This window comes from Pelmatolapia mariae, linkage group LG23 (assembly GCF_036321145.2).
Source record: "Pelmatolapia mariae isolate MD_Pm_ZW linkage group LG23, Pm_UMD_F_2, whole genome shotgun sequence".
Taxonomy (NCBI): domain Eukaryota; kingdom Metazoa; phylum Chordata; class Actinopteri; order Cichliformes; family Cichlidae; genus Pelmatolapia; species Pelmatolapia mariae.
This window is the reverse complement of record NC_086246.1, coordinates 10,058,220-10,634,935: the sequence shown is the minus strand read 5'-3', so window position 1 is coordinate 10,634,935 and position 576,716 is coordinate 10,058,220. Positions and strand designations below refer to the sequence as shown.

Genomic DNA, 576,716 nt, shown 5'->3' with positions numbered 1-576,716 from the left:
AGGTTTTCTGCCCCATCTCATCAGGAGGAGATAAAACGGGAGCCAAGGCCGCTACTTAGGCGCCGCGTGAGAGAAAGAATGTGAATGTTTAGGCTTTTACGATGGTTTATGCTCAAAAGTGTTGAATTGTATGGAATAAAGTAATTGTCGATCGAGCATTTATACATCGAGTATTGTCCTTCCTTTAGCCCAAAGACCGAAAGAATTGGGAGAACTTAACAACTCAAGTTTCTTCAAATCTTGAAAACAAGCATAAAATTCTCCAAAATTTAGAGACAGAGTGGAGATCTAGGTAAACATAATTTAGTGAACCACATAAGGATGGAGGTTTGGAATCTATAATATGGTGAAATAATACTAAATATAATGCTGACCATGTTGATTATGTTTATACTAGTGTGCAGTAATTGGCTAATCTGACCAGGGAATGCAGTAAACAGGATTGTCGAAACAGTCGGCGTTAAAGTCACCTTTGACAGTCCAGACTGGGATGGAGGTGGACATCCTGAAGGGGGTAAAAGGTTGGTGTGACCAAGGTGCGGTTTGGCTTGTTGTATGTTTATTTCAAAATGATACAGCTCTGGATAGCCCAGTTATCAGGGCATGGACGGATGACAGACATTATTAAATGAGGAGAAGAAATTTTCTGGGATTGAGGATCCTCTGGGTAAGTGGTTGACTTAAACATGCATAAAATAAAAGCTATCATTTTGTTAGGGAATGTTAATTGATTGATAATTGGCCACATTTACAGCTGTATTGACTTGTTATAGACACAGTCTACTTCATGTTCAAGAACTGTAATTAACAGATTGAAAATAGTGACACTAAGAGAAGAATATGCAGTGCCACACTATCAGATGCCAGGGACGGTTGGACTAGGTGATGAACAAGGTGAGCTGGATTAATGGCTGAATCAAGACATAGATTTCCCTGCTGTGGTCAGTGAGGGAAAACCAGGGGGGAATAAAATTTAAAAAAGGCATTTTTATATGTGAAGTTCATGTTAATACAGGTTTTGTTTCTAGGCAATCCTGCGGATGCAGGCTCTGGGCGGAGCCCGGAGTTTAACAGATTTGACATAATAACTAAATTGATTTCATTCCCTAACACAGGATGACAAGGCTGGAGCAACGGCACTGGAGAGGAGAATTTCTGATACTTTCTGAGATATGATGTCACTAACCTTTTCTTTTAATTTTCTAGCTCGGATGGATTGACACATGGGAGTGTGTCAAAAAGGGGGGAAGTTGAGTTTTAACATCAAACAATGGTTTTATGAACATTTTTATGTCTTTACTTGTGTGTTTAATAATTTAGGTATGGTAAAACTTAAGCTTATAATGACATTAAAGTTCCTAGACTTTTTCTAAGAGAACCAGTGAGTAGCATAAATCCTGATTTCCATGTTTAAGCGTTAATGATTGAAATAAACTGAATAGCGTTTAGAAGATAAAATGCCTGTGTTCACAAGAAGCTGAGTACCACACTGGAGAGGAAACCGTGGGACGGTAGGCTGAATGAAACACATGATTTTTGTGAAAAGGGGGGCAAATGTTGGAAGTAAAAATGGTTCATTTGTTTTTGATGTCTTTATTAAAATGAGTGGTTTTAATAATTTTTGTACACACATTGCAAATGTGCTCATAATGAGTTGGTGCTCGGTCTTTTGAAGGTCATAAGCTTCGTTCGGCGTGATGTCCGGACTGATAAAGTGTAGGAAATGACTTTGAGTGCAGAGGGCTAAATGCAAACACGCTTACACACACATAAATTATGATAAGAATTAGTCACTGATCAGGAAGTCCTGAACATAATGTGCTAAACCGATTTTGAATCACTAGAGGAACAGTGGACAATAACATTAGATTATGAAGGTTAGGCAGGGAGGTGTTTTGGTTTTCTGTCTCTTACAGAGAAAGGAGCAGACACCAGACGACGTAATGGAAATACGAAGGTCGTTCGCAGCAGAGACAGACACAGAGGCTGCCAAGACAGCAACTGGGGTCAAGGGTCATGGCGTTTGGGCTCTGACTAGTCACCTTGAGAGGATGGATCCCATCAACACAGCAATACCCATGAAGGGGTTGGCGAAAATCCAGGGTCACCAGACCAACGAGGAAATGTTGGGACCACAGCGACCACAGGGGTAGCGAGACTGAAGGGAAGTGAGAATGCAGGAACCAACCAGAAGAGGGGGACCCAGAAAAGAAGTACAGACCTCTTGAGATTGACGAGTGTAAGGGGGATCTCACCGGGGTAAGGGGGTGAGGACGCCTCTTCGAGCACCTGAGGTTGTTGACTCATTCCTGAGCCAGAGGACGGCTTGAGAGGGTCAGAGCGAGGGCAGTGGACCTGGGAACGGTGGTTCCGGGGCCCATGATGCCATTAATGGACATGGAAATGGCTGTGTAGGTCGAGGAGTGACACAACACTAAGTGTGGTGACCTCTGGAGGTTATCCAGAGGTCATGAGAGGGAATGAGAAGAGATATTTTACTGTTATTTTATCACTGCGTCAGAATCATATAATAAGCATTGCATTGAAGCTTTTATTGAAGCTATTGACATTACATTAAAGTTTGTATTACAGTGATTGTTATAACCTCATGTTAATCTTCTATTCACAGGTGTTGGTATAATCATATAATCTTTCACTGCAGGTGTAACCATGATCATCTTTATACATATTGCAGTTTGGTGCTTATTATAGAGTTGTGCTCAAGTTAGTAAGGGTTAAAAGCTACAGTCAGCGGGATGTCTGGCTGATCTATTGAGTGAAGTGACGTAGAGCATAGAAGGCCGCACACGCTTATGAAACACTTATGTCATGTTATTCTTTATGATCTTTTATTCAGTTATATCTTTTGTTAAACTTTAAGGAGTGTGCATTTGCAATAATTAATCATTATTTCATTTAATCATCATCATTAATCGTTATTTCAGTAAAGTATTTCTTCCGGCTGTCGGCCTTATGTTACAACTTGTATTACAGGTATTGTCATAATCCCATATTAATATTTTCAATTACAGGTGCAGTGATAATCATTTTTATATACATGCATTGTATTTTTGTGCTTGCTAAAAGAGGAGGCTCGGTCAACTAGTGGAGGGTCGGAAGCTTTGTCCGGCGCGACGTCCGGACAATCTATTGTGTTAAGGACTTTGAGCTATGGAAAGAACACGCTTACAAAACACATATACCATGTTATTTATTATTATCATTTATTCATTTATATTCTTTTTATTAAGCTTTTGAATAGGCATTTGATTAGAACATTTATTCAACATATTATATATATGGTTTCAGTTAGGTTATTGCACACATGAAGAGTTGGCCTCTGTCCTTACAGACAGAGTGGATGCTGAGGTCGAGAAACACACGCACACACAAACAGTAGTTAGACTCATGTTTAGGTAAGAGTTCAAATATTCAAATAACAATCTGCAAAGCCTTGTAGCTGTATGATTATGTTTGCAGGAGAGACAGTTTGTTCTAGGGGATAAGCAGAGTTAGAAGATTACCGGGAAGGATCTGGCCTCGGGGAGAAGAAGATGTCCTTTTAAATGTGTCAGAAGTTGTCAACAGAACATGTGTGTTTTTGAAACTCATGTATGTACTGTATCTTCTTGACGCATGAGGGGGCGTCATTAAATAAATGCCCTGATATTATAAAACCATTTTATTGTGCAGTTTTGGGGAGAGATCGTATGCTGTCTGCGTACAGTGTGCATCTCCCACACGTGTGTTCATTAAAATCATCGTTTGACAACCCGGCCGGACCAGTGTTGTTATTTTGGTTTTCCTCTTGTATCCATCTCCAATACTTTTGAACACGTAACACACTATAGATGAACTTACCTCAAAATATATAAAGCATATAAGCAATTACAGCAATATGATGCAACAAACACAGCAGTACTACTAATCCAAAATACTCAAAGCTTCATAGAACTGAAAAAAACATGGACATTTATTTTTGGGTCCATTCTGCTGCTGATACATACTTTAGGTTTCTGAATATTAAACTTGTTACTGCCTTTCATTTGTTTAAGTTGAAGGTCCTGTGTACTTTCTCCCACACTGAAAACACTTTAATGATAAAATTATTTTAACATTACCTAATAAGACTGATTCAGGACAGACAAATGCGCACTACAAATCGTGCGGTCGCTGGATTGGGACACAGCCATTGACTGTAGAAAACATGGACGACGTGACAGCACCCCAAAAATGAAGCCAAAATGTCTGTATCGCCCCCTGGTGTCTGGCTGCAGTATAGGTCATAAACCCCACCTCCTCCATGTTAGCGGATGGGAATGGGGTCAGACTAAAATAAATTAATTCTCCTCAGATACATTTTTTCAAGGGATGCATTCTGCCAATTTAAGTAGTTCTTATCACATTGATTTGGGTTCAAGGGTTCACTTTTCTCATAAATCTATTATAATTATTAACTAGTTGCTTAAAAATTGGGGTGAAACATCATGATGACAGCTTTGATAGACAGCTGCAGTTACGGAGAAACTTGCGCATCTTGCGTAGAGCAGGCGTATTCGGGAGAGAAGCCAAGAGAAGAAGCTAACATCAAACTATCGACTGGGTTTGAAATTATCAAGATGAGTTGTTCAGCAGTAAACTGTACTAACCGACCTAAGGGCTCTGATGGATCGTTGCAGTTTTTTCGGTAAGTCTAAATTGTGTTTCATAAGCTAATACATGATTTGGTTCGCTAGTTAGCACAGGTATTGCATTGAATATGTATACAAAGCAGTGTTAGCTAGCAGTTCTTTATTTACTTTAAATAAATAGCATTAAAAAAACTGCTAATAAATTTGGTTTTAGTCAAGAAATTGTTTGAACCGTGTTAATAAGTTGTGGTCATCTACCCACCACTGTCACACCACAGCCATTTTGCTGCATTGGCTAGCATGAACTGTAATATATTTGCTTCATGTTTTAAAAAAATGACAACTAGAGCATTCCTGCCAACATTTCATAGTAAATACAGTTTGCTAATCATCTTTAGATAATTTTCAGATGACACTGTTCTGGCATTTACTTACTACCTGCAATATCACTTCATCTAATTATCTTGCCCTGTTTTGTTAATGCAAAAGAGTAAATAAAAAGCTTCTAAATATGAACGCATGGCTTGCCCACATAATAAACAATGCATGTAGTTAGATATTCTTATCTATTTACGACATTACTAGCACTCAGTAATTCAGGTTATTATTGTTGAAATACTTGGGTGGTGTGTGTGTGTACCTTTTTTTTTCCTTTTTCAAAATGTGTGTGCGGCAGTTCGACTACAATAGACCGTTATTAGTCAGTGCCAGAAATACTGTTAGGTTAGAATTATTATTTTATTAATGTACAGTGGGAGATACCGGTTTTTACGACACGACTGGCTACTACCTGGGGCTGCAGCCCCGTTCTCTCTGTTGTTAATTGGCTGTGCGAACCGGTGTCTCAGATTAACTGGTGATTGTGAAATACATGGATAGACTTCGTTTCAGGAGACACTGCCAACAAAAGGGAAATAAACGCGGTGAATAATTTGTCTTTAAAAATTACTTTTTTGGCTGGTTTGTTTGCATAACTAAAAACAAAGTCTGCTGCTGCTACGTTTTTGAGAAAAGAGAGCCATCCATCCATCCATTTTCTTCCGCTTATCCGGGGCCAGGTCGTGGGGGCAGCAGCCTAAGCAGAGAAGCCCAGACCTCCCACTCCCCAGCCCCTCCTCCAGCTTATCCGGGGGAACACCAAGGCGTTCCCAGGCCAGCCGAGAGATATAATCTCTCCAGCGTGTCCTGGGTCTGCCCCGGGGCCTCCTCCCGGTGGGACATGCCCGGAAAACCTCACCCAGGAGGCGCCCAGGGGACATCCTTGTCAGATGCCCAAACCACCTCAACTGGCTCCTTTCGATGTGGAGGAGCAGCGGCTCTACTCTGAGCCCCTCCCGAATGGTCGAACTTCTCACCCTATCTCTAAGGGAGAGGCCAGCCACCCTTCGGAGAAGCCCATTTCCGCCGCTTGTATTCGTGATCTCGTTCTTTCGGTCACTACCCACAGCTCGTGACCATAGGTGAGGGTGGGGGCGTAGATTGACCGGTAAATTGAGAGCTTCGCTTTTACACTCAGCTCTCTCTTCACCACAACAGACCGGTACAGCGTCCGCATCACTGCAGCAGCTGCACCAATCCGTCTGTCGATCTTCCGCTCCCTTCTCCCATCACTCGTGACCAAGGCCTCGAGATACTTGGGGCAGGGTCTTGTCCCTGACCCGGAGTGGGCACTCCACCCTTTTCCGGCTGAGGACCATAGCCTCAGATTTGGAGGCGCTAATTCTCATTCCCACTGCTTCACACTCGGCTGCGAACCGTTCCAAGGCGAGCTGGAGGCTATCACCTGATGAAGCCAACAGGACCACATCATCTGCAAAAAGCAGAGATGAGATCCTGAGACCATCGAAGTGAAAGCCTTCCGCCACTTGGCTACACCTAGAAATTCTGTCCATAAAAATTATGAACAGAATCGGTGACAAAGGGCAGCCCTGGCAAAGCCCATCACCCACCAGGAACAAGTCCGACTTATTGCCGGTTATGCGGACCAAGTTCTTGCAATGGTCGTATAAGGACTGAATGGCCCGTAGCAATGGGCCAGACAGCACATACTCCCGGAGCACCCCCCACAGGACCCGCCGAGAGACACGGTTGAATACCTTCTCCAAGTCCACAAAAGACATGTAGACTGGTTGGGGAAACTCCCATGCGCCCTCGAGTATCCTCGAGAGGATAAAGAGCTGATCCAGTGTTCCACGACCAGGACGAAAACCGCATTGTTCCTCCTGTATCCGAGGTTCGACTAACGGACGGACTCTCCTCTCCAGCACCCTGGCATAGACTTTCCTAGGGAGGCTGAGGAGTGTGATTGTGATTGTAGTTGGAACACACTCTCCGGTCCCCTTTCTTAAAGATGGGGACCACCACCCCGGTCTGCCAATCCAGGGGTACTGCCCCTGATCTCCACGCAACATTGCAGAGACGTGTCAACCAAGACAGCCCTACAACATCCAGAGCCTTCAGGAACTCGGGGCGGACCTCGCCCAGCCCAGGGGCTCTGCCACCAAAGAGTTGTTTTACTGCCTCAGTGACCTCACCCCCAGAGATTGGTGGGTCATCCCCTTCGTCCCCAGACTCTGCTTCCGCCACGGAAGACGTGCCAGTGGGATTGAGGAGATCCTTGAAGTATTCCTTCCACCGCCTGACAATTTTCTCAGTCAAAGTCAGCAGCGCTCCACCCGCACTATACGCAGTGCAGGTAGAACACCGCTTTCCCCTCCTGAGTCGCCTGACGGTTTGCCAGAATCTCTTCGAGGCAGTCCGAAAGTCTTTTTCCATGGCCTCTCCGAACTCCTCCCACACCCGAGTTTTTACTTCCGCCACTGCTTCATGCTGTTGAAGCTCTGGTGTGAGTTGAGGTGTGAGTTGAAGATCTCTCGGACCGGGGCCTCTGCTAGACGTTCCCAGCACACCCTCACTGTTCGTTTGGGCGCGCCAGGTCTGTCCAGTGTCCTCCCTTGCCACCTGATCCAACTCACCACCAGGTGGTGATCAGTTGACAGCTCAGCCCCTCTCTTTACCCGAGTGTCCAGAACATATGGTGATACGATTACAAAATCAATCATCGACCTGCAGCCTAGAGCGTCCTGGTGGCACATGCACTTATGGACACTCTTATGTTCGAACAAGGTGTTCGTTATGGCCAAACTGTGATTTGCACAGAAGTCCAATAACAAAACGCCGCTCGGGTTCAGATCAGGGAGGCCGTTCCTCCTAATCACGCCCCTCCAGGTCTCGCTGTCGTTACCCATGTGAGCATTGAAATCTCCCAGTAGGACAACAGAGTGTCCAGGTGGAGCACCTTCCAGCACCCCACCCAGGGACTCTAAGAAGGCTGGGTACTCTGAACTGCCACGCATAAGCGCAGATGACAGTCAGGACCCGTTCCCCGACCCTAAGGCGTAGGGAACAAACCCTCTCATCCACTGGGAAGAACCCCAACGTACCGGCAGCAAGCCGAGGGGATATTAGAATACCCACCCCAGCCCGCCGCCTCTCATCGGGGGCAACTCCAGACTGAGACAGAGTCCAGCCCCTCTCCAGGAGACTGGTTCCAGAGCCCAAGCCATGCGTAGAGGTGAGCCCAACTATATCTAGCTGGTACCTCTCAACCTCACGCACTAACTCAGGCTCCTTCCCCACCAGAGAGGTGACATTCCATGTCCCAATTGCCACTCTTGGTAGCCGGGGATCAGTCCGCCAGGGCCTCCGTTCCTGGCCGCCGCCTGGCACAGGAGCCGGGCAGCAGCCAGGTTATATGAAATAACCTATAACTGAAATGACAAAGTGCATAAAAGGCACTGAGTACAATGTACAACTAAAAGAAAAGTGCATCTTGCATTATTTTGACGCATTTGTGAAAGTGCTTAATCAAATAGACAATAACATAAAGATATAACACTCTATTTCACCACAGTTCAAGGACTCTGACTGGTTTTAGCTTTTTTTTTAGACAATACAGAGTTCACATTATTGCAGTAGTTACCACGTGTAAAATTAGCATAGCATCCTGCTAACTTATCATTTTTAGTAACTCGCCGTTTGTTTCCAAGAAATAAACACATGCTCCACCGCGTTCGGTTGAGAGCAAAACACATAGAAGGCCCTGAAAAGTAACTTTAAGTTAGAGATTGTTGAAAGTACATTTTAACACTTATTTTATATTGGAAAACTGGCTGTGTAGCTTGTTAGCTGCTCTCCGTGTGTGCTCTGCCTTGTGTAGCTTACCACAGCAGCGAGTGCTTATGCTGGATTCACGGGACTATGAAAAATCACGGTGTGTTTACGGGGTTTCAGAAATACGGATATAAAGCGGAAAAAAATATACTGGTAACCATGTCTATAGGGGTTACACTAGTATCTGTTCAAATTATGACTGTGGGTGAAGACTTGCTGGAAACAGGGAGGAGTAGAATGCAATGTTCAGGTTACCTGGCAACATGATGTATGTAACAGTCTATAGAACCCAATGACTGTAGAAAACATGGACGACGCGACAGCTCCCATAAAATGAAGCCAAAACGTCTCTATCGCCCCCTGGTGTCTTGCTGCAGCATAGGTCATAAACCCCGCCTCCTCCACGTTAGCGGATGGGACTGGGGTCAGACTAAAATAACTTAATTCTCCTCAGATAATTTTTTTTCCAAAGACTCTTTCTTTTGTTATCAAGAGTTCTCATCACGCTGATTTATGTCCTAGGGGTCTCCTTTCTCATAAGTTTGATTGTAATGCCTACCGCGGCGATGTTAAATTGGGGTGTAACGTCATCATAAGAGCTTTGACTGACAGCTGCAGTCATGGAGAAACTTGCGTATCTCTGTTCGGGAATAGCAGATAGAGCGTAGGCTCTGAGAGGAGCGACTGACTGTTTTAACCTGACAGCCTGAGGTGTTCTTCAGTAAACTGGACTACCCGTCAGAAGGACCCGAGGCCCCGCTGCACTTTTTCGGTAAGTTAAACATGTTTGTAAGCTAATCCGTAACTACCGTCCTTAGCTTGGTCCTGAGACCTAGCTAGCTAAGATGAGCACTGGACTGTCGGGGAAACTTGTTTTGTAAAGTTCGTTTAGCTAATCCGTGCAGGTGAATGAATTTACCCTGACTAAAGAAATCAAGAGAAACGTCCGGGCAGCTCAGTCACTAATTACCGTTACTGTACTTTTATTACAAGTATTATACTGTAAAAGCAACAGGCTGCACTCTGCTTCAGCTCCTGTGCTGAGCTGATTATTAAATATGTGCAAACAACAGCATATTTTCAGTCTCTTGCCACATCTTTAAAGACAGTAACACCATTTTTTTTAAGCTTGTACTTCAGTAACTCCTCATTAATCAGTAACTGTGGATTAAACTGTAGAACTGAAAAAAATGTAAGAGGAGAACTTCAGATCCTGAGTGTGTGAGGACAGAGAAGGATCAGCTTTATTTCAGATTTAAGAGATAAACTTTATATTTCAGTTTGTGATGATTCTGGAGCTGCCCTCAGATTCAGACCTCAGCACCACCCAGTGACAGCAGACAGATCATCCACCATGTTCACATGTTAACTGCAAAATTAAGTGATGAAAACAGTACAAAGGTTAAAGGTCATAAGGATTAATCACCCCAGTAACTGTGTCACTATATATCAGCATTAACAGGACCTCAGTTTGGTGTTTCACAAAGCTGCTGATCTCAGACCTGCACAGCTTCCGTTTTAAACACTTGATGTACTCAGCTGCATGAAGAGCACAGCTGATTTTCTCTGACACAATTAAATAAAACCTGATGAAGGTCAAAGGTCGTCACTTGTATGTTGAACTACAAACTTGTGATCTGGAATTCCTTTACAGTTTTTGCAGATAGTGTGTTATTTACCATAAAGTGATTCAGAGTTATTCATACCAGAGTAACCAGAGAGGATAATATATTTTTAAATATATAACTTTCTACAGGACTAAATATAATATCTTTATGTAAAAGCTCGGAGCCTCTGGGGAGTATCCGAGTATTTATAACATTACACAAACCAAAGGTCTCCATCACAGTGTTCATGAAATGCTGGGTTTATTCCATCTTCTGAGCTGGGCCTACGGTGGAGCTCTGAAGATTTCCCTGTGAGGGAGCTGCTGGTGAAGATCATGAGTCCTGCTTGATCAATGTGATGAGCTTCAGTCTTCCTGGTGTTTCTTAAATGAAGCCTCTCTCAGTGGGTCAACAGAACATCTGGCACAGGACAGCTGTGATGAAAGAAAGTGAAGAAGTTTCTCCAAACCTCTGGACCCAGGAAACCCAGCTTAGTCCTCATGGTCTCCCTCACTAGTTTCTCCCCAGAGTGAATGTAGCTGTTGATACAATATGGACTCTATTATTAAATGAAAAGAACAAATTAGACTACACTACTGAAACCTTCTGCTGCTGTTTTTAAAGTTTCCATGTTTCCTGACTGTAGACGGCTCTGAAGATTTAAACAGTTTTAGATCCATTACACTCACAGTCTTAAATGTTAAAATCTCCAAGGACAGTATTACATTTCTGATATTAATAGTAACTCTGGACCTCTGTGGAGTGTGCAGCTGATCTCATCGCTGTCTAAAAATGGATAACAAAACCTAAGCAGTGCTGAATCATTCAATAATACAGACTATTAGAGTAACAGGTGTGTAGCATCGCTAACTAGCTAGCAACAAGCCCCCAACACATTGCGTATGCTAGCGGCTAATCTAGCAAACGAATTAACAACAGAGTGATTTTAGAACTATAAGATGATAAGCTGTGTGTCTTTTTTTATAACAGTGACGTGGTTGTATTTACCTTAATAAAACGAGTCGTCAGTCGCGGTAAACCCATCAGCAAATAAACTGGAGCAGCCGGGCTACGTAAAAAGTGTAGGGTGGCGTGTTTGCTGTCACGTCCAGCGGGTGTGTGGGCGGGAGCGTGACACAGTCGCTCCACCTCAAGTCACTACTGCGCAGACTCTGGCTCCAAAAATGCAAGATGGCAGCCTCCACAAGCGGGATATTTTGGCTTCATTTTTGCACAATGGGAGGAGGCGCTGTCGCGTCGTCCATGTTTTCTACAGTCATTGATAGAACCTGACAGATAATGACAGTCTTTATGCACCATTCACTTTACCTTTGAACTTCATTGTGTAAAGACCTACTCTTCACAGCCAACTTTACTTCTAAACAAAGTTTGACAACCTTTTACAAATGAACCATCACTGAACATCGTTGGTGAGTACTTACCAGTGTTGGGGAGTAACGGAATACATGTACCGCCGTCACGTATTTAAAATATAAAATATGAGTAACTGTATTCCGTTACAGTTACTGTTTTAAAAGGTGGTATTCAGAATACAGTTACTTTGTTGAAATGAATGGATTACATGGTGGTATTTTCCTGTTTCATAAGGCTATGAACTCTATATTTTTGGTGTCCACACCGGTGGAAACCCAAACAAAACACGCATTAAGAGGCTCTCATGTCTGTGTCTCAATCTCGCGGCCCATGTCACCTCTACTTGCGGCGTGAAGAAATATTTTAAAAAATTATTCACAAAAATGATTTAATATGAAGGCAAGAGGCAGAGTGTTACAGGCATAGCCCTAAAGAATGTAGCTTCATGGGCAGTGTAGTCCGTGCTACAGGGAGAATGGACTGCCATAACCGTTATGTGTCTATGAGCGCCAGGGAGGGAGAAAAAGAGTCGAAAAGTAAGAGATGTCACCGACCAGAAACGGGAGATGGAAGCATGTAAATATATAATATATATATGTACAAAGTTGACCCAGACAACAAAGTAAAGTTAGTTTTTGGCTATGAGCCCGACACGGAACCTGACGTATTAGCCAGAGGTCTCTTTACGGTTTTGTGCCTTTACAGTTCGGAGCCGCGGACCTGTTTTATATTCGCGCGGAATAGTTTTCTATATGAGATCGCTGCAAAAAGTGCAGCCTTACCTAATGTCCACCCTACTGTTACTCATTTTATATTAATAATTAAAAATCTAGTTAGTATTGGTATGGCGAATAACTTTCAGTAAAAGTAATAAATCACACAGCAATAGTACATTCATGTAGTTGTAAAAAGCATGATAATATATTAAGTAATCCAAAGTATTCAGAATACGTTACTCTCATTGAGTAACGTAACGGAATACGTTACAAAATACATTTTGGGGCATGTAATCTGTAATCTGTAGTGGAATACATTTTAAAAGTAACCTTCCCAACACTGGTACTTGCATAGATAGTTTTAAGGTCATTTTGGTTGATACAGTGGAACATCTAAAAAATACACTTGACTCTTTCAACCACACAAATTGTGTGGAAGTTGGGAGCAGTGAACTAAGCAATTCACAGCAGGTAAAAACACAAGAATTTAATTAAAGTCTAAACAAAAAGTGCAGTAGTACTATCAGAAAAAGTACACTTTAAAATCTGATTGTGTAATATAACAAATTAAGAACTATTGGTAATATATACATGCAGACAGTTAATGATAGCTAAAATAGTTGATAGTTTTTTGTATATGTAGTTTTGTATTTTTCACTTGGTTTAAATTAGTTTACCAATACAATACCTTTAAAGGTATTTGAATTTTCAATAAAATCAATATAATATTTACATTTTATACTGATTTTAACTGGTAAGTCACACCTTGTTCCCACATAATAGTTGTCCCGGGTTTAGTTGTGTATTATATAAGGTGTCAGTCTTTGTCTAACAGAATCAAAACCTCCTATGTATGTGTGCCACAGGATCCCAGACAGAATCAGTGTGTCATTCTTCTGGCCGAGTTCAAGTTCAGATAAAAACGCTGCGTAAGCCTGTTGTCGTGAAAATGCACTTTGGGGAAGAATTACAACATTTTGTGGAAAGCATTGAGTCGGAAGGGTTGCCGTCCAATCTGGAGGATGCGTTTCACGAAATTTTGGGGCAAACACCCAATCTTCCACCTCCTCCTCCTGTTCCTGCTGGACCAACTATTTTTCTGCTGCCACCTTCCTTGTATTTTACCTTTGTATAACTGTGGTGTGAAGCTTTGCTGATCAGTAAACTTAATCACTGCCTGTAATCATAATTCCAAAAATAAGTGAGGAGAGCCAAGTGAAGCTATGTATAAATGTAGTTTTATGCACATGTTCTCCTCCCACTGATCACTTTACTTTGTGTTGTTCATGCAATCTTCTTTGAATCTGGTGAAGATTAAATTACCAAAGTTTGAATTTGTCCACAGGTACATGTTTCTGTGGCGCTCATCATTATTAGCCTCTGAAGTGCTGGACTAAGTGTCAGTATCGAGGATTTTTAACCTTCTCCCTCCCTCCACAGAAGCTACTGTATCAGTGGCCTGTAAATGTGGTCCCCAAAGCACCACCAGGCACTGTTCTTGCTCCTCCACCCACCAGGTCCACTCCAAGGTAAGTTTGCTGTGCTGCTTTTTCTCACCGTCCTGCAGGTTTCTCACAGTGTTGACATGTGCTCTTACTCTGTGTTTTATCCCTGTAGAAAACGAACACGTCAATCCCATCAGGATGATGGACGCCCTTATATTAAGAAGCCACCAAATGCCTTCATGGTCTATCTGGAAGAGCAGAGGCCAAAGGTGGTGGCTGAATTGAACATCAGTGGGAGTGCAGCTGTGAATGCAGTTGTGGGAGCAAGAGTAAGTGTGTAACTAACTCTACATACATTTATGGATCTGTTCATGTTTTGTGCTCGTGTTTATGCATGTGTACCAGCTGTCCTATAGTAATGTGTAGTAACAGTGTAGCTGTGCATTTATATATGCTGACGGTGTGTTCCTGTGGTCTTCTGTCCACAGTGGAAGTCGCTCTCAAAAGATGAGCAGGCGAAATATTTTGATCGGGCGGAGACAGAAAGATGGCGTCACACAAAAGAGCATCCACAGTGGTTCACTAAAGACAACTACGTATGTCCAAAGTGCCAACATTCATACATGTGCCTGTGACTGCACTGAATGATAAAACATTCACATCAGAGAGTTTGTATCAGCTCGTGAAAATTCTAATGTGTTTGTTTTTAGGGCAAAAAGAGGAAGAGAATAAGAAATCGTAGCTGTACCACCAGTGAGAGACTATTTCTGGGAATCACAGCGTTTCCTTCATGTGAAAGACAAACATTTGTTTCAAAAAAGAAGACTCATTGTGTTTTGTTTGTGTTGCAGTGTCTGCATCTGACCAGGAACAACAGGTCAAGAAGCCTTACATCACGCCAGCTCAGCAGCCACAGACACAGCCAGGTGTTACTAGCCTGCCTCACCAGCAGGCAGCGTGTCTGCAGCTGCCAAATCAGGTCCTCTCCTCCTCACATGTGGATGTTCCTACAGACCTCTGCGCTGGTCTTAAACTAAGCAACACCAGCCCTGCTTTTCCTGCGGATTCCACCCCGTCGACATCATTTGCCTCCCAAGCAAGACTGTTTCAACCCCAAACAGAGCCCATCCTTTTCACCGACACTGACATGTGGTCAGTGCTTGACCACCTTCCCATCATGGCACAGGGTGATCTGATCTCACCTCAATCAGACGCCTCCACTGGTCCTCAGCTAAACCAGAAAAGCGCTGCACCCACTCAGACAACGGCTGAAACTAAAACTGAGCAAAACTACACTAAAACATAGAAACACTGAAAATGAAATCCAAACTTGAAACCTGAACATGGAAACATGGAAAGCCTGAAACACAAAGGGAGAAGAGCTAACAACCTGACAAGGCACAACATAAACACACGAGGGCGATTAGGGAAAGCACAGACACATGAAAGCTCAGCTGGAACAAACAGACATAACAAGAGGGGGAAAGTGAATTCAACACACTGAACACACGACGAGAAACTGTCAAAATAAAACAGGAAGCACACTGAGATGCAGACTAAGACACACAGCTTGACACTAGGCATGGGGTCACCTAACCTCATTTGTCACGTTATTCCATCATCCCTTCAAGCAGCTCTGGATATTATGGATGCAGATCTCCACGACAAAGCTTCGTTGTTGTTGCCAGACGTCAGGACAGCACCATTTGCTACCTTCACCTACCTGTCCTTCCCATCACTCACCACTCAAGGAACTGACCTCGTCATCCATCTCCCTCACAGGCCTTTATGCATAACTGATTCCTCAAGATCAAAACAATAAAACAACAAGATTCATAAGGAGTGTTTGTCAAGTTACTTGAAAATAGTAATTAGTTACTAATTACTGCTCCAAGAAAGTAATCCTGTTACTTTACTGATTAGTTATTTTCAAATGTAATTGGTTACTTTATTACTTAGTTACTTTTTAAAAACATGATACACAGCCTCAATACGTTATAAAGCAATAGACCTTTCAGCCCAATTCTATTTTTTCTGCATAATCCACAATGAAAAAGTCTCTTTTTAAAACTGGTTTTATTAATCTTTTAACTTTATGCACATTGCATCAACCAAAAATTAAATTCCATGCAACATTCTCTGATTGGAAGATGTTTGTTTAACATTTAAGCCCATTTTCTGCATATTCCAGCATATAAAATAAACTGTTTTGCATTTCACGCTTTCAAATAGATGCAAGTTGTCACGATCCTGGGTCCTTTTGACCCAGCGTTTTGTGTTTTCTACTAGTGTCATTTTGGGTCTGTTCTTCCTCCGGTTTAGTGTTGTTCTGTTCTGCCGTCTACTCCTGTGTTAAGTCCGCGTTTGCTAGTCTGTGTCTTTGTGTGTATGTGTTTCCTGTTTTATTGTGACGGTCTGTGTCTTATCTCAGTGTGTTCAGTTTACTCGTCCCCTGTCTCGTCAGGTCTGATTACTCCCAGCTGTGCCCTCCTTTTGTGTCTCATTCCCTCGTTATCCTTCGGTGTATTTAAACCTCGTGTCTGCCTCTGTTAGTTGCTGTTTCGTCTGTGTTGTTTCCCCTAGATGTCCCTGCGTCTCTCCATGTGTGTTTCCTCGGACCTCCCTGCATCTTCGTTTCTGGTTTGCCTTGTTAGTTTTCCCAGTTTAGGTTACCTGTTAGTGTCACTCGCCATTTCTGTTTATTTGCCTTACTGTAAATAAATTCTTACCTGCACTTGAGCTGCTGCTGCCCGGTCCTAATTTACTTCCACACGGCTTGCACCCGCAAACCGTGACAGCACGAAACAGCCAACATGGACCCAGCAGCTTGCGACCCTTCGGAGGAGCTGAGGGATGACATCATTTTCTCCGTTGAGAACCTTCTCAGCCTGTGGTTGGAACATCCCCCGGAGGAGCTTCGTCGCGCCGTGGAAACATGCCTACAGCGGCTCTTCTCTGGTCTTCCGTGGCTGTTTTGCTCGCTCTCTCCGGCCATTCAGGCCTTCCTTCAGCGCACACCTCACCTGCTCTCTGCCACTCCTGCCTCGCCGCCCGACTCGCCGAATGTGATCTTGCCTGGCCCGTCGGAGCCGTCGGCGGGGAGGAAATGTCGATCGCGCCACCGGCGCGCCACCCCACTGCCGGACATCCGGACTTTTAATTCGCCGGTTGCGGTGAGTGGGGACTCCTTTCCGTTTTCGGACTGTTTGACTGTTCATTCTGGGGCTGTCTTCTGTGTGGCAGATAATGTTGGGGACAGTTCGTTGCCTGCCCAACAGCAACTCTCTGCTCAGTTAGCTGCCTCGCAGCCACTCTCTGCTCAGTTAGCTGCCTCGCAGCCACTCTCTGCTCAGGTTTCTGGTGTCACTCCACCGCTGCCTTCAGAATCCAGGCCCTGCAGGAGGGGCAAGCAGCGGCGTAAGAAGGATTATGTGGTGGAAGACACTGGGCTCACTCCACTGCAATCCTTTGCTTTGTATTTGGGACTTCCAAGTTCGGAGCTACACAAGCTTCCCGCCTCCTCGCCCCAGTCTCGTTCCACCACACCTCCCCAGCCCCCATTTGCTCACTTAGCTGCCCAGCCTCCAGTGCCTCGCTTAGCTGCCCAGCCTCCAGTGCCTCGCTTAGCTGCCCAGCCTCCAGTGCCTCGCTTAGCTGCCCAGCCTCCAGTGCCTCGCTTAGCTGCCCAGCCTCCAGTGCCTCGCTTAGCTGCCCAGCCTCCAGTGCCTCGCTTAGCTGCCCAGCCTCCAGTGCCTCGCTTAGCTGCCCAGCCTCCAGTGCCTCGCTTAGCTGCCCAGCCTCCAGTGCCTCGCTTAGCTGCCCAGCCTCCAGTAGCTCACTTAGCTGCCCAGCCTCCAGTAGCTCGCTTAGCTGCCCAGCCTCCAGTAGCTCACTTAGTTGCTCAGTCTCCAGTGCTCCCAGTTTCACCTGTAGTTCAGGCCCCTGTGCCGCCTGTAGTTCAGGCCCCTGTGCCGCCTGTAGTTCAGGCCCCTGTGCCGCCTGTAGTTCAGGCCCCTGTGCCCCCCGCAGCTCCAGTGTCCCCCGCAGCTCCAGTGTCCCCCGCAGCTCCAGTGTCCCCCGCAGCTCCAGTGTCCCCCGCAGCTCCAGTGTCCCCCGCAGCTCCGTCGCTCATTCCGTCACTAGTCTCACACACTCACTTCATGCAGGGAGAAGGTCTAAGTTCCTCCCAGGGAGATTCCTGCGCTTTAGCTGCTTCAAGCAAAGTAATGCACTCCAGGGCCTCCCCAGAAGCTAGGTTTCACCCCCCAGCTGTTTCTGGACCCCTGAAGATTAAGCAGCTCTCAGAGAACTCCTCCGTGTCAGTGTTGCCTGGGCAAAACCAGTGCTCGGTGCATTGCCAGTCACCTCTGTGTCAGCTAGTGGCCTCCATGACCGCTGGCTCAGTCATGGCTTCCGCTGGAGGGTCCGAGGGACCGCTCCGGCCTTCGTTTCCTGTCGTCGCTGGAGGGTCCGAGGGACCGCTCCGGCCTTCGTTTTCTGTCGTCGCTGGAGGGTCCAAGGGACCGCTCCGGCCTTTGCTTCCTGTCGTCGCTGGAGGGTCCGAGGGACCGCTCCGGCCTTCGTTTCCTGTCGTCGCTGGAGGGTCCAAGGGACCGCTCCGGCCTTTGCTTCCTGTCGTCGCTGGAGGGTCCAAGGGATCCGTCCGGCCTTTGCTTCCTGTCGTCGCTGGAGGGTCCAAGGGACCGCTCCGGCCTTTGCTTCCTGTCGTCGCTGGAGGGTCCAAGGGATCCGTCCGGCCTTTGCCTCCTGTCGTCGCTGGAGGGTCCAAGGGATCCGTCCAGCCTGCAGCGCCTCCGTCTCCGGCTTCCATGCCGCCACCAGCTGCAGCGCCTCCGTCTCCGGCTTCCACGCCGCCGCCAGCTGCAGCGCCTCCGTCTCCGGCTTCCACGCCGCCGCCAGCTGCAGCGCCTCCGTCTCCGGCTTCCATGCCGCCGCCTGCAGCGCTTCCGTCTCTGGCTTCCATGCCAGCTGCCGCCTCTTCATTCACGCCAGCTGCAGCCTCACCATCTACGCCGCCAGCTGCAGTGCCTTCGTCTCCGGCTTCCACGCCGTCACCTGCGGCCTCTTCGTCTCCGGCTTCCACGCCGTCACCTGCGGCCTCTTCGTCTCCGGCTTCCACGCCGTCACCTGCGGCCTCTTCGTCTCCGGCTTCCACGCCGTCACCTGCGGCCTCTTCGTCTCCGGCTTCCTCGCCGTCACCTGCGGCCTCTTCGTCTCCGGCTTCCTCGCCGTCACCTGCGGCCTCTTCGTCTCCGGCTTCCTCGCCGTCACCTGCGGCCTCTTCGTCTCCGGCTTCCTCGCCGTCACCTGCGGCCTCTTCGTCTCCGGCTTCCTCGCCGTCACCTGCGGCCTCTTCGTCTCCGGCTTCCTCGCCGTCACCTGCGGCCTCCGAGTCGTCACCTGCGGCCTCATCAGCTTCGCCTGGTCCAGCCTCCGAGTCTTCAGCGTCGCCTGGTCCTACCCCGTCGGGGTCCGCAGCTGACCGGCCACCTTCCAGGCCACTGGCCAGGCGACATCGCCGTCGTGGGCGGCCCCCGGACCGCCTCCGCCTGGGTCGCCGCCGCTGCCGTCCTCACGGCCGACCCCCTGAACTGTGCCCACGTCGGCGCCGCTGCCGTCCTCACGGCCGGCCCCCTGAACTGTCCGGGCTCCTGGGTTGTCGGCCCCCGGGCCGGCCCCCTGAACTGTGCCCACGTCGGCGCCGCTGCCGTCCTCACGGCCGGCCCCCTGAACTGTCCGGGCTCCTGTGCGGTCGGCCCCCTGGCCGGCCCCCTGAACTTTTCTGTTTTGGACTCTGTTTCCTTGGGCTCCAGTGTGTTTCTTTTGTTGTTTTTTGGTGCTGGCTCGTGTTTTGCTTTTGGGTTTTTGTCCCTTTTTTTGACCGCTCCGGCCTTCGTTTCCTGTCGTCGCTGGAGGGTCCGAGGGACCGCTCCGGCCTTCGTTTTCTGTCGTCGCTGGAGGGTCCAAGGGACCGCTCCGGCCTTTGCTTCCTGTCGTCGCTGGAGGGTCCGAGGGACCGCTCCGGCCTTCGTTTCCTGTCGTCGCTGGAGGGTCCAAGGGACCGGCCACCTTCCAGGCCACTGGCCAGGCGACATCGCCGTCGTGGGCGGCCCCCGGACCGCCTCCGCCTGGGTCGCCGCCGCTGCCGTCCTCACGGCCGACCCCCTGAACTGTGCCCACGTCGGCGCCGCTGCCGTCCTCACGGCCGGCCCCCTGAACTGTCCGGGCTCCTGGGTTGTCGGCCCCCGGGCCGGCCCCCTGAACTGTGCCCACGTCGGCGCCGCTGCCGTCCTCACGGCCGGCCCCCTGAACTGTCCGGGCTCCTGTGCGGTCGGCCCCCGGGCCGGCCCCGGGCCGGCCCCCTGACCTGGGTCCACATCGCCACCGTGGCCTTCCGCACGGTCGGCCCCCGGAACTGTTTGGACTCCTGTGCGGTCGGCCCCCTGGCCGGCCCCCTGAACTTTTCTGTTTTGGACTCTGTTTCCTTGGGCTCCAGTGTGTTTCTTTTGTTGTTTTTTGGTGCTGGCTCGTGTTTTGCTTTTGGGTTTTTGTCCCTCTTGTGCTCCTGTTTTGGTTTTGCCTCGAGCCCTCCGTCCTGGACCCCCACCGCCCGCCCTGGTCGGGTTGTTTGTTGTTTTGTTTTTTTTTTTCTCTCTGGCTGTTTTGTTTCCTTGTTGGGCTGTCTGGGGCCAGCCTTTGACGGGGGGGTACTGTCACGATCCTGGGTCCTTTTGACCCAGCGTTTTGTGTTTTCTACTAGTGTCATTTTGGGTCTGTTCTTCCTCCGGTTTAGTGTTGTTCTGTTCTGCCGTCTACTCCTGTGTTAAGTCCGCGTTTGCTAGTCTGTGTCTTTGTGTGTATGTGTTTCCTGTTTTATTGTGACGGTCTGTGTCTTATCTCAGTGTGTTCAGTTTACTCGTCCCCTGTCTCGTCAGGTCTGATTACTCCCAGCTGTGCCCTCCTTTTGTGTCTCATTCCCTCGTTATCCTTCGGTGTATTTAAACCTCGTGTCTGCCTCTGTTAGTTGCTGTTTCGTCTGTGTTGTTTCCCCTAGATGTCCCTGCGTCTCTCCATGTGTGTTTCCTCGGACCTCCCTGCATCTTCGTTTCTGGTTTGCCTTGTTAGTTTTCCCAGTTTAGGTTACCTGTTAGTGTCACTCGCCATTTCTGTTTATTTGCCTTACTGTAAATAAATTCTTACCTGCACTTGAGCTGCTGCTGCCCGGTCCTAATTTACTTCCACACGGCTTGCACCCGCAAACCGTGACAGCACGAAACAGCCAACATGGACCCAGCAGCTTGCGACCCTTCGGAGGAGCTGAGGGATGACATCATTTTCTCCGTTGAGAACCTTCTCAGCCTGTGGTTGGAACATCCCCCGGAGGAGCTTCGTCGCGCCGTGGAAACACGCCTACAGCGGCTCTTCTCTGGTCTTCCGTGGCTGTTTTGCTCGCTCTCTCCGGCCATTCAGGCCTTCCTTCAGCGCACACCTCACCTGCTCTCTGCCACTCCTGCCTCGCCGCCCGACTCGCCGAATGTGATCTTGCCTGGCCCGTCGGAGCCGTCGGCGGGGAGGAAATGTCGATCGCGCCACCGGCGCGCCACCCCACTGCCGGACATCCGGACTTTTAATTCGCCGGTTGCGGTGAGTGGGGACTCCTTTCCGTTTTCGGACTGTTTGACTGTTCATTCTGGGGCTGTCTTCTGTGTGGCAGATAATGTTGGGGACAGTTCGTTGCCTGCCCAACAGCAACTCTCTGCTCAGTTAGCTGCCTCGCAGCCACTCTCTGCTCAGTTAGCTGCCTCGCAGCCACTCTCTGCTCAGTTAGCTGCCTCGCAGCCACTCTCTGCTCAGGTTTCTGGTGTCACTCCACCGCTGCCTTCAGAATCCAGGCCCTGCAGGAGGGGCAAGCAGCGGCGTAAGAAGGATTATGTGGTGGAAGACACTGGGCTCACTCCACTGCAATCCTTTGCTTTGTATTTGGGACTTCCAAGTTCGGAGCTACACAAGCTTCCCGCCTCCTCGCCCCAGTCTCGTTCCACCACACCTCCCCAGCCCCCATTTGCTCACTTAGCTGCCCAGCCTCCAGTGCCTCGCTTAGCTGCCCAGCCTCCAGTGCCTCGCTTAGCTGCCCAGCCTCCAGTGCCTCGCTTAGCTGCCCAGCCTCCAGTGCCTCGCTTAGCTGCCCAGCCTCCAGTGCCTCGCTTAGCTGCCCAGCCTCCAGTGCCTCGCTTAGCTGCCCAGCCTCCAGTGCCTCGCTTAGCTGCCCAGCCTCCAGTGCCTCGCTTAGCTGCCCAGCCTCCAGTGCCTCGCTTAGCTGCCCAGCCTCCAGTAGCTCGCTTAGCTGCCCAGCCTCCAGTAGCTCGCTTAGCTGCCCAGCCTCCAGTAGCTCGCTTAGCTGCCCAGCCTCCAGTAGCTCGCTTAGCTGCCCAGCCTCCAGTAGCTCGCTTAGCTGCCCAGCCTCCAGTAGCTCGCTTAGCTGCCCAGCCTCCAGTAGCTCGCTTAGCTGCCCAGCCTCCAGTAGCTCGCTTAGCTGCCCAGCCTCCAGTAGCTCGCTTAGCTGCCCAGCCTCCAGTAGCTCGCTTAGCTGCCCAGCCTCCAGTAGCTCGCTTAGCTGCCCAGCCTCCAGTAGCTCGCTTAGTTGCCCAGCCTCCAGTAGCTCGCTTAGTTGCTCAGTCTCCAGTGCTCCCAGTTTCACCTGTAGTTCAGGCCCCTGTGCCGCCTGTAGTTCAGGCCCCTGTGCCCCCCGCAGTTCAGGCCCCTGTGCCCCCCGCAGCTCAGGCCCCTGTGCCCCCCGCAGCTCAGGCCCCTGTGCCCCCCGCAGCTCCAGTGTCCCCCGCAGCTCCAGTGTCCCCCGCAGCTCCAGTGTCCCCCGCAGCTCCAGTGTCCCCCGCAGCTCCAGTGTCCCCCGCAGCTCCGTCGCTCATTCCGTCACTAGTCTCACACACTCACTTCATGCAGGGAGAAGGTCTAAGTTCCTCCCAGGGAGATTCCTGCGCTTTAGCTGCTTCAAGCAAAGTAATGCACTCCAGGGCCTCCCCAGAAGCTAGGTTTCACCCCCCAGCTGTTTCTGGACCCCTGAAGATTAAGCAGCTCTCAGAGAACTCCTCCGTGTCAGTGTTGCCTGGGCAAAACCAGTGCTCGGTGCATTGCCAGTCACCTCTGTGTCAGCTAGTGGCCTCCATGACCGCTGGCTCAGTCATGGCTTCCGCTGGAGGGTCCGAGGGACCGCTCCGGCCTTCGTTTCCTGTCGTCGCTGGAGGGTCCGAGGGACTGCTCCGGCCTTCGTTTTCTGTCGTCGCTGGAGGGTCCAAGGGACCGCTCCGGCCTTTGCTTCCTGTCGTCGCTGGAGGGTCCGAGGGACCGCTCCGGCCTTCGTTTCCTGTCGTCGCTGGAGGGTCCAAGGGACCGCTCCGGCCTTTGCTTCCTGTCGTCGCTGGAGGGTCCAAGGGATCCGTCCGGCCTTTGCTTCCTGTCGTCGCTGGAGGGTCCAAGGGACCGCTCCGGCCTTTGCTTCCTGTCGTCGCTGGAGGGTCCAAGGGATCCGTCCGGCCTTTGCCTCCTGTCGTCGCTGGAGGGTCCAAGGGATCCGTCCAGCCTGCAGCGCCTCCGTCTCCGGCTTCCACGCCGCCGCCAGCTGCAGCGCCTCCGTCTCCGGCTTCCACGCCGCCGCCAGCTGCAGCGCCTCCGTCTCCGGCTTCCACGCCGCCGCCAGCTGCAGCGCCTCCGTCTCCGGCTTCCACGCCGTCACCTGCGGCCTCTTCGTCTCCGGCTTCCTCGCCGTCACCTGCGGCCTCTTCGTCTCCGGCTTCCTCGCCGTCACCTGCGGCCTCTTCGTCTCCGGCTTCCTCGCCGTCACCTGCGGCCTCTTCGTCTCCGGCTTCCTCGCCGTCACCTGCGGCCTCATCAGCCTCGCCTGGTCCAGCCTCCGAGTCGTCACCTGCGGCCTCATCAGCTTCGCCTGGTCCAGCCTCCGAGTCTTCAGCGTCGCCTGGTCCTACCCCGTCGGGGTCCGCAGCTGACCGGCCACCTTCCAGGCCACTGGCCAGGCGACATCGCCGTCGTGGGCGGCCCCCGGACCGCCTCCGCCTGGGTCGCCGCCGCTGCCGTCCTCACGGCCGACCCCCTGAACTGTGCCCACGTCGGCGCCGCTGCCGTCCTCACGGCCGGCCCCCTGAACTGTCCGGGCTCCTGGGTTGTTGGCCCCCGGGCCGGCCCCCTGAACTGTGCCCACGTCGGCGCCGCTGCCGTCCTCACGGCCGGCCCCCTGAACTGTCCGGGCTCCTGGGTTGTCGGCCCCCGGGCCGGCCCCCTGACCTGGGTCCACATCGCCACCGTGGCCTTCCGCACGGTCGGCCCCCGGAACTGTTTGGACTCCTGTGCGGTCGGCCCCCTGGCCGGCCCCCTGAACTTTTCTGTTTTGGACTCTGTTTCCTTGGGCTCCAGTGTGTTTCTTTTGTTGTTTTTTGGTGCTGGCTCGTGTTTTGCTTTTGGGTTTTTGTCCCTCTTGTGCTCCTGTTTTGGTTTTGCCTCGAGCCCTCCGTCCTGGACCCCCACCGCCCGCCCTGGTCGGGTTGTTTGTTGTTTTGTTTTTTTTTTTCTCTCTGGCTGTTTTGTTTCCTTGTTGGGCTGTCTGGGGCCAGCCTTTGACGGGGGGGTACTGTCACGATCCTGGGTCCTTTTGACCCAGCGTTTTGTGTTTTCTACTAGTGTCATTTTGGGTCTGTTCTTCCTCCGGTTTAGTGTTGTTCTGTTCTGCCGTCTACTCCTGTGTTAAGTCCGCGTTTGCTAGTCTGTGTCTTTGTGTGTATGTGTTTCCTGTTTTATTGTGACGGTCTGTGTCTTATCTCAGTGTGTTCAGTTTACTCGTCCCCTGTCTCGTCAGGTCTGATTACTCCCAGCTGTGCCCTCCTTTTGTGTCTCATTCCCTCGTTATCCTTCGGTGTATTTAAACCTCGTGTCTGCCTCTGTTAGTTGCTGTTTCGTCTGTGTTGTTTCCCCTAGATGTCCCTGCGTCTCTCCATGTGTGTTTCCTCGGACCTCCCTGCATCTTCGTTTCTGGTTTGCCTTGTTAGTTTTCCCAGTTTAGGTTACCTGTTAGTGTCACTCGCCATTTCTGTTTATTTGCCTTACTGTAAATAAATTCTTACCTGCACTTGAGCTGCTGCTGCCCGGTCCTAATTTACTTCCACACGGCTTGCACCCGCAAACCGTGACACAAGTAAAACACAGCAAAAAATAAATAAAATCAAAGATTCAACGGCACCAAGTCCTTTCGCTCTTAAATCTATTTTAACGTGTTTAGCCGAAGTGTGGCTGTCGGAGGTTTGCCCGGTGCCACAGCGGTCATGTCAGTGGGAGGGGATCCGGGGGTTTCTCTGTGAATTTCACATTACCGTGGCAGCGTGCTAGGTGCTTGCTCAGATTTGAAGTTTAATTTTTCGCTGTAGAAAGAAGTTTTCATTCCACCCAGAGTTTACAGCGGATGCTAATGTTTTTGTCACTTTTTAGGGAATTAAACTCAAAGTAATGTCAGTACTTCCAGGCATTAAACACTGCATGGTTGTACTCTCTCCTGCACTCCATATTATCCACTGTTGAGATCGCCTTCTTGCCAAGAGTCTCTCCTTGTGTTGTTATTAACTCCTGTGCTTAATGGTAAGGTTTCAACTAGTTTATTTCACTTGCCTCCCATGCTTGAATTGCTTTTGGATTCTGGTTCATGCACTAGCCTCCAGGCTCCAGTGGCAGGTGGAGAAACAGACATGGGAACAAGACTGACTGAGGACAAAAGGTTGAAACAAAAAAGGAGGGTAACATGGGAATCTAATCAGCAGTCAGCTCCTCAGTGTCAACAGAAAAGTGAGCAGCACCTGATGGTTTAAATATGCGAGAAGCAGTAGAAGGGACCACGGGTAGCAACATGGCAGTTTGCACATGAAGAACATTTGCACAGAAGACTTTAATTATTTATTGAATATTTGTCTATTTTAGGTAGTCTTTTGGTTCCAGGTCCTGCACAGCTGCTCCTCATTAAGAAGTGTGGTGGTTTCTGTGAAGAGCAAAGGTTGTTACTGAGAGCAAATAAGGTTAACCATTGAGGAGAGCAAGAATTTAATTAAAGTATGAACAAAAAGTGCAGTAGTACTATCAGAAAAAGTACACTTTGAAATCTGATTGCGTAACATAACAAATTAAGAACTATTGGTGATATATTCATGCAGACAGTTAATGATAGCTAAACTATTTTAGCTATCATTAACATCATCAACATCATTATCATCGGATTCTAACCACCAAATATCTATCTATATTCTGTTCATCAGTAAATCATGTTCATTCTTTGTAATGATCTGTCCATATTGAACTGAGATTTGTGCTTGTCTTGGTACTTGAGCTAATTGTTTTAATCAAAATTTGTAAATAGAGGCGATAACAAGCACAACATGGCGTCACATAAAGTCATCACCTGTTGTCAAAGGTGCAAAGTATTGAAGTACAAATACTTCATTACTGTACTTAAGTAGAATTTTCAGGTATCTGTACTTGAGTAGTTATTTGTCTGACAACTTTTTACTTTTACTTCCTACGTTTTTAAAAGAATATCTGTATCTTTTACTCCTTACATTTTCAAAATGGCTCATTTCTATTGGTTTAAGGCATTTGAGGGGAGTTATTGTTTCACGTCACTGCAGGCCCTCAAACCAATTTAAGGCTACGGTGACACAAGAAAGGCAATCCTATTTGCATATTAATCACCAGTGGATGTAGCATAATATCAGATCAAAAAGGCACAATAGACTATGTGCACCTTAGCATATGCTACTTCTGGAGGGGAAACTCCTGTAGGGCGCTTCGTTTCATGCTTAATTTAAGCTTAATGCACCTTATAATCCGGTGCGCGGTATGGTAAAAAAAAAAAAATACGGTAACTTCTACCTTCCTTTAGCATGTCCAGCAGTCCAACTTATTGTGCGATGGTTAGCATCTTCCTCTGCCTTTTAGGTGCTACCGCAGGTGCCTTTGACGGTGCAAAACGTTTCGTCGACATTGTTGTGTTTGTTGGGGAGAAAACTTACAAACATACAGTACAGCACTTCAGAGTCACACTGCTAGCTATCGAAGATTTATTTAAAATTTGACAAGCTGAACGCATTCTGTACAGGAGCAGTGTTGCCAACTCCTCAGTAAGGAAAATCGCTATTGGCTGTCCTAAAAGTCGCTAGAAGTCGCTAAATGACGTCATCGCCTAATTTGCATAATTGGTCATGCTCGTAAACTACGCTGTAGGAGAGAGAAGTAGCACCATGGACGAGACATAAAGTGAGTAAAAAACATCCTAAATGCATTTAGGCATTTATATTTACAACTACAAGTTACATTTCTTTTAGCAATTATTGTTTTAATATCATAATTCCCACCCTCCTCCTTTATCCGGGCTTGGGACCGGCAAAAGTGACCCAAAATAGGCACTCTGGCGGAGTTACTTTTTTTTTTTTTTTTGCCTTTTTTTTTTTGCCTTTTTTTTTTCCTTTTTAACCACACAAGAATAAGGGTAAAAGAAGAACATTTTTAACCATAATGTTGTTAACAAACTACATTAGCAATCTAAATGGACCAAAAACAGACAGTAGAAATAAACAGTGGCAATGCGAAAAAATGCTGGGGACTAGTCTGGTCCTAGTTTAGGCTGATTGGGTTTGTTTGTTTGTTTTTCCAGACATCCAGGCTGTGCTGGCTCACAGAAAGAGTGGGTCATCCTCATTTTTGTCAAGATTCTCTACTGCAGGTTCAGCAACTGTAGCACTTGACTTAAATGAGTACGCAGCTGATGTGCCAAAAAGCTGCAAAACATTGTCAGGCAGCTGGTGCTCATAGCAAGCCTCACCAGACAGCTTCAGTCCATATCGGATGTACAGGATGGAGTTAAGGCTCTGCAAGGACATCCGATTTCTAAGTTTGCTTTTTACCACACTCATCTGGCTGAATACTCTCTCAACTTCAGCATTCGAGTGTGGCAAGGACAACACAGACACAGCAGCCATTGCAAGTTCTTGAAATGGGTTGATATCAGCTGCATCCCTGTACTTCCAAATCTCACTCCAGAAGTCCATTGTGTTTTTTGTCTCATTCCATTTACTAAGATGGATGGTACGCCATTGATGGACAATCTTATCTATCGCTTCAGGGGAGAAGCCAAGGAGTTTAGCAATTTTTTCTATTTCTCCAGGGCTCTTGTTGTGCTTTAGAGTTTCCTCCACATCGAAAACTGACATGTACTGCAATGCTTCAATATTGTCCAGCAGTCTCACCCTCAACTCATTAGTAAGGGATATGGTAAAGGCTACACACTGCTTTCTGACATTTTTTTCATCCTCAGGCGCAAGGTGCAACTCAGCTGCTTTCGACTCAAAAAGGTTACCAAGGTATGGTTTGGAACTGATGTATCCCTCTATTGGCTCTTTGAGTACATCAACATTTGCCAGTGGATTCAGCACCCTGCTGCTCACAGACTTGATCAGGCTAACCAAGCTGTAAAGTAGTTTAAGAGGATCTACCTGTTCTCCTTCAAAAGCCTTGATGGCGGTCTGTACCTCTCCCAGCACTGACTTCAGAAAAGTCATGTACAAGATATTTTGAGGGTCAGTGTACATGGAGTATAAAACTTCAGCCATGTAGCAGTGTTCACTGGACTTGGTGACTGCAAAATGCAGCCTAAGCTCATCCCACTGGTCCAAAATGCGTGAAACCACAGGTTCAATGGAGAGCCAACGTGTGGCACACACCTTGGTTATCTGTAAAGGTTTCTCCCCACAGTTGATAGTCTCATAAATGGCCTTGTAGGCTTCCCTACGCTTTGGAGACACTGAAAACCAGTTATAAGTCTCTCGTACCAAGTACTCCACACTACGGGGTATGGTGTCATTGGAAGCATGACTTACAGCAAGCTGCAGACAGTGGCATACACAGCGAATAAGAACAAGATCTTTGAGGCCATACTCCTCCTTCAGCACTTTATGGACCCCATTGTTAATCCCTGTCATCACAGATGCATTGTCGGTTCCTATCCCCAAGAGATTGTCTTTTTTAAGACAACACTTCTCAAGGAAACCCACAACAACACGAGCTATAGATCTGGCATCTCCTCCCTCCAACTCAACAAGCCCTAGAAAAGTGGACACAATTGTCTGCTTGGTGTCACTAAAGTAGCTTATGACAACCCCCAGATACTTAGAAACAGTTATATCTGTGGACTCATCGAGGAGGAGGTTGAAACGCTGATCACCCACATCTGCAACCAACTTTTTCAGAAAGTATGGTGCCAGAACACCATTAATCATTTCTGTGCACTTTGTCCTGTGTTAGCATGTGTTTTTTCACATCACTCAGTTTGGCATAGAAATCCGCCTTGCAATACAGGCAGTATGCACATGTACATCTCCAATAAACTGCTTCAACCAGCCCTTAAATTCAGGGTTTGATTCCCACTCTTTCCTGTATTTTTGAGTGTACAGTTTAGACTGCGACATGATGAGCTAGCTAGCTAGATGTTTAGCTTATGTCACAGAGAGGCACACACACGATGGAGGAAATGAGCAAGTGACTATATTGGAATGATGTTTTAGTGTACTGATTTATTTTAGACAAAGAAAAGTGAACATTTACTGCTGCTCTCGCTTCGCTCATGCGCGATTCATTTGCAGTTTGTACGCGTAAGGGTGAACAACATCTGCTCTGACCGCTGCTGGGGGCAACTGCTGCGTGAGGACTATCCACCGCCTGTGAGCGCTTTGACTTGGGCGATGTGCCCACGGAAGCACCGGCTGCTTGTTGACAGTAAGAGCGATACGTGGTTTCATGTCAAAAAGTCGTCATAAGTCTCCAATAACACCAGCAAAAGTCGCCAGATTTGTCGCTAGTCGCTTTTTAGAAAAAAAGTCGCTAAGGGGGTCTGAAAACTCGCTAAATATAGCGACAAAATCGCTAAGTTGGCAACACTGTACAGGAGACACAGAGAGACTGATTGAGAATGTTCCACAGCTGATCAGGACGCAGAATAATGCGCTGCAAAAAAAAAAAAAAAAAAAAGCACGCAAAATTGCACCAAAAAAAATCTGCGAAACAGTGAGGCTGCGAAAAGTGAACCGCGATATAGCGAGGGACCACTGTATATAAGGTATAAGGAGACTCTTCGGCATTAAAGCTGCTTCCTAAGTTTGTCTTGTCTCACGACTCCTGTATTTGGGTCCACACTTTGCCTGCCACACAGCCATTCTTGAAATAGACTCCTATCCAAACAACATGTTTTTCAGGGAAGACTTTAGTGGTAAACATGCCTGTGTTGCCACTTTTATTTGAGACATGTTGCTTCCATCAAATTCAGTATGGCCTTCTTACTCTTCTTTTTTTCAAATGCTACATTTTCTTAGTTTAAACACCTGTTTTCTGTGCTGTACTGTGTTTGCAAATCATTGAATCCTGTTTTTATTTAGATTTTTACACAGCAGACCAGCTTTTTGGATTTGGGTTGTAATATTGTGATGTTTGGTAGAATCTGTACTTTTTATTGTTTCTACCTGCTGTATTATGGGAGAGAGCAGAGATGCTGAATAAAAAAAACTCTAGCTATATGGAATTTTAAAGTGTATTATCAAAACTTATTCTTTAATAAACTGAACCTCTAACATCTTTCAGTCCATTTCGATTACTGTAGGAGTCACACTATTTACCGCATCGTCTCGCCAGCAGAGGTCAGTAGAGAACTGATCTGTGCTTACGCAGGTGCTTTGACTCTATTGTGGAGCAGCTGTGGAGGTTCCTCCCTCCTTCCCTCTTTGTCAGAGTAAATGTTGCCCACTGCTGCTGTGATGGAGAGCAGCTAGAGGAGGCGACACAGTCTGAGCATTAATAAGGAAGAACAACTCAGCAGGTCGGACCCGCACACACGCACGTCCTTGCACATGCAGGTTGCACTGCTTGTGTTCAAGGAAAAAATGCCAGTCATTCTTTCTATGTTTCTTTTAGACATAAGATTAAAGAATGCTTCATATTCAGGTTGGTGCTGGCAGTGGCACAGTTTACTTAAAGAGTGAAACAAAGTATGAAGTTGTAATGAGTGTGCTGTCAAGAAGCAATCTTCACAGACACATCGCAGCATGTTGAACTCTCCATCTGAGTCCCACTGTTGGAATAGGCTGCCTGTGTGCTGTGTGCCATTTCCCCAGTCAGTCCCCGGACAGCTTCAGTCGAGTCCTGATAAATAGAGATTTTAATTCCTCCGGACAGGGCCTGTGACTGTCAGGATAGCCTGAGGCGAGCAGGAGAGAGTCTCCTTGCAGGCTTTGCCCGGGTAAAGACAGGCAGTAAAGACAGCAAGCTCTCACCAGTGGCATCACAATGAGGTGTCGGAGTTCAGCTGTAGGACAAGATGCTGATGCTTGCTCGTGGACCCAAATCCCAGCTAATCTCACTTTTCTGTTTCCCCCCTCACCATTTCAGATGCTCCCACACTCACTGTAGCCTCCAGGCCAGAGTTACAATGCTTACTTGAAAATAAAATCCACACTTTTTGATGAGAGTTTATCAGAGTGTGTGTGAGAGAGAGACACACATGCAGGGGCAGAGAAGTTGTGGTGTTGCATTAGTCATGCAGTAAAAAAGGAGCAGGGGTGTGTGGAGGAAGAGGAGCAGACCTCTTGAGATGAGTAAGCACAGCCCTACACTCAATTTACTGCTTGATTTATGAGTTCATTTCCTGCATGAAGTTCTCTGTGGGGGTGAGGTGGTATATCTTTCCTACTATAGGTAGCAGTGGCTCCACTTCCAATTCCCCCATGAGACTCACTCTCACCACTGCAGGCCTTAGTGGGACTATAAATAATGGTTCCTGTAACAAGTGCACATTGAACACAGAAAGGAGAGGATGCCCAAACATCTTTATTCATGAAGGAGATTCTTATCTTCTGCTGCAGAGGACCAGATGGATTTAGACCACTCTGCATACCGAAACACTGCATGCACTTATGCTTACTGTATCTCTGCTCTCAGATAAGCATCTTGATATTCAGAATAATTGGACGATAAAAGGGCACCTTCTGTGTGTTTTTCTGTCTGTATTCAGGTGTGATTGTATGGAATTCATAAATCAGAAAGACAGAGAAACTGTCTAAATACTTAGACTTTTATTCTTGAACAGGAAAGTACTCAAAGGACGAGGTTAGCAAAGAAAAAGCTGAATAGTCAAGGAGAGGAAGAATGTAGACAGGAGTGCTGGGAGGCTAAGCATACGGCAAAGAGAGAGGTGGGAAATGCAAAAGAAAGGGAGTGAGCCATATGAGAGGCTGGACACTAAGGAAGGAGAAAACGATCGACTGGCTGGGCAGAGAGATTGAGCTGGAATGGATGTGCAACAGGTTAAGGTGATTAAGAATAGTGATGGAAATGTACTAACAAGTGAAGAGAGTGTGTTGAGAAGATGGAAGGAGTATTATGAGGAGCTGATGAATGTAGAAAATGAGGAAGAGGAGAATGGATTGAGGACAGTTATTGAAGCGGGAAGTGCAAAGGATTAGTAAGAATGATGTGAGGGCAGCTATGATAAGGATGACATACTTGTAGAAGTATGGAAATGTCTAGAAGAGATGGTGGTGGACTTTTTTTTTTTTTTTTTTTACGTAATCTTTGCGAGTAAGAGGATGCCTGAAGAATCGGGAAGTGTACTGGCTCTGATTTCCAAGAACAAGAGTGATGTGCCAGTGAGCTCAACTACAGAGGGATCAAATTGATGAACTATACCATGAAAAAACCCAACATAACAAAATGAGTGAAAAGTGGAGAAAGACAATATCTATTAACATGTTTAGGCTTACTTTGAAAGACAGAGCTTTGTGTTCTACCTCTGTTTGCAACAGTAAATAGACAGTTCTTATATAGCGCTTTTCTTCTCTACCTTAGCACTTCAAAGTGCTTCATACAAAATGTCATTCATCCATTCATACAACCACTTTTTTCTGTGTTTAAGTGCTTTCTATCTAACATTCATGCTCTAGTAAACCAGCAGCCTTCTGATTAGTGGATGACCTGCTCTACCTCCTGAGCTACAGCCTCCCACTGAGCAAATGAATGAAATTACCCTGTTTTTTAAAAATACATAAAAGACCTCACAGTACAATAGCTTTAAAACATGTAAACAAACAAACAAAACAACAATGGACCATTTTTTATTTAATTTTGACTCAAATACTCACAGCAATAATGAATAAAAACTTGAATGTTAACATTCATATTTATGTAACTGTAGTTTTGGAGGACTGATGAGGTTATGGCAGGGCGAGACATCTGTCAGCTGTCTGTTCATCCACAATTCACAAGAATCGCTCCTCATGTCACGTCTGCTGTGGAGTGGAAAGAATGTGGACCCAAATACAGACAACGGAGATGGAGTGAGGAGATTAATAAAAAGCCAGCCTTTATTTGGGGCTGTAGAAAACTACAAACAAAAGCAGAAAGTGACAAAGACTAAATTAACAAAACCTAAACTGGAAAGCAAGAAACCGGGAACATGGGAGGCAACAAGGGAAGACAATCCAGCAACAGACAAAGAAAGACAGAGGACTAACTACACAAAGGATAACGAGGGGATGGGAAACAGGAGGGAAACACAGCTAAAATTAATCAGACACAATGAGACAGGGAGGAAGCAAAAGTAAACACACTGAACACTAGGCGAGTGACTATCAAAATAAAACAGGAAACATGAGACATTCACAAAGACACAGACTTGACACTGTGACATGGAGACATGACCGACTAGGGAACCAGAGACAAGACTAACGTGGAGCACAGGAAAGGCACAGTGACAGAAAACGAAAGACTAGGAACGATAAATACAATACAAGCAGAAAATAATAAAGAGAACCCAAACTATGAAAAACAACAAATCAAATAATATATCTTGAACCAGAATTACAGATACTGGTTCACAGACCAGTACTGTGACACCTCATCCTGGGGTATTGGTCAGATTTGAGTGAAATTTACACACAATGATCAGTGTTGGGAAGGTTACTTTTAAAATGTATTCCACTACAGATTACAGAATATATGCCCCAAAATGTATTTTGTAACGTATTCCGTTAGTAACGTATTCTGAATACTTTGGATTACCTATTATATTATCATGCTTTTTACAACTACATGAATGTACTATTGCTGTGTGAATTATTACTTTTACTGAAGGTTACTCGCCATACCAATAGCAACTAGATTTTTAAATCTTAATATAAATGAGTAACAGTAGGGTGGACATTAGGTAAGGCTGCAGTTTTTGCAGCGATCTCGTATAGAAAACTGATTCACACATATATAAAACAGGTCAGTGGCTCCGAACCGTAGTAAAGGGACCTCTGGCTAATACGTCGGGTTCGTGTCGGGCTCGTAGCCGAAAACTAGTGGAAAGTGGAAACCAAAAATAGAGAGGGCATAGTCGAACATATGAAACAGGAAAATACCGCCGTGTAATCCCTTCATTTCAGCAAAGTAACTGTATTCTGAATACCACCTTTTTAAATGGTAACTGTAACAGAATACAGTTACTCATATTTTGTATTTTAAATACGTAACGGCGGTACATGTATTCCGTTACTCCCCAACACTGACAATGATCACCAAATGGATGTTCACCCAAATTACCAAGGTCAAGACCTCATGTGGCTCTTGAGTCACAGGTTTCTGCACTAAACAAAGCAAAAGGTGTGTTAAAAGGGTTATCCATGAGATGCCAGGAAGTGTCATATTGTTTGTTTACATACGTGCTACATACACAAAGAACATACCTAAAGTTTGAGTATTATGCTCATATTGTGACAGTCTTAGTTTTTTGACCCAGCATTTTTGTGTTTTTGGTATCATTCTTGCTGTTGACCCTGCCTCCTGTTTACTTACTTCGTTTGGTATTTTGATAGACATGTGTCCTTGTGTTTTGAGTTTACTTCCCCATGTCTCAGTCTCAGATTTAGTTTAGCTGCGTGTAGTTTCCAAGGTGTTTCCGCTCTGCCCTCATCACCTTGTGTGTATTTATACCCTCGTTTTGTTTCAGGTCTTTGTTGCATCATACTGTTGTTTCTGAGCTCCTGGAATTATCCCTAGAGTTTCCTATGTTTATTCATGGACAAAATTCATGCTATTTTGCTTTTGGGTTTCAGTTACATCTTCAATAAAAGGTCTGTTCTTATTCAGTCCCTGTCTGCTTATGAGTCTCCATTTGAGGTCTTCACTGATCATTAAACCTGACAATTACATTCAAAAATAAAAAGTACAGACAGGACAGCAGAGCCAGGGAGTGACATGTGCTAAGGGTCTAAAACAGATACTCACTCTTTATTAACGTGAGGTCACATTAACGTGCTTTAGCTCAGCGGTCCCCAACCTTTTTTGCGCCACGGACCAGTTTATGCCCGACAATATTTTCACGGACCGGCCTTTAAGGTGTCGCGGATAAATACAACAAAATAAAACTAGTACCGGTACCGAAAAAAAGAAGATTTATTCATAACACACGTGAAAAGACCCAGGAAAACCGAGTTAACGATAAAAACGATAACAAAATAACGCTGAAAACCGATAAAAACCCTGAAAACCATACATTTCACACCTGAGCCTCAACTCTCGCGGCCCGGTACCAAACGACTCGCGGACCGGTACCGGTCCGAGGCCCGGGGGTTGGGGACCGCTGCTTTAGCTAATACACAGTAGCTGAAGCTATCCCAGCCGTCATAGGCTGTCATATCAGACAGATCACACACAGGCAGTTGCAGAGATTTTGAGCCGGAAAGGTGTCCAAATTGTGACACCAAATTTCAACCACGGATTCCAGCCTGGTGGCAGAAACAAAGAAAAATTTATAGGAAACCCAGAAGCTAAAGCAAAAATATTATCTAATGTGACTGAGAAAACAAATAATACACAAGTTTATATTTTCATTGAATAAAGCAGAAATTAGGAGAAATAAAAACCTGACCTGAGTTGATAAAAGTACTTGTCAAACATTAATACTCACGTGCATTTTAGTCAATCAAACTGCAGCAGATGAGTCTACAGGAGGCAGGGATAGTATACGGTAAATGGACTGGTTTTTATATAGCCTTTTCTACTCCTGAGCACTCAAAGCGCAATACTATTTGCTTCATTCAGCCATTCATAGAAGCACTTGTTTTCTATGCTTGCCCAATATCCAAGCATATTTGGCATGCAGGCTGGAGCAACCAGGGATCAAACCAACCTTCCAATTAGTAGCTTACCTATGCTACCTCCTGAGCTACAGTCACAGTCTAAGAAAAACTGAATTTACCCCTGAAAAATAGGAATTTCTCTATAGCCCAAAAGCTAAAACTAATGTACAGTATTGCTTCTGTGAGCGCTGGATTATTGGCTTATTGTCTGGCCTTTTGATTTTACCCTGTGTCTCACTTCACTTAAAGATCTTTATTTGTTCAAGTAACTATCGTCCCCATAGGAAGTAAATTCCTAAATAAAGCACTTTTCAAGTGAAATACCACAAACTAAGATGTTTGAGGTTCTTTATTAATTCAGCAGACCATTTCTGGTTTGTAAAGATACAAACACGGGTCTCAGCAACAGCCAAGTGCAATAAGAATACTGGTTTTTAGTGGAGAATAGACTCAGTAGTGCCACACTACGTAATGATTACATTTAAATGATCATAATGACGATAGGTTTGGTAACATATAACTGACAAACATGTGGTCTCTAGTGAAACATATGCATGTGACCAGGTGATCCAGGAGGCAATGCATACCAGAGGAGACCTTGTTTGAATGAAATCTGCAGAACAATCAATGGAAAAACACTGTTAGTTCTTTTTTGGCCTGCGCTATAGAGCAGCACGGTCCTGCCAATACTGAATGCAATGCCATTCATTTTCATGAAAAGGTGCAGAGGAGCTTTTTTCCTTTTCAGACAATGTAAAACAAGCAACTGGCTATGCATAGCCTAAGGGCTGGAACCATGGGCAGAGCTAGCTTGCAGTTGATTTCAAAACTTTGGCGTTGAGTCACAGGTTCTGCTTTCCCTTCCATATGTGTCCAACCCTAACCTCAACTCCACCCTTAACCAGACCTGTATTATGATGCATAGTTAGTTTACATTAAACATTACAGATTTAAAACAAGTTTACAGTTTAAACTGCCTAATCGATTAAATGTGACTCTACAGGATAGATGCATTTTGCAGCTTAAACATTGTCTTGTGTTTTATACTCACAGCTGTGGGTGCATGAAAGTACCAGCCTGCTCCCTTATACAGTGCAAGCTAGACAAATGGATGTGTCAGCTAAGCTCAGAGAGAGAGATCTTGCCACTGCCCAGGCAACTTGAAGCTGAGTGGCAATCTAGCCTGCAACTGCCCACCAGTTTTCATCTCAGACACTTTGTTGTCTATTTTCAACGAGGCAGCCGCAGGGGTCACCAGTGGTGAATCAGCCTTGTAGGAAGGGGAGATGAAAGAGTGCCACGGTGGGGAGGAGAGAGAGAGAAGCATCCCACCGTTTCCTTTTATTGTCCCCTATGAATGTTGCTGGGGTCATAAAAGACCCCAGCACTAAAGAATTATATATAGCAGACAAATGACGAGGTTTGCACTGCTTTTTTTTCTTATCCTCCCACTGAGCGAGGAGGCCTGGACTCTATAGGGCAAATCAGCCACAGCAGCAGGGAATCTTTGGAAGGGAGCACAGGTAATGGAGATCGAATATATATGGAGAGTGTAATGTATGATGAATGTGCTCATGATTGTACAACAAAACTCAGAATTTATTGTAACACAGTATACACTGCTTGAGCCTGCAGCATTACCAAGCTGGGCACATTTCCTTTTCATCATTGCAAGAATACATATTTATAAATATTTAGTTTTAGACTTTTCCCCCACATGGCTGCAATCTTGAAAGCTTATGGTGAGGTTGACTGAAATGACAGATTCCTTCAGTGTGTCTCGTAATTAACTGCTCTGAACACACACCACTGCTTCTTCTTCCCCTTGCAAGTAGAAGGTTTGAGTGGCTCTGTGTTCCAGGGCTTCCGTTGTCACATACTCATCAGCCACAGTATTGAAGGACCAGCTTTAGCACCTACTCCCCACCAGATTGTTGTCTCCCTCATTGTGCTAATCAGGCTTTATGAGTTTTGCTCTTTGTAACTGTTGGTTGCTTCTTCTGTCTTCCCTTAGTGAAATGCATTGCTTAAGAGATGGTTAAAGAAGAAAATGTGCTTTTTTTGCTTAGTAATTTGTATAAACTGGCTTTTTAAAAGTGAATGTCTCTGCTAATTAATTCATGTTTTGAGGAAACAAATGCTAGTTTCTTGACACCTAGCACCACGAGCTTAAAGCCAGGAAAGAACTAGTCTGGCTCTGTCCAAAAAGAAAACAAATTTAAACACAGGCACCTTTTAAAGTTTATATCAATTGAATTCTGTTCAGTGCTGTTTAGACAGGTGCTTTACAGTATTGGTCAAATGCTAATCCCAGGTTTGCTTCAATTCTCTGTGGCATAGATTCAGCAGCATGCTGGAAGCATACCTTTTGACATGATAGCATCATGCAGGTGCTTCAGATTTTGAGGCAATTTGAGTGCATGTTCAAGAAACCAGTCTGAGATAATCTGAGCTTTGTAATATTTTGTTAGGGAGCTGGACAATGGTACACTGTGGTCATAAAGGGATGGACATGATCAGCAATGGTACTCAGGTAGCTGTTTTTACTCTGTTTGTTGGGTAATCTAGAATAAACCTTACACTTTTAGCATCAGTGGATTCAGAAAGAACCAGACCCATTCTATAGTCTTGTCTTGTTATATCTAAAACTGTTTAAATCAATATTTCTCCCTATCTGTTTAAAAGGTTGCCTTTTTTTATCACTGGATTAGGGGTGCAACTAAAAAACAGCTATAAAATAAACAGAAATATACTTGTTTTTTTTTAATCAAATTTTAGCAGTTTAATCAAAAACTGAATTATCATATTAGCAAGACATTTAAACTGAGCTAGGCTACGTATTTGAGCCCTTATATTTTTCATTTCCATTAGCCTATTGTGTTTAAATGCAGTATGTAAATGAACTAACTGGACCTGACTCAACTTTACTCTGACCAGAAGTAACCCTGTAGCATGCCACCATCATGCTTCATCATTATTATTTCATTATTGCACAGGCAACGAGTGGTGGACGCTTTCCTCCAGAAGTCATTCAGAGGACTGAGGCAACCTGGGTTTAGCCAGACCACAGAATCTTGTTTCTCACAATTTTATAGGTCATTTTTCAAAAACTCCAAGTGGACAATTATGTCTTTTGTGCATGCCTCGTATATCTGTCTCTGTCTAGTCGCTCTGCTGTGGAGCTCAGGTAGAGCTACATCTTGTTATTTCAAACTTCTTCCATTTAAGAATTATGGAGGTAGCAGTAATCTTCAACTGAGCTAATATTTTTATTTATTTTTTATGGCCTTCCCTTGATTTTTTGCTCTGATTTGTATTGCCACCTGTGAAACTTTAAACAGGTAGGACCGTCTGAAAAGAGGTCAACTAGTGATTTATTCAAAGATCACATTTTTCTCCATGTGATGTTTCAGTTTTTTGTTTTTAATACACTTTAATACACTTTATTATACAGAAATGTATATGAGGATAAGGATGCAATATACAAATGTGGAAAATTAGAGTTCTCTGCATACTTGCTGAATACACGCTTCAAAAAGAACAGCTGTGCGAGTCTTTTTGAGGACAACACACTTTTGATTGCTGATTTTCAAGGTGTGTTTTTCCACCTTGTCCTCAGGTTTGCCATTGTGAGTCACGAATGATGAGAAAAGCAGCAAAATGAAAGCTGCTCCTAACAAGAAGGTAAATGGGAGACATTGTGTTTCTGTCTCAAAGTTGCTCAGGTGCAGCTTCAGACAGCTAAAATAACATCGTGTTATAACATTAGCAGTTAAAGAGTCATCGCTTCCTCAACATTGTCCTCTTGATATCTTCCCTGGGGACTCTAATTATATCTTCCTCTTAGTATGAAGTTACAGAGCGATTAGTAAACAGCTTGTGCTCATGCTGTTTTTAGATAAATCTGTACGATGGCGAGGACTGCTTTAATTTGAGTTACACTGACTAGAATTTTAATCCCGCTCTTCCGAGCAGCCACGACTTGTGCTATATGAAAGAAATCTAGCACTCAAATTTAGTTAGGACCAAAAGTGGAAGACTCAGTCGTCCTTTGGGTAGCCCTATTAGAGACTAAATGTTACTTCTGACAGTTTGAACAAATGAGGGAGAGAGCAGGAAAGAGGAAAGCAGATAACTGTCGCTCCCTTTGAGCTATGGCAGCCATCCAGTATGGGCCTTCTTTGTATTCAGAGAGCACCTCGCTTTCGTGTCAGTGCGGGACAAGAGAAGCACTTAACGTGACATTTAGAGATGCTCAGAGATTCTCTCTGGAGACCAGAGGGAGGGAGAAAAGAACCAATGATGTTATCGCAGACATGTGTTTTAAATGCCAGGAGGGCTGCTTTGCCAAAGAGCTTTGGCCACAAAGATAAGAGAATAACCCGGCCTCTGGTCTTGCACCTCTTGCACCCATTCTAGGGCTCACGTTAAGCTTTGTCTGAAATGGTTTCATCTCTTTTCTATCAAATATGCTCTTGTAAAGCTTACAGAACAATCTTCTTAGATTGTACATTAGGGCTGTGGTTATCCTTAGAAGAAATCCTTGCATGCATGGTGCATTTTAAACAGTCGGCCACAGGATAGGACACACTTAGCTTTATGCGTGGGCGACTCGTGCTTTCTGGGATTCTGGATCTTAACCAGATGGCTGTAATACACATCTTAACTGTGGATCATAGCCATTTTTAAAGACTCATGAATAATGTTGAAAATCTCCCTTCCATTAATACTGCACTAAATATCTTATTGATGCGGGTTTATCCTGAAGGGACAACAAGACAGCATGAATATTTAACAGGTAAGGAAAGGTCAGTCTTTGGCATGGCATACTAAGATTGAACTAATCAATCATCGTTTGTGTGAAATCAAATTCATTTAAAGCACAACTGCTGCATGCTGTGGAGATTTGTCTTCCCTGTGATGGTATCAGAAAAGTTTAACAAATATGCGTAATTCCATGAAACAACCGTTTGAATGTTTTGAAATTCAAATGCGCAGTCCTCATCTATCTTACAAATATATCTTTCCTGGTGCAGTCTATGTAAGCATTTGTACTTGTGCACAAAACGCCTCGGTGTTTGATGCAAGGTCTGGCAACTGTGCCCTACCCTCCAATAAATCAGGCTCGGAGTTAGATGTATGAAGATAGAGCTGCATAGTGATGAAGCTGCTGCACAGGAGCAGCGTTTAGGAAACAAGGTTAGCCATTCATCATGGAAACATCACACACATACATCCTGAGAACTTTTCCACAGGCTCATTTTCCCCCATTCGTGTCTGATATGGCAAATCCTTCTTGTTAGTTTTATGCTTCACCACAGCTTCACAATATTTAACAATTTTCTTAGAAATGGTGACTAATGTTACAATCAAGCAGTGGTATAACACCAGCTTTGTCTTGGAAATCTATTCTTCTTTTATTAATCTCATCACCTCCCGTCATATTGAACCAAGTGGTTCAATCTGCCAAATGCTCTCTTGCATGCAGTTTTTTCTCCTCACTGTGCCACATGGTTCTATTCAGTGTGTGTTTACTCATGGAGAAATCATCCATTTGTACATTACTTGCCATCTCAGGGCTCCTTGAAAATTTAAGGCTTTGATGTTTGGTTGTCTAATGCAGTTACCTAAGCAGCTTGCCATAACCGGCCTCCCGGAGATTTTCCCTGCACGCCTCTCTCCTATTTTGTGTCTGGATTGTGACAATAAAGTATCCGTTTGAAGTCCCTTCTTGCTGCATCTCGGGGAAGGTGTTTTCTGTAGATAATGACTTATTCCAATTCACACCTCAACCAAAGAGTGCAGCACACATCTTTTCCTTTTTTCTTTTTTATGTTCATTCTTGGTAAAGGATTGAGAACCTGCAAATGTTGTGACAAGAATTCAATGACACACTGGTAGGAGCACACAGAGTAGATTTGGCCAAACATTAATTATCCCTTCCTAATGGTTAATATAACAAAGAACAGGTACTGGCATGGATGCAATATGGAAAAAGAAGCATAAACATGCCTGAAGTTCTGGACAGTTTCCAGTGGATGTGTGCCTGGAATGTGTGATGAGTGAATTCATGCACCCTGCAGTCTTGAACAATGATCCTGTAAATTGGCTGTAAAGTAGTGAGCTGTTGACTGCCACAGTTTTCGGGCTCATGGCCCAGACAGTCACTGACTCAGCTCAAAGGCACAGTTAACTTGGCACAGACACACAGACCAGCTAGATAGACTGTTAACTTCCATAATCAGCCTGAACCTCATCAGAATGAATTTAAATCTTACAGACTAATATTTTTATGCTAATATGATCTTTTGTTGGAATACAAATTCTCCCTTTGAAGGAATAAAATGCCTAATTAATCTCAACTAAAATAAAACTTATAAAGAAAACGGTGCCATGATTTTTTATTAGTCAGTTAATAAAAAACAAAGTAATAAATTATAAGGTAATTGATATTCTTGTACTAAAGTATGAATATTTTTATGAATATAAGTAACATGTTTTTTCCCATTTACTATAAAATGTGAGAAAACAGTGTTTACATTGGCAAGTTACAGAATTTCAAAGAAATCTAAACAAACTCATCTCTTTTTTTAAAAATCCCTCTTCTTCTTCTTCTTTTTTTTTTTTTTGCTTAAGATCAGAAAAAATACCACTCGTGTGTGTGTGTGTGTGTGTGTGTGTGTGTGTGTGTGTGTGTGTGTGTGATGACCAGTTAGTTTGTGAGTGGGTTTTGCTGTCACCATCTTAGCTTTTTGAAAGGGAGTGCAGACTGCAGTCTGAGTGAGTCTGACTGAGGGACACTGAATGCTCGTACTATTAACTATATTGCCAAAGGTATTCGCTCATCTGCCTACCCACATATATGAACTTGAGTGAGATTCCAATCTTAATCCATAGGCCCACTTGCTGTATCTATAACAGCTTCAACTTTTCTGGGAAGGCTTTCCATGAGGTTTAGCAGTGTGTTTATAGGAATTTTTGACCACTCTTCCTGAAGCGCACTTCTGAAGTCAGACACTGAAGTTGGATGAGAAGGCCTGGCTCTTCTGCTCTAATTCATCTCTAAGGTATTCTGTCAGGTAGACATCACTGCTCTGTGTAGGCCATTCAAGTTCTTCCACTCCAAATTCGTCACCCATGTCTTTATGGACCTTGCTTTGTACACTGGTGCGCAGTCATGTTGGAACAGGAAGGGGCCATCCCCAAACTGTTCCCACAAAGTTGGGAGCATAAAATTGTCCAAATTGTCTTTGTATGCTGAAGTATTATGAGTCCTTTTTACTGGAATTAAGGGGCTGAGCTCAACTTCTGAAAAACATTCCCACACCATAGTCCCCCCTTCAACAAACTTTACATTCTGCACAGTGCAGGCATACAAATACCGTCCTCCTGGTGATTACCAAGCCCAGACTCATCCATTGGATTATCAGATGGACTGTGAGTCCAGTGGCAGTGTGCGTTACACTACTGCATCCAACACTTTGCATTGTGCTTGGTGACTTAAAACAGCTGCTTGGTCATGGAAACCCTTTCCATGAAGCTCTCTAAACACTCCTCTTGAGGTGATCTGAAGGCCACATGATGTTTGTAGGTATGTGATTTGTTCTGCAGAAAATTGGTGACCTCTGTGAACTATATGCAGCTTAGCATTGACCCCTCCTCTGTGATTTTACATTGGGTACTATCTGTGGCTGAATTGCTATTGTTCCCAATTACTTCCACTTAGTTATAGTATCACTGACAGTTACTGTGGATTAATTGGAAATTAAGGACATTTCACAACTGGACCGCTGTACCACACTGGATTTCACTGAGCTACTGAGAGTGACCCATTCTTTTATGAATGTTTGTAGAAGCTTTCTGCATGCTTACATGCTGGGGTTTTTACACCTGTGGCCATGGGAGTGATTGAAACACCCGATTTTATTTATGGGTTAGTAAATACTTTTGGCAGTATACTTTTCAAGTTACCTTTACAGCATACCCTGCTCCTGGGCACTAATTTTAATGTTTTTATTTAAACCCCTTGTACTCCCACACGTGGGAAATTTCTTAGTCCTCTGCATTTAACACATTCACTCAGTGAAGCAGTGGGCAGCTACCAATCCAGCACCCAGGGAGCAGTGTGTAGAGATGGTACCTTGCTCAAGGGTGCCCCAACGTATCTGTTCAGTGGATTCAAACGGCTAATGACAACCATCATTTCGAAAATAAACATTATATTGTTTTATATTGTATTCAGTTACTCTTGAAACTAGTGAATTGGGCCAAAGGTGCACATTAGAAACCTCATTAAAAGATGGACGTATCTACTGTGATGTCATTAATTGGTTTCCGAAGCCCTGTGTAGGACCCTCAAGATGAAGAGGCAATGCCATTGCCGTCTTCAGTTCAATTCAACCATCCATCCATTCTCTTTTGCTTATCCTTCCACTTATCAATTCAATTCAATTTTATTTATAGACCTCCCTCTTCCTAGCCACCTCTTCCAGCTTGTCCGGGGGAACACCAGTGTGCTCCCAAGCCAGCCAAAAGATATAGTCTCTCCAGCGTGACCTGGGTCTGCCCTGGGGTCTCCTCTCAGTGGGACATGCCTGGAAAGCCCACCCAGGAGGCATCCTTGTCAGATGCGCAAACAACTTCAACTGCCTCTTTTCGATGCGGAGGAGCAGCAGCTCTACTCAGAGCCCCTCCCAGATGGCATAAACCCTCACTCTTTCACTATGGGAGATGCCAGCCACCCTTTGAGAAAAAAGTCTTTTCTGCCACTTGTATCTGCGAACGATTTGGAACATGATATATTAAATTTAAAAATATATCTTATATACAGTCAGGTCCATAAATATTGGGACATCGACACAATTCTAACATTTTTGGCTCTATACACCACCACAATGGATTCCAAATGAAACGAACAAGACATGCTTTAACTGCAGACTGTCAGCTTTTATTTGAGGGTATTTACATCCAAATCAGGTGAACGGTGTAGGAATTACAACAGTTTGCAAATGTGCCTCCCACTTCTTGAGGGACCAAAAGTAATGGGACAGAATAAGAACCATAAATCAAACATTCATTTTTTAATACTTGGTTGCAAATCCTTTACAGTCAATCACAGCCTGAAGTCTGGAACACATAGACATCACCAGACGCCGGGTTTCATCCCTGGTGATGCTCTGCAAGGCCTCTACTGCAACAGTCTTCAGTTCCTGCTTGTTCTTGGGGCATTTTCCCTTCAGTTTTGTCTTCAGCAAGTGAAATACATGCTCAATCGGATTCAGGTCAGGTGATTGACTTGGCCATTGCAAAACAGTCCACTTCTTTCCCTTCAAAAACTCTTTGGTTGCTTTTGCAGTATGCTTTGGGTCGTTGTCCACCTGCACTGTGAAGCGCCGTCCAATGAGTTTTGAAGCATTTGTCTGAATATGAGCAGAAAATATTGCCCGAAACACTTCAGAATTCATTGTGCTGCTTTTGTCAGCAGTCACATCATCAATAAATACAAGAGAACCAGTTCCACTGGCAGCCATACATGCCCACGCCATGACACTTCCACCACAATGCTTCACTGATGAGGTGGTATGCTTAGGATCATGAGCAGTTCCTTTCCTTCTCCATACTCTTCTCTTCCCATCACTCTGGTACAAGTTGATGTTGGTCTCATCTGTCCATAGGATGTTGTTCCAGAACTGCGACGGCTTTTTCAGATGTCGTTTGGCAAACTCTAATCTGGCCTGCCTGTTTTTGGGGCTCACCAAAGGTTTACATCTTGTGGTGAACCCTCTGTATTCACACTGGTGGAGTCTTCTCTTGATTGTTGACTCTGACACACATACACCTGCCTCCTAGAGAGTGTTCTTGATCTGGCCAACTGTTGTGAAGGGTGTTTTCTTCACCAGGGAAAGGATTCTTTGGTCATCCACCACAGTTGTGTTCCGTGGTCTTCCTAGTTTTTTGGTGTTGCTGAGCTCACCAGTGCGTTCCTTCTTTTTGGGAATGTTCTAAACAGTTGTTTTGGCCACGCCTGATGTTTTTGCAATCTCTCTGATGGGTTTGTTTTGTTTTTTTCAGCCTAATGATGGCTTGCTTCACTGGTAGTGACAGCTCTTTGGATCTCATCCTGGCAGTTGACAGCAACAGGTTCAAAAAGCAAACAGCACACTTGAAATGAACTCTGGACCTTTTATTTGTTCATTGTAATTGGGGTAATGAGGGAATAACACACACCTGGCCATGGAACAGCTGAGAAGCCAATTGTCCCATTACTTTTGGTCCCTTAAGAAGTGGGAGGCACATATACAAACTGTCATAATTCCTATACTGTTCACCTGATTTGGATGTAAATACCCTCAAATAAAAGCTGACAGTCTGCAGTTAAAGCATGTCTTGTTTGTTTCATTTGGAATCCATTGTGGTGGTGTATAGAGCCAAAAATGTTAGAATTGTGTCGATGTCCCAATATTTATGGACCTGACTGTATATCTCTGAAATTACAGTTTTTCAGATTTACAGCATAAAATGTCCACATATTTAAAAAGATGAAAGCCATAAACTACAGTCAAAACATTGTGGCTGCAGAACAATAACTGGTGAATTTCAAAGCAAGAAAAAGTGGCTCTGAAGTCCCTGCGTCAACAAATATGTGCACACACACATGCCAGAGCACGCTGACCTAATTAAACTTTTTGATCAAATATTACATGACCACTCCATGAGACATGAGCTTTCTTAGAGATGTAGGGTACATACTGACAAAGGCAGGAAGACGAAAACAACAAAACAACTGTCTATCAAATGTTCCATATAATTTCTTTTATTTTGCCTTGATCAAAACTACACTTCACAAACATCAATAATCAAAATATACTTCAGGGTTCCACTTTGAAGACTGTCCTGCTCAGCATGAGAAACGTCTTTGAAAGTTTGAAAGTGTTTCTCAAGAACAACAGAATATTTACTCCTATTCCTTATTCAATATTTACCTGAAAGAAAAAAAACAAGGGGTTGTGGGGGGGGGTGACTAATGATGTATCAAAATTACATGACTCAACCTGCAGCTGGTGCTACGTATACTGACAGGTGAGCTAGCATAGGACTTGATGGTACAATCCTTGAATAACCAGCACCGATTCCTGCCTGGTGTCTTGAACAGGAGAGGGGTAAACTGCTTCTTTGGGGTTATCAGGTGACTAACCTCTGTCCTTAGTGTTGATTTTATGCCTGCGACACCTCCTGGGGGCTCAGTAGCACCACCTGTTGTCCCCCTCTGCTATCTGGTTGTTAAGTGATGACGTATGAACCCTCCTTCCAGATCCAAACTACTCTACGTTTATTAAGGCTGTTGTGTTTTTAACATGTTTTAATGCTTTGTATCTTGCTCTATTTAATCTGACAAGCCCCCCAAAAAATCAGTGATCACTGTCTGTCTATCTAGGTTTTTATTACCACTATTCATCAGCAGCACGTTTTAAAGCTCAACTTTTAAAACGTTACAATGTAACTACAGCCCAGCCCATGCAGCAGTATATTAATGACTAACCTCGTATTGTGGATGGATTATCTCAGTTGTTCTCCTGACTGAAGTTTGGTCCATTTACAGCATCCTGCCATGGAATTGCATTTGTCCTTAACCATTAGGAACCCTCACGTTAACTTTTATTCAGTAGAAAAAAGCTTCCTCCAGCTTCACTGTGCTGTGTTTATGTTATGCTAACCATAGCTGTGTAGCTATTCATTACATAGCACAACATCATATACCAGCTAGCCCAACTTCAGTAATCCTACAAACGTCACTTGTGTTTAGTTTTCTGTCTTTATTTTTTTCTGAAGTGACAGCAGAGATGTACTTTTTAATTTTTCAGTAATCCCTCAGTCAGAACATGGTATATCAACTTTAGGTGAAACAGGCGAGCTAACTTCCTGCTAACTTCTAACTCAGTTAAACTTCATAAATCATAATTCATGGATGCCTGGATGTTAAACTTAATTGTAGAACAGCCACACTGATCACTTTATTAAAGATGAAATAATTTAGACAATTTGTAACTCTCAGTGATGCCCCAGTGTTTGTTTGACTTTGGGACCTGAAGCAGAGTTTGAACCCCGAAATGGCTAATGGCATCAGGCATATATATACACCTAGGACCTTCTCTTCTCTATGTATGTTTTGAAGTGTAGGAAGTCATGGATAGCTCTGATTATAAAGCTGATACTTTCTTTCATTTCCCAGAGATCCGTCCAGGTGAACCGTGTTCCAGGTTTTCCCATTTGGTCTGCTGGGCCTCCTTGGATTGTGAGAATCTCTTTGTGTGTCTTTCTCGTCCCGTCTTGGCAAGAAAACCTGTCAATTATCAGCTTTCCTCTGTGGATCGACTTGTCAACTAGTCTTTGTGCCAACCAAAGTCCTTAGTTAGTCAATCAAAGTCCTGCCCTTCCTTGCTGAATCTGCCCAACTATATCTCCATGCCAGAGAGAAGATTTTGCTTGCTGCATGGCCTGTGATGGAGTCAATTTCCTTCCTGTGGTCAATGTGGGAGCAGCAGCTCATATTGCTGCATCTTGAGACTCAGTTATTGGTCATGTCTAACTTAAATTTGGTGCACTTTTCAGTGAGGCTGGAGATAGGCAGTTCTAAAGCACCCTGTTCATGCAAGCTGATACTGCTGATGCGACACAGGAGTCCATCCCACGCATGTAGGAACTGACTGTCCGCTCCAGTTTCCTGATCTTCTGAATTGGAATCTGATAGATCAATAGAGGTCACAATAAACCCTGGCCTGTGACTTAAAGGTTTTCATTATACCACCATCCTAAGCTCTTGATCAGCTGCTCTGATACCCACAGACCTTTCATATACATATATAAAAAGAACATTTACCCCAATTCTTTAGAAAAAAAATCATTTTAACATCTTGTTGTTCCATTCTTCTAAATCTGACTATTTTAAAATTTACTACAGTGCAGTACTCTCTGTCCTTTGGAGTGTCTGCATTAAAGCCTTCTTTTGAATCAGCAGGTATTGAGTGAATATGAGTAACAAATCTCTTTGAATTAGTCTCCCTGTGGAGCATGAAGGTGTTTGAAATTTTATGTACTTTCCTTTAAAATGTGTCAGGGCCAATAAGTGACTGCCAACAAAAGATACACTGATTTTTTTCCCCAGGTTTCACGAGAACACCACTCTCTATCAGGCTTTAATAGACCTTACCAAACAAAGTCATTTTTAGGAAAACGCCACAAACTTAAAATATTTTTACAATGTAGCTTGCCATTGCCAGTGTGTGAATGTGTGTGTGTGAATGGGTGAATGACTGAATGTAGTGTAAAGCGCTTTGGGGTCCTTAGGGACTGAGTAAAGCGCTATACAAATACAGGCCATTTACCATTTACCATTTGAAATCTATGAATATATATACCACGGCTATTATGTGAAGCTTTCATTATAAGATTACTGAAGATCCTAAACCATTTTTATGTTGCTCTGATATAAAGGTTAATGATAAAGTTAAGGGGACCTGAGCTGCATGTTTGCACTTGTGAAAAGGTGGTAGACATTTTAGTACAGGCTGTAAGCCACATTTAGATCTGTAAAAACCTGTGTTTCATCAATCAAAGCCAAAAATAGGCCAATTTCATACTCTTTTGCTGAAACCACTCAACTGTGGACTGGAACAAAAGTACTTCCAGAATCTGTTTTCTATTTGTAGATACAAAAAAGTGTGATTCCCATGTTTTTTTTTCTGTTACCAAATGACATCAGACCAGGTCTAGCTCAGACCCTTCGAAATTCTTCAAAATGTTCTCAGTAGGTCTCAGTAGGTACAATGGAACATGCGATGAAGATAGAAACTAAGTAAGATTCATGCTAAATAATTCATACTATAAATACTTTAAAACAAATTACTGTTCCAGTATTGCTCAGATATAAATGAATGACCAATAGCTGTGCATCCTTACAGGATGCTATAATCTTTATTTAATTTTGTTTTAAAATGCAACATTTTTGCAATGTTCACAGCATTCAAACTTCTGGCATTGAAGACCCATTAAACAGTTCCTACATGTTCTTCCCTGATTCTTCATGCAACTACCTCATGACTTCCATAGATCGATCCTGACTACCAGATCATGATTCAGTATCAATAACAAATTACAGGAAGCAGTTGTGTATGCCATATAACTGTAGAAGTAGTATTCAGGAAAGGTCAGCTGACCTTATTTCCATAATAGTTTGAATGTACATCAAAGAGGACGCATATGACATGTGATGAATGTGCAGAAAGTTCTGGAAAATGAAAAAATAAATCTTGAAGTGTTAGCTTACAAACATAAAGAAATTTGCACTATATATATAAACTAATGCAGTAGATTAAAAAATTGGGACTTAAAAATTCATCAGAATGCAGGAAATTAAATTCAGTATTCATGATTCTTTATCATCATTGTTCAGTCACATAATAAAATTCTGCATGGTAATTCTTAGCTTAACAAGACAGCATGTAGGACACAGACTGATGCACAATAATTATAAAACAACAGGGAAATAGTATATATGATGGTCAAACAATTAAATAAATAAAATTACATTAAATGCATGAAATTTCCTAGAGTAGCTTTTTTAGACCCCCACATAATGTGCATCTTTTTTCCTTATAAGTGTACCAAGGGTGGACTTTCAAAGGTTAAATTGGCTATTTTAACAATACAACTACTGTGATTTTTTTCAACATACATTTACGCTTCTCTGAAGATGGTTTAGTATGCTGAAATTGGATTTGTGAAGGACTTAAAATAAAATGTTTAAAATGCTTTTGGTCTGCTGTATTTTTTAGGTCCTAGCCCTACAACTTCAGCAGCCACAGACGCATTGTAAAAGAGACAGAGAGAGAGAAATGACAGTGAACAAATTCTCAATCTCTGAAATCTGTGGAAATATTCTACAACACTAAGCTGGTTAGAAAATATGCTCTTTAAAACCCTTATTCTAAACCCTTTCAGTCAGATTTGATTAGCGATTCTATACGTGCAGTCCTTGTGTCCAGTTTAATTTAGATAATGCTTCAAAATAAGTGCCTATCTAAATAAAAGGGAAATATTTTTATTTACAATACTCACTCACTCACACTTTCATACAATGCTTTCCAAGATCTTGTGCACAGACTTGATTAATACGATTAAGATGGCTATGTTTCCTGTTTTAACTGCCAGTTGGCATTTTGAGGGACAACAATCATTTCTAATATTTCAGAAATCTCCCGTAGATTTTGCTATATCTCCTAGGACCTGGCGTCCACATATGTGGACATCACATTTTGGGTTATTTAGACCAAAATACTCAATTTTGCTCTACAAGTGCCTGATATCCACTTATGAGGACATTATACTGCTACTGTTCCATCTAAACTTTAAACGAGTGTCCTCATATGTGGCTCTCAGTTTTCTTAGAAACAAAAATCAGGTAAAAAAAAAAAAATCTCATAATTCTTTGTTTTTACATTCATCGGGTCCCAATATGCTCAAATATCAAAGAGAAATTAAAAATGCATGCCGTGGAAGAGTTCGGGTCTTAGGAGGTTAAGGAAACCCCATCTCTGACTTTCTGTCTTTCTGAGCACCCCACCCCTCTAGTTTTACTTACTTAATTCCCTTTTGTTTTGCTACGTCCCCCTTGACTACAACTGGTAATGAAATATTTATGGAACCTCGGTAAGTTCCTCACATTCTGCCTCTATTTCTCTTCATGATATGGGCTGCTGTTTTCTTTGCCACTTCTGTTTTCCCAAACTGTCAAATTCACCTTATTTAAAATTTCAGCAGTGCCTGACCAGTGATCTATGACCTATGTTTTTTTTTAAATGGTGATTTCTAATTAAGACTTAGGACCAGACTTACTTAGACTTCAGGAGGTACAGCTCGTAGATGAAAGGTCTGCGGGTCAACGCCCGTCTCCTCCAACGTGTCCTTGGGCAACGTTAGTGCAACTTGTATAAATAGAGCTTTTAACCTAGAAACACACAATATAGCATTTTACAGTAATGCCTGTTTATTCTATTTTTAAAATGATTTCTCCTTATTAAAATCATATGTGTTTGTGGTGGGGTGTGGTCTGCGGTGCCGTGCAGGGAGGGCCCACGCACCTGCGCGGCATCCGCCCGCCGACCTACATAAGGGGAACTGGGCTGTTGTGTGTTAGTTTTTTGTTGTGTGATGTGCAGCTGACAGCCGAGAGCTGCAGCCAGAATAAATAAAATGGCTCTAACACCGAATCTGTGGTTCCACCGTGTCTCAGTCACGCCACAGTGTTATTATGTTGACCTTGTTGCGAAAGTCTACTAGTGTTACCAGTGCAGTTTTAATAAGACTAGTATTTTGAATCTGTCCCTTAGCCCATGCTCCCTTTGCACTGTGATCTGAAGTAAGAAATGCAAATTGGGTTTCTGTGCAGGACAACAAAAAAGTACATTTTTTGGGCTGGAAATTCAAAGGGAAAAAAATTGACTCTGTATTTCTCAAGGTATCAAATTGGCACAAATGCTTGGAGCAGAAACCTGGAAAGAACAGAAACAAAGATTTAAAAATGTAAGAAACTGCACATGTAAAAATCAAAAAGTCACAAACATGGTGCTTCTTTGGAATGAAATTGCATGAAACTGTCTAAATTAATCAGTGTAGCAAGAAAAGATGACCTTAATGTTGGGGTATATTAAAGCTTGACGAATGAAATTACAGCAATTTTCCCTATGACATTCATTCAGTGACTTGAATCAACTGCTACGGGAAGTGACATGCAGGCACTGTTTGAGGAGATGATAAGCATCCATCAGTGCTGATAGTAAGGACAGGAAGGCTGATTAGACCGTGGAAGGCGACATCACCATCAACTGTCCCAAATGCTTCAATCACATGCTAGAAAATGCAGATTGTATCACAGGCCTCCTCTCCTATGTCCTCGTCGTGCTATGGGTAGTAAACCAATCTGGGCTCTTCTCTGTCAGGCTGCCAAGGGGCACAGCATGGGCCAACAGCTACCTTTTCATGCAACACCAAGTAGAGAGAGTGTCCCTTTTGATTAAGCGCCTTGTGGTGGGAGCCTGGCACAGGTTGGCGTGGTGCTGTCGCTGCACCGCAGGTCTGCAGGCCTGCTGGTGGAATCCTGCGGTGGAGAGTTGACACATCTTCGGTCGCCTAACCACATGCAGCCAAGGCAAACGGCCAGCTATAAATTTACTGAAACCAAAGATGCTGTTTGGCATCAAGTAGCATGAACAATTAAAATGTTTAATTTTACAAATGAAGATAGTAAACTCTTGGCAACAGTGCAGAACGAAGATGTTACTGACAGCCAAGATGCTGTGGTTCAATATGCTCAGTTATCAGATGAAAGTCAAAAAGGGATTGCAGCTTCCCTGTAAACCACTTAATGCATTTCAGATAGGAAAGAGCAAAGAAGCATGAAGGGCAACTTACAGAATCTGTTTGTTCAGGGATGTCAATATCTTAATTTGTCCATTAGTTTGGCTTATGTTCAGATGACTGAAAAACTAATAATATGCCTCAGCTGCTGCTCACTGCTTCTTTCAAAGCACTTTACCATCATATTGTTTAATTACTAAGAGTTGATTTGGAAAAGGTGCCATTTGACAAGGTTGTTTGGTACTTTTAAACTTTTAAAGCTACAATACCTCCCATTATAGCTATAATCAGCTAATTTATAACACCTTACTGTTTATAGGGCATATAGAAAACTAAGTTTTCTTAGTTTCAGTATCTTCTTGATATCCAAAACATTCTGTTTCAAAAATTCTAACAAAAACAAATCTAAGAAACACTATCTAACACAATATGTGTACTAGATGGCATTTTCTTGGCCTACTGTGAGGAGCCTTGGAGCCTTTAACTCACGCATTAAACAGATGTCTAGACTGCTGAATATAGTCAAAATTAGGACTTAATATCCACAATGCAGTGAGAACATTGACAGAGATTAGAAAGAGAGATTGGATTTCTTCCATATTAGCTTTTTTTCTTTGGTTCCCAGTGAATGATCAAGCCCCATCATATCTTAAAGACCTCACAGTACCACTTTTCTCTCAGAGTGCAGAGAGGGGGCAGGGCCTTTCACTTTCAGGCTCCACTACTGTGAAACCTATCCCTGTTTGAGTTCAGAAATGGACAAACTCTGCCCCTCCCTGAGCCTGGTTATGTTACAGGTCTATTCCAGTTAAAAGAGAGTTTGTCCTCTGTTGCTAAGTGCTTGCTCATAGGGGACTGTCTATGTTCTCTCTCTGTTATTGTAGGGTTTTTTCCTTAAAACGTATAATGCTATGTAGTGGCCTAGCAATTTCTTGCTAAACTGCTTATAAATGACTTAATGAGCAGAATGAAAAGCCCAAAGTTACTGAACTGCTTGACTGAAAACTTTTAAATTGAGATGAGTTTTGGATGTTTTTTTGTTTTTGTTTTTGTTTTTGTCATAAAACCTGTTTAGTGCCAGGGTTTTTTAAAAGGACAAACATTTTCAGTTGGTTTGAAATATGTTGTTACTTTTTTTCTGTGTTCTTAGCATCTGTAACAACTCATGGGGGATAAGTCAGTAGACCACAGGCTTGTAATCAGCAGCTGCTTAGTGAGCAGCATCCTAACCTATGTTCTTTACAGCTAAATTGTATTTTTGGTTGTGATAAGAGATTTTTTATTTTTAAAAAACAACAACAACAACAACAACAAACATGCAATTAGTTTGATTAGTGTGATGGTGAAGGAATTAGTTATTTCACGTAGTAAGATGTCTTTTCTTTCTTTTAACTTCTAATTTTTACCATGATTCATACTGCTTGGTGAAATGATCATGTCTTGGATTAAAATAGATAAGCCACATTAGAAATTTCTCTATATATTTTGTATTACCATGAGGGGGCGCCACCTTGTATATGAATGGCTGCCTGAAAAGGAGCAACAGCAGGAAAATAAGAAAATAAATGACAAGTATATTCTGATCGCTGAGGCATTTGTGACATGTCAGAAACAAATATAATCTGGAATAAAATAAATTCAGCCTGACATGCTATTGAAAACGGACCGGTTGTATAGGAATGTATTTTTACAGAACAGATCTGGGTACCCAGTACAGGTAACAGTTGGCTAATTAGGTGAAGATGGAATGGCAGCTGCCAGCCTGACAGAACCACCATCAGTATGTTTTTCCAGGTGACATGCTTGATGCTTTTCCCCCTATAACCACAACCTGTAGATTAAAAAAAAGGTGATATGAATAGATTTGTCATATTTTAGTTACACTGGCCCCAGAAAGCCACATGTACACCACCTCATATTTTTAAACTAAGAAGAATATTAACCATGACTAGTTGTCTATCTTCCACCTTATTGCTTAGTCCAGTGGAATTAATCTCCAGTTTTATTAGCTGTATGTTGTCATAGTGAGCTCAGTAGAACAAGTTTGTTTTATCACTGCTTAATCATTATTTTTTTCTCTGTAATCAATACAGAAAACCTCGTATAAACTAGCAGTCATCCCTCATAAGACTGCTGTAAAAGTGCAACCAACAATTATTTATGTTTTCCAAAATCTGGTAATTATTCTCCATTACAGTACTGCATAAATAATTTGAGTCACCCATATTTTATTTATATTATGAAATGGGAAATAGGTGCAACAACTGAAAAATGTTCAAACATAAAGTTAACATTTCATATGACCAACTTTATTCTTCAACACAACCTGAACTGGATGCTATCTTGTCATTTCTGTAAGTAAAGCTTATTAAGGGTCATTCCAAAGCACTCGGGCTGTTGGCTGGCTTTCATCCCATTCTCTGTCAAGATGATCCCACAGTTCTTGAATAACACTTTGGTCCAGTCTCTGGGGAGGCCAGTCCACGCTGGCTAGTGTTCCATTGTGTGTATGCTTTTACTGAGCTGGCAGCGTGTATGGAATTATCACTTCATCATCATGATCACTTTTCACATGGTTATTGGATCAAAATCTAATGCTACCTTTTAGGGGTGCAACGATACACAAAATTCACGGTTCGGTTCGATACTTTGGTGTCACGGTTCGATATTTTTTCGATACAAAAAAATGTTCATTCCTTTTTAATTTGTCATTTATTAAAATTATAAATATATATTTTAACTCAAAAGTACAGTTTTTAAATGTAATGTTGCTGAAACAACAAAATAATTAAAAAAAAATAAATCTATCTGATGGAGAAATCCCTCATCTTTGGAAAAGAGAGTTTATTACAGAGAAATGGCTCTTTCCAAAATAAAAGCTATACTATACGCTTCTTCTGGGGTATATTCTCAGCAGCATATTAAACATATCAGGTCCCCATAAGGAGAATCATGTGCTAACGGCTGTCTAAATGACTCGGGTAAAGTTTGTAGCATGCGTGCTTGTTGTTTTTGTCTGCTTCCACTTGTCTTTGCACTAGGATGATGTCGGCGTAAATGTGCAGTCATATTCATTGTGTTCTCACTAGTGCTGTCAGCGTTAATCTCGTTAAAATGACATTAACGCCATAATGCCGCAAATCTCCGTTAACGAGTTACCGCGGATCGCCCTGTGTGTGGGGCTGGACGGCATCAACACATTAACGAGCTAACTGTGCTAACGCACTAGTTCCCACCAATGTATTGAGCATTGCGGCACATCTGACATACTGTTTTACTTTTTTCCATGACGCTCTTACCATCAGGGTCATGCTTCACATGAAAACCAAAATAGTTCCAAACGCCAGATCTGAATGAGAGTGGGGGAGGTTCAATTTCGGGTAGCGTTGAGGCAGTTGCCATGTTGCAACGAGCTTAACTTCTGTCTCACTAGCTTGCGCTGCGCTCAGTGGATCTGCGCTTGACAGTGCAGCCTAGGCGGAGTAGTCGAACGCAGATCCACTGAGCTCTCAACACAGACAGCATCGTCAGAAGAAAAGTTGATAAAATAAATTAAACATTTTCTATCGTTCGATACACATGCGTACCGAACCGAAAGCACTGTATCGAACGGTTCAATACCGATACGAGTATCGTTGCACCCCTACTACTTTTTTGTGTTCATGACTCCATCAGTTTTGACACAGGCTGATATGTAGATCCAAACCACGACAGAGCCTTCACAGTGTTGTACAGCTGTCTGCAGACACTGTTGTCCTTCTCTCCTGAACATCAATATGTATGAATTATCATACATATCGATGATGAACCAAAAGTTTCAAATTTGTTTCCATAACTTTATAATACCTGTTGCAACTGATTTTCAGTCCGTTACTTGCATAATGTGACATACTTTTCATCCTAGTTCTCTTTGATAAGAACCATTTCTACTAAATAAATGGGAGCAATTTATGTGTTTTTTTTTTAACAGGATGCTTGTGACAAGATGTTCGAAGAAGGAATTTAAAACTGTGCCTTTCCTTAGTTGTCTGTTATGGACAGTGGTTCATCCCTTGATTCCTCTGAAATGGTCAGCTAGAAGGCTGGAAATGAGTCAAAAAGCAGCCAGTGTCCAAGAATGAAAAGAAAAACTTCCAGCTTGAACAACAAAGAAAAAACTGTTCCTGAACCACAAAAGAGGAGATTATCATAATGTCACGTATTTTGACATTCTGTTAATCGTCAGAATTTCCGATTGAATTCTCTGTCAGCTCTTTTCAGTTCAGTTGTGCTAAATGGTTCATAGATGTCTGCATGGGGGATATGATGAATCTGACATGTATGGGGCCAGTGGGAACCAAACAACAGGTGCATGCCCCAAAGCCCAACAGATTGTTAGTGCACTGCAATTGAGTTTAGCGACTTTGATTTTATATTTGCACCCAGTGTGATAGTAAATAGTTTTATGCATATGCATTTGTTAACATGAGTCATCCTTATAATTCTCCTGACTTTCTTATTCTCATTTTTTCCCATTCTATAGCCCTGAGAACTTGCAGCAAGAGGCAACTATGCCCTTGTGGTACAAGGCTGTTGAGTTTGGAAACATTTTTCATACTCTACACAATGAATCAGCAGCTGAACACACCTCTTTAAAACCCCACAGTGCTTTTTTTCCCTTTACATTTTCTCAATTTTTCTTGTGCAGCAGTTTTACATTCCATTTGCTTTCCTTAATAGCATCTCAAGCTGCTCATTTACTACAAATGCCCCAAAAACTCTCAGCTCACCAGAGGTCCCGCTGCAAGAGTATTCTCATATATTATTCTCAGTATTCAAATCAATACTAATTCTAATAAACATAAAACGCTCACACGCATGCGGGCCCAACAACCAGGCCACGCTGAAAATGAAAAAGACGAAGACAGATAAACAGAAATCCCAATCCAATCATAATTTCCAGGAAGCTTTAGTTCCATTACTGGGAGCTCCGTACTTTGCTGCAATCAGCTGAATCAGCACTTCCCAAGGGTTATTTCTCATAAGGCTTGTGTAGTGAGCGTCAGGGACCTCGTAAATATCCCACATGCACAGGCAGAACAACACAAGTCTTGCCTCACTGCACAAAATATTAATGGAGGCCCGTTCTAATCAGGACTTTTTAATCCATTGGTAGAAAATGTTTCTTTCTACAAAATGAATCCTGCTGCATCATGTGTGAAAGAGGCCTCACTATTAAAGAGCAGGCTGACACACAACGTTACCATCACTGAGACAGAAGCAAACCTTAGGTCCAGCAGTTCACTCCTGCGTGACCTTTAGAAAATGAGATATTTCTTGTTCTGACACTTTCCATAACAGATTCCTTTCATGCCCCCTACCTTCTCCTAGGGTGAGGGATGTTGACTCTTCTCAGAGACAAAGACAGGGGAACCGGAGACTTAGCGCCCATACAGATTAAGTCAGTGCCAGAGCAAGAGGGCAGAGGGCACTCAGTGCTGAAAGAGGATTGAATAGAATATATACCAAAGTAAGCCCTGGTTAAATCCTTTGATGGATTTCATCTTGGGGAAAAATAACAAAGGCTTCTGATCAGTGCAGGCTTAAAGGAAATCCATTACGGAGGACTTGACTTCGTTAGAGCATGTAGTGTGCATATAGCGCTGTGCAACTGTAAAACTTTTATTGGAATCATGTGTTCAGCTCAGTTGATATCCAGGGAGACCTGTGTCAGACCGTGTGTTTCCCCTCAGACACGTTGCCAATTATTGACTGCTGGAATCTGTCCATGGTGCTGAAATGACTGGCCTAAAGACTTCATTCTTTCCTGTTGCCTGCATGGAGCTCAGTTCATATTTTCAAAGTCACACTGCACACTGCAAAATAAAGGCCTACCTGTAACACGTGTCTTTATTGATGCTCAACAGAGCAAATCTCAAGCCTTTCATGAACATAATAGAATTATTAAAAATACTAAAAAACAAACCATGTGGAATAAACATACAGTTACTATTTAATTTTGTCACCGTGTAATCTGGACGGGCATTTGTCCTTTATAACAAATGGGAAAAATACAATTATTATCCTGCGTGCTTACATCATTTCCGCTTCAAGTCTCAATATAATTCCATTTTTAATTTAATTCTTGTGACTTTCCGCCAGCAGTTGTTTCCAGGGCACTCAAATAGCGCATGTGTGTGTGTCTGTGTGTGTTCGTGTGTGTGTGTGATTAGAGATGCGGTTGCGTCACCGACACGGCAGCCGGGACAGATGACTGGCGCAGATGTTGAAACAAGGCAGCGACAATAAAACAGGAAATTGTACTATTTGTACTTCAAAATAAAAGCATGAACTCCATGTGATTTCACTCATTGGCACACTCTGTGTGATTTAAGTACATCAGTACCTATAACAGGCAAGGAGAACTGGGTTATTGAAGAATAGGGATGGATGATTTGGGCTGATCAACAGCTTATAACAGGCCCAAGGTCTAAAATGCGTTAGCTAGTCTGTCTGGACTGAGTAATGAGTAATTTGTAGTTTGAGTGTAGTTTTGATGGACTGTTGCTGGGACAGTGTGAATAACCCTCAAACCAAAATGATACAGTGAAAAGTTTTATTTATTTATTGATTTAGAAAAGCAATATTCAGAGTTCAAACAAGCTGAAAGAAACACCAACAACATTATACAAGAAAGCATTAATAAAGAATGTGCAAAATATATTGCCTTGATATTTCTTTTATTTTTTAACTGAATATAGTCAAGCAATGTAGTCTAATTGGACCTTACCTCAATTGTTTCATGTTAGTTTAATATGGTAAAGCAATGTATTTTGAAAGTCGTGAGCGGAAGTTTCCCTCTTAATTGTCTGGCTCTTGCTCCTGGCTCTACTCTTGGCTAAGATACCGATCAGCAGTTGGCAGGACAGCCAAGCCCGAACGCTCCGCGAGCGGGGATGCGTGGTTCCGCTCTGCTTGGGAGCTGTTACTGCACGAGAGTTATGCCAGCACTTTGACACATTTAAGCTGAAATATGTTTGAACCTCTGAGGAAGCAGCTGGACTCAAAGTGACAGCCTTAAGTTTGAGAAGTGGAGCTGTCCTGGTGCAGGACGAGGCCGGTCAAAGCTTCCCTGTAGGAAGAGTTCTCACCTGCCGTCGGGACTTAGACTCCGGGCGATCACCCTGAGCTCAAAGTGCAGGATGAGACGGGGGGAGGAAAAGGACCCACTCGGACGTCACGCTACCGTTTGTGCCGACGGCGTGATTTAGGAGTTTTCCACCATGGAGGAGAAGTTCAATAGACTCATCTTCATCCCCATTGCGGCGGTGCTCTTCCTCATGATCGGCTATCAGTATGTGTGCCCGGCGGACAGCAACACCTGCTACTTCAGAAGTGACGAGAAGGGGCTCTTCCAGCGCTACTCTGCGGAGCTGGAGCTGGTTTACACGGAGCCGGAGGCGGACGAGGATCTCCCCTCCAAAATCACATCCAGATTCAACTTCACGGAACGGGACCTGGACCGGCGCGTCGACTTCAACATCCGCGGGGACGATGTGATGGTGTTCCTGCACATACAGAAGACCGGCGGGACCACGTTTGGGCGGCACCTGGTCAAAAACATCCAGCTGGAGCAGCCCTGCGACTGCTTGGCCGGCCAGAGGAAATGCACCTGTCACCGGCCCGGGAAAGCCGAATCGTGGCTCTTCTCGCGATTCTCCACGGGCTGGAGCTGCGGGTTGCATGCAGACTGGACCGAGCTCACGAGCTGCGTGCCTGTAGTGATGAACAAGAGGGACAAGAAGAACACCCCAAAGAGCAAAAGGTGAGGGCTGACCTGCTGGACAGGTGTGATCTCGTGTTTGTGAACGTGATTTGATTAACTTATTATTTCATCAGTGGATCCGTTTGCTCAGCTGATATGGTCACGGTTATGGTTATTTCATTCATTCATTCATGTTTTAACTGCTTCTTAAACAGACAAATTCACTCAACCAGCTACCTCTTACTTGTATGTCAACCCACTGTATGTGCTACACATAAGTGAGTGAGGCACACTATCACTCTTGAATCACTTGTTCATTGTGTTAATAAGCCAAACAATGAAATAGAAATAAAGTCTGCTTATTAATCTATTCAAGTTAGCCATAGTCTCTCCGACATATGTATGCAACAGGGCACTGATTGAGTGATTGATTTCTAATTTATTCAACCTCAGTTATTCAGATTGATTCACTCATTTATTCACTTTAAGCATTTGGCTCTCTTATCAGCTTAAGAATGAATAAATCAATGAAATAAATGAATTAATTTGAAAATGAAACTTAAAGACATCTCTAACCTCTCTTTCACACTCACTCACTCAATCAGTCAGTAAAGGAGGACAAAAGAATGAGTGCATGCATTATAAAGCCAATCAGTCAACTGTACTCTAATACAGTCATTCATTAAGTAGGTAAACAAAAGGGCAAATGGATAAGTGACTAATCAGGCTAAACTAATGAGTGAGTGACTGAACAAGCAAGTGTTAATAAGGTGGGCCTTTCACAGTTTGTTCATGTTTTAAGCAATTTATTGTCAAAACCTGACGATCCTTTATGTATTCACCTTGCATATTTTTCCTACACATTTTTTGACACTCTGCTAAATACCAAACTGAGTGAACGTGTGAGCTACAGTCTTGAAATCTGTGCAACCTTCTCAAATGGAAATACATCATATTTAACCCTCTACCTAAATAATCAAGACAATGGGTTTCCTTGGAAATGGTATGGCAGCCAGTTAGGTGCACCTCCCCAATAAAACAAATTCTGGCTTTTGAACTGAGTGCAGTGACTGCACGTAGACAATCGTCCTTTAGTTCCGGGGGTATTCATGAGATTTAAAAAGAATTTCAAATTCTGATTAGTCCACTAGACAGTTTTCCACTTTGCCTCAGTTCATCTTGAATTAGTTTTAGCCCAGGGAATTTTGCACGAGTCAGGGGTGAATTACATTGAGAGAAAATGCTTTTCAGATGTGTTCCAGAGCCCATGCAGTGATTTCCATTAGAGAAAGATTTCTGTTTGTAATACTCTCTTACAATGTCCACAGTTATTTTCAAATCACTGTATTCTTTTGTGTGTTTTTAAATGTGTTTGTAATTTTATAGTTAATAGGCTAAGATATGCATTGGGACAAATAATTATTAGATTCCTTGTTGAATTTGTAAGTTTGCTCATTTACAAAGAAATAAACTCTCTTCATGTTTATGGAGAGAGGCAGAATATCAGCCACAAATGCAGAAAAAAAAACACATAAAATTGCTATCATTGCATATCATTCAATAAAATAAGGGTTTGATCCCAAAGCAAAACATGACTTAGCACTTGGTGAAGAAATCCTTGTTGCCAAGGACAGCGGTAAGATGTGTCTTGTAGTTGGTCACCAGGTTAGCAGACATTTCAGGAAGGATTTTGGACAACTTTAAAAAGACTTTTAGTTTTTTGGCTGCTGTTTGGCAGCTTGAAGCTTCAGCTCAGCTGAAGGAGGAAGGTTCTTGTCAAAGATTTTACTTGGCCATGTCCACTGGTCCATCAATCTGGTGAAGTCATTCTGCACCCTTAGCAGAAAAACAATTCAATTCAAATTTTTATTTATACAGGGCCATATTACATCAACAGTTGCTTCAAGGTGCTTTATATTGTAAAGTAGACCCTACAATTATACATACAAAGAAAAACCCAACAATCACATGACCCCCTATGAGTAAGTACTCTGGCGATAGTGGGAAGGAAAAACTCCCTTTTAACAGGAAGTGACAGTATATGGTATCACAATGAGATAGATGGTAAGGTGATATGTTAAATCACCAATCATCAATATGTTAAATCTAATCCAAACATGGCAGATCAATTTGATGCCAGAGAGCTCCATTTTCTCTGGTGGGGAGGTTGGAATGGAAGAAATTGATTCTGTGGCAGGTGTGCTTAATACACACAACAAGCTGCGATCAGGAGTATTGATTAACTGATTGACTGTTTCTTTTTGTTTTTGAACATGTAATGATCTGTAATTGATTGATACTAATGTAATGTGGCCTTGAGAGTCTTTAAAGGCGCCTATAAAAAAAATGTATTATTATTATTATTATTTTTATTTTTTTGCAAGTTGCAAACTTAGAAATTCAGAAGGGGATCAAATAATTATTTTCTCCCACTGTAGATCTGCTTTGCTTATCTTGAAGTGCCAAATCAACATTGTAGGTCATGACACCAATTCTCCTTATTGGCATGTAATGCAGGGTATAGGGCTGATAAAGCTGCAGTGTCAACATGAGCACCGCATTGCATGTCCACTCCAGCACACTTGTAAACAGCTGAGCAGACAAGCCGCTTCCTCATCCGGAGGTTTGTTTCAATTTGCTGTAATTACAGGAGCAGCACAGCTAAGCTTAAGGTAGTAAATCACTTAAGAAGGGCACGGTCCTCTGAGGTGTTCCGGCTGCGTGTTGAAGCCAATTTGCTCTGCAATTGGTTGAGAGAGCAAATCTCCATATGTTACTGTGAGTGTTAAAGGGGCTAGACGAGGACGAGGAGTGCCTTCAAGAATCCTCCAAATCCATTAACTGCTCTCAGTGGCAGCCATCAGACTTAATTTAAGGCTTTGAAATAGTTTTGAGGAGTCACCTCAGAGCCAAATCAGCACTATGAGTGAATCAACAACACTTCAGTCAACACTTGTCAACTCAATATAATAGCTAGAGAAAAATCAGCACTCATTAGCGTTGACATTCAGCTGGCTGGCGAGGTGACTTCATGTTTAAAGATGGAAACAAATCTGGTTTATGCAGCCCTTTCTATTTAAAATAGTCATTTTATATTGTGTTGTGAGTAAAAGAAAACAGGAAGTGGTAGATGGGAGATCATGCTTCCACTCATGGAGATAATGACTGTAAAATTAACACTTGTGGGTGTCAATTATTCTGTGGCTCATATGCACCAGACAATCGCTGATATAGGACACCAAAGTACCTCGGGGGACGAGCTCACTGGTAATGTGACATTGATCCATGCAGAGAACCACTCATTCTGCCATTCCACAGCAAGGTCAGAGGTCACTGCTGCTCCTGAGTGGCTTTTAGAAATCTGGCATCTTAATAAGGATCGAATCAGCGTCTGCTGTCTAATGGCATTCAGTGTGCTGCTGCAATTTGCTGTGTGTATGTTCTAGAAGAAGGTATCAAATCGGAGCCAAATGCACCATGAGTCACAACTCAGCTTATACCCGTGAATTTGTTGGAAGAGTTGTGAGTCATAACTCACTTAACAGCCACAAATCTGTCACCCGAAGTTTTCATTTCCCGCAGCATAATGCTTGCTTGATTTTCTGTCCGCCACCTTTAGGAAGAAATATTGGGGAACCATTACGCAGCGCAGAGCGCCGTGGAAGGAAAGGAACAATTAAGGGAAGGCTTTCTGTCGTTTTAGATTAAAGCTGCTGAATCGCAGAGTCATCTGTATTGCCACCAGGTTTCATGCAGCTTTATCAGAACTGAAAGGCTCTTGTCTTGTCACTTCAGGCGATGCAGACCATTCATGATGGACTGTGACGCACACAGCGAAGGCAGCAGGAGAAATAGAACTGAGTCCATGTGTGTGTTTGCGTTTTTATAGAGACGTGTTACGACTCATCTTAATACGATATTTAATGCTACTCTGATCCGTTCTGTAAGATCATCCTGCCTCGCTAGATTTATTTGTATTTCAGCCTTGATCCCTGTGTTCTAAAGAGAGGTTAAACAGTGTTAGAGCTGTTTTCCCAAATATCTGTAATCCTCGCTGCTTTATACTATACCGAAGTTAGGGCATAATCATAAGTAGCAAAGCACTCAAAACGTTTTCCCTAGTCTGACTGCAAAAGAAAATCCAACTTAGTCAAAGCATGTTGATATTAAAGTCACAGATAGCGACGAGAGTGCAGACAGTCAGTGATCAAACATCCTGGGAATAGATGAAGTCCACTTTTATCTCAAGGCTACATTAAGCAGGATGTGATGTAGTTTGCAGACAGAGACAGACAAAAACACATAACATGTGGTAAAAAGTTTATATTTTATCATTTTCTGCAACTTTATATGTTTCAGAGACCTTTATTAGCTTGATTTTTTTTCATCAAGGTTAAGCCTGTGCTTTTGTACCTTTTTGGCTTGTGCACCTGCCGTGTATAGTTGGAGGGTCCGTGCATAAGTATCATTTATCTGGAGCTGATCTCATCACGTCCCAGATGAGCGGGCATATCCTGCTTCCATTGTTTAACTCCTGCTATTGCAAATGTAGATTAACCCACATCAGCTTGTTCTTCAATACCGATGCCGCTTGAGTGGTCATAACTCTTTTCTTGAGTTGTTGTCACATTAAGTGAAGACATGCAATTCAAAGTCGTAAGGCATCAGCTTGCTCTGTTATCAAAGTTTGTCAATGAAAGCTTTAAAAGGATGTTAGAAAAAGGCTTAAAAGGAAAAAGGAAGGGCCAATGTAGAAAATCCAGGAACTGCCATTCTTCTAACAGCCGCTTCAGGCTAGTCAGTCCCCACAGACTCGCAAATAAGGTTTTGTATCTAGTTTGTTGCCTCTTTCCTGTTTTGTGCCTTTAAATTTCATTGAATTAAATTTTCCAGCATTTAATGGCTTTAATTAAATTTAGACTTAAGCAAAGTCCTTGTAGAAGCAAGTCTTGCAACTTGGCAGCCATATGGAAATAGCTCTGGTTAAGCTTATAAGACTTGATGTTTACATCCCTAAGAATAATCAGCACCCGTGTCTTGTGTTGTAAAGGTGGGAGGGGTAAAAAATTCACCAGGGTCATCAGAAGGGCACTGTCCTTCATGAGTTTCTCGTTAATAAGCCTACGAAACTTCAAGAGAGCATTACATTAATACTTGGCATCCTGGGCGCGCCCTCCTCTGATTTTACCCCTCACGTTGGATATCTTGTGGCCTAGTTAAGAATTTTTTCCTCTTCTTCCAAAGGTACTGCTGCTTCTTCACTCAGCAGGGTGTAACAGTGACTTGATGGTACAGTAAGTTGAAAAGCCCATCTTTGAACCCCCATGTTCTCCAGGAGTCTGGTTGTTGACGCGGCCACACACAAATCTGCTGCATCCCACCTCTATAGGGAGCACTTGAGTACACCAGCTGCGTTGTTCTGCCTCTGCTGCTGTGTCTGTATATTTTAGCCTTTTGCATTTATGTGCTGCCCGCTGCAGTCTCCTTTAGCTCTGTGTGCAGGGACCTCTACAAGATTCACCACAAGATCTGTGAGTAGTTGTAGCGATCTCTGGTGGAAAAGAGTTTCTGCTCCGGATCTGCTCCTTTGTCTTTCAGTGTCCAGGAGGGCAGCTTCCACTCTTGCAGATTGTTTTGATATAACACTTCTTGGTCTTACAAACAGGGTGAACTTTATAGGACTAGGCTTAGGTGAGGGCATTGTGGGTACTTGTCCTTCCTTCCAGGATGACCATCAGTTGACTTAGGACCTCATTTTGCCTCCAGCTGTATCACCCTTGACAACGGCAATTATATTTCCATGGCATATTTCATTATATATAAACTCAATGTGCTTAACACATAAGATACAAACTAAAGAACCTGTGTAGGTTTACAATGGCCTAAGACTGTGAGAATGGCAAAAATAAAACATGAAGAGAAAATACAGCTGTTAGGTGTAAGTCTGTGCGGGGAAAAAAGGTTTTGAGTCTGTTTTTGAATGTGTGCACAGATGCAATTGATCTCAGGTCAACAGGAAGCTTGTTCCAAAGTACAGGAAGACAGTAACTGAAAACACCTTCATCATGCTTGGATCTGATTCGAGGAAGATTTAAAAGATCTCCACCTGATGACTTGAGAGACACCGTGGTTTTTTAGCCAATTAATGTAGTGAACACCAGGTGGATCTTCTTCAGTTTGCTGGTTTAGGTTCTTGGATATGGAGAGAATAAGATAAGGCATGGATAAGCTAACTTGGATAAGGCAGCTTGGATGATGAAGCTCATTTGACTTCCATCTCTCTCTATGTGAACCAATGGTGTTTCACATTTTCCCATTTCGTCCATTGGGCATTATTCTGGTTAAAAATGTTTTTCTTAAAAATCACACAGAAAGCAGTTTCCTTATAGACTGCCATTATAAATAAGACATCAGTGAAGCTGCTGAGAGGGCTCCTCCAGTTGCTACCAAGGTCGATTGTCTTTTTCAGTCCATCAACATTTCATAGACTGAAGGTTTGCATAATCTTTCCACCGCCTGTGAATTATTTCTATGATTTTGTCCCAGTGTAAACACAAGGGTGGCTCCAGCAGGTGAGTTCCTTTAATAATCATTGTTTTTAATCATTTTGATTATAGAGCTGCTTTTGACTATGGTGGGAAAACTTTCATATTAATAAAAAAGAAAATGGAATGTGGCAACTGTATGAATGTGGCCCCTAAGGTAAAAACCAATGCATTTGATAACTTAACTACAGTTTTATTTTATCAGGTCATGTCATGCAAAGCGACTGGTTACTAGGCAAGAATGTATATGTCCACTGAAGCTTCCCAGCTTTCTCTAGCTGACTGCATAATGAAACATATTTTGGTCTCAGGGGATTTTGAAATGAGGTGAAGTGTGTCTAAAAATTCTTTGCTGTACCCTGAATGTGGAGAATATTTCAGGGCATGTTCACAATCTACACCTTGGCTGTGTTGAAATCGGTCTCTTTTCATGGTCACACAATTCAGTGATGAAATATCTTCTCTACCTGGATTCTTCTTATTAATGTACCTCGGGAATATTTTGCACATTTGCTGTGTGTTGTTGGTCCTGCTGGTATGTTCTGGATACAGAAGCACCATCTGTCTGCTTTTGAGCAGCACTTCATAGTCACCTTGAAGTCACCTCTCTCCTACACACACTGCCAGTGTGGAAACTAATAACACAAGCAAATACATAAACTACAGCAGGGTATTACAGAAACTTGACCATACCTGCACTGTAATAGGTGGAAATGTTTCATATCTGTAATTATCATTTTATTCTCTTTATGCTGCTTCATTGTAGGTTGTTGACATATTGAAAGATTTTTCAGTGAGTGAGTAAAAAAATCAACTAAAATTAGAGACTGATCACTAATCAACTCCTCATTTTTAGGTGAGTTGGCATAAATCACAGGTTCAGTGTTCAGCTATAGGGATGCATCATGCAAACAGTTTTTCTTGCTTGTAAGACCAGCAGCAAGCTGGTGACAGTGAATTTGATAACACACAACACAGCACAAACACTCCTTTCACAAAAGTAGAATATAATGAGAACTATGATTGCCATTTCCCGTTTTTCTTTTCCCCCATCCACCCCTGACTTAATCTAAGCAGCATACCCAGCTATCCTTATGTCTCGCAATTTCCCTCTTAACACGTAAAACTTACATGGCCACTTCAAGTAGTTTTTGATAGGCACACCACTGCCAAAGCCTCCTTCAGGGCTGTGCTCACAGCACGGGGCTATAGCATTCAGATCGCAGCGGGGTATGAAATTGCTGTAAGGCCACATGTCAGCCCTGCTTGAATTGCCGGGCAGTCTTGCTCGTCCTCGACTCCTGGCCTCACACTGAGCAGTCAGAGAGTGTAACCTTACTACTGACCTCATTATTTCAGATTTAAACAAAGAATGGCCAGAACACAGATGAGCCAGGGTTTTAATTAGGATTCTATACACATATAATGTGGTCTTAGCTATTAATCTGGCAATGGCACCCTATTACTGATGGCCATAATGGCTTTAAAGGCTTTAAAATATGGAAAGACAAGAAACAGGAAGTTGACATGGTTTAGTAACCAAGAAGGAAAAAAAGTAAGAAAGATTTGATCAAAATACTGAAATACTTTATTATTTATGGAAATAATAGTCTATTGGGAGAAAAACGTCTCTTGACATTAATCTTCCCTCACAGTGGCAATGAGTCAGAGAGCCTTATGTGGAGATTTCAGAGAGGGGTGTGTATTATTGAGGTTTTCTTTCATTCTGAAGGGGGAGACCTTAAATGTCTGTGGGCATAATGCTGTCTTTTTACTGTCAACCTTGCCTTTGACTGTAATTCAGTGTCTATGCTTTCGCATGAGGTCAATTCAGGCTGCTGACAACAACACAGCTGTTAAAAATCGGTGTGACAAATGCAAAAATAAAAGAAAATGAGAACTCCAGGAGCCAGAAATCATAAAAACACTCCAAGTGGGTGTGGGATGCCTTTAAATGACAATTTGTAACTTTTTAAAGACAACAACGTTAATTACACCAGATGAATTTAAATAAAGTTCATAGTCAGTAAAATCTACTTCTGCGTTTAATTTCATACATACAATTTACATCTTCTGGTATGACAGTAGCTTATAGTGGCTAGTATTTATGAGAAATATTCCTGTATATGTTATCTGCTTAACTTATTAACTTAAGGTTATTAATCTGAAGCCAAAAAAAGCTAGCACTGGCTGGTGTGACAATGCTAGTTTGTGTTACTGTTATAGTACAATTTAAAACAATGGGGGAGATAACTGTTAGGAATGCAAAGTTGGCAGGCAGCATACCCGACAAGCGACTGAAGAGACAAACAATGAAAGTAAAGGATACTGTTGATTTAGTGTTTTTTAAACATTAGTGGGTAGTCTAGGCAAGCCAACCCTGGAAAGTTCAGGCATGACAATTCTATGATTTAATTTTAGACAATAAACGTCTATGGCGTTATTTTTGTGCCACTATTCTGTCAGTTCAGCCTTATATATTATGTTTAACCCAAGTGACCACCCGGTCAGCTAGTGGGTAACAGGCATCTCCGAAAAAGTTAGAGCACTTTTGCAAATATGTGATGTCTTGATAAATCGAGCAGATATTTGAAGTTTACACAGCACCATTCTCGCATGAAAATATCTTAAAAGTTTATTTTGTGACCCAGAAAGAGTAATATTTCAAACTCCGCCACTCTGTGTTCCTCCGCCACTGCCTCGTTTGAGTTTTGGATGAAATGGAAGCAAGCGCAAATGCAAAAATTGAGCGAGAGGGGCTGCTATTGTGTGTGTGTGTGGATAATAGCAAACACTGAAATACATTTTTTGCACGCAGCAATGAATTTTGTTCACTCAAATTTAGCTTTTCTTCGCTCAAAATAAATTTCTCCTCAAAATGCAACACTTGCACCTGCAAATTTTTTTTTACGTGCGCTCAAATCTTTTTTTACGTGTGCTCAGAATAGTGGCACAAAAATAACGCCATAGACGTCTGATGTATGTTTCTGATATTCGTGTAAAGTTTGATGCCCCTAAGACTATTATGTCTACTATCTTTTTTGTTGTCTTTTTTTTGTAATTCTGTGTGACTAATTTTAAAAAATTAAGAGATTTTAAGTTAGGCACTTACGAGATAAGTGGCATTATTTCATACGAAACTATAATCTGCCTAAATGTTACACTGTATCCTTGAAAGAACAGAAAGATACCAGTCTGAAATGTAGAGTGTAGATTTTTGCACACCTCTGTATAGGAGACATTTCACAACTTCTAATTCGTCACTTGCTGTGGGTGGAAAAGTAGATGTACAGTACCTGACACCAGAGTTTTATTTTTAGGAAAGGGTAAACGTACAGGCCGTTTGGGAGATCCTATGCTGCAGCCTGATATTGTGATGTAGGCTGACAAGGGATAAAATCTCCACAGGTTTAGCAGTGAGGGTTTTTTTTTCCTTTGCAAATTCTTTCTATCCTTATACAGCTCTGACTAGCCTGTGGTGGCGGCAGACGAGGTATATGACACCAAGTGTTTGATGATGAGGTGTAGACGCTTGATGCGCTCAATCCGAGGTATGTGTTAGCGTATGTCTTTTCACACTCATGACACAACATATCCTCACCAGATTCTTAGTGACGTCTGTCTGCATTCAAAATATCACATTTTGAATGACTTGTCAGAGGGTGATTTATGCCCTAGCCTGTTATGCCAGTATCATTGTAAAGGTGACCTCAATCACATGCTTTATGATTCAGGTCACATTTACAATATATATTTTTTTATTTTATTTTCTTTTTTCTTTTTACCAAACTGTTGACCTGTTGATATTTACTCTGATTACTTATTATGCTTTATTATTTATACTTTATTTATGATTTATGTATAATTTATTGTTTTAAGTCTTTAACAGATCACTGATGCATTTGACATCTGATGAAAATCATGTATAACTGCCTTGAAAAACTGCAACCTTATGGCCCCAGTATACGTGTAACATTGGTTGCTTTGCTTGAGGAAAGTTACTACAGCTATGTAGCATTTACACCAGTGCTTAGGGTGTGGGTAACTGCAGCAGTATTCTCCTGAATGACAGGTGTCACTTCTCAGACAGCATCTTATCTCAGAGAAGTAATTCTTGCTTCTCCATTTTCAACTGGAAAAAAAATTTGACAAGTGCCAATCTTCCCTCCCTGAGCCTGGTTCTGCCAGAGCTTTCTTCCTGTAAAAAGGGAGTTTTTCCTTCCCACTGTCACCAACTGCTTGTTTAGTAGCCTGGTTGTTGATTAATATCTAACCATAATAAGAGAGACACAGAGAGTTACACAAACAAGTATCTTTTGTATAGAAATTTCTTTTATGTGTAAATGTCTGGTTTAAATCCTTCTCCTAAAAAGTGCTGTAAAGAAATAGTGTTATAGTAGAAGGAAAAAAAGTAAAATTGTCCAAATTCTGAAAAAAATCAAAGCTTTCACTGCACTCTTTAAGGCAGTGAGCAGTGTCCTGTATTTTAGTGAGAAATAAGAGATATTTCAGAGGATCTTGGTAATCTTCATACTCCTTCGGGGGATTAGGGGCAGTCGAAGACAGACTTTATTGTGGGGGAGGGGGGTGGGGATGGGTGGGGACTGGCTGTGTTTTGGTGTGTGCTTAGATTTTGTTCAAACAAGGGAAAAAAAATCAAAAGCAGGAAGTTTTTGTTAAAAAGGATTAAAATCGGTTAGATCTTTTGGTATAAGACAGACGAGCCAACATGAAACTGCTAAATTGTTTAGGGACTACACTTCATATTTAGTCCTTTTTACTTCATTTAAGTATCCTTTTCAAGTGCAGTCTTCCTTTTATCCCTACTCATGGACCGAGAGAACTAGCTGACACCTGACAAAGCTGCAAAGATTAAGATGTCAAAGTAAGGTTGAGGCTAAGACACTATAATGACTAAATCTGCACATGCCAGGTAAGTGTGCTGATGTCCCTGGTGCTATTCTTGACATGGTTGTGTCTAAAAAAGGAAAAAGAAAAGAACCCTATGGAGAATTACATCTGAAAGGCAGACATTTTTAATTTTTTATTTGTTGCAAATATAAATTTATATTGAACTGTTGATTACTCAATTCAAATATAAGTGGCCTCCAGCTCTTCAGGTAGTCTATCACCCAGTTTTTAGCAAAACCACACCTTCATACCCGGCTTGCCTGGACACCTCGTCTTTCTCCATCCCCTTGTCTCCACACCACCATCCCTGAGGCTTTTTTTATTGCTGAAAATAGCTTTTGATATCTCTGACCAATGAAGATCACAGTGCAGCACCGGTCTCCTTGCCCATCTCTTCTCTCCTCAAGCTCTCCCTCTAAATCTATGTTCTGTATCAGTTATCAAGCAGTGGTACCTGCAGATACTCTCCACAACTGGGTAATGTTTTGGAGGGGAGAGTGCACTTCTGAGACACCATTTAGTGCTCAAAGAGAAAGTTCTGTGTGTGCTGTGCTTGGTGGACGGTGAACCCGCTGTGCTGCAGATGGGGACAGGGATCATTTTGCTTGTAATTGGGACACAAAGATTAAATTAGTACAGAAGAGTGAAAATGGATCCCGCTTGACCTCTTGGTCCAGAGCCTGATGAGATGAGATTTCTGTGGTCTCAGTTCATCTGAGCAGCTTCACTCAATCATCTTGATAACGTGCCCTTTACCTCTGCCCTCTGACATTCCTCTTCTAGTTGTCTAATTGCCAGCCTCACTTACTTGTTCCTGGATTTGCAGATATCCGCTGTCTGTAGTGGGGTTTTTCAAACTCTTCTAACTTTTTCCTTCTGCTCTTCTGTAGCCTTCCATTCACCAAGAGCCAATTTGAGAAAGAATGACAGCTAAATGCAGCATTAGCTGCTGTAGACATTTATATACAGGCTTATTCTGGCCTCATAAAAAAAATCTAAGGATTTTTTTCCATGGGTGGGACTGGGGAATTTATTTATACAGTTTAACACTCAGATTATCTTCTTCATTGGGGTTGTTTAGGTTTGTTTTGACAAGATTTTCATTATTTGATGAATTAATGAAAGAAAAATATTTTCCACAACCTCTATTTGATGTTATTCTGACTGAACTACAAATACAAATTTACATTAATTTATTTGTATTAATAAATCCTAAACTTGGATAGACAGCTGGGTGATCTTCTATGTAGCTGGATTGTGCTATCATAGCAATCTGTGATAGGTAGTAACTGATACCATACGTCAGGGACAGGGTGGTGGATGGAAATAATGCGCACCGATTCATACTCCTGCTATGTCATCCAAATAGAAAAAGTAAATGCACAAAGAGGAGTTTATTTCCAACTTGTAGCATGAAAAGAAAGGAAGTAGATAATGCAATAATGAACTTACTTACTGAAATTACTTACTGACTAGTAACCACAAGTTACTATAAACACTAATAACTAGTTGTTTCTTCTCTATTTACTCAAATCATAATATTGTTGGCAAATCAGTCAATTTTAGCATTTAAAAATGACTTCTGGAAAGATCAAACTGAAATGTGGAAGACAGCAGGAGCGTATGACTAAGGATGGCGGTGGCTGAGGCCATGTTAGATCCCTTGGGGGCAAAGAAACACCTTTAAAATTGATCTGCTCCAACTGCGTAAGTTATCAACCCCCGGGCTTCAGGAGCGAAATTGTCCTGCCCTGTGCTTGTTTTAAGAGTCACTTCTTCTCCCATCTTGGCTGATAGAAATACCTCAGAAAGCGATACTTCATTCACAGCGTGTATTGGAACAGTACGAAGTTGAGCCGTAGCAAATACGAGGGTCTCAAATACAACATAACCCATTTTCAGGTTTTAAAAGAGAAAATAAACAAGATTGCTGTCGATCCACACAGCTTCTCTATGGGCTGGTTTTTCTGTGGCATAAAAAGCTTCCATCAAGGCTTTTATCATGAGTCTGATGGCGTCCTTGATGGTAGTGAGTGAATTAACAAGGCACATATCGATCTTTTGCTGTGAGTTTCCTCTGTAGCTTTTTGATGATGATTTAGAGAGTAAGAGAGAGACAATCAGGAAGAGAGATGGAGAGAGGGCGATCAATAGTGTTTGCAGGTTTGCTGTGTGGGGAAAGGTGACAGGCAGCGACGAGGACATTGACAAGGTGTCAGATTGATCGCCAGCAAAATACGACAAGCCGATTTAATTTTGCCTTCAGGACCAACATGCATGATCTCACACCCACTGTTGTGTGTTGGCAATGACTGAGCTATTATTTGACCGTAGCTTCAGGTAGCTTTGTTCAAACTTCTCTGAGGTTTGAATGAGCATCAGGCTTTGGCTCGATTGATCGAGAACCTGAAAACACTGAAAATGTTCAGGCCTGAAAGATTTGACACATGTGGAATTAACCAGGACTGAAGGCAGACGATATCTGATATAAATGGATGATAAAGAAGAGATCATGCTGGATAGAACTAACATGCAAAAGCAATGAGCATCACAGGAAAAGGTTGGAAAGCTAGAGTTTCTCAGCTCTGTATTGCAGATTATAGAATGTCAATTACTTGGAAAAAATAATCATTGGCAAGACTATGTCAAGTTTAACTAATGTTAATGTTAAGTAATTGGTGCACCTAATACTAAATGTTAGGGGGTATCTACAAACATAGAGCCTGTAATCTCAGGTATCAATCAAATAGCCACTAGGACAGTCATTGCATTTATAAAGAAGCTTTATTAAACACCATAAAAAAGGGTTTATAGTTCAATTCAATACAGTTTTATTTATACAGCGCCAAATCACAACAACAGTCACCTCAAGGTGCTTTATATTGTAAGGTAGACCCACAATAATACATGCAGAGAAAAACCCAACAATCATACGACCCCCTATGAGCAAGCACTTTGGCAAAAGTGGGGAGGAGGAAGCAATAGTATATGGTATCACAATGGTAAAATGACCAAATTAATACTATCCTTAAATGACTGTGTGAATTGCCAGTCTTGGTAGCCAGGGATCAGCCCACCAGGAGCTCACAATGCACCCGACCCCTATGGTGCCTCCTGCAGGTGGGGGGCCCATGTCCCTTTTTCGGGCTGTGCCTGGCCGGGCCCCATGGACGCTCGCAACAGACGCTCGCCCTTGGGCACCCTCCCCGTGCCTGGCTCCAGGGCAGGACCCCAGTAACCCTATCCCTGGCAGGATGAACTGTTCCCTTGATGGTCTTCTGATAGGGGTCTTCTGAATCGCTCTCTGTCTGGTCCCTCACCTACGACCAATTTGCCATGGGAGACCCTACCAGGGGGCAAAAGCCCCCAGACAACACAGCCCCTGGGATTCCTGGGAGACACAAACCCCTCAGGTAGTGATTCGCGGAGGGGCTACTCCTTAATTCATTTCACATTTTCTTTTATGTGAAAAGAAAATGATCCCTTCACTCTGCAGGCCTCCGAATCTCTGCCGTTGTTTTAACCCTTTTCAGCTAATTATGTTGGTCCTCTGTCCTGTTCGCTCTCTGCCCTGTCACAACTAGTGGACAGAAAACGTTAGCTCATGAATGCAGGGAAACATTTATTCTAACAAATGAGTTAATATTCCCAAGTAGCCAAAACAAATTTACTTTACTTCAGCTTTCAACAAATCCTCTTTAACAAGACCTTCCGTTTTAGAGTGAAATGTTTCTACTGAAAGCACTTTAGCCACTTCAGATTCAAAAGAACACTTCCTATGGTTGAGGTCATGGTTATTTTCTGCTTTCATAAACGCCATAAAATGCTCGATCAAAGTGAGAGTTTCTGTTTGCTGCATGAGAAGACTCCAACTACACACCCAGTGAGGAATCATTCTTGACCTTCTTCGCGTGACCCCCGCCTCTGTCCCTGACACGAGTAAGCAGAGAGCTTTGACATTTACTGCTCTTTGTCAATAGGTCATGATGAAAGCACAGACACACAAAGGCTGCTTTGCATGGACATTTATTGATCTGGCTGTCTTGTGGTTAGCTGTACAGATAGATGATAGGCGCAGGAGGAGGAAAAGGCTGAGCTGTTTTCCAGGAAGTACAACAAAGGCTGTTTTTGTGAGGCGCTCTTGTGTGCCCATCCATCTACTGCTGTCTGTTCAACTCGGTAAAGATGGCAGAGTAATTCACTTAGCTTGCACTGTGCATGGCTATTATCTCTGGATGGTGTGTCTGTCTGCGGGTGTTCTGCTGTGATATCATTACACCACTCACTTAAGTATATATCACAACTGATTGATATTGCTGTCTGGCAATAATTGCTAAATTGCTGACCTTTTATGGCTGTTTGGCTGTGCAGTCTTTACTCTGTAGCACAAATGCTCTCTCAATTAATCACATTTTATTCAGTTTAGCATTGAAGTTTAAGCTATTACAGCTGTACAGATGCTCTTTTTACATCCGGTATACATTAGATCCAACAGTCCAGCGTTCTGCTAGTACCACGTCCTGGGACTCATGTGGATGTTACATTGGCAAGAGATTCAGACGTCAGATTATTCCAATCAAAAGAATTCACTACCACCTTTCTGGCGAGATAAACTACAAGATGTCTCCATCTTGTAGTCGGAGCCTGGTTCTGCCGGAGGTTTCTTCCTGTTTAAAGGGAGTTTTTCCTTCCCACTGTCACCAAAGTGCTTGCTCATAAGGGGTCATATGATTGTTGGGTTTTTCTCTGTATGTATTACTGTAGGGTCTACCTTACAATATAAAGCACCTTGAGGCAACTGTTGTTGTCATTTGGCGCTGTATAAATAAAATTGAATTGAATTGAATCCAGAGGCCCTTTGTCCATACCTCGACGATTCAAAACTGTTTTCACAGCATTCGAGGAACCTAAACGATATTTGGCATCTGGTTTTAATGTTGTGTTGCATCACCCAAAGAAGTATTTAATGCTACAGTCAAACACTTCTGCTTTTCTTTCACTAGCAAAATGAGATGATATCCATCTCCTTTTTATTAATTCCTTTCATAACATCACTGCAGTCAGCTCTCCTTTCATGATAGGTGTCCTTTTTTGATTTTCATTTTGTCCTTTGTAAAAATGTAATCAAAAGTATTTTTCTTGAAGGACAATGACTAAAAATTAAAAAAAATATGAAAGAGAAATTTACAAAAGCTCAGTAAAACAGGAATGAAATGTATAATGTCTTGAAAAACGTGAAACAAAGGCAAAATTAAGCAGAGAAGCTTAGCGCGTGAGGGCTTGAACAGTATAGAAAGCACAGAAGATATTAAGGGCTGTGTAAAATAACAACATAAATAAAAGAAATTTGAGCTGCTAATGATAGAACAGCCACATAAATGATTACACTTTGCTACCCTTCCTAGATGGCAGCAAAAATCCGAGTTCGTTAGGATAATTTTTACCATTGCAGTATACACTCAGTACTGCAATGGTTTCGTGTCTGTACACTAGTTTCATGTCTGCACGGGGCTCTCTCCACGTACTCTAGCTTCCCCCCAGAGTCCAAAGACGCAACTCTTTTATTTATTAAAAGAGTTTATTATTAATTTTTTATTATTAAGAGTTTATTAATTCTAATTAATTGGCCTTAGGTATGAATCGTCTCTTCCTCTGTGTTAGCCATCTGTGATTTTTAGATCTCAGAAGTTGTCGGCTGTCACTCAGGGCAATTTTCAGTGTTTTGTTTTATAAAGAGGCTTCACAATAACTGTGAAGCATTTCAAGCCTGACTGATAAAAACTGTAACTCAAATTAAAGCACCATGTGAAATGTGTGTGTTCCGGCACTGCTTTTATTAGCACCAGCATACTAAACCCACCTTCAGCTAATCACGCAGTCGCACACATGCACACTCATATACTACACTATAGAAAGAAACACACAAACCATAAGGGATTATTACACCTGCAGGGTAACAGTTGGTTCAAGAAAGGCACATCAACAAGTCATAAGACCAGTAGATGAGGAAATTTCCTTTTGCGTTATGTGCTGAAACCATTCCTGCAAATAGGTTTAAAAGAGAATTTTCCAGTGCAGCATTGCTGGTAAGTGTCCTTGGAGCTGAGTTGTGTATTTGACTGAAACCTCCCAGAAAGTAAAATTCAGCTGTGCGGAATGAAAGAAAGAAAATGTTCCGCTTTTTATTTTATTTAGGCCTTATGTCAGGCTTCTGCATGACATGGTAAGGTCATGGTGATCTGTGCACACAAGACGAACGTTTTCAATTTCTCCTTTATCTATGCTGTTTTCGTTTAGAAGAAGGAATAAAAAACTTTTTGAAAATGGCTGAATTTCTCCTGCCGATGACTCCCTCAGTCACCTTGTTGTTATGCTGGTCATCACTGAAATCAATAGATAAGAGCAGAAAGCTGTGTTTGTTCGCTGAAAGGCTTCCGTGCAGCTAGGTTACAGCAATTTTTGAAACGCTGTTAGAGGCAGATCAGAGACAGGAAAGGTGCTGGAGATGAAAAAACTCATTACTAGAGGCAGGAAGGAGCAAATTGGTGTGACAAAAACAAAAATAATTCCACATTTGCAGGATATTAAATGCTATGCGTGCTTGGTTTGTGTTTCTTTCAATGTCATTATTCTCTAACACCCTCAGACATACTCAGTGATGTTTTTCATTTAAACCCTAATCAGACTTTCAGTGCACTCCATATACTTCCAACGCTGTGGTATCTTTTTTCCGCTCATATTTCTTTTTAACTGTGGCAGGATATGAGAAATTTGATGTATAGTTTCATCCTCCTTCGCTGTGCTGAAAATGTGACTCGCTGACACGTTTCTTCAACCTTAGTATCTTTCTCTGAGTACTGCCTGTACTCAATACCACGTGCTGTTGTAACTCAGTTGAAGTTTGAGGTTTTAAAAGAGAATGATAAAAAAATATATCTATGTAGTGGTTGAAAAAAACATCATAAACTGTGAGCGGATCAGCTGAAATATGAATTTTTGCCTTGTCAATATGCAAATATTGAGTTATAGGCAGCAGGTGGTTAGTTTAGCATGGCATTAAAACAACAAACAAAAAGCCTGATTTGTGGTATTAGGGGAGGTCACGTTTATGACTTCTTTAGCTTGTAAACCTTCTTTATTATTTTTCAGCTATGCTAATGTAAATATTGGCTTACTTTTACTCTTCTTTTTTTGTGCCAGTTAGGCTACGCCCACACATACACGGTCATTTTTGCCTGTAGTTTGCGTGAAAGACACCAACTCGTTTGCTAACACTCGATGCCGACTGGAAATGGAGACCTTTGAGACCTTCAAAGTAAAAGCTGGACCTTTTTAAACATGTTTGCTCCACGTTCACTTAGTGAACTTTATGTATATACAGAAATGAGTGTGGGTTCAGATTTTTTATCTACCTCTTGGAAAAAAGGAGCCTGGTTCTGAATGCTGTTGGGTACCTCCTCCTGTCATATGTCCAATATTGTTGGGTCTTCACCTTGGAATTCATTTTTAAGCTAGTGCGATGTGCATGCCAAGCACCTCGTCTAACGTGTCTCTTAATCTGTCCCTGCAGGAATTTCTACTACATCACTATGTTACGTGACCCTGTGTCACGCTACCTCAGTGAGTGGAAGCACGTGCAGCGTGGGGCTACCTGGAAAACTGCCCTCCACATGTGTGACGGCCGCCCTCCCACTCAGGACGAGCTTCCTGCCTGTTACAGCGGTGAAGACTGGACAGGGGTGCCCCTTCCTGACTTCATGAACTGCCCTTCGAACCTTGCTAACAACCGGCAGGTCCGCATGCTGGCAGACCTGAGCCTGGTGGGATGCTACAACATGTCGTCCATGAGCGAGCTGGAGAGAGGCCGCGTGCTGCTCGCAAGCGCCAAGTCCAACCTACGCAACATGGCCTTCTTTGGCCTGACGGAGTTTCAGCGCAAGACGCAGTATCTGTTTGAACGGACGTTTGGCCTGCGTTTCATCCGGCCCTTCACGCAGATCAACAGCACGCGAGCTGCTAGCGTGGGAATCAGCGAGAAGGTGCGTTGGCGCATCGAAGGGCTCAACGCCCTCGACATGGAGCTTTACGAGTATGCCAAGGAGCTGTTCCTGCGGCGCTACCAGTATAACCGCCAGAGGCAGCACCAGGAGGAGCGGCTCAGGAGACGGCAGGAGAGGCAGCAGAGACAGCGGCTGCACAGGACCTATTTGGCTGAACTCTGGAGACTGGGAATAGGAGGAGGAGGAGCAGAGGAGGTGGAAGAGGAGGAGCTGGAGGTGAAGGTGCTAGAGGAGGTAGCCACCACAGAGGACTATGGCAGCCAGGTCGTGCGGTGGTGAGGAGAACACGGGAACTGCAAACACTTCATCGGTGACTGACGGCTGGTTGATTCATTGTGCTTTACTCCCCTCCCTCTGTCTCCCTCCGTCTCGCCTCTGCTGTGAATCTGCCAAAACCTCCTGCCCTCCCAGCCTCATAGCGCTTTGTCAGACTGCCGAATGGTGTCTTAATATTTATGATGGATGTATTTCTCATGGCGACATTTTGTATTTACATTTTTTTCTTATGGCTATTTTTGGCACTGCAGTTGTGAAATTGATTTATTTATTTATTAGCAAGTGCTCTGAGTGTTCTCAAAGCAGCAAAAATGTTTCTTAAACCATCGTTAGAAGAACTAAGTGAAAAACAAGTATTCATTAAGGAGGCCCATTTTAGTAAATTTCAAACTGGTGACTGCCTTGTGGTGAAGGATCCTCAGTGTCATGTGTGTGATCTTGCGCTGTGTTGAACAGTGAAATCTTGTAGTTAATCTGTGGTGTTTGGCTTCATAGGAATATCAAAGCACAAACCTGGCAATAGTCTGCAGTGTGTTTTCTTCTTTCCGACTGATTAAGCTGCAATATAAGAGAAACAGTCGAAGCAATTTCTCGCAGGAAATGTGTTCAATAAAAATATGCAGCAGCCAGTGATGTTAATTTGTACCTGATGGACTCTCTGTTATGCATGTGTACATGCAAGTGTTCTTGCCTTGCTCCTTTTTTTCACAGCATGTTCTCACCATAAAAATCTGAAATCTTCCCTCAGTGTGCCGACTTCTTCCACCACCATGCACGCACAGATACAGTGACGCACGCTGATGAAGCTTTTTCTCAAGGAGAGGAGGAGAGCTGTAGGCCTGACAGACAGGCTGTCAGAGCCAATTTCAGAACTCTTACATCACAGAGACAGAACATTGGTATTTCCACCATTAGGCCATTGATTATGGGGCTCTTTGCTTCCAGATTGATCATTTAAAGTTCAATTGACCATGACTCCGGCACAGCACAAAGTAACAAAAACCCAGCAGCTTGCTGAACACATTTTCCTCCCTAATTTGGCAAACATGTTGCTCTGCTGAAGTTCCATTTACACTGCAGTAGCCCACATAGCAAAATTGGTATGGCCCAGATCTGGGCCACACAATTTGCTTACACATGGCCACATACCGCAAAGAATGACGGCCCTTTGGTGGCCCAGATCTGGCTTTGCCAGATCTGGCTTTGCCAGATGTGGCCCACACATAGGCCAGCACAAGGCCATTTGCAGACACACTGGTGGTCCTGTGCTGGCCCATGTGTGGATTACCTCTGGCAAACCAGATCTGGGCCACCAAAGGGCCGTCATTCTTTGTGGTATGTGGGCCATGTGTAAGTTGTGTGCAGCCACGGGTCAGTTGCAGACACACTGCTGGCCCTGTGCTGGCCCAGAACAGTTTCAGCTCTGGCCCCAGATGTCAGCCTAATGTGTACCGTAATCAAGCCATGTAATAACAACATGTGCCAGAACATAATAGTGCAAAAGTAACATGACGAAACTCTGTTCAGACAGTGAATGGACTGATTCTTAGATAATGCTTTACTACTCTCCTGTATTACTCAAAGTGCTCCACATTCACCCAATCACACACTTTCTCTAAACTGAGTGCTTCCTAACTACATTTACACTCTTGACACGCAGACTGGAGGAGCCAGGGGTCTAACCACTAACCCTCCGATCAGTCGGTGATCTGCTCTACCTCCTGAGCTACAGCCACCCACTGGCAAAGATGAGTAAACCGTTACTAGGTTTTGGATAAAGTGTACACTCACAAACCTGTCAAACCTGCATTTGAAACGTTGGCTACCATAGCAGTACAGTATTGCAACATGGCATTTGGGTTTTCTAACTAAAATAGGAAAATAGGAACATAAATAGTGCCATCATTGCCAGACCTGGCCCACATCTGGTTGACTTACACCCCGCCATGACATCAGTCAGTCAGAGGTGCCAGCTTGATGCCGGTTCCAGGGAAGACCTGTTTTCTATGAGCCTGGGCCACATAACCCAAACCACAATCAAGCCAGACATGGCATGCCATGACAGACAGTGCCATCTATGCCAGGCCTGGTCCATATCTGGATGACATACGTCTTATCGTGCCAGAAGTCAGCCAGCAGTGCCGGCTTGATCGTAGATCCGGGCCAGACCTGTCTGCTATGTGGGATACTGCTCCATGCAGGTGTTTTGTCTATGAGAAGGCAAATGAGGATGAGGAGAAGATCAGTCAGGAGGCAGAAAAGGAAATGCCATAGACAAAAATAGCCTCTTTATTCCCAGCTGTAGCCTCAATTCTACTTGCACAGCTTGTATGAGAGCAAAACAAAACAAAAAACATGTTAGTGATGCAGGATTTTTTTCCCCCGTACAAAACCAGAGGACTGATGGCTTCCTTAACATTTACAACAAATAATATCACGAATTTTAGGCTTTCTTTGTAAATGTAATCTCAGATATAAATCAGGAAAGGGAACAACAGCAGAACAACACGCTGTATCCAGGAAGAAGCAGCAATAGACAAATGATGTAAAAGCTTCTGTGGAGGATGTCTTTGGGTTGACTGTATGAGTTTGTTCCAGGACTTCTGGGTGATTGTTTGTGTTCTCTCACAAATTTTGTGCTTTGGTTTGACTTAGTAATATCGGCCTCTTTGAAGGTCCCAAGTCCTTGGCTCTTGCTCTTAGAGAATCTAGGCTTGAGAAATGAGAAAATTGCACAGCCTGTCTTGTTAGCTCATGGGAAAGGTGAACGCATCTGCACAGAGAACTCTGCTAAGTGCTCACATATCCCAGAGTCTTTCACAGATCATGACTGGAGGAGGTGTTGTAGGGCTACATAATCGTTTTATAGCACTGTTGGGGAAATGCAACAAAGCAGGATGACTAATGCAGTGTTTTTAGGGCCAGCAATTAAAACATTTCTGACCATTTCCAATGTGATGCAAAGAGAAACCTCAAAGAAAAAAGTGCTAGAGGTAGATGGTGGAGGTGACTTAAAACAAGTGACAATTTGCTGATTCTAAATTATATTTGATGACTCCTGTTAGAAAACGTTCACACATTGAATACGTGTATTTATTTTGGTTATTGTTTTTATTTAAATGTTGCTTATCTTGTCAAAAAGCATTATTGCTCACACTATTCATACTGAGACCTTCAACAGCCACATCAAGCACTGTACATGAAATTTATATTTCCTGTTACTTTCACCAGATTTGGATATAAAGATTGCTGTCTTTTAATGTGCTTTAAATAACAAAGTAGCATGTTGTGAATCACAGGTTTAACAAAATGGTAATCCATCCAACTTTAAATAGGTTCGTTCCTTTAGCAAATTTAGTCAAATGAGCCAAAGCCTTTGGTGCTTATGGGGAAAAAATCAGATTCAGCATTCCAGTATAAGTGTAACTCAATAAAATAAAATATGCTTAATGCAATATGATACGTTTGACAGCATAATATTTTAATATTATTTAACCAGACAATGCCAGGCTAAAATGACTCAGCTAGCTACAACTCCTTTTTGAATTTTAGCGTGTTGTTATAGTAGATGTTTTAAAATGTATAAAATAGCTGTAACAGCAATAATGCCTGTAAAAGGTGCACATATCTATCTATCATGTTGCCCATCAATTTTTGATATACTCTGAAACTTTAAGGTGAGATCTAGCAGTTCTCTATATTCAGGCACCACTGTGGCATCTCGTTGGGGAGAGCAAGGCAGGCAGTGCTTGCCTTATGAAATCTAAAAATAGACACTAATGGAAAACAATGTGAGCAAGTCTCCTAGTATCTCAATGTTCTGTCCTAGAAGCTGCCCTCATAGTATCTTGTGGCTTTATTTTTCAACCTGATTGCTCATAGGGGGTTGTCTTGTTAGCTGAAAGAATCTGAATAAAATTAGCGTGTCAGAGGCTCAGGCATTCTGTTAGGAAATTTGAATCACAAACAAAAGAGTTTAGAAATACAAACTCTCTTCCAAGGTCCATAGCTACACAGTAAATATTTTTGGGGCTTCAAACAAAGGAATCCATTGTAAGTCAGGTAAATATGCTCAGGGGACTTCCAGTCAGAGAAAGAAAAACTGTAGACAAAGGTCTTAACTATTGAGTCATTAATACATTGAGTCCTTATTATTTTCACTTCTGGGTTGCTGCACACTTTCCCAAGACGAACCTACGGTAAAGACGACACAATGAGTGCATATTGTTACAGCATGCCTACAGTACGAGTCACAGAGCTACTGAAGAAAGAAAGTTAGGTGTTGTCAGTCATGTAGCAGACTTGTCCCTGCTTGCCTCGCTGATGACGGCCAGGTGGACCAGTGACCTTCTTTTGGTCAGGCAGCGTTCCCAGTGGAAAGCGTTGAGAAAGGCCCTCCTAAATGTATCACCTGAAAGAGTGTAGAGCACCAGGTTGAAAAAAGTGTTAAATCCAGCCAGAGGCCTGGAGATGATATACGCTGCATGCACGATGTTCTCTGCCGGACAAGTCGTGTTATGATATCTTGATTCTATCCGCAACACACGCAGGACGTGATATGGCATAAAACATACAACAAACACCACCAGGATCAGTACAGTCACACGCCGTGCTCGCATCCGACAGAGACTTGTTGTGTGTGGTCCGTTTGCCAGCTGTTTTACTATCCCAGTGTAACACATAAACACCACTACAAGGGGAAGTAGAAATCCAAACGCAGTAAGTAGCCAGCCGTACAACCGCACAGTAGCGACGGGTTCGGTACTTGCAAAGTCTATGCACTTCTGGTTATCATTCACTGATATCATGCTCAACATGGGTGTTATTTCAGCGGCAGAGATGATCCAAACAGCTGAGCAGGCAATTATACCCCAGCGCTTCTGCTGTACCTGTGCTGCACTCAGTGGTTTAATCACCACGACATAACGAAAAACTGCCAGACATGTTAGAAAGAGGATGCTCCCATAAAGGTTCAAATGAAACCCAACGCGCACGACACGGCACATGAATTCACAGAGAGGCCACTTATCCCATCTGCTGTAGTAGTCGATCAGGAACGGCAGGCTGAGGACGTAGAGGAGATCGGTCACCGCCAGGTTGACCAAGATGATGCTGCTGCTCTTCCAGGGACGCAGCTTTGTCAAGTAAATGCTGATAGATGTTACATTTCCAACCAAGCCCACAATAAAGATGAGACTATAAGCCACAGGCAGGTAGTAGCGTTTCATCAGTTCATCCAAATCGGTACAGTTGGAATTGTTGGAATGGTTGATGGCCATAGTTCAGTCCTATTGAGAATGAGAAATGATTTTAATAACCACACTGAAAACTAAAAAAATCCCCCCCGAAATAGCATGTCCCCTGCATTTATGAAAATGTAACTGAAGTCATTTAAAAGGAATTGGGGAGACACAATGTAGCAAAATTAGCAGTCCTATAAATTAATTCATTTTTAATTATTCAAAATTATTAATATTACAAGAAGGGCTGGTTAGAGTTTTCAAACAGACTTCCTACATGGCAAATATTCACATTTAATGTTAGTGATGTTTTTGGTATAGCTGCTATTTCTGATCACTAAAATTTGGAAATCACACCATGAGAAACATGGGAATGAACACAACATGAATAGTGCAGGCCTTTAACATAAAAACAAACAGAAATATTAATATATTAAATATAATTGGCACAGATGTGCTGAACAAATGCCTTTTCTTTAACAACACCTCTATTCTTGTGTACTGTATTCATGACATATATGTTTTCTGAGCAATACAACAGGCAACACGCAAATCATTTCATTTCCCCCCAGCTGTCAGATCACAGCAAGCAGCAATTACTGCTCGTGGAAGGAAGGCGAGAGCAGGACAAGCAAAGAAACAAACAATCAAGGAAACTTGGTGGGAAAGAAGCAAGCAAAATCATTCTTTGTCAACAGTCTGATTTCTGAAAGCCTCTCAGTATATGACAGTGCCTATGGCATCCTGTAATACTGTCAGTACGATCTGTTCTCATCATGGATGTCAGGGGATGTGTGAGGTGTCACTTACACATCATAAACACTTGGTTTTCATGAGGCAGGAACTTGCACTCATTAAAATGATTACATTTGAAAAAACTACAAACTGTAAATGATTATTTCAGTGTTACATCTCAGCATAAAGGTAACATTCGATTATATAAAAGGTTTTTACTCACTTCTACTGCCAGTATCCTCACCAGTATGCACTTCAGTCCTTTAGCATCTCGTCTCTATTTTCACTTCCATCCCACAGTCACACCCTCTTTTATTCTTTCCTTTCACTGTTACACACCACAAGTGGGAAAGTCCAGAATACTTTTTACTTGAAGTCCTGTGTTGTGTGCTTCAGCTTCAGCTATGTGAAGTGCATACTTCCTGGTATCACGCTTAAGCTGATAAAGCTCAAGGGTCAATTTGTCTATGTAGCTTAGGTTTCAGGTGGTGAGGTGAGGGAGAGGAATGTCGGGGATCTAGCAACACAGGAAACAGTCCAGTGTTCGTTTACAAGAATGAACTCAAGACTTTCTAATGAGGTCTTTATTATTTCTTGAAACGAGCATGTGAATACCTCAGCATGGCACTACCGAGCTAAATTTAGCACACGGTTTCTGATTAAAGGAACAAGAAGGTTTAGAAGCAGGAAATGAACACTTAATTATTATAGTGTGTTACCATTTTACTTTAACTTTCTACAAATTCGACCGTAAGTTTCAATCAAAAGTGTCACACTAAAACTTATATGTTGTGAACTGTGCTTCAGTTGTGCACATCTGTAATCAACAAACTGCTGCTCACATAGTAAAATGCAGCATTTTCTAGAAGTCAAATATCAGTAACTAGTAATATAATTAGTTCTGTCCAGCAAATGTAATGTCCAGCAAAAAACTAATATTATATTTTACAGTGGTTCTGAGACTATTTTACTTTTCTAACATGTGTTTTTATTTTTTTGACTACTTGGCTTCTTGTGTTCCTTCTTCCTGATGTTGCTACCACTACTTACCTGAGGATAAAAACAGGAGAAAGGAGCAGCAAAGTGTGAATAAGGACAATTTCCAAAAGCGCAACGGCTGAGTTTTCTGCACTTCTATCCTGAGGCAATTAAAGCATTTTGTTCCGAGTCATCTCAAAGAGCTCACAAGTGCTGCTAGAAATAGACAAGATTTTAAATCAAGTGCATTTGACCTATGCAGCTCCTTTGCTGCCTCACGACAGGACCTGGACACGTTCCATCTGTTCATCCATCCATTTTTTTCCACTTATGAAATTCATGGACTCTACTTCACTAGAAAATCCTGAAGGAGAATGTCTGGCCTTCAATTCATACCCAGAAGCTCAATCACACTTGTGTTATGCAGTAGTAAGACAACCTCTGAATGGCTCAAAAAAGGAACTACATTTAAGGGTTCAGAGTGGCCTAGTCAAATTCAGGGCTCAAATCCATTTAAGGTACTTTGGCATGATTTTAAATAGGCTTATAATGCATGAAAACCCTCCAATGTGGTTGAATTAAAACAATTGTGCATAAAGGAATGGGCCTAAATTCCTCTACAGCAACGTGAAAGACTCATTGGCAGTCATTACAAATACTTGGGTCCAGTTTTCGTTGTTAAAGGTAGTACCAAACCAGCAATTACTTTTTCACATAAGATTAGGTAGGTCTGGCTACCTGTTTTCTCTAATAAAATGTCTATTTAAAAACTGCATTTTGCATTTACTCAGGTTGTCTTTGTGTGTGTGATCTCAAACATGTAAGTCTGAAAAACAAGCAAAAATTTAAAAAAGGAGAGAAATCAGGAAGTGGGATGGGGGTACTTTTTCATAGCGTTGTAGTTCAGTACTTATAAATAGGTTGCTTGTCTTTGTTAATTATTCACTTCAAGCATTAATGATTGCAGCCGCCTTAACACATCTTCCCACCTCATGTAGTCATCAGCTACAGACCACACTGAAACCTTGTGCAATTTCCTCTTTCTTTTGTGTCAGTCTTTATAATGTAAACATAAAAACATGCAGTGTGAATATATTTCACTCATTGTCGGGGTAAGCTGCAAAAACACGCCTACAATTTTCACATTATGTTTGACTGCTGCTATCGCTAGAGCGTGCAGTGTTGACCGCAGTCATGCTTAATATTTGTCCTGTGTTTAAAGGTTATTACGCTGAGTGTCAAGTCTCCACCTGACATTACCTCAAAGCATAACGCATCTGCATCTACAAATATACGTCTTTTTTCCCTTGGCTGCTCTGGACATGCTGATGTTCTCTGTAATGTCCCTCACGCACGCACTTAAAAGCAGTAAAAGAAGCTGAGGTTTACAAATGTTTATTTTACAAAAGGGAAGCTAGAAAAGTGAATAGAAATTACTCTAAATTGTGACTTCTATTCACTGTCGGGATGGCGCAGTCCAGAAGCAAGTGTTTTATTGTAGAGATAAAAATCATCTTAGTTCAGAAAAAAATGAATGTCAAAGATCAACTCGACGCACAGAAATCTGAGTAGAGAGGATTAGGTGGCCAGGGGGTAGCTCGCCTGAGGAGGAGAGGGTGACAGAAGGTGTTGATGGTGGGGATGTGTAAGAAAGAAGAAACTGCTTCTGTCTACAGTTTAGGCATCTTTGCAGCATTGAGGCGCATAGAAACACAGGAGGATCCAGCAGCATAGCGCATCTCCCTCAGCATGCCGCTCCACTGCTTCTTGTCTTCCTCATACCTAACAAGAGCGAGAATTGAGTCATTTTTCCCAAACGAGCAAAGTAGCAATATAAAAAATAAAAGCCTGTAAATCTGGGTCCCTTAACTTAATAAGACTTACTGCCAGACATCAGTGACCTCTGTGGGAGTCACCTCCTTGTTCTCCATCTGAACCATAGCAAAGCCACCCACAGCGTAAAGCGAGCCACCATTGCTCACTAGGTTGACAGAGCTTCTCTCCTGAGGAAACTCTGTGAAGGGCTCCCACCTGAGGAGACACAACATTAGGAGAAGGTAGGAAATAAGTCTAAGCTATCCCTGTTGTTGTAGTTTGTACTGCAGTCATTTTTTCCAGTTTCAGTATTTCTCTTTTCTTTTGGCAGATAACTGAAATGTAGTTTATCAAAGCCAAATGAATGCAACATTTTTTTTTTTTTAAACGGAAAAATTCTGTTGGTTATAAACAAGTAAATTAACCAGTCCTGTAACTTAAATGTATTTATATTTTGCACTTAATTGCAGAAATGTTAATGTCAGAGTTTAAACTAGCTAGCTTAAATACTGTTAATCTGAGCCAATAGGCTCCAGTTAGCTATAGCAACTACAGCGCCAAAGCAAATCTAAATCAACCTGATAGAGGTTGCTGCTGCAAATAAATAAATCACACTAAGATAAATCTATAAATGTTTTATTAGTATTGATGCTCCTTTTAATCCTATCCAGATACTGCACTAGCTAGGGCAGATAAATCGCACTGAGAAGCCAGCTAGCTAAAATTATTAGAGAAAGGTTTGACTCAATGAGCATGAAGAACCAGTGAGCTCTGTGATCGTTCTAGCCATCTTGGGGGATATGGGATGATTTTAAATGTGACGTGTAATAAAACATCCTGTTCTACCACATCCCAAAGGTGCTCTACTGGCAGGGCTGGACTGGTCATCTGGCATTTTGGGCCAATGGATTGAAAGGCCGCTGCTGTGCAAGCACTGAGGGGGGGCCATTGGTTCATTTTTATTACTGACACTGTATTGCCCAATTAAATCTCTTAAATGCGATCAGCCCCTCCCCTCTCCTCCCTTCTCTATTCACTGGTGCAGCTTGTGGAAGAAGTTCAGTGTAGAAGAAGTGAGTAAAAGGTGGAGCTGAAAAGCTGAGAGAAAATAACAAAAAGAAACTTAAAAATAGATGCAGCAAATTGGGTCAAATTAACAACATATTTGCTGTTGGCGCTGCTGCACCGTGAACAGCAACTAGTAACCAGGCGTCACAGTTACAGGAGGCTGCTGCTGCACCAGCTGTGTAGAAGTGAGTAAGAGATGGAGGAAGATGAAACTCACATGATAAGAAGATAGATGGAGGGACATAATTAGGAAGGGAGCAAATGGCTATTTCATCATGAGCCACTGCTTATATCTAAAATGTAGCAACTAAGAAATAAATGGTAAATGGTAAATGGCCTGTATTTGTATAGCGCTTTCTAGTCCCTAAGGACCCCAAAGCGCTTGACACAACCTGTCATCCACCCAGTCACACACACATTCATACACTGGTGATGGCAAGCTACATTGTAGCCACAGCCACCCTGGGGCGCACTGACAAATAACCCAAAAACAACTGTACCTGATGAGAACCTGTTTCAATATCTATAATCAAACAAAAACATAAAAAAATGCATAATATGTGTATGCCTGACAGATATACATATTCTTAAAAAAATAATAATAATAAGGAAATGATGGTTGGCCACCTGGACCAAAAATGCCAGGGCTGATTTTTTTGTCCCAGTCCAGCCCTGTCCACTGGAGTAAGATCTTGTGACTGGTGACTTGAGCAGTCTGTTTATCTCTGACCTCTAACATGAACAAGAGGGCTGCTGCTTACCGGATACTTTTTCAGAACATTCCCGGGAAACCCTAGAGATGATAGTGTGGAAAAACTTCAGTAGAAAATTTCAGTCGTTTCTAAAATCCTTAGACCATGACTTGCTCCATTAAATGACCCTTCTTACCCATTCCGATGCTCAGTTTGAACTTGAGCAGACTGCCTTGACCAGGCCTACATGATGCACTGAGTTGCTGCCATGCGATTGGCTCATTAGATATATGCATTAACAAACTGCTGAATAGGTGTACCTAATAAAGTGACCAGTGAGTGTTCTCATTTAAAAGGAAAGTTGCAAACATATTCATACTTGTTCGTTGCAAAGTCATAGGCTTCACACGAGGCAGTGAGGCCTTCCTCGTTGACTCCACCAACCACTATGATCTTGCCATTGTGGACAACTGCTCCAAACATGGCTCTGGGTGTCTTCATGGCTGCCTGCTCCCTCCACTCTGACTGTTTGTGGTTATACACAAACATCTTGTTGAGGGCTTTGCTGTGAAGATGAAAGAATGTGAAAGAATACAGCTGTGGGACTTTCAGCATCAAAAGCTGTCAAACCTTTTTGTTCATTTTTGGTGTTGACTTGGTGATGTCACCTACACAAATAGATGCAATTAATGGGTGCTTTAAGCATCTTTTTTGTACAAATACACAGCTCCAAAATGATGATAATTTAAATCAATTGCTTTTAAATAAGGAAAGATACATGTTTGTTTACCCACAAAGAAATTTAGTCTTAAAGCCAATGTTTAAATGATTGATCATAAAAATGTAACCTCATGTCTTCATTAATTTATTTATTTTTTTAACTAATTGGACTAATGGACTCACAGTGTGTTTCAACATGAAGTCTTCATTAAAAAAAATCCATGATTTCTTTATTTGAAAGGGCACAGCCTGTAAACACCAATCAACAGGAACACATTTGAAGAAAGAAAAGCTTCACATGGATAAAGAGCAGAACAGGAAGTAAATGGATTAAAAAGAAACTCAAGAAGGAAAAAAGAAGAAATTCTACAAGAAAAGAAAAGAGAAATGACACAAAAAGCAGCTAGTAAACGTAATCTATATAACAAACGAAGGTGTTCTGAGAAGGAGCGCTTAAAGACATAGGGACAAAATTTGTAAAGGTTCACAAACCTTTACTAATTGCAGTCAATGTTAGGTTGACATTCATTGTTACTTAATCAAAAGACTGAAAGTCTGAACAATGATTCCATTTTCCTCCTAATTAAACATTTGCTGTGTCAGTTTTGGAAACAGTTAAATGTTGTTAAATGGGCAAACGGAGCAGCTAGACCAAAAAGTATCCTTATGCGGTTACAAAACTAACCGATCTTTTTTTAAAGATCTGAATTTAAAGTTTAAAGTTGTAACTTAAAACTGTAACTTTAGTTACAACAAGCTGTTGTGTGTAGAGAAAAGTGCTGGAGTGAATGGGCTAATGTAGTATGCTGTAGAAAAGTGCCATTTACCCTTACCTCTTGCTCTTATTTTCCTCTTGATTGAGACATTCTGGTGATACCCTTCACACTCCCCCCCCTTCAGTCCTAGCTAAATTAAGCCAGGTCGAGCACACCTGTTTACATTTGATAATCAGTAGCCTGTTTTACTGACAGCTGAAATCAAGAGCTGACTGCATGTCTTATTACAGTTTTAAAGCCTAAGGTTCATTTTGTTGTAAAAAGTGTGTCCCTTCCCAACTCTGGCTTCTATCTCAGGCATAGAGAGAGAGGAAAAATAACATATGCTGGCTGTAACAAGAGATGCACAGGGCTGGTATTTTCCATGATTGCAGCATATATTAGATTACACACTCACATTTGTTCAACTATCTCTGTGGGGACACCCATCTCACATTCTTCACCCAGCATTTCAATGGCTCCCCTCTGGGCGATGCCTCCACTGCATTTCCTGCAGGACTGAGAGGAGGAGAGCCACCTTTGTCCCCAAAGCCACTCTGCTTTTTAACTCCAGCCGATAAGACCATTTCCCACACCCATAAACATAAACTACACTTTTCTGATACTACCAACACTTTATTCACTTTTAGTCACTTACAGTTATTTATTCACCTTTCAGTCACTTTAATTTTAAAACCGTGTAATTTTAAAACTGTATATACTGTATATTCTGTGTATTTATTATTTCACTCTTATTGCTTGTTCTTATTGTCATTATCATTATCCAGCTACAGGGGAGGGGTGGTGCCAGGGAGGTTGGAGCGACAGGTGGATGTCATTGTGCTGACAAGGATTTCCCTTTTTCAGTGATGTTGGAGACCAGAGGGGGAGGGGTGTGCAGCTGACTGGAAGTTGGCTGCCATGTGTGCCGAGCCGGGAAAAGTATTACTGTGTGCTTGATAAAAAGCTCAAACCAAATGGAAACACAGTGTGTTGGGTCGGAAAGTTTCCAGTCTAAAGTATAAGAACAAGAAACATACAAACATACAAAAGGTCCTTTACTCACTTGTCATCCATCTTTCCTCCAATGCTATAGACCAGCCCTTTGTGGGAGACAACTGCATGGCCGTGGATCTTGAGGGGAAGCTTTTTGGTCTCACTCCACCTCATCTTCCTGAAGAATGTGACAAATGTAAGCAACTGAGCTGATTAAGTGTTATTCTCTTCCCTTGAATTCATTGCTTCTAATTTGTTTGGGATTTTATTTTTTTTTAAAAAGTTATATGTATGAGTAATGTCAATAACTTAAATGGCCCACAAATGAATGCAAGAAATAAAAAATACTATTCAATTGCTAAAAAAAAAAAAGAAATCAAAACAGCCAGAGCTGATCAACAACTTCAGATTTACCATAATTAATTAATTAAATTCAACACCAGAAAATCCTTAGTTAAAACAAAGAAATGCAATTAAATCTCCTTGGTTAATTATCACCTAAAAATGATCAAATGTGAGATGTTTAATGAGAAATGGGGGAAGTAGGGATCAAAACAAAGAAATACCACTGACTCAGTATCATAGCACATCACGCTATCCAATGATTCATTGGACTGGAGGTCTTTTCCAGCCACAGCAAACAGCAGGTTCTCGCTCTCTCCGATGTTAAAGAGACATCTTGGTGAAGGCATTGGGGGCAGCGCGATCCAGTCTGAGCTGAACGGATCCAACTATGGAGGAGGAAAAAAAACAAAACTATAACTCACAAGAGTGGAGAAAGCATACTTTTAGCACCCATTAGCTCTTTGTCTTTTTCACCTCATGAATCTGCTTGTTATGCTCCATGATATCCGCATATTGATTATGCTGTAAGATAGAGCAGTTCAAGGCCTCTATCACATTCTTAATTGTGTATATTGCTTAGACCTGATGGATAACTTGGGGAATGTAATTCATCTTTTATTGGAAAGAGAATTCAGATAGAACTATGTTGCAGCCTTTTTTGTTATCACATGCTAAAAAAATAACTTTCGCTTATATTTTCCCTCTAGTTTATTTATAGTTTGAATAAGGAATTAAAATAAAATCCCACAAGATGGTTTAGGTTAACTGATACTACTGTTTCTTTTATCCACTGAACTTGAAAACTAGTGCTAGACCAGCTATCATTTAAATTTTAAAAGTTTCACAACCACCATAACATCTAAAGCTAACTATGTAACACAATATAACCCAGTGATACTGAATCAGATTTATACTGTATTTCTGTACTGTTGATATAAACATTTAGTTTAAAAAAACAGACTTTTTCCCTGCCTCTAAGCTTCTTGCTTCTTGCAAAAAATGAGACTGTTTGCTGTTTTCAAAGTGTCTTAGTTTCAGGATGAGGAACACATTTTACTTCAAATAGGGAATATCCTCAGTTTCTGGTTCATGTCACACTTTTTCAAGTTTCTCTACCTCTTAGTAATTAGCTAGCTTTGGTGCAATACCCTCTTTTTGAGTGATTTCACCCAGCAGCAGCCAGCGACCTCCTGCAACGACTCATGACCAATCAGGAAATATACATTTTTCCTTTCCAAATAGGAGATCGCCTACTAGAGAGAAACGATAATGTCAAATGAAAAGAAAACCTCCTCACCAAATATGCATAACATTGCAGAGGAACATCCTTGTTTTCCTCGTCGACAAAGAGTCCTCCAATGATGTATAGCTGGTTCTTCTTTGTCACCAGGCTAACGTGGTTACGTGGCACCTGCTCGGACATGGCTGCCAGGAAGCACTCGTTCTCACTGACGTCATATCCCACTGCTGCCGTGTCATTGATCATCAGGATGAAGTCACGAGCATACATGCCGTGTCTGCGATTATCATTCAGGAATCCAGGGAATGGACTGTCCTCCTCTTCACCTCCTTCCTTGCTGGCCCCCTCCTCTCCCTCATTCTTCTTGGGCTTCTCTGGCAGTTTGCCCTTGAAAGCATCCCTGATGACCTGAATCATCTTCTGAAGCTCTGGGTCAGCTTTGATAATCTCTTCAGTCTCTACTCTCTCTTTGAAGTATTTCTCAGGCAGGAGGCGGAACCGGATACAGTTGAAAGCATCCTTCAGGACCTTGAGGCGTTTCTCCCTGTCATGGCGGACCCAGGCCATGACGGCTTCGAAAACCAGTTCCTCTCTCTCAACATTCAACGAGTCTCCACCAATAATGGCAAACAGTTCATGGGCTGCGAGTTTTAGGAATTCCTCTTCCTTATAAAGGAGTTCAAAGCGGTCAGCAATGTAGTTGCGTGCTGCGATGGCGAGCCTGGGACAGCTGAGCACCAGGCCCATCCTAAAGATGGCCAAGCAGTTACCCAAGGACAGCTTCTTCTGAAGGTAGTTGACACACACTGTGAAGACAGAAGGGATCTGAAACCTGTTTGCCACAGCAATTATATCCTGAACGTTGTCATCGGTGAGATCAATTTCAGCTGAGTAGAGGTACTGAATAATCATGTCCAGGATGGAAGGGTTAACATCCTCAAGGACCACCTCTTTGGTGTTCTCCACCTCCTTCCCATCTTCAGTAAAGAATATTTCCCTGAAGTAAGGGCTGCAGGCAGCCATGATCAGCCGATGGCAGGGAAAGCTACGATCGCCTACCTTCAGGTGACAGTCCACAAACTTGTTCTCATTCAAAAGCTCTTTCAGGCCGTCCTGGAGCAGGGTGCTCTGAAACAGGCGCAGCTCCTCCTTGATGGCGTTGGGGTCCATGGTGTCAGGAGGTAAACAGTAGGAGAACAAAGGAGTTGGTGGAGAGAGAAAAGAGACAGTGGCCACAGGTCCTCTTGGCAGTCAGTGCTGGCTGGAAAAGGCAGAGCAAAGAAAAGGTTCCCTGTGTGAAGACCCTGCAATTTAATCCTGTCCCACTCTAAATATAGTTCCCTCTGCCCCCCTGAATGGTTCAGTTTCTATGGAATTTAACTGGGCCAAATCACAGTGCACCACAGGCCAGCGTTGAGCAGCTGCTGCCATAGACTGAAAGAAGCAACTGGCTGCTCTGTCTGGGGATATGCCACCATGATTCAGCTCCCAGAGTGTCACAGGGTAGGTAACAGTGGAGACAATGTGGTCACATCCTACAAATAGCTTTCCTTAAGCTGGAGTCTTAGGAGATATTTACAGCAATCGCTGTCATATTCAAAATAAGTGCACCCTCTTGAAGTTGGACATATTGTTCACTGGCTTATTGAGTTTTTTTGCATTTACATTTTCAGATAATTATAGCCACTGATGTGCTTTTGTACTGAAACATACTCCAATTTCCATTGCTTCGCATTATGTTATTGATATTAGATTTTGCAGATAATATAAAGTCAGTTTTAAATTGTGGCACATCTGAACCTAGGACCAAAAGATTCCCCCAACGTTATGATACCATCCTTCTTAAGTTCTTGTTTTATCATAGTAAAAAAGTAGCCTAAATCATCAACCTATGATAATAAAAGAAAAGCCAAAAAAATAATTCATCATCAAAGCTGAACTCAGGAACCAACAAATAATCAGTGGTTTTTTTAGGCTTATGAAATGAGATAGTGAAGAGTGCAAACAAATACAAAATACTCACACAAGAACTTTCAGGTGGTCTTCGTTCCAAATGAACACCACCTGTGTGTAACTGTGAGTAGTTTTTTCTGTTTGATGTATTTTAACATCATAGTATTGCATCAAGTCTTGGTAGCCAGGGATCGGACCGCCAGGGCCTCCACTCCTGGCCACCGCTCACAATGCACCCGACCCCTACGGTGCCTCCTGCGGGTGGTGGGCCTGCAGGAAGATGGGCCCATGTCCAGGGGTGCACATAAGTGGTCTGCAGGTGCGCTGTCAAAATAAAAGACGCGCACCAGATAAGAAGTTGCAACGCACATTTGCGTACATTAAATTTTCTGGAGGAGGACAGACATTTGTTTAGAACACTTAAAGATGTTGAAGAAGCAAGCTCTTTTAAGCAATTACTTTGGTGTTCCTCCACCTCCAAAGAAATGTCAGAAGTGCTTCTTTTGCGGTTCAGACTCCTTCTGACATTGCAACTTCTTATCTGGTGCGCGTTTTTTATTTTGACAGCGCATGAGCACCTGCGGACCACTTATTACCACCCCTGCACATGTCCCTTTTTCGGGCTATGCCTGGCAAGCAGCACAAATGGGCTTCCTCTGAAGAGTGGCTGGGAAGTTCAGCTATCTGGGAGGGGCTCAGAGTAGACTCACTACTCCTCCACATCAAAAGGAGCCAGTTGAGGTGGTTCGGGCATCTGACGAGGATGCCTCCTGGACACCTCCTGGGTGAGGTGTCATGTCCCACCGGGAAGAGGCCCCGGGGCAGAACCAGGACATGCTGGAGAGATTATATGCCTCTTGGTGTTCCCCCAGACAACCTGGAGGAGGTAGCTGGGGAGAGGGAGGTCTGGGCTTCTCTGCTTAGGCTGCTGCCCGCGCGACCCGGCCCTGGATAAGCGGAAGAAGATGGATGGATGGAGATAGCATCAACAATTCACTTTAACTGACAATATTAACATTTATATTTATGCTAATATCTGAGCTCGAAGTCAAACAGAAAAATATTGACGAGAAATGAAAAGAAATGAAATTCAAAATCAATTTATGGAAATCAAATGCTAATGGATTACAGCAGACTGATACTCCACCACAAATGGGCCATTTGTAAAGTGTGTTTGTGCACTTTACAGAAAACACAAAAAATTCAGGATAATAATAAGCTAATGTGGCAAGTTCTTGTAAATTACTCACATGAGCAGGAATCTATTGATATGAGTGAAGTTTGCATGATGACAGCAAAAATTGTCTCTAGAAGAACTTCTTTCCACCAATCAGCATTATTCAGCACTTTCCTTGATGGCTGTTGGTTTGTGTCAGCATGTGTGTGTGGCACTCCGCTACTGAACCTTTTAAAACACTCTTCCATTCACCAAGATGATTTTAAAATGAAAACATTTATTTGATTTCCTTGGTCTTGAATGAATGGATGGTCACACCGCAGAAGTTACTACAAGATGTTAAAATGCCAATTAAAAAAGGTAATTACTGCTGCGTCTGAATCAATATGAGTCTTATTCCTGTTGCCTGATAAAGTGAGGAGTGTGTAGAGTTAGGTAACATTTCTCCCGTGGGCAGCGCTAAAGATAGATCACACTATGCCACTTGTCGAGGAGTGTCTAATGTAATTTAAGGAGAAGGATAGAGCTGACTCTGCCACTTCCCTAAAGCCACAGGAGGTTAATTATGCAAACTTACACCATATTGAAATCACATTTAAGTAGCCATTTGTCCAGGGTATTAAGGGACTGTATAAGAATTACTGTTGGGGAAAGTGGATCAAAATTAAATTATATTTTACTCTGACTGTCCCCTTATTCTCGTTGGGTGCTTACTTGTTTTATAAAAGATGGAGTTGTTTCGGTCGGTCACCCACCACCCAGTCTTTGTAACCTGGCACACAAAGCATGCCCAGGTTGAAGACATGAGTGTACTGGCATTTCAATATATAACAGATTACAGAGAGGAGAATGTTGCAACAGCTTGGAAAGATGACAAACCCTTAGCAATCACTTAGAAGAAGTTTAAACAGGAAGCTATTTATATTCTGTACCAGTGCCAATGCAGAGGTTTTTTCCCTAAGATCACGTATCGTCAGAAGAACATTGCCCAGATTCTGGTGTTTTTCAACACAAATATAAATGGTTACAGGGCTGCGGTAATAATAGAGCCAGCAGTGATCACGAACAAAGTTTTACCCTTTTCAAAGTAGGCATCCCAACTGTGGAGATGATTTGACTGTGAAACCAAGGGACATCACCCACTCGTGGTACATTACCTGATTTACTCTCCTTTCTGACCAATGCTGACCACTATTTACAAAAATAATTCATGTTGTGTTTAATGTGACTTAATATAATTGATGGAGCTCATGAAGTCATCATGAAAATAGTCACAGAGCGTTCCATCTTTTATATTCAGTCTATGAAAGCCTATGTTAATGTTCATATCTGAACCATTAACCATCAAGAACCATGAACTGCTACGCTAAAAGCAATTTGGTTTTATTATGAGCCTTGATGAACCGTTGAATCGACACACTGATAACATGAAACATGTTCCAAACTTTAAACATCCTCAGTCAAAATGTTTCTCCTAATAATATTAATAAATACTACAAATGCCGATGTTAGGACACTTTTTATATGATCGATTTTGGGATTTTTAGGAAGGCTTAAATAAAATATAGACATTGGAAAAGAATAAAAGTCAGCTTTATTTTAGAAAAAATACCCCCATACTCCAAATCATGTTCATACAGTAACGTTGGTGCATTTTACACATATTACTTTAGAACTGATTTATCAAAAATGTTTGATATTAAATGATGACCATGTAGCACTTAGTACAGTATGTATGAATGCAGTCAGTATAGCCTAGCAACAAAGACGGGGTGTTCAACAGTAGGTTTTCTGCTCATACAGCAGACGTCAGTTCTGACATTAACACTTGTTACCCAGTAGAGGGCAGTGTGTGTGAGTACACATGTATGCATGTATTTCCATTATTGTTACAGTTTGTGAAGTGAAACAGTGTAAACATTTTTCATTCAGTAAATCTAAGAAAAAACACATTCAAATGCTCAAAAAGATTCCATAAAGTTAGGAATCATATATATATATGAAAAGAAAAAAAACTATATTTGATTGATACAAGGGATGAGAAGCTTCATCTCTACTGTGTGTTTTTAGTTTTTTGTGAATATGCACTAATAGACCTCAGAGTGATTGAGTAAGGAAATTAAATCTATATGGCAAGTCATGAAGCACTGGAGTTATATTATTAGTTATAGTCCATCTTTTCAACACGTTTGCAGCACTCAGGCTTTGTATGAAAAAAATGATCTGTGGGTATGTCAAGTCCTCTGGAACTCCTAACACGCTACGAACCAGCCCTCATCTGTATTCCTGAGAGAAGACGGATGATCTCCTGCCCTATCTATCCATGCTACGTTCCTTTTTTTCACTGTAATTACAAGAGATCCTGGAGGAGGAGGCAAAAATGTGGAGATGATACAGAACATCAGTGTACATGTATATGCCTGAGAATTATGCTAAAACTTCACATAACCCTGTGAAAAATGGCTGGTCATAGCTGCCCCTCCTTGAAATGCAGGCAGATGTGTGACAGATGCCCTCACTCAGCCACCTGGAAAAAAAATATATGAGGAAGTCAATACTCCCAAACATTTGGATCGAAGCAGAGTGTCAAAGCCTCAATATTTCAGTCATGAAAAAGGCAAATAAAGCAGCAAGGTGTGAAAGACATAAAAGACAAAAATATGGCTGACATCAATCATGAGAGCATACCGGTTGATCTGACTTCCACACATGTCCTCTTGCACTCCTCCTCTGTGTCAAATCGATTTTTGTTGCCATTGCAGCCTCCGTACCAGAACTGGGCGCACGCGTTTGCTTGCTTGTCATAGTACCAGCGGATGCTGTAGTCCCTGCACGTGCCTTGGTCCAGAACCAAGCCACAGCGGGGGTCCAAGGGGACAGTCTCTGCAGGAGAAGATGTCATATGAATGAGAGAACTCGTTTCCACCTAATCTAACCTCAGAGTGGCCCTTTCTGCTCTGTTTCTTCACCATGCTGTCAGAAAATAGCAGATTCCACAAAATCAGCCACACTGCATCAAAAATAATTGGCTTCCCTGTTCTTCACCTTGCTGCGCACACAGCAGAAAGGCCACATCAACGAAAGCTGCTCCCTTTCTGCTGCCTGTACTCAAAGCACACTGGACTGGAACTCCAATGGAGCTTCATCTACTCCATCAGGTGTCATCACACCACATTTGCAGCCATCTCAAAACTGAGATGGCTGACTATTCGCTTAATGCCCCAGTGTCACTATCCCTTATCAGCACTATACTATACTGCTATCAGCACTATACAGACAAAAATATAACAGGGTGCAAAACACAGAAAACATTTAAACATGAACGGATTATTATTTGGCTGACACCTAGTGTCATATACTCAGTGTTGGGAAGGTTACTTTTAAAATGTATTCCATTACAGAATACTGAATACATGCCCCAAAATGTATTCTGTAACGTATTCCGTTACGTTACTCAATGAGAGTAACGTATTCTGAATACTTTGGATTACTTAATATATTATCATGTTGTTTACAACTACGTGAATGTACTATTGCTGTGATTTATTACTGTTACTGAAGGTCCGCGGCTCCGAACCGTAGTAAAGGGACATCTGGCTAATACGGTGGGTTCCGTGTCGGGCTGGTAGCCGAAAAATAGCTTTACTTTGTTGTCTGGGTCAACTTTGCTTGCCAGAGACAAAGAGAGGCGTTGAAAGGCTGCTCCAACGGAACTTATTTTTTCCGGAGGAAAACACGAACACAGTGTACAGTTGAGTCTTAATAGCTTACTTACAACTGGGCTCGTCAGGCACTCTTCTTGGCTGCAGTGGTTATTATTATATTTACATGCTTCCAGCTCCCGTTTTTGCTCCGTGACAGCTCGGACTTTCCTTTCTCTCCCTCCCTCGCTCACAGACACATAACGTGTATGGCAGTCCATTCTCGCTGCAGCACGGACTACACTGCCCATGAGGCTACATTCTTTAGGGCCATGCCTGTAGCATTCTGCCTTTTAGCTTAGCACAACAACAACAAAAAAGCGCTCTCTCACCCAGGAAACATGCAGCGAGAGAGCGCGTCACCCTGTAACCATGGCAACCGTAACGCTGCCGCCTGGAACAACAGAGCGTAGCTGTCAAACAAACCCAAACAGTCCTGACCTGCGAGAATATGAATCAGGAAAGTACCGCCGTGTAATCCATTTATTTCAACAAAGTAACTGTATTCTGAATACCACCTTTTTAAACGGTAACTGTAACGGAATACAGTTACTCATATTTTGTATTCTAAATACGTAACGGCGGTACATGTATTCCGTTACTCCCCAACACTGCATATACTGAAATGTACCACCTCCACACTGAAGGCAGAGGTTTGGATTTCAGTAATTATCTGATATCGTAACTAATTTTCTGTGCCATTATTCACTTCAGTTGTTGACATTAACATCTGTTTGCAGGTTGTTACAAAAAATATTCATGTCACAAAAAAATACTGTGGCCATGAGGTGGCGTATCATTTTAGGTCCATTGGCCTAGTTTAAGTAACTCTGAAAGCTGCCATTAGTCCAAAGTTATTAAAAGATAAAGAATTTCCCTATTATGTAATAAATAAAGTATTATCCTCCTCTCGTGTCCTTAATTAAGGATATTGTACATTTAGGAAAAAAATAGTTTAGTTATAGCGTGACATATCATTTTAACATGTCAACTAGCTAATTTATTGCTAACCTTTAGCTCTATTTAACCTTGTAAATATACTGCATTGATTGTAACACCTTGGGCCACAGTCACACTGAGAGTCGCACTTTATTGGACTTTTCCAGAAGAGTTGAAACAGCTGCAAAGGTTTGGCCAATGTCTTTTATCCTGTCTTCCTTCTCTCACCCCAATCGGTCGTGGCAGCTGGCCGCCCCTCCCTGAGCCTGGTTCTACTGGAGGTTTCTTCCTGTTAAAAGGGAGTTTTTCCTTCCCACTGTCGCCAAATCACTTGCTCATAGGGGAGCACATGATTGTTGGGTTTTTCTCTGCATGTATTATTGTAGGGTCTACCTTGAGGCGACTGTTGTTGTGATTTGGCGTTGTATAAATAAAACTGAATTGAATGTCATATTAAACCCTATTGTTTATGGATGGGATATCAATCGAGTTCATATGTATGTGAGGGCAGATACACATAGTATGTGTATTGTCTTTTAAATATTGAGGTCCTAACTGAATTTTTGCTCATGGTATGTCTTTGCAGTGAGGGAATTTATTTATTTTGGATCTCTGTAATAAAAATAATTTTGCTCATAAGAAAGGCAGAAAAGTAGAGCAGAGTATTGGACTTCATATACCTTTGGGAAGAACTGGCCTTGGTACAGGTACATACTGTACAGAAACACCGGAGGATGTTGTACTTATGCTTGTGGATGAAGATGATGATGACGATGAAGAGTGTTCCCTGGATGGAGAGAGATGTTTGTCTGAGGTGCTGTGGGTAAATGTGTCCCCACGCTGCACCCCTCCTTCCTGTTGAGGAAAAAACCAGAAACCAGTTGTTAGAATAATAAATGTGTGTAATGCACATATAAAGATGTATTCTTGTTTTCATACATGTACTCTGTTGGATCCTTTAATCTCATGCTGGGTGGTCTCTATCGTTCCTCCATGGCTGTGTGTGCTGGTACCAGTGTTGATACCAGTCTGGCGTCCATTCTCTATTTCCGGTTGGGTCACAGGCCTGTACCCATAGCCACCAGTAGCATACTTTCCATTGATTAAATTTTTGTTCCCATTATAACCATTGTTTCCATAGCCGTTGTAGCCATTAGTTATTCTGTTATATATTAGGGCTCCATTCTCATCTTCACAGAACTGGCTGACCAGCTTGGATTCGAGGGCTGTGACACAAAGACACAGAAGTTAGGAACTAGGAAAAAGTATTTACCTAATTACTGTTTTGTCACTATTCGCTCCCCAGACATAGCCTAAAAGATATTTTTAGGAATTATTTTCTGTTAAATTTCTCAAAAACTATCAGATGGCTTTGCATTAATTTGGTACACAAACAAACATACAGGTCATATGCAGAGGTGGAATACTAATATACTTCATTTAGTGCCAGTAACAGATAAAACTTGAAAAATAAACATTCCTATCACCCATGCCTTTATAAAGCCTTCTGCTGATTAGCAGATTCCGGTTTGTGAACACACTACATTCATTATAATAATGCCTACTTTTGCTCCAGTAACGTGCTACAATAGTAAAGCTACAGTGAAACCGAACTGGCTAAGTGTGCAAAAGTACAGTAGCTGGCTGGTTTAGGTTAAGCTCTTCAGAAGTGTTATTGAAGATACATTTTGCTGAAAGTGTGACAGTTGTAGCAATGAGATACATTGTTTCTGCATAATCCATTATTTCTTCAAATTGTCACTCACATCAATACAGAATGCTAAATTATGGATTGCCATAGACAGTAGGGCTAACCACAAACTAACCAACTAACAGTGGAAGATCAGAACACTAATGAGATTTGAAACCACTATGAAGTTATTCTGCCTAGATTAAATAATAATGAGTATATGTGACTTGCATATCTGTAGTTAGACTTGGTGCATTGTTAAAAAAAAAGTAAATGTAACTATAGGGCACATAAACGTGAGCCAAATAGGTGTCTAAAATAGCTTGTATAAGATATAAGTTAACATATGATTTTTTAATAATATAACACAAAATTGTAGATTTCAAGGCGCACAAGCACTTCACTCTTAAAATATAAATGGATCCATATAAAAATGGAAAAATCTATTTTAAAAAAATTGGTTCACTAGAGGCGGGAATCACCAGGCAACTCACAATACGACATCCCTAAGGTGATCCTGGGGACATTTTGTGCCATTACGGGTTTTTTTTTCATGCTATTTTGGCTGTGCTGAATGAATACAGCTAATTTGCCAGAGGATATTATTTTATTTTAATTTTAGAATTCTTGTCTCAGTTCCTTAAAGTAGCTTAAAATGGCTAAACTACACAAAAACGCCACATTTAAAATCACTGAAAATACAATTTTGGATCCCACATTTATCTTGACATCAACTCATTCATTCCTTTATGTTAAGATTTTATTTTTTGGACTACGCGCCTTCAATTTTTGATTTTTATATTTATCCACCAGGTGGCGCTTCTTTTTACCAAACAAGGCATTTCACACTTTCTGTTTTCTGCAAGGGTGCTTTGGTACTGAAATTATTCAATGAGTAACCTTTCAGCTTGACAGACATCTCAGGAGCAAGAAGCAAAACAAAATTGGACTTTATTTTGGTTCTCACTCAAGTAGTTTATGCAGCTGCACTGCAGCCATGGTTAGATGTATTGCAGTAATGCAGGAGCATGCAGTGTTGGGAAGGTTACTTTTAAAATGTATTCCATTATAGATTACAGAATACATGCCCCAAAATGTATTCTGTAACGTATTCTGTTATGTTACTCAATGAGAGTAACGTATTCTGAATACTTTGGATTACTTAATATATTATCATGCTTTTTACAACTACGTGAATGTACTATTGCTGTGTGATTTATTACTATTACTGAAGGTCTGCGGCTCCGAACCGTAGTAAAGGGACCTCTGACTAATACGGCGGGTTCCGTGTCGGGCTCGTAGCCGAAAAATAGCTTTACTTTGTTGTGTGGGCAGGGGCAGATCTAGAAGGGTGGCATGGGGTGGCAAGTGCCACCCTAAAATGATCCCTTGCCACCCCAAGTGCCACCCCAGTTTTGCATATGACAGTGTTGTTTATTAAAATAAGATAACATTAACAGTTTGAGCGTAGTTACAGTCAACAGTGAATATAAATGCTAAAACTGAATATATTGCATAGTGTTCCCCCCCCCTCCACCATTAACAAATGGTTCAGCCCATAGCAGGACGGCTTTTTTCTTGTTTTCAGTAGCAAGCGATGCTTATGATTGTGCCAGAGCACATTTTGAACAACACCATGGGAATTTCAGATTACACTCTGGAAATGGAAGGAAGGTGAGTGTTATTAACCCTCTGTGGTCCACGGACACGCTGCACCTCCAAATCACATGACTATTTTAAGCTGACATAGCAACAAGCTGCAGCCACGCTGAGTCTCTATTTGAGCTCACACTGAAAGTTCAGACTTTAAAGTTTTTAAATTTTAATTACAGGCCAGTAAATCCAGAGGTATGATAATATATATAAGTCACGCTTTTTTCTAAATACTGTCATCACGTGTGTGTGTGCGTGTGTGTGTTTTAAGCATTTTCTAAAGAAAAGTAAAGAAAGGGAAAAAAAGCCACCTCTTTCCTATCGGTGGATAAATGTACCAGGTCGACCAATTAAAAAAAAAAGTCAACATGTGGGATTTGGTTGCTTAGGAAGAGGGAAAAGTTTGGGGAGTGACGGTAACGGCAGCGAGACAGAGCGAGCGAGTGAGAGAGAGAGAGAGTTTTTAGATGTGGGAGATTTGTGACGTTTAGTGTGGAGTGTATACTTAGTGTATTGTGTTGTCTATTGTAGCTGTTCTGTTGTGTAGTCGTTTTGTTTTGTGTTTCAGTGAGGGCACTAATGAATGTCACTAAGGCACATTTGCAACGTAAACACTGTCACTAAGTAGAAAACCAGCGGAGTGATACACCTCCTGTTGTCAGGCCTGCAGGTTTATCCCTGTGCTGTTCTGTCTTTTGGTGGACAAACTTCTTTTTTACAGGCACACATCATTTGTGGGGGATCTTATTGCGAAACCTGATTGTTCTCTCATTGTAGTTTTAGTAATATTTTTAAATGGTTGTACAAAATGAAAAAACGGCAGGTGTATTGCCTGCATTTTTAGATAAATAGTTGTATATGTTTACAAAATGTACAATTTATATTTGCATTTCAAGTTATAAAAATTTACTCAACATGTCTGTGGTTTTTTTTACAGTAAAAAATACTGCTAGGATTTTAAGTTCTTTGTGTGATTTCAGATCAGTAGTAGTACTATTAATAGTAATAGTAGTACTAATGCAGTATGTCAGTGAAAAAAAACAACTAAATTCAGTTTGAAAAGAATGATACCAAACAAGGCAAGGGGAAAAAAATAAAATGAAACAATCTGAGGGTGAAATACAAGCGTAAACTCAAAAGGAGTCAAAAATGGCCAGTTGTATTTCAGACCTGAGTGGGTTAATCCAACAAATCATGAAAAATTAGGTTTAAATTTTTGTTCATGACAGTGCAGATTTCTGACATTTTGTGTAATTTAACATGTAACAATGTGATTGTTTTCTAACAAAAAACAGTGTGAAACTTAAGTTAGGCTTGTGTTTGTAAATGAACCACCCCATGTTGTGTAGCTTTCTGGATTTTATACTTATTGGGCTACTTATTTATTTATTATACAGGCTATACAGTACATAACATCAAAACCCACATGTTTTATGTAACTAAAGTGTGTAATTATGTGGGCTACAGACAATAATTAAGTTATAGACTATATTTATGTGAAAAACGTGTATACTTACTGCATTTGAATCATTTTAACCATATGTAACCACCTGCATATGTGTTTGGGGGGAAAAAAGGCTTTGATTTTGCCACCCCATTTGATTTCTTTGCCACCCTCATGCCACCCTAAGAAAATTTCTGTAGATCCGCCCCTGTGTGTGGGTCAACTTTGCTTGCGAGAGACAGAGAGAGGCGTTGAAAGGCTGCTCCAACGGAACTTATTGTTTTCGGAGGAAAACACGAACACAGTGTACAGTCGAGTCTTAATAGCTTACTTACAACTGGGCTCGTCAGGCACTCTTCTTGGCTGCAGTGGTTATTATTATATTTACATGCTTCCAGCTCCCGTTTCTGCTCGATGACAGCTCGGACTTTTCCAATCTCCTTTTTCTCCCTCCTCTTGCTCACTGACACATAACGGGTATGGCAGTCCATTCTCCCTGCAACACGGACTACACTGCCCATGAGGCTACATTCTTTAGAGCTATGCCTGTAGCATTCTGCCTATTAGCTTAGCACAACAACAACAACAACAACAAAAAGGCGCTCTCTCACCCAGGAAACACACAGTCGCAGAGAGAGAGAGCGTCGCCCTGTAACCATGGCAACTGTAACGCTGCCGTCTGGAACAACAGAACATAGCTGTCAAACAAACCCAAACAGTCCTGACCCGCCACAATATGAAGCAGGAAAGTACCGCCGTGTAATACATTTATTTCAACAAAGTAACTGTATTCTAAATACCACCTTTTTAAACGGTAACTGTAACGGAATACAGTTACTCGTATTTTGTATTTTAAATACGTAACGGCGGTACATGTATTCCGTTACTCCCCAACACTGGGAGCATGGCAAGACTTTACAGCAACAGGAGGCTCTGGAGTGTGAAGATGGCGCTTCATACTCCTCTAAGGACTGAGACTGACATAGAGGAGGCGTCAGAGTTTGAAACAGCCCACCTGGAGTCCAACTCTGACTGATCTGAAAGTGAGCATGGAGAGGAGATGGCTGAAGCAGTGACAGGATGAGCTTCTCCATCTCAATTATTTGGTCTCCCACAAAGCCTGCAATACTCTGCCACGTCCCAGCAGCCAGAGGTTTGATCCCAGGACCTAAACACCATGCCACCAGCTATGCACTACTGCTGATGAATGAAATCCTGCAGCAAATAGTGGTCATGACAAACCTGCATGGGAAACACTCAGTGGCTTATGTGGACACAGAGGACCTGCAGGTTTATGTAGAGATGCTCATTTTGGACAGTGTTCACAAAAAAATCAATCAATTCATATTTGAAGGGTGCTGCTGCAAACCCCTCTGATCAGCAAGTGTAAGGGCAGTGTGACTTTTGCACGGACAGAAAGAGAACAGCTGGCTGCACCACGTGGGACGCTGACATGCAAACACCACATTCTGTCCATTTGCAGCCTCTGCTCCACCTCAGCTGGAGTCCCTCTTCTTTAAAGGGTTAAAATCCCTATAATTAACTATAATTATATTTATATTTCAGGTTGAAGTAGTTTTAAAGACTGTGTCATTTAAAGTGGAAAAAAGATTACTATGTCATATTTTTACAGCCATTTGTGGGAAGGTGTCATTGTTATCCTTAGGGCAAAAAGAGTCAGGGGTCAGGTAGATCAGGGTGTCCAACTTCAGGCCTCAAGGGCTCACCCTGGGTCAAAACACTGATTAGTTCATTACCAGGCCTCTGGAGAACTTCAAGACATGTTGATGAGGTAATTTAAATTACATTTATTTAAATCAGCTGTGTTGGATCAAGGGCACATCTAAAACCTGCATGCCTCCGGCCCTTGAGGCCTGGAGTAGGACAACTAAGGGATATTATCACAATACTTCAGTCGATTCTTCACATTTTGTGAAGAATGCTGCTGAAGAATGCTTTATTACAGTTAGCTGTAATAAATCACCAAAAATCACATTTATGTTGCTTATTACAAATACATCATTCCTGTTCTATAGGAATATAATCAGAATACAATCAGCAAGCAGCTCAACTCATTAACAAAGACTCATATTAAGTGTAAGTAAAGAAAATGCATCTTACCTGGCAGGGTGTTGAAGTCATCAATGAGGAACATGTGTTCCGTGTCTGGATCAGATGCGATTAGATTAAGTTCTTTCAGGAATTCGGCCTGCGTTGGGTCTGAGGTGTTAACGATCCCCAGGGCAAACATCTCAATATTGGCAGCGTGTGCTTCTCGCACAGCTATATCCAGCTTCACTGGTTCTCGCTTGTCGGTTTGCCCATCAGTAATCACGATGGCCACTTTGCTTACTCCCAAACGTGAACTATGGAAGACCTCCTGCGTAGCCTTGCGGATAGCTGTACCAGTGTAGGTGCCCTCTCCCATATATGGGATGTTTCTGATTGCATTCTTGACATCCTGTTTGGTGACGTAGCGGGCCAAGTTGAATACAGTTCTCACCTCCAGGCTGTACAGGACCAGGCCAATCCTGGTGGCATTTCGGCCCACTGTTACCCGGTCCACTAATGCATTCACAAAGTCCTTGATGATTTCAAAGTTCTCAGGCCCCACACTCTCTGAGCTGTCAATGACAAACACCAGCTCCATAGGCCTCTCCTTACACTTGATCCCACATCCTAGAATCACATCACATCAACATATGAGATCATGGCGGAAATGTCACATTGATGAGTTCCAGTCTGTGGAACTGGATCCAGCACTTTACAGATCAGATGACACAGTGGCTTTCATTGAGAAACTAAATCTACTACAATATTTATGCTATCAAAAGATATTTTACCACAGATCTCTTTGATCAATCGAATGACGTCTTCTCTCTGCAATGAATACACAATATAAGCATATGGATAATCACAAAAAGTAAAATGATACAGATATGAACACATGACACTCACAGTGAGGCCAGCTTCACCTTTGGCACCGACTCGGCCCTAGGATCAAAAATATTAAAAAACGTTTATTCACAAAGTGTCAGTGTTTCTGCAAATCTTCCAGTTTCATGTGGCAGACAAATGTCAGTAGCGATAACAAGCAGCATGGGAGCAGGTTCAGGGGTTGGAGCCCTCTTCCCAGCCATCACAAAACAGAACACAACAAACTGAGACATGAAGGAATCATTAGCGTCACTCACAGGTTGCCCTGGGGTTCCAGGGTCTCCTACATCTCCTTTGAACCCCTTCAGCCCCCTCTCCCCTGTCAAACCTCGATCACCCTGTTGCACACCACATTGCAAAACATCAGCACTCAAAGAATTATAAATGCTCACAACCCCACATTCAGTCCCGGGCAACACAGTGACTAACTTTAGCTCCAGGAAAGCCTTCTCCAGGTATTCCTCTTGGTCCTACCACACCCTGGGCCCCCTGTTCACCCTGAATCAAACACACAAGGCAGTTGTGTTACAGCTTGTGATAGATACTTACAGATTTAGGTAGTACACAGAGCCCTGGATGTCTTGATATTTTATAGATATGTGAATGTCTATAAAGGACAATAAATCACAGCCTACCTTTGGCCCTTGAACTCCTTGCCCTTGAGGACCTGTTGGCCCAGGTGGACCAGGTCTCCCAGGGTTACCCTGCAAGTCAAAACATGTTGCTTGTATAACTACAGCTCAAAGTCAGTTACAAAATAGCTACAATGTGACAAAAAAGTAGATTTGTAATTTATGAAAGAAATATTTGTTGCAGCCATACAAATGGCACAGTTACTGGGGTCAAGGCAGCAGACCTGCTGACCTGCTGTTCACATAATTATACAGGCTCCACCTGTGGGGAGGTGTAGGGAGGGAGACACCTGTCAGGTGGAATGCTATTAAAAAAGCCAGGAACAATACTCTATTACTTAAGCCTTTTGCTGTAGTCATGACTGAATGTCAACTAGTCATGACTACAGCAAATTCAAGTCACGTGCAGCTACCAGTTATCATCAAACTCCAAAGTGAATTCAGTAATGTGTTTTCTCTTGTCTGTGTGTTCAGTATTAAAGCTTCAAAGTTGGCAAAATATCCTCAGTTTTTCTTGAATGGCTTAAAAAAAAGAAAATAAGTAAAATAAGATTACTGATTTTGATTAGAAAACAGCCACAACTCAACCTTGCACATGCATGTGTGACATCTGTGCACTCCTCTACTTTGAATGCTTTGTTGTCTGTATGCTGCTATGACAACTCGATTTCTGGGCTGCAGTGCATCTGTGAAAACAGCTTAATCCAAGAAATTATCTGATGTCATGACCCACTAAAAATTTTGACTGTAATACGTTTCCTGTGTGGGTTGACTTCATAATGTGAGAAAAGGCAATAGCAGCTATATATATCACATGTGCAATTAATAACTCAACCCAACAAAAAATTAACTTTATCTATAAGAGTATGAAACACACTTTGTATTCTTGTAATAAAGAGCAGCAGCTTCAAGGTTACCAGTGTTGTTGTGAATGTTTCACACCACCATTTTCTCAGCACGGATAAGAGCTGACAAGTGTCAGTGTGCTCTGCTTTCCCATTTTTTCCTATTATTTGCATCTTCAATTAAAACCTGCCTACTGCTGCATGACTATGACAGAGCTCGGACCTGCACAGACACTGGCCTGAAGCCTGTGGGGAATCTGGATATGATATGTGAGGACGTGCGGGGTGCCGGGTGTTGTTTTAGTAAGCCCTGTTAGGCCAAGTGTTTCTCATCAGACACATATGTCTGTGGAGATTCACACCCTGCACCCATGTGTCACAGTGCTGTTGGAAAAATCACGATAAATGCCACCAAAAAATGAACAGGCAGCCCAGTTGTGGGCATGTTTGCACAGAAGATAATGCACTGTGTTTTTTTTTTTCAATCTGTTATTCTTCAGAGAATGTGACTCAGTCACAACCATCTGGCAGTACTTAGGAGAAATTTGAAAAAGGCTCCTCTCAAGTAAACACCTTAGAGTGTTGTCCTCGACTCATGTTCCCATAAACCAAATAAAAAACCAAATAAAAATGAATAATATAATAATATTTCTGATTACAAAACAGGTAAAAGGGAGTTGCTTAAAACAGAAGAGGTTAAAGATTTGAAAAATGTAAAGGTTTTAAATTTACCAGAGGTCCTGGGAGGCCTTCACCTGGAGGTCCTGGTAAGCCAGGCAACCCTCGAAATCCAATATCGCCCTGCAAAGATGGATGCACAGCAAAGATAGATGAACACTGACAGCATAGCAATTTACAATCTGTCAAACAAACTCGTGCACTGACTAAAATCTTGTTTCCCTTAATTAGATTCCCTAAACAAATGACCAAATCTTTCAATAGTGAGATAATCTCACTTATCTTCAGTGCGGATTCAAACACAACTTGGAAATTCATCTTACCAGGACTTGACAATGGCTTTGGCTCAATATTTAAATTCTGACCTCACAGAAAGAACCATCTGTGTCATATAAGGTTTACATCCTACAAGATTTTTGAAACATGGGACATTTTTGATTGAATTTTGCATTCAAACCAATAATGAATTCCATAATGTTTATAAACAGTGACTAACTATCATCACAATACTGTATGACAGATCCAGGAGCTTTGCAGACCGCATGTCTACATGTTATAATTGTATACTGAACCTGCGGGAAGCGTCACAAACAGCAACAACTGTTAATGTGGGCTTCTCTTATTCATGTTTGTGCTGTTGCTGGTCCTTTAGCATAGTTCCTATGTTTTTCCTTCCCAGTGTTGCCAAGTGTGTGCTGATAGGGTATTGTCTTAATGTTGGGGTTTTTCTGCAATACTGTTTCGTCATTACTTTACAATTTTAAGCACATCAACTGTTGTTGTAATTTGGTGCTATATAAATAAAATTGATTTGAAAATGGAACTGAATTGATTTCATATAGCTTTAGTGTGTAGACATATTTTTCAAATGACTATGTAGACCTGCAAATGACCAACACATCACTATACTGGGACCTTTGTACAAACCACAAAGTCTGCTGGAAAGTGTGGAAACCCACTGTAACCTTACTATAATTCTCAACTTTTTTTAAACAAAGACCCAACCTTACACTGACATTTGAAAGAAATGCACGCTAGAAAGTTCCATCTTATGGATCCACATTCTCACCTTCGGTCCAGGAACGCCCACTCCCTCAGGCCCAGGTTCCCCTGGAAGTCCCGGCAGCCCAGGAGGACCCTGAAAAAGCAAAAAGCTAACTTAAGTATGGATTTCCAGAAAGAAGAGTAAGTTAATATTGTACTCTGAAACAAGCAGAGTATAATACTTGAAATTGAATAAGAAATTGTCTGGCTTTTATAAAATAATGCAATAAAACAGGATTTAATGTGTAAAAATTGGAACAGTTAGCACCACAGGGGGATTTTGTTACCTTTGGACAGCACCAGGTTAGCTGCTTCTCATTGTTCCCGGACTTTATGCTAAGCTAAGCTAAGCATCTGGTTTACAGACCAAACAGTTGGTATCAATCTTCATATCCAACCCTCAATGAGAAAGTAAGATATAGTAAGTGATTTTTTCTTATTTTTTTAAGGCACCACCTTTATTCTTACTGCCCTTAATGCAAATCATGTTCATTTCATCTCCCTCTGGTTTAAGTTAAAGGAAACATACTCAGGATATGTGTAAGGGCCACCTACTGTAAAGTTGGGTAATAAATGTCTCACTGATTGATAGAGGGTTGGAACTGAGCGGCAGTATAAGAAAGGCAAATGCTAGATGGATGGAGGACTAGATATAGTATGCAGATGAAAGGTATGGCTGTACAGATTTATGAGGAGACATATGTCATTGTCTAAATCAGCTCCTCACCATGGGGCCAGGATAGCCGTCTCCTTTGGGACCAAATGGGCCTGGAGGGCCTCGATCTCCTCGGTCACCCTACAGGAGGCAGATACATAGGAATCAATAATTCATTCATACAAAGGATACAAAGAGATTTATAGACTTGCAAAACATTTTGTGCACATAAATGGACACATATGCCCTCTGCTCCTTTGCTTGGTCCCTTATATTAAGCATTGAGCAAAACATAAAAACAGAATGTAGCATTTTATTAGCTGAGATTTTCAGCAAATGTTAGCGTATGGAAAGCATGACAGGATGTACAGTTGTGCTTCCCATCCTAATTTTTGACATATTCTCTGTTCTTTCTAGATGGACTGTAAATGGCCTTGATGATGAAAGCACAAACATGTGTTTCCTGATCTGCCTCTCGTTACTTGTTTGATTATCAATTCTTTCCAGATTTGGACGCGCTCAGCATCCATGTATGTGTTTGTTCAAAAATCTGACTCATGCTTGTTTCTACAGGCAGGCACCCAATAGAAATGCAATACATATTTATATGTGTATTTTTTTTTTCAACCAGAGAAGAATAATATCAGTTTTACCTTAGGACCAGGAAGTCCATAGCCAGTCTCCCCAACTGGACCAGGAGGGCCATTTGGACCAGGATCACCCTACAACACATTTTTAGTAACAAAGCTGCCCTTAGTACAGAAGGTTGTACATAGATGTGCAACGTGGATGTTGTACATCTAATATAAAAAGGTTAACTTTAATAGACACTATATATACAATATAAAATGTAGAACATTTTAGGACTGTGCTGTTGCTACTTAGAAGCAAATTAAAGACTTCTACCACTGATAATACACAGCAGAGATCCTACAATAATGTAGTATGTATGTAGTAGAATAACAATAACGGCAACAACAAGTTTACGTGCATCAGGAGAATCAATGTTTCTTTCTACAAAGAGTCTTGGAACAACCTAAAATAACTACCACATATTTTGTGAAAATGTGAAGAAAACATGACGAATCTCCGCAGTCTTACACTGATGGCTCAGTAAAACTGAATCTGTTACCTTGGGTCCAGTGATGAAGCGTCCTGGAGGACCAGGCAAACCCAGCCTGCCTTGCGCTCCTGGTTCTCCCTGACAAAGTTTATTGTATGCAAACTGGTTAAGACCAAAAACGTACAGAGGATATTTTCTCATTATCTCTTTCCAGGTAAATGTTAATGATGGCCTAATGATTGCTCACCTTTGGTCCTGAGGGTCCAGCAATGCCTGGCGGCCCAGTCAAGCCTCTGATTCCTCTTTGGCCTTGGTCACCCTTGAAGGTCACATCAGGAATATACTCACTGGTCTGACTTACTTACTGACTTGCAGGAAAATGAAATATGGAATATTACTTTTTTACCTTTTCACCTTGGATACCAATTCCAGGAGCGCCATCTGGCCCCCTTAGGCCAATAGCTCCGGGCTCGCCCTAAAGACACACATGCATCCAAGTATTTGGCCCCCTTCCTGTTTTTTTTTTTTTTTTTTAATGTTTTGCCTATTTGTCATACTTACATGTTTTACATCATCAAACAAAATGTAATAATAGATATTGCTAACCTGGTTGTAACACCCTTGTTAGTAAGAACTGCAATTCAGCAACTGGCAGTTGCTGAATTGCAGTTCTTCAGAGTCTTTCATATCAATGCAGAAGAATCTTGGCTCACTCTTTGCACAAACTTTTTAATTGGAGACATTTCAAAAACACAAAACCTTCATTTGGTTGTTTTTGAGTGATTCAGAGTAAGCCAAGTGGGCTTGAGCTTCAGGACATGAACTGATGGCTGGACATTCTCTTCAGGATTTTCTCACAGATAGCAGAATTCATGGTTTCATCAAATAAGGCAAGTTGTCCAGGTCCTAAAACAGCAAAGCCCCAGACAATCATACTACCATTGTTCATAATGGAGCTCAATGTCTAAAGCCTTAGAAATGGATATATAATCCTTCCCAAACTGACAGATGTCAACTATCTTTAGAAAATTTCTATATATCATGGGATGCTGCATTGGTTCTTGAGACCTTTTAGCCTACTTCACTTGATCAGACAGGTTTTACTTAAGTGATTTTTTGATACAAAAGAAAATTTAATTACCATGTACAGTGAGATAGATTTGGATAGCTTTTTCCCTTAATAAATAAAATGATCATTTAAAAACTGCATTTTGCGTTTGCTCAGGTTAAAACATCTTCAAACTACCTTCTGTCCAGGGGCTCCATCCTCCCCTGGAAGCCCAGGCAAACCTGGCATTCCTGATGATCCTGGTTCACCCTGAGGACAGATTGGTGGCTCTGTATGAGGAATGTTTAATACTTTAAATAATGTATACTGATAACTGCTGCTGATGTGGGTTTTTACCAAATGGTTTCAACTCACCTTAGCTCCAGGGTCTCCAGCCCCTCTCTCCCCTGGAGCACCAATTTCACCTGGAAACCCTTGGTCTCCCTGTGTTAGGCAATAACATCTTCACATCTTTTCGTAATTACTAAAACCAGTATTGTTAATATTTGCTAAGCGGACTATTACCAGAGAGCCACGCATTTTTTAAGAAAATATACTTGCTGGCATTATTTTGTACAGGCCTGGTCACACCAGCGTTTATGCTGAGACACCAGGAAGACTTGCAATGAAAGTTTACATAACAGCTTAAAATACAGGACGGACTGAGTACCTGGTCAGTTTAGCATTCAATTTACTTTTATTTAACATCCTCACCCAGTTGTACACTTGATAATCTGTGTGGATATATCGCTCCAGTTGCAGGTTAACCTTTAATTTCTGTCTTCAGTGCGGAGAGCAGAACACGTACGATGGAGATAAATGTGACTAAAAGCATCAGCCTTGCTTGCTTGGCTATCAAATCATTAATCAGCTTGCAGATCCTGCAGTTTAAGTCATCACTTAACTATGTGACGTTTCAGGGTCATATGATCCAGCTCCAACTATAAGCTCTGTGGCCTCCACATAGAAATCCTGACCCCTTGTTATTACCACTAAGATTTTGAGCATATGTACAAACCTTGGGCCCAGGCATGCCTTCTCCTGGTGGACCTCTGCTTCCCGGTGGCCCCCTTGGACCCTCTATGCCCTGCAGGTATGAATAAATGCAGTAATTAAAAGAAGCCTGAATGGAATCTGTAAACAGGGAGTGTTTTCGCTGAAGGCAGAGTAATTAGAATTTTTTCTGGGACATCAGAAGGAGGCGAACTTTTCTTCTAACACAAAATTTAAATGATTTCATTGGTTCAGTGCAATATATGTTTCTGGTTTAAACACATATTAAAATAAAAAACAGTTTAGCATGAAAAGTTTTTCTTCTTCCAGTAGGCTGGTTTATTATTTTCTATAATCAGGTGATTAATGGAGACTTTTTCAGTCCTATTTTGAAGCCTTTTCTTTAAATAAATTCAGCTGTACAGAAAGCCCTGTGTGAGAGCACACCTGTCTCCCTCTCTTCCACAAGCGAGTGAATGGTGAACTAGAACCAGACCTGTTCTGATAGCAATTAGCTGATGTTTTGATGACAATGAAAAGCTCTTTGGCTAAGCTGTCAGCAGCCAACAGTTTCCACTAGTCTCCACTAGCTGCTGTTATTGTGTCAGAGCATGAATTTTTTATGCACTTCTGCATCATGTTGGTTAAATTATGATTGTTTATCAAAAGCTTGTATTAATAAAGCAACACCTGATCTCATGTAATCATAATTTCTGTCATTTGTTATCAAAGAATAGGGAAAAAGTAGCTCAAAGCAGATGCTTCTTTACTGTTTACTAAAATATCTTAAGTGGCAGCAATAACTTTTTATTTATTAGTAGGTCTGCAAAAAATAATACTGATGCTAGCAGCTTGAAGGTGTTTTATTTTGGCACGGGCATGATTTAAGCTAAATGCTAATGTCAGACTGCTAACCTGTTCTCAACGAACGTGCTAATATGAAGATCTTGGCAGAATTATTGTTTACTGTGGTCAGTATTGGGGAGTTACAGAATACATGTACAGGCGTTACGTATTTAAAATACAAAATATGAGTAACTGTATTCTGTTACAGTTACCGCTTAAATAGGTGATAATTAGAATACAGTTACTTTGGTGGAATAAATGGATTACACAGCAGTCTTTTCCTGTTTCATATGTTAGGTTATCCCCTCTCTAATTTTGGTAATTCTGCGCATTGCCGGTGTTCTGACAAAACACCCTACCTATCAAGAAGTCCTACTTGTTGTTACTGACAGTTTATTACAGTTGATACTTGTTTTCCTTAAGCTGTTGTCAATTTGTTAACTTTTTAAGCTAACATGCGTTTTGTTTTTTGTGCAAAAATACTCCAATTTGGAGTCTCAATTGAAGTCATATTTCAAGTCTTGATTTAGTACTTCTAAACTTCTGTAAACTGGCATACAGTGTAAACCTTGTCAATTAATTTTAGTCCTCCTGCAGTTAGTGGACACCACGCTCCTGTTGAAGAAAGTAATATTGCACTACATACTTGTTAATTGAGTGATAACGTTGTTTAATTTCTAAGAACCTTGACATTGGTCATTTTATTTACTGTATAAATCCAAGCAGGAAGCACGTTTTGATAAGTGTGATTTGGCCATCAAAACGTCCTACCTATAGATATGTACGATGGAGGCATAAACCACGTAAGGTAGTATATTCTGATAAGGTAGCACGGATTGATTGACATGACTATAAATTTACGCTACGGTAAGATGTTTTGACAAAGTAGGACGTTTTGTCAGAACACCGGAAACCCAGACAAACACGCGATAAGAGGCTGTACTGTAAGCGTCCTGTTAATGTTGGTAGCATCAGTTACACATTGGACCCGGAGCCAGCACAACAGAGCGAGTAGTGCACAGGCAGGAATGCATTTCTTACTTGGAAATTCCAGCGTAGTTCAGCATGTTTGCATGTTAGCACTAAAAAAGGACTTCGCTTGGATCGAGAATCATTGAGAAACTACAAACTTCTGTCGTATTGCATATGGTATCTTACTTAAACAATACATTTGCCTCATTATGTTATTGATAATTGTCAGTTCATCACTATTACCTTACATTAACAAGTCAAAACATGGATGGTGACAGTAACAATTAAAAAAAGACTATAAAAAAATCAATATAAGCCCACTGTGATTATAAAAACATGAAAAAATTAATGTATTAGAGCCACTGTGGGAATCATATTATGAGTCCAACACTTGCCTTCTCACCCTGTATGCCTAGTCCTGGGAGACCGACAAGCCCTGGAAGACCCGGTGGCCCAAAATCCCCCTACAAGTTCAGATAACAACATGTAAATGTTAATAGGTTGACAGTGCCTCACACTGAAATGTGATTTATTATGGAAAACACCCATCTGTATACAATTCTATAGCTGCATTTTAATGAATTAATAATATAGGCCACACATGATGACATCTGCTCCTTTTGCCTCACTTCCTTTTATCTGTCACATGCTATAATCACATCACAAATATATGATGGTAATGCAGAGAACCCTGCAGGCGGTGTTTGTCATTACTGCATGAAAACGTTGTGATTACCTCCAATGAACTTCACTACAAAGTCCACGGTAAAACTGTCAGCAACATCGGTGTCGAGAACACCCGTGTAAATCACAATGAAAAAGTTTTTTGGGGGGAAATGATTTTTCATGTAGCAGAAAGAATTACATAGCTAAAAATCAACTCAGCCTTTCTTTGTCTGTAAGTCTGTGAGCTAAAATGCTGCCAGATGGCTGTGAAGCTCTACAAACACATCCTGAAAGACAAACCTTTACCTTTATGTCTATGTCTGACTGTACCTGACTGCAGGCTAACTTTTCCACATTCATCAGCACAAGCCGTGAAACTGCGCTCCTCCTACACTATCCATGCTTTGACCTTGATTCATCATCTGTGGACTGTGACCTCCTACATAACACTGCACTGAATGCATTCATCCGTGGCTCTGCCAACTTATGGCCTTCTTCACAACAGGACTCCGGCTTTCTCTTCATGGCTGTGTGAAGGCTTTTCAGCAGGCGCCTTAGTTAAGGCCTCTTTAAACTCCACCTTGTCTCCTTTGATTCCAGCACCCGGCTGTCCTCTGGGCCCCCGTGGCCCCTCCAAGCCTCGTTCTCCCTGCCAAGACAGACAAAGAAGTTACTGCAAATTGACTCTTGAAATATTAGTAAGATGTATGAAAATAATGCCAAAATAGGAGCAGAAAAATAAGTATAAAAGTTAGAATAATATGATATTAGTCAAAATACAGATGTTATTTTCCAAAAGAACTCACACGGTGTAAAACATTACACGACTTTGAAGCCAAACAGGAGTTTTAGTTTAACCAATGTATCATCTTTCAGCTGCTTCCTCATTCCTCGAGGTTTCACCACAGCAGATGGATCCACATATTTGATTTGGCACAGTTTTTGTACCAGATGCCCTTCCTGACACAACATACAGGCCTGGGCCCTGCACTAAGAATACACTGGTTTATAACCCCTCCCACTCACCCACCCAAGGCTGGATTTATGTCTCCTCCCAGTGTCAGACTGGGGATCTCTTATATGTAAAGCAAATGTGTTAACCACTACAGCATGTCTTGCTTTTCATTCACAATGAATTATTTCAACTTTTTAATCAGACTTTAAAGAGAATGATGGCTTTGTAACTGAAAAGCTGCCATTGGAGTAATGTGCATTACGAGCTGTTTCTCAGTTAGCTTCATGGCTTCTTGTGATGTCTGGTTTAGCAAAAACAAAATGCTTATTGTTATTATAAATTTTCAGTTTGATTTATGTCAGTTACTGATAGAAGAGTGTAACTTGCTCATCAGAAGTGGCCTGAAAGATCCAAACTTGCACACAGTTTGTTTCTTCTACGGAAAGCAGAAGTAGCCGTACTATATACTATATAGGAATATTGTGGTATTTCATGTATTTCAAAACGTGCCTAGAGGAGATATAAGTATTACACAAAGAGAAAAAGCAGGAGGAGAAATTCACTGAGGGATTAGAAAGATAATACAGGATGACAGTCAGTAAAATGAAAAAAAAATGCTGCATAATGTCCTGCACTTTATAGACTGCAGAAAAATCCGATTTCCCTTAAGGAAATATTTCTGCGTCTTCCAAGGACATCCAAGGACAACAGAAACAATGTCGCATAGAGGAGTACACTGGTTAACATGCCGCTCTTGCATGTTGGCCTCAAGAGGTAAAGATTTACTGTCGTAACTCTATGATCCCTCACAAGCTGAGGTGCTAATGATGTGGAAAAAGCTGCAGAGCTCCTGTGAATCTGGAGACTGTCGAGGCTTGTCATGTGAAGAATGCTGCTTTGGAACAAGAACGCCATTAAAAAAAGTGGGGAAAAAGCACCCTCGAGGCCAATCTTGAGCAGTGGGGGATCCACATTCTCCTGTGTGTGTGTGTGTGTGGGGGGGGGGGGGGGGGGGGGGCTGGCTGATGCCATCACCAAGGCAAGTCGCCAAGTGATAAATCAAATAATAGTCTGAAGCAGTCTAAAGTTGAAAAATTCACCTGAGTTCCACTTCCTGTGATACAAAACTGCTCTGTTAGTCTTATAACAAAGCCACAAAGTTTTTACAGTAACTACGTTTAATTTAGCTGTGTGCATTTATCAAAACAACAGAGCTGTGTGACAAATGCACAGATCTGACACCTGTAATTTGAAAGAAACCACAAACATTTACAAAGGAACACTTCCAACAGTAATAATACATTTTTGCAATTACACTGATGTTGAGCTATGTTGTTTTTAATTGCTTGGGGAATCAATACAACGTTTGGGGGAGATAATTAAAATGATCTAAGGGCTGAGTCTGATAAATATTTTAATATTTTTCAACATTAAAAAGAATAAAACAACTGCTGGATGTTTCAAATTGTCTTAAATTTTCCACTTTCATTTCAAAAATGTCTCTGTCTGCATGAAAACACAAAAAAACACGTCACTCAAAATCATGCCAAAAGAACAGGCATAAATCTAAACATACAGAAATGCTGGCCAATCAGAAGCCCATAAACAAAAACACACTGTGCAATCTGAAAAAGGACGGGAAAACTAAGAATAACAACAGGAAACATTAAAGCATCACAAAAACATGCTGTGTATGTCTTCTGCACAGTATAAGGAGTACATTTCTCACACTCAAATACTGAATGAAATATTTTTTGGGCCCAAAAATGTCAAAGATATCTCTCATGTGGAAATTGCTTTGGAAAACGAAAACAACATGAGAGAAAGTATATATCCACACTTAAAAGACACTGAGTGTGCATATATGAATGTGTGTGCCTGATGGCCTTGAGAAAACACAGACATAGGAAAAGACTCTTTATTTCCTCTCTCAGTGAGTCACTGACATGATGCCCTGGCTTTTTTCTTGAACCATCTCTGAAACTTCTGCTTTATGTAGAGATGTTCTCATGTCCTGTGCTGGATACGATCAACGGACTAGATCACAGCACGAGGTAATGAGAGCCATACCACACTGTTAATTTATGGAACTTTTGTGTTGAGTTATCATGTCTTGTAATCCTACACATCACAATTTCCTGTCATTACATTCTGGAATCTGGAGCCCAGATGGATCTTTGTGTAGGTCAGTTTGTAGATATGAAAGGTATGAATGCCTTAAACAGGGTCAAAGGGGTTAAAAGAGTTTCCCTGGCTGTTTTTTTTACACGAAAAAGGTCAGACTTAAAAAGCATGAACGCTAACTCACCTTTGGTCCAGGCAGACCTTCTCCTATCAGCCCTCTCTCTCCTTGGACTCCCTGTGGTCCTTGAGGTCCCTGAGTAAAACAAAGGAAACTGAAAAGGTGTCTCACATGCAAACTAGGTTGTCTCTGAAGATAAAATGTAATGTCCCTGCTTGGATGTCAACATTTCCTTCTGTTGCTTCTTTACTTGTCTCTTGTCTAAGGTGTGGTGACAAACCGGATCTAACCCCCGCCAAATGTTTCCATCTGGCCAAGGTATTAGCAATAGATCCTTAAACAGTGAGGGGGGGTCACAGAGGGGAAGGTTTGTCTTCAGGGACTTTTGCCAGAAAGCTTTTTTAAAAGTCAGGTGTAGTAGTTTATAGAGCAGCAAGGTTCACATATATTTTAGGTTTTATTGGATGGCTGAGAGACAAGAAACAGGAGACTGAGGTTGGTGTTCCATGTGTTTCCAAATGTCAAAATTCTGATTTTTATTGTTATTCTTTCATATTTTCATTTTTTAAATTACTTTTATTGGGTTTCAGTTGTACTTTGGTTAGATTTAGACAGTACATTAATTTGGTTACATTTATCCAAAAATTATTATGTTGGTCAAAATAGACTTTTTAGAAAATACCAAACAAGTTATAAACAAAAAGATTTCATAATCCATTTTAAGACAGTCCAAACACAGGATGACAATGACCAAATATTTCTCGGCATGAGCCATCATTTACCTGCAACAGAAGTTTAAAACTTGAATTAGATATTATGTAGCTAGCCCTCCTGAGTATTTGTTACATTTAATAAAAACTGTTGATGGTAAAAAAAAAAAAAAAAAAAAAAAAAAAAAAAAAATATATATATATATATATATATATATATATATATATATATATATATATATATATATATATATATATATATATATACACATATATATATATATATATATATATATATATATATATATATATATATATTGAAAGCCCTGAAATATAAGACTTTTAAAACCAACTCACAATGTTAGCCTTAGTTATCTATAGAGAGAAATTCTCCAAGCAGTTGTTGTTGTTTTAGGTATCATAAAAACACAAAGCTAGGGCCGCAAAATTAATAAAATTTGAATCTCAATCACGATTTTGGATTCCCGTAATTAAATTAACATGACAGATTGATATTACCAGATCAAGTATTCCTCAAATCAGCGCCTGACCACATGCCCGCATTCTGTATGGCTGAAGACATTTGTCCACAAACACAGTGAGTAACAAAATCTATAAGAAAATGGTCAACGTATTGCACAAAAGATACATTATTCCCTCAGCAATTATTGTTCTTATTATTATTGTCCAAAAACAGCGCTCTTCCAGTTTAGCAAGCTAGTTGCCATAGTTACTCAGGTTGTTTCACCATTCACTATTTCAGCTGCTTGGGAGAAGGTACCAAGAATGAAAAATGCTATCTTCTCGCATTTTATTTATTTATTTATTTATCCAGACGTTTAAGTACCCCCTAGACATAATTACTCCATACCCATTACATTGTACATTTGGCATTTTGACATTACATTGCCATCATCTACAATGCTAATGTGAAGTGTGAGTTGCTAGTTTATCTCACCGGTGGTCCAGGCTCACCAATTCCTGGAGGACCTGGAGGCCCTGGTTGCCCCTGGAAACCAATATCACCCTGCAAGAAAGTGAGAGGAGTGCTCACACAGGGTGAGAGTCAGGTGGATTATTATGCCTTTGTAACTTAATTTTCCAAAAGAATAGGGTAGCAGACTTTACCTTGGGTCCCGGAAGGCCAATCCCTTGTTCCCCTTGGATTCCAGGTGGCCCAGGAAGTCCCCTTTCCCCCTATAAAAAGACAAGCAGGGACAGACTTGTGGATACAAAGGCACATAAACAGTTGCACGTACAGCTGTATTAATCGAAATCTTGAGTAAACATCAGCAAGGCTCCCCAGGTTCTTAAACAACAAAAACTAGCAACAAAAAATCCAAAATGACTGACTTTCTTTCCCACACCCACATAAACATACATGATCTGCTTCCTCTCCTTCTCAGCTGTTTTTAAAGGGGATTTAGTACTACGGGGTTCCTTCATTCCTTTAGCTTTATTGTTAAAGAATGCAATTATTCACGCAGAGGTCATAAATCACAGCTTTGCTGTGCAACAGGAGGGCGAGCAAGAGGCGTGAAGAGGGTGTAGAAATGTTAGCAGGCGCATACCAGTAGATTTTTTTTCTTCTGTTGCCCTTTCAAGCAAGTTGGGACAATGTTTAATGCCAGACATTAGTCTGCCATTCAGGTGATATAGGATGACAGCCAGACTATCAACATGAACATTCTTCCAAAATAATTAAGGAGGGAACACTTGGTGGGGGAGTGTGTGCTTATGGCAGAATTGGCAGGTATAACACGGGACTGGGGGCTTAAAAAGTGGAAACAGACAAATAAGCTGACAAGGTAATAACAGATGAGCTACTTCAGAGGGCTTTCCAATGTTCCAGCAGGGACGGATCATAACTCACAATAAAAGCGTTCAAATGTATAGTCATTGAATCAGTGTTATCAGTTAGTAGAGCTACTTGACATTTGTGATATTATTTATGCCGGCGCTGGATGAAGTTAATCAAATTGCATTTTAAATGTCAATGTTGTGCGTGTGATATTTAGCATCCGACAATCAGAGCAGATACTTTATTTATGTCACATTCTTCCATATGCAGCAAAGCGTTTCATGTTTCACCAGTACTACTCCACAGGTACTGGAATTATTGGAGGCTCCTTTTGATACAGCTATGTAAGACTTAACCCAAAGCAGACTTCAGAGGACTTCTTGTGTCCAACTAAAAAAAAAAAAAAGTGTATCCTTTAGATATACATCTGGTTTTAAGATTTTGGGTCACCTTTGATGAATGATTTTGGGCTGGAGAAGGGGAAAGGCCAGTCTCTGGCACAGAGAGAATTCCATCACATATAAAGGAATGTCTGATTTATGTCTCCTTTAGTTCACTTTTGTACTCTCGGAACAAGTTCTAAAGACATGTAGTGCAGCCTTGTTGAAAATCAAATGAGCTTATAGCCCTTCCACAGGGGCCACAGTGGAAGGTGGAGTGAAAAGGCTGCCACAATCAGATGCACCTATCTTAAATGTAAAAAATGCTTTATTCTCTACACAACAATCAAACAAAAGTAGGGACTGGCTTGATTGCTCAAAAATAAAGTTCCTCTAAAGCCACTTAAGGTGGCTCTGAAAGTGAGTCAGTCCTGATAGACTCACCAGTTAAAATGTCCAACGTTACAACATTAAAAACCTTATTTAGAGTCCATCCATCCATTTGCTTCTGCTTCTGCTTTTCAGGGTCCCTGGAGCCTATCCCAGGTGTCATAGGGCGAGAGGCAGGGTACACCCCGGACAGGTCGCCAGTCTGTCGCAGGAGTACCCACACAAACACAGGGAGAACATGCAAACTCCACACAGAAAGACTGATAGTGGAGTTGAACTCAGTGCTCTCATCAGTGTTTTCATTGGGCCATCTAACTATTTTATTTAATTTCCTTTTCTTAAGTACTTTCCCCAATTTTTTAACTTAATTTTTAATATCCCTGTGCCACGTTTTTCAAACATTTGTTTTCTGCTCTTACTTATAAACTGTTTTTCTTTTAGTCAATTTTCTGTCTTCACATTAATTTTTGCCTTCTGGCTAAACCTGTCAGTTAGTGGTTAACTTATTGCACACCTGGAAGAGTAAGAAAATCAACACATTTTTGTGTGTAACAAGAAAATAATTTTTTTTTAAAAAAGCAATAAATAAAACACATTAACCCTTTATTTCACATGAATTGTGTGACTTTAAATCCAGCCACCTTAAAATGACTTAAATCTACTGTCCTATCCATTTGGAGATGTATTAACCAAAGTGGGGTTGCATCAACGCTAACCAGATACTTACTCTGAATAGCCAATCACCTGAAAAACAAGTTAATACATTGAATGTAGGCTGGACTATCAGAAAATCCTAACAATTCATTGAAAAGCCCTCAGTTGATCCTAAATGCTGCAGTAAGAGTACTTACAGGGAGAGCCTATTTCTCCCATATTGGTTTCCCTTCATTGGCTCCCTGTTAAGTCTAGCATCTCTCTTCTGTGGGCCAAATCCCCATGAGACAGCCCGTTTACCTTTAAGATAAGGCTTAAAAATTTCCTTTATAATCAAGCTTAGTTAGGGCTGGATAAGGTGAGGTAAATGGTAAATGGACTAATTCTTACATAGCGCTTTTCTACTCTGTCTGAGAACTCAAAGCACTTTATACAACTTACCCACCCATTCAAACTTCTTCATTTAAGTAGTCTCATCTACACTTTTTAAAAAAGCTTATAGTTAGGGATCACACTGAATCCTCCTTTAGTTACGGTGCAATAGTCCTAGACTGCTGGAGGCTTTTTCTGATGCATTGATTGTTTCTCCTTTACTCACCTCTTTTAACCCTCTATATGTTCATACACCACTTTGTATTTAATCATTAGTTATTATTAAAGTCTGGCTCTCTTCAACAATATGTCTTTTGTCCTGTCCCCTTCTCCCCACTTCCAGCTGGACACAGCAGATGGCTCCCTTTCCCTGAGCCTGGCTGTGCTGGAGGTTTCTTCCTGTTAAAGGGGAGTTCTTCCTTCCCACTTTTGCCAAATGATTGCTCATAGGGGTAGTTTTCTCAGTATTATTGTAGGGTCTTTACCTTACAATATAAAGCACTTTGCATAACTGTTGTTGAGATTAAATTAAATTAAATTAAATTAAATTAAATTAAATTAAATTAAATTAAATTAAATTAAATTAAATTAAATTGTTTAAAACTGATGATGTTGGCAAAAAATTGCAAATAATATTGCAAACAGGTAGTGGGTAAAAAAGATGAAAAGAAAGTAAAAGCAAACAAATCTCTGTCCATTATGTGATACACTACACTACATACTATCAGTATTTTAGATGGAAGTTTCAAACATGTCAACCACTGCAATTGGCTTCATTGAGACAGAGGAGTACTTACTTTTTTGCCCATCACACCTTCAGGTCCAGTATCACCAGGTGGGCCGGATAAGCCCTAAAAGTTAAATGAGTGTGTGAGTGACACACTTATATATAAGTAAGTAGTAGACTGAAGTAGTACATTAAGTTAATGTAAATTAATTATAGATAACATAGACCGACATCTTTGAAATAAAAATACCGTCCTGATGTCCTACTGACCTGAACAACAACATGCTAAGGCTGTATGGATAGGCTACACCTGTTGATGTGTACCTGCCACTAACAGTCACTATTAAAAAAATATTATACAATTTAATGATACAAATTTGTCCTCTTTTTTTTTAATCATTCTTAAGTGCATTGTGGGATGTTTTGACAGTTGATTTGGTACCAAGAGAAATAAAAAATTAAATTTACCTGAAGTCCACGATTTCCTCTTGGTCCGACTGGTCCTTCAGGACCCTGTAATAAATGACATTTGTTAAGCTTCATATTCACAAGCAATGCTTTAGCAACTCTGTAATATTTGAACATATATAAGATTTGTTTCACAACATTCAAATTGCAACATACTCTGTCTCCCTTAATTCCAGGTGTGCCACACTCCCCCCTCTCTCCCTGTGATAGAATAAAAAGTGTTAGGTGAGTTCTTTAGTATAGCATCATTATGCATAATTTAGGACTTTTATCCCATGGTTTTTCTATGACACGTTTATGACACAGAGTGCAATTCCCAAGGATCACTTTATTATTGTACAATGGGAAATATGTAAACAGAAGATTGACATCAAACATAGCTGAACAAAGTTGTAAAACTGAAACAAAACTGAACTGCATCACATTTCCAGTATTACTGTATTATATCATGTACGGAGGATATAATTCTATAGTTTCCCACAAGCATGGGGAAGTTTGCATAACCATGAAGACAGAGAGAGACATAAAGAGAGACTACAATTATACATTACCTTCTCCCCTTTGTATCCTGGTTTTCCCTGTGTGCACAAAACATCACGTCAGGAGGAGAAAGACAAAGAGAAAAGCACTGCCATACAGTTAACAGAAAAATACTTCATTCTTCTCATTCTACAACAATGATTTATGGAAGAGCGATGTTAAGGCTTTCACACTGATCTCCAAAAGTTGATTCTGTTCATCTGGACGTAGCGTTTTGAGGAGAAACGTTTCGTCACTCATCCAAGTGACTTCTTCAGTCTCAGCTGACTGCAGGTTTCCCCAATCTTATAAAGAGCTTTTGGAGATTTTCCAAACAATTTTGGAAAAGATTTTCCAAACAGCTTTTGGAGATTCTCCAAACAACTTTTGGAGATTTACTTACCTGGATGATTGAGCATGCATCAAGACGCTTTCACACTTAATTTATCAGTCTTGACTTAGCCTTGACCTTACCAACTTGATTTAAGCTCACCTCTGCTCCAATTCGACCTGGAAGTCCACCGAGCCCACTCTCACCCTGTGAAAAAGAGAATTTTAGTTTAAAAAGGAAAGGCAGCCCACGTTGTTTGCATGCGCTTTAACTGTGTAAAATAAATACAAGTCTGCACCTTTTGTCCTTTTGGGCCAGGGCTTCCATCCTCTCCAGGACGACCCTTCTTGCCCTGCAGAGAAAAACATTGTAGCAAGGTTAAAGATACATAATCATCCACAGAGTAACATTTCTGTTTGTTAATACTTTCTATAAAATAAATATATTAAATCTTATTTAATTAACTTTATTCCCAGTAAAGATAGTGAATAACTATATTTTACTGTAACTACCTAGCAATACACCTTTAAGTCTGGCCCATGCCATCTCTTGCAGGAGACCCTTCAGCATGTTAAATAGCTGTCAGTGGAAGTGAAGGCCAATAAAATAGCCTTCCTTCTTCCTATTGCTGTTCTGCAATGCACAGTATAACAGCTCTTTTTGTTTAACAGAAACATGTTTCCAGTTCATCACAGCCGCTGAGTCTGGGAGCAGATGAGACAAAAGAGACGTGGTCTGCATGCGAGTGTAAGTCCATAGCCGAACAACCGTCTGGTTGTTTTTGCTGTTTTTGTGTTGTGAACTGTGCATGTTCTTACATTGTAAGTATACGCCTTCTTGCGTGTGTCTGTCTTCATACAGTGTTTCCGTCAGTGTGTGCAGATAGACACAGCTTTGGTTTTGGAGCATTAGGTTTGAGAGGGTAATTACGCTGTTCTCATCCTGTGAAAATACATCAAAGCAAAACTGCAGTGTCTAATTGTAGCTGACCTTCTCGCCGCAATAAAAGATATCCTCTTGTCACGACATGGCTTTGGCAGGCAAAGGAAGTCTTTCATTGTAACATTGTATCTGCTGAGATGTGTCCTCACACAATCCGAAGTTCATGGGTTGCTTTAACAGACGTGATTCTACAGATTTCTCATGTACATTTAGATCATTTCTGAAAAAATCGCTAGAGGAATGTACTCTAACTGCTTCAGGGTTGTTTAAAACCATAAGATTTACTAAACTCCCTCCAAAAATGTGCAAGTAGTCTTTTGGCATAGACACTGAGTTGTTATCTGTGCTGTGCTTGTTATCAAACAAGCCAGTTTTGGGGTCACTGTCTTTTCAGCACAGTAGAAAAGTATGGATTATGACTGTAAAATAAATGATAACAATTGAAAATTGATAAATGAGGTGATTTTTTATAACATTATTTAGGAGCAATCATTACAGTTTAGCTCCTTTTTATTAAATATAATTTCATAACTTTATACTACAGAAATTCTTACATAGTGGCGTTTCTTAAATGTCATTCTAATTTATTATTTTTTGATCTGGAAAAGCAGAAAATACAATTTTCTAATGACTAAAGCTAAAAATGTAACTGAAGAAAGGCTGTTTAGCAGTGTACTCGAGCTGTTTAACTTCTTCTAAATTGTATTTCTCTGAGGAAGATATTTAGAATTCAAATGCTGCAGTTATTTGCTTCTGTTAAACAGAGCTCTATAGTGAGTGACAACCCCAACCCTGGTATGTTTGGAGGCTTTCGGTGAGTGAGGCTCAAAACTTAGAACACTGTACCAACTGTCTAGTAGCCTCTAGCCTCTGGGGCTTTTCTGTTGCCAGTGATACTGGTACATTACAAAAAGTAAATAATGAAGAGGACCAACTCCAAATTCTTTAACTTCATCTAAAATCATCAGGTAAACAGTTGAAACGTGGACATATTTGGGTGTTCCAACATGATAATGATACCAAACCCACATCAAAACTGGTTTTTGAATAGATAACACAAGCAAGATAAAGCAAACTATTAACTTTTTGGAGTGGGCATCCCAAAGCTCTGACCTCAACCTTATTGAAACTATGATTAAAAACAGGGTCTCTATCAGGAAACCAACCAATTTAAATGAACTATGAAAACAAGTTTGGTCAAATATCCATCAGAATGATACAGGAAGCATCTGGTTCAGATTTGACTTACTAAAGGACGTCCAGCCAAATATCTATATATATGAGCCAGTATATGTAATTTTGATAGCTCAGTCAATTTTTTAACTCTACTGGCAACAACTTTAAAATTAAACATGCTAACTGAAGCTTGTAAAGTCTGAAAAGTAGCTCTTGGGCCTTTTTTTTAGTAATTTCTTTGAGCACTGCAATATTTGATTTTTGGGTGAAGTTTGGGAATTTGTGAATATTTTCTGCTCTCAATAATCTTGCTCACTGTACAATGATGGACAACAAGTTATTTGAAAATGGCCATATAACTCTTTCCAGATTGATTGCTTTTTTAAGGTTACTGATGATGAGTCTCCTGCTTTGTGTTAACAAATATCTGAATGCTACAGACTAGTGAACATTCAAGATCCTTGTTTTTATAGAGGTCACACCTCTCACACCTGGTTTTGAGCAACTCTGTAAAATTAAATTCAATATTTATCTTTTATTTATATGTAAAATGCATTTCTTTTCCTTGTGTTGTTACATAAGAAAAAAAGCAATGTTACCCAATTTTATTTATCTAATTACATATTACATACTTTATTTTGTAATTATTGAATATTGGACACTTTTCTGCTCCATAGACGTTGGCATACTCACAGCAGGTCCACTGGGTCCCCTCTCACCCTTCTCACATGCACATTTGCTCTGCAGGGGGCACTTCAGAAAGCAAGAGAAGAAGAGTGAGATGGACCATACAGGGGCATATATAACAAAATATGTCTGGAAACACATGAGGCTCAAGACTTACCCCTTCATCAGCCACAGCTGTCTGTGATGGAAGAAACAGAACAATATCAAGATGTTGTAACCTTTTTTTTTTCTTTTTTTTTTACATATATACAATTCAACAGAGTAACTCAAAATTGAAGCTAAGACAATATTCTCAGTATTCTGGCTTCAAAGGACACGTCTAAAGACACGTCTGTTATTAGAGGACCTGAGTGTTGCTGTTCAATGAGAACTAAAGATAAAAGACAAGTTCTCAGCTGGGACAGGACTACATGATTATGACATACAGATGCTGACTGTACAAGGCAATGAGATGAAAGTCGTGAGTGTAGATGCTGCTGGGCTGTTGCATGCCATGAGAATTCAGTCTGTCAGATCCAGTGTTCTGGGAACCTCGGCGCAGGTTTTCCATAAAGATTTTCCTTTGTCATATTTGGATGTGTACCACCTGTGTCAACAGTAAAGCTTAAGTTTGAAGCCTGAGTGGCATTTGAGGGGCTTGTTGAATGATGAAGCATGCTTGCATGGGTTTGCTGTGTTGCTGTACTTACTGCACCCAATTTTCCCACAAAGAGTTATAATGTGAAGCACATGTTGCTGCCAGTAGCCTGAAAGCATGTCTGGAGAATGTTTCAGAGCAACACATGCTGCAATTGTCTTGGCAGAAATACTTACAAAAGTTAACCCACCTAACTTAAGTCAACATAAAATGTTTCTTAGTTTCATCACGTTTCTCTACAGAGTTTTATTGCTAATGACAGCAGATCTATTACCATGGCAGCCGGTAGCAGGTGTACATAGGGGATGCAATAAGGCAAGAAATCAAAGCAGTGGGTGGTAACAATGGCAGCAGCAGTGGAAGTGCTTATTCAGTGCCTTGAGATACTAAAGACATTTGATTTGGAAAGCATCTGTCTGCACAATGGCTTTTTGAAGATTTTATCTGTCATAATTCTTTTCCCCTCTGGAAACAGGCAAATATCAAACATACATGCAATTTCACAAGCAGTGTAAGAGCCGTAGATATATGGTTTCTAGCCAGTTCAGAATGATAACGTGTAAGTCTGAACATGCATGAGCGTAGGCTTTTCTTCCAAGGTACTTAAATGAAAATGTATTTAGAAAACTATAATTGGGCAATTTATATTTTTGTGCCATGAAAAATTAATTGCACCCTGCATGATTTCTTAGCGTTAGTGCGTATTTGTCAAACCCCCAAACAAGCAAAAAATGAAATGTTGCATCAGGTTATCAAACACATTTTAGTATGAGAAAAAGCAACATGAATAAATACAAAATGTGGTTCTTTAATGATTATTTAAGGGGGGAGGGATCCAAAGCTTAGTTCATTTTCACTAGGCATGCCCAGGCTTGATTAATGCCATACTCGATAAATCCTGAAATCACTTAAAAAGAACCTGTTTGACAAAATGAACTATGCTAAATGATCTCAGAAACTAACACATCATGACTCTTTCTTTAAAAAAAAAAAAAAAAAAACTGTTGAAAAACAATGTCAGGAACAGAGTCTGGAAAAACCACTTCTAAGGTTTTGGACTCTACTGACCCACATGAAGAGCCATTATCCACAAATGGAGAAAAGTAGAAACAGTGATCCAAAAGTGCCTCAATAACTAATACAACAGGTCACAAAAGAACCCAGAACAACATCTAAATGTCTGTGAAGATTCTCAGTCATCCAGGTCATCGAAGTCTAAGGAGGGTCATGGACCCCCTATTGATCCTCTACCTAATCACACGAGCCAAGGTGTGAAAATGGTGCGGGTCACAATCCAAGCCAAGGTTTCAGGTGAACCCACTGACCCACACCCGTTTTCACACCTTGGCTCGTGTGATTAGGTAGAGGATCAGTAGTGCGTGCAGGATGATCTGATATCGTCGTGTTGGTGTTGTTCCCAGATCATCATGAAAATGTTGTTCCAGGTTCAACATTGCAAGTGACCAATCACATTGTTGTGACGTTATTCTTTTGCGTGCCAAGCTATTCGTGCATTTATGAAATTCCAATGTTGCAAGGACAATATCAATTCTGCTTACCGTTTATTAAAGGGTTAGGGTCAGGGTCCGTTGATCGGCGGACAGAGGCGGTTTCTCGCAGCTTAAGTACAGTTTTTTGTTTTACAGCGGTTTTTCCCGAAGTCGCAAAAGTATGACGTCACAACATTCTGATTGGTCACTTGCAATGTTGATCCTGGAACAACATTTAGTATGATGATCTGGGAACAACACCAACACGACGATATCAGATCGTGCAGGGGGTGCATGACCCTCTTGGGGGACACTCCCATAGGGCTTAAAATCTGGGACTCTCCACCAATTGCTCTACGAACTCAAGAAGCTGAGAGGTGAAACGTCTTCAAGAAACTTAAACAAGTCCAGACGCTTTTCTTTCCAAACTCCTTAAACAACAACATCTAAAGAAATGCAAGCTTCACTTTCCTCAGTTAAGGTCAGGGTTCAACAGGAAGAAAGAGCCTGGACAAAAATGGCATCCGTGGGAAAAGTCCAAGCCAGAAAAACACATAAAGGCTTGTCTCATAGGAAGGCTTGGGTAGCATTACAGCTTAATAACTTAAATCATCATTTTGTGTTTACTCTGGTTATCTTTTTTAATATTAAAATTTGTTTGATTATCTGAAACATGTAAGTGTGACAAATGCCAAAGACTAAAAAATCAAGATTGCAGTGTACCATAAAAAGCTAATAAGCCAGTCTGGAATCTACTTTGTTTGCTATAGTGTAGCATACAATCCAAAACAAGCAAAAACTAAATGTTGTTTTTACTCACAATTTCTTTAATAACTTTTTCCACAACGTTTCTGTCCTGCAGGTTGTGAAGGTAGCGGGAAGCTGGAGAGTTAGCAATTAGCTGCAGCTGTGCTTTATTAGCCAGCTCGTTGGCTTCAGGCGTGATTCCTATGGCAAAGAAACGGACACCCTGGTTCTTGGCATCAGCCACAGCTGAAAATATGTCTGGGTTCCTTGGGTGAGAGATGCCATCAAAGAGCAGAATGGCCACCTTTACGCTGCTGGTATCTGACTCTTCTGAGTAGATGCGGGTCAAGTTAGTGATGGCATAGGTGGTGTAGGTGCCGTGGCCAATGTACACAATTGGAGAAATTCGGGCCTTAAAGTCTTCTGTGCCTCGCCACTGTTTGAAAGTCTGCTCTATGATGACGTGACTGCTGTACTGAAGGAGGGCTGCACGGGAACTCATCCCCCGTCCAGTCTGCAGCCGCAGGCCCTGCAGCCGGTCCATCAAGTCTAAGGCAAAGCGCTTTTCCTGGGCATGGTTGTCCTTGGCGCTCTCTGAGCTATCGATAAGAAAAGCTATCTCCAAACTGCAGTCCTCATCAACAAGCGCTGCAAAGAGAGGAGTTAGGCTTTATGAAACATGCAAAAGCAAAAATGTCAGCTGCCTTAAACTGAAATCTCTCAGCTTTTAAATATTAATGAAGCTATTAGTGAAGAGGCAGGAGAAGACAAGACAAGAGAGCAGAGACGACACGTAGCAAAGGGCCTCAGGTCAGAATCGAATCGCATTATATTATATTATGTTTAACATATTACATTATGTTATATTAAACTCATGGGCTAGTTTATTGATAAAGCCTAACAGTCACTGGTTAAACGGACCAAATCAAGTGCAATCTAACAACAGTTGAGCATTAAATTATAAAATACATCTACACTTAGAGTAATTGTTAAAACTGACAAAAAGGTGATAACACTGTTTTTCACAGTAGGTAATGGTGGTGTCCTGGATAGTAGGATATGCTATAAAGCATGGATATCATGTGACTGACAGGTTAATGACCATGAGCATCTCTCAGTTTCTCAGTCAGATTCTCCCCTCAATCCTCACAATTGCATTTTCAAACAGCATGACAGTGATGGCCAAAATTCTGAGTTGAATGAGACTCCGAACCAATAAGTGACATCAACTAATGTTTAACATTTAAAATGCAGAGCGTAAAGGACCAAGTAAGTATTTAGCAAACAAAGCACATGTTGCATTTCACTGTTAGAGGACAGCTGTTAAGCTTCACAGCAAACCTCTGGATACAATGAATTTTCCTATATTTGTTGGCTGGAAATTTTCATTTTAATGATTTCATACCCAGCCAAATGCAAAGACCCCACTGATCACAGTCAAACAAATTTCATTACTAGGGGTGACATTTTTATCAGACTGTCCTCTAGAGGGGGGAAAGGTGATTTATTGACTGTTATAGGCTGATCGCTTTTCCAGAAAAGTGTGATGACTTTGTGAATGTGACATGTCATTTTAAAAAGAAAATAAAAGTAACTCAACTTGCTGCGCCAACCTTGGTGGAAGGAGGTCACAGATCTAATACAGGCTGAGGATAAATCACATTAATCTTCACGGGAATATGTCACAGAGAGAATGTGCCTGGGGAAACAGGACTCTGAGCGAATAAAACATTTGGGTAACAGAGCACTGAATGGTCACGAGGGAGATGGATGATTCTGAGAAGCCTCAGAGATACGATCAGTCCAAGTGGATTGCATCCTGCAGCGATGTCCTTGTTGAATATCATGTTCTACTTTTTACACCTGTAGCTGTACTGTTTCCTTACCTGAACAAATTCCACACCACTTCCTCCAAATTAGAGTATTAGTGGAAAAGAAAAAAAGTAGACTCTGGTTTTCTTAGAAATGCTTGAAACAAAAAACTTACATTTGCCATTTTGAGGTATGAAGTTTGAAGAATATACTTTGTTCTTCTTCTTGGGGGTTACCGCTGGTTCTTCATAGCCTTCTTCATAGTCCTGTGCCAACAGACCCTGAAGTCCCCACAGCAGCAGGAGCCAGTGCATGGAGGGGACCATGACTTCTCTAACAGGGGTATAGGGAAAACGATTAAAAAAGAGATGCATTTGAATACTGCGCACAAAACCCTGTACACACTCACAGAACAAGCTTTAACAAGCATAAATGTTTAAGACTCAGCCATCAAGCATGCATACCTTGCAGTGTTGCTGACTCCTTAAGAACTTGTGCCCTGTACTCCGTAGCTCTCCTGGCAGTGAAATTCAGGAAAAAGTTTAAAATAGGACAAATAACAATTTCTTCAGTCAGAGTAAGTTTGATTCCATGTCCTGTGCGTCATGTTTATTGGCCTGTTGCAGAAGTTGTTGCAGAGTCTCCAGATGCAGCAGGCAGCATATAGTCACACCAGAAGCTGGAGCAGCAGTGAAAAGCCCCAAACCTTTATTCTGGCTCTCATGGGACTCCCATAAATTCAAGCCATCCCCAAGCTTGCATTAAATGAAGAGAAGTCCGGCCCTTTTTCTGATGATCGCTCCCTTTGGGTGAGAGTGTGGGTGGGGTAGAGAGGCAGTTACAGACATTCTAGAAAGACATGACTGAGCAACCAGTAACCTTTCCCTCTAAGCTCATTTTCTTGTAATTGCTGGTTGGGTTCCAAGTGAGTATTTATCCATGTTTTCAGTGTGTTTTGTGACAGTAGGGCAATTTAAGACATAAACATAATGATATTATAATATGTCTGGTGAGAAAATGGGCAATCTATCTAGTTTTTCAATATACAAGATGCCTCATTCATCCAAGCACTTTTTATACACCGAAGTGCTTTTTTGTGTTACATCCTTGCCCAAGGATACTTTGTCATCCAGATTCGAGTACCCAGAGCTCAAACCACCACCCTTCTGATTGGTAGTTGACCTGCTCTACCTCCTGAGCTGTAGCCTCTCCACTGGCGTTACTCTGTTATCTAACTGTCAATATGACTGGACCATTGAAGGTAAAGCCCTTTTTTCAGGTTAGCTATTTCAGATAACTATTTTTGCCTCTTGGAGCCACTGTGAACACATTATATTTTATAGCTGGATGACAGAAGCTCATCTAAAAATGTCCCATTGACCCCCCTGCTGTATATGTTATTAGCCTTCCATCTAAGCCAGTAGTACTTATTTAGGCTACACTTTGAGCATTTTAATATTTATTCATATTTGTGTTTACCTGATAATTGTAAGTCCAGCATTAACTTCCTTTTAGCTCAGATTTTGGACCCCACCATTAACAGAGGTAATCATTTAGCTCATTGTTTTTCCTGTCTGAATATACCGGTAATGTATATTGGATTTTTAGAATTTATTTGTGGCTAAAAGGAATAGTAAGAGTAAAAGAAAATAAAGCTGGAAGTCTCCGTTAAGCCAAGGGAACAATCACTCCATGGTCATTTTCTATAGGTTAACCAGTGCAAGCAGCCCCGTTCAAATGACCAAAGTCATTTGATGCAGTGTTATTGCAATCAATATAGCTGTTTTTAAATTAGTGTGTTCTCATGGGCTCAAATTCACAATAATCCAAAAAACTGGAAAAGTTCAGGAAGGGAATTTTCTCTCTTAAGGTAACACACCGTGCAAAAGAAGTTACCAGAATCCACCTATGAAAACACCCAGAGCAGTTATCTGTTTTTCCTTTGACTTGATTTCCTGACATTTACAATACTCCGAACTAAGTAAACTAATAAGAATATTTACAGACCAATTTAGTCTCTACAGGTAAATACTAGTGTAATATATTTCTGAGAGTACATCTGGATGGAATTGCAATATTCATTCATTTATATTGTTCAGAAACAGTAGGTCTAATTTGGACCCACATGAATCCTTTTCAGTTCCAAAGAAAAGTTTCATAGCTCCTCAAATATATTATAATATCTGTGCAGTACTGGATCAGAGGAGTTTTATATTCCCAGGCTTTAACCATATAACTTGAACCAGACTCCCATAACTCAGAAACTGGAATAACACTTGGTGTTGTTATTGCCTCCTTTGTTACTGAATTTAGGTAAAGGTAAGCGGTCACAAAAAAATGCTCTCTTTGCTTAAATCTTATTCGGCTCCCTTTCTTTCAAGTTTCAAGTGCTGATTAAGCAAAGCAAGAAACTCTTGAAGTTACTTTTGTCGTTTCTGCTTCTGCTTTGGATATTTCACATGAATCAAGGGAACGTCTGTTGCACAGACTCTTTTTTTGTTCCATAACACACACCATATGGTAAAACTAGGATGCAGCATAGCACTGAATTTCAATATGATACATCTAATAAAAATGAAGGGCCAAAAAATTTAGAAAATCTTCTGAAAAACTATACAAACAGCTGCAAATCCACAAAACTCTAAAGACACTTTTTTGAGCTCTGTTTTCTCACTTTTTTGTATTATTAAAAACAGGTTGCATTTTCCATCTGTGAACTTTTATTTGTTGATGGTTTTCTAAACGCAACACTCACCATGCCTCTAAATTTCACAACAATTAACTGACATTCATCGAGAGCATGATAATAAATTAATAAAGATGATCCTATCTGAAAATGTACTGTGATGCTCTGAGCAAATGCAGACACCACTAAAGGGCACCAATAAAGAGCAGGGCATGGTATTTTTATGCAGTGACACAGAATTGAATTTTAATGAGCAAATAGCTTCATTGGAAGAAGTGTATGGCAGATCTTTCTTTTATGACACTATGGAAGAAACCACTTAGCTCTTTGATATTCCATAACCCCTCCAGGCATCTTTCCGGTGACTTTAGTTTAATCACTGCTTTTACAAGATAATGCATGATCTTTAAACAGATAGTTACAGCACCACAGACGCATGACATGCGAAGCTCTTGATTGTCGCATCAATGCATATCACGTATTTTTAAGATTGTTTGGAGCAACAAAACACGCATATGTGTCTCAACAAGCCCTCGCATCAGTGTGGTGTAAAGGAGAGCTGAGGGCTATACCACAGTGGAGTCAATAGCTCAGGCCTTTGGTTGCCATGTAAAAGGTTTTCACAGAAGTCTTTGCAGTTCTACATCGACCTAAATATGCCTTTACAGGAAATGAGAGATAAAGCAGCAGCCAGGTCCTGGTAATCAAATGAAACTGATTAACTGATCATCAGTAAGTGTGAGCACTTCCATAAAAGCAGAAGTCTGGATGCTAACATAATCGCACAGTCTTTCCAGGAGTGAATGTTTCAGCAAATTCACCACAAGGTCAGACCATGCAATGTTTGCAGAAACTGCAAAAATCCAAAACCTAGATCTCAGACTCTGCAGGCCTCAGCTAGCATGTTAAATGTTCAAGACATTTGAAAACGACTGACGAAATATGGCTTGTTCAGGAATGGTGCCAGGAGAAAGCTTCCTATTCCTAAAAAGAATGGCAGCATGGCTTAGATTTGAAGTTGCAAGATTTGTTCCAGAATTCATGTGATTTGTTCATAAGACTTATTGAACAATTTCCTTTGGGCACGCAAGACAAAAATGGAGACATCAATCAATGATTAGTTTTCATTTACTAAAAACCAGTAGATCTGCACCAACACCTCATATCAGTTGTCAAGCATCACAGTGGAAGGGTGATGAGTATCACTTGCTTTTCCTCGCTTTGCATCATCAACATAAGCCAATAAGGGAGTGTAATTATTTTTATGCAATTTTTTAATGTTTTAATTGTAGTTTAAATGTATTTGGTTTTATTTCATTCAATTTTTAATTCAATTGTATTTATACAGCTCCAAATCACAACAACAGTCGCCTCAAGGCGCTTCATATTGTAAGGTAGACGCTACAATATTACATACAGAGAAAAACCCAACAATCATATGACCCCCTATGAGCAAGCACTTTGGCGAAGGTGAAAAGGAAAAACTCCCTTTTAACAGGAAGAAACCTCCGTCAGAACCAGACGCGGCCATCTGCCGCGACCGGTTGGGGAGAGAGTCTAGTACTTGGGTTTATAAAGCCAAGTATTGGATTAATTAAATTATATTGTGACAATAAGACGAATCAGATGAAAAGTCAAGAGGTCACATGTTATCAAACAAACAAACAACCTTTATTTGTCACATACACAATTATACAGAGTACAACATGTAGTGAAATTCTTGTGTCCGAGCTACGGACAGGCTGCAGACATAGCCACACCATTCCAGGGCTTGGTTTTTTGCATGGGGGGTCTAGCCAGGACCCTTACTGGATACCGGGCGGGAATCAAACTTGTGACTCCCGCTCCGGTCTTACCACTACACTAGTGTAGTAGTGCCAGTTATATCAGTTATATCTGCAGGGGAAAATCATACCGTACTGCAATCTATGAAACATTTCTAAACATTTACATTTTTTCCTAAATAAACCTAAAACAATGCTTGCATTACCATGGAAACCTGTTGATGATAATAGAATTTGGATGTTTAGCACGTCTAATATTCATCAAGTTCATTGTTAGCATGCAAACTACCTACAGGCTAACACATTTAGCTCAAAAAGGCTCCAAAAACAGGACTTCATAAACTAGGTGGACAAGACATTGCTAAGTTTTTCTTTTAAATACATTGTGGATTCAATAGCAGTGCTAAATGGGCCAGAAAAAAGAAAAACAATGTAGTCTATGCAAGCACGACTTCCACTGTGGGCATTCTAACTGCTCCCATCATCTCATGATCAAAAATAGGAAATACTACAGTTTGCCCATAGATAATGCCCATAGAAGGTCAAAGGTTACTTTTTGTGGATTCAAACAGAGAGTAGATTCTACAGATAACTCCGTAATGATTAACATTAGACTTTTTAAATAGCACATTAAGCTTATGTGCTTGAATGGTAACCACATCGACCTCTGCTGCATTTGACTGTTTGAATAAACATGTTGATTCTTGTATCACACTCTTGTGAACTCATACAGCAGATCACTGTGGCTACAGTAACAGAAACTCAAAGTCTGTCTAACACTAAGTAAAGGCTGCTAACTGACGTCAGTATTATTCCACCAACTACATTGGAGCTTTTTCAGCAGAAATGTTAAAATAGTTTTTTTCAACGAGCTGCTACCTGTAACAATCCAGCAACACAAACCACAAAGCCTAGCAACTAATCTCAGTCATCAGTCATCAGACATTACTTTGGGGCATGCAAAGGATGCTTAACTCATGTGCTGTTTTTGCAGGCAAATTCAGACTAGTAGAGCTCTATCTGAGCCTGCTGGTTGTCAGATAGTCATCTACAGGCATGGAGCGGGATGCCAATTTTTCACTTACAGCAATAACCCAAATTATAGGTGTTTAAAAAAAAGATTTAAAAAAACTAATAGAATACCACGAGTGCATCAGCAAACACTAAACTTGATTATTTCATGCTGACTGGACTCACCTGCAATTATGCTCTGTATAGAACCATTCTAATCTTAAGTATGCTTTGTAATCAGATATGATGTCTGATTTTGACTTTTGGCAAAAGATTAGCACACAGACATTCCTGCTTGTTAATGTGGAAGTGTTAACTATGTGCTGCTGAAAAGGCAAAGTGTAATAAAACAAAGACAACAGACTTTTCTATACATATTCATGCACTAAAAACCCCAAACAACTGTGCATACACTAGCAAAGAACATGAGTCACACATTCTATATCTTTTGGTACGGCAGCTCCCTCTACTGTAAATCTAGTGGAATTACAATTCACAATTTCCCAGTTTCATCCTGCAGACTAACTCAAAATATTTCTCTTGAAATCTCTCTCTCTGTGCATGTGTATCGCTCTCTCTCTCTTTTGATTGATTAAGAAACTGATAGACCTGTCCAGACGCCTTGAGCCATCTGTTATGTCTTTATATTTTGTTAGCAAAATGGGAATTAAATGTAGCAATTCATTGAAACATGGGCGAACAAACAGTCTGAATTGTATAAGGCACAAACAGATATTGTACAATTCGAACACAGATGAAACGCTACCTTTGTTTCATCATTTAATCAAACTGAATCAAATTAAACACAATTCAATTATATTTATACAGTGCCAAATTACAGATAGACAGAAATAAATATGTGTATAAACAGATAATGAGTGGAAAAAGGTGCCTCATGGGAAGCCCCCAGTATCCTAGGCCTATTGTAGAAGGATTCAAGGTCATCCGATCCAGCCCTCACTATAAGCTTTGCTAAAAAGGAAAGTTTTAAGCCTAATCTTAAAAGGGTGAGAGGGTGTTTTTCTCCCAAATCCAAGTTGGGAGCTAGTTCCACAGAAGAGGGGCTCCGCTTCCCAATCTACTTTATACTCTAACAACAAGTAATCCTGCAGTCTGAGGGTTAAACACTATAATGGACTGATACAGTAATATGAGGTCTTTAAGATACGATGGGCGCTGATTATTTAAGATCCTGTATTCATAGAGAAGGAATTTAAATGAGATTCTGTATGTAACAGGGGGGCAATGTTGGAGAAATATAATCTCTCTTACTAGACTCTGTCAGTAATCTCACTGCACCATTCTGGATAAACTTTTCAGAGAGTTTTTTGGAGAGCCTAATAATAATGCACTACAACAGTCTGCCCTAGAATTAATAGATGCATGAACTAGTTTTTCAGCATCACTCTGAGTCAGGATGTTAGTGATTTTAGAGATACTGTGCAAATGCAAGTCCTACATTTTTTTAATATAAAAATTGAGAGACGCTTCCTGGTCAAAAACAAGATTCCAAGATTCCTCAAAGTGTTACTGGAGGACAATGTAATGCCATCCATAGTAAGTATCTTGTTAAACATCATATTTCTAGCATTTATAGGGGACATTACAGATTCAATTATTGTACTCGGCCCCATCAGATGTTGCTTTTTATAATTCCATCAGTTGAGAAGATTTTCAAAACCACTGTCTAAAATATGGCCGCAAAACAGGGCCGAGCCTCAGATGGCTGTAGACACTCACTGTATACAGTCATCTGTGCGTTTTTCTACCCAGGTATGCTTTTACGGCATTGGCAGTGTATATCATGGTCATGCTAAATGGCTTTGTGACATCCACTGATCATTTCAGAAACAGCGGATAGATTAAATGAAAGGTCAGATGCATTTTTCAGGATGCAAGTCAAGTCTTTGATGTTTATTTTCCTGTTTCTTAAGGACATGACTTTCAGCAACAACTGCTGCTACTTCACTGATGAACAGTTTACTCACACCATCAAAATGGAAAACAAATGATCAATAATGAATGTAAAAAAGGAGTATTATAGTAAAATATTGAAGAATATAAAGGGAATATGGGATATTTTAAATTGCATTGTTAAAAGCAGTTCTGGACAACAAAATTGTCCTCAATATTTTATTGATAATGGCAATAAATGTGCAAAATTTAAAAAAGTGGTTTGACAGGAACAAACTAAATCTAAGTAAAACTAAAATCACAATTCAGTTATTGTTGAATTAATCCTAACCCTATTACTTCAGCACAGTACTCTCCAATTTATGCTGTGAATCTTTAACATTAGCAAGGTAATTTCGATTTACATGTACAATAAAAATAAAGGGCTATTCTGTTCTGTAAAGTCTACTGGCTGTTGCTATAATGTAAGCACGGTAGAAGTGTCCTGAGGCAAACTGTGGCTATTTCTCATTTTAATGAGGGCACTGTCAGTGACCTATAATAAAAATAGGTTACGTGGATAACACTAGTTAGTTAGAGTTTCACTAGGGTTTTTATTTAATTTGGCTACCCCACTGAGATGTCCAAACTATCTACATTAACTAAAGCACAGAATTAGAACTGGGATTATAACCTTTCGTTTGGGCGGTCATTTGGTTCAAATAAGCCAGCTCTATCGAGGGCACAATGTCAACTGCATGCGCTTAACTACTACGCATGCTCGTTGTGGCGTGTTTTACGTTGTGCGCAGGCGCAGTTCGTCTAAGCGGTCATACATTATAAAGCCTGAAGTTCCTCCGTCTCTTTCCACCTTCAGCCATTTTGACAATGTTAGGAGCTGTGGGACGCTGCTGCACCGGGGCTTTGCAGGCTCTGAAGCCTGGAGTCCAGCCCTTGAAGGCTCTTGTTGGATCTCCAGCTGTCCTTTCACGTGAGTCCTGCATGCTCGCTGTTTCTGGAAAGAAGACTGTTTAAAGAACAGACGCATTTACGTGGCTGTCAGAAGAGGGCAGGGACCATGCTAAACTTAGCTGGTGCTAGCAACACGCTGGCTTGCCTGCCGGTGGCTTAGCAGGCCTTAATATTAAAATGTACATTTTAAATCAGCCGGAGTGTTTCCAAAACATTAAATGGGTACACATGTGTGCAAACAGATCTTTACATGGTTGCTTCGCATTGTGAAATGAGAAGACTGTATTATTCATGTGTTATTAGAAATGACCTCTGTAATGACATGAGGCGGTCGAAGACTGCTGTTAGCATTAGTAGTTGCAGATTAGCAGGGTTAGACAGTCGGTAACACAGTTCACTTTTGTGATACGTGTGGAGGTAATGCAATACGAAAATAACAAAACTATAAAGGGAAAAACAAAGTTATGTCACTGAGTTTGTGGCCAAGTATGCAGCATTAGCAATGCTAGCTCGGAATCGCTATCCATTCATCTGTCACTGTTGGCGCTGACGCTATTTAGTGGGAGAACTCGCTTATTTGCACTTGATAAAATAAACTGAAATTTTACTGAATTCTGCTTAGTACTGCTGTTTCACTTTCCAGCAGCGTTTAAAAACTTATTCGCAGATTAGCCGAAGCCACTTGACATTGAGATGTACCGGCCGGACACACACAAGTACACAAGCCCTTTCCGTTGCTTCTTCCATAAAGCATAACAAGGTCACAGCTGCAGCACATCTGTATGACACTCTGTGGTTCATGTTCCAGGTAGAGACTATGTCGCACCTGCTGCCGCTGCCAGCACCGCCAACGGACGCATTGTGGCTGTCATTGGTGCCGTTGTCGATGTCCAGTTCGATGAGGGTCTCCCTCCCATTCTCAACGCCCTGGAGGTGGCAGGCCGTGAATCCAGGCTAGTCCTGGAGGTGGCACAGCATCTCGGTGAGCCAGCTGGATTATACTCTTCACCTACCTACCTACAATACCACTAGCAAGTCTTTCTTAGGTTAAACAGGCACATTAAAATCACATTCTGTTGTTAGGGGAGAACACAGTGCGTACCATTGCTATGGATGGTACCGAGGGTCTGGTCCGTGGACAGAAGGTTCTGGACACCGGTGCCCCCATCAGAATTCCAGTTGGTCCCGAGACCCTGGGCAGGATTATGAATGTCATCGGGGAGCCTATTGATGAGAGGGGTCCCATCTCCACCAAACAGTAAGTACACTTTGAAAATATCCTGCAGTTTTTTGTATGAGGTTTAAACATGCACAGTCTGAAGCAATAATAAAACCTGTTATGATAGGACATATAGATGCTGTGCTTTAAATGTTAACTGGTGTGTTCAGTGATTAAATTAATCTACTTTTTTTCCCTTCTTCCCAGGACTGCACCTATCCATGCAGAGGCTCCTGAATTCACTGACATGAGTGTGGAACAGGAGATTCTGGTTACTGGCATTAAGGTTGTGGACCTGCTGGCTCCCTATGCCAAGGGAGGAAAGATCGGTATGAGCCCAAACATGCACGTTTTCTCAGCCTTGACTTTGATGCGTGATAAACTAACTTGGTTTTCTCGTCTTGACAGGTCTGTTCGGTGGTGCCGGTGTAGGCAAGACTGTGTTGATCATGGAGCTGATCAACAATGTGGCCAAGGCCCATGGTGGTTACTCTGTGTTTGCTGGTGTGGGAGAGCGTACCCGTGAGGGAAATGACTTGTACCATGAAATGATTGAGTCTGGTGTGATCAACCTGAAGGATACCACCTCCAAGGTGAGGACTGTGGAAAGCAACTTCAAAAAGATGCATTTTTATTACAGCACATTCCAAAATGTCTGATTTAACCAAACTCTTGTCCATGCTAGGTGGCGCTGGTGTACGGACAGATGAACGAGCCCCCCGGTGCCCGTGCCAGAGTTGCTCTGACTGGATTGACTGTGGCTGAATATTTCCGTGACCAGGAGGGTCAGGATGTGCTGCTCTTCATTGACAACATCTTCCGCTTCACACAGGCTGGCTCTGAGGTCTGTGCAGCTTGATTTAAACCAAAGCTTTCCTTAAAAATAAAGATTTACAACTGCTCTAGCTACACCACACATCCAATGTAAAGATTCTCATTTCAAAAGCTATTTTGTTTTCCCCCTGTTCCTCCTTCAAATACACTGATTCTGTCAAACTGCATCTTGATGACTTCACCTTCTTTCTCAGGTGTCTGCTCTGCTGGGTCGTATTCCCTCTGCTGTGGGTTACCAGCCCACTCTGGCCACTGACATGGGTACCATGCAGGAGAGAATCACCACCACCAAGAAGGGTTCAATCACATCTGTGCAGGTGAGGTTTGAGGAGTGCTGAGTCTGCATTTTATAAATCAAAAATCTATTTACTTTGACATAAGCTGGAAACTATCTTACTGACCGTAAGGAATAAATCCTGGTTTTACATGTTGCTTGGCAACCTAAAGGGTAACCTAGGACTTCCAAAAATGTTAACAAGTCCTGTGTTTCCAGGCCATTTATGTGCCTGCTGACGATTTGACTGACCCTGCCCCCGCCACCACCTTCGCTCACTTGGATGCCACCACCGTGTTGTCCCGTGCCATCGCTGAGCTGGGCATCTACCCTGCTGTCGACCCCCTGGACTCAACTTCCCGTATCATGGACCCTAACATTGTTGGAGCTGAGCACTACGATGTTGCTCGTGGCGTGCAGAAAATCCTTCAGGTTTGCAGCTTTATTGGTACCATCAGAATTAACATGACAACTGTAAGTGCTTCAAACAAACTAGGCTACTTTCTTCCTCTGTAGGACTACAAATCACTACAGGATATCATTGCCATCCTGGGTATGGATGAATTGTCTGAGGAGGATAAACTCACTGTGGCTCGTGCCCGTAAGATCCAGCGTTTCCTGTCTCAGCCATTCCAAGTGGCCGAGGTCTTCACTGGCCACTTGGGCAAGCTGGTGCCCCTCAAGGAAACCATCAAGGGCTTCAAGAGCATCCTTGGTGGTAAGTTTGAGTTGTCCATTTTTTTTTTATGGCTTGTGGTCCTCAACTTCTTCAGCTCTGTTTATAATTTAATTGCCTTTTTTGTTCTCATTTCATTTCAGGTGAGTATGATGCTCTGCCCGAGCAAGCCTTCTACATGGTCGGTCCAATTGAGGAGGTGGTTCAGAAAGCTGAGAAACTGGCTGAGGAGCACTCATAAACATCCAGACAACCTAAGTGAAGGGAAGAGAGAAGAGTAGAAGCAGAGAGGCCCTGTGGTTAGGAGCACTTGGTTTGTAAAACATGTCAAAATACAAATGTACCTGTCTTGTCATCCTGAAAGTTCTATTTAATGTTTCCAGTGAAAGATGGAATAAAACAGTCTTTACATAAAACTCATCGTTAACTGCATATTTTCTCAATGGTTATACTTGTAGTGGAAAATCTTGTTGCTGGTAAAGGAGTTAAAGTAATGGCTGTCCTTGTCTACTTTGACCAGAAGATGGCATTCTGGAGCTGCTATGTTAAGCTATCAACTGTGCTGCAGCTTGTCACATGCTGAAATAAAACAGTTGAACAATTCTGTCATTCTGCAGTTGTTTACTTGGTCAAAGTAGTCAAGACGATCTGAAATTGTACATTTATATGTACAAATTAAATCAACATGCACCAATTTACATGCTTTTCAAAAGCATGTACAGCAGAGTTTTATTGAACCTCAAAAAAAACAAATTAGGTTTTAGCCACAATAACCTATTTAACGCTTGAATCGGGGATAAAAAAATAAAAAGTTAAAATTGTACGACTGTCTTTCTAAAGACAGTTGACTGTCATGGAGACATATCAGTGTTGACAGATGCAGCCAGTTTGACAAAGACTAAAACTAAATATTGAAACCTGATGTTTCAGAAATAATTTCATTTTAACGTTGTTTATTTCAGTGTTTCAAGCTTTTCACAGAAGTGTTAAACAAATGACCACTCTAGATCTCAAACTGCTGTCAGAAGCCAGGAGATGTTAATCACAACTTTGATATATATATATATATATCTCTATATATATATATATCTCTATATATATATATATATATATCTCTATATATATATATATATATATATATCTCTATATATATATATATATCTCTATATATATATCTCTATATATAGAGATATAGAGATATATAGATATATATATCTCATCTCTGAGAGAGACAGCAGGGACTATATGAATATAAGAATAAACAAAAGTGTGAAGGTACTACCTAAATACAGAGTTTTGGCTCTAAATCTGGTTTTATTAGAAAGCACTAATGGGATTACTGCCTACAGGAGCAATGACAGAATATAAAGGCTTATTAATGTCTTAAGGTTTCATATAGGAAAGATTGTTAGTGCCACTGGAGACAAAAAAATACTATGAATTTAAACCGTTTGACTCCTCGTCTAGATAGGAGTCATGAAGCAAAATGAACAGAATGAACCTTACAACCTCGTGGCCACCAGGTCAGTGACTCCCTCCAAGGTAAGATTAGCACTGCATCCTAAAAAAAACAAGATTTTACCTTTTCTATGTCTTTTGGACATACAGTTCTATTTTTATCTGTGCAACTAACTCTACCAATAACTATAAACATTTTGCTTTTTAACTAAAATCCTGCAGGTGACATTGCAGTCTTGTTTTGGTGCTGCAAAACAAGGGATTTCTACTATTTGAAGTATAGCAACAACACGCTCCTGCTCGCTGTGTACTTTGAAACCAAGTGTGAACTGGACTCTTTTTTTTTTTTTTTTTTTTTTTTATTGGTCTTTCTTAACCTTTCCCACATGCCTATCAATAATGTCATGGACACTAGTCTGAACAGATGAAAAGACCTATCTATCTGTAGATAAGATGGCCTTGAAAATGCCTTTGTGAAAAAGGTACAAAGGTTCCTTTCTGAGAAAGTAATGTGATAAGTAATGAGAACAGATTGAAAGACAAGGCCTTTCTGAAATCAGTTAAATTTACTGATGCATGAGATGTACATACAGAGAGAATGCCTTTATTACATACAAAGTTATTCTATCTGCTTGGCGATGGGAATGGCTTCCAGATTCAGGATGTAATCACTGACGCAGGTTGGCATGTAGGATAGTGGCAGCCAGAAGAACTTGGCGTCCCAGCCCGGGGAGTAGCGAGTGCGAGGCTGGACAGCAGCCACGGCATGTTCCATGCAGCTGACCACTTTCATCAAGTCTGCATCACTCATTTTGGCAACTTTGTCAGTTAAGGTTGTTAATGCTAAAAGAGGCAAATAAATGAAATAAGAACAAATAATCAGTTGGGGACAAAAATAAATGGAAGAAGTGGTGAGCCACACATACCTTTCTGTAGGTATGCCGTTCCATAATCATCTCGGACTTCCTGTGGAAGTTTATCCCAGATCATTTTAATGTTTTTGCTCAGGATAGCACTGTTGGTCACATTTGTCTTGAAGAAGCCTGGCTCAATGCAGAGGACTTTCACACCAAAAGGTGCCATATTTAACCTAAGAAGGACACTTCATTAACCCGGGAAATCTTTGTATTATCATACCAATATTTTATGAGTTCTCCTTACCTGAGGCTGTCGTTGAATGCTTCAACACCGTACTTTGAGACAGTATATGGGCCCCCAACAGGACTGATCCTTCCAAACACACTGGCAACGTTCACCACCCTTCCCCTTGCCTTTTTTATGAGCGGTAGGACGCTTAGGGTCACACCAATCACCCCATTCAGGTTCACATCCAGCATGGGTTTGTAGTCATTGAGGGTCAGCCAGTCACATGGGGCACTGGGAATGGAGATGCCGGCATTGTTCACTACAGCCCACAGGCCTAAAATAATGAAAAAGAGCACATACAGTCTACTGAAATTCATCTGTTCTTGACCAGTAATGTTTTATGTGCACTAGCAACAGTAGTTGATCGATATTCAAATTGGAAAAATAACTCAAAGCGAAATTATTCTGCTCAAGTCCAGGTCCATATTTTTATCCCTGAACTCTACTAGAGTCGGGTTGCATGACAGAGTTTAGAGTAAACCCTGCTTATCTCATACTGGTTCTTATCTGTGTGTCTGTAAAAGCAAACTCAGTCTCCTCCTCCTATAAGTACATCATTACTTTAAAGACTGAAGGTCAGTCAGTACAGAAAATTGCTAAAACTTTGAATGTGTCCCCAAGTGCAGTCGCAAAAACCATCAAACGCTACGATGAAACTGGCTCACATGAGGACCGCCCCAGGAAAGGAAGACCAAGTGTCACCTCTGCTGCTGAGGAAAAATTCATCCGAGTCACCAGCCTCAGAAATCACAAGTTAACAGCACCTCAGATTAGAGCCCAAATAAATGCCACACAGAGTTCCAGTAGCAGACACATCTCTACATCAACTGTTCAGAGGAGACTGCGAATCAGGCCTTTATGGTCAAATAGCTGCTAAGAAACCACGACTAAGAAAAAGCAACAAGCAGAAGAGATTTGTTTTGGCCAAGAAACCCAAGGAGTGGACATTAGACCAGTGGAAATCTGTGCTTTGGTCTGATGAGTCTAAATTTGAGATCTTTGGCTCCTTTGGTCTTTGTGCAAGAAAAGGTCTCTACATGCATAGTTCTCACTGTGAAGCATGGAGGAGGAGGTGTGATGGTGTGGGGGTGCTTTACTGTTGACACTGTTGGAGATTTATTCAAAATTGAAAGCACACTGAATCAGCATGGCTAGCACAGCATCCTGTGGGATGAGATGGACTGCAGAGTGAAGAAAAAAAGGGCCAATGAGTGCTCAGCATCTCTGGGAAATCCTTCAAGCTTGTTGGAAAACCATTTCAGGTGACGACCTCATGAAGCTCATTAAGAGAATGCCAAGAGTGTGCAAAGGAGTAATCAAATCTAAGGGTGGATATTTTGAAGAATCAAACAACTAAAACATGTTTTGAGTTATTTCACACTTTTGTCTTTACTACATAATTCCACGTGTTCATTCAGAGTTTTGATGCCTTCAGTGAGAATCTACAATGTAAATAGTCATGAAACTGGAGAAAAAACATTAAATGAAATCTTGTATCTGAGCAGCAGGATTTTAAATTCGTTCTGAATTTAACAGGGAGCCAATGAAGAGACGCCAATATAGGAGGAATATGCTCTCTCTTTCTAGTCCCTGTCAGTACTCTTGCTGCAGCATTTTGGATTAGCTGAAGGCTTTTCAGGGAGTTTTTAGGACATCCTGATAATAATGAATTACAGTAGTCCATCCTAGAAGTAATAAATGCACGAACTAGTTTTTCAGCATCACTCCGAGACAGGATATTTCTAATTTTAGAGATGTTGCACAAATGGAAGAAAGCAGTCTTACATATTTGTTTAATATGTGCATTGAAGAACATATCCTGGTCAAAAATGACTCCAAGGTTCCTCACAGTGTTACTGGAGGATGTCATCCAGGTCTTTATGGCTTTAAGATATTCCTGCAGTTTAACTAATTGGTGTGCTTATCTTGCTTCATGATAGATACTGCAGCACAATACCTTTAATACATACAGCATGTTTTACAGTTTTTTTAATTGGTTTGGCGCAGTTTTCACAAGCAATTGGTACATTTTCAAAACTCTTCGTACTTATATCACAACAGATCATCAAAAGTGCACCTTTTTCAAACATTTCAGCATATTTCCAATTGTGTTAGTACAATACACATAATGACAAAATATCCTTTTCACTACACAAAATAAGTGTTTCATCTAAATAAATGTTTCGTTCACAGTTACTGCCTTTCATAATGTTATCACTATAAAATTTTTGATTTGCATCTCTTGTCATTCAGTTTAATACATTTGTCTGTCATTCAATTCAACTGATCTTAATGTTTAATCAATGAATCATTCATTATGACCATGGACTTTCAACTTGACTGATTGTTGTCTGATCATTTGTAAGTTACACATTGCTGCAAGAGCTTTCAATCTAGAAATACTAATTGCTAATTGTTTCCCCCTGATGATCACAATTAGTTACCATATAAGTAGAACTGTGTTTGAGATTTTGCACTGTTCAAATATGGAGCAGGATAGACTCGTAGGGAGAGGAAACCTTCATTGAAGAGGTGGTGGTGCTCCTCGACAGAGAGGTGGGCACAGACAAAGAGAAAGAGGTGGTGGTGCTCCTCGACAGAGAGGTGGTCTTCAGAGAAATGTAGGCAGAAGACAACGCACCATCATCTCTAATGAAGTCCGGGCCATCATTGTTGACCATGTGGTTAACAGAGGCTTTACCATGGCTGAGGCTGCCAGGCTGGTACAGCCTAATTTACAAAGGTCAACTGTCAGCTCTGTCATCAGAACTTTTCGCCAAGAAAACCGGTATGTCTGCTATAGCAACTTCACGTCTAAAAAATAGTACCCTATTGTATAGGTGAACAACATGTAATTGTCAGTTTACAGTAATGTGATTTGTAATACTTCAATATTGACAGTATATGATTGTCCTCAGAATTAACAGGAGACAACCTGGTGGTGGTCGCCCACGTGTTTTGACTGACCAGCAGGAGTTGGCTGTGGTGGAAATGGTCAGGGCAAGGAATGACATACGGCTGTCTGAAATCAAACAGGCTATTGAGAACAGCAATGACACCTTTGCCAATGTGCCATCAATTAGCCTTCCAACGATTGCCTGGCTTTTGAAGAAGCACCAGGTTTCCATGAAACAAATTTACTTGGTTCCTTTTGAGAGGAACAATGTCCGGGTGAAACAACTGCGTTCAGAATATATTCAGGTACAACACTAAACTGGCATGCAATTACTGTAACAGTACTGACAACTATTAGTTGTAAAAAAAACTAACTAAATTATCATTTTAGAGGGTGATGGAGCTGGACGCTGCTGTGAATCATCACAAGTGTATTTTCGTTGATGAGGCCGGTTTCAATCTGGCAAAAACTAGACGCAGAGGACGTAACCTTATTGGACAAAGGGCTACCATCCAAGTCCCTGGACAACGTGGGGGAAACATCTCAATGTGTGCAGCTATATCTGAAGATGGTGTGGTAGGCTGTAGACCAGTTCTAGGGTCATACAACACTGAACACCTGATAGTTTTTTTTTTTTTTTAAATGAACTGGAGCAGGCCTGTCAGGGAGAAGACATCGTCTGTGTTGTTGTGTGGGACAATGTCAGCTTCCACCATGCACAGCTGGTTCAGGAATGGTTTCAAACACGTCCTCGCTTCATGACCCTCTATCTTCCACCATATTCCCCTTTCCTCAACCCAATTGAGGAATTCTTCTCTACATGGAGGTGGAAGGTGTATGATCGCCATCCCCATGAGCATGTCTCCCTTCTTCAAGCCATGTGTGAAGCTTGTGGTGATATAACTGCTGAGCAATGTCAAGCCTGGATTCGTCATGCCAGGAGATTTTTCCCACGGTGCCTGAACAACGAAGACATCCACTGTGATGTTGATGAAAATTTATGGCCCAATGTTAATGACTGGCTTGATTAATTGTGTAAAAGTTACACTCATTCATCACCAAGGACAATTTGAATCGCTTACCTTGTATTATTTGCTCCTGAATGAAATGATTGGTAAAAGTACTAAGTTGAAAAAAGAGCTTACTGTTTTGTTTGGGTGATTAAAGCAAATGTTCTCAAAATATATCACAATGATCATGTGTTCTGATACAATGATTACGTGGAATGTACATATGTGCAAATGCAATGAAATCATGACATCAGATTTGAAAGAATGACTAGTGGTGTTACAAATGTGATCAAATGTGAGTTTTGTACTGAGAGATTTGTAAATGCACACTTTAGTTATGAAAATAGTGCCAAACCAATTTAAAAAAAACTGTAATCACTGTAATATTATGGTCAACAGGTCTAACGGGACAAGCACAGAGATGAATCTGCTGTCAGAGGCCAAGAGAAGACCGTTTGTAACCCTCCCTAAAGATGTTTCTGTGCTGTAACGATCTCTGAATCTTCACTGAGACCCTTCAAATGAGGCCTAGATTAACAGATTTAGGGCTAACAGTTCATCCCTTGACATTTCAAGACTAAAATAACTGCTTATCTTTACCAATAACTAATCTTGCAACTCTTCAGAGGTCTGCACAATATTGTCACATAATAAAATTAGGAATTAAATAAAAACATTTCTAACTGGGATGTTGGATCTTGGAACAAGCTTTTTAACTAGTTGTTTAGTCCTATGTACCCGCATAATACACCATTTGCGCTTCCTGTCATATGGAGTGTTACTAGCAGAGTTTCAGTGATGCTCAGTGGAGTCCTTTATTTACATTTGGGTCACACACAAATACCTGCTGGCATCTCCTCCTTCATAGCCTGGTTGTACTTGGTATAGTCTGTTTCTGCCTCGAGTGCTGAAACATATTTGTTGCTTCCACCTTCAAGCAAGAACAGGTTTTTACATATTTTGCAAAGTACTTTATTGGAGGTTGTTGAAGCAGCTCTCTTTTAGGTATTCAAATTGTTGCTGACACATATGCCTGGGCTTGCGTCATGGGTGCACATACTAAGGAAAGTTAACATGTGGCATTGCTATTAGAGTGATATCAGGCTATTACATTTTTATATCACTTAAAAATGTATAGGTATTATTGCAGAAGACATGATATGGCACAGTCCTACCGGGAAATATACAGTTCGTGAGACCTCTGTGATTTTCAACCATTTATTTATTTTTTGCCAGTTGGCATAAAGAAAAAGAACATCCTATAGACTCACTTGGTCTTAATGGTGCTATTGAAAGTTAGAGGTCACAAACATAAACAGCACTCAAACTCTGTGGGGAAACAGCTATTTAAATGAAGTGCAGGTATTTCCACCAAATAAAACTTACCACGTGCCCCAACCATATCCTTGATCATCGCCGCAACTTTGTCAATGCTTTCCTGAGAACTAACATCCAGATGAGTTGTGATCAGGTTGCTGGAGCAGGACTTCTTTAGATCCTCTTCTCCTTTCTCAGTGAAACAAGAGGCAATCACTCGAAAGCCCTGCTTGTCAAGATGCCGGGCCAGAAGATTCCCAAAGCCACTGTCGCAGCCTGTGATGTACACATACTTGCTGTTTTTGTCAGAGACCCTGGGGAGCTCTCTGATCCAGCGGTACAGGTAGTAGAGAACCACCAGGCCCAGAAGGTACAGGTACATGACTGGAAGGACAAAGGAACGTATGTTTACTCGTTACTGGCTGTTTTAAAAAAGTGAACAGAGTAAGCCACGTGACAACACTGTTGTGTAAGGCCAACTTTAAGGTACCTCTGCATGTTTGATTTGGCTTTCTTTTTTCTTAATAACAGAAGCCAGTGTTCTTTTCGTGACAGTCCCAAGCCCAAGTCTCATGGCCATAGTTAACAGCGAATGCATCCATGTGCTGAGCAACAGGATTCACTATTAAGCAGTGGCCTGCTGGAGGTCATTTTGTATCTGAGCAAACGATCAGAAACAGACTCGATGAGGGTGGCCTGAGGGTCCGACGTCCTCTGGCAGACTCTAACAAACTCAAATTAGTGTTTAATTTGAGCTGGGTGTTCTTCCTGTGTATGTGTTGGTGTTCTTAAGGTCAGTCATTGCAAACAAGGCCTGTGCAGGTGTACACCCTGTATGAACTCATTTCACCTCATACAGTTCAAATTGGGAGAAAAGCTAAAATAAATGTGCTAATTATAACTGACATCTAAATGAACTTTTGCTATTAACAGAGGGCAAAAAAAGACTACTGTAAAGTTAGGCTTGGTTGTACTTAATAACATGATATTAATAATCATGATTAAACGTATTCAACTTATTAAAGCTTATTACTTTGAGTTGAACCAAAGTAGGTGACATGGATTCAAAATGGTTTATGCTACAAGTCTGTGTCCCCTCATTAAATTAAGCTAAACTAAACTTATTTAAAGAATTCCCAGTGTTCCAGGCTAACTGGTTTTCATGTTGAGTGATAAGTTTTGTTTACGTATTTCACTGTCTTGTTCCAGATGTTGCATCTGCAGGTTCATCATTTTAATTATTAATCATATGTTTGTAAATGCTGTTTATTTCAGCATACAACTATTCAATTCAGTTCAATTCAATTTTTTAGTATAGCTCCAACAAGAGCTGCCCCAAGGTGCTTTACATTGTACAGTAAAGGCAAATACTTGTTGGCAGTGGGAAGAAAAAACTCTCTTTTAACAGGAAAAAAACCTCCAACAAAACCAGACTCTGGGAGCGGCGGCTATCTGCAGCCACAGTTACCAGTTTACAGAAGTGCATGTCTGTGACAATACATCATAAAACATTACGTGGTTAAAAAATAAATGCATTTCATTGATTAAACTCGTAATTGTACGGTGTAGCGTATAATTGTAGTGTCTTTATCTTACAATATAAAGCGCCTAGAGGCAACTGTTGTGTTCCCAGTTCCCAGGGAGCCTCCCTCACTTAATGTACTATGGAGCCAATCAAATCAGTGCCTTCCTCTCCTCTACATAGCAAGCGTAAGGCTCAGCCTTTTCCTGTTAGTTTGCATTTGTGGGAGCTGATTTCTTTAACCGCTCTTTACAGAGACTTTTTTGCCCTCTACCTGCTCAGTTTGAAGGAAGAGTCCACGACAAGTCTGTCTGATTTTTTTTCAGTGACTATCTGTAGAAAATGACAGAGACTGCACTTGCAGTTGTAAGACTGTAGCTATTTTGGCCAACATTGTTCACTATTTTAAATTAAAAAAACAAACAAACAAACAAACTCAGTGACGATGTTAGGTCGTCTAAAGTTAATTAAACTTGCAGCTAAACGCACTTCATTTAAAGTCCGCCTCTAAATGTTCACAGATGTGACCAATTTACGACTACAAACTTACGGAGTTTGTTTGTTGACTGGTTGAAATAGTTGACGTGGAATCCAGCTAACCTGGAAGATGGGACTTGGACGCTTCTTTGCTCAATGTGACAGCAGAACAAAGCTGGGGTCATATGGAACCGAGTTCAAAGTACATTAACTCGAAGTTTCTTAACCCTTTTGAAACAAATATTAAAGCGTCCACCAAACGTCCTGAAATGTAACACTATTCATCTACTCAGCTACTGACTTATGCCAGTAATGTGCTGTCAGTTCACGGGATTTCTTACCTGATCCGAAGAAGATTTCACAGAGTGTTCGTGACAAGGTACGTATCCCCAACAGAGTTTGTTACCCCTGCATCGGGAGCGCGCACTGCACAGGGAGAGCCGATCCAGTTGACCCCGCCTATTAGTTTAGTCTCTTCTGTTCTCACGTGGTATCTGACGGGATTATTTCAACAAACCAACGACGGTTTCCATAATAAGAGGATAATAACACTGGATAACGCTCAATATACCACGTTGTCAACAAGTAAACGGTCCTGTGTACGTTTCCAGATGTCCTATAAAAACACTATTTGCTGTGATTGTTGCACATCGCCAAAAGTTATGTCTGCTGGAAACAAATATGCACCTTTCTGAGTACATCGCTGAAATCAGTTGTCTATTTTACAATTATTAAACACATTTCTGTAGCTGAAGGACAAGAATAAGGGATACTGTTTGTGCATAATTTGGACAGAGGAACAAATCTGTTCCTCCCAAGTCTGCGGAAGCTGTGGGCGGACCTTGTGGAAGACTGGAGCAGAAAGACTTAAAAAGACAAAGATCAAGAGCAGTCACTAATCATAATCTTAAAGATATGCAGATTAAATACTAGATGAGGTGGATACAGGTTCTGGCAGCGTGGAATGAAATAAGAAACCTGTGTTTAGTGAAGATAATATAACATAAACAAGTTGCGTGTCTAGTGTGGATGCTTAAAGCTGTAAATATCCAATAAAAACGGAGTTAAGCCCCGAATGATTCCTCTCCCTGCAGTATTTAGGTTTAAAGTAATCTTCTGACTTGAGTCCCATCTTGAATCTGATAGAGAATCTGTGCAGGGAGTTGGGCATTATGGTGATGACAAGAAGGCTGAATGACTCAGTGCTCTTCCCCAAAGAAAAATTTCAAAATACAAGTAGGAACATTCAAAAAACTGGTCAGCAGTTTCAAAATAGGTCTGAACGCTTGAACACCAGTAAAACCTTTCCATTGATTATTGTGAAAAGTATAAATAATTTTCTGCATTCAATTTTTAATACAATGTAAATAACAGATTTTTTTTCACTCATTTTTATATTGCTCTATTATATTTTGAGAGATACCTGCCCTAATTCCTACCTACTTCTTGTTTGAATGAAAATCACTTTAAATCTAGAGCTGCCAGAGTTATGAATCATTTTCAGCTTAACCTTATTCAGTGTTTGTTTTATTACACTTGGGATGTGCTTTTTATTATTCACTCATGTTTTCTATCGAGCTACAGAAAGTTTATTTTACAAGAATAAAATAGACTATTGCTTTCAGTGATGTTCTCAGAAAGGTGTATTTTGTTTCCAGCAGGCAAAGTTTAGACATAAGTTTCTATGAATCGAGTCTATAGAGACGTGATTATCGCTCCTTGCCCAGTGCGCGCTCCCGACGCAGGGGAAACACATTCTGTCGGGGATACCTAACGTGGCACGACACCTGTGCTCGAGCGGCTGTACAGCGTCGAAGCCAACAAAATATGAGAAGTACTTCCCGCTTTAGAAGTTCTGCTAAGGCCAACAGGCGCCACTCATCGGTAAGCTAAAAAATAGCTAAACCTCCGGGTAAAGATGATGATGCCGGGGAGGACTGGTGTGTGAAAAGTGTTTTTCAAGTAGCCAAAAATCTCCTCAATTATCTTTGTTCCAGATTTGTGATTTTTGTAAGCAATATAAGTTGTAAAAAATATTCATATAAATTCATATAAATAAATTATATCATATTTTGGTATTTAAACCCCAAACATGCCAGGCAACGAGACTGTCCATGTAAAAGAAGACTACGAAAACTAAGTGATAATGATAATAAAATAAAAATTAAAGTATACCGACACTGTGAGGAATACTGAAGTCATTTTTGACCAGAGTATCACCTTCAGTGTGTGTATTAAACAAGTGTGTAGGACTGCTTTTCTGCATTTGCACAATCTCTCTAAAATGTGTCAGAGCAATGCTGAAAAATTAGTTCATGCATTTAATACTTCTGGGTTGAAAATACTTGATATCAGTTACAACCAAAATAAAACAGGATACAAAACCCAATAAAATACTTATGAACAGGCTAAATATTAAATAAAACATTAGATCATGAGGGATGGTCCCATAGTAATAGTGATCAAAGAATGTAAATGCAAAATACAGAATGTTATGAGCAAAACTGGAATTCACAACAGAATACTGGAAAAGAATACAAAACACAAAATGAGGAATAAAACATAAAAGGTTAACACTCACCAGCCACTTTGTTAGGTACATATATTGAACTACTCATTAATACAAGTATCTCAAAAGCTAGTCACATGGCAAGTAGACATGCTGAAGTTCTGACTACCAGAACAGGGAAGAACGGCAATTTAAGTGACTTTGAACGTAGCGTGGTTGTTGGTGCCAGACTGACTGGTTTGAGTATTCCAGAAACTGCTGATCCTCTCTGATTTTCCTCAACAGTTTACAGAGAATGATACATAAAAGGGAAAATGATCTGTGAGAGTCAGTTCTCTTGTAGAAAATGCCTCGTTGCCAGAGGTCAGAGAAGCCTGGCCAGTAACTAACATAATCACTTGTTACAACCAAGATATGCAGAAGAGCATCTGTGAATGCACACTGAAACAAATGGGTGCAGCAGCAGAAGACCACACCAGGTGAAAGGACAGGAAATTAAGGACAGATTCTACCTGCTGAGCAGTCCTGTGCCTTTTGTCATGTTCTTTGTTTCATGATGTATACAACCAGTGAAAGGTCTGGGCTGCAGGCAGACCCGTTTCAGTACCTGAACTTATCTACAAAGCCATGCTGTTCTAATAGATGCAGTATTTAGTTTAGCATTGTCATGCTGAAATATCCAAGGCCTTCCCTTAAAAACATCTGTCTAGATGAGAGACTATGTTGCTTTAAAACCAGCATTGATGATGCCTTTCCAGAAGGCAATTCCATAGGCATCAATGCAACTTCCATACAATCAGAGATGCAGGCTTTTGATTTGAGCACTGAACAAACTGGAAAACTGGAAACAAACCTCTAGAGTCCAGAGAGTGTCGTAAATAGATGAATTGAAATTTGACAAGCGACAGAATAGCAAAGATGGCAGTAATTCTGGGTTGTATTAACACACGGCTTGTAGCGGTCTTTTGCATTTGATGCTTTGTTGAGCTGTATGTCCAGATTTTGCTCTTTTGCACCATCTGGTGGTGATCTGATAATAATGCCATAAATGACTATTTAGCCCCTCCTGGATGTCAGCTCACGAGGTTTGTGTACTTTAAATGTTTTATTTTCTGTGATTGATGACTTCTTGATTGATTGACATCAAGTACAAGAGTGCATTTTGATGTGATGTTTTCGTCCATGAGCAGTTCTCACGGGTTGTCAAGACCAGAATTGACCCTGTTTTATAACTCTACAGCGTGCCTACGTCAACCCTTGAGGGTGCTACACGGCTTCTTCTTCTTTATATGGTAGAGTTTTAACCTGTGTTTGTGGATGGCACACTGCACTGGGAGTGTTTCTGTGCCCATACAGAGATTTGCATGATAGAATTATGCCTGTGTTTTTATGCAGTGCCACACGAGGGCCCCAAGATCACAAGTATCCTACGTTGTTTTTCACCCTCTTCTCTTGCACACAGATTCTCAGTGTCTTTTGATGAAGATGTTATTCAAAGACTTTGCAATGTTACATTGATGAACATCTGTAATTGTTCCTAAATTTGTAGAATTTTGTAGATGAAACTCTGCACATGTTTCCTTTTGCAAAACTCCTCATATCTGAGATGCTGTTTTTAATGCCCAGTCATGTTACTGGCATGTTACCAATAAATCTAATTCTTTGCTAAATGTTCCTCCAGCTGTTTCATTTTAGTACTGCTTACTTTACCTGCCATTTGTTCCCCTAGTCCCAAGTCTTTTGAGAAGTGTTGCTGCCATCAAATTCAAAACAAGCAATGAAAGCTACCTTTCATGAAGTAGTCTGTTTCAACATTTAATGTTTTTTTTTTTGTGCAATTTTTTTCCATTTTAAACATCTAAACTTCTTCGGAATTAGGGTTGTAGATCTTAAAGACTTGTATACAACTTTTCTTTTTTGACCACTAAAAAATGCAGGTCTGCACTGGTTTAATTTTTCCTGCATCTCTTCTGAAAACTCCATGTTTTTGCCTCAAAATTATATTCGCCTGACAAGGGTCAGGGTCATACATTTTTACCACAAGGTGGCAGAAGTGCTGTTTAATGATTCATTTCCTGTTCTGCAGAGGCTGCTTTCAGATACTCCTAGAAGATTTCCACTTTTAAAGTTTTAAACTCACGGATATGTAAATGCTATACGACAGATTTTATAACAGAATATAATAAAAAAGGACTACTTGCTAGGTACACTAAGCTGTTAATGCAGATTTCCCAGCTCTAAATAAATCTCACCAAGTCAAGCAACTTAAAGTTTCTGGGGATTTTGTTAATCATTGCAGCATTTCTGAGCCTACAGAAAGAACCACAGTTCCCTTTAGGTTGACTTTACACATCATTTATGTGCACGAAGATAATACATTTTCCATGACACATGTCAAAAACACATCAAACAAGAGCTATTAAATGTACCCATTCTTTAAATTATTTATTTAGTGATATTTCACTTGGTACATTTGCCATTTTTGTGGTATTGCCAGCCTGAATGAAGTAATTGCCATGCAGTGGAGTTTTTAAAACACTGTGCTTGAAATGAGTATCGCTATGTTACCATGACCTCTTAATCTGAAATGCTTCTCCCAGACATGCACATTATTTTGTTGTTTGTGGTTTCCTGAATGCACTTGAAAGCTGCGGTGAATGACCTACAGTTCACAACCATCAAACCCTCAAATGTGCAACCATGCATATCCAATCACAAGTCATTATTATATAAATAATATAAATCACTAAAGTTGTCCATCATCCATAACTGAAGAGGGAAATTTATACACAAAAAAGAAGAATTTTGTGTGTTCCACATAGTTAAAATATGAGTTAGAGGACTTCAACAGCATCTATAAACATGTCTTAAATTTACTATCTACACTTGCACAGCAATGCCTTGACTGTTCATTAGTTTTTGATTAGAAGTTGGACTTTTTGCAACTACCAGACTCAGCAACCTGTGTTTATCCCTGTATTCAATTTAATCTCAGAGAAAAGTACTGATAGTAAGGTCCTCATAAATAAGAATGTAAGTAAATATAAATATAAGTTGGAACAACTTCATTTTTTAATAAGTGTGACACCGCGTGTCTGGCCCGGCACACACATGGTCAGTGTTGCAGGGCAAGTGAACATTTTATTTTCCTTTTCAGTGAACAAACTTGCAGCCTTTTCAGCCGTTGCGACTCTGGCTCAGGTCTCTCGTCTTCTGTGGTCCCAGCTGGCTACTAAAACAGGGAAACCATGATTGGATGATTGAGCCCAGCTGCCCTGCCAGCATCCCTGGCACTGCCCCCAAACCCACTGCAGCACCCCTCCTCTGCAGCTGAACAGCAGACCACACCCTGCCACATTAAGTTTAAAGGCATTCATTTTCTTCTTCTTCTTCCTTCTCACTTTAGCGCTTGCTAACTCAGAAAATTTGCCTCTAGCTCTCCTTATCCCTAGCATCTTTCTCTGTCTCACAGATCTTCTGCATATCTTTCTTCATTACATTCATGAACCTGCTCTGTGGTCTTCCTCTTTTCCTTCTGCCCAGCAACTCCATCTTTAACATCAGTTGTCCAGTATATCCAATATTTGTCTTCCATACATGTCAAAACCATTTCAGCCTGACCTCTTTAACTTTGTCTCCAAACCACTCAACCTCAGCTACTTGTATACTTGTTTTGAACTCTTAGCCATTCAGGTGATTCCCAGGGGAAATTTGAACATCTTCAATTCTGCCACCTCAATGCTTCCTAGCTACATTTTCCCCTGACACCACTTTCGGTCTCCTTTTTTGGGGCTGCATCTACTACAATAACATGTACTCCACCTGTGTGCATATGTTCACCACAGCCTTGTCCATATGCATATCTGTAGAAGACTGCATAAGGAAAGCAATCTTCTTGTGAAATTGTCTTCTTAGGGCACATTGGTGCACTTGGGATGCCTGTCTCTGGCATCCCCCATTATATTGAACTTATACTGGCTTTTAGTTTGGAGATGGTACTAAGGTTCATGCCACATAAAGAGAGCCACAGATTTATAGAAACAAAAAATTAAATGCAGTGTGGTGTATAAACACATAGTGAGTGAAAAATGTGACTGAAAAAGAAACAATGCATCATGGGAATGCCCCAGCAGATTAGAGTTATTGCAATGTATCTAAGGAATTATTTAAGGCCGCCTGATTCAGCCCTAACTATGCTTTATCAAAAAGCATATAATTACTCCAACAGGCTAACAGGATTTGGTGGAAGCACTGTGATGGTGTGGGATGGCTTCTCCCTCCATTGAAAAACAAAGCTGCAACCAGTGGCCAAATCTCCACAGTCTGGGACCAAACTCTGTCCCCTAACAATTTTTGCCCCCGGAGAGTGGGTTTATCAGAGAGATTTATCAGACTACCTCCAGAATTTGGGAGGAAGAGGCTTGCCTCCAGTCCTGTCCTTAACCACATTGAACACGTGTGAGATCACCTTGGGTTGCTGTTTGTGCCAGAGTGACCAACACAGCCACACTGGCAGACTTGTAACAAATGCTGGTTGAGGAATGGGATGCCATTCCACAGCAGTGTGTGACAAAGCTGGTGACCAGTATGAGTGGGGAGGTGCAAGGCAGATTTATTTATATAGCACATTTTCATGCACAAGACAACTCAAGGTGCTTTACATAAACATTAAAAGGCATTACATTAAAAACAAAGAACATTAAACAACAGATAGCGAGAAACCAGCAACAGAACACACAGTGAGTTATATACGACACAAACAGAGGTCAATGGCAAATACACCGTCATCGTAACCATTATTATTTCCACCACAACCACCACCACAACCATCATCAGCACTGCCATCATCATCATCGCCACCACTGTCAGTGTACATATGCATGAAAATATATTCAAAAGAGGAAAAAAAACTCTACATATTATTTAAAAGTGATAACACATAAAAAAGTTTCAAGACCTAATTTAAAGGACTTTTGTGCAGATTTTGATCAGAGTTCAGGTTTTCTGGTAGTTTGATATTATTTGACCAAATTAGTAGAGTTTAGTTCTGGACCAGAACCATTCAGCACCTGGCAGCAGTGTGACAAATACACTGGCAGCAACCTTTTAAAATGAGATGTTTGGGGCACAGGAAGTCAGTGTAGAGATCTGTGAACTGAAGTAATGCGTTCCCTTTTATTGGTCTTTGTAAGGACACATGCAGCTGTGTTCTGAATTAGTTGCAGTTGTCTTAATGATTTTTAGAGAGACCTGCAAAAACTCCATTATAGTAGTCAAGCCTACTGAAAACAAATGCATGAACAAAATTCTCTAAATCATGTTGAGCCATCAGTCCCCTTATTCTAGATATATTCTTTAGGTGATAAAAAGGGTGATTTGTTTATTGCTTTGATATGACTTTTAAAATTTAGCTTAGATTCCAAAATAACACCAAGATTTCAGGCTTGATCTGTTAATTTCAGCATTCTAGCAAGTGAAGGTGGGCATTGTACTTTGGACCCTCATCTGTTTTTATCCATCCATCCATCCATCCATCCTACTCTAAGCCCCTCCCGCATGGCCTAAGCCCTCACCCTATCTCTAACGGAGAGGACAGCCACCCTTCGGAGAAAGCTCATTTCTGCTGCTTGCATCCAAAATCTTGTTCTTTCGGTCACTACCCAAAGCTTGTGACCATAAGTGTGAGTAGGGACGCAGATCGACCAGTAAATTGAGAGCTTCGCTTTTACACTCAGCTCTCTCTTCACCATGACGGATTGGTAAAGCGTCCACATCACTGCAGCCGCAGCACCAATCCAACAGATGGATTGGTGCTGCGGCTGCAGTGATGTGGCACTCCCTTCTCCCCTCATTCGCGAACAAGTACCCGAGAGAGGGGAGAAGGTGGCCGAGATGCTTAAACTACTCCACTTGGGGCAGGAACTCGTCCCTGACCCGGAGTGGGCACGCCACCCTTTTCCAGCTGAGGACCGTGGGATCAGAATTGGAAATGCTGTATTTCATTTCCGCCGCTTCACACTTGGCTGTGAACTGCTCCAGTGCGAAGCTGGAGGCGGTCACCTGATGAAGCCAACAGAACCACATCATCTGCAAAAAGCAGAGATGAGATTCTGAGACCACCCAAATGGAAGCCTTTAGCCAGTTGGCTATGCCTAGAAATTCTGTCCATAAAAATTATGAACAGAATAGGTGACAAAGGGCAGCCCTGGCAGTGTCCAACACCCACTGGAAACAAGTCCGAATTATTGCCAGCTATGCGGACCAAGCTCTTGCAATGATTTTATAAGGATTGAATGGCCTGTAGCAATAGGCCAGACACCACATACTCCTGAAGCACCTCCCACAGGACACCCAGAAGGACAAGGTTGAATGCCTTCTCCAAGTCCACAAAACATATGTAGACTGGTTGGGAAAACTCCCATTGCCCCTCGAGTATCCTCGAGAGGGTAAAGAGCTGGTTCAGTGTTCCACGACCAGAATTTTCCAGTCTGTCTTAACATCCACTCTGTCTAATAGGATGTTTTTGTCAACTGAGATCTAGCAGAACTAAAACAGTACAGTCTGTTTAAATTGATTAAATTAAAAAATTTGATAAGGGCAGTTTCAAATCCAATTTAGACATTTTGTCTGAATTGATTTTAGGGGGAAGCAAGCACTATCCAGGTCCTGGCCTTAATGTGTAGAAGCTAACCACTTTTCAAATTCCAGCAATTTTTACTTAAAAAACAATGGAAATTCATTATAGACTTTAACAGAAGAAAAAAACATTCAGGGGCAACTGTGACAAGGGGGTTTGTCAGCCGATCAGCAGTAGCAAATAAGACATGCATTATTGCTGTTTAGTAATAATGTTAGAGAAAAAAAGCTGTCTTGCATTTTTTTAATTCCAAGTTATAAAACCTCTCTTCAAAATTTGATAGCGGATATCAAGATTTGTTTCTCCATGGAGAAACTCACTTGAGTCTTTACTGTTGTTGGATGAATGCACTCCAAAACATCTGTAATTTTGAAACTGAACTCATCTACAAGCTTGTTAACTGTTCCAGAAAGTGGACAAAGTCCACAAAGTGGAGGCAAAGAGGAGATAGTGTGAGAGAATAATTCCCTTGTCATTTCATTAATATGTCACTTACTGATTACCTAAATTTTTGTGTCTTTGTGCACTGGAGCATTTACATGAAAAAACACACAGTTATGGTCAGAGAGAGCCACATCACTTACTGTGATCTTAGAAATATTAAAACCCCTGGTTTTAATATTACATCCAGTGTCCCTGTGTGTTGGCACTGTAACATGTTGGATCAACTTATAATTAACCAGAATATTACACATGGGAAATGTCAACATGGATGTTATAATCACCAGTGATTACCAGATAATCAGATTAAGTGCAAATTATGGACAATAACTCAGCAAATTCATCAAAGAATATAGCATTGTATTTAGGTGGCTTATAAAATTTAGAAAAAGAGAATATAGTAACCCTGATTGCAACATATTGAAAGGAAGTATATTCTCCGTAGGACATATGTTTACACTGGATGGAATTATTGACTAGATTGGTCAATGGGCCCTCCTTTCTTTCCCTCTCTCTCGTGAACAAAACTGAAGTCAGGAGTGACTGATTCAATAAGAATGATTGTAATTGTATCTTTATCTAGCCAAGTCTCCAATAAAAACACAAAGTTAAGTTAATGTATGATAATAAAATCATTAATTAACAATGATTTACCTGCCAACTAAATTAAGAGTGTTGCAAGTGTTATGTACCTTCTTAGGTCTTTTCCTGTTACTAATCAGCATGGGATCTGAATAAGCTACAGGCACCCTGGGCCCAGGTGAAGTAGGATTTAGAGGCTTCCTTGGAAGTGAGGGAGGGACAGGACATTTTAGACATGAGGGAATGGCAGTAGGGCAGGGAGTTGGTTTATTACGTGCAGTGACCAATCATTCAAAACTTTCAAAATTTTGATAAGGGCAGTTTCAGTGCTGTGGCATGAACCTGTGTTTCACACAAGTCTTTAAAAGCTCTGAGCAGAAAAATCTCCACAGACATGCACATCTATGCATAGTGTTAACTTTGTATTGGACCATATGATATTATTTATAATTAAGATTTCCCTCAAAACTACCTTTGATATTTTTTTTAGAAATAGGTAATGAAATACGTAAGTTAACCCAGCTAAACGATCTGACAAATCACAACAGTACAGCACCTAAATCACAGCAGCGATCACTCTGGAGAAACATGGCTTGGCAGGATCAATACCAGGTATCTATACAGCAACAAAATTAAATGTTCTTTGTATTGGGGACGTTAGAAAAGATACAAAATACCAAGTCATACTAAACAAACAAACTGCTACTAAACAAAAAAGCTGTCACTAGCACGATTATTATTATAATGAACTCATTTTTGTTATTACTGGTCGACCACTGCCACTGTGTGTAACATGTGGAGGATGTACAGCAAGAAGTATCCAGCTTTCTAAATGCTGTGCATGCTGTTTACTGTCCCACAAAATAAAAAGATGGCCAGGTCATAACTACAGTGAACACAGAGGTAGCATGGAGCTTAGATTAGCTGGAAACTCAAGTCCTTGATTTAATTTAATGTTATTTTATTTTCGGGGCTTGTAAAGAGGATCTACAACATTTGGATAACTGTTGCACTGAATCTTCGGTCTGTGTACATTCCCATAGCTACTGACTGCAGAAACTATGTCATCCTGTCAGCATGCATGTTTATAGCGAGGCAATTTGCTGGTAATGTAACTGCTGATGCACTTCTGACAGAGCAGCCACACAGATAATAATACTAACAGACAGTTTTTAGAAGAAGAATAAAAGTAATGATGATGGCCAGTGGTACCTCTCAGCCTTCTAGTAGACACAGCTATGACATCAGTTCCTAGGTGACGTCTTTCTCAAATGATTGCATTTAGAAGATTTCCAGAAAAATTGACCTCTGACCCCTGACTTTGAGGTTGAGGTCACAAACTCAATATTTTTAATAGATGGTATCAATTTGAAATCCTATATCCTATGTAATTGTTTAGACTTACACCACTTACAGCAGATACTGATGCAAGTTTATAATGGTCTGTTAATTTAAGTTTAAAAATGTGCAAACAATCTTAACTCACCTTGTGTTTGATTATCACATCATCATTTGATATCGGTTAACGTTAGCTAACTGGAGCCTACATTTTCCTTTCATGTTGCTCTGTAACCAGCCCAAAGGATTTACACTTTTTCATACTGGTATTTTAGCTTTTCAAAGTATAGAACTCAAGACTGCAGTAAAGTTTTCAAAGCAACAGTGCAGCCGATTTTTCCTGCAGAACTCCTTTCCAATGGGCATAACTTCCGGGGAAAACATGACCACTTTCTTTGATTTAAGCATAATTTATTGTAAGAGACTGAAAGCCCTTAAACAATATATGAAAATTGCAAGACTAAACTATGTTTAGATGAGAAATTTAAATTAGTCATGTTGGATATGCAAGTTTCTTATATTCAAATACAACAACTGCCCCATAGCATTTTCTTGTGTTGTCTGGGTCCATTAAAGCAACATATAAAGAAATGAGGGGTGGCTCACATTAATATGTATTTATATGTATTGCATTTATTAAAATGCTAAAATTGGCCTACCATAATTTTCTACTTATTACAGTATGATTATAATTGGTAGAGGATTATGATAGTTTATGGAGATAGAACCAGAACCTACTACAGCTGTACACAGTTTAAAAAGCTATGGATTCTAATATTCAGCTTGACATTAGACTAGGATAAATGGTGGTTGGCCTTTACAAGTAAAAGGTTTGCTTTTGCAAGGTCATTGGCCGTTCCAGCAGCGAAAAACCGAGAGGTCACTTACCTTCTAACAAAACAATCCAACCCCCTGTTCCAACAAAGGCCTAATCTGTTCAATAACAGCATGCGAAGTGCTGCCAAGGTATTCAGTGTTTCAGCTTCTTCGCAAGTGGCAAGCTGTGACAACCACCGGGGATTAAACAGCTTCATGTTAGGATACTGGACTGCCAATTTAATCTGACTTGAATTTATGATACACCTCAATCAAGGATAAATAGGATAACAGATTTGTAAGATATTCTCTGTGCAAAAACAAAAAAAAAAAGTACTCTAGTACTAGTGGGATTTCAATTTTGTTTTCCTTTTCTTTGTCTAGATGACTCAACATGCCAACGGGATCTGTGAAACTGCAAAGCATAAAACAACTAGGACAGGAAAACCACAGCTATGAGGTTTCAGATGAAGGTAATGTGCTATTTTTTAATGTAGAGGACTTATTTAGAAAAATGAGTTATAATCAACAATGAAAATTATGTTAAACTTCATTTTATAAAAATTAGTTTCAATGACAGATATAAATAATGTATCTGTTGTCTTACAGAACCAACTGGCTCATATATGTAAGTTTAATGTTTTATTTATTGATCATGAGAAATTTTTAAATATCTGAATTTTCTAAGTAAAACGTCTTAATCATTATCAGTCTTATTACTTTTTTCTGGATCAACTAATAATTTAATGCATTTTAAAAAGACTGTATCAGTACAGTTTCTGTTCTTTTTGCTCAACACATCACTGTCTTTAGATTCAACTCAATCACTTGAAAGTTTGGTATATCGCAACCTTGTTAATACAAGTTTGAAGGGATAGAAAAGTACTCTGTTTTACATAATAATCTAATCATCTGATTTTTCTTTAAATGACACTTCTTATGAAGTCTTGATCTTCCTGAATATTTAATAGATCATTTAATTTCAAATTTACTTATGTTAAGCTTAAATATTCAATTCAATTCAATTTTATTTATACAGCACCAAATCACAACAACAGTCGCCTATAGGCGCTTTATATTGTACAGTAGATCGTACAATAAATATAGCGAGAGTTGATAAGCAATCATCAATTGATGACCCATTAAGTATAAAGATATGACTTGTTCATTTCTTGATGAATACATTAGACTCATGAATTCGTCATAAGCCCTGCATGAATGTGTTTCTCAAGTATCTGTTTGTCTAATTACTCACTGTCCTGTTTTCCAGAACAATTACACATTCCAAGAAGGGTGAAAAGTAAGTAGCAAACAGCAGGCTCTGAATGCTTTGTCACGCTTGAGTAAATAATCAACTCATTGGACTTTTATTTTAAATAGAGCTCAGAAAAATGAAGAGCAACCAGCCATTAGAGTCGGCTTCTTTGAGCTGGTAAAAATGCCTTACACTGTTTGCAACTTGCCCTCCTTTATCAATTTGGATCCACCTAATCCAGTGTGTGCTTTGTGTTGATGCACCTGCCCAGTTCCGCTTTGCCACGTGCAAAGACATACTGATGATGGTGGTGGGTTGCTTGTGCGCATTGCTGCATGGCTCAGCCCAGCCTCTCATGCTGCTGGTGTTCGGCCTGCTCACTGACACCTTCATCGAGTACGACATTGAGCTACAAGAACTGAGTGACGACCGCAAGGAGTGCGTGAACAACACCATTCAGTGGAAAAAGAACTACACTGCAGCGTACAACTTGTCAGCGCCCATAAACCAGTCAGATATCGGCCTTCTCAATTCAACTCTCGAGATGTTCGTACCGCTGGAGAACAGAACATGTGGGTAAGTGGGTTGTGAGAAATACAATATTTCATTTGTCAAAACGAAATATAGTTCAAGCTGTGACTTCTGCATTGTTATCTCTATGTGTTTTGTAGTCTTCATGTGTGACTTTTGAATAATATGTGTGACTTAACTTACAGGCTTCTTGACATTGAATATGAAATGATGATGTTTGCCTTCTATTACGTTGGGATTGGAGCAGCTGTGTTCTTGCTAGGATACCTTCAGGTTAGTCACTGAATATTTTAATATAAACAAACTCGTGTTATAAGTCATCCTTTACTCATTAAAAAAAAAACACCCATCAACTGCACTCTGACTCAGATCAGCTCATCCATCATCAGCTCAGCCCTGACCCCCCCCCCCCCAAACAATTTTTCTTTTAATGAAATTGATATTTTTAATGCTAAATTATGATCCCTGTATTTTACTATTTTACAAAAAGCTGAAAAAACAGTAAAACACTTTTTTTAATAGATGCCACAGTAGTTATGTATTTGTATTGTTCTTTTAATTTCCAGTTATTTATTTATTTTTTACCACAACACACAGGTAATGATTGATTGTAATTTGCACAGTGTTGGGAAGTTTACTTTTAAAATGTATTCCACTACAGATTACAGAATACATGCCCCAAAATGTATTTTGTAGCGTATTCCGTTACGTTACTCAGTGAGAGTAACGTATTCTGAATACTTTGGATTACTTAATATATTATCATGCTTTTTACAACTACATGAATGTACTATTGCTGTGCGATTTATTACTGTTACTGAAGGTCACTCGCCATAGCAATACCAGCTAGATTTTTAAATCTTAATATAAAATGAGTAACAGTAAGGTGGACATTAGGTGCACTTTTTGCAGCGATCTCGTATAGAAAACTATTCCGCGCTTATATAAAACAGGTCCGCGGCTCTGAACCGCAGTAAAGGGACGTCTGGCTAATAAGTTTTGGTCCGTGTCGGGCTCGTAGCCGAAAAATAGCTTTACTTTGTTGTCTGGTTCAACTTTGCTAGCGAGAGACAGAGAGAGGCGTTGAAAGGCTGCTGCAACGGAACTTATTGTTTCGGAGGAAAACACGAACACAGTGTGCAGTCGAGTCTTAATAGCTTACTTACAACTGGGCTCGTCAGGCACTGTTCTTGGCTGCAGTGGTTATTATTATATTTACATGCTTCCAGCTCCCGTTTCTGCTCGGTGACAGCTCGTACTTTCCGACTTTTTCTCTCTCCCTCGCTCACAGACACATAACGGGTATGGCAGTCCATTCTCCCTGCAACAAAGACCACACTGCCCATGAGGCTATATTCTTTAGAGCTATGCCTGTAACACTCTGCCTATTGCCTTCATATTAAATTATTTTTGTGAATAATTTTTTAAATATTTCTTCACGCCATTATGCGGGCTGCAAGTAGAGCTGACATAGGCCGCGAGATTGAGACACAGACATTTGAGCCTCTTAATGCGTGTTTTGTTTGGGTTTCCACCAGCATGAAAACGAAAAATAAAGAGGGCATAACCTTATGAAACAGGAAAATACCGCCGTGTAATCCATTCATTTCAACAAAGTAACTGTATTCTAAATACCACCTTTTTAAACGGTAACTGTAACAGAATACAGTTACTTATATTTTGTATTTTAAATACGTAACGGCGGTACATGTATTCCGTTACTCCCCAACACTGAATTTGCAACACAGATTGTGATAATTCTAACCATTTAGAATGGTCCCAAAGAAGTGAAGATGTAAGTTGAAAGCGAACAATGCAATCTTCCAAAGCAGGGGTGGGGAAATCCAGGCCTCCAGGGCCGGTGTCCTGCAGGTTTTAGATCTCACTCTGGGTCAACACACTTGAATCAAATGATTAGTTCATTACCAGGAGAACTTCAAGACATGTTGAGGAGGTAATTTAGCCATTGAAATTAGCTGTGTTGGATCAAGGACACATCCAAAACCTGCAGGACAAGGACCCTTGAGGCCTGGAGTTGGACACCCCTGCCCCAGAGTCACAATCAGGAAAACCTGATGAGCCTAGGTCTAATCTATTAACGTGGCTTTCCACTGTCTCTCCTTGCTCTGTGCTGCTGTTTCTTTATGCTTATGCTTGTACATGTACAATGACAGTAAGAGGCTATTCTATTAGTGCTATTTTATGTCCATCAGTTCACCACAAGTAACAACCTGGACCTGTGGCATTTTCTGTTTTAGAAGTGTAGGTGTTAGTGGAGGGATGTCTAACCTAACTGCCAAAAGGACATTTGGAACAATACTAGGGAAATGTGCATTCCTGGAAGAAAAGTAAATAAAAGATGGCATGACCTAAAGAGAAGTTGTATTGGGAGGCTACATAGCACTGAAATTTGAGCAACAGTCTATGGTTTCTAGGTTATTTATCATGATCAGGCTAACCTGAATCTGAAGATCGCTGTAAGTGATGATAGAACCTAAAAACCCGGGGAAATTGAGAGTTTACTAAAAGCCTCATTCTACCTTTTGAAAAGCTGCACAGGATAAAAAGTGAAGGATTTCAAATAGGTCTGGTGCAGGCCTTGAGCAGCTTCTTCTAGTAAAAGATCCCAGGTCATCTTTGATTTCCTCCAGCAATTAAGAAATAAGATGGCTTGAAAATCATTAGTCACTGTTCTACTAATGCCTGTTTTATTTCCTTACTTTATTTTTTTTTATAAATGTCACTGCTGATAGGGTAACACTTCTGACACACCAAACAAATGAGAGCAAATGTAAATATTCCAGTCCTTTTTAAATCCCAAATATGCCCTTGGTTTCTGCTCAGGAAATATCACATGACTCTGTTGGTTAGTAAAAAAATAAAAAGAAATTTTGCGCAACATTGCAAAATAACCATCTGGATTATTTTCTCAGCAATGCTCCTCCTGAGCATCAGAAGACTATGTGGAATGTGCATATCTTTTCATATGCTTAGTGTTAACCTACCTCTTAAGCGATGAGTGCCCTTTCATGTGTTAAGTGCCCTTTTAGCTGTTTCACAGGTGTAATTTGTCTTTTTATAAATCAAAAACGAGGTCAGGAGGAAGAGTGCAGGTCCTGATGACACCCTGCTGCCCTGCTTGCTTTTATATTTGCTAATTAACAAAAGTGAAAATAACCTCTCTTTAACAACTGACAGATCTCCCTGTGGGTGACTGCTGCTGCCAAGCAGATTCGGCTCATCAGGAAATTGTACTTCAGCAAAGTGATGAGGATGGAGATCGGCTGGTTCGACTGCACCTCTGTCGGGGAGCTCAACACTCGCATGTCAGAGTGAGTAGAACGTGATGATATGGACTACTATGGTTTATCTGTATTACAATTGTTATATCTCTATTCTAGTGACATAAACAAGATCAATGATGCCATTGCGGATCAAGTTTCCATATTTGTGCAGCGTTTCACCACCTTTGTGTGTGGTTTTTGCGTTGGCTTTGTGAAAGGATGGAAGTTAACACTTGTCATCATCGCAGCAAGTCCGCTGATTGGTGTCGGAGCGGGTCTTATGGCTCTGGTGAGACTTGTTTGATATTAAGATTCCAGCTTGATTTTATGACAAAACAGCTTTTTGACTATTCTTGTTGGGGTTGATTAACTTTACCTCAGGGGGTAAATTGTCAAATTCATTTCTTCTGTCTTGTTGAACAAACCTCTCTTGACTTGTCAAGACTTGATTTAACTTTACATTTCAGCTTCACTTCTCCTCTCCATTAACTTGGCATCACTTTGTTGTAACTAGTTTGTGGCTAAGCTAACCGGGATGGAGCTGCAGGCCTATGCTAAAGCTGGGTCTGTAGCTGATGAGGTCCTGTCCTCTATCAGAACTGTGGCTGCTTTTGGAGGAGAGAAAAAGGAAGTGCAAAGGTGAGGTATACAAGAAAGGTACAGCATGTTTGTTATTTTCTTTGTACTTCTAAGGGTAGCTCAAGTGAACTCTTCTTTTCTTCTAAAGGTACGACAGGAACCTGGTCTCGGCTCAGCGCTGGGGCATTAGAAAGGGTTTGATTGTGGGTTTTTTCACTGGCTTTATGTGGCTGGTTATCTTCCTTTGTTATGGTTTGGCCTTCTGGTATGGCTCCTCACTGGTTGTGGACACTAAAGAATACACACCAGGAACACTGCTGCAGGTATCACATATATTATGCCAAAATATGAATTGCAGCCTATAATAACGGGTTAATCCTGCTTATCTAAATTTTTAACCTTTTGACTTTTCTGCCCTATTTATTTTGCTTTACACGTGTTTATTAGTGCAAGATAAAACAACAAAGTGGCACTTTAAAATAACCTTTCATCACTCTTGACAAAATCCAGATTTGTTACACTGAAGAGTACTAATATACTGACTTTTATATGTTATTTCAGGTGTTCTTTGGGGTTCTGATAGCAGCCATGAATTTGGGGCAAGCCTCTCCGTGTCTGGAGGCATTTGCGTCAGGTCGTGGAGCTGCTACTATAATCTTTGAGACTATAGACAGAGTGAGAAGACTTGACTTGATATCTTTTAAGCCTTTCCACAGAAAACCATTGACCTTTTTTTTAACATTGCACCTTTTAAAATGATACCAGGAGCCAGAGATTGACTGCTTATCTGAAGCTGGATATAAGCTCGACAGGGTCAAAGGGGACATTGAATTTCACAATGTCACCTTCCACTACCCATCCAGACCTGAAGTAAAGGTACTTACAGACATCTACACACATATGCATAGTTGAGATGGTTCTGGTTTCAGGATCTTGTCACAAAGTGTCCTGTCTTTGCTAAGATCCTGGACCAGCTCAATGTTGTGGTGAAGTCGGGGGAGACCACAGCCTTTGTGGGGTCAAGCGGAGCTGGGAAGAGCACCGCCATTCAACTCATCCAGCGTTTTTATGACCCTAAAGAGGGGATGGTAGGTGTGAAGCTCCAAACGGTCACGTTCATCATTCATCAGACTCTTTCATCAGAGTGTGATGATTACCTGGATACACACCTCCATCCTTTGAAGCTTTATTCTAGCTATTTTTAAAATAACCATCCCCTAAGGCTGATGGAAGTACACGATAATCCGTTTCATTATTCAGCAAATGGATCCTAACAGCCTCATTTTTCACTTTTACTGGAATTACAGGCCCATACACCCCACACTGTCTTATTTCTTTAAGCTTCTTGAGTAGAAAATAGCCTGTTATTGCCCGATGAAGGGCATCCATAAGACTAACAACCCTATGATTTGAAACTAGGATTGTTGCAAAGAAAGAAAGAAACAAGGAAATGCATTATAGCAGCAAAGTGCTTTAATAGCATCATCCATCAATTTTAGCACAAGCACCTGCTCTCTGTGGCCTCCATCTCAGGTGACCCTGGATGGTCATGACATCAGAGGGCTGAACATCCAGTGGCTGCGTTCTCTGATCGGTATAGTGGAGCAGGAGCCTGTGCTGTTTGCCACGACCATTGCAGAGAACATACGCTACGGTCGCCCTGGTGTCTCTGACAAGGACATCATCACTGCTGCAAAGGAGGCCAACGCGTACAACTTCATCATGGACCTGCCACAGGTGCAGATGAGCAATAGGCTTTTAAGATTTATAGGTGATCACAACGTTTAAGCACTGGCTGACAACTTTTTTCATTCCTTGATAGAAATTTGACACCTTGGTCGGGGAGGGTGGAGGCCAGATGAGCGGAGGGCAGAAACAGAGGATTGCTATAGCACGAGCGCTGGTCAGGAACCCTCGTATCCTGCTGCTGGACATGGCCACCTCAGCTCTTGATAACGAGAGTGAAGCTGTAGTTCAAGAAGCTTTGGATAAAGTATGTCTGGCTCATCTATGACTAAATTAGATATTTAATATCGAAAGGTTCAAAATTTGTAAGACTTCTTAAAAAAATGGCTGCCACCGTCACTACAAGGGCCAAATACTGACAAAACTAAAATTTTCAGCCTCTGTTTTGGGAATGAAGAAGAAATGATCAAATATAAGTAAGTATTTAAGTATTTTAAACTTCCTCACAGGTACGATTGGGCCGCACAACTATCTCTATTGCTCATCGTCTGTCCACCATAAAGAACGCTGATGTGATTGTGGGCTTTGAGCACGGCCGGGCTGTAGAGAGGGGAAAACACAATGAACTTCTGGAGAGGAAGGGTGTCTACTTCACTCTTGTCACCCTGCAGAGCCAAGGAGACAAGGCTCTGAATGAAAAGGCTCGGCAAAGTAGGTCCAGCCCTTTGGGAATGACGAAATCCACTCTGCTTCAATCTAAATGTTTTGAAAGACTTATGCATGTAGAAATTACAAGAATCTAGTGAATGTGACCATCTCCTTTTATTGGATTTCTTATTTCTTAGTGGCCGACCATGAAGACGAGCCCGAGAGACTAAAGCTATCTAGAGCAGGCAGTTACCGTGACAGTTTGAGGTATTACACAAACTCATTCCCAATCACTCCTTCTCTTCATCACATTTGCTCATTTTCTTGGTTGAGTTTTTATCCATTTTCTTGGGCCTGACTGTGCATCTAAATAGGATTATTATAGTAGTCATTTTGTAGCTGAAATTGACTTTTGTCAGTGCAAAAACTGGCACCTTAATTTTCTTAATTACCCTTTTGCATTTAATCTGACATTTGGAACATTTAGCTGACACTATCATCCAGAGCCACTATACAACAGCTACGACAGTAGAGGAGGCTAGAGGTACTCTGTCACCCCAATACAAGCATCCAGTAATCAGTGCCACAATAGCAGCACCACTCACAAACTCGAGTACCTACAATATTCAGTAACCTACAATGTGCATTACTCTTTTTTTTTCTGTAATTAACTAATTAATTCTTTGCAGAGCCTCCATCCGCCAGCGGTCCAGGTCCCAGTTGTCAAACCTGATCCCAGAAGCCTCAGTTCCAACTGGAGACATTTCTATATCTCAACCAGATAACTACAAGGTGTGCATGTGTGGGTGTGAGTGGGTTTGTGTTTCTTTTATGTATGAAGAGTTTGCCAACAAACAGCCAACAAAAGTTACAAACCAGTGGAGTATAAAACTACTTGTTTGTATTTGTAGTTTTTTCAATCCATGCTTAAACATTATATTATTATAGTGCTCCTGCGTAATATAACTTTATATATTTATGCTCAGAATGCATTCCTAGAAGAGGACGATGAACTTGTGGAACCTGCTTCAGCTGCCAGGATCCTAAAGTACAACGCACCTGAGTGGCCATATATGCTTTTTGGATCCATTGGGGCTGCAGTAAATGGAGGGGTCAACCCCGTCTACTCTCTGCTGTTCAGTCAAATCCTGGCGGTGAGGTTCAAGTCTCATGTTTTGAATCTGAATCTGAAAGCTTGTAGAATGTAGGCATTAAGTTTTGGACCAAACCAGATGTACAAATCAAACGAGGGGCAAAAGCAGCAGTCAACATATAGTCGCACCAGAAGCTGAAAATGCAGTGTTCCCTTCATATTGTTCTGCATACAGTTTAGGTCAGGAAAGCATTTATGTCAACCTCATATAATTCACTCAATAATATTGTGAATTTCTAGCACTGACATTTTCCACAGGAAGAACAGAACAGAAGTGGCAAAATGGTTGCACAATCACCAAGCTAGCAGTTAGATGTAATTCAGTTAAATCTATTATTGCCAAACTGTGTCCTTCATCTCTTATGGTTTGGAGGTGCACTAGTGCTGCTGGAAAGGAATCACCATTGCTGAAAGATATATAGAGCAATGTATGCTCCCATGCACGAAATAATATGACCTGCAACTAAGTGCATAAACTTCAGTGCATTAAAAAAAAATACAATGTAATTATATTTACCTACAAATAATTAACATTAGGTACAATAGAATAAACAACATTTTTTTTTAATTTTAATTGTTAAATAACAATTTTTAAAAATTGTTATTTAATATTCATTATGTTGATGTGAATGATGGATTTTTAATTATTCAGTTGCCCTTTTTTTAATCCTATAATATACTTAAAATTCCTTCCTATATAATGTGTTTCTCTTTTCCTGTAAAATACCCAGAAGTCCCCAGGAAACCACTGTTTATTCCAGGCAGGGCTAGACTGGCATACCGGGCATTTGCCCGGTGGGCTGCTCGTGATTTTTCGTTTTTATGGGCCGATGGGGTTTTATTTCTTTTCTTTTTTTTAACGGTATAAATGAATGGTGGTGGATTGGCCAGTTGGTCATGATCGACTCTGGGCTGGACCAATTACAGCCGAGGAGGTCGGACTTTAAAATTGAGGTGAAAAGGAACGCGATTTGTCCCGTACTACTTCAGCTAGAAAGTTGCTAATTCAATCATGAAACTGATCAATGATCAGCTGATTGGCTTTTCTCTCTGCGCCAGAAAGAGGAAACCGACGGAGGTCGCGCTAAACAACAGCAGCTGTTGTTAGAATTTATTTAATATTAATTTCTAGTATCAGCTGATGTTTGCTGGAGCCACAGCTGTAAAAACTGCTGATCATGATATCGGTTTGGTTATCTGGTGAGAGGGAAACATGAAGATGAAACCAGGAGATGTCCTTACTGAATCATCAGAGCTGAACAGGTGATGAAGAAACAGGTTTACCTTTTAGGTGACATGAATGAGTTGAAAGGAAGCTATGAACTGTTTCTGAGAGACAAATAACACCAGGATCCTTTTCTAAGTAGCTGACAGCTGGTAACTGGTGCAGGGGCGGGTCTAGCAAAGTTTTGCCAGGGGGCCAGGTAGGGCATTAACAGGGAAAGGGGGGCACAAAGAAATACTTTTCTTTCTTATTCTCATTTAAAATGTCTAGCTTTTAATAAATAATTATCTGAATCTTACAACCAAAGTTTTCATCTGATGTAAAATGTATAGAAATCCATTATTGTATTCAGTAAATATTAAGTCTAGTATATACCCTAGTAAGTTATAGTATTCTTTCCTTTGTTAAAGTGCCATCTTTGCAGTCTGCAATTCTGTTGAAGAAAGATGTTGAATCTATTTAATTACTGGAGAAAAATGATAGATTTCTGTGCATTTTTTTTATACGTGCATTAAATTAAAATCGGTTTTGTCAATTAATCGTCTTGAGGCAGAGGGTGGGTGAGTGGTTCCCTATTTTTTTTCTTTTCTTTTTTTGCTGGAAGTTGGCAACCCTATTAGTTAGGTATATGTAATTATAAATTAGGTTGTTTTATATTTTTGCTAAGTACTGTTTAGAATACCAGAATAGGGAGGATGGTGTAGGTTTAAGTTTATTGTAAAGGCTTTATGGCTTTTCCCACAATACCATGGTGGGCTGGTCACTAGTCAAAATGCCCGGGCTGATTTTTTTGTCCCAGTCCAGCCCTGATTCCCGGTCACAAGGATAATACCGTCCTATTTTTACTCTAGTGTAAATGACAGCTGGACATGTGTGAGTTAGTGTGTTAAGCACTCTTAGATTTGTGTGTCTCTTATCTTTTTTATGACACTGACATATGCACATGAAATCTGGCTATAAAGTCATGTAAAACTGTACATGAGACTCAAGCTCTTACTTCAAATTAGAAGACTTTGACAAACGACTGGTTTAAATTGATAGTTTGACAGTGAACTGTGATATTCATTTTGCAAAATAACTATCTTGTGTTATGAATATGTGACAAAGCAAACAGCTTGAAAGTTAGTTGAAAATCTTTGATCGTTTTCACTTGGATGCCACAGATGATCATCTTGAATTACACGCAGTAGGCAGCCCGATCAATAGAATGGTCACATTTCATTCTAATTAGCAGCAGTGACCAATACATTATCTGTGTAAAGGATATGTTAGCTGGCTAGTATAATGGAATGGCTTTTATATAGCATTTTCCTAGTCTTACTAATCACTCAAACCCCAATATTCAAACAGCCCTTTATTCTATGACTCTGAGTTTAATCACATGACAGCTTTAAAAACTCTAGCCCTGTCACTTTGGTTTGCCGTTAGTTTGCTGACTTATTAAAATGAATTTTAATACCCACTAAATATTTTCCAGTGTAAATGTTTCGTGCTATCCCACCCTTGAGGTCCTGTAAAACCATCATCAGATTTTTTTAAGTACAGTGACACTGTGTGCTGAAATCAAATCAAATCAAATAAGTCTATGAAATTCTTCATTTATTTAAAAGCACTTTTTAAATGCCTGTATGTGTTTTAGACTTTCTCAGTACAAGATCCTGTGGCTCAGAGGAAGGAGATCAACAGCATCTGCCTGTTCTTTGTTGTGGTTGGCATTGTCTCTTTCTTCACCCAGTTGCTGCAGGTAGAGTAGTTTGCTTGCAATACTGATTTCTTTAGTGCTTCTTTGCAGCCTTAACACCTGCTGGTGGTCAAGGTTGAAGGAAGGTCATAAGAGACCTGTTTATTTTGGTAAATAAATGCCTTCTGCTGAAGGAAAACATTTCCTTACATCCTGCAAAGCAAAGGCGGTTCTTTATACTCAGTTTAGGAGTGGGAAACCTTTTTTTTTGAGGTTACTCATTCAGTAGATCACATTCGGTATGAAATCACTGTGGAAGTGTTTTGGATTTAATATTTTGGGTGTGCGTGTGTCTCCAGGGTTACGCCTTCTCTAAGTCTGGAGAACTGCTGACCCGCAGGTTACGTCGGCTTGGCTTCCAAGCCATGCTGGGCCAAGAGGTTGGATGGTTTGATGATCACAGGAACAGTCCAGGAGCTCTGACCACACGTCTGGCCACTGATGCCTCACAAGTGCAAGGAGTGAGTTATAGCTTTAATTTAAAAAAACAAAAAAACAAATAAAGTACATGTTCATGTATATTGGGCTATAAAGTTATGCTTATAATTAAATCAGCTACCTGGATGCTGAAACTAAAGACAGTATAAAAGATGGATATGCTGTGATGTCACACATTGTTTCTGATAAGATTATTTATAGTTTTAGCTTTAGTTTAGCCTAAAATGGGCTATCAGCTCTTCATTCCTTGATATCACTGGTATCACTGGAACTCTTGCTTAAGCTGCTGAGCTTTCTGTTTCTTTTTACACGTTTCAATAAATTCTAAAAAGTCATATTCAGCTTACAATGTAATTTCTATCGTTTATGTAGTTTATGTCTTTTCTTTTTAAATCACAATTTTAGCCTAAATTGCACGTTTCTTAATTCTAGCAAGTTTGAGAATAAACAACTGAAAATAATTTTGTAATAGTTTGTTTGTTGTTTATAGAATCTTATATGTATTAAAATTTTGTTCAGTCCATGTGGACAATCACCAGAAGTCTGAGTCAAGTGACACCATTGCTCTCTTCCTCCAAGGCTACGGGCTCACAGATCGGCATGATCGTCAACTCTCTGGCAAACATTGGCGTTGCACTTATCATTTCCTTCTACTTCAGCTGGAAGCTCACACTGCTGATCCTTTGCTTCCTGCCGTTCATTGCTCTGTCAAGTGGCTTCCAGGCTTCAATGCTCACAGGTTTCGCCAAACAGGACAAGGAAGCCATGGAAGCTGCTGGACAGGTCAGATATGATACATATTTTACTTGCATTTCATATCAGTTTACGTCATCCTCCAGTCTGAAAATGGTACAAGTGCATTATTCAGATATAGAATGACAAGTAAAATGCATCATTACAGTCCCTAACTACAGTTTTAGGCTGCAGGTTTCATCCCTGCAAAAACCTGCAGCTGAACATTTATCGGGGTCCAGGGTTCAATTTAATAATTTTTTTGTTCCTGTAATTTGGGGAGTGAAGTTTTCAGTTAATACTATCAGGCTCCAATGGTGTAGGGGCCAGCCATGTTCAAAATGCAGTCAGGATGCTAAAGGGAACTACTGATAAAATTTTAGGAGAATACAGTGGGCTGAAAAGTTCACAGTAAAAAGTGGACTACAAACTTTCTTTATGCTATGTGAATTATCCTAATGCAGTAAGCCCAACCCATTTAAGTAAAGTGGATTCGATGTAAATTTAATGATACCTTAGGGCGGAAACTAGATAACTGTAGCTGCAAAAAACAGGACATAGATAAGAAAGAGCAGCTACGTTATCTACATCCTTTTCTCCTTTGCACATTAAAGCACACAAGAACTAGGCTTGCTTTAGACTTTACTCTAGTCCTTTATGCGCAGATTTCTGGTGAAGCTCTGAACAACATTCGCACCATCGCTGGCTTGGGGAAGGAGAAGACCTTTGTGGAGATGTATGAGGCCCAGCTGGACGCGCCGTATCAAGCAGCCCTGAAGAAGGCGAATATATATGGAGCTTGCTATGGTTTTTCCCAGTGCATAATTTTCTTGACAAACTCAGCCTCCTACAGGTTTGGAGGTTATTTGGTGCAAAAGGAAGGGCTCCATTTCAGTTTAGTGTTCAGGTGAGAGTCAAGTCAATGTATATGATGTATATGTCTAATACTAGTCTGCATCATCCTAAAAAGATAACTTCAGTAAAGGGTTAAAAATTATTTGTAATAAGGACATCTTTTTTTAAAGGTCCCCCAAAACACATACTTGAGACAACTTTGTAGATTTTTTTTCTTGTAAATTGTGCATAAACTTGTTGATGGCTCCCAAAAGCATATGGTCAAAGTGAAACTTGCTAAGGTACATTTAGCCTACAATTAGTGGGGGTGTAAGTATAAATTTGAGCCTGTATGTATAATTTCAAACTTGTATATAATTGTGAACAACAATTGAGTTGTTAAAAAAACAGCAAAAAAGATTGTTTCGTTAAAGTCATGAAATATGCATCTTGGAGGAAGAACAATTCAAAGGGGTAATTTAAGTCCAAAGTTACCATAATGTTACTGCCCATGATGAGTGAAAAATTCTTACCACACTTGACCAATGTGTATCGTGTGCATATGTGTGTAGGTTGTATTTCCACGTTCCCACGTCATGGTGCAGTACAGTGGGCTTTCATTGTTGCTGGGGTCTATTTGTGCTTTTGCTGTCTCTTACAGGGTAATTTCAGCCATTGTCACCAGTGGCACAGCCCTCGGCAGAGCCTCCTCTTACACACCTGACTATGCCAAAGCCAAGATCTCAGCAGCACGTTTTTTCCAGCTACTAGACCGCGCGCCTCAGATCAGTGTCTACAATGACAAAGGAGAAAAATGGGTAAGGTGGTGCATAAGTTATGTGTGACGTACCATGCACTTTGAGGGTGTAAGAAATGTGGGTGAATGTCTTTTTTTTTATGTGTTTTTATCCTCTCTGACCCTCACTCTGCTTTGTTTTCAGGATAACTTCCAAGGGAACATTGAGTTCATTGACTGCAAGTTCACCTACCCCTCCAGGCCAGACATCCAAGTCCTGAATGGGCTGAATGTTTCAGTGAAACCTGGCCAGACACTGGCCTTTGTGGGCAGCAGTGGCTGTGGGAAGAGCACTAGTGTACAGCTGCTGGAGAGGTTTTATGATCCCAACCACGGCAAAGTGGTAAGAGAGACAAAATACAACAGGCTTAATACGCAACAGGCTCAATATGTAAACCAAATGAGTATGTTATGAATGGCTCATATTGTAAAAAAAATTGAGATACCAATAGTATCTTAGAGCTTTTATTTTATTATTGAGGTGGCTGTAGCTCAGCATGTAGAGTAGGTCATCTACTAATTGGAAGGATGGTGGTTTGATACCTGGCTGCTCCAGTCTGCTCGACTGGGCAAGATACTGAACCCCAAGTTGCTCTCTGATGCGTTCATCGAAGTGTAAATGTTTGCGGCAGAACAATGCTAGAGAAAGATAGATAGAAAGCACTAAGGTAGAAATTCTCTTAAAATTTGCATCTACTGAGATCTGCTAAGCTAGCTGCCTTTAGTGAAAGTCTGCTTTACCTGCTTTTTTTTCATGAACTGAATTGGCTCCTGTCTTTTTAAGGATGCAGAAAATTATTTACTAAAGTATAATAAACCATATACTAAAGTATAGACTTTTCATTTGACTTGCTGTTGTAAAGGTTACAGTATTACAGTGTTTTTGCAGCATTTTTCTTTTTCTTGTTTTGCTTTGTATTTTACCACAACTCTTTTTTTTGATGAATTATTACCATATGTAGTTTCATTGTAGAGTAGCAATCCTTTAAAAAGTGACACTAGTCCACTCTATGCTACTTTAACTTAAAAAATATATGCTGTTACAAGTTACTTTTTAAATTTTCATTTGATATAAAACCAAAGTAACCAACAATCTACAAAATGGAACAATTGAATTTAATTGAAATTGAAATTCAGTTTTCCATGCGTACAAGTACTGCTCATCATTTGAAAAGAACTGTATTTTCACAATGTCAGTGACAATACAAGATAAAAAAAAAACGTGCAGCTTTATACACGTACTGTAGCCTTAAAAAATCTGACTCTGCACAAAATGGAGAGTTCTGACTTAAAACTGCCAATATTATACTGTCACAGCAGTTGCTGACCTTTTTGGAAATGTCAGATATCTCATTTTGGAATGAATGAGTCACACTGCGTATATAGTCTCTGCTTTCATCTTTTTTCTCATGAGGCTCATTTATACTTTGATGTCACTATGAAAGTGAAACTTGTAATTTGTCTCAGTCAAAGAATAATTGCTGGACATTCAGTGAGCACGGTGGTGGAAGTATTTCATGTCACTTCATCTTTCAGTCAGACATTCTTGCTGACTCTGTGCTGTATTTTAAAAAATGGAGCACTCTACCCAGGATGATGGTTTTGATTTTATGCCAGGAAGATATTCATGCCAGGATTCAAATGGCCCTAATTGAGCTGGAAGTGGTTTGGAAACACATAGTCCAGATTCTCTGTCTGAGATTTTAAAAGGACACGATCACCTCTGTATAGTTATGAGAGAAATTACAGTTCAGATAGCAGTTTGATGGCTCATTAACTGGATTGTATTTCTAGTCTTTTGATTATTACATTGCTTTGTACTAATGGAAAAATCAATTACTTCCTGCAGCTGATTGATGGCCATGACACCACTCGCGTCAACGTGTCTTTCCTGCGTTCCAAGATTGGCATCGTGTCCCAGGAGCCCATCCTGTTTGACTGCAGCATCGCAGAGAACATTAAGTATGGCGACAACTTGCGAGAAATCAGCATGAATGAGGTCATCTCTGCCGCAAAGAAGGCCCAGCTTCATGACTTTGTTATGGCCCTTCCTGAGGTACGATAAATAGTTTGTATATGGTGCTTGTGGCTGGGATTCAAAAAGAGACAAAATTAAATAAAGTTTACTGTTTGAGCAGTAAACAGGCTGGCAACATGTAGTCAATCAGGAAAGGTAAAAGGACTCTATGCACTGAGTGATGATCAAGTGCACAGGTTGCAGTGTCCTCCTACTTTCTTCTTCATTATAATACTTGTTCTAACATGTTGATAGGCATGTTGAAATGTGATTAGTCCACATTAATATGGACATTCACTTGTGCTTTTAGTAGAGATGAACAATGGGCAGCTTGGGTTTGATTACAGTCAGTCAGTCATCAGCTATTACTTATCTAAATGATTGTTTTAAATACCTTTTCAGCCCTGAATTTTACCATTATGCATCCCTAACTTTTGCCTACTCTTTAGATGCCAAATGTCAAAGTTCCTTGTAAAATCCATTAGTTTTCACATTATAAGGCTTAGGTTCAATAATTTATTCTGTAAGCCATTAATGTGTCATTTATACCCCATTCTTCCAAGACTAGCCGAAGAAGCTTCACCATTAATCGCTGACTTTTATAGAAAGGCAAACAGAGACAGGTATAAATCATATGTTTGTAGTGACTGTCCTGTGTGGACCAGCTTATCTCTGAAAACAAACAGTTGTTCATGAGCTCAGAATCCAACCCAGTATCAAGGCAAAGCGAGTAATAGACACGTCAGCACACCATGTGAAATGGACATGCATGCAAAAGTTGCAGTAAGTTGCATTAAGCTGCAGGACCAGCAGAGGGAGATGTTTTATTATAAGGCAACATGAAAAAACCCCCCAGACATTATTAACACAGCCATCTAACTTAATTGTTTCTGGCAATTAAGGACCCTTTGGGTATTTTGTGGGATTTACCGACAACAATAAAGTAAACAATTAGTATTAAAAACGCAACATGCAACTGCTCCCTTGTTACAGATAGTCAACACATTTGATAACATCAACTTTGATTTTGGATGTTTATAACAGACGCCCTTCCTGCTTGAACTGAACCAACAATCTTTCATTTCTTAAGCAAATATGTAAATCACAGCTCAATTCAGCTTAATTTATATAGTTCCAATTCACAACAATAGTCGTGTCATTTATATTATAAGGTAAATAATATTAGAAAGAATCCCAACAATCAAATGACTCCCTGTGAGCAAGCACTTGGCGACAGTGGAGCGGAAAAACCTCCAGCAGAACCAGGTTCAGGGAGATGTGGCCATCCACCATAACTGCTTGAGGTTGATGTTAAAGAGAAGAGAGCACAGCAATACAGGGCAAAAAGCAAACTATAATTGCCAATATTTTAATAAAGTGGCGTATAGACACACAGAGAGTGAAAAGAGATAAGGAAAGCCCCCCGGCAGTCTAAGGTCATTGCAAGGGATGGTTCAGAGTTACCTGATCCAGCCCAGCCTAATCTTAAAAGTACAAGAAGTGCCTGTCTTCCAAGTCCAGACTGGGAGCTGGTCCCACAGTAGAGAGGCATGAAAGGAACCACAAGTAAGTGCTCTGGTACTATGGAGCCTTATTATTCAAGATTTTGTATGTGAGGAGAAGTATTGTAAGTTCCACTCTCAATTTAACAGGAAGCTGTTAATAGTCAAGTCTGGGATGTTCCAATGTGATGCCAATGTCCTTTACGTTTCTGGACTTAACTGACACAACTTCAAGTTAACAATGACAATTGCTTTGCTAAATGCCCACACACCCTCACAAATCCCAGTTTTAATGAGGACACACACGAGATTTCTCCTTTAGTGTTTAATTTGACAGGAAGGTTGACAGAAAAATGCTGTTCCCACAGCGATTCTACTGAAACAGGTACAGGTAGAAATGGTGGCTACAATGCTACAAAAGCCTGACTGCTCATCAGTGTTTTTGTTAGTTGTTGAAATGGAAAATGTGGCTTCCTGGCTGAGTTTCACATACACTCAGCTTTAACAGCACTCTGGGTTCGGGGAGCTTTCACTTATAGAACTCTTGGAAAGAGCTCATATTGTGTTATCAGCAGTAGATAGCTGTTTCTGCGATTGCACAAAAATAATTTTTATGCAAGATGGAAGTTTGTAATCAAGTGTTATGTACGTGACATAACAGCTGAGCTATGTTTGGAGAATTAAAAAAAAAAAAGCATCACTAACTACTGATGTTTTCTGCTTACTCTCATTGTTTGTTTATGTCGTTTTCAGTGTCTACTTATTTTAGGTGTTGTATTGAAAAATTGCCTATAGATGCAAATTTTGTTCTCTCTCCGTGCTTCAGAAATACGACACCAACGTGGGCTCTCAGGGGTCTCAGTTATCTCGTGGTCAGAAGCAGCGCATTGCCATCGCCAGGGCAATCATACGTGACCCTAAGATCCTGCTCCTTGACGAGGCTACCTCCGCCCTGGACACCGAGAGCGAGAAGGTATGCTTCGCTGAACTCTGAACAGCTTCCATTTGCTGAGTCCACAAACTCAACATCACAGCGTAGTGCAGCTGCTTGATATTCTCCGGGCACACAGAGCAAAGAGAGCAGGCACTTAATTATTATTATCATTAACATCACTACCATTCATCATCTCTATTATTATCACCAACAGCTTACAGTTCATACCAACCCTCCAGTAGAGCCTTTTTAAGATGAATACAGTCAGTTCGGCCTGTGCTGTAGCTTTTCCAGCTCAAATAGCTGAACCACGCTGAGGAGCAGAGGCCTCTGCAGTGTACTGATCCTCTGGAACATTCTAATGATAGTAATCAACCCATGATTGTGAAATTGCTATAATTGTGAGGCTTGCGTGTCTGCTACGTGAGAGAATTGATCATGGCTCCTGACTATGTATGTGTGTGTGTCTTTGTGAGCACTAATTCATGTGTCCCGTGACAGACTGTGCAAGAAGCCCTGGACAAAGCCAGACAGGGACGGACCTGCATCGTCATTGCCCATCGCCTCTCTACCATCCAGAACTCTGACATCATTGCCGTCATGTCCAGAGGCATTGTGATCGAGAAAGGAACACACGACCAGCTCATGGCCCTGAAGGGAGCCTATTACAAGCTGGTTACAACAGGAGCACCGATCAGCTAACCGCTCAGGGAAACATTGTTACTGCTGTAATGTCAAGAGAAGTGAGGACTTGATGCCATACTTTAAATAATAAAGTATGTAGAAAAGACGTAAGAAGTGGTTGGCTTAGCTGTTTACTTCTACAGTATTTATTTTTGTGAAAGGAGTCTTTTAAGAGGTAAAAAAGTATTTGCCCGGATTTCTTATTTGTCACAGTTTTTTTTTTTCAATTTTTCAATTTAAACAAGTGTTATTATTAGACAAAGGTCAGACTAATCAGTGTAATCAGAGTAAATACAAAATTCAGTTTTTAAATCATTTTATTTATTAAGAGAAAAAAATCAATGCAAACCCAACTGGGTCTAAATGAGATTAACCTCATTTTTTTGTATAGCTGAGTTCATTATCACTAACCCCGCCCAGGCCAGGTCTGTTGAAACAAGATATTCAACAGGACTTGAAAAGAACCTGTCTGGTAAAGTAAAGTTGCCTAAAGATCTTAAAAATGAACACATCACGCCACAATCTAAAGATGAAGCTGAGGAAAGGGTTACCTTTGTGAATCAGGTGAGAGCCAATATCTACACATGGAGAAAACCTGGAACAGTAGTGACCCTTCCCAGAAGTGACTGGCCTACCAAAATTACTCTAAGGAGGTCAGAATCATCCAGGAGGAACTTGCCCCAATGCTTGAGCTTGTTAAGCTCAGTGTTCATGATTCAAAAACAAAAAAGAGACTGACCAAAAAGGTCATCCATTGGGAGAGTTCCAAGGTGAAAAAGAGCAAAAAGACTCGTCTCACATTTGCCATTCTGTGGACTGATGAGAAAGAAGCTGAAGTTTGTGGAAGTCTTGAGTCACGTGCACATGGATTATGCAGCAGGACAATGACCCTCAAATGACCTGAAATACACCAGGAAGTCCATCTCTAATACCCCCCCCCCCCCCCCCCAAAAAAAACCCCCCCACAAAAAAACAAAAACAAGATGAAGGTTTGAAATACTATTAAATACATTCAAATAGATAAATAGAATAGACTTTAACCTTAAACAGGCTGTTCATGCTTGTAGAGCCTCCAAAGACACATTGCCGGTTATTGCAGTTCCACACAGGGACAGGTAGGATTGGATAACTTTTTCCCCCTAAATTAAATCATCATTGAAAAACTGCTTTACTTGATTTTTCTTTGTCTAATTATAAAATTTCTTTAATGATCTGAAACATTTAAAGGTGACAAATATGCAGAAAACTAAGAAATCAGTAAGGAGGCAAATACTGTATGTGATTCACACGTCTTGTATGGTGGTATTTTAAGCTAGCCAATCAGTGTCTTTCTTTTATTTACTCTGTTTTTTAATCTCGTTGATACTGGCTTTGTCTCATTGCCTACACCTTCAGTCTTAGCAGCCAAATATTCTTTTTATACATCAGAAAAACTGAAAAAAGTCCACAACTGACCATTGCAATACAGTTTTTAATGGAAAATGGCTTGTAAGCTGGTTTTATATTCAACCAGTGATGGTGAGCAACTGAAGACATTGATAACAGCTAGGGATGGGTATTGATAAGATTTTTACGATTCCGATTCCATTTTCGATTCTGTTTAACGATTCGATTCTTTATCGATTCTTTATCGATTCTCTTAACGATTCTTTTTAAAAAAGGAGAACACTAAGGTCGATTAGCTTAGAACTTCGTTTTATATCTTCTCTTTGAACAAGAGAGAAATTTAGGAGTAGCATGGCCTTACAAACCCAACAGTGAGATCTTAAGAGATCCACAGCCTATGGCTCTTCAATGGGGTGTCACAGGGTCCCCAGGAAAAAAAATTGTAAATGTAAAATAATAAAATAAATATTCTTCTGTAGCAATAACAAAGTATAACATAAATTATTCTGTAGCAATTACACAAGAATATCCAGTAATGTCCCTGCCTACAATTAAACACATTCACTTACCGAAAATCGGGGGCATCTGCTGTGGCAAATGGGTGCAAGCCTTTTACCACAAACTTAGTCACTGTTCGGTGACATTCGTCTATCCTGACCTGAAAGGAGACGCTACCGGTAGACTGCAGCGAGAACTGCCAGCGAGCGCCAGCCAGACTCTGTCTGTCTCTCTCATCATGGTCACCTAAATGCAGCGCACAGTAATGGCAGGTTTTGTAATAAGGCAGATCGCGCTAACATAATATGCACTGTTAGTTGATTATTTACCTGCCGCATTAACGGGAGAGGACGTGCAAACGTTACAGCTGCTGCTGGGTTGAGATTCACGAGTCCGGAGCGGAATTAAAAACACGACATTCATTTAAGGTCATCGTGTGTTTTGTGAGCAAATGCTTTTGCATATTCGTAGTGTTTCCTCCCTTAAATGAAATATCTACTTTGCAAGTATTGCAAGTTGCCCTGTTGTCATCCGTTCTCGTAAAGTATAACCAAACTTTTGAGCGTTTGAGCCACTTAGTCGCTGTGTTTCCTGCCAGGTAAATGACGCTCCGCAACGTGGTGACGTCATTCGGGGCGACTGGAATCGATAAGGGAATCGTTTGCAAAAATGGCAAACAATTCCAAGGAATTGAAACAGTGGGAACCGGTTCTCAACAAGAACCGGGTTTCGATACCCATCCCTAATAACAGCATAGACTTGTTTACTTCTGTCTTATCATTTTGAAATTGTATTTTTTTCTTTTACTTGTTCAAGTTTCACCATAGTTATTATATATTTATTACTGACATGTAATTTTGCAAATTAAATTTCCAAACAAAAGACAACATCAGATTATTTGTTTTAAATTCCCCCAAACCAATTAAGAGGACAGATGCAACTAAAAATATGCTATATCACCCATGGGTACATTAAAAATGCTATTTTGGTATATTAATCCAGTAATACTTTGTACTTGAGTAAAAAAATGCAGAGGATTTAGTTTTATAGGCAATATAGTGTTACCAGAGAAGCTCTTTCCAAAGATGAATTAGACTACCAGCATCTGTAAAGCTTACAATTTAATTTTTATCTTCTTGTTGTTTTGGGGGGGTTTTACCCAAAATTGTCATTGCTAAGTTAAGCTAATCACCTGGTGCCTTTAGATCCATATTTAGACTTCCATATAATTGTTTTATAAGATGCAGTTTTATTTCCAGTTGTAGTGCTCCTCAATGAAGTTGTTTCTTTAATAGATTGATAACACATTGTTTTCAACCCATTAACGTGTTTTATATTTGTGAAATATTTAATAATGCAGTTATGGAATCAGTCTTATGGGACAGTAATTACAAAAACCTATCATGAAAATTAGATCAAATTCTGCCAGTATGTCTGCTTTAATACATGCTCTTTTCAGTCAGATATCTGTGGTCCTTTACTCAAATATGAATCTGTTTAAGAGTGTTGCAAAATGGCAATATTGACAATAACAATAACATTTTAAAAAACTCAATATTGCATTAAATTAATAATCACCCCCTTTATTCCTAGTGAAGCATTAAGCCTGTACTTAGTTTTTGTTAAATAAGCATGACACTCTGTTTTCTTTTTACCATGAATGCATAAGCTTCATAAACTGCACCACTAAATGAAAGCAAATAGCTTCTGCTTTCAGCTGTATTACCACATAATTGCAAAATAACTGACAAGAAACAAGGGCAGGAAAATGGTCAGTATGATGGATTACATATAAAGTGAGTTTCAGTCTCAGCACCCAGCTGAAACGAATAAAGTCACACGCTGCCCAGTCGGTACTGTAGGAAGATATGGTTGAGATATGCTTGGAACATTTGTATTTAATAGACTAAAATATTGAAATTGAAATTTCTGTTTCTAGCTGTCTGTGATTTGTCCCGACTCGATATGTTTGCATTAGTGTCGTCACTATTACTCAGTAACAATGCACAGCATGAATGCATTAAAGCCTGCTGCTCTGAAATGCATTCCACTGCGACACATGTAGGGATAACGCACGACAGGGCTTCATGGTATAAGAAGATAAGCTGAAAGTCAGTATTTCAATGCTGAGATAAGCAGAGAGCCTCTTCTAGAACTTTAGGTAAACTATGGCAAAATAAATAAAAAGAAATAAACATGCAGATGGATAGAATAACACAGCTACTTAAGAAATCTGTGACTGAATATAATTCCCAGCTGTGACAGGAATATTGAACACCACAGAACCACCCTGCTCTCTCCTCCACCGGTGTTGATGCTGCCACTTGTGACAGGCATACCATCAGAGACACTCCATCAGTTAGTGGTAATATGTGATCACACCACACTGACCTCTGGGAAATTGAGTCTTTAATCATGACATCCCCAGACCCAGACTCCTGCAAAATTAGCATTCCTCAGATGCAATCTAATCTAGCAGCTTCTCCTGCCAATTCATCCAGAGAGAGGACACTGTTTGACTTTGTGCCATGTAATGTCAGTGCAATTCTGATTGATGAAAACAGCCGCGGGAGGCTGAGCGATGTGTCTCGGTTGGGTGTGAGAGTGATAAGCAAGGTCCTCTGTGTGGTTTGTATGATCCCAGTAAATATTCACACCGAAAAGCAAGAATTAAGAATAAGCAATTGAAGCAGCTCTGATCTGAAATGTACATAACAATTCCTCATCTTAATAATACACTTAATGTATGTAAGAAAATGTTAATATTTAAATGTATGCAGTGATTTTTACACATGCTGCTACGGCCCCTGAATCTGTGGCTCAAAGGTGCTCGACATATGGGATGACACAACGCTGCTGCCATTCATCAAGCTTTCAATAAAGGGAATGTAGTAACTCACAAAAGGACAGACAGAAACAAAAAGAGATGGGAGCCAAACAAACAAAATATGTAGAAAACCATGAACCAGCCACATAATTCCGGCATCTCCCCTAACATAATCCAGGAAAACAAAACTAATAGCAACCAAAACCAAAAACAGTATTGACTGCAACTCCAACACAACCTATGAAACTTGATAAACAAAGCTAAAGCACTGGCAAAATGAGGAAGCTGGTACTGATGGAGATCAGGTAGGGGTGGGGGTCATACTTGTTATTAATCTCTGGCTCTCTTCCACAGCATGTCTTTTGTCCTGTCTTCCTTCTCTCACCCCAACCGGTTGCAGCAGATGGCCCCGCCCCTCCCTGAGCCTGATTCTGTTGGAGGTTTCTTCCTGTTTTAAAGGGAGTTTTTCCTTCCCACTGTCGCCAAAGTGCTTGCTCATAGGGGTCATATGATTGTTGGGTTTTTTCTCTGTATGTATTATTGTAGGGTCTACCTTGAGGCGACTGTTGTTGTGATTTGGCGCTGTATAAATAAAACTGAATTGAACTGAATAGTGTGGTGTGGGTGGGCATGGGAGGGAGGGGCCAGTTCACACAAGAAATAAAAAATCTGGAAGGGGCCAAATACATTTCCATAGCACTGTATTTATTTGTGATCCATGCCAATTACCATGACAGTACGCCAGTTATGTTGTTTTTTCATCTTTCTGTCACCTAATTATGTTGCAAACAAATTATTCCATATCCAGATGCTCATTATTGTAATGAAGCTCGTGACGATAAAGACGATGTACAAGCCAAACAGCAGACGATCGATCACTGTTCCAATCATCTCCCACTCCTGTGCAGCTTTGGTCTCTTGAAAGCATTTGTCCATCTGAAGTCGGATGGCTATGAGATCTCTGCTTAATCTCCTCAGTTCATCCAGAACCGGCTCAGAAGCTTGCACTGGTTTTACTGGAAGTGTAACACTGTAGATGCTCTGATTGTCCGAGAGGTTTGTGGCACTGGTGTTCATTGATAGTGCTGTCAAAAATACACAGCCAGTGAAGTGCTATGATAAATTGATAAGTTGAGCATGACCTTTCAGACCTCATCTAACAGAAAGATCAGATCAAAAAGTCTGATTTTCTAATAATACGCACAGATAATATGTTTTTATGAAAGTGAAACATTCCTCATTTATTATACTCGTTTAAAATGATACTCTGCAGTGAATTACTACTTACTACTGTTACAAAAAAATAATAACACACCTTTGTGAGATGGATTGAGGGAGACTGTGACTCGGTTGCTCCTTTCCTTTGGAGGGATACAAACGAGAACAGCAAGATAACGCAACACAAGGATGCTGAGCCAGTGAGGCACTGCACTGTACTCGCTAGACTTGAATTGAATGTTTGTGATGAACAGTGTCTCCAACAGGCTGGCCACCATCAGCGCCAGACTGATGGAGAAGAAAACATCTGCAGGAAACAGCAACAAAAACAGGCAGTGTTCAGAACATGTGTACACGTACACACATATTCTGGTTCTCAGTCTTAGTTATGATCTTGTTTAGGAAATATTTGGATTGCACCCATGGACACTTTATCTCCTGTTTGTGCGTCTCCGGTACGAGAACTAGACCACAGGAAAAATAAAGAGACGCAAAAAATAAAGTGGTTTTTTTAGAGGGTGGAGCCTCTTAGCAAGTACACATTTAAGTCATATAGCTGGCATATTTGATTTCCCTACATAGTTACAAGACAATGTATTGCTTTTCATATGTAGTGTCCCTGAAAGTAATCCTCACTCAAACTTCTTGAGGATCTTTTTTCAAAAGAAGAAATATACACATCATATTACAAGTTATTTTCAGTATCACTCACCGATGAGGGGTGTTGTCTCCCCAGTGATAGGCAGCAGGTCGTTCGTGATGAGCAGGAAAACGGTGTAGCCCAGGATGAGGGTCATCTTGAAGGAGGATCTGTCCACACTCTATGGGGGCAGCATGAAGCTGAAGAGGTCCACTGTGATGAGGAAGCAGCTTGGGATCAGCAGGTTCACCACATAGAGAACCGGTCTCCGTCTTAGCACGATCTTGGGACGAGACGCAAGTACAAACCTTTGAGATTTTAAAGGTTTTCTCCTCCACAGTGATGTGAGACATTGATACACTCACACAGATTAGTGGAAGTCATTGTTGCTAAAGGTGGTTCTACAAACTACTGAAAACAAATTTTTCACACACTGCTTACATATTTTGGCTTATTTTTTGTATAATAAATAATGACAGGATGATAATGAAGATGCCATGCAGTCTTGTTCATTTGAGATTGTATAAACCTAATTTAAGAATGTGGTGAAACTGAAGTATTTCCAAAAGGGAAGTGCTGCACCACCAGAAAGTGTTACTATAGGGAAGCCGGAAGCTGTCCATAAGTTTGTTGTCATTCTCGGTGACTAAGAACTAGCACAAAGGAAGTTTTTCAATACATGAAAAAGCACTGTTGTGAGCAACTTTAACAGTACAAAAATACATAATTAAATAAAAGTATGTAAAAAAAAATGCTTACATAGCACGTATCTCTGAGTAGTTTCCCACAACTAATTCCAGGGTGGAATCAGCTATACTGATATCGTGAGCTCCCACTCTCCATTGGTCACCATCACGTCTCTGGACTCATTCAGGACCTGTTTGGCTGTGGTGCCTGGAATCATCCTAATATCAGTAGCTAGGTTGATATTTAAGAGCATAGTTTTATTTGGAATTATTAGCAAACAGCTTTGTGTTCAGATATGGAATTCAAATTTGTTGAGTGTGAAGTTCACACTTTTAATGATTTTTTTTTTAGTTTTTTAAGTTTCAGAAAGCCTTACCAAAGTGTATATATGCTCCAAACGTCAACGAGCAGTTCTGGATATCAAAGGGGAAAATGTAGATTCCTAACTGGCAAGAACTGACCACTCTGATGGGCTTATCATCATACACATGACCTGTGTTGTACAAGTAGACATAAGGAGTTTTGGTGGAGCTGACTTCATCCAGGCTGGAATAGAATAGAAAAGAATAGCAAAACATTTTTAATAATTAATAATAGCAATTTATTTAAAAAAAAAACTTTTAGTAGCAAAAATATGAAATGACAAGTCTTTTAAGAGAGCCGGGCTGAAATTACATATCGCTGTCTCTCCAGCAAGTCGTGATCAGGGTTACCCATGTTAATTAACAGTCTGTTCAATGACCTCCCCTCCACTATAACTTCAAAACTGTCCAGCTTGTAGCCAATCAAAATGTGGAAAACTTACAACTCTGCTATTTGAACATCTGGGACATAAAGTTTTTCCCGAGGGACAAAGACTCGTTCAGCTTCACAATCTTTCTCATCCCAGTTCAGTCCCTCAATATCCCACTCCTACATTAAGCAAAAGAAAAGTAAAACTATTATACAGCCTGCAAATGCCAGTTTAACTGCTGAAATAGAGGGAAATACAACATCTACTACTATACATTTTGTGTAGAGCAGGGTCATGTTAACAACCCATTAAAATTTGTCTTAGGTCTGGCAAAGTTTACTATAGGGCGGAAAAATGTTGCTGTTAATTTCAGCATGTTTCAGTTTACAAACGGAGCCCCATAGTCTACAAAGTCAACTTTATGATTTACTGGTTGAAACTTTTTCAAGAGCCTTATAACTTAGAATCTATACGTGGTTTCTATAGCCAACATATAGAGAGCACATAGTTAGAACAATAGGCTAGAGCCATTTAAATAGATAACAATTTGAATGCATGTACAATGTTCTTGAATAAGTATAATTTAGTGATTTTGTGAGATCTTTTCAAAACATACCAGGACCTGCTATAAGACAGAAGACAGGGTTTGGGCTTTTTCATCCTAAAGACGAGACATATGAATTAGTATATTAGAATCATAAACACTAAGATTACCAAAATGATGACTTTTAATATCTAGTGTATGAACTGTGTAGACTTACCACTCCTAAAATTCCCACCATGGTGATACTGATGGTTATGTTAAGTGGATTTGAAAAGCTTTTGACAGGACGAATCAGTTTTTTAGAGAACAAATTTTTCTCAAGCTCATCGAATAGGGCGACAGGAGTTGGACTGGTGCAGTTAAAAGAAACCACAAAGTCTGAGGTCAAGAAAATAAAGAGCAAAGAAAACATATAATTATCTTAACTTCCTGCTAATAAAAATAGGCCAGTTCTTTTATTTTTATTGGTATTTTACTCCTGCATGGACAGTAGAGAATGAATATGATCACAACAGTTAAAATCTTGAGATCACAAGTCTGCTGACTTATTGTTTTGGTGTGTACTGAGAAACTATTTATACTGAAGACATTATGAAAAAAAACCTGGATCTGCTGGTGCCACACATTAAGATGAATAAAACTGATTCTGTATAACATAATGTTCTTGGTGAACCCTCTTTTTTGGAAAAGGAAATAAAAGTGATGAAGCAGTATTTACTGTTTAGCGATTTCACTGTTGTAACTCTATCAAAGTACAACGGATAAGATATGTTAATATGCATGCGTAAAAATTAAGGCGATACTTATTTGTTGTCCTTGCTGTAAAGTACGAGTATAAGTAAAACATTTTCTTGTCTTACCATGAAGCAGCATGAAGCCGATGACGAGTAGCTCAGCAGCCCTCACCCCTGACATCTTCTGTCTCAGCATTAATTAGCCCTTATTAACATGACAAGTGTCTGATATTATAGATTAAAAAAGCTTAACCATTGTGCGGATGTCCAAGTGAAACCTGTAAACCTAATATTGACTTTGCAGTGTGATGCATCTACCATGACACACATGTTCATCCACACACTGTGAGTGTTTGGTTTTAAAAGAGGTTTTTAAATCATCTGCACAGCATCCAGAGGTCGGTCTGTTTATTCAGCCCCCTGCCCCCCCGAAAGGAGGAGCTGGCTGTCTGATTGGATTCTGGCTGGTGGTTTTCCTTGTTACTGCGGGACCGGGATGGTCTGCTTGTCTCCACGCCAGAGTAAAAGAAACCATCTCCCGGGTCTGGGGGCAGATTGCCCCTCTGGGGGTGTTAGTGCCTCTACCTGGGAGTATAGAGTCTGTATGGCGTTCATTTCTGTGTCTCCAAGTTGGACAAGTGTGTAAGTATTTGTATATGTGTTCATGAGGGTGGGAATGCATGTTTGTGTCTGTATGTGTCTGTTTTTCTATGCCTATGTGTGAGGTCAGGTCTTAGACTTCACCTCTCTGGGAACATCTCAGGCTCCTTCAGGTTTGGGGGCCTATTTCCCCACCACACTCTCTACCACTGGCTGGTGCCCCCACCCACCAGTGCATTGGTGATTCTCAGTGCCCAGGGCTGGGTGCTCGGGTGTGTGCAGGCTCACTCCCGACGGCTGCTTGGTGGGGCCTGGCTCTGTAGGGCCCCTGCTGGGGGATGGGGGTAACATTTAATATGTGTTATTTACTGTTACTTCTGCATATGTTGGTTGTTGCTGTGCTGTTTTTTGTTTGTTTTTGGCAGGTAATAAAAATAAGCTGATACTTTAGTTTCTATTTTCTTTATACAGCAAATCGTAACACCGACCTTTTAATAAAAAATTTATTTATAGCCTTTCAAAGATCCCCTTTGCTGTCTTTCCTGTAAAATGTGAGTAATGTAAGCAAAATGTTCTCTTGTCTTACCATGAAGCAGCATGAAACCGATGACGAGTAGCTCAGCAGCCCTCACCCCTGACATTTTCTGTCGCAGCATTAATTAGCCCTTATTAACATGACAAGTGTCTGATTTATAAAATAAAACAGCTCAAGCACCATTATATGCAGATAAAGTTGTGTGGATGTCCAAGTGAAACCTATAACCACCTTCAGAGACTAATATTGTCAGGGTCCTGGGTCGGAGTGTCCCAGGGTCCCTGAGCAGTTATGAGTTATATTGTTATATGTATTTTATATGTATTTTTGGTGTTGCTGCCACTCCTCTCCGTGTGTGTGTGTACGGATGCCGGTGTTTCTGTGAACACCGGTTTGCGGGCGCCTTCAGGCCTGGTGGGTGTGGCCCTGCTGGCGGACTGGCCACACCCGAAGCCACACACCTGCTGCTGATCAGGGCTTGTCGGGGGAGCTACTTAGGAGAGTCTTGGAGCTCCCACCGACGCGGGATCATTGCGTGAGCCTCCACGTTGGTCACCCAGTTGAGCTTAGTTAGTGTGTATGCCCGCGGTTGTATCTGTCCTGACGGCTGCTTCTATTGTGTCCCCAGGAGAGGTGTGGAGTGCTAGACAGCAGCCAGCACGGGGAGTGCTGAGACACGGGAGCGGAGAGCACAAACACTGGGAGAAGACACAACACGGGAGTCTGGGGAAAGCACGGGGATTTATTGTTGTTTAGTTCCATACACTGTAAATAAACGCACTGTTTACACACAGAGCACCACGGCTGGGTCCTCCTTCCCTACACCCCCCACGGACTGCCAGCCAGACCGTGACAAATATTGACTTTTTAGTGTGATGCATCTACCATGACTTGATGGTACACACATGTTCATCCACACACTGTGAGTGTTTGGATTTCAAACAGGTTTTTAAATCATCTGCACTTGGGTTTGTTTTGTATGAGTCAAATACCTGTAGAAAAGCAAATGCAAAAACATGATGACTGGTGTCACAGCTTTGTCTTTGTGTTAGTTTCAGTTTCAAATAACATAACAACACAACTACACAGTTAGATTTTGTGATTTTGTGGTTTGATATTGGGAGATTGGTGAGGGTGTAAAGGGCTTGTTTATTTTTGGAAAATTTCCATTGACAATCAATTTTTTCACAATTTGGGTTAATTCAATTCTATTTAGTTTTATTTATACAGCACCAAATCACAATAACAGTCGCCTCAAGGTGCTTCATATTGTAAGGTAGATCCTACAATGATACATACAGAGAAAAACCCAGCAAACATGTGACCCCAATCATATGGTTAAGGCTGGTTTGATGGAAATAAACCAAAATTGCACATGCATGTCTTGATTTATGGGCTTTTAAAAAAGAACAAACTATGCAGATCTTTGCAAAACAAAAGCAGGAAGCGGTTACTTAAACTCAAATCTATTTATTACTGGATCGTTTAGCTGCTTCAGACCAAAGTTTTTTAATACTGTTTTAAAACTGTAAGTTTAAGGCGCTTACATACAGTATATGGACAAGTTGGGTCCCCTACACATTATACATACAGCAGTTGGTCAGGCATGGATGGTAATATAAAGGAAGGTTTGAGGATTGCAGATCTTTGTCAGAAGAGCATCATTTTGCAGAGAAACAAAATAATTTTACAAAAAACAAAAACTACCAAGGTTAAAATTATTAGCCTCCCTGATGCTAATAGCCATTTGTGTATACTTTGGCTGGATAACAGTTTAAATTGTTTGTTGTACTTTTTAATAAGTATCAACTCAATTCAATTTTGTTTATACGGCGCCAAATCACAACAACAGTCGCCTCAAGGCGCTTTATATTGGAAGGTAAACCCTACCATACATACAGAGAAAAACCCAACAATCAATCATATGACCCCCTATGAGCAAGCATACCACCCTGACTGAGATCCTGCTGCAAAAACAGTTATACTTTGATGATACTTCTAACTCCAGTTCTTGACACTCAGAAACTCTGTGATAACTTTGAATATCCATGTCCCGAGCACCAACAAAACAACAGGCACATAATCCTGGTTCATAACAAATGATCTCCCCAAGGTAATCAGCATCTTAGGCTATCTGATTCACACCATTCATACCACAAAAATCAGGAGCTCACTGTAAATAATGTTTGGTCTTTTTCTACACACACACACACCAGCTGTTAGATTTCAGGTTTAAGGTCGAGTCGTTTGTAATGGTACAGCTAGCCTCTGGATAAATTGTGCACTCCATCTGAATCTGAAACAGTTCCCAGCAATTTCTAACAGAAGACTTCACCATTATAGGAAACCACGATGAATTTTCTTCAGCTCCTTCTGATTTATCTTAACTGCCGTTCTGTTTCCAGAAAGAATCACGCGTAAAACCTGCGCTTACACTGTATTATTTTCATACAGCTGCTCCCTCATACTGCATATCCCTCTCATGGGTTGTGCTCCTTTCCGAGCCTCCAGTTTGTATTGCTCTTGGCAGGTAATTGATGAAATGAACTGATTGCATCTTTGTATATAAATTAACTTTAACTTTTCATCCCCATGGGTGCATTTGTGCAATACATCAAATTAATTTGCCTGGTGGCTTTCAGTCATAAAACTGACACCAGGCCTCTGTGATAAACCTAATCAATAGCTTTTTGATGTCAAAAGAGGGTTTTGCACTGGTGCAGCCAACGAATCTGAATCTGGCTCTAGACGTCATGACAACAGCTTTGATTACTCATTTTGTTTTTAACTTTGAGCTAACTAAATATTTTTATTTCCTCTCCTGGTGAAAAAAAAAGTGGCAGAACATCGCTGTGACTGTGGAAAGACTACACCTCTGATAAGGACAGTTTGTTTTACTGTCCTCCTACCTTGGCCTCATCTACTGCCAGACTGTGGGTCTCTGAAGGATTTAAAGCGCTGACAGCCAAGAAGCCATTACAGCTCACTGAGAGGATAGCCAGCAAATTGGTTGGCTCGCAGGAGCAGTAAATAAGATGGAGGAGACCCTTGTTTTTCACCTTGTCAATAGGGCCTTAAGGCAGTGATGTCTTCAGTCAGAATTTAAATGTGTTCACAAGTCAGGGGAAAAAGAAAGAAGAAAGTTAAATTAGACTTGGCTTCAGGTTAGAGAGAGCATAAAGATGCCGGCTCTGAGGTCGCAGTTGGAGGTTATATTCTCATTATGAGCTCACGGGGTGTCTTCACTCAAACAATCTTCACTCTAAAAGTTTGTTATGCTTTCAACAGATCTGTTGAAGTATCATCTTCACTTGAATTATTAAATCAATTTTAAACATACAAGTCTGACCTTTAAAAGGCAAAAGGCAGCTGGTGAAAACTGAACTACATGAGCAACATGACATTTGTTTGGTGATTACTGTTTTCTGAATAGTTGTACAGTGACTCTGTACTTTGTGTCTTGAAAAAACTGTAATGGGGCAGGATCATATTAAAAACTGCTTAGGTTACACACCTTTTTTTCTCTGTCTTGATCAAGCACTGGGAGAGCCATAAAAGTGAAATTACAGCAGTCACTGTAAAATAAATTCTTACTTGAAAATGTATCATTAACCCAAGGGGAAGTGAAAAGGAGTTACACTATTACATGTGCCTAATTTAATCTTTTAATGATGGCAGTCATTACTGTTAAAGCTTTTCATTATCATAATCATTATTACAACAGCAATAACAGAGTGACTGTGGCTACAGGGACGGCAAAGGGCCTGAAATAGAGCAGACAGGATGTAATGACCTAAATTTGTTAGCCATTAATAAGAGTGTGAGAAGCACAACACATCAAAAGGCATTTCAAATGCAGAAATGGAGGGAAGTCAAATATAAAAAATGCTGGACATTCAGTGTTCATAAGTGGTACAAACTGTTACTTTTTCAAAAGATTAAAAGATATGGATTAGGACTAACAAGGAGAGACTGGCAACCGTTCACACCTATGGCCAATTCAAAATCACCAATTAACCCAACCCTGTGCATCCATTTGGACTATCTGAGGAATGTTAAATGAGGAATCTCGGCATTAAAGATCAAGGTAATCGAAAAGGTTTTTGTTCATCCAGAAGAGCAGAGAAAATAGCAGCAATCTTGTCCAACTTCTAACTGGGTGAGCAACCCATCCCATAGTTCCCTGTACATGCCCTGTACTTAAAAAACCCTTGGCAGGCCCATTTTACAAGCGCTGCCTAAATGACTGTAACTCTGTCATTGTTTATGCTAGAGAGAAAATGTGAACAGTTTTGAAAAGACGAGAAGCTGTGCTTTACGGGGATATTTGGTGTATTATGGTAGCACATAGCATTGATAAGCTACTGCTGTCTGAAAAAAGAAAACTCAACTCCAATAAGGTTTTACGATGGGTGATTTGCACTACCGTTGCTCCTCGATCAGTTGGGCTAGAGAGACATTTCAGATGGTTACTGAAAGACAAGCTTTACGAAACTTTATGGTGCATCATTAGAATGCATGACCAAATTTGGTCCAGTCACAGGTAAAAATTGATGACGCACGGAGCAGAGAGGCAGGTGTGGAGAAGTGCCAATGCCCAAAAAAAAGCCTGGAGATTTAAAAAACTGAGTGGGCTAGGCTCCAAAACTTTTTTTTTTTTTTTTACATATTTAGTATAGTTCATATTTAAAGTTGATGTTGAGTTACACTTTGTTCATAATGAATATCAGTTTCCAATTTTTATGTTTATTTAATAGAAATCTATCAAGCAAACAAAAACATTCTGGACCAATAACACATCAATGTCCATCTTAGTATGGAAAATCATTATTTGATCCATTACTAACTAGCAAGAATTTGGCATAAGCATACAATCTAGCAACTTACGGATAAACAGTTATCAAGCCAGCTTTCACAGTTAATTGCACCACTTTGTTGAAGGGTATTTAATTGCACTCCTAACATGTCTACATCATTAACCTCACCACCACAGAAAGACCAAAGAGCTGTCTAAGGATGCCAGGGAAAAGACTGCTGACCTTCAAAAGGCTGGAATGGGCTGCAAGAACATCAGCAAGCAGCTGGTTGAGAAAATGACAGCTGCTATAGTACAACTGTTCACAAATGGAAGACAAAATTACTGTCAGTCACTCTCATTCTGAGGCCCCACTAAAATTCCAATAGCTTTTCTGACTAACATAATTTTCTTAACTTTACTTGGAAATTTACTTACCGAGAATGCACCAAGTGAATAACACTGATTATCTCTTATCTCTCAGTTGGTGTGTTAAAAGTAAATGGGCAAATGGATGAATTGATTTGAGTAAGTCTGACAAGGGCCAAATTGAAATGGCTACACAACTGGGTCATAGCGTCTCCAAAACTGCGGCTCCTCTGTGGTGTATCTAGCAAAAGTGGTCCATGGAAGAAATGATGGTGAACCAGCAATGGGATCATGGGTGGCCAACCCTCACTGATGCAGGTGAGGAGTGAAGGCTGGCCCGTGTGGTCCATTCCAACAGACGAGCTACTTTAGCTCAAATTGCAGAGAAAGTCAATCAGTGCATCACAGTTTGTGGGATAAAGGGATTCATAGACACAGTTGGCATATGTGAATCTCCTGCTGTTTGCCTCCAGCAACACAGCAGGAGATTCACATTTACAACATCCATTTTTTAATGTACAATAAATTATGAACACTGAAAGCCCTGTTCTGGAAATCAGTAGCATTAGCATGCGTCTCCTGTAGTTTAATGTACAAGTGCAACAGAAAACAGAAATGATAGTTTATGTCAGTGCGAAACCCAGTGAAAGGTAGAACTTTACTCATACTATCTATTATATGTGCAATCATAAAAAGAAGAGCTTTTATTTCCTTAGAAATGTCATGGGCATAAACTCATTATGTATTTGACTGAAGGTACAGAGGAACTGGGAGAGCTGCCAATTTCAGCGTAAAACATACATCTTATTAAAATTACTACACTCAGAACTCACAGATATTATTGCACAAAACAGAGCTCTTAAACTTTTATTTGTATTTATTGATTTGATTATTTATTTTACATTGAATTAGATGGCACTGACAAATTCTAGTGTTTGGTCACCTTCGCTACATCTACATCTATATACTTGTTATACATGTTAATTTACTGCAGAGGGTTGCTGTCTAATGGTCCTAATGTCCAAACAAATATAGCTGTGAAATGTAAATGGACTGGTTCTTATAGCGCCTTTCTACTCTACTTTATACTACAAGCCTCATTTACACAAGCACTTTTTTCTGTGCTCAAATGCTTTCTATCTAACAGTCACACTCGGGAGCAACTTAAAGTTCAGTATGGTAAATTGTAAATGGCCTGTATTTGTATAGCGCTTTACTTAGTCCCTAAGGACCCCAAAGCGCTTTACACTACATTCAGTCATTCACCTATTCACACATTCACACACTGGCGATGGCAAGCTACATTGTAGCCACAGCTGCCCTGGGGCGCACTGACAGTATCTTGCCCAAGGATACTTTGCCATGCAGACTGGAGCAGCCAGCGACTGAACCACCAACCTTCTGATCAGTGTTGGGGAGTAACGGAATACATGTACCGCCGTTACGTATTTAAAATACAAAATATGAGAAACTGTATTCCGTTACAGTTACCGTTTAAAAAGGTGGTATTTAGAATACAGTTTCTTTGTTGAAATAAATGGATTACACTGCGGTACTTTCCTGTTTCATATTGTGGCGGGTCAGGATTGTTTGGGTTTGTTTGACAGCTACGTTCTGTTGTTCCAGGTGGCAGCGTTACGGTTGCCATGGTTACAGGGCGCCGCTCTCTCTCTCTGCGACTGTGTGTTTCCTGGGTGAGAGAGCGCCTTTTTGTTGTTGTGCTAAGCTAATAGGCAGAATGCTACAGGCATAGCTCTAAAGCAGCAGTCCCCAACCCCGTTGTTAGCGGTTTTCAGCGTTATTTTGTTATCGTTTTTATCGTTAACTTGGTTTTCCTGGGTCTTTTCACGTGTGTTATGAACAAATCTTCTTTTTTTCGGTACCGGTACTAATTTTATTTTGTTGTATTTATCCGCGACACCTTAAAGACCGGTCCGTGAAAATATTGTCGGGCATAAACCGGTCCATGGCGCAAAAAAGGTTGGGGACCGCTGCTCTAAAAAATGTAGCCTCATGGGCAGTGTAGTCCATGCTGCAGGGAGAATGGACTGCCATACCCGTTATGTGTCTGTGAGCAAGAGGAGGGAGAAAAATGATAGTGGAAAAGTACGAGCTGTCACCGAGCAAAAACGGGAGCTGGAAGCATGTAAATATAATAATAACCACTGCAGCCAAGAAGAGTGCCTGACGAGCCCAGTTGTAAGTACGCTATTAAGACTCGACTGTACACTGTGTTCGTGTTTTCCTCCGAAACAATAAGAGCCTTTCAACGCCTCTCTCTGTCTCTCGCAAGCAAAGTTGACCCACACAGCAAAGTAAAGCTATTTTTCGGCTACAAGCCCGACACGGAACCCGCCGTATTAGTCAGAGGTCCCTTTACTACGGTTCGGAGCCGCAGACCTTCAGTAATAGTAATAAATCACACAGCAATAGTACATTCATGTAGTTGTAAAAAGCATGATAATATATTAAGTAATCCAAAGTATTCAGAATACGTTACTGTCATTGAGTAACGTAACGGAATACGTTACAGAATACATTTTGGGGCATGTATTCTGTAATCTGTAATGGAATACATTTTAAAAGTAACCTTCCCAACACTGCTTCTGATTAATAGAACCTGCACTACCTCCTGGGCTACAGCCACTCCAAATTTAAGCATTAGCCGCTGGTTTTCTAAAATCTGATCAACTTGCACTACCATAAAATGATCCAGGGAAGTAACGTTATCTATTTTGTTATTCAATTCAGGGTCACAGGGGGATGCCATAAAGCTAGAAAAATAATCAAGGAAGACTGATTCAGGAAAACAAAGCGCTTAAAATAGGGAGAAACAGCTTTTCCTACAAGAGCAAAAATCATGGCAGCAAAATGACTTTCTAAAGCTAAACAGGAGAACACAACCACTCACCAGAAGCTTTCAGCACCAGACAACTGACCCACTGACCAAATCTTCTTACCATCTTTTTTACACTTCGTGACTGCTGAGCAGAGTCTCCAGCACACTTTCTCCACAGGAGACAAAGGGTGGGCCTTAAGGGGAGAGAGCAATGGCACACACAACGCGTTTCTTATTTCTCTAATTTATGCCTCTTTGTCTCCTCTGTCCTCTCTAATCCTGCCGGTGACCTGGAAATCAATCTCAGTATGTTATACAAATGATGTCTTAATTCCTAAAATGCATTAAGAGGACAAAAGACAGAGGACAGACAAGGCTTGCTGGATGCACAATAATCGAGGATGTACAGGTGTATCCTTTGCAAAACTTTAAGGAGACTAACAATGAGAACGTCTCACTTTGTCCAAAGACCATTTCCTTTCCGCTTCCTTTCGCGCCTTCCCGTCTATGTCCTGTTGGACATCAGTGAGGAGAGACTTCACTATAAAATATCGACCGTGCAAGTTCCAGTGCCACGACAAGACCACCTCAAGTAGTATACTTGGTGACCTCAATAGTTCGCATGATGGCCAAAGTCTCGCCCTTAACCCACACCTTAGCTCATAAGTCTTCACAAACTTAAAGTAGTCCTGTTGCCTTCATTTTCAAGCTCTCAATACCTAATATTTATTTCTTTACATTTTTACAATAATTCTGTTACTACAGATGATATGATGTCATCAGTGCATGCGAACACACAAAGATCTTACCTTTTAATTTCACTTTTTTAAGTAAAAAACAAAAACTAGAATATTTATAAACATTTAAGCTTCTCTTTATCCTAATTCTTACAATTATGCATACAGTTTTTTGTATCTAGCAAGATTAACAGTCTGTGCATCTTTCATAGAGACCTGAAAAATGACAAAGGAAGAGAGTCAAATATCAATCTAAATTATAATAGAGACAAAACAAGTAAAAAATATTGCTGAAAGACATTCGTGATTGTTAATATTTTATTTCCTGTTTTTGTAATTGAGCACTGAAACAAATAGCATGCCAACACCTCACTTAAAGTGAAATGGTAATATCTATCCTTCTGAATGAATCACACAACTATAAGAGCCTAATTTTATATATGTATAACAATAAAGATACAGAAAAAAAAGGTGCAGCAAATAAAACTTTGCAAATTGTGTTTTCAGACGTGTCTTATTAGGAGGAGCCAAGCTGCCCCTGGCTGCTCTGTACTTCACATGCAGTTGGCATTGCATGTGCCCATGTGATAAACAACCTTTTGTTTTCTGGTGATAAGGAATAATAACCTATCACCTGCTATCTAAAGTACAGCCATTCTCCATTCATCCTTTTTCCAATGCTTATCCAGTTCTAGTTTCCAGATGCAGTAGTCTATGCAGAGATGCACAGACCTCCCTCTCCTCAGTCCCCTTCTCCAGCTCTTCTAGGAGGACACCGAAACATTCCCCAGCCAACCGAGAGGCATAACCTCTCTAGCATGTTGTCAGTCAAGTTTTCTAGGTCAGAAATGCTTCATCTGCAAGTTGTCCAGGAGGCAGTCTTGTCAGATGCATGGGCCTGCTTGAATGGCGACAGGTAGAAATTGAAGCAGTTCATGTCCAATGAAAAGCTTGAAATGTACATGTAAATGTACATTTCAGAGTTATATATAAAAAGGCCTTTTCCATGGAACAGGAAATGTTAACAACTTAAAGTGGTTCTGCAGCAATAGAGGTTGATCAAGCCTTGAAAGGTGGTGCTATCAATTCCTACAGGTGTCCCAACTTTTCTGTATTATTTAAAACCCCCTCTGTCTGCATAAAGCAGTGTTAGAACATAATGTGGTACCATACCTTCGTGAGCATTATTTGAACAGCACTGTATTGCAAAAAGTACTGTGTTGTTATAAAAATGGCAAGAAAAAGGCAATTAACAATAGAAGAGGGACAGAGTATCATAGTACCTAAAAGACCACAGCTTTTATAGTGGTTGTTGCAAACAGGTTTTAGTGTGAAATGTAAAGAGAAAACTTTGAGTTGCAGCAAGGAGGCCATTAGTGAGACGCCACAATAGGAAAAAGAGGCTTGCCTGGAACTTGAAACACAGTCAGGCTACTGAAATTTGGAATCTTGCAGGATTTTTGCACGCTGTCGAGTAGGCGAAAGGATTCTTTCACAGTGTGTGATATCAACTGTCAAATAGAGCTGGGCGATATGACCCAAAATTCATATCTCGATATTTTTTAGCTGCATGGCGATATACGATATATATCTCGATATTTTTTTTTTTAAGCCATAAGGTAAGAACAAGAAGAGTTTAGTCAAAGCTGTGTCCCAGATGTCACACAGGCAAATTACTCAAAAATAAATTATCAGCCTTTATTAAATAATAATGCTCCATAAATAAAAGAACACAATGTTGTTTTTGTGCATAACAAAGAGCTCACAATTGTGCAGTCAAAATGTAAACTAAAAGACGCTGAGCATAATAACAAAGACAGATTTCACAGCTGCTCTGTTCCCAACTTCTACTGCGTGACTGACAGCCTGGAGTTTGAAATCCTCTTTGTAACCGTGTCTCTTAACAGGTGCCATTTATGGTCCTTATACACACACAATACGGTAATATTACGTTGAAGCACAGTACGTATCACTCTGCGAGGCTCCACTACGGTAGCCGTAATGCTCCGACAATCCATCAAGCGGTGCGGCTCCGTAGCTTACCAAAGTCATACTAAAACATTTTTTGACAGATTTTTGAGCGCCGTGCCACATAAAATCGGTTCGCGGTCATCAAGCACAACCAGAATTCATACATAAAGTGCACTGTCGATTTTTGAGAAAATGAAAGGATTTTAGGTGCTGCATGTCGTTAGCGCGGTTAGCTCGTTAGAGCGGTTAGCTCGCTAACACGTTGACGCCGTCCAGCCCCATGCACGGGGCGATCCGCAGTAACTCGTTAAGGGAGATTTGCCGTGTTCATCTTGTCGTTGCCTGCAGGTGAAGCCATGGGGGAGGGGGAGTTGTGTTCAGTGAAGGAGAGGCGAGGCCGAGTAACGCAGCGTAGAGACAAAAATGGACGAAAGAGAGGCAAACTTGCGGCTCCACAAGTATAATTATAACGTTACATATACTATATCGATATAAATGATATTGTCACATCTTATATCTCGTATGAAAATATATCGATATTTTTTAAAAACTCGATATATCGCCCAGCTCTACTGTCAAACATGGAGGAGGAAGAGTGATGGCCTGGGGCTGTTTTGCGGGATCCAGGATTTGGTGACTCGTACAAAGTGAGAGGCACCCTGAACCAAAACAGATGAAAAATCACATAAGTTCAAACTATGCCAGAACTACCGTGGGGAAAAAAGGTAGAAGAGTGAAAGCAAAGCAACCTACAAGTGAAGAACTTTCTTAAGAATATTTGGTTTCCATTGTGTGGAAAAGGCGACTTTGTAAAACATTTTGGTTTATAAAAGGATTCCTGATTTATTTTTGTTTTGCTTGGTTGTTTCTTCTATGCTTTCATTTCACAGTACGATGAGACATTGAACTAAAAATAACCCGCGATAGGTGAAATCCACGAAGTAGTCAGCTTTATTTTTTACATTTATTATAGATGTTTTAAGGCTGTAAAACCCCTCACTACACTATAGACTTTTCTCAGACAGGCATGAACACTTTCACACTTTTCTCTCTTGTTTAAACACTCTCAAAGTTCAAACCTTCGTAGAAAAATAAGTCCAGTATAATAGAATGAAACCAAAGGCACACGCGGTTGCCCTCGACGGTGCAAAACGTTTCATCGACATTGCTGTGTTTGTTGGGGAGAAAACTTACAAACATACAGCACTGCTAGCGATCGAAGATTTATGTAAATTTGACAAGCTGAACGTATTCTGTACTGTACAGGAGACACGGAACGAGACTGATTGACAGTGGTCTACAGCCAGTCAGCATGCAGAACACAATGCGCTGTTAAAAAAAAAGAAGAAGAAGAAGAAGAAAAAAAAAGCATGCAAAATTGCACAAAAAAACATCTGCGAAACAGTGAGGCCATAAAAGGTGAACTGCGTTATAGCAAGGGACCACTGTATGTTTATATATATATATATATATATATGTATATATATATACATATATATATATGTATATATATCTTATATACATATATATATATATGTATATAAGAAGAAGAATATATATATATATATATATATATATATATATATATATATATATATATATATATATATATATATATATATATACAGTGGTCCCTTCTTTTTAGTGACACTACAAGTCAACATTCTGTGGGGGACTGTCACCAGCATAGACCAGCAGCATGCCAACATCAAAGAAAAGCACATGTTCATCTGTGATTTGTGAGTGAGAGCATCCATAAGTGTGCATATTGTAGTCATGAATGAATATGCTACGCTTCTATTAAAACTCAATTCAATTTCTTCCTTATCTTGGCAGTCACATTCTTTCTGAATACACCTGATAAAAATCACAATTATCAAAGCAAGCCACAAATCATTACCAGTGAGAATTGTTAAGTTCCAAGCACAGCAGCTGAGCTGAGGTGAATTTCCGAGGCATTCAAGTGCTAATTTAAGTTTCTGCTGGCAAGTTGTGGCTCAGCTTGCATTAAGCATAGACCCGTGTCACACTAAATAACAGAGAAAACGTTATTAGAACCAAGGAGATTGTTTTCTATAATGGTTTTCCTGCTATTTGTACTCACTTTAGTGCAAAGAAGAAAATCTTGCCATGCTTTGCCTGCTTAAATAATTTTCAGCTGTCAGTTTAAATACGCGAGTCAGTTGAAACAATCTCAGCATGAAACTGGGGAAGAAAGTCCAGCAGGATGTAAATATTCAGGACACATTTGATTTTCATCCTGAACTAGAGTCATGTTCTGTACACTGTTGCTCAATATTAGAGCACATGTTCTGCTTGTATCAAGTCTTGCTTCTGATCTTCTGACTCATTAGAAAGCAAACTGATAGTCAGTTATGAGACTTTATCATCAAACCAGAAGGACCGGGTTATGATGCCTTGGGGATTTTGGCTGTGCTGACCCCAGTGCTAGGAAAATATCCTCATGACTAAAAACAGAGTGTGGACTGCCATTGTTGATTCGGCTGGTGCTCCATAGCAACCACCTTCCCATAACCTCATGTGATTAACTGCACCTCCAACCCGGTTGATTTCTCCTTTCAGCTCACCTTCCCAAGAGATCCTGTTCACTCCCTTTGAAATAACCCAAGATAACATTAATGATCCTCGGTCTAAAGAGTATGCTGTCTTAGAGCAAATTCTCGATCAGATATGGCCTCAGAAGAGGCCCAATAGTGAGATTAGCAAATAGCTTTTCAGTAAATGAGGAAATAATTGACCTTGCAGTGACACTGGGCTGAACAACCTGTGAGATCAGCCTTGTTGCAGTATGCAGTTGTGACATGCCGTTGAGTGCAGGACTGATTTGCAAGTATGACTAAACTGAGACGTCTGTTTCACAGACTTTGATAACAAAACATGAACTCAGCAGAAATCCCTTCTCCATGGAGAAGCATTTTTGCTTACTCAGAATTTCCACATAACAGGTTGGTTGGATTACTTTTGTAGCACCTGCTTCCATCTTACCCTGAAAGGAAAGCCTTAAGATTTTAATCAAGGGTAGCTTTATTTTGCCAGGCTTCAAGAAGCCAAATCAAGCTGTTTCAGAACAAATACTGAGGAAATACTGCCCAGTAAGTTTGCAGCTACAGGTAAGATGAGACAAACAGTTCATCCATCCTTATTTTCCTTAGGCTTGTTTGGACTTTCTTCTGTTTTTTTTTTTTTTAGTTTTTATGATATTTATTCTTTTTTTTTTCTTTTTCTTTTTTACCTGAAACAGAAGTAAAATCTCTGTGAAGCACTTCTGTACTGCTATGACACATAAGGAAAGCAAGTCATTAAAAGAAGTGGTGGCATTCAGTTCAAACACTCAGTCAAGCATTATGAATCTACAAAGTTAGTGGTCATACCTAATGCAAGAAAACCTAAACTTAAACTCCAGAAGAAGAAACTCAACACAGGGACTTGGCATCATCAGGTCAATCTGAATTTCAGATCAGGTGAGGCAGACCTTCATGTTGTCATGGTCCTGGCAGGCCTCAAGGTCGCTCCTCCTTGAAAAGAGAAAGTGGGTGAATGCACAAGCTCACTCACTCTTTCTCTACTCAAAGGTGGAGTTGTGTGCCAGCTCTCCTTACTTGTTTTTGTCACGGGCTGCGGTGGCAGACCGTGGAGTGGCAGTGAAAGTAGGGCCCAAACGCGAGACTCTTAGTGAAGGACAGTGGATTTATTTACAGGAGGTGAAAAACACACAACTATATACAAAAATCCAGGCACTGTGGTCCCGTGGTGATTCTCCCTGAATCCCACACAGTGCAGATGTCCGTGAAAGGTGAAAAGTTGCGACTCCAAAAAACTCCAATTCCCACACCGTGACTTTAAAGCACACTCCGCTCCAGATTCCTGGTAACACAAACAAACAGAAGGTTAGGAGGAAATCTATTAACTAGGAGGTTAAACAAAAGCCCATGGCGGTACTGACGAGTTCTGACTCAAAGATCCAGCGTCGGCCTCAGCTCAGCTGCAGTCTTAAATGCCGTTCCCTTGACGAGCGTAATCTGCTGCAGCTGGCAGAGGACGACGAGCGGCAGGTGCGGCTGTCTCTGGAGCAGAAACACTTCCGGGTTCGCAGTCTCCTCAGCGAACCCACACCTCCGGAAGCTCACGGGGAGACACATGGAGAAACGGAGAGCAAACCAAAACACCACACGGAAAACATAAACATAAACATACACTGAAAATACATGAGCCCTGGGTCCCTAGACCCAGGCCATGACAGTTTTCCTATGTTTCGCATTTTGATTGGTTTGTCAGCTTACTGCTCTCTCCCAGATTATTGTCACCTCCGTAGTCTGACCTGTCTGAAGCCAGAACGCCTTTCAATAGGTCAGTTAACACATTCAGTTCTATTTAACTGAGTTTTCCTGCTGGTTGTTCCACCTGTAAGTATAAATGCTTACCTGGCTTCCCACTCTCAACTTTCTTGAAACCCATCTGACTACCAGCTGCCCTTCCGAATGACCTGCTTAAGAAACAAGTAAGGTTTCAGAATTTAATTACCAAATCTGCAAGATCACCTTAACCTCACCTTGGCCATTGCTAACCGCTTCTTTCGTCTCGCCACTATTACTTACCTACTCATAAATTACACCTTTTACCCATGCAATAAAATCTGTGAAACTGCAGTCAGCTTCTGATTCCTGCCTCTTGAGTCCAATTCTTGGTTAATTATGGCATTATGACATGTGAGGGAGGAGATCGCTGTTCTCAGATACTAACTCTATGACTCCCAGCACAGACAGCACCTGTCTCTTGCCAGACTGGCAATTGCAAATAACAGAACTTTAGACTATTAGACTCAGTTGGATCAGTTTTATGTGTTAAAACACTGCAGAACAAATAGAGAACTTTAAAAAAAGAGGACATTCTCAAATCTGAACTGAGTGACGATTGAATAGAATAGAACACTGCTAATCATTGTTACATTCACTTAAAAACTGGACCATCCGGAATCTGCATGAACAGAGCATCCACCCAACTGCAGAGCTGCTTGTAGATTCTTCAACCTAAACCACTGAGGCTTCCTACTCAGACCGCAGTCCAGGAAACAGCAGGAACAGACTGAGCAGTTCCTGAAAGCTCAAAGACACTGAGAGTAGAAGCCTGCTAAACAAAGGGGTGCAGGGACACCAACAGAGATTCCATTGTGAAATTTAGAATTTTAAAGCCAAGCACTGCAACAGCGAGGACCTTTATGGGAAAACAAATTATTTGAAGGCCCTGAGCTTGGAGCAGGAGCTACAGAAAATCAATTCTTCCTATCTTTAAAAAAGAGGAGAATAGCAACATCACTGATTATGCTGCAAGAAGTTCTTCTCTGCCTGTTTTTTGTAGTTAACTTTGAAGAAAGCAAGAGAAAGAAACCTTCAAGCTCAAAATAAGATCAAGTTAGAGAAAAGGTCCAGAAAGAAGCGACTCTGACTGCTTAAATTATTATAAAATAAAAATTATAGAAATGATTATAACACTGTCTCCATAAAATGTATAATTGTTTATAAATAAAGAACTTTTTACACTTTTGTTTAAGCACTGGAAGCCCTGCCTAGATTTAGGTTTGGGAAATAAGTTTTGTTTTTTTTCCTATCCTGAGGTAACGTGTTTCCAGTGCCTGGCCACAACCATAAAAAAGTTCAATAACTCTGCAGTCAGCAAATAAATATTGTAGAATTTGGTAAGAAAAAATGTTGTGAGTGAACATATTACTGATATATTCACTTTAAACATATTTGAGACTCACCAAATATGTAAATTAATGTTTCCTTATAATCAGAGTGCTACTGCAATCCCTTTAAAAACTCTCTTACTATTGATATTCAGTTATGTTTTAGATCATTAGATCATTTGGGAAGAACTCGAATGATCAAATAGTACCAATAAATATAATTCTGAAATAATATTAAGCCTCCAGGTGTTTTATATTGTAAAGTATCAACCCTTCAGTAATAGAGAGAAACTAGCGAACCCCAAACAATCAGATGACCCACTATGAGTTCATAGGAAAATGATGCTGGCCATTAAACAGAATATAAACTATTTATGAAATATGAAATAAACTATAAATGATCTTGACTTTAAACATATGCCGCAATATCATCAATCCAATTAATGCTGATGGTGGGGGCTGTAATTCTCTCTGCTTGCCTTTCTGTAAAACTCACTGCACCCAGTCTGCAGTCTGTATTTCCCAGTGACAAGTGAAATGAGAGTTTTGGCTTTCCCCCCATGCATTGCAACAGCAAGGTGGTATTTCATGAGACTGTGGTGGAGCAACAAACTCCACCTCAAACCTCCACATGCTAAAATGCCTTTCTGCTTGCTGCAGGTGAACCAGCTGGACCATAACTACTTTTCATTTATTCATGACTTATGTGAAAAATTGATCTGTGGTCTTAAATGGTCTTTTCATTGTGTAAATGACAGTTAAAATAATTATGATGGTTTTGTTTTCAAGGATGAATGCCACTGTAGCCACACAGCGTGTGTTTATGTGTGTTGGTAAGTTGTAATTACTGTGCTGGGCTTATTTGCATAAGTAATTATCACTGACAGACACTGGTCTTTTCCTGTGTTTAGTCAGCCAGCTGAATCCCAACAAAAGGAGAAAAATGCTGTAAAGTGAATGTAATTCACGATGAACATGCGCGGGGGTGGAGGTGAAAAACATGTCAAAATATTCAAATTTAACGTCACAAATTGTGTGATTAAACTGCATCAAACTGCTCGCTCGGCACAGCTGCCTTGCCCATTGAGTCAAAAGAAAACAGATCAACTGTGAGATGAAAACAAGCCAGATTAAAGTCATTTCTGGGGAAACTTCATTCAGCTACAGTCTCCCCGACAAAACTCTAGAATGTAATGAAATAAAGCAGACCAATAACATGAAAGTAAAAGCGCTCACAAGAATCAGTGGTTCTGTGTGGGAGAGATGCCTCTTTCCTCATCTGAGCTGACACTGTTGTTACAACCCCCTAAGGTGGGGCAGCCAGTGGAAAGGCTGATTTGTCATGACTGGATAAACGTACACTCATTCTGTGTGTGTGGGTGTGCATGTGGAGTGTGGGTGTTGGAGTTGATATTGCTCCTGGAGGTGCTGCTGAGCTGACAGTGGCATAAGTCACACGTGGGCTTCCTGTGTTTTACGAAAGCAAGAGGGATGATAGTGAGTTTATGCGTTTGCAAGAGCGTGTGCCCACGAGCTACAAAACGGTGCCTGTGTTATCTGACTTACCTACAGCGCCAGACAAGGATTCAGTTACTATGACCATAAAGAAGCCGGGAGCAATTCTCTTGGCAGAGATTATTATGCCTTGCGATTATCTGCCATCAACACAGAGCTGTCACATCCTCCATAATTCGCTGCTGACACTAGCCCACCACCACTTAATTTCGTTGTCAGTTATGTTCTAGGACACGGAGGAGAAAAGCCCGTGTTAGGTAAACTGGAAGAGAAAGCGGTGAGGAAGAAGCTCAACTTGTGCCTGACCCAAGCCTGCTGGGTTATTTAAAAAGATTTTTTCTCCCCAGGTTCATTTAAAGCAGTTTACAGAACAGATTTTGGGCTTTTATTATCTTTTAAAAATTATTATCAGCAGCTCAGGCTCTGCAGAGGAAATATAATCTACTTCTATCACATTTCATGCACTCACATGAACCGCATGCACGTAGCACCTTGAGTTGAGAATGAATAATGACAGCTATTAATCTCCCAGACACTTGAGGTTTGATTGAATTTTCCCTAAAGCTAGCCTTGACACTGCACACTGCACAAGATTTCTCATCTATTCAGGGTTTTTCCCCGTATAGCTGTTTTCATTTATTGAAATTTGTGTGATAAATGGGAAGAACTGCAAGCAGAGCAAGCTTATCGGTCCAGGGATAGTAGAGAGAAATTGACAATGGAGATGAGATGATTACAGGAGGTCAGGCAGAGTGAGAGTGACACAGCATCGGGCTGAGAAAAAAAAAATGGATTAATGGAAAAACTAAATCACATCAAGTGGAAATTAAATCACTAGTGCTGACATTTTGGACCTAGTATCAAAATGGGCTCCAACATTATCTAATTACTAAAAGCTTCAAATACAGCAGCATGACTGAAAAAGTCCAAACTCAACAGAAAAATGACTGGTCTTTGTTTTTTTTGTTTTTTTTAACAGCGGGTTAAAATGGTTGCTGGTTAACTCTAACTTGTGACCCTAACTTAACCCTAACGCTTGATATGCTGGGCTTTCACACAAGTCACAAGAGTGATGCCAGCACTGTGTGTCACGATCCTGGGTCTTATGACCCAGTGTTTTGAGATTAGTTTATTTGGATGTTTATTTGATTAAGCTCATGAGTTCTTCCAGTTCTTTATTAGATTCCCCTTGTGTCTTCCAACCCCTGTTAAGTCTCCCTTGCTCTTCATGTGTTTCATGTCTGTGTCTTACGTTGTCAAGTTCTGGTTGTCATGTCTGCGTCTCATTATTGTTTCCTATTTTATTTTGAAGAGATCTTGTGTTTTTAGATTATGGTTTATGTTTTGAGTCGTTTGTTGTACTGTTTCTTGTTTCCCTAGGTCTCAGTTATGGTTATCATAGGTTTAGTTCTTTGGCTTTGTAATATGGCTTCCCTGTGTTCCATGTTGTGTCTACTGTGACCCTTTTGTACCATGTTTTAGGTTCCTATGTTCTGTCTCCCCAGTTGCTGTTAAATTGACATGTCTAGAGTTCAGTCAGTGTGTTTCCTGTTTTACTTTGAAGGTCCGTGTCTCATGTCAGTGTTTCTAGTTTTGCTTCCCTTGTCTCGTCCAGCCTGATTACTTCCAGCCGTGCTCTCCTTCTGTGTCTCATTCCCTCGTTATCCCTCTGTGTATTTAAGCCCTGTGTTTCTCTTTGTCAGTGTCGTAGTCTCCCTCATGGCTGTATTTTCCTGTGTGTCAGTTTATCCATGTCCCAGATTAGTTTAGTTTTGTTATGGTTCTCATGCAACTCTGCAATAAAGCGGCTTTTTGAGTTTAATTCCTGTGTGGTGAGTTTTGCGTTTGGGTCCTTCTCCTGCCTTTACACAGCCGAAACATGACACTGTGCCCTGTGCTGTTTGGAACAAAGTACAGCTCAATGCTAAACGGCTAATGTGCTCATTCACATATTTGTCATGGGCTCATATGTTCTCTTGGGTTTAATGAATATTCTGTCAGATTCTCAGGATTGTCCCCGTTTCCCTGCGTACACGTTGGGGTGTGTGTGTGTGTGTGTGTGCTGAGGTGTTCGCGCTTTGCTGCCACACCAGGCCTGGAGAGTCTTCCCGCCTTGGAGCCAGCCACACCTGGAGTAATCACACTTACCTGTTGCCAATCAGCTTCGTCTTCGAAGCTTCGTCAGCTTTGTTCTTTTCCTAAACCTAACCAAGCAATTTTATTGCTCTCAATCTAAATCTAATTTCAAATAGCTGATATAGACTGATGTATCAAACTGCTGCATGCACTCACTGTGTCCCATTTGGATTTCCATGTACAACATCTGCATAAGCTGACCTATTTTTCACAATAATAATATATAATTTTTTTTTTTTTTTTGCACATCAGATCATCATATTAAGCCAGCATATTAAGCTATAGCTCTTTTGCACACATCCCTGTTTCAAATCTCCATATTTTGTCTCCCTTTTTGTCTTCATTTATTTATTTGTACTATTTGTATTTATATGTTCTATTTCTATTGTATATATTAACCGGCATCTGTAGGTGGACAGCAAAGAAAGAATTTCATTGCACAGAGAAATGCCTTTTTCTCGTGTGACACATGCCAATAAACACTTTGAATCTTAGAATCTTGAATCTTGAATAAACTATATGGAATGTAAATTTAGAGCGCAGTCTTAAAGTGACCACAGCACTTAGGAAGAATGCCAGTTTCAGCCATGCACACTCTATCAAACACCTGTTGAGCCTCTCACCATACACTACGAAATTCTTCCCTATGGAAGATGAAAAATTAATACATGCCTTAATGCTTCTACCAATGCTACTACCTTCCACTTACTGTCTAGTAACCTTTCATTACTTAGCCAAGATGCCCACCACCTAAGCTGAGAAGTGCAGTTTTCCACGCTCAACATTTTAACAGTATGACAGCACCAACCAGGTATTCTTAGTGCATTGCGTGTTTCCATACTAACTATAGAAAGTATAAATATGTTAAAAGGGAGTATTTTCCTTCCACTCTGACAGAGTTTCAAATTGTTGGGGGTTTCTCTGAGATATGGCAGGATCTTTACCTTACATTACAAGAAGCAGAGTTCGAATCTCTGCTAAGACAGGTTACACTCAGTATTATTACACAGTATTTATGTTTAAGGGAATAGTGTTGAATTTTTTGTATATTCATTTTGTTTTCTTTGTTCTTTTTGAGCATTCTTTAACGCTTTAAATCAAATGAAGGTAGGATGACAGATGTTTACTTTGATTACAAAGACATTAGGAAGAGGTAATGGATAATAGGTGCTGATTTGTAAATAACTGAACATGAATAACTTGACCTTATTATATATATTATCTTGCAGTATATTTCTAACTAAGCAGTTCATTCTTTCACTTGACAATGCTTTCTTTAAAGATATAACACACATTAGTGTGAACTTTGCAAAAAGGGCAGATGTGAAAATGTAAAAATGTAATTTATGGTAAATTACACACACTGAGCAGGTTACATTGGGGAGCAATGTGGCTGCATAATGTACTGGAAACAAAGGATCTACTAAAAACGATACAAAAGAGTGGAATTAAAGGAACAAGGTTAGGCTCCTAAGGTTAATGATTATGGTCAGGGAAACCTTGTAATTATGGTTAATAAAAAGACAAAAGCTAATTTTAGAGCTTTGATTCTTTCACACCTTTACTTTCTTTGCAGCTCAGTAAAAACACAAGGCTTCCTCAACCCTGAACAAGCACCAAACACTTGTAACAGATGTAATTTGTGAGGTGCAGACATACCCATTGTGCCCACTATTTTCAGCTAACAGAGTCCTATTTTCTCTAAATAATTAAATTAGCAGTATCATGAATATTCAGTGGACTTGTGGTTGTTTTCAGCCTTCCATACTTGCCAGCTATTTAACGTAAGATGCCAGCTGTGAAATTCTGATAAATGGAAACATATTTGTGATGCACATCCATGTGCAGTATCTCAGGATGAAAGCCCTCAGAGTGAAAGGCACAAAATGTTTGCATTTTCCTCCATGCTGTTCTTACAAAGCATTTCGTGTTGACAAGTTCGGAGAAAAATGTCAAACAAGTGCAGAGAGAACATCTGAGTTTCTTCTACCCTCTACACTCTGTCTATAAATTCATACATTCCATCACTGCAAAGCCTGCTTGAAATAGCCTTGTTTTCACATTCGAAGCCGTGTTGTCTGTCAACAGCGTGGAGCCAGCCAAACACTCTCTCAGGCATCTGCTGAGGATTTCCCAGGCCTTGGAGTAAGCATGGAATCAGAGAGGAGGAAAATGTGAAATGCAGATAGAGTAGATGGAGGCTTAAGCCTGGCTTAGATTTTCAGAGACAGAGAGAGATGGAAGAGGCTGTGGGAAACAGAGAAACTGGGCCACAATGTGTAGACAAAAATAAATAAATAGAAAAAGATACAAAAAGCTGACATGTAGTTATAAAGAGAAAGCATAGCTTCTTTTATTGTTGTGAACCTCTGGTCTTTTTCAGTCATCTGTCTTGATTTGATACAGTTTTCTGTGTGCTGTTGGACTCTTTTCATTATCATCTCTCTTGGTTTGTTGCCAGTGGTTTGTTCACTGACGTGCAAGGTGGGAACTGGTTTTAATGGAGCTTAATCACATGACAGATGATGATTTGGGTCATTGCCACAGTGGTTATTGACAGAAAAAATCTATTCTGTGAGAATCGTATAATAGTTACATAGACCCTGTGAGAAAAGTGACCAAACCTGATAAGCTTACCCTAGCATGACAGACAGAAAAACAACTGGCCTTCATGTGGGAAATATCCACAAGAACAATCACTCTGACTGCAACTAGGACATCCACTCCTTCCCATGAGTGCAAGTACAAGCAAATTAGGTTCTGCAACAGGATAACAATACCAACAACACCAGCAAATCTACAACACAGCGACTCAAAAAGAAAAGGTAGCTGCTCATTCAAAGTCCCAACGTCAAACCGGTTTAAGTGCTGTGGTGAGACCTTAAGAGAGCTGTGCAAAACAAAATGTCAACAAGCCTTAATGACCTGACACAAAGCTGTAAAGAAAGTCGGCCAAAGTTCCTCTATAATACTGCCACAGACTGATAAAGTCACACAGAAAACATGACTTGAAGTTATCGCTGTTAAACACGACCCTACACCCTACTGGTTGTAGGGTTGTGTGTGGTGTGCACTTAGTTTTACCACACACACTTCTGTATTTTGGCTTTAGATTTTGCAAATCAAAACTTAAAGAGAGTTTGATTTATTTTCACAACTACATTTTATGACTTTGACATACAGTAACAAATAAAAAAAAACCCATAAAAGTATTGACAAACATACTAAGAAATTACAATCTCAATAAAAGAGCACCCTCGTGTGATGAGGTTTGGAATTCCAAGTGGAAACTGTTTAAAGAGAGGCTGATTCAGTTCTTTGAGTACATGCAATAACTAATTAACCATTTCCCCCAAAGTATTGTGGAAAACACCTTCAGGCCTCGGCAGTGTCATTTCACTAAGCTCTAATTAAGACAACAAGGATTTAGTATCCTCCTATCACATTAGCCGGAAGAAGAATTTTAAGTGGCCAAACTGTTTCTCTAGAGTTTGGAATAAATATGAAAGGGGTGCATTTACTGCTTTTGTTTTTTTTAATAAGTTATGTGACTAATATATATGTTCCCTTTTGAAATGTTGCAAAGATGGTGGATCACAATTTCAGTAATGGAACTCCCAAGTCTCAGTGTACTCAACCATACAACAGTCAGTTAGCATTCACGATTTAAAAGGACAACATGAAAGAATACTGAGACTGACTATGCAAGTGATTCACCAGCAGGCTCTCAAACACTCCAGGGGAATTTCTTCAGTAAACCCCGTAATTCAGTCACTTGTCAGCTTCAGCAGCCATAATCTGAATTAATCATTTTCTGTATGACTTTATCTATTTCTCATTGTTTCAGTTCTATGAGATATGCCAGCATTTCTTTGAGCACAGCACTTAAAGGTCCTGTCACAGCATTTTAATTGGGTCTGGACTTTTACTGAGCCATTTCAACACCCTTGATTCTTTTCTTTTTCAGCTAGTCTGTAGTGTTTTACAGGAATGGACAGAGTGCAGGGTAAATCAATTAGGTGTGGACTATTAAACATTAGGTCTCGTTCTCTCTTTTTATTAGTGAAACATGGTTAGAGTAGGATGAATGTAACAATGTAATGTAAATGACTCAACATGACTCAACACAGGCCAAAGAGGAGGAGTGACAGCAATCTTTCACTCTAGCTTGTCAGTTAACCAAAGACCTGGACTGAGTTTTAGTTCATTTCAAAGCCTGACTCTTAGCCCTGTCCATGGTTGTTGCTCAGGCGAACTCTTTAAATATTTGGAAAAGGAGTCTGATATGAGGACTTGGCGAATAAACTCTCACATTTCATGATGTGAAAATGTATTTAAACTGTTTATAAGAGGAAAGTGTGATTTTTAGGCTAACACCACCTGGCATAATGTTAGCTTATATCCAGCTATTGTTGTCTGCCTGTTTATGTCTAATCTACTGAGAATAAGTAATTGCAACAGTACTAACAATAAATAAGCATGTTTACGCACTTTTTCTGTGCTTCAGCCATGACCTAAGTTCAGAAGATGAGACTTTGAGGCGAAGAGGAAGAAGATGATGATGAGGTGAGAATGAAGGAGGAGAATATGTTAAATCATCATATAGAGTTTGAAGGAGCTATTACTGATCTTCAAATTAAAAGTGACTTCTAAGGTGTACTATCTATGTGGCTGGTCTCTGACCCCATACACAAAACACGATTAGGTGGAACAACAATGTGGGACAAGATGGCAACTTACATGGAAGCAAAACTATATCTTAACCAAGAGGGAGTCTTTTATTTATGATCAGTGTTGGGAAGGTTACTTTTAAAATGTATTCCACTACAGATTACAGAATACATGCCCCAAAATGTATTTTGTAACGTATTCCGTTACGTTACTCAATGAGAGTAACGTAACGGAATACTTTGGATTACTTAATATATTATCATGCTTTTTTACAACTAATGAATGTACTATTGCTGTGTGATTTATTACTATTACTGAAGGCTACTCGCCATACTAATAGCAACTAGATTTTTAAATCTTAATATAAAATGAGTAACAGTAAGGTGGACATTAGGCAAGGCTGCACTTTTTGCAGCGATCTCGTATAGAAAACTATTCCGCGCTTATATAAAACAGGTCCGCGGCTCCGAACCGTAGTAAAGGGACCTCTGACTAATACGGTGGGTTCCGTGTCGGGCTTGTAGCCGAAAACTAGCTTTACTTTGTTGTCTGGGTCAACTTTGCTAGCGAGAGACAGAGAGAGACGTTGAAAGGCTGCTCCAACGGAACTTATTGTTTCGGAGGAAAACACGAACACAGTGTGCAGTCGAGTCTTAATAGCTTACTTACAAATGGGCTCGTCAGGCACTCTTCTTGGCTGCAGTGGTTATTATTATATTTACATGCTTCCAGCTCCCGTTTCTGCTCGATGACAGCTCGTACTTTTCCACTCTCCTTTTTCTCCCTCCCTCGCTCACAGACACATAACAGGTATGGCAGTCCATTCTCCCTGCAGCACGGACTACACTGCCCATGAGGCTACATTCTTTAGAGCTATGCCTGTAACACTCTGCTATTGCCTTCATATTAAATCATTTTAAAAAATATTTCAACAAAGTAACTATATTCTAAATACCACCCTTCTAAACGGTAACTGTAACGGATACAGTTACTCATATTTTGTATTTTAAATACGTAACGGCGGTACATGTATTCCGTTACTCCCCAACACTGTTTATGGCTGATAAAAGATAACAAAACAAAAGGCAGAAGAGAACTAAGACAAAACTGTTAACACTAAACTGGGGAACTAAAACACTAAACACTAGAGGCAAAGAACATAAAACCTTGAACATGGAAAAAACCTGAACGTGAGAATGTGAAACTTGACACGAGATAAACAGACGGCCTGACGAGGGACAAAGGGAAAGCAGACTCGATATATACACAGAAGGGTGATGAGGGAATGGAAACACATGTGGAACACAGCAGGAAGGAATCAGACGTGACGACACAGGGGGAAGGGAAATTGAACGCGCCGAACACAGGAACGAGACTGTCAAAATAAAACAGGGAACACACTGAGATGCATACTAAGACACACAGGCTTGACTCTAAGGTCGGGGAAGAAACAGAGATGGATGAAGGTAGGCTGAGGAGATAGAGAGGGCGAGAGAGGGAGGGACACACCACATAGGGGGAGCGAGGGACACATAGACGAAGACAAAGGCACAAAGGGAACTAAAAGCCAAGAGAGCAACCGCGAATTACAAATAAACCCAGTAACATAAAACGGACTAATCTAATTACTAACTGTAAAAACTTGAACTTAAACATCTTCCAAGTGTAGCAAAAGGACTCATGAATAAAAAATAAGCTCAAAATCCTGGCTCAATGACTCAGCACCCTGACAGTAAGAGCTGCTGTTTATGCGTGAAGCAAAGTAATAATTACCTTTGTACACGTCACATAGACAGATTCATAAATCCTCTGCATACTGTGTAGATCATGTAAAAGTGAGTGTCATATCTGTTTCAAGTTTACTAAATTATAACAAACACTCATATCAAATTCTCAAGAAGTCTTGGACACCTTGTTCCTCTGCCTGCTCTCTGAATCAAATGATCTTCATATTTCTAGCCCATCAGCTATTTATGAGACTGCACACTCATGTACTCATGCAAATATGCTCCTATTCCTCTGAAGCTTGCAGCTGGTCATAAATATGAGACTGCTGCTTTCAGGAGAAGGTGAGGCTGAGCTCTGTGCTTCTATCAGTTCCATGAGATCAGCTTCCATCCCAGGGCATTAAGAGTTAATTTATCGCTCACGCAATTCAAATTCAGCCCGGCTGTCACACTTATCTCTGTCAAATGCTTGCGGTGCCCTGCCTCACGTCCTGATGCATGCCTCCTATTTAAATTCCATCTATCTGCTGTGGGTGACAGAAAATAATTCATGCTGCCGAGATGCTGTCATCGACAAGGACAGTTTCTCCTGAAACATATCAATATTAATGCCACATATCAATATTTAGGCTTGTTTTACACATCTGAGTCGCTCTGCAGCAGGGGTTAACTTTTTTGCTTATGGACATGCATGAATAGCTTGGCGAATGTGGCTGCCTTTAAAACACACAGTGACAAATCCATCATTAATGGAGTGATGCAAACGTAAACACAATGGGAAGTCTGGAGCTCATTCTGCTCTTCTGCCATTGATTTGTTTTGCAGAGTAAAGTTATTTCAAAACAGATCTGAATGTTCAGTCTCGGTGGCGGCCAAAATCGACTTTGGTTTGACGCATATTTATCAAATGTTTAAAACTTGGCAGATAGAACAAAGAGTAATAGCTTATGTGCTTTTCATAGATGAACTGCATCAAGGTTTGATTTTTGAAGCTGGCAAAGAAGGGAATTTTCCTGCCTTGCTTCCTCCGGATGCAACAGCTAATGTTCCATGAAAATAAATGTCTACATGCAGGCCAGGGACACATTTTACGTGGATGCACATTTTTTCTCATTATCTGTGATTTCCTATTTCTTTAGAGCAGATGTTACATTGTCACAGCCATGTAACATCTGGAGGAGGAGCTTTGTGCAACGTAACCCCCCCCCCCTCCCCCCCAATCATACTGCGGCACTCTCATGACAGGAGTCAGCTGATAATTCTACATTTCAAACGGAGGGAATATTGTGTCATTATCGAGAACTCCTACATCTCAGTCAGACAGACCTAAAGACTAGTTGGCAATGGGTTCTCATTTGGGAAAAATATTTATTCCTGTTGCAATTGATTGTTACTAACTGCCATCTCTTGGTGAATTTGCTCACAAAAAAGGGTGTTGCAGCTAAAACCCAATAGTGGTTGCTTAGGTTGTTGGCAAACTGCTGCAGTCCACCATAGGTGCAACTTTTACTTTGCTGGAACCACTTGCAACATACATTTTTCTCCTGCAATCAGTAGTTGCCATGTGGTCACATACCAGTCACTTTGGTTTTTAGTGTTTCGGCCTGATTCTGTATTCTGCTTTGGTAATTTTATTTTGTCTTTTCTGTCCTTCATTTTATTTTTTCTTGCTGATATTTATGCTGTAAAATATTTGATGTTTAACTAACTGTTTTGCCAGCTTTGTTTTTCATATCACTCGTTTCTTTGTTATTTTTCCTGCCATAGTGATTTCCACAACTTTTCAGAAGCTCATGTTAGGCCACAACTTGGGCTTAATTTTATTTATTCCTGCAATTACATAGTTGCTGATCATGGTTTCCAGTAATGTTCCCACTAGACTGTGACCACAAGAGTGTGCAGTAAGTCAGATGATTGAATTCGGCTTTGCTAATCGAATTCTCTTTTGAGTTCTGCCTGAAAAATCAAAGACAGCAAGACAGCAATATGGGTCGTGCTGCATGAGCCATTTTTTTCTTTGGTTCTGTTCATAGACATGTTTCCTGATATTTTCTCTGAGAAATCACTGTGTTAATTCAGGATAAATTGTTCCATAAATAATGGTAAGCCATCCTTGTATGGGGAATGCATATTTTCTTTTCTCTTCAAAAAAGCTCAATATTGGTCTCATTCATCCATAAGACATCATTCAAACTGTCTTCTGGTTTCTTTAGGAAACTGTGGTCAGTGTTGCTTTTGGAGAGCAGCAGCCTTGTCCTTGCAGCCCTGGTATGCACACTGCTGTTGCTCATTGTTCTCATTGTTATCGATGAGTTCAGTTGTTTGCATTATACACTGGAGACCCTGCACAGTATTACATGCCACGCTCTTAGACTGTTCTTTGTTGGTCAGCCACTCCTGGGGAATATAACAGTGCTACAGAAGCTCTTTTATGGTGGATTGGTAGAGTTCTAGCCTGATGTACAGCAACAAGTAGTGCAATTTTTCTTAACTGGTTTGGAAGATCTGATTTTCATGTTCCTGGTTAATACTCCTTTCTATATAAATTCCTCTTTTCTTAACCATTTTATTCCCTTTAGTTTAATTAGGTGTTCTTTATCTGCATTAGGGCTGTGTCCACATGTACATAGGAATTTTTTTTAGAATAATATCTCTGTCCACATGCAAATGTAATAAAAAATAGCATAATTAATTATAAAATATTAATAACCTCAAGATTTCTTGCCAAAGTAAGAGGTGGCAATATTACCCTAACTGTGAGGAAATGTTGGTGAAAGCAAAGTGAGCAAAACAACAACCAAGTGGACAGGTCTGTGCTTTTGTTTGATTTATTGTCAGTTCTTTAGAATTTACATCTGTGCCATTATTGTTGACACAGAAGATCTGAGCTTGGTCTTGTCTTTCTGGAGAACAGCTGTTCAAAATGCATTGATAGCTGAATTGATTAAAACAGCAGCAAATCTGTCGTGATGACCGTCCACGTGCAGTTTGTATGTACTGAAGTTTGCACTAATTGACTAATCAGTTACTTTCAATCTACCAGCTCTCCTTCAGTGATGTGACCTTCAGCTTAGATGAATGAAGTCTCAGCTGTATGATGTATCTATTTGTAATATCCTGTTGTGTTGTGGCTTCACGGAACCTCAGTTCTGTTTGATAGGCAGAGACAGGCATAGTCAGAAAATGGATTTTCATTTTTAATTGAATTTTTCACCCATTTCTAAGTGAATAACAGTTTAATTGTCAATACCCACCAGCATGAATGAATGAAAAAAATTTTTTTTGAACGTCACGGAACAGTTTAGAATCCTGAGTGAAATTCAGAATTTTGTCAGAATTGCACAAAAGTTTTATTTTGCTGCCTGAAAAGCATTTCCCCAAACCAAAGAGTAAACATTTAGTCTGGTTCGATGGGTAAAATTACACTGATGATGTAAAAGTCTCAAAAAGTCATGTGATCAAATATGGCACACTTGGCTTTAAAGGGTTAACTTAGCTTTAGCATCTCATTCCCATATCTTTGATCCCTCTGTAGATGCTACAGCTCTGCACATCCTTCTTGTTCTTGAAGATCAGCACCAGCACACTTCTCCATTCCTCGACTATCCTCTCACTCTCCCAAGACTGTGTTAAAAAGTCCACTGCCCTCTCTCCTAGACACCTCCACACCTCCACAGGTATGTCATCTGGGCACTACTTTCTACTCTTCATCCTCACAGCTGCCCTCACTCCTTTCTAATCCTCTGCACTTCCTGATATACGAACCATCCCTCCTCCTTTGTCTCTCATTTTCTACATTCATCAGCTCATCAAAGTACTCTTTCCATTTCTCACCAAACTCTTCACTCATTAGTACTTTTCCATCTTTGTCTTTAATCACTCTAACCCACTCCACATCCTTTCCTGCTCGATCTCTCTGCCCAGCCAATCAATACAATTCCTTTTCTCGCTCCTTAGTATCCAGTCTTACATACAGCTCAGTATAAGCCTTACTTTTGCCTTTACCACTTCTGTCTTTCCCATGTACTTTATACATTTGCCTTTTTAGGCAGCTTTGGCTCAGGTGGTAGAACAGGTTGCCTCGCAAATGGAAGGTCAGTGGATTGATCCCCAGCTCCTCAACGTATCTCTGGGCAATATACTGAACCCCAAATTACCCCCGATCTATCACTGTGTGTGTGTGTGTGTTCAATAAAAGCACTTGCTCAAATTGAGTATAAAAGTGTTATATAAGTGGAAGTCCATTTACAATTGCTTTGCTTCATCATTTAATCCTGGCCTCTGTCTTTACTCGCTTCCTCTTATTGTTTCCAAAGTCATGCTACAGACTAGCAATCCTATGCTGCTATACAGAATTCCTTTTTCTCTGCAACCGACATTCAGCCAAACACAAAGTTTTTAAATTTGACAATTAAAATACACCAAAATTGTTAACACCCCCCCCCCCCCAAACACATAACTATCAACCAGATCGCTATCAGTATCTGGCACAGCCCAACTTACTGATGCCTGCAAGCCACTTTGAAGACCAAACCACTGACACATCATGGTGCTGTAATATTTTAAGGGAAGCTGAGGGGATTTCTCCTGGGGGAGGCAGTGGGCTGCACAGTGTCTCCCCAGCAGCTCTCAGCGAGCCCTTTTCCTTTTACCTTGGTGGAATTGTGAGTGCACAGATGGCAGATTGCTCACTGCCCATTATTCCAGGGCTATTTTCTCGTAAACGCACATCCTGTGTGTCTCGAAGGGCAGGTCATGATGAGGTCACATCAGCTGAAAGGCTTTAGGGTGACAGAAAATTCATAAATGCATCCATTATATAGAACGATTATAAGAAGCAGCTTCTTCATGAGCTACGGATTACGCTGCATTAAGAAATGTTGTCCAGTTTTTGCATAATGTAGAGCACAATGCCAAACCAAGGTCTACTCTGTGCCCTAACAGTGCTTCATTTCTCCTCCAGGCTCTAGAGGGCTGAATTCCAATGCTTTGTTTGGAACGCTGAGCGTTCCCAGTTGTCTAGCACTCTGCCTTGCTCGTTATGAGCTTCATTTACCACAAGCCCTAGAATAATCACTGGCTTTTCATTTTCCCCAAGCTTTAGCCTTTTAAATTCTCTAACACTGGGTTGTTTGGCCAATTACAGAGCAGCCTTTATATTACTCAGCATATTAGATCAAACTGCATATACCATAGGGGGTGATCAGAGAAATGCACAACACAGCACTGAGGATAAGAAGCTGTGAATAACAATTATTTAACATGTACTACTGGGCATAATGTGTGTGTACATTTTAGAAGAAAATAAAGTCACTAAGTGATAACACGCTGCGGCTGCTGGAGGATGAACTCACATTTTTCCAAAAGGCATCTTAAGCTAATCAAGCATAAGAAAACTGCTCCAATTATGTTTTAGTTTGGAAAACTGTTCTAGAAAGTGATCAAAAGAAGCATTTGATGCAAAGACACCAACCGGGAATACTTTTATTATGAAGAAATGATAACAGCATTGGTGTGTTTTCTGCCTACAAGCTCCCACAAGGATCACCAGTGAAACTATCTGAGGAAAGAGTCACACCACTAGTGCTTCCCACATTTTCATGTTTGACTTTGCAAGTGCAGAACAGAAGACATTTTTCATTTCTCCAGCACTGAATCCCACAGGAGCGCTGCACTTCCCTCAGATGATGATGAGAATGCCTGAAACAAGGAGTTCACAAACCCAATAGTCACCCACACCTGTAGGCATCTAATTACAGTGATGCTGCCTGGTGCTGATTTATCCTCACTCACTGACACCGACTGTGTGTGTGTTACTGACGCACACACACACTGCAAAAATGCTCTGTGCTGAAGCTGCAAGCAAAGAAAATGAATGAACAGATCAATATTTCAGCTTTTTATTTATTTATTTTTTGGTCAGGCAAATGGAAAATGGGAAAATTGTTGTTTAACTGCTTGATTATCATAACTGAAAGGAAAAATTTAAAAAGTCTTATTTATGATTTTTTTTTAAGATCATTACCTTATCACGGCTGAAAAGTCTGGGCCTGTAGAGGGATCATCAGCAACATATAGGCATTATTAGAATGTTTAACCTTTGGGTTAATAGTGCATGAAGGAGCAAATAAAATGAATGACTACAGACAAAGGACAAAACATCAAATTGCAGAAGATGCGGAAGAAAAAACTTGGTTGTTACATCATAATTTAACGTTCAGACTATGCTACATGTGGCACAGGCACTGAACGTACAGTAAAGCTCCAGGTCTGGCAAGTGAAGCCAGTACCAAAGTAAGGCCCAGGAAAAACCTTCAGTCTGTGACCTCGGTAAACATTTCCTGATGAATTTACAGGCTCAGTCACTGACATGCATTCTTATCAAATACAACACAAACTTTATTTTGTACCGATTCATGTCCAGAAGGATGATAAAGCTGGGTGTGACTTTATGTGACTATTATCAACTATGGTGTACGTCCTTCAAACCTGGAATTTTTTTTCATGGCCACTAGGGGGCAATATATGTAGTTGCAAAACGACTTCTGGTCCTATACAAGTGGACATTTTTCATACTTGGCTTATTGGCTACGGACTTGTAATAGACGACTGAATGAGGTTTCATAGTTCCTCTCATCACATCCAGTTTCAAGACACCATGATTGGGACAAAAATTAATCTCAAGGCTCCGAAGCATGACTTTACAAACAAGTGGGTGACATCACTGTTCCTATGTTTATCCTTTTCTATCGATGGCTGTTCCACAGGGTTGGCTTACCTTTTAAGTGGCAAACTGCTATTCAATGTAGAGTGTCCTTCTGTCATAATGGCTGGTTTTAATGACCTAAGATGGTGACATCATTTAGCTAAAGGGTTCAGGCTTGACACCAGTGGGCAACTGGCTCACTTGCCACATAAATCTTCTATACCAACAAAACTGTATTGTGTGAAGCACATACAATCAGCATGGTCCTTTACTGTCTTGTATTGCTGTTGCTGCATTCCTCACATTTGTACTCAGGTTTCACTGGCTTCGTCTTGTGCCAGAACCAATCTTGGAATAGGAGCTAAAAAAGGAGCCTCTCTGTATGGGTTATTAATAATACCTTAATGATGTTTTAAATTAGGGTTATGCAAATGGGAAAAGCAAACAAACAAAAACATACAGTAAAAAAATTAATAATAGTAATGTCAAATATAATAACTGTAAGGGCCCATGAACAGACAGCAGTTCCCGTCTGTCAGGCTGTGACTGGCTGACAGGGCAGAGCACCTCTGAAATATAGTTTGGAGTCTGGCCACAAAAAGCCTTAAATGTAATCCATAAAATCAGTCCTAAAACAAATTTGTAAGCAGTGTACTGATGCTAAAAGTGCTGTAATGTGATTCCCTGCTCCAACAATTAGTTGAAGCCCGCTGAGTAATTTCTGACTAATAAAAGTCCTGTGTTGTAATCCAGTCGTGATGAGACAGAGAATTGAGAAGCAACACAAATCTGGTTAGATCTTGGTATTTTTAGATGGTGAAAAGAGGAGAGTTCACTGATGTGAAGACTGAATCCAGAATCAAAGAGTACCCGCACGCGTCTTACCACGGCCTTGATGTTGTTAGTGAGATTCGAATTGATCTGAGCGTGCAGGCTGCCCAGACAAATAAGAAAAATGTCAGCTTCAGACATGCACAAAGCATAGCTTTTCACCCATGCAAGCAGTATAATTAAGGCTTTACTTCTCTATAATATGAAATAATTACCTTGTAACCTAATAATTCCATGTTGGAGGACAATAGGCTGCATGTAACTTATGAAGGTCTCCAGTCTCTCTTAACATTAACGCTTTAAACAGTCAAATAAATATGTACACACGTCACAAAACACAAGTGCAATTACATCCACCAGATACCACAATCACTGTGACTGTTACAATAACCTGCTAATCCCAGAGAGGAGCCATGACCCACTGGGTTGAAGTTTCAGCATTTTGTGGCCTAAATCAAAAGCTAACATGGATTTCACATAGTTCAGAATGAATATGTCCCTTTGGCTACCCCAAATGTATATTTTTGGACATTTTCATCTTGCTTTTGATTAAAGGTGTTGAGACCATAGACATAGCTCATTTTTTTTAGAATCCAACATGTTTCAACTCTAGGCAAAATGATGCACTTACAGCATTCACTATAGGCATGAATCCTCATGTTACTGTAGGTGTAATGAAAGCTTCCCAAGTCCTTCTAATTTCTACCTTATATCAGGGTTGCCAGCTTTCGTGTGGAGTCAGTTTTTTTTGTCTTGAGGTGAAAGTGTAAATATATGTAAAGATGTTTGCAATTTGCTTGCTTTGGAGACATACTCTATGGATCCTAACAAGCTTCAGGGATTTAATAAACTCAAACAGCTGGAAACAACAAAAACAGGTTCAGTTCCTGTTAATGTTTGGTCAAATGGGGACAAGGCTCAGCAGAGAAACTCATTAATCGTCTCTTACTGAGAGGTTGTGCGCCTCAGGCAAATCAAACACTGTTTTCAGTTCTCTAGTGTTTGCGTACCAGCAGATACACCAAAGCTGATGGTAAGACTAAGAAAGAAATTGAAATAAAGCAGTGGCTTTGATTCTTCCCATTATCTGGTGTGAGATTTATTTTGGGCGTGAGTCATGTGTCATAGGCCAGAAGCCTGAGAGCTGGTAACACTGCCCATATCATGTCTTTCATAATGAGAATGAAATCAAATAAGTGTAGGAGAGAGACGGAGAAGTCAAAGGATTGACGATACCTTCTGTTGTGACAGCTCAGCAGTTCACGGTTTGCCGTTGAGTTAAAAACTTTTGCAAAAATACAGAGAAAAGTTTTTGGTGTAGCAGGAGGGAAATGCTGACTGTTTGTTTTCAACTGCCTTTGCTAAGCAGTCTCCTGCTAGCAACTGTTGCACTGCACAGAAAAAAAAACAGGACACAAAATTGTGTAAACTCGCTGTCCAGGATTGTTTTTGTGTCAAGGTTAGACTGATCTCCAAACTTCTGACCTGTGCTTTCCTTCAAAATATCTGGAAACGACTATTTTTAAAGCTAATTTGTGATTTTATATGTTTTGTGAAACATAAAAGCTCAAATTCAAATACATATACATTTAAAGCAAAACTCTTGAAAACATTTTCTTTTTCCACACACATCATCCACCAACCGGAGGACGTCTCTGCCCTCTGTCTCTGCTCTCTCTGCAGTACCGACTTATACTGAGTGGTACGTTTGTGCTTTCTGTTTTTTCATGCTAGCTCTTTTGTGAAACATCTGTTACATCTGGATAGGAAGATTGCATATATGGTGGATGCAATCCTCATTGATAGGTGAAATTAATAAAACATAAAATGTACTATAAACCTACTGTTTTAATCTTATAGCATTGGCATAAAGTCATAAAACATAATTGGTAGCTTTGGTTTGCTAATAGTTGAACTCTGGAGTCAGAATCACTTGGTGACTTGTCTGTGGCGTTTCCCACATAGTACCTATTAAGCAAAGTGTATCAGGATCATGTCTCACTCACTCTCTCCAAACAATGTAAAGATATGTTGATTTACGTCAGACGTTGCGATACGACTGATAGCAGCTCGCCCTCCTGCACTGATTTTTAATATCGTTTCTTTAATGTTTTAACATCAGTTAAAAACTGATTTTGACATATGTGATTATGTAAGATGTAACTTTACAGTATTATTACTTTACAGTATTTATTGTAGCATAAATTACATACTGTCTAAACCAGTGTTTCCCAACCACTGTACCGCGGCATGTGCTGTGAAAAATGATCAGGTGAGCCATGGAAAATCATCTGGTTCCACCTGATTAGTACTGTAAGCGACTGGCGTGAGTGATGGGGAGAACAATTACATTCTCTTGCACAAGAGGGCACTACAACTACCTGCTCTAATTAAATGGGTGCCAACTGCCAGTAAAACAGAAGAAGACTAAGAAGAAGCGCTTAGTAGCAATAAATAAATATTTGAAATGAAAAAATAGTCAATCTGACCCGGGTCCTGGAAAAAACTCCAACCCAGATGAAGTCCTTAGCATGAGTAGTGGTCAGAAGAAAGCAAAAAAGGTATACTGGGGACAAATGGAGCCAATTCCGCTGCGCCTGGTGCGTGGGGAAAAATGATCAATATGTTTTTTGTGACATTTTTGTTTGGTGGTGTGCTGTGTGATTTTTCTAATTTTGAAATATGTGCCGTGGCTCCAAAAGGTTGGGAAACACTGGTCTGAAGGACAGTATGTAATTTATGCTACAGTCAAAATAGGGAATATTGGTTTGAGACCATGGCACAACCAAAATTACTGTGCACTGCCTTGTTGCCTTTTAAATGGTTGCTTCAAAAACAGGGATCTGATCTGTGACCACTTGCTGTCAGTTACCAATTTTAAAGCAACTTTTAATTTTCAACCCTTGCTGAACCCCAATTTCCCCCTTTACTGAGACATTTGCCCAGGATTCTGCTGGTTCACCTCATGCTACATTTTCTTTTCGCCTGAACCTCATCCTTCCTGGTCTCTTTGACAGCCCACAGCCTCATAATTGAAAGATTGTTTTTCATATGCGTAAATTTTCAATATCTTTGGAGTCAAAGCTACTGTTTGTGTGTATTTGTATATTTCTTCAGAGGAAGGAGGTCACCTCCCCCCATGTTATCTAACAGTCAAGATTCATTGAGAGGGAGGGAGTTGCATAAACTCCATTAAACTTTCCTTCACATTTAGTCAGTGAGTTTGCACTTTAAGCCTTTATAATGCAGAGTCTAAAATCAATGAATAGTCGTATACATTTTTATATGAGTCCATGGATACAGAGTGTGCAAAAAGGCAAAGTAAAACATGCCAGGAAAATTAATAAACATTTGTCTTTTCACTTGAATTTTTTTTTCTTTCACTGTCTTTAACAAAACAGAATTTACAATTAAACTGAATTTGCAGTGCGTGGTTTCACCTGCATATGTGACTTTTATCCTGCTTACTTGATCACACACCCCAAGATAAAAACGTTTAAGTTCCCCAGTGTGAATAAACGAGAGACAGTGAAAACTAAGAAAGTGTTTTCGGATCAGTTCATTTGGACACATAAATCTACCGCAGTAATTCCTCTGATTCAGACAAAAAAAAACCAAAAAACCAGTCAGTTGCTAATTACACATCTTATTTAATTACAAGTTGCAATGGTCTGCCTGCCTACTCACCTGCATGGAAAAGAACAGCAGGTCGTTTCCAGAACCATGCCGAGATTTCAGCTTGCGCCCATCAGCGAAGCGTTGGGAGCTGGGATCTGCTTCGACTGGAGCACAGCTGCTGCACAACTAATGAAAAGCTTTCACTTCTGCAGCTTCCACAGTGTTTTCCTTCAGAGACCAAAGAAGATCCCTTACAAGCTCACAGGCATATTAACTACCAGGTTATGTGTATAAATCTGAAGAATATCAACTTTCATATTATTTGCCTTAATAAATGCAACATGGAGTCTTATAAAAGCCTTTATTTAATCTCAAGTAATGGAAAAGAAGAAAGCAATCAAAAATGCAATATTTGTTCTCAATATACACTTCTGCTGCTCCTATAGTACATCTGCTCTCCTTCATGTTCAAGTAATAGAAAATAGAATGATCTGCAGCCTCCTGCCAGTACTGCCAGAGACAAATAACTGCACATTACACATCAACAGAAGTTACATTCACTTGGGAATGCAAGCAGCCCATATCTTCTCTCTGTATAGTTGCTTTATCTTTCCTCATTGTACAATAAGATCTGTTGGTCTCTTGTAAGAAAATATGTCTAATTCTGTAAAGAGAACTACACACTCTGATCATTAATTCCCCTAATCTGCTTTGCTAGAGCGAGAGCAATATGATCTAAATGAGTCATCAAACTGTAAACTCATCGAGGTCCTCACGATGACGTGGCTGCTGCAGTGCCAGACAGTACATCCAAACGTTAACACCTTATTCAGAAGTGCACAACAGCTGAAAATACAAGAGGAACATTCATAATTAGAGCCTGCGATGAACCCAAGAAGAGAGCGTCCGGGTCCAGACAAGCATGTCAGCATTTATTCCATCTGCAGTTGGCAATTTTGGGACAGTTTGAGTCTCGTGTAAATGAGGAGTTTAACACAAACCCCTCAGCTTCCTGATTTGTAATGTCTTATAAAAATCACTCTGGCAATCACAGCCAACCACCTGATTGTTTCGCACATTTCTGGAAAGCATTTTCCCAAGTTTGTGCCTAATGTATGAGCACTCAAACAACTTGGAGTGACAGCAGGCAGGATAATACAGAGGGGTTTGCTTTGGCTTCGCACTGTAGAGCTTCATGGTTAAAGAACTGACAGCTTCATTGTTGATATTCAGTATTAGCCAATACAACCAGTAACAGAGAAACAAGTGGTAAGAGGGGATTCAACGCCACGCTGACTCTGTACTGGTGCCAACAGTCCTGCTAACATTTCAGGTGTTTCTTGCTGGTCATGTCGTTCCAGATGCGGTGCATCTCCTCAGGGGAGATCTGGTGGACGGTGACCACCCTGCGGTAGCGACAGAGGCTGTAGGCCATCTTCCAGTGGTTGAAGCCACTGTTCTGGAAAGGGTGAATTCCTAACTTCCGGAGGCACACACCAACGTACACGTCCTCCAAGTGCAGCAGCCTGGTGTGTAAGGAGGTTTTGTAGATGAGTTCAGCCACGTCTGCTGAAAAAACGTAGCCGGTGCCAGAGCAGAACGGGGGGTACTTGCTCTCTGGGTACAGATCCCTGGGCATGTACCACTTGCTGCGCATGTCTCTGATTGGCCCACCGTTGATGACATAACCAGTGAAGTACCTCCTTCGGGGCTTTGTGGTAGGCTTCAGGAGGCTAAAGATGAGGTTCTCCATGTTGACAAAGATGTCACTGTCTGTCTTGAGGACATATTGAGCTTTAGAGCAGAAGGTGGCCACCCAGCGCATGCCCATAAGAGTCTTGAGCGTCAGGTTGTGGTATGAGTCAATAAAATCCTCCACTATAATGTCATGAAAGATCTGACTCTCCTGCTCCACCATCTGGTTGAGGACGACATCAGTGCTTCGGCCTAACAGGAAGAGCGTGACCACGCGCACATCCTGAAACGTGCTCTCATCCCCCCATGTCTCTCTGATGGCTTGACGGGCATCGAATTCCTTGTGAGTGGTGCTGATGAGGATGACAAGGAACGGGGGCTCCGACTCACACTTCTTGTCCTCGTTGATGAGGTAGCCGAAGTCGTGTGGGTTGACAGAGCGCGTGCGGATGTTGCTGAATGTGGAGTTCTTGTTCACCTTGAGCGTCTTGCGTATTGGGATGTTCACCTGGCCCACGTAGGAAGTAGAGGGGCGGGAAACACTCAGGTACCACAAAGCGCTGGCCCAGCAAACCACTGTCAGCAAGTATAAGCAGGAAACCTTAGAAGGCATCTCTGTTCACTTGGCTGGTATTACCAGTGGCAACAGGGTTGGAAATGTTGAAGCCACGCCTCCATGGGTTGTTAGAGCTCGCAGCGCAGCGGGCAGCTGCCTCCGCAACGCAGCTGACATTAATTTCAAGACTTCTCTGTAGTCTAGTGCTGCTATTGTGATTGAAAAGCAGAATGGCAGAGATTTCTCATCATGTCCACGCCCTTACTGTGTCCCATCGCAGCTCACAGGACGACTTTCAACTCTTTCTGACAGCATCTAAAAAAAGATGAGAAAAACAGACATAAATCAGAATCACATAATGAAACAGCAGCAGTGAGACAAGGTGAGACATCTAGCATCCTGTGTCTTACATTTTTGAAAAGGCCAGATGTGTGACTTATTTAGCAGCAATTTTTTATTCTCTATTCATTATAGCCTATAACATCAACTCAGTGACTGTGCAAGCAGAAACGTGCCACAGCACATCATTCCATCGCTGCCTCTGACGAGAGCGCCGTGAGCTGAAGAAAGTGAATATCCCACAAAACACTACCCTACTTTGCCTCGACTCTGACCATCTTCTGTTTGCAAACACTGTTTATCCCATTGAACTAGACACAGACTGACGAATCAGAGCAGTCACGGCGGAGGAGGAGGAGACAGGGTGATATTAAGGCAGAGAAGGTGTAATGAGCTCACGTTAAAAATGTAACCTCATTCCCGTGGTTGTATTCACCATTCCCTCCCCAGCTACCCTTTCCACACCTTAATGTCACCACCAACTTAGCAGTTTGATTTTGCCCTGTAATGAGCTTCGTTAGTTGGATGTTGTGGAACTCTTTTAAGAATACACGCTGTAATTGGGCACGCTGACATGGGCTATAAGGATGAATATAACATGGAATATTTATTTGGATGCCAGAATTCATTCAAAGAAAACCAGATTAAAACCTAATCCTTCACAAACAGACTTATTTGATCCAGGTGTAATCTCTTACGATATTGAAACAGCCTTCTTCTGTTTTTATTCTGAGGAAACACATTTTTGTGTTGTGCATAACTCATGACGAACCAGAGAAAGTGCTACAGATCCTATTAGAGATGCTTCTTGCGCTCTGTTTTAAGATGGAAGTCCTGCGATAAGAGCAGCTTATTCTTTTATCAAGCCAAGATTTTGGAATGTCTCGTGGGGCCTGATGGTTCTTTTCATCAGGACTTTTCTCTTATTCCCCCTCACCCTCTCCACCCTCCCCCTATCTCTTCTCTCTCTTTCTTAAGCAGAGCCATCAATCTCACGGTTCAGTAGAATCCATCTCATCATGACTGCTTTTCCACACCTCCTCACTCTCCATCCACTCAATCACTCTTTCCTCTACTTCAGTGGGCGCTTGATCCATCTTTATATGTCTCACTGCCTCCCGCTCTCGCCTTTTTATTATTTTTTTGGTCTGGTTTCACTTTTCCCACACCATCTTGTTTCTTTCCTCACATCAACCATGAACTACCTTTACCCTCTCTGCATGTCATTATTATATTTATCACATCAGAGCTCAACTCCACCTTATTGGCAGCTTCTACTGCAATCGGTCTACCTAAAGCCACTCAAGTTCCACAGCCTCCTCCCTCCCACTCAGACAAAGTCACTACATCCTCATATTCATCCCCTTGCCACGACCTCGCTCACCCTTCTTCCCTCTCCTCCCTCTCCCATCCACGTCGGTTTCTTTTCACCTTGAGGAAGCTCTGTCGGTTTCATAATCCTCCAGAACGACTTTATGCTCACAATAACAGATATCCCACTTTAGCGATTCATCTCACGAAATCCTGACACTTAACTTCCCCTCAGAGTAAACTGAATGATGGCTGTATCGTTTCATGATGCTATGCGACATAAAATTACATTAGCATCTGAATACACTCTTTCCCAAATTATCTTACCCTTCTAAAGCAGTATTGGGTGCTTGGGATCACAGTTATTAACTGTGATGATCATTAACATCAGTGTCAGTGTTAATTTGTGGTTAGCAAGAAGTAATATTGAATGGCAAAAACAGCTCACGCAGTTTACTGAAACAACCAACTTGTTACCAGACAAAGAATGTTGGATGATAACAGTAGCAGTCACAAAACATAAAAACTTTATTTGGACATGTGGATTACTTTGTTTTGTACTTCTATTTATCCTGCTCACATGAATTATATACTCTCAGGTGCTGATGTTAATCAAATACACCTACTTCAAACTATTTCAGTCCAATCCAACAGTCATGCATAGAGTTGTGGTTAAAAGCTTACTTACACTCATTATGGTCATTTTAGACTTTTAATAATTTATTTGAATATACATACAGGCTTAAATATATACATGCAGTTATTTAAGTCTTTTTATGTGGTGCTGAAGGTTCTACAATGTTTTTTTTTTTCATGTGGCCTTCAGATTAGCTCAAGTACACTGTAAGAAAAAGTCCTAATATAAAAGTATTTTACTGTGTATTTTACAGTTTTGTTCTGTTCTTCTAGAATATCATTAAATTTACATAAATAGACTGTGATTTCACATTTCAAATGTAAATTAACGTAAAATCGCTGTAATGTAATAAAACATAATTTTCTTGTTTTTTAAATGTATCTGTCTGTACATATGCATATTTAGATTGTTAAAATACATTCACAAATGTATCATAATTTCACAAATATTTGATCGTTATTTAAAAGATTGAACTGTTAAATTCAAATGTAATGCTATGGAAAAATATATGAAATGATTCTTATAAACTTTTTTGACATCAAATAATTATTACTATTATTGCTATTTAGGGCGATCGTGGCTCAAGAGTTGGCAGTTCGCCTTGTAATCAGAAGGTTGCCGGTTCGAGCCCCGGCTCGGACACTCTCGGTCGTTGTGTCCTTGGGCAAGACACTTCACCTACCGCCTACTGGTGATGGCCAGAGGGGCCGATGGTGCGATAAGGCAGCCTCGCCTCTGTCAGTCTGTCCCAGGGCATGCAATCCATTATTATTTAAGTTAACTGTACATTTAAGTATTATTATTCATATTGCCACATTCATTGACCTTGTTTATAGGTAATTTCATTGTTTAATCACATTAAAATGTTCCTAATTTAATGTTTAAAAGCACTTGAAAAAGGCAAAATCCCATGTAAAATTAGGGCAACAAACTGTATTGTCATTACTGAAAATAACCGTATTTTTATGAGAAAGTTATTTTCTGTTATTTTATGCTATTATTTTGGCGCCCCAGCTGCCGGAATATTACTGTTTTTCTAAGATGTTTTTTTAACAGTGTACAGTGTGTAAAAAGCTTCATGGAATGGATTTCCATGGCCGAGCAGCTGCATCCAAGCCTTGCATCACCAAGCACAATGCAAAGCATCGGATGCTGTGGTGTAAAGCAACTCACCCCACTGGCTACAACATGATCGCCCACCAGTGCACAAAACCAGATCCATAAAAACATGGATGAATGAGTTTGGTGTGCGAGAACTTGACTAGAAAAAGAACACCAATGGCATGAATTAGAGTGGAGACTGCATGCCAGGCTTTCTCATTCAATATCTTTCTGACCTCACAGATGCACTTTTGGAAGAATGGCCCAAAATTCCCAGAAACACATTCCTAAACCTTGTGGAAAACCTTCCCAGAAGAGTTGAAGGTGTTATAGCTGGGATGTCACTCAAGTTCATATGGATGTGAAGGCAGACAAGCAAATACTTTTAGCAATATAGTGTATCTTGGAACTATTTCTAAACAACTGCAGTCATCACTTCAAACAACTCTACATTAAGTACAAGTTATCTTGACTTGTCACAACTTTGCCGAGGTCTGAAAGAAAAACCAAATGGTCAACTTCTGATGAGAAGAAATTGGTTAAAAACAACCCAGGAACCTCCAAGGCTCAAGCCTTCCATGAGCTGGATACTGCTGGAACACCAGCTTCACTGTTCACAGTGACACAAGTTTGACATAATCATAGACTGTGAGTGTGCCGAGCAAGAAAGTAGCCCCTGCTCCAAAACCTTCAAGCTTGACTGAAATTTGCAGCCGCCAACATGAAAAAGTCAAATGCCTTTTGGAGAAACATTTTATGTTCACATGATACAAAGATTAAGCTATCTGGCCACAATGACAAGAGCAAGAGTATTTGGAGGAGCAAAGGTGAGGCCTTCAGAGCTAAGAAAAATGTCCCAGCTGACCAGCGTGGTGGTGGTAACATTATGCTCTGGATCTGTTTTGTTGCCATGGGTTCTAGTACATATCACAAAACAGATGTAATAATGAATACGGAGGACTACTGCATCTCCTGTTGCTAGCAACAAGCATCATTGAAATGTCTTGAGCCTTGTGAGCAAAAAGATTCAGTGAAACAACCTGAACTGACCAAGGATGACATGGTAGTTTGGGACCACAAGATCACTTCTATGATCTTCACCAAAATGTAATTCAAGTTGAACAGAGCGCTTTTTATATAATAGAAAATATCCAACATGAACAGGTTTTAAAGAGAGTAATCCAAAGGAAACAGGAGCTGGACGCAGTGCAGAGATAAATTCTTAAATAAGACAAGGTCTTAAATAATCAGGCCCCATCTTATCTTAATGACCTTATAGTACCATATCACCCCAACAGAGCACTTCGTTCTCACACTGTAGGATTACTTGTTCTTCCTAGAGTATTTAAAAGTAGAATGGGAGGCAGAGCCTTCAGTTTTCAGGCCCCTCTTCTGTGGAACCAGCTTCTAGTTTGAATTCAGGAGACAGACACTATCTCTACTTTTAAAATTAGGCTTAAAACTTTCCTTTTTGCTAAAGCATATAGTTAGGGTTGGATCAGGTGACCCTGAATCCTCCCTTAGTTATGCTGTAATAGGTGTAGGCTGCTGGGGGATTCCCATGATGCATTGAGTATTTCTTCTTCAGTCACCTTTCTCACTCACTATGTGTTAACAGACCTCTCTGCACTGAATCATACTTGTTATTAATCTCTGGCTCTCGTCCACAGCATGTCTTTTATCCTGTCTTCCTTCTCTCACCCCAACCGGTCGTAGCAGATGGCCCCGCCCCTCCCTGAGCCTGGTTCTGCCGGAGGTTTCTTCCTGTTAAAAGGGAGTTTTTCCTTCCCACTGTCGCCAAAGTGCTTGCTCATGGGCTTTGTAGTTTTTATTAGTGGAGTACAGGGACAAACCAAAGCATTTTGGAAACTTAACTGATTATACATCCTAAATAGTTAGAGACATACTGTAATTTCCTCTAAACCTCAACTTTAGAGGCAAGGAAAAATGAATGTATGGTGTTTTGAGAAAGAAAAGCATTCTGAAAATTGGCCAAAAGAATTATTTTGGACTTGCAATTTCATTTACTTGGGAAATAGAAATGGCAAATGGAAGGCTATTGTCCTATAGTTCTAGTAACACTGACTTTTATTAGTAAAAAATGTTGAAAAGGTAATCATGAAAGCATAGAGTATAAGGCATCAGCACATACAAGTTTGTTTGCTTTTTTAAATATTGATGAGAGCACATGGGTCCTTATTTCATGAGTAATGACCACTTAATGAAGCTTTGGCAAAAAGCTCAATCATCTTTTTATTCTCTCTTTTAATTTTCTCAGCCTTCCAACTTCTTATTCCATCAAAATCCTTTTCATTTATTGTTTGTTTATTCAGAGATCATTCTGCTTTTATTCCTTGAATCAGTCCAAAGCAGTCATTCTTTAAATATAGTTTTACACTAAGAAATCTCCCTGAAAATACTCTATTAGGAAATATCGAGGAAAATATGTTACCATGGATACCTAATCATTTGCACAAATGTATGACTCTTACAGATAACTTAAAAGGAAGTTTCTATGGGAGTTCATGGACACAACATTGATTTAAACAAAATTCATTTTTTACCTTTTTTTGATTAAATGACATAACCACTACCACAGTGAGTGATAGTGGTTATGCAAGAGAATATAGTTGGTATGGTCTCCCTTACCACCACAAAAGAAATTCAACTGTATTTTATCACATAAGTTAAAGATCCCCTCGAGGCATGCTAAGAAAAATACTCTGTTTGAATAATAAATTGTAGTGTTGCGATATGTGATAAAACCCTGTATGCAGGATTTAAAACTCACATTGCAGATTAGAACCTGAAAACTCTCTTGTGCCAAACCCAGAGGACTCATCATTCTGCATAATGAAGTTCAAAGAGGAATCACTGATTGCAATTATTTTTGATTGGAAGGACATTATCCTCAAAAATCATAAAATTAATGACCCAAAATTGTCCATAATATGAGGTTGTGCATACCATAACTGAATGTCACATTTGCTTTTGGTGTGTGTGACAAACAGTGGGAGAAATCTTAAATTCTGCACTGGTGAACTGGATCCAATTCACCTCCGAACTTCAGCTCATTACCTAATTTAAGATCACTCCACTGCTCTGTTTCAGTATTCGATCACAAGGGAAATATAAGAGCCAATTTTTCATGCTGCGTTACACGTCAAATCTGCTGAAAACTGATAAACCACTATTGAAGATGAACTTGTCAATATTAAAGACATGCCTTTTTGTACTCAACCCTGCAGCAAAAGTTCTTTTTGAGAGTTGGAGCTATGAAAAATGCTCATATTGCAGTGTATAGTATATATATATATATATATATATATATATATATATATATATATATATATATATATAGATATATATATATTGTGTTGTTTCTTCTTGTGATACTCAGTGACACATGTATTACAGGAGAAACACTATGACAATCGCTAAGGACATGAAGTTGCCCTGAATGATTTGCTAACAACTTGCAGTAAAGCTTAGCCAATGAATGAGGGAATAAGAGAGCAGACGTAACAAAATTAGTGGTGGAAAATTATAAATCTACAGTGGAGGACAGCAAATCAGAGATTTAACTCATTAAACTGACATACAGTAATGCAATCCATACAGTGATTCATAAGTGCATTAACACCGAGCCCCCAATTTCATACTTTATTTTATCTTCATTAGTAACACAGGTATTGTGATGTATCGTACACGATTGTTTTGTATTGGCTCGAGTACTTCAGAATTGCTGAAATTAAATACTTACTACACTACTACAGATGTACTATAATATAATGAAAACTGCATGCTAGTTCAGGCAAACAGCTCACACTGTACTGTTTGATGGTGATGGTATGTGATACGTCCATCAGGCTTGCAAATTATATTTTTTCATCTCAACCTTATACTAAGCAAGTGTGAATGAGTTTGGCAATGTGCCTTTGGTGCCAACAGCTAGAACTGGTAACAGGTACATTACAGTTAATTAAGGATTCATAGGTCCTTATAGCAGCACTGTTTCTTCCATAACAACTTTTCATGCATTGAAGTACTAATGTTCCTAATGACTGACTAATAAATACACGCCAATAAATGTATCCCAGAAAGTTGAATCTCTTCATCTGGGAGAAATATTTAATCGCCCATTTAAGTGACTTCTTCAAACTCAGCTGAGTGCAGGTTTCATTAACAACCTTCATAATCAAGGATGCATCAAGACATGTATTATACAAAAAAAACCCCAAAAACAACAGTGACACTGGAAATGGGCATTTCAGTTTATAAAAATATGACTGAGGAAAATGATCAGAACCTAATATTAACAATAACTATTGGCACAAATTCAAAGGGCTTAGTGCTAATGATCTGCTAATCTGAACTGGTTGTCATGACAGCACGTTGACAGGCCAGAAAGAGACAGAGACAAAGAGTGAGAGAAAGAGAAATTGGAAGGAAATAGGTGGGGAGATTTGCAGTCAGTCTGATGTACGCCAGTGTTAAGTGCTAAAGTGTTTTACCCCCCACGCGCCGTGAAGTCAATTTAGCTCCCTCACACAAGTCTCTCCTGCCTTGTTCGCTGCTCGCTATGTGTGGCAGATAAGACAGTACAGTACTTTACAACAGTGATCCAACATCTAATTAATTCACAATATAGAAATTTAAAGAAAGTACATTAACTTTGCTGGCACAAATTATCTTATCAAATCTGATGTGCTGTAAAATGTGTTACAATAAGTTAATATTTCAACCAGAAATACCCGAAATTCTCTTTCTCAACATTCTGAAGGGTGAAGGTTTTGTCTCTTTTTGAATTTGACTGAGTCTAAGTTGAATTTTAAAGTTTTGATATAAAAAAAAATAAGGCATTACCTTCAGCTTTAACAGACCTATATATGAAAAAAACCTTTTTTGATTAGTGATTAGTAATGTGATTGGAGAACTTAGCAGTACAATAGTGCAACACTTCTGTAGGACACATCTATTTGAACTTAGCTGCCATTAGTGATTGGCTGATACTGATGGGTTCCACTGCTACAAAACAAGCAAAAACAAATGAACTGAGGTGGTTTACTTACTTATGGGCTCAGCTATTTATTTTTCTTCTGGACTGCTTCTCATTTATTATCAACCTGGACTACTTGGCAGTCAATTTATTCTTGTGCTGACTAAGCAGCTGTATTCATTTTCTATTTCAATGTTGGTGAAACTGCCTTTTCTTTATCTCTGGTCCTCCATAGTTGCTGCAAATCAGGGGTGACAAATGAGCAAGGCAGGGAAAACTATTATCTATGTAGCCTTAGCAAAGCATACTCCTAGGTAACATTCACAGTGAAGTTTGGTCTGTGTCACGGTCTGAGCTGGCAGACCGTGCGGAGATGAGAATGAGGACCCAAATGCAGACACCGAAGACAAAGATGGATGTTGAACAGAAAGCGGGCCTTTATTATGGTGGAACTGAACAATAAACAAAAGCAAAGAACGACTACACAAAGCTAACAAAACCTAAACTGGGAAGACTAAACACTACATGAAACCTGAAAACTTGGAACAAGAAACCTGAAAACCTGGAGACACGGGGGAAATACACCGGGGAGGATACACAGACGATCCGACAGGGAACAAAGGAAAACACTCACTATATATGCAGATGGTAACGAGGAAAGGAGTAACCAAAAGGGGACACAGCTGAACCAAATCTGACAAGAGGAGAAAGGAAGAACGCAAAACTGGATACACTCACAGAAGACACAAGACCGTCAAAGTAAAACAGGAAATACAAGACAGACACTGAGACGCAGACTCGACACCGAGGCGCGACTGACTAGATGGAAAACATGAAACAAAGAAAGGCAAGGTGACAGAAACCAACGGCAAAACTATGAATATAACATAAACAGAAAACCATCAAGAGAACTAAGACAATGAATGACAATATTTAAGGAATCTTAATTACAAAAACACAAGACACTGGGTCACAGCCCCAGTGACAGTCTGTGAAACCAAATCTACTGATCTTAATAAAAACAGACTTGGGATTTGTGACCATGATTAGTGAAAAAGAATTTGTGAAATTAAACTGGAGTCCATGTGACTCGAGTTGGGTTAATTGAAATAAAAAGAAAACACTGTTATATGGGTTGAAAAGGCTGATTTCTGTTCACCTTGCTAATCTGCATCTATGCAGCCATTCAATGAAGTGAATGGCTGAAGATGTGAAATATTCATAAAATATATATATTTGTCTTCCACAGTGGAATAAAAGGGTTAGGCCATTTTTATGTTTTTCACCAGCTATTTCTACTCACTCTCTGAAGCTTCTAATGCACTATTAAGTGGAAAAACTTGAAATATTGATAGTGATTAAAGTTTAACTCAAAGGTTCTTCTAAGTTTGACCTGACACCATTGACATGATTAATTCTGCAGAGACAACTGGCAGCTCTTTTCTTCATGGAGAACTCACAAAAAACTGATACTACTATATCACAAACTCATATGCAAACCCAGCTCAAAAAGAGAACCAGGTAATGAATCCAACTTTCAGTAAAGAGTCAAACAGCTGGGTCCTACAACTCCCACGTAGTACTTACAGGCACTAAGTCTAAAAAGAGCTCAAGTTCCAGCCCCCTAGGTGTCACTACAGAATTTCAGATAAAATTATCTGATGTCAGCAGACAAAGTCAAGATGACCTTTATGTCATTACTGTGATAGTTTTGAAGGCTCCTCTATAGCTACAAGCTACATTATACAACTGTTCATGGCATTTGCATCGTGTAAGTACGACGTAAATTCGATCACCTACCTAGATCTTCTAGCTGTGAGGACGCCATCGTGTTTTTTTCATCTGCAATTGTAAAAAGTAAGCATATATACTTGCTGTACAAGCCCACTCTCAAAAAAGTTGTGACGCAATGTAAATGTAAATAAAAACAGAAAGCAATGAATGTCATGAACCCTTATTTTATCCACAATAGAACATAGAAAACATATAAAATCTTTAAAGTGCAACGTTTTACTATTTCATAGAAACTTTAAGCTCGTATTCAGCAAAAATTTGGGACATGGGGGAACAAAAGGTTGAACACGTATGTGGTGAGTAAATGGAGGTTCACCAGTCTGACAAGAAAAATCAGGCAAGAATGAGACAATCTGGAACATTTCTGAGATGTTTTGACGCCATCAGTTTAAAATAAGCTAATATTTTCCTTTAAATAGTAAAATGTCTCAGTTTAAACATTTTATTTTATTCACAGCAGAACAAAAATTTATTTTTTCTATGTGCCAAATATGGTTTTGAATGAGATTAGCATAGTTTCATTTATTAGCATTTTACACACCATCCAAATTTGGGGGTAATTAGGGTTGTATACAAGATGTGTAAGTCCAGTTTTCTTTTATAACATATATGACGTGTGATCAAAAAATCCTGGCATGTTCAGACAACTTTTATCGTGACTACTGAAACTCTTATTCTGCCCATACACAATGTGCACTCTGAGATTTCACTAACTTGCACTTCAAACGTCAATAACTCTTTCAAACTGACTCAAATTTCATGTGAAGGATCATTGCTGGCGTCTCCAACAGAACAATTATCAGTTGAGTCAGAGTTTCCAAGCCTCAAGGCTCTGCATCATGTGAGCAGCTCTTTGTTTTAACTGTTCAGTGTATTGACTGTGAAGGGATTATCAAAGTAGAATTCAATTCAGTTTAATTCACAACAACAGTTTCCTAAAGTTGCTTTATATTGGAAGGTAAAGAACCTGCAATAATACAGAAAAAAAACAATCAGATGACCCCATATGAACATCATAGGGTTCACCACCTGGGACACTCCCCAGATTTGGCTCCCTGTAGTTCTGTCTACATCCACAAAAATTAACTTCAGTTTGAAGGTTCACATTGGAGCAAATCTTGTTCCCATCACAGAGGCACTTGTGCAATTGACCATAATAGGACTTTCACTGAGATAAGTAACGGAGTGCTAAAAAAGGATCCAGAGATGTATCTTAACGGGCTCTTAAATACCTCTTTTCTACTCAAGCACTTTGGACTCACCCTTATTTCTATGCTTAAGTGATTTCTAACAAACATTCATATGTTGCCCAAAGATACTATGGCAACAGTCAGGGATCAAACCATCGACCGTCCAATTAGTGGGAAACTTGCTCTACTTTCTGAGTGATTGGATGACCTTGGATGTGAAATCCCAGGTAATGCTTTTGACTTTTATGAACCTAATATCAGCATATGTACAAGTTATGAGCCTAAAACTCTGGCTTCTTTCTACTCTTGGATTAGTATGGATTAGTATAGAGGGCGAGCTTCTGTTTGTTGGAGAAGCCAATCAACAGAAAGTTGGCTTGAAAATGGAACTGAAACGGCTTATCCTAGCATAAGACAAACAAATTAATAAAGAATTAATTTCAAACAAATACATTCTTAAGAATAAAAATCTAGACAAGAATGGGATTTTTATTCAGATATATAATAATATATGGTGTTTCTGTCAGGGTGTAGGGTGGTTAAAAATAATTTTTGAAAGGCATGAATCATCAGCTCTGTTGTCTTTCTAATCAAGTGACCTCTATATGCCGGAGCAAAAAAGCTTGAAGGCTATGTAGATGTGGGAGTTTCAGTCTCGTTTAATGTTGCACCAGGTAATTGATTGCAATCATTAGTGCAGCGTAGAGTGACCTTGCTTACGGGAAAGAAGGGGGTTGGGGGGGTTGGGGTGACTTTGCAGGAAGACAGAAAAACAAAGGCAGCACACGAGTGGTTTAATAGACTGTAATGTGTGTCTTCATTGCATTGGAGGTAAGCATGTATAAGAGATGAGCTCAGAGGGCAGACACATCTGAAGGTAAATAAATCATATTCCCAGCGCTGGGCTGACATCTTACACTCCTGCTGCCTGCTCCCATATTACAGATTTAATGACTGACAGAGGGAAAAACAGCAAGCAGCTTCTACCACTTGCTGCTTTCATGACTGCTGATTTAAGCAATGCTGTCAAAACGTTTACTTCTTTACATCGTAGCATTACGATGTGGAAATACCATTTGAAAGCGAGGGATGACCTGTAAATATAGCTCAATGCAAATGAACAATGAAGTGGAAAACACACTTGCCACTCTGCATTGCTTAAACCAAGGCTGGTTTAAGCAGTACAGGCTGGTTTTGCATTATGGTGGTACTGCTTTTTAATATTTAATGATTTAATATTATTCCCGCTGAATGTGTGAATGTGTCTCCTGTTCATGTCATGATAGAAAAAGACATAGCAAGAAGGAGCAAGCCAGATGGATGAGTGAATAAGTATGAAGTGGATTTTAAAACCACAGACTGTGTATAAAAGATGAATGTAGTCATGGCGATGTCACTCAATGGGTTTGGACAAGCTGCAGGTTTAGGGGTGCAACGAACAGATACGCATATCTGCTAATTGGTTAGTCAGTTAATTAGTGCTTTCACTCACCAAAACAGAAGTAGGAATTTCTTGGAAGGTCTGTGTCATACAGCAGGCCATATTATTTCTCAGAAAATTCCATCAAAAATGCTCCAAAAGACACCAAACAGCACACACACAAACCTATGCCCCTCAACCTCAGATCCAGACAGACTAGATAAAAATATTCCTCCGTTGTATATATTTTGCTACAGGAGCTGTAAACATGCTTCTAATGCTGTAAAGTCAGCATTTTAACATGGGAGTCTATAGGGATTGACTCACTTTTGGAGCCATCCTCAAGTGGCTGTGCTGTTCTGTTTGTGCAGTAAATTTGAGGGACTTGGGCAGATGTTATAATCGTGGCTTTAATCTGCAAATTTAAAAGATCTCAAATGCACATACACATTTCTCTCACTGATGCTGAAATGGGCTGTCCACAGCACATAACTCAACACCTTATCTCACGCTCCTGCTGTTCAATATGTGATAAGCTCAACAGGAGGTTTATAATTGTCAGTCACAAAAAAAGAAAAGCTATCTTCTGTTTAATGTTTGATCCTCTTTTCCTCCAATCTTCTGCCAAGTCTAAAATCCATTATGTCAGCTTCAAACATTCAAAAGAGGAATTAATATGGGAAGAATTTAACAGCAATGGCCAAATTGGTTTGCATCCCACCTAATATGAAAGAGACGCAATTAAAATGTCAGGGCTGGAAGACTCCCAGTGTGGCACCAGCTCCGCTTTTGTTTCCTGGATAATAAAGGAGTCAATGATTGTTGAGGAGCAGCACAACCAGACATATAGTCAGTATTACAGTCCACAGGCTGGACATTGTGGGCTTAGTGGAAAGCCTCTGAATGCAAAGTAGCTTAGGAGTGCCAGAGGAAATGGGATATCAATAGCGGCCAACAGATTTGGCTGCTGTTCAGAAGCCTGATGCTCCACTTCAGTGCTGACTTGAGCCCAAACTGTGCTGGGGCATATCAGTTTATAGACAAGCAGTGTTTGCAGAAAATTCTCAGCATTTGTTTTAAGTTACCCGGAGAATTAATGTCTGCCTCAGAGGACGTTCTAATGATCACTCACACTTATTTATGTTAGTTTCCCAAACTGCCTGAAATGTAGCAGATAATAGTTTTGTGGTGCGCGGTGAACTCCGACTCCCACCCATCTTGGGGACTTATTTGCTAAAGTGACGTTTCTGCTGGATGACAAGGCGAGAAAAAACATGGAGTCTAGTTCCAAAACACAGCTGCATCTTAATCATGACAGTGTTGAGAAAAAAATAGCTACTACAGAAGGCAAGGTGAGTTGGGTTTTTTTTTAAATTATTTTGCAGTGCTGGGTATTGGAGGAGGCTTTTACTCCAAATAGATTCACTGTGCTCCCCACACCAGCCAGACTTGTGCTCTGAATGCTAAGCTCTCTCATAAATTGTAAATGACAACTTGATTCATGCAGGTAATACATTTTACTGTCCGACTGGGTGACATTGCGGTTATACATTATTGAAGATCTGGGACGATGCAGAGGGAGGACGTTGGAATTATGGTAATACCACTGAGGCATACTCAGCAACAAAAATTAAACATTACGACACCAGCTGGTGAGGACAAATGCTTGACTAGCAAGGACAAGGCTAGACACAGTGCTGCGAAAAAGTATTTGCCCCCTTCCTGATTCTTTAGTGTTTTTGTTTTGGTTTTTTTTTTTGCATATTTTTCATACTTATATGTTTCACTACAAAGGAATTTTAAAATTAGCTTTTAAAACTCAGCTTTTAAATGATGATTTAATTTATGGAGGGGGAAAAAATCTATCAAAAAGGACCAGAGAGATGGTGACTGTGAATCTAGGGCCCTCTTGCTATAAGACCAAACCACTGGGTCATGCTGCTCGTGGGCTGATGATCTCAAACATGTATGCATGACATCAGAAAGGGGGCAAATACTTTTTCACCATGTATCACCATGCTGCAGGGGAGCAAAGGTGAAACTGGTTTAGGACTGACATTGGAGAGTAAGATGGGAATAACCTTCAGAGATCTCCTGAAGATGACAGACTTTTATAGTATTGATGGAATATTTCAGCTGTAGTCACTAGAGAGCCCAGTGGCAAGGCCTTTAACTGGGTGCACATACTCTCTGCACTTCAGCAGTGGCCTGCCTCACATCTCTATACCCACAGTGCAAGCACAATTTTCCACCTACAGGCACCTGGCATCTGCAGTGAAGTGGAAGTGCCAGATTCAGGGGCAAGTTATATTTGAATCTTTGTTTATTGATGTGAAAGCGCCGCAGAGCTGTTGACCACACATCACACCACTGACACCATGTTCGATGAGCAATAAAGTGTATACTTTATCACCTAGAGCAACATAAGAAAGTATTAGTCGGTAAAAAAATACAATAAATAAGACAACTTCCTCAATGCCTTGGTAAGGTCAATGCAAATCATCAATCCAACAGATGAAGAGAAACCTGTGTGAAAGAAGGAATTGATACTACTGCAACAAGCGGTGGACGTAAAGACACACCTGCACTGTAAAATGTAATATTGTGTTTACTTAAAAATATTAAATAGGCTGAACTTAATTTTTATCAATTTGTTATCAGAACTCGATTTAAATACGTTACCAGTACTTTTTATGCAAAAACACTGATAAACTCAATTTATTTGAGTTGTCTTAACTTAGAAAAACTAAGTAAGCTGGAAGTTTTGCTTCTCAGGGCGGAAGGATGAAAGATGTGTTTTGAAAATGCCACGTGACTACCGTCCTCCTCCCTCCCGGATCAGTCCGCATGTTCATGGCGCCAGCATTTGTTATGGAATATATTGAGCAAACCTGGAGATATTATTGTTGTCATTGCTGTGGATCTTTACTGACTTGGTGAGTAAATGTTTACTCTTATTCAAACTGATTTTGTGGCTTCTCTTAGTTTAGCACCAGGTTTCTAATCTTGCTAGCTAGTTAGTGTTAGCCTAGCGTTGCTGCTGCCGCTGGGCTCATGTTACTTAAAAATTAACACCACAGCTTTAAAAACCTTATATACAACTATGTCTGTGAAATTTTCTGTTGATTGTTTGAAATAAAAAAGTGAGATAAGAGCCCAGACAAAATTCTTCGGGAGGCGCAGCCGTTAGGGGTGGGGTGGGGTGGGGTGTGGGGGATATTTTCAATCCATAGCCATAACTAACTAACGAATAGTTATGTCTATAACTTCTGTTCCCTGAAGGAGAGGAACGAGGTACAACACATAAGTATGGGATATCACGCCCTCGCGTGTCCTGGCTGAAGAAACCTTTATTCACGCCTTTAAGGCAGATGACGTGTGATGACACGCGCACGGCCCCGCCCGCACATATAGCCGCTGTCATCACAGTCATCCCTCAGTTCGATAGCCGCTCTTCACCGAGCCAACTGCTCAGTGGGGCCACCCTGTGTTGTACCTCGTTCCTCTCCTTCAGGGAACAGAAGTTATAGACATAACTATTCGTTCCCTTTCAGTCGATTCACTCGGTACAACACATAAGTATAGGACATATATTCACGCCCCGCAGAGCAGCCACCGAACCGGAATGGGACCACCACATCCTTAGTGAGTGGTAGACCCAGCAGAAAGGACAGCATGAGCCACCGAAGGGGCTGTAACGTCCAACCGATAAAACTGCACAAAAGTGTGCGGCGATGCCCAACTAGCTGCTGCACAAATATCAGCTACAGGCACCCCTCTAAAAAGAGCCCATGAGGTCGCCATCCCCCTGGTGGAATGAGCTCCCACCCCGTGGGGCAACGCAAGACCTCTGGTGCCGTATGCCAGTGAGATAGCTTCTATAATCCAGTGGGACAGCCTCTGTTTGGACAGAGCTCTACCTCTATTTGGATTAGCGAAGCAGACAAACAGCTGGTCACATAAACGCACATCCTGAGTGCGCTCAATGTAGGTGCGTAGCACACGCACTGGACAAAGAGAATGCATCCTCCTCTGCTCCTCAGATTCAAAAGGAGGGGAGCAAAAGCTCAGCAACTCAAACTCCATTGAGCTATAAGATGCAGGCATGATCTTGGGAAAATAGGCAGCATTTGGACGCAATACGACCTTGTGGCCATCAGGAGAAAACTGTGTGCAGGCGGGATGCACAGACAGCGCATGAAGGTCACCCACTCGCTTCGCTGAAGCCAAAGCGAGAAGTAATGCGGTCTTATATGAAAGAAATTTCATATCCACAGACTCAATGGGTTCAAACGGGGGGCTACAAAGGGCCTCCAGCACCAAAGACAAGTCCCAAGCAGGGACACTGGACTTAAGCACGGGCCTCAGCCGGCGAACCCCTTTCAGAAAACGTATGGCGAGGGGATGAGCACCTGGTGTCACCCCGTCAAAGCCAATATGACAAGCAGATATAGCTGCTAAATAAACCTTGATTGTCGAAAACGAAAGGCCTTTATCCAGCAGCTCCTGCAGGAATGTCAAAACATCCACAATAGAGCACTGAAATGGGAGAGTATGGCGGTCCTGGCACCATTGCTCGAAGGCTCGCCATTTGTAAGCGTACAAGCCTCTAGTAGATGAGGCTCTAGCGCTCTGAATTGTCGCTATCACACTAGGTGGCAAACCCTTAGCAACCAAGTTTAACCTCTCAGCAGGTAAGCATGAAGGCGCCACAGATCCGGGCGCGGATGAAACACTTCTCCTCCCGCCTGAGAGAGGAGATCCCTGCGGAGAGGAAGCTGCCAAGGACTCGCTGCTAGCAGGCTGATTATCTCTGCATACCACGACCTCGCGGGCCACCAAGGGGCCACCAGGATCAGAGAGAGGGAGTGCCGACGCACCCTCTCTAGAACTGGAGATATCATTTCCACTGGGGGAAATGCATACAGGAGCACGTCTGGCCATTGGTGCGCTAGCGCGTCCAAGCCCAAGGGTGCATCGTGGTCGATTATGGAGAAGTACAGGGGGCAGTGAGTATTTACCCTGGAAGCAAAAAGATCTATTTGCGCCTCGCCAAATAGATCCCAAATCTGAGCCACTATTGAAGGGTGTAACCTCCATTCTCTCACCAGAGGATCCCCCCTGGAGAGAAGGTCCGGCCCCAGGTTCAGGTGGCCCGGGACATGGGTGGCTCTTAGAGTCAGAAAATGAACACTGCACCATAACAGCAGAGAGCGAGACAGCTGCAACAGGGGAAGAGAGCGTGTTCCTCCCTGCCTGTTTATGTAAGACACCACTGTTGAATTGTCCGTCCTGACTAAGACATGCTGGCCCTGCAGGACTGGACGGAAATGCTTTAGAGCTAAGAACACTGCTAACAGCTCTAAGTGGTTGATGTGCAGCTGGCGCTGAGCTGCGGACCAGATCCCTCTCACTGACGCACCCTCGCACAGCGCTCCCCACCCTCTTAGGGAAGCATCTGTGGACACCACCTTGCGAAACAACACCCTCCCAATCCGAGAGCCCTGATGCAGCAGCCTGGGCTCCCTCCAAGGACGGAGAGCTAGCATGCAAGACGCGGTTACCGGCAGCCTCCTCCGGAGGTGACGCGAAGCACACAAACGGTGAGAGAGAGTCCAGCGTTGAAACGCCCTTATTTTTAACAGTCCAAGTGGCACTACGGCGATCATAGATGCCATCATGCCCAACAAGCGCAATATCGTCTGGAAACGCAGTCTGCGTCCCAGCTGAAACTGAGCGAGGCAGCGATGAAACGCGGCCACTCTGTGCTCCGACAAACGTGCGCGGCTGGAAAGAGAGCATATTTCCAGACCGAGAAAAGTAATCTGTTGACTCGGGATTAGCGAGCTCTTTTGAAAGTTCACAGAGAACCCCAGTGTCTGAATGTGTGACAGAACCAGCGACAGCTGTGTCTCCGCCTGCTCTCTGGAGCAAGCTACGAGAGCCCAGTCGTCTAGGTAGGCTAAGATGCGGATGCCTCTCTCTCTGAGGGGCGCTAGCGCTGCCTCGGCACATTTCGTAAAGGTGCGGGGAGCGAGCGACAGCCCGAACGGCAGCACTAGGTATTCGTAGGCTACGCCCTCGAATGCAAACCTCAGAAACTGCCTGTGTTTCGGGTGTATAGCGACATGAAAATAAGCATCTGTTAGATCGATTGTCGCAAACCAATCTCTCGGGCCGACTGCATTCAAGAGCTGTCTGAGTGTTAGCATCTTGAACCTGTACGTTCGTAGATACGCGTTCAAGACTCGCAGGTCGAGGATGGGACGAAGCCCTCCCCCTTTTTTCGGAACGACAAAATAACGGCTGTACCAACCTTTGTCTGTCTCCGAAGCGGGGACCACTCGTATTGCTCTTTTCTGCAATAGCGCCTGTATTTCCTCTCTGAGTATCATGGCTGCCTCGGTGTTGACAGTCGTGTTTACGACTCTTTGGAAACGAGGCGGCTTGACCCGGAACTGCAACCGGTAACCCATGGCAACGGTTTGCAGCACCCACGGAGAGGGGGCGCAAGCGCGCCACTGAGGGAAGTGAGCAGCCAGCCGGCTGACCTGCAGCACCGTCGGCGGGGCGTCGTCGCCCCCCAGTGTGTCTGCAGGGAACTGCATCACCTGCCTGACCTGGCTCATTTTGCCTGCAGGCTGAGCATTTGTGATTGTTTGAGAATAAACAACACTCTTTATTGATTGTAACATGGAAACATGTACATTCATACATTTTGTTGGATGCACCTTTTCTGGGGCACAACAATGAAAAAAAGCGGGAACACTCGATGTGGTCACTTGAACATTTAACACACCTGAACAGGGAGTTACCTGAGGCAATTTGTGTGCAGGGGTTTTGTGCTTGGGAGACGGTGATAGGAAAGTGCAGCGCCTTCTGGGGCTGACAACCTGAACAGAACTTAAGCGGCACCTCTTGTGCGGCAACAGAGGGGTAAAAACAGCGTCTCCCTGCTGCTGGACCCCTTCTCGACTCGAAACCACAGCTAGGAGGGCTGAGGCTTCTTCCTCCTTGGCGTCGGGTCCCGTCGGGGGCCCGAGGGTGGGCCTTTGCTCCAGGCCGACTGGCGTGGAGCTCGGGCCGGAGGACGTGCTCTCGCCGGCGGCACACCCACTCCAGCAGTGGGCGCCGGTCTCTTGCCAGTCGTCAGAGGAGCGGCGGGCCTGTGAGAGCTAGCTGCGGGCTTGGGCTGGAGCTGACGTCTGGGGATGATGTCGCGCAGAGCTTCCGTCTGCTTCTTCCTCAGATCGAATCTAGCCTGAATGGCTTCAAGTGAATGTCCGAATAACCCAGCCGCAGACACTGGTGCGTCCAGATACACAGCTCTGTCCCTATCCGGGACGTCGGAGAGGGTCAGCCACAGGTGCCTCTGCGCCACTACTGTCGAAGCCATCCCTCTGCCCAGGGAGAGCGCTGCACAGCGAGACGCACGGAGGATGTAATCCGTGGTGACTCTGACCTCGTTAAGAAGAGGTGCCAGCGGGCTGTCATCAGGAACCAGCGATCCAAGCTCCGCCAGGCACATTGCCTGGTACGTCTGGAGCATGGTGACGGAGCTCATGGCGCGAGCAGTGCCGGCCTGAGCCCGATAAATCTTCTCCAGCTGCGAGGCAGAGAATCTGCAGTGCTTGGACGGCAGAGTTGCGGGGCCACCGACACCATGGTTATGGGACGGGGCCAGATAAGCAGCCAGAGACGGCTCCATAGGGGGTGGGTTAGCTAAGCCAGCCCCCTCGGCGCCGTCCAATTCCATGTACTGTCCATAGCCGGGCACAGTGACGCGGGTAGACAGAGGTTTGTCCCATGACGCTGTTAGCTCGCAGAGAAAGTCTGGGAACATGGGAAGGCAGTTTTTGGCCGTTGCGGGCTCCGGTGGGAGGAAAAAACCCGCGAACCGCGACGGCTTCCGAGCTGGTGGAGGAGAGGGCCAGTCCACCTGCAGCTTCTCAGCAGCACGGCGAAACAGGGAGACAAGAGAGGTGTCATCGTGGCCGACCGGCGCAGCAGCGGTGGCACATTGGGCCGACAATGAGCTCTCCTGCTCATCCTCCGACAAACCATGGATGTCCAGGCCGATGTCCAGCATGTCATCGTCTTCCTGGGGAGCGCTGGCGGGCTTCAACCCAGGCTGAAGCCCGTCAGCGCTCCTGCATGGTTCCGGCTCGTCATCGGCTAACCCGTCAACATATTCCATGTGGTCAGCCCAGCTAATCGCGGGGACATCGACCGGAAAATCCTCGTCTTCGGACTCGGACGAAGCCGGGGCTCCAGACTCGGAAAGGAGAGGGTCATGCCGTGCGACAGCCGAGCGTCCCAGCACTCTTTCCACAAACGTCACCCGTCTTTCCAGGGTCGAGCGCCGGAGCTGGCGACAAAACGCACAGGCTTCGGGCTCCGTCAACGCTCTCCTAGCGTGGACGATCCCCAGGCAGACAGGGCAGGCATCGTGCTGGTCGCTGTCGTGCAAAGAGAAACCGCATCCCTGAGGACAGGGGCGAACAGAAGATTTCTGCTTTGCTCGCTTCGGTTTGGAGTCCATTCCAAAACGCAAAGCGAAACGCTGCACAAGAAAAACTTGAAAATAACGCTCCGCGGGCAGCCTACGCACCAACTGGGCAGTGGAGGCTAACACCAACAGGGGCAGTTAAGCTAAGTTCAAGTTGGCAGACAACGGAGCTAACTAGCAGCAGCTAGCTAGCCCAACTCAGCAGAGGTGTTCTCAGCGAGGTGAAGAGCGTAAGAACTGAGGGATGACTGTGATGACAGCGGCTATATGTGCGGGCGGGGCCGTGCGCGTGTCATCACACGTCATCTGCCTTAAAGGCGTGAATAAAGGTTTCTTCAGCCAGGACACGCGAGGGCGTGATATCCCATACTTATGTGTTGTACCGAGTGAATCGACTGAAAGGGAACTAACTAACTAACTATATATATCATGTTTAACCTGAGTAGCAAAACACCGCAGGGGGGTTGAAAACAATATGCCAGGAGTTAGCTGTGCTCCCGGACTCTATCAAGCCTTGACCTCCCGGTCAGCTATCGCGCTGGTGGATAACAGAGCTGTCCGAAAACGTGGAAGCACTTCTGCAAATATGTGATATTTTGATAAATTAAGTAGATATTTGAGCATTACACAGCTACATTCTCGCCTGAAAATATCTTAAAAGGTTATTTTGTGACCCAGAAAGGGTAATCTGGGGAAAAAGAGGATCGCATTTGTCGGCCACGGTTGTCGGAGCATGTGTACTTGTAAGCGCGGCAATGGCGGAGGAGCGCGGCTAAAAAACTTATTACTTTTTCTGGGTCACAAAATAAACTTTTAAGATATTTTCAGGCGAGAATGTAGCTGTGTAAAGTTCAAATATCTGCTCGATTTATCAAGACATCACATATTTGCAAAAATGCTCCGACGTTTTCGGAGACGTCCATTTTTTTTCATGCTTTGTAGCAGCTTTAGAACATCTGTGGCATCTATTGATGTCAAATCTAGCCTTTATTTAACAACATAAGCAAACTCTAAGTTACAATGATTGCACAGCCATTAAGGATCAAATCAGTTTCTGAAAAATGTTCTGTTTTTTTCTCCCTCTGCTTGCTTCTTACTGTCTTTGAGGCTCGGGACCAGCACTCCTGTTGTTGGACAGAAAGACATCAACTCAGTGGTAAGTGTTTTGGTTTTCCAATATATTAGCAACTGTCAGTGACATTTATATTAATCAGGCTGAACTTTAATCATACTTTAGATCAGCCTGTTTTACTTATTGTTGTATTTGTGCTTTGGTTTGGGGAAGTTGTTTCTTTACTGATCTTTTCCTGTCTTCTGTTATTAGACTTGAGATATGACTGCACTATGCTGTTGCTGTGACTCCAGTTAATTCTACAAGACATGCTGTGTAAGTAAACAAACAACAACAGTTTGGTCTGCATTTCTTGAAAGATCACATCCCAAACTTAGTTTAGAGGGTCTACACTGTATATAGTGAATTCTGCAAGTTTTCTAACAGCAAAATTTGTTTTGTGCCCAAATCATTTTGCACATCATTAGAATGAAAGTTATTGCCCATGTTTGCATAGCCCTTTTTAAAATGATGCTTTCATGACATTATTGTGTGTTGTGTGGTGGTCACAGCTATCCAGATTGACAATTGGGACATTGAATGTCACCTCTCCGGTGGGGAGGGAGCCTGAGATTGTCTAAATTGGAGTCTGTTTTATACCAAAAGCAGAAAAAAATGTTTTAAGAAAGCAATTAAGTTCATGTTCCAAAAAATATGATTGTTTGCTTGCAGGACACCAGGAGAGATGAGTCCTCCGTCACAGATGGTGTGGTCAGTGAAGATGGTCGCCTGCAAGTTCAAGCTCATTGCATCTCCAACCCACATCCACTGCCACTGTACTTAAGGGAAGTTAAAGACTTTCTTCTGCACCTACATTTGGATCACCTCGATCCGTGATAGTCATTCAGGCAGTAATACCTGGACTGGAAACAAGCATCCTTAAAATATTACAACATTCCAGCTCATGTGTTGGAATGCAAAACATATGTGTTGTTTAAATTAGAGACTGCACTTGTGACAGAACAACAAATATTTTATTTTGATAATATAAGTAATGTAAGTACAAAACAAACTTGTGGTAGGCCTAAACTTACTTTCAGAATAATTACATCTGAGACTTTGTTTCATTGTAAGATTATAACAGTGATGGCAATATAATTGTTTGTTGTTCAGCAGAACAGTGTCCAGTATATTGGCTGTTGTACTTTGTTGTGTTTGAAAATAAAAGTTGGGCTGATTTTAACATCATTACAAAAAGTGTTGTTAATTATTTTTAGTCATAATCAGGTTACCACAAATTGTTTTTTCATTTAGTTGAACTTGAAATGTTTGTCAGTAGGTAAACAATTAGTATTGTACAGTCAGAAATATCAAGTTATTCTTAATGCTGCAGACTTGCAATGTATAAGTTGTCCTAACAGTCATCTTAAGTAAGCTTTACTTAGTTTTTTTGAGGCAACGAGTTTCCTCAATTTTTTTGAGTTCTGGGAACTAACAAGGCTGTACAGTGTACTCAAAATGAGTAAGTTGCCCTAACTTGGTCATCTTACGTAAACTTGATCCAATTTTTTTGAGTTCTGGGAACAAATGAGCTTGTACAGAGTACTCAAAATAAATAAGTTGTCCTAACTTAGTCATTTTTAGCTAAGCTTTACTCAATTTTTTTGAGGCAACGAGTTTCCTCAATTTTTTTGAGTTCTGGGAACTAATTAGATTTTACAGTGTGGTATCATCATCCTCACATAGCCATTTCTTTGGCTGTCGTTTAAACACCTCTTCTTTCTATGCAATCTCCCTTACTCTTTCATTCAAACACTGACCTTAAACCTGTGAGTGTCTACAAGCAGAAGCAGCAGTGGTGAGTCTCTGATGAACTTGTAAATTCTCTGCTATTGATCCAGTTCTGCAGGGTCTGTTGGAGTGATTGGCTATAATTTTATTTTCCCTCAGTTATATCCATCAGCTAGGCAATTAATCAGACTTAATATTATATAATATTGTTAATATAATATTGTGTAAGTACAGTATCTTGGAATGGAAACTTCTATTAAAAGCACCAAATCCACACTACTGTGTAAAATTCTAAGATAACACAGCTTGACAGACATAAATGAGTACTTTTGCACCAACAAGATTCCCAAAGAGCTATTACCCAAAAACTGGTATATGTCAACATGCTGTGCAGTGTGCTCTAAAAAATACTTGAGGAACCAGGAGAAGTGGAAATCCAAAGGAGAAGCAGATCAAGAAAAAACTATATACACTAGAAGAACAATATCAGAACACAAGCAAGAGTGATAGGAATACTTCCAGCAAAGACCTGACACAGCACCTGAGACATGGATTTGGCCCTTCTGTTGATTCATTCACTGTTTGCTAAAGCCTCATCAGAAATGGTCTCGATGGAAGGATTGCTGTCAAGAAGCCGTTCTTAATGATGGGACACAGAGAATGGAATAAAAGGCAGCCAACATCCAAAGCAGAGCATCTTCTTTCTTTCAGGAAGCCTGTAGAATTATTCTGAAGACTAGTTAAGGAAAAAAAGCTAGCATTCAGCCTTAAGTTAAAATCAGAGATTCCCAAAGTGTGCCCCCCCCCCCCGCAGAGCCATTGCGGGGGGCGGTATGAAAAGGGAAAAAAAAACCCAAAACGCTTGGACACTGCTAGCACGGGGCTCCCACACAAACGCAAAGCAGGAGATGAAGCATAGCTGAATATGTTTCCAAACCAACTTCATTCTAAGCCAAAGACTAGAAAATATGGTGAAGCATATCTGCCCTTTGGCTTCACCTGCACAAGTGCCAAGGTAGGTCTCCCCTGCATAATTGGTGTTCCCTTCGTCGGGAGCATGCGATGTTGAATATTATTACACAGGAAAAAAAACAACTACACATAAAATAATTACACCGTGAGTAAAAAAGGAGTTGTAAAAAATCTCCGTTTTTGGTGATTCAAAACGCTGTTTACCTGTGGACGAAAGGTCCAAACACATAGAAACCTGCTTTTTCAAAAATACCCGTGTAGGTGTGGACATAGCGTAAAAGAGTTACGAGTTAGAGTACTTGTATTTGCTTAATTGTTTACTAAAAGTTTGAAGTGTGAAATAAACTGCAATGGAGCAAATTATGGGTGTGTGTGGTTGGCGGATGTGTTTGTGCGTGCGTGCGGGGGGTCGCGAACATTTTTCTTGTAAAACAAAGGGGGGCCTAGCAAAAAAAGTTTGGGAACCACTGAGTTAAAATAAAGAAAAATAAATGTGGTCATACAAAATATTTATTTTCAAGCTCATTAGACTCTGTTTTTGTCTCATATATCATATTTGTGTAGGGCTGCCACAAACGATTATTTTGATAGTTGACTAGTCACCGATTATTTTTGCAAGTAGTCGACATCATGCATCCATTGGACGTAAAACATACAGCTTATTGCACCAGCATGCATCTGCTCTTATATAACTATCATTAGCTTACAGCTTTAAGTGTTTAAGGTATGTGCTAACTAAAAATAAAGACAAGATGATAGCTTATTAAATTTTTATGGAATTTGCAGATTGTTTCGGTGGAGTTTAATAAACTCAGCCGTCTGCTTCTTGCTATCTAAATTATAACAGGACACCGGAGTATATTCTCGAACATCTCACACTTCTGATAATCAGTTGTCTGCTTGACGTTTATTCAGCTGTGTAAAAACTATAACTTTAATCTCAGCCAAACCGATTTACTCAGGAACAAATAAAATACTGAAAAAAGCCAAACAATAACATTTTTAAGTTATCTAAGTGACTTATATATCATGTTTAACCTGAGTAGCGAAAGACGGCGGTGGGTTTGAAAATGATTTGCCGGGAGTCCGGCATTCTCACCGGCTCTAGTGAGCCTTGAACCCCGGCTAGCTATTGAGCTGATGGGTAACAGACGTCTCCGAAAATGTCAGAGCACTTTTGAAAATATGTGGTGTCTTGATAAACTGAGCAGATGTTTGAGGTTTACACAGCTACAATCTTGTCTGAAAATATGTTAAACGTTTATTTTTATGACCCAGAAAGAATAATAAGAGTAATAATAAACCTAGCTGCTGCCATTGTTGGAAACTGAGCAGGGCCGCGCTATGAATTCTGGGATAGGTTGGGCCACAAAGTATACACCGGACCCATCCTTCAAATCTGGGGAAATGAGGGGCGCATTTGACGGAGTCTTCGAATTTGGACAGTCTTCGTCGTGACGCTGTAACGTAATCGGCCTTACAAATGCGGGCATAGGAGGATGCGGAAACAGCTACTATACCGGACACTGCTTCTTCTTCTTCAGGGTTTAACGGCAGCTGGCATCCTTGTACATGCAGTGCTGCCATCTTCTGTTTCAGTCCGTTATTACACTGTTAAATCCTACTACTTATTCCCGCGTCTTTTGGGATCTTACAAAGCTTCAAACGACGCCTCGACTATTAAATTAGTCATTAGATTTTGATAGTCGACGTAATCGTGACTAGTCAACTAATCATGGCAGCCCTATATTTGTGCACATTTCAATAAATCGAGTTGCCATTTCAATATGGCAAAAGAAATTGGGGGAACTAAGACTTGTGCACAGTATTGCATTTATAACTGAAATCACCACTAAAATTACCATTGTACCATTGATCACATTTGTTCTACCATGCTCCTCTGTCCACATGGCAGCTTTGAGTGCAAAAAGATCAAAGATTCGGCATATGAATGACATTACTCAGATGAAGCATTCACTCCAAAAATGAGCACCTATCAATTTAAAAAAGTGGCACTTGAGCACACGATGGGCAGTGCACATATTAATTTAAATAATATTCCATTGTGCACACAAATGGGTAATTTAGCACTTAGGTGATGAAATTACTTTGCTTTTAAGTTCACAATCTTTTCTACTACATCTCTTCTATAATGAATGGTGATTAGAGGAAAGCATTAAATCAGCCAAAATGAAGTGGAAGCATCCTTTAGCGCTCTTTTTGTTTTTCTATGAGCATATCTATGGGTATTTTCGATACTGAGCAGATTTTCACTAAACTGAATCTAATGACAGGAAGGTCTGTGGACTGAGACATTTTTCTAGATGAGTTTTTAAGTGCTTTGCAGAGCAGGGAAAAATGTCTTTTCCTTTCAAATGAATTGAGGATCATAATTTAGTAAGTATTTCTTGATGGTGTAAAGGGTAGGAGAGGAAATATTTGGTAACAAAGCCAATATGACTTTGTATGAATGCATGTAGTTTCTTGTTTCTGCAGAGCTGCTGCAAACTTTCAATTAATCATGACCAGTGTAGGGACTAACGCGTTATTAAGTAACGCGTTACAGTAACTACGTTATTATTTTGGTAACGAGCACGGTAACTATTTATTATGCCAAAATCAGGAGCACGTTAATCATTACTGGGATTTAGATTGGGTAATTTTTCGTTACTTCGCGTGTTGCGTTCGCTTACCTCGGAAATCGGAACACAGACCTGGGAATAATGTCACACTTGAGTAAACAGAGTTCTGGTTAGCCTCGTCAGAGAAGTCGGGATTCCAATACGGCAATACCCTCGAAAACGGTTGTTTTGCTAGCCCTCTACAAAAAGAAATTACTATTAAAGACATATGCAGCCATAGCTGGACTCGGGGGGGCCGATGGTGATTTTTCGTTTTGATGTGCCGATGTTTTATTTACTGATTTATTTTTCTTTTTTTCCCGTTACGGTATAAACAATGAAAGGTGGTGGATTGGCCAGATCCTGGCAGATGTGTAAAAATAACTCAACTGTTTGGTGGTGGCTATGGCGGAGCTTCCACAGATTCAGTAACATTAGCAAGTGGTGGTTGAGGGAAAGGTGAGGCAGAAGGAGGAGAGACCCGAGGCGAGTATTTTGACCGATGCATGAAACTATATCTTTTTGGATATAAGTTGTAACGGCCGCCATTTTCTTTGTGAGTATTTATTATATGCCATGCTGTGGGAAAAAACTGTTCCAACATTTGAGTCTATGGTTTATTTTGAGTACCTGCCGGCTCTTTTTTGCATCTCATCCGTAGAGACAGCTCAGTAGGTAGAGTGTTCACCCCATGACTGGAAGGTCTAGGGTTCTAATCCACTGAAGTTCTACACTGAGGTACCCCTGAGCAAGGTATCGTCTCTACACACTGCTCCCCAGGTGCTGTGTTGGTGGCTGCCCACTGCTTCACTGAGTGAATCTTTATATAACCTCAAGCAGACCAGTGCTAATCAATTTTTATTTGTTTATTCATCAGGGAGAATTCATTCTATGGAACAACTCCCTTGCTCCAATTTCTAGTTTAAACACTGGTAGCCTTCCTGCCTTCTACTTTCCAACTGGCAGGTTGAATGTCATTATTGTGACAGTCCTCAATAACCCTCACCCTCCTTTGAAAGCCTCCTGTCTCCCAACTGGATAGACTCCAACTCCACCTTGACTGTAATTTGTTCTTGACTGTAACTCTTTGTTTTCTGAGAGCTTGTAGCAGATCTGCAGAGTGTGTAGCGGGGGGAGAAATGGTTTTTGAACCACAGAGAAATGAAAGAAGCTAACTATTGACCTCAGCTGCTTTCCAAGAAGTTGGGTCTGTCCAAGGGATCATTATTACTATTATTCTGCTCCTTACTCTAGCTAAGTATGTATTGTATTGTTAAGTAGTAATAAATAAACACAGATGCTGACACTTGTGGGTGTGATTGTGTGCACCCCCACAAGCATAATGTAATTCTTTGGGTAACACAGTTTTGTGTTATTAATTAGCCACCTAGTGGTTTACTGCACATCACTAGGCTACTCTACTACCCAACATGCCCACAATATGCTCTTTATACTGGTCAATCCAGCCAGGCACCCATGATTTATTGGAATACATAAGCATCAAATAAAAATTTAAATGGTTTCGATCAATAACTAATTATTATATTATTATTATTATATTCTATAATAAGAATGTTTAATTAAACCAACCACACTAAATGTTGAATATAGACACATTACCACACTAAAACATGTGTGTTTGCCTCAGTAGTGTGGCTCTAACATTAAAAGTCCATTTGTTTGCCAGAGGGACTTTATGGGCATCAAATACTACTGACACAAATCATCACACAGACAAAAAGACTCCAGTTTTTGGTCGAAAAGCTGCCATGTTTAATTTCATGCAGCTAATTAATGTCTAGGTGTCAGAACAACCACATTTCTTCTTCATATTAACTAACTTACCTATTTAAACATGTGGGAAACGCTAATGTGGACATAGATAAGAACATGAATGCAATGCTGCTGTCCACTGCTGTCTTTCACTGTGTTTCACCCAGCTGCAGAGTCACAGCCTCTATCAGGGGGGTTGAGGAATTATCGGGAACACCATCTCAGACCTAGCAGACAAGTACAGCATGGAACAGACTGAACACATCCCATTATACAGCAGGGTGCAGACAACTGCACCTGCCTAGGTAACACTCCAGTGATGCCGGGGGAGAACACACACACACACACACACACACACACACACACACACACACACACACACACACACACACACACACACACACACACACAAGGCTGACAAATGCAGACAAATATGCTAGTGGGGTTGTTTTTATCTTTTCTTTTTTTTTTATTGAACTTGTGCCTATGCACAGATGCCTTCCTGTTACTCTTCATGTAAAAAAAAGGCTATGGGCTTCATTTTTTTAAGCTTTTGTGCACACACTGGTGCCTACTCACACATCTCCACTGCAAGTTCAGCTGACAGAGCTCCTCTTTGTTGCTCTGTTGAACTTGAGGGGTGAGTGGAAGCCAGATGAAGGGTCCTGTGGTAATTACCTTGTCTCGCAGCCTGTCTACCACACACACACACACACACACACACACACACACACACACACGCATAAGGTTGCACACAAAAACGTCCGTGCCACTGCTGATGGCAGCACAGGCTGAGGACATGCAACTTCAGCACTCCTTCCGCTAAATAACACTACTCCTACTGAGGGGCACTAAGAACACCACGTGCACACACACGCGCACATACACGGGTACTCTCTCCAGAGATGAAGTCTAAATTATCTTCCACACAGTGTATAAATCCAACAGTTGTTTCGTAGAGACCGCTCTTAACCGTGCGACAGATCACTGACCTGTCCAAGGCATACCCTGCCTCTTGCCCTGTGACTGTTGTGATAGGCCCGAACTCCTAGTGACCCTGAATTTGGTAAGGAGAAGAAAATGGATGGAAAACACAGTGATTTTAGTACTATTCAATTCAATTCAATTTTATTTATATAGCACCAAATCACAACAACAGTCACCTCAAGGCGCTTTGTATTATAAGGTAGACCCTACAATAATACACACAGAGAAAAAAACAAAAATCATATGACCCCCTATGAGCAAGCACTTTGCCAACAGTGGGAAGGAAAAACTCCCTTTTAACAGGAAGAAACCTCTGGCAGAACCAGGCTCAGGGAGGGGCGGCCATCTGCCGCGGCTGGTTGGGGTGAGAGAAGGAAGACAGGATAAAGACATGCTGTGGAGGAGAGCCAGAGATTAATAACAAGTATCATTCAGTGCAGAGGGGTCTATTAACACATAGTGAGTGAGAAAGGTGACTGAAGAAGAAATACTCAATGCATCATGGGAATCCCCCAGCAGTCTACACCTATTGCAGCATAACTAAGGGAGGATTCAGGGTCACCTGGTCCAGCCCTAACTATTTGCTTTAGCAAAAAGTAAAGTTTTAAACCTAATCTTAAAAGTAGAGATAGTGTCTGTCTCCTGAATCCAAACTGGAAGCTGGTTCCACAGAAGAGGGGCCTGAAAACTGAAGGCTCTGCCTCCCATTCTACTTTTAAATACTCTAGGAACAACAAGTAAGCCTGCAGTGTGAGAGCGAAGTGCTCTGATGGGGTGAAATGGTACTATAAGGTCATTAAGACTACTTTGCTATATATATTAGTACAACAGAGGAGATAAATGATGTGGCATATCATCATAATATTTCATCGTATATAAGTAGAGAGAGAGCAAAATAGAGATAGTAATGCTCATTATATTACTGCTGATAGCGTGCAATTATAACAAACTTCTTTTCCTATCATGAGTAAAATAAAAAAGATGATAAAGAAAATTATTGTTTTATTTTTCTTTCACACACAGACAAATATACATATTTTTCTATTTTGTCTGCATTCATATTCATTACTTAACTCATTCATTCTGTTAATCTGTGAGCTGTAATAGACGGGTATTTATGTAAAACGTTCAATAAAAATTGATACTGATACTACTAAACTACTAAATTGATACTATTAAAAGTCGTCACACTTTCAAAAGGTTGGTCAGGATTAGAAGTGCCCTTATCTCCTGAATTGTGTTTGTTAGAAGACCGGTCTCATATTCCAAGAATTCATAATAATATTTTTACAGTTGTTATGGTTGGACTGGTAACTGCATCGAGGATTATCCTTTGGCACTGGAAGACCATAGTACGTCCTGAGCTGAAAGACTGGCTCAGAGTAATGGCAGAGACTGCTTCCTATGAGTCCATGCTGAATAAACTTAAAAATGATGCAGAAGAAAAAGATAAACATTGGGACTACTCTTGGAGCTATCTGAAGCAAACAGGAAATCATGACCATAATATCATAATCTGAAGGATTATTAACTGTGACCACCGGTCCAAATGTTACTTTACTCTCATTTTAATTTACTCGTTTCTGTGTTTCTTCTCTTGGAACCCACTGTTAGTTAGTTTCTCTTTCCTTTTCTTAGACTTTTAAAGGGAGGGGGGAGGGGTGCACACCAGCAGTTTTCTTGTGTTTTTTGTGTATTTTTCCCCCCTCTTATACAGGTTTAAGTATATTTTTTCAAAAAACTTGCAAAATCAATAAAAACTTAAATGCCAAAATTGATACTGTAACATGTACATATAACAGACACGTAAAACAGAGTATCTGTACGCTACCTAATACTGGTATTTTAGACTGTAATTTGTACAAGGCATTTTGGTTAATTTCTTAGTGAGACAAGTTTACTAGTTAGATCTGTGGCTGTCTCCAAGTACACCTATAAACCCAACTCCACAAAATTTCTACTGCGTGTAAATTGCAAATAAAAACAGAAAGCAATGATTTGCAAATCTTATAAACCAATATTTTATTCACAATAGAACAAAGAAAAAACATCAAATGTTTAAACTGACTCATTTTAAATGTAATGGCACCAACACAAAACCCTGTCCAACTCAAAAAAAAAAAGAAAAAAAGAAATGGGCCAAGGCCACTATTTTCCACTTTACATTAACTAACTTTCCTGTTATTTGTCTATTAGATATTGTTACTTTTCAATAATCATGTGTGTAAGGAGTTTCCAAAGACATCCTTCTTTGCAGGAAACGACCAAACAGTCATTTAAAAGTTTCATTGGGAATAAGTACCAAACAAATCCAATTTCAAAGGTGGTGGGTGGGGTTTAAATGCTTCTTGATACCCATGTTTACCTGTGTGTGCACAGTTTGATATTTAATTTTAATGTCTTCATCCAGCACAATATGACAGTTTGTTCAGTGGGACCCCCGAGTAACTCACATGAACCCAGCAACCAATCTTTGCGATGGTAGACCAGCAACACAAAGAAGAACTTCAAAAGGTTTTGGAAACCAAGAATGATAGGACCGTAAATACAGGCCCCACATGGTATTAGCATGGTGTTCCTGGTAAAGAGCTTGGTAAAGAAAAATCCCCTATGGAATAAAATAACATTTAATATAAACTGCACTCACCTACAACTCAAAATGATTCAATTGAGCTTAAATATAATAATCCGCTTATATTGGCTGTGAAGGCCACAGCTGGAAAGGGCAGTCTAATTAATGTTGACACCTGCAACTACAAGCTGAAAATTAAATGCTAATTAAACATACAGGTATCTGACTACACTGCTGCAGTGCTTACATTAACACTGCACCTACTAAGTACCTTGGTTCTGCTGGTTTACAATTATAAAGTCTATAAAGCTGCCAAGTTTAAAATATGAATATGACTTCCTGAAACTTTAACTGAGTGTCTTCTTAAATGTAGGTGATACCAACTGTTTTTTTTGGTATAGTGCATTGGATGTGTTGATTTGGTGCTTTCTTCCCCCTTATGCATGACACAAAACTGAACAGGCTTTTCCATAGTAATGTTGCTCAGACAACATTTGCAGGCTCACATTAAATATTTTACATTGCCATAAAGGGGTGGTTTTTCCTTTTCCTTTTAATAGATTATATTACATTGAGTACAGATAATAGTTTGCCTAGTTCATAGTGATGTGTCGGTCGCGAACGAAACGGCTCTTAGAGCCGGATCTTTGACGTGGACGACGCAGGCCGGCTCCTTATTGCGAGCCGTGGGTTGTTTTTTTTTTTCTTTCTCCCACCCTCTCTCTCTCGCACTTTTTTTCCGCTTCACTCCGCACACGAGCCTTATGCTTGCGCTGAGCAGAGGGGGGAGGGGCGGTAGTCACACTCGCAGTAGCACAGGAACAGAGCGGGAGAGAAAGAGAGCCAGGGACAACAAAGTCACATTAGAAAGGTATAGTAATCATCCACAACTATTTTCAGTTGCGGATGATAAAGGATTCAGAAAGTTTATTCATGCAGGCCCATATGACAGAGAATATGCATCTTCTTTTTGTTTTCATATTTTTATTTATATTTAATTGTGTTGTGGTTTGCAGTGTTTTGTGTTGTTTCACTTTAAATTTGTTTAAAGGAAAGCTGAAAATTTAAATAGTTAAAAGTTGAAATGTAAATAGTTGTTTTTTGTATTATATGATTTATTTATTACATTTTATGTGGAGTGAATAAATAAAAGTATATTTACGGTGGCCCCTAGAGACAAAGCACGTACAAACTCCAAAACACGTACAAACTCCAAAACACGTAAAAACTCCATAGCACGTACAAAACCCGAAGCACGTACAAAACACAACAGAAGTGCTCCAGGATTCTAGGCGCAGTGTTGAGCTTTTGTTACCTAGTGGCTACACAAGCCAGCAAGTACCAACGACCGGATTTGGTGTGTGGTAGTAACAGGGAAATGAACATTTTTTTTAATTATTTGAATATATATGAGTGCTTGTGTATAAATAGACAAACAATACACATATGCTTTCAATTGTGTAATTTAAGTGATCTAGGTAGCTCTGTTTTGGAAGTTCAGTTAAAGCTAGAAATGTGTTTTGGAGTTTGTACGTGCTTTGTCTCTAGGGGCCACCACATATATTTATATATAAACATATATAAATAAAACCACTTTTTTTAACATTAGTAATTAATTTTGTGCATAATTTTATATTATTGTTAATAATAAATTAATTAAAGCAACAAAACAACCTGAAGAGCCGGTTTGGAGCCGAAAGAGCCCACTCTTTTTAGTGAGCTGAGCCGAAAGAGCCGGTTCTCTAAAAAGAGCTGGATATCCCATCACTACTAGTTCACCTGTACCAGCCTAAAAGAATATTCTCATCTATATGTTTTCTGAAATAAAATGTTCTTTCTCCAAAAAATGTACAAAATTTTGAGTAAAAGTTCAAAACACTGGACTTACTGTGGCCTACATAGTTAGTCTGTATGAATTCTTGTTTAAGTTAGTAAAATTTAGGTCAATGGTGCCATTGCTACAGGTCTGTGATGTACACTCAGATTCTGAATGATTAGAAACTTAATTTCTAAGATTACTCCTTACACACATATGTGGTATTTTGATTTATTGAACAGACTTGAAGACATGAAGTTGAAGAATTCAGTATTGGTAGTAAATATATTTTTACTTATCGTGCCAAAAGAAGAAAACATAACAGACCTTTAAACAGCCTTTTTCACAAACGAGTCCACCGGAAGCTAAAAGATATATAAATACCGTATTTTCCGCACTATAAGGCACACTTAAAATCCTTCAGTTTTCTCAAAAATCGACAGTGCACCTTATAATCTGGTGCGCCTTATGTATGAATTCTGGTTGTGCTTACTGACCAAGAAACGATTTTATGTGGTACACGACGCTCAAAAATCTGTCAAAAATGTTTTAGTACGACTTTGTTAAGTACGAAGCCGCACTGCTGGTTGGATTGCTACCGTAGTCAGAAGCCTCGCGGAGTAATCTGGCTCCAAAACTCCGTCCACTTCAGGTCCCAAAGTAAAACGAACACTGTGGCATCACTGAGAGTTAAAAACTGTCTAAATTCTTCCATCTTTAATAATATGATCAGCGTTGCTGCTTTACCAACTGAGTTTAACATCCAGGCATCCATGGAAACAGAATTTATTAAATTTAACAGCCTTAGAAGTTAGCAGGAAGTTAGCTCGCTAGTTTCCACCTAAACATGATATAGCATGTTCTGACTGAGAGATTTCTGAATAAATTAAAACGTACAGCTCTGCTATCACTTCCAACATAAATGAAGACAAAAAACTAAACAGCAGTGACGTTTGTAGGGTTACTGAAGTTTGGCTAGCTGGTATATAATACTGTGATACGTGATCGCTAGTGACACAGCTATGTTAGCATAACATAAACGGTGAAGCTGCAGGATGAACGCTAACTTTTTTCCCACTTGATAAAAGTTAACATGAGGGTTCCCGATGGTTAGGAACAAATGCAATTGCATGGCAGGATGCTGTAAACGGACCAAACTTCAGTCAGGAGAACAACTGAGATAATCCATCCACAATACGAGGTTAGTCATCAATATACTGCAACAACACGGGAATAGAGCAGCTGCGAGAGAATTCAACATTAATGAATCAATGGTACGGAAGTGGAGGAAGCAAGAAGAATGAGTTGAGTAAAGTTTGACTTATCTGACTGTTATGTTTCGCTTAATGCGCCTTACAATCTGGTGCGCCTTATGGTCCGAAAAATACGGTAATGAACTCCAATTTGAACTATGTTATAGTCAAAAATTATAAAACAGACTTCCTTTTTTATTCAATAGGACCCAAAACATGTTACTGAGCCCAAAAAACTCCAAAAAGATTTCATCCTCTTAAAAGGGACTTTTTTTCAACCCACTGTCACCAAGTGCTTTCTTATACAGAGTCATTATGGTTTGGCGTTCTTTCTAATATTGCAGGGTATTTACCATAAGGCAACTGTTATTGTGAATTGGCGCTCTATAAATAAAACTGAACTGAATTGAACAACAACAAAAAAACAGCAGGTGCTCGAACCACTATGACGTTGTGTGCCTCCCTCTGTGTGTGTATGCAGAATACCTGCTGACCAGCTGCCCACAGCTGTCACAGGCTCTCCGAGGTCAGGCTGCCATCTCTAGCCAACAAGAGATCTGGTGAGAGGCCATGCTGTTCAGTATGCCCCCCAGTAAATAAATGATTTCACCTGTCACAGCTGCTAAATTCAGCTTCACAAGGGTGAAAGCATGTCTTTGAGTTAATTTTATTTTTTTGGGCTTATGTGTATGTGTGTGTGTGAGAGAGAGAGAAGAGCATGATGAGCAACAGAGGGCAGAGTGTGGATACTTTTACTGGAGTTTGACATAAATCCTGACAGAAGTACACAGGCTACTTTCCATTGTTCTGTCAACCTGTCAGACACAATTTGGCTTTAAAAACCACACATATATCAGCATACAGAGATGTGCACACACACACACACTGTGCAGCCCTCTAAACTTTTAACCTCATAATGCATCAGTGCTGGCTGAAGGAGTATTCAGAAAATTATATTAACCTGTGCTTTTGTTTGTGTCAGAGCAGCCCGAAGGAAATGCTATGAGATCAGAGGGATTATGTACAGTGTTTTGAGTGTGAATGGCTGTGTGGAGCGTGTACTTATTTGTGGATTTCTTTCTTTCTTTCTTTATTTTAACAATATAAATGAAGAGCCATGATATTAAAATGAACCCAGTGACATTTTGGGGCAGTGAGCAGGGAGGGATGGATATAATTTTGAAAGCATCTGTGCACTTCTGAAAGAAAAGAGGACACTGATTGTAAATGATACCAGCAAGAGGCCTGCTGAAAGATTAGGTTCCTTTGTGAAGAGGTAAACAGGGTTAACTGGTATGGATACTGGCTCACTGTACCTCCAGCTGCGTGTCTGGATCTTTGAATGCCACTTTAATGAGAGCTTTTCAAACGCTTCCACCTCTGGGCCAGACTTTGACAGAGTAGCCTTTGTTACACAGAGGGAGGGCAGTAAAGGTAAAGGGAGGACAGTGAAAAAGAAATCGGTAGAAGCCATAAAATATCTGCAGCGGCTTTAATGGGATTGTTGATCAATACCAGTGACTCAAAGACTATTCTGCCACCCTCTGTGGCTTCAAGTTTCAAGCCTTGTAAATAAAACACCCATTAGATGACTTAACACCCCTTTAAAGAATTCCTCTAATTAGGATTAAGGAGACGTAAAGAGGCTACATTTAAAGTTAAGCATTTGGGAGAGTTAACGTAGTCTGTTGGAGGCTTTAGAGGTTTTCAATAGCCTCCACTAAAGCCTGGGTGGTGGGATCTTCTATTGCCACTCTATATTGTTAATATTTCCCAAAGTTTGAATAATTTAAATGAATAGAAGGCAGATTTCAGATTATATTGTGACCTGATGTCACAGCTGCAAATGATTAATATCTTAATCATTTACAAAATGAATTTACCCTGACAACTTATATTATAAGCAGCATCTCTAAAACAAATAAACTGTTATTTCAAACACAAAGTGCTCACAGCAAATTATACTGCTGGACACACTTTTCTGGGTTCTGGTGATATTTTATAAACAATTGGCGGAAATGTCTTTATTCATCTAAAAAAATGAAACAAAATTAAGTATAATGAAGCAAGCTCAAAGATTGCTGTCAAATATGTATTATCTTGTATTCTACATTTCTGAATTTAATATTAAACTTGTGTTAATATGCATACACATCCTGTCCTCATTTGAGTCTTCACTTAGCTTCTTTAAATGTGCACGTACCACCTGTTCATGTCATGATGAATGAATTCATTCATTTACGTTTATTTGTCAACCTGCAGATCTGCACCTCGACAACATGTCACACATTTTTTAATCAGCTTTTATCTCAAAGATGTTATTGGAAATCACATTTAATGGCAATAAGCTGAAGTAATCATTTTCAGAATGACTTTATCAAACATTCTCATTGCTGTAGAGGGAGTTTTGCCCACTTCTCTTTACAATGTGGAGTGGCTGTAGCTCAGGTGGTAGAGCAGGTCACCTACTAACCGGAAGGTTGGTTCTATACCAGTCTGCTCCAATCTGTGTGCCAAATATCCCACATGTTGCTCTCCGATATATCCATCGGAGTGTGAATGTTAGATAGAAAGCACTTATGTGAATGAACAAGTTGTGTGAAGTGTTTTGAGCGATGAGTAGAAAAGCGCTATATAAGAACCAGTCTATTTACCAATGTTGCTTCAGTTACTTGAAGATTGTGGTCATTAATTTATGCATGGGTCTCTTAAGGTCCCACCACAGCGTTGGTGGAGGTACAACATTGGAACACAAACACCCATTTTTTTGTAGGAACTTTGTTAACCTGAGCCTCGTCCGTGTTTAGAGAAGCAACTTCCTGCTGGCAACTCAACCAAAGAAGCCTAACACTTTCTAACTCTCCTGTCTTGAACTTGAACTATAGAATCTGAGATACAGCTGGGTTTTTTTTTTTCAAAGTCTCTGAGGATTGGTAAATGGACTGGTTTTTAGATAGCACTTTTTTTCTCTATCTGAGCACTCAAAGCACTTTATACAACTTGCCTTATTCACCCATTCATTTATGCTCTTTCTATGTAAGTGTTAGAATGGGGGTTAGTATCCTGCAAGGATATTTAGCATGCAGACTGGAGGGATCGAACCACCAACCTTGCAATTAGCAGATGACCTGCTCTACTACCTGAGCTTCAGCCTCCCCCATTCATCGTGATGTATTTGCTTCGCAATGGTTATGTCTGTGAAGGTTCTCAGTCATCCAGGTCATCGTAGTCTAAGGAGCTTGGAAAGAAAAGCGTCTGGACTTGTTTAAGTTGCTTGAAGATGTTTCACCTCTCATCCGAGAAGCTTCTTCAGTTCTAAGGGTCAAATGGTGGAGAGTCCCAGATTTAAACCTAGTGGGAGTATCCCCCCAAAGAGGGACAAAGGACCCCCTGATGATCCTCTACCTAATCACATGAGCCAAGGTGTGAAAGCGGGTGTGGGTCACAATCAGCCAGGGTTTCGGGTGAGCTCATTGTGAAACCTGGCCCCACCCTATCAAGTGATTTCCTGAGGTCAGATGGCCCAGGGTGTGAGTGGGTGTTAAGGCGTCTGGGAAGGGATCTCAAAACTGGATTATAAATGGCAGACAGTTGGTGTCGTAAACCAGCGGTCCCCAACCTTTTTTGCGCCACGGACCGGTTTGTGCCCGACAATATTTTCACGGACCGGCCTTTAAGGTGTCGCGGATAAATACAACAAAATAAAACTAGTACCGGTACCGAAAAAAAGAAGATTTATTCATAACACACGTGAAAAGACCCAGGAAAACCGAGTTAACGAAAAAAACGATAACAAAATAACGCTAAAAACCGATCAAAACCCTGAAAACCATACATTTCACACCCGAGTCTCAACTCTCGCGGCCCGGTACCAAATGACTCATGGACCGGTACCGGTCCGTGGCCCGGGGGTTGGGGACCGCTGTCGTAAACCACCGCCTCTGTTCAAAGATGGTCACTCACAGTGGACATAAATGGCTTCTTTCACTCCTCTTTCAAACCATCTGTCCTCTCTGTCCAAAATGTGAACATTGGCATCCTCTTTCGTGAGCGACTTCGCAATGGTTACACAGATTATGGTACTGCGTTAACAAACAGCTGATTGTTCCACATGTGCAAATGGCCCAAAATTCTGGTTTTGTAGAGGTGGTAACATTTGCTGATGATCAATTAATCAAGTGCATTTCATTAACAGCACCTGGCTGCTACTTATCTTATTGATTCCTATGAAAGTAGTTTTCATAGCAGAAATATTTACCAGGAATATAATTATCAAATGTCATATGTCTCTGTAACACAGACAAATACCCATTCCTCTCTCTTCATTTATACACTAACTTAGCTCCATCTCAGGCTATTTTTTAAGGCTGTAAAGTTTAGAACAGTGTTTGATCAGTGTCATGAGCTGTGGTCTGTGACTGGAGTTTAGCTGCTCTTTTGCTAAGCTCTGACAGGTCGGGTGTTCAGAGGGCAGTGAAGGCCATGTGTCTGAAAATGCTCAATTTGTTTTTGGTGGATTCCAGTCAGTATGGTGAAAAAAGCAATGTGGACAATAGAACAGGATAACTGCTCTGATAGAACAGCAAAAGGTAAGAAGTATTAGAGGAGACTTAAAGTCCTCTTTTGTGTGGCGTGATGGTCAAAAATGCTTTTTTTCTTCTTGAAAACACATTCTGTGCACTAGGGCTTCTCAAGAATCCTAATTTTTAAGCAGTTAAAAAGCAGTTTGTTGTGATAGTTTGACAATACATTTTTGTTAACAATTTAGTACATATCAGTTCAAATTAAAGTACTTTGGCCTAACTTTACATCACCTTAAACATATAAATGTAAAAACCTAAACATATGAAGTCATAAAATTGAATTTATGCGTTTTCCTTCTAACTATTATTAAATAATCAATGCCTCTCATTTATGCAATATAGCTATGTGGTGGGGTGTGGTCTCTGGCTCAGCTGTAGGGAAAGGGTGGTGCAGCGGGTTGAGGGGCAGTGCCACGGGGAGGCTGGTGGACATAGCTGATGATGGTTATCCAACTGTGGCACTTGTGTTCATAAGGTTTCTCCATGTAGTGTCTAATAGTGGGTGTGGTGCTTCACTCCCCAGGACCTGAAGCAAGCATGGATAAGACCCGGGCCCCAGACATGCAGAGGCCTCCCAGAGCATGAGAGCGCCAGGAGGACCATCACAGGGACAACCACGGCCCCCATTCCGAGAAGAGCAAAGGGAAACCCATCCTGATCATCTCTTGACCTGTATAGTGCACTCTATGCAGGATTTTGTTTTTGTATTAATTGTAGATTGGGGTTTCTAGTTATTTTAAAGGGTTTTAAACATATCTGGGAGCAGAAGTTGTGGTCAAAGCTGACTGACAGAAATCTACTGGAAATCCATCTGGGCCTGAAACCTTTTAATTTGGCATTTTTTTTAGAGCTTCCTGGAGTTCAACTGATGTCAGCAGCGAATCCAGTGCTTGCTTGCTTGACTGTCTGATAATTTGAGAAGGGTTAAGTTATCAAGAAATTGATCAATTTTGTCTTTGGGTTTATCTGAGGTGAATATAAAGTATTGTAAGAGTCCCTGAAAGAGTTGTTTATTCTATCAGGATCATATACTGTATTTCCAGTTAAGACTTTAACAGAACATATAGTTGTTTTTTCTTTATTAATCTTTAACTGGTTAGGTAGAAATCTACCTGATTTGTTACTAGGTTCAAAAAGTCTTTGTACTACTAAGAATTGATTTCCTTTTATCAATAATTTCATGTAATTCTAGTTTTGTTTTCTGTATTTTGCTCAGCATTTGCTGATCCAGCGTGGTCATGTAGGCTTATTCTAAGGATTTAATGGTTTCCTCTAATTCCTGAATCTCTGAGCAGATGCTGATGTTCCAGGCAGGTCATTGCAATCTAAATATAAAGTCCATTCTTTTGAAAAATATTTAATAAAATTTTCATCTTTAAGGAATAATGTTTTAAATCTCCAGTTTTTACTTGGTGGAATGACCTCCTTATTTACTACAGTTAAAGCCACAGGAGCATGATCGCTGACAGCTATAGGGTGTATCTCAGTGTCTGAAATGTCACTCAACAGTGAGCTGCTGACTAGGAAATAATCCAGACGTGAGAAAGAGTGATGGACATGTGAGAAGAAAGTATATTCCCTATGGTTAGGGTGAAGAAAACACCATGCGTCGCAAAGTGCAGTGTTTAACTATATTTGTGGATCGCCTATTGCACTGAGTTCCAGCTATACTTCATTTAGTCCAAAATTGAGGTTGCCCCCAAGAACAAGTGAGCAGTCTAGGTGTTCAGACAGTGCAGTAAAAAAAGTGTTGAAGAATGAGGGGTCATCAACATTTGGGCCATATATACTGACAGTACATACGTGAGCGCTTCTGAATGAAACCCTCTCGGATGGGCCTCTTTACTGGCCAAGAACAACTTACTTCTTCCAAGAGAAGTCGCCTGGCAGACTCCCCCAGAACAACATTGCCACCTGGCAAAGACTTTGGCAACATCTTGGACTCAATCAATAAGCGCTTGTCCATCTTTGATGACCTCAGATTTAGGTTTCTTGCATCAGCTGACCAAAACACTGGAATGTTTGACTGAAGCTTTGCTGCTTCCAATGTTAGGGTGCTGCCTTACTGTGCACATGAGGACAGAATTATGCAGATGCATTTTATTAGTTTTATAAAGGTGGTTTTGAACTGAGCAATCATGCACAAACCTAATTTCATCTCCCAGAGTTCCTATGAAATGGACTCAGACACACCAGGAAACCTCAGTTTGCAATCAAGACTTATGCCGTTTCCATTACTCAACAGACCAAGTAAGTAGTGCGGTTTAACTGATTGTGTCACATCAACAAGGTTCTGCAGCAGTACAACACCTTTCTTTAATTGTTTGCAATTTAAAGGGCTAACACAAATGCCTTCATGCTCAATAATCAAAGCACCACCTTTTGAGCTCATCATCTATGATAGCTGATTTTATTCCTGCATTTCATGAATTTATCTCCCTTGTAGCAGCAAAGCACACTGCAAGCACAATCTCCTGCAGGTTAAGCTGGAGTAACCAAATAGGTTTTATATTGATCGACCCTGAAACACTGTAAACACACCAAGTGCACTCAGCAACATTAAAACTCCAAAGAAGACCCGTAAAAAGTCTGCAACAATCAAAAAGAAAAACACAGAATTGGCTAGTTCTGTTTCATAAAAACTGCCACTGTCAGACCAATACAGCTTATTTTCCTAGTTTTAGGGAACTGCCACTAGTTTGTGTAAAATCATTTAAGAGCTTCACACAATTATAAGACATAAATCTTATTTAATTAAATGCAAACAAAAATTCTAGAATTTCTATCACTATGAAATTTGATAATAATGAATTTGCTTTGTATAAATATATAAATAAATATTCAATTTTCAATTCAATTCAATTTTATTTATATAGCGCCAAATCACAACAGCAGTCACCTAAAGGCGCTTTATATTGTACAGTAGATTGTACAATATATATCATATATCTACATGAGAACACTGATGTTTTCAAAACTGTTCTAATTAAAGTAATAATGTTTAGAAAGTAAGTAAGATGTAAGAAAATCTTTCATTTTCTTCACTCCAAAATAATTGGATAATTATTATCCGCAAGACCTCAGTATCTGTTAGGATGCTTTCAAATAAATTACACAAATGATACTAAGTTAGTAAGAATTAAATTATTAAGCAAAACAAAACAAGGGACACACTACATACACTTCCTTCGGCTGATCCCACGGTGGATAGATTGTTTTTTTTTATGCCGGATGCCCTTTCTTCCAACACTGCCGGGGATTTGTGTCATTAAAATACAACATCCATTATTAATGCAAGTTTATTAAAGAGACATTCCTCTAAAGTCATAAGTGCATATTTAATGGAAAATTAATGATATTTACAGATCAGAAAGTTAATTCACTGAAAAAGACTTTATAGATTAGATTGTGTCGATTTCGATAATAAACACACTGATGTGATATCATATTTCTTATTCGTATTTATTCTCATTGTCATTTCAGTGACTCCTTGTTTCTCAACCCTTCAGCTGATGGTTATAGATTTAGTGATTGTTTTAATGAGGGACAGTCTCCCACATCACGAAGTGAAGCCACAGCACACAGTGAATTTTATTTCACTCTGTGCTGCATCTTTGTGGTGCAGTGTATCAGTGACGACAGGAAGTTATCCAGCAGTGGTCTTACTGTTTTTGATGGTTATCAGACAGCAGATCTATCTGTAAGATTACCTGCTGGATTGCTTGGCTTCTTCTGGGAAGGATCGATTTCTGGCTCCACCACCACCACTCCTGTTCCACCCCACCACAAAACGATGGCTGTGCATGTGTGCGAATATGTGCAATTCGCCAACAAAAGTACAGTTTCAGGGAAGTGCATGCCTTCAATTTGCTATCTCTCCTCAACTTGCTTTTCTCTCTTACTTTCCCTTCCCCTTTTTTTAGTCCTCTAGTATCTTCTCCCATCTGTCCTTGACCACATGTAAAACAGCTGCCATCAAAGCAGGATCAGTCAGCTCCTTGTAGAAATCACTAGGGTTTAGTCTCTACCAAAAACAACCTCTGGTTCATGGAACTTCAGCTGCAGGGCAGCCTGACAGTTGAAACCAGGTCCTCTTCTCACAGTATTTCTCATTACCCCATTCCTTTGTGCAATAAGGTTGGCTCTTCAGATTATGACCGACATGGGGAGTGATGTCTGCATGGTTCTCAGTTTCTTTATCAGACTCCTGCTCAGTCTCATGCTGGCTGTCTCATTGAATGAATGACAAAAACATCTCTGAAGCAGATGGCAACATGAACCTGATTCAAGTCAATGATATCAGCTAAGAAGGCCTTACAAGAGTGAAGTCCTGAAATTGGACATTTTAGCCACTAAGGAAGTTCTTTCGTCTGCCTACATTTATTGACATTTGAGCTTATACCTGCTGCTCTTTTCTTTTCTGTAGTTCTACTTTTCCATACAGTCAAACCTTCACCAGATTCACCAGATTATAAGTGACCCATTAGGGTATCATCTATTTGAAACACCCAAATGGAAAAACTAGCAACAAATTTGTTGCTAGTGTAGCAACATTAACATTTACAGCAGCAAAGTCACAACATGAATTGAATACAGCAAAGTGAAAGCTACCCTCTTAACACTGATCAAAATAAAACTGCTCAATGACAAAACAAAGAACCTCTAAATTTTTAAGGAGCTTTGACAGAAAGCTACTGGGCTTCTTTAAGTTTTGTGAAGAAGTTTCACCTCTTATCCAAGACGCTTCTTCAGTTCTAAGAGTGCCAGGTATTTAAACCCCAGTGGGGTTGTTCCGTAAGAGTATTAATTATGCACTTAAACACATGAGCCAAGGTGTGAAAAAAGACCTGGATTAATATCGCCAGAGATTTCGGGTAAAACCATTGTGACACCTTGAGTGAGGCCTCCCCTATCATGTTGACCTATTGAGGTCAAAATTGCAATGTAGGTGGCAGACGCCTGGTGTCGTAAGCCACCCCCTCTTTTTAAAAAATGGTGATTCACAGTGGACATAGACGGCCATTCGTGATATTTTATATACTAACTATGCTACATACAGACAACTTTTCATTTAGTTTGTCCATAGCAACTCATATCAACCTTACAAGCACACGTTGGTTGTTTAAAACAATTGGATGAGAACACTTGAAAGAGCTGTTTTTATACAGTTTTCAGCTTTATTAATGTGTAAGCAAGGACTCTTGTTGGCTTTTTGCAAATGCTTTGATTCCACCTACGTCATCTGTATCAGCAGTAGTTCACTTGGGTTTACTTTTTTCCCTCACATTGCCACATCTTTGCTGCCTTTTGTGCATTTGTGTAAGTCTTACCAAACAGGGCTAAATATAAGTGGTCAAATGTTCATATGATGTGCCCTGCTTTCAAATGAAAGGATTTTTCCTATTCATTATGTTTCAGGAACTTTTTTATGGTGTGTATTTCATGCATGTTCATTTCACAATGGCAATGAAAATATGATTAATCTGTAAGTGCTATTTATCAAAGTAACACTTATTTTGACAAAGTAAACCATTTTAATCTACATTTCTTTCAAGGCTTCTTTCTGTGTATGTGTGTCATGGTGCTGGGTCGTTGACCCAGCGTTTTGTGTTTAATATGATTATTTTCCTCTGTTCTAGTTTATTCTGATTTTGGTATACTGTGTCCTCCCCTTGTGCCCGGTTTGTGTCCCTGAGTTCGTGTTGTGGATTTCCTGTTTTATTTTGAAGGTCTGTGTCTGTTGTCATTGTGTTCAGCTTGTATCCTCCAGTTGTCTTGTGTATTAGGATCAGCTGTGCTTCCCTCCTGTGTGTGATTACCTGATTACCTTGTGTGTGTGTATATATAGTGGGTGTCTGTCTGTGCTCGTTGTCGGCTCGTCTGCGTTTCATGGTGTTCTGTTCCTTGTCTGCGTCTCTCTGCCCCTCACCCCATTTCATATGATCTCCGGTTTGCTATTTAGTTGTCCCAGTTTAGGTTTGTTGAGTAATTTCTCATGCTTCGTTGCCTGTTTTTGCCACTGCCACTTTGTAAATAAACGGCACACACTTCATCAGTCTGCTGCCTGCATTTTGGGTCCTCATTCTCACAACACCTCACGGCTCGCCCCGGCAGCCGTGACAATGTGTAACGTTGGTAGGGTCGGTGTATTCTCTGCAGGACTTTTATCTTATTCTGATAGAACAACACATGATGATGATGTCAAGAGTAACAAAGTTCACAAACGGCGAGCACAAAGGCTTGTTTACCCTTCCCTCCTGAGCTGACGATCATACATCCTTTTAAATGAAGGTCCTTTTTCACCTTTCACTCAACAAACAACAAACAATAACAACAAACTCTCCACCCACTCAATGCTCTGAAAAAGACTAGTTTAGTGTGTAGTTGTTAGGATGTGTCAATTAAGTTGTAATTGACTGTGTTGTTACCCTCTCATTGATTTCTAAGTATACTTTTTCATTTGCTATGGTTGGATAGACTGTTGTGGCAATGGCTACAATACAGACAACAGAGTTGTTCACCGTCTCTCTCTTCTAATACTGCTTTCTGTCTGTCCTTGAAAGGAGCATGTCTAAAAGCTGCTGGAATATAACAGCAGAAGCATGGTAAACTAAATGGGTACAACCACAACCAGCCACTCTCTCAGATTGTTTTTTTTTTTTGTGCTTGGCCTTTTTTTGCAATAAACTGTTGGGTGGGATTTGGGGAAGCAAACAAAATTACACATTAAAAAACAAAATCTCCCTGTCTCCCTCTGGTTTCATATCTAAAGATATCTAGATATCACATTTTGCACATTCTTTTGCAAAACAAATTTGAAATCAGTATTGAAATTTGTACTGTACTGTACAAAAATCTCAAACTTTAGCCTAAGAGGATCACAATGATGTGACTAATACCAGACTGCACTAGACACACACACACAAACACGCACACACACACACACACACATTTATGAGAGGTTTGATTTAGGCGTACCCCCTGAATATTTCTGGCTGCAGGCTTTGGAAAATGACTGGCAGTAATGGTTATTATTATCATTAGTTATTTTTGCCTTAACATACAAAACTCAAACAGTTCTCTACTGCCAGGAAATAAAAAAAGCTTTTCCAGTGGGGCGCAGTGCATAATCGGAAATTATGGACTATGTAATACAACATACATTATAGCATAGAAAATGTTATCTGGGATTATACAGAATCGGTATATACTGTACATGTACATAGACAAACGAAATTAGCTGAGGCTGACATGAAAAAAGGTTATGAAATACATTACAGTGCGACAAATTTTAGAGTAGACTGTCTCTCCGCACTGTACAGAATTACAGCAGTCAATACGCAATAATGTGGAAATGTAATTTTTACCATTCAGTGACCAGGCCTGCATTGCAGCGTGCATTAAATCACCAATTAAAGCACCCATAGTCAGTTTTAAGAGTGTAGCGATCATCTTTCCATTGGTTTAATTAGGCTAATTAATTGCTATTTGAAACATTGCTCATTGTAATTACATTTAATCAAGGGGTGACCTATTAGATGGCGAGAATCATAATGGTTGTGAAGAAGACCTTTCTGCTGGTTACTTAAGCTTGACTGACTCTTGATGAAAAGAAGAGCTGGTATTTTAATTCATATTGTAGATGTAGTTAGACCAGACTAAAATAAAACAAACAAAGGCCTACTTCTGAAAAAAATCAAAGGAATAGTTCATTATTGCAAAGGCACATTTTTGCAGTCTTTCACAGTCAAAATATGTCTGTGCAAAAATTCATTCACTGAAAATTGGAGGTATATCAGAAAACATCAGCTTACATCAGTTTTCATTTATAATGCCCCATCTTTAGACCACTTGAATTACCTAAAACGGAGGGAAGTTCCTTCCCTTTAAGGGGTCATTACTATTTTGTGTTAGATAGTGGATGAACTAAGACGCTGCACCAAGGCCCAGTATAAGAAGTTGGGGTTAATTTGAACTATGAATTGTGCACAGGTACTCTAATAGAGCCTAAGAAAAAATATGGAGTCGAAAACATAAATAAGATTCCTTTAAAAGATCTAGTATATGATATAAGTCACAGACCATCATTCTTCTGAGGGAATTTAACCATGATGAGACAGGCAAAACAAAACTGAACATGACGCACACAGGACAAATGACTATCAGAATAAAGCAGGAAACAAACAGAGGCCAGTCACAGGAAAACATGGAAAACACACAGACTCAGACTGACTGAATACAGGGAACGGGAGACAAGACTAGCAAGACAGAATGAGGACAGAGAAACCAGACAGACAAAAAAAGAACAAAAACTAGACACACCAATGAAGTCGGTGTCAGAAATACACAAATCCATGATGTTGTAAATAAATGTTTTAAGTCATTTCTAATTTTTAATGACTAGTCTCATTTTTGTCCAGAGTGGATGCCCATGAAAACGTACCCAGTCCAGACTTCCAGTTTGATACTACACAATAACCAAATATCCCAACTGGGAAGTGTTAAACTTGAAACTTTCAAACAATCTCTTATTTTCATTAGGATGGAAATAATTACGACAAAGAATCTTTCCAAATTTGGCTGGGCAAATAGAAAATATTTTTAACGATCTGTGAAGGAACACACAATGAGCCAGCTTTTAGAATAAAGATGATAAACATGCAGAATATCCATGTTTATTGAAGGCCTAGGCTACAGTACATCAGCCAAATCCACATTTTATACCCAATGATGGCAGACCTCCATATAACATGAGAGAGGAGATTGCTGTGCTGAAAATCACTGCAAAATGGTATCTGCAAACCACAAACCTCTACAAGTACAAGACCCAGAACGACTGGCTTCACCTGCAGTTAAAGTACTGCAGAGAAAATGTACAAAAAGACATTCAAGAGCTTCAAGAACAGCTGGGAGAGGCTCGCAGGAGCAGACCCGAGTCTAACACTGAGGAGAACTTCACCCCTGAGGTGACTGAAGCTTCTGTTGAATACAGCAAGACAGCTAACACCACTGCAGAGCTGAGTCTAGAGACCTCAACACAAACAACAGAAGTTCCACACACAGACTCCGCACACAGCTGAAAACAACTAAGAAGCAGCATGAGTAGATCGAACAGCTCCTCAAAACTCAAAAACATCTGGAAGAGGAAGCTGCAAAACGCAAAGAACAAGAAGAGAGAATCCGCTGTGAGATCGCAGAGCTCAAAGCCAAACTGTGCGCCACTGAGGCCCTGCGTGAAAAAAGGATTTGAAGACACAGAACTTGAAACAAGAGCTGGAAAAGACCAAAGCTTCCTACCTGGAAATCGTAGAGAAGCAAAAATAGGAGAACGCAAACATCACAGAGAAACAGACGTATAAAAGATCGTACTGCGGCAGACTCTGCAGTCTCTGCAAGAGACAAGAAAAAAACAAGAAACAGAGGCCAGCATTACTGAATTAGAAAATTGACAAAATGAAGTTTTTCCTCCCCACTGTCACCCAAGTGCTTGCACACAGCTTGTTTTTTTTTCTTTTATTCAGTTCAGTTCAATTCATTCAAAAAAAAAAAATCGGAATTGTGAAGATTGAATTTTGTCTGATTTAAAAAGTATTTAAAATGTCAAATTACCACAACGCAACAGCAGAAATAGTTTTTGCTCTGTGGATAGTTTCCACTATATCTGTGCTGTTGATGCCTTTGGGAGCATTTTTTATCAGTTAACCTGTTTTGGTTTTATCTCTACTAGCAAGCCGCCGGGCTGCACGCGGGAGACGGGGAACAAACAAACATATATACACACCTGTAACCATAACATTCATTATGAAACAGAAAACTGGACACATGACAGCAGTGCGAGAACTTTCGTCTCTCACATCACTCATACTTCAGTGCAGGAGGATGTAGTTCACTGTCAGCTTTTACAGCCACGAGTGAAGGATCTGCTATCTGTTTAAAGTCAACACAGCTACAATGCACATTTGTATCATCCCTGTGTTGTGAATTTTATGAGCCATGTATCTGCTGATACATATGAGAAAGCAGCTTGCAGTGATGTATCTTCCTACTGCCATGCAGGCACAAAAAACAGACAAGAAAAAGATATATAACTGTAACAAGACACTGCATTTTTTTATTATTTATATAAGAGCTTATAAGAAACATTTAGGATTAGATAATGCAAGATATAGATACCTCTGCATTTTACACAGTCACATAGAAGTGAAATCACAGTTCATTCTGATGAGTAAGTGAGAAAGAGCAGCAGACACTCAATATCTCTCAGTACAACCAGTCCAATAGCTTCTTGTAAGGACAGGATCAGGTCTCACAGTGGAGGGAGCGACTGTGGATATAAATCCAGCACACACACTGTTTGAGAAATACACACATATATCCAAGGCTAAAGATATTGGCAGGAATGGGAATGAACATGAATAAAGATTTTCTGTTGTGCATGCTGAGGGCTTATTTGTAGTCTCTTGTTTAATTACAAAGCTTCTCATTCATATGTCTCTCTTTACACTGTATTCTCAATTTCCTAAATATCATCTGTTGTTTTTCATCTCCAATTCTCACTGTTTCTATAATACCCAGATGGTATTATTATGTCATGATAGCAGGTGTTTCATTAAGACTTGTAGTGCTGATACTAAGGATTGAGAAATTTACAGACAGGAATCTTTGAGGACATTTTGATGACCCGGGTTATGCATCGAATGGTACCCCTGAGACAATGGATGATGATGTCTTTTAATTCAGCCTCAAATGGTATCTGGACAGAGTCAGGTCATCACAATCACACAGTCCAGCAATCAACATTTGTATACATGCAATAGTGTCGTAATTATGTGTCGAAAGCCTACATTAGCCACACAGATATGGGAAATGTAGATACAATTACAGTGCCTTGCGACGTTAAATATCTGAACACAGTGTTACCCACCACCACTGCTGTAACTGATCACTATGGCCGTTCACAGATACAACGTCAATGTAGCTTTTTTTCTGCTCCAGGGTAGATTATGTTCGAGATATCCATTCAAGATCTAAGAAACCACTGATTACTGATCAAACACTTCTCTGGAAATTAGTGTTACAGTCTATCAAAGATCCCAGTTTGTGGATAGTAAGAGGGCATATAGCTGAGCATGAGTGACATCCATCCATCCATCCATCCATCCATCCATTCTCTTCTGCCTATCCCAGCTGTCTTAGAGCAGCCTGGACCGGTCGCCAGTCTGTCGCACGGCACATTTCTTTCATATAGTAATTCTACAACAGCAAAGCCATGTCCTTGCTGACCAGAGCCTCCTCAGTTCAAGTTCTGTTTTCCTGTTCTTTAATCTCCTCCACTGTGAACAAGAGTTTTGCAGTCACAAGAATAATGCTACTGTCTTAACAATACAGCTAAAGATTTCATTAAATAAATGTATTAGTATTATACAATACTTTTTTAATACTACTTTTCAATATTTCAATACTTTATAAATACTTTTTAAAATATATTTTTTAAATTGTACAATTCATCCACTGTAGTGGTGGGGATTTTTAAAACTTGGATTTGTACTGCTCATATGTATACAAAAAAGTCCCACTCCCTGGAGGTGGCATGTGTGCTCCTTAAACTCGACCTCAATTAGAGGCCGTGGACTCTGAGGGTTCTGCACAGTATCTTAACTGTTCCTAGGACTGCACTCTTGTTACACAGACCTCTGATGTTGTATTGTCTTATGTTCCTGCTCAGGTGGTTGATGTAATGCCTAAGAGGAGTTTCCATGTTGTGGTGAGAGAGGTAATTGCGGTTGGAAAGATCCGTCATGATTACAATTGTTATTCCTTTAGGAATAGAAAAGAAGAATAGAATCAAACTTTATTAATGCCTTGGGGAGGTCCCCTCAGGGAAATTATGATTAGAGCAAACACCAGTTCACGTTAAATCTAAAAAAGACAAAAATAGAAATACCAAACAGGTACAGTAGATGTAGGTCATGTTGGGTGATGGTGCTGTTCATCTCTTCATTCCAGAGACTGGTTAGATGTCTGCCTTTGTGATGTTGACTGGTTCATGCTCTTCATCTCACTCTCCCAGACGTTTTTCCAGCTTTGCCCAGTTTCAGCTATCTCCTTGTGCTTTTATTCACTTGTAAACCATGGATGGTTCTTTAGGGAACACATTATTTATTGCCTTGGCTTCTGCCTCTCTGATATTTCTCTTTAGCCCAGTAGCCAGAGCTCTGAGTCTTTGCTTAGCAGTTTCTTGAGCCTCAGTTATGGACATCTCGTTGTACCTCTTTTCCATTTAGGACCTGTTTCTTATGACGCATTTCTGCACCTGAGTTAGCCTCCAGCGTTCTTCCCCATGGGGGTTTTCCTCTACACGCATCCTTGATTTTATATCCATCTGCCTAGGATTACTGTTGCAGTAGCATATATGAGCTCATTGGTTTCAGTGAGTGAAACTGGCAGTGGGGATGTTGCATAGAGCAGTATTCACACCTGCAAGCGTCTCCTCAAATGCTGTTGGTTGGGTGGCTCCTGTCAGCTGGACCACAATTTTCATCCTCAGTTTAGATGCTGGGCATCATGCAGTTCTGGCCTAGCCCGGGAACCCTTAATGGATATGTGGAAAAAAAAAATAGGACTTACCGAGTTGATAAAGAACGTTGTGACACTACTCAGTGTTATTGCTGTTGTTAAGTATAGTGAAGACAGATAACAGCACACAGGGTAAGTTGATGTTGCTTCATAGTACAGGCCCCATGGTACAGGATGTGGTTCACCTGTGAAATATTAAAATATCAATTAGGAAAAAGACTGACACAGATCACCCAGTGGTGCTTAGGACCTCAGCATGTCACATTGATGAAAACTGCTTAATTTTGTTTCTCTGTGGTTCCCAGGTTCTCAGAGCTGTCTAAGTAATGTTTTAACTGGAAATGTTCACTGCTGTTATTTCCATAAGAAGCAGTGTTTGCGTTTGATGTTATTAATGGGCATTAAAGCATTGTTCAGTTCATTATGTATCTTTACATTTACTGTTACCTGTTTGTCAGGATTTTCCACTCTTAACTAATAAAGATGAAATGTTTATGTTAAACAAATCTATGTGATTTGTACAAAGCAACGTGGGAGAGAAAATGCGATGTTTGCTGTTTAATGTCTTTAATGTATTAATTTACTGTTGGTCAAGGCAGCAACAGCTAAGCCTCAGATACAGACCTTTAAGTCTTAAAGACAAAAAACCAAAAAACACAGTTTCTTTTTTAGAGCAAAAATAAGTTTATGTTTACAAAGAATAACAAGACTAAAAACAATTTAACGAGAGCGCCTTATTTTCACTACAAACTGACAACAGTCAATAAAATGTCTCTTTCTTAGTTTAAAAACTTGCCCAAACTCAAACTCCTGGCTGCGCCTTTTAAACCCGCTCTTAATTAGGTAGAAGTTGCCTAGCAACACAGCAGAAATTGTGAATGTGATAAGAAAAAATGTATGATGTTTAAAAGATCAAAACAAGCCATATGTTTAAAGGAAGAACTTCTAATGCTTCAGTTCAGGGAAAGTCAGAACCGAGACATTAGTAAGATTTTGATGTCATCTTTCCATTTTATCTGACTCAAGCAGGATAACATAAAAACTTTCAAGCTGAATTTTATCAAACTTGTTGGTAACGTGTAAAATTAAAGGTCCTAAATGAAACATCAGATGAAGGATCTCTTATGTCTCTTGAAAAAAACCCAAACATATGCTATTAGTCAATCAAGTCTTAAAAATGATTAATGAACTAATATTGATAATAGCACCTAATTTCATGAAACTTGGTGGAGCTACTGCTGCTATTAGACTGGCAGGGGCAGTGTGAAACATGCTGCTTCCCCAGTTTGTTGGTGATTCAGACATCGGCCACTTTATGTGTGAGATTTGACCCTACAATGAATGGAACCTAATGCAGGTTAGTCAGCTGACTATTTTTTGATAGTTACCTTAATATTTGGGTAATTATGGTCTATGGGGACACACCCAACCACGTTTTAATCATATCACATAATTATCAAAATATAGTTTATAAACTCTGAGTCTGTGTTTGGATCCCATTTTAATGTCTTAGAGGCTTCCTCTCCTTCACCTTTAGCAGTTTCCCCCCTTATGTTTTCACTGTTTAGGACATTCTCCAAAACAGTCATATCTTTTAGTGAGGTGAGCAACTGAAGGTGCAGAGACATGAGATTGTTCTATTAAAATAGTCATATTCAGTTCATATTTTGTTAGGGAAATGAAAAAGAGTGCATGTTAAAAGGGGCTGAAATGGCATTCAGTTTATTGGCCTGTGGCAAATTATTATTACATTTTAAAATTCTTTATTTAAAAATGAAACCTCATTGAGATGGGGATCGCTTTGTGAACAGAAAACATACAATCTGAGACTAGACAGACATAAAACAAAACACAAATACATACTGCAGCTATATAACAAATATAAGGCAAATATAACCTTTAAAATGTTCTGATTAAAAAAGAGAGAATGTAGTTTCTATTTTTCATTCAGGTCATTTTATTTGTATAAAGCAAAGTTTTTTTTAACCTAGTTTGGCTAAGTTCAGCGTTATTAAGAGGTGCAGCTTGTGCTAGAATGTCCTGTGACCTGACACTGTAAGTACTATATTTAAATGTACCAAGGGAGAAGAGGAAATTGGGCATTCTTTGAAGTAAAACTTTATAAATAAGCATTGTGCACGTTTTTGTTTGATAAGAAAAAAAAGATCAAACCTTTTCCTCTAGGATCAAATGGTGAGTGAGAAGTATTTGGACAAGAAAAACATAGTAGTTTACCAGATGCTTTCAGGTCTCGAAAGCTATTAATGTATATGAAATAAAACATGAAGGCAGAGTTTTACTGATGGCTTAAGGTCAGATTTTTTTCTCTGTTCTGTACTGTAGGTTTAAGGACAGAGAAATAAAGGGACAACTCCTTAAAACTTCTACCTAACTGATAGGTCAACTAAAATAGACAGAAGAAGACATCTCTCACATAGAGGCCAGAATTTCCATCACTGTGGCCTGATTTCATTGTTCCATCAAGTTTTCAATTTAAATGGAGACTGGCTTAAGCTCGCCTGCCGTGTCAGATGGTGCACACAGGGACAACAGGACGAGATGTAGACTGTGATTAACACTTCTGATATCCACCATCATTTCTCAGTTCTGATGGCTTTTTTCTTCTATCCTTCTTGGCTTTTAGATGTAAGATAAGATGAAACTTTAATGATCCCCCTGGAACGGGGTCAATGGAGCCACAAACAGTAACAAGACAGAGCGAAGAAATAGAATACAAAGGCGAGAGCAGGCCATATAAATACATGCAGACAGTGAGTATGGAATAAACTAGAAAAAAATACTCATATAGGTGATAAATGGGTGGAAGTACACAAAAAGTAAACAGCATTACTATAATGTATTGAACAAAATTAAGTATACAAACATGAAAATGTAGTTCCTTTAAAAACAACAGTAATAAAGCTGTCAGTGAAATGACAGCTCTACAAATGTTGTTCTTTAAAATGTCTATAGGGATGATTTAGTTTGAAGTATTCATGAGCTGACAGAGTTTTCCTCAGAACTGCAGGCAGGATGTTTCATTGACTGCTAACTCCTCTATTTTTCATCAAAGACTCATCACCAAAGGTTGAACTGGAGACCTCTAGGTATGATATTCGAAAGGAAAAAACACACAAAAAAACAACTCTGGCTGCCGTCTGGGACGTCTTGCATGTTACACCTTCCCACAGGCACTTAAACATGAACGTGGAAGCAACAATCAAAACAAACTGAAAAGGTTTTCACACTGTGAAGCGAGGAGAAGCTGGTGGAGAGGGTAAGGCACGTATAGTAACTTACAGTATTCGACTAATACAAATATACGTATATGCTATGTGAAAAAGGCAGTGAATGCTGGCGTTGTGAAAACAGCTGGAAGTTAGTTATTGTTGTTTGGACCGACAATTTACCTCACTTTAGAACTGCCCTTGAAAACCATTAGGGTATTTGACATAAAAAGTTTTACTGATGGTATGAGGTCAAACAGAAAGAGAGTAGTGACTTAGACACCTCGTAAAAAACATTTTTAGATACTTTTCATGGGGGGAAAATAAGCAAAAATGATATTGGCCACAATCACAGAACTTGAAAAAGTTGATATCTTGGCTGCCATGTGTAAAAGTTCTTCATCATTTTATATTAACTGAAAGGATACCCTTGCTTTGCCTGTGCATTGTTTACCCGGTGAGATTGAGCAATGAGCTTATTTTCTGCCTCGGTCATCAGACTGTAACAAATCAGTGAAAAAAGCTGAGGAGTCATTTATTTCCTCACAGCAGTACTCACCAGGACCCAAATTCAGGTCAAACTGAGTACTGTGTTCAACGGCATTGGCTAATCACCACATTAGAGCATCTGATTTGCTTTGCAGTGTTTTTGCAAAATGCAAAGCTGAGCTCAAAGTACCACAAAATGACAGACATGGAATAGCTGTTTCTCACTGTGGCAAAACCACTGGAATCCTTAAATGGAGTTTAAAGATCGTTCTGACCTTTGAACTCTTAAGTTTTATTGATTTCCAGAAAGTGCTTTTCCCCTTAAGCGGGAGCACGCTGCGTGACTGCTGTTAAGAGTTCATAATGTACAGAAGCTGCTGGGATAAAATCTAATTTGGACATTTGTCCCAGACTCTGCACTGCAGCTGCATAATGAATCCAATAAACACAATACACAACTGGCAGGCACTGATGTTAATGGGAACTCCAGAAGTGCTCTAGAAAAGGTGGAGGTCTAGCAGTGTACATTCAGTGGGAGTTAATGTTTACTGACCAAACTGAGAATCTGAAAAGGTGCTGCGTTTGGTGTGACACGTCACTGACTTTGTGCAGATACAGAACAAGGCTATTATACAAACTGATGAAGACACAGAGAGCTTGATGATTTGTGTTTGTCATAACCAACAATTTTCCCTGAATTCAACTTTGATCAGCTGTACAGCAACAAAGATGAATCACAGATTTATTAGGTTTCACAAGCAGATTGATGCAAATTGTGTCTTATTTTTATTCATGTATTTAAATCAGAGTTGGAATCACTGCGGGTGCCAATAATTCCAAACATCCTCTGGTTCTGCCTTCTAAATATGAGGATTCAATACTTTGTTTCTTTTTTTTCGTTTCTTTTTGACATTTAAAAAAAATGTTTTCTGATATTTCATTAATTACAAATAATTACTAATTATTCTTAAGTAAGAATTATCATTGTCATAACCCTGTTCTAAATAGTTGTGCTAACATATCTAAAATTTAGCACCCATGAGTCTTTCTGATGGTACACATCACTGCCGTGCAATATGGAGCGCTTTTATATAGTACTGAGGAAAAATTTTGAGCCATCCCTCATCTTTTTTATATTTTGCTTCCAAAGAACCAGAATTTCTTGTATTTTTTTATTGGTCTTGAGCTAGCATTTCTCAGGATTTCTGAAGGTCTTTTAAAGTTTTTCTTTGTCTTTTGCTGATTTTTCACTCATTTTCAGTCCAGTCCTTGTACCTGAACAACATTACTTAAGGTGTGTGAGATTATCTCGACAAAGAACAGAATAAAAGGCAGCCAGAGTCCAAAGAAGAGCTTTGGATTGTCCATCAAGAAACCTGGAGAACTATTGCTAAAGGCTAAAGGCTAAAGAGAGTGCAGGCTTTGTTGAAGAATAAAGGTAGTCATACCAAATATTGACTTTAAAGCTCTGGAGTGTATTTCCATTCATATCTGCACTAAAGCCGTATCATATCATCTGAGATTAAAAGTTACTTTCAGCTGCTGTTTTAGTCCCAAGGGGTCACCAAAGTAGGCGGATCTGCATATTTTCTTTGGCAAGTTTTTAAACCACATGCACTTCCTGACACAAGCTGCAGGGGATTTGTGTCTCCTACGATAATACTCATTCAATGACTTTGCACAGCACTCTGTGTCCTAAATTATAATGTGATTTTTAATTGTGTGTTTTTCTTTTTTTAAATTGTGGCTTGCAAATGACTTGCTATTTGCAAGTCATTTACAAGAATTATTGCATCAAAGGTGTTCATTACTTACCCTTAGATAACTTATGCAACATGCAAAAGGGTCTTAAAAACAAATAAACACTGTAAATATACTGTAATAAACTTTGTATATTTAAAAAAAGAAAAAGGAATACTTGATTCAAATTACACATTCCTCATTAAAAAAAAACTTTGCAAAAGTGAACCATGTCCATTTTAGAAGTATAAGACTGATTTTGGCCTGTTAATGTTATGGTGATCTGTTATTTTTTACATGCATAAAACAATCCGGGCCTCCCTCTGGACCCCCCAGAATCAGCTGTTTTGTACAATACCTTTACTATACTTTATGAAGCTTTGTAACATTATAGTATGGACGGTAAAATTTCACAAAGGTTTAATCTCTGGCTCATTCAGTGAACCTAACTCTGGATATTAAAGTGACCCTGGGCAAGATACTAAACCACACGCATCCATTGGTCAGTGAATGTGCATACATTAGATAAATAAAAATGCTTGTAGTTAAAGGACTTTGAGTGACTAGACAGACTAGAAAAGTGATATTTCACATGGTAGTCAGTGTTTACCTTTGAGCCCCACTCCCCACTCCTTACTCCTAGTTTAGTGTATATCCTGTGATGGGTCCTGAGGCCCTGAAGTGCTGTTTATTTTCAGGTCTTCCCATTCAATTCACTTAAACCTGAACTGTAGTTGCAGTGGGAAAAATAAAAATAATAAAAAGTAGCAGATCAGGCCTGTGTGAATCTCTCTTTGATTCAAGAGTTGTGGAGTTTGAGTAAGAAAACATTAAAGAAAAAACAAGCAAGCTGATAAAGACTGATTATTTGTGCATTTGCAGAAAGAATCCATATGTATTGAAAATGCATTTCTTTTAAAATGCATATATGTACTTTAACACCCTCCTATTGTAGATAACAAGTACGCACAATTTTTGCAGGGAAATGTGTGCAGACATAAATGTGTTCGCCTTATCACCGACTGCAGGCAGAGTCTTCACACAGTGACAAAGTGCACAATGCCTGCATTCCGTTGCCCATTCTTCCTATCACCATTGTCATCTGAACGTTATTTATAGATAGAGGTGGCATACATTCAAGATAACATGTCCAGTGGTGTGAAGTCGTTCATTCATAAAAGATGTCAGCTATTGTTACTCAAAGTAAAGTACAGTGTTCACTCTGCTCCATTTATTCAAGCACTTTTTCCTCATGCTAATGGCATGCAAGAATAGCATTCCTTGAACAGGAGCCATGTGCATATGTCTTCCTTTTTAATCCAAATTTGTTTATAATAAAGCAGCTTAGCACACAAGAGCACTCAAGTATGCAAACGTGAGCGCACACCTGCCTGCACAGAGGCCACAGAAAGAGCTGGAACTGAATATTTCTGCTGCTAAAAAAAGGAACGGATGATGATGATGATGATGATGATGATGCGGCCACACTGGTAATTATGGTTTCTAATGTGGGACCAATTATCAACAGCCATAAAGCTTTACTGCTGCCAGCGTGCAATTAGATTTAATTAGATGTTGGAAATTTGACTGTCAGAAAGAAGACCTAAAGAATAAGTGCTTTTCTCCCAAATGTTGTCTGTTCTTTGAAATGTTAAACTTATGCTGATTGATCAGTGAAATAGTCCAAGCAATAAAGCCGGAAGTTTAATGTCATACAAGTACAAATTTAGGCATATCTGGCATCTTTTGTGGGGCTTTGAGACCAAAGTGTAAAGGCTAATTTGGATGTGAGTGCCGCAGCATATTATATCAATAAACATGTGAATGGTTTTCCTTTCTCCAGCCATTGATTCTTATGATATTTTCTTCATTTCACAAAAACCTGACTTTAAAAAAAAGGTCAAACATGGTGAAATGAGAACATACCTTTATTAGGAACACCTGGCTCATTAAATGATATCCCAAATCTGCTCTATGGCTAGAGATGAGATGACTGTGTAGGCCATCCTAGTACAGAGACATGTGCAACAACCATTTTTATGATTTGAACTTTATCCTGTTGGAAGCAGCCATCAGAAGATGGGTACACTGTGATCATAAAAGCTGTGGAATTTAATGCTCGATTTAATGCTGTTATGTAATATTCTGACCCTACCATCTGAATGTCCCAACATAAATCAAGACTCATTAGACTGAACAATGTTTTTACAGTGTTTTGTTGCCCAGTGTTTGTGAGCTGGTCCAAATTGTAGACTTGGTTTCCTGTTCTTAGCTGACTTGGTTGGCACTCCTGTGATCTTCTGCTGCAGGAGCCCATCTCCTTAAAGGTTTGTGTTGGGAATTCAGAGATGCTCTCTGCATGCCATGGTTATAATGAGTGGTTATTTGAGTTACCGTTGCCTTTGTATGGGTTTTAAGCAGTCTGGCTATTCTCCCAGGAAAAATCACAGTAGATCAGCAGTTTATTAAATACTCAGATCAGCCCATCTGGCACCCACAAAGATGCCACATTCCAAGTCACTTAAATCATCTTTCTGCTCAGTTCTGATGTTTAGTTTGAGACTTACCAGGTTGTCTTGACCACATGCCTAAATGTGCTGAGTTGCTGCCATGTGATTTGGTATTTGAGTTAACGAGGGAAGTATGGTAGGTACTGGGGTTTGGTTAATTGGTGATTCTAAATTGGCCATAGGTGTGAATGTGAGTGCAAATGGTTGTCTGTCTCTATATGTTAGACAGACTGGCAACCTGTCCTGACTCCAACCCCGCCACACGACCCTTCATTGGATAAGCGGAAGAGAATGGATGGAGGCAGGTATACCCAGTCAAATGGCACACCTGTATTTTTAAATAGTTTTACTGTGTCTGCTGATAAAAGCTTGGAAATATAGTCCAATAGCCTACAGAAGGACATTTTCACTGAAATCAGACGATCTGCTGGAAGTAACAGCTGAGCCATGTGAGACATGAGGTCAGAGCTCACTTTTGACTGTCCACTTAGTGTGAGCTGTGAACTCTGCTTTATTGCTGCTACTGCAGCAGTGAGGAAGTGGGACGTAAAGCAGTTAAACTCTCTGCAGTCACTCAATACCACTCATATTTCTACAAGGATTTCTTCATATTCATATAACTAAGAATTACATAAACTGTATACATGGTGTAAAATGCAATATATCAGTACAACTACCACTACAAATACTACTACTACTACTACTAATAATAATAATAACGTTATTATTAAAGTTATTATTCCTGTATCATTGTTACGAACTCAACATCATCACTACCAACAATAACAATATTGGTATCCATATGTATTAAGGTATTAAGTAGAGTTTTAAGCCTAATCTTAATAGTAAAAAAGGATTTCTTTTCACCCAGTATTACGGAAAACCGTGTAATAGAGATGCTGATCCACTGTGTCCATTTCACACTTTGCCTGTCTAAAATGTGAAACGGACACGCATGGAGAAGTTGCATTACCAGCAGGGGGAGATCTTTAAAGCCACAGAACAGTAGTGAGCAAAACATGTATTAAGTACATTCCAGAGTCTTTAATAGTCAGAAACGTTATGTTGGCTTGAAATACAATATCTCCCTCTTCTGTTACTGCAGCTTGAGGTGGTTCCACAGAAAAGCAGCCTGAAAGATGAAGGTTCTGCCTTCAGTAAGCCTGTAGTCTGAGAGCAAAGTGCTCTGTTGAGGTGGTACTATGAGGTCTAAGATAAGATACAATGGGGCGTGATTAATCAAGACCTTGTATGTGAGGAAAAGGATTTTAAATTCAAGTTTGAATTTAACAGAGAGTCAATGAAGAAAAGTCAACATGCCTTCTCTTTCTAGTCCCTGTCGGTAATCTTGCTGCAGGATTCTGGATCAACTAAAGGCTTTTCAGGTGTTTATAACAACTGGCTGATAATGAATTTCTGTAGTCCAGCCTAGAAGTGGTGCTTTGAGCTTTCTTTAAAGTTCTTCATTTGATATGAGGTGTTTTGTTTTTCAAATATAACTTCAAAATAATAGTCTAATAATTCTAAATAGAGTCTAAAAATCTGAAACAGGAATGCGAAGGCTAGTTATTGTGGAAAAGAGAGTCAATTATAGATAATACAGTCATTTTAACTGTAGGAATTCTTCCTATGGCAAATATTGGTAGATTTATTTATTCAATGCTGAAAGTCTTCAGGTTACTCTATAGTTTTGAGAAGTCGATTGAAATTAAGATTGATTGACTCTAGGAGACGGGGACGAGGATATCTCATATTGCCAGCATGCAGAGAACAGAAGAGAAAAGGATGATGAGACACAGGAAGAACAATGAACTTTAACCAATTAATAGTGCAATCTGAGGTGGTGGTAAACGTGTTTATAAGGTTGGTGGCTGCAGGCAGAGACTACAATGGATCCTGGCTGCAGGTAAAGTAATAAATCATCTGCATCTTATAGTTTATGATTTGGGATTGGATTCAAACAATGTTTATGTTTTGACAGATAGCTGCAATAAGTGGTTCACTGAATATGGCAAATAAAGACAGACAGACTGAGCATTCTGATACGGTAGATAATCATATCAGATCGTATTAAACTGCTTCCAAATGACTTTTACAAAATCACATAGAGCAGAAGGTAAATAAAAAAATATGAAAAAAAGGATGCTGCATCATTATTTTAGCCCTTAAGCGGAAGCAATAGTAACTGATTTGTTGTTTATTATGCTAGTCACCTGATTTGGAAAAAAAATGTTTTTGAATTAATATTAGTTTACGTTTAATTGGATATATCCATATGTGTGTGATTGTGTTTGTGTGTGTGGATGCTTTTACATATTTAAAGATATACAAATTCATATTTGTCCATATGAATTAGGTTCTCTTAACTCCTTGTCTGATGAGGAATATTATCAGCAGTGTTATTCCACTTTCAGTTGTCATTGTGCAAACTTCCAAGAAGCATGACTCCAAATGTTCCAGGATTAGTTAATGTTGCAGTCGATGTTACTGAGGATGTGCTTTTTGTTAGATGTCACCTTGGTTTCTGTACAGGTCTTGTGATCACAGACATCAAAGTTGCAAGTTCTGAGAGATCTCATTTCTTTGCCACAATTTCACCGTCTACATCTTGACTGTTTGTAACTTAGTTCATTCTGATTTAAAAGTTTACATATTTTTATCTTAAGAAACCCTTTGTACTTACAGGTCCATACTGTTCAGTAAAATTTAAATGCAACTGAACAGAGACAAACTGCTGGTCACAAACAAATGTGATTGGCGTCACTTTGTTTGGCATGCTGCCTTACTTTCTCAATATTTACTGCTCACAGTTTGATCTTAGCTCCTATTCTAAGTTCGCCTTTCCCTTAATGAGATTTGTTCTACTGATTCTCCATCTGCTTCAGCTGACGATAACCAGGAGCCATGCAAAGACGAGCCAGTTGGGCTTGGATCTGAACTGAGACACCATAATGAGCCCAATTTCACAGCCTCCACCACAGGAGAGCCTAATGTCTAATGTCAGTAACCCACTGTGTAGTAATCACAGTGCACGTCACTCTCTAATGCTACTTCCTCAAACATACACACAAACACAGATATGGAGACATGTACACTTGTATGCAGACAAACAACAGTGTTGTCTGAAAAAAATGTTTCATTATGCTCTTTTACCCCAGATACACTAATGGCCAATTATTTCTGATATTTTCCAGCAGTAAAGCTAGCTAGTGTTTAAACCGCAAATAGCCAGCAGACTTTGTCCTGTGAACTATGTTGCTTCATGATAGCTTTGTGTAGAAGAAGAATGCTCGGGCAGCTAGTGACAGATGGGGTTCATCCACAATCAGCACAGCTTCTCTGCAGCACTGACATTTGTAGGATCTAATAAAGTATACAGCTGTATTTCTCTTTCCATTTAAATAGGAGTTGGCTTTCATCCTGGTTCTTAGCTGGTAGCTCTTCAATATCTCCAGCGCATTGTTTCCCACTGAAATTTATTGTAGCACTGAAAAGGCCTAGGAAACTAGCTGGACACCACTGCACTAAAACTCTTCACTAAATCTAATACCAGTGAAATTGCTTCAGGTTGACTGCAGGTCAACTTCAGAGCAGAAAGATCTTTGCCTGGTGCTCAGACACATACGTTTTTAGATGGAAGACAGGGAATCAGCCATTTTCACGCTGAAACTAGAATCTACCCGAATTTAAAAGTAAGTGGACCAAACGTCATGACCCCTGTATCGCAGAAATACGATGACTACAACCAGATTCAATTATTAAGGATTTTATTTTATTTTTTTACAAGTTGGATTTGTTTACTTAACACAGGAGCTTAGAGTCATCAAAGCCACAGGCCTGTGCAGTGATCATTGTCAGTTTGAATCTGTGCTGTCATGAGTTATAGAAACTGATGGATAAATAAAAGTGTAAAAAGAAAAAAAAGAGAAGGACACACGTTTTTGTCATTTTCTTATTCCTATTTATAACAATACATTAAAATTTCAACCCAACAATATCAACATTTATGTCTCTTACAACTGTCATCCTTCCTGTAATCACCGAGAATTTTTACATTGAGCATCAGAAACTTCAGCTAAATGGTTGGACACAGCTTATGCACCACGCCACCACAGTCTTAACTGTTTTAACCTACTTGCTGAGGCAAGATGCATCACCTGCCAGCCACAGACAGCGAATCTAAAGCTTGTATACTCAAAAATACACATTTATCTGCCATAATAGGCTTAATTAACATTGTGCAAATAAAATGTTAAAGATGTTCAACTGTGTGGAAAAATTGAATGATTTATGATGAGAAGACATCAGTGAAGAACTGGAATTTTCAGAAGTGGACTGGACTTAGGCCAGTATAATGGGGACCAAGCCCCCATCCATGGCCTCCAAACATGGCATTGGGCTCTAAAATTTCACAGTTAGTTATTGTTCCATGTAAACTGACATGGTCAAGGATGGAGCAGAAAGAGAAGAGGACAAAGTGAATCCTATGGACTAGAACACACAGAAAGGCAATGGTGCATTTAACCTCCTAAGACCCGAACTCTTCCATGGCATGCATTTTTTTATTTCTCTTTGATATTTGGGCATATTGGGACCTGATGAATGTAAAAACAAAGAATTACCTGATTTTTTGTTTCTAAGAAAAATGAGAGCCACATATCAGGATATTCGTTTAAAATTTCGATAGACCAATAGCAGTATAATGTCCTCGTAAGTGGGTATCAAGGTCAAGGTCAAATTTATTTATATAGCACATTTCAAGTTCATTGTATCAGGCCCAGTATTTTGGTCTAAATAACGCAAAATGTGATGTCTACATATGTGGACGCCAGGTCCTAGGAGGTTAAATGTATGGGGTTTACACATTTGCCAAACAAGTGAATGATGCTTTGTTTAGTTCTGGGAGGAGGCAGATATCCCTTTGCGGTTTCATCCACCATATCAAACACGGTAGACGGACTGCTTCTAATATAGCGCTTTTCTACTCTATGTCAGCACTCAAAGCACTTTATACAACGCTCCTCATCCATACATTCATCAGGTATATTTTTTCTGTGTTCAAGTGCTTTCTATCTGCTATTTGCATACATTCCCACTCTAATAAAAGCATCGGCGAGCAACTTAGTATCTTTCCCAAGGATACTAGTATGGCATGGATACTAGAGCAACCAGGGATCAAACAACCTTGCGATTAGTAGAAGATCTGCTCTACTTCTACCCCAAACATGTAGCGCTACCTGGTCTGGTGATCTTTTCTGAGTAATGGGGCAGCTGAAAGTAGCTACCACTCAAAAGTAGAGGATATCTGTCTCCTGAAGTAAACTGGGAGTTGCTTCCACGTTAGAAGAGCATGATAGTTGAAGGCTCTGCCTCCCAATCTAGTTTTGGAAGCTGTAGTGAACCGCAGTGTAGCAAAGTGCTGTACCGGGAATACATGACAGACCTGCTTAATCAGAATATATACAGGTTATTAATAATGACACAAAGAAGAACTGACCAAGTTTTTCACAAACTTGACCACAAGTATGTCTCTCCCCAAGTTGAACACATTACACAAAACGCTGAAATGATGCTTGGCTCATGTTCTGCTCATTAGCTGCCAAAGAGCTGCACAGGATGTTTGACGTGTCTTTGAACATGCTGCTGTGTTGCAGGTTGGACTAACGTTGACATACTGATATCAAAGAGAATACGTGAGAAGCTGAGAGGTACAGCACGTCACACTGAGGTGACAAAGCCTCAAACAAGCACAATGCACAGACAAATCAAAGAGCTGTGTGTGTGTGCGTGTGCTGGAGAGCCAAAGTTAAAGGAATGGAAAGAGAGTCTGTGAAGGATTTCTGACATTTGTATATGTTGTTATTTCCGGCTACCAGTGTTCAGCAGGTTAAGTTTGAATTCTTGTGATTCTGGTATTGCTTTGCCTCAAAAGTTTTGGCACTTATACTTAAATGAGAAATGTCAGTAGCACCCCTGTGTGCTGTCAAACTTTAAAACAAGCATGAAATGCACAAATAACAGTTTCCACTTTAGCAAAATAACAGTAAATTGTACTTGTAGGTTGACACAATTTCCACATCCTCCTGTTTTTCAAACAGCAGGGAGCAGTACAGAGTGAACAGGATTCTGAGGACACACGATGGATTGTAATTATAATATCCCTGATGCTGGTGTCCTGACACAAAATGACAATATTAAGACAATATTAACATAAAGACATATGATAAGCATGAGTGCTAAACAAAACTTGTATTTTAAACTGTCAATTGAATCATAAAGGAAACAAGGTTGTAGAAGAATTGGATGATAGAAGAAGGAAATATCACACGAAGAAGCTATGAAGTAAAGCGAAACAACGACTGGATTTGTTTTTGCCGGTGTCACAAGGGACTGAGAGCAGAGGGAGAAGAAAAACACAAGTCTGTGACCTCAGACAATAAAAAATTTGTTTTGTAAACCAAAAAGTCCCCTGCGACTCCCCACTGAGGGGTTTTGTGATCTCGTGTTGCAGAGCAGCAGCATCTTTATTCCCTGCGTGCATGTCAGTGTTGCCTGTTTACCTGTGCATAAAGAGAGAAAACAAAACCGAGCATCACTTAGAGTGATGATTGCACTCCTGAGCTCATTTTGTGATTCACCGTATTACTCAAACAAAAGGCATTAACACACACTTGCTCTTTGCTTTGTCTGTGTAATTTCAACATGTGGGTATATGCATATATGATATAGAATTCAAGAATTCATCTCTGGTACAGACCCAAGTACATTTTCACTGCTGACATGAAACTCGTGCGAATGCACATAGAACAAGTGAGAGGTGGTTTGTAGGTGTGGGTATGTGGGTGTTGCATTGTTAAGCATCCAACTGTTCCTATCAGTGTACCAGTGTATGTGACAAAGTGTCTCACCAATTAGTGAGCCACTATTGAACTTCAATACACTTGAGTTCTTTTTCAGGTTGAAGCAATTTGCACTACCGATGGATTCTACATTTTTTTCTCTAGCTTAGAAATTAGCATAATATTTAAAGCTTGTGAGCATGACCTAGAGTTCTTGTTCCAGCACTTGACTAACAATGCCAAACCCCATGCTTTGGGCGAAATTAAATGGAAAATGAAAAGAAAAAAAACACTTCTGGAAAATGTCCTAATGACTCTTAGTTTTTCTTCACTATGGTGAATCAGTGATAATTTGTCATGTATGACACACTGATCCCTTTAACTATATATGTTAAGCAGATGTAACTGACAGTTGTGTGTGAAGAATTAAAGCCTTCTGTCAGCATATTCAGTTCAATTCAATTCAATTTTATTTATACAGCGTCAAATCACAACAACAGTTGCCTCAAGGTAGACCCTACAATAATACACACAGAGAAAAACCCAACAGTCATATGACCCCCTATAAGCAAGCACTTTGGCGACAGTGGGAAGGAAAAACTCCCTTTTAACAGGAAGAAACCTCCAGCAGAACCAGGCTGAGGGAGGGCGGCCATCTACCGTGACCAGTTGGGGAGAGAGAAAGAAGACAGGATGAAAGACATGCTGTACTTATTAAATATTAAAGAAATGACACTGAACTGACACCTATTTCCTAATTTGTTTAAAGTTCCTGTGGGGAAAAATGTCTTTAACCATTCTCTAAATGGACATCCCAAGGAAATACATTCATTATATCAAACACTACACAAACCTTTAGTGTTTTAGAACATGCAACAGCAACCTTGATGTATTAATAAGGATTAAAGCTGCTCAATTATGGCAAAAATTATGTTCATGATTCTGGTCAATATTGTAATCTGAAGCCAAAGCCAAAAGCCAACTACTGGGTTCCACTAAAAGAGGACTAGGTAAGAAAGCCCGAGGGATCCAATGACAGTTGATAATCTTGCAATAAGAAGTAAAAAAAAAAAAAAAAGACAAGACACAAAAACTTCAAATATTAGCACTGCTTTAGCTAATATTATGAGCTATCTACTATGCAGAAGATACTCAAATTTATCCATTACGAGATAGATCACACAAACTGACTGTAAAATATTATAAACTGTTGCATATATCTGTCAAACCCAATGACTTGGTCAAACCACTTAACAAATATCACATTTCTCTCATAAGTTTGAGACAAGACTACGAATCCCACTAGGGTTGTCACAATATTAAAATTTCAAGCTTGATACTCATACCCAGGAAAACAATATTTGACACCATTTTCTATAAGGACAAAACAATTGTAAAGACAAAAATTTCAGAGGCTTTTTTGAAATAAAGATTAGAAAATGACAAACAACAACAGCAAAGAAGGACTCATCCAGGCTGGAAAAATTAATCAGGGAGGCTGGCTCTGTGGTCGGCATGAAGCTGGACACTCTTGTGACAGTGGCAGAGAAAAGGACACTAAAGAAACTGCTGGACATTATGGACAATGCTGGGCATCCTCTGCACACGGTCGTAAATAATCAGAGGAGCCTATTCAGTGATAGGTTGCTTCTCCCAAAGTCAAGAACCAACAGACTCAGGCTACGTCCACACGTACCCGGGTATTTTTGAAAACGCAGATTTTTCTATGCGTTTGCACCTTTCGTCCACACGTAAACGGCGTTTTCGGTCACTGAAAACGGAGATTTCTAAAAACTCCTGCCAGGGTGGAGATTTTCGAAAACTCCGTTTTTGCATTTACGTGTGGACGAGGAAAACGGAGAAAACGCAGCACAAAGGTGTGCGCCTTTTTTGACGTCACACTGTGCGCCACGTTATTGTTTCAGTGAAATGAATTTCTACAATACTGTTACTGTTAATTGTACTCTCTGCAGTGTTTAAATGCTTACATATACACACACAGTTACTGTCCCTCCACACATAGGACTCGGTTCTGCTTCTATGCCCCATCTTTGTTTACTATTTCCCACCGAGGCTTCTAGACTTCTGATTGGCCAACATTTCTACACGGTTAGGAATATATCGCCACCTGTTGCTTTGGCATGTTCCTAGCAGCGTTTTCCTTCATTTCTGCGTTTACGTGTGGATGGGATTATTTTTTAAAATGAAAACGGAAAATCTGCGCTTTCAAAAATACCCGGGTACGTGTGGACGTAGCCTTAAAAGCTCCTTTGTCCCACACGCCATCAAACTGTTTAACTCCTTGTTGGAGGGGAGAGGGAGGGGAAACAGGAGGACAAAGGAGGGCAGGAACAACTGAGCTGTAGTGCTTTTTTTCACTGTGCAATATTTGCAGTATTTTTTTCCTTATATTCGACTGTGCAATAATGACTGTGAAATAGACTCACTCAAATGTGAAATCCACTGGTATTCCTTTTTATCCCTATTATATATTCAGTATTTATGCATGTGTATATGTGTATATATGGTATATTTATGCTAATATCCTTACTCTCATTCCCCTTTATTGTATCTGTAACATGCAACTTCTGTCGGTGCTGTGCTACTGGAAACTGAATTTCCCGAAGGAACCCACCTGAGAGATTAATAAAGTTTCATCTAATCTAATCTAACAACATCAGTGACACCACTTTTTTCAACATGGCTGAAAATAATATATATGAATATAACTGTTATGTGTATAAATGATAAATAAAATATATTTTTAATTTATAAAAAAGATTTTTTGGGAAATTTGATCAAAATTAGTAATTGGTATGTTTGTGTTGCATGGTAAACACATCAGCTTTTTTACTCTGAGCACTCAAAGCCTCATTTGGTTCATTCACCCATTCTTACAAACACTTTTTTAATGGTTTTTCTACACAAGCGCTTACTATCATTCACACTCATTCATACTCTGATGGATATGGTACAATGAACGGGCTTATTGTATAACACGAATTCCGGTTTGTGCTAAATGTTTATGCATTTATACGGTGATAGTGGCAATAATTCTATTTGCTTTCAACCAGGCAGTCAGAGAAACACTAACTCTGTTTTCTTTTTTTTAGCAACTTTGCCTTTCTTATTTTTTCAATAGAATTTTGTCTTTAATGAAATGAGTGATTTCAACCATATATCTCTGGCTGCTGTCAGTAAAACTGGTAATTAAAAAGGGGCACTAAATTTGAGGAAGGATTTTGATTTTGACTGTTTCAGCCAATTAATGCTACTGGAAAACTGATCCAATGTAGTCGTAAAGTTCTGACAGCCTGGGGTAAACAGAAATACCTAGATATTTAAGATATTTAATGTTGTGAGTGTGAAGTGGGAGGGTAGGGTGCTGAGCTGTAGAGTCCAATGCATCATCACAAAGTTTAAGTATGGTTGCTTTATTCCAGCTGATTGTCTCGTTTGAGATTTTGAAGAATTTGTTGATTGCACTGAAAATTCCTGAAATGAGTTTTGTGGGTATTTTAGATACAATAATAAATTGTCTGCACAGAAACTGATTTTGTGTTGTGAATTATCATCCAGTGTTACTTTATTAGTTTTTATTTTGTCATATTCCTGCACTGAGTTAAAAAAAATCCTTGTCTGGTTCTCTGCAGAGTAATCTATGATGTGACCAAGTTTGTGGTTATTGCGGCCCTGGCATTAAATAACAAATATTTTAAGATTTTCTTTGGTAGTACAAAAAGTCAAGGTGTAGTGCTGTGCTTGTGGTGACCTCTCGACATATTTTTGTCACTATAGACTGTCTAGCTACTGACAGACTTTCTCAAACAATCCTTAAGTGAAACAGAACAGTTTTTAGACACAAATAATTGAAATATTCTGTTAAATTAACATCATCTATTATTATATCCCAGATGGGCAGGACTGATTATGTTTGCTGCCTAGCTCCAACATTAACATTATTGTTTTATTATTAGGCATAAGCGCTAATGCCTAACTTAATGATAACTTAACAGATGGCTGATGTGGCTATCAGACAAAGGTGCTTTCTCTTGCTCCCTCTCCACAGAGGTTACCACAGCTGATGTTTGATTTGGGAAAGACTTTATGCCAGCTGCTCTTCCTCATATAACTCTTCCAGTTTCCAGGCTTGGCACTAGTACTAGGAGTAGACTATTTTGTGACACCTTCAGGTCACCTTGATAGGTCATTGGGTAAACATTTATGATAACTTTAATATTTCAATGTTATTGAAACATGAGTTTTACTGACCTTTTGAAATTCCTCCTAAAGCATTGTTCAGTGCTGTGAACACTAGCAGTACGTATCCGTGCTGGTGGTGGAGTACACCAGAAAGAAGTATGCAATTTTTTTTTCATTTTTACCAGTAAAAATATATTAATTCATAAAGCTTTGTTACTGAATGTGTAAGAAGAAAAGAACAGGTTCCTTTTCTACTTAAAGAAATACAATGGTCAAACCCATGCTGTCCAGAAGAGAGAATTAATCAGAGTAAATATTTGCCACCATGTACTTGTTATAAATTCATAGATGGTTATAAATTTAGATGGATACTCCTCTAATACACTGAATTTTGTGACAGACAACAGAAAGTTTTTCCTTGGAGGAAGTTTCATTAATTTTCAAATCCTCATCATTGCCTATCTCGTTAAAGGCTTACATGACCCCATGTGTAGAGCACTGTACGTTACACATCCACGAAGTGTGTCCTGCAGAGCCAGCGTTAAATTACACAGGCAGTGAAAGGCAGGTCATTACGCTGTATGGCAGATCGTTTTCCGTTCTACTCAGCGAGCCTTGTTTTACTCCTCCTCTCATTTCATGCACAATAACTCTCTTAGATGGAATGCTTACAGCAGGAATGATACAACGCATGAACTATTACTGAATATTTTATGGCAACTCCATATTAAATTTTTAATTACATTTTAAATGGGATGATATTTAGAGATTTTTTTTTAACCACTTTCATCAGAAGATTCTAATACGATCAGTAATTTGAATTCATTCCAGTTATTTTTGTTCAAATATCTTAATCAAAAGCCTTTGGGCAGGTTTGTTGACACAGATGTAAACATGTTTACACTGCTTTAGGCTGTTTGAATTCAAAGATGTGTTAGAGAATTTTTAGTGTTCTGCTGTGGAAACATAATAACTGAGTTGGTGTTAATCATCCTTATGTATTTTATGGCTTGTCTTAGCCAGGCTTGATATGTTCATGGCTCCAAAATGAAATGTCTCTCTTTCCCTGCTTTGTCTGTTTTCTATCACACCTTTTACACAATTACTCTGCAAACATTCCATGTCCAGACCAGTACAGGCAGTATCCGCAGGCCTCCTAGACAGCTGCTGCCCAGATACGGATCACATATGCACAGCCGAGGTTTAGCTCACCATCTATTCGTCTTCCCTCTCTGCCATGTACATTTCATAAGTGTTATCAGGGTCAGCACACAGCATTAAGTCGGCCTGGAATGAAGTGGACTCTTGTTTGAAACTGATTTATTTTCCCATGAAATGGTGTGTCATTACAATTTCTTCATCAAAGTGCAAAAAGAAGGGCAGAGGAGCGAATCGGAGGATGTGCAAAGTGGAAGAGGGAGTAAAGGAATTGTTTTATTATCATGTCTGGCCATTTTACACGACTTATTAATCAGCGCTAATCAAAGCCAGTCAGATATAGAAACACGCTGGCTTCTACAATCAAAACATGCTGACCTCATGTAGACATAAACTGCGTACACATAATGTCTCAGGAGATATTCTGTAATGGAAGTGAAATATGCACATGCAGCCTCATAAGAAAATAAATAAATATATTGCAATCTTTAGTACTTACATCTAAATATGGAACTTGACATCTTTTAGCACATGCAAATCATAATGGACTTTTTTTTTTATTTTTTATTTTTTTAAACCTGTCCCGTTTGGTTCTTTTGCCATCAGAATTATTGTCTAAAGGCGAAGAAAGATGCCCAACGGATTTACTTTACCAAATGGACCATCCCAGCCTTGCCGTAATGGTCCATTTGATTTACCTTTTATTGTTTATTTTATTTTATTTTATTTTATTTTTTTTACTTGCTAGATACGGGACAGGGGAAAAGAAAAGGGAGAAAGAAAGAGGGGGGAAAAAACAAAACAAAACAAAAAAAAAAACAGCGGAGAAGAGGGACGGGGATAAAGGGCAAAAAACAAAAACCAACAAAATAAGCAGACAAAAAATACATATATCGATCACCTGGATCACCTGTTGAGAAAGAAAAAAGAAAACAAGCAGAAGAAAACGAGAGTAATAGAATAAACAACATCACAATGATATATGGGAATATAACACTAAATACTTAATATTAAACATTATTGTGCAGCACGTAAGATCGACAGCGCACAGTGTGCTTTGAGGTAGGAGCCAAAAAGGGTGTAGTTTGTGTGTGTGATCACCCGTGTGTACACCTGTGAGCATGAGCGCGCTTGTATTTAAAAGGTTCCTTAATGTAATGATCTGCTAGAGGGTGTGGGGGGCCACAGTCCCATCCTCCAGGGCATGAAGCAGGTATGGAGGAGATCAAAACTCCAGACATCCAGAGGCCCCCAGAACACAAGAGACCAAGGAAGACCAACAGAGGGGCAGCCGCGCCACTATCCCAGAAAGAGCTGAGGAGAGTCCCAGATGAGGGATCACTCAGCAGCCGCGGAGCAGAAGCCAGGGGGGGTTGCAGTGACGTGCCCGTGAGCTCCGCCGGCAGCCAGCTGTGCCTGAGTGACCGAGCCCCAGGCCGAGAGGCCGAGGGCACCCCACCCCCGAAGTGGCCCGAGCGAGCCCCAGGTTCCAGGCCCGGATAAGCAGCCACCAAGGAGTGAGCCGGTGTGTACCCGGACGCCCACCCCCGGACACAAAGAACCACCAACGCATCTTTTTGTTGTATCCGCTCAAAGAATCATGAATTAATTCCAAAATAGCACATAGTTGTATAACTTCTATGAAAAAACTGAGATGAGATCCTGAGGCCTAGCTCGAGTATTTCTAAAAAAAAAAAAAAAAAAGTATAATTGTGGAATGACAGCTGAAAACAAGAAAACAAGCTCTGTATGGAAGCCTCAAGCCAATACGTTACACGCTTGGACAATAAAAAGGGTTGCTACATCATTACTTAACAAGTGGATAGAGGCATTATGGACTGCATGATATGATATGGAGGTGAGCACTTGGAAGCTGAAGGTCAAACACGCATGCATTGATCACCCTCAGGAAAAAATATGAGGCTTGTCTTTATTTCCTGGCAAAGCCAGACCTGGTGAGTCATCCCCTTAATATCATGAATTGAACTCTGAGCGATATGAAACAGCAGTCTAAGTCAAAACCAAAAAAAGAGGGAGAAGAAAAAGGAGAGAAAAAAGAAGAGAGACAGTGATACAGTGAAACTACAGCACTCTCCTCTGTGTTTTAATACTGAGCTTTGTCCTTGAGCTTGCTGTCAGCTGAGGGTCCCATGGCAACGTTCCACAGGAAACACAAGGCTCATAAACCCACATGAAGCACCCTTTAGCAATAGGTTAGAAGAATGACTGTATTACAGCAAGAAGAACTGAAAAGTGCTGGACATGTCCTCAAATTGACTGTGTACTGTTACTGTACTCCACACACCCACCTGCTGCAAGTAATCATGCCAGCACACACCGCAAGCCACCCACATATACCACCTTTAACAAGTCAGTCTCTCTGATCTCTCTAATCTCTGGATGTGCATACAACATCACTCTTTCTCCTAGTAGATTTATATCGGGGCTGAATGGCAGAGTATTCAACATAACACAAAAGTTTGTACGACAACACTGAAAAAGTTTTGAGAGTGCTTGTTGTTTCACTATCACCAGAATCGGCCCAGCTGCTGCTTTTGGATGCGGCCCAAAACAAATGTGGGGATTTTGTTGTTTTCGCTGCCCCAATAGTTAGCCACGCACATCCTTTGAAATAATATAAATATGTAAAAAAGGTCTTGGAGGTTGATGATTGTAGCAAATCTCACTTCAAATATGCATAAATTACCAACATTAGCACCGTGGTGCTGAGTGTTGTATTGTTTTTCAAATTATATTGGTGTGTGTGTGTGTGTGTGTGTGTGTGTGTGTGTGTGTGTGTGTGTGTGTGTGTGTGTGTGTGTGTGTGTGTGTGTGTGCGCGTGCTCCTAAAGGATAATCTGCCAGCATGCACAAGGCCAGTCTCCTTTGTGCACCCTGTCAGGTGGAAACAGTGTTCTTCTAAAATGTCAACTTTTCACAAAGGCAGACTTTTCTCCAGCCTCGTGCACCGTGTACTTTTCACTCAGCCTGTGGGTTCTGAAACATGTTTGAAAAGACTAAGGTTATATAAACTCTAACAGTAACAAGCAGCCTTTTAGTTAAGGTTAATTTCTAAGGATTCTTTAAATATAAAAACATAAAGCTAAATGTGCCTTGGTCTGTTTCATTCATTGGTTTAAATATGGACATAATGGGTATAAACAACTAAGATTACAACATAAATATTCTGTTATGCCTATGCCTATTATCCCTACCACATGCTGCTCAGGCAAGGTGAATGAGTACGCCAAGGTGAGAAAAACTCTGCATCACCATCCCTCCTCCTCTACAGAGTGGCTCTTCTTATTTCTCTCTGGGCTCTGAGTCCTTCTTGGCAGCTGGGGCTCCAGAGTCCCTTTTGTCATTTCCACTTCAATTGCAGCCACTTTCGCAAGGGAGCCCCGACTGCACTGCGCATTTTCAGGTGCCCCTTGAATGACAAAACTTCTCTTCCTGGTGAGAGCATATACGCTAACGTTACAGAGTGATCAAACAGTCCAGCACCTTAACAATCTCTTGCTCCCTGTTTGAGTCCGCCGCTATCCTCCCGGACAAGCTGTGAGGAATGAGATTGGGGCCCGAGCCAAGCTGTTTGGCTGTGTAATTCCTCTCATAATGCCCTTCACTGGAAAACCAGGGGGTCATAAACAAACACTGGAGCGAGCGGCAGTGCGGCGTCACAGATAGCTGGGAGGCAGCATTGAGGTGGGCAGGTTATAAATTGGTCATGCCCAGGAAATGGGTCGGGGTTATAAGCACTGATGACTGAGAGGGTCACACAGTGCCATGATGTCACTGCTGCAAGTACTTATTATGCCAAAGGTGTAGTAGGTGGAGAAGAAGAGAAGAGGAAGAATAAATGGCAGAGCTGCCTACAGGTTATGTTGACTGCTGGCCCTTGTGATGATAGGAAGGCCCCGTGGGAAGACGGGGCACCTAGAAACAGCTTCCCACTGCAAATGCACTCTTTGTAAGTGTGTGTGTACATGTTTAGACATCTTTGTGAGGACAGAAACTTGGCACACCACTATACTTGTGGGGACCAAATGCCCATGCCCATGAGTTTGAAGGCATTTTTGAGGCTCAAAGTGTGGTTTTAGTGCCAGGATTACAATTAGGTTATAGTTAGGCATTAATTTCTGATAGTTAGGGTTAGGGTAAGTGACTAGGGAAAGCATTATGTCAATTAGATGTCCTCACTATGATATGAAAAACGTGTGTGTGTGTGTGTGTGTGAGTGTGAGTGTGTGTGCATAACTGAATGTGTCTGCCAGGACGTGTTTGTGCCAGTGCTGGTCCGTCAGCTGCACAGCTGCAGGTGTTTCTTTTCCTGTAGCGGTGAGCTCAGCAGCATATTTCAGGTGCATATTTGCAAGTGGCTGCAAGGTCAGTGTGGGCCTCATTGCTCAGTGTCAAAATGGAGGACAGGAAAAGGAGGTAGGTGGGAGTGAGAAGGTGGGAGGAGGAGCCATCATTGTCTCTGTGGGTGGCTGAGTGGGTGGGGAAGAGGGAGCTCCAGGGACTTGAGCCCTTGCTGAGTCCTTGAACTCATGTCTTCTGTGGCCACTCACACGCAGAAATAAACGCTTCTCTAAAATACAACTCCACAGAGTCCACTTCTGTTTATAAATAGTAAGTATTTAGCCTAATACATAATATGTATAATTACATTATCTTATCTAATATTATCTTCATTCAGTGATGTGGGTCTAACAGTAATAACACACTACACCCCATATTGTCCTTTTGGACATTACATTTGTGTCTTTTGACAACGGTCAGATGAATAAACCATAATAATAAAGACATCACAGCCAATGTTCCCTCTAAGCTGCGCACGTGCGCAATTGCGCACTGCTGGCCCGGTCGTTGCGCACAGAAAATCTGAGTTGCGCACAAAAAAAAAAAAATCTAACCTGAATTGAAATTAAAATTAAAACTTCAAAAATTCTGTTTTAAAGTGTTAGTCAGTAAGTGACTGGCTGCTCCCGTATGGGATTAGAACGATGCCACCTTATCCCATAGTCCAGCCAATGATGCGATTCACATTCGTATATACGCAGCTAATCAGCGTGGTTGACAGGATATGACAGCGTTCTTATGTGCCGACACTGGTGTTTTAGCTAGCAAAGCGGCGTGGCTGATGTGGAGTGAAGCCACGTTAATGACAACGTGTACAACCATTGGAGATGTGAGCAGGACAGACGGAACAATTGACGGGAAAAGTGTGGACTTTATACCAGTTTTTAAATTGTGCTGATAGGCCACGTAAAACCAGAGTTATGATAAAAATATCTGCAATGTTTGGTTTTCTTCCTGAATACTATCGTTGTTTATATTTACTGCGGGAAGAAACGGTTAAAACGGCGTTTTATAAGGAAAACCCTGGAAAGCACTCTCCGCCTGTGAGCAAAAACAACCTCCCCACCCGTCCCCCCACAGCCTTTCCTATTGGTCGAAAAATGTACCATGTGGACCAATCAAAAAATGATATGGCAACGTGGCATCTAGTTGTTAAGAAACGGGGGGAAGTTTTAGGAGTGACAGCGGTGTTTTGAGATGTGAGAGATTTGAGACGTTTAGCGCAAATCTTGTGTAGTTAGTGTGTAGTTAGTGTGTAGTTAGTGTGTAGTGTAGTCAAAAGTTTTGTTGTGTGTGTCAGAACAATGAGGCGACTGCTGAATGTTACAGGTGTTACAGGAGTGATACATCTCCTGTTGTCAGGCCTGCAGGTATCAGGCTGTTGTTCTCCTTTATCTCATAGTGGACAGAAATTATTTTCTGGAGTGGCACAAATAATTTGTGTGGCATCAGATTTGATGCAGAACAGCTGATTGTTCTGTAAATAGTTTATAATGTTTATTTAAAAACGCCTTGGTTGCGTTTTAAAAAAAAATTGCTGCAAAAAAATTTGTTGTTTGCCAAACTGAGGTATTTTTTTGAAGAAGTAACTATATAATTAATTGCCCAACATTGGTCATTATATACTGTATTTTGCAGACAGAGAGTTACAGAACTCTCTCCCAGACCACAGACTCATAATACAAGTCAGAGCTTTATAAAAAAGAAGAAGAAGAAGAAGAAGAAAGAAAGTTGTGTTTTCAAATTTGGAGTTCAAGTTATTTTTACTTCCAATAGTGTTAACATACATGTCATGAACAAGATTTTTTTACATTTTCATTGTAAGTGGGCTAAAGCAGTTAATTAAAAGTAGTCTAACATAAATGTAAATGCTGTAATTTGATTATTTTAATAAACCATGTAACTTGGATGGATTAGATGCTGGCGTGACCACAGTGCACACGTCTGATGTCGCTCACAGTGGTCCAAGGGACCGCTCAGGGAGTTTGTGTGATCGCTCAGACACATTAAAAATTAGAGGGAACATTGATCACAGCTACAGATTAACAGAAAACGATGCTATGTGACACTCAGCACTTAATATACTTAATTTTACTTGGAATAAAACCGCTTCCAACAACAGCAGCGGAAAAGCCCGCTATATCCACAATCAGCCTGTTAAAAGGATGCACAAATGAAGTGCATATTAAATGAACTCCATCCCTGTATGAGACTGAAAGTGTTGGAATCGTTTATGTGATCACTCCACTGATGCAAAGTTGTGATACACCCAAGTCATCAATGTTGTGCTGTTTGCATTTTTCCAGATACCAAATTTTAAATGCTGCAATGACCCTTTATTTCTATTGGTATAATGTTACTGGGCATCTGTAACGAGATCATAAATATAATCTCTGCACCATCTAGTCTGTAGCTCTTTATTAAATCATTGCTTCTTAAACAAAGCACTCTTTTGTACTGCTTTGTTTAAGTAGCAGAGTGCACCAATGATGTGCACATGCACAAAGTTGAATTGGGGCTTGTTTCTGAGACCTGATCAAGAAGAAATGCAAATTAGTCAGTAATAACTGACCAGAAGATCATACAGTGCATGTTTAGATGATAAAGTCATCTATCTTTGAAGTCTCATCTCTATCTGTTTACATCTAAATTAGTCAGACAGTAGAGAAAGAGGAAATAAGAGTAGGTCTCACTACCATTTTCTAAACCTTCTCTTTAACTCTTGCGGTGTCACCCCTGACTCTCATCTCCACCCAAACCACCCTGGCTGTGCTCTCTTCTTCAGCTCTTATGTACACTGTGCGTTGGTCTGTATGGTTGACCCCAGACATTTAAACGTATGTACCTTCACATTACACCTCTCTCCCTGTCACTGACTTTCATTCCTCTTCTCGCCAGTGCGTACCTCCACCCCTGTAAGCTCTGCTCCACATGCTCCCTGCTCTCACTACAGACCATAAGGTCATCTGTGAACATCACAGTCCACATAGACTCCTGCCTGACCTCATCTGTTAAACTTTCCATCACCACTATATACAAGAAGGGGCTCTGAGCTAATCGCTGATGTAATCCCACCGCCACCTTGGATCCATCTGTCACTCCTACCACACATCTCACCACTGTCTTCATACATGTCCTGAACCACCCTCACATACTTCTCTGCCACTCTGGACGTACCACAGATCCACACTTTGTACCCAATCACATGCTTTATCCACAAAGCCACATTCTGACTCCTTCAGACTCCTCTATATTTCTGTGTCAACACTCTCAACACAAACATTGCATCTGTAGTGCTCTTTCTCAACATGAAACCATACTGCTACTCACTAATCATCCTGTTATCTCAGCCAAGCTTCAACAACCAGAATTATATAATTTAGCTAATCAACTCAAATATCTTGCATTTCTTTCAGAATAGTCTCTCATTTTTCTGGTAATTTCAATACAGACAAAATATTACATAAAAGTAAAACATTTTGATTTGCATGTCATCAACTGAAATAAGTATTTGATCCACAAGGAAAACGTGACTTAGTTCTTGGTGGAGAAACCATTGTTGGCAAGCACAAGCGGGAAGACATTTGTTCTAGTTTGTCACCAGGTTTGCACACACCTCAGGAGGGATTTTGGTCCACTTTTCTTTCATAAACTCTGTAAATCCTCGAGGTTTCTTAGCTGCCACTTGGCAACTCGAAGCTTCAATTCCCTCCACAGGAGAATTGAGGTCTGGAGACTGGGTAGGCCACTCCAGGAACATTTAGCCATTCCCTTGTTTCCATCCACGACCCATCTTAAGTGTTCTAGCTGAGGGAAGAAAAGTTCTCATGCAAGAATTTATGGTACATAGCCCTGTCCTTGGCCCTACAATACAGTGTGCACTTAGCAGAAAACAGGCCCTAAGCATGTCTCAATGCGTGACTGCAGTCCAAGGCAGGGGGAGACAGTTGGATTCTGTCAAACTGGTATTTACATTTTCATCTTTTAATTTCTTGGAGAAATGTCATACTACATGATTTGTATTATCCAATTATAAAGATAGTTATTTTTAAAAGTACAAAATATAACAGACTGTTTCAATTTAACTACTATTTGACTTTTTGCACTAAAATGGATCATTTGAATTTTCAGTGTAGTCTGCAGCAAGTTTCCTTCTTCCTTTTTCTATTTGCTGATTGAATTTAAATTAGTCCAAGAAAGGTGTCACTTCAACTGAAAGTGAGCACGCAGTCTACTGCAGCCAACCACTGTGCCACAGCAGTTCCCCTTTAAACTGAAATTAGACCTAGAATTACTTTTACATAACATACCACCGACACAAAGTACTTAGTATGCTATGCAACCCACTTTGAACCACCAGAGACGGCTACAGAGCCTGCACTCCCACGGATTGGAGTAGAGAGTAAGCGTGTGTGGCAGAGTGCTTACGTCCAGAGAAATAGTTTTGGGCACAACTTTGAAAGTTCAAGTTGTCTTTTTCACTTCAGTGGAAGCAGCAAAACAAAATTGTTCCGAAATGTAAAAGTGTATGTCAACATGTTTGCCGAGACACTTCAGTGAAACTGAAACTAACAGATGAACACAGTGGGAAAAGTGTGGACAAGAAGATGAACACACTCAATCTAGAGTATACTTTCTCCCTTTCTTATTTTAACTAAATTTCACAAAACTTTTTAGTGCCCTATTCTGCTGCTTCCATTTACTTCCTCTCATTCAATTCATCTCAAAATACAGGCGGAAAAAATGAAAAATGACCAAGTTCATAAAAGTAGACGTGATATATGGGCATCGAAAGGTCTGCCTTTTGAACCTTGCTCTAATGTTATGCGGCATCAAGACACTACTGTGCCAAAGTCCATTGCTCCACACTGGAGGAAAGGCAACATAGCACATAAAAGCCCCCTTATGAAGTGTGCTGTCAGCGCACGGAGGGAGGGCCTATTTGTCTACACAGAGTTTAGCTTTATCAAAGTCATGCATGGTTAAGTGTATGCAATCGCTCATTGAATACACAAAAGACTTAAGGATTTGGGTAAGGAGAAAGCATCACTGCCCGCGCTCGGCAGCTCATTTCTAACATCAAACATCTCTGTTCAAAGAATGGTGTGTGCATGCGTGTGTGTGTGTGTGTGTGTGTAAAACACCTCCAGGAAATGGAAAGTGTAGCAAGTGTAAGAGAGAGGCAGGGGGTAAATGGTCAAAAGCAGGGTGAGCAAAAGAGATTTACCATAGAAAAGGAGTGAAGAGTGAAAAATGCATTGGCTATACAAGGAAGGTAGCAGCGCCTGTTGGTCTCTTTGGAACAACATTTTCATTTTCAAGTGCTTTCATCTTGATACCTTGCCATCAACAGTCAACCTCAAACACCAGGTTCTCCTCCAGTAAACCACTCACAGGCTTTTTTTTAAGTCTTCAACAGGCTTACAGACAAAGCCTTTAAAAATATTTTAAACCAATGAATGAAACAGTCATAAAAAAACAAAAAAAACAAAGTGCTGTAGAAACCATTGTTTCTTGGACTAAAAATCAGTATTTATGCTAGACTTTCCAAACATAAATGACTCTTTACAACCAATTTAAAACTCTAGGCTAGTAGCCACTTTTTAATGTTATTGCTAGCTGAGATCTTTTGAGATATTTTTTTATATAACTGCAAAAATTAAGTACTATAAGAAACTTCATCAACTTCAAAAAGCTGTAGCTTCAGAGAAAACTGGAAGGACACCCACCAGTTGGATGCCTGTCAATAAGACCATCCCACTCACCATCGACTGGCACCAACAAGGGAGTTTTGTTACTATATTATACAGTTACATGAACATCTGAACACCTGCCAGTTCATAGCAAACTGTTCTTTATCGCATTTCCCACTACAGTAAGTGTATCTCTTATACACAGACACAGAATACCAGCAAATTTAATGCTGCTAGTAATTAGCTGTGTTAGCACTCACAGTCTCTATAGTTAGAGCTTTCTATGACTTTTCCAGGTTTGTCATTATAAAAACCTTGTTGCAATTAAGTCAGCAGTTTTTTTTAATCATAGTAGAAGAAGAGTGATTCATTTCTTTGATCCTAACTTTAGTACAATTTTAGCTAAAATTGATGCTAAGCTTGCTAGCTAAAATTTCTACCAGCAGCAATACTGTTTACTATAAGTTTTTGATTTTTTTTTAAAGAATACTGCAATAATTATTCAAATATTAGGAGAGCAGCACTCTTTCTGGCACTTTTCCTTGAAAGGTTTAATTAATAGGACCTCTTTATCACCTCCACTTACCCAGTGAACTGTATGAATTGGGCGTGCTTGACGACTTGTCAGAAAGTTAAAACAATTTGTTAAAGAGGTGTGTGGGAGGGAGGCGGAGCAGAAAAAGAAACATTGTGACACATTTAAGCCTCTGTGGACGAGGGTAAAAACAAACACCTGCTTTTGTGCCTGCTAAAGTGAGAGCAGAACTGCAACGCTCTGGCAAAGCAGAAGCAGTTAAAGCAGCTCGGCCTTGTGACTGACTGTTTACGGTCTCCTCACAAGGACGTGTTGGACAAAAACTTTAAATTAGCAGCAAAGTGAAACAAAACTCGGGGGTGGGGTGTCAGTCAACTGATTTAAAAAGAAAAACAGTTTGCGACCTTCACTTAAGATGAAACTGTAATTTGTCAAGAAATTCTCTGACTGGCACTGAAGGCATGCATTATCACATGTTGAAAAAACAAAATGATCCACATAAACTGAACTGCTCTTCATAGCACTAAGCCAGGTTCAGCCGGCACTGCTGGTACCATTTCTTCTCCTCTTACAGATATTAACCCTGCAAACTGGAGGTGACCATAGTTTGACTTCCAGGGGAAATCATAAGGTGCAGCCAGCCTTTAGACACAGCCCTGGCTTTGTGGTAAAAGGTTAAACGCTGGAGTTATAGAGCATGGAAGCTGAAGTACACACCGCCATCACAGAGCTGGGGTAAGTGCAGACTCATAGATCGATCTCATTGATATTTCTAAGGCCTGCTTTAGATCTGTTTAACCGGCTCAGAGTGAGATAAGTGTAGATCAACAAAGTGTTCAAAGCAGCCTGAAGGAAAGCAAAGCTAGCCACGTCAGTATGCACACAACTGCAGCCAGAGAAAGGAAAATACAATCTTCTTCTTTATATACGAGTAGCATACGATAATTAATAGGAATGTGGAACAAAAAAAATGTATCCTTCAGTCTTGTGCTCTGTGCTGGATCTAAGGTGTCTAAAGAGCGCTTACTGAAATGAAGAACTGTATTTTTTATTTTTCCGCACTGACACGAGCCACATATTAGTTTCCCCCCAGCTGACATAAATTTATGACACTTTCCAACAATGTCAGTGCTGTAATTTGATTGGTGCAGCATCTGTGTAGGTGGCCAGTAAAAATAGTTTGTAATATCATTTCAATTTCAACACCCACACAGGCTATTATTTTCGAGCTTGGAGGCCACAGCTTTGTCTCAGCTGTGATTTTCACACTCACTGCTTTACTCCCTGAGTCCCACTGGACCCATGAATCAGGGCTAGTGTTAGCTTGGTTTCCTACATTTTATATAAAAAAAAGATGAACAGAGCAATAATCCACAAGTGGCCTATATCATGAAATATAATAAAGACAACAATTAGAAGGAATCTCTAATACTGCTGGCAGGGCTTTTATCCTCCAAGTGGAAGCTTTTCAGGTTTATTTAAGCTCATTTTTAGGCACACCCTATTAGTACTAGGCTGTAGTGCTTTTTGCATTCAGAACTGACACAGATTCAACAAGATATTAGAAACTTTCTTGAGATTTTAGTCCATATTGACATGCTAGCATCACACAGCCGCTCCAGACTTGTCAGCTGCACATCTCCTCCCCCACCAAATCCCAAAGGTGCTCTACTAGATTGAGATGTTTGTTTGAGAAACCAGTTTGAGATGATTTCAACTTCTTAAACAGCCATCATAACACACTTTCAGTACACTGCAGTCATAGTTTGATGAACATGGTCATTGCATTACTCAGGCTGTGGTACTGAAATTTAAACCATTGTACCACCAGCAGCAGCCTGAGGCATTAATACAAGGGAGGATAGAGCAATCCTTTCTTGGTGTTTATGCCAAATTCTGACCATACAATCTGAATGTTGCAGGAGAAATCAAAATTCATCAGCCCATCCAAACATGCTTGTGTGGGATATCCATACTACAGTAATACTCAGACCAGCCAGTCAAATGTCAATCACTTCAATTCCCTTTCATCCACATTTTGCTCAGTTTGCACTTCAGGATGTCATCTTTACCATGCCTAAATGCACTGAATTGCTGCCGTCTGCCGATTGGCTGAGAAGATTTTTGTAATACATAAGCAACTAAACAGGTAGATCTGACAGAATTAGAATAAAAATATTTATGATGGGGCCAGTTTTTATTTCATTATGCTGTTAAGAAAATGTGCCCTACTTTTTCTTTTACTATAAAATATTTTGTTATGTTTGTGAGCTTCATCTAAACATGTTAAATTGTTGTACTTTCAGTGCTCTGACCTACTATTTCCTTATGTTAACTCAGTCTGCCTTGGAGTCTGCATTTGGGGCCTAATTCATAGTATGTGATAATAAAAAAGTGCACAAAAAAAGCAAATTAGTGCTTAAACATGTTCAAATGGTGGGAATAAAATATTACAAAGTGGCTACAATGAAATACATTCATTGATTTAAATGAAAAAGTTTAATGGTGAACTGACTGCCCACACAAGGCCGGATTTATTATACAGGGCAAAATAGCATGTGAGCACAATCCCGAAATAGCGCTGATAGGTGTGGTTAGTTTCATGGGTAATTTACAAAAGTTGAGCTTTTTTTCTAAACACAGGTGCAGCCACTTCATTTCAATATAAGGGCCCAATCTGCCAAGAGCCGCGCAATTTAGAGCAAGGTCGCAAACTTAGAGATGATATTCAGCTGCGGGTAATTTACTAACCAAACAGGTGCAGCTTGTTAATTGTAATCAGAAAAGCATATAAATACAGGTCATACATGGTCATACATACTGTCTGACCAAACTGTCTGGCACACAGAGTTGCTATAATGGAAACAGGCATTAGTAACTGACAGGCTCTAATGCAGGACTATAAGCCGCGCAACAATATTGTTACATTGCGTTCCATAGCATTCTTGTATTAAGACAACTTACATCACTTCAAAGGATAAAAAAAGCCAGAAATGCCTGATTTACAAAAGATTATATTTATACTTCACTACTGGTGGTGTTAACTGACTGTTTAAGAAAACAATTTTGTCACAATTTAAGAAAAAACTGAATTAGCAGAATGTGTGTGTGTGTGTGTGCGCGTGCGTGTGTGTGTGTGTGTGTGTGTGTGTGTGTGTGTGTGTGTGTGTGTGTGTGTGTGTGTTCGTGTTCATCTGTGTGTGTATTATCAAAGTGCATGCTGAATTTGTGTAGGACTAACACTCATGCGTTAGATTACAGCTCACTAGATGGTGAAAACCATGTGTGCTTGTCCATGGTTCTGAAATGGTACCAGTTTGTTTAATTTAGAAATGTTTAATTGAAACGTTATTAAGAAAAAAAAATTTTAAGGATTGAATGGATTGTGAATGCATTCCTCTGAACAAAAAACACAAACAACCTATCAAACCAGTTCAAAACTAACTGGGCCGCTATTAAGACTTCCAGGTGTCTGACGTTCATTCAAGACCCAATTATTTTTAAGATCAGGTCCGAAGTCCCCAGTACACAGCCTAAGAGCCAATACCATAAACTGAAGAGCAGCAAAATGTTTTGTTGCTGCTAGTATGACTTCTTTTGGTTGGAGGTTCAAGGTCATCTCTAAGTTCGTTGAGCAAATTTAGAATTAGGTGGCTTGGCAATCTGTACATTTTTATCACATCTTCATCTGACACTCCAAAAAAGTCAGCATGAGTGGATTGTAGCACACTCTCTTGAATCTCTGCAATAGCTCCTCCAAGCAATAACTACCATCATATCAAGTGCAAATAATAAAACATAATTATAAAGCATTCGATAAATAAATAAATAAAGCATTAAATATTGGCACAATTAGCGATAAATTACATATAATCACTTTGCGTACTTGATTTAAATACAGTCCTCTCTATATTCTGCACATAAAGAAAGGAACTCCCAGAAACGCATATGCAAGAGTCACAAAAGTCACATTTTAGTTCCACATGCTGGTCAGATCAGGGTTTTCACACACACATTCAGTGTGTGAATGTGTGTGTGAATGGGTGAATGACTGAATGTAGTGTGAAGCGCTTTGGGGTCCTTAGGGACTGAGTAAAGCGCTATACAAATGCAGGCCATTTACCATTTTACCATTTTCAGGGAATGATCTAAAAGTGTTGCACAAGAACACAACTTTAAAGGGGAAATCAGACAAATTATTTATTTATTTTTTAACTTTATGATGACTTTACCATTCCATCTTGTATTACATCTACTCCATGACTCTCATCTGACAGGTCACACATATGATTTGAAATTTTACATGTCAGCTGAGAGACCAGGAGCAGGTAAGGTGGTGCAATGAGGCCGCTGTGATTCACGTGTCAGCAAAAACAAACAAGAGGGTCTTGAATAATTCACTGTTTCCTACACAGCACTTACCTGAACACCCCCACCCCACCCCCCCTCCACACACACACAGAAGCACACACAGTCTCACACATGGCCAATTTTAAACCGTCAGATGAATCCACGCACCTCTGGCTTGTTTTCTCACAGCCATGAGGCGTTATTGTTCCAATCGGGAGCCTCCTGCTGCTCTCCATTTGAAACCCCACTACACTTTCATTTAATCTGACAAGTATAATCTTCTGAGATTGCCCTTTCCCACTGTGATGTTTAGAAAGCTTATAAAAGACTCACTTCATTGATCTGAAGACACTTTAAGAGGCTTTATTATGGTTCCCACGCCACAATCACAACTAGACCTCTTGGAACAGAATAGTGCCAAACAACACACGTCAGTAGGCAAGTCAACCATTCAATAAAAACTTAATGGTTTTATTGTTGTGAAGTCCACCTATCTATGTGTGTTGCTACTTCCAAGTCAGCAAGCCGTTTAAGTACAACTCATTTTAATGCAACCACAAAAATGTGCTATAAAACCCAATCTGTAATTGGACAATTTACTATTCACACTGACATTCAATTCATTAATTACAGTCTGTACACTCTATGTCACATGGGACGTCCCCTCTACTTCGGCCAGGCCTGCTGTATGCATTGCCTCTGTCTATCTGTGGTTGTGTTTAAACAGTCCATTCATTCACTCACTCATCCTTTTATAGTATTTGCTACACAGTAATCTAACTAGGAAACAAGCACCCACACCTGCTGATATACTTCTTCTTCTTACTTTTCTTTTTCTTTCAGCTGCTGCTTTAGAGCTTACCACACCAGATCATTTGCCTACATCTAACTCTATCCCTCCATGAACCTTATCTGTGGTCTTCCTCTTTTTCTCCTGCCTAGTAGATACATATTCAGCATCCTTTAGTTACTGCTTAGCTTAGCTCTTTAGCTGTCTCTCTCATGCACTTATATCTAGTCTTGTCCATCCTGGCCACTGGCAAACAGAAATTTTAGCATCTTCAGCTGTGCTAGCTCTTGTCTTTTTGTTTCCAACCCACCGTTTCCAACCCACACATCACAGCAGGTCTCATTACCATATTGTTAACCTTCCCTTTCACTGTACTATCTATCTTTCTGTTACAAATTACCCCTGATACTTGTCTTCACCCACTCCAACTTCACCGCATTCTCTTCTTCACCTCTCTTTTCATTGTCGCTATCTCTACACCTTGAATCTTCACTTTCCAACTGTCTTCCTCTTATTCATACACATGTATTCTGTCTTCCTTCTACTGATTTTCATTGCTCTTCTCCCCAGAGCATACCTCCACCTCTCCAGGCTCTCCTCCATTTGCTCATTACAGATCACAGTGTCATCTGTGAACATCACAGTCCACCGATAATCCAGACGTCGTCTGTCAACCAACACTACTGTGCACGAGAGTGGGCTCAGAGCTGATCCCTGATGTGATCTCACCTTCACCTTGAATCCATCTCTCGCTCCGATTACACACCTCAACATGATTTCCCCGTCCTCATACATATCCTGTACCACCCTCACATACTTCTCTGCCACTCCTAACTTCCTCATACACTAGAAACGTTCCTCTCTTGGTACCCGCTCATGCTTTCTCCAGATCCACAAAGACACAGTGCAACTTTTCCTGACCTTCTCTATACATCTCTATCAACACTCTCAAAGCAAACATCTGTAGTGCTGCCTTTCAGCCGAAGCTATACTGCTAGTCACTGATTGTCACCTCTTTTCTTAACCTTGCTTCAAAAACTCTTTCCGATAGTAAATAACAGCACAGAGTCCCCTAACTGTGTTGTTGTCTAGTAATCTTTAATATATCTAGTTGTGATTTAATGTCACCCTGTCAAAGAAGTGCTTGGGGCTTGTGTGTCTTGAAAAAGAATGTGCACGGTGTGAGTGGCTACTACTATTATATTGTATCCATAATTTATTTACATAAGGGTAGAATTTCAACACACCCAGTTTTCTTCCATTTCTCTGCTAAATGGATTTGATCACTGAAATTTAAAATCTAGGTATTTAATTACTAGTTAACCGTGTAGTGAGATATCACGGCTATTCCAATGGTCGCCATTGGAACAGCACCATGGCGTGACATACACACACACACACACACACACACACACACACACACACACACACACACACACACACACACACACACACACACACACACACACCCTTTCTTACTCATCAGCCCTCCACCTGCCACTAAGTTGAAAACAGATTTTCTTCTAAGGGCAGCGAGTTCAAGTTTACATTCCTAATGACCAACAATAATTTAACTGATTGACGACTGATTGTGAAAATCATCTAATGACTAGCAACCTCTGCATTTGATAATACCATGCGCTGCTTCACCACTTTATTAAGCCGTGATATCTCACTGCACGGTTAAATAATTCACTGCCATTGGCCAGGTGCAGGCTGATACCTCAGTGTGGTTGGCTGACATGATACTGTGCGTGACAAACTGTGCCCTGCGTTCACACTTAATTCAGGGGACGACTGCTCTGCATAAGGACAGCTTGGAAAGATGTATGAGCTGGGGACTTAATGTATTCATAGCGAAAAGGATGGAGAAATTGGTCTTGAGATGTGATAAAGCGCCTGCTGAGGTGTCTTTGATAAATTATGATGAAGCTATGCAAATAGTGCCTGGAGCAGCTGGATCTCTGGCATGTACTGTTCAATTAGCCTGTCACTGAGGTGGTAGTGTAGCACTTGGACTGGATGAGCAATGAATCCATTTATTACTAAAATTCATGCTAACTTGATATCGAACATTATGATTAAATTAGAAATACTATTTAGGAGATCGGTACAAACCTAAATAAGAGATTAAACCCTTATTAACACTTTGTGCATGTGACCTTCGTTAACACATCAACTACATACATACATGCTCTAATCTTTGAATCTTTTACAGAGAGCTGCTTCGCTAACACTGCTAATGTGTATGAGATATAGGTCCCAAGAGCTTTCTTATCTAAACAAATTCAGTTTAGATAAGAGAGTTATGGACTAGTGCTCTAAAGTAGACTTAATTTTACTTAATTTTGCTGTTCAAATTCATACCAAATCCACTGTAACTCCCACAGTCCTAATCTGCAAAAAAGGGAAGAAGCTCAAAGAGCCCTCTCAGATATAGTCTCTTCCACCCCATGGCCCATCATCACATTCAGTCCCTTTCACTAAATATTGCACAACGAGCCCGTGCATTCAGATTTTACATTCCTGATATACAATCTGCTGCCCAAAAAAATTCTCTCCAGCCCTCTGAAGTATGAGATTAGAGCAGCTTTGAAGGCCAATTTTTTCCTTGTAGCCATAAAAACAAGCCACTGGGAAAAAAAAATATCCAACATCCACTGCAGCCAGATGTGTTTCTCTAATCTCCTGTATTTCAATTAGGTTACTATTACTGAGTAGAGTTTCTTCTTGGAGCTGTCCTCACTGATGGGTTTAGAAAATGAAATTTCAGTGTAATTAGAGCTTGGAATATCATAATGCAGCAAGAAACAAAATGTGTCCAGCTGAAAAGCTGCTGCAATTAAAAGTGCCGTAACATAAAAATAATCTTCAAGGATGAAAATTGTAAAATATAGGCTGGTTAGAAATATGATTCATTTATTAATTTGGTGGTGATTAGATGAGTAGGAGTAAGCAGCAGCCATTGAATTGCATCAACGTCTAAAAACAGAAGGGTGAGGGGAAATGAAAGCCGGCCATTTCTTTCTTTTACTCAGTGTGAGAGTTGACCTTTTCACACAGTCCCTGCCTGCGGCGCTAAGGGAAGTGCACATATGCAGGGGATTTGAACTTTAGCTTCCATGGAGCATCTGGCATATGTATGCTAACTGTTTAAAGTCTCTGCAGGATATTGCAGACAGTAGCATAGTGTGAAGAAAAACATACAGGATGATAGTAATGTCTTATTTAAACAAAATTTTGCCAAATGTTATCCACTGGCCACAAGTGCGTTGTGGAATTTGTAGCTACTGTGGCAGGGGTTAATAGTGAAATCTCACATCCTGAAATTCACTTTGGCATGAGCCTACTGAGCCTGTGAAAACAGCTGTATAATGTCTCCTTTGGCTCTGGAGGACCTTTTTAAACTCAGCTGGTATTAGATTTATGTCAGTTAGGAATATGTAGGGAGTTTTTTAGGTGCATTACAGACTAAGGGGAGGGGGTTCTTTAAAAGAAGTGGCTGTATATTTAATGCGCTACTGAATTGCATTATGGGAAAGGATCCTTGGTAAAAGAGTACGTTTATTTTGAATTCCACTCCATCAATCATAACTTTTTTTTTCATTTCATGTGCTTCTTTGGCGACCTGACAGTGCTCTGTTGTAGTGCCATGGCATTTCCAAATGTGCGTGACCCAATAAAAAAGTCTAAACATATTATGTAAAAAGATTTTGTCTTTTATAAGCTGTAACGAAAAAAAAAAAAGAAAAGCGAAGCACACAAAAATATGTGCCTGTCTCACCATCATTGGTAACATCACTGCACAGCAAAACTGTCACAGCTAAATAAAATAAAATAAATAAAATAAAATGTTAGACTTCATTTAAACTACTCCGAACCAATGCAAACTCTAATTATCAAAAATGAGACCCGGGGTGATCTCAGCACTGTCAGACCAAACCCAGCATAGCTGATGCAAAAACCTGTGTTGACCACAGGTTTTTGACCACAGGTGACCCTACAGTACCTGAGCTGAGTACAAATTCCACTAGGTCTCTTGAGTCCCAGATGAAGTGAGTAGTTAAAATGATTTTCCACATTTTGAAGGCTCTATAGACCTTTCATTCTTAGCTCTATAGTTCTAGAAGTCAGCACAGCAGCTTTCTAAAATCTGGCTTTTATTGAACTATTGTATCAATAACTCTGAAGAAAGCCAGGAAGACGGCCATGAAACACACTGGTTTTATTTGATCTAATATTTTAATTTGTGCCCATATTTATTGAAATGTAGTTGAATTTAGTTAAAAGTTGAAATCGCAAGAGTTGAGTAACTGCTGCCTTTGATGTAAAAGCCCCAGTGGACTTGAAAAACTGTAGCAATCACTTGAATCCTATGTCAGCAACCTGTCTGTTCTGTTTTACAGTACGCAGTCTTGTCAGACTGACTGTTAATTAAAAGAAGGGCTGTACTGTTGCTGAGATAGAAAAAGGAAGTACATGGGTGCTAGTCGCCAGCAAAAATGTAGCTTTCTTTTTTAACTGGAAAAGGTTTATTCAAATAATTTCACAAAATCTTTTACAGGGCAGTCAAAAAGTATATTTGTGTTACAATTTTGGATGCATTACCAGTGCTGAAGTCTAAAACTACACAGTGGACTTTGCAGGTTGCAGGTTTTTAACATGTCAGAATCAGAATATTTCTGACATGTTAAAAACCTGCAGCCTGCAAAGTTTTTTCATACATGAAGTAACATTTTTAGACTTCAGCATTGGTAATGCATCCAAAATTGTCACACAAATATACTTTTTGCCTGGCCTGTGATCTCTTGGGTTTTGGATCAGGATCAGGGTCTTGCTTCCTCAGAAATGACTGGAAATGTGAAGACCTCTGCTTTGCTATAATTATGTTTTATATGTAGACAGTAAAGTCTGTGAAGGTTGTGAAAACCTCTCAGTCAAGTTGTGATAATGTACCCACTTCACCATTCACAATGGTTTTGAGATTTCACATGATCAAAGCTGAGACACCAACCCACAGGACAACAGCAGGACTCATACTGACCTAATTAGTTTCAGACAGGCCCTCTTTTGGGTCTTGATAACCAGAAACTAACTGGACTTGGGAAGACCATTTATCCATCCATCCATGGATCCATCCCCTGGAGCCTATCCCAGCTAACATTGGGCCAGAGGAAGGGTAACACCCTGGAAGGTTTACCAATCTGTCGCAGGCTACGACCTATTATTCAGATTTTTTAATTATTTGGATTTTACACCATCAGCTCACTCATCTCAGTTAAAGACTAGAATGAATGCTTACATGCACAGGACTTCTGTGCAAAAGTCCTGAGTCATCCCATTTATATTTTCTCAAGAAAATGGGAAATGGGTGCGGGAATTTCTTGAAATGTGCAAACAAAAAAATACAGTACAGAAGAAAAAAAAAGATTGAAAAAGTATAATAAGCTCAAGCCTATTAGATCTGTACAAACTAAAAGTCCCTATGTGGTATGACCCCCTTTATTCTTCAGTACCTGAAATTTCTTAGGTAAGGTTCGTTGCAACTTCTTTAGGGAGCCTTCAGGAATAATTCTTCAGGTGTCTTGAAGGATTTTCTAAAGTTCTTCTTTGGATCTTGGTTTACTTTTCTTCTGCTCTGTCTCCAATAGTGCATTTTCTTATCCAGCTACTCTTTTACTGTATAGACAGTGTGTTTGGTATCACTACATTTTATTTTTCAGATACTGTTTATTTGCTGTAAATAATTTAGGTCTGCATCTTTTTCCTTTGTCCTCCATTTGACTAGTTCCCTCTGATTTTTTTAATGACACACTGCACACCATGCTGAGATAAGCCAAGTCTTTGGCTAATAGCTCTTTGGGAATCACCCTGTTGGTGCAAAAATACTATTTTATGTCTTATTTTTTTCTGTGTTTAAATGAATGCCAACAAATTTGTTTTGATTTTTTGCCACAAGGTGCTACTAACAAATTGCCTAAAGATGCCATTTAAATAGCTTCTATGCTAGGCTGTCTATTATGTGTAGGCATAAACTGGTTCATTCCTTGGCTTATAGTTGAGGTTTTCAGACACTCATCCAATGACACGGTAAGTTTGGGATTTTAATAATTTTTTGAATTGTTGTAGGGTCAAATGATTGCACACCATACACCTTTAATGATTTTAAAAAGCAAATATTAGGTGCACAAGTTTGATTTTATTTTGGATTTAATTTCATTCACACAAAGTCAAAACTATACATACAGATTCAAAAGTATATATATATATATACTCCCACTAATATTTGGCTAAATGTTCCTTAGTATTTTACACTTCAATCAGACAGTTTTGGTTTCCATCAACAAGCATCTGGAATAATTCTGGCTGTATATCTGACAACAGTTATTTTATTTGGTCAAAGGTGGCCTTGATTTCACCCAGTGTGAGTAACAGTATGGACTAGTTCACCACAATTATGGCTGAAGATGGGTAAAAGCTCCCCATTTCACATAGCTCCAAACTGTAGGAAAGTGAACTTCAGATAAACCTCACATTGTCTCTAAAGTGACACCATTTATATACTAGCATCTATATTTCCTCCCAGTCTTTTCTTTTTGTTACTGCACTCACTCTCTCTGAAGAAGCTTTCAATCTCAAACCTATTTTTCTTTTAAAAAGACACAAGGCGGAAACAGTGATGGCAAGAGGGCTGCACACTGATTTTTCAAGGAAGCCACATTAAAAGTAATTTCATCACTTACTAAAATCCTTATGTTATGACTAATTATACCATAACCATTTAAACTTAATGAAAATTATTAGACAAAGTGTGATGGTTAGGCTGGCTAATAATAAAATGAACATTGGAGAAAGTATCATCTCTTTAAGATGTTTCTAACTCAACTGCCTCCATTCATTTAGCACTACTACTTACATATGTTGAGTACTTAACAGATGGGAACATATATTTCCCATCACTTCAGTGCACTCAGAAGCATTCTGCTTTTCTTATTACAAGACTTTCATCATTCTTTCACTTTTCACTCCCCATTGTGTGTATCACATCAGCAGTGCACAGCCCAGTTGTCAGGGTCCTGGGTCGGAGCGACCCAGGGTCCCCGAGCAGTTATGAATTATATTGTGTTATGTATATGTATTTGTTATTCTATGCTTCTGTTCGGTGTTCCACTTATTGTATGTGTAAGCAGGGTGTGTGTATGTGTGTGGATGTCAAGCACCTGCAGGCCTGATGGGTGTGGTCCTGCTAGAGGATTGGCCACGCCTGAAGCCCCACACACACCTGCTACTGATCAGGCTCGTCGGGGGAGCTATTTAACCTCTTAAGCCCCAAGCCTAACTGATCTCCTGCCTTTTGCCCCCGTATCAGGGGGTGTTGAGGCTTAAGAGACCGATGGAGCTCCCACCGACGTGGGATCATTGCGTGAGACTCCACGTTAGTAATCCAGTTTAGGTTTAGTCCTTGAGTGCATGCCTGCTATAGTTAAGTGTCCTGACAGCTGCCGCTATTGTTTCCTGCAGGAGAAACGTGGGAAGCCGGGAGAGCAGCGAGCACCAGGAGTGCAGACACACGGGAGCAGAGAGCACAAGGAGGGCACGACACGGGAGTCACTGGGATTTATTGTTGTTGGTTTCCATACATTGTAAATAAACGCACTGTTTACACACAGAGCTCCGCGCCTGGGTCCTCCTTCCCTACATCCCCACGGTTTGCCCTGCCAAACCGTGACACCAGTAGTAAGAACTCAAAGCAAGAGCCTTGATCCAGACCTTTGTATTGTCACCAGACAGATTGCAAAATAAAGGTATAGAACAAACCTGATGTTCAGATGTGCCATGAGATTCTATGACATTCACACATTATTACTGCAGTAGTAGTATTGTAAATGTGAATACAGTACAGTTAAAATTTACAGTTACAAACTGTGGGCTTAGATGTGTTTTTCGGATATACTCCACCTTACTACCTTTCATGGGAGAATTTTGTGATTTTTAATCCACTAAATTTGCTGTGCATTTAGAGGAGAATAATTCTGAAACCAATCAATAAATATTCATATTTTTTCTAAAAGCAAAACAAAAACAAACAAACAAAAAAAACCCATCTATTTTGGCCTTCTCCAAAAAATGGGTTTAGGATAGTGTTATCACCTAGGATGGCTGAGATCTCATCAAATCAAATTACTTTTCAGGGTTTAAACCTGCTCCTAGAAATTTAGCTTTGATAGCAGGCCCCTCTCTTGTAGGGATACCTGTATGAGTCTGGGATGTGTTTAAAGAAGGGCAAATAAATCCATTATTATAATTTGCTAGAACTACATTGCTATAGATTCAATGACTTCAATGGACTTTTGTATTTTGTATTTTGGATGTGACAATGGTAAAATATTTATACAGCAAAAGATTTGTGCAACACAACATGAATAAAACAGGTAAATATCACCTTTTATACCTTTGGCTGATTTCTATCCATGATTTTATTTATCATTTTTTTAAAGTTAGAGGCTGTTGTGTTGACTCTTTGGGATGTTTCTACAGTTGTGGTCAGAAGTTTACATAAACTCATCATGAATGTCATATTACGTTGGAGGTTTTATTGATTTGTTTGAGCTGTTTGTTTTTAAGGGTAGAATGAGTATACAGCATACATCTTTAGTGACTTTAAAAAACACAGTTTGGGTGGAAAAGTTCAAATTCTTTTTGGATTTCGCAAATCCACACAGATTTGGCACAAAACTATGCATACAGGTCCCTTACTAGTTGGAGTTTTGCACGTGTAGTAGCTATCCAAAAGAATCTGGCATAATTCTGCCTGGATATTTAACAACTCTTCTTGGCAGCATTGGTAGAGGTCATTTAAAGTGGCAGGTTTAACCTAGCCCTGTTGTGGCCCACAAACCACTGTAGTCCTAGTGCCAGTCCCAGACCCAGTAAAATGGGGAGGATTGCATCAGGAAGGGCAGCTGGTGTAAAATCTCAGCTACATCAGTCATGCAGATCATAAAGAATGTGATTTCTGGGCCTGGATTTACAACGACCACCTCCGGTCCTGTTGGCCAACAGGGTGCCAGTGAAAATTGTGCTACTATTAAATGGTGGAAGTTGAAAAGAGAAGAATGTGGCACAGAGTTCAGGCAGGTTCGTACCTGTGGGTGGTAGGAAAGAATTACCAGATAGCTAGGGAAGTAAACTTGTAGTATTGAGAGAAACTTCCAAGAAAGTGTTTGCTGCATCCTCTGAACAGAGGAAAGAAGATAAGAAAAGTATGGAAGTACAGGAAAGTATTCAAAGTAAAGGGTTGGTAAATGAAAATGAGAAACACTATGACAATCCCCAAAGTGAGAAACTGAAAAAAGAAGAAGGTTTGAGTTGGCTGATTTCTTTGGCATAGACCTGGTTTTTAAGCATAGTCCACAAATTTTCAACAAGGTGGAGTTTGGGGATTTGGGAAGGTCACTCCAGAAGCTTAATGTTGGCATGTTTTATCCATTCCGAAACTAGTTTGTTGTGTGCTTTAGAATCACTGCCCTGTTGGTTCATGCAACTGTCTAGCTTTTGATTTGAGGTGCAGTTGAAGAATTTGGAGGTAGTCTTCCATCTTCAGTGTTCATCCACTTTGTGCAATGTATCAGTACCACAGGCAGCAAAACAGCCCCAATGCATGATGTTACTACCACCACGTTTGACAGTGGTACAGTATTTTTAGGTTTAAAAGCCTCACTTTCAATGGTGGTTCCTGTTCTATTCCTGAAGATCCACACCAATTTCCTCTCATCTGAGGAAGACAATTTGGCTCTTCTTCCAGACCTTCGCAAAGTGGTTACACATCACATCCAAAAATTTGTCCTTACATGCAGTTGTTTGAACTGATTATCTGCAGTTTTTTTTTGTATTTGTATGTATTTGAGTATTTGTCAATCCAATAAGTGTTGTCAAACAAATGTTTTGGGGTTTTTTATTTGACATAGAGAAGCTACCAGATGTAGTGAGTTATAATCACTTATGAGAAGTTAAGAAGCCTTGGCCTTGTCAAGTTAAAGGACATTGTAGAAGGGTGTAGCATATATCTGAGCTGTTTGAAGTCTTTTTACCCTGCATGTATTAGAGAAAATCCTAAATAAATTCAAACTTGTGCACCAAATTCTTTTTTTAATTCATTAAAGATGTATGCTATTCGACCATTGAAAAAGAACAGTTCAAAGAAATCAAAGAAAAAGCCCCAAATCACTGTGTAATTAATGCATTTGATGAATAGAAAGTAATGTAAACTTCTACCCACAAATAGTAACAAAATACATTTTTACTTGTTTTGTAACATTTTGACATTTTGTACTTTTATCCATATATGCATCACTATAATATGCAGTGCGTTAATATTTCTGGCCCCACAGTACAGGGAGACAAGAATGTCTTGAGAAAGAAATTGATATACTGGGAGGCACCACACACCGTGTTTTCTCTTCAATTATTAATTTAGTCATTCTCTTTGAAGACAAAGAGAACACAGGAGACTTAAATGCATGCAGGGGTGATAAAGCCTCTGCTTCATCAAACAGCAAGATTGGCCCGGTGAACCTCAGAAGCAACAATAGCTTTTATTCAAGACTTCAATTCTCAACCCCCTTTGGCTTTCTTCCAGCAAAAAGCTCTGAAATACACCACCACTGTGTCTGCCTATTATGAAAACCCTTTTAAAACCAGAAACAGGCTACACCCATGAGTGAGCAGCAATTTGACAAACGGACAGGAAGCTGAGGTCAGTGTAGCAACCGTACCTGCCACAGCTGGCTCTCATCCAATGTAATTTGGGCCCCGTCTCTTCATAAAATCCCTGTAAAAATGAAAACACAAAAAAGAGAGAGAAAGAGGCAGGTCAGACGATGTAATGAGACTTGAAGAAATAAAGTATACAGGAGAGGACAATGGCAGATTAGATTGCATGGAGTATGTGTGACTTTCAGACTTAAGTCTTAACATTTTAAATAATGTGTTTTACTGAGGCTGAAACATCACCGGGAATCTCTAAAAAGAATCTCTTTAACTTGAATAAATGAATTTTAATTTACTTAAAAGCTGAACCCATTCTGTCAGAAAATAAAACAAAGAATCAGCTTGCACTTCTCTAAACCGTGCACACACAAACGCTTTCCTTCATGTAAACTGCATAAAGTCTCAGCTGAACTCAAATACATCTTGACGTGAGTTTTAAGTGTAATCAGCCAATGCCTGATCAGTATGCTGCAGCCACCGCCACTATCTCCCCTAACTGTGGCAACAAACAGGAGGAGAAGGTGGAGGGATTTATCGGCATATGCTCTTTCATGAGAACTTATCATTCAAGACCCACTCACGCCCGGAAAAGGTCAAATGAAATTCTCTCGTATCAAATTAAGGTTTTCACTTGATTAATAAGCCTCAGTGGCAGATGCTGAGCCTGCACATGGCAAATTTCGCAACACATGTTTTCTTTTACCCGGTGTGCAGCACCAAGTAATACAAGCCTAATTTGAAAATTATGTGAAAAGGAAATATTTCAGTCACAGGACCTGGCACATCACACACCTGAAATCACTCCTTCACCGCATTCATCACTCCCATTTTAGTAGGCAGGTACTACATGGTGAAAATAAACCATGTATGTTGTATACTCATAACTCAGTGCAGGACTGACAGCTGTAAAATGCGTTGATGGTAATATTCTACCAAACACATTGTGGGATTTCCAGCAAAACACAGCATGTGCTTTTGGGACTTAACAAGCTAATGGATGACATCACAGTTTCTATGTCCATCTTTTATCGTGTCAACATTTACATCCATAGAATTGTCAACATTTCCCCATGAAGCAGCCCAGGAACATAAGGTGATGTCCTCAAATTTATTTATTTGTTGTTATTAAAACAGCATGCCAAAATCAAACTTCAAATCAAATTGAAATCCCTTCAGGTTCAGTTTTAGTTAATTATCAACTCATGATTTCAGCTCTCTGGTGGTCTCTGAGATATTTCCATCTTTCACTACAGAACTACATAGCTAGTAACTCTAAAATGAAAATAATAAATCTCTAACAACAGTATTTACCTTTAAGAGAATATTACATACATGGATTTTGTTATTTGCCCTGATATTGCACATCTAAAATTTCCTCAGAAGTCAGTGTGCCATATGATTGCATTAGCAATAAATGTAATAACGCTCTATATTAACAGTGACACACTATATAGAACAACTTTATAGAATTATATTTGTTCGCAGATGTTGGTAGCGATCAGCAAATAGTTATCAGCTATTTTGAAACAAAAAACACACTTTTTATCCATAACAAGAACTCCATAACAGCAAATGAACTGTACAACAGAAAGTGCAAATGCTATTTATGGTCTCCTCACAACAATGATAAGAAAAACAAACTGGGCCAATATGGCATGTTTGTTAATACAGAAATACACATGCTAATGTGATCTCTGGTCTCCCACTCAGAGACACAGGTCTCCGAGTGTCCAGCATTCAGACGGCTACCTGAGAACACTCTTCGTGTGAGAGAAAATCTGTCCACACAGATATGTAGAGCCAAATACAGAAACAAATCCAGCTGCGTTCATAGTTCTGCAAACTTTGACCCCCACAGAGTCCAATCAGCTGCATTTCGATGTCCTCTATGTCCAGCCAGTTAATGCGAGGCAAATCCAGCTGCTCATTAAAGCTTTCTGGTTTGATCAGAAAAGAAAACATTGGTCCATACACCTGAAAGTCCCGAAAACACATTGTGAATTCTGTCTCGAGTCTACGGATGTATCCGTGTATTTCCGTGGTGCTGATGCTGCGCTGATCGGACAGCTCCTGAAGCAGATGGTCAGATGATTTCTATACATTTTACGTCAGATAAAAACTTTGGTTGTAAGATTCAGATAATTATGTATTAAAAGCTAGACATTTTAAATGAGAATAAGAAAGAAAAGTATTTCTTTGTGCCCCCCTTTCCCTGTTAACGCTCTACCTGCCCCCCTGGCAACACTTTGCTAGACCCGCCCCTGCACAGTTACCAGCTGTCAGCTACATAGAAAAGGATCCTGGTGTTATTTGTCTCTCAGAAACTGTTCACAACTTCCCTTCAACTCATTCATTTTCCATCAGGCCATCAGACTGCTGAACACTTCATAGACACCTCACCTTCACTTACCAGAACTTCAACACTATGCACTCCATACTGTATATAAATGCCACTTGTTTTGCACATTTCCAACTGCCGACCTCTGTATATTTTATTTTATTGTTTATTCCATTTAATTTTTAAAATATGTATATATATATATATATATATATATACATATATATATACACATACACACACACGTAGATATACATAGTTAGTATACACATTCAGTAATGTGCATACTCTTATATTGTACATATATTATTCATATAATTCTCAGATTTACCCATTCTTATTTTTGCTTGTTCTTATGTTATTGTATTTTTGCACACCTCTGTTGCTTGTGGAGCTTGCACACAAGAATTTCACTTGCATGTACCAGTGTACCTGCACATGTGATGTGACAATAAAAGTGATTTGATTTGATTTTGATTTCATGTCACCTAAAAGGTAAACCTGTTTCTCCATCACCTGTTCAGCTCTGATGATTCAGTAAGGACATCTCCTGGTTTCATCTTCATGTTTCCCTCTCACCACATATCCAGACCGATATCATGAACAGCAGCTTTTACAGCTGTGGCTCCAGCAAACATCAGCTGATACTAGAAAGTAATATTAAATAAATTCTAACAACAGCTGATCAAGTTTAAACGTGCTGCTGTTGTTTAGCGCGACATCCGCTGGTTTCCTCTTTCTGGTGCAAAGTGGGCGATAAACAAACAAGAGACAAAAGCCGACCAGCTGATCATTGATCAGTTTCACGACTGAAGTAGCAACAGGAGAGGGGGGGGGAGAGAATGAGAGAAGAAGAGGCAGCTGACAGCATAAAGACGCAGAATAACTGCAGCTTTGTATCTTTTTCCATTCTAGCTGAAGTCCGGGACAAACGCGCAACTCTACTAACTAACCTTATGAATAAAGTTCACTATCAGTAACATCATAGCACCGACCCAGCTGTATAGAAGCTCCGTCATGCTAGCTAGTACGCAGTACCAGTTATTGTAACTGACTGTAAAAAGTCAGCACAACGAAAATAAACTACACCTAAACTTGGTTTATATCTGACCCTGACAGACTGCAGGTCATAACTTCTTACCTGATGTTCAGTTCACCTGACACGCGGCCGCCTCAGATCTCTCCTCCTCCTGCCCCTGCCTCCTCCTTTTTTTTTTTTTTTTTTTTTTTTTTTTTTTTTTTTAAACCTGTCCCGTTTGGTTCTTTTGCCATCAGAATTATTGTCTAAAGGCGAAGAAAGATGCCCAACGGATTTACTTTACCAAATGGACCATCCCAGCCTTGCCGTAATGGTCCATTTGATTTACCTTTTATTGTTTATTTTATTTTATTTTATTTTATTTTTTTTACTTGCTAGATACGGGACAGGGGAAAAGAAAAGGGAGAAAGAAAGAGGGGGGAAAAAACAAAACAAAACAAACAAAAAAAACAGCGGAGAAGAGGGACGGGGATAAAGGGCAAAAAACAAAAACCAACAAAATAAGCAGACAAAAAATACATATATCGATCACCTGGATCACCTGTTGAGAAAGAAAAAAGAAAACAAGCAGAAGAAAACGAGAGTAATAGAATAAACAACATCACAATGATATATGGGAATATAACACTACATACTTAATATTAAACATTATTGTGCAGCACGTAAGATCGACAGCGCACAGTGTGCTTTGAGGTAGGAGCCAAAAAGGGTGTAGTTTGTGTGTGTGATCACCTGTGTGTACACCTGTGAGCATGAGCGCGCTTGTATTTAAAAGGTTCCTTAATGTAATGATCTGCTAGAGGGTGTGGGGGGCCACAGTCCCATCCTCCAGGGCATGAAGCAGGTATGGAGGAGATCAAAACTCCAGACATCCAGAGGCCCCCAGAACACAAGAGACCAAGGAAGACCAACAGAGGGGCAGCCGCGCCACTGTCCCAGAAAGAGCTGAGGAGAGTCCCAGATGAGGGATCACTCAGCAGCCGCGGAGCAGAAGCCAGGGGGGGTTGCAGTGACGTGCCCGTGAGCTCCGCCGGCAGCCAGCTGTGCCTGAGTGACCGAGCCCCAGGCCGAGAGGCCGAGGGCACCCCACCCCCGAAGTGGCCCGAGCGAGCCCCAGGTTCCAGGCCCGGATAAGCAGCCACCAAGGAGTGAGCCGGTGTGTACCCGGACGCCCACCCCCGGACACAAAGAACCACCAACGCATCGATGTCTGAGGGCGTCTGCCACCGGCAGGGGAAGTGGTGGGGGGAGATAGGCCTCCAAACCTTGGAGGGCCTGAGATGTCCCCAGAGAGGTGGCGTCTGATACCCAACCTGACATATAGACACAGACATACAGGCACACTCAAATACAAACATCCATTCCCACCCTCATGCTCTCATACTCTGCCTCCTCCTGCCTCCTGCCTCCCCTTTCCCTGATCCACCTGCTGGCCTCTGTGGAAGCTCCGGCATAGCCACCACCAAACAACTGAGTTATCTAGCCAATCCACCACCTTTCACTGTTTATACCGTTACAAAAAAAACCCAAAAAAAACAAACATCGGCCCATAAAAACGAAAAATCACCATCGGCCGGTATGCCCGATGGCCAGTCCAGCTACGGTTGTGCCATCAGTTAACCCTGGGCACGCGTGCCACAGCTGGCACGCGTGCCCAGGGTTGCCGACCCCTGCACTAGAGAGTACGACGGAGTTACTGTCACGCTGCTGTCGAGGTTATAGGAGAGAGGAAGCGCCACGTCAAAGTCAGGATGGAGGCCTGTCACTACCACTGCTAACAGGCAGAAAGCAGTAGAAGTAATTGGGAAGAACTTCCTGCCCTCAAACTTGAGTGGGTTGCCTCAGCCGTCGCGTTGAGTCAGTCACCCGATAGGAGCTTAGATACACCGAGCTGTCAGCTCAGCTCTGAAGTAATCGCATACCTCCATTAACAAGCCGCTTATGCACCAAAAAATGTCTCTCACAGTGTGAACAAACTCGTACATGCTTGCAGTAGTTCCAGTGGGTCAGCTGATTAGCAGTCACCTTGTACCTTTCAATAATAATAATGCACTTATTATCGCCTTTTATATATGCCCTGCTGGTGGAGCTGTGCCTTACAATGGAAGCTATTTCACACTTCTTTCTAATACATTTGCCTCATTGTGAAATCATTCTTCTGCTTTCCATTAACATAATTTTTCTGATGCCTGGGAAGAAAAAAAAACGGGCCATTTGGAATGCATTACCACCCCCCGTCACTGTGCTAATCAGCATAATATGAATTATTGCTATCATTACAGTGGGTGGCTGAGAAATAACAGTGGGTCTTAATTATTCAACAACGAGGAATAATAAAGGGAAAGCAAATGCACCTTTAGTTTGTGCTGCCAACAACCATTTCAGTTTGTATCTCTCTCCCCCTTTGGGAGAACAACTCAGCTGTGGTTTTCTGTTGTAGGAATCATTTCTAAGGTCATGTGACTGATGAGAATGCCCCGACCCTACCTGAATATACTCTGCGTGTAGTTTGTGTTGAAAGCTCAGCAAAGAAATTTTCATATGGGCCCAATGAAAATGTGCTCTGAAATAGGATTTTCGTGTTAAAATTTTTGTTGTGTAATCATGATTGTTTCTGTGGCCAATAAAATGCCATCTTCTGCTTCCCTATTAACCAGCTGACCAATCATACCTTTTCTCCACTCTGTAGAGTCCACTGTGGACTTTACTTCATCATCATGGAATACAGCTGGCCACAGTGCTTGTTCAGCTCTGAAGAGCTGCTGTAAGTTAAGAGCTACTCTAACTAGAACTGTTGCTATGCTAAGTTAACAGAGACTGCAAAGCAGAACAAGAACCACCAGCTGGAGTCAGTGACAGTCTAGTTGAGTGTTCCTGGCATAACTTCACTTACTTCCAAGGATAGAGGAAGGATGAGTTGAAATGTCCACCAGCAACAGTTGTATTTAAAGAAAAAAGCTTTGGTATATTGCAGTAAGAAGGATGGAATATATGGTTACGTAGTTCCAAGCCGACTGTTGTCTGAGGCAGTAGTGTTAAATAAATGTATAAGGAGAGTGAAGAAAAAATATGCAGTGCATCATGGGGAGCCTTAGCCTATAGCAGGACAACGAAAGTTTGATTTAGACTTGTGATGAAAATCTATGTTGTAACCTACGACGTAAGCAGAGACCCCTCCAGTGGTGCAGGTCATGTTACATGGATGGGTTAAAAGGAGTTTTCTGGTGACGTCAAAAAAATTTCCCACTGAAGCATACTTCAGGCATAAGAAATAGTTCTGGGTCACCCAATTCACCTCTAACTACAACCTTTGTCAAAAAGGAAAACTTCAATCCTAATCTTAAAAGTGGAGAGTCGGTGTCTGTCTCCAAACTAGGACTTGACCTCCCATTCTACTTTTAGAAATTCTAGGAACCAAAAGTTAGCTATCGGGATAGATGATACTCAAGGGTCTTTAAGGGATTTAAGAGAAACATTCACTAACATAGCACCAATATTTAAGTTTTAACCAAGTTGCAACTTGGGCTGAAAAATGAAGACAATGGGAAGACAAAGTTCCACCAACTTAAACGTAACTTGAGGCTGGCTCCAAAACCCATGAAAGGGCATCAAAGTCAGCTAAATGCCCAGCCAAATAGCATTAAAAAGCTTGTTACGTTCCCCATTCAGGGGATTGTGCAGCTTGACAACCAAGCCTGCTGTCATTCACTAAAACTGTTATCCAAATGTAGTCACTTCTAACTCGTAAACCAATTAATAAAAAAAGAAATGGCTGTGGTCAAAATAGTGACTACATCTGTTTTTCATAGGCTGTGGTTTCTAAGTAAAGTACTATACTGATCATGCCAGACTACTAGACTGTTTCCACTTGTGCTACAATTCATGTATTCTTTAACTTTTCTGTCATTTAGAATTAGCTCTTTGCACATTTTTAGGGCAAAATATGTCAAGCAAACATGCATGTTACGCAGGGGTCATGCTGCTCAACACTATGGTGAAGTCAACAGTAATTAGCCTCAAAAGTGACAAGGACATATGAAAAGCAGTGCCTAGCACTGTTGGACACGAATGCCCAACTGTTTAAAAACTCAGCAACCAAGGAAGAAAGAAACAACAGAGAAATTAATGCCAATTAACACCTGCTGTATTCAGCACCACATTTCCTGTTAGCTTTAATAAGCCCTGGGTCACTGCTTTTGATTGTTTTCCAATGATCTAAGCTCAGATCATTCCTGTAAGCGTGTTTCAATTGGTCTTGCCATCTCTCATCCCGCCCTGGAAGACATGTAATATATATTTTAAACATAAACTATATCTGGATATCATAAGTTGAGGTTGCCAAAGTCAAACTCATTATGGTCGACTTTTCTTGAGATAAAAGCTTTAGCTGAATCCACAAATCCGCCAGTACTGCAGGGTTTCTCTGACCTTTCAGAATGAGCTGCCAATCAAATTGCAGTTTGTCTTAATGGAGACATGGTGATTACAGCAGACATGATTCACAGCTATAAACTGCTGCCCTTCAAAAGGAAATTAAGTAACAAAAAGAGTGAAATGGCTTCAGAGAGATGATTCCCACAAAATACAGAAAACAGAGTAATGTTTTCATTAGGGAATCAGTTTCTCTCTGCTAATGATCTAATGGCCAGTAGACACATCTGTAATCACTATCATTTGTCTTCTCATCCTATTGACAATCCTAATTAATAATTGGTGCTGCTAGCCATGAAACAGGTGCTTATAATACAGAGTGCCTGTGTATGGTCTGACAAGTTGAAAGCATTAAGATCCTAGACAAACACAGAGAGTAAAATTATGCAAACGGTCCACTGAATGACATCACAATCTGGCCAGTTATCATGAAAAAACCCCTTAACTCAAGGGATGAACCAATATCATGTCTACACATAAGAGAAAACTTAGCAAAGAACCAACTTGAAATTGTATCTTCATGCACGTTGTTACTAGCAGCATCATTTGGCGCCATTTCTTAGTTAAATCTATAAAAACACAGTTGTTCAAGCACAAATGGACTTCAATGTAAGGACTTATATTTGATATTTTTTGTCACAGAGCTTCTGCTCAACCCTTACTGCTTACTACTGCTACCTGTGCCAAGAGACAGGAAATTCAAGGTACACTTTAGTCCTCTGCTCAATGAATTCATTCTGAAATTGAAAGTCTGACACATATCCAGATCATATATAGTTTTGCGTCAAACTAAAGCTCTATCCTTCACATAAGCACCTGTCAGCTTTACATAAATGTCTCCTTTCTTACCTATGATCATATCAGACTTCTGAAAGTGACTAGACGGCATGTGGACTGAATCACTGCAAGTATTCTTAGTCCCAGCCAAACAACCGAAACTACAGGCGTAAAAGACTTTAAAATAGGTGTCATGACAACCAGACAGCTCCGCCCACAAAAGAAAAAAAAATAAACAAAACACAAGAGAAGTAGAAAAACTAAAATCTCACAGAAGATAACAAAAGTGTTTCTGGGGACACGTTAACATGACGGACCAGCTGCAGAAGGATTCCACGGCAACAAGCTTACAGTAAAAGAAGAGGGTTCGTCAGTGTTGTGAGAGAGAAAAAAGTGCAAAGTTAGGTGTGTGCTTATCACTTCAACAGCTGTTCCGTTACATAACTGTCTCTCTTTTGTGATTCATTTTTAGCTTTCGCAGCATTTTTTCTGCTTCCTTTGTGTTATTCAGCTTTTGCAGGGTTTTTCTAATTTCTGGTATTTACTTAAGTTGCACTCATTTTACCCCTCAAGGCCACCATACAACAGTGTCATTAAGGCATTAACATCCATAATTATGCAACTGTTTTTCTGTGTATAATTTCAAGGTTACATGGTTACAGATTCCATGCACTTGCATTTGTAGTTTAAGTAATTTGACAAAGAGACAAAACCCAATAAAGAAAGGCACACACATTTTGTTATTAATAATAATTATATATATATATGTATTAATTCTGTAGTCTTGTAGTGTCTTGTAGTATATGACTACAAAATTAATACAAAATCTTACAAGATTATTTAACCTATTCACAGCTCTTTAAAGTTTGAGTATTATATTTAAAAATATTTTATGATGTATTACACAACAGATCAGTGATTACTGTAATGTTGTTTCTGCAGTTATGCTTCAACACATAATCAAAACCTTTGCCACAGTGAATACTGAAAAATCTCTCAGATAAATACCACACGTCAGGACACAGTTGTGATTGGACCTGATAAGAGTTCTGTTGGGTTTCGCAAAGGCAAATCGTGTGGAGAGAGTGAAGAGTGGACCCAAATGCAGCAAACGGAGACCAGAATGGATAATTCAATTCAATTCAATTTTATTTATATAGCGCCAAATCACAACAAAAGTCGCCTCAAGGCGCTTCATAGATACAGAGAAAAACCCAACAATCATATGACCCCCTATGAGCAAGCACTTTGGCGACAGTGGGAAGGAAAAACTCCCTTTTAACAGGAAGAAACCTCCGGCAGAACCAGGCTCAGGTAGGGGCGGGGCCATTTGCTGCGACCGGTTGGGGTAAGAGAAGGAAGACAGGATAAAGAAATGCTGTGGAAGAGAGACAGAGGTTAATGCAGAGAGGTCTATTAACACATAGTGAGTGAGAAAGGTGACTGGAAAGGAAAAACTCAATGCATCATGGGAATTCCCGGCAGCCTACGTCTACTGCAGCATAACTAAGGGAGGATTCAGGGTCACCTGGTCCAGCCCTAACTATATGCTTTAGCAAAAAGGAAAGTTTTAAGCCTAATCTTGAAAGTAGAGATAGTGTCTGTCTCCTGAATCCAAACTGGAAGCTGGTTCCACAGAAGAGGGGCCTGAAAACTGAAGGCTCTCCCTCCCATTCTACTTTTAATTACTCTAGGAACAACAAGTAGGCCTGCAGTGCGAGAGCGAAGTGCTCTAATAGGGTGATATGGTACTACAAGGTCATTAAGATAAGATGGGGCCTGATTATTTAAGACCTTGTATGTGAGGAGCAGGATTTTGAATTCAATTCTGGATTTAACAGGAAGCCAATGAAGGGAAGCCAAAACAGGAGAAATATGCTCTCTCTTTCTAGTCCCTGTCAGGACTCTTGCTGCAGCATTTTGGATTAACTGAAGGCTTTTCAGCGAGTTTTTTGGACATCCTGATCATAATGAATTGCAGTAGTCCAGCCTGGAAGTAATAAATGCATGAACTAGTTTTTCAGCGTCACTCTGAGACAGGATATTTCTAACCTTAGAGATGTTGCGCAAATGGAAGAAAGCAGTCTTACATATTTGTTTAATATGTGCGTTGAAGGACATGTCTTGGTCAAAAATGACTCCAAGGTTCCTCACAGCATTATTGGAGGCCAAGGTAATGCCATCCAGAGTAAGAATCTGGTTAGATATCATATTTCTAAGATTTTCAGGGCCGAGTACAATAACCTCAGTTTTATCTGAATTAAGAAGCAGAAAGTTAGCGGCCATCCAGGTCTTTATGTCTTTAAGACATTCCTGCAGTTTAACTAATTGGTGTGTGTTATCTGGCTTCATAGATAGATAGAGCTGGGTGTCATCAGCATAGCAGTGAAAATTTATGCAATGTCTTCTAATGATGCTGCCTAGGGGAAGCATGTATAGTGTAAACAGAATTGGTCCTAGCACTGAACCCTGTAGAACTCCATAATTAACCTCAGCGTGTGAAGAAGACTCTCCATTTACATGTACAAATTGGAGTCTATTAGATAGATATGATACAAACCACTGCAGCACAGTATCTGTAACACCTACAGCGTGCTCTAATCGCTCTAATAGAATATTATGGTCAACAGTATCGAACGCTGCACTAAGGTCTAGCAGGACAAGCACAGAGATGAGTCCACTGTCAGAGGCCATAAGAAGATCATTTGTAACCTTCACTAAAGCTGTTTCTGTGCTGTGCTGAGCTCTGAAACCTGACTGAAACTCTTCAAATAAGCCATTCCTCTGCAGATGATCAGTTAGCTGTTTGACAACTACTCTTTCAAGGATTTCTGATATGAAAGGAAGGTTGGAGATTGGCCTATAATTAGCTAAGACTGCTGGGTCTAGAGATGGCTTTTTGAGTAAAGGTTTAACTACAGCCAGCTTGAAGGCCTGTGGTACATAGCCGATTATTAGATATAGGTTGGTCATATTTAAGATCGAAGAATTAATTAATGGCAGGACGTCTTTGAGCAGTTTTGTAGGAATGGGGTCTAAAAGACACGTTGATGGTTTGGAGGAAGTAATTATTGAAGTTAACTCAGAAAGATCAATTGGAGAAAAAGAGTCTAACTTAACATCAATGGTACTGAAAGTAGCTGTAGATAATATTACATCTGTGGGATGATTATTGGTAATTTTTTCTCTAATGATTAAAATTTTATTTGTGAAGAAGTTCATGAAGTCATTACTAGTTAACGTTAAAGGGATTGTTGGCTCAATAGAGCTGTGACTTTTTGTCAGCCTGGCTACAGTGCTGAAGAGAAACCTGGGGTTGTTCTTATTTTCTTCAATCAGTGACGAATAGTAAGATGTTCTGGCTTTGCGGAGGGCTTTCTTATAAAGCAGCAAACTATTTCTCCAGGCGAAATGATGATCTTCTAAATTTGTGACACGCCATTTCCTCTCCAGCTTACGAGTTATCTGCTTTAGGCTACGTGTTTGAGAATTATACCATGGAGTCAGGTATAATTTGAGACCTTAGTTTTCACAGGAGCTACAGTATCCAGGGTCGTACGTAGTGAGGAGGTAAAATTATTAACAAGATAATCAACCTCTGTTGGAGTAGCGTTTAGATAGCTGCTCTGTTCTATGTTGGTACAGGGCATTGAAGATGATAACAGCGGATGGATTATATTCTTAAACTTAGTTACAGCGCTTTCAGAAAGACATCTACTTTGATAAAGTCTACTCTCCACTGCTGTGTAATCAATTATTGTAAATGTAAATGTTATCAGGAAATGATCAGACAGGAGAGGGTTTTCAGGAAACACTGTTAAATGTTCAGTTTCTATGCCATATGTTAAAACAAGATCTAGAGTGTGATTAAAGTGGTGGGTGGGTTCTTTTACATTTTGAGAGAAACCAATTGAGTCTAATAACAGATTAAATGCCGTGTTGAGTCTGTCATTTTTAATAACAGAAGGCGAGCTTTTATTTTGGCTGGTACACAACTACAAACAGGTAGAACAGGGAAAACTAACCGAAACCTATACTGGGAAAAATAAGCATGAAATAACACAGACCTGAAACTAGACAAGTAGGCAGACTGACGAAGAGTAAGGGACAACACGCACTATAAATACATACCAGGTAATGAGGGGGAAATGCACAACAGGAGGGAGACAAGTCTGGGAAAAATCTGACATAACGAGACACAGGAAGTAAAGCAGATTATACTGACAAAGGACCAAGACTATCAAAGTAAAACAGGAAACACTCAGGCTGAACTCAAGACACATAAGCTAAACACAATGACTTTTCCCAAGAACACAGAGGAGGCACAGAAACAGAACAGAAACCCCAAACCCAAGAACTATAAATATAACACAAACAGAAAACCACAACTCACAGAAAAAAACTTAAACCAAAAACACAACACACTAGGTCGCAGACACAGGACCATGACAAGTTCATTCAGGCAATCAAACTGGCGACAGAGTTCCTGATGAATTTGATAACAAGTGTCTGTTAGAATCCACCTTTATTATGACTGTGGCTGTTACTTTAAGAGCTTCATACGATGAATGATTAGAAATGCTTGTGACTTTCAGTTTTAATGGAAATGACATGGATCTAATTGGAAATGGCCTAGATCTTAATTACTCTAATTATGCTCTTGGAGCAGACAACACACAGTATACTTGTTTTAATCCCAGTATTTTTAATATAACTATATGCTTAATTGGTTGACCTTTTTAAAGCTCATGGCATTATTAAAGCTGTAATTAAGAGTCCCATTAGAATCTGAGATCCCGTCAATTAAGTCCTTGAAAACAAAGATTTAGGTCTCTCTAGAAACCCTCAGCAGCCATCAAATGTCAGCTAATGACAGTCAAAAGCAAACTTTCAAAACAAAGTTTGAGAAACGGTCCGAGCAAAATAAATGAAAAATGTGAAGTTATGGAACAGAGTTACACAACAGAGAACACAGATGAAGACATGCTCAACATCCATCTACAGTATTGATAAAACACTTTGTGCTTACATCTTATAGATGGTTTTACCAGTGGATGTTAGAGATGGCCCTCTTTAGTCTGCCTATTTTTCAAAACTGTTGATGCATAGCAAATCAAGACAATTTCACATTTGTCAGCCTGACTCTCTTCCTCCTCCCTCTCTCTGCCTTCAGTGTTGCAGTGCAGACAAGCTGCACTTGGGAGACAGAAATGGGTCATTTCGCCCCAGATCGCCTTTGTAACCTCTCAGTTCATAATGACCATGTTTAATGAGTGAGGCACTCTCCAAGGCATTCTTGAACATGGAAAATGGAAGTATGCCAGCTTCCCTGTTACAACGCTACATTAGTTGCCTTTCAGCAGGAACCACAAGTTAGCAAGTTACCCCAATCCCACTGTGCAATGGGTTGAGTGTTCTTCTGGTTTTATTGAGGGGCCAGCCTGTCAGTTTGAAGCCTGGGTACTGCTGCGAGATGCATAAGTTTTATCTAAACACCATTAGTGGAGCATACTGCATCTGACACATGACTGTGCAGACGAAGTATGAATCCCACATCAAACTAATCAGTATAAATTATAATAATTCTACTATTGTGCAATTAGCTGCTCCCTCAAGTTTCAGCAAACCCCTAAAAATCAATTAATAAATAAATTACACAAACTAGTGAAAGGAAAGGTAAAGAGATGGCACACCTTCAATTTAAATTAATTGCTGTACAGACGTACACTCAGCAGCAGCTGCAAGTATTGCTGTCAGTAATGGGGACATATCATGCTTATTCCCAGATTCATTTTTATTCTTGAACTCTACTACAGCCTTCTAGTTCACCTTGAAATGAGCCATATTAGCTCCATTGCCTCTCCCTTAAAGCCAAATATCTTCTGACTGGCTGCTTTACAAACACAAGGTTGATGAGGGGCAGCCAGTCAGAAGGTTTACCAGGACAGCAGATGGCTTGAGCTTTTGTGCTTACAGCCAATACTCTGTATCTGAGATGACCATGTTAGGGATATCCCCTCTTTTTCAGAACCAACAACAGAGAAGAAAAAGAAAAAGGGCTCAGAGGGATTACTTGCAGATACACTGGCCTCATTTTCTGAAACCTTAACCACGTTTAATGTGAATGTCCACAATTTAAGAGTGTATATGTGACAAAAGGAAAGCCATAAAACATCTCCTTCAAATGCAAACTTCAAAGCTACCTTTGTTTAGACTGCTATTTTATCTGTTCGTCTTTTCAATCTAGATTTGTGGATATTTATATAAAAATTAAAACTCATTACCTGGTGGTCACTCAGCTGTAAAACACTTTGAATTGCACACACTGTAAAAAAAAAAAGTAATATAAAAGTATTTTACTGTGTATTTTACAGTTTTGTACTGTTTTTCTAGAATATCATTAAATTTACATAAATAGACTGTGATTTTACATTTCAAATGTAAATTTATGTAAAATCACTGTAAATGTAATAAAACATAATTTTCTCGTTTTTTAAATATATTTGTCTGTACATATGCATATTTAGATTGTTAAAATACATTCACAAATGTATCATAATTTCACAAATATCTGTCCGTTATTTGACAGATTGAACTGTTAAATTCAAATGTAATGCTATGGAAAAATATATAAAATGATTCTTATAAACTTTTTTTACACCAAATAATTATAAAATAACCGTATTTTTATGAGAAAGTTCTTTTCTGTTATTTTATGCTATTATTTTGGCGCCCCAGCTGCCGGAATATTACTGTTTTTTTTAGGATTTTTTTTTTTTTACAGTGCAGACATCTAGAATTCTGCTATATAACTCAAGTTTGACACACTAACTGATATAACTGTAAAAGGCTGACTGCGCTCTATTATCAAACTATTCTATAGAACATAATCCATAGGTTTATATATAAATATATAAATATAATATAAATATAAATATATAAAGCCTTCAGGAAGGGGGTATAGAATGTAAATTATATAATATTATAATTAATAAATAACAGAAGTATAGAGAGACTGAGCCACAGATGGGAGTACTTGGTGCTCTCCGGGTTTATTACACCTCTATGGCGTCTCGGCCCCCCACTCCCCCCTTCACACCTCTTTGCCCCTGTCAAAGTAAAGAAGAGACAACCCCTTGATGAGCGCACCTTTGATCTCTCTGAGGCACCTCTGCTCCTCCTCCTTTCATTCTCCAATCATCCTCCTCCTCCTTTCTGCTGGGGAGCTGTCAGAGTTCTGAAGCCTTGGTCCGCACTCTGCTGCCTTATCCGGCCAGTCTCTGGTCTCTTTTATCCTCACGCTCCAATGCTTCACGAAGCGCTCGAGTCCAAGAAGGACCAAAGTCTTTTCTCAGCCAAGCAGCCACCACCTCCCTCCACTCAGCCCTGCAGTTAATCGTAGTGGGCTTTTTCTTTCAGTCAGTGCAGCTTTTAGCTGGCATTAAGGGCTCATTCCTCACTGCTAACAGTTAGCTGTTGCAATCACTCTACTGAAGCACCAACAGTGTAGTATCTAAGTGTGAAGAACAGTGATCCTGCAGTATTAAACATCCAGCTCTGTAAAGGCACTCTCATTTTCTGTTTATTTATTAAAACGGTCAGGGCCAGAGGGCAGCGTTTCAATCACAGCTTGGCCCATGATTTAATCTTGTTATTTACACTACGTCCTCCGAGTTCCTTGTTTATCATCGCTCCGCAGATCTCGAAGCAGAATTTCACTTCAGAAGAATGGCTGGACTCGGAGCTCCCGTTGAGGAATTTGCATGTGACATCTCTGCAGCCCAGCATTTGTTATCTTCCCATGAAGAGATCCAGTGACTGGGCCATGCTTTAACAAAGCAATGAGCCGAGGCCTGCTTCACTCCCTTGTGCTATTATATATTCAATTAAATTCATAGTCTCCTCGCAAGTAATGGTGATGAATATGCAGCGTGTTAATTTCTTTGTGTCACAGTCTCAGATGAAGGAGACATTGGGAGTTGACAAAGCATGCGAGTTGATTGGATCCCTCGTAGCTGCAGGGCAAACTGGTGGAGGTTAATGGTTTACAAGGACAAAGTGTTCTAAATGAGATGTTGCTCAGTGCCAGCGCAATTGGCACGCTACGAAACGACACAAATGAAGAAACGACTAATTCCAAGAAAGACGCTCAACGCTTTGTTAGGCCTCCACAATTTGCAGTTTCAAAGGCAAACGGAAGGTTCAGTATGTACAAGAAGGCCTGCATAAGATCAAAAGATGATCAGGACATCTCTTTCTGTTAACAATCCCCAGAAAAACAGTAAAAGTTCTGGATAGACTGTTTTGGTTGGTTGCCTCTAGTCCCATATTTTCACCTGCCTGATGGCCTGATGACCTCGAGTCAAGACAAAGAAATGTCAGGCAAGTTCCAGTAATCACAGTTTTGGGTTCATATCTGAAGGAAACCTTCACTAACAAGTATCTTTTTTCTTAAAGTCAGTATTTTCACACTAAAGCACACATGAGGCTAATAATAGAAAAAGCAAAGGTGACATGGTGGTGCAGAGCTTCACAGTCCAAGTGTTTCACTTGCACTCACTAAAAATAGAAGAATGCAGACTGTGAAATTCATTAAAGAGCAGGTGTGCAAACAAAATGTAATATAAAACACAGCTTCGATAACACAACAGTGAAGAAACTGCTGCTATCGTGGAGGTACAGTCGCCTCTGCGCTCTGTGTACCATACGTACAGCCCTGTAACTGAAACACTGAACCCAGCTGTACTGTAATCGCAATCAAATCATTTGCAGGTAAAAAGCCAATAACTGTTGTATCAAACCAGGTTTGCAAAAGTTTAAAAGGGAGAACAAACAATCTTTTCACCTGCTCCCATCCATCAACAATTTGTGTAACAAACAGTCCAAAGTGATTATATAATTATATAAATGCTGTTTAAATGTCTTATCTGGCACAGTGACACAGATTACCAAAGTAATCATTTGATGTAATGACTAACAGCCTGGATTTAACACTAACATTAGAGAAAGGATATAACTAAAGTTTATTAAGAGAGAAGCAATCACACATTTGGTATAGTAAGAGCTCTGCGTGTTTTGGCAGATGCCACCAAATGACTTGAAATTCTAACATTGCAAATATTTACAGGTACAGAGCCAGATGTTATAGTGTATACCTGACCGTCACTGTCAGAGAAGTACAGATACATTCAGAACAAGAAGGGCTTTTTCATTTTAGATGACATCCAATTGCATAAACTATATTGGCCTGCAAGCCATCGAGACCTTGAGGTTTCAAAGCAGCCCCACACCATGATGCTCCCGCCACCATGTTTCATAGAAGGAATGAGATTTTGGTGTGTAGTGTTTTATTTTGGGGGTTTTGTCATCCTTTTGTTCATTTTTTTTGTCTGAGTTTGGTCAAACTGTGTGTTTACAGTGCTTGACAAATTTATTAGATCATCCATATACTACTCTGACATATGGATGATAATTATGATAACTATTTTTAATGGGTAATCCATGTTTAGGATTTTTGGTAGCGTGACAAGAAATTGAGCTGAAATTTCTTCAGAAACAAAATAACATAACATAAAATAACACAACATAACATCTATTTCATAATTATTTGATGTGAAGTTGCCAACAAAAACTCTGTGGATAGTTCCAGAGTGACCATCCTGCTATGAGGGATCATGGCAGTCATGAAGAAAGATTTAAGAATTGATATTATATTATCACTTGTCTGAAATCACTCATATGTCACCTCAATATAAACTTTTAAAATCCATGTTCCAGAAAACTGAGATGCTATACACCTAAACCAAATGCCTGATAAATGTATGTCTGGTTTTCAGTCATTGGCACTTAATGTGAAGATGCAGAGATATTATTGAATTCACATAGCACAAGCATCATGATTTCACAGGTCTCCTATTTGTTAATAAATAGAAAATCTTTTCTAAAATCTGTCAGTTACAAAATAGTAATTTAATCCTGAATGTAGCAATGCTGAAACAGGAGGCTGACCATGACTCACACCTTACCAAACAAAAGGAGCCAACCAGTGGTTGCCTTAGGAACCCTCTGAGCGGTGAGAACAGTTTGCACTTTACACTCCACATGAAAAGGATTTATTCACTCGTACTCCAAAGTTACCGCTTGTCTTGCTGCAAAGCCATTACGAGTTCAGAGGAATCAATGGCTTCAAATGAGTGTAAAAACTAAAATTGTGAGCAACTAACATACTCAGGCGAGCCTAAATTGCTTTTCCCCACGCTCGCGATAGCTCAAGCTTTGACCTGACAATAAATGAGAGTCTGCTTTAAATGCTGTGGCATTAGTGTGGTTGTAATACACTGAGGAGAAGCCTGTATATCGCCTTGGCTTGAGTAGTAGTAATTTGCTCAAAGAAACTGAACGAACACTTGCTAGAAATCACACTGATACCTGAGGAGGCACTTTGTCTGCGGCAATAGTAAAAGAAATGACCGAAGCGCGCTGATTAAATGTACAGATGATGGAAAACAAGGTTCAGTCACTGTAGTCATGTCAGTAGTGATGTGGTTATAGTAATCAAGCACCTCAGTGGGGAGTTTTACACGAGTTTACTTAGCATTACAAGAGATAATAATAATAAATCTTCAGTGATAATAAATCACTGAAGATGGCTTAAATACATTGTTTTTGTCTGAGGGCATCATCATTTCACACTTGTTCTATCCTTCAGTATGAGGCTACTGGCTCAAGTAAGGGCAGATTTTATAACTTAATGCTGTTTGTGCTTTGATCTTTTTATACACCTTCTACACAAATTGCTGCCTTAAAACCTGAAAAATGAGTACAGATAAATATTTTGGGCTGTGAGTGAAAAAGCAAGAGGAAAAAGGGATATGGGATCCTCTCTTATGGAGCGAGACAATAAAACAGTGTTTCTTCTCAAACATCCGTCCCCTTCATTCAAGAAAACTTTGACTTCCAAATATAACCAGTTTATCTTCAACGTTTCCCATTCCTCCGCTTTCCTCCCTCTTCCTCTCACAAAAGCCACTGTGAAAATCGATGATAGTGACAGAGCGTAGGTGGCAGAGTCTGCCAGAGCAGTGTCATCCAGAGTCGCTGATGTCACCTCTACTGTACACTGCACTGGGAGCGCTGCCAAAGTGTGACTTTTTACCGCTGATTCAGCCGGCACTCAGCCTGGCAACCATGGTGATGTGCATCGTGGGATGCCTGTAAGTGTCATTAACTGGCACGGATGAGTGTTGGTCGTGGCAGGGTACTGTCACATGCTTTTGCCATCACACGGCTGCAACTGGTGCAGGGCTCAAAGGAAAGACGGCAGGTAGGAGGGAGACAAAGAAAAGCATAAGAAACAAGGGAAGAGACAGTATGACAAAAATTAAAAGGAAGGACAGAGAGACGAGCATAGATTTGAAAGGTTGTATAAGAGCAAGAGTAAAACTCATGAGAGACAGCGAGTAAGAACGCACAACACGAAATGAGAAAGTGAGAGGCAGAGTGGGAAGCAGAATAAAGACAAGCGAGTGAAGTCAGGCTGACTCATTCCCCACGGCTCATTTGAAAATGCTCTTTTGCCTTCTGTTCTCTGTCTACCCAGTCCTAATAACACCACATTGAAAAGGGCCTTAACAGATACAACAGATTCATAAAGAACTACCTCTTTATAGTAAAGGCATTTTCTGAATCTGAAGCAGCGTTGAGATGAACAATGACAGCAGACTCGTGGCGTTAGCTTGGAAATACATAAAGCTACCAATCGTATCATACGGCGTTAGACACCACAATGCCCAACTTTGCTGTTACAGGATTAGGAGGGATCCAAGATCAACGGGATTATGGCTGTCTTAGCTCCCATGTGAAGAAAAAAAAAAACAAGACACAAAGACACACACAAAACAATCAAAAAAACAGTTATTCTGAGCAGCAGTACTCTACTTGGAAGCAGGAAAAAAGCCGCCAATTGCACAACATTAAGAAAAAACATGATGGAGGAGGAAGTTTTTTTTCCAAATAGAGAAATCACTGACAATAATTGCCCCACCTATCTTCCCTTTCCACGTCTAGAGACAAAGAGAAACAGGCCTCAATATTTGCAGAGAGCCCTGTCTTTCAATGATAATTGGCTACTTTTGGTGCACCTACATAAGTTAATACCTACTATCAAATCCACTTTGAGCTGCTTTCAGCCCATTGCATCCACGAAGGGTGAGGTCTTATTAAACCTACAGCTTCCAGGTAAATTACAGAGGAGAGAGCACACTGCAAAAAGCTCTATTTGCTCTCCACTTGCAAACTGACGCAATTGTTGTTTACATGCTGGTTATTGTTCAGCTGCTTATCATTGTTATTAATACTTCCTTTTTCTGCTTCTACACACACAATGTATCCACATGGACAGTATATGTAAGCCTCCCCAAGCACCGACAGGAAAACAAAACCACTCTTGCCCAGGTGTTTTTTTTTGTTTTCGAGTATTTGATGTCTGTGTGAGCACTGCTCCCATCAGCCCCTCACTCTCAACAGCACCAGATGGATCCTCTGGAAATAGCCGGGGAGAAAATTAAGAACAACAGCTGTCAAATCAGCAAGCGAAATGAGCAGGGGAAAAAGAAGACGGTATGAGAAGAGGAGGGTGGGGGTGGGGAGTCGTACCTCACCCAGGTAAAGCCGGACTGACAATCAATGAAAGGCTTATTAGGAAATTTCACGGGAGTCTTGAAGTGATTATCCTGAAGCTGTCAGCTGCAAACAGCATGTCAAAATGCCACCCAGGCATTTCCCCCATCTCCAGGTGGTTGGTGTACCTCTGAAAGGAAAACTGAGCATGTGTGGATGAGACTGACAAGGGAGTGGAGCAGGTGAGGTGGTGGCTGGTACAGTACAGACAGAGGGCAAAAATACACACCTGAACACACACCAAACATTATCTTTTTAATAAATAATTTATCTTAAGCAAAGCAGGCATGTGGGAAAACCCAAGCGCACTCAAGTGTCAATGTTTTCCCTCTCCCTCTCTCATTTGTCTCTTGATGCGTGCAGAGCAGCTAATAACGGGTGTGCGTGAATGAAAGTGTGTCATTCTGTCTGCCCATCTCTCCCTCATCTGCTGCCACTCTGATGTTTAATAATCACAAATCACCTACAATGTTTTTCTTTCAATACACATCCTCGAGGGGAAACACCTTTCTAACTCAAAAGCTATTTTCACAAGGTGTATGGTCAGCTGTCCTATTGATTGGATGAACAGGAAGAGGGAGCAAAGTGAGGAAACTATCCCTGAATTACTGAAGTAAAGTTCTTACTTTAGTCCCTGGGTGCAATTTAATACCTGGTTTCACTGCTATAGCAGCTGAAAGCCAAAGGAAACCAGTGTGTATAATGAGGCCTAAGTGCATGAATTTCCATTTGACATTCTTGTCGGTATGTCTCAGCTATACCATACTAATAAAGCATCAGGATACGCAGAAGAAAAATAAAAAGGAAACAAGCTCAAAAACTAAAAATCACTGCTTTTTAAGAGTTGGGGTTGCTGGCATTGGCAGCTATAGGATTCAGAATATCGTAAGAGTGCCACAAACACAAAAACGTATGAACTCAAACCAGTGCATAATCTTTTCAAATAACTGGACCATTTTTCAAGTGTTTCCCACACAAACTCATTCCTGTGCTGTTTGAGTAGCTGGGTATGCGTGTGTCTCTATGTACTGTATATCTGCACACACACCAGCACTTTCTTTAAAACACTTATATAATTATACAGTATACATTATAAACCCAGTTACATAAATGTTAGTGTGCTAGTGTGTGTAAAATAAAAATTAAAAACAATATTAATTGATTTGCAGATTTCATAAACCCATATTTTATTCCCAGTAGAATATGGAAAACATACCAAATGTTTGAAGGGAGACATTTTTTTCCATTAAATTTTTAGCTCATTTGTAATCTAAAACAGGTTGGGACCAGGGCAACAAAATCCATCTTACAGACACAGTTTAATGAAAGTAGAAGGGATTTCAATGTTTCTCACCATAAAATTTGAACACTTTTAATGTCTCATTATCTACAATACATAATAATATCAAGAAATCCAAAGAATCTGGAGAAATCTCTGGGTGCAAAGGACAAAGCTATACTGGATGTCTGTGATCTTCAGGCCTTCAGGAGGCACTGCATTAAAAACAGGTATTATTCTGTCATGGAAAAACACTTCCAGAAATGGACATAGCTTTTTCTACTCTATCTGAGCACTCAAACTTTATGTAACTTGCCTCATTTACCCATTCATACAGGCACTTTTTCTATGCAAGGACTTTCTAACATCCACACACACATTCATCTATTGGAAAGCAACTTGGGTTTTATTGTCTTGCCCAAGGATGTTTGGCAAAGCTCATTTAAAACTGACTCAGGTAAAGAAATTTGAAAATTGTTCTGTGGCCATATCGAATCAAAATGTTATTTTTTTTTATGGAAAACAACTAAACCTCTGCATTTACTACAGCAGAAGACTCAAGTCTAAGCTGACCTGTCTGTAGTCCGTAACTTTCACCAACTGGAAACCAAATATGAACACATGAAAGCCTGATTGGATGTAGATCATTGTCAATCAATCTCCTCCGTTCCATGTCTCCTGTACAGTACAGAATGCGTTCAGCTTTTTATGACCTCCTTGCAGGGGGTCCTGCAATGAGGTCATAAATACAAGCAGCACAAATGAGTTTCCTTCAAAAAGTGGCAGGACTCTCTCTTAGTAGTTCACACTGCAGGTCTTAATGCTCAATTCCGATTTTTTGATCAAATCCGATTTTTTTGTCTGCTTGTTCACACTACAAATAAAATGCGACAGCAAATGCGCTCTAGTGTGAACCCTCAAAGCGGCCCGCATGCGCAAAAGAAGATGTCACACACAACGCGCTCTGTTTAGACCCAGACCAAACAATATTATTTGACTGATGGCCTTAATATAAAGACTTCGGACTTTACGTTTTCCAATTTTTGCTTTAAGTTATTTTGTTATTTACATAATAATGTAAATAACCTAATAATGATCCTTATTGCTGTTTTAGAGGAGCGGTGCTTCAAAGGATAGTTGCAGATTTCGGTCAGAATCTGCAGATTATACAGTACAAATAAAATGTTCACGTTTCTCCAACGTTGTCTTCCCAACAGTTTCACTAACATCTACACTGGGTGGCCAGGAAGCGTTCGCGATGTCTTCTCGGGCGCTTCTCCGGAGCTGATAATTGGCATCTGTCTTGTGTCAGTGACGTAAAAGACAGATTTAATGCGACCTGACCATTGAAACAGCAGTCGCTTTCTAAAACATTGGATATGTATCAGATTCAGTACCACATACGAAAGTGACCCAGATCGGATTTGAAAATATCGGATTTGTGCCGTTCACACTGTCATACACCATGATCGGATATGTGTCGCATAGGGTCAAAAAAATCGGATTTGATGCGCTTTCGCCTGCAGTGTGAACGTAGCCTTAGAGATGGGGTGAGGAGCTCAGTCATTCGAGAGGTGGTTCAGGCATATGAACAGAATAGTTACTGGGCGTCTCCTACGTGATTCTGTGATTCCAGGCATGTTCTATCGGGAGGAAGCCCCAGGGCAGACCCAGGACTTGCTGGAGAGATTATACATCCCACCACTAGAAGACCTGAAGAAGGTGGCTGGGGTGACAGAAGTCTGGGCTTCTCTGGTCAGACCCGAAGCCACATAAGCACCATCAATGGTGGCTGGATGGACTGATGGTGTTTTGAAGGCAAAACCTTCCATAGGTCATGTAAAGGCCATGGCATAGATGTCGAGATAAAAATTTATATCATTATAAACATTAACAAATGTAGTAATACACTGTGATCAATGGCTGGGAGATGAGAGCCTGGACAGCCAACTCTCATTGGCCAATCAGTGAGTGAGTTTAAAATAGTTATATTAATGTTTGCATTTATAATTTTCTATATTGTTTTATATTCTTATTTTTAATTTTGTTCTAAAAGTTCCTTTGCCTTCGTTTAAAAGGAATGGCTCAGGAGATATAGGAGGGGGGTTTGGGGGATGGTGTCTAGTGCTTTTCAATTTTCAAAATAAATGAGAAAATGTTTTTTCACACACTTGTTTTGTTTTGTTGCTCCACTGAAAAACTGTGCCCTGAAAAATGAGGCACATAGAAAACCATCAATTTAGTGTACCGTTACTCTGGTATCGCTCTAAAGGGAAAGCATGGATTCTGAAAATTATCTGCAAATGTACAGGCCATATTAAAGATTTTTCACACGCAGGACATTGAATACTCTGAGATTTTATTTCCTGTTTGCATTTGTTGTGGACCTTGACTTCAAAGAGCACCTTTGTGCACTCAGTGTGACTTCTTCAATTACTTTTTCAAAATTACTTTTACTTACCGAGTGCAAAGAGGCACTCTGGGTTTCTTCTTTTTTGGCCCGGCAAATTACCTCTCAAGGACAAAACAGAAGCAGGATTCCAGCTGTGCTGCGCTTTTCAGAAATGACACCTGGAAAGGACTTTTTCTCCTCCGAGCACCACGAACAGCAGGTTTTTCTGCGGGTTATTACACTTGACGGTGATGTGAGCTCAACTCGAGTGCTGACAGGACAAAGTAAGTGACAAGACAGGCAAAAGTGAAAATCAGGTGTTTCTTCACAGAGCAAGTTTAAGGTCTGTTGCGCACCAGCACTTTAGGTTTCTAATTAAGGACGGAAACAATGAGGCAGCTGACAAGATGGAGACAGCTTACGAGTTAAGCATTGTTTTACACTGTTTTACATAAGCCTGAAATCAGCTGTTGATAGGAAAGTACTCAGAGCAGATGCCTACTGCTGATATTTTTGTCATTTATTTATTTTTTATCTGCACTATTTTAGAGTTTTTGTTTCGACAGGCATTAATGCAAATTTGAAAGGCTGTTTATTTATGCATTTATAAGATGTTTTTTTTATTCTTTTATACAGCCCTTTTCATGCATACATATGCTTCATTTGGTGGCAGCATTACAATTTATTACACAGAAAATATAGTGTTATCCTGAGGAAATTCTCCTGGGTGCTCTCTGTCACCTTTATTATCCTTCCTTATATACTCACGAGCCGCAAATGATTTTTCATTTTGATGGAGTGACAGCTTCTCTTTTCTTTTTTCACTCTCCACTTTTATTGATGGGATAGCTTGACTTGACAACACTGATTAGATTCTGGCAGACTGGAAAAATACCTCAATTACAACTCTGCTAATTTCAGAAATAAGTGATGTAATGATTTAAACATGTCAGGGAAGAACATTACAGAGCCAATGTTGTCAATATGCAAAACTTTATTGAGTGTGTGCATTCTGTAATAAGCTGGAGAGCATATATTTCCACTAAAACTGTGTGGGTGATGAATGACTAGAGAAAAGCGATTGTGAAAAAAATATCAGGCAAAGCGATTGTTCAGGCCAGACAGAGTGATATGTGTGTGTCTGTGTGTGTGTATGAGGTGGTTTTGCATGCAGGGTTGCACTATAGCTGAGGGGACTGATTAGCAGCAACATCTTGTGCCAAGCTATTTCTTAGCTGTACTGATTTCACACAGCTATCTGTATTCATTTATGCACAGAGTGACTGTGAATGACGAGCGGTGTGCAAAACGAAATATATTTTCCTACATATGGTTTCTATTTCTCTATATTGTCTCCTCAATATTCAGCTCTCACTAATGCTATCTTCTGTTTTTCAAGTCTTCACTCGCTTCACAGTTGCAGTTCAACATTCTAAGATAAGAAAAAAATTTTCTGAATTTTCTTTTTGTCTTTCTTTTGTGTTTGTATTCTAGACTAAAAGGAGTACAATACTGTTTTTTTAGGTTTTTAAAGCCAGCATGTGTCCACCTACTGTGGAGGAACAGTCTGACTGGGAATAATAACTAAATGACTCGGAGAGGGAGCAAAACATCTGAGTGTAAGCAAACTGCTGGGCATTGCACATGATCATCGGGCTCTCCGCCATCACTCCCCTCTCTGTTCATCCATGTGCCTTATTTTCCAGGCTGATTTGGAAAAGGGAGAAACATATGAATTAGGGCTGGGCGACATGGCCCAAAATTCATATCTTGATATTCTTTAGCTGGATGGCAATATACGATACATATCTTGATATTTTTTTAAAGCCATAAAGTAAGAACAAAAGGAGAGTTCTTAGTCAAAGCTGTGTCCCAGATGTCACACAGGCACTTTTATTCACATACAGCGTAGATGTACATGAAGAAATTACTCAGAAATAAATTATCAGCATTTATTAAATAATAATGCTCCATAAATAAAATAAAACAATGTTGTTTTTGTGCATAACAAAAAGCTCACAATTGTGCAGTCAAAATGTAAACTAAAAGACGCTGAGCATAATAACAAAGAGACAGATTTCACAGCAGCTCTATTCCCAACTTCTACTGCGTGACTGACAGCCTTGAGTTTAAAATCTGCTTCGTAACCATGTCTCTTAACAGGTGCCATTTATGGTCCTTATACACACACAGTACGGTAATATTACGTTAAAGCAAAGTACGTATCACTCCGCGAGGCTCCAGACTACGGTAGCCGTAATGCTCCAATAATCCATCAAGCGGTGCAGCTTCGTAGCTTACCAAAGTCGTACTAAAACATTTTTGACAGATTGCTGAGCGCCCTGTACCACATAAAATCGGTTCGCGGTCAGTAAGCACAACCAGAATTCATAAGGCACACTGTCGATTTTTGAGAAAATGAAAGGATTTCAGGCAGCCACGCACGGGGCGATCCGCGGTAACTCGTTAACGGAGACTTGCCGTGTTAATTCAGTTATGGCGTTAACGTCATTTTAACAAGAGTAATGCTATCAGCACTAAATAGTAATCTCCAAATGTTTTCTTTTTACCGACCAGCTCCTCTTTGATAGCTGAAGTGTCCGTCTTGTCGTTGCCTGCAGGTGAAGCGATGGGGGAGGGGGAGTTGTGTTCAGTGAAGGAGAGAGGCGAGGCAGAGTAACGTTGCTTAGACACGAAAGTGGACGAAAGAGAGGCAAACTTGCGGCTCCACAAGTACAATTATAACGTAGCATAGACTATATCGATATAAATGATATTGTCACATCTCATATCTCGTATAAAAATATATCGATATAATTAAAAACTCGATATATGAATATGTCTGAACATTTGTTCACAACTACAGTTTCTTTTTTAACACCTAATGGTAGACACCAGTGAGGCACGGCTGATAGATGGGCAACATGTAACTGCAGTTTTTTTTAGAAATACGGTTATTTTCTACCAAAAGGTATAATGCTAAAGTAAGCATGATACTGTTATATCAAAGCTATCATACTTTTGTGTGAACAGAAAGATGCAGTTGTTCTGGCTGAATGCAGACCATTAAGAACTGCCTTTTCTCCTTTTCTCCATGTTTCCCTTCCTTAAATATGGCTTCCTGACAGCCACCCTTCCATTGAGACCGTTCCTGATGAGGCTTTGGTGAACTGAAGGGCCAGATGCATCTCTCAGATACCGTGTCGGGTCTTTTCTGGATTTTCTCCTTTTCTTTACTGCCTTGACTTTCAGACACTCTTCATCTGCTGTAGATATTTTTAGCCATGGCACTTATTTTGTAGTCAACACTTATCCAGTTTCATCACACCATGCCGAGATATGCAAAGTTCTTTGGGAATTACGCTTCTTTTGCAAAAATACCAGTAAAGCTGTTTTTATTTTTATCTTTATCGTGTTTCTTGTAGATTTGGCTAAAGAAATTAGATCAAATTACATATTTTTGTAACAGGCAGCTAGCAACAAAGTGCCTGAAGGCACAAATTTGATTGTTGTCTGTTTTGTTGAGATACAAGCCTGTTTTATCCCTTGCGTTTGGTCAGTGGTAAGTGGTTCAAACAACAAAAGGACATTCCTCTGAAAGTGCTCAGGTGCAAGGTCTGGACTAAACAAGAAAAAACTTTGAACGCCATTAAGCAAGCCTGGAGAATCTTTGCTCAAGACCACTTAAAAAATGACAAGAATGGAAGCAGAATATGAATTAATGAGGTTTGACTCAGGACTGTGTACCCGGCACTGTTTACCTATCTACTTTTTTCATTTGAAATATACAACTATATATAGGGAGACTGAAGAAGTCACTTGGATGAGTGACAAAATGTTTCTTCCACTGAAAATGCTACCTCCTGATGAACACAATCAACTTTTTGGGATTTCCTTACCTGGATGATTGAGCATGCATCAAGACAACAATACATAGAGCTAGTTTTTCAGGGAGGGTGATGTGCTGATTTTGTTGGCAACATATCACACCTATCTGCATTAAAAGGATGATTGTTTATAAATAATGTGCCTCACCTATATTAGTGAAGCTAACTGAAAACAAAAAGGGGAGGAAAATTTGCATATGTTCAGTTAGTAAAGTAGCACTTCTAATTTACAAAAACATGAACTTAGTGGCTCATAATTTGCTTGGCTTTGAAACTTGAGAAGAAAATATTCTAATACTGGACTTGATCCTCCACGGTAATCACCCTGCATCTGTGAGAACATTCCCAGAGGTCAGACATTCATTAGCAAGAAAAAAAAACAGAACACAGCTTGTAGCCTTTCTGTCAAGATGAAAAAACACACTGTTCATTTCATACTCACATCAAGTTGAACATGGTATCAGAATGGGAGAAAACTGCAATGTATTTCCTATTTTTCCTCAGTCAGAAACTACAACACATTCAACAAAATAAGCCTACTGATGTGAAATGATGTACAAATTAGTCCGAATACTAATTCACTGTACACCCATTCAATATAGTTACGATTACATATCCATGTAATTGAAAAAACAGACAGGGCAACATCTGCCACAAATAAAAACACAATATCTTTTTTGTAAAAAAACAACAACAAAAAACACACACAAAAAAACTTGCCACTATATCCTGTTCTGACCAGCAAATTTTCCTGAATCCCTACCATGGAGGTAGACAGTATTAAGGCGGAATGACCATTATGGACACAACAGGCACATTACAAGGAGACATGATCTTGAAGTTTCCTTTCACTGAAGGCTAATTTATGCTCATTAAATTGTGAAACTGTGAATGCTACTTTCTGAAATCACAATATTGCTATAAATTCTCTATGTGTAGCACTTTGAGGCTTCTTTTGTGACTTTTCTTCTCACACATCCAATGATATAAGAGCATTTCAGAACTACTGCTGATTTTTGGAGTGCCAAACAGACCACAAAAAGAAAACTCTACAAAGACAATCAAGGGGACCTTTTCCACTCTGAGCTGAATGCTGCAGAGCTGTTGTACCGTGGCCCATATATCTATACTGTGGTGAATTTGCCGGCACATCCACTCCTGGGAAGTTTGGGAACTGTAACTGAATGTTTTAGTCTTGTCAATAGTCTTGTGAAAAATGTTTCTCACTGTAAAATTATAATTATTTTTGTTTGGTAATGATCGTCTGTTCTTCCCCACCATCTGGGAAGAATCCTTCCCAGTTGGATGGTCAGCAACAATTGCTTCTCAAACATCACTACTGATGTCTTTCCTCCTGGGCATTGTCTTCACGCACACTTGAATGCTTCAGATCCGCAAACTGCTAAAACGTCTGGTACTATAGGGATGGTCACACTTGCTGACGATTAGTTAATCAGGTGTATTTGATTAGCAGCACCTGGCTGCTACTCTCCCTCTTAAGCCCTGTGGAAGCAGGAAGGGTGTGCTTAATTTTTCAGCTTTTCAAACTTTTTTTTCATGACTGTATACCTTCAAAATTTAAAATATGACTTATTTTTGGAGTGATGCTCAATAAGGTGGGGCCACAGATGCAGGAAGAGTGTGGGGGCATTGCTGCATCAGTTAGACAGTGTAGAGAGAAAGAGGAGATACCATTGAAATGACTTTAATGAAGGAAATGGGGCAACGTAACACAACATCAATTTATATTGTAATAAAAATGGTCTTATCCTCTTTTTGATTTAAAAATATATTGATGCACGTTAAAAAGTCAATATACCACCAGGCCATACTTGATGTGATGTGGAAATTTGGACACTGACATTGAATCAATCAATTTAAGAAAAACAAATCAATACCAATAACAGGGCCTGGAACAAACTATTATTTTTACAATTGATTCAGGTACAGAATATTCTTTCCAATTAATTATAAAATGTCTAGAAAAGGAAAAAACCTAAATTTCCCAGAGCCATGCTGACATCTTAGAACAGAATAGGCTTCTATTCTATTAAATGTTTCAATCCATACTTCAATTTACCCTATTTTTTCCCTCTGGCTTTCTTTGTAAAGTGTAATCTCCACAGAGAGCTGCTGAAATTACACAAACCTCCTGCTGTTCATGTGTTGCAAACTCTTTAATGGCTCTGGGTTTCACTACAAGATTTCTGTTTTCATCCACCCCTCAGTGAAAGTGGGGGAAAATCAATACAACTCCATCAAATTGTACATAAAAACATTGTTCTTTTCCTCTTGCACAGTCAAAATAAACTGTTCCTATCTACTAAATTTTTTACTATTAGTTAGCCTGTCTAGCAATTCTCTCCTCAGTTCTTGTGCAATGTTGACAGACAGCTAGTTCTGGGTAGAGACACCAGATGGACATATCGACTGAAATGCGTGTATCTTGCTCACATCTTGTTTTTAGTGTGAACGGTTGCAAAGAAAATCCCCAAATATCCACGTGACCCCAGTAAGGACCCGAGACACTCAGTGTGCTTGTGACCGTCTTTTTATTTACAAAATGTGTGTTTCTCAGTATCAATCCCTTGTCCTGACAGCTTTCCAGCTCTCTCCACCTTTCCTCCTTTCCTCCAGGTCCTGGCAAAATAGGGAGACCGTAATTACTGAATTGCTTCCAGCTGCCATGCCAGCCTCCCTGGCATTGCCCCTCGAGCTCGCTGCACCAACCCTCCTCTGCAGCCCCAGACCACACCACATACCTCCATCACCCAACGGAGGGCCAGGGAGCCATCTGGATCCAGCAATGGCTGTTGTTTTCTCCACCTGTGGGCGCACCTACCTCCCAAGTGGTACCCCAAATACTGTACCTCCCTCCATCCAACCGCACACTTCTTCGGGTTGACCGGGAGCCCCGCCTGCACCAGGGAACACCAGGACCATGGTCACCACCCAGGTGTCACTGTCCATGATGATGTAATTCAAGTAGGCAGCAGGATATGAGGTGTGTGGATGCAGCACCTGGTCCATGAGGCGCTGTGGCCAGGGCTATATTGGTACAAACCGTCAGGAGTGGAGAAGGCCGTTTTTTTCTTGGACTCTGTAGACAAGGGAATCTGCCACTAGCCCTTGGTTAAATCCAGTGTCATAAAAAAGCTAGCAGTGCCTAACCGATCCAAGAGCTCGTCGACGTGGGGCAGGGGGTAGAACACATCTGCAAAACGCTTTTGCAATGCAGCAACATCCACTCTCTGTTCCTGTGTAAGATGGCCATCACAAAGGAAGGAGGTGGGAATGCTGGAATTTGGCACTGCCAACCCCAGTATTTTAATAACTGTACAGTAGTCTGTTTTTGGTGACTATTGTCCTTGATATAAATATGTAAAAAAAAAAATGTATGCTTCTGTTCTGTGTCCTGTGTACTGTTTGTACATGTGTTTTTCTTGCTGCTGTTACAACCAAATTTCCCCTTGTGGGACAGTTAAAGGATTATTCTATTCTATTCTATTCTATTCTAACTTATCTCTCTCCTTAACCAGGCTCACCAGACAAGTAGTTTCAGCCTCTCTCAAAGCTTTGAGGAGGTTGAGGTGATATATTTGTGTGGCTCCTGCCCTGTCCAACCGTACCCCTTTATAATCAGCGTCCCCCACTCGCTGTGTGGCCACAAAGGGTCCTTGCCACTTGGCAAGTAACTTTAAGGAAGAAAAAAGTAGTAATACAACCACTTTGCCTCCCGGTGAAAACTGCTCCTCTGTTGTACAGGCGCGTGACAACTAGGGATGGGTACCGGTGTCCGGTGCCATGATGGCACCGGTTCTGACATAAACGGTAGTAACCAGACCGAAAAGCAGCGCACATTTCGGTGCTTTATTTCGGTGCTTTTTTTTTTTTCCCGAGCCAATTCTAGCCAATCATTTTACGTTTCCGAGGATAGTAGGCGGGCCCAGGTACGTACGTTCTTTTAGAGCAGAGCTACAGATTAAAAATGCCCAAGACGAAGCGGTCAAAAGTCTGGCTGTACTTCACAGCAAAAGATGCAAACTCAGCAGCCTGCAACAAGTGCTTTAAGCTGGTACTGTGATACTGTCAAAAGAGGTAACACCTCGAATCCGATGAAACACCTGGCGACGCATAGCGTTTTTTTTAAAGCCGAGAAATGCACCGTATTTGATAGCTTGCTGCGAGACCTCACACCGAGCACATCTACTGCGGGTGTGGTGCCTGTTATCGGACCTGGAGTTAGCAGCATCCCCCAAAAACTCGAAGAGTAGAGTCCTGGCCCCTAGCCCTGCCAGTGTAGCAGAAATGATGACGGATGATGATGGCAGCAGCAGCCGTTCTTCTCTGCGTGAGTAGCTTAATGTTGTTCATGTGTAATTTACGTTGAGTAGTCTAACCACGTTATTACATTAATGCATGTAAGGTGAACTAGCAAACACCGTCGTAGTTACATGCGGCTGTCTTCTTGTTTGATGGCAGATACTCCCTTCACTCGGGCCAAAAAGGCTAAAATGACCAAAAGAAAAAGTGGAAAACAGTTAAACATGAGAGGTTTTTGGACCAATTTTGTGTTTTTTCCATTGTTTAAGCACTGCTTCCAGCCAAGAGTGATACCATATATGCCCTATAGCTGCAGAAAAGGCTAACATTGTTATCTTTTTACAAAAAAACAGCTGAACATGAGAGGTTTTTGGACCAATTTTGTGTTCTCCATTCTTTAAGCACCGGTTTGAGCACCGTTTAAGCACCGGCACCGTTTCAAAAGTACCAGTTTGGCACTGGTATCACATAAAACCTAAACGATACCCATCCCTAGTCACAACCTTTCCAAAGTGTGTAGCTTTGCTCTCAGGTCCAGAACATACTGATTTTCATTTTTAGCTGGGCTTGGACCTTCCTCCTAGTTTTCTTTAATTAGGTCCAACACTCCCTACAGCTTTCTGCCAAACAGTAACTCAAAGGGAGAAAATGCCATGGAGGCCTGGGGTAATTCATGCACTGCAAACAACTTGCAATCTTACAGATTTAATCCCCAATAATTCATACAGGTGGTGATGATCGACCCAGAAGGATGCTGCCCTCGGGGCAGACCGAAGAAACGGTGGATGGACAAAATTAAGGCGGACATTAAGACTGTCAACACATCACCTGAGGACGCCTTGGACAGAACCAAATGGAGAAACCTTTGCCGAAGAGCGGACCCTGCACCGGCGGGAACAACGCCAGGATGAAGAAGAATTCATACAGCTCTTTCAGTGTGGGAGACACAAACGATGTGCCCTGGTCGGTCAGTATCTTTTTGGGGATGCAAACTCGGGAGATGACCTGAAACACCACTAGTGCTGGGCGATATGGAAAAAATATTTATCACGATATGAATTATTTTATATCACGATAACGATATATATCACGATATACCACCTGACCTGTGGTCATCTGGAAAGTATGCAGTCTGTAAACAGCGAGTGGAGAGGGTGCAGTCTTTGTTTTGAGTTACTGTAAAGTATGTCGCAAATCCGGGTGCATGTAAAGCAGCACCATGTTGCAAAACCACAAGACGGAGTTTCTTTGCGAAAAATATCATTTTTTTATACTTTATTTTCTCTTGCATAAAGTTAAGAGTATGTATAGTGAGAAGACAACACTAATATATTTGCACAGGCTATTTAACCCTTTAAGACCTACCATAGAACCAAGTCCGCCAGAGCTTATCTTTACATTTATTTATTTTGAGTGTCTTCATAGTTTTATTTTTGAGATACACAAATTTTTATATATAAATGAAAATAAATAAATGCAAATTTGCAAAAAAACAGCATGTGCATCAAAATAAACTATTTCCAACAGTGTAATTTGACTTCTAAGCATCCCAGAAACGATACAGAAGAGCATAAAGTCAAACATGACTTTTAAAAACACCAACATAGACTTTGAAGCTTAAAAAACTACATTTTCCGCGAAAGTGACGTCACTTCCGGTTTCGGACAGGTAATGGCGGACATGCGATAGTTGCGCTGACTTATATTCCAACTAGGAAGTGTTATGAACAGCTGATCGGATCGGCAAAGCCTGTTTCTGGAATATTATGTTTTTGTTGCTGCAAGTCTGGAATATTATGTTTTTGTTGCTGGAAGCGCTTTTTATGCAATTTTTGCAAAGCTATATGTGGAAGAAAACCGTGACCTAGGACAAGCTAATGGAATAAGATGTAAGTACAACTCCTACGGTTTCATATGCAAAAAAAAAAAACATTATTGCACTACCTTACGTGGTTACAGTTCTACAGGGATTTAAAAATAGTTAGGGAAAACGGAGTGTGCCTGCTCTGACCGGTTGTAAAGGGTTAATGATATATTTTATGTAATAATTTGTAAAATTCGGGTTAGAAACGATAGAAACGATAGAAGACAAATGGCACGATAGACACTTTTCTATCGTCCACACGATATATATCGTCATATCGCCCAGCACTAAACACCACCTACGCTACACTCTTTGCAGAAATGGTGTGCAGCAGCACTCCTTCTGGATGTGGCATTGCATAATCCACCAGAACTAATACAAAGTGGTCCAATGAGGTCCATGCCAATGCGCTCAAATGGGACCAGCAGCTGGACCGGCTGTGTGGTGGTCTGACATGATAAACAGGACACTCAACGTCCTTTTGACTGTGTTTTTATTTACAAAATGTGTCTTTGTTTTATACAGCAAAAATCTACAGTGAAGCTACAAAATTTACATTCAAATATGCAGACAAACTTAGTCTGATAGGATGTTTAAATTAGGCAGCTTTTGCTGAAGGCTAACAGCAGCCGTCCCGCTTTCTATTGCAGTGATACCTGCAGCAACTAGGGGTGAGACATGGGGTGTACTAGACCATATTTTAAGGCTTTCGTCACATTGTTTTTCAGATTTAAAGTGAAAGTGAATACAATTTAAATGAAACTGTGTTAATTTTTAAAATGTAAATATAAAAGTCTTTACTGCCAATAAAAATTAACAGAGGCCAGTAAAACTCTGAGTTACTGACTGGGGCTGAATTATTATAAACATTTATTATAGACATGTAGACCATAATAACATCTTGTCTTCAGCAGCATAAACACACATGAAGTCTACCTCATCTTAGAGCTGGGCGATAGAACGATAACGATATGTATTGCGAAATAACTTTTTCTCGATAGAAAAATTAAACTATTGCGATAGGCCTCATCTCGCTTGTCCTCTTAAAAAAAAAAAAAAAAAAAAAAGAACAGCCAATCCAAATTAAGTAGTGCAGAGCCGAACCAATCACAGCCGCAGCGTCACGTCACGTGACTTGTTACGTACAGCACAAGTGCTAAGCCGCACATGTGTATTTGTTTGGGAAGCAGCCAGCCGCCGTGCCGCCCGGGTAATGGAGGAAATGAGTTTGCCGACTAGAGAAAAATCAACCGAGAGCGTGACCGAAGGTTACCGAAGAGAAAACAGATGATGGTTCCAATTCCGGAGAGATTGTCGAACGGAAGGGCCATAGAAGTTCCGTAGTGTGAAGGTATTTCGGCTATTTCAAGTCTGACAAAAAACCGAGTAGCGCGCACTGTAAATTGTGCCGAAAGCAAGTCTGCAAATACAATAAACCGGTGCATGCTCAATCTCTGACTGAAAGCGCTAATTCGTCATTCGGCTTTTGCCAGACTAAAGTTTATTTATTTATTTATATATGTATGTATATATATATATATATATATATATATATATAAATAAAACTTTAGTCTGACAAATATATATATATATATATATATATACATATGTATATATATGAAGAATGTTCAGTTAGCATCTTTATTTTAAAACTGTTTGAAAAGCTAAGCTATACAACAAGGAGAGAGTGAGAATTTCCTTTTAGTTCTCAGTTTATTTGATATTGACAAAAGTTTGTTCTTCTGTAAAGCAAACTAAGATTTATTTTTAGAATTAATATTTTGTTTCTAAGTGGAATTGACAATTTAGTAGTCTGTTTTGTTTGTTCTATTTTGAAACTTAAACGCTTTAGCGGCTGCCTTTTGTGTAGTTTGCAATATTTGCCTATTTATCTGAAAAAGTCTCATGTTCCTTAAGTACGTCTACCCTGTTGAACTTATTATGGGAAATAAATATTTAAATCAAAACAAGCTGCTGATTATTTCACATTTCAATCTTACAAATATAGTTATTTGGCTTATATCGTGATATATATCGTTATCGCCTGAAATGAAAAAAACATATCGTGATATGAAAAAATCTTATATCGCCCAGCTCTACCTCATCTAGAAGACAGAAAACTACAATTAAAGGGTTTAGGGTTTTTTTTGACAGATGCTGTCTGCAGTTCAATTATTAAAACACTGCAATTTCTAAAGTGGAAACCAATGAACAGTTTATTTTGAAAGACCTGTGTTTTTTCTCTTTTGAATATTTATACTTGCTCATTAATAACATTTCTGTTCAGATTACTACATTAAAAGATGGAATAATTAATTGCATACTTGATTACTATCGATAGTTGATAATTGCAGACCTAGATCAATCTGTATTTATGAATATGATATGTACCACAGTTGGCTGTAAGTAGCCCATTATATATCATAGACCTTTACTTGATCCATCTGTCTTAACTAGTTATAGACCAATCTCCAACCTTGCTTTTTCCCAAAAATTCTTAAAAGAGTAGTTTCAGTCAGGATTTAGAGTGCACCATAGCACTGAAACAACATCAGGTTACTTCATACGACCTTCATACGACCTCCGACAGTGGACTCATATCTATGCTTGTTTCTGCATTTGATCATACTGATCACAAAATTTAGACCAACACCAGAACACACCACATCTATCAAATGAGTCATGCTGAAATGGTTTGAATCTTATCTGATAGACTCCGACATGCTCATGTAATGGAGAGGATTAATATTATTACACAAATAAAAAAACAGATAGATAGATAGATAGATAGATAGATAGATAGATAGATAAAAGAAAGCACTGCATATATTTCCATTGCTATGCTGATGATACCCGCTTTATTTATCCACAATGCCAAATTCAGACAAAATGAGTTTATTGTACTGTACTGATAAGGCATTATTCAAGTACCAGTGTGAGGATTCTCAGAAGTTATTTTTTACCAAGATGTGTCCTTCAACATGCAAATTAAAGAAGCACTTTTATGTGTTTCGTTGTCACAATGTGAAATGTCTTCTATGAAAAAGGCCGATTGAAACGTGGTTTTTGCCTAGAAGCATAGTAGATGGCAGCAATAATCACACACATCACAATTCCACACTACCATGAATGAATATCAAGAGTTACAGAGTATGAATACTTCTAACCAAATATCAAAGGCCGTCATCTTAAAAAAGTTTAAAAAATGTATTTGTTTGTTGTTTTTATACTGTATTAAAAACAACTTCATTCTACTTTGCAGGGAAAAGACATTAAAAGCCATTTTCACTCTGTTTCAGATTAGGCTGATGTGATTTATAGGCATGACTCTGCCTCTACTCTTACACCCATGGGCACTGTTTATCATTCTGCCCCGGGGTTTATTACTGGTAATCTACAGAGTGCTCATCACTGCATCCTATATGAAATGGTTGGGTGGTATTTTTGTCTGAGAAACATGATCTGAATACGTTATTTTTAATCTTCAAGTTCTCTAATGGGAAACAGTCACTGTAAAACACTTACATGCTAGACTTGTACTCTGCACATATCATAGCCGGTACTAATGACAGGCTTTCACTGCAAATTTCTCAAATCTGCATTAAGCTTTTAGTTTTTATACTCCAAACACCTGAAACTCTCTATGATGTACCCTAGAAATTAATTCTGTAGTCACAATGTTTCTAACAATGTTTCTGATTTAGTTGCAACTATTAGATTTGTATTGTATCTTGATCTCATTCGTCAAGTAGCTGCTATGAATTTAACTAAAGTCAACTAAATTTAATTTACAAAAATAAGGTAAACCAGCTAAAGACAGGTAAAGACAGACACTTCATATAATTCTAAGACACTTCACAACATTCACATTAAGAGGCTCCAAAGACTGATACAAACTGACAAAAAAGTGACTTTGCCAGTTTTTAGCAAAAAAATTCAATTGTTTTAATTAATGTGCTGTAATCAAAGGATTTTGATATTTTTTTTATCTCTAAAAACTTTAAACCATATAAAATAGAAGCCATTGTTAAGTTACACAAGTGTTGTTAAGTTCGATGTCTGGCTGTATAAACAGTATATTCATGACATTAGGTGACTTATTTATTAGGAGCTGGGATGCACCAGTTTATCGTCAGTTTATTATTGGTTACTGGACTCAATGACAGTCATAGATGACTCCACTTACAGTGATGTCAGTGTAGCTTTATTTTACTCTGGCTAACTTTGTTGGCTATTTGAGGTACTACATAGGTTCAGGCTGGTTGGCTGGACATGGCTCAAATGAAAAACAGCACAAAAAGAGCCTGACTGTTCTGTAAGTGCATCAAATATTGTTACAACACGGTGATAATTTACATGAAGTGAGTGGAACATTAAACTAGTACCTTCAAAATAATCTAAAGGAGCTTATCAGAAATTAAAATCAATAATGACCTTAGTCATGCAAAGGACGGCCAGTACTGAGGCAGAATTCTACAATCCTCCCAATAAATAAAGAGTTAAATATGAGAGAGGCAGTAAATGTTGTCCTCGTGCTAACAAAAGGCTTATGCTACATAATGAAGGCTGGGATCCACATAACTGTGGTTTATTGATAACTTTCTGTTATTGATGAGCATCAAGTTGTTTGCCGGCGTCGCTGTAATTGTAACTCCCAGGCTTTGCCACTGTTTTGTCAATGTGAAAATGTGATGTTTAGAACACAATGGCTAAATGATAAACTGCTGGTTTTGTGGACGCCCAGAGGGAGGTATGAAAAACTACTCTGTTAACAGCCCCTGAATTTGCAGTCAAAACTGAATCCTTAACATGGTGCCTTCAGATTCTGCATCCAAACAGAACTACAAACAGCTCATGGGCCATTAAAGAGTGAGCTGTAGCACAGCCACTCCCTGGCACCCTGGCATCTTTTGATTTATTACTGGGCTAAGTTCTTCATCGTATGGAGTAGCAGACATGCTGATGTATCCCTGGAGACACATTGCAATAAAATGAACTGCCATTGTTTTCTTGCAGAACTGTACAAATTGCCTCATCAAAGCCACAACATGGGTCCTCCACCTCTAGCCATTAATCAGTGGGAGAGACGTAAACGCCACAAAATGCCTTTGCATTTTCCTGAGATGAGCATCAGGCTGACAAGTGTTGTTGTTTCCATGTTTCACTACCTGTAAGTCAAATACAAAAGCTCTGAGTTCAGTGCTTCTTATGAGACACGACATTGTTCGAAATGACATTCTACAATGGAAATCTTGCCATCACCTTCACCCTAAATATGGGCAGATCCATAAATGAATGACATCACTTTGGGAATAATTTAGAGGCACTGCGGGCTGAATTCTAATGACCATGTTAACCTTTGCTAACAAAGTTCCCTTGACATTCACTTTTCAAAGAAGAGTAAGAAGAAGAGAGTCATTTGTAATTTCCACTTACTCGTAACTGTTCTTTTAATAATTTTCCACTCTTGTCTTCACAGTTTTTTTTATTTCTAATTAGGACGAGAGTTGTAAGGAGGTTCAATTTTATTAAATTTCCAAATATGGATTTAATACCATTAAGATGTGCAGTGTGACGCCCTATTTTTTGCAAGTTACTGGTTTAAGATTATGACTGAGCATTTCAAGCAAAAACAGTATTAGGTATTCACTGGGCCTATTCAACTGTTCTTCAAAGATTTTTCTCAAATGGCTGTGCACAGCTGTGGCAGACCTGTGACATGCAAGCCTCACCTGGCAGACTTTGCAATGCTACCCTTGCGAGATGGGCTTTATGGTCAAATACACCCCCTAGTAACAACCCAAACCCCCTAGTGGATGGTGTCCTTCACATCCTCCAGTTTATTTATTAATTTAGTTAGTTATTTGTGTCATTTTAATTGTATTTAACCTCCTAAGACCCAAACTCTTTCATGGCATGCATTTTTAATTTCTCTTTGCTATTTGGGCTGATTGGGACTCAATGAATGTAAAAACAAAGAATTACCTGATTTTTATTTTTTACCTGATTTTTGTTTTTGACAAAAATGAGATCCACATATAAGGACTTTCTTTTTAAATTTCGATAGAACAGTGGCAGTATAATGTCCTCTTAAGTGGATATCAAAATTTAGTATTTTGGTCTAGACAACCCAAAACCTCCTAGGACCCACCTGGTGGGTCCTAGGAGGTTAAATAAACAGATCTGTAAAAAGAATTTTTCTTCTACTCGAGCAGCTTTAGTGTTGAAACAGTTTTAAAGAGTTATTATCTATTAGAAAATGTGTATTTTTGACAACACTGGACAATCTGTACATGCTACAGAAATTTACATTAGTTCAATTCAAGTTTGTATTTCCACTGCAACGGAGAAGCTTTATTCCAAGAATACTCTGTATGAAAAGCCTGGGATTTGAACTCAACTGCTCTTATAAAACAGAGAAAAACAAACAAGCTATTCCTCTGAGCCGGAGCCAGCATGGCCACTTAACCTGAACCCGCAACATTCAGACAGGCAACAAATGAAGCTTTCTGTATGACTGGGTTTTCACAAACTCCCATGTTGCTGCATAAACTCACCTCGATCAGACTAAAATCTCATGCTGACTTCATGAACACGTGACGTGTCTCAGCAGGTGGATCCATGCAAACTGTTTTTCTTATTAGGAGCAATGAAATTTCATACATAAGTCCCTGTCAGAGAAAACCAAATGGTTTAACCCTTAAACGCTGATACTATTGCACATTCGGCTTAACAAATTTCAAAGGATCTCTACCAATATAATGCAGCAATTGTTTCACTCTTACTGCAACCATGTACTCAAATGCTTCCTATGTTTGTTGTGATGCCAGTTTGTGACACTACTAACTACTGTTCACTGTTAAACCAGATAACCAGTCAGATCAACCATAATGTCACAGTAGGCCTTGATTGCTTTACAGTTTGATGTAACAAAGACACTACACAGCTGTGCCTGTTATTTCCATTAAATAATGGAGTAGTGTTTAGATGATAACTAGAAATTGATTAACGGAAAATTTAGGAGTATTTGGGATTTTTTAATGTCAACAAAAACTATTATCTGGCATTTTGTAGACCATTAATTAAGTAGAAAACCAAGCAGAGAACCAACAGACCAGTGATTCCCAAAGTGTGGGCCAATGCCCCCTGGTGGGCAGCAAAGGTTCTGCAGATGGGCTGCAGTAATAACAGAAATTCAGTTTGAAATTACTCACAAATATGTACAGTTGCATATTTATATATTTAAATAAATGTGGGTAGTGGGTAGTTTGTGATGTTAGTCATTACACTAAATTTACTGCTCTTTTATTGATACTTGTCTCCCTGTAGCAGTGGGTCAAACATATGACTGGGTAGCATTAGCAATTTATAGCCAACGCCCTTTGTTTGATTTTTTTGAATACTGTGGGGTAGCATAACGTAAGCAGCGAGGAAAGTGATAGGAAGACAGCATCAGCAGACTGTTCAAGTTTCTTTTATATGTCCTTTATTTTCTGGTGTCGCCATTCAACAATTCTTTCACTCAAACATAAGAGCCCACCTGCTTTATACAGAATTCCACCCACAGCTGAAGCTCATTAATCCCTACCACTGAGAAAACAGGTTAGACCAAATAAAACAGTCTAGACAAAGAAACAGGAATAAAATCATTCTTCCACTTAACAAACTCATTTACCCAACTAAACGGTTTGAAAAGTTAATCTCTTCACACAATCCGACTCATGAGGTTATTTTAAATGGAAATAAACAATTTTACACAAACGAAACACCCCTTCATTTGGTTACACCCAACCGACTCGATCAGTGACATCATACCCTATATAAACAGGAAGTACTGGGGCAGCCCCTCCCACATACTTGTTTCACATATAGGACTTGCACAAAGGAACACACAATGGTAAGTATAACCAAACTACATAAACAAATGAAAGATTCAAATCAACTAATGATTAAGTGACATTTGATTTTAAGAACATTTGCACAGATGTAGTGAATGTAACCAGTGCTACCACAAACAGACCTGGGATAGTATGTAGAGCCAAGGTTACATTTGCAGTGTCTACATTAAAGCATTATGATTGACTATAAGACAACACAAGACAAATTAACAATATATGTAAGTGACAAATGATAAATGAATTCAATCCACTTTGTCACAAATACAAATTTCACGTCAATATATGACTTTCCGTTGTACTTTTATTACAGTGAAGATTTAAGATTGGGTGGCCCATGTGAAATTTTCTGGGTTTTATTAAGTGGTCAGTAGCCTGCTTGGCTTTGGCAATGGATACTAATATGTACAGACTCCAGCAGATTCAACAACTATACCTCTCAGTTACAGCCGCTCAGTTCGTCTAACCACACAGTCTTCATTTTGAACTGAAGAAACTGAAGAAATTCTATTTCTAAATCCTCAAGTGCTGTTTTGATGAATTTAAAGAGAGCGCAACTGAGTCAAAATGTATTTTCAACCTGAGTTCCTCCAAACTAAACCCACCAAGACTCTTTCTGTGAACCTCAGACTTTAATTCCTGACTGCCAATCCAGCAGCAATCCCCCTCAGACAGCTTTTCACATAAAAAGAGCAATTCCCCCCTCGATTCGCTAAATATAACTGTGATGTCACACAGCATGTATCGGAAGATTCACGTCCAGGCTTGACTGCCATTCATTTCTCATAATTACTGTGTCACACTTGTTGCCCACAAGCGCAGCTCGTCATCCACCGGGGCTGTTGTCGGCTCACCTCTATCAGCCAAAAGGCCTGGGAAATCAGCCAGGCACTGAGAGAATAATGGCTTCTGCACGCCAGTGTCTCACACCTGACTAAACAGAGGAAAACGCAAATGTGTAGGGCATTGCTCTTGTGTGATTACAACAGATGGTGACCTACTGCCTCCCAAAACTTGTACGGAGATGGTGGGTAGGCACTGCAACATGGTACAGAAGGCTGTGAGGAGTTCATAAGATGTTTGTTTATTTTGCTTTTACTGCTATGAGTCACCTGTCTGCCTATGAAATGTTTTCTTTCAGCCTTATTTGTTAACTCAGGTGTTTGTTTGTTTTTTTCTTTTTTTATCAGTTTGATTAAAATGTCAGCCTCCTCCAAAAATGTAACTTCAAAGATTACCTCAAATAACATCCCTCAAAGAAAGCAATTCTCACACCGAGGGGTTAGAAACCAACGTAACAATGCCGTTCAATGGAAACCAATATGGTGGCAAACATTAGATGCAGCCGCACTAAGCTGTGGCTTTTCTGCTGCTTCTGAAAGTTACAGTGTAGAGTATTACAGAGGCACACACTGGAGATTATGCTGCTAATCTTTTCTGACAACCACACTGTCATTGATTATTAAGAGCCCAATCTATAATCCAAAAGCATAAAGAGAGGACGGCTCAGCAGAGAAAAGCTTCTGTAAGCATTCATTCATTATTGGGAGCCGTGATAAGCACAGCAAGCACAGCTCATTGCAAACTTGTGATGTATACATTAGGGCTGTTAGCTCAATCAGATTTTATCTTTGATTTCAGTTTTTTGCCTTTAATAAAGACAAATACAGAATAGTAAAAGAATTACTGAGCTAAATTCATTGTCACAATGATGCTCTTATTTTGTCTTGTGTTACAACTCTAGTTTCTCCTTTTTCTGCCCCTCTAGTCTAAACTCACTCCTATTAAATTAGCTCAAGCCAACAAGACAGAAAAACAACCTCTGTTCCAAAACCTGTTCCACCCAGAGGAAGTAAAAGTTATATAAATGAAAGTTTCTGTATTGAACCTGCAGAAACCCTGCACTGTGTCTCTCATGCCGATTTCCCAAGGCATGCCCACATCTGCATCTACACAACTCCCACGGTGAAGTCTTGAGCCGGTGGCTGCCTGTGCGATTCGGGCTTCATGGATAAAAACACCACTAGTCAGGGCCTAATGAGGGATTTACAGTCCCATGTTGCTCTGACTCAGATAGAGGGATTCTGGGAATTCAAATAATACTGAGGCACTTGCATGCAGTCGTCCAAAAAAGTCAACATCAGATAACTCAACAGCTATGATGCTATGCACAGATGGTATGCTGACTGGCTGAAAAGTCCAATTTAAAGCGAAGAAAAATACACCCGAGTTCATCATGAACTGAATCATAGGAAACAAAGGCAGCCCACATTACCACCTATTCCACAATTTTTGACATGTCTCTAGTAAAGTACACAGCTACAAAGCTGTGGTCAAGTCTTTCTAATCAGCAATCATTCTGAAATGCTTCAAGGCAACTGTTTTGCGGCAGTATTGTTAACTGTTATCAGTGTCTACTTTAATTTCTAAAACTACCTTTAATTTTACTGGATATAGTAGCTACTTGTATAGAGTCGCCTGTCAAATTTGATAAAATATAAGTGCCTAAACAATTTGCTGACTTTGCCTCAAAAGATTTAGGTATAAAAAGCTTTTCAAACCTAAAAGTTGCCGTTGCACATTCCCCGATGTTTCAATTCAGAATTCATTGAGTACAATGTTGCGTGGCACTAAGTGAGCTACAATGCTGTGAGCTTGAGTTTTCACAGGAAATCCCAGTATATAACAGCACCATTTTCCATTTTCCTTATATATATATATATATATATATATATAGATATATATTAGGGGTGCAACGATACTCGTATCGATATTGAACCGTTCATACAGTGCTTTCGGTTCGGTACGCATATGTATCGAACAATACAAAATTTTTAATTTATTTTATGTCTGTGTTGAGAGCTCAGTGGATCTGCGTTCGATTTATCCGCCTAGGCTGCACTGTCGAGCGCAGATCCACTGAGCGCAGCGCAAGCTAGTGAGACAGAAGCTAAGCTCGTTGCAACATGGCAAATTGAACCTCCCCCACCCTAATTCAATTCTGGCGTTTGGAACTATTTTGGTCTTCATGTGAAGTATGACCCTGAAGGTAAGCGCGTCATGGACAAAAGTAAAACAGTATGTCAGGTGTGTCACGCAATGCTCAATTACATTGGTGGGAACTAGTGCGTTAGCGCAGTTTGCTTGTTAACGTGTTGACGCCGTCCAGCCCCACGCACGGGGCGATCCGCGGTAGCTCGTTAACGGAGATTTGCCGTGTTGTGGCGTTAACGTCATTTCAGATTAACGCTGACAGCACTAGTGGGAACACAATGAATATGACTGCACATTTACTCCGACATCATCCTAGTGCAAAGACAAGTGGAAGCAGACAAAAACAACAAGCACGCATGCTACAAACTTTACCCGAGTCATTTAGACAGCCGTTAGCACATGATTCTCCTTATGGGGACCTGATATGTTTAATATGCTGCTGAGAGTATACCCCAGAAGAAGCGTATAGTATAGCTTTTATTTTGGAAAGAGCCATTTCTCTGTAATAAACTCTCTTTTCCAAAGATGAGGGATTTCTCGAAGAGATAGATTTATTTTTTTATTACTTTGTTTCAGCAACATTAAATTTAAAAACTGTACTTTTGAGTTAAAATGTATATTTGTAATTTTAATAAATGACAAATTAAAAAGGCATGAACATTTTTTTTGTATCGAAAAAATATCGAACCGTGACACCAAAGTATCGAACCGAACCGTGAATTTTGTGTATCGTTGCACCCCTAATATATATATATATATATATATATATATCCCATGAATATTTAACACTAGAACCACAAGAGTCATTTTAACCCTCTCCTGCAACAACCACAGATAATTTCAATCTAGTTTTTCTAATTATAAGTCATATTTAACAAAATAAGTATTATTAGAATTATTATATATTATTACATTAAAATTCACTGATAACTGAAGGGTACAATAAACAATGCCTAGATAATACAGATCTAGATAATTTAATTATTGTAAAAGAAGAATATGGCAGAAGAGTTAAAAATGAATTTTGGCTAATATGTGGTATTAGTTACGTTTGACCAACTCATTGACTACATTTTAAAGTTGATGTCACAGCTACAAGATAATAAGAAACACATCGGATGGGCCTTAAACCCATCCAATTCAGCTGCTTGGCTCATCAATTCACTGTTTATTGCTCGACTTAGTACTCCACACTCTTGACTCTCTGTGGGCAGATCTAATATCAATTGTACTGACACCAACACTGGTATTGGTATTAAATTGATACTAGCATGATAGGACACTTTGTTTCTATTCTCTAAGTTCAGTATGTAGCCCACTGAATTGCGTTAAATTATTTATTTTTGGGAAATGAAAAATATAACAACATGCTCTATGAAAAATCTAAAACCAAATGTAACCAAAAGACATTGATCCAAAGTCAGATTGGTCCAAAGTGAGACAGGCACAATTCCATTCCAGGTTTATTTCACTAACTAATTATTGTGGAAAGTAAAAATCACAGTGATTTAGTGGTCATTAAAGCGTGCAAAGAATTTCCAAACTGATTGATGATTAATCTCATAAGTCATGACACACTTCTCTCCCCTTCATACTGTGAGCTGCATTTAAGTTAAAAGTGTCGGTATCGGCAAAACTGGCCCTGTATTTAAATGGTAATGGGTCAAGACCAAAGTTTGCAGTATCACACATCACAAAACATGTTTCATTCTCCATGTTTTCTATCACACACTATTTTCCTTTTATTCAACACACCCCCAAAATCCACTATGTGATGAATAAACTCATTTCAGGAAAAGTCATTAAATATTAGATGATGGTGTTTTAATTTAACAGAGTAATGTAATTTTTAGGCTGTTCTAGAGTTACAGTTCTACAAATGCATATCAGAGAGTTCCTTATTGTTGGCAGAATCAGGCAGCTGTCATACAAATATAAAAATACAGCAAAATAAACAGCAAAAGGACTGTTAAAAGTTAATTTCCACTATGTACCCTGACATTTTAAAACATGACTTGGTGCTTTTGAAGAAGGTTCCTGATCTGTATCGATTGGAATGAAAATACAGCACATCAAAGGTGAGCAAAATAACATAAAGCTCAATTCTGTATTATGAGACTGCAAGACAAAACTCTCTTTGCACTCACCCAAATGCAAACAGCCAAGATGTCCTCAATAATAATAAACTAGAGGGTAACCGAATGATACCCAAGAGGGGTTATACAGAAAATGACAATTTCACAACATTACAGCTGTTAATCTACAGTAAATTAAAGCAAAACTGTGCCCATACATGAAAAAGAGGGAGCATGAACCCGCAGCTAATTCCTCTCCTCCCTCTGTGAAAACTCTCCTGCTCAAAAACAGACGAGCACAATGAGGTCCTTTCTTTACAAGCTTTAACAGATATTCAATTCTGCTACAATCACATAGGTGAAAAAAAAACCTCTTGTAGGACGGATTCTCCTTGTTAGGTAGACATGCTTTCACTGGTAGCAGATGAAGGAGACTGCCTGTCGCAATTAATATCACGCTGGTTTTCAGCAGCCTATTTTATTATGACACGGGCCTATCATTTGCTGGAACACAAGGCAACTCTGGGTGCCAAAGTCTGAAAGCCTGGCATCCTTCGTTGCTCTCCAGACACCTGTAACGCCGGCATCCCTGTATGATGCAATCCATCTTTTCTTCATTTTACTCCATTAATCTCCCAGCATAGTAATTCAGTTTTCATTTGTTCCTCATCTTGTGGGCTGCTGAATGCAAAGCCAGCAGCGCAGACTCATGCCAGATGACTGCTCAAAGCTCCAGATTTTTTTCCCCCCTCACAGACAGGAGGAGGTCGGGGGACAGATTAGACTAACCGCAATTACAAGAGAAACGGCGAAGGGGAGGATTCTCTTCGTTAGCTGTAGGCCTCATCTACAGTAACCCTGACTGGTATCACACAACCTGGTCCGGCCCTTGTGGGCTTCTGTGTTTTACTCAATTAGTAGAGATCCTTTGTTGCACCTGTGCCTCCCATTCAGCAGCCCGATTATGCCCTTTCTCTTACTGAAGATGGCAAGCATCCAACAGCATAGCAAAGACAAGCCTTTTATCACCGTCTCTCCTTTTAGCTCTCACTGTGTGTCTCTCTGCCTCTCAGATGTTTCCTCTGCTCACACTTATCAAAAATAGATATTTGAATGATTCTTGCAGCACCTGAGAACGATCTCAGCCTGCCACTTTCTGAGAATCAATCGTCAGGTTGAAAAACTGTGAAAAAGATAAGGACATGACTTCAGAAGGCATCAACGTGTGTGTGTGCTACTGCTAATCTTTTTGGGGGGCATTTTGATACTCCTAAAAATAATCCCTGCTGACCCTTGTAACCACATTGCAAAAAACCGAGAAAAGCAGCCCTTTTCTCTCTACAGATCATCCATCGGTGACTGCCAGAAGTTGCCAAAAGAGCTTGTCTGTGCTGTGATTCACACATTATAATGACACTACAGTGGCCTCTCACATTTAGTTGGCCTTGAGGAACTGGCTCTTTATCACGAAAACACAAGCCCCCGTGAAATCGAGCAAAACAAACTACAGATAACACAAGCGAAGCGCAAAAATTCACTCCACGCCACATAGCAGAAAAGCCTGAAGGGATTTATGGACAACGGAGATGACTTGCAGTGACACTATAGGATGTTTAAGCTCTTTTGTGCTCCCCATAAAAAGAAAATACTCACCCACTGTTTGTTTTATGCTGACTTGGTGTTTGTGCAGTCTTTTGTTGGAGGATTGATATCAGAAGCAAGAATAATAAAGTAAGAGAAAAGCTGGGTAAGCCGAGGCAGCATCACAGAAGACACTTTAGTGGAAATGTAACTTTTTTATCCACATTGCATAAAAAATACTTTCTCATTGCTTAATGTTGCTAGACATCATTTAAGCGACACTCATTTCATCTTATTTAGTGAGCCTACCCTAGATTTTTAAGAATTGCTAAGTCTTTCTTCTAAAAACTGACCTTCTTTTCATACCATAGGGTGCAGCTCACAGTTCAACACGTGTAATTTTTAAAGTCAGAGTGAAGAATGTACCATAAGTGTCTCTACATTACACCTATGGGCTTTAACAATGAACAACAAAACGGCACAGTAAAAATAGTAGTAAACAGCTCCATAAAACCGCAGGTGCTAGTATAACTGCTGAGCCAGAGAGTGGCTGAGATAAAATAACCCATACACAATGAACTTAGATAAAGCAAGTATGAAGGTATATAAAAGGCCAACACTACAAGATAAAATTAAACTGATGACAATAAAATGACTTCCTAAAGAACTTTGCTATTGCAGTGAGATAATACCATAGAACTTTTTTCTGGTTCGCAAGCAGAAGTTGATGTACAAAAATCCAAACTTTATTAAGGTGGAATGCTTAAGTCTATCAAAAAAAACCACACACAGTAGACTAGAGCTGCAGGGGGGCAAACGTGACGTGGGATAACAGGCAGGCTACAGACACCCTGACAACACACTAGCTAACAGAGGCTTTTAATTAGACACGGGGGGTGATCAGGAAAGTTCAAATGCAATACTGATACCCAGAAACACCATAAATACTCAACACTAGTTTCAATACGATGAGGGAAAAAAATGAACAAATTACAAAGGCATCTTTGGTGTTGTGCTGACTCATAAAAATGTGTTCTGCTACAGGCCTGTTTATTTCCTATGCTTCTGTTGACTTGGCACCATATTTTTATTGTCGATTAAATTGAGTTTTTAATGTAGATTGGTGCTGTTTCTGTCTAGGTGCTGGTAGACTTTACTTCTCAGCTTCAATCAGGAACTTACAACAAGAGCAATAAAACACTTCACACACAAATATCCTGTTAAAATAACAACGCCTGTTATAACATTAGAGGCTTGCAGGACTGATGATGTTTGCTGTCTAGCTTCGACACTATTGTTTTATTATTAGCCATATAGCTCCTACATGCTACCTTAAAAATAACTCAACAGATGGCTAATTGTTAATGTGTGCAGCAGCCAGGTTAACATTTATGGTAACTGTTTAATACTTCAGTGTTGTTGAAATGCGAGCTTTACTGACCTCACAAATTTCCTTAAAGACCAGGATGTCAGTCTCTATGGAGTTTGTTGAACTACTGTTTATTTTTTCAGCTGATAGTGATAGGAGGGGCTGTGAGTGTCTGTCTGTGTGTCTAGTGGAGGAGGGAAAGTCTTTACTATTAGTATTAATATTAACTGCAAATTAATATTAAACCCAATAGTAATTTTTAGGATCAATTACAATCTGAGATTTTTTTAACAACCCTACTCAGTATATACACTGTCACTTTTGTCAAAGACAAAGGGACAAAGAGCGTAAAACTAAGGAAAAAGCACAAGAAAAAAAATGACATGCATACACAGGGCAATCTAACACAGAGACAAAGACTTGGCAACATGACAAAATATAACACTGGGGACCCAATGGAGTACAACCAGCCTACTAAGGCAGAAGAAGGACTAGCAGCTGGAAGTGTACCACCTAAAAATAAACACGTCTCAAGTACGCATGTTACTGGAGACTAATTTGGCGACTAGTCTAATTTTTTACCTTGTCTAAAAGTAAAAAACACTCAGATATTAAGTTAAATTTAGGAATTGCCTACAGTTCTAAATGTAAAGGCACTTAAAACCATCATTCACATTTTTCAATAACGGATCATGGTGCTTAACTGTGCGGCACCTCATATAATGAATTATGAACATCGCATGCTATACTTCAAACAGACAATATACAAGAACATTTATATTATATGAAAACATGTTACTAAAAAAGATGTTCACGTATAAGGGAGAGCCCATCCACCCTTTAGAGGAAAATAATTTCTGCTTCTGTACGAAATGCAGTTTTTAAATGGTGATTTTATTTATTCAGGGACAAGAGCTATTCAAACCTAGCTGTCCATAGATGGCCATATGTGAAAAAAAGAATTGCCTCCCCTTTTGAAATTGAATTAATCACCTGTGATTAAACACATCATTGTCAAGGCAAAAACCACTGTTAACCAAAAAGAACATTAAGACTTTTCTTATATTTTCCAAAACACATCTTCACGATTTCCAAGACTTAAAACATTCTGTGAAGTAACGAGACAAAAGTTTAACTTTTTGGCAGATTTGGATCCCATTACATGTAGTAAAAAACTAACATAACCTTTAATAAAAAGAACATAACAGTCAAACATGGTGCTGGTAGTGTGACCATCTGGGACTACTTTGCCGAGGAGGAGAATGCCCAGCCATTAGTTCATACCCTGAAGCTCAAGCACACTTGGGTTATGCATGACAATGATCCAAAACACACAAGCAAGTCTACCTCCAGAATGACTAAGACACATAAAATGAAGCTTGTGGAGTGGCTTAGTCAAAGTTTGATTGCCAGCTATTGCAAATTCTTGACTGTAGCTCTTGATGGTGGCACAATTAGGTTTAGGGGGTAAATACTTTTTCTCAGCACTATTTCACAACTTAGCATTGTCAACTTTGGCACCTCTAACTCCACTTCCTTACAGTTTGTTAGTGCTATTGTCCCCAAGCCATTCATCACACCAGATCTCAATATTATCTTGTAAAACATTCCTTTGACTCTTGCTGATATCTTTCTGTCACAAATCACCCGACACTAGTCTCCACCCACTCCACCCTGTCTGCATTGTTTTCATCACCGCTCTTGTGCACTGTGCGTTGCTTCAGATAGCCCCAGGTATTTAAACTCATCTGCCTCCACTATCTCTCCTCCATGCCTCTTCAGGTTTTTATCTGTCTCTTTCTCACACACACGCATTCTGTATTGTTTCTAAATACCTTCGTTCATCTTCTCTCCTGAGGATATCTCCACTTCTCTTCCAGCTGCTACTTACTTTCACTACAGATCACAATGTTGTCTGCAAACCCTCACCTTGAGGGTGAGGATTGTATCGAGGTACAGATGTGGTGAAGGGTATAGAAGCAGTATTTAAGAACCCAGTATGCACAGTGGCCTCCATCATGTATAAATGGAAGGCATCTAGAACTGGTCATGCAACCAACCAGTGTGTCGGGGTAGGGAGTTGACCAAAAAACCCAATGGTCACTCTGACAGATATCTACCATTGCTCTGTGAAGAGAGGACAACCGTCGAAAAGGACAACCATTTCTGCAGCACTCCACCAACCAGGTCTGTATGGTAAAAGGCACATGACTGCCCGCCTGGAGTTTGCCAAATCACACCTGAAGGACTCTCAGACCACGAGAAACTACATTACTACATCTTCTGTTACTCCTGTGTCTCTTGTGCCTCTGAACTCTGCCCCTTTCTTCTTCTTTTGCAAAACAGAACACTCTGGTCTGAATGCCAGGCATCTATCACTCCAGAGTGACCTGAACCCCAAACTGGGGCAAAGGTTCCCCTTCCAACAGGACCACAATTATTAGCACAACAAAGACAACTAAGGAGTGGCTTTGGGACCACTCTGTGAATTGTAGCCTAGTCAGAGCCGAGACTTGAACATCACTAAACATCTCTGGAGAGATCTGACTGAGATTGAGAATAGACTGTAATGTTTATTACAATAACCACAAAGGTTTTCTGCCGTTTTTGGAGAAGGTGCTTGCCACCTTTGGAATAAAACCCTCAAATATTTGATGTGTTTAGCTGACTTTGAAGCACTTGGAAATAAATATTTCATTAACTGATGTTTTCTGTGAGTTAATGTTGTCAGGTTTGTTCTATAAACTGTCAAACAAAGCTGGTCACTACAGTGGCATGAGGTTAATTAATGAAATTAATGAAACAATAGTATTGTATGAAACAATGTCAGTAACAATGCTTAGGAAAACTACCAGTAACAAACTCATAATTTCACATGTATTTAGCTGTGTTTAGCTTAGCGAACATGTAAGGAAAATCAGTAAAGAAATGAGCCACAGCAACATTAGCTTCACACTCACCAATAAAATAACAGCTCTATTTTGCTGACTTGATGCAACTGAATAAGTAAGAAAAGAAGCCAATCTGTGTTGTTGGCCATGTGCACACTCAGGCCTCTAGAGGGCATGGGTTAGTCCCGTAACTCTTGGATATTAAACTTTGCAAAGCGCAAAGTTTTTGTTTCTTGAGATTTGTGGAGTATTAGTCAAATAATGAATTTTGTCTGTATTTAAAAATAAAATCATCACTCAGGAAGAAGTAACCTCACTTTTCTTTCACAGTACTGAGCCTCCATTCAGGTGCTTAATCGCTGAGCAATTTGGAGGAAGACAAATGTGTTCATAACTCTTGGTGCAGAGTTCTTGTGGGATAGAAAGACCTGAAATCCATTAGCATTACTGTCCTGTTTTATGCAATGAGATCTGCAGAAGAAAGTCACCATGAAATGTTACTAAATAATGTGACAAAGGCACTAAGTTATTAACAATGAGATGAAATAAAGCTAGATCACTGTTGTGAGGCAAGGACATGAGCAGTCATATACTTTCATATGTAAAAGTAAAAAGAAAGAAAAGCCAAATCCAAAAAGACTGTTGATGGGTGAGGGGAGAGTGGCCAGCAGCACTGACCTCAGACACATTACAGCACAGCAGAATAACAAGTTGTCATCAAGTCAGTTGACTTCATCTTCTGTTACTCCTGTGTCTCTTGTGCCTCTGAACTCTGCCCCTTTCTTCTTCTTTTGCAAAACAGAAACAGAAACAACCAATACGCATAAAATAAAACGCGGCAAATCTGGAAACCTCTAGTTGAGCGCAGTACCTCCTAATGATGTAAAAACTGCTATAACTTAACAACAAGTTAGGCTCACCAACAGGTTAATGCTTCTGAGCGACAGCAGTATTTGCTGTTCGCAAATACTGCCTGGCCTGTTCTATTTTAGAGTCCTGGCTGTTCTCATCAGCATTCACTCTGGGGAGCACCTGCTGCTGAGGTGGATGCTCCACGAGTTATTGGATTGCTAATCTCTTCCTGGGAGGCCTTTTCAGCCAGCCAGACAGATGAGGTTGGAAAAGGCAATAAGCCATCTACGGCGAGCAGCTCATGATAAACTTGAGTGAGAAGGAAGCAACAGAAGGGGTGTCGGGTTGAGGGGTGGGGTAGGTGGAGAGATGAGAATCGTATGTTCATATACACGGCTGAGGTGGGAGAGGTGTGCTGCCTGGCTTGCTAGGACACTTCTTCCTCCTGATTTCCTTCTCGACAGCCACACAGTTATTGCTTTTATTTGAAGACTGCTCCAGCTTTCTCCTGCAATAGATCATAGTGCTCGATAAAGTGGTAGTGGCTTCAGTGGGTTGGGGGTAGGGGGTGGCATGAATCTGGTCCTGCCATCTACACTGCATGCTTCCTATAGCCTGGCTGGCCTCCTCCACCGCTGATTGCTTTCTTAATGGTGATGAATGCAGAGGAAACGGCGGGCCTACTGCCACAGATGCAGTGATTGAAGGGAGCAATAACTCTAGATCATGGGGACCATTCTAGTGTGAACATGGCATGAGATTACACAGAATGCACAGTGTCATCAAAAAAAAACACTAACCAAGTCCAACAAAAGGGGTCTGCTCACAGCTTTGCCTGATAAGACCAACATATTATTTTAAGATGATTTAAAATAACACTTTGTCTGTGCCTTATTTTCTTGATGTAAATGGTTACATTTAAAGGTTATTCACATTCTTTCTTATTAAAACAACAACTTAAAGTCCCGTTTTTAAATAATGAAACTTCCTGCTCTTTTGATCCTCAACAAATCAATGCAATGTTCCCCATATGCACACCAGGTATATTAATGACCTCCTAAGTATTTCATTCAACTGATTCTCTGAAAAAAGTGATCAGCAGGCAAGAGGATCACTAACCAGAAAGTACTGAGAACTGGTTAATGCTGTGCTCACTGAGGCCACAAAAAAGAAGATGCAATTTGTTGTTTCTATCAAAAAAAAAATCTGGCAATTAAAACATTTGCAGAGGAAAAAATTATAAACAAGATTTAACCATTAATGCAAATAAGCATGCCAGTCTGAATCATGAAACAATGCCACACTACACCAGTGAGCTTACATAATGCTACTGCTAAAAGACCTCCCTCCCTCGTTATCTTGTCCTTCTCTTTGGGGGTGTTCAGTGCTTTGATGCATGGTCCAACGTTTGTTTACTGTTTAGATAGATGAGCAGTGTCTCAGCACTACAAAAGAAAAGATAAAAGGTATAATTCACCAGACCTTTATGGCAGTCTGCTACACTTCGAAAATGATACTGTATGCAACGATATAGATTGTGACATTATTTCACCTGTCTCCCTTATCTCAGCGTAACATGCAATGTCCTACAAGATTATTTATTCCTACTCAGCTCCATAAAACACAAGGAGGCCGTTTTTTTGCCAGGCAGTTCTTGTGGAGATTCTTCCTTTAATTGTACAGATGATCAATATGACATAATTACTATTATTAATAATATAGAAATCTGTACAGAAAACTATTTTATGTGGCAAGTTTCTTATTGTAGTTATTTTGTTTTAGCTCTGTGAGTTAAATTCAACAGCTTCTCCTAAACTGCAAAACCTAATCTTGCATCCAGCAGCCACTTGCTGCCAAGCAGATGCCAACCAGTCTGTAGTCCTGAAAACTATTGCCATTAGCATCAACTTTAGCTGTAGTTTGTTTTTATGCTTATTGGAAAATAAAAATATATATTACAATATCAGTAAATCACCAGTATAAAGATGGGCATATCTTCCAGGTCAGGTCTGAAAAGTTAAGCCAACACAGAATGTGGATCAATGCTAAATGGACTGGTTCTTACACATTCTACTCTTAAAGCATTTTATACAACATTCAAACAAACACCTTCTTCCTCTCAAACATCCACACACATGCCTACTCTGACTAGCACATTGGGAAGCAACTTGGGATTCTGTATCTTGCCCAAGCATACTTTGGCATGCAGATTTGAACAGCCAAAGATCAAACTACCAACCTTCGGATAAGCTGTAGATAACCTGCTCTACCTCCTGAGCTACAGCCACCCCAATGATGGGTTCAGTTTCAGGCTTCAGGTCAGTCTGGATAAAAAAATATGTTCATTTGGTGAATTTTGGCCACTTCAGTGAAGGAGAATTATCTATATTATGATCTCTGGCAAACAATCTGTTGCTGTTTAACATCGATCCATTAACAAAGACCATGCAGTTTCACAGTTAGCAACCAAGATGGCAGTGGCAATGGCACCGGAACTTCACTGCCCTCAACAGCTACTCAACTACTAAAGCTGGAATATTTTTGTAGTAATATGATTTTTGCTCTCAATCACTGAAACTATCTTCGTGCAGTTTTCTGTTTTCTTCTATTTGTTTGCTGTTATCTTTACTAAAGGCAAAAAATGTGTACAAAGGAAAGGACATGGTATTTTTTTATATTATTTTGTTTTATCGATGTTAAGCAATTGTCAAGATTAGATTTACCATTATCATTTAGCTCAAAGCCTTCTAGAACAGCTAGCATAGCCATGGATGCCTTGTTTTATCAGCCTACCTAGCCAAAAATTAGAAGCAACATTACCTGTTATTCCTGACCTCTGCCCTGTTACTCTATATTCCACGGCTATGTACAATAACTAAGGTTTACCAAAATGCTTTGAAGCTTTGTCCATTTCCATAGTAATTAAAGTCATCATCAATGCAAGAGTTCATGACAGCCCATCCATTTGCTGAACCCTTTCATGCATGAAGTATGACAACCTCAATCAGGATTTTTTTCTTAAGTATTTTTATTCATCTTTAGGCATGAAAAAAAGATTTTTGAACTTCATTTTTTTAAACATGAACTTTTCAAAGAGTTTTTTACATGTCCACTTAGATGGACCACTGGCTGACCAGTGGGTGGTCAGCCAGTGACACATCAGTGTCCAATGTAGTGGTTTATGTGCAAGTATACCATCAACACTGACACAAATACAAGAAAACAACCTTTGAATAGCCGTCCACTGTAGTGACCACTATGCATGAAAGGGTTAAATGCTTATGGTGGGGCTGGGGACCATCCCAGCTGCCATAATGCAAAATGCGGGGCATACTCTGAATAGGTCACTAGTCCATTGCAGGCCTAACACATGACATAATGAATACCAATCAACATTATACATTTATTGTTATTATTCATTTCCAGATAAGGATATTTAAGTTTAGATAGTTCTTATCTAACATTGATAATACTAATACTACTACAACAAGATTATGAATTTAAAATGGCACATGAAAAACATCAAGTGCCAGATTTGACAAACAAAGCTTTTATATGAAAACAAGATTGTCATATTACCAGTAAAATGTAAGGAACAGTTTAGCCATCTACTGTGACATGCATGCTAACAAAGTAAGCTACCAACCAAGGCTAAATGTCACATAAGCCCTATCAGTGAGACAAATGACTAACAGCAGTTGGAAGTGTCTGATCATTTAAATTGCTGACATTCAAAGACAAGGCCTAGTCTACTTGTAATCAACAGTATTTACCAAAATGACAAAACTGAAAACAGTATTTTACTGTCATAAAACTCTCCTATGTATGTTACATAGGGAAACAGCTGTGTGGTTGACTTTGAACCTGCAGGATTATTGTAGCATCTTTTGGCATCATAGCATATCAAACACATCTCACAGGCTGTGGGGAGGCAGAGCTGCAAAGTCAAACCACAAAGCAGGACTACCATCCACTGGTTCATTACACAAAGGCTGTTTATACTGATGTGAATAGGAGGACTGTCAGCAGCAACACACATATGATGGCTTCCTGTTTCCTCTCTACAATAACAGGTGAACACATCTTTTATCAGTAGAGTTTTGTGACATGATGGAAACATGATGGAAAGTGAGTGACAGCTACTCTCCCAGCTATCAGCAGCTGAGAGAGTAGCTTTAAGTCAGTGTAAAGCCAGCTATATTAAATGACTTAGGTTCTAATTTTTCATTGCTAGAAAGGTCACCAGGTATACAGTGTAAAAAAAAATCCTAATATAAAAGTATTTTACTGTGTATTTTACAGTTTTGTTCTGTTCTTCTAGAATATCATTAAATGTACATAAATAGACTGTGATTTCACATTTCAAATGTAAATTAACGTAAAATCACTATAATGTAATAAAACATAATTTTCTTGATTTTTAAATGTATCTGTCTGTACATATGCATATTTAGATTGTTAAAATACATTCACAAATGTATCATAATTTCACAAATATTTGATCGTTATTTAAAAGATTGAACTGTTAAATTCAAATGTAATGCTATGGAATAATATATAAAATGATTCTTATAAACTTTTTTGACATCAAATAATTATTACTATTATTGCTATTTAGGGCGATCGTGGCTCAAGAGTTGGCAGTTCGCCTTGTAATCAGAAGGTTGCTGGTTCGAGCCCCGGCTCGGACACTCTCGGTCGTTGTGTCCTTGGTCAAGACACTTCAGCTACTGGTGATGGCCAGAGGGGCCGATGGCGCGATAAGGCAGCCTCGCCTCTGTCAGTCTGTCCCAGGGCATGCAATCCATTATTATTTAAGTTAACTGTATATTTCTGTACATTTAAGTATTATTATTCATATTGCCACATTCATTGACCTTGTTTATAGGTAATTTCATTGTTTAATCACGTTAAAATGTTCCTAATTTAATGTTTAAAAGCACTTGAAAAAGGCAAAATCCCATGTAAAATTAGGGCAACAAACTGTATTGTCATTACTGAAAATAACCGTATTTTTATGAGAAAGTTATTTTCTGTTATTTTATGCTATTATTTTGGCGCCCCAGCTGCCGGAATATTACTGTTTTTCTAAGATGTTTTTTCTAACAGTGTATATAAGACACCCAATACTGCCATTTCCTAAGGGCAGAGTGTAATGATGACAGCTGAATGAATGACAAATGATCCAAATATCAAGATTATCCACAGAGCTGGTGAGTAGACAAACATCTAATGACTGCATGGCCACATGAAAAAAAACTAAACTGTTTTGTTCTCCTGTATAAATCATACAAAGTAGCTGAACGTATTCTACTTCTAGCTGATGACTTTTGTTCCACATTATTACAATATGTTTGTTTTGTTGCTTTCAGGTGCCATTACAATCCTCATTATCGTTTACTTCTTCGCTTTTTTTCTGTGAATTTTCAATATAAAATAGGATAAAATCTGTGCTAACTGAAGAAGAATCACTAAAAACGTAACTTTTCACATTTCTGCTCTATAAAAACTAGAACAAATTAAAAGCAGAGAATGGATGATTCGATGGAGATTCTTAGCATATCAGCGTATGCAATCAAATGCATGTCATATGGATATACTGGATAGTTATGCCCACTCAAAGTAAATTCCAAAGCCTGCAGTTGATTAACTGTAAAAAAAAAAAAAAAAAAAAAAAAAAAAAACACTATGAGAATATAATCAACCACATTTTTAAAAGATACATCAAGAGAGGACGTACTGCTTATCTCACCACGGTGCATATTAACCTAACCATATGACATTATTATTTTTCTCAAGGCAGCTAGATAACACACACACATTCCTGAAGTAATCCAAGCAGATAAAAGCATCTTTAGAGCTAAAGCTCTAAACAAGCCATGCATTCATGTTGTAAAGCATGCATGCACTCTAAAGTCACGGTGTAATGGAGTGCAACATACAGTATTCAAATCTATAAAGAACATATTCATGGGCTTTTCTGGGAAGATAAGCCTGCGCTGCCTGTCTTGACAACAAAAATAATGAAAAAAAAAAGTGCCCTGAATGCCTGAGAATAAACACGCTCCAAGAAATGATTATACCAAACAAACCTCAAATGTGTTTTGCCTCTCCTAGTGTTTTCTTGGGTGCTCAAGGGGAAGAATTGTTTTTTTCCCTACCTCTGTGCCAATATGAGAGCACAGTCAAACAGCAAATAAACCATGTCTGGTGCCATAAATAAAAGAGAAGAATTGAGTGTGCACACTTGCTTAGATATACTCCAAATATTGATACTCATTTTTCAATGTTTCAGACGCATGGGGTTTTGTAGTCCACGTGCCCAGAGAGCACATCTTTATGGTGGTGTTTTTATTTTGGTCGTGTACCACAGTGTCTGACTTTGATCGATCGTTTGCTTGGTGTTTGGTTAGACAACGTGACACTTGACCAGAAAGTGAAACCAAAATATCTCTGTCGCCCCCTGGTGGCCGGCATCCTGGCTGAATCATACAAACTTCAGAGAGCTGTTTAATGGCTCAGCCACACTAGAGTTAAAATAGAAAGGCAACTTGTGATGCACCTGATGCACTATGCACCAAAATCATTTTGGTGGTGTCTCTTATCTTATCTTATCTTATCTTATCCACACGTCCATCCATCAATCCATTTTCTTCTACTTATCCATTTCAGGGTCGCAGGGGGCTGGAGCCTATCCCAGCTGCTATAGGGCAAGAGGTGGGATACACCCTGCACTCTAAAAAGTAATTAATCAGGCCTTTTACCACCACTTGATTAAATCCATGGCTGCAAGATAAACATTCTAATTTACTGATTAAGATAGACCTTCTAAGTTGCAAACTTTATTTTTTGGGGTTGTGTTGAATTAATAATGTTGGTAATTACATTCAATTAATTTTATATGTAATTTGAAATTAAATCCCAATGTTAGTGGGTTCAAAATAAAATTCAAGTTGTAATTACTTAATTGAATAGGTAACTTATTTTTTCTCCACTGTAACTTCTGATTTCAAGTTCCCTCCCCTGCCCACTTAACTAGCCCGGGCAAATTCACATATGGTGAATATGGCATGGCGGACTTGCAAGCTTATGTAAAAGACATTTCAAGGTAAGTAACATTTCATTTACAAATAACCGTTCTAACAAAGCAAAGCATTTGTGCTAGTCACTTGTAGTGGATTTGTGTATGATGCTATGCTCATACAGTTAAGGACATTTTTTGCACTACCACATGTAGGTAATGCTAGCCATTCTAAACTTTAGCACAGGAGAGGATAAGACTTATAAAGTTTCATTTGACAAAGGTCTTCAGCTAGAGAGTGCTGCTGTGGCTAGAAAAAGCAAGTTTTGCTACACAATGCAATCTAATTTCGATCATAGGTTGATTTTGTTTTTCTTTTTAACAAAATTAGAAGCCTTTAAGCTGTGAATAGTTTTGTCAGAGGGGTAACCATAGAGGCTCCTTTTTTCTGTCTGGCTCACCTATTTTATGTCTTCATAAAACTTGCATGACCTATACATAATATTACATTGTAAATGATTTTGGTTACTATTGTGATACAGTTTAAAGTAAGTATTGTTCTTGATCTTAAGAGCTGTAGCTATCTTTGTTTCTTTTTTTTTAACACATCAGGTTGTGTGAAATATTGTTAATGTCATTCCGATAGCATCATTTTGCATTGGCTATATGAATCTACTTAACATTAAGACTTTACATTAGTATATTAGTATAGTGTGATAATCTAGGGTCATTAGTGTGTTGTTAAGTTGGGACACATTTTTTACAAAATGGGCTGGGAGTGAACAATGTGTACATTTGAAACCTCTACAAAAACAGGGTTGCTAAAACATTACAGATTACGCCATGGTTATGGTGGGGAATGTCTCTCTTGTCTTCACTAAGATTGTTTTTGTTCCCTCCAAAACTTGGGGTAGCCTTAGATCACATCTATCATCTTTAACTAATGTATTAGAGCATTAATTAATATAGTCTGCAAGATTGAATTCTTCTGTTTGTGTGGTCTACAGATAAAGGAGAAGTTCAAGAGTTCAACCACTGTAAGCCTTAAATGGCTACACTTGACCATTGCAACTGATGGATGTCATTTTTTCAAGGGGAGGACCTAAAGGAGTGAGAATCAGGCAGATCAAGGACATGCTTCTTGAGGTAGGACAACTATTTAGACTTTGGGTAGCTTTGAAATGCACTTTGTTGGCAGTCACCCATGTAGTTTATACTCATACTTTATTTTTTTCTTAAATAGCACAATACAATTGAAATACTTAGAGAAGAAGCCATCTGCTGCCTTATCACATACCTTGGAGAGACGGAAGAGGACCTTTTCATGGAGTTTGGTGTAAGTAATTCAGCATCGTGTGTGTGTGTGTGTGTATTCCACTGATCATCTGAATTCATTAAGATTCAGTAAGTATAAAAGTCTAATGTATAATCCACTAACCTATTTTTTTTTAAATTTGCTTTACAAGGACACCAAAGAATTTAAGGCCAACCTTGAAAGGCAGGTGATGAAAACTGCCATCATCGGTGACCGGTACACCCCTGGATCTGACCATAAGTAGCCTCCATTGTGGTGGGAACAAAAATCCTGGAGGGCCAGGATTTCCCAAGGTGCTGTGTGTTACTCATGGGAATAATATATGCTCTCAATCTGAGCTAATGCAAGGATCTGAAATACACTTTTGAAGTTGTTCAGAAGCTGTTCCTTGACCTTGATGTTACCAGCATTATGTTAAAGATGCTGACTCTGTTTCAAAAATTGTTAACTGTTTTGAATCCTGTATATGTAACATTGACCTTAAAGGTGTTTGCTGCATTGTGTAAAAAAACGATGCAAGATCTTGTAAAGTTTGGTAGGCATTGAAAGTTGACATTTACTGAACACTTGCTTGGAAGTAGTACTGCAACAAAATGTTTTCTAAGTGTTTTTTTTGTTTTTTTACCAGTTGAACACATTTGTTTCTGTGGTCTTAAATACATAAAGGCATATTGTTTAACTTGGTTGCGATGGTATAAATTTAAGTTTCTGGTTTATTTTCACTTTTTAAATATAAAGTGTTGAATGCCTACAGTTAAAAAATAAAAAAGTGATTTGCTAAAAAACTGTTGAATGAATTCATTTTTTAAAAGCTATTACAATAAAAAATAAGAAAAAGCTAAAATGATGATAATAATGAAGAAAATCAGCAACTTAATATTTTAAACGATTAACTTAAAAAATTGTTTTTGTAATTGCTGTAATTAATTACATAACACTTTAAAATCATTTTAAATAATGTGGAAAAAGTAATTGGAGGAACATAATTTTTATGAGTAAACAACTTAAAAACATGTTTTCAAGCTACCAATTATTAAGTAAGTGGTAATTAAAATCACCTTTGATTATGGAGGAAAAGTTAATTCCCTATTGCCAGTCTTGGCAGCCGGGGATCAGTCCGCCAGGGCCTCTGCTCCTGGCCGCCGCCCGGCACACAATGCACCCGACCCCTATGGCGCCTCCTGCGGGTGGTGGGTCTGCGGGAGGATGGGCCCATGTCCCCTCTTCGGGCTGTGCCCGGCCGGGCCCCATGGACTAAGGCCCGGCCACCAGACGCTCGCCCTCGGGCACCCTCCCCGGGCCTGGCTCCAGGGCGGGGCCCCGGTAACCCTATCCCGGGCAGGGTAAACTGTTCCCTCGATGTTCTCTTCATAAGGGTCTTCTGAATCGCTCTTTGTCTGGTCCCTCACCCAGGACCAATTTGCCATGGGAGACCCTACCAGGGGGCAAAAGCCCCCAGACAACATAGCCCCTGGGATCCCTGGGACACACAAACCCCTCCACCACGATAAGGTAGCGATTCACAGAGAGGCGGCCAGGAGCAGAGGCCCCGGCGGACTGATCCCCGGCTGCCAAGACTGGCAATAGGGACATGGAATGTCACCTCTCTGGTGGGGAAGGAGCCTGAGTTAGTGCGTGAGGTTGAGAGGTACCGGCTAGATATAGTCGGGCTCACCTCTACGCATGGCTTGGGTTCTGGAACCAGTCTCCTGGAGAGGGGCTGGACTCTGTCTCAGTCTGGAGTTGCCCCTGGTGAGAGGCGGCGGGCTGGGGTGGGTATTCTAATATCCCCTTTGCTGCTGGTACGTTGGGGTTTTTCCCGGTGGATGAGAGGGTTTGTTCCCTGCGCCTTAGGGCCGGGGAACGGGTCCTGACTGTCATCTGCGCTTGGGGGGGGGGGGGGGGGGGGGGGGGGTGCTGGAAGGTGCCCCACCTGGAGACTCTGTTGTCCTGCTGGGAGACTTCAATGCTCACGTGGGTAACGACAGCGAGACCTGGAGGGGCGTGATTGGGAGGAACGGCCTCCCTGATCTGAACCCGAGTGGTGTTTTGTTATTGGACTTCTGTGCAAATCACAGTTTGGCCATAACGAACACCTTGTTCAAAAATAAGAGTGTCCATAAGTGCACGTGGCACCAGGACGCTCTAGGCCGCAGGTCGATGATCGATTTTGTAATCGTATCACCAGACCTGCGACCATATGTTCTGGACACTCGGGTAAAGAGAGGGGCTGAGCTGTCAACTGATCACCACCTGGTGGTGAGTTGGATCAGGGGGCGGGGGAGGACGCTGGACAGACCCGGTGCACCTAAACGCGTAGTGAGGGTGTGCTGGGAACGTCTAGCAGAGGCCCCAGTCCGCGAGATCTTCAACACACACCTCCGGCAGAGCTTCAACAGCATTCCGAGGGAGACTGGGGACATTGAGTCTGAATGGACCATGTTCAGCGTCTCCATCGCCGAAGCTGCTGCATTGAGCTGCGGCCGCAAGGTGGTTGATGCCTGCCGTGGTGGTAATCCCCGAACCAAATGGTGGACACCAGAGGTGAAGGGAGCCACCAGGCTGAAGAAGGAGTCCTATCGGGCTTGGTTAGCCTGTGGGACTCCGGAGGCAGCTGACAGGTATCGACAGGCCAAGCGGAATGCGGCTCGGGCAGTGGCTGAAGCAAAGACTCGGGTGTGGGAGGAGTTCGGAGAGGCCATGGAAAAAGACTTTCGGACTGCCTCGAAGAGATTCTGGCAAACCGTCAGGCGTCTCAGGAGGGGAAAGCGGTGCTCTACCTGCACTGTGTATAGTGCTGGCGGAGCGCTACTGACGTCGACTGAGAAAATTGTCAGGCGGTGGAAGGAATACTTCGAGGACCTCCTTAATCCCACTGACACGTCTTCCGAGGAGGAAGCAGAGTCTGGGGATGAGGGGAATGACCCGCCAATTTCCGGGGGCGAGGTCACTGAGGCAGTTAAACAACTCCTTGGTGGCAGAGCCCCTGGTGTTGATGAGGTCCGCCCCGAGTTCCTGAAGGCTCTGGACGTTGTAGGGCTGTCTTGGTTGACATGCCTCTGCAATGTTGCGTGGAGATCAGGGGCAGTACCCCTGGACTGGCAGACCGGGGTGGTGGTCCCCATCTTTAAGAAGGGAGACCGGAGGGTGTGTTCCAATTACAGGGGAATCATACTCCTCAGCCTCCCTGGGAAAGTCTATGCCAGGGTGCTGGAAAGGAGAGTTCGTCCGCTAGTCGAACCTCAGATACAGGAGGAACAATGCGGTTTTCGTCCTGGTCGCGGAACACTGGACCAGCTCTTTAGCCTCTCGAGGATACTTGAGGGTGCATGGGAGTTTGCCCAACCAGTCTACATGTGTTTTGTGGACTTGGAGAAGGCATTCGACCGTGTCCCTCGGGGTGTCCTGTGGGAGGTGTTGCGGGAGTATGGGGTGTCTGGCCCATTGCTACGGGCCATTCGATCCCTGTACAACCGTTGCAAGAGCTTGGTTCGCATTGCCAGTAACAAGTCGGACTCGTTCCCGGTGGGTGATGGGCTCCGCCAGGGCTGCCCTTTGTCACCGGTTCTGTTCATAATTTTTATGGACAGGATTTCTAGGCGCAGCCAAGTGGCGGAGGGCTTTCACTTCGGTGGCCTCAGAATCTCATCTCTGCTTTTTGCGGATGATGTGGTTCTGTTGGCTTCATCGGGTGAAGGCCTCCAGCTCGCACTGGAACGGTTCGCAGCCGAGTGTGAAGCAGCAGGAATGAGGATCAGCACCTCCAAATCTGAGGCCATGGTTCTCAGCCGGAAAAGGGTGGAGTGCCCACTCCGGGTCGGGGATGAGTTCCTGCCCCAAGTGGAAGAGTTCAAGTATCTCGGGGTCTTGTTCGCGAGTGATGGGAGAAGGGAGCCGGAGATCGACAGACGGATTGGTGCTGTGGCTGCAGTGATGCGGACGCTGCACCGGTCCGTCGTGGTGAAGAGGGAGCTGAGTGTAAAAGCGAAGCTCTCAATTTACCGGTCGATCTACGTCCCTACCCTCACCTATGGCCACGAGCTGTGGGTAGTGACCGAAAGAACGAGATCGCGGATACAAGCGGCAGAAATGAGCTTCCTCCGAAGGGTGGCTGGCCTCTCCCTTAGAGATAGGGTGAGAAGTTCGGCCATCTGGGAGGGGCTCAGAGTAGAGCCACTGCTCCTCCACATCGAAAGGAGTCAGTTGAGATGGTTCGGGCATCTGACAAGGATAAAGCGGATGAAGATGGATTGATGGAAGTTAATTCCCCTAACTCAATATAGTTTGTTGGTTTAATATAATTTCAACATAAGTTATCGTAACTCAAAAAGATTAATGGAAACTGTTGTGTTAATTTTTTTTTTTTGTTGAGCTTAAACAATAGTTTGTAGAGTGTGGACAGGTCACAAATCTGTTGCATAGATTGGCAAAAGATTGGTTAGAGACTGGTGCAGAGAGACAGACAACAATTCACACTAGTATTCAATTTAGAATCACTAATTAACCTAACCTCCACTAACGGCATGTCTTTAGACTATGAGAGAGCCAGAGAACCCATGCAGACATGTGAAGAACATCCAAACTCCACACAGAAAGGACCCAGCCAGATGGTGGGCCCAGGGCCTTCTTGCTATGAGGCAACAGTGCTACCCACCATGCTATAAAATTAGTTTTTACATTTGTGTAGCTGTGTAACTTGCATTGGTCTAACCCTTCATGTCAGTTTGAAATCAAGACAGCTTCCTGGTAGCTGATAAAACCTCAGCCACCTCCCCCCATGTTAGCAGATGGAACAGGAGAAAAACTGGAGAAAAAAAAATTACAGTAAATTGTTCTGAAATTAGATTTCTGTCAAACTAAAGTCGTATTTGAAAACTTACAATGCAACTCTTCTCCCAGTGTCTGATTGCTTTCGGTTTAACAAGTCGTGTTTGCATTAAACCAAATGAATTCAGCTTTTTCAACCCTCTCAAGTCCAGGAGTTCTCTCCTTAGAGTGAATGCTAGTCTGACGTTCACTGTTTCTAACACTCCCTCTTTGCCTTCTTTTTCCATGCAGAGTTTCCACACTTACCTCATTTGCTCCATTGTCCAACACTGTTTTTTGTGCAAACAAGACTATTTCAAAAGTTTTCCCTTTCAGGGATTACAGGAAACTGCACAGTGTGAAGCTCTAAGTTATGGGAAAACATGTCCAGAACAATCAAGAATGCAGCCAGCTATGTGAAGTTCCAAGGAGGGGTGGGCAATATATCAAATACACAAGATGCATCGCGGGATTTTCCACGTACGATGGTTAAAATGGCTTTATCGTAACCATCAAGACACATGCACACATGCATGTATTTTTCTCCCACATGCTGCAAATTAGGGCTGCACGATTTTGCATAAAATGAGAATCACGATTTTTTTGCTTAGAATTGAGATCACGATTCTCTCACGATTTTCTTTTCCAATATAAATATTTCTTGCACTTATTAACTGCACATCAACTTCGTAACAGTTGAGACTGAACATAAAAACAATAAATAAACATAAAAACAATAAATGTCTCACATTTTGTCGTTGCCGCAAAATGTTGTACTGCTTGTAATTCCATCTCCACCGTTGCTCGACACTGCGTGTATAGAGCAGGTAGTGCAACATTTTTAAAATAGTTGCAGGACAGCACTGTGTAGCGTTTGTCTAGGGTGTTGATCATTTTCCTAAATCCCTCGTTTTGAACAGTGTTGATGGGAGCCATATCTTTGGTCAGGTGATAAGTGATAGCCTCCGTAATTTCTTTGTGCCTGCGGGAGTTCGACGGGTATGGGGAAGCGCTGTATAAGGTTCCCGTTATTGATGTTTGGGTGGTTGACCGGGACGGATTTTCTCCTGTCACTTTCTTGGCCTTTACAGCTTCGTCATCTCTCACGTACTCTCCATTGTTTTTTCCCTGCCAGCTGACTTCTGTATCACGTGGTATAAGCCTCCGCCCGTGTCATTTGTTGAGCAGGAAGAGTGAGCGCTTGTTTTCATGCAGCTTATGTCCCGGAACAAAATGCGGTACAATCGTCATCTTTTTTTTTCTTTCTTTCTTTTTTTTTTTTTAAAATCGTTGTCATTTCGAAATGAGATCGCACATAAGTATGAATTGAGATCGCGATTTTCTAACGATTAATTGTGCAGCCCTACTGCAAATGCATCATTTTCCAACCAGAAAATCTTCTACCCGGTACACTCCATTGAGCTTGCATGTTTCTATACTACCAGATAGAGAATATACTCGCTGTTATTTGGATTTCACAAGGAGGATGTTGAACAAAATGCGGTAATTTGCAAAACATGCCGTAAAACTATTGCTGCTAAAGGTAGAAGTACCACGAATTTATTCTATGGCAAAACGAAGAATGTTTTGAACCCCGCATGTCAACATTCCCTGATACATCAAATAAAAGGTCAAATAAACCAGGTGTGATACCTGTGACTCTTCTACGTCAGTCTTTTTTATAGTCGCTGCCTAGACTTTTGTTTCTGTAATTTGAGGGCATCACATTTTTATTTTACAATTTCATATATTAGAAGAAATGTTCCCTCTAAGCTGCGCGTGTGTGCAATTGCGCACTGCTGGCACGGTCTCTGCGCACAGAAAATCTGCGTTGCGCACACAAAAAAATCTAACCTGAATTGAAATTAAAATTAATACTTTAACAATTCTGTTTTGCAGTGTTAGTCAGTAAGTGACTGGCTGCTCCAGTATGGGATTAGAACGATGCCACCTTATCCCATAGTCCGGCCAATAATGCGATTCACATTCGTATATACCCAGCTAATCAATGTCGTTGACAGGCTATGACAGCGTCCTTATGTGCCAACACTGGTGTTTTAGCTAGCAAAGCGGCGTGGCTAATGTGGAGTGAAGCCACGTTAATGACAACGTGTACAACCATTGGAGATGTGAGCAGGACAGACGGAACAAATGACGGAAAAAGTGTGGACTTTATAGCAGTTTTTAAATTGTGTTGATAGGCCACGTAAAACCAGAGTTATGATAAAAAAAAAATATACAATGTTTGGCTTTCTTCCTGAATACTATCGTTTTTTATATTTACTGTGGGAAGAAACGGTAAAAACTGTGTTTTATAAGGTAAACGCTTGAAAGCACTCTCCGCCTGTGAGCAAAACCAACCCCCCCAAAAAAATGGCATTTAGTTGTTTAGGAAGGGGGGAAGTTTTAGCAGTGACGGCGGTGTTTTGAGATGTGAGAGATTTGCAACGTTTAGCGCAAATCTTGTGTAGTTAGTGTGTAGTGTAGTCAATAGTTGGGACAAAAAATCAGCCCGGGCATTTTAACTACAGACTGGCCCACCAGGTATTATAGGAAAAACCATAAAGCCTTTGAATGAAAACAAGCGTCGTTGTGACAGTGATGTACACTGTCTTGTTGGTATATATGTATCACTCTAATAAACTTAAACCTACACCATCCTCCCTATTCTGGTATTCTAAACAGTACTTAGCAGAAACCCAAAGACTGCTTGGTCGAGTTAACCTCCTGAACTATCTACAACATATGGTGGAAACCTGAAATTAAGACAGAGAAGACTAGAGGTGACACATGACCATTACTGAATATTAAAATTAATAAATGACAGATGTTTGCATAACTCAGATATTTTCATAAACTATTTATTTACCACATCAATAAACAGCATGGCAGGGCAAAATATTTTTTCTAACATGGCAACCTTTAAAAAGTGAAAGGAGACAGAAAGACAGGTGAGAAAGAATAAATCTTAATTGACTTTTTGATGGCATTTTACACAGTACTGGTACAGTATCTAGAAAATGTGGGAAAATACTGGCATCATATACATACTTACTTACATACTGAAAGTTTAACCAAAAGGCATTTCCAGGTGAAATGGGCTGACAAATCCTGAGCATAACCATGTATAATATCCACTGAAGTTAAAAAGAGGTGCTTTGCAACATTAAACTGTAGTGTGCCAAATAAAAAAGTCAAATACGTATTTTTCGGACCATAAGGTGCACGGGATTATAAGACACATTAAGCGAAACAAAGCAGTCAGATAAATCAAACTATTCAAATCATTCTTCTTGCTTCCTCCACTTCTGTACCATTGATTCATTAATGCTGTATTGTATCACAGCTGCTCTATTCCTGTGTTGTTGCAGTACATTAATGACTAACCTTCTATTGTGGATGGATTATCTCAGTTGTTCTCCTGACTGAAGTTTGGTCCGTTTACAGCATCCTGCCATGCAAACTGCATTTGTCTCTAACCATCAGGAACCTTCACGTTAACTTTTATCAAGTGGAAAGCGTTGTTAGCGTTGATTCCTCCAGCTTCACTGTTTATGTTATGCTAACATAGCTGTGTCGCTAGCACACCATTATATACCAGCTCGCCCAACTTCAGTAACCTTACTAACGTCACTGCTGTTTAGTTTCCTGTCTTCATTTATGTTGGAAGTGATAGCAGAGCTGTACGTTTGAATTTTTTCAGAAATCTCTCAGTCAGAACATGTTACATCATGCTCAGGTAACTAGCGAAACTAGCAAGCTAACTTCCGCTAACTTCTAACTCCGTTAAATGTAATAAATTCTGTTTTCATGGATGCCTGGATGTTAAACTTCATAGTTAAACCTGGTAAAGCAGCAATGCTGATCGTTTTATTAAAGATGAAAGAATTTAGACAGTTTTTAACTCTCAGTGATGCTGCAGTGTTCGTTTGACTTTGGGGACCTGAAGCCAACGGAGTTTAGGACCCAGATTACTGGGACTCTCCTCAGCTCTTTCTGGGATAGTGGCGCGGCTGCCCCTCTGTTGGTCTTCCTTGGTCTCTTGTGTTCTGGGGGCCTCTGGATGTCTGGAGTCTTGATCTCCTCCATACCTGCTTCATGCCCTGGAGGTCGGGGCAGTGGCCCCCCACACCCTCTAGCAGATCATTACATGAAGGAACCTTTTAAAAACAAGCGCGTTCATGCTCACAGGTGTACACACGGGTGATCACACACACAAATTACACCCTTTTTGGCTCCTACCTCAAAGCACACAGTGCGCTGTCGATCTCACGTGCTGCACAATAATGTTTAATATTTAGTATTTACTGTCATATTCTCATATATCATTGTGATCTTGTTTATTACTCTCGTTTTCTTCTGCTTGCTTTCTTTTTTCTTTCTCAACAGGTGATCCAGGTGATCGATATATGTATTTTTTGTCTGCTTATTCTGTTGGTTTTTGTTTTTTGCCCTTTTTCCCCGTCCCTCTTCTCAGGTTTTTTTCTTTCCCTCTTTCTTTCTCCACATTCTCTCCTCCAGTCAAGTCTGTCCCGTATTCAGCAAGTGAAAATAAAATAAACAATAAAAAGTTGAATCAAATGGACCATTACGGCAAGGCTGGGATGGTCCATTTGGTAAAGTAAATCCGTTGGGCATCTTTCTTCGCCTTTAGACAATAATTCTGATGGCAAAAGAACCAAACGGGACAGGTTAAAAAAAAAAAAAAAAAAAAAAAGGACCCAGATTACTCCCAGATTTACGAGCACCTTAGTCCGATAAATACGGCAATAACGACGGCCCGCTTGCATGTTCTACAAAAAAAAAGTGCTTTGGGTGGGTATCTGACGGACAAACACCAAACCAGTTCCATATCACTGAAGTGGCACCATTTTTACAAACCAATTCTGGTTAATCTGTTTCACTGAGCGATCCGCTTTCTCCCTTCTCATTCTCCGTTACCGCCATGCTTTTTTGGCCATGTGCGCATGCGCGTTTTACCCATATTCTATCGCGATATTTCATTTTCTTATCGTTGCCTAACATTGTACCGGTATTACCGTGAACGGTATAATATGGCCCAGCCCTAGTTGTAAGATTCGGATAATTATTTGTTAAAAGCTAGAAATTTTAAATGAGAATAAGAAAGAAAAGTATTTCTTTGTGCGCTGGCAAAACTTTGCTAGACCCGCCCCTGCACAGTTACCAGCTGTCAGCTGCTTAGAAAAGGATCCTGGTGTTATTTGTCTCTCAGAAACAGTTCATAACTTCCCTTCAACTCATTCATGTCACCTAAAAGGTAATCCTGTTTCTCCATCACCTGTTCAGCTCTGATGATTCAGTAAGGACATCTCCTGGTTTCATCTTCGTGTTTCCCTCTCACCACATATCCAAACCGATATCAAGACCAGCAGCTTTTACAGCTGTGGCTCCAGCAAACATCAGCTGATACTAGAAAGTAATATTAAATCAATTCCAACAACAGCTTATCAAGTTTAAAGGTGCTTCTGTTGTTTAACACGACCTCCGCTAGTTTCCTCTTTCTGGCGCAAAGTGGGAGATAAACAAGCAAGAGAGACTTGCGGCAGAAACGCCGATCAGCTGATCATTGATCAGTTTCGTGATTGAAGTAGCAGCAGGAGAGGGAGGGGTAGAGAAGAGAGAAGAAGAGGCAGCTGACAGCGTAAAGAGACAGAATAACTCCAGCTTTGTGTCTTTTTTTTTCACTCTAGCTGAAGTACGGGACAAATCGCGTTTATTTTCAGCTCAATACGAAACGTGTAATATTAACTCTGAATACGAGAGGATTCCGTCTTTTACGGGACGGTTGGCAACTCTACTAACTAACCTTATGAATAAAATAAAGTTCACTATCAGTAACATCATAGCACCCACCCAGGAGTATAGAAACTCCGTCATGCTAGCTAGTACGCAGTACGAGTTATTGTAACTGACGGTAAAAAGTTAGCACAACGAAAATAAACTATATCTAAACTTGGTTTATATCTGACCCAGATAGACTGCAGGTCATAACTTCTCACCTGAAGTTCAGTTCACCTGACACTCGCACCGGCGGCCGCCTCGGGTCTCTCCTCCTCCGCCTCCCCTTTCCCTCATCCACCTGCTGGCCTCCACCACTTGCTAATTTTACTGAATGTGTGAAAGTTCCACCATAGCCACCACCAAACAATTGAGTTATTTTTACACATCTGCCAGCATCTGTCCAATCCACCACCTTTCACTGTTTACACCGTTACGGGAAAAAAAACAACAACAAAAAAACATCGACCCATAAAAACGAAAAATTACCATCATGCCCGATGGCCAGTCCAGCTATGTATCAGACTGTTGTTCTCCTTTATCTCATAGCGGACAGAAATTATTTTTTGGAGCGACACAAATAATTTGTGTGGCATCAAATTTGATCCTGATTGTTCTGTAAATAATTTGAAATGTTTATTTAAAAAAAAAGAAAAAAGGCCTTGGCTGCATTTTTAGGTAAACAGCTGCAAAAAACTTTGTTGTTTGCATAACTCAGTTACTTTTTTGAAGAAGTAACTATATAATTAATTGCCCAACATTGGTCATTATATACTGTATTTTGCAGACAGAGAGTTACAGGACTCTCTCCCAGACCACTCATAATACAAGTCAGAGCTTTATAAAAAAAATAATAAATAAATAAATAAAAAAGAAAGTTGTGTTTTCAAAATTGGAGTTCAAGTTATTTTTACTTCCAATAGTGTTAACATACTAAACAGGTCATGAACAAGATTTTGTTAAATTTTCATTGTAAGTGGGCTAAAGCAGTTAATTAAAAGTAGTCTAACATAAATGTAAATGCTGTAATTTGATTATTTTAATAAACCATGTAACTTGGATGGATTCGATGCTGGCGTGACCACAGTGCACACGTCTGCTGTTGCTCACAGTGGTCCAAAGGACCGCTCAGGGAGTTTGTGTGTTCGCTCAGACACATGAAAAATTAGAGGGAACATTGGTTAGAAGCACCTTTTTAATTTCAGTTGTTTATTTATTTTCTCTCATGAATTATTACTTGATGTACTTTTTTGTTGCTGTGATGTTTGTTAAAGGTTTAGTGTTGACCACAGAAAGAAGCTTACTGTGACAGTATTGTCATTTGTGAAAAACCTCTGTGCGCAACGGATGGTTAAAAAATGGTTCAAATAAACATTTCAATTCATTCCGATTTTTTGTAATATAAATATGGAATTGTCGATTTGAATGAGTACACCAGAGGAATTTTAGGCACTGGTTAAATATAACATCTGTTTTTGGAGGTTATTAAAACACATCACGATATATCCAGTATCGCAATATAGCCAAAAAAATATCACAATATTAGAGTCCTCGTATCACCCAGCCCTAGTTCAAAGGTGTTTGCATTTGGACCTGATAGCAGACATGACTTTGATACCATGTTTCCACACCCCAGTCACAGAATGGCACAGCATATTTCTAGTTTTGGCTTCAGTTTGTTACAACAGGAAGAAGCTTTGATCTGTAATCTATCTCCTTGTATTGTCTGAAACTACCAAAAAAAGCTGTAACAAATGGCTCACACGTTCCTGAAGCTAAATAAATGTTTTAAATCTGATTCTTTTATATGACCAATGGGGAAAAGCCTAAAATTTCTCAGTTTGCTTAATAAGAAAATTAGCAAGTATTTACATTTGAAAAGGAGGCGTTGATTTCAAGAAGAGAATAGAGAAAATTCTTGAACATTTCACTTGAACATAAAGGAACTTTTGAATATGTAAAGACATTTCATTCCTACTGTGTATTCCTGCCAATGAGGAAATATTCCTGCAGTCAGTGTTTAGAAACATGGTTAGTGATTCTTCAGTTACTGGTACGTTCAAAACAATCCATGCTTTCTGAAACTTAGGAGAGGGAGCATGGACCAAAGCACAAAAGTAAATCAGAATGGTTGAAAATAAAGAAAATACATGGTTTTCAATGGCTAAGCCAGAGTCCAGACCTTAACCAGACTGAGATGCTGTGGCATGACTTAAGAAGAGCTGTGTAATTAAAGCATGTCATAAATATTGATGAACTGAAAATATGTAGGAGGAATCATCTAAAATTCTTTCTTTCCAATGTGCAAGACTCATTAGCATCCACAGGAAATCTCTGATGGAGTCGCTACTGTTAAGCTGAACTGAAAATTAAACAGGCTATCAAAACCCAACCCTACAGATGATTGTCCGAAATAATAATAACTCACAACATCACTTAAGCAAGGGCAGCCTCACCATGAATGTAGTTCAAGGTATATCTTCCCAGTATTTATTTGTTGGCTTACTTTCCAAACTGTTCTAACTTTTCAGGGGGTGTGTGATGGCTGCCCTTACAGCCACACAGTGGTAATTCCCACCATGTTGGTGTAGAGGCTTATAAGTAACATTGCATTCACATTTGTCTTTCTTTAAATATAGGAATTAATTTACAGGACAATAAATAACTGGTTTTGGTTTAGAGTTAATTCACATATCCACATAACACTGCATTCTAAAATAAGTGCGCACATTTTAGTTTACACTGTTATGTATGATTAATCTTTTGTTTTCTGAGTTACCTTAGTTGCAGCTGTTCCAGTCCCTTGATTAAGGAGCCAAGAGGTGGAAAAGGGGCGGCGCGAGCTTTAAAGGAAGTTTGCTAATTGGTTCATGCCATAACTCTGGACCATGGGGGGGAATTGGAGTTCATTATGTTTGGTTTAGTTAGGTTTTGTGTGTTTTACCCCTTCTCCTGTTTTTGTGGGCTGATCAGCCACTATTTAAGTTTCCCCTTTGTCTCGTTAAGTTAGGTCAGTTTGTTTGAGTTATCAGTAGTGTTGTCAACTTTGAGTAGAGTTCTGTTATTTTGACCTCTTTTATGGGCCCAAGATTTTGATTGTTTTTGCATGATTTAACCAATTATGTTTTTTGGGTTAAATAAAAAATCATTTTTTTGGACTTTAACCTGTGCCTAAGTTTCCTTCACTGCTCGGTCCATCACAGGGTGATTCACTCATGTTACAATTATCAATATTGAGAGTTGAAAGAAAACTCCTCAACTGAGAACATTAAGTGAATCCCACAAGCAGCCAGAGGTGGATATTGACTACACTTAAACATCTAAGGGATGTTCCACCAAAATAAAGCAAAGCATAGTGTTAAGATTGCATAAAAGCTTTACCTATACGATCTAAAGAGAAATACTTGATCAGAATGAAAGCACCAGCGGCAAATCATAACACTATGTATACAGTAACCTACTGCTACCTCTAGCACAAGTGATCTCAATGAACCTCTTAGTTATTTTACAGGAAGCACCTGTTCAGTCCAGAAGGTCAGCTCAGAAACGTTATCATACGTATATCTGTCTGTCCCATGTAAATATATTTATCTTCCAACAACTGAGAACGAAGGCTGTTAACAAGACCAACTGGGATAAGATGAGAATAAGATTGCTCCACATTATATCTGCCTACTCCCAAAATCAATTTGGGAGATATTATTTTGAGAAGCAAATGTCAAATTTACATACTGGGCTCAGAGGATAAAGACACTTAAACACGCACCAAAGTGCATCAAATATACCTAAAATAATTGGTGCTATGTTTAGTTTGGCAAGGACTGACAATATTCTGGATGGTGCTTGTCCACATGCAATAGTGCATATTCTATAATTAGGTCTAGATGTCAAATGTACAACTATTCAAATGGGTTAGTCGGGTCCACTGAGGAATAAGTGCTCATTGAGAGCAGATGCTGATTGAAATGAAGCGTGCACACAGGGAGATATTAATATCACCTAAAGGATTATGCCAAAAAGCAGTACAAAATATTACACACAGTGCCTCAGAAAGTAAAATTAAATAATTTCCTACGTGGTGTCTGAGGGCCAAGCTGAACTCTCTGTATTTAATTAATTGAGCTGAGAGAACTATAAACAGCAAGCCTTTGACTCTTCATCCCATTTCCCCCTAAAGCTTGCTGGATATAAATATCAGTATGGAACCATGCTGGGCTTTCACAAAGAGGATTAGAGTGAGGAGAGAGGAATCAGACAAAAAAAAAAAAATCTTGCTTTACTTTATTTAGTGACACCAGCATTTGTCTTTGAATCTGGAAGCCATAGCAGGCATACAAGCCCAACATGCCTTCCATTTCCAATGTGGGAAACAGCTTTGTTTTTGACGCATGAATTTTGAAATGGATGATTTCTGAAATTCTTTCACAAGGTTTTTCCAAATGTTCTCAACATAATGGACTACATAAATTTTAAATTTAGACCCTCAAAATTAGTTTGACAAGGAATTTGCATGGCAGCAGAATACAGAGAGATGCCCTAACCCAAACAAACCTTTGCTTTCCTACTGCACTGGAGGTTAAACAATCTTTGGAGTTGGACCAAGAGAGGTTTATCCATCTGCTATTTGACCACTCTGATGAAAATCCAATCATCTACTTGACCAAGGGGGAACCAAGAGACATCAGAAGTCACAGCAGCCAGCTTGGCAAACCAGCAAAAGTCCCATCATCAGAACCTAATTAAAAAAACCTGGGGCTAGCAGACTCAGATCTCCACTCTTCCAACACTAAGCGTGGTGGAAGGGGAGGGGCTCAGCAGGCTTTTGCAGCAGACTCACATGTGGAAATGGGAAGGCAGAAACAGCCAACATGCAGCCAGAGCTGACAGACTGTGAGATAAGAGGGTGCCGGGAAACACAGCTCTGATTTGTGATACCACAAATGGTAGAAATGTGAGCTGACCCTCAAAGGTGTGAGCAAAGAAACAAAAAAAAATTAAGCACTGTGATTCATACAAACTCACTTTAATTCAACAATGTAATCACAAAGCTGTTCTATTGGACTGCAGAGGATTGCTGCAAAGGACATTAGACATTGCCAGGCTTTCTTTGTGTTCGCTGGTGTGATAAAACCTAAAACCCCAGTCACATATAAGTCTTTCTTAATCCGGTATCTCTGCTTCAGCCTCTATATGCGTTCACATAAAGGAATCATCTGACAAATCGTTACTTCTTTAACAAAAACTAAGCAAGAGTGCAGAAGCAAGGTGTGAAACATTAACTGTTGCTGTTTCCATAGGAATTAAGATGGCAAGTAGCACTCGGGTCCCGCTAAACTGATTATAAGCACGTGTGTGCACCTCTACATAACCAGATATTTTGGCTGTTTGCAGGCCTGGAGCATTCAGGTGTGTGCTACCACATTTCCAAGGAGTAAGTAATAATCTCAGACGAGCAAAACCCAGAAGCCACATCTCAGACTCTACAGGCCAGTTAGCATGTTAAATGTTAGCATTTATGAGAGTATAATTAGAAAAAAGACTGAACAAGTATGGCTTCTTTTTCTCTAATTAAAACACGGCAGGAGGTTTGCAAAGTTGCAACTGAACAAACGATACAACGTCTGGAACAATGCCCTTTGGAAAGACAAGACCGAAGTGGAGATGCTTGGCCATAATGCAAAGTACCACATCTGGCGAAAATCAAACACAACATATCAGTACAAACACCTACCATCTGTCAAGTTACAGTCCTTGGGGACTCATAATGTGGGCCACAGAACCTTGACCTCACTGAGTCACCAATAAACTCCTGTATATACAAAAATACCCTAAAATCAAATGCGAGGACTGAAAGCTGTAACAAAATGTAACAAAATAATGATCCTAAACACATCAGCAAATCTACAACAAAATGACTGAAAAAGAAAAGAACCAAGGTGTTGCAATGGCCCAATCAAAGCCATCAACCCAAAATTCCTCTACTGATGACCTCTGACCTCATCAGAAAATGATTACTGTTGCTAAATGTGGTTCTACAAGATATTATAGCTGCCAGGGAAAGATTCAGCATAAGCATGGTGCTAGAACACACCCCAATGGCTTTAGAGATGACTACCTTAACTGCACCAGCAGTGAAAATGTGACATTGTTTCAGCTCAGGCTTTTCATTTTTTGCTGGTTTGTTGTCTGCAAGAAAACAATAGGAGGCATCTGCCAACTGAGCATTTGAGATATTAACAGCTTACTGTGTTGCCATTCATCATTTTTGTAAACAAAACGAGAAAAACACAGATGACAACACGTTATTTAGTTTCAATGGTGCTGTGCCATTATTGTAGTATCACTACAGCATGCATGTTTTTGTGTCAGATCCTGTAAAAACAACCAGACACACTGACAAATAACCAGGCCATTTATTGTTCTATTCGTGTGCCAAGTTGCTGAAAGGACTTGTGTTTGAAACAGAAAAAAAAAACCCAGTGTAACCACAGTTTTGGGCTACTGGATTCAAATCTATCTGCGCCTGCAGGGTCATATGCAGAACTGTGTGACGTGTGGCTAAGCTCTAGCCAACAAGATTATCAAATGATCCAATAAACTTTGGATGATAGTCACAGACATGATCACAAGGTGCTAAGCTCGATGGAAAACAGAGTCGCCTGTGCCGCTTCCCAAAGCCTGCTCCACCGAGAGGCACAGAGAGAGCAGTGCTGAAAGAGCGAGGGCAAGATGGGGAGCGTAGGAACTGCATAGGTCACAGCGCATCAGTGAGAAAAGCAGTGAACACCCTCGGAGAAAGAAAAGAATCAGAGAAAACTAGTACTGCTGTAGCAGCGCAAAATTCAGGGCTTATAAAAGATGACAGCCTTGTAAGTTACAGCCTCCTCCTATCAGTAATTACAGTGTAGCCAGACAGTCATAAAATCTAATGCATTGTAAATTATGAGTTGTTACACAGAAACCATTAATTCTGCATGAGAACAGGCAACTGGGCAGCGCTCTCTCCATTGGTTTGCCTCCTCGTGCTGCGATTAAACTGACAATTAATTACTGAGAGAGAAGGCCAAGCGAACAACAACAATCCGATACGTCACTGATCCCCTAAGGGAAATGCTCTTTGCTGTTTGCCCTGCTCCAAGAAGAGGTCAAGGGCAACAGCTCCAGTGGCCTGCAGAGAGATGCTTCGACACAGCAGCAATTGCAGGGTCTGGATGCAGTGGAATTCTGTACAAAATAGTTAAAGAATTTAATCAAGCAAGCAGAGTTAGGGCCCAACAATTTAGGAAAAAATAGCCAACTGATTCTTCAGCATAAATAAATGTTCACCTCACCTCTAAAATTAATCAGACCACAGAGAATAATGCTGCCGGTTGTGTCAATTCAATTCAATTCAATTTTATTTATATAGCGCCAAATCACAACAAAAGTCGCCTCAAGGCGCTTTATATTGTACAGTAGATAGCACAATAATAAATACAGAGAAAAACCCAACAATCATATCATATGACCCCCTATGAGCAAGCACTTTGGCGACAGTGGGAAGGAAAAACTCCCTTTTAACAGGAAGAAACCTCCGGCAGAACCAGGCTCAGGGAGGGGCGGCCATCTGCTGCGACCGGTTGGGGTGAAAGAAGGAAAACAGGATAAAGACATGCTGTGGACGAGAGACAGAGATTAATAACAGATATGATTCGATGCAGAGAGGTCTATTAACACATAGTGAGTGAGAAGGTGACTGGAAAGGAAAAACTCAATGCATCATGGGAATCCCCGGCAGCCTACGTCTATTGCAGCATAACTAAGGGAGGATTCAGGGTCACCTGGTCCAGCCCTAACTATATGCTTTAGCAAAAAGGAAAGTTTTAAGCCTAACCTTGAAAGTAGAGATAGTGTCTGTCTCCTGAATCCAAACTGGAAGCTGGTTCCACAGAAGAGGGGCCTGAAAACTGAAGGCTCTCCCTCCCATTCTACTTTTAAATACTCTAGGAACAACAAGTAAGCCTGCAGAGCGAGAGCGAAGTGCTCTAATAGGGTGATATGGTACTACAAGGTCATTAAGATAAGATGGGGCCTGATTATTTAAGACCTTGTATGTGAGGAGCAGGATTTTGAATTCAATTCTGGATTTAACAGGAAGCCAATGAAGGGAAGCCAAAACAGGAGAAATATGCTCTCTCTTTCTAGTCCCTGTCAGTACTCTTGCTGCAGCATTTTGGATTAACTGAAGACTTTTCAGGGAGTTTTTAGGACATCCTGATAATAATGAGTTACAGTAGTCCAGCCTGGAAGTAATGAAGGCATGAACTAGTTTTTCAGCATCACTCTGAGACAGGATATTTCTAATTTTAGAGATGTTGCGCAAATGGAAGAAAGCAGTCTTACATATTTGTTTAATATGTGCCTTGAAGGACATGTCCTGGTCAAAAATGACTCCAAGGTTCCTCACAGCATTACTGGAGGCCAAGGTAATGCCATCCAGAGTAAGGATCTGCTTAGATACCATATTTCTAAGATTTTCAGGGCCGAGTACAATAACCTCAGTTTTATCTGAATTAAGAAGCAGGAAGTTAGCGGCCATCCAGGTCTTTATGTCTTTAAGACATTCCTGCAGTTTAACTAATTGGTGTGTGTTACCTGGCTTCATGGATAGATAGAGCTGCGTATCATCTGCATAGCAGTGAAAATTTATGCTATGTCTTCTAATGATGCTACCTAGGGGAAGCATGTATAATGTAAATAGAATTGGTCCTAGCACTGAACCCTGTGGAACTCCATAATTAACCTCAGCATGTGAAGAAGACTCTCCATTTACTTGAACAAATTGGAGTCTATTAGATAGATATGATACAAACCACTGCAGTGCAGTACCTGTAATACCTACAGCATGTTCTAATCGCTCTAATAGGATATTATGGTCGACAGTATCAAACGCTGCACTGAGGTCTAGCAGGACAAGCACAGAGATGAGTCCACTGTCAGAGGCCATAAGAAGATCATTTGTAACCTTCACTAAAGCTGTTTCTGTGCTGTGATGAGCTCTGAAACCTGACTGAAACTCTTCAAATAAGCCATTCCTCTGCAGATGATCTGTTAGCTGTTTGACAACTACTCTTTCAAGGATTTTTGATATGAAAGGAAGGTTGGAGATTGGCCTGTAATTAGCTAAGACAGCTGGGTCTAGAGATGGTTTTTTAAGTAAAGGTTTAACTACAGCCAGCTTGAAGGCCTGTGGTACATAGCCAATTATTAGAGATAGATTGATCATATTTATGATTGAAGAATTAATTAATGGCAGGACTTCTTTGAGCAGTTTTGTAGGAATGGGGTCTAAAAGACACGTTGATGGTTTGGAGGAAGTAATTATTGAAGTTAACTCAGAAAGATCGATTGGAGAAAAAGAGTCTAACTTAACATCAATGGTACTAAAAGTAGCTGTAGATAATATTACATCTGTGGGATGATTATTGGTAATTTTTTCTCTAATGATAAAAATTTTATTTCTGAAGAAGTTCATGAAGTCATTACTAGTTAACGTTAAAGGGATTGTTGGCTCAGTAGAGCTCTGACTTTTTGTCAGCCTGGCTACAGTGCTGAAGAGAAACCTGGGGTTGTTCTTATTTTCTTCAATCAGTGACGAATAGTAAGATGTTCTGGCTTTGCGGAGGGCTTTCTTATAAAGCAGCAAACTATTTCTCCAGGCTAAATGATGATCCTCTAAATTTGTGACACGCCATTTCCTCTCCAGTTTACGAGTTATCTGCTTTAGGCTACGTGTTTGAGAATTATACCACGGAGTCAGGTACTTCTGATTTGAGACCTTAGTTTTCACTGGAGCTACAGTATCCAGAGTCGTACGTAGTGAGGAGGTAAAATTATTAACAAGATAATCGACCTCTGTTGGAGTAGCGTTCAGATATCTGCCCTGCTCTATGTTGGTACAGGGCATTGAAGATAATAACAGAGTCATCACAGAGTTGAGACGAGTCAAAGAAGCATCATCTTTTAGGCAAATACTACATTATTAGCAGAATTAGAATCACTCAAATAATGATAAGAACTCTTTGGCCAGTCAGTGACCATGTTTTGGGCTTCCTCTGATTTTGCTGACAGCTCTGCTCAAAGATATTCTGAGAAGTGTCTTATCTCTAGAAGCACAATGAAGCATTATTTGTTTGTGGGATCCTATGATGTTTATATTATGCACATGTGCAGAGGACAGCAACTAGCCCCTGAGCTGTGGCTGCTGCAGGCTTTTATAAAAAAGGAAAACTATATATATAAAAAATGCAGATCTTCTTTTCACTGTTTGGTAGGAGGGGCTAAAATGCCTCTTTTTCATGTTGAAGGTTGCCAAACCCTGGGTTAGGCGATCTCAGAGACATAATAGAGAGCTTCCTCCGAAGGGTGGCTGGGTTCTCTCTTAGAGATAAGGTGAGAAGTTCAGCCATCCGGGACAGGCTCAGAGTAAAGCCCCTGCTCCTCCACATCAAAAGGAGCCAGTTGAGGTGGCCCGGGCATCGGATAAGGATGCCTCCTGCCCGCCTCCTCTGTGAAGTGTTCCGGGCATGTCCCACCGGGAGGAGCCCCCAGGGCAGCCCGGGACATGCTGGAGAGATTATATCTCCTGGCTGGCCTGGGAACAGCTTGGTGTTCCCCCGGACAAGCTGGAGGAGGTAAAACTGGAAACAGACTTGAAAAGAAACAGTTCTGATGAAGCACTGATGCCTCAAAGCTAGAAGGTCTTAGTTTGGTTCTCTGTGGCGTTTTTTGTCCCCTGTGGCTGCATAGGTTTCCTCCTTCCTCCCAAAGGAAGCATAAAGTCCAGAGCATAAAGTGTTTTATAAATATGAGCAACAAAGGTAAATATGGCTTGTCGTATAAAGTGCTTTGAGTGGTCAGTAAGATTAGACAAGCGCTAACAGATTTTGAAACCAGACATAACCTGTGTGAGGGCTGTGTGGGGGAGAGCTACCTCCTCTGTGAGCTCCACAGTTTCTGGTCAGTCAATTGATCTGTACAAACGAGCAGATTAAAGCGTGTTGTGTGAGTTAACGTATAGCCTGAGATCAATAAAACTGATGTGTCTGTCAGATTTTAAGGTTAGGGTAGTGTGCTCTTTTGGGGAATAAACCACTAAAAAGACACCACCCACTCATTATTTCTCCAAGGATCAAAAATCATAGAGATGTGTTTCTTTGACAAAAGCCTCTTTAGCTAACATAAATCTAAGCACACCTCATTAACCAGGCACCAGGCTACAGTTTCCTTTTTGTTGTCATAGGGCTAATGTTAATTAGTTACAGTGTGTAAATGTACTCATCATTATAGCTGGTGAAATCAACTTGCAACAGCTTGTTTAAGGCACTTTTAACAATGTAGGCTGTAGGGCTGGGCGATATGGCCTAAAATCCATATCACGGTATAATTTGAAGCATGTGCGGTAACGATATATATCACGATATATTCTTTTCTTCTGTATAACGTATTTTACACACTATAAGGCACACTTAACATCCTTTAATTTTCTCAAAAATCGACAGTGTGCCTTATATACGAATTCTGGTTGTGCTTACTGACCTCGAACCGATATTATGTAGTGTACGGCGCGCAGAAATCTGTCAAAAAATGTTTTATTACGACTTTGGTAAGCTATGAAGGCGCACCGCTTGATGAATTGGCAGAGCATTACGGCTGCCGTAGTCAGGAGCCTTGCGGAGTAATCCAAAACTGGGTCCAAAACTCCGTCGGCTTCAGGTCCCAAAGTCAAACGAACACTGCGGCATCACTGAGAGTTAAAAACTGTCTAAATTCTTTAATCTTTAATAAAATGACCAGCGTTGCTGCGTTACCAGGTGTAACAATTAAGTTTAACATCCAGCATCCATGAAAACAGAATCTATTAAATTTAATGGAGTTAGAAGTTAGCAGGAAGTTAGCTCGCTAGCTTCCACCTAAACGTGATATAGCATGTTCTGACTGAGAGATTTCTGAAAAATTAAAACGTACAGCTCTGCTATCACTTCCAACATAAATGAAGACAGAAAACTAAACAGCAGTGACGTTTGTAGGGTTACTGAAGTTGGACTAGCTGGTATATAATGATGTGCTACGTGATCACTAGCAAAACAGCTACGTTAGCATAACAGTGAAGCTGAAGGATGAACGCTAACTTTTTCCCACTCGATAAAAGTTAACGTGAGGGTTTCTGGTGGTTAGAGACAAATGCAATTGCATGGCAGGATGCTGTAAACGGACCAAACTTCAGTTAGGAAAACAACTGAGATAATTCATCCACAATACGAGGTTAGTCATTAATATACTGCAACAACATGGGAATAGAGCAGCTGCGAGAGAATTCAGCATTAATGAATCAATGGTACGGAAGTGGAGGAAGCGCAGTTTTTGGCTTTCCCCATGTTCCAAAAGTGCTTCGTCTCTTTGCTATTACTGTCGCCCGGCATAATTTGCAGATGATGTTGTTTTTAGCCGCTGCAATGCTTTCGACCAAAACAGGCGCAGCTTGATGACACCATCAACATGCGCTATCGCGGTAGAGCGGTATAGTCAAAATCTCTACCGTTGGCCAAATTTATATCGTTTCTACCGTATACCGTTTATACCGCCCACCCCTAGTAGGCTGCTTATGTGAAAGTGTAGAGAGCACCTTGAAAGTGTAAATAAAAGTGCAAGACTGAGATTCTGACAATGTGAATTTGGTATGGATGACATGATGTGTATGCCAGCATTGCATTATGGACCCCGCCGCAGATTACAGATATCCCACTATGTATATTTAGCATTTTGCCACAGTTACTGTCACTTAAGAAGCACAGCAGCTGCCTGACTGCACAAGGAAAGAAGGCAAGGATGTAGCAATGTGCAGGGTTAACGTGCAAGTGTAAAAAAAAGGGGTAGCCTTGAATATTTGAGCATCACCTAGCTACGGTAAAATCTGTTTTCCAGGAATTGGAAAATGTGGCTGGACCTGATGATGTCGATCACAGGCAAACATAGCTTTCTCAGAAACTAGCCCAGGTATCCATGATTGCAGCCTTGACGCCCTCAACTGAAGCATCGGTGTGTGGATTCCTTCCTGCATGATGGTCGGATGGTGACTTGACGCTAAATCCCAATGATGAAGTGTTTCCAAACATAATAAGACATTGAAGCTGATGACATTAAAATGGGCTCATTTCAATGTAAAGGTCTTCGTAAAGTAGCAGTTGCCAAAGGAAAAAAAAAATCCAACTGACATTTGACAAACCACGCTGTATACTTTAAAGGAATATGTTCCCCGAAGGCACCAAAATGCCACTGCGTGCAGTAACAAACAGTAATCCACAAGCTGACAGAGTTCCCCTTAAATCGTGTGGACAAGGAAAGCGTAAGCGCATTGAAACTGTGAACGAGTTAATAAGCCCGTTCTGTAACACACTTTTCTGTTGTGCTCTATACAAATGCTATTCATCAATGTCATGCGCAGTTTATCTCATCCAGGAGGGCCCATGCTGTTCCATAAATTCAGCTCCAATAACATCCAGAACTAAAATATGATGTAATTAAGAGGGCTTTTCTGCAGATTCATAAAAAACAGTCTTCATTTTCCTGCATTGCAAACAGCAAATGTTTCAAAAGATCGATTTTGTGCATTGCATTCGTCCAATAACTCAAACAGGCAGGATGCCTTTGCACATAAAACCCCCACATGAGGGTTAAATTAGTTAAAACAGGCCTATTAGATGCACACCCAGGGACTTGCTTCCTCTCACAGGATGCCAATAAGATGTAGTTTACAACCCAGCACATGTCAACAGCCTATTTGCAGATATAACGACTGAGTTTTGAAGAAGGAGTGTTTGATAATGATTTAGCACAGACAGCTTTTGAAAAAGGACTCAAATTCATTAGTTTCATGGGGGAAGGTAAAAGGAGGAAAATCAGAGGGGCTCTTTCCAGCGCTGCACCAGTAATTTATTGATCCACAATCAATGTCATCATGACTTTTAGAAGGACTAGCAGCTGTGATCGCAGCACCTACAATTGTGGAAACAGTTTCTAAATCTCAACATCTGTCAGAGCTTTTGTGACAGAAAAATTGCTTCCATCAAGCTTGAGCTTAATCAAACAGAGGATTTAAACAGCATTACAGCAGCAGAATGGAAATGAGTTCTTCTATACTTTACTTCATCAAACTAGACCTCCAGACCCACGTCCTGGTTCCCATTTTCAGATGTCATTTCCTAATTGAGATTAAACCACTGCATTTTGTGTCACAGGAGACAAATGGAGAACCGCGGGACATTTCTGAAATTAAATGGAACTTTCCCGTCATTCACACAATTCCAGTGTCTGGTAGCATGCCAGTACACAGGCTTAAATGAGAGAATCTGGCAGAGCTGATCGTATTAACGACCCAGGCGGCATTGTAAAGGTTGTGCTCCCACAAAAGAGATGGTTACACTCCACCGCTTAAAAACAGTGTCAAGAAGTACTGATGTAAGCACTTCAAGGAGCATGGTACAATTCCAGAAAGAGGATCAGTCCTGTGGGAGGGAGACGCATTTGTGCATGTGCAGTGTTTATATTTCAAAGAAACTGTCAAAGTAAATCTATAGGAATGGATTTTTGGGAGGCTTAGGCACACTGTTCACAGCAAGTATAGACACTGACCGAGAACTGTGTTATGACCCTTAGATTACAAGGTAAAATCAGCATCTTGCCACTGAGGATTATATGGCTCGCTTTCAGTTTTTGACTTCTTGGTGTAATGTAGCAGTATCTGACAGGGTGATAAAGGACAGCAAGGTGACACACAAATTCTTTTATGCTGTGCAACTGAGAGCAGACGGCTTTTCTGAGTTCATGTTAATTGACATGGATTAGAGGCCAGATAAATCCGTTATATCTGATATCAAGCTATGAAGTACAAAGCATTATGAAATGCACAATGCTCTCATCTACTTATCTGGATTTATTTTGCCTCTGCCCTTGCTCGCCTTTTTCTATGATTCTCATAAACGCAAATAAACCCGACACCTGTGAACCGGCTTCTTATTGAAATGATGCCACGCACTTAAAACCGCAGTTATTCCTACGAACTACACAGTAGAAAGCAGCTCCGAGCACCGAGCCGTGCCATTTCAAAAGACGAAAATGTATCAAACTACACCTTCAGTAGCAAGTTTTAAATCTCAGTATTACCTTCGGCGCATGCCTGCTGAAGAAAAGAAAGAAAAGAAACAAGAAATAGCCACAGTAGGAAACAACATTTACAACCACAACAAGGGTCAAACGGCGTAGTCATAAACAAAACTGCAGGTGATGGACTTGGCAAGCCTTTAACTCAATGTCACTTCCAAACACAGCATCCCTGGGAGCTGGAAGCGAACGAATATTTTTAGTGGCAAGAAAAATTCCCCGACACATAACACACCGAAGGAAAAGAAACACACATTTCCGACCCTTAATGAAAACACCCACCCGTGTTGTCGTCCGCGTCCCGTCCTTACAAGTTGTCCAGGAATCTTAGATCCGTCGGCTTCACACAGCGCTGATACCTCCTCTGCTCGGCGTCTCGAGCTGCACGCTGCGCTCATGGAGGTGGAAGAGGGGGTTGGCGGGGGGCTGTCAGCGGAGGCGAGGAGACCGTCCAATCAGAGGCCGCCTTGATGAGGAGGGATGGCGGCCAATCTGCCCCGGCAGAGAGAGAGCGAGCAGAGCCGGGTGATGCCGCTTTGTTTAACGGAGATTGACTTTCAAGCAACAGAGCGCGAGTGCCTGTGATGTGAAGGCATCTGGACGAAAATAAGCATGCGTACTAGTTGGGGGAGGTTTTCCAGCTGCTTCCGTAAAGAACGCCTTTATTTAATTGAGACACCATTAATGACATGGCGGGATTAACCATTGAAGGGGAACTGAGTATGTATGCAGCCATCACCATTATGTTCCCATTAAGTCATGAAACAGACCTACTGAAACACGAGTCAGTTCAATCAAAACTGGTGCAAATTACCTACAGTCACATTTAAGTTCACAACAATAATCCGTGAATAAATATACAAATATTAAAACATAGTTGTATCCATTAGACAAGGCTGTGGCCAAGTTGACCATACCGTTTAATGGGCATTCCAGTCCATGCCTCATATTTTTTTAGACCCATGATGGAAATGCTCTTTGCTCATCGCTAGAGCTGATCCATTTGATTGGCAGGTTCACCTGCAACAATATAATTACTAAATAATTAAGCATGTCAGCAGTTTTGCTGTTTTATTGTTTGTTTGTTTGTTTTTTAAGTGAAGTGGCTTCATTACAGTTTGCTTCCAAGGAGCCAGACTTTCTTGTCATTTTTAAAGTGGCCTTGAAATTAGCTGCTTTTTTAAAAAAAAATAAATACATTTTTTGGTCTAGTCTTTGTATTTGACCATATTCCGAATAATTGTTTTAAGCCATTAAATCACTAACTAATAAATGATTCAAGCATAACTCAAGGGATGAATGAGTTTTGCATCTAAACATAACAGATAACTTAGCATAGAAACAGTTTTAAATTGCATCTTTATACACTTTGTTACTAGCAGCCTGTTGGAAAAAATATGTAATTTGTTCCAGTTTCTTCAGGTGAATTTGCAAATCATCCCAATGATAGCAGTTATCACGCAGAGAGTAAATAGTCACATTTTTTGCCCTGACTAAGTTATTCCCAATCATAAACTTGCTATTTCCCACCACTGTGTCCAGCTTATACTTCAGCTAAGTTAAGATAAGTGAAAGACAAAAAAATAGGTGGCAGGCCTAAAAAAAAAAAAGATCTACAGCTGGTGATCATATCTGAAAGTCTTGCTCTAAAGAAATCCAACAAAGACTTGTTGCAGGACTGAGAGATGCATCTGGCCCTTCAATTAATCTGTTTACTCTTCACCAAAGCCTGAACAGAACTGGATGAGTATCTGTAAAGAAGTCATTCTTAATGAAAAGAAAACAAAAGAAAAGGCCAATGTATGCCAAATTAAACAAATGGATTGAAAATCTGAGCCAACAGGGCTTATGGAGTAATGCAATTTGAGATTTGTGGTAATATAATTTTTTTGCAAATTTTGCAAAAAATATATCTGCAAAATTTTGATTCACCAAACAATAACGTCTAAAAAGTCTCTAATTGGCATTTCTGACCATGACAATGATTCCAAAGACATTCCAGATGCAGTAAAAGCACATCTGAATAGAAGAATGCATAATGACAGTCATGGATCGACCTCCCCAGAGCCCAGGCCTCATTAATGAAGCAGTGTGGTATCATCTTGACAAAGCAGAACGAAAAGGCAGCCTATATCCAAAGAAGGGCTCTGGAATGTCCTTCAAGAAGCCTGGAGAACTATTTCTTTTTTTTTTTTTTGCCTGTCCCATTTGGTTCTTTAGCCGTCAGAATTGTTGTCTGAAGACCAGCAAGGATACCCAATGGATTGGATGGACTGGAGAACTATTCTTGAAGACTGTTTAAGGGAAATGACAGGAAAGCTTGCATAAGAGTTCAGGCTGTGTTTAGGAATAAAGGTGGTTATACCAAATAATGACTTTCAAGCTTGTATGTTTTTGCCGTATAATTTGTATTTCCATGTATGTTTGCACATGTTTCAATAAAACACTGTACCTATTTCCCATTTTCCTAGCAAAATGTAAATAAATAAAGGGTGGCTCAAAACCTTTGCACAGTACTGTATTTAGAAAGTAGATGTTAGATAAAGTATAAAATCTGATCTCCTTTTAGTGGCTTGGGAAACTCTCTTAGCAAAGAGAACGAGAACAAATCTTTGTGTGCAGCAGTGCATTCTAAAGTTTAATAAAATCTACACCCTGTGTTGGACCAATTAAGCAAACATCATCCAAAGTTATTGACCTTTCTGTCCATTTTTCTTGTTTCCCTAGAGAGACGCAATGTAGACACTGTAAGACAGGCAAGATCTTTCTTTAATTCTTTTGGTCATTTTATGATTTTTATTACAGAATTCTGAAAAAGACCGAGGATGGCATGCATGGAAGGTCCTGAGCTGGATTTAACCCTGCTATTCATTAGAAAATCACTGGTGAGCCAAAAAAAATTCTTTGGTACTTTATGTGTTGCTGAAAAGGACCAACTCTCCAATGCCTGAGTTCTACAAAACCTCTGAAAAGCTCTTTTCTTTCTGGCACTAAGATAGAAGCAGTGGATTCTTTGGCTTGTAAACTGGAATGGCCACCAATCTGAACTATTTCAGCATTTTCACTCACATTCTTTTGTTAATTCATAGTTATTTGTTCAAAGGTTAGAAAAGTTGAGAAGAAAAGTAAGTTAAAGGTAAAGATTTGTGTATGAGCTGTAGGGATATGTCCTTAGCATAACTGAAATGTTTTCTATTGTAGGGTCTTTACCTTACAATTTAAACTGCCTTGAGGCAACTGTTCCTGTGATTTGACACTATATAAATAAAGTTGAATTTACGTTTTAAAGGTCTATTGCCCCAATTAAAAACGTAAGAATAATGAAGCTATGGCTTAAAGCACACATCAAATTTAAACAGTATATCGCCTAAAGGTTATTATCTTTTAAAATTAATATTGAAATACTGCCCCATTTTATTTTATTTTTTTGGCTTCAGACTTCTCCAAACAAACACATTTGAATACACAATTCCAGAAAACTCAGATTTCGCCCTCCATCCTGATTTTTTAATGAAGGTTATGCATAAGTTCAATAAGGAAGACCTGTAGTCACACATTTGTCTGCTTCCCACATGTTTGGTCACTAATCTAAGCTTTACATTGCTTCCACTTTCCCACGCTATCAAGCTCATTGTGACATAATTAGTCTAGTCCAATAGTCTTTCTGCTGGCCTTCTTTAGGCCAATCAGCCTGCACTCCGCATACTTTAAATCTCACTGCTCATCTGTCATTCACCCTTTCAAATGCCTTTGTGCAACCCACCTCCGCCCCCATCTCCCTTGTTCCTCGGGCTCCATTCAAACCTCCGTCTTCATCGCCACCACCAGTATCTGCACTCCAGCAGGTTCTGTCCTAATCCCCATCACCGCTGGGATTCCATTCTGCTGTAATGGGCCATCAGAGTCTAACTGCCAGATACCTTAATTGAATTCTATATATCAATATATCGTCTTGAGTTTCTTCTAATTATCTCTCCATATTGAATTGATTTCATCAGTAAAAAATGCACCGGATGTTTAAGTGTAGTATGTTATAAATACTGTAAAATTTCAAGAACACTTCAGAAGGGGTTGTTGATGATTATTATTATGAGTTTTCTCTCTATTACTGTAGGGTCTTTAAAAAAAAAAAGCAATTTGAGGCGACTGTTGTTGTGATTTGGTGCTATATAAATAAAATATGTTTGAAGTGCCAAAATTCTTTGTTCTAAAACTTTCGATTTAGTCCTGATTCTGAGTGTTTAGAGGTGAGCGCCACTTATTGCTTTTTTTTTTTTTTTTCTTTTTTTTCCCCCTGTCCCGTTTGGATCTTTAGCCATCAGAATTGTTGTCTTAAGGCCAAGAGAGATGCCAAGCGGATTTACTTTACCAAGTGGATCATCATGGCCTTGCCATATTGGTCCATTTGATTGACCTTTATTATAATTATGTATTTATTTTATTTTCGGTTGTTACAGTCGGGACAGACATGACTGGGGGATAGGACAGGGAGAAAGAATGAAAGAAAGAGAGGGAGAAAGAAAAATAGAGGGGAGAAGAGATGGTGAGAAAGGGGAGAAGAAAGAAAGAGAAAACAAACAAAACACCTGGATCACCTGTATGGAGAAAAAAAAACAGAAGAGAAAACAAACAAACAAAAAACAGCAACATAATAAATACAGCACCATCACAATAAACTAGCTAGCAGTAGATAACAGTAGATACTAAATATTAAATGTTATTGTGCAGCACGCAAGATAGACAGCGCACAATGTGCTTTGAGGTAGCAGCCAAGAAAGGTGTAGTTTGTGTCTGTGAACACCCATGTGTACACCTGTGTGGATAAGCATGCTTGTATTCCAAAGGTTTCTCCATGTAACGATCTGCTAGGGAGTGTGGGGAGCCATAGCCCCGTCCCCCAGGGCATGAAGCAGGTATGGAGGAGATCCAGGCCCCAGACATCTAGAGGCCCCAGAGTACGAGGACCCAAGGAGGACCACCAAAGGGGGGGAACCGTGCCACCCTCCTGGGAAGAGCTGAGTAGAGCCCCAAACGAGAGGTCACCCAGCAGCCACAGAGCAGAGGCCAGAGGGGGTTGCAGTGGCGTGCCCGCGGGCTCTGCCGGCAGCCAGCTGCGCCAGAGAGGACCGAGCTTCAGGCCCAGAGGCCAGAGGCCTGAGGACACCCCACCCCCCGGAAGGGGCCCAGCCGGGCCACAGGCGCCAGGCCCCGCCAATCGGCCACCAGGAGTGAGCCGGTACATACATGAGTGCCCAGCCCCAGTCGACAAGAACCACCAGCACACCAACGTCTGAGGGCATCAGCCACCGGCAGGGAGTGTGGTGAGGGGAGATAGGCCTCCGTACTTTGGAGGGCCTGAGATGTTCCCAGAGAGGTGGAGTCTAAGACCCAACCTGACATATAGACACAGACGAACAGGCGCACGCAGACTCAAACGTGTATTCCCACCCCCATATACACAACCAAATACTCGGCACTTACCCAACGTGTAGACAGACACAAATAGACACTGCACAGACAATCACACTCCCCAAACATACTCTATATCCCAGGTCCAGGTACCCCCGCCCCCAGAGGGGCAAGCCGCACCTAGACCCAGGAGGTGTAACCCTTCTCTCTGGGGTGGAGGCAAGCGGACCGCCTCCTTATCTGCAGTAGTAGGGAGGCCCCGCATCACAGACCCCAATCTGACGGCCAGCACCTCCTCCCAGCCCCCCAGCCCTGACGGCTAACAGAACCGGGGTGAGTGAAGACCCCAAACCTCCCTCTGCCCGCTCATATGTAGTGTTGCTGTGTGCTGTTCTAAAGTGCATTTAAAACACAGGAGGGCATGGTGCATCCTGCCAGAGAGTAGCACGGCTCCTCCCGAAAACCCTCAGTGTCTATATGCATTAAAATTGAGGGTAGGGCACCAGCGCCAGAGGTGGGTTGGAATACATACTTATTGCTTCTCAGTAATACTGGAATTTTCATGAACAACATACAATCAGCAGTTCCACATTCCGGTTCACATAGTAGAAACTCTGTAATAATGCACCTCTCCTCTAAATAAATCCTGAGGACCACCTGAATGTTAATCCTCAGGACCCTTTGTGCACTCCAGCGATTTCTATCAGAAGAGTTATCCCTTAAATCAATACCATATTAATTGTCCTTCAGCCTACTGTTGAATTGCCTTGCTGTTTTCAGAGAGAAACACATTTGTGAAACCTCAGCTTACACTGGATTATTTTGGTTAATCGACCTACTACGCACCCTCTCACAGCCCCTCCTCGGGTTTCCTCTTGTAAGAATGCTGTTTATTACTGAAGTGTACTGACTGCATAGTTGTAAATAAATTAATATAATATTAATAATATCTAAAATTTATATAAAATATAAAAAATCAAATAAATTGTTAGTAGATCTGGTTAGTAGTTACTCTTTAGAGCACTTATATAAATCTATGTTCTTGATGCAAGGCATCAAGTCAACAAGAAGTAGTTTTTATTCCAGCAGTGTGACGTTCATCAGCAAGTTATGGCATGAATTGGAAAAAGCAGTTAACATTTACATTGTTTGTTTTCATGAATGGTTAGTGTTCTTTATGTTTCTCCCCAAACTGTGGCGCAGCATTTCCCTCACAGTCTAATAGCAGCATTTGAACTGTCTGATTCAGCCATAATTGTGTATGTTTAGCACTTACTAACATGTATTTGTTGCAATAATCAACATGTTGCAATAATCTTCCTCACAGACATGAGTAGTAGAGGCTGTTGTTAACCTGGGGAGGGCAAATTATTATAAATTATTATCACACAAAATTTGAAATTGATATCTTGAAAACTCTAGATGCCAGCCTGCTAACTAACAAACAGACAGACAAACAAACAGAACTGATTACATACTCCTTCCATTCCAGGGGGAAGAATAACACTAAGATGGAGAAAAAAGAGAAAACAACTCGATCAGATAACACCTGAATTCGAGTGACCTGGATGAAAGTCAACATACTTATGTCACTACAAACAGTCAAGCTCCCTTGTTCAGGCTTTTAATGCACTTCTGCATATTTTTTACTAATCTATCCAATAAATGAGCGGATAAAGACATACTGAGACTACTTGTTGACAGAAGATACCACCTATGGGCAACATCTAAGATAAGAGCCCTTTGTTTAGTTGATAAATACAATAAAAACAAGAGTCCCACTTAGTTTTTATTGATACCAATAGCCTATATTACATACTTTTTTCCCATATGATGTAAGTATATGAATGATATTAATGAGAACAATGATTTTTTATGGTAATGATAACTTAAAGAAAGCTCTTGGCCATCTTTCATGACAGATTTCTTGAGACCTTTTTAATCAGTTAATATATAAAAAATTGAGAATCATCCAGTTCAACCCAGCTTCACTTACTTATTGCAGACTAAATCACTGTTGTAACTAAATAAGCTGAATCAGGAATTGGTCCTCTTGCTTCAGAATAATTTACTCTACCTTCCATGAACTTGCTAATGGACCAATAGAAGACAACTGCATTTATGGTATTAAGCTAAGATCAGAGTACCAAGAGTTCAGAACACCCTTATAGATAAATGTGTTTTAATTGCAAAATTGAATACCATTTGGGTGTTTTATTGGTATTATTACTACCTTCTGCCCACAAATCCCATCTGTAAAAATGGCATTCTTGTTGGATTGTCCATTAAAACATTACTTGGAAAAAATATACCCCAATTAAAAAGATGCCAAACAGCCTTTTGGGAAAGGATGCTGAATTATTAAAGCAGCAACAATACTTCCTCAACTTAAAGGATCTGTCAGCATAATGTAGTGGGACCTGCACAAAATTTGTGAAGCCATCACTTTTTTCTAAAGTCCTGTAGTGTTTGCTTTTTTTTTTTTGTAATTAACACTGCAGTATATATTCGCTCGCCAGCTAATTACCTCACATGTTCAAACTGTAACTGAGGAGATGATAAAAGCCACGTAATGGAAAAATCTGTAACTCGTACAGCAGGTCTGCTCGATCAGTGAAAATCAATACGCCTTTTACCAAGGAAATTTCAGCAGGTGAGGCGCACATCACTGACCACCCAGACAAGGATTTAGATATGGTTCACTACTGCTTTTGCTTGTCTTTGCAATAAGTCATTACAGGAGTCACATACTGTTAAGTTTATGAAGCTTTATTTCAAGCAGAAGACAAAATAGAAATGAAAAAAAAAAAACCTCCTTATGCTGATTTAAAGAAAATAAACTGCTTGTAATTACCTAATATACTGCAAAGTTTGAAAATATAGCTTTATTTAGATCAGTCAGCAAATATATAGATCCAACGTAACATAAACAGAGAACAGGTATCCATTCCTCTGCACACCGGGTGCATTCAGTCTCCATCAAACAAGACTAGATATCGATTCACAGAAGATTTCAAAAAACTCAGTACAAAAACGCTAAATTCAATCAGAGCTGTTCATCTCTCCATGGACAGGTGAAAATACATGTTGTCATTATTAGCTGAATGGGCCCAAAATTTAAGCATTGTCACTCTCCTCACTGTCGTAGTATCTGTTCCTCTTGATCTGCTCCTCCACTGTCAGGTCTTCGTCGTCTTCCTCTGCCCACAGAGAAATACCGTCCCTTCCTGCGCTGTAGTCTGTGGCAAAGCTGTCGCTCTTCTCATCTTTTCCCCTCACATCTCTCGGGTCCATCCCAAAATCCAAAAGGTCATCCAGCGCTGAGGCCGGAGGCCTCTCCCCGGCACATTGACTGAAGATGTCAGATTTGAAATCAGATAGCAGGCTGGAGCTGCTGGTACTCAAGCCGGCGAAAATGTCCTCCAGGAAGCTTGATGTGCTAATCTTTGGCTCGGTGGCCTCGTGTTTGACAGCCAGCATTCCCTCGCCTGTTTCTGTGAAGAAATTTGTATCTGAAAAGCAATCTGTGGCTTCAGAACATTTGGCACCCTCTGGCACAAAAGCATCATCTGTCTGTGCCAACTGCAACACTTCACTTGGCATCCATTTTGATTCTTTAAAGGGATCGGCCTGAGATGAATCTGTTGCTCTAGCTGTATCTGTCAAAACCTGCAGATGATTTTTATTCCCCTCAGCCTTGTTAAGCCCTTCGAGCAGGGTTTCATGGTCAAACAATGTCTGGTCATTATTATTATTACTATTATTATTATTATTATTGGAGTTAGCATTCAGTGCCTGTCCTGCTGTTGTCTGCTCATCTATTAATGTGACCTTTACTGCCTCCCCATTGTTCATGCTTTCATTATTTCCCTTATCTATCTCCTCCTGGCCTTCACTCTCAAATGCTGCACTTTCTACCTGCCTGTCATGTCCATTTACTTTCACATTCTCCCTTCTTCCTGCACTTTTCTCTTCATTCTTTTCTGGCACTTTCACGCTTTCTCCATCTCCACCATCATTCCCTTCACTTTGTTCTTTCTCCTCCACTCCTGGGTGCACTTCAGAGTACATTTCAGAATCCCTTTGTGCCGCAGCCTCCGAGCCGCTGTTTGACTCTTTACTTTCTCGAGTGTGACTGACACCCGCTGGCTCCTCAGCGGCTGCTACAGAGGAGGTCAGAAACTCGGACTCTGCTGGAGTCTCTTCGGGCTTTTTTACACTCTCTGTTAAACAGGCACTCTCATGCACCTTGTTATTTTCCTGGAGTCCATTTTGTACTTCAGCTGAAGGAGCAACAGTGTCTTTTAATGAGGACTTCACAGGCTGATTTAGGTGCTCGTTTTCCTGAGCTGAGCCCTCCTTAGGGGGCCATGATGGCTTAACCAACTTCAACTCCTCCTCGATTGCAAAGGATTTTTTAGGGGAATCTGGCTGGGGAGGCCACACTACGGAAATCTTACTTGTGGGCTTTTTGCTCTCATCAGCTGATTTGCTTCCATCATAATCCTGGCTGGCTAAGGTACTGTGAGCAGTGGAATATTTGGAATCCATGACTTTCTTCTCAGGTGACGGTGATTTCATGACAGAGTTCTGTGTGTTCTTATTATTCCAAAGTTCTTTGTGTGGTTTTTGTCCAAATCCTTCATCATAATTTCCTTTGGACTTGAACAGTTGCTTGTAGTGTGGCTTGCAGTACATGCGTCCATGGAGAGAGGCGTAGTTGCCAAGGCTGTTTTTTTTTTAAAGAAAGAAGACAAGTTAAAACAGAGGAAAATAAGAAGACAAAGAATGCGTTTGCTGTGTGAAGTAGCGCCACCTTAGTTTGCCTTTGCAGTGCTCACAGCGAAAGCAGCTTTTATGGAAGTTTTGTTTGTCCGCAATCAGAGATTCCATGGGGTACACTCTCTTCCGACATGCCCTGCACAGTTCGGACTCTGGAATTCGAATTTTCTGCAAAAGAGAAGGAAACATTTTAATTTGGCGTCCTCATAAATTTCTAGGCAAATTCCGGTAACGGATGTAATCTGTAACTAATAATAGAGAACTGATTTCTAGTAGTCTCAACAAAACAAATGATAATAAAATAAAGGATTGGAAAAGCTGCAGAAAGCAAAACTTTTAGCAAAGTTCGTAAAGTTAATAAGTAGATGTTTTTTTATCAATTATAATTATTTTAGTCATCCTTCAGATTTATCTCGGACCTGACTGTGTTTACTTGAACGCAGTCCTTTTGTTTGTTTCTGCTTGATTGTTTTGAGTTTGGTAACTATAAACTGAACAGTTAATAAAAGTTAATGAAACTCTTCCGATCTTCTTAATCATAGAATATTAAGTTCTCAAAATGGGGAGAGAAATTTTATATTTGTGTTAGATGTCATGATTACAATAAATATATCACAATATGAATAATAACAATTATTATTATTATTGATTATTTGGGAATTTTATTCTGTGAAATGAAAAAATGTTGATTCAAAAAACGATGTTGGAAAAAGGAAGCACTGACATGTGGTGAATCCATTTCAGAAAAGAAAAGAATTCACATTAAAGCTGTTGTTTGTTTTTTCCTTGATGAGTTTTCAGGCGGTTCTTTGTTGTATCACAGACAAAAACAGCAACTCACACCCAGGCAGGAGATATATTAGTTCAATATATTAGCATCATTGCCAGTTTCACACAGCAGACATGTGGATAAACAGGAACAAAATGTAACCTGTGAATATTAAAAAGCATAAAACTGCCAGGATACAAACAGTGAGTTTTAACCTTTCTGACAAATGAAAACACATGAAAGAAAATCAAGTGTTAGAAAAACACATTCTGAAAGTTAATGCTTTTTATCTTTCCACACAGTGCAGCTGATTCCTTAAAAATTCCCCACACAAAGCATGTTCACCACCCCATCATGCCTCATGCCGCACAGCTCAGTTTACCCGTCACGACACTCTGCTGCTGGTGCGTTATAATCTGCGAAGTCCTCTGCTCCGTGACACTGAAGCCCAGGTTCTGGAAAACTCCTTGGCTTTCAGCCCATGATTGCTGGAAGTTTCTCAGCAGTTCTTCAGAGGAGGCCTCAGGGGGCACAGCAACAGTAGGAACTCTTCCCCTCACAACGTCTGCGTAGGACGGAGGGTTACCACGGGTCAGAGAACTCCCAGAATGCACCTCGCTCCTCATCTGTCTTGTCATATTTCCAAAGTTATCAATGGTGCAGAATTGCTCAGTGACTGATGTCGCTTCAGAGTGACCCGCCTGCCCGGAGCAGGCTGCTTCAGGTTCTCTTCTTTCTATTTGTTCTCTAAGCTCTCTGGCTGCTTGAGAACTATGCTCTCCAGTCTCGAACACATCCTTGATTGCTTTGACATTGAGTGTGGGGATGTCTTCGGTTCTTGGCGCATGTGGTTCAGTCTCTGTTTCCTCTGTGTCACTCCCCAGCCTCTCTGCTATTACAATAGGATCTTTTCTGGTGTAAACTTTTGGTTTCGGAGATTCAAATCTGTTTACGAGCTTTGACAAGTCAACTCTAGGGAGATCCTCTTTAAGAATATCTATGGCAACGGTTTCAGTGACTTCCTCACTATCAGGTCCCAACCGCTCAGGGATATCTATTGGATCCTTGCGGATGTACATCTTGTTAACCTCCGCCCTCTGGGCCTCCTCAAAGAAAGACTTTTTATCCTTCACTGTCATCATGGAATCCACCATTTCTGCGACATCCGTCAAGCCTTGCTCGTTTCTCTCAATGAGGGTCTCCCTGTCGCTAAATGGGGATGTCCGCTCTTTTTCAGCAGCAAAACATTCGGGAACTGGCACGAGAGGAGGAAGGGTGATAACGTGAGAAAGCTTTGATGTGGCATCCCCCAGTTTCACCAGCTTCTCTGAGCGACTCAGTGTGGGAGAAGGTGTGGCCCTGCTAAAGGTAGATGTAGGCGTATGTGACTTGCCATGATGCGGCGGAGGGGTTCCGATTGATTTGTAGGGTGGAGGAGAAGGTGTCACGCTGAGTGGCGAGTCAACTCTCCTGGACTCAATACTAATAAAAGTAGGCGATGGAGTGCGGATGCTTGCTAATGGAGAGGACACCCTGTGATCGGCTCCTTCACTCAGCTCCTTATGCACTCTGTTCTCCTGAAGGGACTTTTCCTCTTCCACCACTTTCTTTTCAGCACTGGAGGAGCCAGTGCTAATCTTTGATATCTTTGCAGTCACCCCACCGAAAACTTTCTTCTCTGGTCTTGGAGGCACTGGTGGTGGCATGGGCTGTTTTTCTTTGTCTTCTCTTTCCTCCTTTTCCACTGTTGTCAGGTTTTTCTCAAAAAATGCGAGCTTTGCTTCAATTATATTTTTGACATAAACCATCATCTCTTTCAACTTTTTCTTGCTTTGCTGCTTAGCAATTTCACTTAAATTCTTCTTCTCATCTGAGCCCATTATCCAGTCAGGGACTTCACTTAAAATCGTCCTGACAGTGCTGGAGTCTATTTTGCTTGGCGCGCCCTCCAGCTCTTTCATTTGAGTGAGCAGCTTATGAGTTACAGTGCATTTCTCTAAATCGGTGATATCTTCATGGTAAGCCTCGTCTTTGTGGGAAATTTTGCCTGCCCCTTTCACAGACACATCCTTAGGCTCACCTTTTGACTTTCCTGCTTTGATCTGAGTTTTATTTATCTCCGCCGCTTGCAGCTTCATTTGCTGTTTTTGCATCTGAACAGCCTCTTGCCTCTGAAGCCTTTGCTGTACCACACTCTCAGTCACAACCACCTCCTCATGTCTTTGAATCTCCTCTGTCTTCATGCTCTGCTGACTGTGGGAGACAGCTACATGGCCTTGTCCCTGTTGGGTTGCTTCACATGTTATCTTAGCCACCTTGGGTGTTAACACAGTAACTGATGGCGACAGTTTTACTTCTGTCTCATGTTTTTGCACCTGCTTTCCCTTTCTTGTGTGAATGTCTACTTCAACTTCCGTCACAGGTTGGGTCACCTGGCTTTTTTTCTCTTTTCCTTTCACTTCTGTTTTCACCTCAGTTCTCGTGGAAATTAGCTGGTTGCCTTCCAAACTCACTTTGTTTTCACTTTTCTGTGACACATTACTTTTCTCTTGCTGTAAATTCATTTCACTTTTCTTTGCCTCCTTTTGTCCCAAACTGTCACTTTTCTCTTCTTTCTTCTCCACCGGCATCTTAAAGGTTTTTACCTTGAAACTTGGAGTCACCTTTGGAATTTTAGTGGGTTGAGGGGGACTAATTTTCTCCACCTGAGTCAGAGGCACATTAATATTCCTTACATCTTCAGCTTTCAATGTGACCTGGCCTTGAAGATCTAAATTTTCATGGGCCGCTCCCTGTGTGGCAGTAACAGACCTGGTGCTAGATTTCTTAATAATCTGCTGCTGCTCTTGGACTGAAAAAGTGGCCAAGTTCGAGCACAACTGGACTTCATTTTGTAAAACCTCATGGTGAGCGTGAGAAACAGAAGCAGTCTGATTGGCGGATGGAGTTTGTCCTTTTTTATTAACTTCGGCAAAGGCTAGATTTTTTTCCAAGGATTGCTGGCTGGAAACATTTGAAGATCCAGCAGCTGCTTTCTTATTTACCACTGAGATCAAAGGTTTGCTCAAAGGGATCTGGGAAGTGGCTTTCTTAGAAGGCATGTCCTGGACCGCTATTGCTTCTTTGGAAACAGTTTTAGCTTTTTCGGCCTTTTCCATTGTCGCTATGTCTACTTTTTTCTCAGTGTTTTCTGCTGCAGGATGCTGAGCATTTGCATCAAATGACTGAATATTACTTGGGGGAGAAGTGGGGGTATTCACTTTACTCCTCTCCATTTCATCCTTCTCCAGTCTTTGTTGGCGGTACCTTTCCTCTGCAAACATGAGTGGGGTTTTAAATTTGCGAGCATAAGGTCTAGCTTTGGACGCTGAATCAGAGTCTGGAGTGGGAGGCAGTTTAATAGGAGGAACAAATACTTTTTTAGGTGGCTGTGGGCTTTGCTTTTGGACTGATTTTGCAACTGGAATGCTTGATACTTTTGTCTGGGACATTGCTGTTGACTCAGTCTGATTGCTGATTTCAACCTGTTGGGTTATTTCCTGTTTCTCCTCCTTAACTTTAGCTTCTACTTTCTTGACTGTTGACACAGCTTTTTCTTGCTCAGGAGGGAGCTGAGGTGGAGGCAGCGGAGGAGTGGGTTGTTTTTTCTGCCATTTGGGCTTAACTTGTATGGGCTGCTGTGGTTCTGGTTGCTTGGGCACTTTGAATAAAGGTCTGCTAATGGGTTTCCCTGGCCTTGCAGGGGAAGGCTGCGGCATTGCATTAAGCTCCTGCTGTGAGGGAGGTGGAGGGAGAAAATCTTGTGCGCTCGCAGAGGGTGGTGGTGGAGGAGGTGGAGGAAGAGGGAAAAATTCGGGCTCAGACTTTATGCATTCCATAGGAAGTGGAGGCGGTGGAGGTGGGGGAGGGAGGTCGCTGTCTTGCCTCATCATCGAAGGCCGGTACATGGGGGGTGTTGGGCTCTCAGTCACCGGTGAAGGCGGTGGAGGGAGGGAGAGCTCAGACTCTGATGGGGGAGGCGGCGAGGAGGGAGGAGGGGGAAAGTGAATCTCTGGCTTCACTGGCTTTTTATTCGCACCTTTCCCTCTCATGTCAAGGCTATGGTGATCCACCTTCATATTCTTTACGTTCTGTTTTTGTACGAGAGCCTTATTTTCTGTTTGCTTTTGAGACATTGACACCTGCTCCGTTACATTTTGCTTGTGCACAACAGTTTTCTCCGTCACCGTAGTGTGCACCCGTTTGATCGTCTTTGTCTCACACGTTTGCCTGTTTGAAATATTCGCCTGTGATGTGCTTTGCTCCTCTTTCACCACTGACACATCAGCAGCCCTCACATTTGTTTGATCTTTATTAATCATTTGTTTATTCTTTATCATAACAGGCTTGGGTGCCTGTATTTTCTGTTTCTGTTCTTTCGTGCTCTTCAGTTGAGAGGCCCCTGCAGGATTGTCTGTTTTGGCTACAGTAACAGAGCGGTCCTCTTGGGTTATTACCTGTGTTTTCAACGATTTGTTTTCATGCTGCTTCTGTGTGTGCTTCTGTGACTCACCACTCAGAGAGAGGTTTTTCACAGCGGGGGCTGGACTGACTGCAACACTCTCGCTCTTAACTTCATGTGCGCATTCATGCTTCTCTTGTTTTACAGTTAATGTGTTTTGCATGGGCGCTTTTGCCTTCTTGGCAGGATACATGCGTTTGGATTTTGAATACTGCTTTTTTTGCATTAGGCACTTTATTGTCCCTTGAACGTCACCTTTCACAACATCTTCTTTTTCCACCTGTGTCATCTCCTGTCCTTCATAAAGCGATTTAATGGATGTTTTCACATCCCCTTCATGGCTCCCTCTGTGTTGCATTCTTGGGGACGTTGTTGGCTGCAACAAGAGCTGGATGGTGGCTTTAACATCACCTTGCTCGCTCACTTGGTGCTGATAAACCTTTTTCTCGCTTGATGCCTCATGTAAACTTTGCATGGCTGTGTGGATATTTCCTTTAACAATCTCCTCTTTTTCCACCTCTTTCACAGCTTGCTTTGCCTCCTCAAGGGACTTCAAGGTGCCCTTAATATCACCTGGCACTAAATCTTCAACAGCTGCTTCGGTTTTGCTGGATGCAGATTTCTCCAGTGACTCGAGAGCACTCCTGATGTCTCCCTTGATGATTTCAGGCTTTTCCATTTCTTTGGCTTGATTCTGGGCCTCCTCCAGAGACTTCAAAGTAGTGGGTATGTCTCCTTTTACCACCTCCTCTTTCTCTATTACCACTTTCTGATTGATGGCTTGGGTCAATGAATCCAAAGCTGCACTGAGGTTGCCTTTAACAATTTCCTTTTTCTCTAGATTTCTGTATGTGACAGTAGGCTCTGTCATAAAAACCTTAACAATGCTGTGCACATCACCAGGAACTATATCATCCTCTGTTACTGTGCGACCAATCTCTTGGTGATTCTTCCGCAGCAATATTTTGGTCTCCTCGATGTCGCCGCCTATGATGCGCTCTTTTTGGACTTTTTCTTGGAGTTCATCCGATTCACACTGAAGCTGCTTCAGGTAATCCAAAGCTCCGGACTCAATGCATGTGGAGTAAAAGCTGACATTACCCCGCTCCGTGTCTAAAACCTTTATCTTTTTAGAGTCTTCTCCATCTGAGTTGGAGAGAAGGCGATAAAGAGTTTTGCTGACATTTCCTTGAATGATATCCTCTTTTTCCATGCCAGCCCTCTCCTCCTTATTTAAAAGAGAGTAGATAGTCATCCTAACGTCTCCTTTCTCATCCTCTTGAATCAGAATGCCACGCTTGGAGGAGCCTTCCCTCTTGAGGAGATTGCTCATGGCCTCTTGAATGTCACCATGGATAATTTCCTCTTTCTCAACATTGATTCCCCTTTCCTGGTTGAATAGCTGCTTCACAGTGGTGCTGATGTCCCCACGCTCCTCCTGGTCGATAGTTATGACCCTTTCAGTGGTCTCCCTGCGGTTCAGGAGGTTCATCATTATGTTGCTCAGATCCCCTCTAATAATCTCTTCTTTTTGGATTTGAGGAGTCTCCTGGTTCATGAGTTTATACTTTGCCATGCGGACATCCCCAATCTCATCCGCTTCAATAAGAATACCCTGTGAGTCCACCATTTTCTGGGAATAAAGCTCCTCAAGTGTTTCTTTGACACTTTTACCAATTATCTCTGTCTTTTCCACATTGCTCTCATTGAATTCATAAAATGGAGTGCTTTCAAACAGCCATGTTGTCGTCTTCACATCAGCCTGTGGGATTTCCTCCTTTATCACAACAAGATCTGTGCCATCACTCTCTTTGATTCTATCAAGCGGCTGCTTTTCAAAGAGCCACACAGACTGCTTGACATCCCCTTTCATTACTTCCTCTTTTGTCACTCTTTCCATGCCATCATACTCTGCGCCATCGCCGCGTATCTCATCAATCGTGCGGGTTTCAAACATCCATGTGGCAGCTCTAACGTCGCCTTTTTGGATTTCACTCATGCTAACAGTTCTGATGTACTTTTGAGACATCTCATCAGTCTCAAAACGCTGCTTATTTTTCTTCACATCGCCGCCTTGGATATCTTCAACTGTCTTTGACCTCACTTTTATCTCCTCTGTAATTTTGTCCAGAGGTTGAGTTTCAAACCTCCACCTGGCAGAGCTAACATCCTTTTTGCTGATACCTTCCTCAGTCACAGCTTTAATAACATACACCTCCTCAGAATCTCTAATTGAATCCAAAGGCTTTGTCTCAAACAGCCATCGGGCCCCCACCACATCTCCTCTCATGATTTCTTCTTTAGTAACTGTAGTTACTTCATGATAGTGGCCTTCTTTGTCACAGATGGCATAGAGAGGCTGGGTTTCAAACATCATGGTGTAATTTTTCACATCCCCTTTCTCAATTTCATCTCTAAAGATACTGGAGAGTTTTGAAATATCAGTCTCGGTGGACTCCTCTTTAATTTGATCCAGAGAGAATGTCTCAAAAATAAAGCGGCCTTTATCAACATCACCTCCCTGAACATCAGTTACCGTGCGAATTTCCCTTGCCTCAGTGCTGTCATCACGGATCGCATCAATCGGCTGGTTCTCGAACTTCCAAGTGCAGTTGACCACATTTCCCCTCTGGAGGTCCTGAGCTTGTTGCGCCTTCAGCTTCTGCATTGTCTCCTCAGAGGTGGAGCTCATAATGTCAGAGGAGCGATTCTCAAAAATGTACTTCATCCTGGAAACATCACCGGACTGGATGTCGATTTCTGTGACTCTCCTGAAAGAGCTGCTGTCCTCCCCAGTGATGTTTTCCAGATTCTCTGTTTCAAAGAGGAAGCGAGCCAGACGCACGTCTTTTCCCTGAACGTCCTCCTGCTTTACAGTGCAGGTCTTCAGGATGGTCTCTGACTCTGAATGATCTCGTATGTTGTCTAGTGTCTGTGTCTCAAAGAGCCAAGTACATGTTTTCACGTCACCTTTTTGCACTTCTTCTACATCGGACTCACTCTTATCCACCTTTTCATACAAAACATCCATTGGCTGAGTTTCAAATAGCCACCTACAAGTCTTTACATCTCCTTTCTCAATCTGAATACTTTTGTTAGTTTTATTATCTTCATTCTCAAAATTACCGAAAAATTGAATGGTGTCAAGTGGTTGGGTTTCAAACAGCCACTTGGCTGTTTTGACATCCCCTGACTCAATTTCCTGTTTAGATATGCCCTTTATGATCTGAAACTTACTAATGCTTTCATCAAATTCATCAATAGGACGCGTCTCGAACATCCATCTGCAACTGCGAACGTCTCCTTTCACAATCTCCTCACGCCTCACAGTCCTTACCTCATGGTAATGGCCAGAGCTGTCTTGCATAGCATACAATGGGGTCGATTCAAAGAGAACTCTGTTGGACTTGACATAGCCACTTGTGACACCTTCGACCTGAATTTTCTGCATTCCCTCACATTTACTTAAATCCATGCTTTCAAACCTTTCTTTGTAGTTTGTCACATCCCCTTTGTCAAGCGCTTCAATATTCACAGTTCTTGTAATCTCCTTTTTCTCCTCCCTTATATTCTCCAAGGGCTGACTTTCAAACACCCACCTTTGATGCCTCACATCACCCTTTTCTTCTTCTGTTGCCATTGTTTTCTGAAGTTTTCCTACTTCAACCAGCTCTTTCAGATTTTCCATTGGTACTGTTTCAAACAGATGTTTGGCTGATTGAACATCACCTCCTACAATCTCCTCAGAGGGTAAAGGTCGAGCATTGGCATTATCTTTCAGAGTGTCCATAGGCTGAGTCTCGAAAACAAGACAGTGCTTCCTTACATCAGCTCCAATTATTTCATCTTTTTCCTTCTTTGAGCTCTCCCATTCTTCATCCTTGATCGTGTCGAGAGTCTTTGTCTCGAAAAGCCATCTACCTTTGTTCACACCACCTTGAATGTTATCCTCCATGGAAATCCCACATATCAGCTTTACTTTGGCAGGGTCTCTGTTGATCATATCCAGAGGCTGGGTTTCAAACATCCAACGTGATGTCTTCACATCTCCTTTTTCTATCTCCTCTCTGCGAATGGTGGTGATTTCCAGCATCTCTCCTGAATCGCCTCTGATGACACACATGGGCAGTGTGTCAAACATGCGGGTCGTTGTCTTCACATTGCCCTTAATTTCTTCCAGCTCAGACTTCATGTTGAGGAAGTGACTCTCCTCGATGGTTTCTGTTTTACCCAAGCAAGCCAGATGCTGGGTCTCAAACAGATACCTGGCGGTTTTCACATCTCCACCAGTAATGTCTTTAGTCACACAAGCATCCGTCTCCTGTCCATCTTCTTGGTAGATCTTATTCAGATAATCAAGCGGTTGCGTTTCAAAGAGCCACGTCGCAGTACGGACATCTCCTCTTGCCAGATCGGTCTGTTTTTGCGATTGCTGAGTTGTATCGGATGTTTCTGCGCCCAGAGTGTCTATAGGCTGCGTCTCGAACATCCAAGCTGTGTATCTGACATCTTTGCCAGCAATGATTTCCTGCTGGGAAATAGTCTTCTCATCATTCTCATCAGGGGTATCGTCTTTAATCGTATCTAAGGGCTTGTTTTCAAACATCCAGCGCATGGACTGCACTTCACCTTTAAGGATCTCATCCCACTCCAGGTATTCTCTGTCAGGGCTCGAACACTTACTGGAGCTGTTGCCATCATTTTCAAACATATAGCACACCTGCTGGACGTCACCCACCCCTTCCTTGCTCTCCAACTCTGTCATTTCTGCTTCACTGAGCTGACTTAAAATGTCAGCTTCAAGGTTTTTGCGCACCTCTGGGTGTATGTGTTTGTAGAGGCGCTTTATTTCAGCCATGCTCTTGTGTTTTAAGTACTGTTCCCTGTTAATAGTATACTTATGTTGAGATGTCGACTCCTGAGGCTGAGGAGAGACAATGTGGTCTGGGACTTTTTGTGACACCTGCAGCAGGTTTGCGGGTGGAGGAGGGAAATGGTCTGTCACCTCAGAAGCCACTGTTGAAGCAGATGCTACTGATGAAGCAGTAGCTGTCTTTACAGTGGAAGAAGCTTCATATCTTGTCATAGCAGATTTTTTAGAGGACTGGTTCACTGGTGCCCACTGAAACTTGTCAAAATCCACATCAACCTATGATTCACAAGATGTTTTCATCACAAAGAGAGGAACAGTGAGGTTAGAATCGTATTTGGAAAAAAAATGTTGATTTTGTGGCATGAAAAGTAGTGGAGAGGAAAGCTTTGAAGCTGAACAGGAATTAAGAAGTTGTACACTTTACACCTCAAATGAAAATGATTGGAAAAGCAATTTCTACTGTTAAAGCTAGACGCAAATAATTCTAATTTGGATGTAAATGCACAAAAGCTGACACATTTTGTATCTATCAAGCCATCACAATATCTTCGGTTATGTATGTTCCTAATTACTGTCTTGATTGAAATACTCATTGAACTGCAGACAGTAATGCGACTGTTTTTTTTTTTGTGTGTGTGTGTTTTTCTGGGGTTTCTCTTTAACAGTGAGAGAAAGTGTCAGACTTCAGCTGTGTAATGACATGAGGCCTTTTATCCAATCCAATTTATTCCCCATCAACTCATGGCATGCGCAATTTCCTTTTGATGATTTCATGATGTGGCCATATCCTCATACTGATACCTAATAAACAACCCAAACTATCATCTATTTCGATAAACAGACAGCATCATTACCTTAATTTCCTTGGCTGGTGCAGCTTCCTCAATCGTTTTTTCATACTGCTGCTTCAAAGCCTGAGTGGAAACCTTTGGTAGGTCCTCTCCTCTGACAAGCATAACTGAATTAGACACAAGAAGAAGGCTGCCTCATTAAGTCATTCGTAGTGAGGAAGCTCAGGGGGATTGGAAAGAGAAATAAATCATTTCATTAAAAACCTGAGTAGTTTTCATTTTCTGAAACCATGCAGTGGTGATTGCCCAATTTCCCCTTTCCAATATTTTACTTTCCTGACTTTGCCCTGATTAGATTTGCTGCTATGCACTGAATATAAAATCATCAGAACTCCATCTCATTTTCAGAGCTCTTCCCTTATTCAGCGTGTAGTGAGAACAATCATTAATATGCAGGACGTAAGGGGTGCTGTGATAAAAACCTGTAAATCACAGTATAAAAGGCATGAGCAGAATAACCTGTTTCATTGTAATGGTTCCCGTAACTGGCAGCCGCGTCGTTCTGGTGGACTCTTTGATTGTGGCTCTCCTGTGAAAAGATGAATCAACAGTATACTGGCAACTGCACTCAAGCCTTGGACTGTTTTTAGTCAATGAGATTTCAATGGCTCAGTATAAGGCTCATTTACTGAAGAATTAATAGTAAGGTCTGTGTGTATTACAGGTAAGATGCTACCCTATAACATATGACAAATACCTCTTCTCGAGAGAGGGCTGTGGTGGGGGTGAGCTCTCTGGCACTGCTTCTCGCTGTCACCTCGGAGGAGCTTGACATCTCCTGTCAAACAGAAAAATGGGAATGTGGACATGCTGAACCTCTCTCAGTGTGCCAACACACTCCCACAGCTAAAAAAAATAGCCACATACACACTAAGAAAGAGGTTTTATCACCTCATGACTGCGAGCTGTTGGAAACAGCGGGACGGAAGCAATTTTTATACCATGAAAAAGGTTAATAAAGCCGCTCTGTGGTCGGTAACAAATGTTTTTCCATTACTATGCTGCTTCTCAGGGAGCTGCTAAGTTTGAATGCTGCCAAAGGAGGATTTTGGTGTTGGAGAGAAAAAGCAATAGATTACAAAAATTGTATAAAACTGCATCAGCCTTTTCCTCCACTGTGATTCATGCAATTTTGAAGGAGATGAAAGAGATGGATGATATTTGAGCTTGTATCCTCTGCTGTTAACATGAAAGATACATGGAGGGAGGGGGTTCTGCGCTTCAAAAACCACTTATGTCATAATGCGATCTTTCCTGATGCAAAACACGCATTCAATATTACACCTGTGCAAAAAGAAAAAAAAAAACTTGAGGGGAAAGTGGTTTTGCCTTTGCTGCATATAAGCAAAGGCAAAACCACTCGATGAAATACACTCAGACATTTCCCCTCATGTACAACTATGTAAAATTTAGCATTCAGCAAGGTCCTCGTGGCTCGATGAATCCACTCTGCTTCCACGCCTGAATGAGCAGATGGGGAAAAATGTATGAAAGGCCGGAATTGACCTTACTTCACTGAGATCCGGCCTCTGTCCCAAGCTGCTAGTAACACGTTCTGGCATTTTCCTCACGCACTGGATGACAGAGTCACATGGACAAGCAAAGTTGAAGGTGCCCTCTTTGATTTGACCTGCCACGACACCTCAGCAATGCCAGCCAAGGTTTTCCAATAAAACGCTACAGTAGAATTTAAATTATCCAGTCGCTTTCACATGTTTCTCACGTTACACGGAGCTTGTGATCAGACAGGACAGCACAGCTCTGTTTTCCAAGTTATGTATGAAGAAGAAAAATGTTCCCTTTCACCTGCCACCTTCACTATCTCTAACAATTCATTGGTTTAGGAAAGGTTACGCACTCCATATCACAAACTTACTCCAGCCTCAGATTTTCCACTCTGCTTTTGTGACATAACTCCATAGTGTAGTGGTTTATTTTTTTATTTTTTGCTGGCTCAGCACCAGTAAAATACCGAAATCCCTTTTGGGACTGCATAGATTTGGATGTTTGGTGCAAAACTCTGCCACATTCAAATGTGGACAGATACCTGGTGTGCCTTCAACTACCCCCTTATGATGAGGAAACGGCTTAAAATGCACCATTACATCTGATCATAAAAAGCAAATGTATGAAATATATTTCCTTGGAAAATAACAACTATAACTAATCATTTGTTTTATCTAAAATCATCACAGCTTGTCAACACATAGAATATGTATTGACCATGCTTATGGTCTCACCTGGACAGATCTCTGCTGGAAGTGAACCTGGGTGATGGTAGACTGAGAGGAGGAGGAGGCAAACTCCTGGTTCTCAAACTGTCTCTTCACACTGGCCAGCCCTCCAGGCAGCGAACAAGCCTCTGACTCATGCATCATCTATCAGCAGAAAGCAGATGGCAAAAATCACCCCAGAGTGTCCATCTACACAGGTGTTATAGATTAAAACGGTCACATGGTAATAATATCCCATTTTCTCCATGTTTGGCATAAACAAGTTTCGCAAGACTTTTATGTTGTGGCACTTGTATGTATTTTTGCTCATAAAAAATAATATTTACTGAATGAAAGTGGCCACTTTTATGATTAAATTCCATTATACCTTGTATAAACCTTATCGTTTCCATTTGGACAGACTGTCAAGCTGCTGTTTCTGTCAGGGGATTGGATCTGACCTTGATAAACTAAACTCTGTTCTCACTGCTTGTGTTATGTTATACTTGTTTGCATTATGCTAGTACAAAAAAGTGAAAGAAATTGCATTATGCTAATACTTTCAGAATCCTAAGCACCATAAGTGCTCTTTTAACCAAGAAATCACTGCTGTGCCATTAACATTCATTTTTCTTTAGAACTCTAGGTTGTAAAGATTGGATGTATCTTCAAATAAACCTGAGAAACATGCAGGTGCCCAGCAGGAATTCATTTGCTTTTTGCATATAGTGCAACAGAGATCGAAACAGCAGTAGAAAATATAGTCTTTCAGATTATTCGGTTAAATAAAACGCAAGGAAGGAATTATTCTTTAAACTAGAGCTTACAAAGTAACAATTTCTTGGCAAAGAAAGAAAAGGAGGACGATTGATGATCACTGAGTAAATCACATCTGTATCGAGAAAGCATTCTCGCCCTCTGAGATCTGGGTAAGAATGCAATCTGACTTTTTGATAAAATAATCTCCTTTTGGGATTGTTAGTTACAGCCTAAGTAAGACATTTATATGTTGACTTCTGCATACACAGCCAAGTTTGTGGCTGTTGATATTTGTGTTTTTGTGAGAGAATGTATTTGTAACATACTGATTTGCCACCTTCCCTCTTTTATACAAATGAGGGCTACTGTGATATTTGCAAGTTATTGCAGAGCAGGTCTGGTCGCTACAACAGGTCTTATTGATAATGATAATCATTCACATGGCCACGTGAGTCTGTTAGAGACACATTCGGAATGTACTGAATATGTCTCCTTTAAACTGACGTCTAGAATCAGAAAGATGTAGTGAAGTCACGAACCATTTAGATTGCTAATTACTATATACCTGTAGGAAGAGCACTTTTGTAAAATTGACAGTGTAGGAATGGACTGGTACTTTCTATGTAACATTCACTCGCATTCACACTTTGATGAACACATCAGAGCAACCCTATCCTCTTGCCCAAGGATATTTCACGATGCAGACTGGAGCAGCCAGGGAGAAAACCACCAACCTTCCAGTTAGTGGATGACCTGCTCTACCTTCCAAATAAAAAAAATCCACACTTGCCCCGCGGGCAGTCTTTTATGCTCAGGTCCTCTAAAAGAGACCTGGGAGCTTGAGGGTCCTGCGGGGTATCTTTGCTGTTCCTAGGACTGCACTCTTCTGGACAAAGATGTTGGATGTTGCTCCTGGGATCAATTGATAAACCACTCGCCCAGTTTGGGGGTCACGGCCTCAGTTGTTTCGATTACCACTGGGGGACTGGTATTGAGCCATGTGCATGTTCCTCTTTGCTGCTATGATGTCTGACAGGAGCTTCTGTTTTGTGCTGAGGCAGGTTATTGGAAGCATCTGTCAGGCATCATAGCAGCTACGATAAGGCTAACTTCCAGTTAGTGGATGATCAGCTCTATCTCATAGTGGCTACACTAAGATTTATCTTTGAAATGGTAACACCTGCACCGCACGTTTTGCTCAGGAATGTGCATTTCACAGCGTTTGCTGACTGGTACAGCATATAACACACCATTTATGCAACGCTGTTATGTCTGATGTTGCTACTTTCATATAAAGTCAAAGTGTTGTGGCATTTTCCTTTGCAAACGGTTTACATATTACTCCTTTAGCTTGGTAACTCAGGAGTCACTGCTCCTGGACAAGAAATGGTTCTTCTTGTGACCCATTTCTAACCCAGAAATGACATTTTCATATTTCTAAGTCAACAAATGAGATACTGAACCTGAAAAAGTGAGCCTCAGATGTGTTATGATGATTTTGTTGTTGCATATTGGATGTTTCACAGGCCTTTAGGCAGATCCCTTCTTAATAACTGCTATGAGTAGCTACATTGGTAAAATTGCAATAGTTTAGATACTACAAGAATAGACAGACTTTGTGTTGATAGAAATGTAATCAGGGTGTCATTACAATTTGTACAGGGCATATTCTTTTGTATTCTATGTATTGTGACTCGTTGAATAGACAGCCTTGCTATATTATTAATGAATACTCTTGATCAAGACCTCTGCTATTATTAAGCATGCTGTTACGTGTATGTTGACATAAAAAACATCTGTAAAAGGTGGAGAGCAAAAAACCATGGAAATTCCATCTGGTGAGTAGCCTCCTACCTTTCGTATTCACAGCTACTGACCCACAACCCCGCTCCCCTCACACCCACATATGCACACACATCCAGATGCAGCTGTCAGTAGACACCACGTGAGAGTCAGCTAAGGTTGGAGTGCTTTACAGTGATGTTAGTGCTTGTTGCCTTGCAGACCCCTGACGAGCAAAGAGTTAATGCAGTGGAAATCACCATCATGGAGCTATTTGAGCCATTTTTCTATTAGTGTGTGTTTATAGTTTGCATGCTCTGGTTTGTCACGTGCAGTTTAAAGGGTGATAGTGGGAGGTGGGTTCTCTTCTGGAAACATGCCAGAGTGGCCAGATGAATGCTCCGCATTGATTATTTATCAGCTTCAGATGAAAGCTGACGATGGTTTTAATGAAAAACTGAAGCCTCCATCCTTCCCCTCTGATGTTGTCTGGCAAAGAAAACATTAACAGACTTCACTGCAGCTGCTTCAACCTTGTCTTTTACTGTAAAACATTTAAATGGTGGGAAGTAGTGATAGGCTTTTATGTGCTTTAGGATGAAGAGCATATTTTACAAATAAGGAAAAGGTGATTTCCAGCAGGTACGGTTTTGTTTTAGAAACAGAGCAGGCTTACCGTATTGGCCTTGGCTTACAAAACTGCTCCCACAGTTGAATTGGTGGTTTTTAAAATTACATGCTGACTCTTCTAAGCCTCTGAGACTTTTTTGTCCTTGATGATGACTAATGACTCAAGGATATTCTGGAAGTTTTTTCCCCATTTTTTGTGGGTTTAATTAAAGAAGAAATAATGTTTGAAGCTGATTTTTTTTTTTAAATTACGCCTACAGTTAAAATGAGTAGGCCATGGTAGTTTTTTTTTTGCTCTATTAATTTGTACAGTAACAAATTGAACAAATGTGTTAGACCTTGATTTTTACATAATCCACTGGTTAAATGTTGACTGAAATAGTTTACTGAAAAGGTTTTAGTCTCAGATCTGATAAAAAAAAGTGATCAAAATAAATCTTATAACTATAATACACATATAGAATAAAAAAATCCAGGTTGATCCAGTTTGTCCTTCCTCCTGGTTACCCTTCCTGCACGCATTATCCTCCCCAGTGGGCAGAGTTCTCTGTTCCCGCTCCTCAGCCTGACACAGTGTTGCTGATCATCATCATTAGCCCAAGTATAACCACCTGATCCATCCAGTATTCACCAGATAGTCTAACCTCATTGTTTAAACTTCTGATTTCCTGGTCGTATATTTAGGGCCCGAGTACTGAGAGTGTGAAGGTATATGAAGGCTCTATTGTATCTGCTCCATTTCTTATTATTATTCAGGCAAAACAAAGTGCCTTTTTGAGTGCTTTAACATGCTCAAAAACTCATGAAAGTTTGCACAAGTGTCAGGTCTGGTGAAAAGTTTTGTATTTTAATGGTTTCACATATGGGCGGTACAAAATGACTCTGGAGCGCCACCTATGCGTTGTTAAATGAAGTCCTATGAATACATAATTTGAGCTGCATGAATGAACTTTGGCCCACATGTGTATCATGCTGAGACGAACAAAAAAGTCAGTGGGCCCATTGACCCAACAGGAAGTCTGCCATTTTGGATTGAAGGTGATTTAGCCATTTCCATGCCTTTTTTCCAAGTTTTGCGAACTCCTCATAGAGATTTGATCAGCTTCATATTTGGTCAGTCTCAACTACACACCTGGGCCATATTAAATTGCAGAGCTTTTGAGTTTTTGGACAAGGGTGTGGCTGTGGCGCCACGGCGAATTTTAATCATTTGCCATGAAATTCTTATTTGCTTCTGACATATGATAAGGCTCCGCCCCTGAACATATTTCAACTGCCATATTTGACAGCGGCAACAGCGCCACCTAGTGGGAACAGGAAATGTCATGTTTTACACTTTGGGGTACAGTATAGAGGTGGGTGGCCCACGTAGCCTCAAATTTCTCCAGGAAAGCATTAAGGGGTTCGACTTGGCAATACACTGAAAACTGTGAGTTTTCACAGCAGGATGTGACCCCAGCAGCATGGCGAACATTGATGTTTTGCCATGAAGAACGAAATTGCTATAACTCAAAGAAATCCAGTCTGATCACTACCAAACTTTACAGACATGATGACATATCCGTACTGAACAGATTGATATACCCATTATCAGGAATAGTACGAGCGCCACCTAGTGGAAACAGGAAATGTCATGTCTTATACTTTGATGCACTGCTCCTCACAGGTTTTTTAGATCAACCTGAAAAGCAGTGAGAATAAACATCAGTCCATCTTGATGGTTCAGTGAGAAAATTGTGAGTTTAAGTTGAACGGCGCACCCAGGTGGCAAGGTGATTCACCGTGAAACAGGAAGAAGCTTTTGAGGGGCTTGGAAAGCTCACAAACTCTTGAAACTTTGCACACTCCTCCAATGTGAGGACGGCTTTCTTGATATGTAATTATTTTCATGGAACATTGCAAAATGGCTCCACAGCGCCCCCTAGAAAATTTCAAAAGACCAGCCCCTGCTCTATGTTTCATCTATGAGTCTGAACACTTGGTAAGCTTATGTAAGATATCAAGCTGTACAAAAAAGTCTCTTGGAGCAATATCCCAAATCCAACAGGAAGTCAGCCATTTTAAAATTCAAGTGTAATTTTGGCGACATTTTCCCCTCTTTTCAGGCCTCGTACTTTGACAAACTCCTCCTAGGGATTTCATCAGATCGACACAATCTCATGAAATGGACGCATGGAACCTAAAGACCGTTGTGATGTTAAATTGAGAAGCTTTTTATGTTTGGCGAAATGGGGTGGTCATGGCGGTACGTGGAGTTTCAATCACTCGCCAAAAAGCAGTAATCTGCTGTCACTCAAAAACACAATGTCTAATCTCTCCCAAACATCACAGGCATCAGTCGAGAGTCAAGCTCGGAAATGTTTGCTATGCCAGTATAATTTGTCAGGAATGGTTAGAGCGCCACCTAGTGGGACGACTATAATCATCATTGAACGAGATGAAATTTTAAGATGAAATTCCCAGTGTTTACCTTTGCTCAGTTCCCCATGGTAACAAATTCATAAGAAAGACTGTAAACCTTTCACTGAGTCTCTCTTGGTTCTGCATTCGGGTCCCATTTGCTAACGGGCCACATGGTCTTGACAGTGGCTGGAAATCTATTATCAATTGTATTATTACATTGTTACCAAAGCCTGTAATAGACGGCCAATGAGGTCATTTCACTATCTGATGTCCTTTTTAATTAAAAAACAAAAAACAAAAAACCCAGCTATGATGCTGTTTTTTTCTGTTCACCTTTGTTTAAAAAGACGCAGAAGTACCTTTTATATTTTGTATATTTTGGTGTTTTTTGCATACACCAGGAGTGACACAGGGGCCAATTAAATACTAGTTTCTATTGCATGGTTCATGCTACACAATACCTTATCTAATTAGACAACACAATGTTACATCTAAAAATAGACATAAATTAAAATATACTAAGGCCTTTATATTACTGTCGTCTTGTAGCCGCAGTTAGTAATTGTTGCTGAACCCTCAGCTTGTTTTCATACTCAGAGGAAACTAGCTGTATATATTTTATAGGTGTGTCCGTTTCCTGTTAACAATGACTGAAGCTGGGCAAGATGAGGGACAAGTAGTGTTTTCTGGTGTTTTGGCATGTATATTGTTAATACACCGCTGGTCATTCATGGTAAACTGAGACCAGCGTGTGAGGCAAGCTGCTGCTGGCTCTGCTTTCAGCGAGCTAGGATCAGTTACGATGGGTGATTTCAGTGTTTTATAGTTTCCTTCTTAAAGAAATGGTTTATAAAATTCTTCCACTGCTTGTCATTGTCAGCTAATAGTAAAATTTTTTGGTAATATAGTAGATTAATATTTACTCTCAAATTAATCAGCAAGGAAAGAGTGCAGAAAGGTGCAGACATCCATGTAGAGTGCAGACAGGCAGCACAAACAGTATGTTTGTGTGCTGTCGGGGTGCAGGGTGGGGGCATAAATTTACTGCTCTAGAGTCATAAATTCTTAGCCTTAGTTGGCTATAAAACATGACCAATGTCAACATGTCTTTCAGGAAGGAGATGGCAGAGTCCACTCTGTGTAACAATTTCATCTGAAGTGTGCGCACAATACTGGCCATCATTGTAAGAAAGAAAAACCTAATTTGCACCAGTCTCTGGATCATAGTAAAAGAACAGCATGGCCCATCAGTGCTTTAGTCTACAGCTTTGCTGAGCTGTTCTCCTGGCTAATATCAGGCTGATATTGTGTAATTTGAACCCTGCATTAGTGGTCACAAGCAAAAGGGGTTGAAAAACCTCGCTTAAAATATTTACAATATGTTATGTTTTATAAGCTCATCTAATTTTTTCTTTAAATATCTGCTTAATAATTTACATGCTCAATTTTCTGTGAATGTCACTTTTTCTTTCTTGAAATTTTTACAATAATAATAGACTGTTTTCCATTCATCTAATGCATGATTTGGATCTTTTTTTCATAAAATACTCCATCAATTTTTATTTAATCATTACATAATTGTGTAGAATTTAGCTGACAGCCAAATGCCTGCTGATTTATTAGAAATATGTAATAAAATAAACTGGAATGAAAAAACGATTCGCTTCCAGATTGACCAGTTTTGTAAGAAAACACTACTAGATGATTCCTCTTGACTTCCATTCACTCTAGAGATTTGTTCTTCCCATCCTGTAATGGATTCAATACAAGCAGGACAGTAGATTTCCTGTGGGTGATTGTCTACTGTCTCTGTGGCTGCCTACACATCCTCACCTTCATCTTCCGTTATGTGCATGTGCAAGTATAATCTTACCACTGCAGAGGAGGAGCTGCTGCTTTCTTTCTTGGACACGGCAGCCTGATACATTGCCAGCCGCTCTTTCACCGACACCGACTCAGCCTCCTGGTCCTCAGCACTCGGGGCCCTCTCCTTGGGATGTCTACCTGCGCTGCCAGCAGCTACACACACAAAGAGATATTAACCATTAAGATGCTTATTTAAAATGTTAAAACTCCCAGCAAACTAAACTGAACTTTACCCTATTGCTGGATATGTCTTCTCAAGAAATCTGCAGAAAATTTACACCTACTCATTACTTTTCTGGCACATCAGTGACTGCTGCGACAGAGTGTGCCATTTAATTGGACATAAGGGACAGTTTTGTGCATGACGAGTCTGTTACAGTGGAAGAAGCTGAATCAGGGAATAGATTATTTTTATTCGGCAGTTAGACAGAATAGCACCTATTAAAATATTACATAACACTATAATACATTAAAACATACATAGCATATATAGGTGTTGGTTGGGTTTCAAGCTCTTCTTTTTGCTGTTTACTAGCAATTAAAAAAGATCAATCAAAGACGATTTTGATTGAGTTTTATGAGTTTGATACAGACATCTGATTTAGTTCAACATACCGCAGATATTTTAACCAAGAAATCATAAGAGTCAAATGATCCTGATCAAATACTGACACATAAAAGAAGCAGGATACTCATCAGCCTACATGTTGCACACAACATCCCTGTGGATGGCCAATTAGAGAGGACCATTGATTTTAGATTTGACTTTTCTGTGCTACAAAGCATCATTAGGCAACAGAGAAGGCTCCAATAAGGCTCAAAATACGCCCACACCGGACCTTTTAGCTCTTGGCATGTTTTCAGCCAACAACACTGTGGGATGAAGCAGACCCCAAATAGAAATTATTCTCCCTTATTATATGCTCATGCTGTGACCTTTTGACATTTTGAAATGTTCCTCCTGGCTGTACTTTCACATTAGGTGCTTGTATTTTTTTCTCGACATGCATGTTGGTATAACTTGGCAAAAAGTGGATGCCAGGAAGTTTGACTTCATAACAGAGGAAAAAAATATTTGAAAAGTGTTGCTTCCTCAATGCATTTGGATGGATGGCTGGATGGTTGGATGTTTGGATGGATGGATGGATGGATGGATGGTTGGATGTTTGGATGGATGGATGGTTGGATGTTTGGATGGATGGATGGATGGATGGATGGATGGATGGATGGATGGATGGATGGATGGATGTTTGGATGGATGGATGGATGGATGGATGGATGGATGGATGGATGGATGTTTGGATGGATGGATGGTTGGATGTTTGGATGGATGGATGGATGGATTAAATAAATGTTCCCTTTGGTGATTCTGTAGTATACAGATAAGAGCCATGTAAAGTACACACTGCTTTGTAGAGTATATAGTGTTTGTGCTTATCTATCCTAATGCCCATTTATTAAATGGCTGTGGCTTATTATATTCCACTCATCATTTCTATGTCTTCCAAATGAATTCATTTAAAGCTCGATCTCTATTATTGAACCACAGCAACATATCAATGGAGTCTCAGCATTACAAAAAAAGACTCATGCAGACTTGGTCAGTGCCCCACTTTTTAATTTCAACTTTGGTTACATTTAACCTAACTGCTGCTTGGAACAACACGTCTATAAGAATATGCAGATATGAAAGAAACCTTCAGAATTTTAATTTCAGTAATTGTTTAGATAAACATAGTAAGCAATGATAAAACCTAGGTGTTTATGCAAAAAATAAATGGGAATTTGTTTATTGAACAAGGTCAACTCTTCTGCTTTCCTGAAGGCAACATTTTCCAGAATAATGTCAAAATGTTTTTTTTTTCCTCTTTCTTTTTTAACTTCTGTTCTTTGAAGCTAAAAACAGAACAACAAATAAAAACCGTTCCGGGGATGAAAAACTATTTACATTTTCTGTAAAAGAGATGCTCCTTTATTAGCTTGGAATTATGATGTCACCAGTGCAATCCATCATGGGACTGGTGTTCAAACCAGTCTGCACTGATAATGGAATAAATGGAGGTAGATGTTGCCTTTTGGTTTGAAAGTTAAATTGTGGCCGAAAATTGTGGTGAAACACAGCAGAATGGTGATCTATGTTTTTGTAGATTGATACAGCCGTACCTATGACCTGAACGGAATGTGATCCTGACTGGATACTTTTGTTATACTTCAGGCCCACATCAAACTGTTACGTGGTCACAGGCGGCAGGATAGTTAAAGCAAAGAAACCCTTCCTGCTTTTGTTTTAGGCAAATCAGCTTATGAAATGCGATTGTGTGATCGTCACAGGGTTACATCGTAACACACAGAAGAGGAAGTTGTGGCTGCTCGAGAGCGGTATCAACAGAGAACAAAGAGGCAGCAAGCTACAAATAAAACATCGTGCCATCAGAAAAGACATAAAACTACTTCACATCTGAATGACTTATTTTTAAGATTCACACTACAGTTTATTGCAACTACATGTAACTTCTATATTATTACAGTGCAGTATTAAAAACCAGTAGAATCATATGTGTTATAAGCATGTATGTAGTGCTGTGAGATGTTACACTAAAAACTGAAATGCAAAATTGAAAACAACAAAACTTTCAGTACAGTATAAAGTATTACAAGTGTCGTTGCTGGGTAACAGATGCAAAACTGTTTGCATGTATTGCAGATCAGTGGGTGAGAGTGCCTGCCTGAGTACTGCGACACCTGAATGTGAACTTGAAGCCATTTATATTTCTGATGTTGTTTGACATGTTTGTACTAATTGCAAACGGGTTTTGAGAAAATTTGGGGGTAAAAATAGAGTGACGAGTCTTTGTTTTCATATGGGCCCTAATTATACTCTTTGCCTCATTGTTTTAGCTTCTCTCTGTATCATATCATGCTGCTGATCTTCTCACGAGTCATTTCCTTAGTTTTTTTCATTATCATTAGTGTGTTTTCCTTCTTATTACCTGTTGGCATATGTCTTTGTTTTGCTTCTGCGTGAAGAAGACCAGGGTGGCAACTACCCAGAATGCTTTGCGATTTCCAGTCTATTACTGTAGCTTTTCCACAATTTACTTTTCCACCATAAAACCACTACTATTATGGTTTCAGTATTCGTGAGGACACCAGCAGAACACATCTGACAGATACTGAGGCACTTACAGTGAGATTACAGTGCACATTGAAAGACTAGGTAAAAATCTTAATCAGTGTAAAGACATTACAATTCAAATGGTTCAATAAGTATTGCTGTAACTATTTTTGAACTGAAGGCATTTTTATACACAGTCCCTAATTTTCAAAGGCTAATAAATGATCGGACAAACTAGGATAATTCTAAATATAAGGATTGTTTTGAACACTAGGATGAAAATCATTTGTAGTCAATTACTGCCTGAGGTCCAGTTGCAGCTTGTTTTTGGGTCAGAGTATAGAGTTTTGTATTTAATACCTAAAAAGCAAACTCTCTTAGACTGACACCAGGTGACTACTTGGCCATTAGAGAATATCCCAGTTCTTAGACTTGGGAAAGTCTCTGGGTTTTCCAGTATGCCTTTTGTCATAATTTGCAATTGGTTATGTTCGGTACTTGGTCAAAAGTCTTAGAAACAGGATATCTAAGTAGACACTCACTTCAGATGGCATAACCTTGGACTCCAGTAACACTGTGAGGAATTGTGGAGTCATCTCTGAACAGAATATGTCCTTCAATATATAGGACTGCTTTCTTGCATTGGCACAATATTTCAACTTAAAAATTAAAAAATAGTACATGCATTTATTACTTATGTCCTGGACAATTATAATTCATCATTATCAGGATGTACAAAAAGCTCCTTAAAAAGCCTTCAGTTGATTCAAAATGCAGCAAGCTTCACTTCATTGGCTCTCTGTTAAATTCAGAATTAAAACTAATTATATTCACAGTAGTATTCTCTCACTGTGTCCTTAGGGATTTGCTGACTTAGCTTAGCTTGTAGTCGACCCACTAGCAGCATGCCCCATTCACCTGTCCCTCCTGCACTTTCTTGCTCATTGTGTCAGATGTTTAGTTACTCCTCGGCTTCCTTTAGTAATAATGATACCAGTAATAAATGTAGCCTGTTTCCAGCTTTGGAGGCCAGGATCACTGAATTGAAGACCCCACTTCGCAACCTTGAAAAATCCTTACAGTAGCTAGCCAGGCCCTATAGTCAGTGTAGCCGAAGATAGTGTAGCCACCATTAGCTCTCCCCCGGCAGATTGTCCCGAGGAGCCAGGAAAACAAGCTGGCATGGGTGATGGTAAGGACAAAGTGTAGTCCTAAATAGAATCCCCAGGTACACCACAAACCCATTCATGTGTTTAACTGTTTTGGCAGTTCTGCTTTCAGACATGTGAAGCTAGAGACACCAATTAATCTTCCAGGGGCCAGAGCAGGTGACATTAAGGGAAATTTAAAACTGCTGTCTAAAGGTAAACAAGAATTCCATAAAATTATAATTGACATCAGCAGTAATGACACCAGGTTACAACAGTTGGAAGTAACTGAAGTTCATATTCAGTCAGTGTGTAACTTTGCCAAAACAACAACTCTGTAGTTTTCTCTTGTCCCCTTCCCAGTCGGACCAGGGGTGACATGTTTAGCTGCATGTTCTCCTTAAATTGCAATATATAATATCCACCACTGCACCAAAGAGTAAAACACCATAATGTGGATTATTAAACATTAGGTCTCTCTCTTCTAAGTCTCTGTTAGTACATGAATTAATAATTGATCAACAAATTAATTTACTCTGCCTTACAGACCCTTCTTACAACAGGATGATTATGTTTGTTTTAATTAATTGACACCCCTTAGTTGAAGCACAGGCAGAGGGGGGTCACAGCAATCTCCCACTCCAGCTTGTTAATCAACCTAAGACCCAGACAGAGTTTTAATTCATTTGAACGACTGATGCTTAGCCTTGTCCGACTTAGTTGAAAAATTCAAAAACTACTTGCTATCATCTATCATCTACCTGGGCCTTACACAGAATTTCTGTCTGATTTCTCAGACTTTTTATCTGATTTGGTGCTCAGCTCAGATAAAATAATTATTGTGGGTGATTTTAACATCCATTTAGAAACTAAAAATGACAGCCTCAACATGGCACTTATTAGACTCAATTGTCTTCTCTCAAAATGTAAAAGAACCCACCCACCACTTTAATCACACTCCAGATCTTGTTTTAACATATGGCATAGAAACTGAACATTTGGCAGTGTTTCCTGAAAACCTTCTGATAATTTCCTAATAACATTTAAATTTACAATAATGGGTTACACAGCAGTAGGGAATAGATTTCATCACAGTATATGTCTTTCTGAAAGTGCTGCAAAGATATAATTTAACTACTGTTATCTTCTTCAATGCCTTGTGCCAAAACAGTGCAGAGCGGCATCCCCTACAAAGTGTGGTTCTCCAGCTTGACCCTTGCTGAGTGCAGCGCTATAGGTATTACAGGTACTGTGCTCCAATGGTTTGTATCATATCTATCTAATAGACTCCAATTTGTTCATGTAAATGGAAAGTCCTCTTCACACACTGAGGTTAATTATTGAGTTCCACAGGGTTCAGTGCTGGAACCAATTCTGTTTACATTATACATGTTTCCCTTGAAGGCATCCCATGCTTTTTCTCTGCTATGCACATGACACCCAATTTTATCTATCCATGGAGCCAGATAACACACACCAATTAGTTAAATGGCAGGAATGTCTTAAAAACATAAAGACCTGGATGACTACAAATTTTCTGCTTCCAAATTCAGATAAAATTAAGGAAATTGTACTTGACCCTAAAAATCTTAGACATATAGCCAGATGCTTACTCTATCTTGGACAGAGGTGGAGTCTTCAGCTTTCAGGACCCTTTTCTGTGGAACCAGCTTCCAATTTGGATTTGGGAGACAGACACTATCTCTACTTTTAAGAGTAGGCTTAAATTTTTCCTTTTTGATAAAGCATATAGTTAGGGTTGGATCAGTGATCCTTACTATATGCTTTATCAAAAAGGAAAGTCCTCCCTTAGATATGCTGCAATAGGTCTAGGTTGCTAGGGGATTCCCATGATGCATTGAGTGTTTCTTCTTCAGTCACATTTTTCACTCACTATGTGTTTATACACTTGTCTGCATTCAATTATTAGTTATTATCTCTGGCTCTCTTCCACAGTATGTCTTTGTCCCGTCTTCCTCCCCTCAGAGGGCCGCCCCTCCCTAAGCCTGGTTCTGCCAGAGGTTTCTTCCTGTTAAGAGGGAGTTTTTCCTTCCAACTGTCGCCAAAGCTTTTGCTCATAAGGGGTCATGTGATTTTTTGTTTTTTCTGTTTTCTTTGTACTATTTTGTATTATTGTAGGCAACTGTAGTTATGATTTGGCACTATATAAACAAAATTTAATTAAATTGATGTAACTTGAATATCTTTATAGACTACTTTGCATTTAATCTTTAATTTTTATTCATCTCTGGCTCTTTTCTACAGTGTGTCTTTTATCATGTTTTCCTCCCCTTACCCCCAACCGGTCAGAGCAGACGGCTGCCCCTGAGCCAGTTTCTGCCAGAGGTTTCTCTCTTTTAAAGGGGAATTTCCCCTTTCCTATTCTTGCCTGCTTATCTCTCTATTATTGTAGGGTCTTTACCTTAGAATATAAAGCGCCTTGAGCCAACTGCTGTTGCGATTTGGCACTACATAAAAAACCTAATTAATCTGAATTGAATTGAATCTCTCATTGATGTCTTTGGTGTCTTTTAGTTTTTCAGCCTAGCAATGACCTACTTCACGTGCTCTTTGGACCTCATATTGTCTGCTATAACTCAAAAAGCTAACAAATGTAAGTTCAGTGTTTGAAATCAGCTCCAGACCTTTCAGCTGCCTATTTTTATCAGTCTCTGGAAGTGGCGGACTACGTATAGAAATGGCTACAATTCTTAAACAATTAATGCAATATTTTTGTTAAATAACTTGCATCAAAACTGAAACACCACAATGATTAATAAAAACCACTGTGGTGGTGTACAGAAACAAAATTCTAAAACCTGCACCTAACTGTTTGTGACAAGTTCAAAATGAGAACGGGTTGCAAACACATATGAATTTTGCTGTGCCACATACTGGCATGACCAAGCTTTCATTCAAATGACATGTGACAAAAGCATGCTCTCCCCATCCCACCAATTTTAGCTTTCTGCTATGTGTGGCATGTTGGTGCAGCCAGTAACACATCACTGGGGGAAATAAGCTGCCCAAACAGCAGCATCTGAAAATAAACCTGCTACCTCCCATAAATATGGGTCAGAAATCCTACACCTGAGGCTGCAATGTTACTGGGTGCCAGCCTGATGACAGAAACCCAAGGATAATGCCCTCATTTATCACCAGAGACAAATGTTCACGTCATGGTCTGGAGTTGTCAGAGAGGCAGAGACATGACGGTTCTGAAGACTGAGAGCAGTGACAACAGTGCTTTAGATATCTCTGGCTTTTGAGAAGGGTATGCTCTATGTAAAGCTATGGCAGCATGGAGGTGAGGTCAGCAGACTCCAAAGAAAAAATATCCCAGTCCTTTTATAATCCAGATTTGTCTGCAGTGTTGTGTTTCCCTGTAACATGAGATTTAAAGGGCAGGAGTGAGTGCCGGGGAGCACATGTGCATCTAAGAAAAATTCAAGAAGATTCTAGAAATTAAAGAAACTTCCTAAAAGATGTTTTCAAACATCTAAAGTCATTTAACTCTCTCCTCATGCTGCCACTAATTGACAGTGACACCAGTAGATGTTTAATTAGCATTAATATCAGCTTACGAACACAGACTCATTGTTTAAGATGCCCCAGCATAATGAGGGCCAAATATCTGTTTACAGTGTGGTATTCATATCAGAACAAGCGTCTTTTAAAGGCTTAATCTTGTAACCTGTGTGATTTGTTTTTTGATGGATGCTTCCAGGCATATTTATCCATTACACTGACTATTGTTTTCTTCCTTTTAGATTATTAGCGTCTTATCTTCTCAATGCCACAGCGGCAGCACAAGTGATGGAACCAGCTCGGAGGTACTAGAAGGGGAAGAAAGTAAAGTCAATAGAAGAGGCCAAGCTACTGGCAGTATTCATGGCCCAGTGACAATACTGAGCTGAGCTGAGGGTCGGTGACCTTCTGTCACTGCCTCTTCTAAAGCAACCATTGGCCGGTTAGAAGTGAAAAGGTGAAGGGAGGGGGGGTGTTAGTGAGGGAAGCGTCAGAGGAGAAATAAAAGGAACATGAGAGTGAATTTGGTGGTTAAGGGTGTGAGAGAATATGGCATGGCTTCATAGCTCAAAGTGAAATCAGGGACCATAGATGTGTGGCAGGCCAAAGCCGTCCCCTAATCACGACAGTGTCACCTCCTTCTCTGCCCTCTCCTCACAACAGAAGCTTTAAGCCACACAATTTCTGTTCTGTGCTTACTGACCAGAGTGCTTGTCTGGTGAGGCTCGACAGGAGAGCCAAAACTAGCTTCACTAATTGAAATGTCAGCCATGGAGGGCGATTTCTTCCTCACCGACAAAAGCAAAACAGGCAGAATAATTAAGCTGTCAAATCTATCAAAATAACTTCTTTACAAGGAGACTGGATTACCCTCGAGTGTTTCCTTATGCCATGCTAAGCACTTTGTCTCCAATTTGTTATGCTTTTAGAATAGTTTAGATGAGACTGCTGCCGATTATGACTGGTTGAAACAGGAAGGGCCCATGCATGTTTTATGGCAAAGCACAAATCCTAGTGGAATTATAGAAACATACCACAATATCTCATCTCATTCTTTGTGAAGCTCCCGTCACCTGAACACAAAAGAGCCCCTCCACTTCATCTTATTCTTGATTTCACACCAAAGATGTCTCATGTCTGTGCAGCCCAGCTATATCAAACTGTTTCATTATCAGCTAAAATGCCATCTCCCATTTCCAATCTGTCTCCTTCCACTCACGCTCCGGTGGAAAATCACTTACAAAGAGCTGTGCTGCTGTGCTGACAGTGTTTTTTTTTGTTGGTACAAGAGCCAGCTTTGATATGCTGATAGTCTTCATATATCACTTACCTTCTGTATGCTGCGTTTAAGTAAAACAACAATAGAATCCAATGGAAGTGAAAGAGACGTTGGGACTTCCAGAAAATTAAACAATTTTTGTTACCCAGCCTTAACCCAGCACAGAAAGTCAATCCTGGTTAGAGACAGACAGTGAGGCCTGGAGACCAGCTCCAGCAGTGTGTTCCCCAGCTCAATGAGGCCCAGGCATCCAGTGACAGCTGATTTTATTTTAGCAGTTCCCCTTCGTAAAAAATAGGATGGACTTCGGATAGGGGGTAAGTGGATGTAGGCTGGCTTTTTTTAGAGTCAAGTATCAAGGTACTCAACATGCTCTCGGCCTTATGTCACAGCAGACTTGTGGAGACAGACGTCCCACCCCATGAGCTGAAAAACTCACTCTTGGCAGGTCCTACATTTACGCAGCAGAGAGCAGGGAGACACTTGGCATTTTGAATCACTGCTTGTTAGCAGGCTAAATATCATGGCATTTTAGGACTTGGCACAAACAGGAAAGATATATTTTATACATACTGCCTAATAAACACAATTCATGCAACTAAGGACAAGAGATGTGGTTTAACCAATTAAAATGAGCACCTTCTGCTTGCAATCCTGGGAATAGATTAGTCTAGTGTAGTTAAAAGGCTGAAAGCAAAGTCTGGCTTTTTCTAAAGTTCAAAAACTCAATACACACAATAGCACTTAAACCTGCAAAAATTAGTATTGCAGTACCAGCATTTATGTCCTGGGCTGTTTTCTGTCATTGTAAAACCAGAGTTTTAAATTAGGTAGTGTGTGTACACGTCAGGTCAGGTTTCAGACTTCTCTAAATGCTTGGTTTCTGACAGCATTTCTACATTTGGCACGAGATGTCACAACTGACCTTAATGTGGTCAGCCGTGGGCACCGATGCCCCACCCACCTGTCATTAAAACCTTTTGTAAGTAAGGAGAAGCCAATCACATGAAAACTGCCTTAAAGTGAGGCTTAAAAGAAGAGAGAGGAATAAAAACTGTCTGGTTTTCAGACAGGATCAAGTGCGTCAGTTTGAAACTGATAATTTGTTATATTACTCATTAGTCTGACCTGATGCTGTTGCTTGGAAGTTTGTGTTCCACACTGTCCTTAATATTTTGCGTATGACATCATTAGCATTAGCAATTTATAGCCAACAGCCTTTGTTATTTATGACAGCGGTCCCCAACCCCCGGGTCCCGTGAGTCGTTTGTTACCGGGCCGCGAGAGTTGAGGCTCGGGTGTGAAATTTATGGTTTTCAGGGTTTTTATAGTTTTTATCGTTAACTCGGTTTCCCTGGGTCTTTTCCCGTGTGTTATGAATAAATCTTCTTTTTCTTGGTACCGGTACTTGTTTTATTTTGTTGTATTTATCCACAAAACCTTAAAGGCCAGTCCGTGAAAATATTGTCGGACATAAACCAGTCCATGGCGCAAAAAAGGTTGAGGACCGCTGGTTTATGATACTGAATAACATTTTCATGGAAATACATCACATTCCTTTTCTTTCTTTCTTTTTAACATTTAGTCCTACACTCAGTTCACTGTGTTTAGAAGCCTGCTGTCACACAGGTCTTAGATATAATGATCTTTAGTTAAATGTTGCTTGCAAATGCTGCCAAATCTTGAATGTTTTCAATGCGCTGAATGGAATAAAACTCTGTACCGAGTTGAATTGTGAGAGCATTTCTAGGTGAAACCTTTGTCCCCTTTAAAAACACATCTTGTACACTCTGCCTACCATCAAGGCTTTGAACCTTTTTTTAAAGAAGGCACCTTAAATGGACAGAAAGGCACTACGGCTAATGCAGTATAAGGGTGTTCAGTGCAGTGCCTGCTGAGCAGAAGCCCAAAGGAACAAGAAATCTGTAACCATCGAGGCACTTTTTTCTGTCCTTTCTTTCCTTATCCCCTTCCCTTCTTTCTTGGACATATGTTGCCCTAAAGGTTTGGCACAGCTCCTCTCTTAAACAAGTGACCTCCTGTTTGGGTCTGATCAGCCTGAGGCCATCCATTCAATCTTTTTAAACCTACATCCATCACAATACTTTAGAGAATACTATGCTGCAGTACTCAATTCCATGCCTTGTCTGTCTGTACTGTTGCCTGTGATCATGACCTCATGTTTCCTAACATTATATATGAAACATAAGGTGTTCTATGGGGGCCCACCCCAAGAGGTGTTGTTTGGCAACATACTGACAAGAGAAAAGTGTGTCGTTATTAGGCTTTCGGAGAAAGCTGCACTCTGCTGATAATCCCACTGCAACCGCACTTGGATTTCCTGTTCCTAAAGTGGAAAATAAACATACTCGAGTAGAATACCAAATGAAATGGCCTGCAAACATCCCCAAACTAAAATCCAGAGTGTGTCCACACCCAAAAGAGCTTTAAATGAAAGAAAGAGAAATATGTATTTAATTCATGTATTTGCCAATAAAGAACTTTACTGATGAAGCCAGTGAAGTATATATACTGTATCTGGGTTTATATGGGCTGTCCTCATCAACTAAGGCTACGTTCACACTGCAGGCAAAAGCGCATCAAATCCGATTTTTTTGACCCTATGCAACACATATCCGATCATGGTATGACAGTGCGAACGGCACAAATCCGATATTTTCAAATCCGATCCGGGTCACTTTCGTACGTGGTACTGAATCCGATACATATCCGATGTTTTAGAAAGCGACTGCTGTTTCAACGGTCATGTCGCATTAAATCCGTCTTTTACGTCACTGACACAAGACAGACGCCAATTATCAGCGCCCGAGAAGACATCGCGAACGCTTCCTGGCCATCCAGCGTAGATGTCAGTGAAACTGTTGGGAAGACAACGTTGGAGAAATGTGAACATTTTATTTGTACTGTATAATCTGCAGATTCTGACAGAAATCTGCAACTATCCTTTGAAGCACCGCTCCTCTCTAAAACAGCAATAAGGATCATTATTAGGTTATTTACATTATTATGTAAATAACAAAATAACTTAAAGCAAAAATTGGGAAACGTAAAGTCCGAAGTCTTTATATTAAGGCCATCAGTCAAATAATATTGTTTGGTCTGGGTCTAAACAGAGCGCGTTGTGTGTGACATCTTCTTTTGCGCATGCGGGCCGCTTTGAGGGTTCACACTAGAGCGCATTTGCTGTCGCATTTTATTTGTAGTGTGAACAAGCAGACAAAAAAATCGGATTTGATCAAAAAATCGATATTGAGCATTAAGACCTGCAGTGTGAACGTAGCCTTAGACTCAAGAGGTACACAATGTCAGGATGTTCTAAACTCCTAATAATTCTATTTACAGATCATCAGAGTTCATTGGCTGTAGCTCAGGTGGCAGAGCAGGTCAGCCACTAATCAGAAGGTCGGTGGTTCGATCCTAGGCTACCTCCTGGCTGCATGCCAAATATCCTTGGGCAAGATACTAACCCCATGTTTGCCTACTGGTGGAGGTCAGAGGGCCCGGTGGCGCCAGTGGCCGGCAGCCTCGCCTCTGTCAGTGTGCCCCAGGGCTACAATGTAGCTTGCCATTGCCAGTGTGTGAATGGGTGAATGACTGAATGTAGTGTAAAGCGCTTTGGGGTCCTTAGGGACTGAGTAAAGCGCTATACAAATGCAGGCCATTACCTAGCCAACTGATCCTGTTTCCTTATTGAACTGTTTTTAAACCATCTTTTTCTTTTTCCACAAAAAGCTGCTACACTCGATGTAACCTAACATTGACCATGAACACCACAGTCACTCAGAACCAGTCCAACATAGTGGTCTGCTTGTCCCAAACACCTATGGTCCATACTCCATAAGCTAATCGGTACTAAATACTTCAAGAACCTCATTCTCAACTATTACAGTCAGTAGCGGTTTTAGATACGGGCGACACGGGCGGTTGCCCAGGGCGGCATCGTGGTGGGGGGCGGCATCACGGGCATCGGCAAAATAAAAAAATTGTTCGTACTCATGCTGCCCCAACATCAGCCAGCGCATACTGGGGATGGCATAGGCACCGATCGGTTTTCTATCGCCCATTTGCTGGGAGTAAGGGCGCCCTCCGTTTGCGAGGTGCGCCTGCTGCTTGCGGCACAGGGAGGAGAGGGCGGGGCGGCGGGGGATTCTCTGACTGGCTGGAGCAGCATCTAATAACCAACTCGCAAAATAAAACAAAATAAAAACAAACCAACAACACGAAAACTGCAGACATTATGATACAGACTTATAATTTGCACCAATGTTTTTTCGAAATTCTATACGCGAAAAGTGAGCGCGAGAGCCCTCGGTGCGCCTGCTCGCTGCTGAAGTCAAAGTAAACTTTATTGTCATCTCCGCTACATATAGTCCAGTATATAGAGAGACGAGACGACGAGGCTCCAGTTACAGCAGTGCAAGTAAACAATCAATAAATATAAGAAGAGTAAGAAAATAAATATACACTTTAGGACCAGGGGTAAAGGGATCAATTTAAAATGTATATTTTATATTTTGTTGATTTAAAGTCTCACACAAAACCCGTTTTTAAAGTTTAAAAAAAAGAGAAAGAAGAGGAGTGTAGCGACTTCCACAGTCGCTAGATGCTGGGGACTGAGCTTGCCTATTTGCCTGACGCGCTGTCAACTGTACACAATAATGCGAGAGGTGGAATTGCTTGCTTGTTTATTAAAGTGCTTGAAAAGTTTACAGAGCAATGTGATCGGCTCGCGATTCAAACATCACAGTTCGGACCAGTGAAAGACAGACTGACAACGCCCTCTTAATGTCACCGCTAGCACCCACGTGACTTCCGTTACACATCACCATAGCAACCAAACAAATGAAAACCCAGTGATCATTAAAATTCAATACATTTAATTATGGCTCCTACAAGGAGAAACGAGCAAAAGATACAGGTAAGCAGATGTGTCATTGGATAATGGCAGGTCATGTATCCTAAAACATTAAGAATCAGAATACTTTCTTAATCCCTAAGGAAATTATGTGGGTTACAGTTCCTCCAAGAAGAAATGGTAAAAATAGTAACAGTAAGAGACTAAACTCCAAACAATATATACAATAATATAATATTAATTAGTCAGTGTCAATTGTTGATTTGTCCTGTTCTCACTGTATGACGAATTATGATGGCTGTTTGGTAGCCGTTTGCATACTCTCTCTCTCTCTCTCTTCATATGTGTGTGTGTGCGTGTGTGCGTGCGTGTGTGTGTGTGGGGGGGGGGCGCCAGAGGGCGTGTTCGCCCGGGGCGCCAAACAGGCTAGGACCGCCACTGATTACAGTAGCTTCTCTGCTGGGACAACAACCTCAGCATGGCAAAAGCTTGAGAAGTGGATGGCCACAGGGTGTATCCTCTCTGTAAACCTTTTCTCTCTCACCATGAACATGCTGGTAAAGGCTGTCGAGGTTGAGTGTAGAGGACCTCTTACCAGGTCGGATGTCAGACTGGCACCCACCCTAACGATGACAATCTGTCCAAGGATGTAAGTGGAGTCTGAAGGGCCTTGAGAAGCTAATGACCTGGGCCTGCGTGAGATTCAAACCATCACACTACAGACTTCTGGTGCAGAAGAAAGCCAAAATCTCCCACAAGTTCTGCTTTGCACTGGGTAGCATACAGATACTTAAAAAAAAAAACCCCACTGAAGAGCCGTGGACTCAGCCTCAACTGCAGCCTGAGGGACACAGCATCCTTTAACCAAGATCTGGAAACCTGACTAACTGCAGTTAAAGACTGCAGACATGACTAGCTAAACATGTACATCTACATGAAAAATTAACTTGAGAGTATTTTTTACTTAACTGTTTATCAAATGTAATTACTTGTTAATATAAGCTGCCATAATGTTAATCTGGATCATTCCAGGCCATGCTTGTAGGGACTTTCCCTGTCCCCTCCCCCATCCTGACTCACAAGTCACTGGTCTCAAGATAGAATCAGTTCAGATTACGGATCAGGAAGTTTTGCGTGTAAGGTAAGAGGCATCGAAATTAAGTTATACTTTGAGAAGCATAAATCAACCATGGAGACACCTTCTGGAGGAAGGCACTGGTGTTTGCATCAATGATATCTATGAACATCATTCTTTTGGTATGATGAAATTGTTGCTGGGTTTCGGTAAACCTCTGAAACTCGAAGGATAATTTAAAAAGGTTGTGGTTCTAATGCAGTACTGATCATTTTTGACATCTCAGGAAAAAATTAACATTGCAGGTCACTAAACTTCCAGGACTGAACTATGAGGTAAATCGTCCACCACTTCTTTAATAATATGTTTACTTCATTTCCTGGTTTTTTGATTGATCTGTTTACTGTAGTATAACAACTATGTTAATGATAATGTCATATAATTGGATATGCTAGATTGCATTGTCAATATGCAGTTTGGTGCCAAGCACTGTCTTTAAATCATTGAGCTATTTCACATATGATTACTTTTAACTTTCTTTGTCTTTGTGAAACATAACTGCCTGATTTCACCTTATAGTTTCATCTATATTGTTTGACTTTACATGTAGAGTTGTGATTCTTGCTTTTCTTTCACTTGATATCATAGGCACCAAAATTACACAATTTAAAAAGAAATAAAATAAAAACGGACCTTATTATAATGTTAATTGTGTTCAAAAGCATCATTTAAAGTCTTTACAACAGCGTATTGAGGCATTTAAAAATGAGACATTCTGTAAATTTAATATTTAAGAAAGCAGAAGCTCCATACTTGTCAAAATAATACAAGCATACAAAAACTCAAAGTAAGTGTTAATACATACATACATACATACATATATATGCATTAACACTTACTTTGATCTTGTAAAACAAACAAACAAATAAAGCAACAGCAAGTGAAAGCATACCTTGACAATGACCAGAGAAAATAATCAAACTTCAGTGTCCTGGTCAAAAGTATGTCGGATAAGCAGCATATTCACCAAGAGTGAAGAGAGGTGCCATGTTTTTATTAGTGTAATCCTTGTTAAACATCTGTGGATCATAACCATTTACAACTATAAGACTATAAGACAGCTAAAAATGGTCTCATTTAAATGTCAATGAAAAAGAAAAATTACATACGTTTCTCTGTATATCAAACCTACAACTGTACTGATAAACATGAAACAACCTCACATCCATACACAATATAGTTAAACATCAATATTCAATTGCCAAACGTCATTTGATTTTAATCTGCGACACATAATAGCCACTAAGGGGATCAAATCTGAAACTGGCAGGAAGAAAATCTTTGCTTTTCCTTCAGGATGATAATATAAAGACATCATCATTTGCCAGGCGAATCTGAGAGATTAATTAAAACAAAAACAGTCTTCTGGCAAATCTACCTCCAACTGGCAGCATTTTGAGATGTTTCTCTTGGGCACATGTCTGACAAGTTTAACCAGCCAGAGATTATGTGTGTGTATTATATATATACATACATAGAAGCACGCGTACAAAACTGTGAAATAATAGAATAAGTAGCAGAATTTAACAATAAAAAATATAATTTATTTTGCACTACTCTGTATGCCACAAAGACAGCAACAGTGTCATAGTCGTGCAATATGAGAGGCAACATGTAAACAAGCATGCTTGTTTAGAACCAGTGTGGGGACTTAGAGGTGAGCTTTGCATCTGTTTAAAGCACACTTACGCTGTTGCTGTGCTTTATTTAAACTTTGCGGCTTTGCAGGGAGCAGCTTCAGTACCAATACCCTTCACCGCTACTGTCAGTCATTTGATCTGTCACTGTTTTCACCGTCAACTTGTCAGCCAAGACTAAAGCTGTCGATCAGTCAAGACAACATTGGGGATCGTCAACAAGTTCCAATTTTAGACGTGGCGCCGAGATTTAGAGACGTGCAGGGCGACACAAAAGCCTCATTGATCAAAGGTGGAGATGGAGAAGCTCTCAGCCTGCCTACTTGAATATGCTGAGTGTCAGCATGCAAGACTGAGTTCAGAAGTATGAGTTTGCATACACCTTGATACCACTGAGGCGCGTCTACACATCCGTCATTGTAGATTTGTATCCTCTACATGCTTCTGGACACAATTTTTCAGTGTTAATGACACACCAAAGCACTAAAAATACGAAAAAAACCCTCAACAATAGTAGCTTTTATACAGATCAATAATGTAGTTGCATAAGAAAATAATAAGTTAGGTTACACTCTTTGCATTCATACCAACTGTGGATTACATTTAGAACGTGAATGGCCAAGTAACTGAATCATAAACTCTGTACTTCTGCAAAGTTTTTTGCAAAATTTCTTGTCTTTCTTGCTCCTCACTCACTCACCACTGCTATATGTGGAAGAAGCAGGCAGATGTTTATAAAGCTATGCCAGATATTTGTCGTGGGAGTTGGCAGTGACTAAAACCAGCACTGAAAATGATAAAATTTTGTCCAGTCATATGGACAGAAGCACAACTCCAAATTAAGTTTAATATTACTCTTGAACTAATCCGTGTATAAACAAGCCACTGTTCTCCAATACACCAACTTAAACGTATTTGATTAACTACTGGTTAGTGGCACAAATACCCATGGACCCCAAAAGACCAAACCCAATAAACTGGATGATTTCCCAGCTTTTCCTTAAGCATCTTGAATTTTTGCACATTTTTTTTTTCTTTTTTCTCCAACCCCCGCTGCACGCAGCCACGAGGAGAACACCCTCTAAGAGCGACCAGAGCCACTGACCAGGTTATGACCACAGCCCCCCGGGTTGAGCCCTCCCGGGATAACGTCTCTAGGGGTCCTCCAGGCGCCCTAAGCCCGTCCCAACCTCCACATCAACCACAATAGCTAAGACGGGACCAAACCACGACCCCCCACCCCCTCTAGGTGACGGAGCCGATCAAAGGAGCCCAGAGGGATTGATTGAATTTTTGCACATTTGAAAATTTGACAAAAATGTGTCAAAATACTACAGGCTCTACTGTCAGTAGGTTTGGTTCAGGCACTTAAGTTAAGTTTCCTTTATGAGATGAACAAAAAACACTCTTCCTCTAATCAGCCTCATCTTGTACTTTGTAAACCTTGTAATATACTGTATTATTTAATTAGTTCGGCACTGTAGTCTGGTACTGTTATTGTCTTGGATAAACTGTAACCCACATAATTTCCTTAGGGATTATTAAAGTATTCTGATTCTGATTCTTTTAAAATTCATTTCAGTACAATCTCATTTATAGTGTCAGTTTGCACTAGCTGTCATTACAAGATAGAGAAAGTAAAAAGACAAGAAACTTCCAAAATCGAACATTAAAACACCGAACAGAGAGACAAAAACTTAACAACAACACAGGGTGGCAAGATAACCTGAAACAAGAAATATAACCATGAACAGAAGCCACAGCTGAACTAAAACTAAGACGAATATACACTTAAAGAAAGTTACTACTCTTGTTATAGTCTTATGGTGCACTGGATCAACTGAAGGCTTTTCAGGGAGCTGTCAGGATGGATAAAAATTAAAATTGGTTTATGGTTTTATGCAAAGTTTAAAATTCCCACTAGCCTTAGCTCAATTTTGAGTTTATTGTAAACATGCTAACCTACCACTGTGCATATGATAAGCAATGCACAATGTTTGTTTAAGGTTGCTATTAAGCATGTTAAATGCTTATTGGGATCCTTTTTGCAGATTTCTGTACATTAGCAGCAGTGTTCGGCAAGTTACTTTGAAAAAGTAATTAATTATAGTTACTAGTTACTTCTTCAAAAAAGTAACTGAGTTAATAACTGAGTTACAAGATTCTAAAAGTAATTAACTACTTGAAAAGTAACTATTGCATTACTTTAAAAAAAAATGTTTTAACCACTTTGATTTTGCCTCCACATTTCATCTTTAAAAACTATTTACTTTGCCTTGTTTGGTATCATCCTTTTCAGCACAACCTAACGTGTCTGAATTTACAGTTATGTTTTTATTTTGATATACTGTATTAACACAACTGATCTAAAATCAGACAAAAAACATAAAATCCGAGTAGAAAAAGTTATATTTTTTACTGTAACAACCACAAACATGTTTAATGAATCATATTTCATAACTTTAAATGCAAATATAAATGGTCAATTTTAAAATCATACGCACAAGTTTTGCAAACAACAAAGTTATTTGCAGCCATTTACCTTTTACCCTTTTTTAAATAACCACTTCAAACTATTTACATAACAATCAGGTGTTCTGCATTTAATAAGATGCCACACAAATTATTTGTGCCACTCCAAATATTTCTGTCCACAATATAGGAGAATATCACAGCCTGATACCTGCAGGTCTGACAGCAGCAGGTGTATCACTCCTGTTTCTACCTGGAGACAGCAGTCACCTCCTTGTTCTGACACACGACACAAAACTATCCTCAACACTACACACTAACTACACAAGACAACACATGAACTACACACTCCAAACATGCTAAACGTCACAAATCTCTCACATCTCAAACTCTCTCTCTCTCTTTTTCTGCTGTCTTGCTCTCTCTCTCTCTCTCTCTCTCTCTCTCTCTCTCACCGTCACTCCTAAAACTTCACCGTCTTCCTAAACAACCAAATGTCATGTCGCCATATCATTTTTTTTTTTGATTGGTCGACATGGTGCATTTTTCCCACCAACACGAAAGGGCTGTTTTTGTTTTGTTTTTTTATTTTTTTGTCATAAGCAGAGAGTGCTTGCTGGCACTGTCCTTAGACAGTAAACGTGAAGAAACTATTGAGGAAAAAACACTCGGATATATTGTTTATCATGACTCTGGTTTTACGTGGCCCATCAACACTATTTAAAAACTGGTATATATCACCTTGTTGCTCTGTCATCTTGAAGTGGTCATGTGATTGGCTTACCACGACTACTTTATTGTTCCTCAGTCAAACAGCAGCACTCATGCCATTGTTTTGCCCCCTAGCTCCAGGTGTTGTGCCAAAAAGTGATAGTCGGCCAGAAAGTGATTGCCGTCCTTGGGAGCGCGCGCAGCTGCTTAATACGGAGCCCCTCTGATGACATGGTCCAAAAAATAAATAAATTGTGGCCATAAAATACTACTTCGTGGGCACGAAATAGGTATAACCTGCGCACGAAATGCTAATTTGTGCTCACGAAACACTTGACCGATAACCGTGATCCTTCCCAGGCCCTTGCAGTTGGTTGACAATAAAATCTATCCCGGCGTCCAGGTCGTACTTACGTCTGTAAAGCAAATGGGCTCTCAATATCCTGTTTAAATGTCTCTCCGTAATAATGGTTCCTTGCATTGCCAGGCTTTTCAAAATGCATTTGTAGTTCATTCCCAGCCTAAAATAAAACTCAGTCATACTGTCTCTGTCCATGGTGTATAGGTTTAGCCTACTCTTATGCTTATGTCTCTACGCAGCTGTCCAAGAATTGTATCAATATGATGTGCGCATGTTACCTATTTCGTTGCCACAAATGCGTAATTCGTTGCCACGTTATACCCAATTCGTGGCCACAAATAAGTATTTCGTGGGCACGTTATACTATTTCGTACGGAGCCCCGCAAGGGACATGGGAGAAAAACAAAATTACGATGAACTTTTGCGAGATCTCGCAAAACTAACTCGGGATCTCGCAAAACTTTTGCGAGATCTCGCAAAGGTAACTCGGGATCTCGCAAAAGTTGAATTCCAACAATGCCGGCAGCTACTTAGTTGTAATATTACTCTTTCTGGGTCACAAAATAAACTTTTAAGATATTTTGAGGCGTGAAAGTAGCTGTGTAAACGTCAAATATCTGCTCGATTTACAAGACATCACATATTTGCAAAAGTGCTCCGACGTTTTCGGAGACGTCTGACACCCACCATCTCGAAGCTAACGGGAGGTCGAGACCTACTATAGCCGGGGGGGACACTGCTCTCCCGGCACATCGTGCCTCGACCTCCCGGTCGGCTTCAAGCTGGCGGCCTCCGAATGCGGCTAAAACTTTTGCGAGATCTCGCAAAACTTTTGCGAGATCTCGCAAAAGTTCATCTTAATTTTTTTTCTCCCATGTCCCTTGCGGGGCTCCGTAATTTCGAGGGCACGAAGTAGTATTTTGTGGCCACAATTTATTTATTTTTTGGACCATGTCATCAGAGGGGCTCCGTAGCTTAAAGCTGTAGCGCCCAGATTACTTACGTAGACAGCTACTTCCGTGCAACTGGTATAAAATGCGGTAAGCTGAAGACAGCTTCAACCGTCTGTTTGTTGAAAAATAGTCACGCGACCGCACCGCATTTTCTCGTTAGTAACGGTAGCGGCGTTGTAACGATAGAAACAGTAATTAGTTAGATTACTCGTTACTGAAAAAAGTAACGCCGTTACTTGTAACGCCGTTATTCCCATCACTGATTAGCAGTAAAATCAAAGCACTGCTCCACCTAAATTCAACTTGACAGAGCAGCTAGAATGGATGAAAAATCTTTTGCTGAGAGAGCTGGGAGCCTTTCAATATTAACTGCACTGGTCAGTAATTTTTATTTAGTATGGAGCACTTGTAAGAGCGCTATTTTACAGCTAGAACAGTAGCGTCTGCTGCAGGGATGTACTGCTCTTGATTTTCTGGCTCATTTTGAACATATAATTCTTTACATTGCCTTGAAATCTTTAGTTACTGTAGCCATTAGCAAGTTCTGTCTGTAATGTAGCCTCAGACATCTTACTGGATTACTTTACTTTATAGGCTTATCTTTATATGTCACTTTGCATACACAGCTTCTGCTTTCTGTTATGGGTTACTATGGGTTATGGGTAACACATAATAATCAGCAGAATTACTTTGGAGTATTGGAGTTTATAGCATCTCAAGTTGTATAAGACTTTTTTGTGTATGAAAGAAAGGTGATTTCTTTCAGGTTTATTTGCTGTCCTGCTATATATTGCCCATGATTAAATTCTGTAATTTGATAAAGTTTACATTTCCAACAGGAACACTTAGTAAAATGATCAACCACTCCCACTGATTTTAATCTCATCTGAACACAGCTTGCTTCTTGTATGCAGAGCATTTCAGCTTTGTGAAATAAAAGTGTCACAGATTCCACGCTCTACTGTAATCCAGTGTTTGAATTTTTAAATTGCTCAGTTTCATTTTAATACTTTAACACTTCAGCAACACTTAAATCTTATTGCAAGCAACTGTAAATCTTACTGCAAGCTCCACGTGTGTGTTCACTGCTATCGGTGGAAGGCAAAGTGCAAGTACCCGCCATACTACTGCTATCACAGAAAAGAAAGCACCACATCTAGCGAGCCCCAAGCTCCCCATTAAAAAAGCTGCCAAGGAGGCAGCCTTATCTGGAAATGAGCAATCTAGTTTTCAAAAGCTGCTTTCTGCCAAATGTTTATCTCATAGAACAAATAGGACAAAACATTGCATTAACCATCCTGCAGACTCGGTTCTTTGGATGACAGAGTAGTGTAAGCATGATGCAATTCCAGAGCTAGGCCTCCTATCATGAGTTATTACAAATCTCATACTGCATCAAAGCTTTATGAAAAAACAAACAAACAGCAACTTTAAAGCTTTGCAAATGAAAAACAAGAAAATACTCACTAATACTAGCATCCTGGGGTGAGTCCATGGCATGATCTGTTGACAGGTCAGTTTGAGAGAGGCTGCTACTCACTCTTTTGGCTGGGGAGGTGTGGATGGCTGGGACTTCCTGGTCAGAGTGACAGAGAGAGACAGAGGACTATCAGAGGAAACACCTTGCTTTTTCAACAGCAAGATGGAGAAGTGACTCTACAGGTCATCAAAACCAGCTGGCATGGCAATGTCATTACACCCTATCACACATACACACACAGACAGAAAAACACATGGTTACATACATACCTCAAATGCAAGAAATGATACAGTCAAAGTGACATTTAAGCTCCAGTTAGACCGAGGTACTGACATCTAGTCTCCACATATACACAACTACACACAGATATCTGAGTGCAACCAGACCCAACCTTGAACACAATTTGAACATTAAGCATTGACTGGAAAGTTAGTGTAAACAGCATTTGGTTGAATTTTAATGGAGCCACTCTCGCTCTAACTACAAGTGCTTTCACAGGCTGCTATTGATAAGAGGTACACTGGTAAGCAGCATGTCCTTGGTGTACTCGTGCTTGTTTTTCCCCAGGAAGAATTTTGTCAAAACCTAGAAGTCAGCCACTGCAACATGCCTATTCAGTTGCAAATCATCCCCACGGAGAACAAGCACACCTGTGTCTGAGTGTGTGTATCCTTCTCTTTGCAAATGTGCGGGTGTGTTTTTTTCATTTGCAAATCAAATATATCCCCCACAGCGCTTTTTCGACAGTACCTAGTCGGGCGTCGACACAGAAGGACAATAAACACTCTCAGCTCTACACACGTAAAAACCGTGTGAAACATATACACATGCATGCAAACCTGTGTCTGTCTTGCTTATTCTCATTTCACTGTGCTGAAGGTGTCAACCATAATTTCAGTACATGCAGCAAAGGACAAAACATTGTCCTCAAAAATCTCATTTAGCAAATCCCTGAAAGACATGCATGGTCATTTGCATATTTTCCTTCGGTATCACATACACAGACACACACCATGGGAATACAGGGATGCAAGCATAATCTCCCTCTTTCTGTCACTGCTGTTGTCCCTGGCTTGCTGAAGTAGCACTCACATCAAATAAAGCTCAAATCAGAAAGTGCAGCTCCCCAGTGCTTTAAGTTTGACTGCTGATTTTTATACTCAGTATGTTGTCTACAACACAATGTTATTTTGCTCACTGGAAGATGTACTGTGCAACTGTATGCTTTAAAGGCCATTGTGTGAAAAATGTGTGCTGGTGTGATTTCATTACTGCTGGTTGCAGGAGTGAATGCCACTGAATGAGCCATTAAACATTTACTTGTCTTGACTATCTGATGGGTTTGTTTACTCTTCAATAAACTGTGAATACATATGGTGAGCTGGTGAGAGCACTTAAACATACCAAAGTAAAGCATTCTCTGTCCTTTTATCTTAAATAGTGTACATGTGTAAACAACCAGCTGCAGCTGTGTCATACAGCTTCTCACACATCTGTTCTTGTTCCATCTTGTGGCTGGCGTTCGCTATTGTCTCTGGAGGCAGAATTAATGCAGCTTGACAATGGAGTCATTGTAATTTTTTAAGATTCCTCAAGGGTATATCTCTGTCCCATGCATAATGCCTGGAGCTTATCAAGTTGAGAGGCCAGCAGCTTGCAGATAATTGTTTGTACATTCACAATGTAGCTAAACCTCTAGCTTCTACTGGTTCTGCTTCCACTGAGAGTTATCAGCTATTACAGTTATGAGCAGTGCTTAGTGTGGAAACATTTATCCTAATGACAGATGAGCTTTCTCTTCCTAACTACGTCAGTCAACATGTGTGATATAAGAAAGTTTTAATAACGTATTTAACACATTAGTCATAAAAGCTTTAATGAGGAACTCCTGCCATGTCCAGTTTAATGGACATGGCAGGAGTTCCTGGTGGTGCCAGAGAGTTGGTGATCACTAAATACATCAAGTTTAACTAGCTGTTTTTCTTATATGCCATCTTCCTTTTTACCCCTCAGCTGTAAGAGGTTGGGTGGGTGGGCAGCTATTGTGCGCACGCAACTTTGTGAATGTGATAATTCAAGAACGAGACGAGATAGGATTTTCAAATTGAAACTATAGGTGCATCTACTACCTTCCGGTCAAGGTCAGAGGTCACGTTTTCTGAAAAATTTGCGCACGTGAAAACTTATGAAAGAAGTCATCCAAGATTTTCACATTTATACCACATGTGCATCTTTAGGTGGCTGAGAAGTAGCACTGGTGACTCATAGTAATTTCAGTAATACTTAATCTCACTGTAGATATTAGCAGTTTTTTACTCACCCAACACTCAAGCCTTTTAATTCAGTGCAGATTTTTTTCATAAACACATTTGATATGTTTTTAAATCAAGATGTATTTCTCAGCTGATTAAAAGCCATTTGTTGTACATAGTATTATGACTAAAATCATAACACTAATCATAATTGCAAGACTGTCATTTTTTATGATTTATTAAAAAATATGTTACACATATTGAACATTAAAAATAGAACGAAATGTATTTTGAAGTCAGTCTAAATGTAGCCTGCAGACAGTCTGTGATCTGAACATTTTATGTTGAAACCTGCTCACAAATTGAGATTCAGTCATTATGCTGTCAACATTACCAAAAGTACGGTGTCTGAAATTCAGAGTCTGACTCTCTGCATACTTTCCACTGAAAATCATCTAAATCAGTCTCAGTGGGTCGACCACTGGACCAACCACCCAAAATTATCATAGACTGCGTAATGGTGTAGCGAACTGTATTTGATTCAAGTCCACTTGCATATCAGGATGGATCCAACATGGAAAAGGATAACAGAGATTCTTTATTTAAAATGGCTCATCCTCCCAAAATTATGCTGAAATTTTTCAAATCTATAAAAGCTAAGGCCTTTCTTTTAACATTTGACTTTAGTGATAAAACATTACATTCATTAAATACTTGGAAAGCCATTCTGCATTTTTTTAGTTCAGTAACTACCAATAGCAGTAACTCAGTAAAAGTGGGTTAAAGTGGGGTACATTTCTATTTCATCAAACTGTCATTCTCTCTATGGTCATGACAGAGTTGTCCAAGTTAATGAAAATGACTCCTTCCTGCCCTCCTATTTAAGATAAATATCAAGGTCTGTCACATGTTCATATTCCTAGATCCACTGGATTCAAACGGAGGGTTGGTCTTTACTTACCTGTTGCCATGGTGAATCCTAGTATTGGACTCTGATGGAGATGGCTTTCTTTCCTTACTCATGTATCTGCTTGAACTAACCCTGATCACCTTTTTGGAATTGAAAAGTCAGTTGTTGACCTCAGAGTTAATTAACTCTTTTAAACAGAATATTGATTACAGCCAAGCCGATATGGTCTTTGACTTGGCCAGTCCAAAACCTTCTGTTTTTTTCCCCCCTGAAAAAGTTATTTGTTGAGTGTGTTTTGGTTCATTCTGTGCTGTATGATCAAGTTGTTCTCAAATATTTTGAATGTACTTCTCTTTAATGTAGCAGAAGACAGAAGACAAAATGAATGCATTAGGCTTCTGTATTCATTCTGCTAAGACAGTCATAAATTACATCATCAATAAAAATGATTTAGTCTGTTCCAAAACGGTGAATGGACTGGTTCTTATATAGTGCTCTTCTACTCTATCTGACCAGTCAAAGCACTTTATACAACTTGTCTCATTCATCCATTCACACTCATTCATGCAAACACTTTTTCCCCCCTTTTATTGCTTTCTCTGTGAAATGCTTTCTGTCGAACATTCATACTTTAGATAGACGCATTAGAGAGCAACTTGGGATTTGTATCTTGCCCTGCAGACTGGAGCAGCCAGTTATGTTCAGTTCAGCTTTATGTATATAATGCCAAATCACAACAATGTTACACTTTTTATTGTACCCTACAATAATAGAGAGAAAACCAAGCACTTGGGTACAGTAAGGGGGGAAAACCTCCTGTAGAACTAGGCTCACGGAGGGCCGCCACCAGCCATGACCAGTTGGGGGTGAGGGGAAGGAGACATGACAAAAGACACTGTGGAAAAATGACATTCCTTTAAACAGTGGAATGTGATTTTTCCACCCTTCCTCATTGGAGGTCGTTCATGATGTTATGGATTATTGTTTTGGGGTCTGCTTTACTTTTCATCATTAGTCTGTCAGCATTATTCCTTGGTTTGTTGAACCTGAATAGGTCCCTGGCCTATTGCTAAGTTTGTTGGATCCTTTTAATCTCTCTGTTTTGATTTTGCATGGACTCTTGTTTGTATGAGCTACCCACCAACTCAACAAAAGTGCATTTTGAGTTTATTCTGTCAGTAATGTGTCGATTGCATGTTGTTTCTGATAACATCCTATGGTCTGAGCTCCAGATACATACTATACAGTACATATACATAAGGAATATGAAATATGATTTACATAAAATGGATATATGTATATATTTTTTTAAATGTTTTTTCTTCACTTGTACAAAACTGGTAAAGTCTAATAAAAGTGCAATATAAATTGTGATCATATATTTGTTTTCTTTGGGTGCTATCAAGATTTATAGGAAAAGGAACACATTTGTTAGCTATAGGAAATTGAATGAACTCTAAAATTTTGACCTCAGGAATTAGAAGTGAGGACTGCTGTTATCCATTTTCTGAAATACAATAACATGATGAACAGTAGCGGTGCTATAGCACAATGTCTCATGCAGCTTTAACCAAGTGCTATGTAGCTTTAAGTCCCCACCATAAGTTCCCTTTGGCACAGGCTGCTACACATGAAGGAGGAAGAGGGAATAATGATAGCAGTTATGTTAGGTGGGAGAGCCTCTCTGGGCATCTGACAGAGTGATAGAGTTAATAAGGGACAGGGCCTGGTGAAATCTGTCGAAATGTGGTCGGCCAGCCTGTCACAAGAGATAATCCCTGTAGGAAAAAAAAAAAATCACTGGATCCTCTTAAGAGTCTCAGCTAATGAAATCAGTGCTTGCCATCTGGGACCATTTCACATGTGACAGACGCTGACAAAGGGGACAGTCAGACCTGTGATGGTGAAACCATGGCAACTGGAAACACTAACATTGTGTAACCTTGCACCTTTACAGCAGTGCCTATTAGAGGGAGACACCACCTGAGCATAGAGCATGTGGGGAAACTGTGAGTTCATCATCACACATGTAAGGACTCTTTACATTTTTCACTGATTGCTTCACATCTGCTGTTGACATTTATGTCCTCTAACAAGAAGTGCTCATATGATTTTAATGATGTGTCAAGACACATAGAGTCTCTTTAGATAGCTGTCCACCTCGCTCTCTTCAACAGCTATCCTCTGCCTGTCTCCATTCGATGGCATACCCTCTGTGAAAATCAACCCTTTCAAAAAGTCAGTTAAGACTGCAGTCTAAAGGTTTTACTTTTCACATCCCTGGAGAGACAGCATGAGTGTAGGGTATTGTCTCAGCTGTACCCCAGTAACAAACTGATATCATTTCAGCTTGGATGGAGTCTTAAACTGAATCACGTGGGTTTTAATGTTTTCACAAAGGTCAGCTCTCCACTCCAATTTGGATTTCAACTAGGGTTTGGCTGGAGATAATTGGGCATGAACCAAGGATTAAATTAAAGGAACAATACTGACTTTGTGTTATAAAGGTCTTGTTGGACTGTAAAACTATATCTAATGCGCCATCTCCTCTATGTAAAGGAAGATTGTCCTTAATTGCTTAAGTTGCTAAGTCGCTTCTTTCACACCAAAAAGTCTTTTAACAAACCGCTCGAAGGTTCTACACCTTGAATCATCATTTCTGTGATAAAACCTAAACACAGTTTGACTCTTAAGAAAGACTGTCTGAAAACAAGCTTCATCACCCTGCATTACAACCCTGTCCACACACACATTGCATATGGAGACTTGGACACAATGCAAGGGAGTAGTGGGTATCCTTTCACAGTTATTTTTCCCATGTAATGTTGTGATTGTGTGCTATTTTAACTCAAATCATTATCTTTTTCTAAGCCTAACCAAATGTGAACACAACGTTAAACTAGTGCAAACAAAGAAAATGCAGGACAGTTTTCCTTTCAAACAGTATTTGCTCTTTGCTTCTTATTTAGTGCCATCCAAAAGTGTTGAAACAGCAAAGCCAGTTTGTTTGTGCTGCTGACTATCCCCAATGTTTTTGAAATATCTCTGATGGATTTCCCCCCTTTGCTTAGCTTTAGAATGGTAAGCTTTTGTCCTAAAAACAGCTCTCTGGTCTTTATTTTGGATGCTTAATGACTAAACAGTAAGTTATATTTGACACACCTGGGTAAAAAGAAACACCTTTGATGCAAAATGTGTAGTTTTGCATAGACATAAATAGCACAGAACAAATCTGAAAATCTGATCATAAGGAGTACTCTCCTGAGAACATAACCAAGATGGTGGAGGTGTAGTTGAACCTCAATCCACTGTGTTTATTTTTTACTGTTTTCAGAGTGTTTTACTAGCTTTTAGACGTGCCAAATGATCTGAATGTATATAATGGTATTGGCAAATTTGAATTTTCCATCCTCTTAATGAAAGTGAAAAAAGTAAAGATGACACAGGAAAAACATGCTTAACGATGTTATGAGTGTTGATGTTGCACACTACACCTACTCTGTTGGCAACACTTGTCTGAAATACCACAAAGACAACAAGCAGCTGATAAAAGAAGAGTCACCAGACCATAAATGAGTAATCCATGAGCTGTTGTGAGAGTAAACACATACTGTCACATTATCCAAGAAATAACTAGGATTTGTGTAATATTTTAAACAGTGTGTGCTGATAATATTTCCTGATTTGAGACATTATTGTGCAAAATGTTTATCTTGTCCTTTACAAATGTTACAAGTAACAGTGGTTGATACAGTTTTCTCAAATCACCGTGGTTACGGTGTGCTGAAAACATCACTTTGCCAAAACTAAGAGCTGCTCTGCGCCTCTCCTGCACCTGACTATCTCAGAAATTGCTCCAAGTGTTTTTGCTGGAGTTGGTGAAGCTACAGCAGCAGTTCAGATCGATCAGGTCAGCTAGTTCGATATCGGATGTAACACGTTGGAGGAGAGAGGTCATCTACCTAAACAGAAAGTACTCCTTAAACTCCTTTAAATGTCTTGTTTTTGTGCTGCTCGCTGTTCATTTCTCTCTTCCTCTTTGCTTTTGTTCTCTCCTTTTCTCAGCCCGCTTTCCCTATACTGTCCTACCTGTCATTTTTATTCACTGTTATTCTGCTTTCTTTTCTTTCTTCTTCCCTTCTTGGGGTTGTGACAGCGCTCTGGACTGCCTGAGCTGAGTATGTCTGCAGCTTACTAGTTATCCCAATTGTAACGAGGTCAGTGGTGGTCAGGGTTGTGCTACAACAGCTGGGACCAGTGCTTCCAAGATCTATAAAAGCTTTCATCTCAGCAAGTATAAGGTGAGTCTCTGTGCCCTCCCCTAACTCTGTGTTTCATGTCCTCTAGGTTTTAAATGAAACAGAATAGCTCATTTAAAACTCACAAAGTGCTGTATTTGTGCCTGGTTTATAGCGAGTCGGTTTAGGGGCCTGCCAAGAAAACAAGCCAGTCACACATGACTCACTGTTTGGGTACTTCAATTTATATTACAAGATTTCTTTGACGGCAAATGGTACACACATGAGTGAATCTGTGCACAAAGACATGTGCACTGTATTTACACCTACCATTCAGCCACATGCACACTTGCTCTAATGCTCCGTACTGAGTGTTTCTGGCCGTGAAAGCTGCCTTATGGGTTCGCTGGCATAACATACAAGTGGCTGCTCTCAAACATGACTCACAAGGCTCAACAACAGAAAACAAATCACTGGTCGAGACTAAGCCAATCAGTTGCTTTGGACGTGTTTTTCTAAACATACATGAGCTTCTCCAACAAGTAAAAGCATTGATCCAGAGGTCGTTGCAGTCATTTCAAATTCTAAGGGAAAAGCTTTATAAAGCTGTCTCAATGGATATTTTGAAGCCTGGATTTGGGGGGTTGTTTTGCAGTTGCTGAAATGTGTGGAACTTACAGTTGAAGTTCATTCTTCAGTTTAATTTTTAGCTGTGTTACAGTTTATGGCTGGTTCACACAAGCAAAATCAACTGGACCACAAGTGAAGTAAACACTAGAAAACATTGGTGATGATATTCCTTTATGCCAGTGAGGTTAAAAAATAAAGTGAGCTATAGTTTACTTTATGCAATTAAAAAAGAGTGCCTATTCAGTAAAAAAAGGGTAAAGTCTGCTGTTCCCTGGTGTGTTGTTGCAGCAGACCCAGATAAGAAGTAACGAGCACCACTAGACATTTGTGGGAAGGAACCCAAGCACCAGCTATGAATACTGGTTTCAACCCTCATTTGTTTATGTTTTGCCAGAAATTAATTGGAACATGCAAACATATATGGAAAGATATCTATCTATCTATCTATCTATCTATCTATCTATCTATCTATCTATCTATCTATCTATCTATCTATCTATCTATCTATCTATCTATCTATCTAGTTTCTTTAAATAATCTTCAGGACTACAGTAGTTCTAGCAGCTTTCCGAAGGACATCCCAGAGCTCTTCTTTGGATCTTGGATGCCTTTTCTTCCATTCCCCGTCAAGATTTTCCCACATTGCTTAGCCAGGGTTTGATGTCCAAGCTCTTGTGAGGCCAATCCAAGGCTGATCATGTTCCATTGTGCATTTTATAAATCCATCCATCCATCCAGCCATCCATCCATCTTCTTCTGCTTGCCCTCCAGGGAACATCAAGGTGTTCCCAGGCCAGCCAAGAGATATAATCTCTCCAGCATGTCCTGGGTCGGCCCCAGGGCCTCCTCCCAGTGGGACATGCCCGGACCGCCTCACCCAGGAGGCTCCCAGGAGGCATCCTTGTCAGTTGCCCGAACCATATCAACTGGCATATCAAAAGACCAGCCACCTTTTGGAGGAAGCCCATTTAGAGGAAGCCCATTGTATCTATGATCTCATTCTTTCTGTCACTACCCACAGCTCGTGACCATAGGTGAGGGTAGGGACGTAGCTTGACCGGTAAACTGAGAGCTTTGCTTTTACACTCTGCTTGCTCTTCACCACGATGGACCGGTACAGCGACTGCATCACTGCAGCAGCAGCACCAATCCTTCTGTTGATCTCTGGCTCCCTTCTCCCGTCACTCATGAACAAGACCCCGAGATACTTGAACTCCTCTACTTGGGGCAGGAACTCATCCCTGACCCGGAGTGCGTACTCCACGCTTTTGGAGGTGCTAATTCTCATTCTCACCGCTTCACACTCGGCTGCAAACCGTTCTAGAGCGATTTTATAAATCCAGGTATGCTATTACAACATTACCAGCATTTTTGGAATCATTGGCATGCTGGAAAATATAGCAACTGCCAAACAGATGCTTTCTAGATGGTGTTGCATGATGGATCAAAATCTGACATTTTTCTATATACATGCTTCCATTAATTTTGACAAGATTTATGCTTTAATGATTCATGAAAAAAAAAATCATTTCAAGAGAAATGAGGGGTGACTCAAGAATTTTGCGAGTAAATAGTTTCTGTAGTTGTTGTATTGTTTAACACACTAAAATTATAATATAATTTCAGTTTTAACAATTTTCAGATCACAGCTCTGCAACAGACTGCTGACCCTATGACAGCTGGGATAGGGTCCAGCCATACCCCATGAGCGTGAACTGGACAGGTGGTTAAGAAAAGAGACAGATGGATGTTAAAAGGGCAACAATATATTTTACATACTTTACTTTCCCTCTCTTTGAATGTTTATTATTTTATTTTTTTTAACAAATAATTGTACTTTCACTTGATGTTTTGGGATATTCTACCCTACTTTGCTTAAATGCTCATAAAAGTATCATGTATATATCTGAGAAAATCTTACCTTCCTCCCAATCAGCTAGTCAGATTTCAGATCTACACGATTTCAAGTAGTGGGTCAATACAAGTGATTCATAAAAGGTGTTACAAGCAATTTATATAACTTGAAAAAAGAAACAAATCACCTAAACTCTCAAAGTCATACTGAAATAAAACTGCATTAAACTAAACAGGCGAGATATTGTCTGAAAAACAAATAAACCGTTTCCTGTGTTAAAACGGATCTATCTATCCATACTGACACCCTCTTTATGTGGGTATATGTGACTTTTTGGTTCCAACAATTTATTTTTTTGAGCACATCTTATAGAGAAGTTCATCACTATTGCTTTATTAATTATGTTTATCAAGCCGAAGAAAAACAACTGTGCTCAAAAGAGGCAGAAGAAGAGTGAGCAGGTTGAGTATACTGCCAGGACTTTGCGTTCAGCAAAGTAATTGACAACACTTCTCAAATCCAAAGTCTGAGAGATGAAGTTCTGATGGGTAAGCAGTTTGTGTTTTGTTTTTTGTTCTTTCATTTTGTTCATACAGAAATGTTCCACTGTTTCAATAGCTTGTAGGACGGCTATAAAAATTTCTGAAGCCATCTTTTAGAGCATTTTTATTCTTGAGTGTCAGGAAAATTGATAGTGACCAGAGAAATTTGAATACTCAATTTAGCTATAGTAAAATAATATTTTTTAAAAAAGAAACTTTCATCAAACCTGGCAGTGTACAAAGTCACTTTCCACACTCCTCCTATGCAGTGATCCCTGCGCCACCATGGTTCATCAAAACAAAAAGCGTCACTCATGAACAGCAGATCTTAGCAGCATGTTACCAGTCAAGATTTCCTGTCCAGAGGAAGAAATGATAAGAGATGATAACTAGAGAAAACCATCTAACATGGCTGGCACATGACAGGATGAATGAGAACAGCATCTCAAAACAACTACCTATGTAGCCAATTGAAGAAATTCCCAAGATTAAGACAGACTGTCTAAAGGTGGGAAGATTGTGTGAAAGACAACCTCCAATGCTTCGCCATCAGCAGCTGGAAATAGTACCAAGGGACAGCAGATGGAGACAATTAGTGTGAGAAATGCAAAAGCAGCTCCATGCCAAGACAGGCTGCCAAAAGTGCCACAGAGTTCCCCATTCTCAGATCTGACAGGGATTGGATTGAACTTTATTATTATCTAGTTATTGAATCCAAAAGGATGCCAAACAAATTATACCATCTGTTAAAGGAACTACACATTAAACTCATGTGTGTTTGCCATACAGGTACAGTGTTGTAAAGTAAAATATTAGTGTGTCAGCATGCTGATGTTTAAAGGATCAAAAAGGTAATGAGAATTTATCTCGATGTATTTTAATACACATATCCATCAGGACGTGTATTAAAATGTATGGAACATCAACAGTTGCTGAGACATTTTAGGACATACTTCTCCTAAAATAAATCCAACGTGACTTTTTTTGAGAACTACCTAAAAGCATTGATAGGAAAGTATGTGTGCATGTTTCCTGCCAATATGTACACTGATTACCTGACTGTAGTATGTGTGGGTACATACACGTTTACCAAAATATCTTGTACACAAGATTAAGACTTGATTGTTCAATCAGCATATAAATGATTTTTAACTGGAATCCTTCCAATCTCATAAAATGATGTTCTCGAAAAGTCCTGATAAACAGGTTTATTCAGTTTTTATATTGACAGAGTCAGGTATCGAATATGAGTCTAAATAATAATTAAGCAAAAACAAACTTGGTCTTATCATTTCAATACTGGATTTAAAACTCAGTTAAGCGTAACACAGGAAACATTTTTCTAATAACTTGAAGACAGGTGTATTCTCTGACTGTAGTCTGCATAAGTGTTTCTCTGGCAACTCCTTCCCTTGAAAACACTAGGTTTGAAATCTCCTCTTAAATCGAAATTGTACAAATGTTCAAAATGCCTGATGTCCTTGTTCATTTGGTCTCCAATGAAAACAAAGGAGCATCAATGGAGTCTTCAAATGACGTTTGCTGCACTTCCTCTAAGATGTATGCGACTCTGGCGCGCCGGCTTAGCTCAGTCGGGTGAGCAGGCGACCATATACCGCATAGCTGAAAGTGGCCGGCCCAGGTTCAAAGTCTGACCTGTGGCCCTTTGCCGCATGACTTTCCCTCTGCTTTCCTGTCTGTTTGGGGTGTATCTATCCAATAAAGTCAGTTAAAATACCAAAAAAAAAGATGTACCTGAATCAGCTGTACATTGTTTTGAAGACAGAAAAACAAATGGCAGGAAAATCTTGTAGACTTTCTGAGATATTACTGGTCCCTTTGGTGATTTAATGCCTGCCCTTTGATTTTCAGATGGCCTTCATCTATTGCTTTCTCCTTTTTAGTTAAAGAACACCATTCCCATCAGTCCCTCTTTCTTTCTTTCTCTTCTCTTTGGCTGCTGCTTTCTTTTCACCAGTTCTTTTGTCTGGGTGTCATAAGTGTTCCCTTTTGCAATCTGCAAGAGGTATGAAAACAATTTATTTTATTTTCTATCCTCTATAACCGTCCTCGTTCTGACGAAACGGAGGCACAGTGAAAACCACCCACATCAATATTTCAGGCACTCATGGGCAAAAATGGGCACAAAGCAGACATGGTCCAGAAACAGAGTGAGAGGAGGGAGGGCTGAAGAAGAGCACCGAAAAAAGGCAGAAGAGAGTGAGTGAAAAAGTAAATCATAGACTGAGAATGGCACCGCATGGAACATAAAAACATTGGATGAACAACAGAAAAGAGAACGGAGGGGGCAGAGAAGGAGACCACAGGGGTCTGGTTTGTAATAATGATTGAAGTTTTTCCACCAGGGCCAGCTGGGACCAAAAAGCTTAAGTAAAGGGCAAACACACAGACTTGCTCATAGTGAAACGCTAGAGGTGGACAACTGTAAAATTGAAAGATTTTGAGAGACAGGCGGGGGAAATAATGCAGCAAAAAAGAAGAAAGGATACACAGACATGTAATAAATAAAACATGGGTCAAATGATCGTCATTCATGATGACAGAACAGACTGCAACAAGCTGGTATTTTCAGATTGGAGCTCTCTGGTTTGATATATGAGGAAAGGGCACATTCAGATATATTGCTGCTCTGGTTGCAGCATATGCTTCATTTCTCTCTCTGGAAGTTATTTTGACACAAAACTTCAGTGATGTGTTTTCATCCCATCCTGTGTTGTTGTTTTTTTTGTTTTGGGTTTTTTTTTTTATTCTACATGATGCAACATTAAGTCAGAGTTTTCCCTCTGCAGTATTTGCGGTCGGGTCCTGTCAAAATTTTCTTCCTCACTGTCTGCCTTATGTGCAGAACTTCTTAAATTATTTATTTTTTTAAATTCTTTTAAGCTTCTATTTTTTCACTCAGCAAGATAAAAACAGGATCAGACAGTTTTTGGAATAATCACTTTGTATATTTTGTGACACATTCTGTCTTATTTTCTAAGTACTACAGTAAGATTAATGTGGATATTACTAACTGGATTGGTACTACAGAACCTTTCTACTACAAGTCTCAGTCACATGATCCTATACATTCATTTAGTGCTTTTATCTATAGCTAAGCACTTTCATGTAACATTCACAGACAATTCAATGACTGCATCAGGGGCACCACGGAGTTCAGTATCTGCAAAGATTGCTGCAGCTGGGGATCAATTCACCAGCTTTCCAATGGGTAGATGACCTACTCTACCACCTGAGCCACAGCCACCACAACAGAACATCATTGAGATGATGATATGAGAACAGATGAACCATTAAGTTCAATGAAATTGTAAAAGTAAGGGTGTAACTAATGAGCGAGACTCTGCTCAGGTTCATTAGCTTGTAAACTTAGCTTATTTAGCCAGACCGTAAATTGTACAAGACAATTTGTAATACAACAGCCAAAGTTCCTGGGTCAAACCCAGGATGCTGCATTGAGCTTTGTGGCATATGGTAATAAACTCAGTGAGTTAAACTGGCACCAAACGGCACAAATTTTTGAACTGGACACAAAACTGACTGAAATATTAAAAACAACCCTGGGTTGTTAAATGATTTGCTGGTTACTACAAAGTCTTTTTCTTTGTTCTTTTAAGAAGTCGATCCAAAAATTAAGTTATTATTTCTTTGTCCCATTTATGTATGCATGGAACACAACAGGAAAGCTTTGAAAAAATGAATAAAAAGCCTCTTTGATGAAATTATAGAGTTTCATTCATTTTTTTAAAAAAGAAATTGTTTTTAAATGTAATGTAAGGTAAAGAGTCAAGCCACAAGGCCTCTTTCTTGATAGATCTATAAAAGATATATAAAAGGGAGTTTTTCCTTCCCACTGTCGCCAAAGTGCTTGCTCATCAGTGGTCAGATGATTGTTGGGTTTTTCTCTGTATGTATTATTGTAGGGTCTACCTTACAATATAAAGCACCTTGAGGCGACTGTTGCTGTGATTTGACGCTGTATAAATAAAATTGAATTTAACTGAAATTGAATTTAATAGATAAGACACTAGGAGAATGGTGGATAGCAACTATAAAGTAGCATATTGTGAGACTGTACATTGTAGATCCAAATTTTACCAGTTAGGATTCTCCATAAAGGCCTGTCATCTATGGAGCACACACTACCAACTGAAATTAAATTACACAGAGATTAAATATTTCACAGTAAAAGCCAAAGATCTGCAAATCAGATTTAAAGCCATTTTAATGAATTATACACATAATTTTATTAGAATTTTTTATCATAGCATATTTGAATTTGTATCGTCTTATGTATATTTAATTGTTACTGCAGATTTTTCCCCATTTTTTTATTGTTGGTAGTTTCATGTCTATAATGTATGTTACTCAATGCCATAAAATGTTATTTTATTGTTTGTTGTGGATGCAAAACCCCACAACACACAAGGGCAATGGTTAGTTACTAGCAACAGATAATAAGCTCTCTTTGGAACACCTGCAAAAAAAATGTTTTGGAACTCTTGGAACTTTTATTTGATAGGAACGAGTCTCACCCCCAACTTTATACAAACTGCCATTTGGGCGGGACTCTTGGCCAAATATTCTCTGTAGAAATGTTGGCCTGACTCCCGGTGCCAATGTAAGAGGTTTGCCTTTGAACATGTAATTAACATGAAGATTTATTTCTCTTTTATCTCAAACCATGATATTTCCCATTCCCTAACTAAAAAGCCACTAAAAATATAAGCCAAAACCAAAGTTTAAAACTGCCCACTTAAACCAGTCTTGAGCTTGTGTCTTTTGGTGAAGGTCTGGTGCTGCCACCCCGCACACAGCCCAGTGTGGACTTTGGTGGGTTTGTATATTTTCTCATCTGACAATACTTTTCTATTGTGCTGCTGCCAAAAGGGTATCCAGTGAGAAGCACTTATGATCTAGTGTTAGTATGTCACAACCTGGGAATGGTAATGTGCGGAACAGGAAGTAGAATAATAAAACAAAAGAGTAGCTCAAGTTTTATTTACATGATTCAAATACTGTGGTAGACACAAGTTTGCTATGAGCTGTTTACTGTTAGCTTGTCACTTCCACAGCTGGTCTGTCACATTTCTTTTTATCTACTTAACCTTTATTTATATGGTAAATGGTCTGGTTCTTATATAGCGTTTTTCTACTCTATCTGAGCACTCAAAGCGCTTTACACAACATCATTGTACACCAGCACTTCCTTATCTATGCTTTTTTCTAAGTTCTTCCTATCTAATTAGATGTCTCATTCTAATTCACACGCATTCATACTCCGATGGATGCATCAGAGCAACATGGGGTTAATATCTTGCCCAACTTGGCATGCAGACTGGAGCAGGGCTGGGATCAAACCACCAGCCTTCCGGTTAGTAGGTGACCTGCTCTACACCTGCCATCTCTGTCAGTGTGTAAGCCAATCTAAAAAGAAAAAGCCAGGGTTTCCAGGGAGTTGCATGTAAACTGTGTGCAACTCATTACTACTTTTTAGTGACCAAACTAGGTTGACAGCTAACACACTGATTAGCTTTGAGGGCTCCTGCTTCCTTGTCCCTTTCCAATAAATCTTAATTAAATGAAATGATGTCAATTCCAAAAACAATACCTGGGGGAATGGGGCGGAGGTTGGGACACAAACACAGACACACACAAAAGCTCAAAAAAAATTGTGGGGGCTAATGTGACTGATTAGAGCTAACATGTCCTGGCTGCTGGCAGAGAAAGTCCTAAGAGTAGGCACCAAGCTTCAACAAACAAATCTGAATTGCAGACAAATTGCGCTCTGCTGCCCCCAATGCAAACCGCTAGCTGTACATTAGGGTGTGGGTAATTTAGCATCCAGTTCCAACAGTTATTAGCTAGTGTCACTGTGGGATGGAAGCCATAAGAAAAGACTTATGGCTCACAGAGACTTAGCTGGGAAACAAATCTGTATGTTTACATACAAATAGAAAAATAAATACAGGTAACCGGGCAGTTATAGGTCATTAAATCGCATTAAAAAGTGATTATAAGATGTATGTTCCTATATTTGTTTGCATATGTGTAGGTCTTTGGCTATGGGTGACACCGAGATTGTGGAGGTTCAACCTACACAGACGCCAAGACACTCACTTTCTACCATTTCTCTGAAAAAGATCATAGTGATTGGTTGAAAAGTCATCTTAAACACAAAAAGGGAGAGACAGCAGAGTTCACCATGAAGAAAAACTGGAAAAAAACAAAACTTTTATAAAGTCATGGATGAGAAATGCAGACAAAAGCTTCAGTGACTATTTATCAGTGATTTTAACACTCAGTTTTATTTCAGTGTGTTCATAATTCCACAGCCAAAGAAATATTCTGCGACACCAGGGAGCAGAATAAAATTAAAAAATGTAAATCTTAAATCAAATTGAATTCAGAGAGGCAGAGGTCGTACGCACGCAGGAAGGCAGTGGGAATCAGTCTAGCAAAGAACAGGTGAAACGCGTAAATCCAAAGGTCCACAAGGTCATACAGAAGAAAGCCAAGTAAACAAAGAAAGTAAACGATGCTTGGACTTATTGGAAAAAAGTGTTTCTCACAGAACACAGGTGAGACTAATGAGGGCAGGGTATAAAGATATCAACATCACGGATACCAAAACTAAACAGGAAATGACTTGACGGAAACCCAGCAACTATAAAGTAGTTCTTTGTATGTTACCAATTCTTTTCTACAAAAGAGGCTAAGCTAAAGGATCATTATCAGCACAACAAGAACAAGAGTCTCTGCAAAGCACTGCCATAAGTGCACTCATGCTGTGTATGCATTCAGTATGTAGTCACCATTTAGTCTCTCTGTCTCTTGGCCAGCAGAAGTCTTTATTCTGCAATCAAGGCTTTTCTCCCCTGAATGTCAGTGTTCTCTAACTCGAGCTGAAACCTGACAAGCATCTGCTCGTGTCCAAAGAGAAAAAGATGTAGGGAAATGAAAAAAAAAACCTTGTTATGTCAGTGATTGTGCAGCCCTGAAGTGGGCCCTGATGAAGCTAATCATTATTGAAACATGAATATAATTTGTTAATCAGACTCTGCTTCACCTGCTAAAATATGAACTCACTCATTTGAAATCTCCTTCAACTCCCACCCACCCCCCACTGATTCCCTCTGAATCTTTATTGCTCCCTATCCATCTTCATCTTCCGTACCCTCTGCCTGCCCCTCCCATGCACTCTTGCAGTCCTCTCTTTCACAATATGGCCCCATGCTCGCTGAATGTAAATCATATTTCAGTCTCTTTCATCAGGCGCCTGGCTCTCTAAATGTTCACTGAGCAATTCCAACATCACCAGGCACTACTATTTATACATGTCGACTTCCAAAGAGGCTTGGGATCTGTTTTCAGGCTCCCCCAAATATAAACTGAACCATGTAAATGACATAGGCTACATGCCTAGGTCATATTTTGGGGATTTAAGTCTATAATTATGTGAGCGAGTCACACAAGATCATGTAGATGAGCAAACTGACTGCTATATTAAAACAAGAGTCACCTAAGCTCCGTGCATATGGGCTTTCTCAACAGTAGGTGGGCTGATTTTAATTTTGCCTTCCTTGGTTGGTGATTTTAATCCAGTCTAGAGACTGTGTGTAAGGAAGGAATTTTCATCCCTCCTGGAGTAATAATTACAGACAAAATTACCTTCTGTTTTTCAGCAAACCCCCTTGCCCCCCTGTAATTTTAATTACATCCCAAAGGATGCATTTTAAAATGAGTAGGGGTTTTTGTTTGTTTTTCCTCCACAGATCTGTTCCTTCTTCCACATGATATCCATACGTTGTGAAATTTGGATTTTGTATGAAAATAGAAAAAAATATCTCGCCAGTCTATCAGAATCACTCCTGTAAACAAAATAAGAAGACTTTGGAATGTTAGCTACAGTACATTCGTTACCACTAATTCAAAAGGACTCTTATGTTACTTGTTATTAACCTCTGTCTCTCTTCCACAGCATGTCTTTCATCCTGTTTTCCTTCTCTCACCCCAACCGGTCGCAGCAGATGGCCCCGCCCCTCCCTGAGCCTGGTGCTGCCGGAGGTTTCTTCCTGTTAAAAGGGAGTTTTTCCTTGCTCATAGGGGGTCATATGATAGTTGGTTTTTCTCTGTACGTATTATTGTAGGGTCTACCTTACAATATAAAGTGCCTTGAGGTGACTGCTGTTGTTATTTGGCACTGTATAAATAAAATTGAATTGAATTAGTGCTTATTGGCCATTCTAGTAGTGTGTAGTAGGGATAGTCTTCTGATTGAGTGATTATTGAGTGATTATTTGTTTGGCCACTTAAAAAGATAATACTATTTTTCTGATAGGGTTATTGCAGTTGTAAAGACTAATGATGCATTTTTTCACTTCTTCCCTTTCATGTTGAGAGTTTAAATGAACATCTACCAAATACAAGTCCGACACTTGGAATCAATTCCAGATCCTTTATCTGCTTAATTTGTCATGAAATAATGAGAGAACAAGCCTCACCTGGGCATCAAACCATTTGCCAGTCAACCGTCCAATTATTCTCTAAAAACTGAGGAGTATCTTAAAAAAAAAAATTTATTTAAACCCCTTGAATTAAAGCTGAACTTCTGCCCTTGTGACATCAGTCACTACCACAACCAGCTGTTTCTTTTACATGCATCAAAAATCCTGTTTTTTAAGAGTAACACTTTACAAACATATTAGCACAAAGGTTGCATTATATAATAGTATCAGCATCTCTGCAAGAAAAAGAAAAACTCAAATAAAACTCAAATAAAACCTTAGAGTTTTGTTTCCCTTTAAACTAACAGAAGATATACTGACTATAAACTTCTACTACTTGTAAGCATGGCCATGTTTGCCATTATATTTGTCGTTTATATTTTCCAGTCAAAGATCTCGTGTGACTAAGTATAGATTTACAGAGCTGCTAGCACAGCTATGGCTTAACTGTAACCTCCTCTTTATTCTCTGCATTTTCAATGCTCTAGTCAGCAGGTTTACAACCACCTAATTTGCATTGTGCGCCTTATCTCAGGAGCACTTCCTCTTTTGTTTCGCTATGGCAACGATGATTGGGGTATGTGCAGTGGTGCCCTTGCAACGCCACACTGAATGATTCAAAGAATGAGCCTTGAGGTCTTGGACTAACTGTTTAACACACATGCTTTTGTGGGGCTGTGCATATAATACCGGTTTAGAAAAAAAGATCATGTGAGTCACATGAAAATCTGTATGGAAAAAACAGAGAACTGGAGATATGCATTCATTTCCCACACATGGAAATTGATTATCATATATTGGAAATGTACATATGGTACCACAGTACCTATAGAAACAACCTTAACAACTACAGACTTAAATACTTGTACACTCCACAAACAAACCAAACAACGCTAGGAAAAAGACTCCTTTGAGTCAAATAAAGCAGAGCGATTTAGAGCTTCTGTTTGGTAGCGTGTGACTATTCTCACATCCAAGGAGACAAGCAACAAACCTTCATCATCATGCAGCAAGACTAGCAACTCACACACACACGCCTGTGATGCCAGCTCCATTAAAAGATTTGAATCAGAGACAAAATAGATGCCTGGTAAAGTGTTAATGGAATTTTTACGAGCCCAATGCACTTGATAAAGACGCTAGCATCCTCATCAAGTCTGGATTGATTTCTTGCAGGGACACGTTGTGGCTCTTAGTTTATTTAATATTTAATTAAGTGCGTTTAGGTATGGTGGTGCATATTGATTGATCTCGTCTTTTTATTTTGTGGAAAATGGTTCACAATTAAGCAAAAGGCAGTCTCATTTTTCAGCTTTCAGCATGTCATCTGGCACTTTACAATGGGATTCCTAAGTGTGACAGAGTGGCAAAATCCCACTCACTTAAAAGCAGGCAAAAGACGACTTTAAAAAAAGCAGCACAAATGAACTATATGAAAAGCCTAATGCATTGCTTCTTTTACTGCCTTTCATGTCAAACACTCTTTGAATACAGGTCTCTCGTCAAGAGTATATCGTGAAAGCTTTAGAGAAAATATTTCCAAGTATCGCTTGAATCAGTCCAAATGTCTGAGAGTGAGTCAGTGACAGTGATGATTTACGTTATGAAAATAAACTGGGGGAACATTCCAGACCTCTTGTGCCGCTGTCCGAATTTATGTAGACACAGTTTGAGCCAGAAACCAGAGACCATGAGACCTCTGCCTAAAAAAGCTTAGACGACTCTCTATCTTTAACCATGTTATCCTGTTACCCAGCTGTGACCAGGATTATACCATAGTATGAAATCCTTTTAAACTCTGTTATGTTGGGTTTAAAATCCACCAGATGCATCAGAATTAAATGTTTCACCGTTTATGTAAATCCTGATAATCTGACAGCCTTAAACAAATAAAAAGGCCATTTTAAGACATCTTCTGGGATTAGGAATCAACTGTAATTAGCATAGGTGATGAGCAATTGTCTCACTGTGATAACTTCCTGATTAAGACCATATTATTTATCTTCCTTCGCACACAGTTTGACCTATACGGTGACTGTTGTGAACATCAGCTTACCTCCTCAGTCCAACAGATGTTACACTGCCACCCACTGGCAAACAGCAGCCATCGCATCATGAATGAGCACCAACTCATGGCATGAACGCCAGAAAGCCATGTATATACATTTTAACCATCTAGTGTCCTGGTCAGTGGCCTACATTTGTGCATATATACAGAGCCCATTCAAGCTTTAAAGAGTTAAACATGACACAGCACCACTACATCTGTTTAAAGCATGTGTTTATTCTTCCTTGTGTGCACAGTCATGACCAGGAGGGCAGGCAGATGTTGTAAACGCAAGCCAGTATCCCACGCATACTACACAACTGCAAAAAAACATACTCCTTTCACAATAAAACCTTACATCCTTTCAAATCCACGATTGTTGCGAACAATCCTCTCAGTCCTCTCTCCCCACCAACACTGTGGATTCTGGCCACAGCTGAGCGACCACCAGGGAATCCATCACACATTGCTTTTGCTGACCATCGAATGGCATTGTGCTGTTTAAATAAATGAAATGGAGCGCAGATAGAAAAATGCTGTGCATCATCAAATATGAAGCACTACAATACAGATAAGCTGGAGATGAGGTCAGGTTTTATAGCCAGCCGGTTGCAGAGTGCTAGTCCTCACTCTCTCTGTGAATCTGGGAATACTGCCCATATGCTCCACTGACACTGACTACAGGCTTGTTTTTTTTTGTTGTTGTTTTTTTCTACAGAGCAGACTATGAGCACTCATGATACAGTGCCAAGATACAGCATGTGTAGCAGTGCCAGCTTATGACACCCAGACTTTTGACCAGCTGTACAGATTGTTATCTAAAAAGAATATAAATAACTGATCTATTTTTGTTTTCTTAGAGAGACACACGTAAGAGAGAAACACGCTTGAATGTATATAAAAAGAACCAACTCATCATTAGAAGACTTGAGTCTGATAGAAAGTTTTGCAAGGTGGTAAGCTGATTAGTTAAGAAACAAAGAAAGGCAAAGGTAACTGTTTCCCAGAAGCATTATGGTAGCAGTCTTTACTGGAAGTAGACTGTAAATACAGTAGTAAAATATGCAAAACTCTGTCCTAAAAAGCTCTTTTCTTTTATCTAGGGATGACAACTGAGAACTGGTTCTTGTGGGGAAGAAACTAAGAATTCCAATAATTCCTTGGAATTGTTTTAGTCTGCGTGCCTATCAATTCTACAGTTGTGCTACAATCAGCTGATTTCAGTTTGTGTGGTGCGTCTACAGCGTGATTATAGACATTAATTTTAGTTTTACTGCACAAAATAAAGGGAGCAATTATTATTTAGCAATAATATTAGCACATTTACCCAGTATTTAATATTGCAGTCATGTAGGAAAGTAATTATTTTAACCAAATATGAAATTTCATACAGAAAAGTCATAACAAATCCTAACATGTTTTTATTTTTTAAGCAGCAGTTAATAATTAGGAAGGCTGTTGATTGGTATTGCAGTTCTACCTCTAATTGAGGTTGCGCTTTAGAAAACTTGTATATATTAATTGTCTAATAAAATTACATTAATATTTATGTCACACTCTTTCTTTGAGCAGAAAATAAGCCATGAAGACAATACTGACATTTTAAGCTAGTTAATAAAATGACAGTAAATTTAAAAGAAAATCACAGTTTCCCCTCCTGCTTTGTGATACTACAAATGAATGTATTGATTATGTTTAAAAATTACTTCTGCTTTGGTCTACAGTGAAAAAATACTTCTCTCTTTAGTTGCTGAATGCTAATGTTAGCTAGTAGCTATCAACAAAAACAATATCCTGCTACAGATGTAAAATGTGCTAATGGTAGACATAAGCATAACTGAAGCAGTAATGCTACATGCTACATACTTACATACATGCTTTGTATGGATAAAGAAAAGCAAGCATGTGTCTCTTCATGTTTGCCACTACAAGTCACTTCTCTCACCTTACAAAGACTCATTTAACGCCTTGTTTACAGAAAAACTCTTTGCTGAAACAGCTTTACTAAGCCAAATACTACAAGGCTGACTGATAACACTGAGAACACATGTATCAACATTTCTTTGTGTATCAAAGCCTAGCACCATTTTCCTAATGGTGAGATAACAAAGTTTTATACATGGGAAACTGAAATGCAAGAGCCAAAATAAAGCCAAAGTGTAGGTGTTAATTCCTGAGATTGTTAGAGGTCAGATAAGTGTAGTCCAAACCGCTCTGATTAAGAAAAAAAATAGATAACTTAAAAGCAAAAGAAAACGTCTGAAGATGCTATAGTTAAATCTTGACTTTAGTGATGTACCTCATTAGTCACAGACATAAAATGTTTTCATCTCAGGAGCCAGGTGTGAATTCTGATGGACCCACCTCTCTCCTCTCTTTCTCTCTTCTCAGTCTAACACAGAAGCTTCACGCTGCTTCCAGCAGCAGCCGACATACCAATTACAGGGTTATTTTTAAAATCCTGCTTAACCATAAAGCCCCCCAAAATAGGTCTTAAATAACAGGGTGTCAAATATCAGTGCATCTCTGCCACCACTCGGCACCGTTGTATATTTAAAAATACATGGTCCATAATTCATCAAATGTTTTGGATTTTGTTGCCTTTTATTTTATGCGTTTGGAATAATTTAAGGGGTTTGAATTGGTCTCTCAACCACATTAGGAACAAAAAAGTAGGTCATCTGGGCCTTTTTGTCCCATCATCAGACATTTGGTAAATGGGAGCTTGTCTCATAATGGAACACTTCAATTCCAACAGACTTAGATTTTCCCCTCAAAGAAGCCAGCTTGGATGGAAAAACAAAGCTAGAGAGAGAAGGCCGTCCTCCTCTCGGGTAAGGAGACGTGTCCTAGAAGCATTTTCCCCCAGAATCAACAAAGTGATGGAAAACTCCAAACTGCCAGCAAGATAACTGTACTAAAGTAAATAGAGAGATAAACAGCGCTGTGTGTTTTCTTTCCCATTATATCCAAAAATAAGTCACCAGTAAAGGTCAGCCCCTGCCAATACATAAAGAAAGAGAGCTACAGTCTGCAGCAGTGAAATCTGCATAGTGTACACTTTCACTCCACATAAACTTGATGGCTTTTGCCTGAAGCATGACTTCACAATCATGTTACCACTACTGACTTTACATTTTTCTGAAGGTTGGAAGAGCTTTTCAATTTGTTCAAATGTGCATTGCATTAAAGCCGTCCATCTACCTGACACACTCAGCAAAAAGTGGCAGTTACCTATACCACTCATTTCCCCTGGAGAAAAACGGATGTCACTGCTCACAAAAGTGCAGTTCACATTGAAATATAAAGACAAAACTTCACAGTCAAAGTACTTACTGTGTTTGCTACAGCGGGCTTCTCAAACATCCTCTTCAGGCTATCAAGCGGGATGTCAAACCTCTCGATCCTCTTAGCAGCCTGTAGGTCCTCTCTGAGCACCGGATCATCTGATGCTTCTACCTGTAGCCCAGAGGGACTCTGAGAAACGGAGCCCGAGGTCACACTCGCCACCTCCTCTCTATTTCCTGATTGAATTTCCATTGTTGTAAAGAAACCGTACACCCCCACTACCTCTTTTCTCTTCAGGTTGATGCACCGAGGGGAAGTCTATTGTGTCAGGTGAGTCAGGAAGCGAGGGAGGTATGAGAGGATGAGGGACAGAGATGAGATGTTACTCGAGTCCTTCTCTGTCTAGAGAGCGCTCTGGGTTGTGCAGGCACAGTAAGAGGCTCGAGGAAGGAGGAGGAGAATAGCAAAAGTTCACAGGGAAACTTTTTCCTTTCTCCTCTGCCCTCGAATCACTCATGCTCACAGAAGACTAGGTAAAGTCACATGTTTACAAAAAAGAGAAGCTGTCTGCCTGAGAATAAAGAAGCGGGAAATGGGACAGGGAACCCTAACCTTCTGTTAAGTTTCCTCTTTAACAGGTTAAAATATATAGTTAATAATGTTCAAATAGCTTAAGGCTTCCTTAATTATATTCATAATCATACATTTACATTATATTTAGATACATTTTATGGCAAATGTATCATTTGACTCGAGTTGATTGTACATATGAAACAGACTTTTGTGTAAGGCAAAGATGTAAAGCTAAACCATTTGTGCTGTTTCAGCTTCTGTGTTCTGGTGTTTCAGATGCTATCACAGTAAATGTTAGAAATGACACCTGTGCTTTTCCAGGACTCACATTTGCCATCCGTCATGAAGTGCGTTTTGTCATCAAGAAGGAGGTCCAGCTAGAGATTTCTGTGAAAATGCATAAATCCATGTCGCTACATTTAGCAACTTAATTTCTCTTACACTTGTTCATTTCTGTAGTTGTGCACTACTACTAATTAAATATAAAGAGTGGGATTGTGAAAACCTGAAAACTGACTGTGGGTTTTCACAAAACTTGCAGCTGCTGCAAATGCATTTTAGAAACTCCTCCAAAATAAAAGCTTCCTGGAATCACATAAGGGTTCCAGGTAGGTTTACTCCTATTTGTTTCACAATCCTTCAGATTTCTCACTGGTCACTCAAGTCACTGATTCAAATTTTATGCTCGTGCTAGTAACTGAGAAGCACATGCTGCGGCTGGCCTCAAGCCACCTGTTGATGGTTAAACTGTATATAGCCTGAACTAACAAATGTTCTAACACTGAGCTGTGTGTAACATTTCCTGTGGGAAAACACACAATTTTTGTAACCTTCATCAAATGTGACATTTCATATAAGTTCTGAAGAAAACCAGATAACCATAGAGACAAACTGGTTGATTTTCCTGCTATTTTTATAGATATAACAGACACACCATTGACGACTGTGGGACCACAAACCAACCCCAGCAGGTTTCCAGGAAGCAGGTTAACAGCTTTTTGCCTCACCCATCCTCCCGTTGACACCAGGTCCGGGGAGGGTAGGAGAGCCTATTATTTCTGAACAAATGATGGAAGGCCCTTAACACCTAAGCTGATGGCCCACGCTGCATCCATGAAGGCAAGTATATTGTTAATGTTTCAACAACTGCACCACCTCTTCCTGGGGAGTGTTTTCCTTCACTGACTACTAACATAAAGAGAGAAATGAACACTTTAACTCAGTTTCCTCTTTCACTGCTTACATTTAACTTCTGAAAAATTAATTTCAACTGTCTCATCCTGTCAAAGTGTAATTTCCACTATGTTGTACCATGTTTACACTCTTAATGGGGAGCAAGGGAAGCACCTGGAGTCACTGTTTTCACCTCACATGAGCTGGCAAAGCTGAGCAGGAGGCAAATGGTGAAGAACAGAGTGGGAGGAGAGAGGAAGAGCCATGAGAAAAGCCTAGTTACAGGACTAGATAGAAAGAAAAACAGTAGTTATGTGGCTGAAACAGGGAGTTACAGCCACAGCAGAAACATCAATACACAAACAGAGAGAAAAGAATCGAGAAGCAATCCAGATAATCCAGTCTTAATGAATGAGTGGTCATGATATATTCATCTGATAGTACTTTAGAGGACACAGTATCACTCTATTTATACCAGCAACACATACATTATTCAGAAATGGCCAGAGTGTGTCACTTTCTGCTGGATCCTGTGTCTACTGAGTCCACTCAGCTTACTGCAGTTACTCTGATATACACAGAAGAAAAGAACTACAAGTGTAGTTTTGTATCTGATTAAGCCACTTTCTATTTCCAACGTTATTTCACTTCTGCAAGCGAAGAAGGTCAGTTTTAAAGAAAACTGGCCACTGAGGACATGTTCTGGACTAATGAAGTAGTTAAGATTTTCTGTGATATGCATCTTGATGTGTAGCATAGTCAAAACAGATAGAAACACTCACATATGCACAAGCTTATACACACTGTTTGAAGTGCAGGGATAAGTAGAAGGGGACACATAAAGTCCCCTAACACAAAGTTTTAGAGAGGATTTTCTTCATTAACAGATGATATAAGGTGATATTTTAGCCCAGGCCTTCAAAGAGACATTATGGTGAAGATTCAGCAGGGTACAAACACTGTCTGCTTCTATTAAAGTAAAGATGCTGCTGGTTGTGTGTGGGCTCCCTCGCTGATTTCTGGCCAAGCATTCCAGACGACTGTATTTAGAGGACAGGCTGAAATATGATTCTTTTGATAAGACAAGAAGATGGAAGCAGCAATTTACATTTTATTTTGTCTACAATGCCACAAATTATATCTAGACACAGATGTCATATATTCCAGTAAACCGCTGAACGATATTGCTACCAAATACGAGCACTTAGCATAGTTTAACATGGCACCACTTAAAGGGTCAAAGGGTCCTTCTGGTTCTCAAGAAAAGTCTGGAAATGTAGCAGCATCCCACAGCCCTGATGCCTTGCTAAAAATGTCACCTCAATGCACATTATTTATTATTGTTAATTTCTTTATGTTACAGAGAATGCCTAAAACACCCAGCATTTATTGATTGATTGTGATGTTCCTTTTCAGCTAAAGATAAACGGCCTTTGGAAGGCCTGGCTTATCCTACATTATTATACTCATAAATAAACTATATAAACTGTGATTCAAGTGACTAAACCTGGAGAGTTATCATCTGTACCTCTCTAGCTGCTGGCTTCTTTTAGCCATTTGTTTTAATTTCATGGATTTATACTAGTTTGGTTCTGTCTTGCATGAAAACCTTTCCCCCGACACAACAGACCTCTGGTTTATGCAATGAACTCACTTTACCTTAACACCAGATAACTACATTTAGGAAAGGGAACTTTGCTGTTTGGGCACCCATGGGCATCTTTTAGGGCCACTGTAGCTAGGATATGTTCAAAACAAGGCAAAACTTCATCAGATGATAATCTATGCCTTTGACCAACTCCTATTTAATGCCAGTTAAATTAGTACAGTTTTAACAAATTTATAGTGGAATAAAATATATGTCTAACTTCTAATCTAAAACTAAATATTTCAATTTGAATTCTAAGTTTAATGTAAAATAAGCTGGATCAACCCATGGGCAATTAGGACCTGTGTTAGCATCTACTGAGTGTTGGCATGTTTTAGCCTTTCAGATACAGAATTTCAGAATAAACAGGCACTATTGGGCACTGTGATAAAGATGTGACAAACATTCTGACAAACCTACTCTACACTGTCTTCTCAGGACCAAACAAACTTAATCAGAAACATATGCTTTTCTAACCTTATACTCATAATTTCATCACAGAAATCAAAACATTGAAGCTATTTTTCTACAATGTCTCAAATGATTAATATTATTGTGCTAATGCTTCCTGTTTTTCTTGGTGTTCTCTGGTCTCTGGTAACTCAGCTTATGCCTCTGACTTCCTTGACCTGACTTCACGCACCCTGCAACGTGTCCATGGAAGGGAGCTGTGTGCCCATTATGCTTGTTACAGTTTAATACGTCTGAGCAAGGTCTAGCTTTTTCTTTGCGTGGCGCTCCTCACAGTCTTGTGAAGTACCTCTTCTCTGTAAGGCCGGAGTGGCAGCTTAAGGCTTGCTTCTTTTACTGACCTAATGAAATAGCGTCACTGAAATATTTTCCGACCACCTCAGATTGTTGGCGGTTGACAGACTCTGAAACTTGAAATTGTAAACATGTTCCAGTTCAGCACCTTTAATACACACAGGTTCCAGAGGGGGAGCTTTCTTCTTGAAATCCAGGATAAGCTCCTTGGTCTAGTCAGTGTTGTGGAAAAGACTGTATTCTTCCCCATCGCTTCTGTAGAATTTATGAAATGATAATATTTCTCAGTGTTATATAACAAAAAAAGCTGTTAAAAGAAACATGCAGCCAATTTTATATTATGAGCTCTACTTTGTTATTCAGAATGTGCTTTCTGATCACTTTCTAGGGACACAGGTAGACACAGCATTCAGTATCAGATGACAGCAACACTTCTCCTATTACTGAGGTTTTTACTTCCTGCTGTGCCTCCATTAAGATACAGCAGGCCAGAGGAGAGCGATGTAGAACGTTAACAACCGTGTCTATCAAAAGGAAAGCTGCACAATGCACGGTCTTTGAAGGTGAAGCAACAGAACGTGCAAAGAAGAGAAACTCAACTTTTTGTGAATAGCTAAATTTCCTCTGGTTGGATTTATTCATCCGTATACTTGCAATATTCTCTCTAGCAAATCAGTTCATTTAGAGTCTTTAAAGTTGGGTTGCACTGCAAAGTGCAGTGATTTTGGAGTTCTGTGAAAGGATCAAATCTTGATAGCTTTAGGGTGCAATGCAAGAGTGAAAGCTCTGAGATCATCCCAGACCGTGTAGCTGGCTTGTTTGGCTTGGGGCCTCGCCTGCAGTGCTCTTTAAACAGACCAGACAGATGGAGATGCCATCTGCTCTCCTGACTGGCTCTCAGCCACCTCCTCCTCTTCTGACTTGGAAAAAAATGACTGTTTCATCTTTTTCACATTCACACACCACAGCTGGCTGCAACTTGTACTGTGTTTTAATGGGAGCATAAACAGTGAAATACTTTGTATCTGCTTGTAACAGGTTTTTTAATGGGCCACTAGGTTAACTAAGTAAGATCCGGGCACCTTATGGGCTCTTACAGGGATATATTTCCAGCAAAACATCACATTTAGTGCCCTTTTTTGACATGTATACTGGGCAGTAAAAATATTTATTTTGTCACATTTAGCCAAAATATGCTGTTACTGGTGACGTTAACCTTGATAGTAGAGTAGTTGGATGTGTATTTGAATGGCTACATAAGTCTGTTTTAAAGGTGAAGTCTGCCATCTGGTGTTTACTACCTGGAAACACACAGAGGAATCATTGGAGGTGAAGTCATTTACTTAAGTAAAAACTCATTCACAAAAAAACCAGAGGCTTATATTGGATAGAAAATGCAGTGCAACTACAAATCAAATGGGTACTTTGTACAAGTTTCAAGACAACACGCTTTTCTTTATTTTTTTTTAAAGAAAAATGAGAAAGGGGATATGATAAATGTTATTTATTATAACATGCAAACTGCATAGAATTACAGCATCTACAGCAAAAATCAAGTGTACAAATCTAATGAGCTTGAAGGTCAATATTTTGCTTATTGTTCAGCACAGTCTGTACTCAGGCTTTGTCATTTCTTTTAGTCTTCAGTATTAGACTCCAAGGCTCACTGAAGGACGTTCCAAAGCTTCTTTTCGATCTTGGGTGCTTCATATTCTACACGTCCACTGCTTCGGTAATATCTGAGGTCCAGCCAGTTCATGAAAAATTCTCAATGCCAGGACAAACTGGAAAAAGGTCAGTGATTTTCATTTCAGATTCACAATAGGCGAGTATTTGCAGTTGTTCAGAAATGTTCTGATATTTTACAGATGGCTGTAGACACAGTACCTGTCTTTTTACCTCTTCTATACAGAGTGATGAGGAGTTTAACCTAAATCTTTAGATTCATCACTACATAAGACTGGTTGTCACCAATTAACATTCCTCCTTGAATGGTCTTGATGCATTCTCAATCATCCAGGAAAGTAAATCTCCAAAAGTTGAATCTGTTCATCTGGACGTAGCGTCCAGATGAACAGATTCAACTTTTGGAGATTCCTCCTTGAATGACTGCTTCACAGTCGCTCTTCCGCTGAATCAGTTCTGATAAGGTGTCAGTGAAAGTAGATGGTTTCACTGAAGGGACAGATACATCTCCCCGGTCCTGTTTCAGGTCTTTGCTGGATTTTTTCCTATTTCTTTAGGGAATGACATTCAGATACCGATCGTCTGGTATAGATGGGATCTGGTTTTTCGGTGACACTTGGTCTTTTGTCCTCAACTTCTTCACTTTCATTAAATTACCCCAGCATGGACTGCACACTATAGTTTTTGGCTAATAGCTCTTTGGAAATCACCATATTTGTGAATTAACAGACATTCCTGTGACTGGACTTAAAATTAGTGAAACAGGTAACAACCTGCAAAACACTGACATTAAAAAGTCACTTAAAATCTGTATTTTTCTCCAGAGTTTATAGTAGGAATTATATCATATATGTTATGGTGGACCAAAATAAACTAGAAACAAAGGAGCTATTAGCTATTTAAAAAAACTTAAAAAAAGCACTTTTTTTGTAATCACTGTTTCTTTAAAAAACCCTACTGGTACTGCTGGGCTGCCTAAAACAGTTGCTAAGCTAGTTACCGCTAGTAGATTAATGATACTTATATTTCGTTACTTTGCAATACAATTATGATAAAACAAGACTGTGGAAAACAGAAAATAGATTGAAATGAAAACGAAAATAGCAGTGGTTGTAGGAAACCTTAATCATCTCTTTTCTTTCCCCCAAGAAATCATTTAAATATGTTCTGATAAATTCTAAAAAATATTCTTCTTCTTTTCCACTTGTAAAATAAAAAGTTCATTCCAGGGACCTTAGCCATACTGGAGCTGGAGCCCACTGTTCAAAATACTAAGAATAGATTTGATGCAGACTGATAACAGATAAGAAAAAGCTATATGTTCCTCTTTGTATTTTCTTATTCTCATAAACAGACAATTCTTGAGCCAGAAAATCAAATAAACCAAACTAACAAATGTTAGCTGTAGAAATGTGTACACAGATTTCCCTCAGCACATTTTTCTACAGCTAACATCCTGTTTTTTTGTCAGAATCTTGCCCACACGATGTCCAGCAGGACATGCTGTATATCACTGATAACTTAATGTGAGCTGGAAATGGGTGGAAATGACCATACCACAATGTCTCAGTGAGGGATCCAGGCAGGAAAATAAAAACTGTGAGCCAGGCTTTTAATCTGCTCGGAATGCTATTTTCCAATGCATCTGCATATTTTCAGCCCCACACACCACTTTTCATTATGTCCAGCATTCTTATGTCCGATTTAGAAATCTGTTAATACACTGATTTTGACCTTCCTCAGATCTATCAGCCAGAAATGTTTATGTTTGGGGAAAATGAAATTACAGCGCAATTATTATATATTTTTTATTTCTCTTACATTTTTGTGCCCAATGTTAACCAGTTCCCTCAGCCCAACCAGCTCTCTCATTTTGTATTTTTATTGTAGAGGTCTGTTTTGGTTACTGTGCAGCAAGACCGCTGAGTCCTTTGACTGAGTCGCTGGGGAAATAATTACACCCAGCCAGGCAGCAAAACAGGACAAAGAGTTAATGATGGCCTCCTGACTCAAGCTGAAGCAAAGATTTGCAGTAAAAAGATGGCGTCATTGACCAAGAACACCCTCTGCTGGTCACTGATGGCATGACAAATTAGGGCTGAGGGCTGCGGCAATCACTTCAGTTAAATGGTTAGTAAGCAGAAGGGCTATGAAATCATTTGGAGGTCATCTGGCCACTGAGAAAAATTGTCATCAGAATAATGAGACAGTACTTGTTTACTTGCTATTACCACCGATTTGGTAATAAATCTTGGTCATTCTCTGTTATTAAGGCCATTGAATGGGTCTACACAGCAAAGACCTAGAGGACCAAAATCAGCGAATCATGAATCAGACCTTGGTGGCTGTACTTTAAATTGTAATAGATTATTAACATGACCCCACTCTACATCCCTACAAAGTTATACCAGAATTCATTCAAAACTTTTGTGTTTACAGACAGAATGACACGCAAATGCTACCGAAAGTATCAGCTTGGGGAAGGTAACAAAATAAAATAAATAAACAAGGAGTACAAGGAGATTCAAAGTGATGCAAAACGACCAGTAGTCAAAAAAAACCACACAGCACACAGTTGGAGACACAAATCACGGTGACAGACTGGCAACTGATCAATCATTGATGTCATTGCTTCAGGCAAAACAGCAGAAATTCTCTGGTGGCAGTTTTTCAAACTTTGTATTTTTCATGAGAAGAAAACAGCTTTAAATTTTTTGATTTCTTTTTAGTTTAAAAAGTGCTTTGTTAATATGTCTGTATGATTTTTATATATGTATATTTTATATAACAAGCTGTCTATTACAAATTAAATTAATTGTTGGTTGCAACCATATATGTCCACTAAGATCAGAGAATACAGCCATGTCTGTTAACTAACTCTTTTTTTATTTTGTCCAGTACCGACCCTCTCCTGATACCGCACGTTAAAATCTAACAAGCTGTTAGATTCTTAGGAACATGCAGACACCTTTTTGGTAACTGTGTCTTTTGAAATGGCACATAGTTACCATGAGGTCAAATAGGTAGCCTGAACTCATTAATTAGATGCAGACTGAACACTGTTGGCCCCTTAAAGGGAAAAGTATCAGATACATACTGTGTGTGGTATATCTGATAACAGTATTGGGAATGGAAAAATGTTTGGGTTATCATGATTACAGTCCATCTAGTGGCCTTAGGAGGCAAAGCAGCTCAGACGTCACTCATTATATGTGGATGGGATCGCTAGCAATTACAGTGTTTCTGTACATGTCATACTTTCCATACATTACAAGTGTTACGGCTGTGGCCATAAGAACACTGTGTGGGCTGTTTTGTTCTGTCTCTTTACTGTGCTTAAGACTCTTTGCAGGTCCCTCCCCTAATGAAGAGTAGTGAGCAGCTGATTGGACCGTGGAACACGTGACCGCGTTCAAAAAGCCGCTCTGACAGCTCCCGCCAGAGAGAGAGAGAGAGAAGCGAGCGAGCAGTTTGACAGCCGACGCGGTCCTGGCCCTGGTTTCCAGCCTATACTTTTGCTGTGTGTTTGTGTGAGCGTGTTCTGTGAGAGCCGTTCCCCGTGTACTAACTTAGTGCTTAGGCACCCATAGGCTGAAGCGGAAGGGGTGAGCCGCCTTTTTTTTGGAACAGTTTTCTCCTGTTTTCCAGGTTAGGGAGCGAGGGTTAGTATTGTCATTTGTTTGTTTTGTTTCTTTCTCAGGGTTTAGTTAGTTCTCTGGTGGGACTTAGTTGGTTTTGTTTATTATTTTGGCCTGGGTTCACCCTGGAGCTATGCTTCATTACCTTTAATAAAATTACCTTTTTTTACTCACAACTGGTTTTGGATGTTTGGCTTGGGAATCAGGGCGGGTACTTGTCTCTCTCTCCTCCAACCTTATGTACGTCTCTACACGCCTAGGGGCGTAACACAAGACATTGTAATGTATCCCTATATATATTATATATATCCTTTATTAAACAGAATGAAACATAACGAAGGCTCTGCTGCAGTTATTTTAACTCTACGCCTTTGTTCAGATTTCAAAGTACACATATACACACACAGTTTTTTTTCCTCTCTGTGAAAAACCAGACCTCTCACAGCCTTCCCCTCATGCTTCAGCGTTAGATTCTGCCACCTCCCACCCCCACCTCCCCACAACCCTTCTGGCTGCCTCCTCCTCTTCCTCCACCTCCAAAGTCCCTCATCCTCCCTTCCCTCCCCCCGGTGGCCTGTTGCCATGGAAGCTGATTGGAAGGATCACTCTGTCTCTCCCGCACATTACCACTCTATCCTTGCCAGGAGAAAATAGGGCAATTCAGAACACAAAACCAAAAGAAATGTTCGTCTGGAACAACCAGTGCAGGTCATGTATTAGTTTCTGACATAAATATATTAAAAAATGACACCTTATTATTATTATTAGTTTTAACTTTCTAAAACATGCACATTTATTCATGCAAAGTGTTTGATACATATTGTAATGTGTGTGTTGCACTTTTGGTTTAAAACACAAAACTATACAAAAAGCAACCTGACTGATGTCAAACTCCCACACTTTTTAATCACACTTTAAACTAATTATCAGAATGGCTCGTGGTGAGAGATAATTAGCTATTGCAGATCACATAATGCAGTGCAATTATCTTCCAACTGACAGATCATTTTATTCATTCATGTTTATGATTTTTACACACCTTCCTTAAATGCACTCATTAAAATTCATCCATAATTATCATCCAGGTCATAATATTGTAAAGCTAATTTAAAGAATAGGTTTCTGTATGAATCCATACTGTTTCCCCTTCGACTGATGAAACAGAATCATTTTAACTCGCTCCCTGGCTGTGTGCTCAAACTCAAGGCTGAGGCTCTAGCTTTATTCCTGATATTTTTCCATTCAAAGTCTGGCATTGCTATAGCAACTATGTTTAGGGACTTGTGGGGTAGGGGTTGGGTAGTTAATCATATTTTTCAAAAGCAACTGGCATGTATTATAATGTGAATTTTCCAAAGCACTATGTAAGGTACAATATAAACTGGTTTAAAGAGGCAATGGTGTGAAATTTCTACTTACTAATTGAGTGAATTTACTCATGGGTTGAATATATCCATACTGAGAGACTGTGTAAAGGGATGTTCGCTAAACAGCTGCAATTTGCTGGATAATTGCTAACATGGTAGGCAGCCACAGTAACACTAGTCAACAAAAAAAACCTTTCAGTTTTCTCCTCTGTACTCTGCCCAGGCATTTTGTGCTTGTGCATGATTTCACCGTATAAAGTGAGAATAAACTATATAGTTAGCAGTTACAGTTAACAGGTTCACTAACAATGGAAGTTTCTACATCTATTAGACATTTCAACTTAATAATTGTTTGTAAATCATTTGCCAACACCTAATCTATCCATCTTTCATGCACCACCCTCCGCTCACTTGTGAACAAGAAAACTCTACTGGGGGCAGCAACTCGTCCCTGACCTGAAAGAAGTACTGAGAACCATCCATCTGTCCATCCATCCATCCATCCATCCATCCATCTTCTTCCGCTTATTCGGGGCCGGGTCGCGGGGGCAGCAGCCTAAGCAGAGAAGCCCAGACCTCCCTCTCCCCAGCCACCTCCTCCAGCTTGTCCGAGGGAACACCAAGGCGTTCCCAGGCCAGCCAAGAGATATAATCTCCCCAGCGTGTCCTGGGTCTGCCCCGGAGCCTCCTCCCAGTGGGACATACCAGGAACACCTCACCCAGGAGGCGCCCAGGAGGCATCCTTGTCAGATGCCCAAACTGCACCAGTTAGCGGGCTCCATTAGCACCATGGAGGTGCTAATTCCTGCTACCCTACACTTGGCTGCATACTACTATCTGTAGGTCACTGCCTGATGAACCTAAAGAACCACATCATCTGTAAAAAGATGATCCTAAGACCAACAAAGCAGAGCCATTTTCCTACACCTAGAAATTCTGTACATAAAAACTATGAACATAACATTGTTTAAAAGGCAGTGCTAGCAGACTCATACTTCAATTGGCAGTACTTACTAAGCTTTCACCACAGTGACAGGACAGTTTGTAACAACAGGCCAGATACCTCATATTCTCAAAAATCCTCTAAAAGAAACCACAAGGAATTCATTCAAATGCCCCCTTCAAGATCACAAATCATATGCTGGCTGGTTGGGCAAACCCCACGCACCCTCGAATATCCTCAAGAGGATAAAGAACCAGTCACCTGTTCTGCCACCAGTTTGAAAACTGCATTGTTCAACTAAATTCGAGAACTTACACATGGACTCTCCTCATTAGTACCCAGGAAGATACCTTATTAGGGCAGCTGAGGAGTGTGAGCCCTCTCAATGTGAACACACCCTATGGCCTTTCCTAAAAAGGGGAACCACATTTACCCAAGCCTGCTAATCCAGAGTCCCCGACCCAACCCCTATGCAGAGATGTGTCAACCAAGACAGTCCTAAAACATTTAGAGTTTTAAGGAAATCTGTGCACATCTCAGCTAACAAGGAGCTATTTTCCTTTAACAGTGACTGTATTCCAGTGATGTCCTAGTCTTTCCCCTAATTAAGAGAGTCTGCTTCTTTTACAGAAGTTGTGACAGTGAGATACTGACACACCTTCCACCGTCTGATTAATGACTCAGCTGAAGCCAGCAGTACCATCCCCATTTTATATAGTTTGAGCAGAGCACTGCTTTTCCCCTCTGATTCACCTGACAAGTTGACAAAATTGCTCTGAGGCTCAAAGTCTGTAATTATAATGTAAGAAGGGGAGGTTATGATACTCTAATACAGCCCACACCTCTGGTAGTCAATTGTGTTCCCTTTCCCCTAAAATACCCTAAAGATACCTGCATGTAAATTACATAAACATGCTCAAAGTAGAATTTTGTGTCTCCTTTCTGAAAAAAGGGTACAGTATTAAATACAGTATAATATGTTTCTACTTTCCTCTAAAACTAGCAATTGTCAGTTTTTGGTAGTACCTACTAGTACTTTAGTTAATAAAAATTACAACCTAAATTTTAGAACAACAGCATGACTCCAAGATTCCTCACAGTCTTACTGGAAGCCAAGGTAATGCTATCCAGTGTATCCTATTAGACACCCTTTTGTTCAAAGATTTTTCGAGTATAATAATCTTTGTTTTATCTAAATTTGGAAGCAGCAAATTAAAGGTCATCCAAGCCTTAACATGTTTAAGACACTTCTGTAGTTTAACCAGTTGGTCTGTGGCATCTGGCTTCATGAATAGATAAAGCTGGGTATCTTCTGCAAATGCTACGACTTCTAATAATACCGAATAATGTAAATAGAATTGGTCTTAGCACAGAACCCTGTGGAACTCCATAATTAGCCTTAGTGTGTGACTAAGACTCCCCACTTACATGTGCAAACTGGATATTTATATGATTCAAACCACTGCAGTGCAATGACTTTGAGAGATACACTGAGGTCTAACAGAACAAGAACAGAGATCAGTCCACTGTTGTCCATAAGATTATCCCTAACCTTTATGAGTGTGTTCTCTGTACGCTGTTGTTCCAATGCTCACGATACTTTTAGCATAGGAAAAACATTATATGGATCTGTTAGCAAGGTAAAAATGTTATTTCCATCAACAATTTAGTTTCTTAGAGACAGAAAGATACATTATATGCTATATATATATATATTACCATGTCAACTAAAATGACATTATTTTAAAAGTCAAAGTCTCATTGAAATCAACATCTCTTTCAAAATTCTTGTTTTTCTCTTAAATCCTCAGATCTCGTTATCATATTGTAAGTCAAATTGGCTTTAGAAACAAAAACAAGAAATGACACAAAGCAAAACGCACATCGCGTTTTCATTCTAACTACTCCAGCAAATGTATACATTTCAGATAGTAGGTAGCCAACCTGATATCACCTTGTGCAGTAGCAGCAAAATTTAATGCAAGTACTTTTACTTCAAAAATTCTGCTGAAGAATGGAAATAGGAGGTATTTCACATAGCACAACCTCCATGTTCAACCCCCACTCCATCACATCCACCACCACATCTACTACTCCTCCTTTCTCTCTGTGATCTCATAGGGCTTGCTTCACCTCAGTCAAGCTCCAGTGCTTCCAGCCGGCAGCACCACCAAGCTAACAAGTATTTGTGAGGAGAGAGAAAGAAAGAGAGAGAGAGGGTGAAAGCGAGGGAGAGAGAGGAAAGGGGTGAGCAGAGCAGAAGAGAATCAGGCAGTGAGGGACCTCAGAGTATGAGCATATAGAATGAATGCGGAAAGAAAGAAGGCATAAGATAGCGATAGAAACAGAGGTGCTCAGTGCTGCACAATAGTGCCAGAAGCTGCTTTAAAAAAAGAAAGAGAGAGAGCTGGCATCATGGCAACGCTCACTGCATCATCACGACACATGGGGATGTTTGGCTGCTGCTGGTGAATACTGTGTGATGCAGAGGAGAGAGCCAAAGAGGACTTCCTGGAAACCAAAGGCAAGCTAAGGAAACAGGTCAGTGACAGTCATACAGACTCACAAAAAGCCTTTATAGTATCAAACAACACGGGCTCTGTGAGCTTTCACATTACAGGATAATGCTGATTTACATTTGTCAATAAGAATTCCCATGTCAGGGACTGGGATGTGGACATGTATGGAGAGTGGGAGGATGCGCTTACATGCAGATGTTTGAGCAGGCTTTTAGATGTGTGTGCATGTGTGCATGTGTGTGTGTGTGTGTGTGTGCGCGTGTGTGCGTGTACTCTGTCAGATCTCAACCACAGATGTTAAGGTGAAAGAAAAACCTTCTGTGGCATCAAATATACAGAAACATGTCACGATGTCTTCTATTACAAATCTTTGATTTCATTGGTGTTCTTTCTGAAAGTAAGAGGACAGAAGCATACGTGGGAGCCTGGAGATGGAAATTGGAACATTTTATGATACCATGAGGGAAGAGAATGGTGGGGAATGAGGGAATACAGGAGAAGTCACAGAAAACAAAAACTGAATAGCAGCAGGTTGTAAGGGAAGGGAGACAATGCCTGTCAGCAAGGGAAAGCTTGGCCCAGCATTAAGCTCTGTCGCATATGATGGAATCCAGCATCAGTCCAAGCAGTCAGCTCAACAATCTTTATGAATTTCAAATGTAACCATCAACTGTCAAAAGTCCACAAGGCTGGCTAAAGACACCCCTCTACTGATTAGCTGTGCTTCCAGTATGTGGGGGAGAACTCATAGTGTGTAAAATAACCTCTTATCTCCCTCGAGAGTTGGTGTACTTTCAATTTCCTATAGAATCAACCAGTATGAAAAGGAATATCAGTTCATCAAAATTTTAATGAGCTCAACACATCATCTGTGAAAAATTTCCCTATTTTTGAGTTATCACAGAATTTGGCAAGGTCACTGGAAAACACCCAGTGGTGGGGAGACAGTTTCTGCATAAGGCAGCCAAATAACTAGACTGGATTTCTTGCAAAAAAAATATTTAATGAGCCCAGCGTAGCAGGTTTAAAATGTAGGTTTTACATTGGTGAAATCTAAAATCTTTGTTCCTTGCTTTGTTTATTTACTTTGCATGTTCAGTACAACATTTTGTATTATGTTCTTTATAATTAAGCAGTACTGTGTCCATTTCATAGTGTCAAAGATAACACAGATCCAAGACATCCGTCACTGTCAATGAATGGAAAAAAACGGGGATTTATATCACCCTTTTCTGGTTTTATACTTCAATGTGCACTTACCTTTTTAACTCATATTCATGCAGTACTTTTAATGTATATAATGTAATGCATGCCCACACCTACAGCCAAATAGAGCAAAGCACTATTTATGCAACACATAACTAATGCACTACCATGCTGCCTAATATCTCATTGGACAAGAAGTTCTCCTCTTCTTGGTTTGTTGAGGAAAGTATTCTTTTGTCCACAATAAGTCAGACATGAATGAATGGTGCTACCTGACCTGGTTTGAACATGGCCATTGGAAAGAAAGGATTTGATTTGTTAAAAAAACAAAACAACAACAAAAAAAAAAAACCGCTAAGTGGCTCCAAATTTCCAGCATTATTATGAACATGGTGATGGACCTGTTCTGTATGATGGCCTCCGCTTGTCAAGAAAACCTAGCATACTTGTAAACATAAATCATCAAGCTTTGTTGAGTTTTTTTGGTGCAACGATAATCCACTTGTACTGAAATACTGAAGTATCATTATGCTCTCTCACTGCTGCCTTTAGTCCCATTAGCCTTCAGCACTAAATGCGTGACAGTTGTGGCTCAGTTAATCCAAGCCATCCAAAATGGTAAAATTTAGTAACATAGATCATAGATCATCTCTTTACAGTGAGCTGTAAATTCTAATTAGTTGACATTACTAAGAAGAAACATCCAAGCCGACTGCCTTAAAAACAAGCTGAATAAATGTAAGTTTTTCTATGAGAGGATTTTATTTTTGTAGTTTCCTTTTATTCAAGTTTAAGTAACAAAATTTAAACTCCACAGAATACTTAGTATTTTATACATATTGCGCAGGAGGTCCCGATGGCAGAAAACAAATTTTGTCTGTTTACAAAGAAGCAATTATAAATAAATAAAGTAAACAAAAGCAAGAGATGACCAGTTACTAGCCAACTGTTCATAGTAACTGTATTTGAAAAAACTGTAAAAAGAAATACAAGATCATTAAAGAGCGAGGTAAATTTGATCAGTCTAGATGTCATAATCGTTCAATGATGAAGATACATGAAGTCGACTAATTGTGAGCCCTGGCTTTACAAGAAGAAAATAAATAAATTATATTAAAAAGAAAATATGAGCAGAAATTATTTTTTCATCACAATAAATTAGTCACATCTGACATGTAGAACTGCACTATGAACAAACAGATTATGACATTATGAAACGTTCGAAGTTATAGCACAAATGAGCTCTCAAAGAGATAAAAACCCCTCCATTCTTGACAATATATTTATTACTTACTGGAGAAGGAAAATTCACAGGTTTTTTGTAACAGTCCACCAGTCCTGTCGAAATACTAATAGCAACTTAGGTTTTACAGAAGTTATAGTTTGCAGTTTAGGCTTTGGCAAATTAGAAATACATGAAATTGGCATTTTTTCTGTGAAAGAGCAGAGGACACAGTGTGCAGGGTGCTTTTAATTTCTACAGGAATGACCATTGCCATGTTATTTCAATGTAATAATTTTGCATGAGATGCTGGAAAAAACTTGTATGTTTGTAAAATGTTGCCATATTAAGGAAAGTGGAAACACAATATATCATCATATTGCCATCTTATATATCAGTTTCAGTCTTCCAGGGCAAAGGTGAAAAATACTAAAACACTGAAAAGCCCTTAGGGGAGCAGCAAAGCTAGAGCAAATTCTCAGTTTTTTGCCACTATAAGCAACTTAGTTCACATATAATACCTATATGAACCATCGTTAATGTAAATATTTTATTTTACTACACGTTAATGTAGTATATTGGGTTATGTTGTCTATATTTCATCTTGCCGAAGATATAAAATTAGATTAAAAAATATTCCAGGCGAAAACAGAATGAATGAGCTTTGTGAAACTTAGATCCTCCCGCGCCGATCGGCGCAACGGGCGACAAGAAAACGCCATCGAACTCGGTCCATCGCGGCAGTTGTTGCTTCATCCCATGACAGTTCGACTGAGCGTAAATCTTCAAGGAAAGTCCTCCTCCATGTTATTTTGGGTCTTCCTCGCCGTCTCTTTCCATTCTTCGGGTTCCACAGAACCGCGACACGGGCAGGTCTCGGGTCCGGTAGCCGAAGGATGTGACCGGCAAATCTGAACCGACGCTTGGTAACTTGGACATGGAGCGGCTCTACTCCCGCGCGGCGATATACTTCCTCATTGGTAACGCGATCCCGATATGTGATCTTGAGCAGCCGTCGAAGACAACGTTGTTGGAAGACGTCGAGATGGCGGTTGATCTTTGCAGTCGATTTCCAAGTCTCCGCTGCATACAGTGCCGTCGGTATAACGATGGTCTTCAGGAGCCGCAACTTGGTTAGTAAAGGCAGTGCGGTGGTCATCCATATAGGTCGTAGTCGTTGAAAGGCTGCCCATGCTTTCCCAATTCTGCACTTAACGTCATGCTCCACGTCCCCGTCACTGCTAAAAGTGCAACCCAGGTACATGAACCTGTCCACCTCTTCTAGCTGCTGCTGCTGATTCACAGTAACCGCTGTGTTTGATGGTGTAGCGTAACCAACTCGCATAATCTTCGACTTCTCACCGCTGATCCTGAGTCCTATCGGTGCTGCTTCGCTTTCCAAAGATGAGGTTGTTTTCTGAAGAGCCCGGAGTGTTGGCGCGAGGCTATATCGTCCGCAAAGTCCAAATCTGTGAACTGCTGCACGTCCGGCGACGCCCATCGTGTTCGGTCCAATTGCTCGGCGCATGACATGGTCAATGGCGATGTTAAAGAGGAATGGCGATAGGATGCAGCCTTGTCGCACACCAGTATCGATGTTAAAATATTCCGTGATGCCGTTGTCTGTTCGGACGCAACAACTAGAGCTGCGGTACAACGGTTGGAACGCGGTAACGAAGCGGTCGGGACTTGATGATTTTCCAGAGCGCGTCCCGATTCAGGCTATCAAAAGCCTTTTTAAAGTCAACGAAGTTCACGCACAGCCTTTGCTGGAATTCGAGGCTCTGCTCAATAATTGATCTCAGCGTGAATATTTGTTCAATGCAGGACCTTCCACTTCTGAAAGTGGAAGGAGCTTTGTGAAAACTGCAGAAATACAAATAATTTCCATGTCCAGTACAAATTAAATTGATGTCTTCTATAAATTTAAATGTGCTTTGCTCAGGTCTAACCAGTTGGAGGAACCACAGGATGAGTGGGATCCTGAAGAGGAAGCTTGACGATGACCCCGCCCCTTATTTGTCAGTGCAAGGGTCTGATGATGATGAGGTATCCTGCAGTGACAGTGGTAACAGCAGTGACAGCCTCAACCATTCTGTCCCCTCCAGCTTGCTGGATGGTAAGACATCACTACCACATGGCTCTCTATAAAGACTTCTGTTTTGTGTTCATTTAACAAAGTGAAATTGCTGTTGTGATCTGCAATTTGCTGACTTCCTTTAATCCTCTACTTTAAACCTAACATATGTGGTGACAATTTTATTTATGAGTAAAGAAAACAATGTTTTATCTCAATTGGTTTGTGTCCTCTTTACCATTTTATGTTTAAACTAAGAAGGGAGTCATATACTTTCATCTGGTGTGGAGTCCCTCAAGGATCAAGTTTGGGACCACTTTTTCTTATGTTCGCTCCAGCATATAACCACAAAAGTATATAAGTAGTTTTGTTGCTACATCAAGGTTGTCTTACTTAATGTTACAAAAATAGAAAAAGAAACAAAGACGAATAAAGGCAATTAGTGTGTATAGCCTGGTCAGTATGGCTTTTTCTGTATTTGTTATACTGTTACATTACACTTTAATATGCCCTTGTTTAAAGCCTACATTCACACATATGTTTAAAGCTTTAGTCATGGAAACTTGTTGGCAAAAATTATGCTTTAACTTGCATTTAGTAGCGCCTCTATCAACAAAACTTTTGGGGTTTTTTGGTTTGTTTTTTGATTTAGTAACTGTCAACACTCTCGGTTTTAATCTTAGCCTCCATCCAGCAGCAGTCAAAGCGACTGCGAGGTCATAATGTGCACTTTGAAAGCGTCACAGTCTACTATTTCAACCGGCGGCAGGGTTTTACCAGTGTACCCACACAGGGAGGCAGCACCCTGGGGATGTCACCACGTCACAGTGGGGTGAGGCAATTCACTCTCAGGGAGTTTGCCATGGAACAGAAACGGAGCCACCGGAAGATGTTGAGGGACCATCTGAAAGAGGAGAAACTTAATGCCATCAAACTCAAAGTCAGTACAAGGACTCGGTGAATCCTTATTTATCCCAGGGGTTATAATTTCTGTGTGGGCTAACATCCATGGCTCAGTCTTAATTTGTTTGTTTCATTTCATTTGTTTTCCTATCCTCCAGCTGACCAAGAATGGTACTGTGTCATCTTTGGAAGCAGATACACTCACAATCGATGACATTTCCGAAGATGACCTGGATGTGGACAACACAGAGGTGGACGATTACTTTTTCCTCCAGCCTCTGACTACTAGAAGGCGCCGTACTCTTCTCCGTGCCTCTGGTGTCCGTCGCATTGATGTGGAAGAGAAGCATGAATTGCGTGCCCTGCGCATGTCCCGGGAGGAGTGTGGGTGTCGCTGCCAGGGAATATGTGATCCCGAGACCTGTGCATGCAGCCTGGCCGGCATTAAGTGCCAGGTAAATGGAACTGTGGTGAGGCCCAGCTATAATACTAAAATGTTGTCAATGTCTGTCTGTGCAGTAAAATGTTAAATTTGGCTATTTTCATTGCATAAGTTGGCATACAAGTTTCCATCCATCCATCAGTTTTCCAGTTTAGAGTCCTGGTGAGCCTGGTGTCTATCCCAGCTCTAAAAACGGTGAGAGGCAGGGTACAGACTCCAAATAAACCACAGGTCTTTTAAAGAGTTAAAAAAATGCTTTATTTAACAGTACACTATAGCTGTGACTCCAGTTAACATAAAGAAAAGGAAATTAAAAGCGCATCTTATATTTTAATGAATTACCTATGTCCATAACCTGTTTATTCTATTAAGTATCAACAGTAGACACTAAATATTTATAGAAGAGAGAGGGGCAGCGACAGTCACCGTTCTTTCTAGTGAGCTGGGTTACTGCAGCACGATATGTCACGGGACTTACCCCGGAAATGGGCATAGCTCCTAACTCTGCCCGCCGCTTTTCTGTGTCACGCCAGCACTGTGGTCTCGCCGTGGGAGGTAGGGCGCTGTCCCGCTGCCAACTAATTCCCCACCGTAGCGTCCTCTGGCATCCAGCTATTCCAACAGCAGCACAGCTCCCTCTATCTCTCACGCACTAGCCGTCGTATGCCCTCGCCACGTACTGCACACCAACCTACACCAACGCCGCCGCCACCGCCACCGCTTGTGGCCGCCGCTGCCTGCCACCATCTACTTCGCCATCTCTGCTGCTCTGTCTCTCATGCCTCCTCTCTGTGGTCTGCCAGGCCCTCTTATTCACCTCTGTGCCCTCCCAGGTGTATCCGATTAGTGATTAGAAGTGGGTGGAGTCTCACCTGGACAAGTTAATATATACAATAAAAACATGCAATAAAACCATAAGAATAAAACACTCCACATAGAAACACAGTAAAACACAGCAAAACACAGCAAACATGCAAAGTGAAACAACTTCAAAACAAAGTCCTTCCCTGGATGACACATTCTTTCAGATCACTTTCAGCTAGTGTATAGAAGTCAAAGTGAAAGAAGTCCCTTGTTCCCTTGGTTCATGTTTTCAGTGAACACTCTTCTGATGAGTTTGTGGTTGCAAGTTGCTGATTTCAAGTCTTACTGAATAGAACTAGATATTTATTTTCTACATGATGTTTTTATTTGTGTCCTGAAGAAAGATAAAGTTATGCTTTAGCAACGGCCAACTCTATGACTGATGCATCGCTAAAGTATGAGTGTGCATTGTCCACTGTTTCACTGTCACATCCACCCCACATTTGTGACATCACATAATAAAAAACTGAGATGATGCTGATCAAAACGCTTTAGGCTACAAAACTGGGACCAGTGGCAGAGAACTGTCGCGGTGTCCATCTTTTATGTACAGTCTGTGTATGCTCAGATGGACTTTTAAAGCCCCATCCTTCAGAATCTTAGAACAGCAGCAATGTTATTTTGCGTTATACGTTACTGAATTCATACAAAAAGATCTGGAGCTTTAGGCATGGTAGTCTTTTTTTCAGACACATAGAAGTAAATCTTGAGTGATTAAGGTGTTCTGGCTTCACAAAGTTTGGCTGCACGCTCTTGTTTAATGATATTAATAACACTCTGAGTAGAATCTGCTGTTTCTCTTCATGCATGATCAGCTTTGATTGGCAGCTCACTTTAATTTGCTTGTGTTCTGCACTGTGTATCACTCTGTCTGTAGGTGGATCGCATGTCCTTCCCTTGTGGCTGCACCAAGGAAGGCTGCAGCAACACCACGGGACGCCTGGAGTTCAACCCGGTCCGGGTGCGCACCCACTTCCTGCACACTATCATGAAGCTGGAGCTGGAGAAGAGCCGCGAGGAGCACTATCAGCAGCCAGAGCAGCTTGTAACCAATGGCAACAGTTACCACGGAGACTCCACCTTGGTCCAGCAGCAGCAGCAGCAGCCAAACCTGCAGTTTCCACTGATGAGCAGCACGCAGCACATTCACATCATGCAGCTTCAGAGCACAGGTGACACTGAGTCACATCTGGATGAGGAAGAAGAGGAAGAAGAGGCGGAGGAGGGAGAAGAGGAAGAAGATGACGATGAGGAAGAAGAAGATGAAGCTTATGATGAAGATGGCAGCAGTGTTTGCAGTGGGCTGTCGGACTGCAGCACACACAGCTTGGAAACAATTGACCCTGAGGAGGGAGAAGAAGATGAGGAGGATGAGGAAGATGATGAGGAAGAAGAGGAGGAGGAGGAGGAAGAAGAAGAAGGAGAAGAAGACGATGAGGAGGAAGACTGGGATTGTTCACTACATGGAACAAATCCTGCACCCTACTCTGTTCCACTTCCTTCTGTGATGAGTTACTCTAACAGCACACTCATGAACCTCAGTAACCTCTTCCACACCACTCCACCCATGCAGCACTATCAAAGAAACAGCTCTGTGAGCGACACGCCTGCTTTCCACAGTGAAAATGTCAGCAGCACACCCACGCTCCCCACAGTAGAGTCTGCATTAGAACTAAACACAGAACTCCACTGCCAAACAGAGCAGCACAGCACTCCTTGCCATTTCTCGGAGTCCCTGCCACTCCAAACTTGCTCACATGTAGAGACGCGTGATGCTAACACTGCCCCTGCTGGTGTACTTGATGAACAGCCTCATTCGACAGACCTCCGGAACAATCCAGACTGTCATGACACTCAGGCTGAGCATCCTGCTGAGTCTGAGGAGCAGACAGGGGAGGAGAGAGCAGAGCCTGCACAGGAGGAAACAGGACCGCAGACACATGGTCAAATGACATCATCAAAGAGTGTCTGAAAAGAGAAATGTGGAAATATGCGGTCAAGAATTGAAGTTTGCTTTATTCATGATAAACGTACTTTCAAAGACAGAATGAGTCACGTATTTGACACAGAAAAAGACAGATAGATGGTACAGTGCTGTGAACATTTGTCTTCTTCACATTTTTCAGACATCAGTAAATAAACAATAAAGTTTAGAAATTATGATTTCAGTTATTAAGGGAAAAAAGGTATCCAGGTCTCTATTGTCAACAATAAGAAAGACAGTAATGCAAAGATGGCATCTGTGAGATAGTTCCAAAGAGAAAATCATCGCTAACCAAAAAGACATTGGAATTTGCCAATAAACATCTTGGTGAACCACGTGATTGGTGATTTTTGGTGAAATACTCTGTGGACTGACAAGACCAAAGTTGAAGTTGTTGGAGGTTTGAGTCCTATTACATAAAAATAACACAGCATGTTATAAAAAGAACATCATACTAACTGACAAACATGGTACTGGTAGAGTGATGGTTTGGGCCTCCTTGCTGCTTCAGGACCTTGACGACTTCTCCAAAAATCCTAAATATCTGGCCATCCATTTGTGGCCTGAGGCTCACTCGGATTATACTGCAGGACAAAGATCCAAAACACATCAGTAAAAACTCTGAATGGCTAAATAAAAATCCCCAAATGATGTTTTTGGAGTGGCCAAGGTGCTGAGGAGTGATTGAGGTGCTTTGGCATGAGCTTAAATGCTCAAAAACCATTCACTGTGGCTGAATTCAAACAATTCTGCAAAGAAAAGCAAGTCTGAATTCCTCCACAGCAATGTGAAAGACTCATTGCCAGTTAGTGCAAATGTGTGAGTGCAGTTCTTGCTGCAGAGGGCGGCACAACCAGTTTTTAGGTTTAGGACGCAATTATTTTTTCACATGGTACCAAGTAAGCTTGAATAGCTTTTTTAAATCCTAATAAATGAAATCATCATTTAAATAATTGAAATTTAATTTACTCAGCTTATCTCTGTCTAATATTAAAATTAGTTTGATGAACTGAAACATGCAAGTGTGACAAATATGCAAAGAACAAAAACCCAGCGGCAACAAAAGAAATCCGGAAGAGGGCAAATACTTTTTTTTTCACAGCACTGTAAAATTTGAGTTCACGTTGTCTCTAAACTGTTCTAGGAACGTCAACTTAGACTAAAGAGTATAAAAAATTAGGAAAAAGTTCATCTTTATCACTCAGTCAATCAATCAATCAGTGTTTCTGTACCTGTAACTATATAGCATACAGTTTATGGCTTGTTGTACAGTCTTTGGTCATTACCGCATGTTGGTCATTCTGGTTGTGACTGGCATCTATGACAAGTCAAAATTAGATTTGGAGGTGCTTGTTTTGTTTTGGGGTTTTTTGTGTTGTGCCACCATCTTATTGTTGATGGTAATGATTGTTCAATTCCGTCTGTATCGCATGTGATTGGCTTACCGAAGAAGTTTATCATCTGTCAAGTGAGAAACATGAGAGTTAATCTTCCCATGTTAGCATACCTAGAACAACCTGTAGGAGTGTTTGCAGCTTGCCAAAGGGCTGGGTATGGTCACAGGCACAAGCACATGTGACTTTGGACCAGGAAACTGTTTTACATCTTGTGACCGTTCACTTTCAGCTACTGTTTGGTGAGGCTTTTGCAGCTTTAAACATCTATTAGAAAGCTTTGTTCTCTAGATTACCAAGACTAAAGGTGCACATGCACACAACCGCTAGTAGTGCATACTCACACAAGGCTATTCCTACCCTGATTGCCAGTATGATCGCTCCGTGCTGTGCCTGGGCATATTTAAGGGGGTATAGCTGTCCTTGAGTGTGGTACTGTACAAGGCAACGGAGCCTATGGCAAGTCCGCCCATAATTTTAAGAGCTAAGATCCTAAAAAGCAAACTATGTAGGCGTGTGTTACATTGCAGGAAGGTCCCCTGCCACAGTTAGGACGAATTTTTTATTATATTGAACCTTGAATTATTTATTCATTCTATAGTTCAGCTTAACTTTACAAAGCTTTTTAGTGGTTTTTGTTAGAGATCTCAAGATTACTATAACAGTCAACCCTCACAACTCAAACAGCTACAGCAGGCATTTGTTTTGACTGTAGAAAATAGTCAAAGACATGCCATTGCACTGAACAACAGAGAGAAAATGAGCAAACAGCTTATGAGAAGACATGTAACATGGTCCAATATCTTCATTACCACCAACTCTGATTTGTATTTTGTGCTATTTTGCAAATGTTAGCATGCTAAGAAGCCAAATGAAGATAACAAACATTACATAGCCTAACTGCTAAACATCAGCATGTTAGCAGTGCTGACATGTTACCATGCTGATCTTAGTATTTTGTTCAAAGCACTGCTATACACTGCTAATATACTGTACATGTTTCACCCCTAAAACTATCACAATATGTTCACCATCAAGTTAAGCTCCTAAAAGAGCATATATTTAGATTAGAGAATGGTCTGTCTGTGCATTACTTATTAGTTTACAGTGATAATTGTGAACATCAGTGATGAAACTACTTCTGTTTTTTTCCAGTGAGAATAATGAATACTGTCAAAAACTGGGGGCCACGTGTTCTGTATCTTCCTTTTTACACAATGCACATTTTCATGAAAGTGTGAATAAAATCAATTTTAACACCCACTGTAGTTTAAGAGTACTTTATTAATTGTGCTCTGTCTTTTGTACACTCAAAAAGTTCATAAAATCAAATTTAAATTATGTAATTATGTAATGCTGCCAGCAGGTGGCATCTATTTATTTCACTTGGCATGCTGCTGATATATCTGGACATGATGATGTTAGAATAATTTGTTTTTTTTACGTCATCAGTGTGTTCTTTTCTTCCTCAGTATAAACTGTGACATTGGTTTAGCCAAGAACCTTTGTTCCTTGTCAACGTGAAAAACATGAGGTGAACTAATTTCTTCTGCAGTGATAGCTGAAAAAAAAAGATCTGTAAAGTTAATCTGGACATTTAGATGTCAGCACACATCTGTGCTTTTCCATTTAGACAACAGTCTGACTAAGTGCTGTGTCATCATGCATGCAATTCATTTTCTTTAATACTCCCAACCAGTTCTTCCAGTGGACCTCTAGAGAGCAGTGGTGAGCTAGCAACACACTGACACCTTCTATGGGTGAGGCTGAGCTCAGACAGGAGAAAGAGGAAGTTCTGTATTATTGGCCAGCCTATTCATGTATAGAAATATTTTCATGGCTTGCTGCACACACAACACCTGCAGCAGGTGCTGTGTAAAGTTGAGGCTAAACAAACATTTGGCAGTCCTTCATGATCCTCTGACAATGATGAGAACAATACACTGGATCAGAGCTGGAACAAGGCCACCATGTGACTTCTCCCATTTCTAATATAATTTAACGTGTGCTGAGGGTTGAAGGAGGGGGTGACTGCTTGTCTATTTGCCAGCAAGGTATTGTGGGTAAGCAAGCCCAGAGACTGCTGATCAATCACAGGCAAGGGAGCTGTGATGTTAGGTTGCTAGGCAACAGGCAGGGAGAAGCAGAGAGCAGCAAAGCGCTGGAGGGTGTTGCTGGGTGGGGGTTGTCTCAGCTCTTCACCTCTTCTTCCTGTGGGTCCCAGCACAAGATTTTCCTTCTTAAACACGTCTGTGTGGATCTTGTAGTCAGTCGTACTTGATTCTGCATAATGTGGGGAAGACACTGTTGTGTGGTTGGGAATCACTATGCAAGCAATTCACAACAAAAGAGAGGCTATTCATACGAAAGAGATTTCAAGTGTTGGATCTGGATTAAGTCTGAATTAAAGCTACAGCTTTGGGGATTTAGACTGCATAAAAACTAGAAAATAAAAGCTTTACCCTAATTAATTTATTTGTTACTTTTAGCTAAAGATTTAAAGTAACTACCAAAAAAACGTATGTAAGGGATGAATAGAACACATCGATGAAGGAAGCCTATTGATATGAAAGAAGTGAATGATATGATCAACTTCTTAATTTTTATAAACTAGCAGTAACCCAGGCTTTCTGAACATCTCTCAAAGTTTTTCTTTGGGTATTTGCTGCTTTTTCACTCATTTTCAGTGCAGTCCTTGTATCTGCCCCTCTTCAGAGGAAGCCCTTTTTGTTGCTATGCCACTTAACACTGACCTATGAATAATAGGTTCAAAGTGTGAACCAGTATTGTGTCTACATATAACTGACAAACCAATTTTAGGCACTTTGTTAAAGTTAATAGCAGCCTGTCATGAAAAACATGTAATTTGTTCCACTTTCTTTAGTTGAATCTACAAAAGAAATGCCAGAGATATCACAGTTTTGCACACATAAAATAGATTTTTTTTGCACCAACAAGGTGATTCTCAAAGAGCTATTTGGCAAAACATTTGGCATAAATCAGAATGGTGTGTGATCCTGATAAAAACTGGGGAAAATGGACAAGTGGAGGACAAAAGAAAAAGTGGCAGGCCTAAAAAAAACAAACAAAGTATCGACTACACATGAGTATCAAATAGTATCTGAAAGACGTGTCTTAAGTGAACCGGAGCCCAGAGAAGCCTAAGAGAATTCAACCCGTGCTGATGAATAAAGGTTGTCAAACTAAATAACCCTTCAAGCTCATTATAACTTGCTTACTTATTTCCAAAAATTGCTATTTTACTATCCAAATATAAAGAAATGAGTGGTGGCAAACTACCATTGCACAATACTGTATTTAATAAGTGCTTTCTAAGACTTTAAAATGTGAACTGCTATGAGAATATTTTCGGGAGTCCCAGTTGTCTACATTCAACACAGATTACTTAAGCTGAAAACAGATCGTCACCTCAGCAGCAAAGTCTCTATTTAAGCCTATTAAATATGCTGAGCCACTTAACTCTTTCCATCTTCATTCTAGCCTCCAAATGAATGTGTCGTGCATGCAAAATATGCTTCCCAAAACAGGTTTTATTTTGGAAATCTAGGTGTTTACTTTTTTAGTTGCCACATCTTTGGTTATAACAAAAAAAAAAAGTCACTTGTCACATTTTTCAAATCAATACAGTCAGGTGTAACATGTACTTGAATCACATGAATGATCCTGTTAACCTGTAAAGCAATCATACTTCAGGTTCAGATCACAGATCAAAGAGCTGATGTCACACACAAATGAGCAAACTTTTAGACCCTGAAAGAAAAGACAAAGAAGGAAGTGGAGAAAATAAACAAGCATTTACAAAAAATATGTCCTTTATTCTTTTGGCTTTGAAATTATATTACCATATGAGCGGACAGTAGTCACTTCTTGCATGCAGTTCACTAAAACACTACAAGCGCAATGAAAGATGGCTACTGATTGCTTCATGGTTTGTATCTACAGATATGGGGACCATACATGTGTTTCATCATGTGTTACAGTCATAGACAATAAAAAAGATGGACATAGCTTCCTGGTCAGAAAAAATGAAGCCAATGTGGAAGTGCCTAAAAACCTATATTCTATCTGAAGGCCACCAGATGACGATAGCTGTGGTTGCAAAAAACACTTCCTGTCCTATGAAGGGCTCTTTCTTGAGCTCTGTAAACACTTTGTCGCTGAGTTCATTATCTTAGTTACTCGATTTGGTTAAATAAAAAGGAATTAATTTGTAAAACTTGCTCATACCATGTTTCAAAAAACCTCATCAGTTAAATTGTCAATTACCAGTCAGTAGCCAATGAGCAAGCAGTTTCACAGTCAGACCCACCCGTTTGTCATCACATCCAATTTCTTGCAACCAAGGCTGCAACAGTGGAAACGTTCATCTCAAAGCTTCAAATCGCAACTTTGGAAACTGTTGAGTTGATGTCACAGTAGTTACGTCCATCTTTTATATTGTCAAAGGTTACAGTGCAGAATGAAAAAAAAAATTCTTCTAGAAAAATGTAAATCAACGTCAAAGACTGGAGAAATGCACTCATATCTACAGTGAAAATGTTATTTATAATCGATAGCATATAAGCAACCTGCAGACCCTAATGCACACAGACACACTCGCTCACATAAAGAGATAGATGCCTACATTCACGCAGTCCCTTTCTTACATAGATAAACATATACAAACATACAGACACACTCGCCCTTTGTCTCGCACACACAAATGTGACCGTCACACGTGGTATTACATAGCAGTGGGGATAAAAAGTGCTTCATCTTATACATCAAATGTGTGATGCATACTGTGAGCCCAAATATCTATAATATTTACAAACCAAACCACTACATTAAATCACACGCTCAATTTAAACATGAATGGCATACAAACATCTGTGATATTATAACCAACCTTTAATGTGATATATTGTAATGTTCTAGCTTGACAGCAGTTAGAAAGATCTTTTTGGAATATTTCATTACGTAAGGAGTTCTGGGAGGAAGTGGGATGGAGGATAAAGGGAGGACGACAAACGTATGTGAAAGACACTGCGCTGTGAGACAAGCAGGTTTGAGTGTTATTCTCAAAGACGCGTTTTGGGAAAATGTGCTTATTTTGCTTCACTGCCAGAGCCAGTGAGAAGATTATTACCACTCTTATATCTGTACATTAGCCAAATATGACGCTTGAAGCTAATTAGCTTATTTAAACCATGGAAGTTTGTTAGGGGGATTTGTAGTTTTTATTATGGAAGGACAGTGCAGACGATAAGAGAGCAGAGGAAGAGGCAGAGCAAATTACCTGGGGCAGATTCAAACCCAAGTTTTTACATTAGCATTTTGGAGACAAATTATCTGAATTTCAGGAGCGGGACCACCCCTCCAAACACGCCCCTTTCGGGTCTTATCTATTTATGACTCTCCAGTTCTACAAGCTGTTCCTTCTCGTTTTTGTGCCCCACCCTTTTTTCCAAGTCTTTCACTTCTTCACATGGGGATCTGCCAGGCCTGGGAGTCGCCGCCAGTCCCCATCGAGGCCTTCCCCAAACCGCAGCTCAATTCTTAATTAAGCCATTCGCCTTTATCTACTAAAAACGCTGCCAAACCTAAAATGAGGACGTGGGCCCAGCTAGTGAAACGACATATGGAGTTGAACCAGCGTCTCAACATGTAAGTAGGGGTAGGTGTGCGGATAGGAACTAACAGGTAGAGGAAAAGGGATAAAACCAGGACTTAACTTTATCATTTACTAATAAAGTAATATTATGGAGAGGTAAAAACAAAAACTAATGAACTGTGCTTAACTTAGCATGAAGACTGTAATCAGGGAGGTCAACAATGTCCAGTAACACTTTATGTGAAGAGGTTTGCATAAAACTAAGATGACACCCATCGTGAACACGAGGGTTCCAACTGTTGTCATTTAGAATATTTTAATCCTAACCTGACACTGACATTATTCCAGAAGCCTTTAACATTATCCAACATGAACCATTATAAAAACTATATTATAGTATTCGTCGTAAAAAAAGGGGGTAAAAAAGGGGGTAAAAAAAAGCTAATTAGCCTTATGTGCTAACATAAACTGTCATATTTGATTAGGCTTGGGATTGGCAGCTGTGAAACCATTCATAATTGTGTCAATATGTTTCCTTGACCTCCAGTGGTAAACTGGAGGTCAAGGAACTGGACTGCCCATTAAACCCTAGTCTTGGACCAAAGACACCTAAAACAATGTTAACTTTGCATTAAAATAACATACGACCAAATAAAACAAACCGTTTTCTGTGTTCCCAACCAGTGTCAATTATTATTTCAGTGCCAACCCAAGACTAATGCACACCACCTCGAATACAGTTGTACCCAAAATGCCGATCAGCACAAACTAGACAGTCACACTTGTTTAAACTACAGCAGTTAGCAGTTATAGCTATAGTGATATTTACCAATAAAGACTTTATCAATTCCATACGTGAATTTGTGTAAGGCTTCTGCTGCTATTTTATTAGTATGCTAAAATTACCTCAATTTTATATATACATACATTCTCAAACAAAAAATCTAGATGTTTGACACTTTTAGCCCGAGTCTGGCCTTCATGCTCAGTTCAGCTAACAATCCCTTGGCTCTAGCTTTATACTAAACAGATGGAAATGGGAGTGGTAGCAATTTTGTCATCAAACTCTCTATAAAAGAGCAATCAAGAGTATTTCCCAAAGAACAAGTTTCCTTTAATGCGTCTCATTCCTTTGCTTGCATACATTCAGCTTCTCTGTATTTGGAGACTTGTAATTTCTACTGAAATAGGAACAATACAGATTTCAACAATCAGTGATGGTACATCAGTAAATGCAATGTGTTTGTTCATTGCACTTTAGTGGCGTGTTCGTTATTTCAGCTTTGTATACCGTATGAACCAAGAGCATTCTGGCATTGACCCTGCACTGTACGAGTTTCAGGTGGTTGTTGTATTTTCCAGCATTGACTTAGTCTGCCCTTGGTGATTTTACAACAGTGAAAGCAGTGGACACATTCTCACGATAATGAAACAAAACAAAGTAGAAAACATTCTTTCGCATTAAAAAACAAAACTAAAAAAGGGAAAATTCACAGAAGAATGTGGAGCAATTGTTAAGTGATACAGCGATTGTTAAATTCAAGACACTGGATTTATAGTAGTAGCAGCAGCACTAGCTACAGAAAACTTAACAGTACACTCAAGTGTGTCAGTAACAACAACCAACAGGAGAATCACAAGCGTTTTGCAGAGAGGCTGTTCTGTTTCCCACTCAAACTCTGGCAGTGTCTGCTGGATAGTTTGTTTTCGTATTCCCCCATATATTGACATAACCACATTCCCATTTCATGCCTACATGGCACAGACTCCTCATGTTGGAACAATCAACACAAATGTGAATCTATATATCCCATATATATATAAGCTTTAAACAAAGTTCCCTCATGTCTCTGATGCATTCTTTTTTTGTTGTTGTTCCTTTTTAAGAAGTCTATTTCTTTCGGTCTTTCAAGTCTTTTGCTTTATTTTCTCTTTCCCTATTTTCTTTTTCATATTTGTCCTTATCTGACTTTGTCACACTGTTATATGATGGCGGGGAGGCTGTGGAGGGGGTCATGTCCATTTTCTCTGACGTGGAGTTCTCATTGAACTTGCTGATGACCATCACATCCTTGTCAGGGTCATGGATGCCCTCTTTCAACTGCTCCTTGTAGAGGGCCGAGGCCTTCTTCATGGCCAGGCGGATCATGTAGCGCCGGAAGGCTCTCTGGATGATTATAGCAGACATTTCCTCCTGTTTGCGGCGCAAGGTGGTGGTGATGGGCTCGTAAGACACCTTAGAGGGGTTGGAGGCCATAAAGCGGTCCTCCATCTGTCCGCGCAACATGTCCATTTCACCGCCTTCACCCAAAACTCTTTTAGTGAAGGCAAACAGAATATCGAGGCAGTGGATGCGCTCACTGCTCACCATGGGCAGGTCCATGGAGATGAGCTGAATCATGTTAGGCTTGGGTATGCGTAGAGGTGGATCCAGAGCATCTGCAAAGTCAGAGAGTTTGCTGTACGCCACAAACTGCGTAGCATCAGGATCAAAGCGTTCCCACACTTCATAGAACATCTCAAAGTCATCCTCGCTCAGTGGCTCGGCGCTCTCCTCAGTGGCCACGCTAAAGTTTTCCAGGATGACAGCAATGTACATGTTGACCACAATGAGAAAGCAGATGATGATGTAGCTGACAAAGAAGAAGATGCCTACTGATGGATTGCCGCAATTGCCTTTGTAGAAGTTGCCTGGGTGCTCCAGCTGGCTCTCACAGTCAGGCTCCCTCTTGTTAAGTATGGGTGCCAGCAGGCTATCCCATCCAGCTGAGGTGGTAATCTGAAACAAACAGATCATACTGTTCCCAAAGGTCTCGAAATTGAACATGTCATCGATTCCTGCCTCCCGCTTGACATAAGCAAAGTTGGACATGCCAAAAATGGCATAGATAAACATAACAAGAAAGAGGAGGAGGCCAATGTTGAACAGGGCAGGGAGTGACATCATCAAGGCAAAGAGAAGCGTCCGGATGCCCTTGGCACCTTTGATAAGGCGGAGGATTCGGCCTATCCTGGCCAATCGTATCACTCGGAACAGTGTCGGGGACACAAAGTACTTCTCGATAACTTCAGATAAAAACATGCCTGCAAAGGAAAAAGAAGCCCCATTGGATTTTTTTGTGTTGATGTACTTTTTATATTTTTTTAAACACCATCAAATGAAAAGAACTTTAGGACATCTCCTTACCTACAATCGAAAGGATCACCACCACAAAGTCAAAAATATTCCAGCCAATGGTGAAGTAATAGTGACGCAGTGAAATCATCTTGAGCACACACTCCCCAGTGAATAGCACAATGAAGACCAGATTAATCCAGGACAGGATATTGTCCATCTCTTTCGTCTGGTCATCCGTCTCTACCATCATGGTCACCATGTTAAGGCAGATGAGGATCATGATCACGATGTCAAAGGCCTGCTTTGTGATGAAGTCGAAGACACAGCCTTGAAACGCATTCTGAAAAAAAAGAGAGACAAGGAATGAAAACAAATGAGTCATTTCAGTCCGCTTGCAGTTGATTAGAAAGACCTAGGAGTCCGAGTCTCACTGTTGGTCGAGGTATAGGTTTCTGCGGCTTCTTGGACCCCAGCTTCTTCATGGCATTGTAGTATTTCTTCTGTTCTTCAGTCATGAAGATGTCCTGACCTCCCAAGTAAAGAGAGCAAAACAAAACTTGGTTATAACCAAATACTTTGAAAAAACAAACCAAAACAAAAACCCAAAATGGATCTGGTATTGATTTTCATGTTTTCTTTAAACCAGCATTCTAGTTGTTATTATTTTGGAAATTTAGCTCATTTGTGTTTTGTTTGATGATTATATTATATTTATATATTTCCTTGTTTATTGTTGCGATTCCATTTGCTGTTACATTTTGTACATCGTTTTACTCTTTCCTAAAGGCTTTAAATTTCAGCCAAAAAAAGGACTACACTCCATTAATCAAAGATATAAATTTCCCTCTCGGCATCATACACACTATACACATCCCACTCTCATTGCTGCTCACTGATTGCATACATATCTCAGGGAGTGGCTGGTGTCAGCACGGAACAACCATCTGTGTGATGCTTTGGGGCCACTGTACCACACCAGCCGATAACATGTCTCAGTCAGTCAAATCAGACCGGCCATCATGCAGAAACAGTCAATGTAGACCCATCCCCTCCCCGTCCTCTCCATCATAAATCTCTCGGGTGTTGTCAATTCTACTTGTTAGTCTGCATGGCTCAATGGAGGGCACATTTCCACACTGCATGTGCTACGACACTGCTCGTGCATACAGAAGCAGCTTTAGATGACCATTATTTTGTAGCTCACTGCTTTCTTTAACACAGCTCTGGGTCTACCTTAGCTATATTTGCCCTGCTTTGTACCCAGGCTGCGTGTGCTCTCTGCACAGTGTGGCACAGGACTGCTTCCTACTGGTGTTCCAATTTCAAGAGAAGCGACACTGTAATGCACTAAGCTATTTGTGTCAACATTAATAAAAATAGGTGGCATTGTGGCTCAAGAGAGACATGCTCTTCTATTATATTTTATCCACGATTTCGTGTTTTCTAAGAAATATTACTGCAGGGATGTATAAGTGAGTTATCTAAGAAATCTCTATATCTGCCTCAATTGAAAATGTAGCCCATATAATTTGGTCCACAAATAAACCCCACATTAGCATTTATAACATTTACTCAACAAAAATGAGACACAGAACAAAGGTGGCAGCTTGCAGTTAACTCAACAACAACATAATTAACAAGCCTGAATTCCATTGCTGCTGTAACACGAGACATTTAATAAACCCAGAAACCAAATAAATAATCCATCATTTTATTTTTGCACAGCCATGTCTAGATGTATAATATCTAGACAACATAACACAGCTGTATGCATCTATCAAATTTGATAAATCTGCAAAAACATCCCCATTTTTTACTTAAAAAAATGTTATCCACCTCCTAAAGTGATTTAAAAAGTGATTTCATACTAAACACATTTTTGGTTTTTTGAGCAAACTATAGTTTTACATTTACGCAAAAACAGAGGAACTACATGTCCAAAATCTGCTTGTAATTAATAAATTGGAGAGGAAAAGTGGAAGGAATTGTCTCTGGTGACTAAACAGTGTGAAGATTTCACTGCAGATTGACAACACAAATTAGCTAGCTAGCTGCAATTAGGAATCCTAACAAGTCATTAGAATAAAAATGGTAACTCTCTTAAGTTGAACTCTATAATGAGAATCCTTTGCTGTGTTAAGACCTAGCTAAAAAACTACAATAAATAAAGGTAATACCTTACAAATAATATAACTTAAAATGCCCGAACTGAAAGAAGCCTATAAACGTCTGTTTACATTAGCTGACAGAAACTATTAGTCAATATAACTTTTAAATAAAGATGTAACTTATCTTTTTCTTCTGCTGATTGAAGTTGTCGATAATGACACCAATGAAAAGGTTGAGTGTGAAGAAGGAGCCAAAGATGATGAAGATGACGAAGTAGAGGTACATGTACAAGTTTACTTCATAATCAGGCTGTTCTTCCAACTAGAAAAGCAAGAAAGAGCAAATTTAAAGTTATACCAGCTACCATAAAAATGTAATATACAAAGATATAATGAAAATATTAAAAATAGATTATATTAAAATATAAAAGCAAGGACTTTTCACTGTGTGGAAGCAAACCTACAACTCTTTTAAACATCTACTTACATTCCTAGAGTCCACAGCTGCATACATGATGTCCATCCAACCCTTAAATGTTGCCTAAAAGCAGGTAACAGAAGAAACAGTATTTTAGCAGGAGATGGGCAGTTTCTCTATGAGAGCTAGACAAGACTGTAGAAGTCCTTAACCCATCGTCAGGACTTGTAGGTGCTCTTTACAACCCTACAAAATGACCACAAAGCGACCTCCAGTAGAAACAAAAAAATAGACTTCATGAGGGTGGCCTTAGGGTTTGGCATCTTCTAGTGGCCCCTGTGCTCACTCTGCTTGGTACCGGAGCTCAAGTGGCACCTAAGTGCAGTGGCAAAGATGAAAACCAGCACAAAGAGATTTTATAGTGATGCCACAGTGATTCTACTTTAGAAACATGAACATGTTTGCATGACAGCAAACAGCTTCTGCCTCTAAACAGTTTCAGCAGCCTGACTGCTTGTACATTTGTTACCTGTTGAAGTTTGCACTCTTGTCCTTTTATGTAATAAAAATAAAAGTAACGTTTATAACCATGCTGTAGACTGCGCCACTGTTTTCCTCTTCTGGCACACAGACTGATATCAGCTGACTGTAGTGCAAGTGGAACTGATAAGTGGAATCGATAGGCAAGCAGACTAATAAGTCCAAGGAATGGAACTACAAGGTTAGCACAATTATTTTTCATTATACTCTCATAATGGCAATATAGGTCTACAGATTCTTTAGTCCTTTTCTCTTTATACATGGAAAGACAGGCTGTGTGCTCTCTTTGCTTTAGGATTTTGAACATATCTGTGTGTGTAGGTCATCAAATTGAGACATACCACCAAATACAAATGACCTAATCCTATTTTGACTAAGTGGTCCTGTCAAACCTCTCACCTAACCCCAAATGGTTCTGAGTTGAAGCGTGCTGGTCAGATGGTGGCTTTGTGTTTGAGTTTACATGTTTTTCTTTTCCTGCTTGTTTTTTTTCCTCAATTTGACCAGAGTAAAAACTCCCCCCTTATCTATACGAATAAGTGGATATAGCTTACGGATGGATGGCGCCAACTGCAAGATTAAAGCTAAAGACAGACTCAAATCACAAAACAGAATTGTAGAAGTCAGACAGTTTCGGCATAAATGATTCCAAATACATATGTATACTTTGACATTTCTGCTCTTTTCTTCTTAATGCCAATTGCAAGCTAAACTCACCACTTGCAACAGAGCCAGATAGCCAGCTCCCACATTGTCAAAGTTGATTTTAACATTCTTCCAGCGGGCACTGTCATTCAAGCTCAGGCAGTCAGACTTGTTGTTGACGACTTCGATAGGGAAGGGCTCATCCGTGGTGGCATTGACGCAGTAGTAGTACTTGCCCGCAAACAGGTTGACACCCATGATGCTGAAGATGAGCCAAAATATGAGGCAGACCAGCAACACATTCATGATGGAGGGGATGGCTCCCAGCAACGCATTCACCACAACCTGGGGATGTCGAAACACACAGTCTGACTCAGAACTCACCGTTTTCTCAAATCAAAGTCTGTGCTAAAGAAGGATAACTGGCCATTACAATTATCTTATCACTTAGCTGTCAGAAGCACATGTGGTCAACTGACTGGATTGAGCCAAAAAGTTTATGCTTTCAGAACAAATACCAAGACTGAATCAAAGGTTAACAGTGAAGCTGTTTTACTCAGAGCTGTATTTAATATACAGTATGTGCACACATAAAGCTCTTAACACCATACATATCTACTTAACAACATGACAGTTGGAAAGAAGAAGGTGGATAGGTGAAAAGGCTACCATTTGAAAGGTAAAAAAGCAAAACAGAAAAAAACCTTAGAGAGGCGGGATGAAGTCACAACATTTTGTTTGACTGTAAATGAAAAAAAGACACACAACAAAGAAAAAAATTACAGGTCAAAGGCACCACGCAAGCAATGCCAGAAAACAATGCCTGAGAACAGCTATATACAGCAATCCATTAACACAATGTGAAGAAAGTCATGCAGAGAGAACAATTACAGTGTCCAACTGTAAGGAAATGATACATTTACAGAAGTTTTAAAAGCATGCAGTCTTACAGGCAGGCCCCCTAAAAAGCTAAAACCTTCTTACAATACCTCTGTAAAAAAGATGTATCAAGTAACATTAAAATATTAAAATGCAAAAGTAAAAAAAATACGGGGGCATTTTCCCTTCAGCATATCTAAAAGCATATCTAACAAAAACACTGAGAATGTCTATACAGCTTCAGAGATACAGAGAACAAAAAGAATGTGATAAGAATTCACCTTTTTAAGGAAAATAAAGACGTAGGCTGAAAGTTCAAATGAGCATTTTTACATACCGTTTGCACAATAAACCTATTTAAGTTACATTGCCCAGAGTTAGATGATAGCAATGATATCACTACCAAAAGTCTTTATAAGTCTTGGTCATACTGTTTTTCTTAATGGAGGATTATCTGTGGAATGAAACTGCGTGCTCATTGGCTAATGATCTGACAAGTCATTAATCAGTGAGCACATGCTCAGAACCTGGTGGCTGTAGTTCAGGAGGTAGAGCTTCCTGTTAAAAGGGAGTTTTTCCATCCCACTGTCGCCAAAGTGCTTGCTCATAGGGGTCATATGATTGTTGGGTTTTTGTCTGTATGTATTATTGTAAGGGTCTACCCGACAATATAATGCACCTTGAGGCAACTGTTGCTGTGATTTGGCGCTGTATGAATAAATTAGAATTGAAAATTGAATTGAATAGAGCAGGTCATCTACTAATCAGAAAGTTGGTGGTTCGATCTCAGGCTGCTTTTTTAAATTTAGAGCAGGTCATCATCTTTGCATGACACAGCCAGCAGTCAGGTTGCAGTTAGGTATTTATATATTTTTAGGTTCTCAGACAAATCAAGCCAGAATTCACGGCCTAAATTTTCTTTATAAAAGTAGAGACTTCTTAGTCTTGTTAGTAGAAACAACACGAAGCAACCATAGAGGAAAGCTCAGCTTGGGGTCGTGACATACCCCTGTACTCAGTGATAGAAAGTTTGAAAGTAGCCAATCCAAGAGCATTATTCATCTCTGGCAGACGCAGTCCAGTATTCCAGAATCATAACATTTTACTGCCCGTAGCTCTCTCACGTATTTCAGGCATATTTAGGGTTTAAACTATAAAAAATAGGGATTTATATGCATGTCAAAAATGTGTGTTTTTAACAATTTGCAGGTGCTCAAGGAGGATAACCCTCCAAATTTTGGGCGTCGACTGTACTAACTAACAAGAGAGTGGTATTTTTTTCCCTTAACTATTGGTACATAAACAGATAAAAGTAAAACTGAATTCCATCATATTTTCCAATTTAACTAAATATCTGAAACCTAGACATTTTGAAGCATATGAAAGATGTAATTGGTTGGTGTGAGAATTGATTTTAATTCTTTTTTTTTCAGCTTGCCCACAAACAGTATTCCTGCTGTTCTTACCCTCATGCCCTCAAACCGAGACAGGGCCCTCAGGGGCCGTAGAGCTCGCAGTGTCCTCAGAGATTTGATGGCGCTAAGCTCAGAGTAGCCCAGAGCATTTGCTACCAGGCTGACCAAGGACACCTGAGAGGAGATAATATCAGATAAGCAGGGTGAAGGGTGAGAAATGAAATGATTTCACTTGCTCTGTGCCATAATGAGTGTTAGAAAAACAAACAACTTCAAGTAAAGAAATGACAGAACAATAAGTTAACTACAATTATGTCAGCATGGCAGTTATTAAAGTTACTTTTCTTTCTTGTCAAATGTTTAATGAGCTGGCTTAGGTTATCATAAAGAATGGAGGGAAGAAGATTCAGCTGACTTTGCTAACTTAAGTCTTGGTGTGGGCCATGGTAGTGGTCTGTTCCGGTTACCAGTCCATATGCTAAGTTAAGGTGCTTTCTGGTTCTATCGTCTCATTGTACACCAGATTGGAGACTTAATTTTAATAAGAGCGAACACTGAATATACTTACGTCTACAATTAAGAAGTCCAGCCAGCACCAGGCATTGGTGAAGTACTTGACAAAGCCATATGCCACCCACTTTAACAGCATTTCAAGGATGAAGACGTAAGTGAACACTTTGTCTGCGTACTCTAGCACGGTTTTGATGGTCCGCCGCTGCTCGATGTAAATGTCCTCAAACGCCTGTGCAGCATGGAATATTTTATAGAAACTTTAGATAGAAATAGTGAAGTGTGAAATAAGTGATTCATCAAAGATCTATTCAGAATGTTAACAGGTACAGTAACTGCTTAGAGAACTGAAGCTGTCCTAAATGTGGTGCTTTCAGACTGTGAAATAAAAACAGAAAGTATATAAAAGCAAGCCAAATGAGTGCAGTGAAGAACAAACTCTGTTCATAAGAAAGACTCCAGCAGTGTTTATCAAGACGTCTAACACCCACTCACCAGTGCTCCACTGCTCAGCAGAATCATGAATATGATGAAGGATTCAAACCAGTTATGCTCTACTATGATAAAGCAGGTTTTCCTGAGTGTCCACCAGCTCTTAAACTTGTCTCCCTCCTCACTGATCTGGCAGCACTGGAACCTGCGCACACAGCCTGCAGGCACAGAGAAAACAGAATGAGAAATGAAACCCAGGGATCAAAACTCCATGGTGAATCAACACATAAACACGGCCCCACTGGATGACATATTGCGGGACTGCTTTCTGTTATCCAGATAAGTTATATGAATACGAACTGCATGCCTTAATACGGTAAAGGTTGTTGCTAACATTTTAGCCAACAAAATCCCAGAATAAACTGAATTTTCACTGCTGTTACAATAATTGAGTCTTTTGTTGTTATTTCACATAACACCGCTTCTGTCCTTTTCATGACTTCTTGACGTTTCATTGTGATCAGGGTCGACCCTCCCCCCACACACTGTTTTTATTGAAGAATTTTCATATTCTGTGATTGACTGCAATAAGTTGTGGTGACCAAATGGTTGTCCAGGGGTTGAGGGTGTTGTATTCTGTTGTATTTGTATTGTGTTGTATTTCTGGGTGCTACTTTGATTGCAAAGCTGTTGCTCAGATTAGCTGGTGAGAGGCAACCAGTTTCCAAACATTTAGGTCTGACTCGGACCGACTGGATTCACTTTCACACAGATTGGAGTCAGTTTGTGCCAATAAGTCCATATTATTGGCACAGTAAGTCGTTGGAGTCGTCCATCCAACTCAAATAGTTGTCAACTGGTTGTACAGTCGTAGCCAAAAGTTTTGAGAATTACACAAATATTGGAAATTGGAAAAGTTGCTGCTTAAGTTTGTATAATAGCAATTTGCATATACTCCAGAATGTTATGAAGAGTGATCAGATGAATTGCATAGTCCTTCTTTGCCATGAAAATTAACTTAATCCCAAAAAAACCTTTCCACTGCATTTCATTGCTGTCATTAAAGGACCTGCCGAGATCATTTCAGTAATCGTCTTGTTAACTCAGGTGAGAATGTTGATGAGCACAAGGCTGGAGATCATTATGTCAGGCTGATTGGGTTAGAATGGCAGATTTGACATGTTAAAAAGAGAGTGATGCTTGAAATCATTGTTCTTCCATTGTTAACCATGGTGACCTGCAAAGAAACGCGTGCAGCCATCATTGCGTTGCATAAAAATGGCATCACAGGCAAGGATATTGTGGCTACTAAGATTGCACCTAAATCAACAATTTATAGGATCATCAAGAACTTTAAGGAAAGAGGTTCAATTCTTGTTAAGAAGGCTTCAGGGCGTCCAAGAAAGTCCAGCAAGCGTCAGGATCGTCTCCTAAAGAGGATTCAGCTGCTGGATCGAAGTGCCACCAGTGCAGAGCGTGCTCAGGAATGGCAGGTGTGAGCGCATCTGCACACACAGTGAGGCGAAGACTGTTGGAAGATGCCTGGTGTCAACAAGGACAGCAAAGAAGCCACTTCTCTCCAAAAAAACCCATCAGGGACAGATTGATCTTCTGCAGAAAGTATGGTGAATGGACTGCTGAGGACTGGGGCAAAGTCATATTCTTCAATGAAGCCTCTTTCCGATTGTTTGGGGCATCTGGAAAAAGTGTTGTCCGGAGAAGAAAAGGTGAGCGCTACCATCAGTCCTGTGTCATGCCAACAGTAAAGCATCCTGAGACCATTCATGTGTGGCCTGGAAACTCTATTTGTGTCATTTTCAAAAATTTTGGCCACGACTGTGTACTTATACGAAAGCAAGGTTGCACTTATGTCACCTCACAGTTTAACAGCAATCGCTATCCTGTAGCAACTACATCACTATTTGTGGAGGAATTTTGGGAAATCTATTTCAGACCTATGATGTTCTGGCTCGATTCTCAATGTAAGTAGTGAATGGGATTTTTTATGTATGCAGATGGCAACAGCGAACGTAGAAGATGCTGTTTAGTAGCTGGGACCAAAGAAGAGCTTTGATTTAATCACTTTTTGATCCAACTGAAAGTGTTAACAAAATTACCCACAAGAAATCAGTCAGCTTTTTTTGTTTGAGGGGTTTTATTTTGTAAATAACCTTAAAGTGACTGGAATAAATATCCAAACATCCAGAAATGTCCTAATGTCGTTAATTATTGATTTCAATCATTTTTTTAATGCAAAAACTGATAAACCAACCAAGCTTACTGCTCTAGATCTGTGAGCCATGCTTCACTGCAAACTATTAAAGTGGAGTGATTAAAATCAAAGTCAAATGTTAAGCATGCCTGTTTAGCTCACAACCTGAGTAGGCAACCAGATGCCACAAGGCTGAACGCAGTGGCCCAGGGTTGGTTCTGACCCAAGGCCCTTTGCTGTACGTCTTCTCCCACACACTCTCTGCTTTCCTGTCTCTCTTCTATGCTATCTAATGAACATGCAAAAGCTTAAAAAAAATCGGAAAAAAAAAATCAAAGGAGCCCACAAAACTTTCAGGCAGCATACAGAATCCACTGAAAGTTAAAATATGATTGCTCACTGAAAGGGTCTTAATATTCTATTTGACATATTAGTAACATAGAATAGCGTTAAAATATGTTGTTCTTTGTTGTTAATCAATTCGGGGTCTTATGCTTTCATCTGCTGCTATGTTTTATGCACACACATAATGCAAGTCATAATATATTGCTTACATCTGCATATTCACGATTGTACTGGAGGTGGCTCCAGTAGTGGTTTACACACCTAACAAGCAAAATATCTCTGCCTCGATCCCAGGAGGAGACACAAATCCCCTGGGGCTCTGTCAGGAAGGCCATGAGACATAAAAATCTCCCAAATTAAATATGCGGAGCTACCCGCTGTAGTGACCCCTTTATGAACAGCAGAGCTGCTGAAAGTAGCTTTAATGGTACTAAAGGTATGTCAGATAAAATGTCAGGTTACATTACAAAACAACAGAACCCCACAGACCACATTTTTATCTGTTCCGCTGAGCATTTGAATTCACTGTCACTCAGTTGTTAGTCAGACAGACCTGTGCTAAGCACAAGCAGTTAATGCGATTTACTCCAAGTCTTGAAATGTGCTCTGGAAGTGTTTTGTCTCCCCATCTTCCTCGCTCTGGTCCACGTTCCCACTTTCCATCATCATCCCTGCCTATCACCCTTGCATCCCACTTACCCTCTGTAAAGCAGGCTTCTGGGTCCAGTGACTCCTCGGGTTCCAGCTCCACTGAATCAACCCCATCTCCAGGGGGGCGGATATCGACTGTGCTCCCCTCCGATGAGCTCAGTGGCTGGGGCTCTGCGTCGAGCTTCTGCATGGACGAGGAAGGACACGAGAGGACAAAGTCACACTACAATGCATCACACTGAAGTCCCTTGGTTATAGGAGCCAACCTTCTGAGCTGGTTATCATTGTGATTCTCCAGTCACATGTACCCCAGTGCCACGATTGTATACCATAGTGTGAGGACTAGGCACTGTAATAGCTCACAGAGTTGGGCTCTTTAAAGTCATTGTATCATCATCATCACATGCAGCATCGATCAAATGTACCTACAGGCTTAGGAATTAGATTTATCTGATGGCTCAAATCAGATTATGTGGCATGGGGAAGTTGGCGTTATGGAAATGCACTGTGGGTACGTTTGATGTGACCTCAGTTCGAGGAATAGTTCATGCAGTATTCCAGTGCATTATCAATCCAAGCCTGAAATAGTACCAAGCAGAACGTGTGCTCCAGTGTTTTCATGTCCACTGAAACTGACTCAAAATCAATTTGTTAAAGATATTTATCCCATTTCTTTTCTAAAAATTATAATCTGAAATTCTTTTCCCACCCTCAATCCTAGAATCCACCCCCAGAACTGCCGTTGAAAATTTTCCTCAGTGACATGAAAACACCATTTATTTCCATTCCTTGAAAGCAGTGTACAAGCTCCTTCTGTTTGTGTTGAAGTAGACGGAGAACCACATTAGCTTACCAGCAAAAACCAGTACTGTGCACTGTTTATAAGACAGCATGTGGTCTGGCAGGTATTTTTTGGGTTCCCATTTGTAAAACATCCGGAATTAGCATCCACACATACCCAGAAACATCCAGGACTAAGATTTTTGTCCTCCACCTCAACCTTCTCTCTGCCCTCCTTACCGTGAATTATGCACACTGCTAACGCTTTTCTAAAACCCTCACATGCAGTGATGTCCATTACAAAATCATCTGCATATAGTGAGACTTTTTGGGTGACGCAAGGCTTCCTGTCTGTTTTCTTTGGGCAGAGATGGTGTTGTTTCCTCATGTCGGTCTGACAGTGCAGCAGCCCTGATTGCCGTGGGACCCAGCTAATACGGCATGGGAATGATGGAAGCATGCTGCTTGCAAGTGTTTTCTGGAAGGGTGGTTTCCTCCCGCTCTATTTCTCACCTTTAATAAGAAACCCATGTTACCTCTTCTGGATGTCAACTACATACAAGGCTTTTAGTCTTAACCTAACATATTTTTTTCAGGATAATAACTGGTAGACTTAATCATCAGGTGATGAAATATTTGCAGTGTAACAAAAGTCGATAACACAGGGACAGAAGCGCCAACAACAGAGGTGGCTTCTTAAGCATGTATGGGCCAATTTCATATATAAAGCATTTGCCCTCATTTACATAACTCTGATTCAGTATAACCAGCCATGTGTTACCTGTTTTACCACCCTGCAAAAGTCATCATTTACACATCAGCATTTCTTTATTTTCTTCTTGGAAAGAATTCTGTTAAGAATCTTTCATCATTCCGCTATTATTCAAGTAAGACACAAAAAACAAGTTTTTCATGTATATATGCATGGGCTATGAACCAGACAAATGAATTTTGTCCAGCTAAAGCAAAATTCATTCCCCCATTCCATCTTTTTCCCCCTTACTCCTCTTCATTCTCCTCTTCCTCTCTTCCTTCATTCTCAAGCTCGGAGTGTTTGATGCCAATCAAGTCCCAAAACCAAGTCAAAAACCAAGCAATGAAATCAAAAGCAAACGTCATGTTAGATGAGTTTATCTATCAATGGAAAAAGAGGTGGTGTTGCTCATTCTTAATGGTTTGGAACTGCAATACAGCCTGATGCTCAGAGATAAATTATGAAAGGGGCGGGTGGGGTAGGGGGGGTTACAGAAGGACTCAGAGGTTACAGCAGTGAGTGTCCTGCTGTTTGGGAAAGGGAGGGGATAAAGCAAAGAAGGAGGGGTAGGGTGGGGTAGGGGAACGGAGGGCAGACCAGGCAAAGAACGAAAATGGGCAATCCATTGAAGGTATGACAAAAAAGTGTGTTGTTTGTCTGTAAATGGCATAGGCAGTCCTCATGGTTAGTGCTATGGTACAATAAAGAGGTCTTACAATTCTCCTCTCACTGAAAACCTTGAGAGCGCCTGTGACACCGCTGCAATAACAAACGGGGGGTTAAACAAAGTAAGTCATACACACCAAAAGCTAACATACAACCTCAAATCTGTTTTCACTGGTCAGGCCACAACACACAACAGGGGGACCACCTATCCTCAGAGAATATGACTTTAGCTGTCCCCAAATACACATTTCCTAACAGCAATGCAAAAACAGTGGGTTGACACGTCTCACACAACACATACACAATAAGAACATACACCAACTCCTCACCTGTGTAGCTCCTAATGTTTAAATTGATCTTTACTATAATTTGAGTTTATGACATTAAATATTATGACAACACAGCATCTTTTGCTGCATGAATATAATGGCTCACCAACTACTCGATACAGGGTTTAAAGATCACCATTGCCTGATTCATATATGGATGATGAGGTGCCGTGGACATAATATAGTGGACATAGACATAAATAGTTTTCTGGGTTGTTTTGAATCACAGATAATTGGCACCACACCCACAGTAACAGGTTGACATCACCAGGGAGCACAGTCTCAGTGCTCTGTCAGCCTGGCAAAGCTCAAGAGCAAATGTAGCTGCTGCTCTACTAGAATAGGCAATGAATTAGAGAAAAAAACATGTCTTAAGGGTGAGGTAACTCGTTTTGTTTAAACATTTTATTAATGTCCAGACGCACGCTGATAGAGCAACATCTCTACATTTCTAATAATACGGCTGCTTCATTAAGTCTTTCTCCACACAGGCACACATGTCCCCTAAAGAAAACAAGAAATTAAGCAAGTCTACATGAAATACTACAGAGACACATAGCCTTATGTATACGGTCAAAGTTAAACTGTTTCATTGGTCAAAATACAAATGTGAGTCATTATTTGTAACGTTGTATCTTATTCTACTGCCAAGAGCTGCAGGTCTGACTAAAATCTCGAGCAGATTTCGTCAGCAACACGGCATGATGCATGTACAAATGAGTCAGCAGGTGTGTTATTTAAAAACTGCTTGACTGTCTGGAAATTTTCTCAAAAGGCAATCTCTTGACTTATTCATATACTGATTGACTTCTATTGGGTGTTAAGTTTACACATAAAGGAGCTAATCAAATACAAAAGCTGTGTCATTCAAGAGATTTCTGTTAATCTGACATACTGCAGTCACTTCATTTTTCATCTTACCTCTTTGCTGCCCTCCACGTCAGATGAGTCGCTACTGAAATCTTCTGTGTTTAGGTTCTCAAAGTCTGACTCGCCCACAGCAATAGGCACCGTGACTGTCAGGCTGGGGTTATGAATAAATGACATGTAGTCACAGTCCTCAACTGGGTATTTTCCCGTACTGTCCCCTCCTACACTGACCCCAACCACCAGCCCTCCTGGTCGTCCGTTGCCCTCCCTCATGTACACCCCACTGGGGTCTTTGGTGATTTCCACTGTTGTGTGATTGGAAATGCAGTTGCCCTTGCCATTGCTGTGCAGTTCATCCAGGGGTTTGCTTTCCTCAGCTAGACCAGAGCCCTTTCCGCCCCTGCCAAAGCACAAGCTCTGGAGGAACTGCCGCACTGAGTTTTTGACAAATGCGATGCCCCGCTGGATCCTGCCCACAGCAATTTGCAGGTTGTTCATCTCGCTGTCCTCATCGGTTGCCGCCAGGTTGTCGGCACTGAATGAACTCAGTAGGAGAGCCAGGAAGAGATTTAGAACCTAGGCAAGAGTCATGGCAGGAAAACATAAAAACTCTATTTTATACAGATTTAACTCTTTGCCCTATGAAGTCGACATTTGATAAACACTCTACAGCTACGTGCACCCCGGAAATGATTTGCAGCAACCTGGCGACTAGATACCATAGAAAGCGAATGATGTTTAGAGATAAACTTCCTAAAAAGAAACTTGCTCAAGTTACAAGCGAGCACCTGAAGCAACGACCAATTAGAGTGAAGAATACAGCTAACTGATATATGACCTGGTAGTAAATATGTTAGCTCACCTAGGTAACTGGAGCATAGAATAGAACAAGAATAGAACAAGCAACCAGATTCATTAGATTCAACAACATGTGCCACGAGCAGATCGCTTCCAGTGTGTACGTAGCTTAATGGCTGTCCAAAGGTGAAAAACTTAAAAGAAAATATTGAGCCCATACCACCAGGTTTCCAATGACCATGACCATCATGAAGACGATAAGACACATAGTCTGTCCTGCCACCTCCATGCAGTCCCACATGGTCTCAATCCACTCTCCGCACAGCACCCGGAACACGATAAGGAAGGAGTGGAAGAAATCGTGCATGTGCCAGCGGGGCAACGTGCAGTCCTCTGAAATCTTACACACGCACTCCTTGTAGTTTTTCCCAAACAGCTGCATGCCCACCACAGCGAAGATGAACACGATGATGGCCAGCACCAGAGTCAGATTTCCTAGAGCACCCACAGAGTTACCGATGATCTTGATGAGCATGTTCAAAGTGGGCCAAGACTTGGCTAGTTTGAAGACTCTCAGCTGTTTGAGGAAAAGAAATTAGTGTGTCAAATCTTCTGAATTCAGATGCCTGTCTAGGAATACGGAATATATTTAGGAATTTAAAATAGTTTTGTGAGATATATATATATATATAGACTCTTTTCTGCTTTTTCTGCTTGTATGAATGGGTGAATGAGGCAAGTTGTATCAAGTGCTTTGAGTGCTCAGGTAGAGTAGAAAAGCACTATATAAGAACCAGTCCATTTACCACTACCATCTACTTTTCACGTGATTCATTGTACACATTTTCCTGATTGAGTTTAGTCACACAGCCCTAAAGACCGATCAGTGATCATCTGGCAACCACCGGTCACAAGAGAAATGTATTCCCTGACCAGTCACAAATGTTTACGCAGGAGTGTGCTAGAAGTCTCTCTGAAACTGGTTGCTAGAGCCACATTAATGCTGGTCAGTGACTGGTCAGCGACCCCTGATTACCCGCTAGGTAAAAATATGTATTCTGTGAATGGCTGTCAAGTAGTTTCTACAGGCTGCTGGCAGTTGCTAGTGTGACACTGGTCGAAAGTGGTATTGGTTATTGCACTATAGAAAATGCCAATCTCTCTGCAACTTTTGCAAACTACCCATCAAGCGATAGTGATACTGTGAGAAGTGGGACGCCAACCTGAAGTTGAGCACATTTGCCTTCAAAGAAAAAGTTGTATCTCTTGAAATGTGTTGGTAGCAATGGTAAGGAACAACTGTTCTCCACTTCCAGATTGCATGATGGTACTTACAGTTTCACTACAGCTCGGAGAATAAAATGACATGTATTTTTATTTTATTTTAAGACAGTGTCTTGGGCAACCACAGCAATCTGCTCGCAGCCAAAGCATTCACAAGAAGGTTTTTAGAGCAACACCCTATTTGCAGCAGATTTCACCTGGTGACAGCCAGCAATGACTTACCAACTGGCTAGGAATGCACATTTGTAGTGACCGTGGGTTATGAGAAGTCGCCAACCAGTATCTTAGCCTGTGTGTCTGAGGCCTTGAGACATGCAGTGGCCTCAGTTTCTCAGAGAGATCCACTGCTTTCTTAGTGAAAATCCTCAGCTCAATATGAAGTCTGCAAACCAATGGGTGGCCATGTCCATGTTTCATATGCAATCCTCATTTTGAGTGAGACAAGTTGTTTTTGTGCTTCTAATTACTTCTTGTCTTTTGCCACATATTACATGAACAGATCTGTTTTTTTAATAACTTTAATAATCTACTGAAACTACAATCCAAAAACAAGCATGTTAGGCTAAGTGGTCATTTGAAATTTCAGTGGGAATGGATGTGAGGCAGACATAGCACTTAAAGTGCATTAAATTAAGTGATATGTTAATGTGTGAATGTGATTTGTAATGTAAACCACTGAGTGGTCAGTCAAGTCCATTACCTACTTGTTGTCTCTCTTTACAACTAGCAAAAGTCAAAAAGCTAATCGGATGAAACAGGAGATCTCATTTTACACCAAAGACAAAAGTAACTTTCAGTGATGCCTTTCGTGTGCTGTTATTACATCATTCCCTCATTATTAAAGAGAATTTTTTGAAACATCTTGGTGTTATTGGAGACTGAGGCGTTCTGAACCCAGCGTATCTGTGAGTGATCTTACCAATCTGAAGGACCTGAGTACAGACAGCCCTTCAACGTTAGCCAAGCCAAGCTCCATCAGGCTGAGACTAACAATAATGCCATCAAAGATGTTCCAGCCCTCCTGGAAGTAATAGTAGGGATCCAGAGCGATAATCTTAAAGCACATCTCTGCTGTGAAGATGCCCGTAAACACCTAACAATGGGGAATAAAAGCAGTTTTTAATCAATCTGGATTATAAAAGACGACTCCCAATGACAATGGTTCTGGTTTTGTCAAGTTTAAGTGAAACACAATGAATACTTGCCAAGTTTCCCACAGAGAGGACATTATCAAATTCTTTTGTCATGGGGTAATGCTCCATGGCCATGAAAAGGGTGTTGAGGACTATGCAAATTGTGATTGCTAGATCCACAAATGGATCCATGACCACCATGCTGACAATCTCTTTGATTTTCAGCCACGCAGGACAACAATCCCAGATCAGGCAGGTGTTCGCAAATCTATACCAGCAAGGAGGGCATTTTTGTCTCGACTCTTCAAGTTCTGGAGTGCAATAAAAACATCTTCATGAGTTTTAATGGGTTCAGAATGCAGTTCGTTTTATTTCTCTGGATTTACAAATGTGTATGGCCTGACCTTCCATGGTGTTGGTGAGGATACTGGCCACACTCATGGCTCTCTGTCGGCCACCTGGTTCATTTAAATAATCCATAGATGGCTGGTGAAAACCCGACCGCCGTTTCTTAAGCTCAGTATCTGTAGTTGTCCCCTATAAAAAACATACAATAAAAAAAAAAAAAACACTGTGAGGCTGTCTTATTAGTATCGCTGCAATACACGTTGTCATTTAATGCAGCAGAACTGTTTTGCTAAAAAATTTTACTTTTTTTGAACTTATTACAACTTAGATTTCTACTTTGTAGCTTAATAGCACAAAATCTGTATAATCAAAATATTTAAAGAACATTGATTAAGTGTCATAATCATACACAGCACTATATACGTATTATTGATCACAACTATCTGCTGATGTGCATCTTCCTCTTTAAAGTTTCAGTTGTTGAAGATTTTAATTACTTATTACTTAAATTTCTTATGTTAGATAATAATAAAGCAAATTATCTGCAAACTAGTAAGTATCTTTAGCTAACTAAAGTATAAAATGAGCATTGAAAAAGCAGAAAGCAGCAGAACATAGAAATTCTTACACTACAAGTAAAAGTATTTTAAATCTCCACTCCAGTGAAGTACTCAAGCAAATGTACCCAGTTACCTTCCTTCTGGTTCTATCTGATCTCTCATGCAGTAGTGTTGGGTTTTGTAAGATTAATAGTACTGTTGTACAATCCTGCATCATTTACAGCTACAGACCTTGTCAAGAAATGTGTACCAATGTAATGAGAATTTAATATGACAATATGATATCTCATATCTATTTTTCAACAACAGAAGAATGAGGAAATCAAATAAAGGGAAAGGTATGAACTGGAGGAAGTCAATGGGAAAATAAACCATGAAACCGTTAAGTCACCTCAGGCAGCAGGAGACCTACAGGAGAGGTTGTTACAGAAGTTCCACCGACCAGTGACACCACACCGTTGCAGTCTACTGCACAGTGCATCTTGCCATTGGCGGGCAGCATTATCCGAGGTGCTCCGAGGCTGGTCTGGCTAACGGCACTGCACCGGCGCTCGAGGCGGCGCGGCAAGAACAAGGAGCCCCGGCGACTGTCGCTCTCCTCAAAGGTGCTGTGCTCGTCATCCGCAAAGTCGTTCTCGGAGCCCATGTCTCGCGCACGGCCACGGAAGCTGAAAAGACTTGCACGGCTGTTCCTCCGAGGTGAGAAGATTGAGCCACGGATACTGAGAAGAGACTGGGGGGGGGGGGGGGGGGGGGGGGGGGTGTGTCAGAGATGGGGTTAGATGAGTAAGGAAAGTAATTATAGAGGACATGAAGGAAAATGCAGCATCTAACTGAACCTGACTGAAGCGTATGCATTTTCTACCCGTGTACTTCTGGAAAATGGTAACCTCCAGAGCTACAGCCAACATGAGTTTACACTAATGAGGTTAGCTTAACTTAGCATAAAGATGAAATAGTTAGTCTGTCTCAATATATTCTCTCTACTAGCATCTCTAGGCCTCAGTAATAAACAAGTAATGTTTAGTCTTTTTACCCCATTAGAGATGGATCTGTTCACAGTCTGCAGCTCATTTAGTTGCTGGTATGGTTAGTCATACAATTCTACATAATTTCATTAAAAATCTTACACAGTGTGGGGTTTGGCCACGCTTACAAGGGATGACCTTTGAAAGCTGATACAGATCTGTATCTATGTCAGGAATTTTTCAAGGATTCTTTGACATTGCAAAGAAAAGGCAAGATTGTTCATTTTGCATCACATCTTCACAAATGCATACTGATTCGAATAAATATTAGACAACACTGTCTTGATTTTATTGAACTCTTTTTATTTACCTGGTTGGGTGAAGAGCATCTCTTCTCATAAGAAAGCCTGTTGGCATCAATAGAGAAACGGAAGCTGGACCTCTTGATGCTGTCCTCAGACTCAGATTTGTGGAACTTGTCACGGCACCCCCTCTCCTCCTCTTCCTCCCTCTGCTTCCTCTTCTTCCGCCTGTTGCGTCGCTCTTTGGCGCTTTTCGAGCTGAGCTTAGATGTCCCTGAGGAGGACTCGGAGGTAGGGCCTCCTCTCCCGCTGTATTCGCCGCTCTCTGTGGCTGCTGCCGCGGCAACCTGCCAGCCAATCCGAACACAAACACAGTTGTCATAGCAACCCAGCGACTGTCTCAGAGGCTCTGGCAGACTGAAGCGGAGGAGAGTAGCCTGGCAGCTGAGCGCAGCAGCAAAAACAGTAACAGCCAAACACGTCTCAGATACCTTCTAAAAATTGACTTTTGTTTATTTCCAGTCAAACCATTCTTGCATTTATAACATTTTTCAAGAAAAACAACAAACTGTGTGGATGCTTAGATGCTTAGTTTACAGTCTTTTTGAAATGAAACACATTGACTGTTTCATTGGATATACCGTTACTGGGATAGGAATGTCTTGGAAATGTGTATGTGCTACACTTCAGTGTAAAACATATAATTATATTTAAGCATAGGAATTTAACAGTCTCTCATGGCAACCCCTCAACCTCCTAGTAGATTTATCTTTGGTATCAAGTCCCTTTGAAAGCTCTTGAGTTATGGCATTCATAAATTTGGGTGTCTGTGTTGCCCTCCTCCCCGTCCGACAGGGATACAGAAATACCCCGTCCGCCTTTTACTGCTGAGGGGTAATAAAAACATCTGAATGCTTGAGCAGAACCACTGAAGGAGAGATCAGAGGTGGAGAAGGAGCCCTGAAAAGGCAGCTATGAAATGACTCATGTACATTAATATAATAAGGAAGCAAGAAACAAGAACATTAGAATGTTAAACAAATACTTTTTAAAAATGAAAATTAATGTATTGGTCAATGTTTGATGGTAGAGTTATGCTATTAAAGAAATTGTGACAGTGCCATTATAGAGTGTAGTTTGCAAACCAATCAGCAACATCCTGTGAAGATACCACTCAACTCAGCACCACTGGCTGCTTAGCTATGATGCATCTGCTGCAGACAGTGCTGAGACCAATCAACGCAATAGAAACAAAGCCATTTGACCCGTTTTATTTCAAGTGTGTTCATTTATAAGTTGAACAACTACATCATTTAATTTGGCTTCTAATATTTTCCAGTCAACCACAACAGCAAATCTCCAGAGTTGCCTGGGCCTCATTAACAAAAAGACAAATAAAAACAAAGCTCCCAAATTTCTCTTTCCTCAGCAGTTTGAAACAACATTAATTAATATGGACAGTTATTTAACAATAAATGCCCACATGAAAGAAATGTCAAATAAAATGTCTCAGATAATCATTATAATTAAATAGCTAAAGAGAGGAGGTTACTTGTATATCAGTTCTAAAGAAAAAAGATGAATGTCCTGCCTGTGCCTCCTCCTGCTGTCTCTTCAGCTGCTCCAGCATAGCCTGGAACTCCTCCTCTTTCTGCTGGGCCTCCTCAATGGTGGCCTGGTTTTGCTCGTCATAAGCCATGGCCACCACAGCCAAGATCAGGTTGACCAGGTAAAAAGATCCCAGGAAGATCACCAGCACAAAGAAGATCATGTAGGGCTTCCCTGCTGCACGCAAAGTCTGCAAAATCCAAAACAGCTGGATTATTTTTAAGACAAGAAAACAAGAAACGGGCACAATATGCACCCTTTAGTCCTCAGAAATAAGGCACAGTGATGCTGTAGAGGCCTACCAACCTGCTGGTAGAGGTTTTCCCAGTAGTCTTGAGTCATGAGGCGGAACAAGGACAGGAAGGCCCAGCTGAAGGTGTCAAAGCTGGTGTAGCCGTAGTCTGGATTGCGACCTGCTTTCATACACGAAAAGCCCTCTGGGCAGACCCTTTGAGAAAACAACACTTTGGATTAGATATACTTTGTATATTATTTTAAAAGAGAAGTAATAAGAGTAAGTTTGAGGGATCAGAACCCTGAAATTTAGTTATTATTGTCACAATGCATACTGTCAATGCAAAGTATAGTAGAACAAAACAAATCATACCTCTGTCCATTCACATTTCCACTCTGACAGATAGAGACAATTTACTTTAATGACACTGCTGCATACTACAGAGTATCACTGTCCATTTAAAAGCTTCCATAATAATTCTTTGGAATATATAACATAAAATGTATTTAATAATACTGATCAGTAATAATATAAATGCCCCCCCCCCCAATGCTACGCTATACACGTGCCTTTACCGTCATAAAAACAACTTCAATAATCAATTACAAATTACAAAACTACCTGCTCAATCTGACTTGAGACCTGGAACAAAGTGTGAGACAGACATTGAAAATAACTGAGGAATTTTCCATAAACAAATATAAACATTTGCCTTTAACCCCCTGAGATACTGCAGTAGTTAACATGATATGAGAGATAGCATTCAAAAGACTTTAATATGGAGTCTGGCCTTACTTAGAGCTACTTAGAGTTACTCAGCAGACCACAAAGAAGAAGAAGAAAAAAAAAGGATAAGTAATCTACTAACACATGTACAGCACATTGACACGCATGATATAACCTTAGATTTTACACATTTACCCGAGGAAAGAGCAGCAGTTTAGATTCCTGGAATGCCTCTGCACAGTGGCGAGTGTCAAAACTGATTGTGTACGTATACTGAGCTTTGTGGTGTAGTCTAATTGGCCATATAAATAAAACATTTTGAGTCTTACCCAGCACCACTGCCATTTCCACAGAGCAGAGCATCCCTACGGCCAGGGAGGTAATAGTAATTTCCTAGAGGGTAGAGGAGATAGAGGGCTGGTCAGTCACAACAACATCAAAGCGTTAAAGGGGTGGATATGAGTAATGGTGGCAAAAGAAAGACAATATGCACCCTGTTGGTTTTTCTTCAGTTTTAGCATATGGCTTAAAAGTCTGAAGGAAAGGATTTGTTTTTACACTACTGATCTGTTTGGTGGTTTTTCATGATGTAAGCACATGTCATCATTTAACTGTGTAATAAGTATATCAGTTATCTTTAAAAACAAAAATGTTTTTTTAATCCCTTTTTCATTTTAGGTCTTAAAAGAAATGCAAATTTAATCTCTCTGTATCCATCTTCTTTTTCTCTGGCTTGTTATGTGATTGTTGTGTAGCTGGTGCATGTCTTGTTGATAACCAGTGAGTCACCCTTTTCTAACACTTTAAACTGCTCATGCCACACAGATGGGCTATGGGAGAATGATGAGAGGTAGAGAGGGGGTGAAAGTGGAGGGTTTTATTGTTGTGGCGATTATCTGGCACATTTGCCACATTCTCCCACCAGCTCTTGTTGGAGAGCGCAACGCCTGCTCCCAGCCATCGCTGTCACTCTCTATCACGGCAACAAGTCAGCATGCCTGACCTCCCCCCACCACTCGACCATTACCGCCACCACACTGACCTATCTCTGACTATAACGTAGCCAGCATCTAGGGTGGGAGAGTTGACTGTATTTAACCCCAATGAGCGCCTGGCAGACACGAAACACTTTCACGCCAATTCATTTGGCTTACTCTCATCGTTGATGTACTCTATCCAGTCGAAGGAGTTTTTTGTGATGTTCTCCATGAATGTGACGTTCTCCACCAATGTGATGTTCTCCACCAATGTGTTGTTGCTTTCATGTGTGTTGTTCAAAGTTGTGTTGCTGCCCAAAGGAATGCGCACGCACTTCTGCCTCAGGTTGCCCATGAAGAGCTGGAGGCCGATGAGGGCAAAGACACTGAGACAGAACACGGTGAGGATCATCACATCTGACAGCTTTTTCACTGACTGGATCAGTGCACCAACAATAGTCTTCAAACCTAAATGGGAGAGAAGGCAAGGGGGTACGGGGGTAGGAGTGGGACATCGCAGAATGATTAACGCCTGCTAATTGCAGCCACTAGCTGGTAAAGAAGCTAATAACAGCTTACAGGAGAAAGCAGCCAAAATGATCTGCAGTGGAGGTTCCTGTATGAACTACTTGCAGCCATACTGGAACCAAGCTGACACAGACCACTGCTGATCATGAATAAACCCCTAGAGAAATTTATGTATTTCATGCCCATCACAGTGCTATGGTTTTGGGGTCTCTGGGAAAATGATCATTAATAAGTCATTGCTTTTATTTTAAACAGACTGTCGCTGAAACGATTCAAGTGAGCTCTTTTTTTGACAGTGCATAGTACTGTGGATGGGATCATTGAAAACCTGCTGGTACATGCACTCAGTGGCGTGCAGTATAAATTGGAGGGTGACTTATCCTCTGAGACACAGAACTGGTCTCATGAATTTCTTAGACATCTGGTTTGTAAGGCATAAAGAAAATGGGCCACCACATACAGGGAAGGCTGCACCCCAGCCTTTTTATGTTGAAGAGCTACAGTTTTGTTTATGAGCTTCAGAGATGAATTATTTCTGGATGTAACCTTTGAACATTTTGTTTGTGCATGGTGGAATCAAGTAGTATTATTTAGTTTCTTGATGAAAATTATATTATATAGACTGGGAGATGTTAGCAATGTTTAGCAAACCCACACTAGATTGATAAACTTGGTAGAACATCAAGTTTGATGCATAAAGACCGTATGATGATAACACAAACCCCTTGGCTCAGTTCCAAAATTCTTCTGCTACAACAAACCTAGGCTTTCGTTGGAACACCAAACACTTTATCTGGTACAATTAACCTCCAACTTTTCTATTTACGTTTTTTGACCCTGATGGCTGATATGTTTTTTGATATTTATATATCGCCAGGTCAGCTGGCATGACTGTTAAAGCCTGGTATTTATCCTTAACCCTACAACTGAGAATGATATCTGCTCATCTAACTCTCACCAAGAAAATGAGAACGTTAAATCTCTTAACAAAGTAAATTCCCATAACAGAGTGGCATTACATAGAAGACTGATGAGATATTTACATCTCTGTTCTTTAAACAACCATTTTTTTCACAGAACCGCCTTTTTTATTACCCTTTATCACAAAATGTGTTCCAGTTCCTGAAAAATACCACCATGCACCAGCACTGCTTGCACTGTCACAAAAGAATGAGCTCACCGTGTTTAACTTGAGTCTGAATGTAGCTATGAGAGCTACAAAAAGTAATAGAAAGGGGAAATAGATGATGGTCTTTATCCAAAGAGTCAGTGCCAGTTTTTGTGGATGGTTCACATAAACCGTTCAACAACAACAACAACAACATTAAAACCATTTATCTAAGACTGTGCAGGGCACGACATAGGACCTCCAGGAGAGCCAGTCTGGCTCTGTGGATGTGTGGTTTGCTCCAGCACATTTAACAGATGTTTGATGGATTAGAATCTGGAAGCCAACTCAACTCCTTGGGCTCCACATTGTCTTTTTAAGGAATGGCAGGACACATTGGGCCTCATTTTCTAATATTTGCCCTGACCCCCAAAAAAGAAGATTTATGACATGTGTGCTTGTCCTGCCTGCATGGAGTCAAAGTGGAAATGAAAAAAGAATAACATACTATAAGACAAAGAAGAAAACAGGCAGAGGGTATGGAGCATGTGATCTGTCAGGCCAAGAGAAGTAACTCACTGCAATGAAAAAAAACCCCTTTCTATTCTTCAGCATTTCTGGGATAGTGCCAAGAAGTGACGAAACCCAAAATACTTTATGATATGATAAAATGAGATGCAGAATACTGGAATATGCTTGGATTTAAAGGCTAAAGCCTACAGCTTTCTATTTAGTATTATGATTTTTGTATATGCAATTTACTTTATTACTGATTATGATGTTTTGGTAAATTGGAAATAACAGCCAAAAGGCATCATAATTATTTTAATTATTATTAGTAGCAGTATTTATTTTAAATACTTGTGTTTAAATTTCCTAAAGGGATAGTTCATAATTATTTAATTTTTCCATAAAGAAATGACAAATGTAGGGACAAACTATTGAGAAATCCCTGACTTGTGCATTAAACATTCATATACACAAATGAGGGCCATTGTCCTGCTTGGGGAGACTGCTGTTGCCATGACAATGATCAGCTAATGTTATCGTCTGTACCTGTCCTGGGTTCCTGTTGTTGTTGTTGATTGGCGTATGAACGTTTTGTTAGTTTGCGCTGTGAATTGCGTTAGTGTTCAGAATGCCATTACCCAACCACCACTCACCATATCACAATTTCTCCATAAAACAGACAACACTGAACAAGACATGCGCAGGAAAAACAAGGTAAGGAGGAACCCTACACACGTAAGTGCTTGCCACCAGAAAATCGGCTTTTGCAATGTCTCATGCAAAAAGGAAAATGAAATAGTGCACAGAAATCTACTCTTAAGGCTCCCAAGGCAAGAATAGATTCCAACCAAAAAGAATTCTGCCTTAAAGGATGTATCTAAAAGCTAAGAATCGTGTCAATCTGTGCAGATTGGAGCCAGATTCCAGCTTTTACTGGCCTTGGGACGAAGGCAGCATGAGGGACGGCGACAGGCGTCGTCAGGCTTAGCTACAGTGAGATGAGCTGGGGGGGGGGGGTGTTTGGATGTTAGCGCCAGTTAGCCATTAGCATTTCCCTAACGCCATGGGCCTTGATGGCTCTCTCACCTGGGATGACTGATATAGTTTTCAGGGCTCGCAGAACCCTGAAGGTTCGCAGTGCTGAGACATTGCCCAGGTCCACAAACTCTGTGACATATCTGTAAGGGAAGGGAGGGGGCAGACAGGAAGGAGGGGGTGGGCGGGGATGTGGGGCATTTCAGGAAAGGTGTGGCACAAACACACACGCGCACACACACACACGCACGCACCCACACACGCACGCACACACACGCACGCACACATGAGGTGTGACAAGACAAAAAGAGGGTCGTAGGATGGGAAGAGGGGAGAGGAGGGAACGACAAACAGTCACACACAGGACAAAAGGCAGGAGTGCTGGCAGGAGGCGCGGCCTTACCTGGTATTACTGAGATAGTTTTCAAAGCTCGCAAAACTCTGAATGTGCGCAGAGCTGAAACATTGCCTAGGTTTACAAACTCTGTTATATACCTGCAGGATTAAATGCACAGTTACTACACAGCAAAGAACAGGCAAACCCAGTGAGAAACAAAACTGCCCCTCAGACAACCATTACCAACTACAGACCTCTCTCAGACACAATAAGATTATAGTACTATTACATTACGTGCTCAGCGTGTAACAAATACTACGTCACACACACACACACACACACACACACACACACACACACACACACACAAAAAAAATAGCACTGTAATGCCGAAGGCTGCCTTTTATAGTTTTAAGGGAGATAGCAGAAGTCATTGAGGCATGAGACTAATATGGGCCGAGATACACAGTGCTTTGGGGGCTCACATCCATTATAACAGAGCAGAGTTATGATTCTTGGCCACGATTTTAAAGCGTACATGAATAAGCTGCAGATTACTGCAGTGCTCTCCGTTTGATCTGTTCTTTTTCTCACATTCAGTGTGCCTTATTAGGCTGCCGGGCTAATTAAAAGCATTTGGCCTCGTAATCTACGCCATATCATGTGAAGCTGATCCTAACTGTGTTTGTCATAATACTTACGCCATGAGGATAACACTGAAGTCCAGCCAGTTCCACGGGTCTCGCAAGAAAGTGAACTTCCCCACACAGAAGCCCCTGGCCAGGATCTTTATAAGGGACTCAAAGGTGTAAATCCCCGTAAATGTGTACCTGGCAAAGAAGGTGAAATGAGTTTTTCTGAGCATAAGAGGTCCTTATAACAGCTCTACTTGCCCTCTGACTGTGGATTTAACAAAATCTGCTTACTTTTTGAAAAAATCCATTATTAATCTAATCAGGCACTAAATAGTGTCTGTTTTGTATTATTTATATGTAGATTCTTAGACGGACTTTCTATACATAGCAGACTGGAGTAGGGCTGGGTCTGGCACATACTCATATATAAGCTTTGTCATTTAAGAGGGAATTTTAAAACCTCGATAACAATAGAATCTTATGAATCACAAATTAAGTAATTATCAGGACCCAGCGCCAGGCAAAAATAGTCCTGTTTTGAAGATTGTTGTCTCCATGTGTCCAAAATTACTGACTGGAGGACAGCGAGAAATTCAAAAATAAACAACTGGCAACTTACTCTACATTCTTGGCCCAATCTGGGGGATTACTGAGGGTCATGAAAGCACAGTTGGTCAGGATCGTGAACATGATCAATATGCTGAACATCGTGGAAACAAAGTCAAGGACAATGCAGTATTTGGGCACTTGAAGCATATATCATTCTGTTTGATACATACAACAAGCTCTGACAGTTAAACAGCTGAAACTGATATTTCCTCATCCATCGCTGTCACAGTACACAGTGCTATATCTTTTCATCGACTGCTCAGCTGCTGTAAGGACTAAAAAAAAAAGTCTACTTAAAAAATCTGAGCCAATCATGATATTTAGCGTTCATCAGCAGCCCATTTAAATCCCTCTTTTGTCTGATAAACCCTTTAATCCAAAGCAAGCTGCATCTGTAGCAAACTCTAAAAGGATATGAGTGCACTAAAACTTTAATAGCTATCCTCCTCAGAGGATTGAAGGGACTTAGGATGTACAAAGCAGGAGTGGCATTGAAACGGAAGATTGCCTTCCCACGATTCAATACTATGAAGGTCTGAAAGAGAGACAAAAGAAATCTGGTTAATATCTGTGTCATTCAAAAGACCTAAGAGACCGCTGTGCATGTGTGATTGGTTATAACGGTAATAAGGACAGTGTTAGGCTATGTCCAGCTGGATGAGTCCACCGCAGGCAGGACATGTCTGGCACCACAGTCCTACTGGCACAGCAGCTCAGATTAGCATTTAGCACCTCTGTTGGCCCAGGCTTTAAAAGACTCTGGCTTGACTAAGCACATTAATGCTGCACTATGGTATACAGTTCAGTCTGTCCATGTGCTAAATGTGCTACAGTTTGATAATATTGCGTGATTTAAAAACAAACCCTGTTCATCTGAGCCACAGATTCAATGCAACCTGCCTTCAGAAGAAAACCTGAAAAACTTTGGCGGGATTTTAGACATGTGGGAGGAAACTCTGCCCAATCGTTCACTTACAATAGTTTGTTCAGAGCATCATGCAATTAACCTCAAGCTTTTATGAGCTGCAAAGCTTGAACTAGAAAATGTAGACCTACAGGTCTACATCACAATTTAGTGCATGAGTCATACCGTAATTGGAAGCTAAATTGGTGTACTTAATGATACTTTGAGGCCTGCAAAGCTAAGAAATTGTGTTAAAGTTATCCACCGATGTCCATTTGGATGTTATTCTTTTACAGCGGAACGTGAAGCGATGACATTAATAACACACCTTCTGACTGCTATAGTAGGGGTCGATGTCCTCCAGAGGGGTGGACACCAGGCCGGGAGGGATGTCCCCATAAATGAAGGGGAGAGATTTCCCCGCCTCCACATCGCTGTTGGGCTTGGGCCCATTTTCATCGTCGCTGTCGCTGCGGCGCTCCACCCGTGGTCTCCGGGCCTCCTCCTCGGCGATGCGCCTTTCGATGGCGGCCAGCGACTCGGGGACGAAGGGGCGGAAGCTGTCAGGTCCGGGCGGTATAAGCAGCTGTGCCATCTTGTCATCCTGCTCCTTCAGAGGGAAGCGAAGTGCTCAGCTGGGATAGGTAGCTGCAGGGGGAAGGCAAGGAGAAATGAACCAAGACCTAAAAAAAGCACCAGTGGGAGGAGTGAAGTCATCTACCTGGGACATGTTATAATGTAGTACGAACAGGTGGAACTGCTACCTGTGTAAATGATTTTAATGAAGTGTGAAGCTGGACCATTTGTGACATTTCTGGATTTATCACTGACAGTTTGTAACTAGAATGCGAGAAGGGCAAAGCATTATAAGCACAAAATGCTTTTCGCCCCAAATACTGTTGTGATTATTAGCAGAAGAGAAAACACTAATGACACACAGCATCTCAAAAAAAAAAAATTAGTTCCTCTATTTTTAATATTTACTAAACATGACCAGCTATACTTTGCTAAAAGAAGAAGGATCTAGAGTAGGACATTTCTTTCTGTAGGGAGTAATTTAATTAGCAACAGACAACATCCTGATCCCTTCGATGAGTTCAGACCGAATACAAGTCAAACTACAGCATTTCCTCATGTACGTCACCTGGGCAGAAGATATTATTTAATACACATAGATGCAGAACTGGTGGCTGCTGGTTACTGGAATGCAGCTTCTGTGGAGGCAGATGTTTATACCTTCATACTAGTAAATATAAAAACCTAACTCGCTGTACGTGTGATATGGAAGACTTGGGTTAATCTGGGTTTTCATGCGGAAATATTTGTCTTATTTTGATTATAACAATAATAGCTATATAATATCATCTTTAAAGGGAGAAAAACATTTTTTTGATCTCTGCTGAATGTGTAAGTCTGAAATGAACAGTCACTATTTTTATGGCCGCTAGAATTCTGGCTCTTACAGTTTGCAATCTGTGTACCACAGTCAATGTCTCAGTTAACCAATCGCAGATACTCCTGATCTCAACTCACTGTTCCACAGAACCAGTTTCTTCCATTCCAACTGCTCCAGACCAAAAAAACAGGGACAAGATTGCAAACCTGCAAATGGCTGGAATTGGGACCATCAGCAAGAAGTTTGGTGACAAGGGGAGAGCTGTTGGAGTGATTATTCTTCAGAAACGGAAGACATATAAAATGACTACCAGTTACCCTTGATCTGGAGCTCCATGCAAAAATCTTGCCTCGTAAGGTGATGATGATTATGAGAAAGGCGAAGGATCAGGCCAAAATAGGATGAGTTCATTAAAAATCTAAAGGTCTTCTTGGTTAGACCGCAGCCACCTAGGAGACCGTTGGTCACACTAAGCCATAATGGACTGAAATCTTGCAGTGCCCACAAGGTCCCTCTGCTCAAAGAGGCACATGTGCAGGACTGTCTTGTTCACTGTTTGCCAGCAAACTTCTAAATGATTCAAAGAAGCTCGGGAGAAAGTGCAGAAAAGAGATGAAACCAGAGCTGAGCTTATTGCAATCAACTTAACCCACTGTCTTGGAGGAAAAGAAATGCTGAGTCTGACCCAACGAACAGCAAACACACAGGTCAAAACATTATCTTTTGGGGCTGTTTGACGTCACCTCACGTGTTCGGTGGCCTCAACAACGCAAAAGGAAAAGGGTGAGAAGGCTTCTGAGGACATATGTCACTAGTGAATAACTGTCAGCAACCCTGTTTTTTCATATCTCTTTTGTGCATCTAGTCTTGGTTAATAAAGTAGGTCTAAGGTAAGAGCTGTGCCATGTGCTGAACAGTTCTTATGCTACCAAGCTAACTGATAAACTGCTATCACAGGGTTTACAGCGCTGATATCAGGGGGCAGTGAGCCCATTTTCACATATGACTACATTACAGTCATAGCAAAACCAGTTTTGGCCTGAGACGTTAACAGTTCAACTATGTTTGCTAGGTTATTAGAAGACATTTCTGTAAATGTTTGCACTAGTGAAAAGATAGCTGTAGAGGGACCGGTGGCATATAAAGTAGATGGAAAGCTGGTGCAAATTCAGGCATCAGTTGAAAAGTCTGCAGAGAAATAAAAGGCAGACCTTTCCCTAAAACATCCACTCTTATTATATATTTCACATCTCTATCATTTTATCATGCTGTTAGAATGATAGCCAATTTAGACATTTGCTAAAGTTTTACAGAGATTTCTTCTTCTTTTTATTATTATTATTGTTGTTGTTTTATTAATTCCATAGAAGATCCTGCAGAAAGGAATCATGTTGGTCTGATTCATTCAGTTCAGACTTAGCTGTGTTTAAAGCGTTAGGAAAATGTGGCAGGTCTGACCCAAAAGATAGTCTGCCATTGTTCAGCCAAAAAACCCCACTCTTATTCAGACATGTTCAATTACCATCACAATTAGGCACATATAACTATCATATTTTGACCATGCAGTCACTATTATGCTTCTTACATGGTGACATGAAACCAGTTTGCAAAGATTTGGAAGCATTTGAAAGGCTGGGAGAGAAAACGTATGAAAAGAGCACATTTCACATGCAAATGGTCCTGAGTGACTAATACCAAATTGAGTGCCTCATTGTATAACACAATAGTGTGGCATTTGCAGTTTTTATAACCAGTGAATGACAAACAGGAATCATCTCACAATCATCACATGGAAAATAATAAGTGTGATCTGGTTATAAACCATCAATACACTTTGAGACAGAGGCAAAAAAACAACAACTGTCTCTGACTATGAGGTAAACTATTTAAGCAAAGCAGGTCCCAGTCTTCACTGAGGCAGTCAAAAGTGGCACTGAAGTCAGTGACATGCCTTCAGCTGATTCACTGGGACACAAAAGTAGCCAGCAGCAACAGAGGTGGACAGCAAAAGGAACAAAAAAAAAAAAAAGGAAAAAAAGAGAGTGTCACTGAAGAGAATATTGGTCTACTTTTTTTAATGCTGCATTCTGCCATGTGGAGAAAGCAGCATCTGCAGAATGAGAGGAGCCACTGTCCTTTTACTGCTAATTAATTGGCGGACAGCCTCAAATTAGAAAAAAAAAAAGCCTGTTTTTCCAGTGACTTTCAGCAGAAACAAATGAAGCAGGCATTAATTACAGGCTTTTTATTACTTCCTCCCTCAATCAGCCACAATACCCAATTCCTCCTGCCAACCATCTACTGTACCACCCTTCACACCCAGAGGCCCACCCTGTTCCCACAGGATGGAAGGGAAGAAACACAAACAAGATTTTCTCCCCTGCCAAAAAAACTATAAAAAACCCCTTGATGAGCCATTATCAGTTGGTTCACGGTGCCGCCCAGTCGCTGCAGTCTCACAGGTGGGTCCTGTTCCCTGTGGGATCTTATACTGCCACAGAAAACAGGAACCTCCCCTCTGGCGACCTCAAAAGTGAGGTCTCCTTGAATCATCAGCTTTTCTTCCTTTTCCAAATGGAAATGGAGGACCTGAAACTGCCTCACTTGGCTGCCATCTAATTTGTCTTCCATTTTAAAAGGAGGTAAAAGTATAAAAAAATTTTATTTTTTTTATTTTTATACTTAGGTCTTAAAAACAGGGGACAGTCTGGAATGCAGAGTCATCCACTAAGAGTACAGGGACTAAGCCAATAATGTCGGCAAATATGAGTTTACCAGATTTAGACTTTATACTCATGCCTATCAAACCAGATCTAACCTAAATCACAACCAATATGTAAATCCAAACTATGCCCGATAACAAACCAATACAGGGTTATTTGCTTTCTTTATTAGAGTTAGAAAGGTTAGATAAGAAGACTGACGCCACTGTGGTGTCTAAATCTGAAGCATTTGCTTTATTTATTTATTCTTCCCCCAAAGCTAAAGGAATTTATACTATATAACCGCTGTCAACTTTCATGCCATACTCAGATCTGGTACGGGCTGATTGTTCCCAATTTGAAAGCTACCTTCTATTACTATGGAATTTAAACCTTATTTTAAACCAGTGACAGCTTTAAATTACGATCACAAGCCTTTTCAACTAATCATGTAGACATTATATTTTGTTATGGTAAAACATTAATAAAAACAAAAGAGACAATGGTTCAAACTCCACAGTTTACTGGAAAGGAGAATTAGAGAACCCCAGAGAACACACACACACATTTCCCATAAAACACATCTGCTTGTGTCCCAAAAACTGCCTCGGGATCCAGTGTTGTGACATGTGGCCTGACAGCTTGTCTAGCATGAGATGCTGGGTGGTGGGTTGTTAGCTGTTCTGCCTTACCAACCCCATAGCCAAAACATCCACACCCACTTTTGAACTCTGTTATCAGTGTGGTCATCCCTGGACTCACTGACAGAAACCGAAAACATGTCATGTATACATTTCTGACAGTGATCTGATTCACATGCAGAAAGCTCTCATTTGTGCAGTATTACAGAGTCTCATCTAGGTGTGTCATGCAATTCAAAAAAAGAGCATGTAAAGGAGATTTTTAAAGGGTTAGTATTGGACACTCATTGCTGTGGGCAAAAATGCTCTTTACATTTGAGGATTTAGTTCCTCCAGTATCAGCCAGAATTTCTATCAAAGCCTAAATGACATAGGTTTGCCAGCACTGCTTTAGGACAGCTCGGAAAAATGACTGAACCTGTCCTTTAAGGTGCCTTTCAATGGCTCCCCTGAATGCCCTTGAGCAAATATGTTAAGTCTCCCCCCATCAAGAACAGACGGTTCACTGTCCATGGTGCTAAACGCTAGAGCAGCTGCCTTAGAAAACAAGTGGAAACCTGCCTGACTGTATCAGATATTTTGAAAGCAGCATACAGCTCCTGTACAGACAAATAAACCCACCTGGACTGCTCAAATAGAATGATTTTAGCTGACTTGGTGTCAAAAGGTCCTGTTGTCCGTGGTTTTTAAAGAAGAGAAGAAGAAGAAGAAGAAAAAACTACTACACGAGAAACTGAGATTTTTTTTTACATGATAACTATATGAACACACACCGGCTCCCCTACTGCGTGTTTATCTGGACTCCATAGCCCTTTGAAAAGGCTCTTAACCGCCTGCGATAGGCCAGATAGGTGAGATACGTGTATGCTATTTTGCGTATTCATTTTTAACCCACTAATGGCGACTGGTAGAGAGACTGGCACTGGTGGCTTGCGAAGCTTATTAGAAACCAGACAAAAAAGAGACGGCGGGTGTCAGGCAGTACCTTAATTGTTTCAAAACGAGAAGAGGGGGCCGCGGCAGTCGTCGCCATATTGATGATAACCTCCAGCTCTCCGGAAAAAAACGACACTTTGAGTTTTATATTTGCCACGACGAGACCCTGTCGAGTGAGCCGCGGCCATTATGTCCTCACTCCCTCCAGATACGCCACCAGCAGCACGACAATTCCCAGGAGCCGGGAAAATAAATGAATAAATAAATAAATAAATAAAAATAAATCTTAACACACACAGATATGGTAAGCGACCGACCGAGGTTGACGTGTATAATTGTTCCTGCCACCCGACCAACACCCCTACAGGTAAAGTCCGGGGCCCACCTGAGGGTCGAAGTCAAACAGGTATCACTTAAAGTCGTTAATCAGATATTTTTGTCTCTGGCTCGCTCCTTTCCATATCCACAATTATCCACTGAATGAGTCTGGGCGTGTCCTTGGCAGATGTGTGTCTACTCCTTGTAATCAATCCCTGACACTGACAGTTTCTGGTGTACCAAAAATAAATACGTCGGCGTTATTGTCGTTGACACCTCAGTTGCTGGCTTACCTCAATGAAACCTCTTTAAATGCAGTCACCCCTTTGCGTCACCCCTGTCAGGAGTAAGCAACATTTTCACACTGAAGGGGCCTGTAAATAAGAGGGCTAGTCCCTCCCAGCACGTCGGTGAGGATGCTAATATTTGAAGCCCGTGTTTGTCACGACTTGAAGGTTATCTGTCATGTGTTATTCATTTTTCTTTCAACATTTGTTTAGAAATGGAAGTAAAATACGCAACTTAAGCTCAAGACAAATATAAATAGTATATTTGGTGAAGACTGCATGTCTGCGTAATTAAAACAATCTTGAAGAAAGGGAATACACACACACACACACACACACACACACACACATACATATATATATATGTATATATATATATATATATATGTATATATATATATATATATATATATCAGCAACACGGGCTTTTAATATCTATCTATCACCCGGGCAATTAGTGGAGGAATATCAAAAATGGAATATAAAACATTAATGATGATGCCACAGACTGCTCAACACAAGAGTTCAGAAAAGCCTTATTGCCTCGGACAAGAAACATCTAAAATGATGAGACCCTTCTCAAAAGATGTGAACACTCACCACCATTACGGTGCCCAGCAGGTAAGGACCCTGAAGGTAGATCCCATATTCCTCAGAATAATCCCTTCTTCCAGCGGAGAATCACTCAGTTTAAAATTTGAACGCTTTCCTCTTCCTATTGACAAATTCCGGTCGATGCTTAATGGCTTATTATTTAATAAGGACTCGTCTGATTTCTCCCTTTTTTCTATCCGCCCTTGTTGGCCATGGAGGAATCAATCCGCGCTTCCGGTTGGTTAGGCATCACAGACTGGGAATGGATGTACTCAAAGCTGTGACTGCCGCAAGATGGCCTGAGCGTACACTTCTAGAAAATACAAGTGAAAGAGAGAGCCAGCAACCTGTTGTCATCCACAAACATTAAGAATCTGAAATAGAGATTCAGAATGTAAAAGCAACGCTTTATATTTAAGTTCGTACGATTTTAATTTGCCTGTTTTT

At 40.5% G+C, this 576,716-nt stretch overlaps 11 protein-coding genes, 2 long non-coding RNA genes and 2 pseudogenes across 24 annotated transcripts; 7 read left to right on the top strand and 8 right to left on the bottom strand.

The window, feature by feature from the left end:
- The first annotated feature begins 60,358 nt into the window (after positions 1-60,358).
- LOC134621018 (heparan-sulfate 6-O-sulfotransferase 3-B-like) lies at positions 60,359-81,886 on the top strand. Its single transcript, XM_063467409.1, has 2 exons — positions 60,359-61,412; positions 80,379-81,886. The coding sequence occupies exons 1-2, from the start codon at positions 60,871-60,873 to the stop codon at positions 81,145-81,147; spliced, it is 1,311 nt and encodes a 436-aa protein (XP_063323479.1). The 5' UTR covers positions 60,359-60,870; the 3' UTR covers positions 81,148-81,886.
- A 3,547-nt stretch (positions 81,887-85,433) lies between these two features.
- On the bottom strand, positions 85,434-87,439 carry LOC134621130 (2-oxoglutarate receptor 1-like). The gene is made up of 2 exons (XM_063467569.1): positions 87,343-87,439; positions 85,434-86,432 (listed from the first exon to the last, which is right to left on the bottom strand). Exon 2 carries the CDS (start codon positions 86,421-86,423, stop codon positions 85,434-85,436), a length of 990 nt encoding a protein of 329 aa, XP_063323639.1. The 5' UTR covers positions 86,424-86,432; positions 87,343-87,439.
- Positions 87,440-89,767: 2,328 nt separating this feature from the next.
- LOC134620659 (kelch-like protein 41b) lies at positions 89,768-96,898 on the bottom strand. 2 transcript variants are annotated; one of them, XM_063466917.1, is made up of 6 exons: positions 95,786-96,898; positions 94,713-94,874; positions 94,214-94,317; positions 92,052-92,237; positions 89,982-90,128; positions 89,768-89,879 (listed from the first exon to the last, which is right to left on the bottom strand). In XM_063466917.1, the coding sequence occupies exons 1-6, from the start codon at positions 96,896-96,898 to the stop codon at positions 89,768-89,770; spliced, it is 1,824 nt and encodes a 607-aa protein (XP_063322987.1). The 2 variants fall into 2 exon arrangements, with proteins under 2 accessions (XP_063322987.1, XP_063322986.1); XM_063466916.1 differs by having other exon boundaries at positions 94,214-94,321; positions 94,717-94,874.
- Positions 96,899-100,828: 3,930 nt separating this feature from the next.
- On the bottom strand, positions 100,829-138,316 carry LOC134620527 (collagen alpha-1(XXVIII) chain-like). Its single transcript, XM_063466730.1, has 36 exons — positions 138,169-138,316; positions 137,880-138,037; positions 135,966-136,540; positions 133,176-133,196; positions 133,025-133,084; positions 130,512-130,565; positions 130,376-130,420; positions 129,915-129,941; positions 129,520-129,564; positions 129,364-129,408; positions 128,966-129,019; positions 125,700-125,768; positions 125,530-125,598; positions 123,928-123,996; positions 121,245-121,313; positions 120,394-120,462; positions 118,206-118,274; positions 117,563-117,631; positions 117,386-117,457; positions 116,546-116,614; positions 116,387-116,458; positions 116,209-116,277; positions 115,730-115,798; positions 115,149-115,217; positions 114,447-114,515; positions 113,432-113,500; positions 111,858-111,926; positions 111,652-111,720; positions 111,480-111,560; positions 111,244-111,279; positions 111,129-111,165; positions 110,407-110,964; positions 104,438-104,724; positions 104,179-104,353; positions 101,547-101,741; positions 100,829-101,385 (listed from the first exon to the last, which is right to left on the bottom strand). Exons 2-36 carry the CDS (start codon positions 138,028-138,030, stop codon positions 101,378-101,380), a joined length of 3,633 nt encoding a protein of 1,210 aa, XP_063322800.1. The 5' UTR covers positions 138,031-138,037; positions 138,169-138,316; the 3' UTR covers positions 100,829-101,377.
- A 7,617-nt stretch (positions 138,317-145,933) lies between these two features.
- On the top strand, positions 145,934-149,662 carry LOC134620900 (ATP synthase subunit beta, mitochondrial). The gene is made up of 10 exons (XM_063467250.1): positions 145,934-146,069; positions 146,859-147,032; positions 147,134-147,308; positions 147,477-147,598; positions 147,678-147,862; positions 147,955-148,113; positions 148,298-148,420; positions 148,597-148,809; positions 148,894-149,095; positions 149,197-149,662. The coding sequence occupies exons 1-10, from the start codon at positions 145,967-145,969 to the stop codon at positions 149,292-149,294; spliced, it is 1,554 nt and encodes a 517-aa protein (XP_063323320.1). The 5' UTR covers positions 145,934-145,966; the 3' UTR covers positions 149,295-149,662.
- A 699-nt stretch (positions 149,663-150,361) lies between these two features.
- On the bottom strand, positions 150,362-197,287 carry LOC135932102 (retinol dehydrogenase 7-like). Of its 3 annotated transcripts, XM_065469748.1 has the most exons (6): positions 159,221-159,326; positions 156,950-157,264; positions 151,673-151,931; positions 151,438-151,601; positions 151,127-151,354; positions 150,362-150,614 (listed from the first exon to the last, which is right to left on the bottom strand). In XM_065469748.1, the coding sequence occupies exons 2-5, from the start codon at positions 157,260-157,262 to the stop codon at positions 151,131-151,133; spliced, it is 960 nt and encodes a 319-aa protein (XP_065325820.1). In that variant the 5' UTR covers positions 157,263-157,264; positions 159,221-159,326; the 3' UTR covers positions 150,362-150,614; positions 151,127-151,130. The 3 variants fall into 3 exon arrangements, with proteins under 3 accessions (XP_065325820.1, XP_065325821.1, XP_065325819.1); XM_065469749.1 differs by lacking the exons at positions 150,362-150,614; positions 159,221-159,326 and adding an exon at positions 197,268-197,287 and having other exon boundaries at positions 151,059-151,354; XM_065469747.1 differs by lacking the exon at positions 150,362-150,614 and having other exon boundaries at positions 151,059-151,354.
- On the top strand, positions 151,939-155,729 carry LOC134620952 (uncharacterized). The gene is made up of 3 exons (XR_010092166.1): positions 151,939-154,213; positions 154,262-154,858; positions 154,944-155,729. It is a non-coding gene; the product is annotated as an uncharacterized LOC134620952 (long non-coding RNA).
- On the top strand, positions 171,597-191,300 carry LOC134620109 (bile salt export pump-like). 2 transcript variants are annotated; one of them, XM_063466051.1, is made up of 28 exons: positions 171,597-171,675; positions 171,812-171,830; positions 172,473-172,502; positions 172,583-172,634; positions 172,729-173,033; positions 173,174-173,261; positions 176,187-176,320; positions 176,390-176,561; positions 176,787-176,911; positions 177,000-177,174; positions 177,413-177,526; positions 177,617-177,727; positions 177,814-177,939; positions 178,385-178,588; positions 178,674-178,844; positions 179,047-179,248; positions 179,383-179,452; positions 179,875-179,977; positions 180,172-180,339; positions 183,203-183,307; positions 183,604-183,765; positions 184,322-184,525; positions 185,140-185,381; positions 185,970-186,126; positions 186,250-186,447; positions 187,954-188,160; positions 190,450-190,596; positions 191,059-191,300. In XM_063466051.1, exons 1-28 carry the CDS (start codon positions 171,597-171,599, stop codon positions 191,257-191,259), a joined length of 4,071 nt encoding a protein of 1,356 aa, XP_063322121.1. In that variant the 3' UTR covers positions 191,260-191,300. The 2 variants fall into 2 exon arrangements, with proteins under 2 accessions (XP_063322121.1, XP_063322122.1); XM_063466052.1 differs by having other exon boundaries at positions 179,047-179,252; positions 179,411-179,452.
- Positions 197,288-198,565: 1,278 nt separating the features above from the next.
- Positions 198,566-200,689, bottom strand: LOC134621129 (5-hydroxytryptamine receptor 3A-like; annotated as a pseudogene).
- Positions 200,690-239,618: 38,929 nt separating this feature from the next.
- On the bottom strand, positions 239,619-430,758 carry LOC134620491 (beta-1,3-galactosyltransferase 1-like). Of its 4 annotated transcripts, XM_063466671.1 has the most exons (6): positions 430,560-430,758; positions 341,480-341,535; positions 294,938-294,993; positions 294,710-294,823; positions 291,530-291,621; positions 239,619-241,828 (listed from the first exon to the last, which is right to left on the bottom strand). In XM_063466671.1, the coding sequence occupies exon 6, from the start codon at positions 241,568-241,570 to the stop codon at positions 240,584-240,586; it is 987 nt and encodes a 328-aa protein (XP_063322741.1). In that variant the 5' UTR covers positions 241,571-241,828; positions 291,530-291,621; positions 294,710-294,823; positions 294,938-294,993; positions 341,480-341,535; positions 430,560-430,758; the 3' UTR covers positions 239,619-240,583. The 4 variants fall into 4 exon arrangements, with proteins under 4 accessions (XP_063322741.1, XP_063322739.1, XP_063322742.1 ...); XM_063466669.1 differs by lacking the exon at positions 294,710-294,823 and having other exon boundaries at positions 294,860-294,993; XM_063466672.1 differs by lacking the exon at positions 294,938-294,993.
- On the top strand, positions 257,100-264,728 carry LOC134621326 (uncharacterized). Its single transcript, XR_010092189.2, has 4 exons — positions 257,100-257,240; positions 263,921-263,969; positions 264,138-264,200; positions 264,597-264,728. It is a non-coding gene; the product is annotated as an uncharacterized LOC134621326 (long non-coding RNA).
- Positions 404,208-430,748, top strand: LOC134621128 (uncharacterized; annotated as a pseudogene).
- A 9,783-nt stretch (positions 430,759-440,541) lies between the features above and the next one.
- Positions 440,542-508,352, bottom strand: xirp2a (xin actin binding repeat containing 2a). The gene is made up of 9 exons (XM_063467081.1): positions 508,149-508,352; positions 483,798-483,906; positions 461,123-461,268; positions 453,703-453,840; positions 452,160-452,240; positions 451,922-451,991; positions 451,466-451,569; positions 441,620-450,887; positions 440,542-440,636 (listed from the first exon to the last, which is right to left on the bottom strand). The coding sequence occupies exons 1-9, from the start codon at positions 508,350-508,352 to the stop codon at positions 440,542-440,544; spliced, it is 10,215 nt and encodes a 3,404-aa protein (XP_063323151.1).
- Positions 508,353-522,085: 13,733 nt separating this feature from the next.
- On the top strand, positions 522,086-533,719 carry LOC134620108 (cysteine/serine-rich nuclear protein 3-like). Of its 3 annotated transcripts, none has more exons than XM_063466050.1 (5): positions 522,086-522,434; positions 526,786-526,959; positions 527,711-527,857; positions 527,979-528,290; positions 530,004-533,719. In XM_063466050.1, the coding sequence occupies exons 2-5, from the start codon at positions 526,843-526,845 to the stop codon at positions 531,096-531,098; spliced, it is 1,671 nt and encodes a 556-aa protein (XP_063322120.1). In that variant the 5' UTR covers positions 522,086-522,434; positions 526,786-526,842; the 3' UTR covers positions 531,099-533,719. The 3 variants fall into 3 exon arrangements, with proteins under 3 accessions (XP_063322120.1, XP_063322119.1, XP_063322118.1); XM_063466049.1 differs by having other exon boundaries at positions 527,601-527,857; positions 527,979-528,275; XM_063466048.1 differs by having other exon boundaries at positions 527,601-527,857.
- A 2,358-nt stretch (positions 533,720-536,077) lies between these two features.
- Positions 536,078-576,511, bottom strand: scn1lab (sodium channel, voltage-gated, type I like, alpha b). Of its 3 annotated transcripts, XM_063466047.1 has the most exons (27): positions 576,276-576,511; positions 569,724-570,043; positions 568,908-569,026; positions 568,502-568,591; positions 567,949-568,077; positions 566,962-567,053; positions 563,907-564,197; positions 563,082-563,145; positions 562,098-562,239; positions 561,775-561,981; positions 560,252-560,530; positions 559,305-559,646; positions 558,410-558,542; positions 558,078-558,316; positions 557,792-557,965; positions 555,809-556,165; positions 554,842-555,366; positions 551,440-551,575; positions 548,247-548,401; positions 547,810-547,983; positions 547,293-547,415; positions 545,020-545,292; positions 543,832-543,885; positions 543,529-543,666; positions 541,668-541,772; positions 541,306-541,576; positions 536,078-541,202 (listed from the first exon to the last, which is right to left on the bottom strand). In XM_063466047.1, exons 2-27 carry the CDS (start codon positions 569,988-569,990, stop codon positions 540,010-540,012), a joined length of 6,072 nt encoding a protein of 2,023 aa, XP_063322117.1. In that variant the 5' UTR covers positions 569,991-570,043; positions 576,276-576,511; the 3' UTR covers positions 536,078-540,009. The 3 variants fall into 3 exon arrangements, with proteins under 3 accessions (XP_063322117.1, XP_065325765.1, XP_063322116.1); XM_065469693.1 differs by lacking the exons at positions 566,962-567,053; positions 568,908-569,026; positions 569,724-570,043; positions 576,276-576,511 and adding an exon at positions 567,314-567,405 and having other exon boundaries at positions 568,502-568,586; XM_063466046.1 differs by lacking the exons at positions 566,962-567,053; positions 568,908-569,026; positions 569,724-570,043; positions 576,276-576,511 and adding an exon at positions 567,314-567,405 and having other exon boundaries at positions 559,326-559,646; positions 568,502-568,586.
- Between the last annotated feature and the right edge of the window lie 205 nt (positions 576,512-576,716).

Bases quoted from the DNA above. Each gene is read 5' to 3' on its own strand.
- LOC134620109 (XM_063466051.1), top strand. From the start codon at position 171,597: ATGCCAACGGGATCTGTGAAACTGCAAAGCATAAAACAACTAGGACAG. The intron at 177,527-177,616 runs GTGAGAAGACTT...AAATGATACCAG, and splicing joins TCTTTGAGACTATAGACAGA to GAGCCAGAGATTGACTGCTT. The intron at 183,766-184,321 runs GTGAGTTATAGC...TCTTCCTCCAAG, and splicing joins ATGCCTCACAAGTGCAAGGA to GCTACGGGCTCACAGATCGG.
- LOC134620659 (XM_063466917.1), bottom strand. From the start codon at position 96,898: ATGGACCCCAACGCCATCAAGGAGGAGCTGCGCCTGTTTCAGAGCACC. The intron at 92,238-94,213 runs GTGAGTAAAGGA...TCATCTTCACAG, and splicing joins GGAGGAAAGATGGATGACAA to CAAAGCCCTCAACAAGATGT. The intron at 89,880-89,981 runs GTAAGTCTTATT...CGCTCTTGTTAG, and splicing joins GAGGTCACTGATGTCTGGCA to GTATGAGGAAGACAAGAAGC.
- LOC134621018 (XM_063467409.1), top strand. From the start codon at position 60,871: ATGGAGGAGAAGTTCAATAGACTCATCTTCATCCCCATTGCGGCGGTG. The intron at 61,413-80,378 runs GTGAGGGCTGAC...CTGTCCCTGCAG, and splicing joins AACACCCCAAAGAGCAAAAG to GAATTTCTACTACATCACTA.
- xirp2a (XM_063467081.1), bottom strand. From the start codon at position 508,352: ATGGAAATTCAATCAGGAAATAGAGAGGAGGTGGCGAGTGTGACCTCG. The intron at 451,992-452,159 runs GTATTTGTCATA...ATCTTTTCACAG, and splicing joins CAGCCCTCTCTCGAGAAGAG to GAGAGCCACAATCAAAGAGT. The intron at 440,637-441,619 runs GTAAACTGAGCT...TCTCTTTTGCAG, and splicing joins GCAGCAGAGTGTCGTGACGG to AAAATTCGAATTCCAGAGTC.
- scn1lab (XM_063466047.1), bottom strand. From the start codon at position 569,990: ATGGCACAGCTGCTTATACCGCCCGGACCTGACAGCTTCCGCCCCTTC. The intron at 569,027-569,723 runs GTGTGTTATTAA...TCTCTCTTTCAG, and splicing joins CCTACTATAGCAGTCAGAAG to ACCTTCATAGTATTGAATCG. The intron at 563,146-563,906 runs GTAAGCCAAATG...TCTACCCTCTAG, and splicing joins AGAGTACATCAACGATGAGA to GAAATTACTATTACCTCCCT.
- LOC134620108 (XM_063466048.1), top strand. From the start codon at position 526,812: ATGAGTGGGATCCTGAAGAGGAAGCTTGACGATGACCCCGCCCCTTAT. The intron at 526,960-527,600 runs GTAAGACATCAC...TTTTAATCTTAG, and splicing joins CCCCTCCAGCTTGCTGGATG to CCTCCATCCAGCAGCAGTCA. The intron at 528,291-530,003 runs GTGAGGCCCAGC...CTCTGTCTGTAG, and splicing joins GCCAGGTAAATGGAACTGTG to GTGGATCGCATGTCCTTCCC.
- LOC134620527 (XM_063466730.1), bottom strand. From the start codon at position 138,030: ATGGTCCCCTCCATGCACTGGCTCCTGCTGCTGTGGGGACTTCAGGGT. The intron at 129,942-130,375 runs GTGAGCTTAAAT...TTGTGCACACAG, and splicing joins CAGGTCGAATTGGAGCAGAG to GGAAAACCAGGATACAAAGG. The intron at 101,742-104,178 runs GTATATGAAGTC...CTTCTCCTGCAG, and splicing joins AAGGCCAGTTCTTCCCAAAG to AGACTGTCCCCTTGGACCCC.
- LOC134620900 (XM_063467250.1), top strand. From the start codon at position 145,967: ATGTTAGGAGCTGTGGGACGCTGCTGCACCGGGGCTTTGCAGGCTCTG. The intron at 147,599-147,677 runs GTATGAGCCCAA...TCGTCTTGACAG, and splicing joins TGCCAAGGGAGGAAAGATCG to GTCTGTTCGGTGGTGCCGGT. The intron at 148,114-148,297 runs GTCTGTGCAGCT...CTTCTTTCTCAG, and splicing joins TCACACAGGCTGGCTCTGAG to GTGTCTGCTCTGCTGGGTCG.
- LOC134620491 (XM_063466669.1), bottom strand. From the start codon at position 241,570: ATGCCTTCTAAGGTTTCCTGCTTATACTTGCTGACAGTGGTTTGCTGG.
- LOC134621130 (XM_063467569.1), bottom strand. From the start codon at position 86,423: ATGGCCATCAACCATTCCAACAATTCCAACTGTACCGATTTGGATGAA.
- LOC135932102 (XM_065469749.1), bottom strand. From the start codon at position 157,262: ATGTACCTGTACCTTCTGGGCCTGGTGGTTCTCTACTACCTGTACCGC. The intron at 151,932-156,949 runs GTAAGTTTTATT...TCATTATTTTAG, and splicing joins GGATATGGTTGGGGCACGTG to GCCTGTGGGCTGTAGTGAAC. The intron at 151,602-151,672 runs GTAAGGAGAACT...TGTCCTTCTTAG, and splicing joins GCATTCAACGACAGCCTCAG to GTTAAATATGGCACCTTTTG.